This window comes from Calliopsis andreniformis, chromosome 10 (genome assembly GCF_051401765.1).
Source record: "Calliopsis andreniformis isolate RMS-2024a chromosome 10, iyCalAndr_principal, whole genome shotgun sequence".
NCBI lineage: Eukaryota > Metazoa > Arthropoda > Insecta > Hymenoptera > Andrenidae > Calliopsis > Calliopsis andreniformis.
In genome coordinates, this window is record NC_135071.1 from 4,559,313 (window position 1) to 5,043,835 (window position 484,523).

Consider the following 484,523-nt stretch of genomic DNA (forward strand, 5'->3'; position numbering starts at 1 on the left):
GCCCAGGATTGTTTCGCCCGATGAGGTAACACCGACACAGTCGTTAAGGAAGAAGACACGATCCTCTGTAATGATGTTTCCTGGAAAAAATATTGAATCTACAACAGCTACCGATAATGAAATTAGAGTCTTGACAATGAATACACCTACACAAATACAGACACCTCATCCTTTCAACCTTCCTAATATCATCTATAGTAAAGATTATCTTTATATGCGTAGAGACCATCTTGTCCATTTCCTTCCCGCTGATTGTCAGACTATTTCACAAACCAGCGAAGTTCTCCATTAGTCAAATTCAATCTTATGAAATTCATGCGGGAAATGCAATTGTATTTCCGGATGGAAGACATCACATTTTTCATCTATTTTCTAAAACAGATTCTGAAGAGGTACAGGATTCTGATCATCTTGCATCTTCATTATCATCCCTTAAACATTTAATGGACTCTCTGAATGTTAGAACAATTAGTATAGCTATAAACAACAATAATTTACAGTCAATCACATGGAATTCTCTTGAGAATCTTTTGAAAATAATTTTTGATAATTCACAACATAATATTACAGTTTGTACTGATGAAATTATAACTCCATCTCCATCTAGACGGCTCCCTATTATTCAAGAGTATCATGAATCAGTAGTGGGAGGTCATCAAGGTGTAGCCAAATTATTTAAAAGGATACGGGAAGATTTTCACTGGCCTAGAATGAATAAACAAATTTCAGACTTCGTTCGTTCCTGTGCTAGTTGTCAAAGGAACAAAATCCTTGCTGCAAAAACCAAACAACCTATGCGTATAACAGACACCCCTCAAAGAGCTTTTGAGAAAATCCAAATAGATATTGTAGGGCCTCTACCTGTGACAAAGAAAAATAATCGTTATCTTTTGACACTTCAGGACAACTTAACTAAATATTCGGATGCCATTGCTATACCTTCAACAACTGTTGCAATAGCTTTCGCCGAGCAATTCATTAGTAGGTTCGGATGTCCTCGGATAATTCAAACTGATCAGGGGAGTAATTTTGTTAGTGGCATCATGAAAAACTTCTGTAAGATATTTAAAATACAAAAAATTACTTCCACGGCATTTCGGCCGCAATCGTTAGGCTCACTTGAGCGAGCACATCGTGTGTTCGTAGATTATTTAAAGCACTACTGCACCAAGTCTAATTGGGACGAATGGATTCGTTTTGGTATATTTTCTTACAATACCTCCGTACATGGAGCCACCGGTTTTACCCCTCACGAACTTATTTTTGGTGTTAAAGCCATAATTCCAACAGAATTTGCTCATCAAGAGATCCCGCAAACCTTTGTCAATTATTTAGATAACCTATTTGTCAAAATTTCCACTACCCAGGCTTCTGCAGTGGCAAACCTGGAAAAGGCAAAAGAAAAAAGTAAATTGTTGTATGACAAAAATATAAACCCTCGGCAGTTTGTAGTAGGAGATGACGTATACCTATTAAAGGAACCCAAAACATCGAAATTCGATTCCTCATGGCTTGGACCATATAAGATTACTAGAATATATAATGATTTAAATGTGGAAATTGCTATAGGACCAGATAAATTTAAAATTGTCCATATGAATAAATTAAAATTAGCATGTATAAGATTAGATTCTCTTTAAGTAGTTTGAGTATGCATTTTATGTCTATGTTGTTTCCCAAATATAGGTTAAGATTCTCCTTATATTACACGACTCCAGATAAATTTAAATGACACATGGTTATTTACTTACGACATTGGTTCTATCTTATATTACTTTAGTTTAGTATATGATTGTTGTTATGTTATTGAACCGTTATAGCACTTATATGTTTGTATATTGTAAGTGATAGCTGTGAACATGCGTGGGTGTTCTGTACCACCCTTTAACTTGCATTCTCCGTGGGACCCCAGGTGGACCGAGTAGCTTGGCAACCGCAGGGATGTGGGAAGAAGGAGGCTCAGCAATACCTACTAGTATGGAACATGTATTTGTATTCGTCTATGAATTCATGTCACTAATTGTTGTAAATTTATTGTTGAAAAACTGTTTCATTGAAACACTTTTTGTTGTAAGGGGGAAGGTGTTGTGTGACAACGTGTGACACTAACTTCAAGGCGCGAAGTTTAAACTGAATGTAATAGAGAAGGCGTCAAAGGTGAAGTTGGAATAAGTTTATATGCTTGAAACCAGTTATAAACATTAGTCTACAGAATATTTCAGAGTAAAGAATAAATCAAAATCTCACCTTTTTCCGCTTCTCTAAGAAATTATATCCAGCGCCAAGATGTAAAAGACTCGAAAGCTAGAAATCGATAAATGCTGACGATAGTTTTAACGAATTGGAGTTTATTAATTATAACATAATTATGTAATTGGTTCCTTGTTACTAAGATACCAAAAATTAACAAACATGTATTAGATTTAGCGAGAAACCATTTTGGTACGCTCTCTTCGCCCCAGTCCTTTGAACGGATAAGACGTGTTTTCTCTTGGTTCAAATATAACAGTTTAGTCTGAGTTTAAAATTGTTTCATTTCTTTACGAGCAGAGTGCTTTAGCACGAATCCTCCCCGGGTTCAAATAAAAATCCCTAAAGGCCACGTGTTAGAATCGCTTAAAATAAGTGATCTAACGGAAGTCCGGATAAGGTGAGAGTGAGGATATTTGAAAGAACCAGATACACAGTCTTAATCTTTGTCGGCCCTTAAAAGGGCTTTTGAACGAGTTTTATTTGAATTCTGTTTCTGTCTATGGGGGCTGGGGGCTGCTCCGGTCCTCGGCGGCTCCTGTGGTCGGCGGTGGATCGGAGGGCCCCTGGTTGGTGGTGGCAACGCCGGTTTACCTCCTTCAGCGACGTTGGCGTCTGAAAAAGAGAAATAGCGGCGGAACCGCGGCGGTAAGCGAGAGTGTAAATCAAGCTGTACCGAAGATTCCCGACTCCAGGCTTCGCTCACGAGTCTATGTGGAGGGGATAGCAATACCTTGCCTGTAACACGAAGGTAATGCAGTGGACTGTATTATCGACTCTTCTTCTGGTGCGAAGAAGAAGTCGATGAGCGAGTGGCTTGAGAGGAGGGGGGACCTCTACTCTTCACCTTGCACCTTATAGAAAGGCTCGTTTCGTACGAATCCCGATAACTTGGGGATTCGCGAGCGGAGGGACACGCTATAACTAGTGAATTGCTAGTCCTGGAGGCTGAGGACGGCCAGAGGCTGGCTCCGCGACTCCGTTCACCTCACCGTGTGCTTCTATTCGTCACACGGGGGTTGCTTCTAAACGGGGTGGCAGAGCGCGAGTAACGCAGAGGTGATAGGCTCGTACATTATCTCTCTCCGTTGTAACCCGTCTCTCAGAGGTCCGCCAGGCAGCGGCCTTTGTTGCTCCTAGACGAAGACGAAACTCAGAGAATCAGGGCAGGCCCCGATTCCAAGAGCGCAAGTCTCGCTAAAGTTGTCCCTTGGACGAACTAGGTGCTCTGTCGTACATATTATACGTATGAATCGAGCAGAGCAGATTCCTAGTTGTAGGTGACAATGTTTCGGCTGTTGAAAGCTAGTGAGATTTCAAGTGTCTGGCAACCAAACTGCTTGAAAATCTTGAGACTGGCTAAGCTGAGAAACGCTTGACGAACGGTCGGACTGACTGTTGCAAGCTAGGCTGTCGTAAGACGACTGGGGCGAGAGCCGCGCGTGTCTCCGCAAAGCGGAGAACGTGCTAAATTTTACCACTACGCGGCGCTCACTAATTATCTTTTATTTCGTTCTAATGTAGTACGATGTACTCTCTCTCTCCTTCAGGCTCCGATGTCCCCACTCGACATGGGGACTGGAGTTCAAAACCGTTGCTCGACAACGCTTACTTTGAACTTCAATTTTAACGATAAAAACGAGTCATGCGACAGCTGACCGTGTTTTGCTGCTAGGACAACGGATTCTCCAACCGAAGGCAACCTTCGGTCGGTCACGTATACCAACAAATCACGAATCTCGCGGATGAGCCAAATGCCCGTTATATAACCGCTTTTTAAACACCATGCAACATATGCAAGATGTGATTCTATTTCAGCGCTCCGCTTGTATATTGTTGGTACTAAATTACGCGGGCTTTCTTGGCGAGATGTCGTAACGGACATACGCAAACGTAGTAATCGTCCATCTTCAAGGAATGAACTAAACAGGTAAGTATATTTTTTCATTATTTTATATACTTCTCTTTTATTTTTTTTTGTCTTTTTCCTCTGTCTTTTTGTTCTGTTTTTTTATGATGAATGGTCCTCCAGCGAAACGCAAATATATTCCAAGAACTTTTCTTCGACAATGGTTAGAGCGCGATGATTTTAAACCTTGGCTACAACGCGTTTCTAACAACAATTCTAAATTCCATTCCGCGTGTTGTAAAAATTATATGATTAATAGCGGGTTATCAGAAATAAAAAATCATTTTGGTACAAAATTACACGCCGAGAACGTTTCAAAATTATCCGTACATAACAGTGCTGCTTTTGATGATTTTGAGCTGGGTGATATTCCCAAAAATATTCATGAGAAGATTCAGATTGCTGAAATTGCTTTGTGCGCTTTTTTTGTCGAGCACAATATTCCTTTTCACATTAGTGCTTATTTAATTGTTCTTCTAAAAGTTATATTCCCAGATTCATATATAGCCAATAAATTAACCTTGAGCCGCCTAAAATGCAATAAAATTATTACAAACGTGCTTTCTAAAGTAGAAGTAAGTAGAATTATTGAAAGTGCTCGACATAATAAATTTTCTATATTTGTTGATGAAAGCACTGATATCTGTAACGTAAAATGACTCACTTTTTTAATGAAATATGTAAACTAGGAAACTTCTGCAGCTTTTACAGAATTATTAGAATTAGTAAAATTAGACATCATAGATTGTTCTGTAGAAGGTTTATTTTCAGCATTTGAGAAAGCATTGCACAAAAAGCAAATTCATGTGCAGAATGTAATTAGACTCACATGTGACAATGCATCAGTGATGATCGGGCGCTTTTTCTCATTTTGTTCAAAACTTAAAACGAGGTGTCCTTCATTAATAAAAGTCAATTGTATTTGCCATTCCGCAGCATTAGTATCTAGTAAAGCTTGTTCAGAAATCCTAAGTTATATTAAAAAATGTATTCAAAATTTAACAGTTTATATCAATAGTAGCGCCAAACGGTCGGCGAATTTTGCTAATTTTCAAGAATTTATTAATAATAATAAGCCAAAAAAAATTTTTAAACTGTGCGATACGCGTTGGCTAGCTATGCACGCTTGCATAGCACGCATTCTAGAATGTTGGGATTCATTAAATCTTTTTTTAATTTCGGAAGTATTTGAAAATTAAAAAAACGATACGGCTGATAATCTACTTCGCGATATAAAAAAGATAGAAACGAAAGCTTATCTTTTGTTTCTTAAATATATTTTAAATTATTTCAATTCTTTTAACGCGTTTTTCCAAACCCGCAGGACAGCCGTTCATTTATTATGTTATAAATCTAGACTCATGTTTCAAAATTTGTGCGGACATATTATAAAACCAGAATATTCAACAATAAACGAGTGAATGTTTCACATAGATTTTTTTTCCGGTAACAATTTATTAGACTTGAAGGACATCTGCCTCGGTTTTGAGTGTGAACATTATTTGAAGGATCATGTCGATAATAACACTTTGCCCCAGGAAACGTTCCTTGAAATTAAAAAATTTTATTTAGCTTTTTACATTCGAGCCATTACCGAGATAATAAAACGTTTCCCTTTAAAAGATACATTTTTAGGCAGTTTGCAAGTTTTTGATTCGAAATTAACACTTTTTGATAGTAATAGAGACCATACTTTGAAAAATTTAATTTACGTCACACAAAAATTAGGATCTTTTGACCACCTAAAATTAAAAGAAGAATGGAATAAGTTGTATTATACCTTCGACAAAGTGCAATGTCAAGAATTGTCACAGCTGTGCTTTGATGACATATAGGTTCAAATTAATTCTGCAAGGGATAAAGATAACAATCTTCTGTTCCTAATCTTGAAACAACTCGTGAATGTTGTAAGGAGTCTTCCTCACTCAAATGCAGAAGCAGACAGAATTTTGTCTATTCTAACCGATGTTAAAACTTGTAAGAGAAATAAAGTTAGTCATGATTCTGTAAATTCCATTGCCGTGATTAAAACAGTTTTCAAAGCCCGCGGAGAAAATAGTTCTACAATTTCGATTGGCCCAAATCATTTTGCATTAATGTCAAGTCATAATTTATATTCGTAGCCATTAGTTTCGTTTTTATTCAAATTTTTAATAATATTTTTGGAATTAAATAGTGTTGTGCTTTACATTTGCAATCGTTTCGCTTTCTATCTAAACCTTACCTTTTTTGCATTCTTGCTTGATATCTATTCATTTAATATTTCCCCATCTTCTTCCTCTTCTTTTCAAAGGTGTCGTATGCTTAATCACTTAGGGACAAGTTTTTCATCTTTATAATGTTTAATTTTGTTTGACTTTAGATATCTTAAAAATTTCTTCAATGTCTTTAATATATTATTCAGATAAAATTCGTAAACTCTTCTCAGAATCTTATGTATGTACAAATACCCTTTCTATATGTTCATTACTTCTCATATTTTTGTATTCCTTAATTTTTTGAATATTATCTCATTCCATTTTTTCTCATACCTTATGAACTCTTTTTGAATTTAAGATATTACTTCTAGTCATTCTTTCTGATTTCTCCCCAAGTACATGGAACTTTAAATGAATGTTTTTAAAACTGTGCACCAACTATTGATGCTGTGTGAGCTTTTCCTTTCTCCCTACTGTGATATTGTGGCCTAAGCATGTGGCACCGTTTTTTCACTCGCTATGCGTCTCTATCTTGTCGTGGTGGGTGGGCTTACGGTACGTCTTATATTTTACATATTACCTTATAATTTTTAGTAATGCTGTGTGATGCATCATGGGCATATGATGACTCTCTCAGAGATTTTTTATTCAAATTATTACAGTTAGATACGTATTTTGTGAAATGCATGAACGTACTTAACTAAAAGATGACGCTCGTTTGGAATTATTTTAACAGTATGTACAAGTATTACATATCATATGAGATTATATTCTAATAATCTTTTTTAGTTAGGAAATAGTCCTGATATGGCAGATATCCACAATAGCAGTAGCAGAACAGAAACCGACCACAATAAATGATTACGAAAATGCAATGGAAAAACATATTGTACAATTTGTAAAAGTAATTTTAAACTTAGTAACATTCCACGGCACTCAAAATCCAAAAATCATATGCGTAAATTACTGAATATGGGAAAAGTGAATTTTCATTTACCTCATTACATATCAAAATAGGGAAAAATTTTATTTAATTTTTTACGTAGTATTTAATTCACTATGAGATTCATTTAAACAATCTTTTTAATTTTTACGAATAACGAATATTTATACTAAATAATACGAAAAATTATAGAATTATAAGAGGAAACTATCATTATTCATGAACAGATTGGGTTAAAAAATTAACCAGATTTTGAGACGAAAATATGAAATCTAAATATAAAGTTTCATTAAAATCTATTGAGCTATTTAAACGCAATTGTATTAAAAAACATTCCAGATTTTGGAAAAATCTATTTTTTAATAGTCTCAGTGTGATCAGAAGGTCCTAAAACGTATAATTCCGCAATAAAAAATTTTTCGAAATTTTTTTTTCGTTACAAGAATATCTTGGAAAATGAAAATATCCGGGAAGCCAAAATCGCATTACGGTGGCTCGTGCCGCTTGCCAGCGACCAGGGTTTCCGTTTGCATGGATAAGACGAAAGAAACTCGAACGGCAATCTTGCCAGCGACTTGAATCTCAACGTTTCAACTCTCGAAATTGTTCGAAGTCATCCGAAGCGCTGAGCTCACGTACACGCGAATCGTGGAGTTGTGTATGTGCATAGTGAGCGAAATTCTCAATACTCCGGCCATTAACTTTAGCATCACTGAATAGAGTATGGACCGAATGAAAACTATGAAAACTTCCTCACTCTACCGCCGACGGTGCTGCAGTCGAAAATCTTCGCATCTTACACCTCTGCGTAGAGCTCAAACATCTGCCTCCTCCAACCACTCATCTATCCCGGTCTAATGTCGGCGGCGAATAGCACGATATGATCGCACGGCCTTGCGATGTCGAATTGATATGTATCCCGGGACAAAAGGATACACCATCCACTATACACGCACAAAACAGAAATAGAAAGAAAGATAAACAATTTTTTTAAAGTAACACACCCACACACTCGAATACAACGCGCACAACATTGCGATATAACAAAAGCACGTATCCAATACTTGAACACTTCCTTTCACGTACAACCGAACAACTCAAATTGGTTCATCCTAACGTACAACCTCGAATACATTTTTATTGCGTATACTAGAGTCAGCAAAACGACAACTAAAGGAAGGCAAAATGCAGAAGGTGTTATCGCACTAAGGTATTACGGACAATACAATAGGCATTCGCAATCATAGATCTGGTATGCCAGCGAACACGATTACAATATGACGCTAAAAATCGTGTCGACAATATGCAAAATGATCTGTGAAATTTACTGGAAGAATACCGAAAAATCATGCTGCTCGGCAATAAACTAGCTGGTTACCTTGCGGACCTCAAAATTTGACATTGTCAACGGAATTTTCGTAACGAATTACCGGGAACTCGCAAAACGCTTGCAAGACAGCAAGGCTTACGAAATATTCCGTCAGAACACAATCAGCTATAAAGTATTGGTACAGCTTATCACAAATCGATTTGCCAAAACAGAGACGTCGTCGGCACACGATCCTCGACACGAGTAATCCATCGGAATCATTCGATAACAGCTAACCTTTCGCAATCCATGAAGTTCTTGGCCTGGGTGCGTACTCGAAAAGTAGTCCCACCACCCATTGCGGGGGGGGGGGGGGGGGGGGGGCTCCTCTGAGGACATCTTCGCCGTTTGGACAACGGCTTCCGAGCTTACCTTCAACCTCAGTTTCTACAGAGCCTTTTCGAAAGTGCAGTTCCGCGTGAATCTTCTTAGGGCTCGTATACGGCAGATGTTTCTTGGCTCCCAGATTCACCACGGGCGACAAGATGCGACTCCAAGGACGGAGTGTTCCAATCCTTTGACGGTAAATGTACTGCACCTAATCCGGAGATTGTATGGCCAGAGATGGGTACCACCGATAATAAAATCCGTAAACTATTATGGATTAGCGATTTGCTTAGAATCTTCTAAATTGTTCGACGAACGTCTCATTCGGTAATCAAGAAAATCCAGTCTTCTATCCGAAATTCATAGTTTCAAAGCAAGGCAGATCAGTGACATGCGAATAAGCAACGTCACAAGTGATGTCAATTATTAAGTGCAGTTTATTAGTTATTACAAAAAATTATAGTTTACACATGTTTATTGTATAGACAAACGATGAAACATGAAAGGAAGGATACAAACAATACTTTTCCATTACTCCCATTTCACACTCACCTAACACGTATATATACCGTTACATTTGAAGACAGTATATATATATATACTATAATATAATATAATAAGTAATAAGTCAATCTTCAATATTAATGTCAATGCACGCATGTACGATTACTTTGGAATGATAAGACCTTGAATACAATCAAAGCTGTTACCGTCTGGATGCACTGTAAATATATTCCCTTCTTCCCCTCGTACACGTAAGTATCCAAAATCGTCGATTCCTAATATTTTAGCTCTTTGTGAAGTTCCCGACAACGCTGTCACTGTTACTTCTTGGTCGCTATGAAACATACATACAACATATATTAATCTTAATTAGCATATGAATATATGTAGAATATTAATCAAGCATCCTTACAAGAATTAATAGCATGTAATAAAATCAGCATATCTAAAGTTGAAATTGATTGAAATAATTTTTCTATCATATAGTTGTTCAAACAATAGTTTCTATATTTGCACTCTATTCAAGATGTATTTCAAATTAAGGACAGTCTGTTAATATTTAATTAAATTGGTGAGTTAAAGAACAGTACAAGTTCAAAAAATACATTTCAAGATATTTGATTTCAACGTATAGTACTCTCAGGCTCATGAGTTCTGTGCATTTTACATATAGGTTTAGGATAATTTATAAGCTACTTCAGACGGTACTGTTTGTTGACACATTCAGTAATTTTACTAAATCAATAATAAGGTATCGTTTACACGATTGATGTGCTCCAGGTGATTTCCACTAAACTGTTATCCTTTTACGTGTCCAATTTTTATCCCATATAACGGATATTGTTTGTATTTAAGTTATTCAGAATTTCGCACGTATTTTCTCTACACCGCACGGATTAGACGCACACTTTGTCATATACAGTAATGTTACGGACGAGAGCCGCTCTCGGGTCTGGTCGCGTCTCTCGTCCGTGACTGGTAGTCGATTCGGCTTCCTTTGTGCTCTCGGTCGCCGAGATAATTGGTACACGACCGGAGAAGCAAAAAAAAAAAGGACTCGCTCGACCGTCGATGCTCGAGCTCGATGCCCGAAATCAATGACGTCAGAAAAGACAAGGATAGCATTAGGGATTTAATAGGAAAAATTGAAGTTCCTTATTTGCAAACAAATTTTCAGGCAAGTAACACCAATCGATTCCTTGTGCTCTCCCGATAAAAATGATGTCAAACACGACATGATTCCGATTATTTATAATAAAGATATTTAAATAATAAAGGTTGGAACCCTGCGACGGTTACGGAGAATCGTCAAAGTTACTTTTCTATCAGTTCTTTACAAGCTAAAAATGACAGTAAATGAAGATTTGGCTAACAGAATTTATGTATATTATATTTAATCAATGTCGGAAAGAAAATATTGAAAATAAAAAAATAAAAATTTCTAAACATTTAAAACGGTACTTATATACTTTTTGTGTTACGCTTTCTTTTTCTTAATAATTTCAGTCATTAAATAATTAAACACAAAAATATGAGGGAATAATAGGGAGTTAGTGAATCGGAGAACTTTTCGTAGCATTCTAACATGCTACGAGAGCCGCGCTCGTCGAATCGACTACCACTCACGGACGAGAGCAGCGCCCGGGTCTGTTTACATAACGCGATGAGCATGACCTTTCGTTCTACAAACCAAGTTTTATGTATCTTTGTTAAAAAGAATCGGAATCATGTCGTGCTTGACATCATTTTAATCGGGAGAGCACAAGAAATCGATTGGTGTTACTTGCGTGAAAATCCGTTTGCGAATAAGAAACTTCAATTTTTCCTATTTAAATCCCTAATGCTATCGTTGTTTTTTATGACGTCCTTCTTCTCGAGCGTCGAGCTCGAACGCGATGGTTCCAAGAATTGGTTTCTCGGCGACACGTATCAAACGAGGTAGTGGGGATAAACCACAGCTCTCGTCCGTGTAGAGGAAACGGCTCTCGTCCGTGTAGAGGAAACGGCTCTCGTCCGCAACATTACTGTATACGGAAAAAGAAAATGAATTGATTAAATAGTACATGCTATGGTTGCATTCGCTTTTATTATAAAATCACTTCATACGTGCGGTAGAGATACTGTTCTGGCTAAGAATAAAACCGAATGTCTAAAATAACCAAATTGCTGATTTTACCGTGTATACGCACATACAAGATGTACAGTATTGTAACAACCTGCGGCGATTCCACAAATCTACTTGGTTACATAGCCAATTTACATTGATAGCATTAAGAATAAAATAAGTATCAGAATAGATATGTACAGGGTGTAAAAAAAGTAATGGTCACGGCTTCTAGGGGTGAAAGTAGATCTCTGGATCGGTGGACATTTGAAGAAAAAAGTTACCGCAAAATTGTTTATAACGATGAAAAAAATTGTTAAAGTTTTTTATTGCATAAATGTGTTCTATGTGTCGAGTAGAAAAAAAGTCTAAAAGGAACCATGAACCGGAAATGCACCGTTTAGGCGTTATAAAATTGTTAACATATACGCAGGAATGAGCGTGCGAGGCGCCACTCACGCAGAGCCTAGCGCGCGGCTGACGCACACGGACACGTATGGACTGGCCGCGCTGTCCGCTGGTGTGCGCTATGCATCGTTCTACACCAACACCTTATGCGTAAGAGAAAAACAGACGTTTTCGCTAATTTCTTGCCACGCATTTCCGTGACCCCGACGCACGCATATTCACGCATACTCGTTTCTTTAATCCTTTAAAACAACAAGGACGAAATGGTCATGAATATATCGAAACACAGAACAGTTGAAATACGTCAATCTTTGGCCAATGAATGTGTGCTTTCAAATGCTCCTTATCGTTTCGTGTAAGCAACAAACGCTAATGATTCTTCAACATGTAATACCACTAATTGAGAACACTTATATTTATTACTATGTAGTAATGTTAGTATCTTTTAATAGTTAGAAATGCATTAATTAGTATATATTATATGAATCTATAACAGTATGTAACGATATATAACAATATTGCGTGTATTCATAGAGTCTGTATTTGCAGTGTTTTGGTTGTTTAATAACCATTGTTCAATAAGACAACTCGTAATAGTAATTTTAAGCTTCAGAAATTCAAAAAATTCTTAAGTAAGTATTTATTAGTAAATATATCATTAATTATGTTCTGTTCAATAATACTGTTATATATCATTAATTACATCCTCCACTATTTCTTAAATATTCTCTATATATTTCACGAGCTTCTACATAATTACGATTCGCTTCGTCAATAGCACGAAGCATTAACCGAATGTTCGTGAAGTTGCAACGAAAATTTCTAAGCATCGCGACAGGATGGTGGTAAAATTATAGGAATTAAGAAATCACTTAAAATAATTACTCTAGGAAAGAATAATATTAAAAACAGTGATATCTGATCAAAGATAATCCTTGTATGAAACTGTTCACACCACTGAAAACACTCTGGCACTTAAAAGTCACAATAAAAATACACAACACTAATCATGTAATTGAGAAATATGTTTCTCAGTGTCATGCGTTCAGCACTCCCGTTGGAATATCTTTGGCTTACATAGATCCGAAGCAGGTGGCGGGGTGGTACTTTGGGAGGAATAGCCAGCTCTGCCGCATCGTCGCTTGTTTCATGATCTGATTTTTAGCTACTCGAAATTCGCTAGTTTGAAGTGGAACGGAACAGGTGGCGGGGAGAACGCGTGACACTGAGAAACATATTTCTCAATTACAAGATTAGTGTTGTGTATTTTTATTGTGACTTTTAAGTGCCAGAGTGTTTTCAGTGGTGTGAACAGTTTCATACAAGGATTATCTTTGATCAGTTATCACTGTTTTTAATATTATTGTTTCCTACAGTAGTTATTTTAAGTGATTTCTTAATTCCTATAATTTAATTAAAACTATTAACAATTTTTTTCATCGTTATAAACAATTTTGCAGTAATTTTTTTTTCAAATGTCCACCGATCCAGAGATCTAATTTCACCCCTAGAAGCTGTGACCATTACTTTTTTTACACCCTCTACAAGTACAGTAATGACGATAGGATGATGACACCACGGACCTATCAGCAGGGGCACCTTACGGTACGCATGCGCGAACACTATCACCGGCATGCGGCAAGACATCGGAACCCATTAGGAGTTAGTATTCTGTGACGGTTCCCAAACACGTATACGCAATACAACACTTCTCGTCCGCTGAGGGGAACCACTGGGTTCAAAAGAAGAAGACAACCTCCGAGGATAAATACGGCGACGGTAGCAACAGCAGGACGTTCTGGAGTTCAAGGTTCTGAAGATCACACAGTTCCACTGACCCCAAACCTCTCCTAGGCAGCTTTAATCAGCTCCTTGGTTTTTTCTGATCAAGGCAGCTTTAACCAACTCCTTGGTTCGTCTACATCGAGGCAGCTTTAACCAGCTCCTTGGTTCCTTCACATCGAGGCAGCTTTAATCAGCTCTTTAATTGCCAGTCCAAGACAGCTTTAACCAGCTCCTTGGATCCTCCACATTAAGGCAGCTTTAACCAGCTCCTTGGATCCTCCACATCAAGGCAGCTTTAACCAGCTCCTTAATTACCACTCCGATTCAGCTTTAATCAGCTCTTTGGATCCTCTTTATCAAGGCAGCTTTAACCATTACCTTCTTGGATCTGCCACTTCAAGGCAGCTTTAACCAGCTCCTTGATTACCACTCCGAGGCAACTTTAACCAGCTCTTTGGATCCTCTTCATCAAGGTAGCTTTAACTGACAGCTTCTTAGATTCGCCACTTCAAGGCATCTTTAACCAGCTCCTTGATTACTACTCCGAGGTAGCTTTAACCAGCTTCTTGAACCCTCTCCAACAAGGCTGCTTTAACCAGCTTCTTGGCATATTTTCGATCCTTATCGACCAACACTGCCATCTGCCGAATCAGATCTCATAAGTCATCTTACGCCAAAAAGTATTCGGTCGGTAAATAAGCAGTGCTAGTTATCAAATCAATTAGTGAAAATACGTAACACACTATTGTTCGTTTCTTTTGCTATTGGTCTGAAGACTAAATGAGTGATAATATTAGAATTAGTTATCTTAAACTTAGCTATGAACCCTTTGCACCCGAGGCCTTTTTCGCTTCAAATAGGCCGGACGCCGCATTGGCGCCACTCGAGTGCAAAGAGTTAACTGTATAAATTTTGATTAATAAGTTTTGCTACACATTATTCTAAGAGAAATTCTAGTCTATGAAATTTATTTCTTAACCGCACGCCACACGAATCCTACTCCCTGTTCACGGATAAGCCGCTCTATCTGTGAACATTCTGTATACGACGAAGTCAAAGCGTTACAGTATGTTCAGTTTAAATGTATACAAATGTATATATCCGCAAATATTAAAAGTGAAAACAAAAATGTTTCAGACAAATTTGTATGGTATCAAGTGGGACATACATTGATGATAATAATTGGAGCTTGTAATGACCTTGGAGAGCCTTTTACGTATAGATGTATAGCGTGTATAAAAATTACATGTCACGACCACCATAGCGTGATTCTACACCTCATGATCGATGATGATCTGTTATAAAAACTTCCCGCAAAATTGTCCCTAACTGACTTTTTTAAGGTTTTAAATGTTAAATTTTTTTTATGATTGCATCATGTTCTACTCGTCGAGAGGATAATAAGTGTCAAAGGAACAATAGCTCGGAACTCAATCGTTCTTGCAAAAAACGATGTTAAAAGTTCGATCATTCTTAAGGGGGCAGACTCCTTCGGGGCCTACTCCGAATCGATCGAAGCGCTGTTGCGGAAAAACGGGCATTAGTGAAAACATATAATTTATACATGCGACATTTGATAATGTGGCATCTAGCGTTATCCTGTTGAATTACAAATGAGAATTGCGAAGGTATAATTGCCAAATCGCATCGTAGGAAAGTTCTGTCACGCTGTTGCCACATCAATTACAATTTTATGCATCAGTAAATCTCTACTGAATACGCCTTTAGCCGATATTTTGCTTCATACGGAATATAGAAAAAGACGGTGCGAGCGAGAAAGAAAAAGTATCACGAATGAAACAATACATGTGTGCCCAAAATTATGAAAGTAGTCTAAGAAACATTTTCGTATGAGATTCACACAAAATTTCACATTTATAATAAATGTTCATTAATCAAGACTAATTATAATGTTACGTAATATAGAAATATTTTCTAATTTATTCAAATGACCACTTTCATAATTATGAGCATATATATATATATACTATTATGTGAAATCCTAACACTTATATATGTAGAATAAATAATTCATTAAATTCATGTTATACATTCATTCATTCATTCATACTTTTTAAGAAATAAACAAACGAAATTATTTTAATTTTTTTTTATTTAAAAATAAAAATGTTATGAGTGGTATAATTGTAATCTGTGAAAAGGTATACAAAGATTAGAATTATTTAAAATAAAAATTGAAAACAAAAAAAATTAAAAGCTACCACGAGATTCGAACCAGGCACCTACAGCTTATGAGGGAATGCCTAATTCACACTCAACTAAGATACTTCCGTGTAAAATTAGTGGATTAAACTATAACTTCTGGAACAATTCCAATTGTTTGTTTATAGTAAATAATAACTATTGAAAAATAATGATTTGTAAATCACCTTTACTTGCTACATTTTCATCGATGCAAGGGTAACTCACACTGAACCTCTCGTACTGTTTGCAACGAGTGCAAGACGTTGCGAGTATTCATTAGCAATGTTATAATTTATACATTTAGTGAACAATAAACAACATGTATCATAATATAATGACAAAAACATTATAGGGGTATATATTTTTCGTAAAACCACTCGTTTCAGGGCCCAATTTCGCACAAAATGCAGTTTAACTAGGAATGTTATTATTTTGTTTATAACGTAAAAATTCAGAATTCTATTTTAGCCGTGTTTTGTGTTTTGGTTCATAGTATTTGCATACAAATTTGCAAAACGATCGATCAGCATGTTGTCAGTGAAAACAACGACAATATACTATTTTTTAATATATTTTTTAAATAATTGATATTTTTAAAAAATGTTTACATAGGTGAATTCGTCGTTCAAAAATATACAATCGCCCCATTTATATCATTTTGCTATACGCACTAGTTTTGGAGATATTAAACGAAATATGTTTTCCACCCCGAACTTTGGGTGTGGTTTTCACACCCTTTAGATGAATTAGAAGCAATAAAAAAAAATACGTGTCGAATACTTTCGGCTATTCTACAATCCTACAAAGTTTGATCAAAATCGGAGACTTTCACTTCGCGATGTTCCCTTATTAGTAAGAATCAAAATCTCGGCTGGAGTTGGTTTCGTTTGAGTTTTCTTGATGGGCAGAATTGTAATATGTACATACATATGTGTGGCAACAGCGTGACGAAACTTTCAATACGTTTTGGCAACTAAGCCTTTCTTGCGTCTGTATTCGTGTATTCGATGAATACGTCATTCAGCTGTCAAATTCTAGATTACATTTACCGACTGATCTGTATTTTTATCGATGCTGATGGTAATATGACCAAATTGATTGAGATATACCATTAACGCTTCTAACGGCAAATCGTTGAACTATTTTTGTGTCAAAACGGGTGCACAACGAAAATTACGCTTTACGCCTTCAAGAAGTGTTAAATTGAGGAAAATCGCATTTCCACGATATTGTGCTAATTCAAGGAAGGGTGCTCTGGTGTGCTATGAGTGAAAAAACCATTAAATCGTGAGATATTTGCGAAAATGTCACTTCGGCAGCCATCTTGCTAGTTTACAACAGCGTCTGTTTCATGCTTACAGTTTGTAATTTTACAGTTTTCTCAACGTATAGTGTTTATTGGAGTTTAAACGGACCAGAGCACCCTGTAGTGAAGTCTACTCGTGGGTTCTGTACCCGCGAAAAATTCATTTATGCAAGTATCGAGACGTAAAGCGTAATTTGCGAAACCGTTTGTCTCTCTCGCTCATCGTGTATACGTGTATGACTTTCTTTGCTTGTGTGAGCGCACGCACACAGCTCAAAACACAAGGAGTCTGACCCCTTAAACTCAATTTATTCTAATGTTTTCAAAACTTATATAGATAACATGTTATAACGAAACAGTAGGAATCATTAACGTATGGGCAGGAATGACTGAATGAACTACGCCAAATTATACCATTACAGAGGCGTCACTTCATTTTACTTCATATATGATACGTCCCTCTTCGAACTCGGTCAATAAGACGTAGACCTGCTCCACACTTTTGTAGCCTACTCGTTCACCAGCTTTGACACCTCTGAACTATTTTCCGTAGTGTTTAGTGTTATTGGTCGTCTACAAGTGAATTCAAATATAAGATGAAAATGTGAAAAGAAAATAATTTTGCGTGAAAGTAATTTTTTCTGTTCCTTTACCTCTACAATTTCTTTGTCTTCTGTTTCTTCAACGAAACCAGAGGATAGCACGGTCTTGATTGATGGATCTTAAAAGTCGAGCTTGTGCATTATCCTAGATGTGGCCACCATTTTGGTCAAAGCAATTTCTGATCCACGCTTCTATATTATTCCTCCATTTTTGACTAATGTTTGGTATGGATCGGAGATGTTGGAATGCCTGTTCGATTCTACGTTTTAGTTCGTGCACATTGCGGATTTCTGTAGCTGAACGATAAACACGTTCTTTAACTATTCCCCAAATAAAGAAGTCCAGTGGTGTCAAATCTGGCAAACGAGGAGGCCACAAGTGTAGAGCAGGTCTCCATCCTATCCATCGAATTTCAAACATTTCATCCAAACATTGACGAACTGGTCGGCTATAATAAGGAGGAGTATCATCATGCATAAAGTAAATGGTGCGACGCCTGTGTCATGATATAACTTGACATAGTTAGTTCAAGAGGCGAGTTTGTAAAAATCGTAGATATGCGGCACTTGTTAGACGTGGTAAATAAATAGGTTCAATAAACTTTAATACTGTTTTTTGAGAGAACGATTGAGTTCCGACCTATGGTTTCTTTGATACTTTTTATCCTCTCGATGAGTAGAACATGATGCAATCATAAAAAAATTTGACCTTTAAAATCTTAAGAAAGTCAGTCAAGGACAATTTTGCGGAAAGTTTTTTTAACAGATCTTCACCAATCATCAGGTGTAGAATCACGCTATGGTGGTCGTGACATATAATTTTTATACACCCTATATATACAGCACAAATTTATTTACAGTATTATAACGTCCCAATGCGCTACGCGAAAAAGAAGGAACAGGTGTTGAGAAGAGAGCGGCTTCCTCACGAATTTAGGATAGTAGGAGTTCGTGTGGTATCTGGCAAACGAGTGAAATCTACGACTTGGATCTGTTAAACATTAACAATTTATTCAAAACTCATTAATTAAATAATATAATATTAAAAGAAACAGAAATAGTATAATCAATAATTGTTAAACTAGCTTGAGCATGGTAGTGCGTGATGTAACTTTAAACACCAAGTATCGATATAACTCTTGTAATGGATCGATCTTAATCTGACAGACACTGAGTCACTGCCTCAATTATGAAAATAACCTAGGAGCTGTCTCCTCACCTTTCCACAATAAGAAAGATAATCGACTACACGCGTTCAGCATCTTTAAGTGACCTTTAGTCTGTACGGAGATCAGTCGCTCAGTTCCTAAACGGAGCGGTCTGCAACTCTCTCCAACGTCAAGTTGCATGTCTGCACCTGTTACGAGATATGTGCTCGGCTAAGTGTCCTCGAAACGTATTCTGGCTTGCCGGAGCCTCCAGTTACTATAGCCGCAAAGAACTTGTCTCGAACGGAACGGTCTGTAGTCTTTTGCAATTATAGAATGCGTTTGCCGGGCTTATTACTCGGAGTTTTATAAATACTTGGACGCCCTCACTATTAATCCTAAAAGAAGCATCAAACACCTTTAATCCTCTGAGCATTGAGTCGCTATAGCCGCCGGGATCAGGTCACGAGCGAAGCGGTGTCTAATAACTACGCGGAGTGTATAACTTGTGTCTGAGATAGTCGGAGGTAATCTTGTCGTCCAAATCTGTTTTCTCTGAGAGATGCGGCCGGAGCACCTACTTATATACTGCAAAAATTGTAGTACGTACATACGCAGTAAGTCGGAGCAGTTGCTATCTTATTTTAATATTTACAATAATAATTTAAATTCACTGTAATTATAAAATAGTATAAAACGTGCGAAATTGAGTACGTATATCTTAAAATTCTGCAGTATATGTAATGAAAAAAGTATATAAAACTAATAATTGAAGAAAATTATAATTAACTAAATATTACGACCGCAATGAAAAGGATTATACATGAGTGGAATAGCTATCGTAGAAAAGGAGCGTATTAGGCGAAAAAAAGAGACGATTATACAGGGTGTCCCACATAAGGTGGCGGAGCCGAAAAGGGGAGATTCCTGGGGTGATTCTAAACACCCTTTTCCTTTGCAAAAATGTTCTCTGAAGCTTTGTTAACGAGTTATTAACGAAAAACATCGACCAATCAGAGAGCACGAATAGCGAGCGCTCGGCCGACCAGCGACAGGTCACAAGCTACGCGGAGCGTCTGCTACTCACCGTGCTCGAGGCTTGTACAAGAAACTGAAGACTTTTACACGTTATTGCCAAATTCCTCCTAAAGTATTGGATGGAAAATTATGAAAAAAATTAGGGACACGCTAACTATCGCGACACATATTGTGGAATTTTTTCAGATTTTTAAATTATTAGCCAAGTTGTAGAAAAATAAAAGACAATGTTAGTGTAGATTTCTCATAAACTATTGGACAAAAAATTATGAAAAAAATTAGGAACACCTTAGCTATCGCAACAAATGTTGTGGAATTTTCTCAGATTTTTAAATTAATTAACAAAATTGTAAAACATAAAAAACGAGAGACAAAAAGGATACTGACCAATTTTGCTAAAACTATTTGTGGAAAAATTATAACAAAAAATGCTGCAACATGTTAGCTATCGCGACAAATATTTTAGAATTTTTCCAGATTTTTAAAATAATTAACAAAGTTGTAAAACATAAAAAACGAGGAAAAAGAGTTTCAAAATGCCGATTTAATAAAGTAATGCTATAGTAAAAAAATAAAAAGCAATGTTTTTGTAGTTCCTACGGATTGTACGTTATTTTACTGTGTATCAAAACATTGAAAACTGTACAATAATACTCATTTCATAATGAATGAACGAAAATTGGAAGTATTAGTTGCTGTAATCGGTAAAAAGTACGGAAACATTGATTTTTATTTTTTTAGTTATGACGGACCAAGGAAAAACATGTTTAAATAAATTGAGATTAATAATATGACTCTAGTAATACGAGTAATTACTATCGGTAAAACTCACCCATTCGGAGAGGAATTCACCTGCTGCTTGAACACTTGCTCCATTAGGTCGTTGTGCCGATCCCGATCATTGGGGGATGATGGCCAGGTAGCGCTGATCGCAGGTATCCAAGACCACAAAAAGACACCTTGCATTTACAACATTATGCGGTCACTAACAATAATCACTTCACTAACCGAGCACTTGACCTTTTAATGACCTTTTAAACGACAATCGACTATTTTGAAACCTTCTGCGGGATTCCATAAATAAAAACAAGATGTTACACACTTCAGCGACGAAATTACGATCGATACTAACGATTTTTTCCGAAGTCTCTTTCCTCGTGCCCTCGTATCCCTCCAGCGCGACTTCTCGGGGTGTAGCTTCGTCGAAATAGTCGAATTTGATTTGTTAGTTGACACCAACGAGGTTGGATCTTCTTCGGTTACTTTTTTTAGTGGAGGTGGTAGTCTCTTCTTCGGGTCGAAAAAGTCACAAGGAAATTCATGGGGAAAAACGAAGGCCGTAACGAGTGTCTCGCAGATGTGGCCGTTTATGATCACAGGTATTGCCCAGCAAGTTCGTAGGAGCCATCGATACCCGAGACTGGAGACTGCAAGGGTCGCGTCGCGTTTACCATGGAAGTCCTTTTAATGCATTCGGACGGATGAAATATGGAATTGCCCGTTGTTAAATCGCCAGTTGGGGAAAGCTTCTGAACGTTAAACATTTGGTCAACGGATGTCTCGGATAGACAGACAAACTCGTCGATGAGGAGAAAATACGGCAATTGTATTCTCATTCTTGCATGCATTTTATTACGGCACACACACAGTGATCATCCGATGTTTGTTTCTCTCTTCCCCAATTTTCGTAAACCTTTTCGACCTATAGGGGAGGCTTACCCATGTATTAAAGATTTGACGGATCTTTTACATACACGTAAATGCATTTAGGTACATGTAAACTCAGGACCTTCTTTATAAACCACTTGGAAATTAAATTCAATACAATGGCAATACTTTTTTTCCTTCGGAATATTTCAACGAATATCTGTTTATTTTTTCGATTTTGTTTCATAAAAATATTTTGAAAGATAGCAGGGCAAACAATAAGAATAAATGTACGGTCACTACATGTGCAGCGTAATAAAAAGCAAGGCTCGGTCGCAAGACGCAGACATCGAAATAGTTAAAGGGATTCGAATACAATTGATGTATTTAACCCCCGATGTAGTGACGAATTAGTCTCTGCCAGACATTCGTTGACCAAATGTTTAAGGGCAAAAGAGTTTCCCCAACTCGCTTTTTAACAACGGGCAATTCCATATTTCATCCGTCCGAATGCATCGAAAGGTCTTCCATGGTAAGCGCGACGCAACCCTCGCGGCCTTCGGTCTCGGGTACGGATGGCTCCTTCGAACTAGGCAAGGCAATACCTGTGATCATAAACGGCCACATCTGCGAGACACTCGTTACGGTCTCCTATGCTAATCCGATATGCCTTTGCTTTTCCCCATGAATTTGCTTGTGACTTTTTCGACTCGAAGGAGAGACTACCACCTCCACTAAAAAAAGTAACCGAGGAAGATCCAACCTTGTTGGTGTCAGCTAGCAAATCAAATTCGAGTATTTTGACGAAGCTACACCCTGAGAAGTCGTGCTGGAGGGATGCGAGGGCACAAGGAAAGAAACTTCGGAAAAAATCGTTAGTATCGATCGTAATTTCGCCGCTGAAGTGTGTAACATCTTGTTTTTATTTACGGAATGCCGCAGAATGTTTCAAAGTAATCGGTTGTCGGTCATTAAAAGGTTAAGTGCTCGTTTAGTGAAGTGATCAGTGTTAGTGACCGCGAAGTATTGTAAATGCAAAGTGGTTTCTCGTGCTGTTGTACCTGCGATCAACGCTACCTGGGCATCATCCCTCAGTGATCGGGATTGGCACAGTGACCCAATGGAGCAAGTGTTCAGGCAGCAGGTGAATTCTTCTCCGAATGGGTGAGTTTTACCGATAGTAATTGCTCATATTACTATAGTCATATTATTAATCTCAATTCATTTAAACGTTTTTTGCTTTGGTCCGTCGTAATTAAAAAAATAAAAATCAATGTTTCCATACTTTTTACCGATTACAGCAACTAATACGTCCAATTTTTGTTCATTCATTGTGAAATAAATATTCTTGTAGAGTTTTCAATGTTTTAATACACAGTAAAATAACGTACAATCCGTAGGATCTACGAAAACATTGCTTTTTATTTTTTTTACTATGGTATTACTTTACTAAATCAGCATTTTAAAATTCTTTCTTCTCGTTTTTTATTTTTTACAACTTAGATAATTAATTTAAAAATTTGAAAAAATTCTATAATATATGTCTCAATAGTTAACGTGGTCTTAATTTTTTTCATAATTTTTCATCCAATACTTTAGGAGAAATTGAGCATTGACGTAAACATTTTGAGTTTCTTGTACAAGCCTCGAGCACGGTGAATAGCAGACGCTCCGCGTAGCTTGTGCCCTGTCGCTGGTCGGCCGAGCGCTCGCTATCCGCGCTTTCTGATTGGTCGATGTTTTTCGTTAATAACTCGTTAACAAAACTTCAGAGAACATTTTTGTAAAGGAAAAGGTTGTTTAGAATCACCTCAGGAATCTCCCCTTTTCGGCTCCGCCACCTTATGTGGGACACCCTGTATACGTGAATTCGGCCCTTCGAATCACTTCGGATAGCTTCGGAAAGACGAGAGAGACGGCAAATGTCATATCTTACTTTCGTGCTGTGCTGCCAGACTGAGGACGCAAATCTTGAGAATTACCCCCTCCACTACGCATACTAACGCACAGGCCGCGTATCCGTGAGCTCGGCACTTCGGGCTGCTTCGAACAGCTTCGGACAACTTCGAGCAGCTTCGAGAGGTCGAGAGAGAAGGTGGATCGTGATGCGAACTCTCTCATTCTTTGAAATGTTTAAATCCCAATCGCTAGCAAGCGGCAAGCGGCACGCACCCTGCGCGAGCTTTCCGATTGCCTGGATATTTTCAGTTTCCAACTTAGAAAAGTATTCTAATGAAAAAAAATTTCGAAAATTTTTTTCTGCAGAAAAACTCATTTTAAGATCCTCTGATTACGTTTTAACTAATAAAAAAGAGCTTTTTTTTAAAAACCGCATATGTTTATTAACCCAATTGCATTCAAACGACTGAATGAATTTCAATGAAACTTTATATCTAAATTTTATATTCACATCTCAAGATCTTATTAGATTTAGAGCAAAATCGATGCATGGATTATGATACTTACCTCTTATAATTATATTTATATTACACATATATTTTTTACTATTAGGTGGGAAGATAAAGATTTTCATTTGTAAAGTTAACGTAACGCGATTTAGTCTGGAAAACACTGCTTATTTAGAGCTAGGTTGGTTAGAGCTAGGACCGGGAAAAGAAATACTTTGAGTTGATTAGAGCTAGGGGCAGGAAAAGAGATGTTTCGAGTTGGATAGAACTAGGACCAGGAAAAGAAATACTTTGAGTTGGGTTACAGCTAGGGCCACGAAAGAATTCGAATTCGGTCGCGCGAGAATGTTTCCGTTAAGACCTTTTGGAACCGAACCGGAAATAAAATTGTGCTTATATCTATATATATATATATGTAGGCTCTAGTAACTACTGTCAAAAGTTACAGGGACGTAACACAACTCAAAGTATCTCTTTTCCCGGTCCTAGCTCTAACCAACTCGAAACATCTCTTTTCCTGGCCCTAGCTCTAACCAACCCGAAACATCTTTTTTCCTGGCCCTAGCTCTAACCAACTCGAAACATATCTTTCACTGGCCCTAGCTCTAACCCAACTCAAACTCCCTTTTGGCTACCTACCCTCGGCTTGCCACCATAATTTTCAAGCATATAACAATTTTTATCTTGAAAACGAGAAGAGAGCGACAATAATTTCATTTAGAAAAATTACTCCACGTCTGAAGATACACGATATAAAAAAGATTCAAAGAAATCGGTGAGGAGGCTCTTATTTTAAATAATTACCAATATAAATATTTTATATTGAAGGTTGTGACAACGTGCACGTTACTGGTCAAGAGTGGACTCTTACTCTAATACATTTGACGAATTTTCAGTATCAGAGTATTTATTTTGTGATAATCTTGAATTCTGAAGTGCAATTAATTCTGAATCAGAAAGGGTTAATTCGATAAGAGGGTTAATTCGATAATCCATGCATCGATTTTGCTCTAAATCTAATAAGACCTTGAGATATGAATATAAAATTTAGATATAAAGTTTCATTGAAATTCATTCAGTCGTTTGAATGCCATTGGGTTAATAAACATATGCGGTTTTTAAAAAAAAGCTCTTCTTTTTATTAGTTAAAACGTAATCAAGGGGTCTTAAAATGAGTTTTTCTGCAGAAAAAATTTTCGAAATTTTTTTTCATTAGAATACTTTTTTAAATTGGAAACTGAAAATATCCAGGCAATCGGAAAGCTCGCGCAAGGTGCGTGCCGCTTGCTAGCGATTGGGATTTAAACATTTCAAAGAATGAAAGAGTGCGCATCACGATCCACTTTCTCTCTCGACCTCCCGAAGCTGCCCGAAACTGTCCGAAGCTGTTCGAAGCTGTCCGAAGTGCCGAGCTCACGGATACGCGGCCGGTGCGTTAGTGTGCGTAGTGGAGGGGGTAATTCTCAAGATTTGCTTCCTCAGTCTGGCAGCACAGGCTCCCAGACACATGTTTCCGTCGCATTCCGAACGCGCCCGATCACACCCGATCCGGTCTGCGACCATAATCTAACACTTATGAAGCAAGCACTTTGAATCATGTTCACTTCACACGTTTGCAATATAAAAGTAGAGCTATAGTTTGTGTATAATACGTGTTTAGTGAGCACGTAAATTAATGCTCTTTTTCTGTATTGCGAACTATATTTCACTAGCACGCATGCGCGTCTCATGACTCCGCGTAAAAAGCGCATACGCATGAGCTCCTTTCTGCCAGAATTGTATAACATACGGCAGAGTCCGCACCATAATATAAACCTTTATATTTCGAAAACGAGAAAAGAGCAACAATTTTTTCTTCCATATTCTTAATTTAGTTATTCGCTTTCTATGTCAAGCCATCTAACTACACGTTTAATCTACACAGCATATATTATTGGAATGTTATTACATATTTTTACTACATATTTAGAAGATATTTAAACAGTATTATGTAGCAGTTATGATTATGTATTATTATGTATAGTGTACAATGAATTTATGAAAATTTACCTGATACTCTTATAATTTGATTTCCCTTATATTATAATATTGTAATATACGTGTAATAAAAAGATACGCCAATAGGTTAAATCAATAAAAATAACAGAAATTCAGTTATTTCCCTTCTCCGTTAAAGCTGACCTTACATACCTCAAAGTGAACGAGATGAATATTTCACTTATCTATGGAAATACTGAAATGAAATGTAACTGTTTGTCTACAATCTATGTATTACTCGCAAAAGTAAGTGAAGTCCCCCTAAAAAGACATTTAAAATGTCAAAACACCAAGCAGTTGACGTGTGGACTCTGCCCCCCCCCCCCCCCCCCCCCCAAAGTAGAAAGTCCCAAAACGCATGAAATTAGCAATAAGTATTCCTAAAAACATGCGTCCGTTTCATTTGGAAAATGTACTGAAATCAAAGGTAATTGACTTGTTTATACAAGATACTTTAATACTTGCAGAATACAAAGTAGGAGCGAGCAACACACTTCATTGTCAGCCAAGTAGATTCCTCCGTTACTAAAATGTTGAGGCTTTAAAATAGTTTTCAAGTGAAAAGTAATCACAGTTTTAAATTTTATGACTGCCTATTGGTGAGCTTACTTGAATATGAAACACTTGGTAGGCCATTTTGTAAGCAAATTCAGTTCTTATATATTATCGACTCCGATACCTTAACTCGTCCTTGCAATAATAATGACAACACAATCCCTCGCAATAGTAATAGTAACATATGTAATGGAGACAAAATTTGATTGCACTATTTAGTTGTTGTCAAAAATTGTGGTGTAACAGAAAACTTTACTGTTATCAGATACACGCTTGAAAGAATATACAATTTTAATTTTATTTTGTATCGTTCTTTTGTCACAGTGAACTCTATTGCCTGTTACTGTTATTGGTAGTTATTGTCCGAATAAAAATATTTTAAAAAGTGGAACTTTTCATTGCTAGTAGTAGGCATTTTACAAAAAGGCCCACTTGATATTTCATACTCAAGTAAGCTCACCAGTAAGCAGACATAGCTGCTGCCGCGTGTTGAGTTAGTATGCATGTATCTAAAGCTGTAAGCACTCTTTACTTTGAAACTGTTCCGAAACCTCGATATTTTAGTAACGGAGGAATCTATTCGGCTGACAATAAAGTATGCTGCTTGATTCTAGTTTGTATCTCGCGAGTTTTGGAACACCCTGTTTAGATAGGTTAATTATCTTTGATTTCTGTACTTTCTTCAAATCAAATGAACTCATGTTTTTGGGGGTATTTTTTGTAGGTTCAATGCTTTTATGGACCTTCTTTTGAAGGGGGTTGTTGTATTTCACTAGTTGTTATTAATACTAAGTGTCTTTTTATTTGTTTAAATAACAACATAAATGCGGTTTATCATATAATTGCAAAATAATATAATATAATTTAACTATTCTAATAAAAAACTTCTTCCTTCGTACGTTAAATGTCCAATTATTGAGTTTAAATCCTTATATTACCTTATATCCCCATGGTATACTGACGCTTGCAGGAATGAACTGCAGAAGGGGATCAGACCGAGTTGTCAATTTGTAACATATCAACAAACTCCACGAGTGGAAGTGAACTCTTTTGTAAACAAATTTGTATATACTGTAACGGCCCCTCCTACGCCTGTGCCATTGTCCTAAGATGATCCACCACTTCCTATGCCACGTATACAGGGTGTCCCACATAAGGTGGCGGAGCCGAAAAGGGGAGATTCCTGAGGTGATTCTAAACAACCTTTTCCTTTACAAAAATGTTCTCTGAAGTTTTGTTAACGAGTTATTAACGAAAAACATCGACCAATCAGAAAGCGCGGATAGCGAGCGCTCGGCCGACCAGCGACAGGGCACAAGCTACGCGGAGCGTCTGCTATTCACCGTGCTCGAGGCTTGTACAAGAAACTCAAAATGTTTACGTCAATGCTCAATTTCTCCTAAAGTATTGGATGAAAAATTATGAAAAAAATTAAGACCACGTTAACTATTGAGACATATATTATAGAATTTTTTCAAATTTTTAAATTAATTATCTAAGTTGTAAAAAATAAAAAACGAGAAGAAAGAATTTTAAAATGCTGATTTAGTAAAGTAATACCATAGTAAAAAAAATAAAAAGCAATGTTTTCGTAGATCCTACGGATTGTACGTTATTTTACTGTGTATTAAAACATTGAAAACTCTACAAGAATATTTATTTCACAATGAATGAACAAAAATTGGACGTATTAGTTGCTGTAATCGGTAAAAAGTATGGAAACATTGATTTTTATTTTTTTAATTACGACGGACCAAAGCAAAAAACGTTTAAATGAATTGAGATTAATAATATGACTATAGTAATATGAGCAATTACTATCGGTAAAACTCACCCATTCGGAGAAGAATTCACCTGCTGCCTGAACACTTGCTCCATTGGGTCACTGTGCCAATCCCGATCACTGAGGGATGATGCCCAGGTAGCGTTGATCGCAGGTACAACAGCACGAGAAACCACTTTGCATTTACAATACTTCGCGGTCACTAACACTGATCACTTCACTAAACGAGCACTTAACCTTTTAATGACCGACAACCGATTACTTTGAAACATTCTGCGGCATTCCGTAAATAAAAACAAGATGTTACACACTTCAGCGGCGAAATTACGATCGATACTAACGATTTTTTCCGAAGTTTCTTTCCTTGTGCCCTCGCATCCCTCCAGCACGACTTCTCAGGGTGTAGCTTCGTCAAAATACTCGAATTTGATTTGCTAGCTGACACCAACAAGGTTGGATCTTCCTCGGTTACTTTTTTTAGTGGAGGTGGTAGTCTCTCCTTCGAGTCGAAAAAGTCACAAGCAAATTCATGGGGAAAAGCAAAGGCATATCGGATTAGCATAGGAGACCGTAACGAGTGTCTCGCAGATGTGGCCGTTTATGATCACAGGTATTGCCTTGCCTAGTTCGAAGGAGCCATCCGTACCCGAGACCGAAGGCCGCGAGGGTTGCGTCGCGCTTACCATGGAAGACCTTTCGATGCATTCGGACGGATGAAATATGGAATTGCCCGTTGTTAAAAAGCGAGTTGGGGAAACTCTTTTGCCCTTAAACATTTGGTCAACGAATGTCTGGCAGAGACTAATTCGTCACTACATCGGGGGTTAAATACATCAATTGTATTCGAATCCCTTTAACTATTTCGATGTCTGCGTCTTGCGACCGAGCCTTGCTTTTTATTACGCTGCACATGTAGTGACCGTACATTTATTCTTATTGTTTGCCCTGCTATCTTTCAAAATATTTTTATGAAACAAAATCGAAAAAATAAACAGATATTCGTTGAAATATTCCGAAGGAAAAAAAGTATTGCCATTGTATTGAATTTAATTTCCAAGTGGTTTATAAAGAAGGTCCTGAGTTTACATGTACCTAAATGCATTTACGTGTATGTAAAAGATCCGTCAAATCTTTAATACATGGGTAAGCCTCCCCTATAGGTCGAAAAGGTTTACGAAAATTGGGGAAGAGAGAAACAAACATCGGATGATCACTGTGTGTGTGCCGTAATAAAATGCATGCAAGAATGAGAATACAATTGCCGTATTTTCTCCTCATCGACGAGTTTGTCTGTCTATCCGAGACATCCGTTGACCAAATGTTTAACGTTCAGAAGCTTTCCCCAACTGGCGATTTAACAACGGGCAATTCCATATTTCATCCGTCCGAATGCATTAAAAGGACTTCCATGGTAAACGCGACGCGACCCTTGCAGTCTCCAGTCTCGGGTATCGATGGCTCCTACGAACTTGCTGGGCAATACCTGTGATCATAAACGGCCACATCTGCGAGACACTCGTTACGGCCTTCGTTTTTCCCCATGAATTTCCTTGTGACTTTTTCGACCCGAAGAAGAGACTACCACCTCCACTAAAAAAAGTAACCGAAGAAGATCCAACCTCGTTGGTGTCAACTAACAAATCAAATTCGACTATTTCGACGAAGCTACACCCCGAGAAGTCGCGCTGGAGGGATACGAGGGCACGAGGAAAGAGACTTCGGAAAAAATCGTTAGTATCGATCGTAATTTCGTCGCTGAAGTGTGTAACATCTTGTTTTTATTTATGGAATCCCGCAGAAGGTTTCAAAATAGTCGATTGTCGTTTAAAAGGTCATTAAAAGGTCAAGTGCTCGGTTAGTGAAGTGATTATTGTTAGTGACCGCATAATGTTGTAAATGCAAGGTGTCTTTTTGTGGTCTTGGATACCTGCGATCAGCGCTACCTGGCCATCATCCCCCAATGATCGGGATCGGCACAACGACCTAATGGAGCAAGTGTTCAAGCAGCAGGTGAATTCCTCTCCGAATGGGTGAGTTTTACCGATAGTAATTACTCGTATTACTAGAGTCATATTATTAATCTCAATTTATTTAAACATGTTTTTCCTTGGTCCGTCATAACTAAAAAAATAAAAATCAATGTTTCCGTACTTTTTACCGATTACAGCAACTAATACTTCCAATTTTCGTTCATTCATTATGAAATGAGTATTATTGTACAGTTTTCAATGTTTTGATACACAGTAAAATAACGTACAATCCGTAGGAACTACAAAAACATTGCTTTTTATTTTTTTACTATAGCATTACTTTATTAAATCGGCATTTTGAAACTCTTTTTCCTCGTTTTTTATGTTTTACAACTTTGTTAATTATTTTAAAAATCTGGAAAAATTCTAAAATATTTGTCGCGATAGCTAACATGTTGCAGCATTTTTTGTTATAATTTTTCCACAAATAGTTTTAGCAAAATTGGTCAGTATCCTTTTTGTCTCTCGTTTTTTATGTTTTACAATTTTGTTAATTAATTTAAAAATCTGAGAAAATTCCACAACATTTGTTGCGATAGCTAAGGTGTTCCTAATTTTTTTCATAATTTTTTGTCCAATAGTTTATGAGAAATCTACACTAACATTGTCTTTTATTTTTCTACAACTTGGCTAATAATTTAAAAATCTGAAAAAATTCCACAATATGTGTCGCGATAGTTAGCGTGTCCCTAATTTTTTTCATAATTTTCCATCCAATACTTTAGGAGGAATTTGGCAATAACGTGTAAAAGTCTTCAGTTTCTTGTACAAGCCTCGAGCACGGTGAGTAGCAGACGCTCCGCGTAGCTTGTGACCTGTCGCTGGTCGGCCGAGCGCTCGCTATTCGTGCTCTCTGATTGGTCGATGTTTTTCGTTAATAACTCGTTAACAAAGCTTCAGAGAACATTTTTGCAAAGGAAAAGGGTGTTTAGAATCACCCCAGGAATCTCCCCTTTTCGGCTCCGCCACCTTATGTGGGACACCCTGTATACGGCTCGTATAGTAGAGTGTATAGTGGAGGGGGAATCATAGTGTGGCTCCATCTCGCATTCATTAGGCAGCCATATGTCTATGGATAATTTTATTTCTGTAAAGAAAACTGTAACGATAGATACCGACCAAGAAATCTCGTAAAGTCACGTGACTACCCTAAGCCCTTAACAGGCTCCGATGTCTTGATGCATGCGTGTGATAGTGTCGTCAGTGCGTGCGAAGAAGCACGCCATAGAATGTTGTCGAGATGATGTTCTGATGTTGTACGCATGTGTAGATTACAATTATTTTTTTGATGCTCCGTCGGATGAGAAGACAATTGCTTGCCTCTAGTAGCATTCCACGTTACCAGCTGCATTTTGTTACCGCTCTCTCTCGTCTACTTACGGGAGCTAGCGTAATGTATCTCCGGTCGTCGTCAGGTGTTTAGGAGATAGGATTTTGGGTCCTTGGCCATGTTAAAGAGTTGAAACTCGTCGTGAACTTTGACTTCTATTTCTTCAAACATTGATTAGCTCTGGGACTGTCGCGAGTTGTATCATAAGACGAGCTACGCCTAACGACGACAAGTGATTCCGCAAAGCAAACTCGTGGAGCTCTAAGCTGACTCGTTTTGTCGAGTTTTGTGGAATTCGTCAACTTCGCGAGAAATTACTCGGTTTAACAGGACTGTGCATCGGAGCACGTTCAACTTACGCGAATATAACAAAATATATAAACATGTTTTGTAACATATTTGAGCAACTACCATTTTAATACGCAAAAGTATTTTAATTTTTCTTTCAATATATTAAGCTAACACTAGTGTTCGAGTACTGGGATTTGTCCTGCTATTGTCTTTGGACAGCAATGTATTTGGATACTGAACGGGCTGTGAAAATATAAAAATGTGTGAACACTGCCTTAGTGTAGAATAATGCCCATATGTAATATAACCTTTGATTCTTATCGATTCGGCAGAACTAACGGATAGGTCACAAAACCGCATCGTCAAAACTAGTTATTATACTGAATTATTTGCAATACTATTAGAGATACTATTTTGTTGTTTATATCACAACTTCCAAGACTCATGAAGGAACTATCAAATATACAAATAGAAAAGATAAATTTAAAAACTTACGTGTGCATCCAATATGCATAATAAACGTCCAGGAAAGTATTTAAATCACCACTTTGTACGATATTCAACCATTTCTCAATTTCATTAAATACGATGGCAAAATATTGTTCAAATGATATTATTGGTAAACTTTTATTGTACATTTTATTAAACATCGTAATTATATCATTAATACAACACGTCGGTGTTTTATTGAACAGATTTACTCCAACACCTAAAAATTGACAGATGTAAGAAATAATTTATATTGCGTAAATATAATGTATGAATTTCCTGTGTCTAAACAAGATAAAATGTGTATACATCCACATGTCCATGTACAAATATTAACGTTAAAAGGACAAATTCAAAATGACAATCCAAAACGATTCCCATGTCTTAATTCGCAGACGCTCAAAAATTGTAATTACGGCACGTCGACAAATGTCGCGATGCGTGCGGATTCAGGTAGGTGCGAACAATGTAAGTTACACTGGTAAGTTTGACGGCGTAAACTAATTACAGTTTTTAAGTTTTTGTAGATTAGGAAATTGGAACAAAAAGAAGAAGGGTCAGAGAATCCGGGCATATCTTTTTCAAATTTTTTAACACTGGAAGCGGGGTCCAAATATTCAAAACAGAAATATTTTTATTTTTTGCTTTGTTTTCATAAAATCTTTTTCGGAAAACAAAAAAAGTTTATTCAGATACGTACAGGGTGTATAAAAATTACATATCATGAACACCATAGCGCGATTCTATACCTCTGCATCGATGGAGATTTGTATAAAATATTTCTCGCAAAACTGACCTTGACCAACATTTTAAGGTTTTCAAGACTTTTTTCAAAATTGTTTATCACTATTCTACTTAACGCAAGAAATAACACTGTAAAAAGAACTATATGTCGAAACTCAACCGTTCTTTCGAAAAACGATGTTAAAGTTTGGTTCATCTTACACTCACTTTACTATATTTTCATATTTTACATAAATAACATATTTTGACAAAGCAGCAGGAAATGACTCTTTAGCACGAGAAATATATAATAAATCAGTTTGAGATATCGAAAAAATGGAAAATATTCTAGGCTGTTATGATTTTCAGCGAAATGATCCACAGTTCAGTTTCCAAGAAGTAACATTACGTCACCTTATTAATTATCGGCAAGGAATTAGAGTGTAAAGAAGAACTAGTTATCGCTTTCGCTCATGCTTATTTGTTAATAGCTTTACATGGAATAGTTCCTTTAGTAAGAATCAATCGTATGTTAGTGCAACAAATAGTTCGTGATGAAAGCTTATCGCTTAACACGCACAACTGATCGCGTTCATCGCGAAATGTGATGATTTCGGCTTACAGAAATCGCACGCTATGCTTTATAATCGAAATATTTAATCAGAGACACTTCACCATCAACGTATAGACAGAGATGATTAGAAGTCACAATATTTGGAAATTAAATTAATCAGTATAACATATCTGCAATTTCTGCAGGATTTTCCTATGATTGAAAATCGTCAAATTATAACGTGACCCAAAAGTCAGTCCAGTTACTTTATGCATAATCGTGTTCTATCTCGAGCTCTATGACTAGAACGCAGGGCTACCTTACACTTGTAGTCTTCTCGTTTGAGATTTGACGTTACTCGTCTTCTTTTTTTGCGAAGGAGTAAGCTATGATAGCTATATTGAAACAAAAAAATAAACAAATATGGGGTAAAAATGTGAGAAAAAATTATTTTGCTAAAAGATCATTTTTCGTATTTTATGTTCCTCCACGATTCTTCTGTCTCCTGTTCCTTCGACGAACTCACAAAATAGCACTGTTTTAATTGAGTAGCTCCAAAAATCGGGCTTGTCCACCAGCTTGGATATGGTCAGCGTTTTGTTCGAGGTAATTTCTCAGCCTTGTTTCAAAATTACGAGTTGGGATGCGTTGGAAGGGTGTAATATGAAGTAGGACTCAGGGACGGACCGTCGAATAACGTTATTGCGCAGTAAGAATAAAGATTTCTTAGGTGCAGTGTCTAGGGTTGCGGGGATGTATACGAGAAAAAGGAGGAGATTTCAGACGCCGAAGGCCAGCTTCTCGACTCCAAGGGGGAGGTGGAGGAGATCTTAGGCACCGAAGGCAAACTTTGCGTCTCTGAACGGTCGAGGGAGAGAAGATCTCAGGCGCCGAAGGCCAGCTTCGCGTCCCTAAGAGGGAGCTGGAGAGGAGACGATTAGCATCAGGCGAATAAAAGGAAGAGGGGAACAGGAAGGTTGAGCGCCGGAGACGGACTTTGTGTCTTCTAATGGAGGTGCGACTGGGGGAGGCAACCGAAGACAGTTGACCAAAGATCGCAATATAAGAGTAAGCAACGAGATAGCCTGAAAGCGAAAGTAAGGTATAGACGATCTGCTATAAACGACAGTCGGCGAACCACTGAGGGTCTCGTGTGGTAAGGTCCTACTTATATGGAGATTTTGGTATGCGTGTAATGTACAATGTAAAGAATTTAGTGTGTCTGATATCTAAGAAGTTTGCTATATGTGAAATGTAGACAATTTAATGTGTGTGGAATCTAAGAAATTTAGTACGGTCGGAATCTAAGGAATTCGATGGTGTTGAGGATTTTGTGAGTTGTGGAATTTCTGGAATGTTGGGACGAAATGTGGTTTGTGGTGTGAAATTGGCGGGACGTTACAGTTGATATAGATTGAAGATACTGGAATGTCTCTGCAATTCTGAATTTTAATTGCTACACATTTCTAATTTTGGTGACTGATCGATGAACTTGTTCTTTCACTATTCTTCAACGAAAAAAGTCCAGTGGTGCAAAATGTGGCGACTAAGCAGGTCACAAGTGTGGAGCAGATCTGCGTTTTATTCATCGAGTAACAAACATTTTATCCAAAAATTAACGGATTGGTTGGCTCTAATGAGAAGTAAATGGAGCGACGCCCGTAACGTAGCATAATTAGATGTAGTTAATTTAAGAAACGAGTCCATAGAAATCACAGATATGCTGCACTTGTTAATAGTGGCAACTGACTGTGTTATCGCCAATAGTTAAGTAAAACTTTAATATCGTTGTTCAGGATAATTATATATTTTTTAAGGTAAACTGAAATTCTTTGATGCTTTGTCAAAGCATGTTATTTATATAAAATATGAAAACATTACTATAAAAGATAAATCAAACTTCAACATCGTTTTGTTTTTGCAACATTCTTCCTTGCGATGAGTAAAATACGGATCAATCATAACAAATTTTGATTTTCAAAATCTTAAAAAAGGCAGTCAAAGTCAATTTTGCGAGCAGTTTTTTTTACAAATCTCCATTGATCCAGAGGTATAAAAGTACGCAATAGTGGTTGTGACATATAATTTTTGTACACTCCGTACATCCTTTAAGATTAACATAAAAAGAGTGTTTTTTATACCTTTAATGGTTTCAGAGAAATAAATTCAAACATGAAAGCAGTTATTATAAAAATGGAAAAAAATTGTAAACCTTGGAGGCTTGTATTTCTTAAATAATTTCGAAATTATTGAAGTGATGACTTAACTCGCTCATAATTCTACATGAAGTATAGTATATTTCAATATTACCAAAATCCTTCACATCGAGTTATAAAAGAGATCGAGTTGACGTGGTATGTCCACTTCTATCAAATAAGTAGGAAACAAATATTTATTCATTAAAAGTATATTAAAGACATTAGAAATCTGCTGATTTTAGAAGAGTTGAACTGCATAATTAAAATATAACATTATTCAAAATAAAATACCGGTATGTCCGTTTCAACGTTAAATAAACGGCGTTGTCAAACCGTGGATTTCTATATTAGTGGCACTAGCTCGAAAGCCTAATAACTATATTTCTAGCAAAATGGGTACAAACTTATTTGAAATAGCCTATATATTCTGTATGTAGTTGTGACAGAATAGGTGCTCCTTCGTATACACTGTGACGTGGCACCAATGCTAGTCACAAAGCCGAACCATTCCTGGGATAAGAGCAGCCTTTAGTGCACACCGTCAGGAGTTTAACGCGTACTAACACCTATTTTACGCATAAGCGACCTCGGTAATCTCGGCGGCCTAGGCGAAGGCATTGGCAGGGACAGCGAACAACATCGGAGCCATCACAGCGGTCTTTTGCGGCGGATCTTCGGAAGTCGAAAGGGAGCGGCCGGCGTACCAGCTGCTCCAGGTTCACTCTGCCTGGGAGGGGGACATGCCCCCATCGGGAAGTGCGCAATTGCGCCGGCGCGAGGGGGCACCAGATGTGTTCTAACGAGTTCCCGGTGTCCCCTCTTAATGCGTCAGAGAGACCACCGTGAGGGTTTTAGTTGGTAGATCCGTCTCAATTTGGGGCGGGAGTCCGACACTGCCCCGGGTTCCCCTCAAGGACCCAGGGTGTCCATGAGGATTTCCCCAACGTAAAAAAAAAAAGATTCACTCTGCCTGACGAGTGACATGGTGCCTATGGAAGTGGAGGCTGTCGTAGTCCATCGAGCAGACATCCGAAGGGCAAAGCGATTCCCGAGAAGACGCCGAAGGGAGGGCTGCACCACGGATACACGAGGACGCACCGATCGATGGGAACCAGCCGACGCCATGCGAGGTTGGTCACCCCACTCCGCTTTTCAGGAGAGAGGTTCTCCGCGGGGAGGTATAGGGACGCTGCTATGAGAGCCATCTTATGGACAGACCATGGCAGAAAGGACCGGAAGTACGGCGTCTATTACTACGCCTCGGATCAGCGCCGCAAGACGAGTCCCAGGGGGACTCCATGGGTCCCTGTCAATTATCAATGGCAAATCGAACAGCGCCGTTAATTATTGGTCGCGACATCCCGGGACACGAGTGAGGGAAGTGTCGCGTGCCAAGATCCTGCCCCACGCAGCGATTTCGGCCTTCTTCTTGTTTGGAACGTCGAAGTGGAGAGCAAGCGGCGAATCCAGATCCGAACGCAAGATTACGGGAGAGCCGACTCCTGGTGGCCGCATAGGCCGTGTGGCGGGAAGAAAGTCTTCGCGAGCGAATTTGTCTGTGCCAGCGGGCTCGGACGAACGATTGTCGCGTGCGGAAATATCTTTGGCTTGCTGGTTTCGAGCCATCGTAACCGCAGCCGCACGGACGGTTGTCTCACGTGTGCCGAAACGTGCGTTTCAGCCTCGTCCGAAAACCATTGTTACGCGATCGTCTAAGCGAGAAGCGGACATTTCCCCATAACCACGTGTCGTAGGACATCGTGTGTAAGAAACTATAACAAAACCTATATGTTTCTTGTTGAAATACATCTCCTATTTTATTAGAAAGCCGTATTTTAACTGGAGTTCTCGCCGTAAGAACCCGAAGTCCTAGATACGTTCCTCACCCCGCGTCTGAAAGAACCTCGCCCCTCTCCGCGCTAAGAGCTACCTGGAACCGAGATTCGGAAAACGCCAGGCGCATTCCACGCCGGTATCGCAAGATACATCAAGTAAAAATCAAGGCGTGGGACGCGTAGTGGCCTCATTTTAGACGCTCGTCCTAGACTGAATACGGCTCGGCGGGACGATTACGTAGCAACATATTTCTGATGCAGTTGATAATGATGACCAGACTGCAGATGTTTATGCAAATGCATATTTTTATCGAAAATAGATAAAAAAGTGGGACCTAAACAGAAACTTGTTTTGTCATTAGAGGATTTTAAAAATATAATTTTTATTTTGCATATTTTGCATATTGCATATGTTTTGCGGAATTGCATATTTCTTACATAAACGCATAAATTTTGCATAAATACATATTCGACTATTTAATGCTACACCAGAATAAATAAGATAGATGTGCCTAAAGGATTGAGTAGCTACGATCCACAACATGTTGTAATTTCGATGTGGTAAATACTGCATTGACAAAACAAAGACGATGATATGATGTGTACACAGACGGAGTCACGCCGCAGCTAATCTCTATTGTTCAAGTAAATCAGTAGCTATAATGATTTCGTATGTACATAGTGCCAAACGTACATAGTGCCTATTAGTAGTGAAGTATTTGCATCAAAACTTAGAGATGCCTCAATCAAAAAACAGCAAGTGTGTAATGCTGGCTAAGTGAATTACATCTGTGCAAGATAATTATATTGTTGCAGAGGGGAAACAATATATTGTAAAGCATGCGACAAGGAGATTCGCTGCGATAGAAAATCTCAGCTAAGACAACACGTACGTACTGCTCTGCATAAAAGAAATTTTGAAGAGAATATCAGAATGATTTCCGCTACTACAAACAATAATCCACAAAATGAAGCAAGTTCGTCGAGGAAAAATAACTTTTACACCGATATGTGTCAAGCTATAATATGCCTTGGCGGTGTTTTAATAATAAATTGTGGAGGGATTTCTTAAAAAAATACACCGGGCATGATATTCCAGACCAATCCACATTGCGAAAGAATTATTTGGAAAACTGCTACAATTTGGTTCTCCAAAATATTCGAGAGAATATTAGCGATAACAATGTTTGGATACCCGTAAACGAAACTACGGATGCAACTGGTCGTTACATTGCAAATTTAATTATTGGGAAGCTTTGCGAAAATGAGAAAACGCAACCCCTATTTATTAGCGTGTAAGCAATTAACAGAAACAAATTATGCAACTATTGCTCGACTTGTGAATTCAATAATGAGAGTATGATGGCCAAGTGGAGGCGAAGATAAAGCACTATTACTCGTCACAGATACAACGACGTATATGTTGAAAGGTGGGAAGTATTTGAAAATATTTTATCTAAATTCGTTAGATAAACCGAATTGCTGAGGAAGTGCGACTGCAATTCCCTGCTGTTAATAAATTAATATCTACTGTTAAAGAAGTATTTTTAGAAGCTCCACTACGTGTCGAAATTTATAAAAATAAATTACAAGATATGCCATTGCCACCAGAACCTGTAATAACAAGATGGAGAACCTGGTTGGAAGTAGCGTTTTTTTATGCAACGCATTTAGAAGGAATAAAAGACGTCATAGAATAGTATGATGAAAAGGAGGCTTGGTCAATTAAATCGGCGTGTTATTTTGAGGTTGTAAGAAAAAAGACACGGGGCATTTCTCCTTTAGAACACTTATATCTATTTATATGAGTAAAATATAAGAAATACAACTTTGAAATTCTTTGGTCATTATGAACATGCGTCTCACTGAACCCGCAACATCTGCCATATTCTTGTAACATCTCCTTCTTTCTCCTTTACTTCTTTCACGCTCACACGCACACCACTACCACCATCAGGTAAAACATTACCATTATTCTCAACACGGCGAAAGAAGCATTATGATGTAAGTATTTACAACAAGATTTAATACTTATTCAGAGCCCTTTCCACATTTTACCTGAGGCCATGAAGAAATTGGAAACAATAGGAATCTCTAACGGAATCTATAGATTTGGTAACTACAGTTATAGAAAATTTAAAAATTATACCCGGTGATTATGGAGAAAAGGTTACACATAAAATGGAATCTGTATTAAAACGAAATGTACACTTTAATGTATTATTAAAAATAAGCAAGATTTTGAAGGGTGAACACGTTGAAGGACCACGAGAGGTTCTGGGACATCATTGGGGTAAATTTAAATATGCCCCTGTAACATCATGTGATGTATAACGCTCTTTTTTGGCGTATAAATTAATTTTAACGGACAAGAGGCATCAATTTACAATCGAAAATATAGAAAAAACTATTGTTGTATATTGTAATTTAAATTATAATAAATAAAACAATAAAATAGTTACTATTTTACAGATCATACATTCCCTATACATATATTTAGCATATACCTTGCACACATATTTTGCATATTTCGACATATCATAACTGAATGAATATCCGCAGTCTAATGATGACATAATTTAATTAAAAAGTATTTGACAAATTATTTAAATAAGTATTTGATCAGATAAACAATGAAATAAAAAATTATTTCATTCGACAGTCACATAACTGAATAATTTAACACTAGATTGCCTAAGCAAGTCATTTTGACTGCTTTTGAATTTCAATTAAGAAAATAATGATTTAAATAATGACACAGCTTCTTATAATTTTGTGACTTTTTCTACAACATATAAATGGGTTAATTAATCACTGTTCTTGCCCCCCCCCCCCCCCCCCCTGTCCTTCACTTCCGGAATATATATGTGTTATACCTATATTGCCGAAAAGCAGTCATTTTGACTGCTTGGAAAAGACCAGTTCGATAACATACAAGTTCATGATAAATTGTCGATTTCGACATATTCTTGATAAGTTGCAGTTGTTCAATAACTAAAGTTATTGTTATTGTTATTGTTATTCGTACTTGTTATTCGAATCTTTATGCCAGGCCTGGCCACGCGCTCTGTTCCCTTTGAACGCGCTGTAACGTCATTCAGATGGGAAGGAGGATCTCTGAGTGTGAAATACATTTTTTTTATTGTTAATACTTATTAATAACTTGTTATATGACTGTAAGTGATATAAAATATATTAAAAATTACTGTTAAACAAATTTCTTTGCGCATTAGTTATTTTTTCACAATGCAGTCAATTTGACTGCTTTCAGGCAATATAGGTATATACTAAGCTCCCGTCTTTCTAGTGTTAAAGAAAAGTAATTTGTCTAACCTAATAAAGTGACATAATTATTTTAAATAACACGTAGCTAAACAAGATATAATTTTAATTATCGTATTTGAAATAGATTATTTTGATAATGCTCAAGCTTGTTTTCTGGATCAAAGATCGTAGAATTCCACCGCAACTGTGTGAGATGAGTGACACGTCTTTAATTTTTGTCAATTACGCAGAATGAGCAGAGTATAGTACTTACGGGAGAAGAAGGCAAAAGAATGCGGGGGTCTGATTGGCATGCTGATCCTCACTCCAGTTCAGGAGATCTACACATCAATCTGCCGTCATATGTATTGTTCATATTGCTGAAACAAGTGACGAAGATTGACAATGGATCGTATCCGTCTATATATAATGATGGTCAGAGGCAGGGTTACATGGACCCTGTGCTGCCAGACTGAGGACGCAAATCTTGAGAATTACCACCTACACTACGCATATTAACGCACGGGCCGCGTATCCGTGAGCTCGGCACTTCGGACAGCTTCGAACAGCTTCGGACAACTTCGGGCAGCTTCGAGAGGTCGAGAGAGAAGGTGGATCGTGATGCGCACTGTCTCATTCTATGAAATGTTTAAATCCCAATCGCTAGCAAGCGGCAAGCGGCACGCACCTTGCGCGAGCTCATCTGATTGCCCAGATATTTTGTTTCCAACTTAGAAAAGTATTGTAATGAGAAAAATTTCGAAAATTTTTTTCTGCGGAAAAACTCATTTTAAAACCCCCTGATTACGTTTTAACTAATAAAAAAAGAGCTTTTTTAAAAAACAGCATATGTTTATTAACCCAATTGCATTCAAACGACTGAATGAATTTCAATGAAACTTTATATCTAAATTTTATATTCATATCTCAAGATCTTATTAGATTTAGAGCAAAATCGATGCATGGATTATCGAATTAACCCTCTTATCGAATTAACCCTTTCTGATTCAGAATTGATTGCACTTCAGAATTCAAGATTATCACTAAATAAATACTGAAAATTCGTCAAATGTATTAAAATAAGAGTCCATTCTTGACCAGTAACGTGCACTTTGTCACAATCTTCAATATAATATATTTATATTGGTAATTATTTAGAATAAGGACCTTCTCACCGATTTCTTTGAAACTTTTTTATATCATGTATCTTGATACGTGGATTAATTTTTCTAAATGAAATAATTGTCGCTCTCTTTTTATTTTCGAAATAAAAATTTTTATATGCTTGAAAATTATGATGGCAGGCCGAGGGTAGGTAGCAAAAAGGGGATTTGAGTTAGATTATAGCTAGGGCCAGTAAAAGAGATGTTTCGAGTTGGTTAGAGCTAGGGCCAGAAAAAGAGATGTTTCGAGTTGGTTAGAGCTAGGGCCAGGAAAAGAGATGTTTCGAGTTGGTTAGAGCTCTAACCCAACTCAAACCTCCTTTTTGCTACCTACCCTCGGCCTGCTACCATAATTTTCAAAATTTTTCAAAATGTTTATCTCGAAAACGAAAAGAGAGCGATAATTATTTCATTTAGAAAAATTAATCCACGTATCAAGATACATGATATAAAAAAATTTCAAAAAACTTGGTAAGAAGGTCCTTATTCTAAATAATTACCTTTATATTAACCAAAGGAACATTAAGTCACACGAAAAAAAGCTTGATATATAAAAACGTTTACATGAGTACAATGATACTATAAAAAAATGACAAAGAAAAGCAGTAAATATATGCATTTCGAATGTCATGACCCACAGGTCGTTACACTAATCTATTCGAAAAGTACGATGCTGCGCGCATCGCGATCGCGTTTCTTTCGTTTCACGTGGTAAAGCACCCAGTGGGGTGATCGCGCTACGTGACAGTTAACGGTTAGATCAGATCGATGGCTAATCGTTGCGTGTTTTGTGATTCGTGACATTTGTTGTGTGTTGTATCAGGTAAGTAAAACTTTTTACACAGCTAATTTTGTAGTTTCCCTTTAATTCCCCCTTTCCGCGAATTAGAGCTTATTTTTCTTGCTTGTGTATATAGCTTGTATATTTTTACTATTTCATTCTTTTTGCGGTGAGATGGATACGTTCGAGAAACCTAGTGGAAGCAATTCACGTGTTTTCCGTGGTTTGTCGACCGTTAAAAGACTTACGGAATCTGCGAGACGTAAATACTTTTTGTCGAAAAAAAGTTCGCGAGTACGTATCGATGTTAAGGACTCGAGAAAAAAGACTTTTATGCCTCAATGGCTTGATATCGAAGATTTCAAGCCTTGGATGCATAAAGTCCTCGAGGATCCTTTTTCGTGTTTTTGTTCGGTTTGCAATAAATCATTTGCTTGCGGTATATCGCAAATTAGACGTCATGCCGATTCTAAATGGCACATCAAAAACTGTAAAAAGAATGGAATATACAGTATGTCCCACGAAATACTGGACAGTCGATTATTTGCTAACCTATTAAAGATCCGAAAAAAGTTTTTATATGAAATTGAATGGCAAGAGGGGGCTGATTTATTGGCCGTAACAATTTTTTTTTATCATTATTGTTTACAGAGATATGAAAGTTAAGTTTGGTTTTTTAAATGGGATTAAATATATTTTTTTTGATCAATAGATAGTACGTTTCAAGACGAATTCCGCAAACATTAATGTATACACCTTTTTTCAAATAGTTTTTAAGATATTACGCGTAAAAGTTTACTGATTTTCGGTGGAAGAAAATCTGCGAGACCAGGAAGCACAGTAGGGAGTCTCGACTCTCGACCACACTTAAGATGCTACGGGTTAACGCGTTCGACGCGCGACAGGGTAGATCTATCGAGTTGAGCCCGTTTCCCCGGAGAAGTATTGACCCGGCGGTGCTGCCGCGCGCTAGCATACAATCGGACAAAACTTTTTCAACCATTTTTTTACCCCCGCACGCAACGTGTTAAACCGTGCCTCTTGAAACTGATACGAAGAAACTGTGGTAGGAACGGCAGGCCTAAATCTTCCACCGAAAATCAGTAAACTTTTACGCGTAATATCTTAAAAACTATTTGAAAAAAGGTGTATACATTAATGTTTGCTGAATTCGTCTTGAAACGTACTATCTATTGATCAAAAAAAATATATATAATCCCATTTAAAAAACCAAACTTAACTTTCATATCTCTGTAAACAATAATGATAAAAAAAAATTGTTACGGCCAATAAATCAGCCCCCTCTTGCCATTCAATTTCATATAAAAACTTTTTTCGTATCTTTAATAGGTTAGCAAATAATCGACTGTCCAGTATTTCATGGGACATACTGTATGTGAGGTCAAATAACGATATCAGTACGCAATCTGAAGAATCACCTTTGTCATTTCTTGATTGAAATAAATCTGCGGAGATTCGTTTTGCGGCCCTGATCGCCGACAGAAATATTTCGCATCAATCGGCAGAAGCGATTCTTCAGTTTTTCCAAGACGTCGTGAAAGATCCCGATGTTTTGGAAAAATGACGTTCGGTGAACAAAGTGTAGTAGCATTATATTGAACGTTCTGTGTCCTCGAGAAACAGAACGTCTTAGTAGTATTTTACAGAACAATAAGTTCTCAATATTTATAGATGAAATTTCAGACATTACGAATGAAAAGTGGATGACGTTTCTTGTTCGGTATGTCGATCCCCAGACTATGGATATTCGAACGGAATTAGTCGAATTGATGAATCTCGACGCGAAGGATTGTAGCGCGGAAAAATTATTTAGCACATTCAAGCATGCTATGTGGAAAAGACAAATTCCGTTCGAAAACATTGTCGCCCTATCTTGTGACAACGCACCTGTCATGATAGGACGACACTCGTCATTTAAGACTAAGCTTGCAGAAATTCGCGGTAATTCGTTTTTTACCATGCCATGTGTGTGTCATTCCTCGGCATTGGTAGTGCGTGCAGCATGTGCTACCATTCCCGAGGTCTGCGAAGAACTTCTTCGCAAAGTCGCGACGTTTATTTATAGTAGTCCCAAACGTTCGGCCATTTTTCGCGATTTTCAACAATGTTTCCAAAATTCCGACCGCAAAATTTTAAAGTTGTGTACTACGCGATAGCTGTCACATCATTCATCTGTAGTTACACTTCCAGAAAATTGGGACAGTGTGTTACATTTTCTGCAAGAGTTAGTCTTAAATGAAAAATCAAAGTCTGGAGAATATGTGTTGATCTCAATGCGAAATCCAGAAGCGAAAACATATCTGCATTTTTTAAAATATGTTCTCGAGTTTTTTAATAATTTTAATTTATTCTTTCAAGCTCGAGAAACAAGAATCCATAATCAGATCGCACTTCATCACGTTAATGTAGGTCCGGATTGTGATAACTTCCTCCGCGGGTTGATTGAGGAAGGCAAACCCGACATCGTCAAAACCGTTCGTACAGTTTGTTTAAAATTTTACGTCGTGGCTGCTAATGAAATTCGTGATCGATTACCAATCGATGACGAATTTCTTAGCAAACTTTATGTTTTCAGTCCTCATTCAGCTTTAGATTTTACTAGCAGAGACACTTCCTTCAGAAGTGTTCTCTTTATTGCACAAAAGTTCGGCGGTTTCGACGAAGACGGTTTGCAAAAAGAATGGTTAGAATTGCATCTGGACTTCGCAAATGAGGATCAACAAAAATATGTAAATATGGATTTCGACAATTTTTGGAAAACGAGTTTCTTAACCCCAAATGATCAGGGCTTTAGTAAATATCCATGTTTATGTAGATTAGTAAATTCAATTAGATCGCTCCCCAATTCGAATGCCGATGCCGAAAGATCGTTTTTCATGTTGCCGGACATAAAGACTAAGAAACGTAATAAACTTAGTTCGACTTCCGTCAATGCCCTTTGCGTAGTGAAATCGGCATTAAGGGCAAAGGGGGACAAACCTCAGTCCATGGAGATAGATATCAAACATCTATCTCTCATGTCCTCTGAGCCTTTGTATTCTTGTTCTGTTAAGAAACAGAACTGTCAATTACGATTATATGCCGCACATGACGACGGCCTCGCGGATACTCCCTCTTCGTCCTTTGACGCGACTTAGAGATGTCCAGAATAGTATCACTTTTAGTTTTATATTTAGTTTCATTTAGATTACTCTAATTTAATTTATTTTTTGGACATCGCTAACATGTAAACAGCTTTCTGACTTGCTTCACATAATTTCTATTCTTTCCCTGCTTTAGGTATGCTTGCCTGCTGTAAATATAATACGCTTGCTCGCTGTAAATATGCTTGCTTGTTGTAAATAGTATTTATAGACAGAACTTCCAGATAATTGTACATATAAATTTATATATATTAGTTATATAATAAATTTACATGTAACAATCATCTCGAAATTCCGTTATATGTAACTCTTCTGCTTGTGCTTTCTATTCTTTGGAAATGTAAAGAATTGTTTAACTTTTCCGTTTCATTTTATCTTTTATTTTGATGTACATTATATTACATGTTTTCGATCACATAAATAATTTTTTACATTTCCCTCCCGATGAAAGAAACCACCACCTTCACGCGGTTTTCATCGAGCGGTAGTGTGTACGTTATTTTATAATAGCTGTGAGATCAACTCAGACATAAAATTGAAAAAATGTATTAAAAAACCTCATTGAAAAATATGTTATATTAAAAGCTGTGATAGCGTGCACGTTACTGGCTAAGAGTGGACTCCTATTCTAATACATACATTTGACGAATTTTCAGTATCAGAGTATTTATTTTGTGATAATCTTGAATTCTGATCTTGATAAGATCTTGAGATGTGAATATAAAATTGAGATATAAAGTTTCATTGAAATTCATTCAGTCGTTTAAATGCAATTCGGTTAATAAACATATGCGGTTTTAAGAAAAAAGCTCTCTTTTTATTAGTTGAAACCTAATCAAGGGGTCCTAAAATGAGTTTTTCTGCAGAAAAAATTTTTGAAATTTTTTTTCATTAGAATACTTTTCTAAGTTGAACACTGAAAATATCCAGGCAATCGGAAAGCTCGCGCAAGGTGCGTGCCGCTTGCCACTTGCTAGCGATTGGGATTTAAACATTTCAAAGAATGAGAGAGTGCGCATCACGATCCACCTTCTCTCTCGACCTCCCGAAGCTGCCCGAAACTGTCCGAAGCGCCGAGCTCACGGATACGCGGCCCGTGCGTTAGTATATGTAGTGGAGGGGGTAATTCTCAAGATTTGCGTCCTCAGTCTGGCAGTACAGCGTACAGCATGGACCTCTCCAGACCCTCGACCGTCCCCCGGTAGCCTTCTTCTCGCGCTAACATTGTACTTTCTTTACGCTTTTACCATCTCATTAACATATTTTCCAGTTTCACTAATTGTAAATGTTTTTTTTCTTTCTTTTCTTTTTTTTTTTTTTACGGAGTTACGCAAATAATAGCATCAGTTACAATTAAGATCCTGGTCACACGATCGTTGACGGGCGTTGAATTAGACGAACGATTGTAGTTGTGTCTGTATTACTTTCAAGTAAGACTTTAAAATGTGTTAAAGCTAAACTAACCTGCATCTCGCTAAAGGTACGCTTTCTTTTTGTTTTATTACTAAACGATATATCAGAAACGTATAAATTGTGACAAATTACTTACCAGCATTACAGATATTAAGGCCTGATACTATATGTGTATTTATAATTATTCCACCAATTTTTACATTGTTACCAGCGTAAATATCATTAGGCCATTTTAGTCTGAGATCGAGTTCCTATTATTAAACAGAAAAAGTATATTAATATTTAAATTATTATTATTATTTTAGCTACATATAAAACTTTAACATACAGTATTCATTAAGTATCTGATGTACCATTTTTGTTGCAGGAATAGTATTACCTACAGACACATAACTGCCTAATGAAAGTGAGATGGAAATACTCTGTGATGGCAGACACGAGTTATTGAGAATTTCTCAATAGCTCCGTGTTTCGCACCACTTTGCAGAACTTTGGAAAGTTGAGAGAAAGGGCAAATGTGAGCCCTTAGATCTTTTTCAGACGGCGATTCTTGAATCATAATTTATGTACGCGATATTGCACTTGCCGTAAAAATACAATTTGTTTATACAACTTGTTAACTACCTCCACACGAAAAAAGTATCGCTATTCACGAATCACCATGTGAAAGAGGTTTTACTGTCTCACTCTTACAAAGCTTATCGTAAGATCCATATCACTGGCAGACGGCACAAGCTAAGTGCTATGTTTCTAATATCCCAGATATTTTCGCTTTCCGACTCGGAAAGAGACTCTTCAATGAGATCCCCAAAAATTTTTGTAAAATTCTGAGGAGTGAGTCTACAGATCAAACGATGACACTCTGTGAAATATTTCATACCAGAATATGACAGAACGTCTGGTATAACCTGAGGGGTGTGATCTGGAGGAAGTGATTTGGAGAGGATGGTTGCGAATAGCAAGCAGCCCGATACCGTATTCCTAAAGAATACTTTTGGTGAGAAGACTGAGATGAAACCTACTGCACTTAGTCCAAAACCGTCAATCAGAGATGCATTCTGAAAAAATTGGTAACGTACACCTGACTATCTCCAATCATTATATACGGAAAAATAAGCGATGTCAATATCATGATAGCTACTGATAATACCTATATACATTTTTGTCAAAAGAGAGCGAACTGAAAAGGAGTCAAGTTCAAAGTTGTTAAAAACTTATTAATTTCTTAAAAGGCTATAAAATAAATACATTTTTCATTTTCTTTATGTGTAAATACCGTGGTCATTAATTTGTGTTAAGGTAATACATTGACAGTACATTGACAGTATACGACAGATTTATAATGGAAAAATAACTACCGAAAAACCTTTAAAGTATAAAAAAAGCACGCCAAGTATATGCGTTCGCTTAAAAGATCTACCCTACAGAAACCAATTTCCTACAATGTATCAATCATTTGTAGGTACAATCATTTTAAGACACTAGGGCAAATAAATCCATTGAAATCATTGTAAAACGTCAAGCGGGATAATTTAATTTTCCACCAAAACATTGCTAATATTGTAATTCCAACAAATATCAGTTTTAATTTTATTTATAAATCTTAAAAGTATTTTTGACGCTACTTACACTTATCACTTTCCGAACAGGAACATTTTTGGAGTTTTCCTCTTTTGGCCACTACGTCGGCTAGGATGTGTTACGATAATGCTTTGCATTTTGGAAATTCCTGATCAGGCATATTCCGAGACTTTGACGTACAAAATTCAAAACTATATTATTGTTTTTATCTGCGCTCTCCTTAAAATCAGCGAATTGTCGAAAGTCTACGCCGCGTATGTGTGATGTGTGATGCGCCGTGTACGTGTATGCTTCTGGAGCCTCGAGAATGTAAACGCAAACATCGTTACACACTGATATTCGAAATTTGCGGATTCTCATGAGCCAGAATCAATGTAATCAGTGTATGTGCGATTTATATCTTTCGCGAATTGCTTGCACAACTCGAATGGAAAATTATGAAAAAATCAAGGACACATTACCTATTGCGACACGTATTATGGAATTTTTTCAGATTTTTAAAACGAGCAGAAAGAATTTAAAAATGCCGACTTATTAAAGTAATACCATAATAAAAAAAATAAAAAGCAACGTCTTCGTAGTTCTTACAGATTGTACATTATTTTACTGAGTATCAAAACATTGAAAATTGTACAAAAATACTTATTTCATAAGGAATGGGCGTATTAATTGCTGTAATTCATAAAAAGTACAGACACATCGGTTTTTATATTTTGAATTACAACGGACCAAAGCAAAAAATGTTTAAATAAATTGAGGTTAATAATATGACTCCCAAATTCAATTGTACCCTTTATTGAATGGTGAGCAAGTAGACATGGAATTACTATCGGTAAAACTCACCCATTCGGAAAGGAATTCACCTGCTGCTTGAACGCTTGCTCCACTGGGTCACTGTGCCGATCCCAATTGCTGCGGAATAATACACAGGTAGCGTACAACACAGAGTCTGTCAATCACAGATGTACAATACCACAGAAAATCACCTGGTATTTATAACACTTCGCAGTCACTAACACTGATCACTTCACCAAACGAGCACTTGACCTGTTAATGACCGACAACCGCGGAACGCACCGACTTCAAACCCCATGGTTGTGGATTATTTTAAAACGTTCTGTGGCGCGGCGTCTGCAATGTCGTGGCATTCCGTAAATAAAAACAAGATGTTACACAGTTCGACGGCGGAATTACGACCGATACTGACGATTTTTTCAGAAGTTTCTTTCCTCATGCTCTCGCATTCCTCCACCGCAACTTATCCCAATAACTTCGGGACATACCCTAATGTAACTTCGTCGACATACTCGAATTTGGTTTGTTAGTTGACACCAATGAGGCTAGGTCTTCTGTAGTTACTCTTTTTAGTGGAGGTGGTAGTCTCTCCTTCAGATCGAAAAAGTCGCAAACAAATTCATGGGGGAAAGGCATGTCGGATTAGAGTAGGAGACCGTAACGAGTGTCTTGCAGATGTGGCCGTTTATGATCGCAGGTATTGCCCTGCAAGTTCGAAGAAGCCATTGGTACCTGTGACTGAAGGCCACGAGGGTGGCGTCGCGCTTACCATGAAAGTCCTTTCGATGCATTCGGACGGATGAGACATGGAATTGCCCGTTGTTAAAGCGCATAAATAAATATATATATTTCATATATTAAGTTCATTAATTTACCTTTCCAAGTACAATATAATACTAAGCCTCCAACTCTCGAGAAGTAATCACGTGTAGCGGGGACCATATGGCACTAGATGATTTTCTAACCCATTTATCATTATCATTCCGGATAATTAAGTAATAAACGTAATAGATATACTCGCATATCGTAGTCGAGCATTTACTTTACGTAGAAACCGACAAAAATATGTACTTAAGTATTTTAAAAAATAATTTAAAGAAAAGTGCCAGGAATATGGGGGTTGGAGAGGGGTTTAAATTTTATCAAGATAACGATTCCAAGTACAAAGCCAGGATTTACAGGAATTTTTACTCTCTAATTGTTCTAAAGTACCAGAGATTCTTTCTTTTCTGTACAAAAACAGTAAGTACTGTAGACGAATTAAAAAGTCGTTTGGCAGAAGAATGGAAGAAAATTGGAACATATTCTCAAAACATGTTCTCAAACATAAAGGATATCCGACTAAATATTAAATGTTAACTAAATTTTATTTTATAATTAGAATTTAAAAAGTGTTTCAATGTTTTTGTGACATAAAATTTCGCATTTTTTGTGTTTGTCGTTTGTTAGTCCTCAACTATACGGAAAAATTAAACCATGTTTCGTATATGCAATCTATAATATATACTGTACTGTAATATAATATAACGTTGATTTGTCGCTGATTGCGCATTCATTCAAAATATAAGGTTTATAACGCAAAATTATATTAGTGTCCCAATATTTTTGTGATCGACTGTACCTCTCAGGCGGTCTAGTCAGCCTGTAACAAAACTGTAAGTAACGAGTGGAGACGAATTAAGCTCGTAACACACATGCTGCACGAAAATCATGTTTTATCTTATGGAGTACGCCTTCATGTCTATGATAAGAAATCAACTTACAACAACCATTACTTATGCTACAATTAGTAGCTTACTTGACTAAGAAATACTTGGTAGGCCCTTTTGTAAAGAAATTCAATTGTTACGAACACAGGGTTACTACTAAGAGAGTAGATACTTTTAATATTTTATATAAACCAAACTATTATAGATATAAACAAACAGATATTTTACGTGGTTTTGTAGTTGTTACGTTCCGGTTAAATCATATCTTAATATTGTATAACATTTCAACAGAAGTATTGCTTCAAATCGAGTGTCTCTGTAACCTGGTATTTTGACAACCTCAGCATTACACCAACCGAGCAGGTGTCAAATGTGTGTCGATGACCGACTTAGTATATAATTCGCCTTTTAAGAATAGATTTCGCCACAATAAGCATCAATTGCGACAGGTCATTCGACCCCACCATTCGCACAAAATTCCAATCAACTCCTTTAAAACCTGCCGTAACCTTTGTCTCACGCCGATTCTTTTACTAAAATTCAAGTAAGGAATATTTCGCTCATTCGTAGTCAGTGTCACACGACGTAAAACCGCGAGTGACAACCTTTGCAAGTCTTCTAACGCCGAGCCATTAGGTCTTCGTTATTCGCTATCGTCATAGTTATAAGGTAAATAAGTTATTGTAAATCATACTTGTAATAACGTATCATTTTATCTCCGAAACGAGATATAATAAATTAAACTATATACGTAAGGGGTTAAGTGTCAACAGCCTGACCAATTCCCAATTCCCGTACATTCCGACGATCCCGAGGAAGGCATACATAGCCTAAACTTCTTATAAATACTGTATTTAGTCCCCGGTAGCGTACCCGGGACGTAACATAGTCAATGTCTTTATGTTTATATTAACTGGTTGTACATGCTTAATGTGTGCACCGAGGATGCAAATGTTAGTGTGATAGTTGAGTTCGACAAGGGTGACGAACTAGCGGCCTGCGAGCTTATTCATTAGCCGTAGACGGTAGGAGAACGACTCGTGGTAGTGAAAAAACTCGTCGTCCCTGATTATTATTAAACTTACAAGAAGATTGTGTACTCATTATTATGGCTCAGCTTCTTTACAAAAAAACCCTCAAGTAAACTGCTAATTGTAGCATAAGCAATAATTTTTGTAAGTTGATTTGTTGCCATATAAATGAAGGCGTATTTCGTAGGGCGAAACAGGATTTTCGTATAGCATGTGCAAGTAGCGTCAAAAATATTTTTCGTGAAAAACATACAGTAGCGGTAGAAATAAGGTTAAAAGTGATATCTGTTGGGACTACAATATTGCCAATGTTTTGGTAGAAAATTAAATTTTTGCGCTTGTCATTATTCAATGATTTCAATAGATTTGTTTGTCCGAATATTTTAAATTGGTCTTTTCAAATGATTGATGCTTTGTGAGAGATTGGATTTTATACACGGTAGATTTTTTTAGTGGTTCTGTTTATCTTTTTAGGGTTTTTTTGGGCGGGTGGAGGGAATTTCACGCCTTTTTATGATACTGAACAAATGTTTGATTATTGTTAATGAAGCTGATTTTCGCCTAAAGGAGAAATGGTGTGCACCATTCTGAATTAGAGTGACTTATTTAATAATGCCAGGAATTGTTTAATTTGATTCATGAAGTTTCGTAATATATTCTTGAAAGAGAAAAGTATCCAATGTTGTTAGTCATTAAAAGAACAGGAATTGAAGAGTTGCAAAGTACACAGTTGTTAGTAACTTATTAATTTCATAAATGGGTGCAAAATAAGTACATTTCTTTTTTCCTTATGTGTTATCAGGTAGTTTCGGTAGGATGTTTTCCGGGAGATTCTCTTGCGTCGAGTTGCCGTGAGTTCAAGGCAGAACGGCCTGACAACTTCGCCGTATCCGCCTTGCAAGTCGCTCTACAAAAGGACAATTTGTCCGAATGGGCGCCAGGCACTTTCGTACAAAGTATAACGAAAGCGAACGACAATATGCGACACTTGCAGAGCAGGTACGGCGGCAATCCTCGGCTAGCTCGGCGGAAGAGGAAGGGTCGTGGTCCGGACACGCAGAGGAATCGAGCCTTCACGGCAAGGCAGAGACGAAACGCATTTTGTCTTCCACAGACGTTTATTAGAGAATCGGCACCGTGCAGACGGCACGGTTACGGAAGACCACAGGTAGTCGGTACGGAAACAGACACGTGTCCTAACACTTCGGCACACGCGGACTCACCCGTTACAAAGTTGTGTCGATCGTAATGACCGGAATAGCGATACAATTCGATAAGTTACACAATACCGCGATATCAAAGACGCCCTGGAGGGAAACCCGAGTCGCGCCTCGCACTAACGGCTCTCCGTTCCCGATAATTTTGGGACCAAGATAATTCAAGTGGCTTACCCTCATTTCGCACTCCTTACTCTCGGTCGTTTCGGCAACGCGTGAGGATACTCGGCACGCACGCATGCGACCCCCCCGATTGGCGACACGTCCCTCCCCCGCGCAAGCGCTACAACCCCTCCGCGTAGTCGCTCTGGTTCAGGCGCGTATGCGAGGAGAGAGGCCCAGGACTTCCTATGGCTCCGGCCGCCTGGACAACGATCTCCGGGCCCGCCTCCACCATCGCCTTCCGCTTGAGCCTTTGTAGAAGGCCAGCACCGCGGGACCATCTTTCTGCTGGTGGGTAGATTTTCCTCGGGCTCTCTGGTCCACCGCGGAGGCGGCAAGTCCCTCAACTCCGAGGGTGGAGGGCCCTTGTACCATCCAGTGTAGATACGGCGCCTGAATTCGGAAACTGTACGGCCAGGGGACGGAGACGGCCTCAGGGTCCCTCAGGTCTCTTTTACGGCCCTGAAACGTCGTGCGCGATCAGCATGGAACCACCCGAAATTAGCGACGATTCTCAATACGCAATATTTTCCCCCAGGAAACGTTTTTCGGCATGTGTTCCGCAAAGGGGCCGTACGGTCCTTCTGTTCACTATTTTTCACTGACTTTAATAAAACGGGGACGGCGCTATGCGCAACGTCACAGTGTAAATGAATTAAGCATTGATTTGTGGTAAAATAATACATACGCTAAAACATTGAAATTCTATGACTGGTTTACAATGAAAAGTAATTATCATTGCCATGAAAGTAATTTGTTTAACATTATCATTCTCTTTAAGTCTGTACACAAGTAGGCAGGAGAACAACTCTTATTCCTTACAGGGGCCTGCACAGGATAATTAGTGTTATTAGTATCGAAAATTATTAAGAACGTTGTTGATCATTTACAGATGATAATAAGAGGTTAGGGTGGTCACGTGACTTTTCGAAGTTGACAGGTCGGTATCTACTGTTAAAGTTTCCGTTATAGGAATAGTATTACCTACAGATACGTAGCTATTTAATGAAGGCGAGATGGAATCACACTATGGTTCCAAATTGGAAAGGCGGCTTACAAAATTTCACTCTTCACTACATATATTACTATATTAGCAACATGTACGTGAATTCGGCGCTTCTAACAGTTACGAAAAGTCGATAGAGAGGGTAAATGTGACTTTTACTCTCTAGCTCTTAAAATATTAAGATTCAATTGTTCAAGTTGCCAGCAAGCGACACAAGCCAGGCACAATTTTTCAATTGCCCAAGTAAGAAGGAGCAGTAGCGGATCCAGTCTTCAGGAGGACCGAGACGTTCCTAATTTCTGAAGCTCAAATAACATAAATAAATTATGCACAATATATATTGTTTTATTTTTATGCAAAATTAAATACATATAAAATTAAGAATCTATTTCACATCTTGAAACATCTGTTTCACATTTACCGCAATAATAATACAGCTACATAACCCACATCTACATGTTGAAAGCTAAAAATAAGTCCGTAAACTGACGTAAACAATCATACGATTTGCTTGAAACTTTTAGGAGTAGTTGTTAATACTATTCTGTTCGTTTACACGTATGCAATTTCTGGTTAAATGATATATATTTTTATTGTTGTATTGGGGGTCCGTGGCTTACGGGCCCCGAAGCAAGCACCTACCCCGTGTGCGTAAATCCGCTCCTGGTGAGGTCCTCATAGATTTGTATGAAATTTTGAAGGATGAGTTTTGAGATCAAGCGATGATATTCTGTAGAGTCTCTATACGTGTATTTTTTATGGGCAACTAAAACATTGCCCGTATATATGTACTGCGACGTGACCGTCACGCCGAGCCGTATTTGGCTTAGGACGGGCGTGCAAATCCGACCACTACGCGTCGCGTCCCACGCCTTGATTTTTCCGTGGGCGTCAGGTATCTTTCGATACCGGCGTGGAACGCGTCTCCCGTTTTCCAAACCGCGGCCCAGGCTAGCTCTTTGCGTGGAGAGGGGCGAAGTTCTTTCTAGCGTAGGGTGAGGAACGTTTCTGGGATCTCGGGTTCTTACGGCGAGAACGCCAGTCAAAACACGGTTTTCTCAGGTAATCAAAGATGTATTCGAGCGAGAAACGTACAGATTATGAGCGACTAATTACACGCGCCGTCCCGCGACACGTGGCCGCGGGCAGTTACCCGTTCCCTGCTACAGCGATCGCGTAACAACGAGTTTCGTGTGGCGACGAGGCAGAAACGCACGTCCGGCACGCGTAAGTGAACCGCCCGCGTGGCTGCTGTTACACCGAGGTTACACCAGCAAGCCGATGATGCACCCGCACGCGACAACCGTTCGCTATGGCGCCGCTAAGCCGCGGACTAGCCATTTAGTGGATCCCGCAGGCTTCGAGAAATCCGCACGCGAAGGCTTTCTTTCTGTTACACTGCCTACACGACCACCAGGAGTCGGCCCTCTCAAGATTCCGCTTACAAACCGATCTAATTCGAGTCAACCGGGGAAAACAATGCGGAAAGACTTACCACCTGCGACCTGGTCAGCGTCCCGTACAAGGAGAAGGCCGAGATCGCTGCGTGCGGCAGGATCTCGGCACGCGACGCTTCCCCCACTGTGCCCCGATTAGCTCGCTCGTGTCGCGCGACCTTGCGAACAATAATTATTGGCGCTGTTCGAATGTTGACGGTTGATTGGCAGGACTTCCCCGAGTCCCCCTGGAACTCATCTTGCGGCGTGAATCCGAGACGCAGGGGTAGGTGTCGCACTTCCGAGGTCCGCTGCCATCATCTGCCCGCGAGATGGCTCCCGTTGCGATGTCCCTGCGCCTCTCCGGTAAGGACCTCTCACCGGAACGCGGGGCGAGGTGGCTAACCTCGCGCGCCTCAGCTGGTCCCCATCCACCGGTGCGTCCTCGTACATTCGTGGGGCAGCCCTCCCATCGTGTGTCCCTCCTGAGTTGTACGATGGGCTACGACAGCCTCCCAATTTAGGCGTCGTGTCACTCATCGGGTGAAGTGACTCTGGAGCGTTTGGTACCCTGGCCGCTCCCCGATTCCGAAGATTCGCCGCAAGAGACCGTGTCGGTGGCTCCGATGTGGTCTCGCACCTGTCTCCTGCCAATGCTATCGTTGAGGCCGCGGGGAGAACCCTGTTAGCTTGAGTGCAAAATAGGTGTTAGTTAGGTGTTGGACTCCCGATGGTGCGCACTAAAGACCTCTCTTGCCCCGGGAAGGATTCGGCTTTGTGACTGGCACTTATGCCACGTCACAGTACATAGAAGAGATACACAGTCTCAAAGAAGGCTCTTGAGTAATTGCGGATGATGATTTTTTCCTGAATGACTGATTCTGCGTTCAATACCCAGTATAGAGAGGACTTTTCTGTTGTTTTCTTTTAATATTTGAATTGTATATAGTATTACTTCATAAATACTGCAATTTTTATATACGAATTTTCATTCGTAAATACATATCTAATAAGTATATTTGAACTTTTCTTTACGATAAGTACCTATTGCACATATACATGTGTATAGATATACATGTGCACATATTTACAGAGAATTAAAATAATGTGTCTGACGTTGCGGTCAGCCACTGCGCCCAACGCAGGCATCTACACTGGACATATAAGAAAACAAATGCAGTAAATCACATACACACAGAAACGTTATGTCTCTTTCGATGCTAATACGCCCTATGGCAATGGAAAATCTCCGTTAAAACACACAGAGAAATGTTCAAATGTATACATCTATGTGTTACATATGTATCTATAAACGAAAATTTGTATAAAGAAATTACAACATTTGTAAAATATTGTTATATGCAATTTAAATATTTAAAAAAACAGTTCTTTCCATACTGGGTATCGAACCTGGAACGTGTTACTTACAATGAAACTATGATTTGCAGCTATCCAACCGTTTGTTTTGAGGATGCTACTAACTTTTGAACGCATACGATGTAGCAGAGCTTGCGATACAACCAGGAAGATGATTCTGATGCATATCAAAATAAACCAAAAATAGACAATACAATTGTCTAATAAAGTATTTAGTTTTCAGAAAAATTTAATTTAAAGATTCGTCTAGTATATGTGTATCTCACTATTCCGGGACTTGAGATATGTATAGCGGCCATTACTTTCGCTTTATCTTTACATATAGACGCTTTTCGCGGTTGTACCATGTATCCTATTACAGCCTGTACATTATATGTTTCGCTTTAATTGTCAATAAGAAATACGCATTAGCACGAAGTATTTCACAAAATGTCATCGTTTAAAGAAGCAAAGTTTTGGAGGGTCTTCAACAACCCTGTGGCACCACACTAGGGTCATCATCCAGACCTTACCACCACAGGGTGAAGTAGGTACTTACAATAATAGACCTGTCGATAATGTGAAACTTCTACATTATCCATCTTAATGTGGGTAATGTTAAAAACCCAACTGTCGATAATTTGAAACTACTTCATTATCCACGTTGACTGTACCAATACACATTGATGAGTAATACCACCGACTAGGTAACAATAGACCTAACATCCTATGTATTTTTCTGTCTCTGATTTTTGGGGTGCTAGAACCCCATTATCATTTTAGTGTCACCGCCAATATTACCGGCGAAGTCTCAAAACAGATTGCAACGCTACGAGTTTTCGGAATTACAATTAAAATTGAGTAGGCAGGTTATATTAAGCCCGCAATTTTTGAATGTTTATGTAAGAGTAATAACTACATTGCGAATGTCATTCATTCACGCCAAAATATAGAAAATATGAAGAATATAAATCAAGTTGCAATATTTAGAAAATAAGACATACTACTTACATAAATAATAACTATACTCTACGTATCAGCCATTGAGATATTAAAGTTTAAAATTTTTTAATGTGTTAAGCTATTAAACAGTACAATTTTCTAACGATTTGAACTATTAAACTATAAAAACTTCTTAATGTATATATATTAATGTATATAACTAAAAAAAATCATGGTACTAAGAAACAATATTTGTTATATGTTATAATAGTTGTATAATAACTTCCTTTAACTTGCAATCTTTGTAAAGTTTCAAAGTATAAAGTAGTAAAGTTTCAAAGTTTGAAAGTATTTCAAAGTAAATAGTAATAATAAATAAACATAATAATTATAGTATATAAACAACATAGTATATAAACTACATATTTGTCCTGTTCATTATTACACAATGTAATTTAACAATGGAAAGAATTTTGCCCAGTCATTCTTTTTACGAGATTTCAAGGTCACTGATATTTTTGAAACGAGATTCTATATTTTTTTCTATATTCTTCTGGAGGATATCTATAAGAATATATTTAACTCTCTTAATACTCGTAACGTTTCAATTATTATTTCATATATTATTATAAAACTTAATCTAGCTAATATCTCCATTATTACACTCTGGAAACGTTTAATAATTTATTTAATCATGAAAAATGTGTTAATCTTTTGAGATCACAATTGTATGAAAATACGCATCATATTAATGTTCAGTTTATAAATTTTGTAAATGTTCCAAAACAAAATGGTGTCACACCAAAAACGGACTTGTCATGCGTTGCTAATATGATACGCAACAGTAAATATTTCGAGGACGATTCTCTAATTAATTGTGAACGATTGGCATGTACTCCAAATGTTCTTGTCTACGCTGCTAATATTGACTATTATATAAATTATAAAACTTAATGTACGGTTCTATAGTGGTTTATACATTTAAATAATATAGTAAGCATTTAAATAAGAATTAATATTAAATTTAATTTCTTGCACTCAATCACCTATGAGTCTTCTTTCTTCATCTTTCCACTCCGTATTTGCATTTTATCTATCAAATCGTAATAAATGCAACTAATATATAATTTACATTTGTCAGTATATTTCATCAATGTGTATTAGCGCAATCAAAATGGATAATGTAGAGTTTCAAATTATCAAATATATTTCAATAAGAAAATATTAATTTTTATATGACCGTTTTATATTTCAGATAAAAAATATAATTTTTATACTAAATTTTTTTATTTATGTAATAAAACTTTAATTTTATATGACATGAAATTTGATTAAGTTTTAGATTCACGGTTAGAGTATAACCCACTTAACTTTATATAACATTCAATTTTGAATTATTTTTGTATATACATTTACATTATCACTATCACTATCATTCTTCTTCGCAATCAATGTAGTAATAATCCATCCCAAATAATCTTCTAAGCCCCTAATCATTATCTTCCGCCTCAATCCACAACTCATGTACAGTTAAATCTTGTTGCCATCTCCATCGACAGCTGCTAATAGCCCTTCGATAAGTCAACTTTATGTAATCATTAATTGACACTGCTTCTTTAGTAAGGTTAAAATTAAAAACATTATGAAACATCTCATCATATAAATTCTTTCAAAGTAAAAGATTAAAATAACAAATCCTATTTCTTATTTAAATGCTTACTATATTATTTAAATGTATAAACCACTATAGAACCGTACATTAAGTTTTATAATTTATATAATAGTCAATATTAGCAGCGTAGACAAGAACATTTGGAGTACATGCCAATCGTTCACAATTAATTAGAGAATCGTCCTCGAAATATTTACTGTTGCGTATCATATTAGCAACGCATGACAAGTCCGTTTTTGGTGTGACACCATTTTGTTTTGGAACATTTACAAAATTTATAAACTGAACATTAATATGATGCGTATTTTCATACAATTGTGATCTCAAAAGATTAACACATTTTTCATGATTAAATAAATTATTAAACGTTTCCAGAGTGTAATAATGGAGATATTAGCTAGATTAAGTTTTATAAACACAATGTCACGAATTCTGATAAATCTATTACAAATTCCTCAAACCATATTGGTAAACAATGTGAATTCATGGATGGAACACGTTCTTGAATATGTGCACGCTTCTCAATGAGTGCACCCTATATTGATGTTGGTAGTAGAAGTTGAGTACTTCGATTATCATCAAAAATAATTTCCACAGTCGATACAGATCCGATTTTTAAATATTTACAAGGTGTTGATGTCAGCGGGTATCTTTCCTTCAAGATACGAACAGAGCGTGATTGTTTGAAAGTAGAATTAAAATTAGAAGATCTAGAGACGCGGTAGCGTCTCGACGTCAAGTACATGAAGTTACACCCTGTATCATTGAGCAATATGCCTAACTGGGGTGCGTACTGTGGAAGGGCGGCCGTCTAGGAGAGGCAACAACTGGGGTGATGCTATCGCAGTCTAACCATGCAGGCACGTATATTGTCGTCATTTCAGTACCCCCTCTACAGTACAGTAATTAGTAAGAGAGGGATAATACGAAGAACAAGGACAGATTCACCCCAGTTCGCTTCTCTCGCTTTGACCTCCCTCCCTCCTTTTTCTTACAGGGGTCCGCACTCCAGTTAGGTATACAGCTCAATGCCCTGTATATACATCGACTGTATATGTATCTGACTGTATGTACACCCGGCGAAAAAATCGGCTTCCCTCAGAAAATGGCAACGTCGGAAGCCGGGCTCCCTGATGTCTGAGAATCACTGGCGAGATCCGTAGCTTACGCGAGATAGGTGCACAAGCGTTTATTTATTTGACTGAAATAGAATTTTGCTGGACTAAACATTACAAGTAAAAGCGATTTCGCTCACTGGGCAGCGATATAAAAATATGATGGACTCGATTCTTAATTTAGTTCTGATATAGTTAATATACAGACTGCGGATGTTTGTGCAAATGCATATTTTTATCGAAAATAGATAAAAAAGTAGGACCTAAACAGAAACTTGTTTTGTCATTAGAGGATTTTAAAAATATAATTTTTATTTTGCATATTTTGCATATTGCATATGTTTTGCAGAATTGCATATTTCTTACATAAACGCATAAATTTTGCATAAATACATATTCGACTATTTAATGCTACACCAGAATAAATAAGATAGATGTGCCTAAAGGATTGAGTAGCTACGATCCACAACATGTTGTAATTTCGATGTGGCAAATACTGTATTGACAAAACAAAGACGATGGTATGATGTGTACACAGACGGAGTCACGCCGCAGTTAATCTCTATTGTTCAAGTAAATCAGCAGCTATAATGATTTCGTTTGAAGCATATCTTTCGAAGACAAACGTACATAGTGCCTATTAGTAGTGAAGTATTTGCATCAAAACTTAGAGATGCCTCAATCAAAAAACAGCAAGTGTGTAATGCTGGCTAAGTGGATTACATCTGTGCAAGATAATTATATTGTTGCAAGAGGGACACAATATACTGTAAAGCATGCGACAAGGAGATTTGCTGCGATAGAAAATCGCTACTACAAACAATAATCCACAAAATAAAGCAAGTTCGTCGAGGAAAATTCGATCAACTCCCCAAGCCCAAATGCACTTATCCATCCCCACATTCCGCAGGTAATTCGCCCACTATCCTGACATAACCTGACGTTATTTCTCTTTATTCCTACCCCTTTCTCCTCACAAATAAGTAAACAATTAGAAAGAAGGCATTTTGTAGAAGCTTATATAAATAAAATTACGACTTAGCATTAAGTAACTGGACAAAGATAGGACGGAGAAGGTAATTAAAAAAAGATTAAAGAATTAAAAAGAAATTACAAATAAAAAATAAATATCTCACACTTAGCGTGGCTAAGAAAGGAGTATCACATTCGTTTCTGCGCTAGTTTCGCGCCAGTTACCGGTACAGAAATAACAGAGGGCGTGCCGTGATTAGCACCACCCCTGTCTGCCGCATGGCAGTGATACCATGCTCTCTGTCATTCCTGTGCGCGGAACAGAGAGCATACGGCCACAGTGATGCGGTAGACAAAGATGGCGCTAAACAAGGACAGGTCTTTATGCGCGAGTGAGAGGCTCTTATGCGACGGCGGCCTATGTAGGGTTCGGCGCGTGCAGAATGCCTTCTCACGCCTTCCCTTGTTGGGAAACTGACATGGCGAATTCGTGCGTTCACCTACCCACGATGCATATTAGCTATATCACAGCCAAATTAAGAATCGAGTCCATCATATTTTTGTACCGCTGCCCAGTGAGCGAAATCGCTTTTACTTATAATGTTTAGTCCAGCAAAATTCTATTTCAGCCAAATAAGTAAAAGCTTGTGCACCTATCTCGCGTAAGCTACGGATCCCGCCAGTGATTCTCAGACATTAGGGAGTCCGGCTTCCGACGTTGCCATTTACTGAGAGAAGCCGATTTTGGCGCCGGGTGTATATACATGTATCGACTGTTGCTGCCGTGTGTATCTTTACTCGAGAATCGGTTATTCCAACCTTACCTGAAACTTATTTCATTAATATCTCATCACACGGGTAATATTCTCTAAATTTAAAAGCATTTTTCTTATGTAAACCGCATCTGAGCTGTCCAGTAAGACCAAATTCAATAAAATCGGTCAACCAATGGCAAAGATATCAGAATATCATATCATGGATCAGTCGGAAATTGTACGATTTTTCTTCTGATTCTTCCTACTCAAGCACGTTCCACACACACATTCAACCAAAAGGAGCTAACACATGTTTCGTTCGACGACTCTCGGGATCATTCGGCAGGGCTCGGCGGCCGTCATTGGAAAAAGAACCTGCCAAGTGTTAATTACATTTCGGACGCACCGGTACGGAGATTATCTGTAGTAGAAGGTTATAGAACGGAGAAGCATTTTCATTCGCACAAGTTTCTGAAAATTTGTGCCATGCTTGTGTGAAATATGTTGTAACAAATTGCAGCCAGAATTCTCATTTAAAACATTATTATTTCATTGTTTTAACTACTTTCAGTTTGTAATTCACTAATTAATAAATCTGTCTTGTGTAATGGAACAAAAATTGCAAATATTGATATAATAAATATTTGAAGAAAAATTATGATAGAAATGTATGGTTATTACAACAAATATAATTATACAAGTACTACTATCAATATAAATTGTGTGGTACACCTTGCACTGCCCAAGATGTTAAAAATCATTTGAATTTCAAGACATAATAGAACATAATTTCACAGGATAGATAAATCTGACAGATCCTTGCAATAATTGTGGTAGTTCAAATACAAACATAATGATGAAAATCAATATAACTGCTTCCAAACAAATTTTTATTGCAAAATTAGTTTTTTTCGATCACAATAGTAGTGGAACAACAAAAGTGAAAAGTTTCTACATCAAAGCAACACCTACTACTAAAATACAAATGCGAGATCACTGTTATAAACTTAAGGCAGCGATTTTCCACCATGATAAAAGTATTGCCGATTTTCCACCATGGTAAAAGTATTGCCGATGGTAGATAAATATGACTAATACTATTGTTCTACTTACGTTCTGCTTACGTGTCTCTGATTCTTTTCGAAATTTTTCTTCTAATAGTTCAAAAGAAAGTCGGCAATAACTTGATGCATGCTGAGTTTCTTGTACAAGCATCGAGCACGACGAGAATAAACGCTACGCGTAACTTGTGCTCCGTCTGGACGTCCGAGCGCTGGCTAAAGACGTTCTCTGATTGGTCGATGTTTTTCGTTAATAATTTGTTAACAAAGCCGCAGCAAACATTTTCGCTAAGGAAAAAGTTGTTTAGAATCACCGCAAGAATCACCCTTTAAATTATCGGATACCTGTTGTCGAACACCCTTCATACATATACAGGGTGTTATTTCATATACTTGGCGTCGAGACGCTATCGCATCTCTAAATATTAATCCTATATAAAAATATGATGCTCACTTGCACGAATTTATGCGAAAGTTGAAGAACGGATCACATGTGATCACGTAACTCGTGTCAACGACGTCAAGTAACATTTAAATATGCTAGTCGCGTGACCACTTGTGAACCACCATTGTGTCTTTGAATGCAGCTACTCTCATACGAATTTATGTAACGTATTATATAATGAGACATTTACTTTTCAAATTTATTTTTCTATCTATTAAGATAGAAAGAAAAGTCAAACTATATGATAGCGTCCATTTTTCTACATCTTTATTATGTATTGTCATAAGTATAACGATGGACCTGAAAAATGCAAAGATTGCTAATATTGATTCTTCGAGTTATTCTGCGTAAGAAAGTGTTAAGATACTATGTTAAAAAAATCAAGATTTCGTGAAATATTTCACAGCCTTTATAACTCGTTTATTTAGAAAAAATTTTCGAGCATTCCATCTCCACAATTGTAAGCAGTTCATACATCGTTCCTGAATGTTTTTCCTGACAAAATTAATGTGGTCACTTTCTATGTTTGGACAATGTAATTTCAATTGTACCTCCAAGTCTTCCCCAGAAACAAGTAGTCGTGAATGCACTTCATGAATACATTTTCAGTTACTTCAAGATAACAAATATAAAATATTGCATAAACTACTGATTGTTTGAATATGGTATTCTAATACTTTTTTACGCAGAATGGCGTAAAAGTCATTGATAGAATTGATATTAGTAAAAAATGTGATTCCATGTAGAAAAAAGTGCATTTGCGTTTTTCGGGTACATTATTACACTTATGAAAAAAATAAAACCATAAAGAAATGAACCCAACCATACCATTCAACCTTTCCCTCTACAATCTTTTTTAATCCATTATTAAATTCGAGGTATAAGCTCTTTCAGTTGTGTGTCTCATCCTATACACCACAACTTGCAATCAATAACATACCAAAAGCAACAACCACACCTATATCTTTTCGTTATCAGGGAAAAGATTCAGAATTACAAATAGTAATCAGTTTCTGGATCATGTTCTCCTGTTTCAACAAAGAAAGTAGTTACAACTGTAACTCTATACATACAATTTCTATTACATAAAAGGAAAAAATGACAGTGGTATATATAATTTATCCAATGAAAAAATATATAGTAAATTAGGAAGTATTGAGAACAAACCTCATATCCGGGTAGAGATTTTAAGGCAGATACAATTGCTACAGAGATTACGTGTTGCAGAAGCGAAATATGTTTCCCAAGTATTGTATTCATAAGTACATGAATTTGTAGAGTAAACATCGCACATCCTTGAGGACTTAGCCATATATTCTTACTTCTCCCTTAAAAATTCAGACACGAAATGGTTAGTGAAAATGTTTTCCTTAGTAAAGAAGCTAATTAATAAAATTATGTAATATAACATACCGGGTGTCTCAAAAATGTTGGAGTTCCTTAAAAGGGGTGATTCGAGGGTTGATTTGAAACAACTTTTTCCTTAACGAAAATGTTCTTCGAGGTTTCGTTAACGATATTAATAGAAAACCCCGACCAATCAGAGCGCGAGTATGCCGGTGGAGCGCCCGCGGTAGAGTAGGCTACGCGCTATGCGGCCGCGCTCGTACACGAACAAGCGAGTCAGCACCAGTGGTGGGAAATCGCGAACTTCGGAGTCGATTGTCTCGAAAACGGTGCGAAATATCGAAAAATGTTACTCTTGCTTTTCTACTTGTTATGGGTAAAGGAGTCGAAAAGGAAGAGTAGCACTTTTCGATATCTCGCTCCGTTGGAGAGATATCGTCGACAAGAAGTCATAGCCTGCGTTAAATTTAAAAAATACTGATTACCGACAAATTGAATAAAACTCACCCTTTCGGTAATTCCTTTCCTTCCTTTTTAGAAACCTGTGCTGCTAGGTCACTGTGCCGAGCCGGAACATCTGCGGACGAAATGGTTGTATGGTAGTTCAGCGCCCTGTGCACAGCTGATCGCAGGTATATGCCACCACCCGAAATAAAGGGTTGCGACGTCAAGTGTATCCGAGTTATTGCTGTATCGAAGATGTATTCACTTCACTGCACGACCACCAACACTGATCAAGCAATACAATCACTGAATTTATTTTTAATGGAACTTGTTGTTCCTACGTTGTACAAAGAATTGCTGGCCCCGAAAGGGGCCGATTGTTGTTAATTCATTAAATGCGGCATTAAATCCTGAACTACCATACAACCATTTCGTCCGCAGATGTTCCGGCTCGGCACAGTGACCTAGCAGCACAGGTTTCTAAACCGGAAGGAAAGGAATTACCGAAAGGGTGAGTTTTATTCAATTTGTCAGTAATCAGTATTTTTTAAATTTAACGCAGGCTATGACTTCTTGTCGACGATATCTCTCCAACGGAGCGAGATATCGAAAAGTGCTACTCTTCCTTTTCGACTCCTTTACCCATAACAAGTAAAAAAGCAAGAGTAACATTTTTCGATATTTCGCACCGTTTTTGAGACAATCGACTCCGAAGTTCGCGATTTCCCACCACTGGTGCTGACTCGCTTGTTCGTGTACGAGCGCGGCCGCATAGCGCGTAGCCTACTCTACCGCGGGCGCTCCACCGGCATACTCGCGCTCTGATTGGTCGGGGTTTTCTATTAATATCTCGTTAACGAAGCCTCGAAGAACATTTTCGTTAAGGAAAAAGTTGTTTCAAATCAACCCCCGAATCACCCCTTATAAGGAACTCCAACATTTTTGGGACACCCTGTATACAGTATGTCCCACGAAATCCTGGACAGTCGATTATTTGGTAACCTATTAAAGATACGAAAAAAGTTTTTATATGAAATTGAATGGCAAAAGGGGGCTGATTTATTGGCCGTAACAATTTTGTTTTATCATTATTGTTTACAGAGATATAAAAGTTAAGTTTGGTTTTTTAAATGGGATTATATATTTTTTCTTTGATCAATAGATAATACGTTTCAAGACGAATTCGGCAAACATTAATGTATACACTTTTTCTCAAATAGTTTTTTAGATATTACGCGTAAAAGTTTACTGATTTTCGGTACAAGAAAATCTGCGAGACCAGAAAGCACAGTAGGAAGTCTCGACTCTCGACCACACTTAAAATGCTACGGGTTAAATCGTGCCCCTTGAAACTGATACGAAGAGACTGCTGTAGGAACGGCAGTCCTAAATTCTACACAATAGTTTTGTATACACCGCAGTAATACCATTCACATCTGAAAAAGTTTCTCTACCCCTTTTGTACGAATTTATATTCAAATTGTAATATTAAATTCTTGTCATACATAATATCTTGCCATCATAAGTATTTTCCATTCAAATGTATTGCCAATTTGTTAATTACTTCAAAGTACGAGCAACGCTTTAGCTTCATCCGTTAGCTTTATTTCTTTACTAAAACATGGGCGATATCTTTCTGTATGCCGTAAAGGTAACGGTTGTGAAAAAAACTATTGTGTAGAATTTAGGCTTGTCGTTCCTACCCCAGTCTCTTCGTATCGGTTTCAAGAGGCACCCGTTTAACCAGTAGCGTTTTAAGTGTGGTCGAGAATCGAGACCTCCTACTGTGCTTCCTGATCTCGCAGATTTTCTTGTTCCGAAAATCAGTAAACTTTTACGCGTAATATCTAAAAAACTATTTGAGAAAAAGTGTATACATTAATGTTTGCCGAATTCGTCTTGAAACGTATTATCTATTGATCAAAGAAAAAATATATAATCCCATTTAAAAAACCAAACTTAACTTTTATATCTCTGTAAACAATAATGATAAAACAAAATTGTTACGGCCAATAAATCAGGCCCCTTTTGCCATTCAATTTCATATAAAAACTTTTTTCGTATCTTTAATAGGTTACCAAATAATCGACTGTCCAGGATTTCGTGGGACATACTATATAAGAATTAAATATAAAAAAACCTAATATACAGGGTGTTAAGCTGGAGGAAACTAAAGGAGTGATTCCAAACATCGAAATAAGACAAAGACCAAGAATCGTTATTCTTTCGTTATTTCGTTAAATAACAGTTCAACTTTCATTAGTAAATTATAAATTTTTAAAGGAAGTAATGCTGTATCAGAGCCACTGTCGAAAGAATACACTTGCTTCACGCAAATGGGGCGAAATTGTAGGAGTCTCGATCTAGAATAATGGATATAATAATCACTGATTTCCATAATCTGATCTTTGCCACGGGCTTGCGACGATAATGGTATCTTTCGATTTACTTAGTTTTAGACAGATTTTACTAACCTTCGAGAAATTATAATTAAGAAACAAAGGTTCAACCATAATTTCGGTACTTTTGTTTCACCTTACTTTGATGTCTACAATTTACATAGAGCCGTTTCACGTTATTCGATTTTCGTCGCCTAATTAACAAATAAGCGCTGGCCGATTACCGACCAATATAACGCTGAGACACTACGTGTCTCAAAAAAGGAAAAAGGTCTAGCGACGTAGGAAACGAGAATGCCGCCAAAACAGCGATAACCCGATAAAATGTGAACAGGCACTTACTGCATAACTTTTGAGCCACCTGTCGTCGATCACTCTAGATAGAGTGCTTTTGAAAGGCATGGAATAAATTTAATGGGTGATTCTAGATACTAAAAAGGGCAAAAATCAAAAATGATGATTTCACGTTTGAGGCATCATTTATCAGTTATAAATGTATAAAAATCTAGAGGAAACCACCAGAGATGAACTCGCGCGGAGGTTTCGAGTAGTAATTGCCCCAATAGTAATGTAACACTGACGCAAGGACAAGAAGGAATCACTCACTGTCAAACTGTTGATTAAACATTTTACGTCATTCGGCAAGATTACAGAATAAAGATTATTGAATATCGTTGAAGAAATAGTAAGCTTGTCTATTCGTTGCAATCTATACGGTAACTCAACACTTACTATGAACTAGAAATGGTTGGTATGTACACTGGAATGATCCTTATTTTTTGACTTTTGAAAAATTGCCGCAACACCCTGTTATATGATTCTCTACTCTAAAATATAAACTAGTATTTTTTAATTTAATTTTTGGAAAAATTTTAGAGGTCGCTACCAGCAGTCAAACTTTCAGAAAAAGCATTGTATGGCCATTTCAACCATGAATCCGACTAATTGACTCCAGCATGTTTATTAGCCTATTTTAAAGTCAAATAGCATGTAGAGAGACTTACTTTAGTCAACCCCCTGCCCTACTCTTTTCCTACGCCTGCGAGTCGAGGTTTAGCCCCACCTCGCACTTCAGTTGTCATTAACGACAGAATGCGCATTTGTTTTCCTAAAGCATACGCACTTGTTTTGACTTATGTAACGTCCCTAAAGCGATGCTACGTTGTCCATGGAAGAGCGGCTTTCCGATGGACGAAAAGTGGGGTTCGTGTGGCGTGCGGTTAAGGAGTTAAAATCCAAAGCTTAGATCTTTCTTGACAATAATTTATTCAGTAAAACCCTATTCTAATTCTAACGTAAATACAATACTAATGCCTATTCTAATTCGTTAAATATTTATAAGAACAAATAAGGTTAATTATCATGCACAGACGAGGTTATGTTAATCGTAATCGTTATGCGATATACTTCTATCATTTATCTCGATAACGCGAGAGTTAGGTTATGTGTCTATGCTTAAAATTCGTGAATAGAAGTTAGGTTATGTGTCTAAGCTTTTACATTCGTGAACAAGAGTAATTATGCTGTTATTAATTATTAATCCGTATTAATTGCGGTAGAGGATCCTCTATTTTAGACGATACGCAGTGTAAGTGTGTGTGTGTGTGTGTGTGCAATAGATCTTGTCTCGTATGCCCTGGTCGCTGCCGAAGTTATAGGTGGCTATAACCTAAGAGCGGTCTTAAGGTTTCATGAAACATATAATCTTTGCTTGATTGCCTAAGCATTCGTAAGCCCTTCGTTATCTTTTCTACATCAGTCGCTACCTTGGAGAAAAGACTCTTCAGGAGCGGTCTTAGAAATGCGTCCGACTAGGAATGGCTTCTAGCGCTTGTTGGCAAGCGATTCGTCTGCTTACGGCAAGCACGAACTCTATATTAAAGGAGCATCAAATACTATTTGGTAGAACGGTCGCTACCCCTAAAGGAGCGGTCTCGATCTTTAGTATATCAGCTACCTCCAAGACGTCGCCCGTACTGCACTTGCTTAGAATCGTCGTAGTGCACCTGTCATAAAGTTACTCAAGATTGAACCTGTAAAGGAGCATCGAATACTCTTGATCTCTCGAAAACGGTCGCTACCCCTAAAGGAGCGGTCTCGATCTCACTGGACGAGTATCTCAGCTGCCTCCCAGATCTTCGTCTATTCGGAACCTGATGCCAGAGAGAAGTGTGTTCCTGCTGCTTTCGCAGCTCCTTATATACCCGCCAGTCGGAGTTCGCACATGCGCAGTTGTTCTAATTCTAATGGCGCTCTTATTCTAATAGTGACTGTTTTAATATGAAAACGTACGAAATATGTTATACTTATATGAGAATGTAATTAAAATCTATAATATATAATGTGTGTCGTAATACAAAAATGTCTATTAGTAAATGGATGAACAGAATACGCGCTTATATACAGTAATAAGATAGAAATAGAAAGAGATAGACATATTTACAATAAGATGGAGAGAGACAGCGATAGTAGAGAGAGATAGAGTGAAATAGGAAGAGACAGAGACAGAGACAGAGACAGAGACAGAGACAGAGACAGAGACAGAGACAGAGACAGAGACAGAGACAGAGACAGAGACAGAGACAGAGACAGAGACAGAGACAGAGACAGAGTCGTGGGGCGTTATACCTCCCCCCTTACGGAATCTCTCGTCCTCGAGAGATCGAGTCTTGACTTGGATTTTACCCATTGCTTTTTCAAGATTTTTGGGATTTCCTTTGTCTTTCTGCGCTGAGATGGGTCTTCTTTTGGTGGCCTCGTGCATCGGGTGCACCTGCAGTTCGCATTTGAATTTGGGGGATCCGCAGCGCCGGTTCCAAATAGGCTTCCTATTTGCCACAAATTTTTTCGGGGGTCGTTTTGGGGTAGGTTCTTGTATTGGTTCCAGTCTGGCTCTGGAACGTCCACTTGTAGTAGCCGGTACGGGATCGTGGGTTTTGGGAGGGGTCCAGGGTCCGGGGTTATCGGTCGGGTCAGGGTGACTGGGAGGGACCAGGTTTCCTCTGGAGGCTGGACGGCTGGAGCGTCTTCTGCAGGGGCAGCTGCTTTTGTTGGGACGAGGACTGGGGCGCCCTCTGGATAAAGGCCTGGGACAGCTCTTGCCACCATTATCCTGGTCCCCGGAACGACTGGCACATTGCTCCGCACAGTCGGCTTTGACTGTGTTTCTCGGTGCTGCTTCGTTAGATTAGAGGCTATTAGTATTTTCAAAATGAAAGAATAAAGAAAATTTCAGTTAATGGTTACCGGTCCTAAGACGGATTCTGGGATAGGGAGAATGGGAGCGGGTATCTGGAGTAAATTATCCATGATTCTTTCCAGGTTAGCTCTGTAGGTTCTTCGTTTGCCTGCTCGCTTCGGCATGATGTTCTCTTCTGTGGCGATAGTGATTTTTGCGTTCTTTTATACCCTTTTTCCGAAGCTGTTGAAAAATCTTGTAGGTTTCTGATTGGTCCCCTTGTTTTTCCTGTTTCCTTATTGGTGCGCTTGCAGCTTTGCGCAGGAGTATTTATATCGTTCGAATTTTCCTCTTGCGCATTTGCTTCTTATCGGTCGTGGGGCGCACTTTGGTCGCGCCATCTTGGTTTTGCAATAATGTTCCAAGAAGGTTATGGATATTTGGATGAAATAAATGAAACCCCCTTTTTTTTTTTTTTTATATATATTTTCCTCCCTCTCTCTTCCCTTTTTTTTATTTATTATTATTATTATTATTATTATTATTATATATTTACATGTTTCTTTGGCGGTTCTGTCTGCGATGATATACTAGAAAGAACGCTGTTCGGCAGTTCGTGCAATAATATATTGGTTAAGGCTCTATTACTAATTTAATGCACCTTTTGCATCTGATAGCGTAGTCTACGCTCAGGTGGTGCGAGTGGTACACTTCTACTATTTCATAATTTATACTGCACTGGCGGCAGTAGTCATTCCCATCTTCGTCCGTATAGATGCTTCCCTTTACGCAGTATACGTTGTACCACAGGTCCATCGTCATCAATATTTTGGCGTTAGTGTTGTAAATAAATTGCCTGTGTCCGCACATGTTTTTTTTTTTCCTGGAAAATTGTATGTCCTATATCTTCTTTCTCCCTTTTTTTTTTTTTATTTTATTTTATTTATTTTATTCTTCTTATACGTATATTCTACTTACGGTCTGCCGTTCTTATTCTGAATTATTTGAAATTTCTTGACGTGCTCTTTTTTTTTTCGCTTGTACCAATGGCGGTTTAATGCCTGTGTGTGCTTTAAGGTAGATGGGCTTTCTTAATTCTGTCCATATGGACAACCTTAAGTTGTTTCGGTCCTATAGCAATTTTTACATTATTATTCTCTAGGATTTCAATGACCTGGTAAGGCCCTCTGTATTCGCTACTTAGTTTATCACGTCGCGGATTGAGTAGCATCACATAATCTCCAACTTTGTAGATTTCAGGATGAATTTTCTTGTCATAGTAATATTTTTGTCTATACTTTGATTGTTCGAGATTAGTTCGTGCTAATTCCCGAATGGAATGTAATTTGGAAATTAAATTGTCTACATAATCTGTATAAGTGCCTAGACTGTCATTTGAAGGAATGCTTGAGGATAAGCGCGCTTTTCTGCTGAAGACAAGTTCGTGCGGAGTGAATTTTGTTCCTTCGTGTGTGCTTGTATTATAGGAGAACATTGCTTGAGGTAACCATAGATCCCATTGTTTCTCCTTGGATACGTAATGCTTCAAGTATTCGATGAGAACATGATGACTTCTTTCAATGGAACCATTCGACTGAGGGTGAAAAGCGGAAGTTCGATATTGCTTGATGTGGAAGGCTTGTGCAAATTTCCTCATAAGGGATCCTGTGAAATTAGTGCCTTGATCTGTTAATATTGCCTTTGGGCTACCAAATCTGCATATGAAATGTTCAGTGAACGCTTTGGCAACATCTTCAGATGTGGTCGCCATTAATGGGACTGCAAGGGAGTATTTTGTGAGGTTATCTTGGATTGTCAGAATGTGACTATGATTCCTTTCAGTGTAGGGAAGTGGTCCTAAGATATCCATGGAAATTTTGTCAAATGCATCCACAGGTGTGTCTGTTATTATCATTGGTTCCTTGTTTTTTACTCTAACTAATTTATTTCTTTGACATTGTAGGCAAGTTTTGATGAAATTTGTAACATCATATTTCATGTTTTTCCAGTAGTATTGACTTCTGATGCGATGGTAAGTCTTCTTAATACCTTTATGACCTCCTATTGGTGATTCATGGTTTTCCTTCATGATTTGTAGGCGATCTTGCTGTGGTGGAATCTGGATGGTGCCCTTACACAAAATAAACTTCATATTTGTTTGCAGAAAATTTAACCGGATTAAATTTTGTAATTTATTCCACGGAATTTTTCCTTTTTCTCCTGATATGCATGCTTGCATTATGTTTTCTTGTTGCAGCTTAATCCTTAGTGACTTCAATACCTTATGGAGGGTTTCTTCTGAAGGATTGGTGGTAGTGACTATACCAAAGACAGTGTTCCTACCTTTCTTTAATTCTACTATTTGTCCTGCTTGCAGTGGTTTGCATGGTTTGATTTTTTTCTATTTTATTAATTTTTCCCCTAATGTTCCTAATGGTTTGCCATTCTCATTAATGAATATTATTATCGTTTCCTTCCTCATCCATAGGTGATCGTTGGACTCCTGAATATTAACTCCTACAGGCACATTACTAACAACTTTTGGTTTCTTGTGCACTTCTTTCGTTGGCTTCTTCTGCACTGGTCCATAGACTTGAGGGGTAAGTATTCTGTGTTCCTTCTTGCTGATCCTTATAGGGGATACGGGGGCTGTTAATGTACCACTAGAGTCTGACATTGGTTCCCTTTTAGGTGCGGTAAGTGTTGCTTCGCTGGAACTTGTACTGCTACTAGTTTTTGAGCAAGAATCTATTTTTGGTGGGTCTCTAAATTGATGTTTGGGGACTATTGTTTCCTCGTCAGCTTCCATAATTTCATTCCAGTCAGTAGGTTCTGGTTTTTGCTTAAGGGGAGTTGGTTTACTAGGATTTTTGGCAGGAGGTGATCTTGGGGTTTCATGGACTTCCACTTGAATTGTTCGTTTCTTAGGTGCAGGTTGGTTGGAGGAGGAAGTTGTTTGGCTCTTTTTCCTTTTTTGTTTCTTTTTTTCGTTAACTTCTACTTCTGTTTCGTTATCTGTATCGCTTGAATATATTCTTGCTTGTTTCTTTGGGGCTGGATTCCCAGATGCTGAAGTTGTGGTGCTTCTCTGGCGTGTTGGGAACTGGTGATATTCCTTTTTCTTCTTGTGATCTTCAGGATCAGAGCTAGAGTGAGATGTTGATCTTTGACAGATTCTGTACTGGTGAAATTCCTTTTTCCTCTTGAATTCATCCGAATCTGGGCTTGAGTGAGTAATTGCTCGTTTTGCATATACAGGAAGTGAAGTCGGATTCCTGGATAAGGTGTCGGCGTTAGTATTATATTTGCCAGGTTTATAAACGATTTTAAACTCATACTCAGCTAGTTTTAGTTTCCAACGCATTAACCGTGACGTTGGGTTAGTCAGATTTTGTAACCATTCTAATGGTTTGTGGTCTGTGATGAGAAGGAATTTCTTGCCATACACATAAGGTCTAAAGTGATGCACAGCATATACTACAGCAAGTAATTCTCGCTCTGTTGGAGAGTATCTTGTCTCGGCATCGTTCAGGACTCTGGATGCATATGCTATGGGAAGGTCCTTACCGATTTCTCCTTGGCTGAGAACAGCACCTACAGCAAAGCCAGATGCATCTGTTGTTATGTTGAACATCCTGTTAAAATCAGGGTACTGTAAGATAGGCTCTTTACAAAGTGCATCTCGTAGAAATTCGAATGCTTTATGTTGATTTCCTGTCCACTCGAAAGTGTAGTCCTTTTTTGTTAAGTTTGTTAAAGGTCTAGCAATTTTAGAAAAATCCTTAATGAATCGACGATAGTATCCGCACAGTCCCAAAAATTGTTTTACATTCTTCTGCGTTTTGGGAATTGGAAAATTTTTTACGGCTTCCAGCTTTTTTGGATCAGGTTTAACACCATTTTCGCTGATGATGTGCCCTAAGTATGCGACTTCTTTCTTTAAGAACTCGCATTTTTCTGGTTGTAGTGAGAGGTTGGCCTCTTGTAAACGTTTCATTAGTTTCTTGAACTTAATTGTATGTCGTCGACGTATACTAACAGTTCTACCCCTTGTAGGCCGATTAGAACTTCGTCCATTAGCCTCTGGAAGGTTGCAGGAGAATTTTTGAGACCAAAGGGCATCCGTACATATTCATAATGCCCGTAGGTGATGGAGAAGGCGGTTTTGTGCCGGTCTTCAGGGTGCATGGGGATTTGGTGGAATCCAGAAGCCAAGTCAAATACAGAAAAGTCTTTGGCGCTTCCTAATTGGTCCAATATATCTGCGATATTTGGAAGTGGATAACCATCTCCCATAGTTATTTCGTTGAGTTTCCTGAAGTCGATAACCATCCTCCACTTCTTTTTCCCTTGGGAATCTTCCTTCTTCGGAACGATCCAGACGGGGGAGTTATATGGGGAGGAAGAGGGTCTAATAATTCCCTTATCGAGAAGGTCATTTACTTGATTTTTTATTTCCTCCTTGTGTACTTGAGGATAGCGGTATTGCTTAACGTGTATAGGAACTTCATTTTCGGTAATTATCCTATGGTACACCTTGTTTGTAGCTTGTAGCTCTTCTCCAGGAAGTAAGAATCTGTCTGCATGTTGCTTTACCAAGGTCTCTACACTGGCTCTTTCTTCAGAGTTAAGGTGATTTAGGCGCATGTGTTGGAGTACCTTGTAAGCTCGACACGGGTCCTTATATCCTCTTGTGCAGTTTTCAGCTGAAGGTGCCTCTTCAAAAGGCTGTACTTCGACCGTGGGCACTGGAATTTCGATATCTTCAGTTGAAGAGTTAATAGCAAAGAGATAGGCGGTGCCATTATGGTTTGCTACTACAGCATTTCCCATGTAGATGTTGGGATGTATGTTCATTTTGGGAATATACCCTGTGGTTGCTTGTAAATTAGCGACGCGTACGTAGATTTGACTTCTTGTTCTTGCGGGAATTGTAATAGTTTCTGGATCTGCAAAGGGTAATACCTCATTCCCTAATGTTATTGCAGATTTTGTGTAATCGATGGTCGCCTTGTTACTTCCAAAAAATTCGGTTCCCAGTATGCCGTCCTGAGGTATAGGAAGGTTTTCAACGATGTGAAAGGTGATTTCTGTATTTAAGGTCTTTACTTTTATATACCCTAGGGTAGTAAGTCGTCCTTCCGTAATTCCGTTGAGATCTAAGATGAGATTGGTTGATATAGGTGCATAAGCAGAGATGGCAGACTTCTTTATGACATTTAAGTCAGAGCCTGTATCCACCATTAAGGTTGCTCGCCCATTGTCGAATTCTGGACCACAGAGATTAATGCTTGGAGGTTTGCTTATTTGTGTTGTGGCGAGTTTAAGTATGGCTTGTCTACGTACCATTCTTGGTTGTACTGGTTCTCTTGGAGGTCTCTCCTGGTTAGCGGTTTTTGCAGCTTCCCGTTGGTCGAAGTATTTCTTCTTCCTGCATTGCTCAATTGTGTGTCCCTTAAATTTGCAAAATTGACATGTAGGAACGTCTGTAAGTTGAGCGTTTCTTCTAGGACGGTTTAGACTTCGGCATTCTTGAACTGTATGACCTCTCTTCTGACAGAATTGACAGTGTTTCATCTGCCAATCTACTCGAGAAACTTGTTGTTGATTTCCCATAGGCTGACTACTACAAGTATTTGTATTATGGCCGTAGCCGAAACAATTTGTACATTGGGTATTCTGAATAAGACCTTCTGCCATTCGAATTCGCATTTGATTTTCGTGATGTTCGGCCTCTGCCCTAATAGCTGCGCTAATAGTTGCGTCGAGAGTACTATAATCACAATATCGCATACGGGAAAATATCTCAGGTTTTAACCCTGTTAAGAAAGCCTTGATAGCGTTGCGTTCCGCAGTTATATTGTATTGCGCGGTATAATCGGGTACTTCGATCTCGTTACAATTCCTTATTTGTAGTAGAATGTTCGAAACGCGACTACTATAATCTACTACGGCTTCATTTGGCATCTGAGCAATTTTAGACATGTCGCCATATAATTGTATTGACGAGTGTAATGGAGCGAAACGCGAACTGAGCACGGAAATAAGGTCTTCAATGGTGTTATAATCACCACTTAAAACTACTCGTGAAGCTTGTCCAAAGAGTTTGTTTTTTATTAACTGTACTAATCCGTACTCAGCGTTTGGAGCAATCATTTGCCTAGCACTGCGACAGCTTTTTGCAAATTGATAAACGGCTAAGTTTCTACCGTCAAAAGAAGGAACTGTATCAGCGGCATCTCTAATGCTCATCTGTGGAAAAGGAGGAGTAGTATGAACAGGCGTCGCATTACCAGTGTTTAATTGTAATTGCTCCAAATCGCTCGCTAGGTTATCTACGCCAGTGTTGTTACTCGATGCCATTATGCCAAGTTAGATATAAGCCCCGCTGAGAAGTAATTCTCGTTGCCACAACTTAATCGATAGTACTCACTTATATTTTGGAGTAGGTTTCACAAAGCTTTATTATCCTAAGATATTAAGCTTATCGTGGGTTGATTCTATCGAAATTACACGCGGTTCTACGCTTCGTACATCCCACCGCTGTCACCAAAAGGTGTGTACGTAGTCTGTAACGTCCCTAAAGCGATGCTACGTTGTCCATGGAAGAGCGGCTTTCCGATAGACGAAAAGTGGGGTTCGTGTGGCGTGCGGTTAAGGAGTTAAAATCCAAAGCTTAGATCTTCCTTAACAATAATTTGTTCAGTAAAACCCTATTCTAATTCTAACGTAAATACAATACTAATGCCTATTCTAATTCGTTAAATATTTATAAGAACAAATAAGGTTAATTATCATGCACAGATGAGGTTATGTTGATCGTAATCGTTATGCGATATACTTCTATCATTTATCTCGATAACGCGAGAGTTAGGTTATGTGTCTATGCTTAAAATTCGTGAATAGAAGTTAGGTTATGTGTCTAAGCTTTTACATTCGTGAACAAGAGTAATTATGCTGTTATTAATTATTAATCCGTATTAATTGCGGTAGAGGATCCTCTATTTTAGACGATACGCAGTGTAAGTGTGTGTGTGTGTGCAATAGATCTTGTCTCGTATGCCCTGGTCGCTGCCGAAGTTATAGGTGGCTATAACCTAAGAGCGGTCTCAAGGTTTCATGAAACATATAATCTTTGCTTGATTGCCTAAGCATCCGTAAGCCCTTCGTTATCTTTTCTACATCAGTCGCTACCTTGGAGAAAAGACTCTTCAGGAGCGGTCTTAGAAATGCGTCCGACTAGGAATGGCTTCTAGCGCTTGTTGGCAAGCGATTCGTCTGCTTACGGCAAGCACGAACTCTATATTAAAGGAGCATCAAATACTATTTGGTAGAACGGTCGCTACCCCTAAAGGAGCGGTCTCGATCTTTAGTATATCAGCTACCTCCAAGACGTCGCCCGTACTGCACTTGCTTAGAATCGTCGTAGTGCACCTGTCATAAAGTTACTCAAGATTGAACCTGTAAAGGAGCATCGAATACTCTTGATCTCTCGAAAACGGTCGCTACCCCTAAAGGAGCGGTCTCGATCTCACTGGACGAGTATCTCAGCTGCCTCCCAGATCTTCGTCTATTCGGAACCTGATGCCAGAGAGAAGTGTGTTCCTGCTGCTTTCGCAGCTCCTTATATACCCGCCAGTCGGAGTTCGCACATGCGCAGTTGTTCTAATTCTAATGGCGCTCTTATTCTAATAGTGACTGTTTTAATATGAAAACGTACGAAATATGTTATACTTATATGAGAATGTAATTAAAATCTATAATATATAATGTGTGTCATAATACAAAAATGTCTATTAGTAAATGGATGAACAGAATACGCGCTTATATACAGTAATAAGATAGAAATAGAAAGAGATAGACATATTTACAATAAGATGGAGAGAGACAGCGATAGTAGAGAGAGATAGAGTGAAATAGGAAGAGACAGAGACAGAGTCGTGGGGCGTTACACTTATCATGACGTCCACAAGTAGTGACGTTTAGTTTCGCTCGAGCACGCGTGGTGTCAAGACGTTTCGCGTGGTATCAACACTACCTCTTTTGCGTGGTATTATTGTGTGCGACTTACTCTGCCCGATACGCCTATCAGAGAGAATGTATTCCTGCGTACAGGAATCTCTCCTATTATTAGTTAACATGGAATCAAGTAACGTTTCTGGTGATTGTCAGTCTACTTACGCTAGTGTGATGCAAAAGGAATGTTTTCCTATCAAGGAGCAAGCCATCGTTCTTGACGCCTTCGAAGACATAACGATAAAAGAATATATCTTCATAATTGGTAAAATAATCAGCCCGAACAACATCAGATTTGCATCTCGTATAACCAAAAACCGTATCTGTATATACTATCAGGCTATTTTCATCAACAAGGTGGTGGATAAGAGCTTTTCTTGCATCGAGCTGCCGTAAGCTCGAGGCAGGACAGCCCGATAACTTCGCCGTATCCGCCCTGCAAGTTACTCGATAGAAGGACAAGTGTCTGGCTGGGCGCCAGGCACTTTCGTGCCAACTACAATCAAATCGGCAGCAATACGCGACCCTTACAGTGCAGGTACGACGGAAAACCTCGACTAGCTCAGGGGGAGAGGAAAGATCGTGATCCGGACGCGCGGAGGAATCTTCACGGCAAAGCAAAGATGAACCGAGAATTCTGGACCGTGCAGACGGCACAAGACGAATACAGAAGATTACACAGGTGGTCGGTAGTAGTAACAAACACGCGTCCTAACAATATCGGCACGCGCGCGCACCCCCCCCCCCCCCCCCCCCCCTCATTCGCAGCACGACCCTTTCCCGCGCAAGCGCTACATCCCCTCGGCGTACTCGCTATGGTCCAGGCACGTATGCGAGGAGCGGCGCCCCGCTCCTCTTCAGGGACGATTCCTATGACACCTGCCTCCTGGGCAACGAACTCCGGACTCGCCTTCACCCCCGTCGCCTTCCTCCGGAGCCACTATAGAAAGGCAGCACTGCGGGACCATCCGTTAGTTCGTAGTTAGCAGATTTTCATTCGACTCCTCTGGTCCTCCGCGGAGGCGGCAAGTCCCTCAACTCCGGGGGTGGAGGGCCCTTGTAGCATCCAGTGTTGATACGGCACCTGAATCTGGAAACTGCAAGGCCGGGGGATGAGAATGGCCTCGGGGTCCCTCAGGTTCTTCTACGGTCCTGAAACGTCGTGCGCGGTCGGCACGGAGGCACCCGAAATTAGCAGTGATTCGAAATCACGGTATTTTCCTCCAGGAAGCATCTCTCGGCACGTATTTCGCAAGGGACCCGTACAGTCGTTCTTATCACAGATATCACGAAATTCACCAAAACGGGGACGGCGCTATGCCCAACGTCACAATACCTATCGTCCAAACTATTAGCTGATAAAATTATAACGGAGAAGTTAAATATTAATATTAAAGGACGCGCTCTTTCGGTCAGACCACTTGTAACGAAGGTCAAACGAGTCATTCTATCAAACGGTTGCCCTATTATTCCGCACTCGCTCATTGAAGATAGTCTCAGGAAACTAGATATTAGAACTCAGTCTTCAATATTATTTATTAAAGCTGGCTTTTCGGATCCTGGATTTGTGCACATACTCAGTTTTCGAAGGCAAGTATACATCCATCCAGAAGATGAACCCAAGCTACCAGAAAATCTACAGGTAAGTTACGATAACACAAATTATTGGATATTCGTCTCAACAAATAAGCTAACATGCTTCCAGTGTAAGAAAGAAGGGCACATGGCAAAACAATGCCCAACTGACTAATGCAGAAGATCAAGTAAATATCTCCAAACTGACATCTACTCACCATGACGCTTTATCAACTCCGGAGATTCTTCTAGAAACGGCAACTGACCGTGTACACTCTTCTCTTACTGCTTTGGACTGTGTTACAGCTACTGATGATTGTCTCACTAAAACCCAGAACAAAAGACCTCTTTCCACAATTTCGAGTGATCCATTCCAAATTAGAAGATACGGACCGTGCTCTCCAAGCAATTAAAGGGATCCCTTCATTGCACCCCGATGCATACGTCCTAAATTATGATCAATATAGAGTGTTTCTGTTTCAAGCCAATGGTAACTCAAACATTCGTAACCTGGCTCAAACATACAGTACTGACCTCTCGCAACTTATTAAAATGCTACGGGAAAGAACAGAATCTCAAGGATTATTAAAAAGTTAAATCGTTACATTAGCTGGTTTGAAGACTCTCCTCATAAAGATGGTTCTTTTACTCCTATAGATACTGAATCTGACACGGAATATTCATTGACCTTCGAGGATTCGACAAGTGATCCTCCTCTCTCACTTCCACCATAGGATTATGGATTATGGAAATGTCGTTTTTTGGAACTCAAGAGGTCTGTCGAAATGCAAAGATGAACTCCTGAAACATCTCTCCAATGTGGATGTCTTTATAGGAGTGGAAACCTAGCTCCGCAAAATTAGTAAGTTTAGCCTCCCCGGATTTCAAGCTGTTAAAATAAATAGAAATAACCGACCCGGTGGAGGTGTCATCTTTTTAATTAGAAAAACTCTTGAAAAACTAGGATGCTACAGGGTTCCTAGCTTTAGTGTTACTTAATCGGAATGGGATCAACTCCTCTCATCAGTTTGTTCCTTTGGCACCAGCCTAATCTTTGGGGACTTTAATTCTCACCACAGCTCTTGGAACTGCTCTAACAACGACCTGAGTGGAACTCGCCTCTTTAATTCCATATTTGATTCAGATCTTATTTTAGTGAATAGTAATACCTCCACTCACATAGACTTTATTAAAAAAAAAATGTCCAATCTCGATCTACTTCTTTCCTCTCCAAACATTTTTCATAAAATCAAGATTTCAATTCCCGAAGATACTTGGAATTCCGACCATTACCTTCTTACTGCTAAACTATCAGTCGGCAGATATTTATATATAAAAAATTCCTTTCGTATTTCTTAAAAAAGAACTAATTGGATCTCATATCAATCTATCTTAAATGAGAAATATGAGGATTTTCATTACCCTGATTTTTTAGCTCTTAGTCCTACTGACAAATATGATATATTCTCTAATGCTATAACTGATGCAATTAAGAAATGTACTCCTAAACAAAGTCACCATATCCTGAACAACATAGGAACCCTATCTCTTGATGGGACAATGAATGTGAGAAACTTCATTGACTATATAAAATATAAGAAACGCAAAGCATCAGCTAGGAGGTATATCAGGAAAAAGAAGATAGAGGATTTTCGCAATTTTGCTGAAGGCATCAGTTTTAACAGAGACATATCCTATGTTTGGGACAAGTGTAAATTACTCAAAAACAAATGGGCTAACACTAACTCTAATAAATGCCATTCTGCTGATCGCACTCGGAAGATAGAACAGGCGATCTATAAAATCAGTTCCTGTTGGCTTCCTACGAATCCGACTGATTTTAATTGCAATCCAAACCACAACAGTAATTACCTTAATTCTGAATTCACACTAAAAGAATTTGATCTCACTCTTAGTACCTGTAGGATCAAAGCCTCTTCTGGTTCTGATAAGATTAAGTATAGCTTCATGACTAATCTACCCTTTAAATTAAAGCTTATCTTGATTGATATTTTTAACGAAGTATATATGAATTTTGAAATTCCTGCGTCTTAGCAAGATAGTTTCACTTTCTTTACTGATAAAAAAGAAAGCGACAATGTTAGACACATTTTGCTCACTTTATGTATTTGCAAGATCCTTGAGAAAATAATTAAGCTGAAACTGCAGCACTGGCTAGAAACAATTGATTTCCTTTTTCTATCTCAAGCGGGATTTAGATCCGGGAGATCATTTCTCTGCTTACTTTTACTATTGAGGAGGCTTTTCATATGAATGAATGATTTCCTGTTTCCTTGACGTGAAAGGGGCTTTCGATAATGTTCAAAGTGATATCTCAGTTTCTCAGCTTAATGACATAGGATGTCCAAACAATATTGTTAAATTCGTCAGCTTCCTGATTTACGAACGCAACGTTACCTTTGTCGTTCATCCCAATTGTGTCATCAACAAAAAGGTTTTTAAGGGACTTCCTCAGGATGGAGTGCTCAGCCCTCTGTTATATCTAATATATGTTAAAAATATCACTGCCATGCTGGATAGCAATGTTTATACATATCACAATTTGCAAACGACATAGGTATCTCCGTTCGTTCTGCCGTTTCCCGCATAGCCAAAAAATCTATCGAGAAGGCAGTTACCCGCTTGAGCAATAATTTTAATTTACTAGGATTATCCTTACGCCCAGAGAAAACAGTATTAGTCCACTTTAACAAACGTGGCATTATTCCTGGATCCTGCTCCATTAATACTGAAAATTGTAAAATTCAATCTAGCCTAAATGTAAAATTTCTCACAATCATTTTTGATTACGAACTTCATTTCAAAGCACATATTGAACTTATTCGTGATAAATGTCTACAAAGACGCAACATCCTCAAATTCGTTTCCGGCATCAGATGGAGAGCTGATCCAACCACCCTGATCACTCTATATAAGAGTCTCATTCACCCCATCATCGAATACAACTGTTTTATTTACTTTCCAACATCAAAATCTCATTCTCTTAGAATAGAAAGAATTCAATTTGCCGCCTCACACTGTGCTTTAGGTTACCGCATTTGCACCCCTACCAATGTACTATTAGGTGAATCAAAATTCTGGCTTCTTCGCGATACAGCTGTGTTTCTTTTTAAACAATTTTTAATCAAGAAGCTATCTATCATTGATACAGATTTATACAGGGTGTCCCACATACGGTGGCGGAGCCGAAAAGGGGAGATTCCTGAGGTGATTCTAAACACCCTTTTCCTTTGCAAAAATGTTCTCTGAAGCTTTGTTAACGAATTATTAACGAAAAACATCGACCAATCAGAGAGCGCCTATAGCGGACGGACAGCCGCCCAGTGACAGGGCACAAGCTACGCGTAGCGTTCACTACGTCCTCTGCCCGAGTCTTGCACAAGAAACTCAATATCTCTACGTTATTGCTCAATTCCTCTTAAAATATTAGATGGAAAATTATGAAAAAAATCAGGTACACGTTAGCTATCGCGACACATATAGAATTTTTTCAGATTTTTAAATTAATTATACAAGTTGTAAAAAATAACGAACGAGGAAAAAGATTTAGTAAAGTAATGCCATAGTTAAAAAAAAAAAGTAATGTTTTTGTAGTTCCTACGGATTGTACGTTATTTTACTGTATATTAAAACACTGAAAACTGTACAAGAATACTTATTTCATAATGAATGAACGGAAATTGGACGTATTAGTTGCCGTAATCCGTAAAAAGTACGGAAACATTGATTTCTATTTTTTTAATTACAACGGACCAAAGCAAACAACATTTAAATCAATTGAAGTTAAAAATATGACTCCCAAATTCGATTGTACCCTTATTGGATGGTGAGTAGGTAAACATGTAATTACTATCGGAATTCACCAGCTGCTTATACACTTACTCCACTGGGTCACTGTGTCGATCCCAGTCGTTGGGGGCTGATGCCCAGGTAGAGCTGATCGCAGGTATCCAAGACCACAAGAAGCCACCTTGAATTTACACCACTTCGCGATCACTAACTCTAATCACTTCACTAAACGAGCACTTGACCTTTTAATGACAAACAACCGATTATTTTGAAACATTCTGCGCATTCCGTAAATAAGAACAAGATGTTATACAATTCGGCGGCGAAATTACGATCGATACTGGCGATTTTTTCCGAAGTCTCTTTCCTTGTGCCCTCGCATCACTCCAGCGCGACTTCTCGGGGTGTAGCTTCGAAGAAATACTCGAATTTGATTTGCTAGTTGACACCAACGAGGTTGGATCTTCCTCGGTTACTTTTTTTAGTGTAGGTGGTAGTCTCTTCTTTGGGTCGAAAACGTCGCAAACAAATTCATGGGGAAAAGCGAAGGCCGTAACGAGTTTCTCGCAGATGTGGCCGTTTATGATCACAGGTATTGCCCTGCAAGTTCGTAGGAGCCATCGGTACCCGAGACCGAAGGCCGCAAGGGTCGCGTCGCACCTACCATGGAAGTTCTTTCGATGCATTCGGACGGATGAAATATGGAATTGGCCGTTGTTAAAACACCAGTTGGTGAAAGCTTCTGAACGTTAAACATTTGGTCCCATATAGGAGGCTTACCTGTGTTAAAGATTTGACGGATCTTTTACATGCACGTAAATGCATTTAGGTACATGTAAAATCAGGATCTCGTTTACAAATCACTTGGAAATTAAATTCAATACAATGGCAAACCGTTTCTCTGGTTTTGTCGTTTAAAAACAAAATATAAGATAAGTTATTTTTCCGTATCATTTTGCTATCCTTCCAATAAGAAAATTTGATGGCATATTTTTTTCCTTCGAAATATTTCAACGAATATTTGTTTATTTTTTCGATTTTGTTTCATAAAAATATTTTGAAAGGTAGCAGGGCAAACACAAATAATAAATCGGATGGTTAATCTAGTAATAATACAAGAATAAATGTACAATCACTACATGTGCAGCGCGATAAAAAGCAAGGTTCGGTCATGGAAGCAGACACCGAAATAGTTAAAGGGATTCGCGTACAATTGATGTATTTAACCCTCAATGCGACGACGAGTTAGTCTCGGCCAGATATTCGTTGACCAAATGTTTAATGGCAAAAAAGTTTCCCAACTCGCTTTGTAACAACGGGCAATTCCATATTTCATCAGTCCGAATGCATCGAAAAGACTTCAACGGTAAGCGCGATGCAACCCTTGCGGCCTTCAGTCTCGGGTACCGACGGCTTCTTCGACCTTGCAGGGCAATACCTGTGATCATAAATGGCCACATCTTCGAGAGACTCGTTACCGTCTCCTACACTAATTCGATATGCCTTTGCTTTTCCCCATGAATTTGCTTGTGACTTTTTCGTCCCGAAGAGGAGACTACCACCTCCACTAAAAAATGTAATTGAAGAAGACCTAACCTCGTTGGTGTCAACTAGCAAATCAAATTCGAGTATTTCTTCGAAGCTACACCCCGAGAAGTCGCGCTGGAGGGATACGAGGGCACGAGGAAAGAGACTTCGGAAAAAATCGCCAGTATCGATCGTAATTTCGCCGCCGAACTGTGTAACATCTTGTTTTTATTTAATGCCGCAGAACGTTTCAAAGTAATCGGTTGTCGGTCATTAAAAGGTCAAATGCTCATTTAGTGAAGTGATCAGTGTTAGTGACCGCGAAGTGTTGTAAATGCAAAGTGGCTTCTTGTGCTGTTGTATCTGCGATCAACGCTACCTGGGCATCATCCCTCAGTGATCGGGATCGGCACAGTGACCCAATGGAGCAAGTGTTTAGGCAACAGGTGAATTCCTCTCCGAATGGGTGAGTTTTACCGATAGTAATTACTTCTATTACTATAGTCATATTATCAATCTCAATTCATTTAAACATTTTTTGCTATGGTCCGTCGTAATTAAAAAAATAAAAATCAATTTTTCCATACTTTTTACCGATTACAGCAACTAATACGTCCAATTTTTGTTCATTCATTATGAAATAAATATTCTTGTAGAAATTGCAATGTTTTAATGCACAGTAAAATAACGTACCATCCGTAGGAAATACGACAACATTGCTTTTTATTTTTTTTACTATGGCATTACTTTACTAAATCGGCATTTTAAAATTCTTTCTTCTCGTTTTTCACTTTTTACAACTTGGGTAATTAATTTAAAAATCTGAAAAAATTCTATAATATATGTCTCAATAGTTAACGTGGTCCTAATTTTTTTCATAATTTTTCATCCAATAGTTTAGGAGAAATTGAGCATTGACGTAAACATTTTGAGTTTCTTGTACAAGCCTCAAGCACGGTGAATAGCAGACGCTCCGCGTAGCTTGTGCCCTGTCGCTGGTCGGCCGAGCGCTCGCTATTCGCGCTCTCTGATTGGTCAGGGTTTTTCGTTAATAACTCGTTAACAAAGCTTCGGAGAATATTTTTGCAAAAGAAAATGTTGTTTAGAATCACCCCAGGAATCTCCCATTTCCGGCTCCCGCACTTAGTTTGGGACACCCAGCATGTTCTTTTTTTATTTAGCATTTAGAGTCGCATCAACTGCAAAAGTTATTAGCGACTACATCAATTGACGGTGGAGAAACTGTTTATAATCTATTGGATATTTTGATGTCTTTGCAGAAGTTGAGCATGCTTTGTTGAAAGGGGAGTGATGTAAGAGTATTGTTCATGTTGTCACTTAGACTGTGTATTCTTCTTTCTTCGTTGTAGTGTGGACATTCTGTGATTATATGGTTTATTGATAATCTTGTGTTGCAAATATCACATATAGGAGGAGATTTGTTTTCAAGTAAGTGTAAATGTGTTAACTTTGTATGTCCTGATCTAGTTCTGGTAATTATAAATTGTTCTGCGCGTTTGAAGTCTGGCTTGGTATTCAAGTTGTAAAAATTTGATATTGTCTGTTAGCGTCAACGTATTTTTAAAAGAGAGTTGAGGGTGAACGGTTCCATGCCGTCTTGCCTTCGAGGGTTTTATGATTGGTACTTAGGCTATGTGGCCTTGAATGAGGGTGCGTGAGACTAAACAGAGACTATCGGGTGTTGAGGGATTGAATGTTTATGTGAAGAGATAGAAAGTTTGGGAATGACAAGCGGTCCGACGCCGTATTGCTAAAGAACAGGAACTTCGTTCCTGGAGGATCTGGCCACGGAGTGGGAAGAGTCTTTTGACTCTCTGGCAAGAGGACTGTGTCAAGGGACACGGCACTTACCCCAGAACCTCGGTAAAATCAACATGTTCTCTAACATCAAAAGTGGGATTCGTTAATCCGATTTCGCTTACGAGACTACGAGACTCATCAGTAGTTTTTATACTGTGTGTATTGTGTGTGTGCTCTTGTGTTTTCGTTAATACAAAATTACTGTCAATATGGAAAACGCGAGTGCGGCACCTAACATTGACGATATCGTCCGGCGAGTACTCGAACAAGTGGGGAGTTCTTCGACGCCGACTAATGCGAGTGCCGTGACACCTGGGTCGCATCCTTTGATGGAAGCTGTTCCTGAGTTCGACGGAAGTGATTTGGGTGATGACGCGACGACATGGTGTGATCTGTTTGAGGAGATCACTAAAAATGTCTCAAGTCAACAGAGATTATGCTTGGCTACACATGCCTTGGCAGGCGCATCTAAAAGATGGTACCAGGAGTGGAAAGGCAAACCGCGTACTTGGGACACATTTCGGGACGATTTATGTGCTGTGTTTGTTTCTGAAAAAAAATTGCATGAACGTTTACAACATGCTTTATCGTATACGAGTGATTATGAAACAACATATGTCCAATATGCGAGGAGAAAATTGGCGTATTTTGAGCAGACACGTGTGTCACTTAAACCGGAAGAATATACAGGGTGTAACAAAAATGTCGCAGTTCCTTAAAAGGGGTGATTCAGGGGGTTAGGTCTGGGTTAGGTTTATACGTTATGCAAATATTTTCATACTAATGCTATTTCCTTCGACGAATGCCGACTTTCTTGTTCGGAGTACAACCGTAGCATCTAGCGCGCGTACCCAACGCTACCGCAGTCGCTCGGGCGGCAAACTCGCGCTCTCATTGGCCGGTGTTTTTCGTAAATAACTCGTTAACGAAGCCTCATCTTACATTTTCACTAAGGAAAAAGTTGTTTCAAATCACCCCCTGAATCACCCCTTTTAAGGAACTGCGACATTTTTGTTACACCCTGTATAGAGCTTGTGATTGGTGGTATAACAGACCAAAACGTAAAGCAGTCTGTAACCAATGGACAGTACAAGACAACATCGGCATTGTTTGTCGGAATATCGCAATTTATTAAGCCCGTGAAGGAAAAGATTAGCGAAGGCGGACACAGAGATCGAAACGCGAAAACGGGTGGACATGGACAGCGGTCAATTAGGAAACGCTGCTACGCTTGTGACAGCTATGGACATTTAATAAACGATTGCCCTCAAAGGCACAAAGCAGGTACGAGTGCTGAAGGGAAGGAACTTTCGGTCCGGAAAGTGTCTACCTGCAATTATTGCATGAAGAAAGGACACGAGGAGTCCCAATGCTGAATCAAGCAGCGAGCTGCCCGTAATAAGGAGAATCAGAAGAACAACCAGGTGAACGTTTGCGTAGTGGATGATCACAAATTAACACCTATCCTTCTTCATGGTACGATGCTTTATTGTCTGATGGACAGTGGTGCCGACTGTTCATTGATTAAGGAGGGAGCTGCCAAACGGGCAAACTGTAAAATAATTCCGCGGGTGACCACAGTGCACGGATTAGGAAATGTGCCCATCAAGACCATCGGCTGTTCAACGGGAATTCTTCAATTTGAGGACGTTTCTGTGGAGTTGGACCTCTTTGTCTTACCGGATTCGGACATGTCTTTGGATCTCATCATTGGGAGGAATGTTCTAATACATTCCGATCTGCGCATGGTGACTGATGCATCGAGAACTACATTACAGCGGACACTAGGATTGCCGAAGGAACACGAGGGGCAGAGCGGACCGCAATGCTTCGCTGTGACTGCTGTCGAAAACTCAGTGCGTGGACCTTTAGAAGAATTGCTGGAGCGATACCGACATGCGATTGCTACGGGTAACAATATGCGTCAAGTTACGACAGGTGAAATGAAAATTCTTACCAAGGATGATAAGGTAATAAACTACCATCCTTATCGTTTGTCATATGCCGAGCGTGAAAGAGTACGGGTAATTATTGACGACTTCTTACGGAATGAAATAATACGAGAAAGCGTCTCGCCATTTGCGAGTCCCATTATACTTGTAAAAAAAAAAGATGGTTGTGACAGACTATGTGTAGATTTCCGAGCTCTCAATAAAATAACAATACGAGATCGTTATCCACTGCCGCTAATAGATGATCAACTCGATCGTTTGGGGAAGGGAAGGTACTTTACCACCTTGGACATGGCGTCTGGTTTTCACCAGATACCGATTGCTGCAGATTCGATTCAAAAAACTGCCTTCGGTACACCCGATGGGCATTATGAATAGCTGCGTATGCCCTTCGGTTTGACAAATGCTCCTGCTGTATTCCAAAGAGCTATTAATGTTGCGTTGGGTCCTTTGCGAAATAAAATTGCGTTTGTTTATCTGGACGATATGCTGATTCCTTCTCAAACGATTGAGGAAGGTCTAGAGAGACTTGATTGGGTGCTACAGGCTTTATCTCAGGCCGGTTTCTCGTTAAATCTGAAGAAATGTAAATTTTGTCAACAAAACGATAGATTACTTAGGGCGAGAAATATCTGCCGACGGGATTCGCCCGGGTAAACAAAAAGTACAGGCATTGCTAGACTCGCCAGTTCCTACGAACGTGAAGCAGGTTCGGCAGTTTACGGGCTTAGCGTCTTATTTTCGTAAATTTATTCCAGAATTTTCTGTTTGTATTGCATGTATTACGAAACTAACTAAGAACAATCAACCTTGGGAGTGGGGATAAACACAGATCGAAGCAAGACAGGATATTTTAGATAAATTAAGTAATCATCCACTTTTGATCATTTTTGATCTCGAACGAGAAACAGAATTGCATATCGATGCCAGTTCGATCGGTTATGGCGCAATTCTTTTTCAAAGGGTAGAAGGAGACATGTGTGTAGTGGCTTACTATAGTCGTCGTACTACTCCTGAAGAATCTAAGTATCATTCTTATGAATTGGAGACCCTGGCTATTGTTAATGCATTGAGGCATTTCCGTACCTATTTGTTAGGAATTCAATTTAAAATCATAACGGACTGTAATAACGCTATAAAGGCGACTAGTAATAAAAAGAACCTATTACTGCGGATAGCAAGATGGTGGGTCTTCTTGCAAGACTATTCATTTGACTTAGAATATCGGAAAGGCAAATGTAGAACATATGGACTATCTAAGCCGTAATACATGTAATTTTCGTGTAAATGTAGTTCATGAAGGTTCACGGCTCGAGGTTGCCCAAAGAAATGATGATGAAACGAAAACTATAGTTGATCGGATTTCTGCAAATGACAAATTAATTAGTGATTTTGAATTTAAGAATAATATTTTGTGTAGAAAGATACGGAAGGATAACGGTCGAATAATATATCGGAGTTATGTTTCAAAAGGTTATAGAATATGTTTATTGCGAATGTATCATGACGAGAATTCTCATGTTAGCTTTGAAAAGACACATGATACAATTGCTCAGAAGAATTGGTTTCCGCGTATGCGAAATTTTATAAAAAAATATGTAGAACATTGCATAACTTGTACAGTATCTAAACGCCATACGGGTCCAAAACAAGGCTTTTTATACTCCATAGAAAAGAAACCAATTCCTTTTGATGTAATCCATTGTGATTGTGTTGGGCCGTTTGAAGAATCAAAGGAGGGTTATAAGCATACCTTGGTGATAGTTGACGCTTTCACAAAGTATGTTCAGTTGATTCCGTTGAAATCTTTGAGTGGTCCTGAAATGCTTCAAGTATTTCGAGACCGTCTGACGTTATTTGGTACACCTCGTGTTGTAGTATTTGACCGTGGCACAAACTTTTCATATAAGCCACTTGAGCAGTTGTTGAAGAAACACGGTGTAGAATTGCACCTTATTGCGACGGGGCCGCCGAGAGCTAATGGACAAGCCGAAAGATATGTTCCGACAGTTGCAAATTTATTGACAACGGAAGTGTCGAAAATAGCAGAATGGCCAAACAAATTAACAAAGATTTAGTTGTCGTTAAACACAACGATACAAAAGTCCACAGGTTTTACACCATCTCGTTTACTTTTTGGAATCGAGCGTAGTGCTGGACCAGCGGCTATTGCAGAATCGCAATTACCAGTACCCGGTGATGTAATCGATATTAACCATGATATAGAAGTTGCATTTCAGCGATTAAAGAGGAATGCTGAGCAGCAAAATTTAAGATTCAATAAGAAACGTAGAATTAATGTCGATTATAAAGAGGGCGATACTGTATTTGTACGACCGAGTGATACGCGTAGAACGAAATTAGAGCCTAAATTTGTGCGCAGTTGTACTGTATGGTATCGCAAATGTTACGAAAAATAAAGGCTTGTAAAGTACTCAAAAGTAATAGCGATAAGGTGCACAATCAACTGTATGGAGTCACGAACACTACAGCCTCTTGTGAAGACACCTTTGTGTGTATCTTGGTCTTTGAACTGTTGTGTAGAGTCTTTATGTGCGTTTGATTTTGAACCACTGAATTTGTGAAATAGGATGAAGTGCCGTTTAAGGCTTGTGATAGATTTGGTGATGGGTTTGTTTATGACCATTGGTTGTTGTATGAAAGAATGCTTCCCGAGAACGTGAAGCATGTCAGGTTGGCCGTGTTAGCGTCAACGTATTTTTAAAAGAGAGTTGAGGGTGAACGGTTCCATGCCGTCTTGCCTTCGAGGGTTTTATGATTGGGACTTAGGCTATGTGGCCTTGAATGAGGGTGCGTGAGACTAAACAGTCCCGACGCCAGGCGATGGCTGATGACCACGTTGGGTTTCCCAGCTATCGGGTGTTGAGGGATTGAATGTTTATGTGAAGAGATAGAAAGTTTGGGAATGACAAGCGGTCCGACGCCGTATTGCTAAAGAACAGGGACTTTGTTCCTGGAGGATCTGGCCACGGAGTGGGGAAAGTCTTTTGATTCTCTGGCAAGAGGACTGTGTCAAGGGACACGGCACTTACCTCAGAACCTCGGTAAAATCAACGTGTTCTTTAACATGTCTTATGGAGAGTACTGACGTTGAAGATTTTCCATATTGCGTTCCAGCTTTTCTTGAGTAATTGTTGGATATATTTTTTTATGTCAGCTAGTGTGTTGCATATAGGTTGGTTTTCCAGTTTATCTGTAGTTGCAAGTTTTGCAGTGAGGTCAGCTATTTTATTTCCATAGATATTTTTGTGAGGTGGGATCTATGCTATCACAATTTCTTTTCCACATTTTGATAAGTTGTGGTATAATTCTAGAATGTATATGTTCATTTTAGAGCTGGTATTTGTGTGCTGAGTTTTATTAATTGTAACAAGAGAGTCGGAGAGGATTAAGAATTTAGTTTCGTTAAAGTTTTGTATGTGCTGAAGTGCTAATATAAGCAAAAAGGTTTCAGCGGTTTTGCTACTATTTATAGGGTTGGAAAAGACTTTTCTATGCTTCCGAGGATACTTCTTTTTTATTATTGGATGTGATATATAATGTACCATGGTGGTACATTATAGGTTGTGTTTGTTTCCACATTTGGTATCTTGTAGTTTATTTCATTACTATATTTATTTATTCTTTGGTACAAGGTGTTAATACGGTCTCTTAGTGCATATGAGCTGTGAAATTTAGGGTATACGTCGGTGCAAATAATAAGATTTGTTGACTTAAGAGCTTTCGTTGCATATTTTAGGGATAAGTATTTTCTTGTATGTGCCAAGAATGGTTCTCTGGCTTCGATTAAAATATTGCCGATTGAGCTGGTATGGAAAGCGCCTACTGCCATTCTTAGGCTAGTGTTGTGGATTGGGTCAAGTTTTTTTAGAATGGCGGATTTGGCGGAGTTGTATACTACACATGCGTAATCTAATTTAGATCGGATTATTGCTTTGTAAACTAGCAAAATTACAGTTTTATCTATACCTTGGCTTTTGTATGCTATTGATTTGAGAATATTTATTCTTTTCCTACCATTATCACTCAATGTATTAACATGTTCTTTCCATGTAAGTTTCGTATCAAACATAACATCAAGTATTTTAGTAAAATTAACAAACTTAAGGATTCTGTATCCTAGATTAATTGTAGGTATATTCTGTTCGTTATATTTGGAAAATAAGATACATTCTGTTTTTGTAGATGAAAATTTAAATCCCATTTGTTTACAGAAATTATCAAGTGTTTCCAAAGCAGAATTAATGCATTTTTTTCAATATTCTTACCTTTGCATAAAAGTATTACATCATCGGCATATACTCTTGTGATTATTGGTGGTTGAATGAGTTTGCAGATGCCGTTTATAGCAATCAGAAACAGCGTTACACTGAGTACAGACCCTTGTGGCACTCCGTTTTCGATATTAGTTTTTTCTGAGAGAAAACCATTGAAGCGGACATACATACTTCTGTTGTGCATAAAATTATTGATGTATCGCCATATGTTTCCGGTAATTCCTATATTACGGAGTTTGGTTCATATTCGATGCTTCCAGGCCATATCGTAGGCTTTTTCTATGTTCAGGTTAATAGCAAGTACACGGTTGTTATTTGTAAAAGCTTCTTGTATACTAGTTTCTATACTTATTAGATGGGAAGTGGTGGAGTGAACTGGTCGAAAACCAAATTGGTTATCGGCTAAAATTTTATGGTGTTCAAGGAACCATCTTATTCGTGCATTTACAATCTTTTCAAGGATTTTGCACGTTACAAGTAAGAGATATGGGTCTATAGTTACATGTTTTAGATTGATCTTTACCGGATTTTGGGATTGGGATGACGATGGCTTTATTCCATTTCTTAGGAAAGCAATTGTTCATCCATATCTTATTGTATATTTGGAGCAGTGTTTCTTTTCCTGTTAGATCCATATTTTTTAGGAGGATAGTAGGAATGTTGTCAGGTCTAGACGAATTTTTAGAATTTGTAATAGCGTCATTTAGTTCCTTCATTGAGAATAGATCATTGAGGTATAGATGTGAATACTCGTTGGTATCCTGCATTATTTCTTTTTCTTTGTTTTCTTTATGTTGCCTAAATGTTTCTGAATAGTTACTTGAGTTAGAATTTTTCACAAAGGTGGCTGCTAAGATGTTGACAATTTCTTGTGGATTACTTGCGTAGGATTTGTCTTCGCGTTCAATAAATGGTGGTACACTGTTTTGGTATCCTTTAATTACGTTTATTTTGTTCCAGATTTCTTTAACAGTGTAGTTTCTGGTTAAAGTCGATACAAATTTGTTCCAGTTACCTTTCTTGCTTTCTTTGATGGTTTTTCTAGTAACAGCTCGATTTTTCTTATAGCTAATTGTTATGTACTTCGACACGCCGAGAGGCGCGTCACCTTCTTGTTTCGATGATCGATGCACCTAACCTAATAGACAGTACCGAATATGGCGTGATTGAGATAACCTGTGTGCTATTCACTCCTAAATGCTAATTTACCTATACACTAGTAATAACTTCACTAGTAACCCTAATTAAGAAATATAATAATGTATAAGGTTTATATCTAAGTTTAATTAATAAAATACACGACACTAATCATATTTTCTACAGATTTACTTTTTATATCGGTTAAAAGCATGTTTAGCTAGTTTTATTGCTTCTTCCCACTGGTCGTTCCACCGTGGTACCAATTTTCTTTTTTCTTGTGCGGTTGTTAATCCTATGGATTCATTGGCTGCTCTGATAAATAATGATCTGGGAAAATTTGTTCACCATTGTATTTGATGTATTTGTCTGGTCCAATATTTGTGCTTCCTCTACACATTTTTTGTTACAAGTTCTTTGTACGGTATCCAGAGTTTGCTTTTTTAAATTTCCATTTAGGAATAAATTGGTGAAAATTTAAATCGGAGAGGGGATTTCCTATACATATTAGAATTGGGAAATGATCACTGTCGTGCAAATCGTCCAGAACCGTCCAGTCCAATCGATGTGCGATATTTGTGTTGCAAATACTTAAGTCAATCGAGCTGAGAGATCCATTTGAAATAGTGAAATGGGTTGGTTGGTTAGTATTAAGTAGATTGAGGTTAGGGTTTTCTAATATAGTTCCAATTTTTCTTCTGCGTTGGTCAGTATTGTTTGATCCCCACAACGTATTATGGCTGTTAAAATTGCCTAATATTATAAAGGTTTAGGTAGTTGTGACAGAAGGTCGTTGATTTCGCGTATTTCAAACGTGTAGCTATTTGGTAGATAGATGTTACACATGCAAAGTTTTGTAGGTAATTGTACACTAACAGCTGCTGCTTCAATATTTGTTTGAAAATGAATTTCTGACGTTACTATATTATTTCTAATATAGATTGCCACGCCCCCACTAGCGTTATTGCTATTATTGCAGTTTTTAGCGAATCCTTGATAGCCTTTGATCGGGTGGATGGTCTTATGCTTGAAATTGGTTTCTTGGAAGCATAATATGGTGGATTTATAGTTATCTACTAATAATTGAATTTTGTCTATTCTGGAGTAGAAACTGTTAGTGTTCCATTGGAGTATATTATTCATGCTAGGCTAAATAACTATGTATTTTTGTTATTTATGATAATTAATCAGATGTATTTAATTCCGATTCTTCAGTGTATGACTTTATATCTGTTAATGAATGTTTCAGTTTCTTAATAATTCAAGTGAATCTGCTTTTAATTGAACTTTCAGTTAGATTTTTATATGTGTCTTTCATCATATCAATTAATGCTTGTATGGTATCTGTATAATCTTTTGCTATGATAATAGGGTCATTTGAGCTAAAAGAGTTTTCAATGAAGTCTTTAACTTGATTGTAATTCGGTACAAATTTTTTTGGAGATGATTCAATTACTTCTTTAATAGGGGAGATCAGTTCTTCTACTGCTTTAATTTTGGCTACTTCTTGTGTGCATTTAGTTTCGTTATTATCTATTTTTTGAATTTTATTCTTTTCTTTTAGCGATTCGTAGAATATTCATTTACCTCAGTTGCTGTTGCATGTGTCGATACTGATGAGATGCTAGAACCGGAGGATAAAGGTCTTTTATTAAACAAATTCACACTGTTATTTTCTATAAGTGTTAGTTGATGATATGCACTAACATCACTTGTGCTGAGAGTAGGTTGAATTGGTTCCATTCCATTTGGTCAAGTGGTCCCTTCTCCATTAATAATTCTGTGCCTTTTTCATTAAGTGTTTCGGTGGTCTTTTCTGTCACAACAGGTGTGTTATTAGGACAATGATTAGCGATATGTCCTTCTCGCTTGCAAGTAAAACATATCATATTATCAGTGGAGATGTAAATCCGATACACTGTGCTATCGTAAGTTATTGGAATCGATTCGGGAAGTTTATGTTCGTCGTCGGGATCAATATACACTTGTCTCCGAAAACTCATAATGTGTGAGAAACCTGGTTCTGTCATAACTGCTCTTAAACATGGTAGTTTCATGTGGGATTATGGGACATACGTTTGAAATAATTACACGTTTGTGTTTGTTGATGAGTGGTCTGATTGACACTATTTCGTTTTTGATATTTATAGTTTTGTATTTGGTGGTGATATGTTCGGCTATTTGTTTAGTTGCAAGGAAGATACATATTCGAGAAACAAATCGAATGTTATTAGCGTTGGTTAGTGTAGCTATTTTACTGATATATTCCTTAATGGTTATTCCTTCTTGTGATTCTATAACAATTGTTTGGTTGGGTTGTGTAGAAAATTTCTACATTACAATAGGAACTTCCTATTACCCTCTCTCCGATAAGACAGTAACGCTGCTACGAAATATGCTGGGACGCTTTAGGGTGAAAGTACCAAATGTGTCAAGTTTTAATAGGAAATTTCATAATGACTTAAAAATATTAGGAAGAAGTCAACTTTAAACTAGCATTTTAAAATGACGTAAAAAAACTTTTAAAAATGTATTAAATGCAACAACACAGTAATACAATAATCGTAGTGGTTTTTTCATTAAAAAAATATATTGTAAATATACTATAAAAATACAAGTAGTAGTGATTTTCTAAACTTTCGTACAATAAATAAATACATATTATATTTTAAACAACTTTCCTACAATACAAATGTGTTATACATTTTATTCAGTTTTATAAGAATACAATCAGTACTTATTTTACAAATTTTTGTACAATATATACATTAGGGTGTGTCATTTTAAAACAATATTTTTTTTTCAAGTGCAAATTGAAAAATTGATAGTAAATGATAAAACAAAAATTTTCGTACAAGACAATAATTTTTATCTCTATTACAGACTTGGCTCATCGAAAAATACGATTTTCCGATTGAAATACATGGGGTAATTTCTTTTTTTCCTCCGACAGTATTTTTCAGTAACTACAAAATTTTTGAGAAAAAAATGAAGTACACGGTTTTGTAGGGCACACATTTATCTACAAAAAAGCCCTGTAAGTCAAGTTTGTATGTCCAATACTTCTCGAATTATATAGCTTGACATAAAATTTATAATGAAAATCGGTGTAAAATCATAAAGAAAACCAGTTTTTCGGAAATAACTTATGAAATATAACTTTTCCGAAAATTATACAAGCGAGCGTTTTTATAGGAAATTAAATTATCTACAAAAAATGTTAAGTACAAATTTTTCATGAAACCGAAGTTGTTGAAGATATTCTGCGATTTTCGTTTTTTTAACATATCTGAAATACAAAAAAAGTATTAGTTCTTCAGAAATAACTTATTAAATTTCAATTTTGAATATATAAATATAATTACTATTCAGTATGTCAGATAGTTTATGAAAATAAATTATGAATCTTTTTTTGTCATCCTTATTCTATTATATATTTTATTCTTCAAGTACCTATGAAGCCAATGTTTTCTTATTAGCATTGGGGTATTTTTTCCGATGCATTTGGACTATCTGTAATAAATATTGCTTTTGTTTTTCATCAAATGTTAGGCTTTGATAGTAGGATTGAATCAGTTGTATTCATCCTTCGGCAGTATCATTAACGTGTAACCTTTTCAATACTTCTAAACATTCGTTATAATTTTTGTCAAATTTCCATTCATCAGGATGTAAATTACAAAATATTGTGGACAATTTAAATTTCTCAAATAAAATTAATGATTTTTTTGATGTAGAATTATTTAAATTTTTTGAAACATATAAATCAAGCTTAGTATTTTTCGAGTGTACTCGTTTTAAATTCTGTGTAACGCTTTCTTTTTCTTTTATTGATTGTATCATTTTAATTTTAGTATCTGAACATACTTCATCATCAAACAATGATAAACAGATAAGTTCTTCTGATAGATAGCAGAGATGATTAGTGAATTTAGCAGAAGCTTTCTCTGCAATTATTTTATTGAAATTTTTATACTGTATTAGAGTCTTCAAGAAAACTAAGTCTTAGAAAGGAGCTTTAATTGGAAAGAGTGCGCAAAACCATGCCTTTAAATAAACTAAAACAGTGAAAATGCAAATTTGACGAAGTCCCTCACTTCCTTTTTTATTGAATGGAAATTGTTCTTCAAACAGAAATATTTTTAAGCAGTAAATGGCTTTAGAGAACCAATGTGCATGGTGTGTTGCTCCTGGCAATTTAAATACTATATTTTTTGCTGATGGATCACCTAAAAATATGGATGCTAATTGCAGAAATTCTTTATGGTCATGCCGCGGATGGAATCTACCAGTATTGATACTAGTAGTATCAAAGCATAGAGTTTCAACTTTATCAGCAAGATTTCATTCTTTCAGTATTTCAACTATAACTTTTGCCGTATTATGTCCTGTTCCTTTTTTTCTAATTTAGGTACTCCTAATAATTGTTCACAGTTCAAACCAGTGACAATAATTGGAAACCTTTCAACTTTAGCCGAACCAGTCATTTCTGGAAGAAGCTTCCCATCCCAATGACTCTGGACTAAATACTAGCCTCCGTTCTCCCAGACCGCCGCCTATCTACATCCACAATTTTGACGGTAACATTCCCAAACTCACTAAAAATCTGGTAGATAGCTACGGCAAAACATTCAAACTCAAATTTTTAGCGTCACGTGTCCGAATTCAATTTGATAGCTTTGAACCCTATCAGAATCTCAAAGATAAATTAATCCAAAGATCTACACCTTTACTCCCAATAATGAGAAGATCTCTGTTGTACTCAAAGATTTGCCGCTCCTAGAAATTAAAGAACTAAGTGTCGAACTTGCCTCTTACGGCCTTTCTCCACTAGCTATTATCCCCTTAACCAAGAAATCAAGCTCACCTAACCGCAATCACTGCTCGTACAGAATCACCCTTCCTCGAGGTACTAACCTGGCTGACGTTTGTAAGATAAACTTCATTTTCCACACAAGAGTTTACTGGGAAAAGTATTTTTCTCTGAAACCGTACAGCCAATGCTTTAGATGCCAAGCATTTGGTCATCCTTCCTCAAATTGTCACCTTGCTCCTTGCTGTATCAAGTGCGGGAAAACGCACTTTACTCACGAGTGTAAAAAATCCCTTGATGAAACTCCGACCTGTGCTAACTATCAAGGGCCTCACACAGCAAACTTCTCTGAATGTCCCTCCCTTGTTAGATACTTTGATAAAAGGAATAAATCCTCTCTTCCCTCTCAACCTATTTCTGAGAATATTGGAAAAACCATTAACTTCTCTCCTCCTGCTTCTCAAGCTTCTATTTTAAAACCTGTTAAACCTCTTTCCTACCGTGAAGCTCTCACTGGCCCAAATAAAACACTCCCTCAATCCCAATCCTTGGCTTCTCAGCTTCCTAACCTTTACTCTGCAGGGTCTTGAGATCCTAATTAACTTAACAAATTCTCTGAACTTCAAAATATCTTTAAACAAACTGGTCAGATCTGCGACTTGGACAAGCTCCTCTGTGCGGCTTGCTCGCTTCTTAAAAAACTCAAACTTTGTAATTCCCAAGCCGACAAATTTCAAGCATTGATGCAAACCTTAATTCAACTTGATCAACCTTAAACTTTCCAAAATGTCTAAATTTCCCAACATTCTACTTTGGAATCCTGGTTCTATCGTGAACAAGATAGGAGAACTTACATATTTTCTTAATAAATTTGAAGCTCATGTCTGCCTAGTTGCAGAAACTTGGCTCACTCTCACAATTCCTCTATCCATCCCAGATTACGAAATTATTAGATGTGACAGACCTTCGGGTCAACATGAAAGTGGTGGTGGCGTTGCTATGCAGACATGCCATCGCACTCTACGGTTCATCCGGATTAACCTTATCCTGCCGGACGACATTGAAGCGGTCGCCATTCGTCTCAAATCTCCTACGATATCCCTAGCTGCCGTCTATGCTTCACCTTCAAATCCTCCACTAACTTCCGTGGCCCTTAATAGACTGATTAGTCTCCCCCCTCCTTTTATTATTGGGGGAGATTTTCACTCCGTTCCCCTAACTCCTCGCCTGTCACCGACTGGAACAGATTCCATAATATCACAGCTAACTATTCTCTCACAAATGACCTCGCAAACTCCGCAGAAATAGACTCACAAATTAACTCACTTGAATCCTCCTTACTCTCCTCGCTTAAAAAATCAACTAGCTATATCCAAAACGATAAATCTTCCCGTCTCGTTAAAGATCCGATGCTCCAATCCCTGATACAATTTAGGCGTAGAATCCGTAAATCTTTCCAGCGTACAGGAGTCTCATACTTCAAAGGTTATGTTAAAATTATTTCAAAGGCCATCCAGCATAGGCTTAAAGAAATTAACTCAAATGAGCTCCAAAAGCGGCTACTAAACATAAAAAGAGCTAACCCCAACTTTTGGACCAACTTCAAAATCCTTACCAACTCTAAAACCAGTTATCTCATCATTAAACTTGACAACTCAGCTCTTACCTCAGCTAAGGAAAAAGCCGATGCCTTCACGCCTCATTTTGCCAAAATACACAACGAAGTCTCCAGTTGCCCATCGCCATTTACCTCAGAGGTCAACGACTTTCTTGCAAAACTTGAGACTGTACAACCCACATAATTTCAGCTTCATGAGTGCTCTCCTAGACTAATTGCTCAATACATTCACAAACTCAGGAATAAAAAAGCTCCTGGTCCTGAGAAAATTACTGCTCTTATGCTTAAAAATGCTGATAGAAAAATTATCACTCAAATATACTACATTTTCAGAGCCTGTTCACTAACCTATTATTTTCCTAACTCTTGGAAACTTGCTAAGGTCATTCCTGTACCCAAACCTGGTAAGCCCAGAGACTTAATATCCAGCTATAGCCCAATCAGCTTGCTATCCATCTTGGCTAAACTTTTTGAGAAAGTTATTCTCAATTATATTAAGTTCCATCTGAAAACCAATAATATTCTCATTGATGAACAATTTGGCTTTAAACAGGGACATTCCACTACCCAACAACTCATTCGAGTTGCTCAAACTATTACACATGAAATTAACATCAATTGGTACACTATCATGGTACTTCTTGACCCAACACAAGCCTTTGACATGGTTTGGCACACAGCCCTGCTATACAAACTCTCTAAACTTGGTATCCACCCGCAAATCATTCTCCTCATTAAATCCTATCTCCCCTCAAGACGCATTACAGCTTTTATCAAAAACTGTACAGCTGATCCTATCACTATTCATGCAGGTGTTCCTCAAGGATCAATCCTAGGCCCTTGCCTCTTTAATATCTACATTAACGACATTCCTAAACTTTATTACACTCGACTGGCACTATATGTTGACGACACGGCACTCTTGGCCACTTCCTGGAACATCAAATATTCCATATCTAAAATCCAATCGCACCTAAACCTAGTAGCAGATTTCTTCGCGAACTGGAAACTTACTCTTAATCCGAGCAAAATTCAAGCCATTATCTTCTCCCGATTATCCCCCCCCCCCCCCCCCCCCCCCCCCCCCCCCTTTGTGGGTCTCAAATGGCGTGGTCAAATCAAGTTAAATACCTGGGAGTAATTTTTTATTCCAAAATCTTCTGGACTCTGACTGTTAATGATCGCATACATAAAGCTAGACTAGCTGCTGGAACTTTGCACCATCTGCTGGCTTCAAATTCCTACTTCAGTAAACATCTCAAATTTGTTATTTACAAAACCTGTATTAGGCCGGTTCTCATCTATGGTTCTCAAATATAGATGGCTGCCTCACAGACACATCTAACCAGGTTGCAGCAGACAGAAAACCGTATATACAACATCATTTCAAATAAGAAATTCGATTACCCTACGAATAAATTACATGAGGAACTGAAATCTGAGAAGGCTTTATTATTAGGATGGCTGCGTCATTTGATGTTAAACAATATTTAAATGCCCTGATCCGACTCACCGGTATGTATGACATAAACAGAATTTCGTATAGAACTAAAGCACACTTCCCGCTTGATCCCAAGCACTATTCTTCAGCATTAATCTCTAAAAAACCTACATTATCTTAAATCTCAATCTTTCCTACTCAGCTTTACTTCTGCTTCTTAATCCTACCTCTGCTATATTAAACTACTCGCCTCACACAAATGGCTGGCTTCTCAACATTCCTACCAACTTAACATCCCTAACCTTTCCCCTCTCTTCCCTATCCCTCTCCCCCGCATTCCTATACCTTACTTATTCCCTGCATTGCGCATCGCTTTGCGTATCTTACATGCTGCTTTCTTCAAAGCAACTGTGCACTTCACTTTGGATTTCGCCTAAGTTTAACTTGGGGTTTTTTGCAAATTTTCCCTTTTTCGTAAATTTCATGGTGTATCTATTAATTCAAATTCAGGAAGGTAACCCCAGAGCAGCACAAATCAAGTTTCTCCGGTAAGGGGGCGCTCTGCTCCTAGGCATGGAAAACCTCCAATCAACGAACCAAGGAGGAAAAAAAAGACGACACGATTACGGTAAAAGTTACGGTTACAATTACGAGTACGACCACGGCTACGATATACGGACTACGAGACGATTTGCAGTAATCACGGTGTCCCTTGTTCCTTTCCTGTATTTTGCTGTTACTTTTCTGTATTATCTGTCACGTGTTTGTATTACTCGTCAATTGTTCAATAAAGGATAGATTCAAATAATTCTATTCCTACATTACTGAGTTAAGAATTTATTTTGCAAGAAGACAATGACCTGAAACAAGCCTCGAAATTGCGCCCATGTTATTTGGATGAACAACACTAAGCCAAAAGAATGGTATATCCGTTTCAATTGTCAAATCTGAATCCCACAAAATTCTTGTGGGATAAGCTAGATAGGCGGATAAAAGCAATATTGCTTGAGAGGAAAAACATCATGTAGTAAAAATTAATGAAAGATTTAGTCAAATTAAACCAGTAAATGCCGACAATTATTTTCAACAAAGGGTGAATATAGTGACATTTCATTGATGTCATTAAAACTTCTGAATAGAGATTAAGGGGACTCGGCAGTCAAAAAATCGATTTTTTCGTTTGCATTTTCTGGAAGTGCTATCCTTCCCGAATAAAATGCCGCTTAATTTTCGTGAAAATTCAGAAAATTAAGCATTTGGCAGCCAAAAAGGTCGAGCGCAGTACAGTATCCCTGTGCGGACGCTGATATGCGAGGGACATCGGACAAGACAAAAGCAATCGTCTGATAGTCTACCTCGATACCTGCATACGAATCCTTTGTTTATTCTGTAGAGGACGGTTCTGTAGAAGTCACACAGACCTTTTCTCTGTAATATTCACATAATACTATTATACTAAAATTTTGCCGTTATTCTAAACGCTTTAGACGCTTGTCTTTCAGTCGTGACCGAACATTCGAAGCGAGAACTGTGCTGTATACGTTGGAAAAATTTTTACATCTGATTAAATTGTTATTCATTGTGACTGATCATGAATGAATCAAAAATGGACAAGAACAGAAGAGGCAGGCCGAAGAAACGTAAGTTTCACGGTAACCAACATATGGACTGTAGTGAAGACCAGGAAGCTTCATCATCGAGAACACACAGTGACAGTGGCATCGCTTATACTGTTATCTTCAATCTAGAATATGAAATAATAGACTTCTTTTACGTTTTTAACATTATTGCCTCATTAGTGACATGCAAAGACTGTGGTGGAAGTGTCAAGTTTGAAAACTGTTTGCACCGCTGGCTAGGTTTTTAAATCAAAATATCATGCGATAAATGCAGTGACAGACTCATTCATTCCTGTGCTCCATCTTTTGTACACAATAACATCATGTATGAAATTAATTCAAAACTTATTGCAGTTATGAGATAATTGGGTATCGGGTACAGTGGTTTGCATCTGTTTTGTGGGCGTATGGATTTACCTACGTCTTTAGCTCGACGTACATGTAATACATTTGTAAAACAAATGCGCAACGTCGCTGCGGCTATTGCCAAATTATCAATGATTTCAGCGAAAGTCATCTAAGAGCGAAAATGAAGACAATTTGCTGGTGTCAGGAGACGGAACCTGGAGGAAACAAGGTTTTCGGTCATTTCATGGCGTCGCATCCCTTATCGGACACTACAGCGGAAAACTTATCGATGTTATAATCAAATCCACCTACTGTACTGCATGTAAACTTTGGGAAATTCGCAGTGGTACCGACAAATACGTAAAGTGGCTGGAAAGTCATGAAAATGAATGCCAAATAAATCATGACGGTTCATCAGGGAAGATGGAAGTGGCCGCAATTTTAGAAATGTTTAGGAGATTCCAAGACCAGTACGGAGTCAAATATAAGCTTTATATTGGAGATGGAGATTCCAAAACTTATAAAACAGTTATGGATGAAAAACCGTACGGCGACGACTTTTTAATATTAAAAAAAGAATGCATTGGACACGTGCAAAAAAGAATGGGTACGCGGTTGCGTAATTTGAAAAAAAAAAAAAATATCAAAGGACTTGTTAGTTCAGGAAAACTCACTGACAAAGTAATTGGGGAATTGTCGAAATATTATGGTAATGCCATAAGAAATAACAGTGACGATATTGAGGGAATGAAGAATGCAATTTTAGCCACACTATATCACAAGTGCTCGACAGACACCAACCCGCAACATTAGTTTTGTCCACAAAAACCAGGAAGTTGGTGTACCTGGCAAAAGTCAAAAGCTGAACGAAAATTAAAAACTTATAAACACAAATCTGCACTTCTTCAAGATGTATTTGAAGTTGTACGTCCAATTTACGAGGATTTGAGCAACGAGGAGTTGCTTACGCGATGCATCGGCGGATATACACAAAATGCAAACGAGAGCTACAATGGCTTAATCTAAAAAATAGCTCCAAAGACAGGCTTTAGTGGAGCTGAAGTGTAATAGTCGAAGTCGAAATAGCAACGTATTTATCGGCTTGCGTCTTTAATAATAGCTTAAAACCATTGCTGTTGTTTCTGGCACAATTAAACGTCAGAGTTGGAGTGCGGGCTGAAACAGTATGCGAACAGGAGGACGAACAATGGATACACGACCCTCAAGTCGACAGAAGAAGGAGGTCTAAAAAGAGTCGTATAAATAGAAGAATTTGCCGAACAACAGCAGGCTGATATTGAGGAAGCTTTGGAGACATCCTACTACTCTGCTGGAAACTTTTAAGCGAGATATGTAGAAGTTATCACACCGTAAAATCTTTCAAAACTTTAAACGCGTTTTTCTCAAAACCATGTTTTCTCTTCGTTTTGCAGTGATTTCCAGAAAACGGAAGTTCCGATTGATCTGAAAAAAATTGGGCAAACATAAAACATGTGTAATTTCGGATGGAACCTCAAAGTAACTTCATAAAAACCCTTATTTTGACAACAAAAGAAAACGGCCCAATTTTTATATAAAAAATCACGCTTCTACAGTTTTATGGCCGCCATTTTTATAATTATAAATTTTGTTTTCCAGAAGTTCTGTCTGAAATTGTGACCCTTATCATGAGAATGCAACACGTCAAAAAAAAAAAAAAATGTTTGCAATCAGAATCACTCCAAAACCACATCGGCGTCTGCAAAATAACATATACTTTGGACAATAGTAACTCAGTCATTTACATGTTTATATCATCAACAAAAATTTTTTCTTGCTCATTAAAGTACCATTAAACATTGTGCAAAAGTATAAGTCTCAATTTCAACCCATATTTTTATAATAAATTGTCAAAAAATGTTAAATCTTAACCCAATTTGACTGCCTAGTTCCCTTAAGACCTAATTATTGTTAATAACTAGTATAATTGCAAGTATCATATAATTTATTCTTATTATTATCGTTCAAATAAAATCAATATTATTCTCATATAAATAATATCATTAGTATTACCATATAAATAATATAATTATTTCCATATAATGAAAGTAGTAGAATGTAATTATAATACAAAAAATACATAGTCAATCAATATTATTATCTTGTTTTATATAATATGCATACCTCGTCCTTTATTTTGTTGACGACAAATCACAGCCAAACCATGTTGTAATTGAAGACCATCTACAACATCCATTGATGATGTCAATACATCTGCATATATTACTAAACGTCCCAACTTTTTTGAAGTTAAATTCTGCAGAAAAAATGTATAATTCAATTAATATATTAATAAGATAGATTCTACTTATAAGTAGGTTTTCAATGTACAGGTTGTATACAAATTACATGTCATGGTCAGTTAGATTCTGTGCTCTTGGATCGGTGCAAATCTATTAAAGAAATGGACCGTCAAACTGACTTTGGCCTATTTTTACAACATCAACCTTTTTTCTTTATTGTGACGTGAGAGATAATTTTCTGAAAGAAAATTACCTTGTTTTAATCGAAAAATATATCGTGATATAGTGAGAGATAGTACTGAAACCTTGCGTTCAACACTTTTATTAGCGATCAACGGGATGTTCAGCAGTTAAATTAACCTTGGTGTTGTATTCAGATTCATTTGACCCGAAACAAATTTCATTTTCTCATGACCTTGTTATTTATATAAGTATAGTTTTATCGTTTCATGACATTGTTCCACATCATAAAATAATTACTGTACAAATGAAATTTTTCAACAGCTTGAGAGGGCACAGCAGGTCACGAGACTTTTCAAAATTGATATTTCGGTATATGCACGCACGCACGCACGCACGCACGCACGCACGCACGCACGCACGCACGCACGCACGCACGCACGCACGCACGCACGCACGCACGCACGCACGCACGCACGCACGCACGCACGCACGCACACACACACACACACACACACACACACACACACACACACTTGAAACGCGTGGATTTAACTGTTTAAGTTGCCGGCAAACACGCGCAATCTTTTTAATTGCCTAATTTCTTTCTTTCTTCGATTTGTTAAAAGGAGGCAGTGGCGGATTCAAGAGGCTGGAGATGTCACAAATTTTTAGAGCCCCATTATAATAAATAAATTATGAGGAATATGTATTGTTTTATTTTTATGCAAAATTAAATACACATAAAATCCAGAATATTTGGATGAAATATTTGAAAAGACATCTGTTTCACATTTAACCCAATAATGAAGTCGCTACAGAATCCAACTTCTAGATGCCAAAACCTAATAATAACTCGGTGAACTTTCATCTGATTTGCTTCAAATTTTTAATGATTGCTGGTAGCATTATTCTGTTCAATTATACCGTTGCACATACGGAATTTCAACATTTCTTCTTTTTCTTCTTCTTCTTATTATTATTATTACTATTCTTCTTCTTCTTCTTCTTATTTTTGCTGTTGCTGTTGCTGGAAATGAGCCTTTTTCTATGTTGATCGTTGCGCCCTCTATCTTGTCTGTCGTGGTGGTCAGTCTCTGGTCTGTGAGCTCAAGCAGCAACCACATGTGCAAATGAAATAAAGTATCGTGCTAATCAACGTTCAATCTACTTCTTAACCTGCAAATATTCTATCAATTGTTGCTGTTCGCTGTTCGCTGTTCGCTGTTCGCTGTTCGCTGTTTGTTATTTGTTGTTTTATCACAGATAAAAGAGAAATGATGAATACATATTTACGTACATATTTGTTAGGATCCTGTCTTAGGGGTCTTGAGGTGACCGCCTGTGCATAAATCCGGTACCGGTGATACCCCCAGACATTTTTTATGAAATTTTGAGGGATGAGTCTCGGAGGAATGACGTTATATGGAATACCTCTATATATATTTCTTATGAACAATTAATATACGTGTCTCTCGAAATTAATAACCCTTTCTAAGTGCCAGATCCTGCATTCGATACCCTGTATAGAAAACACTTTTTTGTCTTTTTAAAAGATTTAGATTGTCTATAGCATTATTTCACAAACACTGCAGTTGGTTTGTACACATTTTCATTCATAAATACTCTGTGACGGTGCGGATAGCGTCGTCCCTGGGTTAGTAAATCTAGTAATGAGAAGGGCTGTACGGTTTCCTTGCGAAACATGTGCTGAGAGACGCCTCCTGGAGGAAAATACTCTGAATCCAAATCGCCACTAATTTCGAGTGCTTCCGTGCGGAGCGCGCATGATGCTACAGTATCGTGGAAAGGACTTGAAGGGCATCAAAGCCGTCCCCGTTCCCTGGTCGAGCAATTTCCGAATTCAGGCGCCGTATCAGCACCAGACGTTACAAGGGTACTCCATCCTCGGAATTGAGAGACTTATCGTCGTCGCGGAGAACCAGAGGAGCCACAAGAAATCTGCTGAACTCGAGCCAAGGAAAGATTCCGCGGCGCAGCTTTTCTAGAGAGACTCAGAAAGAAGGCGAGGGTGGAGGCGGGCCCGGAGGTTGTTGCCCAGGAAACAGAAGCCACAGGAAGTCCTGGGGCCGAATACCGAGAAAATGCGGATCGTTGCCGGAGAGGAGCTCTCTGCTTCTCGCATATGCGCTTGAACCATAGCGAGTACGCTGAGGAACTAACACGTTTGCGCGAAGGAGAGACGTGCTGCGAATCGGAGGAGTCGCACGCGCGCGTGGCGAGCGCTGACACTCGTTGCCGACAAACGACAGCGAACGTTTGACGATTTTGAGATTTTTGACAATAGGACCATTTGCGATAATTAAGGTAAGTTGCACAGATTACGTTGGTCTGGATTTTCAAGCACTCTGTGCCATAGTGCTGGACGTGAGAGTCAGGTTTCCTCTAAGGGTGTCTCGGTTGTTTTTCGTTGTAATTTTTCATTTTATCGTTTTCCAGCGTTATTCCAGCTTCATTACGACCAACGTATTTCTTTGTAATGCGCGAATCCACGCGTGCTGATTGTCGCAGACACGTGTCATAACGTATCGTCGAACACCCGTGATTGTCTTCCGTTACCGTGCCGTATCACATGGTCCACCATTATTATAATAAACACGTATGGAAGATACGTGCTGTGTCATTCTCCTTCCAACGTTTTCGACCCACGACCTATACTTTGCGACAAGCTAGCCAATCCTCCTTGCCGTACCTGCGCTGTAAATTGCTGTGAGTTTCCCGGATCTTTCGTTAAATGACAAGAAAAGTCCCTAACACCTATCCGAACAGTATTCCCTTTTGCCGAACGACTTGCAGAGCAGATACGATGAAGTATCACGCATCCCTGCCTCCAATACACGGCATCTCGAAGCGGGAAAATAGCATGATAACATATCTAAAAAATATATTTAAATTTTCTCTAAAATAAGTACATATTACATGTATACAGGGAGAGGCTATTAAAACCGGCCACCTGAATAACTTGGCTGCTATTGGTGATAGCAAAAAATGCGTCAGGCCAAAATTATTTGGTATCGAGAGACTGAACATTCGATGTTACTAGTTTTTTGATAGGTGGAAGCGTCAAGAAGATATGAAGGTAATCTCTGTTTTTTTAAATGGAACGGTATGTTTTTTTACTTACATTCTGATAGAGTATTTCAAGACGAATACAATGACCTATTGGAAAAGTCACTTGTCGTCTGGGTTAAGCTAATTGGGATGAAAAATAATTTACTTTGAGGAAATGGTCGAACACTTCCTTGCCGTCTCTGGTTGTTGATATTACTTCATCTCTGTCTTGCAATCTTTTGTTATGGGACGTTGAATGGAAATAAACATTCAATCACGCTGTACGCTTCATCAGTACAGGGTGTAAAAAAATTAATGGTCACGGCTTCTAGGGGTGAAAGTAGACCTCTGGATCGGTGGACATTTGTAGGCAATTTGGAGAGCGAAGTAAGGGTGCAAGTGGCCGAGGCATGGGCGCAAGGTCGACCCGATGAGACCGAGGTGGAGTTTATGGTGCAGACGTGATCCATCGCGATTTTTAGGAATTGTAAGAATCGCGTTTAAGTAAATTGTCAATGGACATTGACGCACCGTAAAACTCCATCCTGCAAGCCAGATGGGGAAAACCCAGGCAGCGGCCGAGAGCTCGGGCGAGTGCACCCCACGGTCTCCACGTGCCCTTACTCCGCTGACTTCTTTAGGCGGGTGGGTTTTCCCAAATATTCCGCAGATCGGATGTAGTGGGGAAAAACAACCACTCAGGATAGATTTAAGAGAGGCAGCGTGTCAGCAGAGAGTCTGTCTGAGAAAACGAAGTGAAATAGGAATCGGAATTACGAACTCTAAATAAACTGTTATTATTATATGATAACCGTTCATTTTTCTATTAAAACCTCGCTCGTCCTCCCTACACATTTGTAAAAAAACCCGTCCGCAAAATTGTTTATAACATTGAAAATTAATGTTAATTTTTTTTATTACGTAATCGTATTCAGATCGTTTAGTAGAGAAAATGTCTGAAAGGAACCATATGCCGGAAACGGACCGTTTAGCCAGGAAAAATTGTCAAAGATTTGGCTTCGGTTTGATTGTGTAGAGTCACGCACAGGGGCATGGACATACCACTACTCTGTTACGCGGCAACGGTACCCCCAACGGTGAGGCCCAACACAGCAGTGTGGGTATTCCAAATAAAGACGTTTAAAGGGACAGAAGGCCTAGCAAGGTGCATTGACCTAATGCCGGAATAGAGTAACTTTCTTTACTTTTTACTACTCGACGCATGATCTGCTAAAGCTAGTAATCTAGAATTATAAGATTATATGTAACTATAATATATTTACTCACTCGTTCGATGCATAAATTATCTTCTGCGCCTCACCCACAGGACACTGCCGTTTTCAGTAATGTCCCTTAGTAGTCTCGCCTGGCCATCGGCTTCAATATGTCCACCACCACAATTTACACAGTTTTGTAGACGATGTTTCAAATTCCGACGCACTTTATTAAATATATCGTCTTTGCTGCGTAATATATGAAACGCGTTATTTATACGCAGTTTCAGTTCGGCGGAAGCTTTAATTTCGGCACCCGATTTATAAACAATGTCTTTTACTGCTCCCCACAAAAAAAAGTCCAGTGGATTTAAATCCGGGGAGCATGGAGGCCACAAGTGCGGAGCAGGTCTTCTTCCGATCCACCGGGATCCAAACATTTCTGATAAGTGTTCCCGGACTGGCCTGCTGAAATGCGGTGGTGCACCATCGTGCATAAAATATATGCGTGTCCGTCTTCCGCGTGGAACAATTCTACGTAATTCTCCCAGCAGTATGTTTTTTAGAAAATTTAAATAAATACTGCTGGTCAACGGCGTCGGAAGATAAATAGGGTCAATTATATTGTCGCCGATGATACCAGCCCATACATTTATGGAGAATCGGCCTTGATTAAATTGTTACACCATGGCATGTGGATTCCTTTCTGCCCAGATCCTTGTGTTCTGTTTGTTCTGTAGATTAGTGCTGGAGAAACTACTTTCGTCCGTAAACAGAATATGTTTTAAGAAATTTTCGTTTCTCTCTAGTTTTCGGAGCATCCAATTGCAGAAATCCATTCTTGCCGGATAATTAGCTTCCCTCAATGCGTGGACTTTCTGAAGGCGATATGGTCGCAAGCCCTCTTCGCGAATTACGCGGCGCACTGTCATGTGAGACACGTCCACGCGTCGTGCAATTCCACGGAGTCCCATTAACGGATAGCTCCGTGCAAGTGACCAGATACAAGTGTTGCGTATCCTTCTTCCAGAGACATCCTTAAGGATTGGAGAGGACAATAGAGAAAGTAACCGTGACTCCAACACAGCTTTATACCTACCGCTGTTCTAAAGCTGGGTAAAAAGACACGTGCGTTACAAAAGTTTTTCGTTCGCTCTTGTAAACTCATTATAGACAAATACATGATTAGACCAAATACTAGATATGTGGGAGAAAAGTAAGGCATTGTAGATACATTATACATTACACAGACAGATACATTAACATACGGTATGCACTAAGACTGTGGTAAGATAGTCTTTACTTTCACTAGTATTCTACAAGGCCTTACTTTTACAGATACACTTGTATCTGGTCACTGTTAACTTCAAATTTTAGCTAGGAAAGCACTACAGCATACAAATGCCATAAATTTTGTTCTTAGCCGAGCTCTTCTTGTGAATGATTCTTTCGACTATTCCCTTAGCTTTGTCTAACCAATTGCAATGGGTTTTTTTTCATTATGCTGAAGGTTAGCTGCATCTTGTGAGGGTTTTCGAAAACCATGCAAAGAGCTCGGGAAAGTCAGAATTGGTTTGACAACGAGACAGCCAACACCTCGAAACGCTTACCATTTCGTTTGCTTGTGCATTATATTTATCCTCTTTTTTCTTATTTCCTTTATTATTATTATTATTATTATTATCACAATTATTATTACTAGTAGTATTTAGGACTAGTTAGTAAAGTTTCTTGTGTGTTTTTTTATGTATAGTTGTGTGTTTTTTATAATACATTATTAATGTTTGTGTTTTTAGTGCTATTAGTCTCGCAGTTGTAGTGTAATTTCTATTTAGTGTTAGTGGTTTAATTTAGTGTGCACTATGGAGCGACGCATAAGAAACAGTGACTCTACGTTTAGAAATGTGCGTCAAATGTTGCGAGCAATTGATGCAGCGGACAGGAACTATGTGCTAGCTCGAAATATATATTGCGAGTGGTTGCAAAACAGTGGAAGACGCATCCGACCTCGGGACGTTCCTGACAGAAGAGACTTTCAAAAGGTGGATCATCGATTCAGTGAACTACCGCTAACTGATACTGAAAGAAGTGCAAACCACCGAAATGCTGGTCGACCAAGAACGCATTGGAGGAAGGAAGAGCAAATTATAGCCCTTGCACGGAGCTATCCGTTAATGGGACTCCGTGGAATTGCACGACGCGTGGACGTGTCTCACATGACAGTGCGCCGCGTAATTCGCGAAGAGGGCTTGCGACCATATCGCCTTCAGAAAGTCCACGCATTGAGGGAGGCTAATTATCCGGCAAGAATGGATTTCTGCAATTGGATGCTCCGAAAACTAGAGAGAAACGAAAATTTCTTAAAACATATTCTGTTTACGGACGAAAGTAATTTCTCCAGCACTAATCCACAGAACAAGCAGAACACAAGGATCTGGGCAGAAAGGAATCCGCATGCCATGGTGTAACAATTTAATCAAGGCCGATTCTCCATAAATGTATGGGCTGGTATCATCGGCGACAATATAATTGACCCTATTTATCTTCCGACGCCGTTGACCAGCAGTATTTATTTAAATTTTCTAAAAAACATACTGCTGGGAGAATTACGTAGAATTGTTCCACGCGGAAGACGGACACGCATATATTTTATGCACGATGGTGCACCACCGCATTTCAGCAGGCCAGTCCGGGAACACTTATCAGAAATGTTTGGATCCCGGTGGATCGGAAGAAGACCTGCTCCGCACTTGTGGCCTCCATGCTCCCCGGATTTAAATCCACTGGACTTTTTTTTGTGGGGAGCAGTAAAAGACATTGTTTATAAATCGGGTGCCGAAATTAAAGCTTCCGCCGAACTGAAACTGCGTATAAATAACGCGTTTCATATATTACGCAGCAAAGACGATATATTTAATAAAGTGCGTCGGAATTTGAAACATCGTCTACAAAACTGTGTAAATTGTGGTGGTGGACATATTGAAGCCGATGGCCAGGCGAGACTACTAAGGGACATTACTGAAAACGGCAGTGTCCTGTGGGTGAGGCGCAGAAGATAATTTATGCATCGAACGAGTGAGTAAATATATTATAGTTACATATAATCTTATAATTCTAGATTACTAGCTTTAGCAGATCATGCGTCGAGTAGTAAAAAGTAAAGAAAGTTACTCTATTCCGGCATTAGGTCAATGCACCTTGCTAGGCCTTCTGTCCCTTTAAACGTCTTTATTTGGAATACCCACACTGCTGTGTTGGGCCTCACCGTTGGGGGTACCGTTGCCGCGTAACAGAGTAGTGGTATGTCCATGCCCCTGTGCGTGACTCTACACAATCAAACCGAAGCCAAATCTTTGACAATTTTTCCTGGCTAAACGGTCCGTTTCCGGCATATGGTTCCTTTCAGACATTTTCTCTACTAAACGATCTGAATACGATTACGTAATAAAAAAAATTAACATTAATTTTCAATGTTATAAACAATTTTGCGGACGGGTTTTTTTACAAATGTGTAGGGAGGACGAGCGAGGTTTTAATAGAAAAATGAACGGTTATCATATAATAATAACAGTTTATTTAGAGTTCGTAATTCCGATTCCTATTTCACTTCGTTTTCTCAGACAGACTCTCTGCTGACACGCTGCCTCTCTTAAATCTATCCTGAGTGGTTGTTTTTCCCCACTACATCCGATCTGCGGAATATTTGGGAAAACCCACCCGCCTAAAGAAGTCAGCGGAGTAAGGGCACGTGGAGACCGTGGGGTACATTCGCCCGAGCTCTCAATAGAAAATCCACGGTGGCTGCGAGAAGAGAGTAACAACCCGCGGTCTCCCCTCTCATTCCATCCATTTCTATCTCACTCTATCCATTACTATCTCTCTCTATCTATTACCATCTCTCTCTATATTTGTATCCTTCTAATACCTTATTATTATATTACCGCGTATCCTATTATCTTAATACTAATTAATATTTTTGTGCCTTATTTTTATATTATATATTATAGGTTCCAATTATATTTTAACATAAACACAACGTATGTCGTACGTTTTCATTTACAATTAGAATTAGATCGCCATTAGAAATGACATTACGCATGCGCGTACTCCGACTAGCGGGTATATAAGGAGCTGCGAAAGCAGCAAGAGACACACTTCTCCCTAGCATCAGGTTCCGAATAAACGGAGATCTTGGAGGTAGCTGATATACTCGTCAAGTGAGATCGAGACCGCTCCTTTAGACGTAGCGACCGTTTTCCAGAGATCAATGGTATTTGATGTTCCTTTACAGGTTCAGTCTGAAGTAACCTTATGACAGGTGCACTACGACGATTCCTGTTAAGTGCAGTACGGGCGACATCTTGGAGGAAGCTGATATACTAAAAGATCGAGACCGCTCCTGTAGAGGTAGCAACCGTTCTAGCAAATAGTAATTGATGCTCCTTTAATATAGAGCTCGTGCTCGCCGGAAGCAGACGAATCGCCTGCCAACAAGCGCTAGAAACCATTCCTAATCGGACACATTTCTAAGACCGCTCCTGAAGAGTCTTTTCTCCAAGGTAGCGACTGATGTAGAAAAAATAACGTAGGGCTTACGGATGCTTAGGCAATTAAGCAAAAATTATATGTTTCATGGAATCTTGAAACCGCTCTGAAGTTATAGCCACCTATAACTTTGGCAGCGACCAGGGCATACGAGACAGAATCTATTGTAGATACATACACAACACACTGCGCCTTGTATAGAGGATCCTCTACCGCGAATAATATCACCTAACTTAACTCTCGTTTAACGATATATAACATAACTCTTGCGTTATCGAGATAAATAATTATAATCATATTTAATATAACGTCACATTCATATAATCACACATAATATAACCTCATAATATAACCTCATATCTTATGATTTTATTAATATTTAACTAGATTAGAATAGGTATCAATATTGTATTAAAGTTAGGATTAAAATAAGTATTTGTTGAATAAATTATTGTTAAGAGAGATATAAGCCTTGAATTTCAACTCCTTAACCGCACGCCAGACGAACCCCCACCTTTTCGTCCGTTGGAAAGCCGCTCTTCCATGGACAGCGTAGCATCGCTTTAGGGACGTTACAAGAGGATAAACTTTGACCCTGGTCTGTAAACGTTTGGTTTGAACTTCTTAACAGTAAAATAATTAGTCCTTATTTTATCGATGGCACATTAAACGCTTCGAGATGTAAACACATTTTCATGGAAATTTTACCATATCTGCTGGAAAATATTCCGCTTCACATGCTGCAAACTATGTGGTTCCAACAAGATGGATGCCCTGCTCATTCTGCACGGATTACTCAATTCCTCAACATGACATTCGGAGATCGCTGGATTGGTCGTACAGGAAATCATAAATGGCCTGCACGTTCTCGAGATTTAACACCTCTGGACTTGTATTTGTGGGGAAAATTAAAGCAGCAAGTGTATACTGACATACCAATAACTAAAGAAGATATAAAAGAGCGTATAAGAAGAGCTTGTGCCGCGATAAACACAACTGAAATTTTGACATGCCGTATTATCCGTTAAGTAACCCTTCAGATCATACATCAATGTTCATGGTCACTATTATGAACACTTGTATTAGTCGTGTATTACCATACTTATCAACGGTGCTTGATCATTTCCTCAAAGTTTATTTTTCATCACAATTGGCTTGACCTAGACCACGAATGACTTTCCCAATAGGTCACTGTATTCGTCTTGAAATATTCTATTAGAATGTAAGTAAAAGAACATACCGTTCTATTTAAAAAAACAGAGATGACCTTCATATCTCCTTGACGCCTCCACTTATCAAAAAACTAGTAACATCGGATAATCAGTCCCTCGATACCAAATAATTTTGGCCTGATGCATATTTTCCTATCACCAATAGCAGCCAAGTTATTTAGATGGCCGGTTTTAAGTGACTCACCCTGTACACATGTACCGGGTGTTTCTGAACACCACGAGATAAATTTAAGGGGTGATTCTAGAGACCAAAATTAGACGAAAATCAAAAATAATGATTTCACATTTAAGGTTTCGTTTGTTAGTTTTAAGCGTCTAAAAATCTGGTGGGAAACACCAGAACTGAGCCCGCGCGGAAGCTTCAGACAGTGAATAACAGTATCGCACTGACATAAGGAAGGAGAGATATATATCACCGTCGAATATAAATTCATCTTCAAACGAGTTGATTTCGAAATGCTTTTTGAATTTTACTAAGCAATTGCCATACTATTACCTCTTGAACGTGCTGCCGTTCTGGGGCGACTCTACAGGTAACTCTTGGACAAATTTGGATTTTCCACACCTTTTTTAATTAAAATTGTAAATTAAAATTCAATTTAATATCATAAACCAGTTACGAATATTGATTAATACCAACAAAAAATAAATATTCACAGTTGATTATTTAAAAATATGAGTATCACGTTGTCATAAAACAGAACATGTTGTTATACTTTTTAAAATGAATCTACGTGTTGGTTGATTTGAAATTCCATTTACTTAAACGTAACGAAAATACATCTACCTCTAATTTTGCTTATCATTAAAGCTAGGAATTTGAATGTCAAAGATTGAAGAATTTTCCTCGAACATCGAACTTGGTTTTCAGAGCGCCTAACCCTTCAGTAAAACTAAGGGCCTTTAAGGGAAGACCCATATATCACATGTTGCGCGGTGGGGAGGCCTTGACGAATTTATCAAAAAGCCACAATATATAATCTAGCATATTTAGCAATTTCTTCTTATACTGTGATATAACAGTTTCTTTATTTATTTGTTTGTTCGGTATATACCACTCTACGTCCAAAATGATCCTCAGGTTTTTGTTTTGTCATATCTCTATGAGTTTCAAATTTGAATTCGAGACTGTGGCCCATAATTGGCGAGCATATATCCATATTGGCTTGAGAATAGTTTTATATATTAGTAGTTTGTTGTTGGTTGTTAATTGTGATTTTTTGCCAATTAGTCACCAAAGTTTTCTATATCTCTTGTTTAATTCTTCTATTTTTTTACGGATGTGCATTTTCCATATGAGTTTTCTGTCTAGCAATAAGTGTACGCTTAGGTATTAGCTGTTTCTTGTTGAAGTAATATGTCGTTCTTTAATTTAACTGCTGGATATGTCCGTTTTCTGGTGGTAAATGTAACATGTACAGATTTTGTCGTGTTAATTTTAATCCTCCATGTTCTTTGCCATAGTTCTATTTCGTTAAGGTATTGTAATTTGTTAGAAGCTTCTTGTGAATCCTACTCAGACGCAAATATAACCGTGTCGTCAGCAAACGTAGCAGTTGTAATACTGGTTATTTTCGGAAAGTCTGACTTATAGAGGGTGTATAGCTATGGCCTTAAGGTACTACCTTTCGGGACTTCTGAACTACTAGGGTATAGAGTAAATATAGCCTGTTGTGTTTTAACTTCGTAAAATCTATTGGTGTGATATGATTTTAATATGGAGTAGAATGAGGACAATAATAGCTCTTTGATCTTGATCGGCTAGTGTGACAGACCTTGTCGAATACCTGGGATGCGTCCAGGAATGCTGCAAAACAGTATCTCTTGTTATTCAGATCTCTCCTAATTTTATTAGCAAGTCTATGTATTGTGACGTTGCGCATGGCGCCATCCCCATTTGCGGAATTACGAAAACTTAACGAAAAGAAGGACCATACGGCCCCCTTGCGGAACACATGCCGAGAGACATCTCCTGGGGGAAAATATGGGGGAAAATATAATTTCGGGTGCCTCCGTGCCGAGCACGCACGACGTTTCAGGGCCGTAGAAGAGACCTGAGGGACCCTGAGGCCGTCCCCGTCCCCGTCCTCTGGCCGTGCAGTTTCCGGATTCAGGCGCCGTATCTACATCGGATGATACAGGGGCCCTCCATCCTCGGAGTTGAGGGACTTGCCGCCTCCGCGGTGGACCAGAGGGCCTGAGGAAAATCTACCAACCAGCTGAGGGATGGTCCCGCGGTGCTGCCCTTCTACAACGGCTCAATCGGAAGGCGAGGGTGGAGGCAAGCCCGGAGATCGTTGTCCAAGCGGCAGGAGCCATTGGAAGTCCTGGGGAAGTCTCCACGATACCGAGGAAATACGGATCGTCGCCGGAGAGGAGCGGAGCCTCCCTCCTCGCATACGCGCCTGAACCATAGCGAGTACGCGGAGGGGCTATAGCGCTTGCGCGGGAAAGGGACGTGCCGCGAATCAGGGGGGTCGCATGCGCGCGTGCCGAGTGTCCTCACTCGTTGCCGAAACAACAGCGGTATAGGACTGCGAAGAATTAGAGTAAGTTGCTTAAATTACCTTGGTCTCTCATTACCGGGCACAGAGTGCCGTTAGTGCTAGGCGCGATTCGGGTTTCCTCCAGGGCGTTTCTGATATTGCGGTATTGTGTAATTTGTCGAATTGTATCGCTTATTCCGGTGTCATTACGATTAACACAACTTTTGTAACGGGCGAGTCCGCGTGTGCCTAAATTGTTAGGACACGTGTTTGTTTCTGTACCAACCACCTGTAACCTTCCGTAACCGTGCCGTCTGCACGGTGCCGTAAAATCAAATAAACATCTGTGAAACATTATAAGCGTTTAGTTTCTCCCTTGCCATGAAGGCTGGATTCCTCTACGTGTCCAGAGCACGACCCTTCCTCTTCCGCCAAGCTAGCCGAGGATTGCCGCCGTACCTGCAAGGGTCGCATATCGTTGTTAGTTTTTCGTTGTAGTTGGCACGAAAGTGCCTAGCGCCCATCTGGATAAATTGTCCTTTTGTCGAGCGACTTGCAGGGCGGATACGGCGAAGTTATCAGGTTGCCCTGCCTCGAGCTCACGGCAGCTCGACGCAGGGAAGATCTCTCGTTCTATCACCTCTACCGAAAATTAACCTGATTTATTGGTGATAAGGGTTTTATTGTCTGCTTTTTTTTTTTTTTATTTCAGCGTTCGAATCTCCCAAGAGATTTATTGCTGTACGGTAGGCATACAATAGTACAATGTTTTACCATGTTATACGTATGAGAATATAATGTTTTGCGGGTTCATACATTTAATTGGCAATGTTTTTAGAAGGTCATAATATATTTTAACGTGACAATATTCGGCTTTAAAAGTAATGTGGTTATGCTAGTAACGTGGAGTAGTTTGAGTTTCCCCAATTGTTCAAGGAGTTCTTTACTTTGACAGTCATAATGTGAACAATCCCAAATAACATGATCGATATCTTGAATACCATTATCACATGAACAACTGCGGAAATTTATTAATCCAACACGAGCAAAAGAGGCAGCAAGATTGTAGTGATCTGCTCTGCAGCGGTTGATCGTAACAATCAAATCTCAGGGAAATCTTTTTACGCCAAAACCATGGTTTGTAATTACATCTATAATAGTTTCGAAAGTAATTCGTTCCCTTATCCAAGCCTTGCTAAATCAAAAGTCTTCCTGTGTGCTTATGCAAGATGCTTTTAAAACTTTCTTAGAAGTCGGTAAAGGGGACCAGAATAGATTCACATGAACTAAAACACATGAACTTAGCGATAATATCAGCCTGTTCATTAGCCGATATAGCTCTGTGAGAGGGAGTCCAGTGAAATTTAATGCAGCCCCCGTTATCAGTAATTTGAAAAAATTTAGAAATTTCTTTTTAATTTCCAGAATGTGTGGGTTAGCTTTTATGTCTGCGAAGGGTTTTGAAAGATTTAGGAGAAGTGTCAACAACAATTGAACTAGCTCGAAGATCGTAACTATAATTATACAAGTTGTATTTTTCAGTAGTAAACAGATAAGCGGTGACATCCATTAACTCCATAATGCATAATTTGAACATTTTTTTCTTTTTTCGCTTTGTATGTTTATGAGCGTCTTTGTGGAAACTAAGTAAGGTTTTATGAATAGGAAGCTTTCTGTTAGATAGAATTTTAACAAGATACGACTTACAAAGTATATCGTCCTATCATAAATACATCTTAAATTTGATTCCGAAGGATAACATTCGTTGGGGTAGTTTTCCGATATCCAAGAGCTAATCTAATGGCAGCGGATTGTATTCGTTCTATATTTTCTTTCAAGTCTTTGTGATAGGGAAAATGAATAAAGCACTCATATTCAATCAGGGAGGGAACGAAATTTTTATAAAAGATCAGCATGGTACTAGGATCAGCACCCCACCATGTGCGTCGTATAAATATAATAATGTTAAGGGCTCTTTGACACTTACTTAGTAACTTATTTATATGAAGAACGAATGAAAACTTATAATCAAAGATTACACCTAAAAACCTAGCAGACTCACTGAACTTGATAGGAATGTTTCCAACCTTAATCACAGTATCACCAGGAAGAATGCTTTTATTGTTAAAATGAATAAGGATGGTCTTATGTGGAGCAAGATCTAGACTAGCACTAGCTAAATTTGCCATAATTGTACTAATGGCCTTCTGCAAGGAATTAAGATTGGTAGAGTACAGAGCAATGTCATCAGCAAATTGTGACCTACAAACTCTCGATGACAAGTTATTTTGATTAATCTAACATACAATGTGTAAAGCAATGGGCTAAGAACGCCACCCTGCGGAACACCTTTATACGCTATCCTAAATCCTTCAAATACACTAAAGAAAATTAATTTCTCACGTGTAAGAAATTTCACAAAGTGTACAAGCTTAAAGGAAAAGCTTAAAGTTTGGGCAAGATTGTCGATCAGAATATCACGATTGACGATGTCAAAGGCACTGCAAACATCTAGGAAGGCAGTGTAACGCCCCACGACTCTGTCTCTGTCTCTGTCTCTTCCTATTTCACTCTATGTCTCTCTACTATCGCTGTCTCTCTCCATCTTATTGTAAACATGTCTATCTCTTTCTATTTCTATCTTATTACTGTATATAAGCGCGTATTCTGTTATCCATTTACTAATAGACATTTTTGTATTACGAGACACATTATATATTATAGATTTTAATTACATTCTCATATAAGTATAACATATTTCGTACGTTTTCATATTAAAACAGTCACTATTAGAATAAGAGCGCCATTAGAATTAGAACAACTGCGCATGTGCGAACTCCGACTGGCGGGTATATAAGGAGCTGCGAAAGCACCAGGAACACACTTCTCTCTAGCATCAGGTTCCGAATAGACGAAGATCTGGGAGGCAGCTGAGATACTCGTCCAGTGAGATCGAGACCGCTCCTTTAGGGGTAGCGACCGTTTTCCAGAGATCAAGAGTATTCGATGCTCCTTTACAGGTTCAATCTTGAGTAACTTTATGACAGGTGCACTACGACGATTCTAAGCAAGTGCAGTACGGGCGACATCTTGGAGGTAGCTGATATACTAAAGATCGAGACCGCTCCTTTAGGGGTAGCGACCGTTCTACCAAATAGTAATTGATGCTCCTTTAATATAGAGTTCGTGCTTGCCGTAAGCAGACGAATCGCTTGCCAACAAGCGCTAGAAGCCATTCCTAGTCGGACGCATTTCTAAGACCGCTCCTGAAGAGTCTTTTCTCCAAGGTAGCGACTGATGTAGAAAAGATAATGAAGGGCTTACGGATGCTTAGGCAATCAAGCAAAGATTATATGTTTCATGAAACCTTGAGACCGCTCTTAGGTTATAGCCACCTATAACTTCGGCAGCGACCAGGGCATACGAGACAAGATCTATTGCACACACACACACACTTACACTGCGTATCGTCTAAAATAGAGGATCCTCTACCGCAATTAATACGGATTAATAATTAATAACAGCATAATTACTCTTGTTCACGAATGTAAAAGCTTAGACACATAACCTAACTTCTATTCACGAATTTTAAGCATAGACACATAACCTAACTCTCGCGTTATCGAGATAAATGATAGAAGTATATCGCATAACGATTACGATCAACATAACCTCGTCTGTACATAATAATTAACCTTATTTGTTCTTATAAATATTTAACGAATTAGAATAGGCATTAGTATTGTATTTACGTTAGAATTAGAATAGGGTTTTACTGAATAAATTATTGTCAAGAAAGATCTAAGCTTTGGATTTTAACTCCTTAACTGCACGCCACACGAACCCCACTTTTCGTCCATCGGAAAACCGCTCTTCCATGGACAACGTAGCATCGCTTTAGGGACGTTACAGCAGCATAAACTTGTTTTTGATTACGCAGGGGCTGCTGAATATACAACATTAAGTTAGAAACATTATCAATCCACGACTGTCCTCTACGGAAACCGCTTTGACTGTTAGGAAGTGAGTTTTGTTTTTTGATCCGCCACTGTAGTCTATTTTTAATTATTGATTCAAACAACTTACATAAGCACGACGTTAGGGCGATAGGACGATAACTAGTATTGTCAGGTTTACTAATAAGGTGAACATAAGTTTTCTCCACGCTTCAGGAAATTCGCTAGTAGTGTATATTTAAATGAAAATGTCTAATAGGATTAATTTGTGCTTTATTGGTAGTTTTTTATGATCTCAAAATCAATTCCATCAATGCCTGGAAATAAATTAGGACTGCGAGCCTCAGGAGCAACATTAAACTCGAGTAAATTAAAAAGAGTACCCAAAAAATCGTTAGATTCGGAGACTGTTAGGAACTCAGGGTGGACATTTTGATATAGCAAAATGTTTGTTTTTGGTCCGTAAATTGTTAGAAATATATGCTGGATTGAATTTCGCTCACTTATTTTTTAATATTTTACAAGTATTCCAAAAATAACTAGCATTAGACTGAATATTAATTGAACTTGCAAATTCTTTGAATTTACGCATTTTCTTTTTCTTAAACATTTTAAGTAGTTAGACTTTTATACTTAATAAGATCGTTAAGATTCTTTGATTTTTCCCAATCTTTGAAAGCTGCTTTCCTAAGTGATTTAGCTTATTCGCACTCCTTATCCCATTATGGAACGAGGTTTCGATGGTTGTGACGCTTTACAACTTTCTTTATTGGAGTACATGAAGAAACTGCGTTGAAGACAACTTTAATAAATAAGTCATATTTTTGGCTCGCTTGAAGAAGATCATAGTCGGAAATAAAAAATTTAAAGAAAGAATTTTCTAGGCTGAATGAAACTTTAGACCAATCAGTACATTTGGATTTAAGCCTGGAAAACTTTTGATAATAAATGGATCGAAATTAGTATAATAGTTCGAAAGTTCACATAAATTGGGTAATGGTCTGAGCCCCAAGTATCGTCATTAACAGAGGTATTGATTTTATGCACTATATTCATAGCTAACAAGACCAGATCAATATTTGATTTTGAATTTTTGTCAACGTGAGAATATGATTCAGAGTTACGGATAAAAAGACGGTGTTTTTCAATACAGCAAAATTCAGAATGGTTGAGAGCATCACCAAACCTACTGGTTGAGAAATGCAGATGTTAAAAGAACACATATACCATACACACACACGTGATTTCAAGCGAGTCTCGTAAGAACAACCGCGACTTGCCGTCGGGTTATAATATGGAGCATCAGCTTTTTGATAGCTAGTCTAGCCTGGGTCCCGCCCGAGTGCTCCAAACCTCGACACTCTTCGTCGACAAGTCGTGAGGTACGCGACGAGGGGCCCGTGGGCTAATTATCCTGTTTTCTATCAGACTCTCAATAGTCTCGAGCAGAGATTCACTCAAAAGTGCAGTGAGCCGGGAGTGAATAGACTCATAGCCGCCCGTTAAAATTTCAAATAGCTTTAAAGTTTCAAATAGTTTTTCTTTTTCTTGATTATTTCTTACTATCCAATAATATAGTATTCGGCTTAATAATATAGCAATAATATCTTTAATTTGTGCGTGCGTGCGTGCGAGTGCGAGTGCGGGTGCGGGCGCGGGCGCGGGCGTGGGCATGGGCGCGTGTGCGTGTGCGTCGGCGTGTGCGTGTGCATCGGCGTGTGCGTGTGCATCGGCGTGTGCGTGTGCGTGCGTGCGTGCGTGCGTGCCTGCGTGCGTGCGTGCGTGCCTGCGTGCGTGCGTGCGTGTGTGTGGGTGGGTGGGTGGGTGTGTGCGCGCGCGCGCTTTCCAGGTATATTCCAGTTGTCTATAGTACTCCAGGTTTTTGGAAATCGGATAAAGATCGAAGAAAGTAGTTCAAGGAAACATAAAATTTGTATAAGAAGTAACCAGTAGATTGGTGAGTCTCCCATTGTACATTCTTTTCATTTCTTTTATGATTGTAATTCTTTTATTTTTGTTCTACTTGACTTTCCTGTTTAATGTTTTTTTAAAATGTGTTTAGCATCAGAATATATTCACCTATCTTAATATTGCAAACGCAATACAGTATATTTAATAATCAGACCTTCAAACAAGTCCTCCACCCTCCAACGAAAACGAATTCACAGTAGTTAATCTATCATCTGAAGTAACCGCTCTACTTCATTGTCGAATGTACTGTTAACGCGCGTAGCGTTTGAGCAGAAAACATTCCGCCGGCCAACGCGACCGCGCTACACACGTTACACCATATAGATGTATTATTATTTTTCGGAGGACGAGTAGATTCCCATGTCGCTGTTTGTACTGTGCAAGTAAAATCATCGACTGCTTTGTCTATTTCCTCCTTTGTTTTTAATGCATGTTTTATTTAGATCGTATTTCCTAGGGTTTTTCTATAGTTGTTCCAATTTGTGAAAGCATTGTGTAACGTAGGTGGTCTTTCCTTGTGAATGATATTTTGATTTGAGATAATTCTTGCTACTGCTGTGTGGTCCTATTCAAGGTCTAGGTATGTCCGAACGGAAAAACTTTCTCAATTTATTCCAATTGCAAAAGCTTTTAGATTCCGATTGAGTATCGTATCCATTAGACTGGTTCCTTAAGGGTTTGTTACTTTTGCACCCCGAGAAATGTGCTTGGTGTTGTAGTCGCCTCTTGCAATAAAATTGGTACCAAATGTTTTAAAAAAGTTTGTGTATTTCTCCATTAACATTTGGTGGTGGCGTAGTGGTTAGTGGTCCGTAACTGCCAATACAGTTAGTGGTCCATTACGATCTTTTACAATTAAATTTGTGTCTTGCAGATAATCCTCCTTACAGGGTTGTAAAATATAATGTTTAATGGTATTTTTAATGATTATTGCTGATCCTGCGTGTGTATTACCACTGAGGTGGTTGGTGGCGTATACATTGTACCTGGTATTTTACAATAACTACGGTCTGTGAAGTGTGCTTTCGAAATTAACAATATGCATAACTTGGCTAGATTTAGATATGTCTGGACCTCTAAGATGTGTTGAGATAAACCGTTGGCGTACCATAATATTATTTTATACGATTCCATTTTGTACCTTCTGTAGAAAGTAGTTAAGTGTTGTTAGGAGCAGATTTACTTCTTTTGTTTGTTCGCTTACGAGATTTTTCTTTTCTATCATCATTTTCAACATTACAGTAATGTCTGCATGTTTATGTTGCATGTCATTGTCCCAGATTTCTTCATTCTTGTTCTCGTCTTCTGTTATTCTCGTGATTCGTTCCTTAGTGGCACTCGCATAAGATAAGCCTTCTCTTCTCTACTGCAGCTTTTTGGTACGAGTGTCGTATGATTGCTAGGTATTGTATGGATTATATTTCCTCTTCCAGGCGATAATACACGCCATGCAGCCATTGCAGTTTGCTGGGTGTTTTTCGCTACAGTTTATGCATTTGACATTTTCTTCTCCAATTTTTGTTATACATACTATTGTGTAATGGTTTTCAGCACATTTCACGCATTATTAGAATCGCTAAATACAGGGATCTAATGGGGTCCGGATGTGGCTGTATAGAGAGTGTTTCTAAATTCGTGGGAAAACTCGGAGATGTAAGTAGTAGACAAGAAAATAAACCGAAAACTTCATATACAATATTCTCGGAAACGCTTATTTTGTTAGTTATAAGCGGGTTCATATTTCGTAAAATACCGATATGACAGTAGCCCATCCCCTTTAAAGGACTAGGCATCTCTGGGCCTAAGTGAGCCTCTGACGACTCGCAACGCATGTCGAGAGATACTTCATCAAATGGAAAAGCGTACTTTCTAATTGAAAATACCATTGATATCTATCTACGATTAAGGGGTTGCTTTGGCATTTTTAGAAAGTCGAAAATTTTGCTTTCTCATAAAGGGACATCTTGAACCTGTTTAAATAACGTGGAAAAGATTTCATACTAAAATATTAAAAATCCGACTAGAGTATTAAAGAAGAACGCTGTGTGTGAATAATAACGACTTACCATATGTTTATAATCGATGTTAGAAATGCCCTCCACCCTCACGCAAACACATCTCTAGTCTTTTCCGAAAGGATTCCTGAATTTTCAGAAATATTTCCGGATTCGAAGATATTTCTCCATTCAAACCGAATTTCATTTTTAATATTTTAGTATGAAATCTTTTCCACGTTATTTAAATAGGTTCAAGACATCCCTTTATGAGAAAGCAAAATTTTCGACTTTCTAAAAATGCCAAAGCAACCCCTTAATTGTAGATAAATATCAATAGTATTTTCAATTAGAAAGTATGCTTTCCCATTCGATGAGATATCTCTCGACACGCGTTGCGAGTCGCCAGAAGCTCACTTAGGCCCAGAAATGCTTAGACCTTTAAAAGCTCGAGGCCTCGTCGAAGCCCGGACACTCACCTTAAAGGGGATGGGTCACTGTTACATCAGTATTTTACGAAATATAAAATCGTGTATAACTAACAAACTAAGCGTTTCCGAGAATATTGCATACGAAGTTTTCGGTTTATTTTCTTGTCTTCTACCTACATCTCCGAGTTTTCCCACGAATTTAGAAACACCCTGTAGATCGGGTGTCGCAAAGAAAGTGTATGCGGTAAATTTTATTTTCGTCTGTTCTTAAAAGGACAGACCTATTATTTTAAAATAAATACCCAAAAGGTGGGAAGAGGGGACAACAGTCCGGACTTGGTCCTGAATCGCTCTTGGTCCTTTATCTTAAGGCTGGCCCTCCACTGTCCGTTGAGTCGGTCAGCGACGCTGGCGTCTAGAACAAAGACGGGTCGACGAAGCCGAAACAGTCAGCTATCGAATATTTCGAGCTGAACTGTGAGCTCCCGACTCCAGGCCTCGACGACGATCCTATGTGGAGAGGAGAGCAGTACCTTGCCATAACGCTAAGATAGTGCAGCGGACTGTATTACCGACGTTTCTTCACACTAAACAAATCATCGGTCGATGAACGTACACAGAGGAGGGATCCTCCTTTTCTCTGTTTAACCTACCTTCCAAGAAGGCTTCCCTCGTACGAATCTCGGCTGTCGCTGAGATTCGCGAGCGTAAGACTCACTTTAACTAGCTGCGGTTAGCCTTGGTGGCTGATAATGGCCAGAGGCTCTACCATTCACTGTTCACCACAACGTGTGCATCTATTCGTCACACGTAGGGTGCTGCTAAACGGGTGGCAGATCGCGGGTAACGCAGAGGTGCTGCACTTACGTTAACCCTCTCTGTTGAAATGCCAATTATCAGGGCTGAACCAAGTGGAGGTCTATGGTTGCTCCGCTGACAAATAGCAAACTCAGGGAATCTGGAAAACCACCGATTCTAAGAGTACAGTTAATCGTCTAAATTGTTTTTGCACTACGCTCTCGATACTCTATCGCAAGTATCCCACGTGATAACTGATTAGAGTAATTACACGAGTCGCAGTGGACAGACACTCAGCTTAGAAGCTTTCGAGTTGAAGAGTCTGGTAACCAACCTACTTAAACTCGTCAGGCTTTTCTATTATCGCTGAACTCCTTGCTACCTATCGAGCGATCGGTGCAAGACTGACTTGGACAGACGAGCTCGAGACGCTTGGCGAAAGCGCGGAGCACTCGAAAATCCACTACGCGGCGATTGCTTACCACAGTCTGTCTGTTTCTAATATTACGGTTTCATTTTCTCTCTCTTTCAGGCTCCGATATCCCCATTCGACATCGGGCCTGAGATTCGAACAGCTGATCGAAATCGCTCATCTGTTCGAACATCAACTGTAATAGCTGAAAAACGAGTCATACTTCGAATGCACCGTGTCTGTCGCTGGCGCAACTGAATCTCCTACCGAAGGCTACCTTCGGTCGGTCATGTATGCTAACAGACAACGGTTTTCGCAAACGAGACAAAGACTCGATTGTTACCGCTTTTTAAACACGCATCTAGGAGTTCTAGTGCGATATTTTTGATTATGCCCATGTCTGTGACATCTTTTGTATTGTACTATTTCTTTTTTTATTCATGGAGGTTTCATCGTGATTTTAATGTTTCATAATCTCTCTAGAGCATATATTTCTTTATTACTAGATTTCGGTACTAGATCTACTGTTGGTAATTTTGCCGAAATGATAGCCCTGTAATCAAAATCGTTGCTCTAAAAAAAAAATGACAACCCCTCCACGCTTCGCTAGCCACTACCTGGTTTGTCTACGCTGGGTTATAAAAGTGGTTTCTCGGAGTGATTGAAGAGGCCCCCGTTGTCTTCGACTCGTTCGTGCGACAGTAGCTGAAATTCACCGCCCTGTGTTGCAACGTCTTCCGACAGCAGTTGATATACATAGTAGTGGCTACCCAGCGACATGTGTTCTAAATGTTTTTAGTTTTCTTACACTATGAAGACGATTGATAGAAGTTGTTTCATAACTCTATGTTTAGCATTATATGATAGTTTCGAGGTTTCGTGTCCCACTGTTTCTAATTCTTTCGCAACTGCTTTTGGATCTGTCGTTGGATGCAGATTTCTAGTGAACACACTGAACGATCTATTCTCTTTTAATTGGAATGTATTGAATTTGTTGTACTAGATAACGTCCATCCGTAACTAAGTCGCGTCATTCCAAAGATACCCTAGATAGGCATGTGCAAGCACGGTATGCACTATCAGTATCGATGTTCTTGCCGTTGACGATGTTGCTAATGAGATCATATATGCCAATGTGTGACCCAACAGCGACGCGAAACAGAATTCGATACCGGTGGAATCGAAGATTTCGAAGACGACCACAAACGACGAAAGGTCAGAGCGACCATTTGCACTCTCGTTAACCGTCCAGACACCATGTTCAATAAACGAAAATTTACTGAAACCACCCGCTGAATTTTAATCCTTTAACCGCTCACGAACTCAAAGACCAAATTCCGTACCTCGCCCTGCGAATCACCTCTCGGGATACAACAAATTCTACTCCTAATTCTTCTAATTTTTGTCTTCTTTTTCTGTCATCGTCTATGGTGTCAGTCTAGATTCTAACCGTGTTGTTTCCTTCGAATTTTAGTGTATAGTTAACTACTAATTCTGTCAGCATTTCGACTAATTTTTAAATGTTGTTAACATTAGGTACTACGATCGGTTGTGGTTTTCTTGGTTTTAGTTCTAGTATTGTTCTATTGTGATCTGGTACATTTTATAAAATTTCAAATCTATTGCACATGTTGCTGTTGCTGCTGAAGGTACCTGAATTACCGACTGTAGGTAACGATTCCCAACTAAATTTAGTTTTGCCTTTTTTTAGTATCATTTTTAATGAAACTGGTTTCTCTGATAGAATTGTTGTTTCTCTTTTTCTGTTATACTGAATTACCTCCCAGCAGTCCTTCGAAGTCTTTCTTTGAAATATTCGCTGACTGTGATGATGGCGATTGTATATTCTGAATGTCGAAGTTGCTGTCCATTGCTTGACTTACTATGGTTGCAGCTTATGGAGCGATATCATTACGTGTGGCCTGTGTATTTTGTTGGGATTGTTTATTAGCAGTTGAACTTGGTGCAAGAATGTTGGACTCTTGTGTCGTAAATGTTGAGTTTTTAGGCTATACATAATTAATTAATGCCTGTATGAGCGTAAGCTAGGTGTGTGTTGTCTATGAGTATACTTATCACTGTTAAACAGTGCGTGTAGACTCAGTTTCTTGGTGTACGTGCAATTGCCGTTACGACTTGTATCACAGTAGTTTGTATGTCACAAAAAGATATGAAATCGAAATGAGCTGCAAGTACATAAAGGTGCTTTCCAGCAATGTGCAAAGGAGGCACTATGTAATGTAATGTAAGCTTCGGTGCTTTCCAACTACGCTTAAGATGACACAACTACGCACAGCTAAACTGCTGTGTTAAAGCTGATTATTTAGATAGTAATACGAAATGAGAGACAAAAGCCTGCCTAAAATTAATGTACACTTCATCGACATGATAACGACTACAATTCATTAAGCTGATTACAGTAGAGCAGCTAGCTAGATAACTACATTCTTCTTCGGTTAATATATTGTTTAATAATCATGATAATTTATTGGAAACCATGTTCTCCAATATCTTCAACATAAAGCTTCCTTTACTTATTGGCCTTTAACTGGTACCCAAAAATCTGTCTTCATCTTTAAATTCAGAAGTAAAAAGACCCAATTTTTATTCCTCAGAGAAGATACAAGTTTCAAGATCTAACAATATAACCTACAAAGTATTAGATTCGGTAACATATCCTTCTATCCTTCAAAATTAGGTAATACGATGCTTCATCATCTCATTCATATGCTAATAGTTCATTAAATTGTTGTTTTACTATATCGTCATGTGCAAACAGTTATTAACCATGCACATTAGTCCTTGTGCAGTATTCAACTAATTATTATTATATTCATATTCTTTGGATGACACTGAGTGAAAAATTCAAATTAAACTAAGCAAATGGTTCCCAAACATTTTACAAATAAAAGTTTTGTGTGTTGACGATGTAAATAATTATTAGCAAGGAACCGATTCATTCGCATTTATTTAGGTTACAGAATTGACAGTTCCACAATAGGCTACAACCAACGTTTAAGAGGTATCTAGAACGGGAATAAGACCTCTGTATTTCCACTTTTGGTCGATAGAGGCAGCAATTTCGGGGGTTTTGAGTTAAATTGAGTTAAATTTGAGTTAACTTGTTAAGTTTAGACCTAGTTATTGCTACACATTTCATGTGTTATATGAAATATGGATATGTGTACATAGTTAGGTAGTGCTGTGCGGCAGAGTTGGGCATAATCAATTAAAAATGTAATTACAAATGTAATTGATTATGCAATTATTTCCTTTTATTGCAATTAGAATTTAATTGTGATTAAAAAGTAATTGCAATTACATGTAATTGATTACAATGCAATTTCTATATTAATTATAGATTACTTTCTGTAATCGTCAATCGTTATACACTACAATTACATTGCAATTGTAATTGTAATTGTCTTATAATTACATTTGGTAAAGGGAAATATTGAAAAGGGGGGTTTTTGATGGGTTTTTCGCCATCGACATCTAAACAATCTAAACATCTGCAATATAGTATTCTAGTAATAATTAAAAACAACTGCAAACGCGGCGAGGCACGCGCTGGGCTCGTACCGTTCGTGTGTCACGTAAACACAATGTGGAAAGTTTTCGTCGAAACGTCTTTTTAAAAAAAGTGATTGGAGGCCGTAATAATCGTAACACCGGAATATGAATAGCTTTGACTTATTAACAAGAACTTATGTTCTTAATATATTGACAGTTAAACAATCACTGACTCAGGAGTGCGCCTCCGAGAGATATTTATACTCAGGGGATTGTGATTTCAGTAGAACCGTGTGCAAAAGTATCTAATAGTTCAGGTGGGAACGTATGCAAAGGTATCGTATTGTCCAGGTGAGATGTCATCCGACGCACGTTTCATGTGCGAAAGTGTCCAATAGTTCGATGGGAAGATATCATTCGAAGCACAAGGTATTCAATCATTAATGTGCTATCTGAAAGGGAAGAGGCACGTTACACGTGCATGGACGCGAGGACACGAGAACAGTCAACAGTTACTGTGGTGCCCGCACTGCCCGCTAATCCAAACACCGCACCGAAACGAATTAGTGTCAAAGCGTCGAAAGTGATAAATCATGCAAAGTAATAATACATCTACCGAAGACTTTTCTTTATCTGAAAATATTAATTTAACTGATACTTCAGTTGCATCTACAACATTTCAAGATGAGTTGAACGACGTGGACGATGTGAAAGTGGGTTTCCTGGATGGGACTTTTTTCAAGAAGTTCTTGAAAAATCAACTAGCACGAACATTGTTGCTATATGTAAAAAATGTTCACCAAATTACATCGAATTGAAAGGAGTTAGAAACTGCTCGTTCAATTTTGTTGCTCATTTAGAAAGAAAACACGGAAAAGATGTATTAGAGGAATATCAGACTCATTTAAAAAAAAGAAAGACTTGTGCAGCAACATCAAGACCATCTACATCAATACAAACATATCGTAAATCAGGAAGAAATTCGTACAATTAAGAAAGATTTAACGAAGATTTGATAAAATATTTTGCACATTCCATGATACCTTTACGATGTATCGATAACCCATACTTTATTAAAATATTTTAAAACCTTAAAATCAAAGACTATAATTTAAAAATGATAAGTCGTAGAACGCTAGGGCGTTGTTTATCCGATTATTATAAGACTGAAATGCAGGAAATAAAAGAAGAGTTAGATAAGGCAAAATACGTATGCATCACAGTAAACATATGGTCTAGCTGCAGAGGGTGTTTCTTAGGAACAACGGTACATTGGATTAACTCGGAAAATTTGAAGAGGAAATCAAGGGCGCTAGCATGTCGTAAAGTTACTGGGGTGCACGACAATGAGCGCATAACTGAATTATGCAGATAGATATAATAATTACCTTAAGATAAATTTTTAAAATTATGGTTAACATTTACCATTAAAAAATTTTAGTCACGAATGACTATTATAAACATTCTGAAAAACTGGAAAAAATGGTTTGTAGATTCGTATTCATTACGTCGAAATCTATAAGAAATGTTCATTGAAGTTTACATTCAGGAAAAGTTGCATTCAGGAAAAAGACTGCATTGACTGTAGTAATAGTAGTGCGGACAACTCCGACAATGAACTGGACCAAGAATATTTAAATACTTATAGTGACGAAGAGATGACAGCTCTTAATTCTCAGGAGACAAGGTTACCCTTGCATTTGCGATGCTGTTCGCATATATTAAGTTTAATTGCAATTGTAGACGCAAACAAAGTGTTACAAGATAAAAATGCACCATTGTACAATATTCATCGACAGGTTTTGAAAAAATGCAATATTTTATGGAAAAAAGGAAGTCGACCGAAATCTGCAGAAATAATTCAAGATATACTGGGACATGCACTTTAGCCTAGTGAGACTCGTTGGAATAGTCTGTACGATGCTTTAAAAGCAATTCTGCTTATCAAAGACAAATCTGCTGCACTGCACAAAGCCTTAGGCCTAAAAAATTAAATAAAGGAACAAGAATTTGACTACATTGAAGAATATTTGTCATGTTCCAAACCTCTAGCTTACGCGTTAGACATTTTTCAAGGAGAAAACAATACATATTATGGTATTTTGATACCAACTTTATTAGTTCTTAGAAAAAATTTGCAGATATTGAACAAAAAGAATTTCGTGTATTGCAAAACCCTTCATGAACTTTTTATAGAAAGTGTAGAAAAACGATTCAACCATTATTTTAATGTATCAAGCCTGAGGTGATTATTCAGGAGATACATACACGTGTTTAACTAAAACTTGGTTTATTAACAAGTTGAAGTATAAACTACAGAAGTTCGACTCCGACTGTCCGTGCGCCCTAACATCATCCTTTCTTATACCTTAAAAACTAAAGATAGTAACAGGAAAAGGGAAGGATGGAAAGAGGGCTGGAAAACGAAGAGAAAAGCGGACAGAACAGAGAGAAAAGTAAAGAAAGTAAAAAGGGGAAATTTGTCCTGAGCCTCGCACGGATCTGGCCGCCAGATGTGACTGACGATGACCAGACCCGTGCCAATCCTTGGGACACGATGTAGAAAGAATAGGCTGGAAATGGTAAAGTATTAGAAGAAAAGATTAAGAACAGCGAAAATTGAAGAGAAAGTCAGAACAGAAAACGGAAATGGAAATAGAGAAAAAACGACAAGGCCGTGGTGGCAATGCCGAACTGCCACAAGCCATAAAGCAAAAAATGCAGTAATAGCGGCGTTGTCGTATCCACGATTCAAATCTAAATGGCTTTCGTGCATAGATCCCAGAGATCATAAAAAATTAGAAAACTTATTTAACATAGTTGTATCCAAAGAATTTAATACAGAAACAATCAATGTGGATAAAACTCAAAGTAAATCACTTAACGATGAATTGTATAATTTTGATTCGGACTCGGATGGTTGCGACTACAACCAGCTAAGATCGAAAACCGATCTTTCAATTGCTCGGTATTTTGCTGAGGAAGGTTGTGAATTACAGTTATTAGACAGATACCCACAAACAAAAAATGTTTTTTTAAAATATAACACGCCACTATCTTCCTCGGCGCCCGTTGAACGACTTTTTTTGTATGCCATTATGACTAATACTCCGAAAGCTAACAGAATATCAGATGCGATGTTTGAAAAAAGAGTAGTATTATAAGCCACTTTAAATTCTGCAAATAAAGAAATAAGTACAAGTTTGTTTCCGTTTTTTTCTTCTTTTTAAACATCCTAATATCCTTTCTGTGAAAAGTAACTGTAATTATTATAACAATTACAATATATTTGTTAATTCAATTACAATTACAATGTAATTGTGCAAAGCAATTACTATTACAATTAGGATGTAATTGTGCAAAGCAATTAATTGCGCAAAGTAATTACAATTACAATTACAATGTAATTTGTACAATACAATTACAATTACAATTACAATTACAATGTAATTCGTAATTGAATTAACAATTACATTTTAATTTGTAATTGAATTAACAATTACATTTTAATTGTAATTTATAATCTGTAATTAGATTACATTTCGTCCAACTCTGCTGTGCGGTGATTAGTTTAATATAGTGCTCTTCTTTTGTGTACTGTAGAACAATGTCATGAAAGTGTATAAGTGAACCAACCTCGTTTTGTTATATTTATGGAGAAGTGGTCCTGAAATCGGATCGTCGAAATATAACGAAATATAATCGATCCAAAGAACATCTATACCGCCGCTTCATATAAAATTAGGAATTAATATTATTGAGTACTAAACTACTTATTATTAGTTTAGTACTATTAAGCGTTCCTTAGAAAAAACCGTTCATTATTACAGGAAACGTTTAGGTTAAGAATCGATTGTAAGAGATATGATGACATATACTCGATGTTCACTTCACACGTATAATCAATTTTAAGGGGGTACGGTAGTCACGTGACATTTCGAAATTGCCAGGTCGGTATCTGCTATTACAGTTTTCGTTACAGAAATAGTATTATCCACAGACACGTGGCTGCTTGATGAACGCAAGATGGAGCCTTTCTATGATTTCGAATTCGGGAGGTAGCTTAGAATATTTCCCCCTCTACTGCACACACTACTATACGAGCTATGTGTACGTGAACTCGACGCTTCGCGACCGACTTCGGACATTTGCGGAAAGTAGAGAAAGTGCGAATATGAGTCTTACTCTCTCACTCTTGAAACGCCACATTCAACTGTTCAAATCCCTGCAAGCGGCACGAGCCACGCGCGATGTTTCCGATTGCTAAGATATTTTCTGTGATTCAATATAGCACTGAATCGTGTGAATGTAGTGGTATTTATCAAACGACACATGTTATTTGTATGTGTATAACTTTTACAAGTGTCACATTCTAAATACCACTACATTCATATTATTCATTGTTTGCCCACGTCGATGCCTTTCGCGAGATAGACACTTTTTCCAAATATCGTTTTTATATTAATATGAAGATCACGCATATGTGTGCGTGTACATAAGTATACGTATACATATACAGTAATGTTACGGACGAGAACCGCGCCTGGGTCTGGTCGCGGCCCTCGTCCGTCACTGGTAGTCGATTTGGCTTCCTTTACTCTCGGTCGCCAAGATAATTGATGCACGACCGAAGAAGCAAAAAAAAAGGGTTTCGCTCGACCGTCTATGCTCAAGCTCGATGCCCGAAATCAATGACGTTACAAAAGACAAGTATAGCATTAGGGATTAAGAATAGGAAAAATTGAAGTTTCTTATTTGCAAACGGATTTTCACGTAAGTAACACCAATCGATTCCTTGTGCTCTTCCGAAGAAAATGATATCACATACGACATGATTCAGATTATTTATAATAAAGATACTTAATAACTTAATTTGTAGAAAGAGCTTACTTGTCCGTTTTCCGATTTATTATTTCGCTAGATATTATTCATCCTTTTTATATATACATAGAATATAGAATATAGAAGTATATATTATTTTACATATATAAGTAGATACTAATGAAACTCAAACCAATTTTAAATAGAAATATTAATATATATATGTATGTGTGTATGTATATTTTGAGTTAGGTCTGGATTAGGATCGTTGGATTCTAAATACAGTAATAATACGATCGAGGGCCGTTTCGTTCACACGACAAGAGCCGTTACGAGACCCGAGCACGGCTCTCGTCTGTAACATTACTGTATACGTAAATGAACGTGACCTTTCTTTCTATAAATCAAGTTTTATGTATGTTATAAATAATCGGAATCCTGTCGTGTTTAATATCATTTTCATCGGGAGAGCACAAGGAATTTACTGATGTTACGTGCGTGAAAATCTGTTTGCGAGTAAGAAACTTCAATTTTTCCTATTTAAATCCTTAATGCTATCTTTATTTTTTATGGCCGCCTTGTTCTGGTGTATCGAGCTCGTCCGCGATGGTTCCAAGAATTGGTTACACGGAGGCACACATCATACGAGGTAGTGGGGATAGACCGCGGCTCTCGTCCGTGTAGACGAAACAGCTCTCGTCGGCAACATTACTGTATCTACACATCTAAAATCTATTGGCTAGATGAAATTATCTTTCAAATTATTATTTTCAAAGATATGATAGTCAGGTTCACAGGAAAACCATTTCCAGAATTTGGGCCTACTGTTCCTGCAGCAGACCCTCCCGTATTGGTTTGAAGGAACAATGTATGGCATGTGGCACTTGACGCGTAGGCGAGATTTCCTGCGGTGCTCTCTACTCGAGCAGATTTTCCTGTGCTGAAAAACACTAAATTTTCGTATCCAATATCTCGAAAACCATTTGAAAACAGATACATAATTTCTATGTCGTTAAATTTACCTTGAAACGCACTACAAAATGATTTGAAAAAAAGTATATAGTTCAATTTAAAAAACTAAACTTGATTATCGTATCTTTGAAAATAATAATCTAAAAGATAATTTGTTATAGCCAATAAATTTTCCCCCTTATACCATGCAAATGACATGTAAACACTTTTTTAATTTTGTGTGTTTCTTTTTTGTGTGTTACGCGGGACACCCTGTATGTATACATAAGTGGTAACGCGCTAGGTTAGGAGCGAGCGATGCGATATACGACACGAGCCGAACATGACCGAGTGTTACTCGAAATCGCAACAGCTAATCGACGGTATTGAGATATTTCAATTCCCTATGCATGTCTCGTGGTGTATCCAAACGCACACGACTGTTTTGAATATACATACATGTGATCTACTGCATTTATTTCTTCATTATACACAATGTAACTGTGACATCAGACGTGTATAGGATCTCACAATCTCACCTCGTAACCGTAATGAAATGATGAACGTCAAGATGCACGGATCCTATACCTGTCATCTATGACTTTACCATTGATCGAGTTCGGATCCCGTTCAAACCTGCAACTTTTTTTTTATTCTACAAGTAATTTTAATATACAATTCCAATCTTTATATAAATTTGATTTTATATTATTATGACTCAAATTATTATTTCATTCCATAAAAGACTGGTTGTAAAAAAATGAGAACGATGCAACTGTGTTTTATGGCTATGTGTGTGGCTAAAATATGAATTATATTTTCTACAGTATTTTATAAATGAAGTAATATATGAAGCGAGGAATTCTAAAGTTAAAAAGCTACTAAAAATTATGTATGAAATAAAAAAGTCACAGATTTGAACCTGCATGATAGCAAAAGACGGGCTCCGTATTCTTGTCTTCTCGGGCTTTCGTAAACATGTCTGGACAAATGAAAATATCGCGCGCGGTTTGTGTCGTTTGTCGGCAACTTGGACAGTATTTAAAGAGCGAGAGAGTAAGGTTCACTTTACACTTGCGTTCTCTTTTGACTTTTCGAATATGGCCGGAGTGGCCCGAAGCGCCGAGCTCACGTACACGCGACTCCTAAGGTGGTGTGTGTAGTGGAGGGGGAAATTTTCAGTAACTCGCATCGTTAATTTGGGTATCACAGATTCCGATTCCACATCGGCAGTCTTTCAAATTAGGCGTCGCCTGGTTTGCAAATGCTCAACTAAATTTGTCACATTTTTTGCTCTGTTTTATCGATAACCCAGCCAAAAGCAATACTGTTGTATGGTTTTACGGCCTGACACTTTTCGTCCTTATATGAGAACATTTTGAACTGGGAAAGGGTTCATTCGATAGAAAAAAGTACAACGCAGCGCAGTCAACTCGCGATTTCGATCAAAACACTCTCTAAATTACATAAAAATGCTTAAATTTCCATACCTGTCAATGGTAGATTTTTGCTCTACTTTACAACACTCGTATTACTAAATATCAGTAGAATTTCGTTAAATCGCGAGTTGACTGCGCTGCATTGAACTGTTTTCTTTCGAATGAACCCATTCCCAGTTTAAAATCATCTCATATAAGGACGAAAAGTGTCAGGCCGTAAACCCCTGTTTTTGCCTAATTTTGTCGGTAATATCGCCGCTCTGACATATCTGATCGTACCCCCTTAAGCACTGCTCTGCTCAAATTGATCCTTAAACCTTCAGCTAAGAAATGCGTTTTTCAAAAAGATAATCAGATATCGAGAATATTAAAAAGAATAATGTTAATCATAATGTACACCGCTTCGAAAAATATTGAGCAATGCGACAGGCTCCCAGTGGTATCCATGCTCTTTCGAGCAGCTACGAGCGACGTCTGTTCTGGTTAATTTCATTTTTATAAATGATACCGTTCACATTAACGCAACAAATTTTATACTAACATAACGCGTTCAAATGTATAGTACAGTCATGTCATTTACACTATCAGAAGCTTGTATCCTCAAAACTATGAAAATGGTGTAGTAATCAAAGCAAAAAATAAGACCTACATCGATCCAAAGTCAAAAATACACAAACAATTTTAAGAGTACTCATAATTACCTCAGCAAAACCAGTCTACTCTTAATACAATTCCACAGCCATATCAAAATTAGATTGAGGTATGGAAAACTAATACTGTCTGTGTTCAATTTAACTGTAGGTGTTGGTGTAACACGCTATAACTGATTTTTTTCCCCCTACATTTTGGTGGGGGGGGATGTCGTACGGAACCGAATACACGGATGATATCGGATATCATTTTTTGTTTTTCTCCCGCAGGAAAAACGTTGCAGTATACCTGAAGGGGCTATGATCAGATATGTCAGGGCGGTGACATTACCGACAAAATTAGGCAAAAGCAGAGGTTTACGCGCTGACGCTTTACGTCCTCATATTGAAAGATTTTGAGATGAAAAATGGCTCATTCAATAAAGCAAGGTTCAATCTAGTCCGCGATGGTCATGATTTAATCAGATTCTGCTGATGTTCAGTAATATGAGTGTTGAAAGTAATGTAAAAATCGACAAATTCACAGCCATGAAATCTAAGCATTTTTAGCTAATGTAGAGATTGTTCTAAGCGAATCATGACCAGCGCGGGCTAGATTGAACCTTCCTCTATCGAATGAGCCCTTTTCTAGCTCAAAACCTTTCAATATAAGGACGTAAAGCGTCAGCGCGATTTGGCAGTGCTTTTTGCCAGGTTAGAGATAAAACAGACTAAAAAACTGACAAATTTAATTCCGCTTGAACGCACCAGGTCGCGCTTAATTAGGAGGCCCGTGCTGCCCTGAGTTGTCACACGAGTTTCGAAAATTTGAGGCACCACTACACATGCAACTATACGAGCTCTGTGTTTCGTTCATGTCCCACAAGAAGTCCCATGAAAAGTCATTCCAAATGACATTGTGAGGTTCGAACAGAAAGTGAGCTCGGCGGTTCGGACCGCTTCGGACGGCTTCGGAAAGAAGCTTGAAACGCTTAGGTCTAAGTCACCGGCAAGCACAACGAGGCACATGCAGTCTTTTTGATATTATAGATATTTTCACTTTTCGACGTCGGCGTCGACGTCGCCGTCGCCCTCTAACCGCACCGAAATATCAAATTCCAGTATTTCGACGAAGCTACACCCTGAGAAGTCACGTTGGAGGGATGCGAGAGCACAAAGAAAGAGACTTCGGAAAAAATCGTCATTATCGATCGTATTTTCGCCACCGAACTGTGTAACATCTTGTTCTTATTTACGGAATGCCGCAGAACGTTTCAAAATAATCGGTTGTTTGCCATTAAAAGGGAAAGTGCTCGTTTGGTGAAGTGATCAGTGTTTGTGACCGCGAAGTGTTGTATATGCAAGGTGGCTCCTTGTGGTGTCGTATACCTGTGATTAGCGCAACCTGGGCATCATCACCCAATGACCGGGATCGGCACAGTGACCCAATGGAGCAAGTGTTCAAGCAGCAGGTGAATTCTTCTCCGAATGGGTGAGTTTTACCGATAATAATTACTCATATTACTACAGTCATATTATTAATTTCAATTTATTTAAACATTTTTTGCGTTGGTCCGTCATAATTAAAAAAATAAAAATCAATGTTTCCGTACTTTTTACCGATTACAGCAACTAATACGTCCAATTTTTGTTCATTCATTGTGAAATAAGTATTTTTGTAGTGTTTTCAATGTTTTAATACACAGTAAAATAACGTACAATCCGTAGGAACTACGAAAACATTGCTTTTTATTTTTTTTACTATAGCATTACTTTTCTAAATCGGCATTTTGAAACTCTGTTTCCTCGTTTTTTATGTTTTACAACTTTGTTAATTATTTTAAAAATCTGAAAAAATATCCATAGTATGTGTTGCGATAGCTAACGTGTCTCTGATTTTTTTCATAATTTTCCATCTAATAGTTTAAGAGGAATTGAGCAATAACATAGAGATATTGAGTTTCTTGTCCAAGACACGGGCACAGCACGTAGTGAACGCTACGCGTAGCTTGTGCTGTCACTGGACGGCCGTCCGTCCGCTATAGGCGCTCTCTGATTGGTCGATGTTTTTCGTTAATAACTCGTTAACAAAGCTTCAGAGAACATTTTTGCAAAGGAAAAGGGTGTTTAGAATCACCCCAGGAATCTGACCTTTTCGGCTCCGCCACCTTATACGGGACACTCTGGATGTATATAACATAAATGTCTTTTTATATTCATTTACTTTTGTTATTATTACTCGAAAATGTTATATTTCTCTGTTTTTGGTTCTAATAACACTATAAGGTACTGAATAAGTCATAATACAAGCGAACAGTTTTTTACTGATGCTTATGCATATATTGATAAAATATATCTTATAAAATCCAATTTACGTTTAAAAAATCAGTGAATGATCTATTATTCGAAATCACAGGAAAAGTATATTCACATTGTGATGTGTCACATACCACGGGTGAACACATGAGATTCGCACGAATATTGATGACAAGTAACTAAACATACATTTCCGACTTTTTCTGAATAAAATGAAATTAAAAATAAAGTTAAATTGTAATAGATGAATTAAAAAAAGTTTAAAACAATTTTTAAATAGTTAGAACAAATTAATGTAAGTCAGATTACAATATGCTGAGGTTTGACACACGACGCGGCAGTTATATATCGCGCCACAACATGGCGCATGGCGCTGTGTTCGCTGAGCGATGAGCGCTCTAACGGGTTTTCTGTTTCTGTTCTAGAAAGCACGCCGTTGCGTTGAATAACATTTTTCATTATATTAAACTATATCATAATCAACACAATAAAATGAATTTATATATTCATATATGATTTATATATTTATATATGAATTCATATCTAAAAACTTATTTGAAGTAACATTTTATACTCGTTTTCAAACAGTTAAAGTAAAGAATTTAAACTTACACTACATTTTACACGTTATTTATATATCCCCGGTATTACCCACGGCTGTAGGGTAGAACCGAGTAATTGAATACTTTCAAAAAGTTTGTTTTTTTTTGCGAATTAAATCATTTTTTCGCAAAAGGACTTCCATTACTTGTGTCTGTAAGATATAATTAAGGAATACATTAGGTACTTTCCCCTGTTATTGAGTTAAAAAAGTTACAGAGAATGTTCCATTATAATCTTTTTGTTATAATAATATCATATATTATAATATTACATAAGAAATTACAATTTCTAGAGAAATTACAATATCGTAAATGACTTCAAAAATTGTCTCACAAAATATGTTGTGCCTTGATGTAGTTAAGAAGAAAATAACACATTAAGTTTCATTTGAATGGGAAGATAACATAATACTTACAGTTAATGCAAACTTTCCAAAGACATTATGAAAATATACTTAAAATATTACCTCAAAATACTCGATCGTTGAGAAATTGTCTGGACACTGATGCATGCTAATAGGAAGAAAAGAAGATGACGCTGATTTGCAGAACGAACTACCTCGACAAAATTGTATTTCCAATTTTGATGTTCTTAATGTATTATTTGACTGCATACTGCTTTTTAGCTTTTCTAACATTTCGAGTTTTAACTGTAAATCATAAATAGAATTAAATAAGTATAAATATTTCCTTGTTATACATTCAGTTTAATACAAAAGCTAAAAAAATTTCGAATCCAATATCTGAAGTTACACTCAAGTGATACCATTATCCAGGGTGTTTCAAAACAATTCGACATAACTTTAACGGGTAGTTCTAGGTACCAAAATAAGACGAAAATCAAGAATAACAATTTCGCGTTTGAAGCTTCGTATGTTGGTTATCAGCGTTTAAAAATCTGATGGAAAGTACCAGATACAGAGACGCGCCGAGGCCTCGAGCAGTGGTTACCCGAACAGCAGTATGACATGGACACAGGGGAGTGGAGAGGTCACTCATCGTCGAACAGCTGACGGGAAATGTTACGATGCTCGACAAGGCTATAGGATCCAAAGTTCAGTTAAAATTGATGAATATCACTGAATAACAATAATCTTCTCTACTCATTGCAAAAAAAAAAAAACAATCACTATAAGATAGAAAGGGTTAATATGTTTACCTTCATGTAAATTGTTTGTTCACTTCATACATCCACATATTACGGTTCTCCCATTTGCCAGTATTGAAACACCTTTAGGATATGCCGTGAATCATATAATGAATCTTACACGCTAATTGATAATAAATTTTATTTAAGTAGTATATTGCATAATTTGTTGCGAAACAAGTACTGAGTTACCACGTAAAAGCCGAACTGAACTCATCGACGGTCAGGATTGTTTTGCTGTTCCAAGGCGCCTCAACACTCAAAGGTCCTTGCAGAACAACATGTTTGGGTTTTCCCGAACGTTCCAAGGGATAAAAAGCACGTTTCCCTTGAAACGTTCAGAACAACAACACGTTGTCACACTAACTCCTGCTGCACATACACTATGGGTTTGGTTTCTATCTTTTCGTAGGAAACAGTGTACGTCCGACTACATCAATCCCTTACTAGTAATAACGCAACATATAAAAAACAAGAATGAAAACTTCTTATAAACGTGTACATAAAAAACACCTAGTAAAATTTAAGCATTGTTTTACATTTAAAAAACTAACACTATATAAAGCTAAGATATAAAGTATACATGAATATGTATTCAAGGTGTCCCAAACTAAGTGCGGGAGCCGGAAATGGGAGATTCCTGGGGTAATTTTAAACAACATTTTCCTTTGCAAAAATATCCTCCGAAGCTTTGTTAACAAGTTATTAACGAAAAACCCCTACCAATCAGAGAGCGCGAATAGCGAGCGCTCGGCCGACCACTGACAGGGTACAAGCTACGTCGAGCGTCTGCTATTCACCGTGCTCGAAGGTTGTACAAAAAACTCAAAATGTTTACGTCAATGCTCAATTTCTCCTAAACTATTGGACGAAAAATTATGAAAAAAATTAGGACCATGTTAACTATTGAGACACACATTATAGAATTTTTTCAGATTTTTAAATTAATTATCCAAGTTTTAAAAAATAAAAAACGAGGAGAAAGAATTTTAAAATGCCGATTTAGTAAAGTAATGCCATAGTAAAAAAAAATAAAAAACAATGTTTTCGTAGTTCCTACGGATTGTACGTTATTTTACTCTGTATTAAAACATTAAAAACTGTATAAGAATACTTACTTCATAATGAATGAACAAAAATTGAACGTATTAGTTACTGTAATCGGTAAAAAGTACGGAAACATTGATTTTTATTTTTTTAATTATGACGGACCAACGCAAAAAATGTTTAAATAAATTGAAATTAATAATATGACTGTAGTAATATGAGTAATTATTATCGGTAAAACTCACCCATTCGGAGAAGAATTCACCTGCTGCCTCAACACTTGCTCCATTGGGTCACTGTGCCGATCTCGATCACTGAGGCATTATGCCCAGGTAGCGTTGATCGCAGGTACAACAGCACAAGTAGCCACTTTGAAATTACAACACTTCGTGGTCACTAACACTGATAACTTCACTAAACGAGCACTTGACTTTTTATTGACCGCCAACCGATTATTTTCAAACGTTCTGCGGAATTCCGTAAATAAAAACAAGATGTTACACAGTTCCGCGGCGAAATTACGATCGATACTGACGATTTTTTCCAAAGTCTCTTTCCTCGTGTCCTCGCATCCCTCCTGCGCGATTTCTCGGGGTGTAGCTTCGTCAAAATACTCGAATTTGATTTGCTAGTTGACACCAAGAAGGTTGGATCTTCCTCGGTTACTTTTTTTAGTGGAGGTGGTAGTCTCTCCTTCGAGTCGAAAAAGTCACAAGCAAATTCATGGGGAAAAGCAAAGGCATATCGGATTAGCGTAGGAGACAGCAACGAGTGTCTCGCAGATATGGCCGTTTATGATCACAGGTATTGCCTAGCCTAGTTCAAAGGAGCAATTCGTACCCGAGACCAAAGGCCGCGAGGGTCGCGTCGTGCTTACCATGGAAGTCCTTTCGATGCATTCGGACGGATGAAATATGGAATTGGCCGTTGTTAAAAACCGAGTTGGGGAAACCCTTTTGCCCTTAAACATTTGGTCAACAAATGTCTGGCAGAGACTAATTCGTCGCTGCATTGGGGGTTAAATACATCAATTGTATTCAAATCCCCTTAACTATTACGATGTCTGCGTCTTGTGACCGAGCCCTGTTTTTTTATCACGCTGCACGTGTAGTGACCGTACATTTATTCTTATTGTTTGCCCTGTTGTCTTTCAAAATATTTTTATGAAACAAAATCGAAAAAATAAACAGATATTCGTTAAAATATTCCGAAGGAAAAAAAGTATTGCCATTGTATTGAATTTAATTTCCAAGTGGTTTATAAAGGAGGTCCTGATTTTACATGTACCTAAATGCATTTACGTGCATGTAAAAGATCCATCAAATCTTTAATACATGGGTAAGCCTCCCCTATAGGTCGAAAGGTTTACGAAAATTAGGGAAGCGAGAAACAAACATCGGATGATCACTGTGTGTGTGTGCCGTAATAAAATGCATGCCAGTCGCAGGACTCTGATATTGAAGTAACTAAAGAATAAAAATACAATTGCCGTATTTTCTCCTCATCGACGAGTTTGTATGTCTATGCGAGACATCCGTTGACCAAATGTTTAACGTTCAGAAGCTTTCCCCAACTGGCGTTTTAACAACGGGCAATTCCATATTTCATCCGTCCAAACGCATCCAAAGGACTTCCATGGTTAACGCGACGCGACTGTTGCGGTCTTGAGTCTCGGGTACCGACGGCTCCTTCGAACTTGCAGGGCAATACCTGTGATCATAAACGGCCAAATCTGAGAGACACTTGTTACGGCCTTCGCTTTTCCCCATGAATTTGCTTGCGACTTTTTCGACCCGAAGAAGAGACTACCACCTGCACTAAAAAAAGTAACCGAGGAAGATTCAACCTCGTTGGTGGCAATTCACAAATCAAATTCGAGTATTTCGACGAAGCTACACCCCGAGAAGTCGCGCTAGAGGGATGCGAGGGCATAAGGAAAGAGACTTCGGAAAAAATCGCCAGTATCGATCGTAATTTTACCGCTGAAGTGTGTAACATCTTGTTTTTATTTACGGAATGCCGCAGAACGTTTCAAAATAGTCGATTGTCGGTCATTAAAAAGTCAAGTGCTCGTTTAGTGAAGTGATCAGTGTTAGTGATCGCGTAGTGTTGTAAATGTAAGGTGTCTTCTTGTGGGCTTGGATACCTGCGATCAGCGCTAGCTGGGCATCATCCCCCAATGATCGGGATCGGCACAACTAATGGAGCAAGTGTTCAAGCAGCAGGTGAATTACTCTCCGAATGGGTGAGTTTTACTGTTAGTAATTACTCGTATTACTAGAGTCATATTATTAATCTCAATTTATTTAACCATGTTTTGTCTTGGTCCGTCATAATTAAAAAAATAAAAATCAATGTTTCCGTACTTTTTACCGATTACAGCAACTGATACGTCCAATTTTCGTTCATTCATTATGGAATAAGTATTATTGTACAGTTTTCAATGTTTTGATACACAGTAACATAACGTACAATCCGTAAGAACTACGAAAACATTGCTTTTTATTTTTTTTTACAACAGTATTACTTTACTAAATCGGCATTTTGAAACTCTTTTTCCTCGTTTTTTATGTTTTACAATTTTGTTAATTAATTTAAAAGTCTGAGAAAATTCCACAACATTTGTCGCGGTAGCTAAGGTGTTCCTAATTTTTTTCATAATTTTTTGTCTAATAGTTTATGAGAAAGCAACACTAGCATTGTCTTTTTTTATAGAACTTGGCTAATAACTTAAAAATCTGAAAAAATTCCACAATATATGTCGCAATAGTTAGCGTGTCCCTAATTTTTTTCATAATTTTTCATCCAATATTTTAGGAGAAATTTGGCAATAACGTGTAAAGGTCTTGAGTTTCTTGTACAAGCCTCGAGCACGGTGAGTAGCAAACGCTCCGTGTAGCTTGTGAGCTGTCGTTGGTCGGCCGAGCGCTCGCTATTCGTGCTCTCTGATTGGTCGGGGTTTTTCATTAATAACTTGTTAACAAAGCTTCGGAGGACATTTTTGCAAAGGAAAATGTTGTTTAGAATCACCCCAGGAATTTCTCATTTCCGGCACCCGCACTTAGTTTGGGACACTCTGTATATAACACACGACCTAACACACTATAAAATGTATTTGAAACGTATAGCATAATACGCCTTACACTTATATAATATGATATAAAATAATTTTTAGTTAAAATTAGCTTGAAACCAATTGGAAAATCTAACACTCCTACCAGATTGTATTTGAAAACGACTTCCTATTACTTACAGATCATCTTTGCTGCTCGTACTATCTGTTCATCATTATGTAAACCATCTGTAACTAAGTAAACATCGTTTCTTAATAATTGGTGGTTCTAACGTCAATCGAAGTAAAAGCGAGTTTTAATCTATCAATAGAAACATTGACATATTTTCCAATAATATCAATAACGAAATTCTTGTCGCCACGTAGTAAAACCTTAAATGGACCGTCATAAGGTGGTTGCAACGGTTCTTTTACAGCGTCATGCCACAGAAATGCATACGGTGTTGTGGCGAGTTCCTTAACCTTTCTATACTCGCGCGTCGGTCTCTCAGACCGATGAAATGCATATTCTAATTTTTTTTGAAAATAGGGAAGCGAGCAATCTAAATCATTCAGTACCTTCCTATGCTCGAGGAACTAATAAGTGGCCTATGGTCATTTTTTATAGTTTAATAAATGTTACTGGGATTAATTCATATATTACATATACGGAAAACCATTCGGATCTGTCGGAAATCTTTCTACTATACCATTTGCTTGCAAATGATATGCTGTCATTCTCAGATGAGTTGCACCTATTAAACACGACAATTGTTTAAATAAATATGATTCGAATTGACGTCCTTGATCAGTTGTAATTTTTAACGGTTTCCGCGTCGGTCTCCGCAATCAGTACCACCTCTGGCTAGTAAGAAGAACGATCAATCGCGTCAAACAATATCTACATCCCTTAGATATTGGCAAAGCTCTTACAAGGTCAATATGGACGTGCTCAAATCTAACTGAATTTTTAAAACCTGTAATGAGAGTTACAACGTGTTTTGTGATCTTTGCTCCCTGACAAGCAATGCAATGTCGTGCCCATTCACGACAATACTTATTTACCGCTGGTCAAACAAAACGATGGGTCATTAACTTCTGTGTTACTTGAATATCCGGATGGGAAAGCCCGTGCACGAAGATAAAGACCGCTCGCCGTAGAAACACAGGTATAAAAAGTCTAACTGTATCACTATTCATATCACAATGCAGAGAAACACTGAAACCAGGAAAATGAGCTCTTACGACACAGTACGCTCGTATTAGAATTTAAAATATTTCGAAGCTCTACATCCTGCTTTTGTACTTCTTCAAGTGTTTTATAATCAGGAGGTGAAGTAATAATTTTAATTCGCGAAAATACATCCGCTAAACTATTGTCAATACCCTTAACATCTCTAATATCAGTTGTAAATTGGCTTATGTAATCTAGGTAGGTGAAAAATTAACAATAATGTTAATTGGTGCAGCTGGTTTGGGATGTGTTAAAATTGTAGCCTTTGCAAATCGGTTTTTCACGTCTACAAAAACCTTCTCTAATGTCTCCGTGTGTGATACAAATGGGTTGCTCTTCTCCACATCTTTCAACAGATCATTCAAAGGTTTCACAAGTTTCGTCACGTAAGGTATACAGTGGCCCACGAAAGTATTCAAACGTTCGCTATTGAAACTTTATACAACCAAAATATACATGTTACACTTAAGTTTTGAGAGTAATGTTATAATTACTGTAAAGTACAAGTGTCGAGATTGCTTATACAAAATCTGGAGTAAATCGGGCAATGTTTGCAGAAGTTATAAATAATTCATTGTAAGAATGTACTGGAACAAGGTCACAAAAGTATTTGAATGCATAGAGATCAAGTGAGTAAACAATGTTGTGTTGCGCAAAATATAAACATTGCTGGATTCAGTTGCTTTAAAGGCATCGTATAGTAACTTTTGTGCGTCGCTGCAAGTAATACTAGTTTGTGTAATGATAATGAGTTAAAAAAAATTGGAAACGCAGATATACCAAAGGAAATCAGTATTAAAAATACACAAGGAGAGAAAGTTGTATAGACAGATTGCTGAAATTGTAGGAAGATGTGTGTCTACAGTGCATTATAATATAAAAAAAAAAAAAAAACGAAGAAGCGTTAGTAACTAAGCACTGTACAAGTCTGCCCAGACAATTAAACAGTAAAGAAGTTATTATTATACGCAAAATAAAAGAGACACAAACATTTCGCGGCTACAAAGCTCATTTAGCTAATTGCTGATAACTTTAAAAAGGAAGCTCATCCTACATTATGACGTAGAATTTTGCGGAACAATAATTTTCATGATAGAATTCCACGGAAAAATCGATTGATTGACAAGAAGAATCAGTCTAAGCGTTTAAAATTAGGAAAAGTACGTTAATAAAGATGATGCATTTTGGGATAATATTATGTTCTCTGATGAAAGCAAATTTAATATATTTGAATCGAATGGACGTCGTTATATTTGGAGAAACCCCAATTTAGAAATGAATATTAAAAATTTACGTTCTATCCGTTGCGACGTAATCGTCCCGCCGAGCTGTATTCGGGGTAGGACGAGCGTGCAGGATCAGATCGCCACGCATCCCACGCTTTGATTTTTACCGCGGGCGCTAGGTATCTTGCGAGTACAGGCGTGGAACGCGCCTCCCGTTTTTAAAATTATGGCCCAAGCTAGCTCTCAGCACTGGGAGGGGCGAGATTCTTTCAGGCGCGGGATGAAGAATGTATCTAGGATTTTGGGTTCTTACGACGAAAACGCCGGATGAAACACGGTTTTCTGGTAAAATATGATATGTATTCTAACGAGAAACGTACAGACTTTATGCGAGGTTATTACACGTGATGGTCCGCTACATGGTGTCGCGGGAAGGTACCCGTTTCTCGCTTAGGGGATTGCGTGACAATGGTTCACGGGCGACGGCGAAGCCGAAACGCACGTTTTGGCACGTGTAAGACAACCGACCGCACGGTTGCGGTTACGGTGGCTCGAAACCAGCAGGCCGAAGATATTTCCGCGACAACCGTTTGCGTTCCCGCCGCGAAGCCGAGGACTCAACGTTCATCCGAGTCCACAGGTTCACAGGTAAACCCGCTCGCGACACCTTTCTTTCTGCCACACGGCCTACGTGACCACCAGGAGTCGGTCCTTTCGTACTCTCGCGTTCGAACTAAGATGTTCTGAATCGGGAAAACAATGGGGGAAGACACATAACCTGTAACCCACTCAGCGTTCCGTACAAGAAGAAGGCCGAGATCGCTGCGTGCGGCAGAATCTCGACACGCGACGCTTTCCCCCTCCGTGCCCTCGATTGGCTCGCTCGTGACACGCGACCTTGCGACCAATTATTAGCGACACGGTTCGAATTGCCATCGATGATTGGCAGGGACTCATTAAGTCCCCCTGGGACTTTTTTTGCAGCAACGAACCGAGGCGTAGTAGTAAACGCTGTGCTTTCGGTCCTCTGTGGCATCGTCTGCCCACGAGAATGCTCCCGTAGCAGCATCCCTACACCTCTCCGCGGACTTCTCTCCCGGCACACGAAGCGAGGTGACTAATCGCGCGGTGTCAGCTGTTTCCCATTATTCGGTGTGTCCTCGTGCATCCTTGGTGCAGTCCTTCCATCGAGCATCCTCTCTGAGTCGGCTTGATGGGCCACGACAGCCTCCCACTTTAAGCGTCTCTTCACTCACCGGGCGGAGTGACCCTGGAGCGGCTGGTACCCTGGACGCTTCCCGATTCCGAAGATCCGCCGCAAGAGTCCGCTCTGATGACTGCGATGTTGTTTAGTCCCTGTCTCCTGCCAATGCCCTCATCTAGGCTGCCGAGATAACCGAGGTCGCTTACGCGTAAAATAGATGTTAGTAACACGTTAGACTCCCGATGGTGTGCACTAAAGGCCTCTCTTGCTCCAGGAAAGATTCGCTTTGTAACTGGCACTGGTGCCACGTCATACCGTAAAGCACAGTGTTGTTTTTATTGATGGCATTTTGGATAAATACAAATATTTAAACATGTTATTGTATTTAAACATATAATAAGGTATTGTTGTGACCCGTGAGGCGATTCGCAAGACAAGGTACAGGATTTGGTCCTTGGGTTCGTGAGCGGTTAAAGGATTATAATCCACCGGGTGATTCCAGCAAATTTTCGTTTATTGAACAAGGTGTCTGAACGGTTAGCGAGAGTACACGTGGTCGCTCCGACCTTTCGTCGTTCGTGGTCGTCTTCGAAATCTTCGATTACGCCGATATCGAATTCTGTTTCGCGTCGCTGACGGATCACACATTACCATACATGGTCTTGTTAGCAACATCGTTGACGATGGAGATGTCGATACTGATTTTGCACAACAAGCTTGCACATGCTTATCCAGAACGCTTTTGGATTGACGCAACTATGTTACGGATAGGCGTTGTCCGGCATAACAGTATGTATAATAAATGTTGCTCGATTACCTTTGTGACCCTATTTCAGTACATCCTTACAACGAATGTTTTCTAACTTCGGCAAACATTAACGAATTTATTTAAAATTTTGGATAAACAGTCTCGACTTGTATCTTGTATCTTACAGTAGCTATAACATTACTTTTAGTAGTTAAGTTTAATCTGTATATTTTTATTGCTTAAGGTTTCAATAGCGAGCGTGCGAATACTTACGTGAGCCACTTCAAATCGTCGATAGAAATTAATTATTCCCAAAAATTTTTTCGAGAACTTGATTGTCGCAAGTTTTGAAAAATTTACTATCACCTTTACACCCTCTGCCAAAGATTTTATTGCATTTTAGCTGACAGTATATCTTGAGAACGTTATATCATTTATTCCAAAAACACATTTTGTTGGATTTATAACAGTCCCACACTGATTTAAGCACTCGAAAAGCATTTTAAGATGTTTGTTATGCTCTACTTCACCTTTAGACGCGATAAGAAAATCATCAATGTAAGTGTATACGAAATTTAGTCTGCGAATTACTTGGTCAATGAAACGTTGACACGTTTATGCAACATTTGCTTAACCAAACGACATGAAAATAAACTCAAATAACCTAAATGGGGTTGTTATTGCTGTTGTAACGCCCCACGACTCTGTCTCTGTCTCTTCCTATTTCACTCTATCTCTCTCTACTATCGCTGTCTCTCTCCATCTTATTGTAAACATATCTATCTCTTTCTATTTCTATCTTATAACTGTATAATAGCGCGTATTCTGTTATCCAATTACTAATAAACATTTTTGTATTACGACACACATTATATATTATAGATTTTAATTACATTCTCATATAAGTACAGCATATTTCGTACGTTTTCATATTAAAACAGTCACTATTAGAATAAGAGCGCCATTAGAATTAGAACAACTGCGCATGTGCGAACTCCGACTGGCGGGTATATAAGGAGCTGCGAAAGCAGCAGGAACACACTTCTCTCTGGCATCAGGTTCCGAATAGACGAAGATCTGGGAGGCAGCTGAGATACTCGTCCAGTGAGATCGAGACCGCTCCTTTAGGGGTAGCGACCGTTTTCCAGAGATCAAGAGTATTCGATGCTCCTTTACAGGTTCAATCTTGAGTAGCTTTATGACAGGTGCACTACGACGATTCTAAGCAAGTGCAGTACGGGCAACATCTTGGAGGTAGCTGAGATACTAAAGATCGAGACCGCTCCTTTAGGGGTAGCGACCGTTCTACCAAATAGTAATTGATGCTCCTTTAATATAGAGTTCGTGCTTGCCGTAAGCAGACGAATCGCTTGCCAACAAGCGCTAGAAGCCATTCTAAGTCGGACGCATTTCTAAGACCGCTCCTGAAAAGTCTTTTCTCTAAGGTAGCGACTGATGTAGAAAAGATAACGAAGGGCTTACGGATGCTTAGGCAATCAAGCAAAGATTATATGTTTCATGAAACCTTGAGACCGCTCTTAGGTTATAGCCATCTATAACTTCGGCAGCGACCAGGGCATACGAGACAAGATCTATTGCACACACACACACACTTGCACTGCGTATCGTCTAATACAGAGGATCCTCTACCGCAATTAATACGGATTAATAATTAATAACAGCATAATTACTCTTATTCACGAATTTTAAGCATAGACACATAACCTAACTCTCGCGTTATCGAGATAAATAATAGAAGTATATCGCATAACGATTACAATCAACATAACCTCGTCTGTACATAATAATTAACCTTATTTGTTCTTACAAATATTTAACGAATTAGAATAGGCATTAGTATTGTATTTACGTTAGAATTAGAATAGGGTTTTACTGAATAAATTATTGTCAAGAAAGATCTAAGCTTTGGATTTTAACTCCTTAACCGCACGCCACACGAACCCCACTTTTCGTCCATCAGAAAGCCGCTCTTCCATGGACAACGTAGCATCGCTTTAGGGACGTTACACTGTTTTTTTGGAATCAGGTAATGCTACAAAAATTTGATTGTAAGCACAGACTATCTAAGACTAATCAGTCTTAGAAAAAACACGAGGGTGTGGGCTTACCTGTCAGGGATGGTGCGGGTATTAAGAGTCCGATAATCGCTGCATGGTCGCATCGATTTTCCGCCCTTTTTTACCACCGGATATAACAGTGGGGCCCATGGGCTTTTCGAAGGACAAATGATTCGTTGTCTCAACATCAGGTCAAATTCGATCTTCACTGCTTGGAGTCGATCCGATGCAAGTGGCTTTGGTTTATTATGCACAGGTGATCTAGGGGTGGTTTCAATGTAGTGCTCGATATTATGCTTAATATTTTCTCGTTCAAAAATACTGGCCTACTTAGATCGGGATATTTAGTGAGAAGCTAATAATACATCGAATTATCAATAATAGTTTTAGCCGACGAGTTGTTTCTATTAACTGATTGACCGATCACAAATAAATTAGTCATGATATCAAACAAACGCTTATTGTCTGGATCTACCAACAGATTATAATGTGATAGGAAAACCATGCCAATAATAGGTCCATCAACATTAGCCACTACAAAACGCCAAACGAAATTATGTCATAGTAAAAAATTTTAATTCGTTGTTACGAAAGTACGTTACAATGCGAGTGCCACTAGGCGCATACATATCGTAATCGCACTCCCGTACAAGTCCACTCACTCGTGCTCGAGGAAAAATACATAAATCCCCAGCCGTGTTCATCAAGAATTTTATTTTGGAATATCGGTCTGTAATAAAAATGGGGCCTATATTGGGACCGTCGAATCCTGCCGCCTTAACATGCGACGGTCCTATTTATTTTCCGGCTTGCTTCCTAGCTTGTTGTCCGCCCAGTTACAAAGGGAAACACATTTGGTAGCTTTATCATCAAAATTATGATAATACCAGCAAAGATTCCGAATACTGCTACCATCTCGACGATTTTTACTCGAAGACCGTCCCATTACCATGCGTCTGGTGTCTATCTCTTCATAAGAAACAGTGCACATCCGCTACACACCGTACGAGGGTATCGTTGAATGACGAGTATCAGTAAATCTGCCTACTATTCACAATCCAAAGAGAAAGTTAAAACATTTGGGTTGGTTGTTTGTCAAAACAACAGAATTTGGAAGTAGGAAGGGTTAATATGTCCACCCTCCGATTAATATTCAGGTCCAAATTCACACACGTAGAAACTTCACGCACTAATAGAAATCTTAGCGTAAAATTTAGAGAAAGACTGCACACACAATGGGAATATCGCGAGAAAAGAACAAGATTTGTGGGAAAACTTGGCTCGTCATGGATATTGGCACAAACGTACGATATAAAGGTTTGTCAAAAAAGTAATTGTGGTTTCTTTAAAAACTCATCGAAGACCCTTCCTCAACACCTGGTGTTGTTAGATATCTGGATCTTTCCCCAAAGACCCTTAGCTTTACTGTAGACTCCCCGAAACTCGAATCGATGCGCGAAGAAGGTTCTTCAATATTTAACATTCAAGTAACAGGCTTTAATGATTTCGGTAAACAAAATTAAACTAATTACATGAATAAAACTGCGCTCTTTTCCTGGCCCTAGCTCTAACCAACTCGAAACATCTCTTTTACTGGCCCTAGCTCTAACCCAACTCAAATCCCCTTTTTGCTACCTACCCTCAGCCTGCCACCATAATTTTCAAGCATATAAAAATTTTTATCTCGAAAACGAAAAGAGAGCGACAATTATTTCATTTAGAAAAATTAATCCACGTATCAAGATACATGATATAAAAAAGTTTCAAAGAAATCGGTGAGGAGGCACTTATTCTAAATAATTACCAAAGCAACATTGACAATCGTTTTATGACATCCAATTGAATTTGACATGCATCTTTAAATGGGTTAACTCCGAAATTTTTTTTGGACTACTGGCGGTTAGTGCAAGTGGTGCAAATGTCGACCGCAATTTAACTCATATAGTCAGTTTAATTTTGTTTATGGAAATCATTAAAGCAACGAATTCGAGTGTCAAATATTGAATAATCTTCTTCGCGCATCAGCTCGGCTTCCGGGAAGTCTACAGTAAAAATAAGGGTCTTTGGGGAAAGATCCAGGTATCTAACAATATTAAGTGTTGAGGAGTCTTCGACGAGTTTTTCAAGAAGCCACAGTTACTTCTTTACGAACCTTTACATCGAACGTTTGTGCCAATGTCTGTGATACGTACCAAGTTTTTCCACAAATCTAGTTCTTTTCTCGCAATATTTCTGTTGTGTATGCGGTCTTCCTTCAAATTTTACGTCAGGACCGTATGCAGTATGCTGTTCCTTCGTATGTGAATTTAGACCAGAAGATAAATCACAGGATAAACACATTAACCCTTCCAATTCCATAGGCCGTGTTTTGACTTTCTCTCTGGATTGTAAGAAGTAGGCAGGTTTAGTGTTATTCAACGATACCCCCGTATGGTGTTTTAATATTCGCGGATGGAAGAATCGTGACGTATGGATGTGTGAAGTGAACAAACAATTTACGCAAACGTGAACACATTAACACTTTCTATCGCATAGTGAGTATTTTGAATTGACCTATAAATTGCAACGAGTGAAGAAGATTATTGTTATTCAATAATATTTATGAATTTTAATTGAACTTTGGATCCTATAGCCGTGTCGAGCGTCGTAAAATTTCCGATCAACTATTTGGCGATTAGTGACCTCTGTTCCCCCTTCTCTTAGTTGCATACTACTATTTGAGCGAGTACTGCTCGACGCCTTTGCGCGACCCATTTATGGCGCTGTCCATCAGATTTTTCAACATTTATAACTCACAAACGAAGCCTCAAACGTGAAACTGTTATTTTTGATTTTTGTCTTACTTTGATGTCTGAAATCACTCGTTAAAGTTATGCCGAGCTGTTCTGAAACACACTGTATAGTTAAGATATTGAATTTTTACTGAAAGCACTATTACGACTACTTTCAAAATTTTTGTTTATATATTTTATGAATTTCTATTATCCAATCCTTTAAGATTTTGTGGGAATCATTGTTTTAAATAAGTACCACCATTTTTGCGGTACAGTAAGAAGAAGCCAATTAGAAATATTAACATCTCTAGGTAAGGACCATCCTACGTACACACAATATCAACTTACTGAATTCTGATCCAATATACATATAGAGTATGCAACACAATAACTACGCCCAAATCGTAATAGATATCTGCATCTGGACCATCTTTTTTACCTTAGGGACTAATTGACCCCTAGGAAATTACCCCAGTAAGTGTTCGAAACGGAAGGAGCAATGCAGTCATAAAAGTTAAAAAATCGAACTAAAACTTAGCTGCCAAAAGTATGTATTGCTACATTTCTTATCATATTTTGATGCAAGTTCCACTAATCGGTTCCTTGCGTGTTTCCAATGAAAATAATAGCAATTATAACACAGTTTAAATTATTTATAAAGAAATTATAAAGAAAAGACAATTTGTACAATTATAAGCTAACTTCGTTAAAAATGGTCCGATTCGCGTAGACTTTGGTATCACCTTAATCGGGAAAACATATGAAATTTACCTGTATCACTCTTTTGATAACACCATGCATAATAACAAGATTGATATTTTGAGCCAAAGTCATAAACATTCGCTTGCGGTGCCACAAACCTACGCGCTCGTGTTAACACCACGATTACCAGAAAATGAATCTGTTCTTTGCCCCTTGTGCGGCTCCTTTTATACTCAAAGTTCTAGAAGTATGCGTGCATTTTCTGTATTCGCATTGCAAATTATTATGATTTCGATATCATTTTATAATTGCTTGCATTAGAAATATAACGTGGTACAACATAATTAGTAATAATAATAGTATTGCTTTTTTAATAACAGTATAAGCAGTACATAATTAATTTTTAGGAAAACAGAAAAAAAATAACGCATATAAGAAGATAGAGAGTAAGGTTAGGAGAGAGTAGAAGCAACAGATGAAGACACAAAGGAACATGATGACAAGTGAGTTAGTAACAGAAGAAAAAATGATAGATAAGAACAGATGACGCTAGAGAAGAACAGCTGAGGATAGAAAGAGTTTTTAGGAGCAGATGGGGTTGCCTGGGCGTTACATTAGCAAAAATATTCATTACGGTGAATGATCCAATATCTGTTTATTTAAACGTTGACTGTTCATAAAACAAGATATAAACAACTTTTTCGAATCAAAATCCACACAGTAAGTACCTTAGTAATACATCATCGAATGTAACAAAAATTAAAAAACAGAATTTAGTAAAGTTCAATTAATAATTACAGCTAACTAAATATAGTGCTCTAAATGTCGATATTTATATTCACTATTTGTACCAACTTCTAATTACGCAAACTATGTATTTCTACTACTACCTTGTACGTACTATTTCTATTACTAATCTCTACATATTACCTATCGCTTGTATTACTTTCTAATCACGCGAAAAATGGCGACCTAAGCACATATTTCTGCTTATCATCTGTATCAATCTGTGCGCACATAAAGGATTGCTGTTCCATTTAACTTATTTAAATATGAATAAGTTAAATTTCCGTGCGGCCGTGAACTTCAACGCAACATTAACTTCAATGAATTTTCATACAGCCAATTTTAAAGTGTCCGTATTTTTGAAAAGCTATCCGTAAAGAGGACAAATGGGGTTACATCAGGAGACTTAATACAGATTTGCGCCAAGTACGTAAGTAAAAGTGCGTGTGAAACGAAGTCCTAACCTTATATACATGAAAAACTATGTAAAACATTTTTCTAAATTTTTTACATTTTTGTCAACAATTTTAAGATCGCTATAATAGTAGAACCCTCCTTAACCTTCACTCATGTCTTGCGTAGGATTGCAAGGCCCAATCGAATAGCGAATTGAACACGTTACCCTGAACCACAGTACCCTGGAACCCCTCGCCTTTGCGATATTACTCCTTCACGCAAGGAAGATCAGAAGGTCTAGCAATATCCACAATAGATTATTTGTTCGTCTTAATTTGTTCTTCTTCTTATTACTGACTATGTTTAACCAGTTTCTTGCCGTCACCCCATTACTGCTATATTCTTACTGAATTTGAATAGATATATAAATACCTTTACAGAAATTTCGGAAATTTCTACCAAAAGCATTAAAAGTATAATGTTTGCGCCAAGTACTTAAGGTAACTTAAACGTTTCTAAAATTGTCATAGAAAGAAATGAACTTTTCAAAAACTTTGCACCATTTAAACTTATGAAATCATAGATAGATGTTTTGTTATATTTATTCACAAGTTGGTTAAATCTGACTATGCTAGAGGTTAAATGTGTTAGAAAAACTTATAACTAAAATGCTGCTTTTAACAAAATCCAGTATAGTTCCACTTATATTCATTATGAAAATGTTAAATGCCCCATCACTGTAAGTTAAAATAGTAGAAACTTGCGCGTCTTACCTACGATTTCATAAATTCAAATGATGCAGTTTTGGAAAGCTCATTTCTTCCTATAACACTCTTTAAAAGTAAACCTTTCACGTGAAAGTAACTCTTTCGTGTCTTTAAACAAGGCACCTTAAGTAGTTGACGTAAATTTTGCATTTTTTATGTTTTTTAAGCTGATTCTCATTTCTTCTTGAGATTTATAAATATTTCCCCGCCATAAAAAGAGGTATTTATTTAAAACAATTGAAAAAAAAATAGTTAAGAATTTTTTTTAACAAAACACCTTCTATTTAATATTTTAATGTCTTCGCTATAAGCACAAAGAAGCTGATTATCATGCGTTTATTAGTTCGAGAATTATGAATTTTTGAAGAAATGCTATAATTCTACTTCAAGCAACTATAAAATCTACAATTTAAAAATTTTTAAATCCCTCTGAGATACATTTAAGCATCACTAAACAATTAGAACATTACAAAATTTGACCGAGATCGCAGATGTTACTCCCAAAGTTTCCAATTTCGCATGAAATGGTCTAATCGATAATATAAAAAGTAATCTTATATTTGTGGTTATGTTAACATACAAGAAATAGGGACATGTTCGTAATTTACTCGTACCAATTTATTCTCGCCTACTTTCTAGTACCAAAAATAAAAAAATTTTTAATTTCATGTACAGAGTACAAATGATTCATTTCTACAGTAAAATAAAACCACTAATAAGGACTCGTTGAGTTTCATCCGATACTCACAATGGACTGACATGTTTACATGCGTGGCTACCGGTGGCGCGTTCAATGTTCCATATTAAGGAGCTGCTTGCTTTTGAATTTTTGTATCGCTGATCTTGTCCATTTATTTCTTTTTTGTGCAAAACTCTTATATAAATATTTCAATAATTTAAAAATATTTTTTCACCAGTATTATATGAACCTAATTATTATGGTAATTCATTAAATGCAACTTGAGCAGAAATTGGGACATTCACTTTACTACTTATTGATAATGAAAATCGCTAATTTTTGTGAATTTTTTTTTTAAAATAGTATTAATGAATTCCTCATATACTTCCGATAGAAACAGTCCCAACCACGACACAATTCGGATCGCTCGTAGTCATTTGTATCGTACCGTCCGAATCGTTCGGGTGCAGTAATCTGTTACGTAGAGTACGGCATATTAAAAATCTGCAATGTTTACTACACATTTTTGAAAATTCTATCAATTCATTGATCGTATTCTGCCGATGACTGTGACGCCAGACATACCTGCAGTTGTTTCAATTAAATGATCGGAGCTGTGTGGTAATCTGTGTTGCATAGGGTACTGCATATTAGAAATCCGAAATTTTTACTATACGTTTTTGAGAATCTTGTAAATGAATTGATTATATTTGAGAATACCAAAATTTTGTAAAAATAACAGTTGTAACGTGATCAGAGATTTGAGGCATTCACGGCCCGGTATCATACAGTTCTGACTGTTAAGGCTTCCGGGTGAAAGCCGTGTCCTTCTGGAATTATATTCCCAACGTTTCGCCAGCATTGCAACTAGCCTCATCAGAGGGTCAAGAGACACAGTGATAGTGGTGTGTGCCTTATGGTGCTGTGTTCTTATACCGGAGTGTGTTCATGTTCCGGATGACTGCTCACCAATCGGAAGGTACTTTTAATTGGTTAGCTGAACAATTAAAAAACTGGGAGGAGAGAGCTCCAGATTGGGTTCAGGTGATAGCCTGTATCCCCATTGATGTTGTTAGAATGTTTCAGTATTTCCAATGTTTGACGGTACTTTCTGGAAAATTCCTTTCCTTTCCTATCCTTTAGTTTTGGGTATAACCTCGGCTTCATTGAAGCGGATTTTATGTCCTGTTGCTTTCTGATGTTCGGTAACAGCTGATTGAATGTAGCCCAATCTGGTGCATCGCTCATGTTCTTTGAGTCGTGTGCTCACACACCTCCCAGTTTTGCCAATATAAACATTTCCGCATGAGCAGGGTATTTTGTAAACCCCCGCTGATGATAATTATGGTAGTGGATCCTTGGAAGAGGTGAGCACCTGTCTCATGTTGGTGTGGGTGGTGAAAATGGTTCTGATATTGTGTTTCTTGAGGATTCTGCCAATACGGTCAGTGGTGCCTTGTATGTACGGTAGTGTAACAACCAGCTACGATTTCGACTATGAAGAATCGAGTTTTAGAAGACAATTTTTCTTCTACATTTAATAAATAATGAGAGATAATTAAATCTGGGCAGTGGCAGTGATCTAAATCCCTAATCCATATCTTAACCTCAATCCTCTAAATCAAATCATCGCACCAGAGACGAGCGACGTGCTTGTGCACACACAGCAGGACGATTCCCATTACGCATGCGCACAAAATCAGTACGTCACCGAAGCGATACCCTATGGCGTGTAATGGAACACGCACTGACGACACGATGACGATCGAGCAGCGACATCGCAAACCAATTGGCGAGCGATACTTTCAATACGCCTGCGCAAGCACCACCAGACGCATGCGGCAAGACCTCGGAACCAATCAAAAGCACATATCCTGTGATGACTCCTGAACACGCAGGCGCAACACGACGCTACCCCTACATCGAGGGCAATCATCGGGCCCAAAAGAGAAAGGCAATTTTCTGGTATAAGTAAGGCGGAGCCAGCATCAGCAAAGGAGAGATAAAGGGAACGAAGACAGTAGAAGTACGCAGCGCAGTTCTCACTCTGCATTCAAACGACCCCAAACCATACCAAGGCAGCTTTAACCAGTTCCTTGGTTCTTTCGATCTAGGCAGCCTTAGACAGCTCCTGGATCATTCCTAACCAAGGCAGCTTTAATCAGCTCCTTGGTTCCTTCGAATCGAGGCAGCTTCAACCAGCTCCTTGGCCTTTCCTTGATCCATATCGACATTGATCGTCACTGCCATCTGCTCAGATTATAAGTCATTAATATTCCGTCGATATAGAACCTCGCGACAATTATCAAGTTCATAGATTAATAAGAATCTATCTCATCGAAAAACTGAAGTTTGTATGATTATAGAAATAGAATTAAGTACTCTAGTAGTGTAAAACATTTAGATTAATAAATCATTTCATATTTTATTTTAAAAAAGAAATCATAGTCTATGAAACTTATTTCTTAACCGCACGCCACCCGAATCCTACTCCCTATTCACAGGTAACCCGCTCTATCTGTTAACGTTTTATGTACTACGACGCACGGTTTGTTACAGTAGGAAGGTGGTGTTTTGTTTTTCTTTACTGCCGGAGGTAGATGATTTATCTACTGGATGCAGGATTCTTTCTATTGTGCGGTTTATCTTGTTCTTGGAGAAGCCGTTCTGTTGAAGACTGTTCCTGATGTGGTTGAGTTCTTCGGGAACTCCTCCTCCTCCAGGAGTTCCTCCCAGAGAACCAAAAGCACCTAGAGTATACGGACTTCCAAAAGTACACAAATCTGACATTCCACTAAGACCCATAGTCAGCACCATTGGATACCCTATTTACAACCTGGCAAAATACCTCACAACAATCCTCAAGCCATTTACAAATAATAACAATAGCCATATCCTTAATACAACCCATTTTGTCCAACTAATAGGCAACATCAGAACCCACTGACCAATTAAAAGTACCTTCCGATTGGTGAGCAGTCATCCGGAACATGAACACACTCCGGTATAAGAACCATAAGGCACACACCACTATCACTGTGTCTCTTGACCCTCTGATGAGGCTAGTTGCAATGCTGGCGAAACGTTGGGAATATAATTCCACAAGGATACAGCTTACACCCGGAAGCCTCAATAGTCAGCTATAATGTGCTATACCATTTCTAACAGGTTTTTGCATCCAGGCATCCGTCGGTAGGATAGAAATGATTAAGAGCGATCCGAGTTGTGTCATGTGTGGTATAATTGTTATTGTTGCGATAGAAAAATTGCATCCTCTGTGTGTGCGGGTGCGTGCACACGCGTGTGTGTTATATGTATATTGTAAACACGGTCTAACTCTGAGAACACCGCGTGCCAGAGTGGGCGTTTTCAGTCTATTCAGTGCAAATGTTCACACTGTATACAGGGTGTCCCAAACAAAGTGCGGGTGCCAGAAATGGGAGATTCCTGCGGTGATTCTAAACAACATTTTCCTTTGCAAAAATGTCCTCCGAAGCTTTGTTAACAAGTTATTAATGAAAAACCCTGACCAATCAGAGAGCACGAATAGCGAGCGCTCGGCCGACCAACGACAGCTCACAAGCTACACGGAGCGTTTGCTACTCACCGTGCTCGAGGCTTGTACAAGAAACTCAAGACCTTTACACGTTATTGCCAAATTTCTCCTAAAATATTGGATGAAAAATTATGAAAAAAATTAGGGACACGCTAACTATTGCGACATATATTGTGGAATTTTTTCAGATTTTTAAGTTATTAGCCAAGTTCTATAAAAAAAGACAATGTTAGTGTTGATTTCTCATAAACTATTAGACAAAAAATTATGAAAAAAATTAGGAACACCTTAGCTACCGCGACAAATGTTGTGGAATTTTCTCAGACTTTTAAATTAATTAACAAAATTGTAAAACATAAAAAACGAGGAAAAAGAGTTTCAAAATGCCGATTTAGTAAAGTAATACTGTTGTAAAAAAAATAAAAAGCAATGTTTTCGTAGTTCTTACGGATTGTACGTTATGTTACTGTGTATCAAAACATTGAAAACTGTACAATAATACTTATTCCATAATGAATGAACGAAAATTGGACGTATCAGTTGCTGTAATCGGTAAAAAGTACGGAAACATTGATTTTTATTTTTTTAATTATGACGGACCAAGACAAAACATGGTTAAATAAATTGAGATTAATAATATGACTCTAGTAATACGAGTAATTACTAACAGTAAAACTCACCCATTCGGAGAGTAATTCACCTGCTGCTTGAACACTTGCTCCATTAGTTGTGCCGATCCCGATCATTGGGGGATGATGCCCAGCTAGCGCTGATCGCAGGTATCCAAGCCCGCAAGAAGACACCTTACATTTACAACACTACGCGATCACTAACACTGATCACTTCACTAAACGAGCACTTGACTTTTTAATGACCGACAATCGACTATTTTGAAACGTTCTGCGGCATTCCGTAAATAAAAACAAGATGTTACACACTTCAGCGGTAAAATTACGATCGATACTGGCGATTTTTTCCGAAGTCTCTTTCCTTATGCCCTCGCATCCCTCTAGCGCGACTTCTCGGGGTGTAGCTTCGTCGAAATACTCGAATTTGATTTGTGAATTGCCACCAACGAGGTTGAATCTTCCTCGGTTACTTTTTTTAGTGCAGGTGGTAGTCTCTTCTTCGGGTCGAAAAAGTCGCAAGCAAATTCATGGGGAAAAGCGAAGGCCGTAACAAGTGTCTCTCAGATTTGGCCGTTTATGATCACAGGTATTGCCCTGCAAGTTCGAAGGAGCCGTCGGTACCCGAGACTCAAGACCGCAACAGTCGCGTCGCGTTAACCATGGAAGTCCTTTGGATGCGTTTGGACGGATGAAATATGGAATTGCCCGTTGTTAAAACGTCAGTTGGGGAAAGCTTCTGAACGTTAAACATTTGGTCAACGGATGTCTCGCATAGACATACAAACTCGTCGATGAGGAGAAAATACGGCAATTGTATTCTTATTCTTTAGTTACCTCAATATCAGAGTCCTGCGACCGGCATGCATTTTATTACAGCACACACACACAGTGATCATCCGATGTTTGTTTCTTTCTTCCCCAATTTTCGTAAACCTTTCGACCTATAGGGGAGGCTTACCCATGTATTAAAGATTTGATGGATCTTTTACATGCACGTAAATGCATTTAGGTACATGTAAAATCAGGACCTCCTTTATAAACCACTTGGAAATTAAATTCAATACAATGGCAATACTTTTTTTCCTTCGGAATATTTTAACGAATATCTGTTTATTTTTTCGATTTTGTTTCATAAAAATATTTTGAAAGACAACAGGGCAAACAATAAGAATAAATGTACGGTCACTACACGTGCAGCGTGATAAAAAAACAGGGCTCGGTCACAAGACGCAGACATCGTAATAGTTAAGGGGATTTGAATACAATTGATGTATTTAACCCCCAATGCAGCGACGAATTAGTCTCTGCCAGACATTTGTTGACCAAATGTTTAAGGGCAAAAGGGTTTCCCCAACTCGGTTTTTAACAACGGCCAATTCCATATTTCATCCGTCCGAATGCATCGAAAGGACTTCCATGGTAAGCACGACGCGACCCTCGCGGCCTTTGGTCTCGGGTACGAATTGCTCCTTTGAACTAGGCTAGGCAATACCTGTGATCATAAACGGCCATATCTGCGAGACACTCGTTGCTGTCTCCTACGCTAATCCGATATGCCTTTGCTTTTCCCCATGAATTTGCTTGTGACTTTTTCGACTCGAAGGAGAGACTACCACCTCCACTAAAAAAAGTAACCGAGGAAGATCCAACCTTCTTGGTGTCAACTAGCAAATCAAATTCGAGTATTTTGACGAAGCTACACCCCGAGAAATCGCGCAGGAGGGATGCGAGGACACGAGGAAAGAGACTTTGGAAAAAATCGTCAGTATCGATCGTAATTTCGCCGCCGAACTGTGTAACATCTTGTTTTTATTTACTGAATGCCGCAGAACGTTTCAAACTAATCGGTTGACGGTCAATAAAAAGTCAAGTGCTCGTTTAGTGAAGTGATCAGTGTTAGTGGCCGCGAAGTGTTGTAAATGCAAAGTGGCTTCTTGTGCTGTTGTACCTGCGATCAACGCTACCTGGGCATCATCCCTCAGTGATCGAGATCGGCACAGTGGCCCAATGGAGCAAGTGTTCAGACAGTAGGTGAATTCTTCTCCGAATGGGTGAGCTTTACCGATAGTAATTACTATAGTCATATTATTAATCTCAATTCACTTAAACATTTTTTGCTCTGGTTCGTCATAAATAAAAATACAAAAATCAATGTTTCCGTACTTCGGAAATCGGCATTTTAAAATTCTTTCTTCTCATTTTTTATTTTTTAAAACTTGGACAATTAATTTAAAAATCTGAAAAAATTCTATAATATGTATCTCCTCAATGGTTAGCATGGTCCTAATTTTTTTCATAATTTTTCATCCAATAGTTTAAGAGAAATTGAGCATTGACGTAAACATTTTGAAGTTTCTTGTACAAGCCTTGAGCACGGTGAATAGCAGACGCTCCGCGTAGCTTGTGCCGTGTCGGTGGTCGGCCGAGCGCTCGCTATTCGCGCTCTCTGATTGGTCGGGGTTTTTCGTTAATAACTCGTTAACAAGGCTTCGGAGGATATTTTTGCAAAGGAAAATGTTGTTTAGAATCACCCCAGGAATCTCCCATTTCTGGCTCCCGCGCTTAGTTTGGGACACCCTGTATACCGCATGCAATGTAATTGTTCCAACTAATGTGTTTTATTTGATTAAATCAATAGTTCGAATTCGGTTTACTCAGAAGGGAACACCTCGAACCCGGCATAAGTGATTTCAATAAAATTTTGTAGGCTTATAGAGTGATCTAATACAAGAATAACGGTACCCTCCATTCGTGCCCAATCGACTTTTAAGGGCGTGTAAAATACCCCTAAGGTGAGAGGGGCGCTTTCATTATCTCGAGAATAATTCTTAAAATACAAGAGATAGAGAAAAATGTTTTAAATAACATTTGAATGGTTTTACAAGCTCTACAGACCTGTAAATATTACATGTTTTATTCCAAATTCAACAGTATGTATTAATCCTGCAATTCAATATGGATTTATGCAATTATACAATTATGCAGTCAAGCAAAATTATCCAAAACTGATTATAGAGTTAAGAATACTGAAATTTACGGCAAAGCACCTATAGAACACGGGTAGCGCTCTAGGTTATCAATAACTGAAATATAATAGAATGCTAAAAAATTGACAATTCATCACGTATTTATTAGACATTTAAGAAATTCAATATTGTCTTCTATCCTAATATTATAATCTCTAAGATTGTCTTTATCCTGTATAATTGCTTTAAAACCAATGTCTGTATAATTGCTTTTATCCAATTTCGTATTGTCATGGATTATAATTTATAACGAAAAGAACAGATCAGATCATGTAACTTTTTTATGTGTATTTTAGTGTGCGACGCGCAACCATACGCACCGTCTACTTTCAATTGTATAATTTCATAAGTCGATATTGGATTGCAAGATCAGTACATACTGTTGAATTTAGAATAAAACATGCAATATTTTTAGTTATTATTAAAATATAACAATTGTTAAAAATAACATTAAAAAAAATTTTTTTGTATAAATAAAACTTTTTTTTTTAATTTTATCGACACAGATCTGTAGAGCTTGTAAAACCATTCAAATGTTATTTAAAACATTTTTCTCTATCTCTTGTATTTTAAGAATTATACTCGAGATAATGAAAACGCCCCTCTGACTTTAGGGATAGTTTTCACATCCTTAAAGGTCAATTGGGCACGAATAAAGGGTACCATTATTCTTGTATTAAATCACTCTATAAGCCCACAAAGTTTCATTGAAATCGGTTATTCCGGGTTCGAGGTGTTCCCTTGTCATTCGTACAAATAAATTTCTGTAACAATTATAATGTGTGGTATCATTATAATAGTGATATAGATAAATTTTGTACGTTCTCCCGATTATAATTATAATTAATAATAAATTTGGCCATTATAATGAAGTTAGGTTAACAATATACAAATCGTTTTTTCTATACAACTTCTTTATAAGTCCACGTCAAAAACATAAGGAATCGACTGGTGGTATTTGAGTCGAAATATGACAAGGACTGTAGAATTTTATACTTTCAATTGCTAAGGTCTAGTGATATGTTTCTTTTACAGATCCTACTTTCCTCGTACATAGGAACCTTTGTCAGGCCGCGAGACTAAATACGATAGTCCATATAATACGTAACTGCATCCAGCGGATTCCATACTAGGTGCAGTTATGCGTTACACTACTGTGCATATGCAAGGAAGCGAAATACTTCCACGCCGCTACTCTGCTATACTAATTTCACACGAGCGTGTGGTGCCTAGGACACTATCGTGTATTGAATGGTAATCATACAATATATTGTATTACGTACAGTACTGTACAGGCTATTTCACGCCAAGTCAATTACGTTTATACGTGAATGTCAGGGATTTTGATGATATCGAAATATACTGTAACCCATATGCAATTAAAAGGTGGTTAAGTCATCATTTTGATAATTTTGAAATTATTTAAGAAATACAAGCCATTGCAGTTTACAGTTTTTGAGCGTCCACGAATTAAAAAATTGGATTCGAAAGAGGAAACACCAGAGAATGGGGAACTACTTTTTTCTTCGTTTTTGTGACACTTGGGCAGGACTAAAATTTGCAAAACAGAAATATTTTTACTTCTTTTGTATTGAAAAAGTCTGTTTCGAAATACGAAAAAAATTATTCAGATAAGTAAATCCTTCAAGATTAATAAAAAAAGCGGAATTTTGAGTCTTTAATAGTTTCGGAGACATAAATTCAAACGTAAAGGCAGCTGTCGTAAAAATCAGCGAAACTGTAAACTTTGCAGGCTTGTATTTCTTAAACAATTTAGAAATTATCAGAATGACTTAACCCCCGCTTAACTGCACATGGACTACAGTATATTTTCAATATCATGAAAACCTCTTGACATCGGAGTACAAAAGTAATCTAGTTGGCGTAAAATGACCCCTCCATACAATACATAATCGGATATTGATATATCATGTTGTGCCGCTTACTTCGTTCCAACCGTTAATTGATTTCTACATTATTTTTGCAAAAATTGTAAAGTTTAAGAAATAGATAGGTGCAATTCCGGATACAATTTCGAGTTTATTTGTATTTGGCAAGCAGAAGAAATACTACAAATCAACATTAGCAGAATATAAACTATATATATATATATATAAAAAAAAAAAAAAAAAAAAGATCATTGAGTAGTCCCTACTACGGAACACAGCAAAGATGACCTTCGTATATAAGATATGAAATGTTCAAAATAATTTGCAATTATCACATATATACTCATCTGAATGCTCCGAAATATCGGCATAAGCTTCATAAGTTCATTTTATCAAATGAAATACTTTTGGGCATGGCATATTTCATGGGCACTTCTCGTAGACTAATTTTGTTTGCCATGATTTCATTAGTTGCATTTTTTAAATTGTTTTCATTCCACGATTTTCTTTTTTAATTATTTACTGCGTTATCTAGAGTCTACTAAGCATTGACAGTAAAAGAAGAAGCATTTTTACTGTGCGGTAATAGGGAAAGATATAACGTCTAAAGTTACGATATTAGTATATTAGTATATTCTGTTAACACCCAAGCATAGCTATTAATATTACAGTTAATGTATAATCATTCGTACCTCATGATGTCCCAAGAAGAAAGCCGGTGTATAGGATGCGGTCATTTGGCGGATGTTACACAGTTCTATTCCAAGATGATTATTAAGTAAATCATTAAATATCTCTAATCTAGCCACATTGCTTTCTTTCAACGCAGCAAATTTACTTTCTTCGAATTCATATTGCATTGGATCCACTTCCAAGTGTATTTGAGAAAAAACAACTTTACCGCCACTTTTGGGATATGTCGCAAGTAAAATACTTGGAGTATGCCATGTTTCTTCTGCTCCAAGTACTTTTACGTTAAATGAATGCAAATTTCCCGTTTTATCTTTCACATCTACAGAAGTTGGAGGTGATATACCATGTACCCTGAAAGAAATTTTATGAAATATTTTGAACAAATCCACAACAGTATTTGCTTAATTGAGAAAATTAGAGTTCAAAAAATTACAAGCCGTTTCGCCTTTTGGACTTGTATACTTCTAAAGAGTAAGTCTATTAAAGAAACTAATACTGCTATTAAAGAAACAAATACTGAGTACGAAGCATCCAAGCAACTAAATGAGATTAAAATTATTGGTAATAAAAATTTGTGAATGATGCGGATACTCAATTCTTATAGCTAATTACAAAAAGTAGTAGGAACAATTCCAGGACAACAAATTCGGTGAACCTCGCGACAAGTAAACAAACACTGCAAATTCATCCTATTGTTTGTCTTATTGTTAGTTACAATTGTGAATGTACACTATATTAATCATGGAATAATTTTAATATTCATCACTTTCGGACAAACGTCGCATCTGTATCCAGCTTATTGCCGATCTTTCGCAAACATTTCAGTTTGCATCATCAGGACGAAAGAGCACCGATAAAGTATCGCAGTATCTATCAATATTAACGATAACCCTGGTCGCAACAGGCTAAAATCACACGCAATTATTTGTTTTAAAGTGAACTATGAAATTTTCAGTAATGATGTAGACAAAATGTATACACAGAGTGTTCAATACGAAATGAAAGCAAATTAAAGTCGTGATTGACGTAAGCCTCCGAAGGCCAGCTCCTCTCGCACTTTTTCTTCTATCATGTTGCGCAACCTATAAGTGCCCGCGTTATGATACAGTACACACACTACGTGCGTGAGACGACATATACGCTAGTATGTGCATGAGACCTTGCTTCACCGAAGGCAGATGTCTGCTCTCTCTATTGCTTATATCGTTCTCTCCCTGTCTACTCCTCCCTGATTCGTTGCGTTCTCGTGAACATGCTGTCTCTTTTTTTCAAGCTGATGTGCGTACCGCCTCTTTTTCGATATTTCGATCAATAATATTGACAATATTATAATAATCTGCAACGATTTCAAAAATCTAATTAATTAGACAATCTCCACTAACAACATTAAAAATAAAATAAGTATTAGAACAAATATGTATAGGTGATAATAACCCTAATCTAGAACCATATCCTAACCTCAATTTCATAATTCAAACGATCGCGCGAGCTACGCGCAACACGCATGCGCACAAGCAATAGGGCTCTTCTATCAACGCATGCGCACAACCTCGGCCATCTCTAGTACAGGCCGGAACACAGTAAACCTGGCAACGCTGTCATCAGTCCTACGAGAAGCAGTTTGCGTTATGTGGCTTTATTGTGTTGTGTGGACATAATATGGATTTATTTTAATTTATTGTTAATATGTAATGACATACATAAAACTGTATATATGTATGGGTGTGGCTACCCTGGGTAGTGGAGTGTGATAGAGTGGGGAAAAAGAAGATCAGAGACTCCATGTTGTATCCAAGCGAAGCGTAAGGATCTGACGCAGTATCATTCTGTTTATTAAAATTAAGTATTTTGTGTTTGCACGTATATGCATTACGACGTGACCGCCCCGCCGAGCCGTATTCGGCTTAGGACGGGCGTGCAGATCTGGCCACGACGCGTCCCACGCCTTGAATTTTCCGTGGGCGCCAGGTATCTTTCGATACCGGCGTGGAACGCGTCTCCTGTTTTCCGAAATCCGCGGCCCGGGCCAGCTCTACGCGCGGAGAGGGGCGAGGTCCTTTCGAGCGCAGGGTGAGGAACGCTTCGGGATTTCGGGTTCTTACGGCGAGAACGCCAGTCAAAACTCGGTTTTCTCTGGTAATAAACGATGTATTTAAGCGAGAAACTTACAGGGCTTGGTCGAGTTCTTACACGCGCGGTCCCGCGACACGTGGCCGCGGGAAGTTACCCATTCCCCGCTAATATGATCGCGTTACAAGGTTTCGAGCGACGACGAGGTTGAAACGCACGTTCGGCACGCGAGAGAACCGCCCGCGTGGCTGCTGTTGCACCGAAGTTACACCAGCAAGCCGAAGATGTATCCGCACGCTACAACCGTTAGCTAACGCGCCGTTAAGCCGCAGACTCGCCGTTTGGCCGAGTCCGCAGGCTTCGAGAAACCCGCGTGCGAAGGCTTTCTTCCTGTTACAAGGCCTGTGCGCCCACCAGGAGTCGGCCCTCTCGAGATTTCGATTGCGAACGATCTAGTCCGAGTCAACCGGGGAGAACAATGGAGGAAGACTTACCACCTGTGGACTGGTCGGCGTCCCGTACAAGAAGAAGGCCGAGATCGCTGCGTGCGGCAGGATCTCGGCACGCGATGCTTCCCCCACTGTGCCCCGATTGGCTCGCTCAGTTCGCGCGGTCTCGCGACCAATTATTCGTCGCGCCGTTCGAAGATTGATCGATGATTGGCAGGTCCTCCTTGAGTCCCCCTGGGGCTCTTCCTGCGGCGTGGATCCGAGGCGCAGTAGTAGACTTCGCTCTTCCGGAGTCCGCTGCCATCGTCTGCACGCGAGATGGCCCCCGTGGCTTCGTCCCTGCACCTCTCCGTTGAGGATCTCTCCCCGGAACGCGGGGTGAGGTGGCCAACCTCGCCCGCGTCGGCTGGTCCCCATGTACCGGTGCGTCCTCTCACATCCGTGGGGCAGCCCTCCCATCGTGTGTCCTCCCTGAGTGGCACGATGGGTTCCGACAGCCTCCCAATTTCGGCGTCGTGTCACTCGCCGGGTGAAGTGACTCTGGAGCGGCGGGTACCCTGGCCGCTCCCCGATCCCGAAGATCCGCCGCAGGAGACCGTATCGGTGGTGTCGAGATGGTCTCGCACCTGTCGCCTGCCGATGCCACCATCTAGGCCGCTGAGATATCCCGAGAGCTAGGACGCAAAATAGATGTTAGAAATACGTTGGACTCTCTCTGGTGCGCACTAAAGGCTCCTCTTGCTCCGGGGAGGGTTCGGCTTTGTGACTGGCACTTGTGCCACGTCACAGCATATTGAAATATACACGTATTATAAAACCAAAACGCTAGAGGAGTACGTTTATTTACCATAAACAATATTTATAAGTGTCTAAATGTGATTTATATGTGTAGTGTATAAGTGTAATTGTTTAAGTATCATAAATAATATATTAGTGTGTTGGAAAGATAGATAATATGGTAAAAATGACTCTAACCTGCATTTCATATTGGACAACTTTTTAGTATTTCCATTAATAAATATGAAACCGCAGTGAATTAGTACGACTTATGAAGAGCATGTTTTTGATATGTTTCACAGATGCCAGACAAGTGCTGTATTCCTAATTGTAATAGCAAAAAATGCAACCTCTGATGTAGGATATAGTTCTGTTTTTTGTTTTCCACGAGATGAAAATCTAAGGAAAAAGTGGATAGACAATATACCACGCAAAGATTGACAACACAGTAAATGGTCTGTTGTTTGTGCAAAACATTTTCCCGAAGAAATGATTTTAACCAAAGAAATAGTGAAAGATAGTGGTGGAAATTGCAGGAAATTATTAAAAAGTAAAATGAGATTAAAAATAGGTGCTGTTTCTCAGATATTTCCTGGGTTACCATCTTATTTAACCCCCCAAAAAAATAAAGGAAAGAAGTAAACCAGATCTTTGTCGAAGAAAGTTTTTGGAATCTCAAGAAAGAAAAAGCAATGATTGGTTACAGGGAGATTTAATAAAAAATTTTAGAGAATTATCTGAACAGATGCCAAAGAAGCAACCTGTACATATATCTTAGAATTTACATATAGGTTTTAATTTTGTTTTATTTTATAGTTGTGATTCTAATGATATAGTGTCAAAGATAGTGAGTAGTATAAAAATATCAAGGTACATGACGTGCAATATAGTCATAAAGAATAACATATTGTCAAAGTTGCAGTTAAAATGGATTGTACCACAGAATTTAAAGATTACTCGTTGGTCTGAATTAGAAAATATTTTGTCTTGTTATAAGAAAGATAATATTGAAACATTTTCTGAAACCGTGAAAGATATAGTTTCATTAATTAATAATAAATTTTGTCGTTTAATTGATATCATAAAATTTGATGATAAATATTCGGATACAAATATTCAAAATCAGTTAAATTTTCTATTCAAGCAGTTCAATTTATTTTTTTTAAATTCATATACATATTCTGTAGAAACAAAAATATGGGCATTTATGAATATATGCATTCCACAAGTGCCTATCAGGTAATTAGAGAAACTAAGTTACTTAGTTTACCATATTTAAAAGACTTACAGAGACTAAGTTCTGAATTTTGTATTTCACCTTCAGCAATGTCATAAAATAATAATTTTTTTTAATTCGTTCTAACCAATTATCTGATAGGGAGAAATATGTTATTCTTCAACTAGATGAAATTTACGTACATCCTCACATAGAATTTAAAGGTGGAAAATTAGTTGGTTGTGCTGAAAATAATACTAAATCTCCAGCAAGAACAGTACAAACATTTCTAATTTCTTCTGCATTTGGGAAATTTAAAAAAGTTGTTACTTTACATCCAGTACAAAATATGAAGAGCAAAAAGACCCAACTACATTAATGTTGCGGACGAGAGCCGCTCTCGGGTCTAGTCGCGACTCTAGTCCGCGACTGGTAGTTGATTCGGCTTCCTTTGCTCTCGGTCGCCGAGATAATTGGTACACGATCGGAGAAGCAAAAAAAAGGGTCTCGCTCGACCGTCGATGCTCGAGCTCGATGTCCGAAATCAATGACATCAGAAAAGACACGGATAGCATTAGGGATTTAATAGGAAAAATTGAAGTTTCTTATTTGCAAACAGATTTTCACGCAAGTAACACCAATCGATTCCTTGTGCTCTCCCGATAAAAATGATATCAAATACGACGTGATTCCTATTATTTATAATAAAGATATTTAAATAATAAAGGTTGGAACCCTGCGACGGTTACGGAGAATCGTCAAAGTTACTTTTCTATCAGTTCTTTACGAGCTAAAAATGACAGTAAATGAAGATTTGGCTAACAGAATTTATGTATATTATATTTAATCGATGTCGGAAAGAAGATATTGAAAATAAAAAAATAAAAATTTCTAAACATTTAAACCGGAACTTATATACTTTTTGTGTTACGCTTTCATTTTCTTAATAATTTCAGTCATTAAATAATTAAACACAAAAATATGAGGGAATAATAGGGAGTTAGCCCTACGACGAGAGCCGCGCTCGTCGAATCGAATACTACTCACGGACGAGAGTCGCGCTCGGGTCTAGTCGTGCCTTAGAATCGACTACCATTCACGGACGAGAGCAGCGCTCGGGGCTGGTCGTGCATAAAATCGACTACCACTCACGGACGAGAGTCGCGCCCGGGTCTGTTTATGTAACGCGATGAGCATGACCTTTCGTTTTACAAACCAAGTTTTATGTATGTTTGTTAAAAATAATCGGAATCATGTCGTGTTTGACATCATTTTAATCGGGAGAGCACAAGGAATCGATTGGTGTTACTTGCGTGAAAATCCGTTTGCGAATAAGAAACTTCAATTTTTCCTATTTAAATCCCTAATGCTATCGTTGTTTTTTATGACATCCTTGTTCTCGGGCGTCGAGCTCGAACGCGATGGTTCTAAGAATTGGTTTCTCGGCGGCACGTATCAAACGAGGTAGTGGGGATAAACCACAGCTCTCGTCCGTGTCGGCGAAACGGCTCTGGTCCGCAAAATTACTGTATGTGATCTTGTGCAAAATGTATATAATCTAGTGACAAAGTGTAATTTTTATGTAATTGCAATTATTTCATATAACAATAGAATTAATAAAAATATGTTTAATTGTTTGCTAAATAATAATGTGATAAACACTAATGATAGCTTTACATTAAAATTAACTTTTTTAACTTATGGTTTTGTTCATGTTTTACAAATATAAAGAATAATTGGATTAACTTAAAAAATGAGAATAAATGTTTCATTTTTTCAAATTTTGAAGATATAGAATCTGCACCTTATAATTATTACATATTAGAAATGTTTATCATGCAAAATGTGAAAATTTTATACTAACGACAGCTTATAAACTTAATTATAAAACATTATACTCTAATAATATTGAACGACAAAAAGTTAGTTTAGTATGTATAACCTTTTTCATGAATCAACTTATAGTGCAATAAAATGCGAATACGAAAGTAATTCAGAAATTGTTAAACACAGTGGTACTCATAAATCTTTAAAAATTATTTGGTGTTGGTGGTCCATTGTAAATACAAAATCTAAATATGAAAGTGCCATAAAAGGAAATGATTTCTCAAAGCCATTTTACTGTATAGATGATTCAAGACTTATCGTTCTAAAACAACTTTTAAAATGGTTAGAAAAGTGGAAAAGCTTTACTGAAGGGTGCTTAACTGCAGACACATTTTCTGCTTTGTTTCAATGTACATCAGTTTTATTAAAGTTTAATGACTATAGTTTATGCGAATTAAAGATAGAATATGTATTGCTAGGTAAACTACAAACAGATAACTTAGAAAGTCGGTTTAGCATGTATAGACAGTTATCCGATGGAAATTATCAGGTGTCTGTTACATAAATCTTAGAGTCTGAAAAGAAGCTAAGAATCGAAAGCATGTTAGGATTAAGGGCCTAGGATCAGATATGTCAGAGCGGTGACATTACCGACAAAATTAGGCAAAAACAGAGGTTTACGCGCTGACGCTTTACGTCCTTACATTGAAAGATTTTGAGATGGAAAAGGACTCATTCGATAGAGGAAGGTTCAATCTAACCCGCGCTGGTCATTATTTAATCAGACTCTGCTGATGTTCAGTAATATGAGTGTTCAAAGTAAAGCAAAAATCGACAAATTCACAGCCATGAAATCTAAGCATTTTTAGCTAATTTAGAGATTGTTCTGAGCGAAATCATGACCAGCGCGGGCCAGATTAATCCTTCCTCTATCGAATGAGCCCTTTTCCAGCTCAAAACCTTCCAATATAAGGACGTAAAGCGTCAGCGCGATTTGGCAGTGCTTTTTGCCAGGTTAGAGATAAAACAGAGTAAAAAACTGACAAGTTTAGTTCCGCTTGAACACACCAGGCAGCTCCTAATCAGGAGGCCCGTGCTGCCCTGAGTTGGCACGCGAATTTCGAGAATTTGACGCACAACTACACATGCAACTATACGAGCTGCGTGTTTTGTTCATGTCCCACAAGAAGTCCCATGAAAAGTCATTCCGAGTGACACTATAAGGTTCGAACAGAAAGTGAGCTCGGCGGCTCGAACTGCTTCGGACAGCTTCGGAAAGATTCGGAAAGAAGCTTGAAACGCTTAGGTCCAAGTCACCGGCAAGCGCAACAAGGCACACGCATCCTTTTTGATATTATAGATATTTTCACGTTTCGACTCGGAAAGAGATTCTTCGATGAGATCTTCAAAAATTTTTATGAAATTTTGAGGGATGAGTTTAAAGATCAAACGATGACATCCTCTGTGTATTTTGTATGAAAAATTAAATTAAAACAAGTTTATGTACAAGCTGATATAATCGAGAAAGAGCCATTCTACATGCAATAATAAACTAAAAATAAAGAATATAAATTGTTTATAATATTTATATGTTCTTAGGTCTGGGTTAGGTCTGAGTTAGGTCTGGATATATACAAAATAAAAGGAGACATTGCTAAGAATACATTAATTTAATATGTTTACTTTTTAATTATAATAATTTATAATTAAATTTTCCCCCCCGTTCCTGCCTCTTTCCCCCAGGCCAGGATCGCAGTTGCTGCCGCGACCCCGACTGCGGCTTCTCCCATACTTCCACTTGCGGATTTTCTTTTTAAAGTCCCGAAATTACAATATGAAAAATAGACACATGTTATTCACAAAGTTTACTTCGTTCTTGAACAAAAAATGAATAGATAAATTACTTAGTGCTTTAGCATAAGATCGCCTATGATCTACGTATCTTTTGTCGTCATGCCTCCTCTAAAGCTTGCACCGACTCTGGCGTCGGCGTCGGAGTCGGCGTTGGTGTGGGCGTCGGAGTCGGCGTTGGTGTGGGCGTCGGCGTCGGCATCGGCGTCGGCGCTAGCTTTAGAGGAGGCATGACGACAAAACGTACGTAGATCATAGGCGATCTTATGCTAAAGCGCTAAGTAATTTATCTATTCATTTTTTGTTCAAGAACGAAGTAAATTTCGTGAATAACATGTGTCTATTTTTCATATTACAGTTCTGGGATTTTAAAAAGAAAGTCCGTAAATGGAAGTATGGGAGAAGCCGCGGTCGGGATCGCAGCGGCAACCGTGATTCTGATGATTATAAATATATTAAATTAATGTATTTTTAGCAACGTCTCCTCTTATTTTGTATATACCCAGAGCTAACCCTGACCTAACCCAGACCAAACCGGAAGGAGAAACGAATTGGAAATAATTCGCCACATATACAAAGAGATAACTAAAATTCGTTTACTGTTATTGTTTGTAAGTAAATTAATATGAAATCATCATGAACTTGTTTTAATTGTTTTTTAAAGGCTGGTATCAAGAACGTAGAAAGTGTAAAACTTGTAAGTATATCATCTTTTACATTCAAGTTACATAAACTCGAAAAGTAATTTTTATTAAACTGATTTAGTTTTGCGGATAAACCAGAGTTTCCACTCGAAATATTTTACGAGTGACTCGTGCCGCGCAATGCCGCTTGCGGGCGACATGGACAAAACCACAATAGCGTTTTAGAAACACGAGAGCTGTGCTGCCAAACTGAGGACGCAAATCTTAAGAATTACCCCTTCCACTACATATACTAACGCACGGGCCGCGTATCCGTAAGCTCGGCGCTTCGGACAGTTTCGGGCAGCTTCGGGAGGTCGAGAGAGAAGGTGGATCGTGATGCGCACTCTCTCATTCTTTGAAATGTTTAAATCCCAATCGCTAGCAAGCGGCAAGCGGCACGCACCTTGCGCGAGCTTTCCGATTGCCTGGATATTTTCAGTTTCCGACTTAGAATAGTATTCTAATGAAAAAAACTTTCGAAAATTTTTTCTGCAGAAAAACTCATTTTAAGACCCCCTGATTACGTTTTAACTAATAAAAAAAAGAGCTTCTTTTTAAAAACCGCATATGTTTATTAACCCAATTGCATTCAAACGACTGAATGAATTTCAATGAAACTTTATATCTAAATTTTATATTCACATCTCAAGATCTTATTAGATTTAGAGCAAAATCGATGCATGGATTATGATACTTACCTCTTATATTTCTATTTATATTACACATATATTTTTTACTATTAGGTGGGAAGATAAAGATTTTCATTTGTAAAGTTAACGTAATGCGATTTAGTCTGGAAAACACTGCTCTTATCGAATTAACCCTTTCTAGTTCAGAATTAATTGCACTTCAAAATTCAAGATTATCACAAAATAAATACTCTGATACTGAAAATTCGTCAAATGTATTAGAGTAAGAGTCCACTCTTGACCAGTAACGTACACGTTGTCACAACCTTCAATGTAAAATATTTATATTGGTAATTACTTAAAATAAGAGCCTCCTCACCGATTTCTTTGAATCTTTTTTATATCATGTATCTTCAGACGTGGAGTAATTTTTCTAAATGAAATTATTGTCGCTCTCTTCTCGTTTTCGAGATAAAAATTTTTATATGCTTGAAAATTATGGTGGCAGGCCGAGGGTAGGTAGCAAAAAGGGAGTTTGAATTAGGTTAGAGCTAGGGCCAGTGAAAGATATGTTTCGAGTTGGTTAGAGCTAGGGCCAGGAAAAAAGATGTTTCGAGCTGGTTAGGGCTAGGACCGGGAAAAGAGATATTTGGAGTTGGTTAGAGCTAGGACCGGGAAAAGAGATGTTTCGGGTTGGTTAGAGCTAGGGCCAGGAAAAGAGATCTTTCGAGCTGCTTAGAGCTAGGACCGGGAAAAAAGATATTTGGAGTTGGTCAGAGCTAGGACCGATAAAAGAGATATTTGGAGTTGGTTAGAGCTAGGACCGGGAAAAGAGATACTTTGAGTTGTGTTACGTCCCCGTAACTTTTGACAGTAGTTACTAGAGTCTACATTACCACCCCCAAGCCAACCCCGTGGAACGCGTGAATAGGGTCTTGAAGACCATGGTCGTCGCCTACATCGGGCAGGATCACCGGGAGTGGGACTTGCATTTATCTCGCTTTCGGTTCGCGTATAATTCCGCTCACCATACGTCCCTAAATGCCTCTCCCGCCTTCTTAAACTTCGGTCGGGAGCCGTTTCCTCCACGAACAAATCAGGCCATGGCCGATGGTCTCGTTGTATCGGCCGTAACGAAACTCAGTGACTGGCAAGCACGAATGACCCGCCTAGGGTCGCTCAGGGAGTTGGTGCGGGAGAATTTGGAACGAGCCACCGAAAACCAAGCGCGACACTACAATCTGCGACGTCGCGAGCGTAGATTCGCGGTAGGAGAATTAGTTTTAAAAAGAAATAGAGTATTGTCATCCGCCGCGAACCACATTGCCGCGAAATTAGCGACCAAATTCTCCGGGCCGTACAGAATCTCTGAGCGGCTCTCGGACGTGGTCGTGAAATTGAGCACACTGGAGGGGCGGAAGGTCGGAAAAATCCACATTTCCGACCTGAAACCATTCTGGGAGGACGACCACCAGGGAGAAGAATAAAACGATTGATACCTCCACAGTAATGGATAGATACGCCAGTGGATTCCACGTGACGGGGCGGCGCTGCAGCCAACCCAGGAGGGAAGGTCCATGGGAGATGCCGGTGCCGAGAGGCCATGGTCGGCCGCTGCCGGCCTGCGCCTCGCCGAGGGGAGATGGCTCGAGACAAAAACCGAGCCTCCGGGGGCCCGACTTGGGAGCCCTCATTGAGTGGCTCCAACGAGTCAAGAGGGAGCAGGAGGAGAAGGAGGGCGAGCGGGCGAAGATAACGCCGAGCCGCGCGCCGATGCCCGAGGGACCTCCGACACCACCGGAAGAGGAAGGGTCGACCCAGCTACCACTGCCGTCACGTCCCCGCCAAATACAGACCCAACCGTCGTGGCCAGGAACGCCACGAAGAAGAGACAGAAGGCTCTGCTGGCGTTGCGGCGATCGGGGCCACGGATTTCGCCAGTGCCCCGAGTCAGGGGGCACCTTTTGCTACAGGTGCGGGGCCTACGGAGAGACCGTCTGGTCGTGCGCCGAGTGCCGCGCGGCCGGCCGACGAGGCCCGTGCAATCCTTTCGAGCCGGAAGCGGGCCCCGTACTTTCCCCGGAGGCGCGGAGGGTGGCCCGCCGACTCGGGTGGCAATAGGACAGCGCCGACCAGCTGCGCCACTTACGGAGTCCCGTAAAGCAAGGAGGGGCCCAGAAAATTTTTTTTTTGTTCTTTTTCGGTTTTCTTTTTATTTTAAGTATATTTTTTTTGTTGAATCATAATAAACAGAATTGTAATCGTTTTGTTATGGGGACCAACCCCAGAATGCCGCAGATCCGGCAATAAAAATTAATGCCGAAAAGGACGAGCGTACTTATCACACCCATCACCATACCCCTCCAGGTAGGAGCCAGAAGGGAAGAAGCGCTAGTTAGCGTGTCTTGCCAGCACCATCACTGTAAGGAGGTTGCGGAACCCCGGCCGAAAGTTGACCCCGTTGATTGTTCTCGTCCGTGCTTTGTGTCGTCCACTGTGTCGTCTGTGTCGTAAAGGAAAACCCAGGAGAGCCGAGCCTCGAGGCAAATGAGACCGGAGTGGTCCATAGTGGCTGGGTGCCGTCCGGTCCTTGTAAAGGGGGGGAAGAGTTGTGACGTTGCGCGTAGCGCCGTCCCCGGGTTTCACAGTCGATAATATCATTTAGAAGAAGGACCGTACGGCCCCCTTGCGAACACCGGCCGAGAGACGTCTCCTGGGGGAAAAGTCGCGTTTTAAGGATAGTTAATAATTTCGGGTGCCTTCGTGCCGAGCGCGCACGTCGTTTCAGGGCCGTAGAAGATACCTGAGGAACCCTGAGGCCGTCCCCGTCCCCTGGCCGCGCAGTTCCAGATCCAGGCGCAGTAAGGACACCGGATGTACCAATGGCCCTCCACCCTCGGAGTTGAGGGACTTGCCGCTTCCGCGGTGGACCAAAAGGCCAAGGAAGAAAATCACCATCAGACAAGTGGTCCCGCGGCGCTGCCCTTCTAAGGAGGCCAATACGGAAGGCGAGGGTGGAGGCGAGCCAGGAGATCGTCGCCCAGGCGGCCATGGCCACAGAAAGTCCTGAGGGAGTCTCCACACTAGCGGACAAACGCAGAACGTCACCGGAGAGGAGCGGGGCCTCGCTCCTCATGTACGCGCCTGGGCCAAAGCGAGTACGCGGCGGGGCTGTAGCGCTTGCGCGGGGGAGGGACGTGTCGCGAATCGAGGGGGGGGTCGCATGCGCGCGTGCCGGGTATCGTCACTCGTTGTCGAACCGGTGCGTAGGCCAGCGATATTGGGGTAAGCCACTTGACTACTTTGGTCTTATCATATTTTGGGCACGGAGTGCCGATAGTGCGAGGGCGACTCGGGTTTTCCCCAGGGCGTCTTTAGTGCCGCGACAACACATTAGCGTTTGATTATCGTGCTAGTTCGAATAGATTTGTAATAGACGAGTCCACGCGTGCCGAAGCGTCGGCCACGTGCCTGTAACACCGACCACCTGTGGTCTTCCTTCACCGTGCCGTCTGCACGGTGCCGTCGTTATAATAAACATCTGTGGGAGACAATTCGAGTCAGATTTATTATCGCCGTAGCCCGCTTTTCCTGCGTTCCCGAACCGCGACCCGTCCTCTTCGACGGGCTAGCCGAGGAAGGCCGCTGTGCCCGTCCTGCAAGTGCCGTGTAGTGTCACGAAATTTCACGAAATCGGTACGAAAGTACCTGGCGCCCATCCAGTCGATTGGTTCATTAGTAAAGCGGCTTGCAGGGCGGACACGGTGAAGTTGTCAGGGCATCCTGCCTCGAGCTTCTTGTCGCTCGATGCAGGGGGATTCCGCAGAAAATATTCTGTAGGAAAAAGTAGCCTGATAATATATAGATATAAGCACAATTTTATTTCCGGTTCGGTTCCAAAAGGTCTTAACGGAAACATTCTCGCGCGACCGAATTCGAATTCTTTCGTGGCCCTAGCTCTAACCCAACTCAAAGTATTTCTTTTCCTGGTCCTAGTTCTAACCAACTCGAAACATCTCTTTTCCTGGCCCTAGCTCTAATCAACTCAAAGTATTTCTTTTCCCGGTCCTAGCTCTAAATAAGCAGTGTTTTCCAGACTAAATCGCGTTACGTTAACTTTACAAATGAAAATCTTTATCTTCCCACCTAATAGTAAAAAATATATGTGTAATATAAATATAATTATAAGAGGTAAGTATCATAATCCATGCATCGATTTTGCTCTAAATCTAATAAGATCTTGAGATGTGAATATAAAATTTAGATATAAAGTTTCATTGAAATTCATTCAGTCGTTTGAATGCAATTGGGTTAATAAACATATGCGGTTTTTAAAAAAAAGCTCTTTTTTTTATTAGTTAAAACGTAATCAGGGGGTCTTAAAATGAGTTTTTCTGCAGAAAAAAATTTTCGAAATTTTTTTTCATTAGAATACTTTTCTAAGTTGGAAACTGAAAATATCCAGGCAATCGGAAAGCTCGCGCAGGGTGCGTGCCGCTTGCCGCTTGCTAGCGATTGGGATTTAAACATTTCAAAGAATGAGAGAGTGCGCATCACGATCCACCTTCTCTCTCGACCTCTCGAAGCTGCTCGAAGTTGTCCGAAGCTGTTCGAAGCTGCCCGAAGTGCCGAGCTCACGGATACGCGGCCCGTGCGTTAGTATGCGTAGTGGAGGGGGTAATTCTCAAGATTTGCGTCCTTAGCCTGGCAGCACAGGTGTAAATGAATGAGAGATGTGCGTACCAAGGAATTATCCAATTTAATCTATATATTAAATGTTTAGTTTCGGTAAACAGTACAAAGAAATACTAAGCAAGGTGTTACCAAATAAAAGTTCCTTTTATTTAGACTTGTTTCTGTTCAAACTTTATAAAAACCTTTAACAGGTTATGGGCCCAGACCACGTGTTCAATAATTGAAACAACAGAAACATGAAGAATATTTGAAAAATGACAACTAATCAACAAGTAAACCTGCCTCAGCTTGCCTCAGGAAATTTCAATAATTGGAAATTTAGAGTGAGTTGTCTTCTGGAAGAAAAACAACTAACTGATACGTTGGAAAAGGAAGAAAATGATTTTCAACTGGATGCTGATACACGAGCGTTCCTACAAAGAGATGCAAGGGCAAAATTAATAATCGTTCAATGTATAACTGATAAACATCTGGATTTGGTAAAGGATGCAAGAACCGCGAAAAAAATATTGCAAACTCTCACTGACATATTTGAACGAAAAACTATAGTATCAAAGTTGATACTAAAGAAAAGGCTTCTTACACTGAAGCTACAAAGGCGAATGAAGTTAGAAGATCACTTTCTAACTGTGGACTCGACAATAAGGGAACTGGAAAATGCTGGTTCAAAACTGGATGAGTCAGATAAGGTATGCCATTTGTTACTAACACTAAGTGAGGAATATAAGTCTGTAATAACTGCGATTGAAACAATAAATACAGACATCACAATGGAATTTGTGAAGTCTAGACTATTGGACGAAGAGTCAAAACTAAGAGCTAAAGGTAATCACAGAGAACACGGGGAGGAAGTATCATTCAAAGCTCTCCCAATAGTATGTTATAAATGTGGTAAAGAAGGTCACAAGTCATTTGACTGCTACAAATTTAAAAGAGACGGCAAGTCGTCTAAAAGAGCAAGAGGGACCAAATTCAGAGGAAATAGTAGATCCATATCGGAAACTGCAAATAGAGCTGACAATGGGAACGAAAATGAGATAGCATTCGCAATTATTAATGATTATACGGTTTCAGACAATATAAATATATTTATAATAGACTCTGGGGCAATGAAACACCTGGTATCCAGCGACATGGAGAAGTATATGCAAAATATACAAATATTGGACCAGGAAGCAAACATCAAAGTAGTCGATGGTGGAGTAATGAAAGCAAAGAAGAAAGGGCTAATAAAAGGTACGTGCCAGAATCAAGAAATAGTATTTGAAGCACTAATAGTGGATGGCATGGATCAAAATTTGTTATCAGTTGCACAACTAACAAAAAAGGGTAACAGTACAAGGGTACAGTATTATTTGGAATAAATGAAGTTTTAATTAAAAATGAAAAATACACATTTAAATGCAAAGAAGTTAATAGGTTATTTGTACTAGAAATAAACCTAAAAACAGCTGAGGAACAATGCAATAGTGCTATATTAACAAAAAATATATCGCACAGAAGACTGGGCCATCTGAATAGAAAGGGGTTAACACTCTTGGGCTTGCCATGCAGCAAAGAAAAGTGTGATAGTTGCATTCAAGGCAAATCAACAAGAAAACCCTTCTATATACAGCCAAAAAGATCACAACAAATAGGTGATCTAATCCACACCGATATAGCTGGACCTATAACACCTGAAAACTATACAGGTGAAAAATACTTCCAAGTATTAATAGATGATTATTCGCATTTTACAATAGTAAAGTTATTAAATACTAAGAATGAAACAGCACAAAATGTAATAGACTTTATTGAGTTAATAAAAACACAAAAGAATAAGAAAACAAAAAGAATAAGGTGTGATAACGCAAAAGAATTCAAGTCAAGCACCCTCCAAGGTTACTGCAAATCGACAGGAATAGAAATCGAGTATACAAACGTCTATACACCACAGCAGAACGGAACTGGCTGAACGAATGAATCGTACTTTATTGGACAAAGTAAGGACAAAATTAATAGAATCTAAAGTTCCAAAGGAATTATGGGGAGAAGCATTAAGATGCTCTGCATATGAATTAAATAGGATATCAAGGAGCGAGATATAGACTGGGGAATGCAAATGAAAACAAATGCGTATGTTCACGAGATGTAATGTTTAATGAAGAACGAATGGCTCATGAAGCTAAGGATACTCGTGTACTACTGGAAGAACCATCAAATAAAGAAGACGTTGAAGATAAACAGAGAGATGTTACTATTAATAAGGAAGATGATGAAGACACTGACAATAAACAGATGGATTTGGTGACAGAGCAAAGTACAACAACAAGAACCAGACGAAAAGTGAAGACTCCAAAGCATCTAAATGAATACGAAATATATTACACGTACTGCTTGTTCGCAGGAGACAAAGATCCTGAATCATATGAGAAAGCAGTAAATGATGAAGATTGGAAAGCAGCAATAGAAAAAGAGTTAAATACACACCGAGAATTAAATACTTGGAGTGCATCAAATTTATCAAGTGGGAAGAAAGCTATAGATACTAAATGGGTATTTCGAACTAAGGAAGATGGAACTAAGAAAGCTCGAATCGTAGCAAGGGGATTTCAGATGGAGGAGGAGAATTATCTTAATTCATGGTATGCTCCAGTAGCGAGAATGTCAAGTATAAAAATAATGTTGATCTGCGCATTAGAAAACAACTGGCCGGTTAGACAACTTGACATTCCTGCAGCATTCTTAAATGGAACTTTGAACACAGAAGTATATATAAAACCACCAAAGGGTTTAAAGGTAAAATCTGAAGTATTAAAATTAAATAAGGCTCTATACGGTTTAAGAGAGTCACCACAGGTATGGAATACTAGTTTTAATACCTTTGCAATTAAGAATAATTTTGTTAAATCAAAGTATGATTGTTGTTTATACTATAGTAATAATAATGTATGGATGATAGTGTATGTGGATGATATATTAATAACTGGCAATGAACGAGAAGTACAAAGTTTAATAAGTCTGTTACAGGTAGTATTTAAAGTCAAAGATTTAGGTGACGTACAAAGATTCTTAGGAATGGAAATAAAGGAAAAAGAAATGTATAAAATAACACAAACTCAATTAATAGATAAGGTGTTACGAGTTTTTGAAATGGAAGAATGCAGAGGTATAAATACACCAATGGAGGTAGGATTTAATATAGAAGAAGAAGAACAGAATGATTATGTTCCTTATCGTAGGCTAATAGGAAGCCTAATGTACGTAGCTATAACTACACGACCTGATATTATGTACGCGGTGTCATATCTGAGTAGGGCTTTTTAGATAGACCGACCAATCAAACTTGGAAAGCAGCAAAACGCGTGTTACGATATTTAAAACAAACAAAGCTGATAGGATTAATATATAAGAAAAGAAATAAGAAAATTGAAGCTTACACAGACGCAGATTGGGCGTCAGATAAAAAGGATAGAAAGAGCGTAAGCGGTGGTATAATATCATATAGTAATAATACAATAACGTGGCATTCAAAGAAACAAAATTGCATTGCGTTATCTTCAGCTGAAGCGGAGCTTATAGCAGCTACCGTCGTAGCACAGGATATGATCAGCGTTAAAGGCGTAATCTCAAACTTTAAAATGAATACAGATTCAAAGTTATATTGTGATAATAAGAGTGCAATATTCATGTCAAAGAACGATGAAAATTCGAAAAGAAGTAAGCACGTTGACATAAGAATACATTTTCTAAAGGACTTGATAGAAAAGAAAATTATTGATATAGATTATGTTAGTTCAGATGAAAATATAGCGGATATGCTAACAAAGGCGCTTTGTAAAGTTAAACTTGTAAAACTTAGAAATAAGTCGAGACTAATAGAGTAAGAATAAGTCTGCGTAAACGTTAATATGTAACGATTTCATGTGCTACTTGTAGTAACACGTATGAAATCGAGGAGAAGTGTTGAATAAAAGCGTGATTCTGGGTCTGTGATGTCACTTCCGGCTAATGGCGTAGGAACCAACTTCCATAACCGGTGTGTGCCTCAGTGTAAATGTATGAAAGATGTGCGTGCCAAAGAGTTATCCAATTTAATCTATATATTAAATGTTTAGTTTCGGTAAACAGTACAAAGAAATACTAAGCAAGGTGTTACCAAATAAAAGTTCCTTTTATTTAGACTTGTTTCTGTTCAAACTTTATAAAAACCTTTAACACCTGCAAAGTACAGTAATGTTTAAATTACTTATGACGAAGTAACAATGACTTAACCTAACGTTTACACGTGCACGAAACGCGAGGAAGAAAGAAAAAATTAAACATACCTTTCTTTTTGTTTGTTTCAAATAACGCAGCAAGGAAACAATATCTGATTCTACACACTTTATACATTACCCTTGCTACCGACACGTTCCCGCGTACATACGGCTTACATTATCCGAACGGCGTAGAACCGGGGCGGAAGTCAGGTTTGTGGATTCGTCCGATTTCGGTCGAACTTCCGGCGCGTAATTTAAACTTAATATATAAAGATTAACTCTTAACGTGAATTTAACTTAAGAATAATTAACTCTTAACAAACGATTAATATATTTTTAAATGGGTCCTTTTTAATAATTTTTTTTAATACTTCACATGCTTTCATCCTTCTAATTTCCTCCATAAATCTGATTTTGAACAAGTTTGTAACGAGTAAGAGGGAGGCCGCGAACTCCCCACTCGAGGCCGCCTCAGGCGGACATGGTTCGCACCGCGGGAATATAAGGCGGACGAGCCGGACCAGGAGACAGAGCGTTCCAACCACCGAGCATGTAAGCAGCGAGCGATACCGTGATAAGCGCACAAGCTGGTTCTCTCTTCTTGTAACAGACTGTCCTCAGTCCTCCAACGGACCCTTGGAGGTGGTGTTCTAACCGCTCCTTGTGGTAATAACCGTAATCCTCGACGGGAGAGTTACCTCTCCGCGTCACCAACCTTGAGTCTCTGTGCCTCACCCGTGGCGTAGCCCGGTGAACACAGGCGACGGACCCTTCGGCCAAGGTCAACGGGTGGCGTAGCCGCCGTGGCTTGTAGCGCCAATCCCCGACTCCGATCCCGGTGATCCTACTCCCCTGCCTATTGTAGATACCGAGTAGAGCAGCGGCTCCCAACACCCGCCGACAACGCCGTTGGGGAGATACGATTACCCTACCGCGTACCGAAGGGAACAGCGGCTCCCAACCTACAGCGACCGGCTAATCGGGGAGCTACGACTCCCAACCCGAGCGACTAATTGGAGAGTGCGACCCCTACGGAGCAGCGACTCCTACTCCGAGTTACGCACGAGAGGCACCCACGCAATAGCGTGGTCGCAAGTTTATTTACTCTTCTATCAAATTCATCTCATAATTTCTCAATCGAATTAAGACTGGTGATTGGTCTCATCACACCATAAATCATAAATATAATTCATATGATATCTTGTGTGATGTCATTTTAATCATAAAAATCACACAAATATGATGCTAAACATTTCATTAAAAAAGTATCACAATACGGAAAGGTCGTCCAATTCATTATTATCTCCCCGCACGTTTGACCTATTTTATTCTTTTTGGTGGGAATAACATTCTCACATTTACTGTAAAATGAAATTTCACTCTGATGAAGTGATACAGAAATACATTACCGTATTGAAAGAGTTTATAAAATCGTAATAAATTATTTATGATTTATGATATGACTCCTTCAATGAATAACCCAAACTGAGTGAAAAATTATAACACTGAATAGAAGAGTGAGTAAATTTGCTTAAATTCAGATTTGTGGAAGAAATTAGAAGGATGGAAGCATATGAAATATTTAAAAAATGATAAAAAAAGCTATAATAATAATTATAAAAAATTATAAAAAAAAATTATAAGAAACCTAACCCAGACCAATAATATTAACAATACTTTATGATATTGACAATATTATTGACCGAAATAACGAAAACGAGACGGTACGCACACCAGCTTAAAAAAGAAAGAGACAGCGTGTTCACGAGCACGCAACGGAGTAGACTGGAAGAGAACGATACGGGCAATAAAGGGAACAGCAATTTGCTTTCGATGGCACGAGAAAGAAGAAAGTGTCGTTTCATGTACATGCTATGCGTGTGTGTTTCGTCTCACGCACGGTTCATATATGTAATCAATATGAACTGTAAAAATGAATAATTTTCATTGGGTCAAAGATACTTTCGAAATTAGTAAACCCCACTCTAAAACTTACCATTAAATCGCTAAATATTACAATGTTTGAGATCGATATCATAATGATATATCGATAAATGGTTAGTTTATAAATAAAATTAGCGATAAAATATCGATAATAATCAATTCGCTCATGATTACTGCAGCCATGGTAGCAAAGAACAATACGTTCACAATGTAGGTACAACCTATAGAAATAAATCTATAAAATGTAAGTATCTTACCTGAAATCTTCTTGATCGTGAGAGAATTTCGTTCTTACAGGTGATGCTTGGTAACAAAAAATGTGATGCATCATGCGCACATGTTTCCACTTTCCATAAGAAAAGTACACTAGTTCATTTTCACGAACTTCTTCGGTTTTAAACAACGGCAGTAAAATATGGAGTACATCTGAACATAAAGCAAGAAGTTTACCACCATGAAGAACGTATTCAATGATTTGTCTTCCAATTTCGCTATCAACATTTCCACAAACAACAACTAAGGCTGCGTTCTGTATCCATGCATTATGGTGTGCTTCGTCTAAAGATAAGCCGTAAATAGCGTACCTGGACAAGAAAAGAGAATGTAAACAATACAAAACAATAGAAAATTGTTCAACAAATTTTTTTCCAAAAATTGGAAAACAAGGAAAAGCATGTTAGAGGTTTTAAATAACAAAGTACAAAAGTACAAACTTTTCCATTTTGCAATACGACAAAAACGACGAATATTGTCTTCATGTACTCATAAAGTGCACGAACTAGCGGCTAGATATCAAGAGCCATACAATAAAAAACACTCTCAGAATGTGGATGCCAAAAGCGGGATGAAAAGAAAAAAAAGAGGTGACAATGTCACTCATTTTTGTAAGTAACATAACTTTAATTGGCAAATTTTAAGAAAGCTCAGTAGCTTGTACTTTGAAAAGGTGTCTCGACAACTAACCTAGGTGATTCAGGTTTAGTTTTGACAGATCCTAGTAGAATGTCTCCTAAACTTCCGAAAAGACAACTGACCTTTTAGTTAGGCCTATTTTTGAAGTTCTTTACATATGCTCACGATACCTGACTACTTTCGCCTATAACGTCAGTTACTCAAATTTCCAACTTCCATCAAACGTTACCATTATTAGGAGATTCGATAGAGTCGCGCATCAATTACTTACGGAAAAGAAAAATCAGCGCAAGACGAAGTTTCTTTTCTGCTAGACTCAAGCAACTGATTTTGAAACACGCAGCTCGTATAGTTGCATGTGCAGTGGTGCGTCAAATTCTCGAAACTCAGGGCAGCACGGGCCTCCTGATTAGGCGCCGCCTGGTGTGTTCAAGCGAAACTAAACTTGTCAGTTTTTTACTCTATTTTATCTCTAACCTGGCAAAAAGCACTGCCAAATCGCACTAACGCTTTACGTCCTTATATAGAAAGGTTTTGAGCTGGAAAAGGGCTCATTCGATAGAGAAAGGTTCAATCTAGTCCGCGCTGGTCATGATTTCGATCAGAACAATCTCTAAATTATCTAAAAATGCTTAGATTTCATGGCTGTGAATTTGTCGATTTTTGCTTTACTTTGAACATTCATATTACTGAACATCAGCAGAATCTGATTAAATCATGACCAACACGGACTAGATTGAACCTTGCTCTATTGAATGAGCCCTTTTCCATGCCAAAATGTTTCAATATAAGGACGTAAAGCGTCAGCGCGTAAACCACTGTTTTTTCCTAATTTTGACGGTAATCTCACCGCCCTGACATATCTGATCCTAGGCCCTTAAATCAGTATGTGAAATATTGTCTACTTATTCTGGGACACCCTCTAAATACAGGGTGTTTCTGAACAGTAAAGCATAATTGTAAGGCGTGTTTCTAGACACCAAAATAAAACGAAAATCAAGAATAACGGCTTCAGGATTGAGGCTTTGTTTGTTAGTTATAAGTGTCTAAACATGGGGTGGAAATCACTAGAAACGAGTCCGCGCGAAGGCTTCGGACAGTAACTTTCCGTATGGCAGGGCAGACCTGACATAAGGAAGGGGAGAGATCAGCTATCGACGGCAGAGCTGGCGAATATTTGAAATAGATTAGTAGAAATACTGACTATTGAAATATTTCCCATAACAAGTACAATTTCGTTACACTATTTTCAATTGTATGTATATATATAAAATTCCATTTTAAAAATACACTGATGATCTCGAAATTTTGTAAAAAAGTCATGACAATAAATTTTTCTACGTTTACATATGCAGCTTGAAAGTATACACCTTGGTCTTGAGAAGCTTTCCATGTTAGAAAAAATAAAGCACATATTTAGATAATCCCATTTAGCTGGTCCACCCTATATATACATTACTTGTACAGGGTGTAAAAAAAGTAATGGTTACGGCTTCTAGGGGTGAAAGTAAACGTCTGGATCGGTGGACATTTGAAAAAAAAGTTGCCGCAAAATTGTTTGTAACAATGAAAAAAATTGTTAAAGTTTTTTATTGCGTAAATGTGTTCTATGTGTCTAGTAGAAAAAAAGTCTAAAAGGAATCATGGTCCGGAAATGCACCGTTTAGGCGCTATAACATTGTTAACATATACGGAGGAATGAGCGCGGAGGCGCCACTCACACAGAGCCTAGCGCGCGGCTGACGCACACGGGCACGTATGGACCGACTGCGCAGTTCACTGGTGTGCGCTCCACATCGTTCTACACCAGCACGTTATACGTAAGAGAAAAACAGACATTTTCGCTAATTTCTTGCTACGCATTCCCGTGACCCCGATACACGCACATTCACGCATACTCGTTTCTTTAATCCTTTAAAACAACAAGGACGAAATGGTCATAAATATATCGATACACGAAACAGCTGAAATACGTTAACCTTTGGCCACTGAATATGTGGTTCCAAATGCTCCTTCTTATCCTTTCATGTCAGGAACAAACGCTAATGATTCTTCAACATGTAATACCACTAATATTAAATTATTACTAATAGTTAGAAATGCATTAATTAGTATATATTATATGAATCTATAACAGTATGTAACGATATATAACAATATTGCGTGCATTCATAGAGTCTGTATTTGCATTAATAATTGAACCGTGTTTTGCATTGATGCCTTAACCTACAAATAACTCGTTTTGGTAAATCGAGCATTTTTTACTAAAATAATCTACTCTAGCAATTTTTTAGTATAATTACGAATATAATTAATTTAAATAATTGTTCACATGTAAGGATATAGTAGTTTACAAACAAAATATAACCTACTTCATTTAAAACACAAGAGTAAATTAATTATCTAATTATTATTAGGTAGGATTTCAGAAGGGTAATACGTATTACATATATCATATAATATACTATAAGCAGCGCTCCCTACCAAATGTACCTGCTCTAGGTCATGTTTTTTTCTTGCAAAGGATAGTACGAGCCGCTGAGGCGGGCACTGTTGTATGAGCGTTTTCCGTGTGCAGACCTAGTTTTGTGAAGTGAGTGCTTGATGTTAAAAGTGCTATTTGTTCGATGTCAAGTGAGTGCCTTGTTTTTGCAAATTGTTGACTGGTTGGTTTGTGCGGTGGACTTCGTTCCTCACATTGTGATTCGAATTAAGATTGTATTAGGTCATACCCGACTTACTTCTTTTTTTTATAAATTTCTGATTCTGATTCTAAAATCAGAAGTGAGATAAAGAACTAAAATCTCGCGCATTTATGCGAGGAACAGAGTATTTTGTTTACGTTAAGGATTGACTTATTTGTGTGTTGAAATGTCTGACGCTCGCACACCTTTGCTTCGTCATGCCTGCTGTCAGGCAGAACCGCGATCGTGTGCTGATGCAAGTAATCAGTCGCAAGGTTGTTTTCATAAATGTTGTACTTGATGATTCGAGACGTCGTTCGCCTAATATTACGCGTAATAGCTCGCGGTACAGTCATTCGCGTGGTCATAGTCCGCGCTCACTGTCTAAGCGGGCTCGCGGATCAGACTATCTACTACATGAAGCATTATACTCAATTCTAGTGAAATTAAATACGATTGAAGGCAACAACTCCAACGTAAACACCGCCGTCTCGAGTGAAGTGAACGGACGAAACTGTCTTGCCAACCCTGCGGGCACCCACCGTTCGGTAACAAACAACTCCATAGAAACGCAAGTCCGTGGCGCGATAGGTGTTTCAGACGTTCTGACTCACGAAAAACTAAACCCGGGGTGTATAGCTAACCTCAATGTAGCTTGTCATACACAAGAAACCAACTTTTCCACAAATAACCGCTACTTACCAGCCAGAAATTCCGACGTTACCGACTCAGCCAAAGTACTTGTGGAAGCCATTAGATCATTGCAGCCAATCCGATGGCAACACTATTTCGTTTCCAACTTTGATCCTTCTATTCATGATATTACGCAATGATGTGAGGAAGTAAACCGTGCACAAACCGCGAATAGCTAGAATGACTGTCGGTGTTTGTCGCGAGTGGCTTCGTGTCTTAAGGGTGATGCAGGGGTTTGGTTGAACGAATGGGTTACAAACGATCGCACGTGGTGCAACTTTAAACTTGAATTCATGCCCTTGTGTCTCCGTAAGCTAGACTATGCTAATATCTTATATGAGGCAATGAACACCACATCAGATAAGTACTCGACTTACTCGGAATACGCACGTCGAACTTTACTGCGCCTCAGAATAGTTAAAGGTCTCAGTAATGAACTTATGACCGTGATAGTAATACGTGGCATTGATAATCCCCAAGTGCGAGCAGCGGCTGCTAATGCTGATCTTACATCCGAAACTTTAGTTACATTTCTGTCTATATACGCCAAATCTGGTCGTGGGAAACAAGATCAATCTCGCGATTCTCATCCTTTATTTAAAAAGCGTCCATTACAAGACGCACATGGTAAAAATGATTTAAAATATTTTTCTTGCAACCGGAGAGGGCATAAAGGACGTAATTGTAGAGAAAGTTATCCCAACCCGAATTCCACACCGGTACTAATTTAACCCTTTGCACTCGAAGTTTATTTTGAGTCATATTACCAGCAACTCGAAGCCATTTGAGTGAAAAGATCATATTCACATGTAAGTTCATGATATACGCATTGAAAGAAAAGTCATCGTTGTATGTTATTATTTTTATTGTATGTTGTTATTGCTGTTATCGAGAGCATAACAATCTGCGAGCCGCGACCGTCATTTGTCACCAACAGCGAAATATCCTATAACTAATTTTTACGATTTGTTTTTGTTCTCATGTTAAAAACTGAAAATTAATTCCATTGTCTCCGTAGCGGAGCCCTCGAGTTTGAAGACAAATTTAAAATGGCTCCGCTCCGGAGCCCTCGAGTGCAAAGGGTTAAACCCTAATTTGACATCAAGGATTCCAACTTTGACTTGTACATTCTGTAAAAAGCCCGGACACACAGAAGATATATGTTTTGCCAAAAACCGTTCCGAACTCTGTAACCAGCATAAAATTAATTTATGCGGTGATAGGTCATCTGAAGTTATCAGAAACAATGACGTGTCTGCTGCTGTTGTTGAGGGTGTGCCAATGGATGTGCTAATTGACAGTGGCGCACTTAATATATCGCTTGTTTCTTCAGATGTGTTAAAATACCTACCGTGTCATCCAAAACCAACTCACTGTGTTTTGAAAGGTATTAGTGATTGGGAAATAATTGCTTCATCGTATGTGACGGTGACTATTGACTTTAGCGAGATCGCTGTCGAGGCAGATCTTGTTGTCGTACCCTCGTCTTGCATGAATACGTCAATTGTTATCGGAACTGATGTACTTAACCGTGATGGTGTGACCTACATCCGGACAAAAGACAGACAATACTTAACTCATACCCCTTATGCCTTCCCTAAAGTTAATACGGTGCAAATAGACCGCTCATTCGAAATTAACACGCCTCTTCAGAGTGAGGAACGTGAGTCTCTAATGGCAGTTATTAATGAGTTTTCGGACTTTTTGATTACGGGTACAGCTTCAACTACCGTCAAGACTGGCAAAATGGAAATTAAACTGACTAACCCTACTCCTGTCGTATATCGTCCATACAAACTTTCTTACGAGGAAAAACTTGGAGTTCGTGAAATCATTAAGGATCTTCTAGACAAGGGCATTATCAGAGAATCTCAGTCTGAATATGCGAGCCTGATCATACTCGTTAAAAAAAAGGATGGAAGCGACAGGATGTGCGTGGATTTCAGAGCACTCAATCAGTTGACGATAAAAGGTCGATATCCCCTCCCGCTGATAAATGATCACATTGATAGATTGGGTAACTACAAATATTTCACCAGTCTTGACATGGCTACAGGTTTTCACCAAATTCCTATCAGCAAGGAGTCGATTCCTCTTACTGGCTTTGTCACGCCGGAGGGCCATTATGAATATTTAAAAATGCCGTATGGACTGACCAACTCCCCAATAGTCTATCAAAGAATTATAAATAATACGTTGCGAAGTCTTATTTACGCAGGATGTGTTCTGGTATATGTTGATGACGTATTAATTATGAGTTCGACTATATCGAAGGGCATTATTATTATTGCGTGATGTTCTTAAAACACTTACTGAGGCTGGGTTTTCAATAAATCTTCGAAAATGCGCATTTCTTGCAACGGAAGTCGAGTACCTAGGAAGAATCGTGAGTCAGGGTCAGGTTAGACCGAGCCCTAGTAAAGTAGAAGCTCTAGTAAAAGCATCTGTTTCCACAAATGTGAGATAAGTAAGGCAATTTCTCGGCCTTGCTGGCTACTTCCGGCGATACATCAAAGACTACTCCTCTAAAACTTCTTGTATAGCTCACTCAACCAAGCAGGGAGTAAACTTTAACTGGGGTTCAGAACAAGAAAACTTTTCAGAACAAGAAGAACTTATCCAGCACTTGACCAGCAAGCCTGTCCTCGCCATCTTTAACCCGAAGCTATCAACAGAAGTCCACACGGTCGCAAGCAGTGCTGGATACGGTGCTATCCTTCTACATACGCACGAAGATAGTAAAAATCATGTAATTTCTTACTTCAGCAAAGTGACCCAAGGTACTGAGTCGAAGTACCATTCCTATGAACTGGAGACGCTAGCTGTCGTGAAAGCGTTAGAGCATTTTCGTCATTATCTTCTTGGGCTGCGCTTCAAAATCGTCACGAACTGCAACGCTCTTAAGGCCACTGAACGCAAAAACGATCTCTTAGCGCGTGTCACTCACTGGTGGATCTACATGCAAGACTTTGACTTTTCTATCAAGTATAGGAAAGGAGTTATGATGCCTCGTGCTGACTATCTCATGCCTCCTAGTCCGATACGCTTTGGAAGTTACAGCTGGACTTAAACATTACGAAACAAAAGACTACACAAGTCTATGCACTAAATCTGATGATTGGAACTGATGCTACTACACCGGTTATACGTGCTCTCATTCATGATATTGTTGTTGAGAACTCCCAACCTAACAAGCAAGCTTGGCGTTAAATTTTTAGAAGTCGAGCAAGTGAGCTCCTCAAGAAGAACCAGGAACAACAGGACACCACGGTTAACAAACAAAGGCATCCTCCGCGAATATTTAAAGTAGATGATTTTGTATTTGTTATAAAATACTTACAGTCCACAGGAAAACTGGATTCTGGTATGCGAGGCCCCTACAGGGTGATAAAAGTATTGCCCAACGGACGCTACGAACTAAAGCTGCTTAGTGGTGGCTATGGCAAAACAACCCAAGTAGCGGCACAGTACATGGTACCGTGGAAAGGCGAGCGGTGTCCAGAAACTTGTGCTGTTTTTTTCGAAAGTAAGTTGCTTATCTTATTTTGTGATAATGTAGCGTGTGTCGCTACTCCTAGGCGTTTAGTCGCCTGTAGCATGTGTCGCTACTCCTAGGCGTTAGTCGCCTGTAGCGTGTGTCGCTACTCCTAGGCGCTATTCGCCTTAGCGTGTGTCACTACTCTCGGGCATTAGTCGCCCGCAACATGCGTCGCTCCACCTGACGCAAGCTATATCCTTTGGCACAAAAAGATGTGACGCATAGTGGCTAACTTTCGATATACTTCGGGCCACATCATACTTTGGCCTTGTTTGCGATGTTTTACTTATTTACAGATGACGAAACAGACGAGTCCAATGTAGACCGCGTTGCATCAGTAGCTGACCCTGTTACAGGCTCGGCTACGTCTGCAGGTAGATCGAGGTAGCAGTAGCCTATTACTAATTTTGACAACTCCACGCTGTAAGATCCCGTCGGGGACGACAAGACATCAGGAGAGGCCGTATAAGCAGCGCTCCCTACCAAATGTACCTGCCCTAGGCCATGTTTTTTTTTTTGCGAAGGATAGGACGAGCCGCTGAGGCGGGCACTGTTGCATGAGCGTTCTCCGTGTACAGACCTACTTTTGTGAAGTGAGTGTTTGATCTTAAAAGTGCTATTTGTTCGATGTCAAGTAAGTGCCTTATTTTGCAAACTGTTGACTGGTTGGTCGGTGCGGTGTACAGTAATGTTGCGGACGAGAGCCGCTCTCGGGTCTGGTCGCGACTCTCGTCCGCGACTGGTAGTCGATTCGGCTTCCTTTGCTCTCGGTCGCCGAGATAATTGGTACACGACCGGAGAAGCAAAAAAAAGGGTCTTGCTCGAGCTCGATGCCCGAAATCAATGACGTCAGAAAAGACAAGGATAGCATTAGGGATTTAATAGGAAAAATTAAAGTTCCTTATTTGCAAATAGATTTTCACGCAAGTAACACCAATCGATTCCTTGTGCTCTCCCGATAAAAATGATATCAAATACGACATGATTCCTATTATTTATAATAAAGATATTTAAATAATAAAGGTTGGAACCCTGCGACGGTTACGGAGAATCGTCAAAGTTACTTTTCTATCAGTTCTTTACGAGCTAAAAATGACATAAACAGAATTTATGTATATTATATTTAATCAATGTCGCAAAGAAGATATTAAAAATAAAAATTTCTAAACATTTAAAACGGAACTTATATACATACTTTTTGTATTACGCTTTCATTTTCTTAATAATTTCAGTCATTAAATAATTAAACACGAAAATATGAGGGAATAATAGGGAGTTAGCCCTACGACGAGAGCCGCGCTCGTCGAATCGATTACCACTCACGGACGAGAGTCGCGCTCGGGTCTGTTTACGAGCATGACCTTTCGTTCTACAAACCAAGTTTTATGTATCTTTGTTAAAAATAATCGGAATCATGTCGTGTTTGACATCATTTTAATCGGGAGAGCACAAGGAATCGATTGGTGTTACTTGCGTGAAAATCCGTTTGCGAATAAGAAACTTCAATTTTTCCTATTTAAATCCCTAATGCTATCGTTGTTTTTTATGACATCCTTGTTCTCGGGCGTCGAGCTCGAACGCGATGGTTCTAAGAATTGGTTTCTCGGCGGCACGTATCAAACGAGGTAGTGGGGATAAACCGCGGCTCTCGTCCGTGTAGACGAAACGGCTCTCGTCCGCAACATTACTCTACTTCGTTCCTCACATTGTGATTCGAATTAAGATTGTATTAGGTCATACTCGACCTATTTCTTTTTTTTTATAAATTTTTGATTCTGATCCTAAAAATACGCATATTATTGATATTTGTCTATTTGAAATTGCTAATGATTTAAAGCACAATATAATACAAATAACAGATTGTAATTACACTGAAAATTACATATAGAACATAAGTGCAAAACGGTTGTTTAATAACCATTGTTCAATAAGACAACTCGTAAAAGTAATTTTAAGCTTCAGAAATTCAAAAAATTCTTAAGTATGTATTCATTAGTAAATATATCATTAATTACTTTCTTTTCAATAATACTGTTATATATCATGAATTACGTTCTCCACAATTTCTTAAATATTCTCTATATATTTCACGAGCTTCTACATAATTACGATTCGCTTCGTCAATAGCACGAAATATTAACCGAATGTTCGTAAAGTTGCAACGAAAATTTCTAAGACATCGCGGCAGGATGGTGGTAAAATTATAGGAATTAAGAAATCATTTAAAATAACTATTGTATCAAAGAATAATATTAAAAACAGTGATACCTGATCAAAGATAATCTTTGTATGAAACTGTTCACAGCAGTTAAAACACTCTGGCACTTAAAAGTCGCAATAAAAATACACAACACTAGTCATGTAATTGAGAAATATGTTTCTCAGTATCATACGTTCAACACTCCCGTTCGAATACCTTTGGCTTACATGGAATCGAAGCAAGTGGTAGAATGGTACTTTGGGAGGAATAGCCAGCTTTGCCGCATCATCGCTTGTTTCATGATCTGATTTTTAGCTACTGGAAATTCGTTAGTTTGTCGTGGAACGGAATAGGTGGCGGGGAGGTGGCATTCTGCCTGCTCTGCTTTTTAGATAACCCAGACCAAACCCAGACACTATGAATGCACGCAATATTGTTATATATCGTTACACACTGTTATATATTCATATAATATATACTAATTAATGCATTTCTAACTATTAGTAAAAAATATAAATGTTCTCAATTAGTGGTATTACATGTTGAAGAATCATTAGCGTTTGTTCCTTACACGAAAGGATAAGAAGGAGCATTTGGAACCACACATTCACTGGCCAAAGATTGACGTATTTGCTGTTCCGTGTAGCGATATACAGGGTGTCCCAAACTAAGTGCGGGAGCCGGAAATGGGAGATTCCTGGGGTGATTTTAAACAACATTTTCCTTTGCAAAAATATCCTCCGAAGCTTTGTTAACGAGTTACTAACGAAAAACCCCGACCAATCAGAGAACACGAATAGCGAGCGCTCGGCCGACCAGCGACAGGTCACAAGCTACGCGGAGCGTCTGCTACTCACCGTGCTCGAGGTTTGTACAAGAAACTCAAGACCTTTACACGTTATTGCCAAATTTCTCCTAAAGTATTCGATGAAAAATTATGAAAAAAATTAGGGACACGCTAACTATCGCGACACATATTGTGGAATTATTTCAGATTTTTAAATTGTTAGCCAAGTTGTAGAAAAAAAAAAGACAATGTTAGTGTTGATTTCTCATAAACTATTGGACAAAAAATTATGAAAAACATTAGAAACACCTTAGCTATCGCGATAAATATTTTTGAATTTTTTCAGATTTTTAAATTAATTATCCAAGTTGTAAAAAGTAAAAAACGAGAAGAAAGAATTTTAAAATGCCGATTTAGTAAAGTAATGCCATACTAAAAAAAAATAAAAAGCAATGTTTTCGTAGTTCCTACGGATTGTACGTTATTTTACCGTGTATCAAAACATTGAAAACTGTACAATAATATTTATTTCATAATGAAAAAACGAAAATTGGACGTATTAGTTGCTGTAATCGGTAAAAAGTACGGAAACATTGATTTTTAGTTTTTTAATTGTGACGGACCAAGGCAAAACATGTCTAAATAAATTGAGATTAATAATATGACTCTAGTAATACGAGTAATTACTATCGATAAAACTCACCCATTCGGAGAGGAATTCACCTGCTGCTTGTACACTTGCTCCATTAGGTCGTTGTGCCGATCCCGATCATGGGGGGATGATGCCCAGGTAGCGCTGATCGCAGGTATCCAAGACCACAAGAAGACACCTTGCATTTACAACACTACGCGGTCACTAACACTGATCACTTCACTAAACGAGCACTTGACCTTTTAATGACCGACAACTGATTATTCTGAAACGTTCTGCGGCATTCCGTAAATAAAAACAAGATATTACACACTTCAGCGACGAAAGTACGATCGATACTGGCGATTTTTTCCGAAGTCTCTTTCCTCGTAGCCTGGCATTCCTCCAGCACGACTTCTCGGGGTGTAGCTTCGTCAAAATACTCGAATTTGATTTGTGAATTGACACCAACGAGGTTGGATCTTCCTCGGTTACTTTTTTTAGTGCAGGTGGTAGTCTCTTCTTCGGGTCGAAAAAGTCGCAAGCAAATTCATGGGGAAAAGCGAAGGCCGTAACAAGTGTCTCGCAGATTTGGCCGTTTATGATCACAGGTATTGCCCTGCAAGTTCGAAGGAGCCATCGGTACCCGAGACTGAAGACCGCAAGAGTCGCGTCGCGTTAACCATGGAAGTCCTTTGGATGCATTCGGACGGATGAAATATGGAATTGCCAGTTGTTAAAACGCCAGTTGGGGAAAGCTTCTGAACGTAAAACATTTGGTCAACAGATGTCTCGCATAGACAGACAAACTCGTCGATGAGGAGAAAATACGGCAATTGTATTCTTATTCTTTAGTTACCTCAATATCAGAGTCCTGCGACCGGCATGCATTTTATTACAGCACACACACACAGTGATCATCCGATGTTTGTTTCTTTCTTCCCCAATTTTCGTAAACCTTTTCGACCTATAGGGGAGGCTTACCCATGTATTAAAGATTTGACAGATCTTTTACATGCACGTAAATGCATTTAGGTATATGTAAAATCAGGACCTCCTTTGTAAACCACTTAGAAATTACATTTAATACACTGGCAATACTTTTTTTCCTTTGGAATATTTCAACGGATATCTGTTTATTTTTTCGATTTTGTTTCATAAAAATATTTTGAAAGGTAGCAGGGCAAACAATAAGAATAAATGTACGGTCACTACATGTGCAGCGTGATAAAAAGCAAGGCTTGGTCGCAAGACGCAGACATCGAAATAGTTAAAGGGATTCGAATACAATTGATGTATCTAACCCCCGATGCAGCGACGAATTAGTCTCTGCCAGATATTCGTTGACCAAATGTTTAAGGGCAAAAGAGTTTCCCCAACTCGCTTTTTAACAACGGGCAATTCCATATTTCATCCGTCCGAATGCCTCGAAAGGACTTCCATGATAAGCGCGACGCGACCCTCGCGGTCTTCGATCTCGGGTACGGATGGCTCCTTCGAACTAGGCAAGGCAATACCTGTGATCATAAACGGCCACATCTGCGAGACACTCGTTACGGCCTCCTACGGTAATCCGATATGCCTTTGCTTTTCCCCATGAATTTGCTTGCGACTTTTTCGACTCGAAGGGGAAACTACCACCTCCACTAAAAAGAGTAACCGAGCAAGATCCAACCTTGTTGGTGTCAGCTAGCAAATCAAATTCGAGTATTTTGACGAAGCTACACCCCGAGAAATTGTGTTGGAGGGATACGAGGCCACGAGGAAAGAGACTTCGGAAAAAATCGCCAGTATCGATCGTAATTTCGCCGCGGAACTGTGTAACATCTTGTTTTTATTTACGGAATTCCGCAGAACGTTTGAAAATAATCGGTTGGCGGTCAATAAAAAGTCAAGTGCTCGTTTAGTGAAGTTATCAGTGTTAGTGACCACGAAGTGTTGTAATTTCAAAGTGGCTACTTGTGCTGTTGTACCTGCGATCAACGCTACCTGGGCATAATGCCTCAGTGATCGAGATCGGCACAGTGACCCAATGGAGCAAGTGTTGAGGCAGCAGGTGAATTCCTCTCCGAATGGGTGAGTTTTACCGATAGTAATTACTCGTATTACTAGAGTCATATTATTAATCTCAATTTATTTAAACATGTTTTGTCTTGGTCCGTCATAATTAAAAAACTAAAAATCAATGTTTCCGTACTTTTTACCGATTACAGCAACTAATACGTGCAATTTTCGTTTTTTCATTATGAAAGAAGTATTATTGTACAGTTTTCAATGTTTTGATACACAGTAAAATAACGTACAATGCGTAGGAACTACGAAAACATTGCTTTTTATTTTTTTACTATGGCATTACTTTACTAAATCGGCATTTTAAAAATCTTTCTTCTCGTTTTTTATTTTTCACAACTTGGATAATTAATTTAAAAATCTGAAAGAATTCTATAATATATGTCTTAATTTTTTTCGTGGTCCTAACGTGGTCCTAATCTTTTTCATAATTTTTCATCCAATAGTTTAGGAGAAATTGAGCATTGACGTAAACATTTTGAGTTTCTTGTACAAGCCTCGAGCACGGTGAATAGCAGACGCTCCGCGTAGCTTGTGCCCTGTCGCTGGTCGGCCGAGCGCTCGCTATTCGCGCTCTCTGATTGGTCGGGATTTTTCGTTAATAACTCCTTAACAAGGCTTCGGAAGATATTTTTGCAAAGGAAAATGTTGTTTAGAAGCACCCCAGGAATCTCCCATTTCCGGCTCCCGCACTTAGTTTGGGACACCCTGTATGCATGACCATTTCGTCCTTGTTGTTTTAAAGGATTAAAGAGACGACTATGCGTGAATGTGCGTGTATCGGGGTCACGGGAATGCGTAGCAAGAAAGTGGCGAAAATGTCTGTTTTTCTCTTACGTATAACGTGCTGGTGTAGAACGATGCGGAGCGCACACCAGTGGACTGCGCAGCCGGTCCATACGTGTCCATACGTGTGCATCAGCCGCACGCTAGGCTCTGTGTGAGTGGCGCCTCCACGCTCATTCCTGCGTATATGTTAACAATGTTATAGCGCCTAAACGGTGCATTTCCGGACCATGGTTCCTTTTAGACTTTTTTTCTACTAGATACATAGAACACATTTACGCAATAAAAAACTTTAACAATTTTTTTCATTGTTATAAACAATTTTGCGGCAACTTTTTTTTCAAATGGCCACCGATCCAGACGTCTACTTTCACCCCTAGAAGCCGTAACCATTACTTTTTTTACTCCCTGTACATAAATAAAAATTTTTCAAAGTACACTTGATAAAATCAATTAGACATGTAATATTGTAAAATAAACTACTTTTGCCTGTGCACATCGTATAATATAGTGTACTGAAGAAAATCAACTTACTTGTCTGTGCCAAGAGATTCCTCTAACACACTCTTCACATTATTGAGGGTGATGATACTATCCGCATATATTAACACATTTGGAGGTTTCTGGCTTTTACATAATAATTTTGTGATTACATCTTCCATGGCGGTTCTATAAATAAAAGTAATAAAAGCTATAAAATTATAGGTCAATGTTACATATCTTACAGTGAACAAACAAAAGTTTAAACCATATTGTTGAATCACATACATTTATCCCTTGCATAGTATAAAATACATTATTTAACTTCAAAGAGAAAATAATTCTGTAGTATTTGACATATTCTGTATTATATACATTTCATAATTACTGTAGTATATGAGTACATTAAATTTATTAAGTTTAAATACGTAACATAAACATGTACACACATTACAACTATATGTACGTAAGACGTTAATGTAAATGAAAGTTTTAAAAAGCTTCACATAGAAAATATTATTATATGTTATTACATGTGTAACGTTTCAAACCACCCAAGTAGGCAGAGCTACGTGGCTCATGTACATACGCAATTTATTACAATATTATTTGGATTTTCTGTCTAAGCTTCCTTATGACTTTTATTCTAACCTATTTCAGAGTTTTGGTGGCTGCCTTTAAGAAATAATATATCAGGAGTGGTCTAAAAATCCCTCAAGGTATCGCCTCTTGGAACTTGTTGACAGCTGGGATTCGTCCATTACAGTATACGAACAGCTAACCTCAAAAGGAGCACCAAATACCTTCTTCACCTGTTCGGAACAGTCGTTGCCTGTTACAGGAATGCTCTTATCCTTAAACGATGACAAATCAGCTACGCCCGATATACTCGTTTTCACAACCTATTGCTCAGAATCTAAGATTAGGAATTCGTGTATCTGACACGTTAGGGATGTGAGCCCTTAACCTCCAAGAGAGGTTACCTTTGTGTCGCTGAACAGTAGTCGTTGCCTACTAGAGGAACGGTCTTATTATCACCGGACGGGTAAGTTAGTTACCTCCAAGGTCTTCGTTCTAACGTTACGATTGGCAGGGAATGAATCTGTTCTGTGCCGCTTGTGCGGCTCCTTTTATACTCAAAATTCCAAGAATACGCCTAGGCAGTGTTTCAAAATTTAGGTTATTTTATTGTATTGTCCCCATTGTTGATATATAATATTATGATTTAAATTAAGTTTTATAATAACTTATATTACAAACATGCGAAAATACAATATTAACAGACATTACAGTAACGCGTGATTTAGAATAACAATTTGTAACATTTTATAATTAATTTTAGGAAAATAGAAGAAAAGATAGCGTCTATAAGAAGAAGGGATAAAAAGTGAAGTTACGATATAGTAGAAGTGGCAGATAAGGACAGAGAAGAACAGGAAGAAAAATGAGTCAGTAATAGAAGGAAGAAACAGATAGAATAGAACAAATGAAGATAGAAAAGAATAGATGAGAATAGAATAGAGATGGAGGCTGTTGGGGTGTTACTTATGGACCCTAAGTAAATAAATAATTAAAAATTTACCGGACTACATAGGTTGGGCCAATTCGGTTAGTTAACATATAAAAAAGGTAATTATGGGACGATGTCGTGTCCCTGTAAGTCGCGAGCTTGGGGAATTTTACCCCAACATCCCTCCCCTCATGTCGTCCTCCAGTTTGATTCCACAAGATTCATAATAAATCCATTTCTGACAGTGCACTTAAATAATAAAATGATAAAATAATTCTACTTGAAGATACGATCAAAAGCTAACGTCATTTTTTGCAATTTGTATTGGACAGCCTATGCACTTCTGCATTGTTACTTTATAATAAATCTTAAGGGGGCAGACTCCTTGTGTTTTGAGCTGTGTACGTGCGCTCACCCAAGCAAAGAAAGTCATACACGTATACGCGATGAGCGAGAGAGACAAACGGTTTCGCAAATTACACTTTACGTCTCGACACTTGCATAAATGAATTTTTCGCGGGTACAGAACCTACGGGTAGACTTCACTACAGGGTGTTCTGGTCCGTTCTGTTGGAAAAGACAGTTTTATTTTCTTATAGGCGTGAGGTCTTTCTAGGTTTTTTCATGCTTCAGGCTTCGTGGGTGTGCGTTATGGCGTAAGTGCAATGTGTAGCCACGTGCTGCGCTCGAGTTATAATTTTGTGCTAAGTTGTTTCTGTATATCTTTAACATGTATTAAATTGTATTGTTGTTAAACACTCTTAATGAGTACAAAAGGTTTTCTTTGCTACCTGTTCTTAATTGAACTCCACTGCCTTGCAAGACCGGCGGTTTCTTACAATAGGTTATGGGCCCAGGTGCGCGTGGAAATCAATAATTTTTTTTGGTTGAGAAAGGTAGTTTTTAAAAATAAAAATGGAAGAGACGGAAGTAAAATACCGTGTTCCGCTGTTTGATGGAACGAATTTTGGAAATTGGAAATTCAGGATGGAAATACTGTTGAACGAGCTGGAATTAACGGATTTTACAAAACGAGACTACACGGAAATGGTCATAATTAATTTGAATGACAATGCTGAGGTACAAGCTAGCAATGAAAAACAACTAAAGGATCTTCACAAAAGGGACAGAAAGTGCTGTTCGCACATTGTACAACGGATTGCCGACAGCCATCTGGAATATGTAAAGGACAAGGCAAGTGCATTTCAAATGTGGAAAACTTTATCTGACACTTTTGAAAGGAAAAGCATAACTAACCAATTGTTAATCAAGAAGAAACTTTTGTTAACGAAGTTCAACCCAACTAAAGATACGTTAGCAAATCACTATCTTAAGTTCGACAAATTAATACTGGATCTTCGATCCACCGGTCCAACGGTGGAGGAAACAGATTGAGACAGACAATTGAGACTCTCGCAATGGAAGATTTAACGATTAGCTTCGTGAAATGTAGACTTCTTGATCAGGAAATAAAACGGTCCGACGTCAATAAGAAGAAACAGTTTGACACGGAAAAGTTTAATGCTTTTAATGTGCATTCAAATAAAGCAAAGTATAAAAGGTATGAAACAAACAAGAAGTTTATTTCAAGCGGAGAGAAAAAGTTCGTCTATAAATGTCATAACTGTGGTGAACAAGGACATACGAGAGCTGACTGCAGGAAGAAGCAGGTTCAAAATGGGCAAAATAATCTTAAGAATACAGCAAACTCAGCTGTGCGTGTATCTAAAACGACCGAAGACGAAAATCATTCTGCATATTGTTTTACAGCACTGAACGGAAACATGACAGGTTGGCTGTTGGACTCTGGAGCGACTGAACATCTAGTGAGTGAAAACGAATACCTGGAAAACGTCAGAAGGCTGAAAACACCAATCAAAATCAGAGCTGCAAAATCTGATGCTATCCTGCTTGCAAAAGAAACTGGTGAACTCAATATTCTAAGCCTAGTAAAGGGCAAAGAAATCAAGATAAAAATTGGAAACGTACTGAGAGTTCCTGGATTAACATATAATCTCTTGTCGGTACGGAAACTGGAGAAAAACGGTTACCGAATAGTTTTTGAAAATGGAAAAGGAATAATTGAGAAGAACAATGAAATCATTGCCACAGCTAAAATAAACGAGATGGAATTGTACGATTTAAAATTCTATTCAGATTCAGCTTTGGCTCTTCTGAGTGCTGGACCTGATGTTTGGCACCAACGACTAGCACATCTAAACTACAACAGTTTGAAAACTCTACCCAAATATGTTGAAGGAATGGAAATTTGCAAGAACGGCCAAAATCCGGAAATATGCAGAGTATGTGTCGAAGGGAAGCAAACGAAATTGCCGCATGATCAACATCGTACTAGGGCTACACGACCTCTTCAGCTTGTTCACAGTGATATAATGGGACCGATAAGCCCAAATTCACACGATGGTAAGAAATATATAATTTCATTCATTGATGACTATACTCATTTCACAGCCATTTATCTCATGGAAAGTAAATCAGATGCTTTCAAATATATAAAGAGGTACACAGCAATGGCCACATCACATTTCAATTGCAAACTTAGTAGATTTCGTTGCGATAATGGTAGAGAATATTTATCCAACGATGTCAAAAATTTCTTTCAAGAAAAGGGAATACGCTTTGAATCGATTAGGTATACACCTCAACAAAACGGTGTAGCTGAGCGTATGAACAGGAATATTTGTGAAAAGGCCAGATGCTTATTATTAAACAGTAAGTTTCAAAAGGAATTTTGGTCAGAAGCAGTGTTAACTGCAGTATATTTACTTAACAGAATGCCAACTGCTACACTAGAGGAAGAAGTACCAGCTACCTTGTGGTACAATGAAAAACCAAAATTTCACAAATTAAAAATTTTTGGTTGTCTGGCGTATCTGCACTTACCTAAGGAATTAGTTGCAGGAAAATTTGATTCCAGAATTAAAACGTGTTTCATGGTCGGATACTGTGTCAATGGATACAGACTATGGAGTCCTGAAGACAAATGTATAATTTTTGGTAAGGACGTAAAATTTGACGAGACACGTTTTGAATTACCAAATAATGACTGGATATCAATAACTCAAACTAATGATGAGGAAGCAGATGAGGAAGTAGATGAAGTGTGTATGGACTCATTGGAAAATTATGAATCAGCTGAAGAATTTGGGGAACATGAAGACTCTGGAAAGGAATTATCCGAAGCAGGCGGAGATGAAACGCGTAGGAGCACACGCACAAGACAGCAGCCGGCTCGGATGGGTGACTATGTTGCATTGGCTCTCAGTGCAGAAACTTATGTGGACGATATACCAGAGGTGTACGATGATAGCCTTAAAAGAGATGACAAGGAAGAATGGCTTCGAGCAATTCAAGAAGAGGTAGATGTAATAAAAGAAAACAATACTTGGTCACAATGTGAATTGCCTCAAGGTAAAAGAGCAATTGATACCAAATGGGTTTTCAGAGTTAAACGCGATGATGCGGAAAATGTTAATAAATATAAGGCTAGACTAGTTGTAAAAGGTTGTGCTCAAAGAAAAGGCTTTGACTATGAAGAAACGTACGCTCCTGTTGCGCGTTTATCAACTCTGAGAATTCTGCTGGTGATTATTAATCGAGAAAATTTATTAACATACCAGTTAGATGTCAAAAATGCTTTTCTGCATGGTAGTTTAGATGAAGAAATCTATGTCAAAATACCAAAGGGCTTTAAAAATGAATCTGATAAGATAGGCAGGTTAAATAAGTCACTATATAGCTTGAAACAAGCTCCTCGTACCTGGAACTTAACCTTTGACAAGTTCATTAAAGAATTAGATTTTAAGAATGCGAATGCAGATAAATGCTTATATGTTTTTAAGGAACAAAGTACAAAAGTATGTATACTTTTATACGTAGACGATATAATTATTGCGGGAAATGATTCTTTCAAAATACAAGAAATCAAAAGACTTTTATTGAATAGATTCAGGATGAAAGATCTAGGCGAATTACACTCATTCTTAGGAATTAAAATAACTAAAAGTAATAACAGAATGAAGCTATGTCAAAGTTCGTATTTGAAAAGATTACTTATAAGATTTAACATGTCAGAATGTAAACCGATAGATACACCTATGGAAGTAAACTATAAGGATAGTTCTGAGGGTATTAGTTTAAGTGAAAAAGTACCTTATAAGGAGCTGATAGGTTGCTTACTTTATGTAACTCAAACAACTAGATCAGATCTATGCTATGCCGTCCATTATTACAGTCGTTATCGATCTGATCCGAAAGAATGTCATTGGAAAGGACTGAAGAGAGTACTGCGATACATAAAGGGTACTATTAACTATAATTTAGTTTTTATTAAGACTGAAAGGGATGATGCAAATATGTTAACTGCGTATGCTGATGCAGATTGGGCAAATGGTTCAGACAGAAAGTCTACGACGGGTTATCTTTATAAACTTTTTGGCAATACTATTTGTTGGACAACTAGAAAGCAGAGTACAGTAGCATTATCTTCTACAGAGGCGGAATTCATATCATTAGCTACCTGTGTTATGGAATATTTATGGCTCAAAAATCTTTTATGTGAGTTTGAAATAAAATTAAATAAACCTTTGAGAGTTTATGAGGATAATCAGTCGTGTATCGCTTCTCTAGTTAAATGGGAATATAAACGTTTAAAGCATGTTGATATTAAATATAACTTTGTCAAGATCTCAGTAATAATAAAGAAATAGAAGTTAAGTATATAGCGTCTGAAAATCAAACAACTGATATTTTAACGAAGGGCCTGCCCAGAAATAAGTTTGTTAATTTCAGAACAGATTTAGGTATAAGAGAATAATTATATATTTGCGAGTTATACATGTATCTCATAAAACTGAGGCGGAGTGTTGGAAAAGACAGTTTTATTTTCTTATAGGCGTGAGGTCTCTCTAGGTTTTTTCATGCTTCATGCTTCGTGGGTGTGCGTTATGGCGTAAGCGCAATGTGTAGCCACGTGCTGCACTCGAGTTATAATTTTGTGCTAAGTTGTTTCTGTATATCTTTAACATGTATTAAATTGTATTGTTGTTAAACACTCTTAATGAGTACAAAACGTTTTCTTTGCTACCTGTTAATTGAACTCCACTGCCTTGCCAGACCGGCGGTTTCTTACAATACGTTCAAACTCCAATAAACACTATACCTTGAGAAAAATGTAAAATTACAAACTGTAAGCATGAAACAGACGCTGTTGTAAACTAGCAAGATGGCTGCCGAAGTGATATTTTTGCAAATATCTCACGATTTAATAGGTTTTTCGCTCATAGCATACCAGACCACCCTTCCTTGAATTAGCACAGTATAGCATAATATTCGTTGTGCACCCGTTTTAACAGAAAAATAGTTCAACGATTTGCCGTTAAAAGCGTTGATGGTATATCTTAACCAATTTGGTCATATTACTATCAGCATCGATGAAAATACAGATCAGTCGATAAATGTAATCTAGAATTTGACAGTTGAATGACGTATTCATCAAATACACGAATACAGACGCAAGAAAGGCTTAGTTGCCAAAACGTATTGAAAGTTTAGTCACGCTGTTGCCACATATATGTATGTACATTTACAATTCTGCTCATCAGGAAAACTCGACAGAGCTGGGGAAAATAGGTATTTGAAATAGATACAGGAAATAAATATTTCCATTTCATCAATTAGTAAAGAACATTGGAAATAAAATATTTAACTTGAAAGTAGTTCATCAGTGAAATAGTATTTCGAACGCATGCTTTAGTTGAAATCGATCGAAATACTACTTTGAAATAGTATTTAGTATTTCTTCTAAAGTATAATGGAAATGAAATATTTCATACATGAGTTATTTTCACATGTACTGAAGTTATTTTCTATTTTATATTTTCTGTTTCTGTTTTTATTTCTGCGTGGGCGTACAAATTTTGACTGTACACACGGAAACTCCTGATTCCTGACAGAACATAGTCTATTTGCAAATCAGTTTTTGAAGTGTGTTGTTTAGAAGTGTGTTGTTTAGAAGTGTGTTGTTTGTGTGTTTTTGAAGTGAGCTTGTATAATTTGTACTAAAATGAGTGAACCAGACATAGTTGATATTGATGCTGAAAATGTGACTAGTAAAGTCCCTATCATATTAAATGGAAAATTTTTCACCGTGGTACAAAGCACAAGAAATAATACAACGTCGACTGTTACAGCAAAGTGTACCACATGCCAGAAACAAATTAAAGGAAGTTTCCGTAGTACTTCTAACTTCTTATTACATTTGAAGTGTGCACATTCAAAAGTATTAGAAGAATATAATGCTTACAAAGATTCGATATCCGGATCTAATATTTCAAAGAGACGTAAATGTTCAAGTAGTATCAGTAAATATTGTAGCCGCGAAATCACTTCATCGCCTCAAGAATATGCAAATGGTTTAATAACAGATTTTATTGTGGGAACCGGCAAACCGTTAAAAACAGTAGAGGAACCAGAATTTATTAAATTAGTTGCAGAATTAAGCAAGTTGAAATTACCGGTGCATCGTCCAAGCCGAAAAACATTGTGTAAACATATCACAACAAATTTTAAAAAATTATTTGCAAGCATTAAAGCAGAAGTATCAAACATCGATTATGTATGTACAACTACAGATATCTGGTCAACGTTTAGACGTAGTTTTCTTGGTGTAACCCTTCATTGGATCAATCTACATAATTTCAGCCGAGAAAGTAGAGCTCTTGCATGTTGCCGATTTGAAGGCAGTCATAATTATATTGCAATTGCGCAGAAATTAAATGCAGCCCATGAAATGTACGGTTTAAACATAAATAAAATAACCTGCACAATTACGGACAATGGCAGTAATTTCCTGAAAGCTTTTAAAGAGTTCAGTTACACGGGTAATGTAACATATGATGAACATGAAGATCTTGAAGATTTTAATAATGAAGAAATGAATGTTGAATTTCACAACATTCATCAAATTCATAATTCTAATGAAAATGAAACTCTACCCGTCGAGGATTATTATATGCTGCCTAAGCGCTACCGATGTTGCTCCCACACGCTTAGCCTCATTTGCACTTCAGATGTCAATAAATTTGTAAAAATTAATACAAATTATGCGAAATATCATATTCCCGCTATGACCAAATGCTCTAATCTTTGGAATAAAACTAATCGCTCAAACAAAGCTAGCGAGGAATACAAGAAAATTCTTGGTCGAGCCCCGTGTACACCATGCATCACAAGATGGAATTCTTATTACGATAGTGTTGCAGAATTATTAAGAGTCAAGGAATCACTCTATAAAATTTGTTCAGGATTTGGAATTTTTAGAAGAGTACAAGGTACAAATATTTTTATTCATTCAGTGGTAAATATTTAGATTAGGGTAGCCACCTCCGATTTCCATGACCTTGGAATATGTTGTGAAGATCATCATTCTGAACAACTTTTCCCTATACATATACCAGGGGAATCTAACTCAGACCTATTCTGATCACTCTTTTTAATATTGAAAACTTTCTTTGCGAATATCTCGAAAATTAAAAGAGATCCCCTGGTATATGTATAGGGAAAAGTTGTTTAGAATGATCACCTTAATAACATATTCCAAGGTCATTGAAATCGGAGTTGGCTCCCCTAATCTAAATAACTACCCTTTTGATTTATATATGTACAGTCAACTTTTATTACTTTCATTAAATCTATTTTAAATTTTCTGCAGCTGTATATGGAACCAATAGCGTATGCCTTGAATATGCTACAGGGAGAAAAACAAGTTTTCTTCGGCGATATTTTGCCATGGATTTTTGCAGTTCAGCATAATTTGACATGTATTAATTCACGTCAGAATAATAATGAAGGACTCAAATATTGTGAATCACTAAAGGAACACATATTGAAATGTCTACATGATCGCTTTGGTGACATATTGGAACTGAATACTAATGCAGAAGATTATATTATTGCTACAGTAAGCCACCCAAAATGGAAACTTCGTTGGCTACCATACAATTTAAGAGATGCTAAATCACAAAGTATCAAAGACAAAATGATACGAATTATGGAAGTCTCAAATAGCACAAATTCATTTGAATGTAGGAGCGATTTTAAACCGTTCATAAACGAAAAAGAACAACAGTTCTTTGATTTTATGGATAATCCATCAACATCTGTAAATAACAATAATAGTAGGTACTTAACTGAAATGGAATTCCTTCAATACCTTAATGAAAGTGACACGTCATCTTGAAAGTTTAAATAAATTTCCAAAGATTAAAAAATTATTTTTACAATATAACACGGGTTTACCGTCCTCTGCTCCTGTGGAACGTCTATTCAGTTTCGCTGGACTAATATTGTCGCCACGTCGAAATTCTTTGAAGGATTCTGTGTTTGAAAAATGTGTTTTACTTCGAGGGAATTTAATAAAGCAGTAATCGTAAAACAAATGTATTTAAATAATTATAATTTCCTTGCTTTTAATGTGCCTTACTTTAGAAAATAGTTATGAATATTTAGAAGTAGGTAATAAGTGTAAAAACAGAAGCGTCGAATTATTGTATTTTATTTTGTTACTATAATGATATTAAATTTTTAATTTTACATAGCATTTCTTTTACATTATTATTACAAATAACTATTTAATTAATATATGTATTATTTTATAAGTAATAGATAATTTTTATTGCATTTGAAACTTTCATTCAATTATAGTACTTGAAAAAATATTAGGTATATATTACTTTTGTAACGTAAAACAGTGTTATAATAATAGTAAAGTAATATAATATTTTCTGGACTTTGATCCGCATAATTGATTTTTCTTAAGATAATTAATAAAAAAAAACATATCTTAGTCTAATAATGGAACTTCATAAAGGAAAACATATTATAAAAAATTGAAATTTATGTGTGAAAAAAACAGAGAATCATTCTGCACATGATCCTTCGTTATTTTAAATTGTCTAAAATATCAGTTTTAAAATAGAATTTATTAATTGGTGCAAGTTTGATTTGAGACGATACTTGTCTCATACTATTTTTTTAATCCGTAGTGTCAACATGTTGTTTATTATTAGTGTATATAAAGCGTGTCAGAACTGCGCCATCCGGTTATTTTTTTATTTATTTTTTGGGTTCAGGAGCGCCATCATAAGCCAAAACATTTAGAAAAAACTCGAGATACAATAACAACCATGACTGACATCCTTTCAGAAATAGAAATTATGAAGAAAATAAGAAACTTTGGAAAAACAAAACAACTATTGAACCGCTTTTGATGAAACATAGCTATTAATCATCTCAGAAATATACACTTTAAAATACAAAAAACCGCATCAAACATAGGTGTCAATCTTATAACACCCTTTCAATTTGTGTTCGGGGTTAAAAATGGGATACACTGTGTGCTTTGTCCTCTTTTGTCCTCCGTTACAGGCATATTATTCGATGCTGATACTCTGTCGTCACATAAGTGCCTCGTGCGGAATGAAACGCGTGCCCAAAGATAGAAAATAGTAAATAGGGAATGTGAAATAGAAAACAGTTTCAGGTCCTGTGGAAATAACTCAAGTGTGAAATATTTCATTTACGTTAAACTTTAACAGAAATAGTAAATAGTATTTCCTCAATGAAATAGGCACTGAGTGAAATACTATTTCAAAATAGTATTTCACAAGTTCCACTTCAAGATATTATTTTCAAATAGTATTTCATTGTATAAGTATTTCATTTTCACTATTTCCACCTAAACTGTTTCAAATTTTCCTCAGCTCTGACGGATACACAGATCGTGCGCTGAAATGCAAAGCTAGCAGGAGGTTATTCTTCATATATGCATCCGTAATCTGGCAGCACAGGGTGTCGATGACTGATCTTAGAATACCTTGCCTAGCCAAGCCAAATATTTATTGGTTGTAATAACGACATCATGAAGATATCATTTTAACATATTGATTTTTTTATCTACAAAAAACTACACAAGCTTAACGACTTTTCCATGAATTTGGCGTAATTTTTTTACTTTTGTGAAGTTTTCTTCTTGGGACAGCCACTTTACAGTAAATGTATATGGCATATTGAGAACAACAACGAACTAACTACTCGGAAAAATATGCGATCTAAGGATATGGAGTTTATTTGTAATAAATTAGTGCTACTATTTCAATTTCGGAAAAATGTAGTTCCATCCACTTTTGTATTCAATACCTCATATATACAGAATCTCTGTAAACTCCAAACAGTGCAGAAAATATTTTAAATGTGATTCTAGACTCCAAAATAAGAAGAAAATTAAGAGTAATGATTTTGTGTTTCAGGCTTCGTTTGTTAGTTATAAGCGCCTAATGATCTGGTGAAAAAAGCACCAGAAATGAGCCCGCGCGGAGGCCTAATAAAGTGGTGGCCCAAACAACAGTATCGCACTGAAGTAAGGGAAGGGAGAGATCACTCGCCATAGAACAGCTGATCGGAAAATTTACGACAATCGTCAAGGCTACAGGATCCATATTTCAGTTAAAATTAATGAATATCATTGAATAACAATAATCTTGCTAATTGTCTGTAATTCATGAGCCAACTCGAGATACTCACTATGAGACAGAAAATGTTAATATGCCCACCTTTACGTAAATTGTCTGTTCCACTTCACAAATCCAAACATCACGATTCTCCCATCTGTGAGTATTGAAACACCATATGAGGGTATCATTTAATAACACTAAACCTGCCTACTCCTTACAATCTAGGGAGAAAATTAAAACACGTTCTATAGAATTTGGGAGTAGGAAGGGTTAAAGTGGAAAGAAACACCACTACAAGTCTTAGCGTAGAATTTGAAGGTAAACCGCACATACAACGAGAAACTGAGTTGACGCACGAAGAAAGTTCTTCGATATTTGATATTCAAATTTCGGGCTTCGCTGATTTCTGTAAACAAAATTAAGCTAACCATATCAGTTAAACTGCGCTCGGCATTTCCGCCTATTGCACTAGTTGCCAGCAATCTTTCTCTCCTGGGCGAGTGTTACCAAAAATTGATGTTTAAATAAATGGAATTTGAAATCAATCAACACGTGGATACATTTTAGAAACTAAATATATCCTATTTCATGAAGACATCATACTTGTATTTTTAAATAACCAACTGCGAATATTTACTTTCTGTTTGTATAAAATAATGTTCACAATCGATTTATGGTGTTAAATTCAATTGACATTTATCTTCAATCAAGTGGATTTCACAATTCTTTTTGAACCTTAATAAGCAACTGTCACACTATTATCTCCTGAACGTGTGGCAGTTCTGGGGTGACCCTACAGGTAACTCTTGAAGGAATTTCGATTTCTTACATCTTTTTCGAACAGTTTCAAAATTAAAGATTTGGCGTTCGTTGTGAAGGCTATTCTTGGCCATAAAAAAACAAGAATAGCATTAAGGATTTAAACAGGAAAAATTGAAGTTTCTTTTTCGCAAACAGATTTTCACGCAAGTAACACCAATCGATTCCTTGTGCTCTCCCGATTAAAATTATGTCAAACACGATATGATTCCGATTATTTTTAACAAAGATACATAAAACTTGGTTTGTAGAAAGAAAGGTCATGCTCACCGCGTTATGTAAACAGACCAGGGCGTGGCTCTCGTCCGTGAGTGGTAGTTGATTCGACGAGCGCGGCTCTCGTCCGTAGCATGTTAGAATGCTACGAAAAGTTCTCCGATTCACTAACTCCCTATTATTCCCTCATATTTCTGTGTTTAATTATTTAATGACTGAAATTATTAAGAAAAAGAAAGCGCAACACAAAAAGTATATAAGTTCCGTTTTAAATGTTTAGAAATTTTTATTTTTTTATTTTCAATATATTCTTTCCGACATCGATTAAATATAATATACATAAATTCTGTTAGCCAAATCTTCATTTATTGTTATTTTTAGCTCGTAAAGAACTGATGGAAAAGTAACTTTGACGATTCTCCGTAACCGTCGCAGGGTTCCAACCTTTATTACTTAAATATCTTTATTATAAATAATTGGAATCATGTCGTATTTGATATCATTTTAATCGGGAGAGCACAAGGAATCGATTGGTGTTACTTGCGTGAAAATCCCTTTGCGAATAAGAAACTTCAATTTTTCCTATTTAAATCCCTAATGCTATCCTTGTCTTTTATGACGTCATTGATTTCGGTCATCGAGCTCGAGCATCGACGGTCGAACGAGACCCTTTTCTTTGCTTCTCCGGTCGTGTACCAATTATCTCGGCGACCGAGAGCAAAGAAAGCCGAATCGACTAACAGTCACTCGCTCTCGGGTCTGGTCGCGGCTCTCGTCCGTAACATTACTGTATTTGTTGTCGATCACGCGCCAACGCGTGAAGCGGTTTTTCTGAGAATAACCGGTCACGCTTCACCGCGTGATGAATCGACGTTTAGTTAACATGAACTTTCTGATTGGCTGTTTGGAATGCACCAGGCACCACGAACTGGTGGCCTGCGAACCACGCGCGTCTCATTCCCTTATCTAGACATTCCCCAGCCAAGTCGTTAAAGAATGTCTCCAATCATATGTTTTCAATCCATTGGCGTGCAGTGGGCATTCGCGTCTGGTATCCCTGACATGGACCCATGAATCATGCAACGTTTGTTTCTGCTGGATCAAAAGTCCAGAATCTCAAACGCCAAACGCTATTTTTTGACAATCTAAATTCACTGCCACGTTGACGTTAACGTAGTTTCACTTGCACTAAACCTTACAGTGTTTTTCAAAAAGCATTTCATGCTTATTACTTCACATTTCACGTGACGTGGTGTAAAATCCATACTTTAATGGACAGAGTTAACCGTCCTGCTTCCGTATCCCGCTCTGTCTATAACCTAGTAGAGGAGTAGGGTACAGTATGACTGGTGATTGGGACTCTGCGGATCTGGGATACACTTTCGTTTCAAATCGGTGACGAAGGTTATCGCATTACCAAAGACAACTCAAGGTGAAGATTAGTGTTATAAACCAATTGTGAACATTATTTTATGCAAAGAGAAAGTAAAAATTTGCAGTTGGCAACTTAAAAATATCAGTATCACGTCTTCATGGAATAGGATATGATATTTTACTTTTTAAAGTGTACCCACATGTTAATTGATTTCAAATTCTGTTTATTTACACATCAATTTTCGGTAACACTCGCTCAGGCAAGCAAAAACTGCTGGCAACTATTGCAATAGGCGAAAACGTCCAGCACAACTTAACTCATGTAGTTAGTCTAATTTTCTTTATTGAAATCAGTAAAGCCAGAAATTTGAATATCAAACATTGAAGAACTTTATTCGCGCGTCGATTCGGTTTTCGGAAAACCTAAGCCTTTAGTAAAGCTAAGGGCCTATGGGGGAAGAGCCAGGTATCTAACAACATCAGGTGTTGTCTGAGTCCCCGACGAGTTTTTCAAGAAACTGCAACTAGTTTTTCGAAAAACCTTCGCATGGAACGTTTGTGTGAATATTCATCATAGCCGCCGAGTTTTCCTACAAACCTAATCGTTTCCCGCAGTATTCCCGTTGTGTGTGCGGTTTTCCTTCAAATTCTATCCCAATACTTCTGGTAATGTATACAGTTTTTTTGTGTGTAGATTTGGATCAAAAGATTAATCGGATGGTGTACAAATTAATCCTTTCTAGTCCGAAATTTCATAGGGTGTGTTTAGACTTTCCCTCTATACTCTAAGGAATAAGCAGATTTAGTGTTATTCGACGATAGCCTTGTATGGTCTTTCAATATTCACGAATAACAGATGTTTGGGTATTTGGAATAGACAATTTACGTAAAGATGGGTATATTAACATTTTCTGTCTTATAGTGAGCATTTTGAGTTAGCTCATGAATTACAGCCAATAGACAAGATTATTGTTATTCAATGATATTCATTAATTTTAACTGAATTTTGGATCCTGTAGCCTTGACGATTGACGTAAATTTTTCGATCCCGTGGCATGATCTCGCGATAAGACGTGTAGGCTATCTAACTGATAAGCAGCCGCAACGACCAGCAAAGACAGAGCGTGCCAGCCGTCCATAACGAGCTATACCGTGCAATAAGCACAACGGCTCCAAAGCACTCTCCTGTATCCACACTGTTTGTGAACCTGTAACAGGATCCACTGGACAGGCGCATGCCAACCGGCAGTTTACAGATCCCCGTTTATCCTCTGGTCATTAGCGGAAGCTACTCGGGGTCACCGACCAGGCGCACGCCGGAAGAAAGCGGGTAGGCGCATGCCACCCCGAACCTGCTCAACCACCGTCTCAGTCTGTTTCCCGAACCACACGCTATAAGCGAGTGACAGTCCAGGAGTTTTCGACTCCTCCGACCGATCCAGCTCCAGAAGTCCGCGACTCCAACCAAGCGACCAGCATCAACCGCCGAAGTAGTAGCTCCGAGATCCACTAGCAGGCGCAGCGGCCCTAGCCGCGCGTTAGGTGACCCGCCAGACCGATCCGCCGGACAAGGCCTCTTAACTATAAGGTGTAGTTATAGTACTCAGTTATAATACGTAGTTATAAGATTTAGCTATAATAAATTGTGTTCGTCGTCACACCTTGCCTGGTTCATTCGTTAACGCGAATCTGCACGTAGTCATACATATAATAAAATCTATTAGCATTGAAAGCTATACAAGTAATATCTAAACTTATGCTGTGTGTAGCTACGTTTAAACTTATAATTAATTGAACCTTTTTAATTAATAGAAAGAGGACAATGGTCCAATTATCACTTCACTGAACTGAGTTGGTAACTATCGAAGTTTACTTATTGACAGAATACTTTTCGTTTTGATATTACTTATGAGCTCTGATTTACGCTAATAGATAAAGATAGGCCGAGAAGCTGGTTAGAGCCTCAGTCGGTAATCAAGGAACTGGTTAAAACTGCCACAATGTAGAGGAACCAAGGAGCTGGATAAAGCTGCCTCGGTGTAAAGTGACCCAGGAGCTGACTAAAGCTGCCTCGGTTTAGTTAGGATCAGTGGAGTGGTCGTATTCTGGGCTAGCTTCAAAATTTTAAACTCTGGCTCTGAGCACTTGCTGTCGTTGAAGACACCGAGTATAAATTCTACTCGGAGATTGCCTCCTTCCATCAAATGATTACGGGAATTGTTACAGGATATTCGTTGTTAATATGTCCCAATGTCTGGCGCATGCGTGTGGTAGTGCTTGTGTAGCCATCCGGAGAAACTCGTCGTCTGATAGGCCTGTTGTCAGCAAATGCGAAGAAGCACGCCGTAGGATGCTGCTTAGATAAAGTTCCGATGTTGTATATATGAGTAGGTGGAAGTGTCTTACTACATATGCGCATGCGTGTAGCGCGTTGCTAGCACGATTGTTTCAGTTAGAGGATTGAGGTTAGGATATGGTTTAGGTTAAAGTTTCTGTTTAGGATAAAGTTTTAATACTATTAAAAATTTAATGATTACTGAAAAACATTACCGATCTGGTTAATGGTTAGAATTTAATACCGTCGAAATGGTCGCGAGTCGTTACACAGTAACAACCAAACGCTCCCAGGCACGCATACGTTTTAAGTTTTCGCAGGCAAGTCAATGTTAATTCTGACAATGTCAAAAAATTGCCTGAAGCATTACAGATTAAATATGATGGTGCGGTGTACTGGATATATTCATCGACAGGAAAGCCTACGGGCTTTTTGCTTTATGTGAAAGGGCATTAAGCCAAGTTTTGTAAAAATGTTGAGTAAGCCACCAATAAGTTACCTATGGTCCCTGACAACAAAGTGCGAGAAGAGCACCACTGTCTACTGAAACTAACATCAGTGGCATCAGTGCACGTCACCCAGTCGAACCTTCTCTGGGACAGAGCAGCATTTAGTGCGCATCATCATGGCGTTTTACCATGTTTTACCATCTGCGACCCAGTCGGCGTCCCGTACAACAAAAAGACCGAGATCGCTGCGTGCGGCAGGATCTCGGCACGCGACGCTTTCCCCACCGTGCCCCGATTAGCTCGCTCGTGTCGCACGACCTTGGGTCCCATTGAGTCCCCCTGGAACTCTTCTTGCAGCGACGATCCGAGACGCAGTATTAGACGCTGTACTTATGGTCCTCGCTGCCATCGTCTGCCCACGAGATGGATCCCGTAGCAGCGTCCCTACACCTCTCCGTGTAGGACTTCTTCTCGGAACGCGGAGCGATGTAGCCAACCTCGCGCTCGTTGGCTGGTTCCCATTCTTCGGTGCATCTTCATGCATCCGCGGTACAGCCCTCTCATCATGCATCCACCCTGAACGGCTCGATGGGCCGAAACAGCCTCCCAGTTTAAGCGTCACTTCACTCGCCAGGCGGAGTGACACTGAAGCCGCTGGTACCCTGGCCACTTCCCGATTCCGAAGATCCGCCGCAAGAAACTGCTCTGATGGCTCCGATGTTATTTAACCCCTGTCTCCTGCCAATGCTCTCATCTAGGCTGCCGAAATAACCGAGGTCGCTTGAGCATAAAATAGATGTTAGAAACGCATTAGACTCTCGATGGTGCACATTAAAGGCCTCTCTTGCCTCAGAAAAAGTTTGGCTTTGTGATTGGCAATCGTGCCACCTCATAATACGTACACGCTTTTCGCGGTTGTACTACGCGTTCTAGTACAGCTTGTATATAGATTGGTTTTAATTGTTAATAAGAAATTCACATTGGCACGAGATATGCTGCAAAGTGTCATCGTTTAATTTCTAGATTTACCCTAAGAAATTTCATACAACCCTTTGAGGATCTAACCGAAGAGTTTCCTTTGAACTGTATGTTGGAAAGTGAAAATATTTGTATTTTCAAAAACATCGCGCGTGGCTCGATAACGTTTCAGTATCAAGAGTGAGAGAATAAAATTCAGTTTACATTTACCTTTTCTTTTGACTTTCCGAAATTGCCCATAGTGGCCCCAAGGACCAAGCTTATACATACGCGACTCGTGCGGTGGTGTGTGTAATGGAGAGAGAAATTTTCAATAATTTGGGTGTCATAGATTTCGATTTATCGATAACCTAGTAAAAAGCAACACCGTGGCATGGGTTTACGCCTTGCGCTTTTGTATGAAAAGATTTGGAGTTGGTAAAAAGTTCATCAAAAGAAAAAAGTTCAACGCAGCGCATTGAACTCGTGATTTATCGAAATTCTGCTGATATTTAGTAATACAAAATCACTAGGTCCGAAGGTAGGAGGCAATCTCTGACAAGGGAACTACCCGAAGTGATAACCTCCGATTTTGATGCAACTTTGTAGGTCGGTAGAGAAGCCAAAAATATTCGGCACCTATTTTTTTATTTCGGCTATATTCGATGTTAAAGGGGTGAAAACAGCCCCCAAAGTTGGGGGTGGAAAACATATTTGGTCTCCTATCTCGAAAACTATTAGCTATAAGAAAAAAGTGTAAATTGGGCGATTACGTATTTTTTAGCAACGAATCCATTTGCATAAATAGTTTTTAAAAATACCTATTTGTTTAAACAATATATTGAAAAATGTCATATTTCTGTTAATTTTTCAGGTAAAATGTTAATCGATTTTCTCGCAAATTTATGTGTAGATACTATATATCAAAATACAAGATACGGATATTTTGGAATTATGAATTTTTGCCTTATAAATAAAATAATTACATTCACAGTTTATCCGTGTTTTCTGTGGAAACGAGCTCTGAAACGAATTATTCCGGGAAAATTATATATTTGTATGATGTTTTCACCATTATGTTGTAATATATGTTGTAAATATTTCATTAAAACGTTAGAAACCAATGCACAGCTGATGATGATCAGCACGAGCGCGGCGAAAAACTGTTGGCTGAAGCAAAAATTATAAACTTATTTGCACTGCTGTTTACGTTAGCGTGAAAGGTTCCTATTATTTCTTGAAATGTTCAGATTTCTATCGTCGCTGAACTAATCATGGGGTCGGAGCAAGTAACTGTCATAAAAAGAATAGAAAGCTTAAAGCGTCAGTTATCTGTAACATGCTCAAGACCTTAAGCCTACAAGTATGAGGGCAATTGGACCATAATCAAAGGCTTTTGTTTGGGCCTAATATCGTTTACGTTTGTAAAAATCTCTGAGGAGGACTGATTTCATTTTGGGATTTTTCAGTGTGAGCGATGTTATTTCCTAGCTTGTTTATTTCTCATTTATGAAAGTGGAAGGCCCAAATTACCTACTTCAAACATTTTTGACGTATAAAAGTATACACTATGAATCCCTTCTTCACATTTCCTTGTTGGACTTCTTTTAATGAACTATTTACAACATATATTACTACATAATGGTGAAAACATCATACAAATATATAATTTTCCTAGAATAATTTGTTTCAGGGCTCGTTTCCAAAATGTGAATGTAATTATTTTGTTTATAAGGCAAAAATTCAAAATTCCAAAATATCCGTATCTTGCATTATGATATATAGTACCTAAACATAAATTTGCGAGAAAATCGATTTATATTTTACCTGAAAAATTAACAAAAATATGACATTTTTCAATATATTGTTTAAACAAATAGGTATTTTTAAAAACTATTTATGCAGATGGATTCATTGCTGAAAAATACGTAATCGCCCAATTTACACTTTTTTTCTATACCCAATAGTTTTCGAGATAGGAGACCAAATATGTTTTGGGGGCTGTTTTCACCCCTTTAAAATCGAATATAGCCGAAATAAAAAAATAGGTGCCGAATATTTTTGGCTTCTCTACCGACCTATAAAGTTGCATCAAAATCGGAAATTATCACTTCGGGTAGTTCCCTTGTGAGTATAAATACGGCGTTGCCAACGGTAGCAAGCGCTCAGAGATAGAGTTCAAGGTTCTGATGCAAATCTAGAACACAACGAGTCCCACTGATACTAATCAAACCGAGACAGCTTTAACCAGCTCCTGGGTTTCTTCGATCAAGACAGCTTTAATCAGCTCCTTCGTTACTCTACATTTAGGCAGCCATAGCCAGCTCCTTGATTACCGACCGAGGCATCTTTAACCAGCTCCTCGACCTATTGACCTTAATCTACTACTGCTATATGCGTAAATCAAAACTCATAAGTGATCTCAAAATGGAAAGTATTCTGTCAATAATTAAATTTTGATAGTTATTAACTCAGTGGAGTGAAATGATAATTTGACCATTGTTCTCTCTCTATTAATTAAAAAGACTCAAATAATTATAAGTTTATAGGTAGCTAAATACTGCATAAGCTTAGATATTAGTTATATAGCTTTGAGTATCGATTTTGGTTACATATTAATATAAGAGGAATCCTAGTCTATGAACTTCATTTCTTAACCGCACGTCACACAAATTTCAGTCCCTGTTCATGGGTAAGCCGCTCTATCTGCGAACATTCCATGTACGACAAGCTAGGTCGGTACATTACGGTTTAACTTTTATAAAGATTTAAAACTCGGAAATACTGGTGGAAGAGAACGTGGATAACACACACAGATGAAGTGTAGACCAAAAAATTGCTGGCAGTCAGCTATTCAAGAAGGACCTAGTTATCGATAAAGCTGGGACCATTTATAGTAGAAGTTCCATTAAAAGACTTGTGTCTATGAGTATCTTAACACGTGTTAACATGACCTTTTCAAGCAACCGAATTCTTCAAGTGAACTCTCAATGTGTCGGTCTCTCTGATATGCCCAAGTTACTCTTTGTTTCGAAACATGGTGCTAACACCTCTTAAAATATTAAAATGTATACATGTTACTTCCTGTACAGTTCCATTTTATAATGCACAAAAATGTGTAAATCGTCAACAAATTGTTTGCAAACTTCTTATCATCCTAATAGCGGGTTCACAGTACAGTTGGCGACCAGCTTGCGTTCAGCTCGTGAATTGTGTTCGTAAGTAGTGTAGACATTTTTGCAAACAGCAAATAGTAAATAACAAGCTTCTCAGCAAAGATCGAATATTATTCACTGGGGAAGCGGTACATCAAAGGGTCTGTTCCCAAGCTCACAGCCTGCAACTATTCGAAAGCAATTCGTAAGCTGCTCACGAGCTTGAATCTAGACACGCTGCTGTTTTCGTTCGTAAACTGCTTGCTCGCTGCTCGCAAAGTGTTCGCGAACAGTACTCTCCAGTATGGATTACTTGATTTTTTCACGAGTATCGAGAACAGTATGCGAACTGATACGTGAACAGACGATTTCTAGGAAATTTAATTCTTATACCGTTCGTGAACGCTGGTGTAGACGCACCTTAAGAATACGACAGGAAGGTAGAACATACAGGGAGTCTCAAAACTGGTGGTATAGGTGGTAAGGTGGTCATTCTATACAAAAAAAGAAGACGAAATTATACATTAAATTTTTTTAACATTGTGTTTCGTTTTCAACAAAAGTTGAGTTCGAATTATGGTCAGGTGCAAGCATATGGAAGTACACTTTTGGGTGCTTAAAGGGCACGCAGGGTAAGGGGAACACTCTTGGCCTGACCACTAACTGTCCTTTCGGTAAGCTAGAAGCATTCCTCTTTCCTCGTTTACTCCTCAAGTATCTGAATCCGTACTTCGGTACACTTGTACTCGCTTAAAATTCAAAGTCAATTTTTCCGAAAACGAAGCACGATATCAAAAAAATTTATTTTACATGTTCGCTTATTTCTTTTATGTAGAATCGCCTTTCTATCCACTTGTACCACCAGTTCTGAGACACCCTGTACAACACCATGTAATTTGGTACTGTGATATTTCTTTATATCTGTAAGAATCTAATAAATCAAATAAATCTAAGCAGATTGTACATAAAGTCAGTGTAAAGAGTAAATCAAACTTTAACATCATTTTTCAAAAGATCAAATTCAAGAACATACAAGGAAGGATTACTGCAGTATGTTGCAATAAGACCAATTTGGTCTTGATTTTTAAGGTTAAGATCAAGATTGGTTTTGCCAGAACAATAACAAATCACCGATCCATAGATGTAAAGTACTGTCTATGACGGTACTGTCAGTACGGATACTGTCTATCGGATGCCTATGCCATATAATTTTGAAACATTCTGTAAAATTTATTGACTTATTTTATGAATATCAATACTTACTTGCTAGTATGGTTGAATGGCGTAACTTTACTCTCTCTCGTATGATACGAATCTTTTTGCCCAGATAATGTATTTATATTCTTAATATCACTGTCAGAAGTTTGCCTAAACTGTTTAACATTTGGTGTTTCTTCTGAATCCAACGTATCAAACAATCCACTACCAGAATATGATACACTTTGATGCTGAATAACATTATCATAAGCGACTTCTGCTTTGTTAGTTAAAGATTGATTTTCTTGCTCTGGTGTGCTTATGGAAGTTGCTGTAGAATCTTGACTTCTACGTTCAGTTTCTGAAACAAACAAAACGTAATTTCCATTGGACTATAAAATATAAAATTATCCAAATTTATATATCAGGGGTATGTGATTTATCTTGGAACAACACAAAATATAAATGATACGCACAAATTGCTTTAGACAAAAGTTACATGGTACCAAGAGGGACATATATGATGTGGATATTTGTTTCATCTTATAAGGGCTTTGAAAAGGTCTATAAAGATCACATTTAAATTTCTAAATAGAAATCTCTATTTCTTATTACATATGCTTGCAACTGGCGTTAAAACGATTTCAAAATACTACCAATTTAGTTTGTGCAAAATACACCTGTAAATAATGTTTTAAAAACACTTTAATATCAACTACAAGAATATCTGATGAAGAAACATTCCCAGCAAAGTGACAGGACACGAAATTCGACTTATTATATATCAATGGATTTGCTTTGACGAGTATATTAGTAACATATTTTTAACGGAAATGTAATATAATTGAGAAATTTCATCGTAAAGTCTTTAAATTGCTGTCAATATTTTCAGCACGGTAGCCATCTTTTTTGTACACGGGAAGCTGCGGCAGTCATCTTTCTTGCATACATATAAAATAAAACAATTTTTCAGATATCTGGAGACTTAAACATGTGGTTCTCAGACACTTAAAAGTTGTATTATTTTTTTTAAATCTTGGAACAAATCGAATCCAGATCTTTGTTATGGGGAGATACTGTCACGCTCCTCCTTCTCTAAACAAGCCTAGCCCAGACTAATTGTAATCACCCTTTTAGTTTTAGTCAAAACTAACCGAATTACTAAAATGAATGTTGAACACGGAACACGTTTTGTTTTTGTGTAGTATAAAAATGAAAATAAAATATTTTGTTTTTTACAAGCGTTCCGACAATGGTGAATTGTTGAAACAATAATCGTAACAAATTCAAATAGAACCGATAGCGCATCATTAAGTTGTTCGATATATTAATCGAACACTTTACTCCCATCGATAAATGTATCAGACGCTACACTTTAGTATGCAAGAAAGGTGGCTGCTGTAGGCTTCCGCGCATGCGCACAAGTCATATGTATACAAGAAAGATGACCATCCTGCTGAGAATATTGACAGCAATATGAAGACTTTACGATGAAATTTCTCAGTTGTAATACATTTCCGCTAAGAGCGTATTCTGTTTCCGTAACATACTTGTCAATGCGGATCGATTGATATATGTGACCTGGTCTATGAAAAGGGGGCTTACGTGCGAAATCAAGTTATCGAGAAAACAGCTGTTAAAGGTAAACAATTCGTTTCGTCAGTTTCTCGTTAGTTGTTCCCTTTTCTCCGCGTTGCCTGGTGTCTAACTATATTCAAGGACGTCGATGTTAGAAATTTATTGAAATTATGTTCTAACTCTTGAGCGATTATTACAATGATTATAAGCTGACAATGAATTCGTCAAATCAGGCGGAAGAATTCCATCGATGTTGCTAGTAGCGATGCTCGAGCCAGAAGGGAGGGCCCTACGCGTGGGGTCCCTTTCTGCACGCAGTTTCGGCTACGTTGCCGAGGTGCGTTGTCTCCCTGGGTTTTTCCCTGGGTTTTCCCCCGGGGTTGCCGCTTGCCCTCGCGGGGTGCATTTCCGCCTCGGTGGTTGCTTCCGGGGAGTGCCACTCAGGTCGTTTAGGCGGCAATTTTGAAAATTTCTTACATTCGGCCATCCTGACGATACGTCTGTCCTCAGACGCTCTCTCGAAGAGGGCACGTTCTGCATTGCGACGTCCATCGTCGCCCTGATGAGCTGAGCGCTACAACGCTCGCTGCAATGATGAAATCCACCGTAGTCCTGATGAGGTGAGCGCTACAACGCTCGTTGTAATGATGAAGTCCATCGTAGTCCTGATGAGGTGAGCGCTACAACGCTCGTTGTAGTGATGAAGTCCATCGTAGTCCTGATGAGGTGAGCGCTACAACGCTCGCTGCAATGGTGAAATCCACCGTAGTCCTGGTGAGGTGAGCGCTACAACGCTCGTGGTAGTGATGAAGTCCATCGTTGCCCTGATGAGGCGAGCGCTACAAAGCTCGCTGCAGTGGTGAAGCCCAACGATGACCTGAAGATTGAGCAAACCAATGCTCGCTGAAGACAAGGCACCCTGTGCCTCGACGAAGTCCAACGATGACCTGAAGATTGAGCAAACCAATGCTCGCTGAAGACAAGGCACCCTGTGCCTCGACGAAGTCCAACGATGACCTGAAGATTGAGCAAACCAATGCTCGCTGAAGACAAGGCACCCTGTGCCTCGACGAAGTCCAACGATGACCTGAAGATTGAGCAAACCAATGCTCGCTGAAGACAAGGCACCCTGTATTCGGTTATTTTGACCTGACGCCCAGCGTCATTCAAAATAACCTCCGACTGCCTCAACACAACACCCAGTGCTTGTTTCGGTCAATCGTTGTTCGCTGATTCTGCGATACCCAGTATCACATCGGAATCAACTTGACCTGGGACACCCAGTGTCCACCCTCGGTCCACGACCTAGCGCACCCAGTGCCCATCCTCGGCCAACTCATTCATGATCGCTGCGTTCCTCTCCTGCTGCGGCATGGTACCACGGCGCGCTGCCCGTTGTCGCTCTCCCGTACGTCGTTCACTGCGGTGAGGTACCCCAGGTACCTCGTCGCCTGGTCCTTGACGTATGGTATCGCTCGCCGCAGCTTCCGATCGCCTCGTTAGGGGTAGTCCCAGACTATCCCTCAGCGATTCTGTTTCTGCGCAAACATAAATAATAGATATAAATAAATATCAACAATAGTCATCGGAATCTCCAGGCCACTGGGCCTGCCAGTTCCCTATGAACGTGTCAACGTTCATCTCCCGCCATCGTCGCCTGGTATCGGTGGTGGTGGTTGCCTCCACCGCGAAGGTCCCGCTGCCGACTTCCGTTGTGAGTCTCCCATCGGCATTTCTCCAAGATTCCGCATTAGGGAATATAGTTCGTTCACGTCGGTGACTTTGGCTGACCGTATCGAACGGGCTATGGCAGCATCCGGTATGCCACCGATCACGGCATCAATTAGGTGCTCATCCGGGATCACCAACTCGAGTTTCCGCAGCTTCTCGAGCTTCTGGAAACAATAATCCCCGAGCCGCTGCCCCGGTTTCGCCCTGTACACCGCAACGTCCTCCAAACGTTGGCTAAAAGACATTACGTTCCGAAATTGCTTCTTCAGCAAACCCCGAATGTCCCGCCAGGCTGTGGTCACATCCTGGCGTGCGTCGAACCACCTCCTAGCATGTCCTTTTAGCCGCGTCGTAATCAGCCGCATCACGGCGTCATCGCTCCACCCGAATTTTTCGGCCAGAGCGTCCACTTGTTTGACCCAACGTTCAATGGTTGGGTCCTCCACTTCCGGGTCATAAACCGGTATCAATAGTTCATCTCCCGGTCGAGCGCGACAGGGCACTCGCGAAGACGATCGCGACCGTTGTCTGCCCAACTTCTCCACCAATTGTTCCAATCGGTCCAACCGCTGCATGATGGGGTTGGACGCCATGGGTGGCGTGCGAGCACCCGAATCCGACCGCGAACGTGAGCGTACGCGCGGCGGAGAACGGGAACGTGGACGCCGATGCGGACGCGTAGAAGAACGCGCACGTGAACGCGTACGTGAACGCGTACGTGAACGCGACATCGAACGCGCTGTACGGCTTAGCGAGGCCTCTATTAATCGCTCTAAGCGTTCTAAACGAGCGTTCTGCTCCCGCACACCCTCTTCGATTGTATCCGAAGAGCTGTCGTGTCGCTTTTTCGTCGTTTCGTTATCACGACGAGAGTTACGACCCATCTTGTCACTTATTATCACTACTTATACACTATTATATACACAATATGCACAATAGAGTCACTGTCTCTTCCACTATATACACTATATACGCAGCTCACAGCGAAATGGCGTCTCTATCGCGTCACCGTGAGCGGAATATTTTGTCGGCCGTTCCACACGAAATCCGCGAACGCGGCGCAGCACGTGGCTATGTCCCACTTCTGATATGTTAGAAATTTATTGAAATTATGTTCTAACTCTTGAGCGATTATTACAATGATTATAAGCTGACAATGAATTCGTCAAATCAGGCGCAAGAATTCCACCGATGTTGCTAGTAGCGATGCTCGAGCCAGAAGGGAGGGCCCTACGCGTGGGGTCCCTTTCTGCACGCAGTTTCGGCTACGTTGCCGAGGTGCGTTGTCTCCCTGGGTTTTTCCCTGGGTTTTCCCCCGGGGTTGCCGCTTGCCCTCGCGGGGTGCATTTCCGCCTCGGTGGTTGCTTCCGGGGAGTGCCACTCAGGTCGTTTAGGCGGCAATTTTGAAAATTTCTTACATCGAGTGTTGTTTCTGCTCGGAATATTATCCTAGTTAATCGCGTTAAGTTGCTAATTTCGGATTTCTAAACGAGTAACACTGAAAAAGTGAGTTTACAAATGTTATCATTGTTATCGTGCCGGCCGTCTTTTTCAGAAAAATTAGTGTTGATGAGGAGTTTAGTGCCATCCACAGTCAATATTTCCCTGAAAACGATGAAGACAATGACGGGTCCGATGATTATGTTAGTTCGAATGGCGATGATAATGAACTATATTTGTCTTAGGCAGAAGATGATATGGAACAAAGTTTCGTTAGGATGGATGTATCTGCTGTCGATGAAGAGGAAGAGGAGCTGGTAACCAAATTTCTCTCAAAAGATTGTTGTAATAACAAATGCCAAACAATTATACCACGAAAAATGATCGAGAATAGGAGAAACAATTGTTTAGAATTAGCAAAGAATGAACTCGATTTAGTGATACTAAGTCATATCGAAGCCGGAATGATATGTAATGAAGAATTAGAAAGTGTTTATTCGAAGCTTGTCGAACGGAAGAAATATGGACAGAGAAAGGATAGAGAAGTTACGAGGCATAAGATCGATTTTACCTTCTACAACGTATCTGTTTGTCGTTCGCTTTTCCTTTTTGTACATGCATGTGGGAAGAAGCGTTACGAACACTTAGTACATCATTTTCAAGCACACGGTACAACAGTACGAGTACATGGACTAGCGAGTAAACCACCTACAAATCCGAAAGCGTTTAAACCGGCTAATATCCAAAAAGCTGTCAAATTCATCGAGTATACAGCCGATCTATTGGCTCTTCCATTGCCGGGACGACTTCCCAAATTTAAAGACTATCGCGTCATGAAATTACCATCGAACGAGACAAAGTCCTCCATTTATCGAAAATACATTGCTTCCCTCAATGATGACGAACCGAAGATGAGTAATCGCAGTTTTCGACGCATATGGGCCAAGTACATACCCTACGTTACAGTAATGAAACCGGCGGATGATCTCTGCGATATCTGTCGTGGTAATTAGGTCATTTTTTGCTTATTCTAAGGTTGTGTCAAACGCAGATATTGAATTGAGTCTTCTTTTTCAATAGGAAACACGCTATCGATTACGCAAGTCAAAAACGTTCCTGACGTTGAACGTGAAGAGAAGCTGAATCAATTTCTCAATCATCTCCACAAAACCCGAAATCAATGAACGTACTATCAAAGTTGATGTAGAAATACTGAAGATACGGCAACGGTTCTGTCGTTCAATTTCGCCCAAATAGTTCATTACCCTGTTAGTCCACAACAACCTGGTACGACTTACTTCAAGGCAACGAAAAAGTGCGCAGTCTTTAGAATTACAAATGAAAAACAAAAAGTTCAGGTGAGGATTTCGAACTGTATCGTACGAACTCAAATATCTTGCTTTTATAAAGGACCGAATTGCGTCGTGAGCATCTTGCACTATCACCTGCAAACCTATAAAGAAATCGAAACTTTGGTTCTTTTCTGCGACAATTGCGTTGGGCAAAATAAAAATAACGTTCTGCTATCGTATCTGCAATGGCGAGTGGCTCGAAGACTGAACAAAACGATTTTATTCAATTTCCTCCTTACGGGTCATACGAAATTCGCGCCGGATCGTTACTTCGGTATTTTCAAGGCGAAGTACGCCGCATAGTGATCGATTTCGCGATTTTAGCGGGACAAAACCTATAATTCGAAAAGTGCTATATGCACGCTATTGTTATTCGAAGGTCTCAATATCAGATACCATATCTAAACTATCTAATGAAATTTGTTGCTCTCCAGTGTTTGAAAATTGTGATTTTTGTAAAAGGAACAATACTTCTTCGGGCAAATTTTTCTTTTTCTTTATGCGCATGCTTCTTAAATTGCTGACAACAGGGTCCGATGAAAACAGTAAATAATTGAAAATATCTGTATTTGTATTGACTCTTGAAAATTTTCTACTATGTCGTTCTCTTATATTCCTATAGTCTTTATGCCTTGCTTCTTGAACATCCTCGGATAGTTGCCCAATAGGCAATAATAAGGAATCAATTACATCAGCTCCATGGATTAAAATCTTATGAACGCTAACTGGCATAAAATGCCAACCATAAAGATTTACATACATTTCTATCGTTTCTTTCGCATACTGCCTAAAGCTTTCCGTTTCTATAGTATATCCGCAAGACAAAGTACTCTTCGCTCTACGCAGAATTCACAAGTCTATAAAATTGACAATTACTTATAAATGCGCACATGGATGTAGTTGAAACTTTGTACACAGTAAGCCAAGACTTTGTGGCATCGAATAAAAGAGGAATTAAAGTATACCTTTGTATATCTTTGTTCTGATAACCTCGTAAATATTAGTTTGCTTCTCGTGTGATTCTTAAATATTACACTATAAATAAAACCTAATATATTGTAATTAAAGGTGTCTAATCATGTAATAACGGCTCATAATGTATGTAGATACCTTCCTTACTCGAATTCATATACTCAAAGTTTATATTTTTATCCGTAACAGCTAAAAATCAGTCCAAGCATCTACTATATTTGAATATATCTTACTAAGGCAAATATTTTTTTTTTTTTTTAATTTATTTATTTAAGGTCGCATCGGCTTAAGGAAGTCATTAGCGACCACGTTAGTTATACATTTGCTAGTGTACAACGTGTGTGTCTTTACAGAGTATATGTGCATACACGATTTGTTTACAGTTAGTCTGAGGTATTGTATAGTAGTGGGTATTTCACTTTTGGGAGCAAGTAGTTCATAGTTTTTTTAATAGATGGGTTTGTTCCAATAGGTTAGTTATATTTTCTAGGTATTTGTTGTCGTTTAGGCTGATACTAAGGCAAATATGCTATCGCTACAGCGCAAGTTTATCACTATTTTTTTAAGGTTTTGTGGCAATTATATACATTAATATACTGTATTTTGAACTTGTTAGACCCTCAACTACAATTATATAATTATACTGTCGTAAAATATTCATATGAAGAAATTGGGTTTTGTCCCGCTAAAATCATAAAACGGGCCACTGTGCGCCGTCAGTAACATTGACACGTATGAAGATTTACTGCAGTGCGTTGTGGAATTGTCACCTGGTGGTTATAATAAAGCTGTATCGGCCGAGAAAGTTGTTTGGTATGAGTGGGACAGCTACCTTAAACCATTCTATAAGTCATTGGTTGGCATAACACAATTTCATCACTTTATAATTTGTACGGACTGTATAAAAACGAAGAAATTTGCAGACAGTGAGAACGTGGAGTCGTTTCATCTTCTTTTAAAACCCTCCGATCGTCAAATGCCAGAAATTATAGAGTCAGTTGGTTTATTTCTGGAGCGTCAGTGGTATATTTATCAAAATCTTCGCAGCTTAGTTTCGGATATAAGTAAAGCAGATATTGTGGCTCCATTACCAAAACAGGAGTTGATATCGAAGAAACGTGTGGCTGCATCATCAAAAAAGCAGTTAGCATCGAAGAAACGTGTGGCTACATCATCAAAAAAGGAGTTGGCATCGAAGAAACGTATGGTTCCATCACTGAAAAAAGAGTTAGCATCAAAGAAACGAAAGGCGAAGATTAGTGGAGATGTTCACGAACCAGAAGTAGAACAACGTTCATCTTCCTCATAACGAACACGTAAAAAGGTCTCAAGAAAGACGACGGCGAAGAAAAATACAAAACCTACTTACAAGGGAAGTTTGGGAAGTGTTAATCGCCGATTTTAATGAAACTTTGTACAATTGTTCTAAGGTCCTACCTAAGAATACACCGCGAAGACAGTTCCAGATCAATCGAGAAAGTTCGATCGGCACGAGATAAAGGGATGCGTCCGCGGCGCGCGAGGTCAGATTAACGCGAATTACGAAAACGACACGATCACGGCAAAGTTACGAGTACGATTACGATTACGACCACGCTGTTCTTTGTGACGCTTGTTCTTTTCCTATTCTTTTTCTGTATCTCTTCTGTCGCGTGTTATATTACTCGTGAATTGTTCAATAAAGGATAGATTTTAACAATTTTATTCCTACAAATATGATATTTGACTTTTTAAAATCTATCCTCGTAAGAGCAAAGATTAATAATCAGTGGTCGTCTGTTTCGACTTCGTACCGAGAAGGCTCTGATATTTCGTACAGACGTTGAGTGGACCATAAAATATAGTCAAACAACGTTTGGGTTAAAAGAGACCTGGGTAATAAACATTGAGTCCGTCCGAGTTGAGCAGTCGTAGAATACGGACGTGTTTACAAATAGTCCGCGAGTCCGCAAGTGCCTAACGTGACACGCGTAACGTGTATCTCTCTTCGGGGTTTCGTACCTACAGAGACCAGTAAGTAAAATTAAGTGCAAATGTAACAGTGACTGTAATAAATTGTTTAATTGTGTCACTTCATTGCAACACCACAACCAGTTATAAAAGTGTTGTCCAAAATGACTGCTTTCCAAAAAAGGATCAAGCGATTGTAATTGAAGCAAAAGATGGATTACAAATTCAAGATTACGCTTTTGCACTAGGAAAACTTACAAGTTCGATGAATATAAGATTCATGTCGAGAATTTCAAATGGTAGGATCTGCGTCTTCCTTGCCAGCAAGGAGATTGCAGATGAAATCACAAATAAGTATACCAGTTTTCAAATCAACGACACCAATCTAGAGATCTGTCCGCTTATAAGCAAATATAAAAGAATAATTCTCTCCAATGTTTATCCAACAATTCCGCACTCAACAATAGAAGAAATTATTGATAATCTAGACATACACAGAGGCTCATCGGTATCATTCTTAAGAGCAGGAATGTCTGAAGAAGGTTACCCACATATTCTCAGTTTTAGACGTCAAATTTACATTCACCCAGATGATCTACATAGACTACCAGAATCTATAAAAATTAAGCACGATAATACAACATATTGGATATATCCCTCATCAGACACACTAAAATGTTTTCTCTGTAAACAAGAAGACCATATACAGTGACTCACAAAAATATTCGGACACTAAGGTAGGCTTGGCTTTAATGCTATATATCTTAATCAATTATAGGAGGATTGAATTGCAACTTGTTTTTTTAGATAGAGTACTTATTTCTCTTGCAAATATGTAAAAATTACTAATATATTTTAATACACCTTTATGAGATTAAATATTGACTGAAGTCACATCTATTTTACGTGTTACAAAAATATTCGGACACATACTTTGTATTGTAATATGTTTACTAGCAGTTGCCCGGCAATACTGCTTGTAAGTAAGAGTGGAAATCAAAACAGAATGTTTGTTTACAAGTGCGTTGTGTTGTGTTCAATGTTCAACAGTCAGTGTTACGAAACAGTTCAGTGTATTATCGTAAAAATGAGTCGAAAAAGTAGAAACATTTCGTTTAATCTGCGTCAATTAGTAATTTTCCATTGGGAAAAAAGAAAGTTGTATCGCCAAATCGCTGCAATGCTTAATTTAAAGAAAAGCACCTTGGTGGATATCATCAACAGATATAAAAACGAGGACAGGATTGAATCACTTCCGCAAAGTGGACGACCAAAAATAATAAATGAAAGAGAAAGTGTAAAACTTGTAAGTATATCATCTTTTACATTCAAGTTACATAAACTCGAAAAGTAATTTTTATTAAACTGATTTAGTTTTGCAGATAAACCAGAGTTTCCACTCGAAATATTTTACGAGTGACTCGTGCCGCGCAATGCCGCTTGCGGGCGACTTGGACCAAACCACAATAGCGTTTTAGAAACGCGAGAGTAAGATTTGACATTTGCCTTCTCTCTCGTCTTTCCGAAGCTATCCGAAGTGATCCGAAGGGCCGAATTCACGTACATACGGCTCGTATAGTAGTGTGTATAGTGGAGGGGGAATCATAGTGTGGCTCCATCTTGCATTCATTAGGCAGCCACATGTCTGTGGATAATTTTATTTCTGTAAAGAAAACTGTAACGGCAGATACCGACCAAGAAATCTCGTAAAGTCACGTGACTACCCTAGGCCCTTAAGCATGGTGGAGGAAACGTTATGGTCTGGAGTAGCATATCAAGCAGAGGAGTAGGAAAGATACTATGGATAAGAATAAATATTTACAACTTTTAAAAGAAAATTTAATACCAAGTGCAGTCAATATGGGTATTGAAAAAAGTTTTAAGTTTTACCAAGACAACGATCCAAAACATAAATCTCGGATCGTATAAGAGTTCTTATTATATAAATGTCCGACAGTCCTACACCCTCCTGCTCAATCACCAGACCTTAATCCGATTGAGAATCTATGGGATAGTTTGGATAGAAGAATAAGAACAATGCCGATAAGGAATACGGAAGAATTAAAAATGAGACTACGAGAGGAGTGGGAAAAAACAAGCCTACAATATCTTGAAAAAATCATATCTAATATGCCAAGACGTCTGGGACACGTGATAAAACAAAAAGACTATGCTACTAAGTACTAAAAGTTAAATTTGTGCACACAAAATATTAATTATATAACACTGTCCGAATATTTTTGTAATTAAAAAAACGTCTGTGATATCATTTAATTCATAATATTATACTATTAAGTTCTGTTAAATTAAACATATTATATATATTTCTAAATTACAATAAATACTCTATCGGAAGAAAAATGTTTCAGTTAATTTTCTTCACAATTACCATAGATATAGGTCATTAAAGTTAAACATACCTTCGTGTCCGAATATTTTTGTGAGACACTGTAGCTAAAAAGTGCAAGAACGCAGGCAAAACAAGTCTAATAACAATCACAAACGAGAATAAGGTAACCAGATAAACAAACACAGCAAGAACACAAAGCCAACGATACTGAACCGTAATTCCGTTAATCAAAAACTCAACAAATTTAACAGACTTAACCCAGAATTTGTATCCTATAAATAAACCTATAAAACGAGCGAGATCAGACAGGACTGATGAATCAGAAAACCAAGACTCCATTGACCCCAAAGCAGATAATAACCTTTTATTACAGGAAAGGCAGAGCAAGACGAATCAACCCAAAAAGAAATTAATCAGAGTCTCCACAGGAAAAAGTTTAGAAGAAATGCTCCAACCAATTAAGGCTATACTACATGAACCAAACAAACTTCTAAATTACGAACAATTTCAGAGTTTCCTAGAAAAAGCCCATGGATCTTCCAACACGCAAGAAATAGCCTCAAATTACACTGATGATACTATATCTCTAATTTTCTTTATGAAAAAATTATATCCGCATTTAAATGACCGAAGATTGAAAAATCGTTTCACTAGAATCATTAAAAAACTGAACAAATCACCTGAACCAAACCTCGATACAACACTCTTCTTCCCATACCCCTCGTCGTGTGAAGATGAACTAAACTTATAATTCCATCTATACTCGTATATATATACATAATCAAAACTCTAATCATGGACCACAAAATACTTCAATGGAATGTCAACGGACTTAAACCACGCCAAGAATTTCTCCAGAAACTTATTAACACACATCAGCCTCTTATTAGGTGTATCCATGAAACCAACTTTAAAGAGAATCAGTACTTCAATATTAAAAATTATGAAGTAATACATAAAAATAGAACAAACTATTCAATCGCAAGTGGTGGGGTAGCCACCTGTATAAACAACATACATTTCACCGATCTACAAATTCAAACCGAACTTGAAGCTGTTGCAGCACGCATTACATTACCCTCAACAAAATTAACTATATGTAACGTATACATCCCAAATAGTCACAACCTTCAAGAAACGGAAATAACGAACCTCATTCAACAATTATCGAACCTATCCTGTTATTAGGAGACTTTAATAATCACTGAACCTTGTGGGACTATGCATACACTGATGCAAGAGGCAAAATGATAGAGCGTATAATACAGGAAACCGATCTGATATTACTAAATTCTACCAATCCCACCCACTTCAACGTATCAACGGTTTCCTCTAGCTCAATTGATTTGGCCTTCTGCAACCCATCACTATTTAATCTTATTAATTGGACAACAACTTCTGACTTGTACAAGTGACCATTTTCCTATTTTCATTGACCTTCAAAATAATAGTATGCAAGAAACTATTTACAAACCCAGATGGAAATTTAAGAAAGCCAACTGGGATGCATATAAGTCTATTATTGAATCAAAAACTCAACACCTCACACAACCGCACAATATGAAACCGCAGAACATAGATGAATATCTGCAAAGCCTAGAGCAACTGATAATAGCAACAGCCAATGAAACTATTCCTAAAACTTCTGGAACAATGGAAAAAAGAAAGCTACCTTGGTGGAATGACAAGTGCGAAGAGGCAGTAAAAGAGAAAAAACACGCCTTTAATGTCTATAAGAAACATAAGACCTTTGAGAACAAATGCATCTGCCAAAGAACAAGAGCATTAGCAAGGAAAATACTTAAGACAGCCAAAAGGGAAAGTTGGTTAGAGTATATTTCTGCTCTCCAAAATCATGTATCTAACGAAGAAAACTGGAGGAAAATCAATGCAATAAATGGTACAAGATGATCTTGCAGTATCACTTTAATCTAAAAAACCGACAAAACTATTACATACAACCCACTACAGATAGCCAATAAATTTGCTGCAACTTATGTCAAAAACTCAAGCGACGAAAACTTCAATCCGAAATTCCGCGCGTATAAACACAATTACGAAAGGAACTGGGAATCTTCAGCGAACTATAAAACAACCCCGGAAATAGATAGACTAAATGAACCAATACAGTTAGCAGAACTAGAAAAAACACTACAGACTTGTAAAAACTCAAGCCCCGGCCCCGATGAAATCCCAAACATATTCATTAAAAAACTACCGACAGAAGCTCTAAAATATCTCCTAGAAATATACAACGTGATCTTCACCACTAATGTATTCCCCGCTAATTGGAAAGAGGTCATTCTAGTGACGATTCTCAAGCCAGGAAAAAATAAGTCCTACACCAAAAGCTATAGGCCAATTTCTCTTACTTGCTGCCTCCGAAAATTACTAGAAAAGATTTTGAATAAAAGATTAAAATGGTATCTAGAGAAAAACCACCTTATATCACCACACCAAAATGGTTTTAGACAGGATAGATCAACCATAGACAGTTTAGTAACAATAGAATCTAGCGTCTGCAATGCATTCTATAATGCATAACATCTAATCGCGATCTGCCTAGACATAGAAAAGGCCTATGATATCGTCTGGCGGGACAGAATTCTAAAAAATCTCTGCAACTTCAAGGTAATATTTTCAACTTTATTAAACTTTATTAAAAATTTCCCACAAGAAAGATTCATAAGTGTTCGAGTCAAAAATATATTGTCAAAGAAAGTTGAAATATCTAACGAAGTTCCTCAAGGAGCAATCTTGAGCGTCACTCTTTCGCGTCACTTTCTCATCGCAATAAATGATATAACAAACTCAGTACCAAGACCAATAAGGGTAACTATGTTCGCTGACGACGTCACGTTACTAATATCAGGAAGAAATCTCAAAACAACTCAACTTATTACTCAAAAAGCCCGTAACAAGTTACAAAAATTTTCAGAAGAAACAGGGTTCAAATTCTCCAAAACCAAGTCAACTTTCATAAATTTCTATTGATCGAAAGTCTACAACAATCAAAATATTAATCTGTTCCTGGATAGACAGGAATTGACATCTAGTAGGGAAGTCCGAATTTTAGGATTAACTTTTGATGAAAGATTAACATGGGTACCACATATTAAGAACCTCAAAGACACTTGCACAAGAAGATTGGATATCCTCAAAACATTAGCTCTAAGAAATTGGGGTGCAGATCACGAGGTACTTTCTATGACATACAGGGTGTAACAAACATGTTGCAGTTCCTTAAAAGGGGTCATTCAGGGGGTGATTTGAAACAACTTTTTCCTTAACGAAAATGTAAGATGAGGCTTCGTTAACGAGTTATTAACGAAAAACACCGGCCAATGAGAGCACGAGTTTGCCGCCCGAGCGACTGCGGTAGCGTTGGGTACGCGCTGGGCGCTACGGTTGTACTCCGAACAAGAAAGTTGGCATGCGTCGAAGAAAATAGCATTAGTATGAAAATATTTGCATAACGTATAAACGAAAAAGCAATTCAACAAAAGAAATGAACGGAGAATTGGAGAATTAACGTTGAATATAGAAACGTTGAAAGTAGTCTGCGTTAGATTTAAGAAATAATAATCATTAATGAATTAAATGCAATTCATCTGTAGTTTCTAAATCTATGTCACTGTGTCACTGTACCGATCCTGGTCATCGACCGTCGAAATGGTTTATGGTAGGGTAGAATTTTTCCAAAGAAGCTCCTTGTACCCCCACGTAGTTTAAGCACCTCAGACCTTCCTTGTTCGGACACTTCGAGATCATGTTTCCTTCGAAACCAAAGCAATAAAGCCATAAATTACCTAAACGCGTGCCCCTGATCTCTACTAAGATGGTTAGACTGGTTCTAGCAGCGACAACTCGACACATGGTGCTAACAATTTTTTTCTTATTCTTCGGGGACGGAAAAGACTTTCTCTTCTTCGCAGACCCTTTTGGATCGATGCACGATGTGTCTGTTTTCTGTCTCGAAGCACTGGATACGTAGGCAATAAAAGAGTGGAGTGAGCGCTTTTGTAAAACTGCTTGTTGGTGCTCGTTGTGCACTTCTGCAAAGCACATGTTTTCTTGACAGATACTGATTTTTTTCTTTCTCAATCTTGTGGTCGTACTGAAAGTTAACTCATAATAGAACGATGGGAAACTATGCGAGGGTAGAAGGAGCTTCTTTGAAAAAATTCTACCTTAGCATAAACCATTTCGACGGTCGATGAAGAGGGATCGGTACAGTGACCCAGTGACACAGGTTTACAAACTACAGGTAAAGTTTGTTCTCCTCTCCCTTTATTTTTTGTTGTATTGCTTTTTCGTTTATACGTTATGCGAATAAGAAATTTACGTATTCGTGTTTTTACGTTGCACGTAGTTTTCCTCGATTTTAAGCAATTATTCACTTCAAGTGATAAACAAAAAAAGGACTCGGTGTTATTTATTATGTCGCTTTCAGTTATCATACTAATGCTATTTTCTTCGATGTATGACGACTTTCTTGTTCGGAGTACAACCGAAGCATCTAGCGCGCACCCTACGCTACCGCGGTCGTTCGGGCGGCAAACTCGCGCTCTCATTGGCCGGTGTTTTTCGTTAATAACTCGTTAACGAAGCCTCATCCTACATTTTCGCTAAGGAAAAAGTTGTTTCAAATTACCCCATGAATCACTCTTTTCAAGGAACTGCAACATTTTTGTTACACTCTGTATAAAGCACTTACACGATCCAAAGTAGACTATGGGTCGATAATTTATAACTCCGCCAGGAAGAGTACCTTGAAAAAACTGGAGGTAATAAATAACGCATATGCTCGAATAATTACTGGAGCCTTCCGAACAAGCCCAATAACTGGACTCCTCAGTGAAGCAAATTTAACATCTCTTGAAAATCACAGTATATCACTGTAGTATCATAGTTTTAAAAGACCTTAGTTTTAAGAACAGGAAGAGGGTCGTAAAAGAGAAAGTGTCGATGGACAGAAAACAGATTCAACAGCTGGGCGATGGGCCGATGCGTCGCCGATTGTGCTAAGAGCGTGATGGGAGGAGAGAAAAGGGCATTGAGGGTTTTTCCTGGCGAAAAAGCAGACAGTGTTGTAAGGAAAGTCGAGAGTGCCGTCGAGAGAAAAAAGACCTGTATTTTAACGTGTACAGTATTGTCACCTAATATAATCCTTAATCTTAATAAATATTATTATTATACATAATACTACATCACTTACCCTTAAATATGCATCAGCTGTGGCCACAAAATCTCTAAGCAACACATATAAGTTGCTGTTCCACAAAAACACGATAATCGAGCCTCAACAGAGATCATACCTCCCAAAAGCGATAAATATTCGCTTACGGCACTATTCAAAAAAAATCGAATTAGAAATACCAAAACTGCTAGAAAGAAGACAATACCTCACACCCCCTTGGACACTACCGGACCTGAAAGTAATAGATTTGCCAAGACCAAGCGGAGCCTCAGACTTAGGAACAACAAACACTCAAGAAATACTTGCGAGGAAAGTACAAGATCTTAAAGACTACACCAGATTATATGCCAAAGCCTCCAAATTCAAAACGGAAACAAGTTGCACTGTCAAGACTCCCACGCAGTACTCGAAATTTGAACTTCCAAAAGAATATTCCTTATGTTCGAGGGAAATGTGTGGCATTACAAAAGCTCTAGACTATATCAGTCATTCAGACCAAAACAAATTCATAATAATAGTATTGACTAATTCAGATACTTCACTCTCTAGTATCACGAAGGAAAACTCTCAACATTCATTAGTACAAAAAATCATTGAAAACTTACACAATTTAAATTCTAAAGAAATTATCATTACCAAGATAGCAACACATTTACAATCTGAGATCCTCAGTTCCGATGACGAAGAAGAAACTCATAACAAAATCTGGGAACAACCACAAAGATTTCCAAACTTACCTTAGACATATCCTTAAAACCAAAAGAAGACGAAACTTGGAAGAACACAACTGCGGCAAATATACGCAAAATTCGTAACAGCTTGTTCGAGAAAAGCCCAGCACTCAAATTCAATAGGCGAGATCAAGTCACTTTAACAAGATTAAGAATCAGACATACAAATATTATTCATTCACATTTAATAACCAAAAGCGAACCAACAATGTGTTACAACTGCAACTGTATCATATCAGGCAACCACTTATTTACCTGCACAAACTACGAACCCACAAGATCCAAATTTCGTCTTCCAACGGATCCAAGCAAAATTCTGAATGACGAAAAATTATCCAAACAATTTCTATTGTTCTTGAAGGACGTAAATCTATATAACAGAATTTGATAACAACACCAGGAAGTAATCCCAAAAACCAGAAGCACTTTAAGCATAATTAAAATCCACCGTTATTATGTAGTTATATTTACATTGTACAAGATTCTTTTACACTTGTATTCTATACTGTATGGGTAATATCCAATTGTTGTATTTGTGTTTGTATTGTGGTGACTAATAACCTCATGGTGGATGTGACCTTTATAAATAAATAAATAAAAAAAAAATATTGGGTCTCGAAAATGGTTGGGGAAAGCTGCCGTCGAAGGAACGGTTGAGCAGGACAAAGTTTAACGAGAGACACCCAGTAGTACGGACGTTATAATATAGTAATATACGTTTTACTACACACGTATTGATTAATTTGAAATTCCGTTTATTTAAACATCAAGAAAATACCTCTACCTCTACTCAATCAAAAAAAGCAGTCTGCTGACGATTAATGCAATAGGCGTAAATGCCGAATGCGATTTAAGTCATATAATTAGTTGAAATTTGTTTACAGAAATCATTAAAACTATGAATTTGAATGTCAAACATTGAAGAACTTTCTTTGCACATCAACTCTGTTTTCGAAAAGCCTAAGCCTTCAATAAAGCTAAGGGACTTTGAGAGAAAATCTAGGTATCTAACAACACCAACTGTTATGAGAGGTCCTCCACGAGTTAGTCAAGAAGCCGCAGTTAGTTCTTCGATGAACTTTTGCATTAAACGTTTGTGCGAATATTCGTGATGTGCGAATATTCGTGACTGACTTTTCCTACAAATCTAATTCTTTTCTCGTGATATTTCTGTTGTGTGTGTGGTCTTCTTCCAAATTCTACGTCAAGACTTCTAGTAGTGTGTGTACTGCTTTTTCGTGTGTGGATTTAAACCAAAAGATTAATCACTAGATGGATACATTAACTCATTCTACATTAACTTTCTCAAGCAACCGAATTCTCTAGGTTAACGGACTTTTTCATTGTGTTTGTCTCACTGATAACATAGAACATAGTGCTAATTTTAAAGCATTATTACTGTAAAACGAAAGCAGATTAGACAGTATGTTATAGGACATTTTATGATTTAATTGGAATTTCCTACCACCCCTTAAAATATTGAAACGTATATATGTTATACCCTGCATAGTTTTTTCAAGTTGATGTTTACAAATACCGACTAATGGTCAAAACCCCAGATTTCATCGTTAACTTTAACGTTAATTTTGTCGGCAATATTACAAGAGAAAAATATCAAATCTAAGTTCGATGTTATCTTGTACGTACGTGATGGACGTTAAAATTACGCAGAAACAAATTGTATTTGTTGAAACTATTAAAGAGGCTCTCCCTATTAGAATGATTTTTCTTACAGTTCCAATTTTTGTGGTGACTGTTAAAATCACTCATTAATTTACTTCCTGTAAAATTCAGCCCTGGTTATTACAGATCAATGTAAAAAAGCTCAGTGCCAGAGGCTGCATTCAATGGTATAATCTCCGTTGAACACCGTAGATAGACTATCACACTGCTGAGTGGCCAAAGTAATAAATATATCATATGTACAAATCGACAATACACTGTTCGTGATTCATTTTTATAGTTGTTAAATTTATGTTAAATAAATTCTTAATTCTGTTCTTTAAAAAGACTCTGTTGATGGCGAATTCTTGTAACTTATAATGTAAAAAATTACCCAAAAGCATTCTTCATACAAATCGTATTTGTAAAACAAAGTGAGATCCCATTAAAAAAAAACTTTAAAACAGTAAAAAAGTTATCTCGATTCTTTACAAATTGAACAATACACGTGTATAAAAAGGGTGCGAAATCTGTCTTTCCCTTTAATTTGTAACTTTTTTTTGTATCTAGTTTCTATTAGAGTCTTATTGAAGGATTTGTGTCTATAAAGATCGTAATACGTGTTAAAGGTCTTCCGAAACCAAGACGACCTTCTCAAGCAATTAGATTCTCTAAGTCAACGGACTCTTTCTATGTGTTGGTCCCACTGACATGCACAAGCCACTCTTCATTTCAGAACAGTGTTATCGCTAAAGCATTATTACTGCAAAACGAAAACAGATTCGACACTATGTTATAGGACATTTTGTGATCCAATTGGAGTATACACCTGCCCCTTGAAATATTGAAATATATACCTGTTACGCCCTGTATATACTTTTAATGGAAGTAAATTTTATGTACAATTTTAAGTACATTATAGTAATTCAGTACAGTAATTATTAACACATTGTTGACCGATCACGAGTTAACTCGTGTTTTCATGGCCGAACGTTGCTGACCGGCCACAAGTAAACTCATGATGCGCTTTTTTTATTAATTTATTAAATTTGTTACAGTTTATTTATATTGATTTACTTCCACATCCAATTACGAAATAATAGCCAGTGACATGAGATAAATTTTCAGTAAAATTGCCGGTCAACAATGTGTTAAAAATCTGATGAAAACTACCAGAAATGGGCGCGAACGGAGGCCTCAAGCAGTGGTTATTCGCACAGCAGTGCAGCCTTGACACAAAGGAGGGAGAGATCACTCACTATTCAACACCTCCCTTGCATCAAGATTACACTGCAGTGCGGATAACTACTGAATGAAACCTCCGCGCAGGCTCATTTCTGATCATTTGCATTAGATTTTTAGACGCTTATAACTAACAAATGAAGCGACAAACGCGAAATCATTATTCATGATTTTTGTCTTATTTTAGTGCCTAGAATCACCCCTTAAAGTTATGCCGCGCTGTTTAGAAACACTCTGTATATACAGGAAACTGTTGTTCACAGTCTCGTCCTGTATACAGGGTGTCTCTTTTATCCTGTACATTCATTCCTGCAACCTTAGAAATATTATGATTCGTGTGTTTTTTCTTTTAAGGTCATTTTCTTCCAAGTTTTGAAGGTCGCCGCCATTTTTTAAATATTAACATCTATTTTTTTATGATGCAGCATTGTAGTGTACATCAAGACAAAAATGACTTATGACACTATGACCTTTTGAACCTTATGATTTTATGAACTATGACCCTTACGATCCTATGAACTTATAAACTATGAACACATAAAATTTTACATTTCACACAGATGGTTAAAACCATTAATTCATTATAAACATTGTTTCTCGATTAAATTAGAATAAAAATTTTGTTATTCTTACCTAATGTTTCATTCGGTTTTACGCACTGCATAAGTTCCTTCTCAGTGTCCGGTACAGTATTTTCAGGATATATCACTATGCCTGGAATGTCTTCGATTTCGAGTGACTTATTAGAATCGGATGCCAATTTGGCAGTGTGACTCAATATCCTAAGTTTTTCTACGTGTGCTTTCCAGCTTGTCGCACCTACAAATTGTTAACAAACCCAATAAAATATTATATTCAAAATCCATTTTAGACAAAACATAATGTCATATCGAATGATTCTCTCGTCAGTGGACCCAAATGCAGTGCCGCAAACTAAACACCGAGCAATAACACAATAACTATACAATGTGATCTATAAAAAAATTTCCATTTAATTTCACGTATACACGCATATAGCCATTTTCATAAAAATGAAATCTATCACTTATAAACCTCTCGTTAGATCACATATGCAGACATGGAACTATCATTTCAATGTTTAGGTGGCGATACTGTTTTCAAATTCACTGGCAAGAGAATCATCCTCTATTTAAATGTAGATAGGAATTATTTTTATTATACGCTAAGCCAGAAACAGCAAAAAAATTAATTAACAGAAATCAATCTAGTGAAGATATTATCGTTGAATAACGAAACTGCAGTTAAGATATTGTGTATTAATCATAAGTGTTTAATGAAAGTGGTGATTTTCATAGCACTGATATACCAGATGTATCAGAAAATGTGGGATACTTTTGCAGGACAGATTCTACATATGTAGACAATGAAAAAAGTTCATTTGTACATATGGTCAGAAACTCCTAGTTTTTCAGTTAAACGTTATTTTATTTTGCGTAAGACGCTGGCCTATTTCGTGGCTATGCGGTGTGATATCTCCTTTAAGATCCTACTACAGATAATTATTCCTGGCTCTTAAATACGTGGCGTGTCTTAAGAGGCTAGATAACTTTACAATACTTGAAAATTAGCGAAATTAGCAAACTCTTATTATAGGTAAAATTAAATTTTATAAAAAAATGAAACTCATTTCTTATACAATAACGTTTTAATATTTCCACAATATTCCATAAAAATATATAAAATCATAGTTTCTACAGTTGTTTTTCTGGACGCCATTTTCGGAAACAACATTTGTGGTATCATGAATATTTCTGCTCCTTCTAATCTGGAAATTAAAACGGAAGTTTTAAATAGAACTAGGTGAATGAAATTAGTATTTGTCGTAGCCGATTTTTAAAATATTGATTGTTAAAAAAATGACAGCGATTCGTAGCGAAAAGTTTGATTTCGACTTAAAAATCAATCATTTCTGTATATAAAACAACTAATTCATAAATTTAAAAAATTCTATGACATATACTAGATTAGTACACTTATGTGCTAAAGTAACGTTGTCAGATCGTGTTCCAGTCGAATGTCTCTTTCTATTCTTAGAAGCAAATACGTCTTCTTCACTGATCTGATGAAACAGATTCCTTCATCTGCAAGACACCCCATGCTAAATTAATTACTTTTTGCGTATCCTTGTACCAATCTAACGAAGCTTCATGACGATTCAATATTATACAGGCTTGCATGAATTTGCGAGGTAATTTACAACACTGTTTAACCTGTCACAAATTTGAGTTAAATGAAGCCGAGTTGTTCGCCATTTTTTTGTGCCACACGTGCCTGCCAAAATCTCTAAAAGGAATCGACATCCTTCTTAACCACCACTAAAATGGTGCTGGCCCCACTGAGAAGGAAAACCGATAGATGCCAAACAAAGGTAGGGAATAATCCTGAACCTGTGAGAACCCACGACTAAATATTCGAAAATAATTTGATTAAGGCCCCATGAGTAGGATGCACGTCGCATGGAAGAAGCACTATTCACGAATTAGAGAATTGTAACAACCGGCGACGATTTTGGCGGTATTAAACACTAAAAAGTAATCATATCGACAATTTTCATTGATATCATTAATAGTATTAAAAATAAAATAGGTGACAGAATAGATATGTACAACTGGCAGTAACCCTAATCTGAAACCATATCCTAACCTCAATTCCCTAATTCAAACAATTGCGGCAGCAACGCACTACACGCATGCGTCTAAACAGTAGGACTCTTCCATTCACGCACACGTACAACATCAGGACATCATGCAAGCAATATCCTATGCCATGCTTCTTCGCACCAGGGGGGCCAAGTGCAGATGTACAGAGTTGAAGTCGCGTTTTAGTTCTCCTCGTATCGGTAGGCGACGCTAGTCTACATCACACACACATTTTTGCAACCTATCAGTCAGCACTACTCGACATCCCATGTTCGTGAGAGTCAGTAGCTGCCATTTTTTAAATTTCGACGAACTTTACGATTCCACCGTATTTGCTTCCACAGGTAAGATTCTTAAAATATGTGATTTCTTTTTGTAAGTATGGAATATAATTACATAAATGTGGCATGTGTGGTTGTACAGATCTGTACGTATGAAATGTTTATACATGGATGTGCGATGTGTGTTTTACATTTTAAGAAACATATTACATTATTTCTTCTTTTCTTTCCTGCATGCTGTATTTTCTTGCAAAGATAGAATTCTTAAAATGTATAATCTTTCTGTATTATAAAATATTGTAAAATGCATGTAGCATATGTATTGAAACTGTATTTCGTAGCAAAACAATGCAATATCAATTTAGTAGGCGTTATGCAAAGTACACGGCCGTGACAATAAGAAAACAGAAAACAATATCTTCGACAATAAGTAAAACAACGTTCTAGACTCAGCGATAATATAAAACAAAAGTTCACTCTCTTTTATATAAAAAGGACCACGCCACAGTCATACGCAAGCGCCACACGCGAACCAGCCACGCTTGCCAACATGAGAACATAAAGAAACAAAATACATAAAATTAGAAAACCAGACTGGACAAAACCTTGATATCCAACAATATGTATCTCAAATTTGTATTTGATTTCGCTATTGTATTATTTTATATTTTTGCAGCTGGGATAACTCCTTTGGAGGTTAATGGAGAATTTTGAAGGGCACTCAGTTGTCCAATGAACTGAGTAAATTGGTCTACTTGTTTCCTTTTTCAGGTATATATTATATAAAGTAAGAAAAGATATAAATAAACATATAAGTTCAGAAGAATTATGTATAGTAAATTATATGTAAGTCTGTCTGGCACTACAAATAATTTTTATATTTTCCAGATATTGAAATCAACAAATAATCTATGGATTAAAAGGAGGAAGATACTGGAGGACCCTGGGCACTCAGTTGTTTAATGAACTGAGCACATGGTTCTACTTTTTATTTTTGTCAGGTATACAGTATGTCCCACGAAATCTTGGACAGTCGATTATTTGCTAACCTATTAAAGATACGAAAAAAGTTTTTATATGAAATTGAATGGCAAGAGGGGGCTGATTTATTGGCCGTAACAATTTTTTTGTATCATTATTGTTTACAGAGATATGAAAGTTAAGTTTGGTTTTTTAAATGGGATTATATATATTTTTTTTGATCAATAGATAGTACGTTTCAAGACGAATTCAGCAAACATTAATGTATACACCTTTTTTCAAATAGTTTTTAAGATATTACGCGTAAAAGTTTACTGATCTTCAGTACTCTCGACTACACTTAAAATGCTACGGGTTAAACCGTGCCTCTTGACACTGATACGAAGAGACTGCGGTAGAAACGGCAGGCCTAAATTCTACACAATAGTTTTTTTCACAACCGTTACCTTTACGGCATGCGAAAAAATATCGCCCATGTTTTAATAAAGAAATAAGGCTAACGGATAAAGCTAAAGGACTGTCTACCCCAGTCTCTTCGTATCGGTTTCAAGAGACACGGTTTAACCCGTAGCATTTCAAGTGTGGTCGAGAGTCGAGATATCCTACTGTGCTTCCTGGTATCGCAGATTTTCTTGTACCGAAAATCAGTAAACTTTTTTTCGTCATATCTTAAAAACTATTTGAAAAAAGGGCGTATACATTAATGTTTGCTGAATTCGTCTTGGAACGTACTATTTACTCATCAAACAAAAAATATATAATCCCATTTAAAAAAGCAAACTTAACTTTCATATCTCTGTAAATAATAATCATAAAAAAAAATTGTTACGGCCAATAAATCAGCCCCCTCTTGCCATTCAATTTCATATAAAAACTTTTTTCGTATCTTTAATAGGTTGCCAAATAATCGACTGTCCAGGATTTTGTGGGACATACTGTACATATTTGAGCTACAGACTGAGGGTTGTTTGGAATAAAGACACAATCTTAGTTTCGATTTCTTTCGAACTGTTCCATTTTTCCAATTCTCAGTTCGGTTCGAAAATCAAGTTCTCGGTTCGGTTCGAAATTCGAACATTACATTCGGACATCGATCATGATGCCCGAAACGAGCTTCGGTCGAGTAATTTTGAGAATGTTAACATAATAAAATTAGAAAGTACTTAAGAAATTATTTAAAGAAAAATTTATATCAAATAAGAAATGGAACATTAATCCATTTACCAACCGCAGAATTAATTTGAAAAAAACCATAATCATGTTCAACTACACGAATGCGTAATTAGTTCGAAATAACATTCAGCTAACATTTATGATCGCAATAATCACATCACTGCCACATAAATCATAAAATAAACCACCGAGAAAGGGGTACAAAATTCTCAGATCGGCAACGGATGCCTCAGTGTTCCCCAGTGCGTTACGAGAACGTAACAGATCAGGAAGATAGAATTAGAAAATTCGCATTATGCTTGGAAAGGAGGAAAGCCATACAAAGGAGAGCTGTTTGAGCCTCTCGGCCAGGGTTATGCAGTTGGCAGTCAAAATTTTCGATTCCAATCTTAACTCCGGCTCGAAACGACTGATTGACTCGGGTGAAAGCGGTAACCTACTATTTGTGTCTCACGAGAAATCCAGTGGAAACAATTAAGGGCAATGCTTTCCAGGTTTTCTCCTACGACATGAATAATATTCACACTCGTAGACAGAAACAGAGGGGTGCAAATTCAAGAGAATTAGCGGGGGCCAAAGTTCGAAGGGGTCTAGGCCTCGGGCCATGCGTAGGGGCACATAGGAAGTAGGAGCAACCTCGAATTAGCGTGTTCAGCACACGATGACAGGATGATTACGCATTCCTACTAAGTCGCAACTCCGTCTGAAATGTGGCCAGCCCGCTCGCTTGCTCTTCAACATCTACACACAAGCAGGTGTATCTCTATGAATAGCCATCACGAGAAGCGTGGACCTCTCATGGCAAAGAATGTGAAGAAACGATGAATAAATCCAAGTGTCGAACAAGATTGCCTATTGTTTGGTAGTATTGTTTGGTAGTATTAAAAGATAGATAGGAGGCAAATATGATAGTGGATTATAAGAAACTTAAATATATTGAATCTAAGATTATTTTCATGACTCCATTTTTCCAAGTTCAAGAGAATAATCTGTAACAGAATGGTATCACATCCATTTACAATAGCGCAAAAGATTTTTAAGTAATCCGTAAACAGGAGAACCTTGGTCTTAGTAACAACCCTAGAGGTATCGTGGAAAAAAATTGAATGGCAAAGGTCTAACATGTGGTGCTTGAGAAACATTCAAACTAGCTAAAATTCTTTTAAAATACTTATTAAATTTTACTATTTGTGATCTAGTCATTACAAAACTTGAAATCCAATTCCATTCTTTGAATGAGCGAAAATTTTAAATTAAACCAAATAAATGGTTTACAGATATTTTACAACCAAAAATTTGGCGCGCTGACGATGCAAACAGTTTATTAGAAAGGAATCGATTAATTCGCGCGTATTTAGGTTACAGAATTGACAGTTTATAATAATAAGAGTTCAGACGTTTTTGTTCTGAGCAATAACCTATTTTTCCTTAACCTGGACTTTATTTTCTTTAATCTGAATTTTTGCAAAATGAGTTGCCTTTACTCTTGGAAAATATACCATTAGCTGTGAGGAATACTATGCTTTTCCAAGAGGATGGTGCACCAGCTTATTTTGGACGAAATGTTCGCGCATTTTTAAATAACACCTACGAAGACCGTTGAATCGAACGAATAAGGCCAGTGGCTCGGCCACCACGGTCTCCCGACCTCACTCTTTTAGACTTTTTTTTGTGGGGATATGTAAAGCAAAAAGTTTACAGGGTCAAGATTGAAAATATCCACATATTGCGTGATAGAATACAGAATGCCTTCGATGAAATTAAACTGAAGGCAGCGTGTGCTTGTGTACATGATACGTTATTAAGAAGACTTCAAAAGTGTATTGATAGACAAGGAGATGTATTCGAACAGTTGTTATGAACAATAATTAGTGTAAAAGTTAATTAACTGTTCAGTTCATACCATGGAGATACAGTTCGGAGTAGTAACATCAGCAGTATACGCGTGTGTATGTACACCGATGCGTGTTTCTCGCGTTCAAACTCGCGTGTGTGCGGTCGCGTGTTCGGCTGACTGGGATTTGAACAGAGCGCCCCGGAAGTTCAACATCTGAATTTCAACAACCGATATCTCGAAGACGAAGCTCCAGATTGCAAAATGGTAAAGGACTTTTCAATTTCTATTTGCATGAAGAATATGCATGTTTCGGCTTGTTCCATAGTTTTGGGACACCTTGTACATTACTACGTTTCTAATACAAAACATTATAAAAATTAAATCAAATCGTAATAATTTATATCAACAATGCGAAAAACATAAAATAAGATAACCTAAATTGCGTAACACTGCGCAGGCATATTCTTAGAATTTCAAGTATAAAAGGAGCCGCATAAGTAGTAGAGAAGAAATTGGTTTCCTGGTAATCGTGGTGTTAGCACGAAGTCTTTAGAAACAGCTTATACATATATGCGTATATGCGTTCAGTGTTAATAAGACCACTCTTCTAGTAGGCAGCGACTGTTATCCAACAAAAACAAGTGTAGTTGATACTCCTTTGAAGGTTAAGGACAGGCATCACTAATCTGTCAGATTACGAAATCCTAACCCTGGACACTGAGCATAAACTGTAAAAACGAGTATCTTGGGGGTAACCGATATGCCATCCTCTAAGAATGAGACCGCTCGTCTAGCAGGCAGCGACTGTTCTGAGCAGGTGAAAAGAATAGTTGAGGCTCCTTTTGAGGTTAGCTGTTCGCACGTTGTAGCAGACGAATCAAGCTGTCAACAAGCATCAAGAAGCAATTCGATATCTCACAGAATTTTGAGACTGCTCCTGGTAAGTTATTTCCTAAAAGGCAGCGACCGAGATTCCGAAAGAGGTTAGAATAGAAGCCTCGAGAAAACTTAGATAGGAATACTAAATAATAAATTGCGTATCTGACACCAAAGCGTTTAAATCGAGGATCCTCGTACTGTGAATTAAATTATAAGTCTGATCATCAGTAGATTATCTAATTCTTTAATTATATAATCATTGTCAGATCAGTAAAGTCTTTAATTATTATAATTATAGCGCTTTCTTTAATTATCATATTGTTGTAGCGATGCATATAATTAAATGCTTTAATTCTTTAATTATTATATAGATTCATATCATTAATATCATAATCATTAATTATTGTTCATCAAACTTTCTTCACTATTATATTGTAATTAAGAGTAATTAATTGTATGCAAATTATAAATTATTATTAAAAGTTGACAATAAAATCATTTTTCTAATAAAATATTGAAAATCGTTAAATAAACTAATTATTGTATAAGATATAAGTCTGTAGATTTTTATCTTTAACCGCTCGCCATCCGAATCCCCTACTTTTCGCTTCATGAAAAGGTGCTCTTCTATGAACAACGTAGCTTCACTCACCTAGAACGTTCGGAACGTTACAGTAATGAAAATAATACTGGGCAATAATTTATTTGAAATGTTTTGCTGTCAGTCGTCTATATACTATAGTTAAACATCAGAAAAGCATAAAATTATTAAATCTTTAAAATGGTCTCTTGTCAATCCAACAGAATTTTAAAAATTTTTAGGTCTTATAATTTTAATGCGACGTAGACAAAAGAGGAACTGGAAAGAATATTAGCGAATGGGTTCACTTTTCACAGAACCAGTCTTCGTCCAGACTTTTAAAAATTCAACCAGTACTTGAATACTTTGTCCATAAATTCAATACAGTGTACAAACCCAAACAACAGTTGTCATTAGCCAAGGGTATGATTCCATGGAGAGGACATTTAACTTTTTGGACATATAATCGTGAAAAAAAATTTTAAATATGGTTTACTTGTAAGAATTCTATCTAAGGGTGATACTGAATACATTTGTAATTTGGAAATTTATACTGCTGAGGTAAAAAGAGCTAAACGAAACTATTTTATGTGTACTCGATCCATACCTTGTGCTGTGGAGCCACGTTTAGCAGGGTAATTATTATTGAAGTAAGATAAGACAGTTTTGCAAATAAACGGACTGCATTTTATTAAATGAGACATGCGTCGCGCTATATCACGTCACACCGCGTCGTATCGAGCGTCCGCTGTTGCTGAACACCACTGTCGACAACTCACCGCCTACGGATAAGTTTGCCTCCTATTTTGAAAAAAATATTTGTGTTCCCACTTTTCCAAAACATTTCCATGAGAAAAAAGTCCGCTCTATCGCGTAGTATGGTTGGATTTTATGCTGGACCTGTACAGGAAAGGAATTGCCTATATTCACTATATCTGTCCGCACGCAAAGCTTATTACTGATTGATTGAACTCTCATACCGATCCGCACAGTTTCCCCAAGAGCCAGAGCGGTCACGACCCAAACTTGTCATTAAACATGAACATTTTCAATTAACCCCATTAACGAATCTCGTAACTCTTCCTGTAGCCTGGCGGCCCCGGATTGACCATTTTTGATATCACCGTGCACGCTTTTTAACCTTCACACTCAGGGAGATGGCCTCCCTTTTGAGGTTTATGGCGGCCTAAGGTCGACATTTTCACGTCTACCTTTGCACGCTTGGCTTGAACCACAACTAAACGGTGCTGTGTAGTCGACTGTTCCTGTCAGCAAGAATTCGCGCGTTTTTTAGGGTAAACCCGCGCGTTTGAAGCTAATGCATCCGCAGTTGCATACATGTCCGAACATCAATTTTCACTCCGGACCCCCCGCTATGGCTTTCTCCTTGGGACTCTCCTAGCCGCGTACACTCTCATCCTCATACAATTTCGCCCTTAATCTTACAAATTCGCTGAATTCCATCACCTTACAATATTTTGATTACATCAACCCACTCACATCGGATGCGAACGCGTTCACTTATTCAGAGCTCCCTAGATAATTTGGAAACGGCGTTCCTTGGGGAGTCTTTTACTCAACCTTGATCTAAACACAATCCGTACAACAATGTGAGTGAGTCAATCACACTCCACACACTTATACCTATCCACAACAAAAATAACGCACTTATACCTATCCGCAACATTCTCCCCCTCAAATTAAACATATTTAATTTCTAAGTCAAACACATGATTCTTTTTTCCTGGAATTAATTGAACAAGAAGGCTCAGCGCCTAGTTTTTATGACAACAACAAAAAAATTATTTTTTTCCCTTTTTTTTTCTTTTCGAACAGTAAATTATCATCCGAGCTCCATTACTTTTCAGCTCTGCTAGCCGCGTTGTTCACTTGAACCCCTCAATCTGATTAATTTTCGCGCTGGTCGCGTGAATTCGCCCGCCGAGGTGCGCACGTTCGCAATCTTAAGTACACCATCCGATCCGGGGAATACTTCCGTCACTGTCCCTGTTTCCCACAAATTTCGCGGTGCCTTTAGCTCGACGATAAGGACCAGGTCTCCCTTCTCAAGAGGATTTTCCGATTCATGCTACTTCGCACGCGGTATCAATCCAGGTAGATACTCACGCAGTCAACGCCGCCAGTACGCGTTGACGAAGGATTGCGCGATTTGCCACTGTTTCCTCGGGCAGATCGCTTGTACATCGTACTTCTCTATCTTTATCTCGCCGGATGATGCTTCTATGAGGAAGTGGTTCGGGGTCAGCGCTTCCTCATCTCACGGATGAGGAACACGTGTGTTAGCGATCGCGAATTAACCAGTAACGTGCTCAGGACTTCCTCGCTGGGAACTTGATTTCGCAAGGTTGCATTCAAGGCCACCTTGACCAACCGAATCAACCTCCCCCATGCTCCACCCATATGGGGCGTGTCCGGTGGGTTAAATACCCATTTTATTTGTCTACTTAAAGCATGGTCCTCCAAAGCTTTGGTATCGATTGCCTTGATCGCAGCTTGCATCACAAAATACGTGTATCTGCATATCGCCGTAACGAATTCCCGCTGGTACGTAGTAACGCGTTACCCGACAATTCCTTATGTTCATTAGGCCTCTCAGCCACGACAACCAGCCTATCTGTTCGTCGTCCCCTAGTTGGTGGTCCCACCCTATACCGCTGCGCCATACTTCCTGCATTAATATTTTCGCGTTGAACGTAAATGGTGAGAGGAAGCCTAATGGATTGAACACAGACATTATTATCCGAAGAAATTCGCATTTAGTTGGTTTAATCGTCTCTGTTAGTATGTTCTTCGGAATTCTCGCTGTACCTACATTGAATTGTAACTTATCGTTTCCTGTGTCCCATATAAAGCCTAATACTCTCTCTCCCCCTCGGTCACACAAGCACATCTCCTTCTTACTTCCCAGTCGTGGGATTTCCGGTATCGAACTCACTAGATCCGCGACATTTCTGACCCAGTCGTGCATTTCAAAATCCGCCTCAGAATTAATTTTAATTACGTCGCGAATAAGTCTCCTGGCCTCTTCACTTGTCCTCCGACTCGATAAATAATCATCCATGTAGTTATCGTCGATGATACTTCTCGCCGCGTCGGGAAACAACCCGGCCTTCTCGCGGGCGTTCTTATTTTTTACGTATATCGCGGTACACGGCGACGATTTCGCACCGAATATCAAAACGCGTCATTTCGTAGGTTTTCGGCGTTTCTTGCCTATTCCTACCACGCCACAGAAATCTTTGCCCTCTACGATCCTCTTCTCTAATCTTTATCCGCAGGAACATGTATTTTATATCCGCTTTAAACGCACATGCATGTAGTCTGAAACGCAGCAATATACCTGGCAACGATTGTAATAAATCCGGCCTGGATTCGAGTTGGTCATTTAAACTGACCCCCGGCGTCTTCGCGGCAGCATCAAACACGAGCCGAACTTTTCCCGGCTTAGTACTGCATCGTACTCCAAAATGCGGCAAGTACCACGATCGTGACGTAGTTACTTGGTCATTTACCTTCACTGCGAAATCATTTTTAATAAAGCGCTCCATTCCCGCGTGATATAATGACGCGTACTCCGGTTCGCAATCGAGTTTCCTTTGTAACGATATATAAGCCTCTCTTGCGCCACGATTTTACCATCTACGATCGGCGCACCCTTTTCGTTCCACAGTAGACCTGTGTCCCATGATTTTCCTACGCGACGACTTGTCTCATCCAATAGTCTTAGCACTCGTTTGTGTTCATTAACGTTTTTCATTTTTTCGCAAACTCCGAGAGTGTCTATTTCAAAATACTGCCGAATCAATTGGTCCAGCTGTTCGTTGGGGTCAAGCGCGATGTCATCGTATAGGACCCCTCGGTCCATTTGCTGCATCCCGTACGTATTCAAAGTCGTTCCTGACGCTCCGCAGCCCGTCACGAGCCCATGCAACGCCCATCCCAAGGAACAGCGCGAAAGCGCGAGGTCCCTTCCTACTATGTTACGTAATTCTCGAGTAACTATCAAGTCCCAGTTGTCTTGTCCGATAAGTATCGTTGGCCGCACATCGTGGTAGGATTTTATGTCTACATTTTCGACCGCCCTAACGTATCGCGCGATATTTGCCGGAATCGACTGGACAGGAAGGCTCAGCGCACTTACCGCGACGGCCCTGTTTATTTTATACAAATTAAAGGCTCCTTCTATTTCAAATTCGACCCTTTCACAGTTGGGCATAATCTTCGCTCGAGGTTCGATACCTTTTAAAGCTATTTTCATAGGCTTCCCTATTACGCCTACGTCTCGGGATATCTTACGATCAATCAACGTTATTGTCGAGCCCTCATCCAACAAGGCGAATGTGTTTACGGTGTTCTTTGGCCCTACTATTCGAACGGGTAATATCTTCAGTAACACGCGCGGTAACTCTAGTCAAATCTCTTTTGTCGCATCGGCCATATTGACTTCTGTTCGCGGTGAGTCTCACTCTCGAGTGGTCGGTTTGCTCGCCCTTTTCGCTGCTCTTTAACAGAATCTCGGGTCGTGTAGAAGGCTGTGGTGGTTCCCTTTGCAGACCGAACAGTTAGTGCCTCTGCAGTCTCCGCGAGCATGTCCCTTACACAAACATTTAAAGCAAAACTTATGTTTTTTCGCTAAGAATCATCACCGAGCCACCCCCTCGCGCGCGAACCCTCTGCATTCCGCCGATTTATGATTTGACCTATCGCAAAAGACGCAGCTGGGAATCGATTTCCCGATGGAATCCTTACGGGCACTCGTCACGTTAACTCCGAACACTTTCGCGCTTGAAGCGGTCGGTTTTCTCGCTCCGCCACGGCCCTTGGAGACAGTCGTCATTTGCGACGTTGACGTCGAACTAGGTTCTAGGCTAAATACACCTGCTGCCACAGCGAGCTCAACTTCCTTGTACACAAACTCCGACAGCTTATCGAGTTCTGTCCTCTCCTAGGGGGTGTTTCAGCCGAATATTTGTGATACGCGTATCTAAGAGCGGACGGTAATTTACTTCCCGTACTTTGTATCAAATCGGGACTATGTAGATTCCCTATAAGTTTGAGGAATCGAAAGGCTGTGACGGCACCTCGGAGTTTCGTTGCGAACTGTACTATATTTATTTTACCAGTGTCTAGTTCCGGTAATTCCCTGATATCTGCGATGATTTTTCGCGCTATTATGTTCTTATTTCTGAAATTCAGTTCAAGGGTGCGCATAATAGTCGCGTCTTGTCCCGTCTACAGCAACGTACACACTGTATCCCTTGCTTCATCTTTTAATGCAGCAAAAAGCCTCACAATATTTTCGCGATCAGTATATGGCCCCATTTCCGAAGTTAAATCGTACGTTTCCTTGAAGTGGAGCCATTCTAACGGGTTCCCTGCGAATTTAAGCAATGAACCTGCTAAAGTCAGGCAGTTCGCGACTCGCGAGTCCTCTTCCACTACAGATGTATCGCGTATTACACGCAAAGTGGATTCTATCGCATCCACCAATCGCGCGGTTGGGTCCATCGCGGGTCGCGGTTGTTCGTTACTATATTGTCCAATCGGAAGCGCTGTATTATTTATCCACTCTTGGAATCCGTCACCGGTGACTGCTGCTTTAGGTGCCTCCTCCATGTAGGCACACATGTTGTCTCCGGCAAATAAGGATCTCGAGGACGTGTCTGTAACGGGGGCCGCCAACTGCACTACGCTGGATTGTCGTTGCTCCTCTTCGATTCCTCTTGACTGCGACCTCCTCCTTTCCGAAAATGGACATCTCCTCGGGCCCATTTGAATACCACATTTGAATACTCACCATTTCTTCTGCGCTCAAATTTTGTGCTCTCTTCGCCTGTGCTCGAGTTGCTGCCGCCTGTCTTGGCGCGGCTCTCTTCCTCCTTCACCGAGCTAAAAGCTCGAGGCCTCGTCGAAGCCCGGACACTGATTATAAAGGGGATGAGTCACTGTTACATCGGTATTTTACAAAATATAAAATCGCGTATAACTAACAAACTAAGCGTTTCCGAGAATATTGCATATGAAGTTTTCGATTTTCTTGTCTTCTACCTATATCTCCGAGTTTTCCCACGAATTTAGAAACACCCTGTATAGTGGCATTCACACCTGAAAAGTTGACAAAATAATTTAATAAATGGTTAACAAGAATATATTTACTATATGTGGGATCACGGAGCGTTTTGTTATTGGACTCCTGGACTGATTACTGTCCATTCACATTAGAAAACAATATACTACAGAATCAACATGTGGAGATATTCACAATACCGAATGAAACTACTGGAATTATTCAATCCCTTGATGTATATGGTTTCCGCACATGGAAGAACTTTTTACGAAAATTTTGCGATGTAGTAGATTTATTTAATTATGACGTTAACTTGCACATGTAAAATGATGTTATAAAACTGCAAGTATTAATTTACAATCAGCTTTCATCTCCAAAGTATCATCATCTTCTTGCTTGCGCATGGTATGAAAGTGGATATATTGATGAAAAACCAAATAAATTTGAAAAATCCAGTAAGTTTCGCTCTTTGATAACAAGATTTCATACAACCTCCGCGCTGTTCCATATGATGCAATCATACTATTATACAATACGATATGCGTAGTGTAACAAATTTCTATGTTGTAAGCACTACATTGAAGAGTTTTATCATCATGAAAAATAAGTTATAATATTCATACCACATAAATGTTTTCAAAAGTATCCAACTATACTTGAATCGCTTACTGAACGTTTCTGCTCTTATATGTAATATTAACTTGTTAGCAGTATCTCTCCTTCACTTTACGTCTACTTCGTGTAAGTTCCTACTGTGTAATTAAAACCACAAGTATATAAATTACTGTTGAGAGTTAATTATTTTTAAGTTAATCTTAAGTTCATATTGCGCGCCGAAAGGTTCGACCGAAGTCGGGCGTAACGAAACAAAAGAACCCTGACTTCCGTTCTTGGGTAAGTGTTCGAAGGATGCAAGCCGCATGTGCGCGCAAAACGTGTCGGTGGCAAGAAAGACGTGCAAAGAGCGTAAAAATTAAACATGTTATGTTCGCAAGATTTATGTGTAGTAAAAAGGCGCCTTTTTCGTTTAATCATTCTGCCGCCGTCAAATAAAGCCTAAAAGACAAAAGCTATTGACTACGTTCGTTGTCCTCGCCATCTCAAACTAAGTCGCAACAGGTTATGGGCCCAGGACTGCTGTTCTTGGATTAAGAGGAGAAACGAACTATCGGTCAGTGTATATGGATATTGGTCAGTCGACGCTCGTCAGTCAACGGTCAGTCAACGGTCAGTCAACAGTCAGTCAACGGTCAGTCAACGTCAGTCCAAAGTCAGCGATAACCAACCAGCATTAGTCGGCGTCAACCTGCGAAACCTCCTGCGTTGCTATATAAGAAAATTCTTTGTATTGGATGAGTAACTGCGATATCTATTTGGTTATCTTAAGGAAATATTAGTAAGTACTCAGAAATATTTCGTCATGGACACAATTAAGTCGCAATTAGAAACCTTGTCGGAAGATTCAAAGGGATCTGTAAATTATGTTTCTTGGCGATTCAAATTGGATCTGACATTGAAGTCTAAAGACTTATATTTGGTCGCAATGGGAACAACATTAAAACCTGAAGGTACGGAGACAGATGCAGCGGTCAAGGCCTGGATCAAAAGAGACCTTGAAGCTCAGATTCTTATAGGTTTAAATGTAAATAGTAGTATAGCAAAAAAAATTGCAAATTGTAAATCAGCTTTTCAAATGTCAGAGAAACTAGATGTTTTATATGGTAAGAAGTCAGATCTTAGTGTTGAAGGCTTGCAAAGACAATTCTTCAGTTTTAAATACGATTCCAGTAAGTCAGCCGTTGAGAACTGCATGACAATTCAACAACTTGCAGAAGATCTAACTGCGGAATGAGAAGAGGTTAAGGAGAGTTGGATAATAACGAGAATTCTAGGCATGTTACCACCTAAGCTCTATCACTTTCGAACTGCATGGGACAATGTAAGTGGAACTGAAAAGAGCTTCGACAAACTACTCGAACGCCTGCGCCTAGAAGAAGACAGACTGAATGAAAATGAAAAACCAGAGGGGTCTACGCCACAAAATGCATTCATCTCAAGAGACAACAGGAAACCAGGTAAACCAAATTCACTGAGAAAACCAGCGGTTGAGTGCTTCAAATGCGGTATGAAAGGTCACATAAAGAAATATTGTAAAAACAAACCATGTGCCAAACATCTGGAGTACTGTAGAAATAACTATACATGCAATATTTGCAATCAGAAGGGTCACTTTGCGAAGGAGTGTTCAAAGGGAAATGCTGATAAGAACAACAATGAAAAGGGTGACAAGACTGAAAAGAATGACTCGAACAAACTAAGTCGTCGAGCCTTTATCACTGTTGGCCTGTCGACTGCTAAAATTGATCACATAAACTCAAAGCGAAACTGCAACAGTCTATGGTACCAGGATTGCGCTGCCACTCAACACATGACTTTCAATAGGGAATGGTTGACAAATTTTGTGAAACTTCAGCAACCAACAACAGTTGTGATTGGTGATGCTACCGAGTTAGATGGAACTGGCATTGGTGACGTGGAACTGGAAGCCTTTGATGGCAGAAATTGGTGCAAAATAGTATTAAAAAATGTCTTGTATGTACCAAAGTTGACATTCAATCTATTCTCTGTTACTCAAATGCTGGACAGGGGATACATCCAAACTGCAAATGCTCACCAGTCGGAATTCAAGACGTTGGATCAAAAGGAGACTGTGGCAATTGCCAAGCGTGACGGCAAGTTGTATGAAATGATGTTTCGTCAGGAACAGTCGGACAAGTGTCTGTTGACTACTTCTATTAAGGACTGGCATGAAAAATTGGCGCATCAGAACGTCAAATATGTTAGAGATATCTTGAACAGAAATGGTATAAACTATGTTGATGACTGGAATGATTACGTCTGTGAAGGATGTGTATATGGAAAGCAACATCGCATTTCGCATCCGAGGAATCCAAAAGTTGCCGATAATCCCTTGGATTTAATTCACGTTGATTTGTGTGAAATGAACATTCGGTCGTTGGGAGGAGCAAAGTACTTCCTACTGTTCAAAGATGATTTCTCTCATTTTCGTACGGTTTACTTCCTGAAAACGAAAGATGAAGCAGCTTCCAGTCTCGAGGCATTTATGAGGATGGTGGAAAACCAGTTCGACAAGAAGGTTAAGTGCCTAAGGTCGGACAACGGAACAGAAATAAAGAACGCAAACACCAAAAGATTGCTGGAGGAGCTCGGAGTCCTTCACACCAAATCAAATGCTTACTCACCGCAGCAGAACGGTCGGATCGAAAGGGAAATGCGGACCGTCGTTGAGGCAGCTCGATTTGCTTTGCACGCACGAAAACTAGATGAGAGCCTGTGGGCCGAAGCTGTTAATTATGCAGTCTTCACGTTAAATCAAACCGGAACGAGCTCACTGAAAGGCAAGAGCCCTGCTGATCTGTGGTTCGGACGCAGGGTAGACGTTGGCAAATTCAAAAGTTTCGGATGTGAGTGTTATGTCCTGACCCCGGATCACAAGCGAGGCAAAATTGAAAGGAAATCCAAGAAGGGAATATTTGTAGGCTATGATTTTGATACTCCCTGTTACAGGATTTTCCTGGCTGATGAACGTGAAGTTATCAGTTCTGTAAATGTAGTTTTCAATGAGAAAGTACAAGTTGATAGAAGACCCACTACAACTGAAATCCCTGTGACGGACGGTGTCACTCAAGACTTGGAAGATGAGCCCGAAAACTCTGAATCAGGAGATTCCGAATTCGAAAGTCTGGATGATGAACCGATTGCCAACGTAGATCATGATGTCTCTGAAGCCTCGGACAATTCATCTGACATTTCGGAACAAAACCAACCTGAACGAAGAAGTTTGCGCGACCGCCGAAACATAAGGATGCCTGCCAGATTCACCGATTACAAAATGGACAGTTGCCAAAAGAGAAACAATGTAAACATGGCCATGATCGGAGAAGTCTTCGACATTCCTGTCTCTGAGGCTCTAAAAGATAAAAGCTGGCGTAGAGCCATGACCGATGAATTCAAGTCTTTAATCAAAATGAAAACATGGGACTTAACGAAACCGCCGGATCATGCCAGACCACTAACCTGTCGCTGGGTACTGCGGGAAAAACAGGATGGTCGACTAAAAGCTCGACTAGTAGTCAGAGGTTACGAGCAAGAAGAAGGGATCGATTATTCGGAAACCTTTAGTCCTGTTGCACGGCATGCGTCGATTCGTCTGATCCTTAGTGTCGCGGCTTCGAATAAAATGAAAATGGCGACATTTGACGTCAAGACAGCCTTTCTCTATGGCGAACTGAAAGAAGAAATCTACATGTACCAGCCTGAAGGCTTTGAAGACGGAACTGATCGTATCTGCAGATTGAATAAAAGCTTGTACGGTCTAAAACAAACCCCCAAAAATTGGAACGAAAAATTTTCAAAATTTCTGAACACACAAGGATTTGATAATACCGACGATGATCCTTGTATTTATTACAACAAAGACAAAACCATCATGATTGCTCTGTTCGTCGATGATGGATTGATAGTAGGAACGACAAGAAACTGCATTCTCGAGATTCTGGGTCAGCTAAGCCAAAAATTCGAGATCACCTTTGACAGAACACTTCCAGATAGCCTGGCATATCTTGGTATGAAAATTGAAAACCGTCCACATGAAATTTTTATAAATCAACGGAACTATACGGAGAAAATTCTCTCGCGATTCAAATTCGACACAACGAATCCAACAGCCACACCTATGGAATGCGGAATGATTACAAACGAAGAAAGTTACGTAAATGACAGACCACTTCAAAAGTCTGAACCCTATCGTGAAGCCATAGGAAGCTTGCTATATCTGTCCACAATCACACGTCCGGATATCAGCTTTGCTGTAAACTACCTAAGTAGATTCAATGACAAGCCGATGAAGAGCCACTGGAAGATGGTTAAGCGAGTCTTCGCATATCTGAAGGGAACTGCAAACTTCGGAATATGCTTTAATGGAGACAAGACAATTATTGCCTATACGGACTCCGACTATGGTGGCGACATATCTACCGGGCATTCCACCAGTGGGGTACTCATCATGAGAGGAGGGCCCATCGTCTGGTACGCTCAAAAGCAACGTCTAGTAGCAACCTCGACTGCCGAGGCCGAATATCGGGCCGCTGTTTCCTCAATTGATGACATTAGTTGGATCCGACGCATAGGGAAGGAATTACAAATATTGGAGTCAGATCGACCAACAACGCTGCGTGTCGACAACAAATCTGCCATTCACATGCTGAAAAATATGCACGAAGGAAAAATTACCAAGGGTAAAAAACACATTGAGATTCCAAGAAAATTTATCCTGGAACACATAGGAAAAACGATAGAGCTGAATCATGTCGCGAGTTCGAAACAATTGGCTGACATACTGACTAAACCGCTAACTCGTAAAACATTTGAAAATCTGCGTTCAAAAATAATTAAGGAGGAGTGTTGAGAGTTAATTATTTTTAAGTTAATCTTAAGTTCATATTGCGCGCCGAAAGGTTCGACCGAAGTCGGGCGTAACGAAACAAAAGAACCCTGACTTCCGTTCTTGGGTAAGCGTTCGAAGGATGCAAGCCGCATGTGCGCGCAAAACGTGTCGGTGGCAAGAAAGACGTGCAAAGAGCGTAAAAATTAAACATGTTATGTTCGCAAGATTTATGTGTAGTAAAAAGGCGCCTTTTTCGTTTAATCATTCTGCCGCCGTCAAATAAAGCCTAAAAGACAAAAGCTATTGACTACGTTCGTTGTCCTCGCCATCTCAAACTAAGTCGCAACACTTACCCTACTTTTCTATGATACATTGCGTACTATTTCCTGACCTATGTTACAGAGTTACTGATTCACATGCAGCTTACGTAATATATAAAGGTATCAAGAAGTTCCCCGATTGTATTGAGGAACACAGCGCACAATAAAAGTTGTATTTGTATTTGAAAAATGGATTATGTTGTTAGGTAATCACCTGTACCACTAACTAACATTTCCCATGAAAGAATGAATTGTAAAACAAATTATTACCATTTTTGTTTATAACTTTTTTTATAATTATTTAAATATCTGAAAAATATTTTACCAGTCAATAGATCTAATGAAATGTCATAACTTTCTTCTGAAACATTTTTTTCTAGCTCCCATGAATTACCAGTTGTAAAATAAAATCGAAAATTAGCCGAACTTTTAAGGATTGAATTTACCCCCTCAGAGTGAATTTTCGCAAGAAAAAAATTGCGTATTACATATCTGAGTATGCTCTACGTATCCCAAAAGTTTCATAATTTTTTGAATTTCCAGGTTAAGGATTCAGTAAGTATCATACTTTAAACAAGTTTTATTGTGTAAACATTTTTAATTACTATGTATATTGAGAAATCATGTTACTTTAAAGTACTTGTTAAAAATAAATATTTTACATGAAAATGATTTTTAACTATTAACAAATCATAAGTAATTTAAAAATATTTAACGGACAAAATAGTTGAGCACTAGGATTAGTAAGTAATAAAATGTCTGATCCGCAATGTCTTAATATATCTGCAAAACGAGAAAATCCTTCGACTCATAGTTTACCGTATACACATGTTAACTTTAAAACATTATTAGTGCAAAACGAAAGCAGGTCGGACACTATTTTACGAGATATTTTGTAACCCGTTTGCAGACCCCTACCGCCACTTAAAATATTGAAACGTATACATGTTACACACTATTCTTAACGATAAAAGAATAATTATATATGACTGCAAGAATTAATGTTTCAGAATAAATAATAGATGCATAACAGCAATTCAAATTGGAGTGTATTTCGCACGGAGTGTTTACAGTCAAGAGTCCGAGTGAAAACACTATCCTAATTCTTTCTTTTGCCGTTAGTGTACTTAGTGTACAGAAGTGTAGAAAATCCTCAAAGGGTGCGAAAGATGGTATAAGAACTTATTCCGCTGTCTTAAATTAAATCTTATTCCGAAACAGTACTGTATCATTGCTCTTTGTAGCAACAAATATCACGTTTTCATTTTTATTCATATATATTTTACTAACAATAATAAATAATACGTGCACGTACACACGTAATATACACGCATAATAAACAACTTTAGAGTGAAAACTGTAGGAAATTGACGATGCACACACAAGCCTCTTTGTGCCAGCAAGATTGTAAATTTGTTCCCCCTTTTGACCACTGTTTCAACTCTTTCAACTAGTCTTAAGAAATGCTCACGGCCGCGTGTTACACCAGTAGTTGCGAACAAAACTGACCGTGCACCCTGAAGATTAAGATATCTATTTGGAATAATTGCAGCAGTGCGACCTTAAGGAACTCTAATGACAGATTTTAAGCTTTCACGGCTCACATAGTTATTATATGTGGCTATCGATTTAAAACCTTGTCAAAAAGAAAATTGCTTCCGACGTTCTGTCAGTATTGCAACTTAGTTTCATCAAGGTTCTTGAATATAATGATACTATATCATTCCACAGAACACTGATGAATTTACATCAACAATTAGAATGATAATAGCACGAGAGTATGAGCATTACGGTAGATCTTAGCTGTACTTGGCGAAAATTTTTGTACAACTTTTTCATGCCACCCCCTAAAATTGTTTCCATTGGATAAAAAAATAATTTCTGTAAAAAACGAAGTTGATCGGATAATAAAAAAACGTGGCACATTCACGTTAAGGTTGCAAAAAGTGTGAAATTTTGTATCAACAAAAAAAAATGAAGCAAACATTTCAAATAATAGTTCAATTATCTTCTTATTCAAAAATATTCATCATGATAGTGCTACAGTATAGTTTTTTCAGCACAATAATTAACTAATTGTTAGAGTTTCGGGCAAGTAAGGTTTATGGCAGAGTATTTACAGCAGTCGCACAGTACGCGACAAATTTAATTTCTACCACATGTTCAATTCCAATCAGGAAAAGGTTTTGAGCAAGATCCTCTCATAAACACTGCAGAACCGAAGGACTACTCGACCTCGAACTTAAGGAGGCACACTCCTTCGGGGCCTACTCCGAATCGATCGAAGCGCTATTGCGAAGAAACGGGTATTAGTGAAAACATATAATTTATACATGAGATGTGGCGACGCGAAACGCGATTGACGCGCCACCTAACGTAGTTAATAGTAAGTAGGCTTAGGTAGTAATAAGTAGAGTTTGGACTCTATAGAAAACGTCGGGGCTGGGTGGACGTGTCTCAACCGTAGCAGATAGTAAAATTTTACCAAACATTGAAGATAATATTACTAAATAACTATAAGAGTAAGGTAGATAAAGGGTGAATAAGAAAATCATCGAAGTGCGGAGTCTAAAGGGGGTCAACCCCTAAAAAGAATATAATACGGGGGTATAATAAATAAAGGGAAAAGTCTGGAGGAGGAGGATCCCCCTTCGGGGGGATTGGAAAGAGAAAAATGGGAGAAATATAGGAATCACAATACAATGGAGATAGAAGAAGAAATACGAATGGATATCAATTTAAGGAAAATACGGAATAAAATGGAGAATACAGGTAAAACTTGTGAAGAAATGGAATCGACGGAAAAAATGATGAGTCAGCGAAGATAGATAGAGTCATAAGTAAAGATGTTCATAGAGGTAAGACCTACACTGAAACTATACAACTCAGGGATACTAAGGAATTTGATTCGGTCATATTGAAAGCATCGGAATCTGTAGAAGATCGTAGCTGCGTAAATAGCAGAGGCATGAAAAGGAAAAGTTTAGAAAATATACAGGATATTAACGTTGTTAAGAAAAATGTAAATATAGAGGAGAACTTAATTAACAAAGTACTGATAAACAAAGAACCAACCGAAATAAATAAAAAGACAGGATTGGTAAAGGAGGAATATATGAAGATAAATGCATAAGCGGAGAACATACTGTAACAATTAGTGTTAATAAAAATAAGGTTAACAATAGCAGAAAAGCCAATTCAATAAAAATTTATAATTTCCTTAACAAGGAAAAATTTCGTTTCGAGTCCATAAAAATGGTAGGCTTCGCTAGAGCGGAAGTAAATTTCAGAGAAAGAGATAAAGCCAATAACCTGATTAGGAAATGTATAAAAGCAGACGACGGGTTCGAAGCAAGTATACCCAGGAGGAAAAAATATCGTCTGGGTGTTATCCACGAATGGGAGGACTCGATCAAGGAACTCGAACAACAAATTTCACCGAATCAAGGTATTTTTACATTGGAAAGACTTAAGAAGAGGAAAATGAAAGATGGGGTTGCGTCATAGGAGGAGGGCAAGGCTATCCTCTTTAAAATCCAAGGCTATTCCTTACCGACAAAACTATTAATAGGATACGGACATGTGTGGCTTAGAATCGATCCCTTTGTAGAATCGGTCAAGCAATGCTTTAAATGTTTAAGATTTGGACATATTCAGAAATACTGCAAGAGCAAACGCAGAAGATATTTCATCTGTAGGGAGGATTATCATAGAAATTGTACAGAAAATCTTAGATGCATCAACTGCGGAGGAGGTCATACAAGTACTGCAAGAGAATGTATCAAATTTCAGATTGAGAAGGAAATAAAAAAAACTATGGCTTTTAAAAATTTTAGCTATAAGGAGGCTAGAGATCTGGTTAATCATACATACGGACTAAGAAATTATAGCTACAATAAGAACGAATATAATATTAAATATAAGGATTACCCTTTACTGAGTAATAACAGAAGGAAAATAGAATACTGGGAAAAGTTGGATTGTTCCTATAACGAAGAACTAGGGAGATGGAGTTCGACAAAGGAAAATAAGGTATCTCAAAACAATCGTTGGGTAAATAAACATTTCAGAAATCACAATGGGTCAACAAACTGGAAAGATCAAGTGTCGGATCAAGAAGAATCTGAAGAAGAAAGAGAGTGGCATAGAACTAAAAATAATAAAAGATTGGACAAAGCATATACACCTCAACAAAGAGGAAATCAAAGGAGAATCAATAATACAAAAACTCTGCAGTTTATACCTAGATATCATTATTTACCTAGCGAAGATCATACTGAACCTTTTGAAGTGAATCAAAATCATCAGTCAGTCAAATGGATAGGGAACAATAACAAAGAATTAACAAGGAAATTAACCCATAAAAAATAGAGTATAGGGAACATAGAGAAAGATTACAAGAACTCAAAGAAAAAGAAGATGATGAACTTTTAGAAGAACTGATAGCATTAATAAAAAGCAGAAATCTATTGGATAAGATGGAAAATAGAATAAGTCAGAAAAGAAGAGCTAAGATCGTGAATCCGGATCCTGAAGAAGACTGGGAGGGAAACAATAATCAAGTGGAACAATTTGATATGGAGATTAAAAAAAAGAATAAAAGCAAATTAACTAAGAGACTAGAGAAATTCAGGGAAGTACAGAGAAATAAAAGCGGTGAACATCTGGAATCAGCTAATATGTACAGGGATATAGGACGGATAAAACAAACAACGCCTGTGACGGCAGGCAGAAGTGAAGAAGAAGATGAAGAAATGGAACAAGAGACACAGGAAAGTGAAAATGAAAATAAAGAAGTATATGAGGTGGAGTACTTGGACGAATATTTGAATAACGTCGGTAAACATTAAGGAAAATAATAACAATAATTTAGAGAATAATATACGTATATTATCTTTATTAGAAAGACTAACAGAATATAGTCATTATCGAGATATACAAAGGAGCTGAGTCAACCGACGCAAACCTGAGGCTGGGCGATCAAATGGTTTTTACGCAATATATTATTCAACTTAAAACACGGTCATTGGAATATCTGCGATAGGGTCGAGAGATAATTTAATAGTTGTGATCTGGAATGCCAGGAGTCTCAGGAATAAAATAACAGAGCTGAAAGCAGAAATAAGTGAGTATGATATTATGGGCATAACGGAAACATGGTTATTAAAAAAAGATAGATAGTTAGGAAAGATAGAGTTGATAGTAAAAAAGGTGGAGGCTTATGCTGAATAATGAAAAAGGATATACCGTTTAGAATAAATAATAATGTTAGATGGATCGAGGGTAAGACAGAGATATTGTCGGTTTCGGTAACAATTAATGGTAGGAATGTTGAGATAATTTTGGGATACAAACCTCCTATTAATAAACTGAGGAAACGGGAATGGGATATACTCATGAATAATAGAGGAATGAACAACAAATGCATTATTATGGGTGACTTCAATGCAAAAAATAGGCTCTGGAACTGTGAGTCTACTGATAATGATGGGACTTACTTGGCGGAAGCTATAGAAGATGCTAATCTATTCATAAATAATGATAAAACTACGTCCAGAACAGGATCTGGCTTTTATAATCCATCTAATTTAGATTTAATTATCACGTCGGCCGGTATTTTTAACGAGGCAACGGTAATCTCATTCGGAGAAACACTTGGATCCAATCATCTGCAAATAAGTTTGCAGATTAATGGAGAAATAACTAGATCGTTCAGAAAATACTTTTCTACAAGAAAGTTCAAAGATAATAATATCGACTGGAGATCGTTTCTATGACAAATGATAGCCGGATATATGGATTTTAAAGAAGTATTAAATAAAACAAGCATGGTAGAAGAAAAATGTAAAATATTTACTAACAAAATATTGGAATGGATTAATATCGCTACGTCTGAAGATAAACCATCAAATAGAATTATCTCGGATAGCATTTCTAACACAATGAATAGAAATAAGAACAGGTGTAACAAGAAAAAATATGATTCATCGAAACAATTCCCTTGGTGGGATGAAGAATACAAAAAGGTAAAAGAAAAAAGAAGAAAAGCAAACATTAAGTTCTTTAAAAACCATAACGAAGAAAACTGGAAAAAGCTAAAAGCTGTTGAAAAAGAATTTAAGAATTTAATAGAAACGAAGAGGAAAAAAGCATGGGAGGACTTTGCAAAGAGCATCGACCATAGAACCAATGGAACGCTGCTGTGGAAAAAAATAAAAAACCTAAAAAACGGTTTTGACAACAACGACCCAATTTACATATCCAACGATGAGAAGAAAGATATGGAGATAATAGAAGCGGAAAAACTTCTAAAAGTGAATACAATGTTATACAATAACAGCGATGATCGTACTTATGACACAGATGTGCAAAACATTTATGACCCTGGAGACAGTGAAATTTGGAACAAGGATATATCCATTAATGAAGTAGACGAAGCTTTCTATAGATCGAACGATAAATCAGCCCCTGGACCGGATGGCATCCCTTATTATATTTTCAAAAAACTACCATCTGAATATAGAATACTCATGAGAGACATTTTTCAGGAAGTCTGGGATATAGGTACCAGCCCCTCACAATGGAAAGAAACAGTGGTAATTTTCCTAAATAAACCAGGAAAAAAAGCAGTAAGACCGATTTCATTGACCAACACTATGGGAAAACTTATGGAGAGAATCATAAATAATAGACTTAGGAAATGGGCAGAAAAGAATAAAATTATGAACGAATGGCAGAATGGTTTTAGAAAGGGCAGATCAACAATAGACAATTTAGCTTATCTGTCTAATTCAATTCAAGAGGGTTTTGTATATAACAGGGAAACCCTAGCAGTATTTATTGACGTAAAATCAGCATACGACAATGTGAACCACATGACACTCAATAAAATACTTACATATAAAAAATGTCCGGAAAAGATAACCATGTTCATAAAAAACTGCATTAATGCAAGAACAATAAAATGTATGATCAGCAACGGAGATACGCTGGAGGGTCATTTACAAAGAGGCCTTCCACAAGGTGACATTCTTAGCCCTTTACTTTATAATATATACACATCAGGAATTACAGATAACATTAATGTATCACGGGTCAAAATTATCCAATATGCAGATGTTGTAGCCATATTCACCAGTAGCTACGTCAGGGAAGAAAATATAGCCAACATAGAAGAAGTGATAAAAAATATGAATGATAGTTTACATTGTATAGGTTTAGAAATTGCAGAAAATAAAACTAATATGGTTAATTTTAGCAGAAGGAATAGATCACATCTAAGGGATAAAATAAAAATAAAAATAAACAATAATGATATCGAAGAAACGGAAGGATGCAAGTTTCTTGAAATATACATGGACAAACAATTGAATTATAAAAAACATATCGAGAACATAAAAATAAAAGCCAATAAGAGAAATGCTATGTTGAGGTTTATCGGTCAAGTGAAAAAAGGAGCAAATTCTAGAACAATGGTGATATATAAATCGTTGGTTAGATCAGTCGTTGAGTATGGATCTCAAATATACTATAATACACATGACAATAACAAAAACGTTATCAGCAAAATACATAATGCAGGTTTAAGAGCAGCTATGGAATATAGAATAACTACACCTACAAATGTTATGACAGTAGAAGCGGGCGTTATGGACATCGATACAAGAATAGAACTGATTCCAAGCAGATATTGTCTTAACATATTTGTAAGAAATAAGACAGATCTAATAAAAAGTATCGGAAATTTATATAACGTTTTGATGATATATGGAAGGTCTACAAATACCGAATTAATTAAAGCTTGGAAAGAAATAAACAAATTCATTAATGTAATCAACATAATACAGGAAGACCCGTTCGATTTGATGGTCGATAACCGACGATACGAATCCCATATAGAGCTGAATCGGATAATAGATATTGAGACAGGTAAATTAAAAAGTCAAACAGACATTAACGGAGAATCCTTGATTAAAGAAATTATAGGAAAAAATGAAATGGACGAAGAGGACATCATAGAAATATATACGGATGGCTCAAAAATCCCCAACAGTAAGGCTAATGGAATAGGCATTATAATAAAACATAATCAAGTATGGAATGAGGAAGGTATCAGTATCAGCAATAGGGCAACTATTTTTACTACTGTAACGCCCCACGACTCTGTCTCTGTCTCTTCCTATTTCACTCTATCTCTCTCTACTCTCGCTGTCTCTCTCCATCTTAGTGTAAATATGTCTATCTCTTTCTATTTTATTCCTATTATTGTATATAAGCGCATATTCTGTTCATTCATTTATTAATAGATATATTTGTATTACGACACACGTTATATACTATAGATTTTAATTACATTCTCATATAAGTATAACATATTTCGTACGTTTTCATATTAAAACAGTCACTATTAGAATAAGAGCGCCATTAGAATTAGAACAACTGCGCATGTGCGAACTCCGACTGGCGGGTATATAAGAAGCTGCGAAAGCAGCAGGAGACTCACTTCTCTCTGGCATCGGGTTCCGAATAGACGAAGATCTGGGAGGCAGCTGAGATACTCGTCCAGTGAGATCGAGACCGCTCCTTTAGAGGTAGCGACCGTTTTCCAGAGATCAAGAGTATTCGATGCTCCTTTACAGGTTCAGTCTTGAGTAACTTTATGACAGGTACACTACGACGATTCCTGTGAAGAGCAGTACGGGCGACATCTTGGAGGTAGCTAATATACTAAAGATCGAGACCGCTCCTTTAGGGGTAGCGACCGTTCTACCAAATAGTAATTGATGCTCCTTTAATATAGAGTTCGTGCTTGCCGTAAGCAGACGAATCGCCTGCCAACAAGCGCTAGAAGCCATTCCTAGTCGGACGCATTTCTAAGACCGCTCCTGAAGAGTCTTTTCTCCAAGGTAGCGACTGATGTAGAAAAGATAACGAAGGGCTTACGGATGCTTAGGCAATCAAGCAAAGATTATATGTTTCATGAAACCTTGAGACCGCTCTGAGGTTATAGCCACCTATAACTTTGGCAGCGACCAGGGCATACGAGACAAGATCTATTGCACACACACACACACACTTACACTGCGTATCGTCTAATATAGAGAATCCTCTACCGCAATTAATACGGATTAATAATTAATAACAGCATAATTACTCTTGTTCACGAATGTAAAAGCGTAGACACATAACCTAACTTCTGTTCACGAATTTTAAGCATAGACACATAACTTAACTCTCGCGTTATCGAGATAAATGATAGAAGTATATCGCGTAACGATTACGATTAACATAACCTCGTCTGTGCATGATAATTAACCTAATTTGTTCTTATAAATATTTAACGAACTAGAATAGGCATTAGTATTGTATTTACGATAGAATTAGAATAGGGTTTTACTGAATAAATTATTGTTAAGAAAGATCTAAGCTTTGGATTTTAACTCCTTAACCGCACGCCATACGAACCCCACTTTTCGTCCATCGGAAAGCCGCTCTTCCATGGACAACGTAGCATCGCTTTAGGAACGTTACACTACGGAAGCGATAGCCATTTTCCAAGCCATTCAAATTATCAAACAGACTTTTAGCGACAAAAAGGTAATTATTTTCACTGATTCGGAAAGCGTATTGAAGAATCTACAGAATTATGAGGTATTGAGTAAATTATATAAGAAGAAAGAAATCAACTGGTGGATTAAAAAAATAGCAGAGGACCTGCAAGCAAACGGAAATGAAAATATACGATTGTGTTGGATCCCGGCTCACAAAGGTATAATGGGCAATGAAAAGGCAGACGAGGTAGCAAAAAAATTCACAGCATACGAAGCCAATACACAATGGAAAATTCCAGCGAATGATCTCAAAGTCCATCTGAGAGAAGTAATGGAAAATCGTTCCTCTGAAAGAATGGTAAATGAAGCTAATTTTAAAGGGAAAAAATACTTTCTGGGATGTGAAACCAACTTAAATAGAAGGAAACCTTGGTTTGTCGAATTGGAAAACCTACAGAGAAGAGCAATAACGATTTTGAATAGAATAAGGTCAAATCATTATAATTTGGCTGAATCACTTTTTAGAAAAGGGATCGTAAACTCACCTTTATGCGAGTGTGGTCAAGAAGATGAAGACATTAATCATGTAATATGGAAATGTGCCAAATATGCGAATAATAGAGAAAACCTAATAAACAGCCTAACAAAAAAAGGTATTGCCCTCAATACAGACGTATGGGAATTAATTCGGGGATCGAAACCGACAATAGCAAGAATCTTAGCCTCTTTCATTATTAAATGTGATATTAATATATAATAATAGGGAGTAGATAGTCGAGAATGTAATATTAGTATACAATCGCTATAAACAACGTTAATTATAAGTATATTAGATTATGAAAGAAATTCACATCGTAAAGTAATGTTTATGATAATGTAACCGATTGCCCTTATATTGTACTCAACAATAGGGATAAAATCTTGGCTTATAAGGGGGAAAAAAACATATTAAAGAGCAAAATGTATTAATATAAACAAGAATCGGTTTTTAAGGATAATATAAAGAAGAGAAAACTCAAATTAGAATGTAAATTATAAAATATCATAAGATGAGTGCGAGGATAGCAATTATAAAATAGGTAATAAGGTTAAAGTTATAAAACAAAAGTTATTCATAAATATGTTATAAATAAATATGTTATAAGTATAATAGTATAGAAAATCTTCTACTTGGTTGTTACGAAAAGAAATGTAGTACAAAATGAATAGCAATTTTAAATAAGTACTAACTCAATGTATAGAAATCTAATGTACAAAATTTATTATGTTTATACTCTTACTTAATATAGTTAAGGATCTTAAAAGACTGTGAAAGAGGTGTGGAAAAGACAGAGGTCAGAAAAGAAAAGATATTAATTAGTTAAAATTAGGGCAATATTCGTTCGTTGGGCAATATGAGTGACCCCTGTCTATCGAAATGCCATCTTCAGATATAAATATGTACTAACATTTGTACGTACATTCTGAAGAAAATATATTTATCTATCTAAGTAGAGTTAGTTAAAATCTAAGTCACTAGGATAATTTAGTTTTAGGTAGTTGGTAAGCCTTTTTGGTAAGGACGCGCTAAGGGACTCGCGAAGCGGCGATTATTCCCGCTATTACGCTCGACACAAGTAGTCGCAATAAAAAGTGACCAGCCTAGGAAAAAGTTATTACGTTTTCTTCTTTTCTTCTACCCTCTTTGAGAGCGTGAGCGTGTTCCATGTGCAAACTGCTCTCCCAATTAAGGAACACCACAGAGACATTTGATAATGTGGCATCTAGCGTTATCCTGTTAAATTACAAATGAGAAGTGCGAAGGTATAATAGCCAAATCGCATCGTAGGAAAGTTCTGTCACGCTGTTGCCACATCAAATATAATTTTATGCATCAGTAAATCTCTACTGAATATGCCTTGAGCCGATATTTTGCTTCATACAGAATATAGAAAAGGACGGTGCGAGCGAGAAAGAAAGAGTATCACGAATGAAATAATACTGTCGAGAAGAAAAAGAAGTGTAATTCAAACATTCCGCGACTCTGCCATTCTGCCATGAAGATGGCGCAGGGTGAGCACGGCGGAAGAGGTGTGCAGTGTGCGCGACCGGAAATAAGTTTGTACGGTCTCAAGCCCGAGTACCACGTTTTTGTATGTCAGTTAATGTAAAAGAATAAATTGTATTTTTCGTTCAGTAAACTGTGTAAGAACAATATAACAACAAATACATATGTGCTCAAAATTATGAAAATGGTCTAAGAAACAACATTTTCGTATGAGATTCACACAAAATTTCACATTTATAATAAATTTTCATTAATCAAGACTAATTACACTATTACGTAATAATGTCAACCCCATTTACAACTTTTTGGATTTGATCTGATCCAAATTTGAATAATGCTTTTACTCAAAACATACTACATGGTAGTAAATGACCTTCGAACTAACAAGATTAGTCCCAATAATAAATTGGTGAATTGAGTTGAGTGGTATAATCGTAATCTGTGAAAACGTATACGAAAATTAGAATTATTTAAAATAAAAATTGAAAACAAAAAAGATTAAAAGCTACCACGAGATTCGAACCCGGCACCTGCAAATTATGAGTGAATGTCTAATTCTCATTCAGAGAAGGTACTTTTATGTAGAATTAGTGGATTAAACTACAATTTAGGTACAATTCTCTTATTATCAAGGATAATAATTTGTAAACCATTTGTATTTGCTACATTTTCATCGATGCAACGGTCACTCACACTGAACCTCCCGTACTGTTTGCAACGAGTGCAAGACGTTGCGAGTATTCATTAGCAATCTTATTATTTATACATTTAGTGAACAATAAACAATATGTACCATAATATAATGAAAAAACATTATAAGAACATATGTTTTTCGTAAAATCGCTCGTTTCAGGGCCCAATTTCGCACAAAATGTAGTCTAACTAGGAATGTTATTATTTTATTTATAACGTAAAAATTCAAAATTCTAGTTTAGCCGTATTTCGTGTTTTGGTTCATAGTATTTGCATACAAATTTACGAAACGATCGATCAGCATGTAGTCAGTGAAAACAACGACAATATACTATTTTTTAATATATTTTTTAAATAAATTGATATTTTTAAGAAGTATTCTACAATCCTATTCTACAATCCTATGAAATTTCATCAAAATCGGAGACTTTCACCTCGCGATGTTCCCTTATTAGTAAGAATCAAAATCTCGGCTGGAGCTGGATTTGTTCGAGTTTTCCTGATGGGCAGAATTGTAATATGTATGTACATACATATTTGTGGCAACAGCGTGACCAAACTTTCAATACGTTTTGGCAACTAAGTCTTTCTTGCGTCTGATTTGTGTATTTGATGAATACGCCATTCAGCTGTCAAATTCTAGATTACATTTATCGACTGATCTGTATTTTCATCGATGCTGATGGTAATATGACCAAATTGGTTGAGATATACCATGAACGCTTCTAACGGCAAATCGTTCAACTATTTTTCTGTCAAAACGGGTGCACAATGAATATTACACTTTATGCCTTCCAGAAGTGTTAAATTGAGGAAAATCGCATTTCCACGATATTGTGCTAATTCAAGGAAGCCATCTTGCTAGTTTACAACAGTGTCTGTTTCATGCTTACAGTTTGTAATTTTACAGTTTTCTCAACGTATAGTGTTTATTGGAGTTTAAGCGGACCAGAGCACCTTGTAATGAAGTCTGCTCGTAGGTTCTGTACCCGCGAAAAATTCATTTATGCAAGTATCGAGACGTAAAGTGTAATTTGCGAAACCGTTTGTCTCTCTCGCTCATCGCGTATACGTGTATGACTTTCTTTGCTTGGGTGAGCGCACGCACACAGCTCAAAACACAATGAGTTTGCCCCCTTAACGCTGTCCGCAGCAGCGAGTCGTCACTTGAAAAACCTGGGAAATACCCAGGCTTGCCAATGCGTCATGCATCCTCACTTCACCCTGTCAAAATACTTTGTTTCCCTTCGAAAGTACCACGTTAAGAGCGTAATGGAAGGGATGACAAAATGTCTTAAAACTTGGCAGCATTAGGTTAGAAGAGAACTAATAAGAGAAATAGAAAGTCCCAGACAGAGACCCGGTCAATAGAAACACAAGTTCAAACACATAATTATACACACAAAACCACACATACGTACGCTACATTCAATATTGATCACCAAATAAATAGTTGTTGATTATATCAACCACGTATCTATTATCACAGTCCCAAGTCGTTTCATCTTGGATGGTCCTTTTAAGAGATTTTAAAGACGGCACCGCGTGTATATACCAAGGGATTCAGTTCGCACCCTAACACTAATACCCACATCTTCTTAATTATAGATATTGTTGCAAGCACCCGGTACACAGCCACGGCCAACTGGTGCTCGCGAGAAGAAGAATTGAAAATCGAGAGAGAATCGAAAGAGATCGATTACGGTAACAGCTGTCAAGCTGTCAGTCGAGACCGCGATCGCGAACGAACTACATGTACGCGAAACTATCGGCCAAACGACTGTATCCAAGTGTAAGGTGGGGGTCCGTGTAGCGTGCGGTTAAGGAGTTAAAATCCAAGGCTTATATCTTTCTTAACAATAATTTATTCAATAATACTTATTCTAATCCTAACATTAATAGAACAATGATAACTATTCTAATCTGGTTAAATAAAATCATAAGATGATATTAAGTTATATTATAGGTGATTATCTATTGGTGAGGTTATATTGAACGTGATTATAATTATCTATGAATTATCTCAATAACGCAAGAATTATGAAAATACGATATATATATGTCGTTGAACGAGAGTTAGGTTATGTAACTAATTATACTATTCGCTGTAGAGGATCCTCTGTACAAAGTGAAGCGTATTGTGTGTGTGTGTGTCTGCAATAGATCTTGTCTTGCATGCCCTGGTCGCTGCCAAAGCTATAGGTGGCTATAACCTCAGAGCGGTCTCAAGGTTTCATGAAACATATAATCTTTGCCTTAATTGCCTAAGCATCTGTAAGCCCTTCGTTGTCTTTCCTACATCAGTCGCTACCTTCGAGAAAAGACTCTTCAGGAGCGGTCTTAGAGATGTGCCCGACTAGCAATGGCTTCTAGCGCTTGTTGGCAGGCGATTCGTCTGCTTCTGGCGAATACGAACTCTATATTAAAGGAGCATCAACTACTATTTGTTAGAACGGTCGCTACCCCTAAAGGAGCGGTCTCGATCTATTAGTATATCAGCTTCCTCCAAGATGTCGCAAACACTGCTCTTCACAGGAATCGTCGTAGTGTACCTGCCATAAGGTTACTTCAGACTGAACCTGTAAAGGAGCATCAAATACTCTTGATCGCTGGAAAACGGTCACTACCTCTAGAGGAGCGGTCTCGATCTCCCTGGACGAGTATATCAGCTGCCTTCAACATCTTCGTCTGTTCGGAACCTGATGCCAGAGAGAAGTGTGTCTCCTGCTGCTTTCGCAGCTCCTTATATACCCGCTAGTCAGAGTTAGCGCATGCGTAATGTCTTACTTTCTAATGGCGGTTTTATTCTAATCATAATGAAATCGGACGATATACGCTGTTTTTATGTTAATATATAATTGAATTTATAATATATGGTACAAAAATAAGGTACAGAAATATTAGTTGGTGTTAGGATAATATAATATGTGGTAATATAGTAATAAGTATTAGAAAGATACAAATATAAAGAGAGATGGTGATAGATAGAGAGAGATAGCAATAAATAGAGTGAGAGGGTAATAGATGGAGTGAGAGAGTAATAGATGGAGTGAGAGGGAAGACCGTGGGTCGTTACACAAGTGTAAATAAAGTGTGTACAAAGTTCAAATGCCCCGTGGTGTTCCTCGAGCGACGGTGACCCGCCGCCGGCCGACGCACCGTCGCAACAATATTAAATGTTACTCATCTTATTGAAAGTGTCATTTCGTTTAGTCATATATTTTATATTTAATGAGACTATAATATTTTTATTATGAAGCAGTCAATATTATACTACAAATAGGTGAAAAAAGTAAACACGATCATTGAGTATAAACACTTTTTAATACACACATTTAAAAACAATTTACGAACTTCTCATTAAAGTTGTTTTTCTTGTATATGGATAGTGCTCTCGATAATCTACTACAATTTGCATTATAAATTGTTTTTCTTCTTCATTTCTGGATAATGCATTATTAAACTCTTGTTTACTAATTTCTTATGTGCATATAGGTTACGTAAAAACTCAATATTTTGCCTAGGAGCTTCTATAGCAACTGAACTTTGGATCCATGCTTTCAAATACAATTTTACATTAAAAATACAAATATTACGGATTCCATTTTCTTCATCCTTTGTTAATGTAAATTTGTTTCGAAATAAAAATATTTTTAAGACATATATTCCTTTAGCCATCCATCGAGCATAATGAAATGCTCCTGGCGTTCGAAGAGAAATTTGTGGAAGAGTTCCGTCAAAAAAAATGACTACTAATTCGACAAATTCTCGATAGTCTTCGCGTGGTTGCTTCGTTTGTAAATTATATAATGCAAACTGTATTATTTCGGTTACCTTATCGACTGATTGTTTAACTATTTCATCTTTAATTTCTCACAGTCTAAACAGCATAAAACAGTGTAAACAAGATAAGCCAAACGAAGACCCAACGTTAAGCAAGCGGTAAGAGAAGATATAAAAAGGAGGCGGGCACGCGCGAGCGAGTAGTAATAAGTCAGCGACCAGTGAGTCAAACTTTGTTGTATTCGTGGCGAGAGCAAAGACCAAGATTGAATAAATAAAGGTTCGATTCTCCTCTTGAGTCATCGTGCGTAACGTATTTAGTGACAGCGGTGGGATCCGCTGAAAATCGTTGCTGAGCCAACGTAGTTGCGGAGACGGCCAGCGGTTTCCGAAACCACGGATAAAGAAGAGAAAATTTGGGGAAAAACCAACCCATTAGGAAGTACAAAAGACCAAGGTAAGATGGCTGAATCAGAAGCTATTACCAGAATGCTCTCTGAAATAATGAATCGATTGGAGAAATTAGAAACAAAGGACGAATTACCGCGGAGAGAGGACCTCCTTTCGAAATCAACACAGTCGGTACTGACGAGCGATAACGAATTCGAACTAGCCTCGTGTACATTAAACGAATTGTTAGGGACTGTGTCCGAATTCGACGGAGAAACATTACCGGTTGAAACCTTCATTTGCCAAATAGAAACAGCTAGACATAATGTCCAGAAAGAAAAAGCTCAATTATTGCTAGGAAACATATTAGGACAAAAGATAATTGGAAAGGCTAGAACGGTGATCCGCACTGAAATGATAGGAACATTTAACGACCTAAAAGAACAATTACGACAAAACTACGGAACTCCAATCGATTCAACAGTACTTCAATTACAAAGAATCCAATGTAAACAAGAATTCAGAGAACCCGTAAATTCATACGTATCACGGTTCATGAGAATACATGATGCTGCTTTAAACGCCGCACTAAGCAGACCACTACCGACCGAGCATCGCGAACTGCTACTCGAAGAGGAAAAACAAAAGGGGTAATAGATTTTATAAATGGGTTGGAAAGAGAAGCCCGGCTAGAGGTAAAAGCAACCAACCCGCGATCAATGCGAGAAGCAATCAACGCAGCCAGGACGTCGGAAATCATGTAGCAAAGACAGAGTCTCTTTAAACCAAATCCAATGAGATTTCAAAACCGTACGAATTTTAATACGAAAAGACCGCAACTTAACTCTCAAGTTCGTTCAAACTCCGTAAAATCCCAAGCGCGGAACGCGATAAAACAGTGCAATTACTGCAAAAGAATGGGACATATAGAGGCGGAGTACAGAACTAAACAATATCGAAATTTTCAAATGCGCCGAGGGTTCTCAGAAATCCCACCAGCGCACGCAATCCAAGAAGAACAGGGATCCGAACAAGAAACCGCCCCAGAAGGGAACCTTCAGGGGAACATCAACGAAACATTGTACGAATAAACACGACGATAGGGGATCGACTAACATACGTTAATTTGAAGCTAGAAAACGCAAAGACAGATAAATTCCTAGTAGACTCGGGAGCAGCTATATCACTATTAAGGGAATCTATGGTCATCAACAAAAAGAAAATATCGAGCAAAATATACGTGAAGTAAGAAGTTTGTCGCGAAGCACCTTGAAAACAGTAGGAGAATTCGAAACAAAATAAGCCAAACGAAGACCCAACGTTAAGCAAGCGGTAAGAGAAGATATAAAAAGGAAACGGACACGCGCAAGTAGTGAGCGACGAAATAATGCAAGACGAACTTATACCTCATGTTTCTGTATTTTGAGTGTGATTTGTCTGAATATGTTAACCCCTTAACGCACAGATTTTTTGACAAAAACTAGCCAAAAAAAAATCAATTTTTTTGTATAAAAAACACATTCTAGAACATTATCTTGGCAAAAAAAAAAAATACAATTAATCAAAATTTTTATTTTAATTTTGGATTTTGATCTACATTGCAGAAATTATTATTATTATTATTATGTTTTATTTTACATTATATTTTAGTAAAATATATATTGAAAAATGAGCGATTCAGAATCTGAATATGAATACGCTTTATCAGAAAGCGGCTTAAAAGAAAGTGATAATTATAGTAGTGATTCTGAAGATAGTTCAGAAAAAAATATAGCTGTTGATTGGAAGGAGATAAGCAATGTCCAACCAAATCCATCTCCTCAAAAGTTTTCATTTGTTACCGCTCCTGATTCAACTTTTCTTTTGGTGAACAATTTTGATATACTGCGCTTTTGTTCCATGGAAAAAGGCTATATTTTATTCTTGAATAAATGTTATAGCTTACAATCCTATGTAAACGATAAATATCAATAAAACGAGTTTTTTTCTTAGCTTTCACATTGTTATTTTCAATTCTCGATTATATTCGAGTGTGAAAAATTATAGTAGCATAAAATACAACGCCACTCGAATTATCTCGAGTGTGCACAGTTTGGCCTGTTTAGCGCGCTCGAATTAACTCGAGTTAAGAGGTTAAATTTTCCTCCTCGTGACCTTATGACCTTTCTACATCACTCGGACGTATTAATGCATTGTCGTATTTATTTTTGGGGGACGTTATTCCAAAGTTTCCAAAGTGTAACCCCCAATACAACGCTTTATGCACGAGAGATTTTGAACTCACACCACTCACTACTGCGTGATGGAACAGGGAAAGGAACCTTGCTCATGCAAGACAACGCACGGCCTCATACAGTACAACATACCCGCAGTTTTTTTGGATTGCACAATATCTCAAAACTAGACCACCTACCAATGAGTCTGGATGTTAATCCGATTGAACATGTGTAGGATATTCTAGATTCGTAATCAAGATGTCTGAAAAGACCTCTTGTGAAGGTAAAAGCATTGGGGGATACACTTCAGATATTTTGGAATGACAATTCACAAGAATTAATACGACAGTACACCAATATGCCAGAGCGATGTCGAGAAGTCATAAGGTAACATGTTGAAGATAAAGCGAACCGAGACTAGAACAGAATGAAGATCAGTATTTGTTCTCTTCGCGCCACAACGTCGCGCGTCATCGCAATCCCTAATCAGTGATGCCAAAATCGTGGGCGCTGGGCGCTCGACGGTTCCCTCACTATGACCTACCGGCGTCCCCCACTATGCTTCCATCGATGCGCACACAAGCTACGCGTCCCCTGTACGTGTGCGGTCCGCGTTACTCGTTGCTTTCAGGCAATGTTCCATGTTTCACGTTGCCAGAGGCGAAAGCTCGAGCAGAGGCACAGAGGAAGGCAAAATGAATCGCCGATCGCCGTCGCCGTCGTCGGTCGCTAACGTGAACGGCGACTCGCGACTAGGCGACACTCTTCAAATCCCAATACTGCAGATTTTAATGAATTCATAATTTTATGTTATGACTTCACAATAAAAATAAACTGAAATCAGAATTATAAGTTGAACAAATTTACCTAAAATACTACATTTCCATTAACTAACCTTTTTTTTTTCTTAATTTTATATCATTTGATGTTCAAGTTTCGAGAGAAAATCCTGGCTTACTAAAAACTTCAACTGATTCACACATGTTGCCAAAACCACTTCTGTTGCTCTACATACATATAAAGAAAAAATATACACAATTAAAATCTTGTTTGCAATAAAAATATAGAACAAAGTATTAATGTTACTATAAACTTATCTTTTTTTTTTAATGTTCCGGAATCCTAATTTGAGAATGAATATTGGTGTCTCCGAAAACTATACCTTGTTTAATCGCCTATAAGAAGAGAGAAATAAATAATTGAAATCATAATCAAAATTTTAATAACATAATAACAAATATTAACGTTACAATAAACTTTTTTTAAATATTCTGTAATTTACCTAAAACTCCTTTAACTGATTCGTGCACGTTGTTCAGTCCTTTCTCCGTTGTAGCACTAGAAATAAACCGCTCATTTGTCAAATCGAAAAATACAGTTTATCGATGTGACAAATGGGCGGTTCATGCATAAAAAAAACAAACACAATTAAAATTGTAATTCTGATACATTAAAACAAATTATAAATATAATTGTAATAAGTTACCTTTTTGAAATTTTTCTGATGAAAGGATAGGTGACAGATCTGTGGTACGGAGGACCATGTTTCTGGGAATTGCAACTGTTTAAAAACTTCGAATTCCGTCCATCAATGGTACACACAGAAAGATGAATTATCTATTTTCGACAGCGTTTAGAGTCAACTGTTTAAAGGTCTCTAAACGCGTCAAATTTTTGTACAAATGCTGCCCTGACATGAGCTCTAGATGTCGGTCATCGACAGACATGGTGCGACTAGTCTCATGCCTAGCTTTTAAGGATGTGCGCACCACACAGATTGAATCTAGGAGATCGGCTCCTATTTTATTTCTTTCTTTTGATTTAATATCGGGCAGCATAGAAAATATTCGTTCCGCAGTTGCATTAGAGTGGGGCAGACATCTGACTGTGTTTACTAAAGATTTGAGGTACGGAAAGAGAGATATGTTTTCGGGAGTTTCTAATTTGCAAATGTCTGCCCACATGTCGTCGAAGATCATTTTTGCCCAGTCATCTTTTTGGGCTTGCGTTGTACCGTTATACAAAAAGTTCCATTCTTTTTGTAGTTCATCGGTACTAGAAACTCCGAATTGTCGAGCAACAGCAGCAACATCAGCAAAAGTGGAAACTCTGTCGCTGCTGAACAAAGCATTGACTGGTTTAAAAACAGTCAACTGTTTAAGAAAAATATCGTCATGAGGAAGACGATTCCGAATTTCATTACTTACGGTAACGTAAAACCGTAAGCAATTTTCGCGGAAGGAGCGTACCTCAACTTCCGACATTCCATTCTGAGTTGCCTCTTCCAAAAAATCTGTGCACTCGGGACCAAGATTCACCTCATTGAGTGAAACTTGGTTGCACGGTAAAGAAAAATCGACCTGTCTAATTAAATCAGTGTGCCTTAGAAGAGCCGGCTTTAAAAATTTATTTAAAAAAAATAGGAGTAGCCTGACTGAAGAGGGCTGTAACTCCTGAACCATTGTTTCGCTTTTTTGGAACGAGGCATTAAAAGAATTTAAAATATTGAGGGTAAATTCCATAAAATAGAAATACCCTTTAATGTCATATCTGCTAAGAGAAGACAGAAATTCTGTAGCAGCTTTCGACTTTTCAGAAAATTTTTGCTCCGAGAAAAATCGGACTAAATCGTCCCAGATAAATAAAAATCTCTGAACACATTGGTGCCTTGCGAGCCAACGTGTATCAGAGAATTTGAGAACTTTTACAGGAGACTTCTCGAAGCTCTCCTGGAATTGACGGAAAATAGCAGCTCGTTTAGGGCTGCTGTTTATATAAGAAGCGACGCCTCGAAGCAATTTGTCACATTCGTCGGGAATTGTAGCATAAGCAGTACTTGCTGCCAATGCTACAGAATGGCATACACATGGCAATGTTACGGCATTTGGATGTTTTTCAAGTAACTTGGACTTGAATGAAGAATATCTACCCGTCATTACCGAAGCATTGTCACAACTAAGGGCTGCGATATTTTGCAAAGGAATTTACATTTTCAGCAACTGATTTTCGAAAGATTTGAAAATCTTTACTGCTGAACAATCGCTGGCATCCAGATGAATTAATTGTAACAATTCGGTTCTAATTGACAAACGACATGGTTCAACATACTTAACTGCTAGGGTGAGCCATTTATCGTTTGTCGAATCCGAGGTTTCATCCTCGTAAACTGAAAATTTAGTATGCCGTACATTGTCAATAATGCGTTCCCTTTCGCGAACGCCTAAAACATTAGCAATAACTTTGCTACATTTACTGCGACTGATTTTCATGCCTTGTAACACTTTAGGCTCCTTGCCTATGTTTTGCATGAGATGAAGAAAATCAGACGCGACCGAAAGGGGAACATTATGTTCAGCGAAAAAAGCGGCATATTTTATCTCCGCTATTTTTATTTTTTCATCGAGTGTCGATGAAGAAGAGGACGCGACGAACTCCTCGGTTTGGTTTTCTGTTGGTAACGGTTCTTCTCCGGTTGTGGTAGAACCGATACCTCCAGTATTATTATTACACATTTGCTGCATATTTTTAATATGCAGCTGTGTAAACGAGTGCCTGCGTATTTCTGAAAGCCCGCAATCGAAGACTTTGTTGCAGGCTTTGCAGAAGCATTTTGACTCGTCCGTGGAAATAGTTTGCAACCAAACCTTTAACGAGTCGTCAGCATCAAACCAATGTTGCTGGAATCTTTTTTTGTACCTTTTAGCTGGTCCAGAATCCATCGTTGAAGCAGTTGCAATTCCTCTTTAGTTGAATGTTAGTCCTCCGGAACCACTTACGCGCACTCGCACTATTCTAATATATATAAAAACTACACACGCTGTTTACGTCGGGATGCACGTGTCGCGGACGCGGGCTTTAAATGACCAATGTCAATACTGACGCGCGTAGCATCTATTCCCGCTCAAATCAACGTTCTTTTGTTTTAGGCGGTTGCGTGGAAACGTAACGCTGTTGACACCGCGCGCTTTAAATGCGTTTTTGCAATTTATCATTATCGATATTTTTCTTCCTATTTCAAAGTTGAAATTTCAAACAAAAAATTGATTCTTTCCTACAAAATAGCATAATTTTCATAATTTCTCCAAGATTCCAAATCTTGGCTCAATGGACTATTGTTAAAATACCATTTTATAACATCGTCGTCCATATTTTATTACTGTGTGCCTTTTTAGTAGGCAAATATTGTATTGATTAGGAGTCGTCGTTTTTGGTACAGAGATTACTGCAGCCACAGAAAATAGAGGTAAAATAGGGAAAATGTCTGCGAAAAAACTTTTTTTATTTAAATAAAGGTTCCAAAAATAAGACACAATAATAACATTTTCGATTTATTTCACTCCCTCCTTAAAAAATTCCCAAAAATCATCAATTTTTTGACGCCAAGAACGTAGTAACCCCTTAGCAATGAAAGTGTCAGACTATGTATAATGTGTAGTACTTTACTTTATCGTGAAGTCATAACGTAAAATTATGGGTTAATTAAAATCTGCAGTATTGGGATTTGAAGAGTATCGCCTAGTCGCGAGTCGCCGTTCACGTTAGCGACCGACGTCGGCGACGGCGATCGGCGATTCATTTTGCCTTCCTCTGTGCCTCTGCTCGAGCTTTCGCCTCTGGCAACGTGAAACATGGAACATTGCCTGAAAGCAACGAGTAACGCGGACCGCACACGTACAGGGGACGCGTAGCTTGTGTGCGCATCGATGGAAGCATAGTGGGGGACGCCGGTAGGTCATAGTGAGGGAACCGTCGAGCGCCCAGCGCCCACGATTCTGGCATCACTGTCCCTAATGTTCAAATCGAGTCACGCGATATCTTTGAACAGCGATACAAATGAAAAAATCGACCGCTGTCGTCGTTCATTTTTATCTTGCTTTCTTAAAAAAATCTTGAAATATATCTGCACGACTTTTTTCGATAAACATATCTTTTGTCTGAACAAGTGTTACAGTTTTCCTTAATATTGTATCATAAATTATAACCTTTGTAATCTCTTGACGTGCTCTCAGCTCAAGGACTCAATTACCGTTGATTTTCTTTGGTGTTTCTTTTTTCTTCCTATATTTAGCAACGTGCAACATTACGTTCTATTCAACCTATACTGACTGGAACGGATTCACCATTCTAAAGCTTAATGTGATCAACTTCCTGCACCAACCAAGATTTACCGCGTCAAATCCTCGTTTAATTTAAGTTAAGTGTCTTATTTATTTATTGTATAAATTTAACGTTTTCTTTACCTTTCGTTCATTGAATTGTACCGTGTTCTCCTTTGTTTATTTTTCTGAACTATAACCTGAGTTAACGCTCTCTTGCTCTCTCGAATTTCTCACCACCGCTAATACAACCAGTTTAACTTTTAAAATGCTATAATAGTGGGGATACATAAAACTTAAAATCAAAATATGATATCAAAAAGTAGAGAGCTCAAGCTTTAACTTGAAAAAAAAACTGTGATTCTATGATCATTTTTAACTCTCACTTAGCCAAAGTTGGGTCATTTTTGACCCCGTGTCAGGTTTACGAAGTAGCAGTTCTAAATAGTAGGCTTTTCGAGGGTTAACAGAATTACACCAGTTCAAAAACTACCAATTTTTTAACCAAAAATTACTGGCCCTTTAATTTTTCCGCCAAATCTAGTAACGTAATAAGTCACATAGAATTGTCTTGTAGAAAAAATGTTTGCTAGAAACTAATTTGGCCTCGAAGTTCTATGATAAATATCACCATGATCGCGAATTAACTGCTCCCTCTTTAACACGTTTTCTGTCTGGTGTCTTTCGATAATGCTGGTTGAATAAGGCACGTGATATCAGAAGTAGCTTCAACCAATTTCAAACATTACTAACTATTATGTATAATTTATTCTTACTTCCAGTTGGTCGTAAATTCAACAGGTCACTTTTGTAAGAACAAGGCTTCCCTGACATCAGAACAGCTGAAAACATATAAAACAGGTTTGCTACGCAAATTTCAATTAGTAAAAAGACAATTCCATACTTACTTTCTATACGTTTTAGTAATAAGCCATTATTGATATAGCATTGACCTTCCATTGCTGTAATAAAAAATTTTGCGACCATATCTAAGTCAGATTCTATAATTACAGCCAAGTTCTTATTTGTGGTCCATGTAATAATTAAACCATAATCTTCAATCTGGAAAATATAACATATTTAAGTTTCAAAATCATATCAAGTAGAATTTGTAAAACAGATATTATTATATTTCTCCGAATAATAGTCACTTCTAAATTACAATTTTCTTTGAATTTTCCCGCATTACCACGTTATTGTTTCCATTACATCTTGATATTGATTAAATGTATGCTAGAACACAAGACTGATTCGACTTACGTTACTTACAACCCCTCTACATTAACGAATATATTAACTTGTATGTAGCTAATTGAAATGCGCAAGCCTCTTGATACATTTCAAATATGTAACCGGTGTTATGATCAGCGCCTAGTACCTAAAAAATTTCCTATCTTTTGCTTTACGCTCATAACAATGTTATTAGCACTCTGGTAATAGAGCATTGATTGTGTTTGTTGACTATGGCCTGAAGCAGACATCCCGAACGAAGGGAACCGAAGGAGTCGCCGGCGCAGGGCGCGTAGCGCGAGGCGTCCGCGGCCCGGTGGGGAGATCAAACTCCCCACTCAGAAGGCACTCCGCCGCGGTGTTAGCGGCAGAGTTGGAGCGGGGGGCTACGGAAGTATTCGCAAGAGTTCCCGGAGTCCTCCCTCATGCGCCGATGACGGCCACCGTGGAGTTTTAGTGGGTGCAAGCCCCACACAACCCTGGGACTCCCCCACCGGGGTGTGCGTTAGGCATTTCTCCGAGTTAAAAAAAAAAAGAAAAAAAAAGACATCTCGAACGAGGTTTATGTCTATGTCGGCCGGTGTTCGGAGCGTTAAACCACTGTCAGGGGCCGCAAACCCGGAAAAACCCCTTCGTCACCTTCCTACAGGATCACCCGAAGGGAAGACCGTCCCAGAAGGGAAGTGATTCACTTGGTTACTACTCTTCTTGTACCCATACAAGTATGGGCCCAAGGAAGACAGCGTTTCAGCGGGGGCTACGGGGAGGCGGGATCACCAGCACGAGACTCGGTCTCTTGCAGGCTTCTGCTGAGGTTCGGTTCTCACCTCACCTCAGAGAAGTGATTGACTGCACTTAACCCAGCCATTCAAACTAGGTCTAAACGACTGTCCCAAGTACAGTCGCCCATCCTAATACACCTTGTGTATGCAGGGTGTACGCGGTATTAGGAACGGGCCCCTGGTAATAAAGCAATCCAAATTTAATCTTTTGTTCATCCATTATACATATAAATTGCTCACCGGCTGTCACCACCAGCGTTACCATTCGTTAGTCCCGCCAGTCCTCTTATCTTTCCGTCCCTCGTCTAGCTGTGCTGCGGAGCCTGCTCCACTCTTCCTACTGACGCTGACGCGTACCGTGTGGTGAATGTTAGCGAGTGTTCCGAAAGTACCGTATACTTATACTAGCACCCAAGCTAAAGCCGTCCATACGTCCGTAGGGTCCCGTAGCACAAAAGAATACCTGTTAGGTTCCCTACCTGCTCCCAGGCAGAAGAGTGGGGCAACCCAAGGCAGGCTCTGTAACACAACCAGGGCGAGAGACAGAAAGGTAAGGGGACTGGCGCGACTAAAGTAGGCCCTACACGATGAGACATGTCTCGAGACAAGGTCTCATGGTCTCACATGAGACGGCAGGACATACTCTGGGTCTCATGAAACCTAATCACATTCAGTACTCATACAACTTTCAACGTGAAATGGCGTTAGAAAATTTGTCTACGAATAAACGTCCTGCGCTGATTATGGCATTAGCTATGTATACCGAAGAAGAAAAAGTTCCCCGTAAAAAAGAAAGTGGTAACAAAATTGGCTAATGCAAAGAAATACGTTTTCGCATATATATTTATTAAAAGAATTCCAATCAAATTGTACCGGACTACATCACCGTAGGGTTACAATGCCAGGCATTCCCACTACGGCATGGTACGACAGAATTACGAATGGAGGGGCTATACTCTCAGACGCCATTTCTTGGAATTCTTATATTCCACTTTCACTTGTTATGGCCGATTTATTAAACGTTGAACAGAGACAGGAGTGATTCCACGGAACTCTAATTCTCATAGGTCATACCCGCGCTTTGTTATAAACGGTCGTCTTAAATCTTTCCTGAACCCGCAAGATCGGTGAACAGGGGCTGCACCCAATTTATCCACTGGAACCTTTCCCAGTTGCTTGCCTTTCCTAGGAACCCTTGCCATCGGGTAGCTGGTTGCTGAGACGCGTTTGTTGGCACAATCTGCTCCTAACCGAGCATAAACACGCCTCAGGAGAAGACCCTGAATGTCCTCCCATGATATGAGCTCTTGCAATTGAGCGATTACACCGAGTCGTATTACTTGGCACGAGATTGCTCTGATCAGAGCATTAACACGATTCTGCAATGTTCAACCACTGTCCCCGCCCGAATCCCGTCAAGAAAACACGAGCCCCGTTTCCCGACCGTTCCGTTAGTCACCCGTGCCTCTCTCCAAAGAAAAAGCCCTCGGTGGCCCCGCGGTGTGTTTTATTCTACTTCCCCTACCCCGGGTCAGACTTCAGTAATACAATACAATTATAGGGCTGAACATAATGCAACCATTGACGCAACTCAACGCAGTGTTAATAACAACGATAACAATGATTACATATATATCGGAACAATCGCAGAACTTAACACAAAATATAACCTAATCATAACAATACAGCTAACTCTAACACAAATGAAACTTGTAATAATTATACAAAATAAAACCAGTTCTTAGACCTCTCTGTTGTCAACACAAATAAACCAAAAGACTTCATAAATTACATTTGTATGGATGAAAAAAAATGTAATATTATTTTAAATTTAGTCTGACCTTTCATTGAAAAAAAATACAGTAATGCGAGAAGCTGTATCTACAGAAGAACGTTTGATAGCTACACTTAGATATTTTCCTGTAGGTCAAAATTATGAAGATCTGAAATTCTCTTGTGCGATATCATCGCAACTATTGCGAAAAATAATTCCACAAACCTGCTGGGGGATATGTAAAACTTTAAAAGATGAATATTTGAAGGTAAGTAATAATATTTCATTTAATAACATTTCATTTTTATTTTCCAAAAATCTCTATTCAAATAATTTATAAATTCATAAATGACTGTTCAATATTTTGAAAATTTGGCGTCATTGTCATCGTTTGATACGTTGGCTGTACATGTTCTATTATAGAATAATTTTCATTAAGTTTTCCTATTTTCCTGTTGTATATGACGTCATTAATTAGTTTTTCGGTTATTATTCGCTGTCGCTGATCTAATTGCTTGAGATCGCAAGCTATTTTTTTCCGGTAATAGTAAACGGATCGTCTTCCTTACTTCCCAATAGTGTTTGGCAAGCAAATTCTATTAATTTATCTCGCTTATTATTGTGCCCTGATTTTCTTTTTTCTGATATTCTTGAACAAATTGCAAATGTAGTAGTAAATGACTCAGAAAGATTTGAATAGTCTTCTACTTCAATATTATCCTGATTCTGAAATAAATAAAAATTATTTTTCTTTTTAGTTTCCAGATACAGAGGAAAAATGGCAATCAATTGCAAATTATTTTCAAACTCTTTGGCAATTTAATAATTGCCTTGGAGCAATCGACGGCAAACATGTACAAATTGTAAAATCAGCCAATAGCAATTCCTACTTTTATAATTATAAGGGTACATTTAGTGTTGTTATGTTAGCTATTGTTAATGCCAATTAAGAATTTGCAATGGTTCATACGGGTACGAATGGAAGAATTTCCGATAGCAGTGTTTTGCAAGAGATTGCGTTTTATAAAAAATTAATAGGGAAGAAGCTGAATATTCCTAACCCAACAATGCCCGAAGGAACAAATTTACAATTACCGTATGCATTTGTGGGAGATCAAGTTTTTCCATTAATGGAGAACTTAATGAAGCCGTATCCCGACAAAAATTTTTCACGACAAGAAAAAATCTTGAATTACAGATTAAGCAGAGTACAGAGAGTTATAGAGAATGCTTTTGGAATAATGCCATCCGTATTTAGAATTTTTCACTCTGTAATAGGCATTGATATAAATGTCGGTATGTAGATGCAATAACATTAGCACGTTGTAGCCTACATAATTTTTTAAGGCTACACGCACCAAATAGATATATGCCTCCCCTAATAAAATTTCCGATATAATATCATCATTAGATGCGACATTTTCTATACCTCTTTTCGGTATTTCACAGTCTGAAATAAAGCTCAGCAATTTGATGTACTAGAAGGTTGGTACGTAAACACAATCTATCGAAGCTTCTGTGGATTTGGACCCTTTAATTTTCTTCAGCTCTCTTCGGAAGCTGCACCGCATATTATGAATCTGTTCTGTTACGAAATCCTTATTTGCTAAAGGGTTTATTTCCTTGTACTTTTCAATTAATACTTCCATTGCAGCATTTTTAGCATTTTTGTCCATGTATGCTTTAGATTTTACATCCCACAAACACTTAAAATCCTTATATATTCCAATAAATTTTTCCCAAAATGTACAACTGCCTTCCAAACTCATGATTTTTTCATTCGTTGCACTCAAGATGTTTTTCGTGTAAAAATTAAAAGAAAGACTGCCATCTTTTCTCATTTTGTTTAGGTAAAATGTTTGTGCTTCTACTGATTTTGTTTCTACCAATTTTGTTTCTACCGATTTTGTTTATATCGATTTCGATGAATTCAAGTGAAACGAATTTATCTATATCGCAATAAAAATGCGAATAAATGAACGCGAATTTGGAAGGGAATCATTCATTCTAGGAAAAATTTAATAATTTGTATTTACTTTAGAATTAAGATATAATCGATCGAGAAGAGCTTCCAAGATTTTCGAGATCTTCTATAGAAATAAAAATTATATTATTTATATTTTAGTATTACCGGAAAAAATACTTGGCAACCTTATGTAAGTAGATGAGCGGCAACTAACCAAAAAAGTAATTAATAAGTCATATATTAATAAGTCATATAATAAGTCATATAAGTTATATATTACGGCCAATTAATAAAACTTAATAAAAATAGAGTATTAGGACATGTTTAATAAATAAAGATAAAATGTTATTACTTCCTAGCAAGGACTCGTTTATTTAAATTTTATATATCATCCAGCAGGTTTGTGAAATTATTTGTCTCAATAGTTGCAGTGATATATTTTTTTAACATTCTCTTTCTTTCACATGATATCAAGAGTATGTCTCATCGCCTCACATGAGACCTTGTCTTGAGGCATGCCTCGAGGTAGGTCTCATCGTGTAGGGCCTCCTTAACGAATGGTAATGGTGGTCACGACGTGTTCAAAGAAACAATTGATAAGCGGTAGCATCAGGCTCACGCCAACGCTATCGATAATGTACACTGTTACGTTTCGAACAGGAAATTTTTCGGATTTTTGACTTTCGGCCATTACGTCGGCCGGGGTGTGTCACGACAATGCTTTGTCATTATGGAATTTCCTAGTCTGGCACATTCTGGCCTTTGACGTTCAAAATTCTAAATTATAATTGTTGTGATTGTATTATACGCTCTCCTTGGAGTCGTCGTCGAAAGTCGGCGACGCGAGTGTGTGTGAATGTGTGAGAGTTGTGAGGATGTATGTGTGCGTGTGTGTGTTCTTCTGAAGCCTCGAGAAGGTGAGCATGAACACCTTAGCCGTAACAACTATCGTTACATTACGATGTTTGGAATTGCGGGTTCTCATGCGCTTGAATGAGTGTGCACCGAGAGTGTGGTCAACACCTTCTGTTGCAAGTCAAGCATCTTGTTGTCCGTGATGCCTGTTGGAGCTAATTGCAAATTGTTCATAGGGTTCCAATGCACCTGTATCTTGCATGAATTGGGACGGTTGCGAGTAATCGCAGAAAACTTTGTAATGTGACGGCGTGTCAAGAATTTGGAATGAGAACCTTTCGCGTTTGGTTTTGGAATTCGCACAAAAACTGTATACAGCGCGCGACACGACGCGACGCGCGAGCGACGATACCACGCGACGAAAACGCCGAGCGTTTCCCGCGAAAGTGTGAAAAACTTGTGTAAATTATTACAACAAGTTTAATAATTATTGACCGTCGTTAATTGTAAGGAGTAATAGAGGATGTTGTTCATGTGTAGCATTGCGCAAAATATTGAGCAACCTGTGAATTGTGAAGAAAACCGGAAATAGAGCACACGCGATATATCGAAATGCGAGTTGACAAATCGCGCGACGGCTCCCGCACGCTGCCTCACCTGATTCGTCAGGACCTCTCACGGATACGGCAGAAGATCACTGTATTGGTGATCCTCGAAGGATCCTGCCTATCCTGATTTCCGTGATCGATCACTCTTCGTCGACAAGTCGCGAGGTGCGTGACGGGAGACCGTGGGTTTAATTATATTCTATTTCTTTCTTTCCCTCTATCTTTTTGTTCTTTTCTCAATTATTAATTGTTTCGAGCGTAGATTCACGGGAGTGAATGGACTCAATCGCCCACGAAAAAAAATTCGGCAACTCGTTCAGAAAACCATAGTTCGATATAAAATTCAATTCTCTAACCATTCCGCGTGTGCTCTCTTTTTCTTTACAGTATTATCATCATTCATAGCTACATTGTATCGTACTGCATCTTACAACCGAACTGGCATACCTTAAGGATTTGATTTGGCTCATTATTGGATTTGTTATCTGGAAAAGGATTGATTACGTTGATTTCTTCAACTGCGTGAGTCTTTTGAATATTGTCTGATTTTGATTTATATATATAATTGTCTGGAATTGTTTCATATTCTTTGTGTATTGATTATATATTGATTTCTCATTGTTGTACATGAATTATCGCCTTTTCTTTCTTTTATACGATGCGTGCATTTATTAACGTCATATAATTGTGATTAATATCTTATTATATTATATAATAATTATTGTAATTATTTTACGGTTGTGTGCTCATTCACCGTGGTGCATTTCAATTCTTTCCTCTTCAATTTTCTTTGTTTATGCATACGATTATCTGTTGTTAATCTTGTTGTTAATTCAACAACAACTTGTTACAATCTCAGAGACTATAATATATTTATTTTTTTTCCTTTTGTCTTCATATATACTTTGTGCTGATTACTTCACCTTTCCAAATGCAGTATTAGCATAAGCCTCCACCTCTCGGGAAAATCGATCACGCATAGCGGGGCCCGTATGGGACTAGATGGTTTCCTAACCCATTTACCTTTATCCTCCTTGGATATTTCATTAATAGAAGTTTAGATATACTCGCGCATCGTGGCCGAGCTTCCTTTTCACAGCCGCTCTGTTATCGCGACCACACTACCATTTCGCACTGTCTCAGCACATTTAATTCACAGACAGAGTAGTGGCTCGGACTAGACGTTAGAACGCATAGAAGTATATTTTTCTCTATAAAAATACCTCCCATGACTGACCTGTGGGGTGATTGTTTATGTGACGGACGGAGTTACGAATTCTGTTCGTAAGAGAAGCGATACGAACGAACGGAGTTACGGACTGCGCCCGTAACAACACGTACAAGGTACAATTCAACTGTGAAGTATATAAAATTTTCTGTAAATATCTCGGAAACTAAGGCCAACCGTCTATTCTGTGTTAAAGAAAAAGTTATTGAAAAACACCTTCTTTATAACAATTTTGGAAGTGGACAAAATTGATGAGGAACCAGTACATCGAGAACTTGACCCTTAGCTCCTTGTCAAATTTTTTTAATAAATCGAATAAAACTTTTTCGTTTCCGACATAAATTTCGAGATAATCAAGTTTAAATATTCGCTCCGCAATATACGCACTTACGGCTAATTGTAAGTTATGATTCACCCAACGACGTATGATGTCTACTGTGTTTGTAAACAATGTTTTACGACTTTTGATATGTTACTCAAATCGCCAATTCATCGTGAACACTTAGATTTTGTAAATTTGCCACAATGATGACTTACACGAGTTGGGAATATGTTGATATAATGATTATTTACAAACACTGTAGACATTACACGTCTCTGAGTGAATCGTATCTTAGCCGTAAGTGCGTATAATATGAAGGGAATCTCCAATCCTGACTATGTCGGAAAGTAAGCCGAAAATGAACAAATTTTATTGGTTATATTTTCCTTATTGTTTCATAAGAAACCACCATCTGCCCGCTTGTACATGTTATTCGGAAACAACCAGTATTTATACAGGTTTATACAATCCCGTTTATACATTTCTTTAGAAATGAACGACTGCAAACTTATTCAAGAATTAATTCCTTTAGCACTTTGTGCTATAAGTAAAAAATAATGTTGAAAAAACTAGGACGCCCCAAGATCCTAAAGCCTTGTTCAGATTAGTCAAGTTACTTGAATTCAAATGATTTGAATGCAAGTGATTTGGAGCAAATTGACCAAAATGAAAATTGTTATTTTACGTAACTTGAAACATCACTTCAAGTTTTTATTTTGTCTAGGCACGTTCAGATTAGTCACGTTTCTTAACTTTAAGTGGCTAAAATGCAAGAGATTCAAGGCAATATGACCAATGTGAAGGTGTTATATTACTTGACTTGAAATGTCCTTTCAAGCTTCAAGTAAAGTTGACGTCTTTTAAACTTTTCCTTGCCCTGAAATACACATTGATTGATGTATGCCATGGTGTATACTGTATCATACAGGGGAAATTTCGAGCAAAATTTCAATCATCGACAAGATGTCGGACGGGCAAGTTGTGATTTGTATCGCTCGCGAGTGTAAACATATACAGGGTTTCCCAAACTAACTGCGGGAGCCGGAAATGGGAGATTCCTACGGTGATTCTAAACAACATTTTCCTTTGCAAAAATGTCCTCCGAAGCTTTGTTAACGAGTTATTACCGAAAAACCCCGACCAATCACAGAGCGCGAATAGCGAGCGCTCGGCCGACCAGCGACAGGGCACAAGTTACGCGGAGCGTCTGCTACTCACCGTGCTCGAGGCTTGTACAAGAAACTCAAAATCTTTACGTTATTGCCCAATTTCTCCTAAACTATTGGATGAAAAATTATGAAAAAAAATCAGAGACACGCTGGCTATCACGACACATATTGTGAAATTTTTTCAGATTTTTAAATTAATTATCCAAATTGTCAAAAATAAAAACGAGGAAAAAGAATTTAAAAATGCCGATTTAGTAAAGTAATACCATAATAAAAAAAGTAAAAAGCAATGTTTTCGTAGTTCCTACGGATTGTACGTTATTTTACTGTGTATTAAAACATTGAAAACTTTAGAAGAATACTTATTTCATAATGACTGAACGAAAATTGGACGTATTAGTTGCTGTAATCGATAAAAAGTACGGACACATCGATTTTTATTTCTTTAATTATGACGGACCAAAACAAAAAATGTTTACATAAATTGAGATTAATAATATGACTCTAGTAATATGAGTAACTAGTCGCGGTAAAACTCATCCATTCGGAGAGGAATTCACCTGCTGCTTGAACACTTGCTCCATTGGGTCATTGTGCCGATCCTGATCATTGGGCAATGACGGTAGCGTTGATCGCAGGTATACAAGACCACAAGAAGCCACATTGCATTTACAACACTTCGCGGTCACGAACACTAATCACATCACCAAACGAGCACTTGACCTTTTATTGATCGACAACGATTATTATGGAACGTTCTGCGGCATTCCGTAAATAAATACAAGGTGTTACACGGTTCGGCGGCGAAATTGCGATCGATACTGACAATTTTTTCCGAAGTCTCTTTCCTCGTGCTCTCGCATCCCTCCAGCGCGACTTCTCGGGGTGTAGCTTCGTTGAAATACGCGTAGCTGGTGCACCGTCACTGATCAGCCGAGTGCTCCCTATCCTCGCTCTCTGATTGGTCGATATTTTTCTTTAATAACTCGTTAACAAAACTTCAGAGAACATTTTTGCAATGGCAAAAATTGTTTAGAATCACCCCAGGAATATCCCCTTAACGGCTTCGCCACATTGTGTAGAACCCCCTGTATACATAAAAAAGAAACTTCTTTGGTATATCAGAAAAGGAATATTTCGTCTTTTTTTTAATTTACTTTATCAAGAAACACCCAAACTGCTCATGTTTATAATGTATAAATGTCTTTTTATTTTTGTAAATAATAATATAAACACGGTTTATTATGTAATTGCAAAATAATTTAATATAACTTGCCTTATGGGTCATTCCACGCGAAATCGGGCACGTTTCGGAGCAAGTTCTTGTAATTTGCTCAAATTTGAATATGTTGTAGTCTTTAACGATATTTAAATGTACTCCAAAGGATTTTTCAAAATTTTGAAAATTGTCGATTTTACAGCTGTTTGAAGTTAAGTGCTACCTTTTTTTAAAAAAATTATAGCTATTGAACTAGTAAGCGGACGGAGATGAGCTTTACGGTGCTTATAGAGAAAATATTGAAGTTTGTAAAAAAAATTATTTCATTTAAAAAAAATTGTTTTTTAATCATCTTTTTTGCAATTATTTTAAACAAATGCAGGTTTTTAAGATGATGCGCGATTTTAAAAATCTGAAAAAAAAGGAGAATATAGTTTGATCCTTCCCCTTGATGGACAAACTTTCAAAAAGATGGACATTTTAAAATTGGCCCTGTGAAAATTGCCGAAAGTTGACGCTGCGTCGAGTCGCACTGCTGTGGCGGGCGCGTCGTCGCTGGCAGCCTGCTCGACTCCAGTGGACGAACGTGCGTTATTTGCAATCAAGGCGACTTCACCCAACATTATTCTACATTATCTCCGAGCATTTGCAAGGTTTAATGCAATCAATAAATATTGGTAACTCAATCTTCGTGTTATTCTTGAAAACATAAATATAATCTCTTAAATCCTAGCTTTCATTTCGAAGATTTTGGTATTAATGCAGAATGGCACTTTTTTGTAACTTCACATGGCAAAAATGAATGTGAACTTGTCAATAAGAATCATTGACAAAGAGTGAGTTACCAATATTTGCCGCCTTGATCGCAAATAATAACGCACGTTCGTCCGCTGGAGTCGAGCAGGCTGCCAGCGACGACGCGCCCGCCACAGCAGTGCGACTCGACGCAGCGTCAACTTTCGGCAATTTTCACAGGGCCAATTTTAAAATGTCCATCTTTTTGAAAGTTTGTCCATCAAGGGGAAGGATCAAACTATATTCTCCTTTTTTTTTCAGATTTTTAAAATCGCGCATCATCTTAAAAACCTGCATTTGTTTAAAATAATTGCAAAAAAGATGATTAAAAAACAAGTTTTTTGAAATGAAATAATTTTTTTTACAAACTTCAATATTTTCTCTATAAGCACCGTAAAGCTCATCTTCGTCCGCTTACTAGTTCAATAGCTATAATTTTTTAAAAAAAAGGTAGCACTTAACTTCAAACAGCTGTAAAATCGACAATTTTCAAAATTTTGAAAAATCCTTTGGGGTACGTTTAAATATCGTTAAAGACTACAACATATTCAAATTTGAGCAAATTACAAGAACTTGCTCCGAAACGTGCCCGATTTCGCGTGGAATGACCCTTATGTAATTGGAAAATTCCATAACGCTTCCTGCATACGTTACACGCTCAAATATTCGGTCTTTCACCTTATAACTTATTTTGATATTTGTGGTTTAAAAGCAGTTACGTATCTAAAAGATCTAATAAGTTTGAAAATCCGGTAGATAATACATTTCTTAAATCGTCTCAACCTGTATGCGATGTTCAGGGATCTTCAGAAGTTGTAGTAGTTAAGTACTTGCTCATGGCACAAAAAGACATTATGCCTTAAGTATTTCGTTGACAAATATGTGAAATCATGGACAAGCGTAACGACATGCGTTTTGAACTCTGTAACTTCTAAGTTTTATAGAATTTGTATGAAAGTTGTGTGCGACGCTAGACCTACTACATTATAAAACCACATAATCAACTGAAAAAGCTAGCCATATATAATATTGCACCAATTTCTCAAGTAAGCCTTCTCTGGGGTGAGTTTCACCCCTTTAAACCGATTATCCGCAAATATAAAGAAATACGTATCACTCAGTTTTTTGAGTATACAACATACGACAAGTGTATTGGTAAGGAAGTGACCTGCCTTCGGCATATGAGCAGATGGCCTTCGAATCTTCGTGCTCCCCTCCCGTCGTGTATTACGTCACACGTTGTTATATCTATACATACGCACTATTATAGTCCGTAGCGTTCCAAGCTCGGTCTTCTTCTTCGTCGAATCTTTGTGTTCGCGAACACAACAGTCAATTATTTACAATAAAATAAGTGCGTGAAGTCATTTAATCCGTTGAATTTCTTTATCTACAGACGCGGTAGCATTTCGACGCCAGGTACATGAAGAAGAACACCCTGTATATATATGTCGACTGTCGCTGCCGTATATCTTTACTCGAGAATCGGCAATTTCAACCTTACCTGAAACTTATTTCATTAATATCTCATCACACGGGCAATATTTTCTAAATTTAAAAGCATTTTTCTTATGTAAACCGCATCTGAGCTTTCCTATAAGAACAAATTCAATAAAATCGGTCAACCTATGACAGAGATATCGTAATATCATATCATGGATTAGTCGAAAATTGTATGATCTTTCTACTGATTCTTCTTATGATTTTTATTCTTCAGGCAAATTTTCGTCAACGTAATACGTATACGTGTTACACACTCATTCAGCCAAAAGGAACTAACACATGTTTCGTTCGTCGACTCTCGGGGTCATTCGGCAGGGCACTGCAGCCGTTATTGGAAAGATAATCTGCCAAGTGTTGCATGACATTTCGGACGCACCGGCAGGAAAGTTATCTGTAATAGAAGGTTATAGAACGGAGAAGCATCTTCATTCCCACAAGTTTTTGAAAATTTGTGCCACGAAAGAATTTTCATTTAAATTCTCATTTAAAACATTATCATTTCATTGTTTTAACTGCTTTCAGTTTATAATTAACTAGTTGATACATTTCTCTTCTGAAATGCAACAGAAAGTTCAAATATTGATATAATAAATATTCGAAGAAAAATTACGATAGAAATGTATGGTTATTACAACAAATATAATTATACAAGTACTACTATCACTATAAATTGTGTGGTACACCTTGCACTGCCCAAGATGTTAAAAAAATCATTTGAATTTCAAGACATAGTAAAACATAATTTCACAGAATGGATAAATCTGACAGATCCTTCCAATAATTGTGATAGTTCAAATACAAACATGATGAAAAAAGTCAGTATAACTGCTTCCAAACAAATTCTTATTGCAAAGTTACTTTTGTCCGATCACAATAGTGGTGCGACAACGAAACTCGAAAATTTCTACATCAAAGCAATACCTACTGCTAAGATACAAAAGGCAGATCACTGTTATAAACTTAAGGCAGCGATTTTCTATCGCGATAGAAGTATTGCCGATGGTCATTACACGAGTATGGTAAGGGGTAAGCGTACAACGTGGATATCCATTGATGATTTACGAGTAAAAAAACAAGCTTGACCACGAAATGCTAAAAATGCATACATATTTTTCTTCGAAAAGTGTTAATTTTTGGTTGTTATTACAGTTCAATGTTAAATACGTTCAGCGCCGAAGGCTGCTTTAGCGTCATAAGCTGCTTTGCGCACCATGTATTCTACACAAGCTGCTATACATGTAATATAATACATATAGGTCGGCATTGCGGTGTACATGGTTTCTTCTAGTAGTTGTTAAACTTACATAGAATGTATCCTTAATTCCGTCCCTTGATAAGACAGTTCATGGCTGTTGATGATCTTTGCAAATAGAAATGAGATCCCCACAAAAACTTCACAAAAGTAAAAAAATTACGCCAAGTACATGAAAACCACAAAAAAATAGGAAATTACGATATAAAAAAAATATGTGAAATCGACATGAGTTGCAAGTACATATGCCCACAACAAAATAGAAGATTGCAACATATCTCCACAAAAAAATAGAAGATTACAAAATAAAAAAAATATGTAAAACCAACATGTGCTGCAAGTTCATATCCCCACATAAAAACAGAAGATTACAGTATAAAAAAAATATGCGAAATTAGAATGAGCTGCAAGTACATATGACGATATAAGAAAAAATGATTGCAACTACATATCACCACAAATTGAGATTGTGTAACACTGACCCACACAATGTAGAATCGTGTTCGATGGCTGGAAAGCACTCAATTCTTAAAGAGTAAGTAGCATGTTTCCATCCCAGTATGCCAAAAATGCACTCGATACATTCTATTACTCATATCGCGGACATTTTAATAATACGAAGATAAAATGTAACATCTAGATATTTGCCTAGATGTCCGCGGCCTGGAAATCAAATACTTGGCGTGGCCAGGCAAGGTCAAACTAAAAACTATAAACTATGGTAGAATTAATTTCAAGAGGCGGCTCAGGGTCACTCAGCCCCTCACGCGCCTTTCTGGTGGTTCCTCCGTGAGCTCACTCTTCTGTCCCACCAGAAAAACGCGTAAGGGACTGAGTGACCCTGAGCCGCCTGTTGAAATTAATTCTACCATAATAAAAGTGTACGCAATCTGTTGTGACGTTGCGCTTAGCGTCGTCCCCGTTTTGCGAAAGTACGCGATATTAGTGAAAAGAAGGACCGTACGGCCCCCTTGCGAAACACATGCCGAGAGACACCTCCTGGGGGAAAATATCGTGAATTTGGAATCGTCGCTAATTCCGGGTGCCTCCTTGCTGAGCGCGCACGACGTTTCAGGGCCGTAGAAGAAACCTGAGGGACCCTGAGGCCGTTCCCATCTCCTGGTCGCGCAGTTTCCGGATTCAGGCGTCATATCTACACCGGATGGTACAGGGGCCCTCCACCCTCGGAGTTCAGAGATTTGCCGCTTCTGCGGAGGACCAGAGAGCCAAGGAAAATCTGCCCACAGCAAGCTAGGAAATGGTCTCGCGGTGCTGCCCTTCTACAACGGCTCAAGCGGAGGGCGAGGGTGGAGGAGAGCCCGGAGGTCGTTGTCCAGGTGGCAGGAGCCATAGGAAGTCCTGGGGAAGTCTCCACGATGCCGAAGAAAAGCGGATCCTCGCCGGAGAGCAGCGGGGCCCCGCATACGCGCCTGAACCACCGCGAGTACGCCGAGGGGCTGTCGCGCTTGCACGGGGGAGGGACGTGCCACGAATCGGGAGGGTCGCATGCGCGCGTGCCGAGCATCGTCATTCGTTGCCGATACAACAAAGGCGCTAGACGACGAAAATAAGGGTAAGCTGCATAAATTACTTTGGTCCCTAATTACCGGGCACCAAGTGCCGTTAGTGCTAGGCGCGATTCGGGTTTACCCCTGGGCGTCTCCGATATCGTGGTATTGTGTAATTTGCCGTCTTGTTTCGCTTATTCCGGTGTCAGTAAGATCGACGCAACTTTTGTAACGGGCGAGTCCGCGTGTGCCGAGATTGTGAGGACACGTGTTTGTTTCTGTACGGACCACCTGTAATCTTCCGCAACCGTGCCGTCTATACGGCTCTATATTGTCAAATAAACATCTGTGGACGATAGTCGACGTTTTGTCTTTGCCTTGCCGTGAAGACTTGATTCCTCTGCGCGTCCGAACCACGACTTTTCCTCTTCCGTCGAGCTAGTCGACATTTGCCGCCGTACCTGCACTGCAAGAGTCACATATCGTTGTTGGTTTTTCGTTTAGTTGGCACGAAGGTGCCTGGCGCCCATTTGGATTGTCCTTTCTGTCGAGCAATTTGCAGGGCGGATACGGCGAAGTTGTCGTGCTGTCCTGCCTCGAGCTCACGGCAGCTCGACGTAGGGAAACCTCTCGTCAAACATCTCTACCGAAAGAAAAAACCTGATAGCGTCAAAGCTCTATTTAGATGTTACATTTTATCTTCGTATTATTAAAATGTCCACGATATGAGTAATGGAATGTATCGAGTGCATTTTTGGCATATTGCGATGAAAATATGCTACTTATTCTTTAAGAATTGAGTGCTCTCCAGCCATCGAACACGATTCTACATTGTGTGGGTCAGTGTTACACAATCTCAATTTGCAGCTGAAACGCTATTTAGTTTCTTTATTTCACCCCACAGTGCAGAGTAGTCATTTTACATGAGTGTCATTAAAGTTCGAGCGTAGCTCTGTTGAACACAGCATTTTAGCTGAGTATATGCAATGATGGCATCTTAATAAGCGCAGTTGGAAAGCACCGAATCTTACATTGTGTTATACATTGTCCCCTTTCATGCTGCTGGAAAGCACATTGATGTACTTGCAACACATTTTATCTTGTTGTGGGCATATGTACTTGCAACTCATGTCGATTTCACATATTTTTTTGATATTGTAATTTCCTATTTTTTTGTGGGGTCTTCTTGTTTTGTGGTTTTCATCCTTCTCTACCGCGTGCCCCCGAAAAATATCGTACTCCTATTTTTCCATTTGTCTAAATAGAGCACTACAGCATATGTAAAATTCAAAAGATCGGAAGAGGGCAATTACTTAGTGTTTCTCGTTAATGGATATTTTAGGGTCGGCGAAGGTAATTAGACCGTTCTTATTTTGCTTTCATACAATTTATGCTTGGGATTTAGGATTGAGACTAATGAGTCCTAGCAGCAAGCAACAGCTGACAGTTATGTACAATGGGTCTTCCAATTAATGTTTAGTAATAGCAAGCTAAAGAATGATATTGTTCCTAAAAAGTCTTGTCACAAAGTCAGGAAAGCAATGTATTTTGGTAAGACGACTTTGATGGGCCCACAGCTTTTACTCCAGACCGTCGCAGTCGACTACGAACGTTTCTTTAAAGAAGCTTCTAATGCTTTGCACACGGAGGTCCTGATTTTTCATACATTTTGTCTTCCCAGAAAAGACAACCAAGTACAAAGGGTTAATTATACGCGTATTATAATACATGTATCACCGTATGAAAGAACTTTAATTGTAAGTACACATACATCTTAAAGTAAGGAGAAAGTGGCATAAACCAGTACTATCTTTAATTTTCGTTCCCTTAATCTTCGAGCCCAAAACCTCAGAAAAATGAATATTGTAAAATAAAAAAGTTATCACTCAGAATAGTATCATAAAATAAAAAAGTATCACTAAGTATAAGGGATGATCTTCAAGATCTGAACTTATCAGACGAATCGTAGAATATTGTATACAAAATAATTATATTTAAAGTTTATGATAAGTATACCATTTTACAAGTATATAAAATGCATTAATAATACCTTTGTAGCTTTTGTTGCAGCTGCAGGAGTGTAACTCTGAACATCAGCTTCAACCAGAATATAAAGCTTACAGTCCTGTTGAAACGAAATCCCAATACGGTTATTTGTATGTAAAGGGAAGAATGTTCTACCATACTGATATGCTAACCAACTGGAAACATCAACTTTTTGCTAGGAAAAGGGCAATTAATTAAATTAATTATACACTTAATAATACAACATTAAAAATTGATTTTTACATCGTTATTACAATACATACTTGAGGGTATATAGTGCATAATCTCATGTCACCATGGTACCATAATAATTCCTCGAGTCTAGCATCTTTCTTGTTTGTGCATAAACAAGACGTCACGAATTCGCCAGTTTCATAGTTGTCCGTAGAAGAACTTGCATCTTAAAATAATATACAAATTATCATTATATTCTTCATACGAAAATATTTACTATTTTTCTTATAAAATAATGATATCCTCAAGTAAAAATATATTCTTGCGTTTCTCACTATAAACTCTGCTACGGTTAGGCAAAGCCTGTATTGTGCAGAGCTCCAAAATCAGCAACCAGCAAAGGAACAAAAAGCATTCATTCGATAAACTTCATTGTATACTTCGTCTGTCCCCACGCAATGCTACACGTAACTACCGATTAATAATTGTGTCCGATTTGACCAATAATCAAAATGTGCGCGCGTGTTTTTATGATTGTGTTCAAGTAAGTTAGCTTATTATGCTACAACCAATAAAACTTGTATTCCTTCCGAATGTGAACTCCTCAGCTCTGCACAGTATCATGCAAAACTGAAAAGTGCAAAGATTCACAAAATTGACAAAATCCTGGACCTAAACAATATCCAATTTTGAATTACTGTCACTTCCTAAAAACAAAACTTTTACACTCTTAAGTTAAATTTCCACGAAGATGTTTCTACACTAAGAAACAAATGGAAAGTTGGAGATAGTTTTTGTGTAATAAATTGAAAAAATATAAACGATTTCAGCGTTTTTAAACAATTTTTTTCGCAATCGAAATCACCATGTACTTAAATATTGAAATCTCACATCTCCAAAAATCTATAATGAAAGTTGGTGTGCGATTTATATTACCCAGTGGTTTCACTTTAAATGAAGTGTATATTATCGACATAATAACACCTAAAGTAAATTACGAGGAATTTTATACGGTCGAATACATGAAAGATACAAACTCATTATGATGAAGAGAGACAAACAAAATGCTGAAAATTTCTTATTCGAATGTAACGAACCGTGCGCCGTAATACATAAAACGTTTACAAATAGAACAGCTTACCTGTGAAGAGGGAGTAGGATTCGAATGGCGTACGTGTAAGAAATAAATTTCATAGACTATGATTTCTCTTTAAAATAAAACATGAAATAATTTATTAACCTACATGTTTTACACTACTAAAATACTTAATTCTATTCTTGTAACCATACAAACTTACGTCTTTTGATGAAATAGATTCTTATTAATATATGAACTGGTATTTATCGCGAGGTTCTATATCGACGGAATATTAATGATTTATAATCTGAGCAGAGGGTAGTGATGATCAATGTCAATATGGATCAAGGAAAGGCCAAAGAGCTGGTTAAAGCTGCCTCGGTCGGTAATCAAGGAGCTGATCAAAGCTACCTCGATTCGGAGGATCCAAGGAGCTGGCTAAAGCTGCCTAGATCGAAGGAACCAAGGAGCTGGCTAAAGCTGCCTAGATCGAAGGAACCAAGGAGCTGGTTACAGCATTCTGCTGAACTATCTTCGTTGTATTTGTATCTCTCAGCTAGTGCTAGTGCTGCCTTATTTATACCAGAAAATTGCCTTCCTCTTTTGGGCCCAATAACTGCCCTCGATGTAGGGGTAGCGTAGTGTTGCACCTGCGTGTTCAGGAGTCATAGCAGAATACGCGCTCCCAATTGGTTCTGAGGTTGTGGCGCATACATCTGGTGGTGTTTGTGCAGGCATACAGAGAGCGTCGCTTGTTGATTGGCTCGTGCTGTTATCATCCAGTCGTCATCCTGTCGTCAATGCGTGTTCCATCACACGCTATGGCGTCGCTCCTATGAGATGTCGCTTTGGTGACGTACTGATTTTGTGTGCATGCGTGATGGGAAGCGTCTTGTTGTGTGTTAGGGGTTTAAATCACTGCCACTGTTCAGATTTAGTTATTACTCATTATTTATTAAAGCGTAAAAGAAAGATTGTCTATTCAGATTCGGTTTCTTCATAGGCGAAATCGTAGCTAGTTATTACATTATTATACAATATTATTTAATAACTGTTTAAATTCATTATACTTTCCCTCCTCAGGGAAAACTGCCAAATTAATAACAATAAAAAAAAAAGATACAGATGGAAGCGATCCATCCAGCTACCGACCAATTAGTCTTCTCCCAAATATTAGTAAAATATTTGAGACAATTATTAACGATTCAATAAATAGCCACTGCACAATACACAACATAATTCCAGACACACAATTCGGATTTAAACGCGGACACTCAACGATACACGCCATTACTAAATTCACGTCAGATATCTAGTGAGCTAGATGCTGAAAACTGTGTTGGAGCCTGTTTTATAGACCTAGAAAAGGCTTTCGACACAGTGTGGCTAGACGGTTTATTCTTCAAATTACTAAAGAAAGGATTTCCAAAACATTTAATTAAAATATTATGGAATATGCTGCATGACAAGCATTTTTTCGTTACCATAGATAACCACAAATCAACTATGTATGTCACCATAAACAATGGACTTCAACAAGGTACGGTAAATTCCCCCACCCTGTTCAGCATTTACATCAGCAATCTATTGTACTACAAATGTTTGGTGTAACGTCCCACGGTCTTCCCTCTCACTCTATCCTACCCTATTTCTCTCTATCAATCGCCGTCTCTCTTTATCCACTACCATCTCTCTGTACCTCATTGTATTTATTTCCTTTTCTTTCTACTAATACCTTATTATTATATATTACCGCGTATTCTGTTATTTTAATACTAATTAATATTTTTGTACTTTATTTTATGTCATATACTATAGGTTTCAATTATATTGTAATATAAATATAACGTATGTCGTATGTTTGCATTTACGATTAGAATAAGACCGCCATTAGAAATAAGATATTACGCATGCACGAACTCCGACTGACGGGTATATAAGTAGCTGCGAAAGCAGCAAGAGACACATTTCTCCCTGGCATCGGGTTTCGAATAGACGAAGATCTTGGAAGTAGCTGATATACTTGTCTAGTGAGATCGAGACCGCTCCTTCAGACGTAGTGACCGTTCTAACAAATAGTAATTGATGCTCCTTTAATATAGAGTTCGTGCTCGCCCCAAGCAGACGAATCGCCTGCCAACCAGCACTAGAGAGAACAAGCCATTCCTAATCGGACACACTTCCCGAAGAGTCTTTTCTCCAGGGTGGCGACTGATGTAGAAAAGGTAACGAAGGGCTTACAGATGCTCAGGCAAATAAGCAAAGATTACATGTTTCATGAAAATTTGAGACCGTTTCGAGGTTATAGCCACCTATAACTTTAGCAGCGACCAAGGCATACGAGACAAGATGTATTGCAGACACACACATTCAACACTCACACTGCGCCTCTATAGAGGATGCTCTACCGCGAATAATATAAATACATAATTACATAACCTAACTCTCGTTCAACGATATATAAGCGTAGTTATACAGGGTGTCCCAGAATAAGTGTAACTCCCCAGAAGGGGTGATTCCTGGGGTAATTCTAAGCATCTTTTTCTTTAGCGAAAATTTCCTCCGGGCGTACGTTAACGAATTATTAACGAAAAACATCGACCAATTAGAGAGCACCTATAGCAGACGGACGACCGTCCGCTGATAGCGCACAAGCTACGGGTAGCGTTCGCTACTTGCTGTGCTCGAGTCTTGTACCAGTGAGGTGGTAGGTAACAAAAATAAGAATTCTCTCCGTAAGCGTATCACACTCTTTTAAGGGGGCAGACTCCTTCGGGGCCTACTCCGAATCGATCGAAGCGCTGTTGCGGAAAAACGGGCATTAGTGAAAACATATAATTTATACATGCGACATTTGATAATGTGGCATCTAGCGTTATCCTGTTGAATTACAAATGAGAATTGCGAAGGTATAATTGCCAAATCGCATCGTAGGAAAGTTCTGTCACGCTGTTGCCACATCAATTACAATTTTATGCATCAGTAAATCTCTACTGAATACGCCTTGAGCCGATATTTTGCTTCATACGGAATAAAGAAAAGGACGGTGCGAGCGAGAAAGAAAGACTATTACGAATAAAACAATACATATGTGCCCAAAATTATGAAAGTAGTCTAAGAAACAACATTTTCGTATGAGATTCACACAAAATTTCACATTTATAATAAATGTTCATTAATCAAGACTAATTATAATGTTACGTAATATAGAAATATTTTCTAATTTATTCAATATATTAATCCTTTCAATATCCCAAAATAAGAAATATACAATTTAGACCACTTTCATAATTATGGGCATATATATATACTAATATGTGAAATCCTAAAACTTATATATATAGAATAAATAATTCATTAAATTCATGCTATTCATTCATTCATTCATTCATTCATTCATTCATTCATACTTTTTAAGAAATAAACAAACGAAATTATTTTAATTTTTTTTTATTTAATAATGAAAATGTTATGAGTGGTATAACTGTAATCTGTTGAAAGGTATACAAAAATTAGAATTATTTAAAATAAAAATTGAAAACAAAAAAAAATAAAAGCTTCCACGAGATTCGAACCAGGCACCTACAGCTTATGAGGGAATGCCTAATTCACACTCAACTAAGATTGTTGGAATCGCTTAGAATAAGGGATCCAACGGAGGTCCGGATGAGGTGAGATGGAGGGAATGCGAAAGAAACGAAAACACAAGTTTTATATTTTGTCGGCCCTTAAAAAGGCTTTTGAGCGACGTTTATTGAAACTATGTTTCTGGGGCTGGGTGTTGGTTCCGGTCCTCGTCGGCTCGGGTGGACGGCGGTGGATCGGAGGGCCCTGTGGTCGTGGCGACGCCTTTAGCCCCCTTTAGCGACGTTGGCGTCTGAAAAAGAGAGACAACGGCGGAACCGCGGCGGTAAGCGAGAGAGGAAGTCTGGCTATACCAAAGGTTCCCGACTCCAGGCTGCGCTCGCGAGCCTATTTGGAGGGGATAGCAATACCTTGCCTGTAACGCAAAGGTAATGCAGTGGACTGTATTATCGACTCTTCTTCAGGTGCGAAGAAGGAGTCGATGAGCGAGTGGCTAGAGAGGAGAAGGGACCTCTTCTCTTCGCCTTGCACCTTTTGGAAAGGTTCGTTCCGTACGAATCCAAGTAACTTAGGGATTCGTGAGCGGAGGGACACGCTATAACCAGCGAATTGCTGGTCCTGGAGGCTGAGGACGGCCAGAGGCTCCGCGACTCCGTTCACCTTACCGTGTGCTTCTATTCGTCACACGGGGGTTGCTTCTAAACGGGGTGGCAGAGCACGAGTAACGCAGAGGTGATAGGCACGTACGTTATCTCTCTCTGTTGTAACCCGTCTCTCAGGGATCCAACAGGCAGCGGCCTTTGTTGCTCCGAGACGAAACGAGACTCAGAGAATCAGGGCAGGCCCCGATTCCAAGAGTGCAAATCTCGATCAATTGTCTCCTAAAACAAACCAGGTGCTCTTTCGTACGTATTATACGTACGAATCGAGCAGAGCTTCCTAGTCTGTCGGCGACAGAGGTTCAGCTTTTGAGAGCTAGTGAGATTTCAAGTGTCTGGTAACCAAACTACTTGAAATCTGGAAACTGGCGAGCTGAGATGCGCTTGACGAACGGTCGCACTGACTGCGTCAAGCTTGATTGTCGTAAGACGACTGGGGCGAGAGCCGCGCGTGTCTCCGCGAAGCGGAAGATGTGCCAAATTTTACCACTACGCGGCGCTCACAAATTATCTTTTATCTCGTGCTAATGTAGTACGATGTACTCTCTCTCTCCTTCAGGCTCCGATGTCCCCACTCGACATCGAGCCTGGAGTTCAAAACCGTTGCTCGACAACGCTTACTTTGTTTGAACTTTAATTTTGACGACAAAAACAAGTCATACGACAGCTGATCGTGTTTTGCTCTTAGGACAACGTATGCTCCAACCGAAGGCCACCTTCGGTCGGTCACGTATACCAACAAATTACGAATCTCGCGGACGAGCCAAATGCCCGTTATATAACCGCTTTTTAAACAAAGATACTTTCGTGTAAAATTAGTGGATTAAACTATAACTTCGGGAACAATTCCAATTGTTTGTTTATAGTAAATAATAACTATTGAAGAATAATGATTTGTAAATCACCTTTACTTGCTACATTTTCATCGATGCAAGGGTAACTCACACTGAACCTCTCGTACTGTTTGCAACGAGTGCAAGACGTTGCGAGTATTCATTAGCAATGTTATAATTTATACATTTAGTGAACAATAAACAACATGTATCATAATATAATGACAAAAACATTATAGGGGTATATATATTTCGTAAAACCACTCGTTTCAGGGCCCAATTTCGCACAAAATGCAGTTTAACTAGGAATGTTATTATTTTGTTTATAACGTAAAAATTCAGAATTCTATTTTGGTCGTGTTTTGTGTTTTGGTTCATAGTATTTGCATACAAATTTGCAAAACGATCGATCAGCATGTTGTCAGTGAAAACAACGACAATATACTATTTTTTAATATATTTTTTAAATAATTTATATTTTTAAAAAATTTTTACATAGGTGGATTCGTCGTTCAAAAAAACACAATCGCCCCATTTATATCATTTTGCTATACGCACTAGTTTTGGAGATATTAAACGAAATATATTTTCCACCCCCAACTTTGGGGGTGGTTTTCACACCCTTTAGATGAATTAGAAGCAATAAAAAAAATACGTGTCGAATATTTTCGGCTATTCTACAATCCTACAAAGTTTCATCAAAATCGGAGACTTTCACTTCGCGATGTTCCCTTATTAGTAAGAATCAAAATCTCGGCTGGAGTTGGTTTCGTTCCAGTTTTCCTGATGGGCAGAATTTTAATATGTACATACATATATGTGGCAACAGCGTGATCAAACTTTCAATACGTTTTGGCAACTAAGCCTTTCTTGCGTCTGTATTCGTGTATTCGATGAATACGCCATTCAGCTGTCAAATTCTAGATTACATTTACCGACTGATCTGTATTTTTATCGATGCTGATGGTAATATGACCAAATTGATTGAGATATACCATTAACGCTTCTAACGGCAAATCGTTCAACTATTTTTGTGTCAAAACGGGTGCACAACGAAAATTACGCTTTACGCCTTCAAGAAGTGTTAAATTGAGGAAAATCGCATTTGCACGATATTGTGCTAATTCAAGGAAGGGTGCTCTGGTGTGCTATGAGTGAAAAAACCATTAAATCGTGAGATATTTGCGAAGATGTCACTTCGGCAGCCATCTTGCTTGTTTACAGCAGTGTCTGTTTCATGCTTACAGTTTGTAATTTGACAGTTTTCTCAACGTATAGTGTTTATTGGAGTTTAAACGGACCAGAGCACCCTGTAGTGAAGTCTACTCGTAGGTTCTGTACCCGCGAAAAATTCATTTATGCAAGTGTCGAGACGTAGAGTGTAATTTGCGAAACCGTTTGTCTCTCTCGCTCATCGCGTATACGTGTATGACTTTCTTTGCTTGTGTGAGCGCACGCACACAGCTCAAAACACAAGGAGTCTGCCCCCTTAATAGTTAAACATACGACGTGAACACAAGTTACAAAAAACCTGAGCGACAGATCGCCATCGACCTTGCTGGTTCGAGTCTCGGTCAAGGAATGTCCGCTCCTCTATCCTTTTGACTCTTGTCCTTCCAATGCGCGCGGAAAAATTACCTAGCACAAAAACGCAGGCCTATACACATCTGGTTCCCAGATGGGTAACCTCGGCGAAAACACCTCGCTACAAACCTTCGGGAAAAACCCCGGTCGACACGCCGCTTCCCAATCTTATGCTAGGGGGAATGGTAGGGAATGGTATATAAATCGTCAGTATCGATCGTAATTTCGCCGCCGAATTGTGTAACATCTTGTTTTTATTTATGGAATGCCGCAGAACGTTTCAAAATAATCGGTTGTCGGTCATTAAAAGATCAAGTGCTCGTTTAGTGAAGTGATCAGTGTTAGTGACCGCGTAGTGTTGTAAATGCAAGGTGGCTTCTTGTGGTGTTGTATACCTGTGACCAGCGCTACCTGGGCGCATCCCCCACTGATCGGGACCGGCACTGTGACCCGATGGAGCAAGTGTTCAAGCAGCAGGTGAATTCCTTTCCGAATGGGTGAGTTTTAACAATAGCAATTACTCATATTACTAGAGTCATATTATTAATCTCAATTTATTTAAACATTTTTTGCATTGATCCGTCATAGTAAAAAAAATAAAAATCAATGTTTCCGTACTTTTTACCGATTACAGTAACCAATACATCCAATTTTCGTTCATTCATTATGAAATAAGTATTCTTGTACAGTTTTCAATGTTTTAATATACAGTAAAATAATGTACAATCCGTAGGAACTACGGCAACATTGCTCTTTTTTTTTTTTACTATAGCATTATTACTTTACTAAATCGGCATTTTAAAATTCTTTTTCCTCGTTTTTTGTGTTTTACAACTTTGTTAATTACTTTAAAAGTCTGAAAAAAATTCTATATATGTCGCGATAGCTAACATGTTGCTACATTTTTTGTCATAATTTTTCCACCAATAATTTGAACAAAATTGGTGAGTAACCTTCTTGGCTCTCGTTTTTTATGTTGTACAATTTTGTTAATTAATTTAAAAATCTGAGAAAATTCCACAACATAAGTGTTCAACATTAGGTGTTCCTGATTTTTTTCATAATTTTTTGTCCAATAGTTTATGGGAAATCAACACTAACATTGTCTTCTTTTTCTACAACTTGGCTAATAATTTAAAAACCTGAAAAATTCCACAATATGTGTCGCGATAGTTAACGTGTCCCTGATTTGTTTCATAATTTTTCATCCAATAGTTTAGGAGAAATTGACCAATAACGTAAAGGTCTTGAGTTTCTTGTACAAGCTTCGAGCATGGTGAGTAGCAAACGCTCCGCGTAGCTTGTGCCGTGTCGCTAGTCAGTCGAGCACTCGCTATTCGCGCTCTGTAATTGGTCGGGGTAATAACTCGTTAACAAAGCTTCGGAGGACATTTTTGCAAAGGAAAATATTATTTAGAATCACCCCAGGAATCTCCCATTTTCGGCTCCCGCACTTAGTTTAGGACACCCTGTGTATTTATATTTTATATTTTTGTTCACCCCCTTCACGCTATTCCCCTTCTACCCATATCCCCCCACCCCCTCCTTATTTTTTTGACGACTAGACAGTATAGTTTTTGCCGTTTCTATACTTAGTTCCTAAACGACAGAGCAATATCAAATAAGTGTTTATTTGCATCACCTCTCTTCGCATTAAGTGCAATGTAATATTACTGTCCAGATTACGCGTACTCGGAAATGAGTCTTTAATCTTTTCTTTATATTTGTAACCATTTTTGTCCTATTTTTATACGTTTAAGGATTCTTCCGTTGTTATTGTTATGTTTTGTATTCTCTTGTATTTTATCGGTTAATAAATATACGTTACTTAAAAACAAAACAAAAAAAATGGCACACTGACAGAGCGTCCGCGTGCTAGACCGTTGCATAATTTTTAACAAGTTCGAGCCTTCCTCTTGAGTTTCTTCAGAAGGACAATACCACGGGACCATCCCTAGGCTCGTGTTCCGCAGATTTCTCGTGACTCCTGTGGTCTTTCACGGAAACGGTAAGTTCCTCAACTCTGAAGGTGGAGGGCCACTGTACCATCCAGCACTGTACCATCCACTAACTCGAAATTAGTGGCGATTCGGATTCACGGTATTCTCCTCCAGGAGGCGTCTCTCGGCACGTGTTTCGCAAGGTACGGTCCTTCTCATCATTAAATTCACTAACCCGAAGGCGGCTCTATGCACAACGTCACAACGCATAACACGCGTCCATAGCACCCAAAGGGTTAATTGTAACGCGTATTATTTCTTTATTTATAGTGAACTTTTAGAAAGAAAACTTTCTAAATGTTTTTAATTTTAAGACTGTTCAATTTAACCGTTTGAATGCCACAGGCCTTTCTTATTTCCCAATCGAAAATTGCCAAGCGGCGCGATAGCGCTCGTCATATTCCGTATTCAAAAATGCCAAGCGGCGTGATAGCGCTCGTCATATTCCATGTCCAAAAATGCCAAAGAGCGCGATTTCGCTGTTTTTAGCTTATATCCAATAAATATTTCCTACAGTTTAGTGCACAGCTCAGTGACAACCTGTGCTGCTAGACTGAGGACGCAAATCTTGAGAATTACCACCTCCACTACGCATATTAACGCACGGGCCGCGTATCCGTGAGCTCGGCACTTCGGACAGCTTCGAACAGCTTCGGCCAACTTCGGGCAGCTTCGAGAGGTCGAGAGAGAAGGTGGATCGTGATGCGCACTGTCTCATTCTATGAAATGTTTAAATCCCAATCGCTAGCAAGCGGCAAGCGGCACGCACCTTGCGCGAGCTCATCTGATTGCCCGGATATTTTGTTTCCAACTTAGAAAAGTATTGTAATGAGAAAAATTTCGAAAATTTTTTTCTGCGGAAAAACTCATTTTAAAACCCCCTGATTACGTTTTAACTAATAAAAAAAGAGCTTTTTTAAAAAACAGCATATGTTTATTAACCCAATTGCATTCAAACGACTGAATGAATTTCAATGAAACTTTATATCTACATTTTATATTCACATCTCAAGATCTTATTAGATTTAGAGCAAAATCGATGCATGGATTATCGAATTAACCCTCTTATCGAATTAACCCTTTCTGATTCAGAATTGATTGCACTTCAGAATTCAAGATTATCACTAAATAAATACTGAAAATTCGCCAAATGTATTAGAATAAGAGTCCATTCTTGACCAGTAACGTGCACTTTGTCACAATCTTCAATATAATATACTTATATTGGTAATTATTTAGAATAAGGACCTTCTCACCGATTTCTTTGAAACTTTTTTATATCATGTATCTTGATACGTGGATTAATTTTTCTAAATGAAATAATTGTCGCTCTCTTTTTATTTTCGAAATAAAAATTTTTATATGCTTGAAAATTATGATGGCAGGCCGAGGGTAGGTAGCACAAAGGGGATTTGAGTTAGATTATAGCTAGGGCCAGTAGAAGAGATGTTTCGAGTTGGTTAGAGCTAGGGCCAGAAAAAGAGATGTTTCGAGTTGGTTAGAGCTAGGGCCAGGAAAAGAGATGTTTCGAGTTGGTTAGAGCTCTAACCCAACTCAAACCTCCTTTTTGCTACCTACCCTCGGCCTGCTACCATAATTTTCAAAATTTTTCAAAATGTTTATCTCGAAAACGAAAAGAGAGCGATAATTATTTCATTTAGAAAAATTAATCCACGTATCAAGATACATGATATAAAAAAATTTTAAAAAACTCGGTAAGGAGGTCCTTATTCTAAATAATTACCTTTATATTAACCAAAGGAACATTAAGTCACACGAAAAAAAGCTTGATATATAAAAACGTTTACATGAGTACAATGATACTATAAAAAAATGACAAAAAAAAGCAGTAAATATATGCATTTCGAATGTCATGACCCACAGGTCGTTACACTAATCTATTCGAAAAGTACGATGCTGCGCGCATCGCGATCGCGTTTCTTTTGTTTCACGTGGTAAAGCACCCAGTGGGGTGATCGCGCTACGTGACAGTTAACGGTTAGATCAGATCGATGGCTAATCGTTGCGTGTTTTGTGATTCGTGACATTTGTTATGTGTTGTATCAGGTAAGTAAAACTTTTTACACAGCTAATTTTGTAGTTTCCCTTTAATTCCCCCTTTCCGCGAATTAGAGCTTATTTTTCTTGCTTGTGTATATAGCTTGTATATTTTTACTATTTCATTCTTTTTGCGGTGAGATGGATACGTTCGAGAAACCTAGTGGAAGCAATTCACGTGTTTTCCGTGGTTTGTCGACCGTTAAAAGACTTACGGAATCTGCGAGACGTAAATACTTTTTGTCGAAAAAAAGTTCGCGAGTACGTATCGATGTTAAGGACTCGAGAAAAAAGACTTTTATGCCTCAATGGCTTGATATCGAAGATTTCAAGCCTTGGATGCATAAAGTCCTCGAGGATCCTTTTTCGTGTTTTTGTTCGGTTTGCAATAAATCATTTGCTTGCGGTATATCGCAAATTAGACGTCATGCCGATTCTAAATGGCACATCAAAAACTGTAAAAGGAATGGAATATACACTTTTACAGTAAACTTTCACGCGTAATATCTTAAAAACTATTTGAAAAAAGGTGTATACATTAATGTTTGCTGAATTCGTCTTGAAACGTACTATCTATTGATCAAAAAATATATATATAATCCCATTTAAAAAACCAAACTTAACTTTCATATCTCTGTAAACAATAATGATAAAAAAAAATTGTTACGGCCAATAAATCAGCCCCCTCTTGCCATTCAATTTCATATAAAAACTTTTTTCGTATCTTTAATAGGTTAGCAAATAATCGACTGTCCAGTATTTCATGGGACATACTGTATGTGAGGTCAAATAACGATATCAGTACGCAATCTGAAGAATCACCTTTGTCATTTCTTGATTGAAATAAATTTGCGGAGATTCGTTTTGCGGCCCTGATCGCCGACAGAAATATTTCGCATCAATCGGCAGAAGCGATTCTTCAGTTTTTCCAAGACGTCGGGAAAGATCCCGATGTTTTGGAAAAAATGACGTTCGGTCGAACAAAGTGTAGTAGCATTATATTGAACGTTCTGTGTCCTCGAGAAACAGAACGTCTCAGTAGTATTTTACAGAACAATAAGTTCTCAGTATTTATAGATGAAATTTCAGACATTACGAATGAAAAGTGGATAACGTTTCTTGTTCGGTATGTCGATCCCCAGACTATGGATATTCGAACGAAATTAGTCGAATTGATGAATCTCGACGCGAAGGATTGTAGCGCGGAAAAATTATTTAGCACATTCAAGCATGCTATGTGGAAAAGACAAATTCCGTTCGAAAACATTGTCGCCCTATCTTGTGACAACGCACCTGTCATGATAGGACGACACTCGTCATTTAAGACTAAGCTTGCAGAAATTCGCGGTAATTCGTTTTTTACCATGCCGTGTGTGTGTCATTCCTCGGCATTGGTAGTGCGTGCAGCATGTGCTACCATTCCCGAGGTTTACGAAGAACTTCTTCGCAAAGTCGCGGCGTTTATTTATAGTAGTCCCAAACGTTCGGCCATTTTTCGCGATTTTCAACAATGTTTCCAAAATTCCGACCGCAAAATTTTAAAGTTGTGTACTACGCGATGGCTGTCACATCATTCATCTGTAGTTACACTTCTAGAAAATTGGGACAGTGTGTTACATTTTCTGCAAGAATTAGTCTTAAATGAAAAATCAAAGTCTGGAGAATATGTGTTGATCTCAATGCGAAATCCAGAAGCGAAAACATATCTGCATTTTTTAAAATATGTTCTCGAGTTTTTTAATAATTTTAATTTATTCTTTCAAGCTCGAGAAACAAGAATCCATAATCAGATCGCACTTCATCACGTTAATGTAGGTCCGGATTGTGATAACTTCCTCCGCGGGTTGATTGAGGAAGGCAAACCCGACATCGTCAAAACCGTTCGTACAGTTTGTTTAAAATTTTACGTCGTGGCTGCTAATGAAATTCGTGATCGATTACCAATCGATGACGAATTTCTTAGCAAACTTTATGTTTTCAGTCCTCATTCAGCTTTAGATTTTACTAGCAGAGACACTTCCTTCAGAAGTGTTCTCTTTATTGCACAAAAGTTCGGCGGTTTCGACGAAGACGGTTTGCAAAAAGAATGGTTAGAATTGCATCTGGACTTCGCAAATGAGGATCAACAAAAATATGTAAATATGGATTTCGACAATTTTTGGAAAACGAGTTTCTTAACCCCAAATGATCAGGGCTTTAGTAAATATCCATGTTTATGTAGATTAGTAAATTCAATTAGATCGCTCCCCAATTCGAATGCCGATGCCGAAAGATCGTTTTTCATGTTGCCGGACATAAAGACTAAGAAACGTAATAAACTTAGTTCGACTTCCGTCAATGCCCTTTGCGTAGTGAAATCGGCATTAAGGGCAAAGGGGGACAAACCTCAGTCCATGGAGATAGATAACAAACATCTATCTCTCATGTCCTCTGAGCCTTTGTATTCTTGTTCTGTTAAGAAACAGAACTGTCAATTACGATTATATGCCGCACATGACGACGGCCTCGCGGATACTCCCTCTTCGTCCTTTGACGCGACTTAGAGATGTCCAGAATAGTATCACTTTTAGTTTTATATTTAGTTTCATTTAGATTACTCTAATTTAATTTATTTTTTGGACATCGCTAACATGTAAATAGCTTTCTGACTTGCTTCACATAATTTCTATTCTTTCCCTGCTTTAGGTATGCTTGCCTGCTGTAAATATAATACGCTTGCTCGCTGTAAATATGCTTGCTTGTTGTAAATAGTATTTATAGACAGAACTTCCAGATAATTGTACATATAAATTTATATATATTAGTTATATAATAAATTTACATGTAACAATCATCTCGAAATTCCGTTATATGTAACTCTTCTGCTTGTGCTTTCTATTCTTTGGAAATGTAAAGAATTGTTTAACTTTTCCGTTTCATTTTATCTTTTATTTTGATGTACATTATATTACATGTTTTCGATCACATAAATAATTTTTTACATTTCCCTCCCGATGAAAGAAACCACCACCTTCACGCGGTTTTCATCGAGCGGTAGTGTGTACGTTATTTTATAATAGCTGTGAGATCAACTCAGACATAAAATTGAAAAAATGTATTAAAAAACCTCATTGAAAAATATGTTATATTAAAAGCTGTGATAGCGTGCACGTTACTGGCTAAGAGTGGACTCCTATTCTAATACATACATTTGACGAATTTTCAGTATCAGAGTATTTATTTTGTGATAATCTTGAATTCTGATCTTGATAAGATCTTGAGATGTGAATATAAAATTGAGATATAAAGTTTCATTGAAATTCATTCAGTCGTTTAAATGCAATTCGGTTAATAAACATATGCGGTTTTAAGAAAAAAGCTCTCTTTTTATTAGTTGAAACCTAATCAAGGGGTCCTAAAATGAGTTTTTCTGCAGAAAAAATTTTTGAAATTTTTTTTCATTAGAATACTTTTCTAAGTTGAACACTGAAAATATCCAGGCAATCGGAAAGCTCGCGCAAGGTGCGTGCCGCTTGTCACTTGCTAGCGATTGGGATTTAAACATTTCAAAGAATGAGAGAGTGCGCATCACGATCCACCTTCTCTCTCGACCTCCCGAAGCTGCCCGAAACTGTCCGAAGCGCCGAGCTCACGGATACGCGGCCCGTGCGTTAGTATATGTAGTGGAGGGGGTAATTCTCAAGATTTGCGTCCTCAGTCTGGCAGTACAGGTGACAACTGACCGGTGCATATCGGAAGACCACGGGCATAAGGTCTTTCGGTCAAGACTCATGGAGGTGCAACCTCCCGGGTCTGTAGCATCAACCAAGTCCCACACCGTATCGCTGAAACAATCCCCCCCCCCCCCCCCCCCCCCCCCCAAGCTGTAAAGCGACAACGCAATACGGCGGGAGTCTCCTGACTCTACCATCCGAGTGAGCGACCGCAGGAGTCCCCGACTCCCCCATCCGAGCGACCGCAGAAGTCCCCGACTCCCTCATCCGAGTGACCACTGCCGGGAGTCTTCAACTCCAATCAACCGACCGACCGACACCGGGAGTCCCCGACTCCACCGGACTACCCGAAACCCGCTCAAGGGAGGGGGCACCGGCCCTTCACCGCACGGCGGAACCGTCCGCAACAAGAGGACAATTAATAAAGAATTGTTTAACCTCCTACACGCCTCGTTCATTCGTAATCACGAACCCGGCGAACCGACTGAGTCGGCACCTTCTTCCCCGTCCACTGGTGACCACGCCGAACGTGGTCATACAGTTACTGTCTTGAACATGGAGGCATTTCTTACGGTTTTATTGGAAATGGGAATAACAGAAAGACCAACAATATATTCATATTGGGCTGTAGGTTCAAGAGGAATACCTTGGTTTAAAAAAATGATCTTAATGAATAGATTTCAAAATCTATTAAGATGTTTTCATGCAGTTGATAATAAAAAGTGTTTTCCACCGGGACATGAAAAATATAATGCATGTACCAAATTGAATCTAATTCTGAAATATTGCAATCAGGTGTTTCAAATACATTACACTCCACACAAAATAGTGTCGATTGACGAATCTTTAGTGGAAACGCTTTGTCGTTCAAGCATCACGCAATATTTATCGAACAAGAAACATCACAAGTGGGGCATAAAGTTTTGAATGCTTTGTGATGCAGTATCAAAATATTGTATATCATTTTACTGTAATCGAAATGCAAAATCAAAGATTTCGAAAAATGGGCTTGGTTACGATGTTGTCGAAAAATTGCTGCAAGATGCTGATTGTCTAAATAAACAACATCATGTATATGTTGATAATTTTTTTAAAAATATTACTTGAAAAGATATTTCAAGTGGAGCTAAGCAAATAAAAATTGCAGAAACGAAATATTTTCAAAACGGAGAAGTGCTTCTATTTTATTATTATCTTTACTCACTCTTTCCTTGCAATTTTCGTCGAAAGTCGACGCTGCGTGCGTGCGTGTGTGTGTATTCTTTAGAAACCTCGAAAAGATGAATGTAACGTCGCTATGTATAATGTATGAAAAGTTGGGGGTTCGTGTGGCGTACGGTTCTAGAGTTGAACGCCAAAGCCTAGATCTTTCTTAACAAAATTTATTGAATAAAAACCTATTCCAATCCTAACATTAATACAATATCAATACCTCCTCCAATTTAGTTGAATATTAATGGAATGATAAAATAGTTATATTATACGTAACTGTATAAAAGTGAAGTTAGATTATGAGCTATCTATCAATTATTTCAGTAACGCAAGGGTTATACGTCTACGCTTATTATGTCGTTGAACAAGAGGTTAGGTTAGATAATTACGCTATCACTAATTATAAATATATCAGTTTATATATATAATTTTTATACATACAAAGCGCAGTGTAAGTATATGTGTATGTGTGTATGTGTGTATGTGTGTATGTGTGTATGTGTGTATGTGCAAAGGGTCTGGTTTCGTATGTCCTGGTCGCTGCCAAAGCTATAGGTGGCTATAATCTCGGAGCACTCTCAATCCTTAGTGAAACAAATAACCCTTGCTTGAATTGTCTAAGCATCCGTAAACCTTTCCTTATCCCGATTATATCAGTCGCTATCCTTGAGAAAATACTCTTCAGGAGCGGTCTGAGTATGTGTCAAACTGGGAGCGGCTTCTAGCACTTGTTGACAGGCGATTCGTCTGCTTTATGGCAAATGTGAACTATAATCTTAAAAGAGCATCAATTACTATATTTGCTAGAACGGTCGCTATCTGTAGAGGAACGATCTTGATCCAACATAGCTTAGTACATCAGCTGCCTCCAAGATGTCGCTCGTACTGCACTTATGTGGGGGACATATCCCTTGTTAGCCGAGCTGAGGACCAGGGGGCGACACATTCGCCCAGAAGGAAGAAAAAAACCAAAGAGTGTTACGCAAATTACGTTTGAAATAAATATTATTACAAGTTAAAGAAATTTTCTCGTTGAAAACCTTTATTTCACCCACGCCCGGTAGGTAAAGTGGTACTTGACACCACACTTATTTAGAATCATCGCAGTGCACCTGCCATATAGGTTACTCAAACTTAAGTCTGTAAACGAGTATCGAATGTTCTTGATCTCTAGAAAACGGTCTTTCCTCTAAAAGAGCGACCTCGATCTCTGGATAAGTATCTCAGCTGCCTCTCAAATTCTCATGTTCTCGCAACTCTATGCCAGAGAGAAGTGCGCCCCCTGCTGCTTTCGCAGCATCTTATATATCCGCCAGTTGGAGTTTGCGCATGTGTAGTGACTTATTTCTAATGGCGCATTTATTCTAACCGTGACTATTTTAGATAAAAACATACGAAATACGTTATATTTATATTAAAATATAAGTAAAACCTATAATATATGACATGTAACAAAGTACAAAAATATTAATAAGTATTTATACTAAAAGAATATGTAATAATAAACAAAACAATATTAATAGAAAAGAAGCGAAATAAATTCAACGAGATAGACAGAGATGGCGATAGTTAGAGAGGGATAGAGTAAGATAGAGTGAGATGGAAATAGAGTAGGACGTGGGCATGACGAGAAGCCGTGGGTTATTTATTACTTATTTCTTTCTTCTTAAAATTTCATTACATCTTATTATAATAATTGTTTCGAGGGTAGATTCATTAGTGGAGTATAATGTACAGGAATAAATGGACTCAGTTACCCATGTAAAACCGTAATTCGTAGTTTACCTGTTAATAATATCCATGTGTGGGTGTTTTCTCTATGTCAGCAATGCATTTAATCGATATTAACCAGCATCTGCAGTATCATACTCATTTATTACGACTTGGAAGTATCTTAACTATCAATTCGGAAACGATTTTGGGACTTTGACTTGGCTTTATTATTTTTCTTTGTATTGATTTCTTCAATAGAGTAAGTTGCACAAATTACTTAATTTAATTTTGATTTTATTTATGTATTGATATTGATATTGATTTTGTATTTTTGGTGGATTTTAGTTGATTTTATTATAATTACATTTCCAATTTGTTGAATATATGTGCTCGCCTTGTATGCTCACATGGCTGGAAGAACATTAATATCGCGAGCTGTTTTAGATTTACCTGAATGTCCGTGTCGCCACCTTGGCATATAGGAGCACATGGAACAGTGCTATAATTTGATCTTTCATACTCTTCACATATTTTTATGTTCATTTGTTTATTAATATTTGAACTTGTGCGCATGGTATTATATTTCTTTTCTTTGTAACTTCTAAGCGCGCACGACTCACTTTTGTTCATATTACTCATTTTTTATTTATATTGTACTATTTCTTTACTTATTATTTTTGTAATAACACTTTTTTTTCTTAATGTTATATTATGAAAACAGACGTAATTATTGTTGATCATTTCTGTGCAATTCATAAATTTCGAGAATATGCTAGAGTTTCCGATTAGCAAGTCACCAAAGTTCACATTCATTATCAACCAAGTTGCACCATTGTAAACGATGTCAGTTCAAATGTAATTGATTCATAAAGGTTTTTATTATTTATATACAATTAACAGCAATGGAAACCATTCGACGGAATATTTTTATTTAATACACTATTCAATACAGAGGTTATTTGCACTTTGTGCCTTTCGCATGTTTTGGGCTGGAAACATGAAGTTGCTGATGACCCTTAGCTACGGTTCTTGTATTATTTATATAAATTCATATAATTCAAATATTTAGATAAAATTCAATAATTAAAATAACATAAAGTTATGTAATCTTCTTGAAACAATTCGCTCCAGAACAACTTCACACGAAACGCGGATAAACTATGAACGCAATTATTTCCTTTATAAGGCAAAAATTCAAATTTCGAAAATATTCGTATTTTGTGTGGTCTACAATATCAACGTTCAAATTTATGAAAAAACTGGTTAACATTTTACTCTAAAAATAATCAAAAATGTTATTTTTCAGCATATTTTTAATACAAATAGATATTTTCAAAAACTGTTTACACAGCCAAATTCGACATTGAAAAATATGTAATCGACTAACGCAAAGATTTTTTCTACATTTAATGGTTTCCGAAGTATTAGGTGAAATACGTTTTCCACTCCCAATTTTGGGAATAGTTTTCATCCTTTTAACATGGACAAGACTCGATGAAAAAATACGTATAGGTGTTAAATTTTAAAAAAATTTAAAAGGTGTCAAATTTTATCAAAATCAGAAATTATCACTTCCAGTAGTTCACTTAGATTTATCAGGCTAAATTGATTAAGAACATATTTAATTGCTATTTAAAGAGATACATTAAATATCTATGTAAGTTTTATTCTAATAAAGCTGTATAAAGCTGCAATTACAATAGATGCGTGTTCTGACGAATACGTCTGAACTATTTATTGTACGAGTCAGACAAGTTCAGACATATACGTCAGAACATCGTTCATCAAGAAACGCATCCAGTGTAACCGCAGTCTAATATGGATTAATTTGTACAAACAAATCACACCTCATCGGTAAAGAGTGCATTTCAAATTGATAACATAAATTATACAATTGTGTACATACAGGAAAACATTTATTTGTTTATCTACATAAAATAAAAGTTAGAAAATTGCTTTCGCGCGTTAAATGTTATGTCGGTCCCTGTGGACTGACACTAAACTTTTGATTTAAACGGCGTCAACTCCCTGAAAACCAACAGTACAGAAAATATGATAATAAATGACGTCTAACTGTAAAATAAAGCAAAATAAGCTATGTGCTTAACGCGTTAATCATTTTGTATAACTACATAAATGATTTTTCATAATTCTGAAATTGTATCAATTATGATAATTTTTAAATATTTTAATATAATATTACCTTTATGTGAATTTAATGCCTTATTATAAAACACGATTGACGGATAATTAGCTGCATTTCCTTGAAAAACGTTACGCAAATGTGTTTTTAAAAACAGTATTCTCCTGGCTTGAATTGATGTTGCTATCATATAGAGGAAAGTTAAAATCATCTTGATAAAATTCTGCTTCCTTGTAATAGTTTTGAGCTCGATTACTTGACTATTAATTTCTGAAACAGAAAAGATGTTTCTTATTCTCAATTGTATTACTTTACACTCTAAACAATTAAAGAATTATACACTAATATTTGAGGCACCTAGATCCAAAGAGCTGCAAGTAACATTTTCCTGATATCGAGAAAATTTAAGTTTGAAATATAAATGTGTTAAAAAAGTTCTACGAAAAGTCTCTATGAAAATGAAGTTATATTTAGTGCTTGACATATAGTAAGCGACATCTGAATAAATTTCTAACGAACTTCATTTTTTAATTTATGAGTTATTGAATATACAGAAAATAATACTGTTGCATCCCGTTAACATCTCCTAAATTTTTCGTAATCAGTTCTTTGTGAGAAAAAACGGAAAGAAATATAAAATATCATATGCTAAAGACGTTAGTGTTAATAAATGCCTTTATTATAAATACCAATAGTTAAAATATTATTAAAACTATGTTGAATTTATCTTTACTCGTCGGATACAATTAAATTCTTCGTTATCTTCTACTGGTGTATTTAGACCAAGCGAACAAACGCTTGTTCTTCCCCCATCTTTAATAGAATTCAATTATTATAAATGAATAAAATCGACAATGGAATGAAAAAATATTCACGTCACTTGAAATTTACTGAAATAGGAGAAGAACAAGCAAACATTCGTTTTCTAGTTTAAACTAAAGTTTAAAATCCAAAATTTTACTTCTCATAATATGTAAATATAAATATTCTACAAATAATAAGGAAAAACAAATGTTACATTAAAATTATAGATACATTTATTATAATTTTTATATACAAACTCTGAAATTTACTTATTAGGTACTGTAAATATTCTCGTTTTTTAAGTGTTGTAATCATTTGTCTCGTCGTTTTTTTTTTAATCTTGCGAAGTATCGCATCCTAACTTCCAAATAATATGAATACAGTAAGAAGTAATACAATATTTATGAGTATTATGATATACATGCGTTTGAATGTACCGCGTGACGCCGAGTCACGTGAACCGACCGAGGGCGACCATTCACGAGGTCGCTGCCGCGACGCTCTGCTGTTCGCTGTCAGAGCACGTGGAACGCAAGTGTGTGAAAAATACACAACAGTAGTATAGTTGACGATTGTACTACAGCGTTGAAGAAAATACCCTATCATTATTAATGTTTATAAGTACTAATACACAACAAGTATCACATAGAAATATTAACTTTATAAAAACACGAAAATATGTACTTTTTATTGCAACATGGCGTCACGGTACCATAAGTCGTTTACAGTTATACAATTAAAGTCGACTCTATCCGTGTATATAGATATATGGCGTTCACGCAGTGTTGAAATTGCCGTTCGCGGTAGCAGTTGCTTTTTCTGTGAAATCTCGTTTTCTGCACAAGCGTACCGCACAGTGCATCGATGCTACTATGCACTTTTCGCGTCTCACGTTCGAGTTACAATCACATGTTTGCTAAGTATGGACATATCTGTATACGAACTTGTCTATCTTTAATTCAGGTTGTTCTTCATTTTCTTATTTCTTTCTTTCATCTTTTTATCTTTCATTTTCTACTGTAATTTTCCTTTTGTTACTTTATATTCTTTCCTTTGGAGCTTACTGCAATTTATTAGAATAAGGGTCCTCCCTCGGTATAGGGACCACATGGACACCCTTTCGAACACTATGATGAATGAGGATGATAATTCTGGAAACACATTGTTTTCAACTAATGCGCATTCTAATTCTTCATAACCTAAATAATAATAACAACCTTATTCCGCTTCCGGACATTAATAATAAAACTACTTTTAAGGCAGGGGGTATGCCCGATGAGAATGCTAATAACAATATATTCGCCTTGAGTCTTTTGCCTCTATTAACACACGATCAAGTGCCTTTCAATGCATCATCTTCCGACAATAAATGGAGAAAAATAGACAATACTAATGCCTCTGATGAAGACCCTTCTTCCAAAAACACTCCTGTTAAATATATGCAACCTCTTCCTCATCTTGAAACATTACTAGGTTATGATGTCAACCACATTGTACCGTATATTGTCCATATCTTTTCTTCAGAGACTGGAGAAGGTTGTAAGGAAAGAATCAGTCAAACAAAAATAGTCGAAATACTAATGCAATTCAAAAGCGATGCTGATTTTATAGTCGTAGTATGTTTTTTTAAACATAACTGAAGAATAATCAAATCACACGATAAAATCTACAGGAGAGAGATAATTAGAGGTATCCCTACCATCACAAACTTTGAATTGTTCAAATTTATTATCTATTATGGTGAAATAACAATAAGCAACGTTATAAGACTGAAACGTAAAATTAACGCAAAATCCTTAACCTAACCCAGAGCTATTCAAGGCATCCACCCTCTAATATTAAATTCAGTTGTTATCATTTTGAAGTATCACCCTTTGTCCCTTCATTTAAGCTGTAATTTAACTGGTATTGGGGTATGGGCATATCAATAGATACTGTAAAAGTCGCTCTAGAGGCAAAATGTGAAGGTATCCTACATTCTACCAATGTACTCTGTTCTGAGACGATTCCTTCCAGAAGTGTATTAATTGCGTAGACGATCACTGAGCAGATAATAGAATCACTTCTAAACTTTACATCGAACAGTTCAAAATCAATGAAATCAAGGATAGTTTTCACACCAACTTTAGGGAGGCAAAGAGACTGTTCCATAAAAGCAGCCGTCCTGCTGAATTCAATAAATATTTTCTTCTAAATAGCAACCAATATTTTCCTCTTATTGAAGAATCAGCGGAGAATAATATTAAAGAAATTGTGTATGAAATAAATAGGTTACTCTTCGGCAAATCTAGATCTTACAATAATAAAAGCAGACTTAAGAGTTATTCAGGTATTGTAAAATTTAGTAGTCATCGTATCCCCAATCACAATTCCAGTTCTTTTAAAGAAATTGCCCTTAACTCGACAAAATGACATTCGTTACCCGGCTAACCGTGTTTATTCTCATACAAATAACAGTTCGCACTTAAGTGAAACATCTACCCGTTCTCCCAATTTTGGAAAGAATAGTTCAAATGTAGATAACCTTCTAGAGCACTCCAATCTGGATTATATTAATGTCTCTCCTGTTATACTCTGCAAGAACTTCAACAATAGCCTGTACAATTTACTACTCAACAAGTCCTTAACAAAGAATATTTTAAATGACAAAAAAAAACTAGTTTGTGAAGCCATCGTCTCCTTCGCTCAGTTTATCTTTAGCAAATAATAACTCTACTAATAATGCCTCTTTCATTACAAACTCTTCACTGGAACTGTCAAGATTTTTTTTTATAAAAAATGTAAAATTTAATCACTTCTTTACTGTCACGTGTAAAGTCATCATCCCCTTCTCTCTCGCAAGAAACCTAGATTGATCTATTCAGCAACATTATCCCACTATGTAATGACCACTTGATCATTACTTGTGGAGACTTTAATTTCCATGGCAAATATTGAGGCTATTCGCACTTTTCTCACTGTGATTATTTTTTCGATTGTACCGTGGATCACAGTCTACATATTCTAAATGATGGTTTTCCTACATTGCTTCTCCATAATGATGGCAATTCCTCTGCAATCGATCTGTCTCTCGTTTTTTCTGATCTTTTCCTCGTGTCATCATGACATATCTACTCTAAATCCTTAGGCAGCGATCACTTCTCAATCGACCTCTCCTTTTCGATGGGCTTTGAAATGGACCGCTTTATCTCACATAAATTCTACATATCTAACTTTGATTGGCGTTCGTTTGGGATCTCTCTTGACACTAAACTGAAAAGATTCGACTCTACTGATCCAAACCTAAGTAGCAGCTACGATTGTCACGACCGTGAAGGAGTCTATATTTGATACTAATATGTACAACTCTCACAAAAATATAATAATTTTTAGTCAGAGTATAGTTAGTCTGAGACCAGTCTCATCCTATTCTGCCGCAACAAAATCAAATTTCTCAACTCTAAGCTTCCTGCTATATGGCGAAACGATGAATGCCAGACTACTAAAATGAGCAGGAGCAATGCTGAAAAACTGTTCAGGTAACAACCAAACTTGGAAAACAAAATCTTTCGTAATGAAAGGAAAATTATAGCTAAGACATGTTTTAGGACAGCAAAAAGGAATTCGTTCACTTGTCAGAAATCATGTCAACTCTGTCGCGGTTCTGGGATAAACGCCGTAAGATTCATCACAGTCCTCTTATCAAAAGGCATAGCCTTCCTCACTCCGTGGCCAAATCCTTTAAGTAAAATATTCCTATTCTTTAGCAATACGGCGTCGCGTCGCTCGCCTTCTCTAAACACTCGCACTTTTTTCAAACAGTCCCACAACACCCAATAACTAGAAGGCTCAACGAAGCCATCAGCCATGAGTCGCCAACGGAACTGTTTAGTCTTGTACACCCTTATTCAACCATACGCAGTCTAAGTCCCTATCATAAATCCATCAAAGATCAGTCATCGTTTAACCATTCTTCCCAAATTCTCTTTTAAAAATACGTTTACGCTAACACGCCAAATTCAGTAATACAGAATAAAAAGGGGTGATTTTAGACACCAAAATAAGACGAAAATCAAGACTAACGATTTTACGTTTTGTCGCTTCATTTGTTACTTATAAGCGATTAAAAATCTGGTGAAAATCGCCAGGAAGCAGCACCATCGAACAGCTAATCGGAAATTCAACGACGGTAGAAAGGGCTACAGAATCCAAAATTGAGCGAAAATTTATGAATATCGTTGAATAACAATAAGCTTGTCTATTCCTTGCAATCCATAGGGTAACTCTAAATACTCACTATGAGATAGAAAGGGTTCGTATGTTCACCTTCACATAAATTTTTCAGTTCACACATTCACACACCATGATTCCCCTATCCGCGAATATTGAAACCATACGAGAGTATCATTCAGTAATACTAAATCTGCCTACTCATTACAATCTAGAGAAACTAACTGCAGCTTCTTACAAAAACTCGTTGAAGACCCTCTACAACACTTGGTGTTGTTAAATACCTGGTTCTTCCCCTCAGAAGCCCCTACCTACACTGTAGGTTCTTCGGAAACCGAGTCGATGCGCGAAGAAAGTTCCTCCAATGTTTGACATTCCAATTCCTTGCTTTAATAAGTTCTGTTGACAAGCTTAAACTAACTACATGCACTAAATAGCGCTCAGGGTTTATGCATCGTGCAGTAATCGCCAGCAGTCTCTGCTCTCCTGAACGAACCAAAAATTGATAGAGGTAGATGCATGATGAAATTTCTGAACTACTGGAGATATTTTCATAATATCTGAATAAACGGAATTGCAAATCAATCGATACGTGAATACATTTTAATAAGTAAAATATCATATCATACTTCACGACGATATAATACTCGTATTTTTAAATTATCATCTGTAAATTTTTATATTCTGTTTGCATGACAAGATGACAAAAAGCAAGACCGCTCCTTATTAGGCAGCGACTGTTGTCCAGCGACAGAAGGATAGTTGATGCTCCTTCGGAGGTTAAAGGCACGCTACAGTAACCTAGCAGATATACGACATCCTAATCCTGAATTCTAAGCAAAAAGCTATGAAAACAGCTAATGTAGTGATAGCTATCATTTTTATCAGGTGAATATAAGGGTTTCGTTCATTCGTGGTTTGTTGCATACATTTTGGCAAATAAAGCTGAACAGCGGTTACATGTCCAGGGAACAATTACTCGAAATTGTATCCTTGACAACGACAGAATATTTCAAAGTTATTGAAGTTGACGAGGTGGTCCCTTGCGTAATTACCGTACACTTAACAAAAATTGGCGATTTTCAACAAGTAGTAGTGAAAGTATACGCTAATGACGCTCCGTGTCGAGTACCAGACGGGTTCAGTGTTTTTAGAGCCTCGCAGGCGAAGATTTATGACTGTCACAAAATATCAATTTTGTTATTGTGCATTGTATCGTTATGGAAGTAACAAGGACGAATTTCTTTTATTTTCTCACTTAAAATGACACTAAACACTATGTAAATCTCATAATTTTTAACAAATTATATCGTATTTCGTATCGTGGCATGGTGGTATTTGCATCAGTATTGAATAAGAAATATAAAATTTCATACTTTCCTTCATTAAGGGCCTAGGATCAGATATGTCAGGGCGGTGACATTACCGACAAAATTAGGCAAAAACAGAGGTTTACGCGCTGACGCTTTACGTCCTTATATTGAAAGATTTTGAGATGGAAAAGGACTCATTCGATAGAGGAAGCTTCAATCTAGCCCGCACTGGTCATTATTTAATCAGATTCTGTTGATGTTCAATAATATGAGTGTTCAAAGTAAAGCAAAAATCGACAAATTCAGAGCCATGAAATCTAAGCATTTTTAGCTAATTTAGAGATTGTTCTGAGCGAAATCATGACCAGCGCAGGCTAGATTGAACCTTCGTCTATCGAATGAGCCCTTTTCCAGCTCAAAACCTTCCAATATAAGGACGTAAAGCGTTAGCGCGATTTGGCAGTGCTTTTTGCCAGGTTAGAGATAAAACAGAGTAAAAAACTGACAAGTTTAGTTCCGCTTGAACACACCAGGCAGCGCCTAATCAGGAGGCCCGTGCTGCCCTAAGTTGACACCCGAGTTTCGAGAATTTGACACACTACTATACATTCGACTATACGAGCTGCGTGTTTCGTTCATGTCCCACAAGAAGTCCCATGAAAAGTCATTCGGAGTGACATTGTAAGGTTCGAACAGAAAGTGAGCTCGGCGGTTCGGACAGCTTCGGCCGGCTTCGGAAAGATTCGGAAAGAAGTTTGGAAACGCTTAGGTCCAAGTCACCGGCAGGCGCAACAGGGCACACGCAGCCTTTTTGATATTATAGATATTTTCACGTTTCGACTCGGAAGGAGATGCTTCGGTGAGATCTTCAAAAATTTTTATGAAATTTTGAGGGATGAGTTTAAAGATCAAACGATGACATTCTCTGTGTATTTTGTATGAAAAATTAAATTAAAACAAGTTTATGTACAAGCTGATACAATCGAGAAAGAGCGATTCTACATGCAATAATAAACTAAAAATAAAGAATATAAATTGTTTATGATATTTATATGTTCTTAGGTCTGGGTTAGGTCTGGGTATATACAAAATAAAAGGAGACATTGCTAAAAATACATTAATTTAATATATTTACTTTTTAATTATAATAATTTATAATTAAATTTTCCCACCCGTTCCCGCCTCTTCCCCCCAGGCCAGGACCGCGGTTGCTGCTGCGACCCCAACTGCGACCCCGACGCCGACGCCGACGCCGATACCAACGCCGACTCCGATGCCGACGCCGGAGTCGATGCAAGCTTTAGAGGAGGCATGACGACAAAAGGTACGTAGATCATACGTGATCTTATGCTAAAGCGCTAAGTAATTTATCTATTCATTTTTTGTTCAAGAACGAAGTAAACTTTGTGAATAACATGTGTCTATTTTTCATATTGTAATTTCGGTACTTTAAAAAGAAAATCCGCAAGTGGACGTATGGGAGAAGCCGCAGTCGGGGTCGCAGCAGCAACCACGGTCCTGGCCTGGGGGGAAGAGGCGGGAACGGGTGGGAAAATTTAATTATAAATTATTATAATTAAAAAGTAAATATATTAAATTAATGTATTTTTAGCAATGTCTCCTTTTATTTTGTATATACCCAGACCTAACCCAAACCTAAGAACATATAAATATTATAAACAATTTATATTCTTTATTTTTAGTTTATTATTGCATGTAGAATCGCTCTTTCTCGATTGTATCAGCTTGTACATAAACTTGTTTTAATATAATTTTTCATACAAAATACACAGAGAATGTCATCGTTTGATCTTTAAACTCATCCCTCATAATTTCATAAAAATTTTTGAAGATCTCACCGAAGCATCTCCTTCCGAGTCGAAACGTGAAAATATCTATAATATCAAAAAGGCTGCGTGTGCCCTGTTGCGCCTGCCGGTGACTTGGACCTAAGCGTTTCCAAGCTTCTTTCCGAATCTTTCCGAAGCCGGCCGAAGCTGTCCGAACCGCCGAGCTCACTTTCTGTTCGAACCTTACAATGTCACTCCGAATGACTTTTCATGGGACTTCTTGTGGGACATGAACGAAACACGCAGCTCGTATAGTCGAATGTATAGTAGTGTGTCAAATTCTCGAAACTCGGGTGTCAACTCAGGGCAGCACGGGCCTCCTGATTAGGCGCTGCCTGGTGTGTTCAAGCGGAACTAAACTTGTCAGTTTTTTACTCTGTTTTATCTCTAACCTGGCAAAAAGCACTGCCAAATCGCGCTAATGCTTTACGTCCTTATATTGGAAGGTTTTGAGCTGGAAAAGGGCTCATTCGATAGACGAAGGTTCAATCTAGCCCGCGCTGGTCATGATTTCACTCAGAACAATCTCTAAATTAGCTAAAAATGCTTAGATTTCATGGCTCTGAATTTGTCGATTTTTGCTTTACTTTGAACACTCATATTATTGAACATCAACAGAATCTGATTAAATAATGACCAGTGCGGGCTAGATTGAAGCTTCCTCTATCGGATGAGCCCCCCCCCCCCCCCCCCCCCCCCCGACGGATCAGCAAATCTAGTCACCCCTCCACCCCACGGTATCGATAGCCCCCTTCTCCTTCGCGTGACTTTACTCCCTATGCTCTAGCCCCCCTCCGTCTACCTGCCACCTGAAGACTTCCAATCTCCAGAATTCGTAGCTTTTCAGCTTTTTAGTCATTACAGTGCTGAGAGGTGTGAACCTTCCCCCTCTCCGGCCTCTGTACTTCTCCCGTTTTTCAGGGAGGCCATTCATAAGAATCCCCATATCCTTTCGGACAGGTAAGTTGGATTTGGCTCGCCAACATCTGGTTTGCCGTCTCCATTTCTCGTAATCAAGGTGTATAGACGGAGGCATCTAACTCGGATCTTGGTCGGATATGATGTCCTGGTAGCGGTACGATGTCCGACTTCAATCCCATGAAGAGTGGCAAATCGCCGTGCCGCGGGATTGAATGATGCCGGGGTGTGGTGGAGGGTTTTAAAAAAAAAAGAAAAAGACACGCATAGGGAATTGAAATATCTCAATACCGTCGATTAGCTGTCGCGATTTCGAGTAACAATCGGTCATGTTCAGCTCGCGTCGCGCTTCGCATCGCTAGCTCGTAACCTAGCGCGTTACCACCTATGTATGCATACAGGGTGTCCCGCGTACACTGTACAGTCCATTATTTCCTAAATTGTTTAAGATATAAAAAAAACTGTTTACATGAAATTTGCATGGTATAGGGGGGAAAATTTATTGGCTATCACGAGAAAGTCTCTTTTTTCGTTTAACACTTTCGTACTTTAGTTGATTCATAGTATAACATTGGTAATTTGAGGACGTATATAATACGATTTTCGGATTCTAAAAGTGTGATAATCGGAACAAAGGCTTATCTCGAGAAAGGTCTTTCTTCCAAATAGCTACTCAATTGTACATGATTTTTACTATGCCTGTCTTTTTTCTACTGCATATTTCATATATTTTACGTACAGACGACAACTAAAGGATGCAGCTTGCCTCCTAATAAGGCAATATCAACAAGACGATACCAGCAACATACAACTCCGTCAGGATACTCGTAACATAATCCAAACAAGTACTGGTACAGGTGCGTCCGGTGAAATATTCCCAAGTACATCCACTATAGCTGATTTTCATGCAAGACATGAAGAAAACATTGGAAATCCCGAAGACGTCGAAATTATAGAAGAAATCATAGAAGAAGACGACTTGGAAGATATAGATATAGAAGATATGGAACAAGAAGATCAACTGAATAGTGAAAGAATTTCGCCAGTGCCGGAAGAGTCTTGGCAGCCTTCCGCAAGAGAAAGCAATGAAGAAATAAGTGAAGATGTTCGAAGTGACATTGATTCCAAGAGGAACTGGTTGGTAGATAGAGAAAAACCACAACAGTTAGATCGACCAATGTCACAAGGGATAGACTTTGTCGACTTTCCATATGTTTTCAGCCAAATAATACAGCTCGGAAAACATTCAAATATCAGTAGTGGCATCGAACATTTAAAAATAGTTGGACATCAACAAAACGGATTAGAGAAAGTCTATAATGTACAGTGTCAAATGTGAAATCATCAAGAGCGCATATCATGTTTGCAAAAGACTGATGCCACTATAGATATAAATCGCAGCGCTGTTTCCGTGACAATGCTGACAGGCGGTGGATATAATCAATTGAAAAAGAAAATGTCTGGCATAAACGTGTCGTGTATGTCCAGAAGACTATACGACAAATGTCAAGATGAGTTAATCAATGCCTTCGATGCAGGAAAAGAGGAGAGACAACTGGCCATAGCAAGAGGCGATGTATACCCGGGTTCTAATGTACCGTGAATCACAGTTGTCGCAGATGGCAGTTGGATGAAAAGATCATTCCACGGTGGTGATCACAATCTCTTTCTGGTGTCGGGGCCATCGTTGGGTACCATACAAAAAAAGTATTGTGTATCAACGTGAAGAATAAATTCTTTATGATCTGTCAACGAGCAGCTAAGAAGAAGGAAGAAGCGCGCGAGCATCGCTGTTTCAAAAAGTAGGGTTGTAATCAGAGTTCAACTGGAATGGAAAATGCTGCTATTGTGGAAGGCTTCAACTGTAGCGTAGAAATGCTCGACCTAATATATGCAATATTAGTTGCCGATGGTGACAGCAGTGTATACAAAAAGATATTGGATAATGATCCTTACAAAGGGTACATGGTGCATGTACGGAAAATTGAATACACCAATCATCTTTTACGCAATTTCGGTAGAAAGATAAACGAAATCGTTGCAAAAGGTCGATACAAGGAACTAAGAGGCATCGTCAAACAGAATGCCCTCCGCTTGCGCACGGGTATACGCAAAGCTGCAGAATACCGATTCAAGGAGAAGATAAGTCTCGTCGATCAAATAAAAAATTTGAAGGTAAATTTGAGAAATGTGTCGAGCCACGTTTTTGGTAAACACAATAAGTGTCAGAGGTTGGCATATTTTTGCGACAAATACTCTGACTCCAACGGAATCCACTATGTTCCACAGCTGAAAGAAGCAGACATTTATCAGAGCATTAAGGAGGCGATGCAGCCACTCTTCGTTCAGGCTGAAAGTTTGCTGCACACTCTGAACAATAATTCCGTCGAAACATTTAATAATATTATTGCTAAATTCATCGGAGGCAAACGACAGACAAACGAATAAACTTTGGACGAAAAGTCCAAACCGACAAAATGTCTGCAAATACAAAAAAACATTATACGTGTTTCTCGGACCCGATACCTTTTTTTAAATCTGGAAATGAATGCAAGCCCGAGATGTCACCCGCTAAATTAATTTTGGGTGATTGATTTACAGAATGAATTAATGGAATTATTGAAGAATGAAAGAAATTGACTTCGAATGTACAAATTGTTGGAATGTGTACGTGAGTAGCTAGATTTGAATGTACGAACTTATGTATGATTGATTAGTTCGATTTGAATGGAAGAACTGTTAGAATGTATGATCGATAGTTCGATTCGAATGTACGAACTGTTTGAATGTATGATTGATAGATCGATTGAATGTGCGAACTGTTTGAATGTATGATTGGTAGATCGATCGAATGTGAGAACTCTGTGAATGTCTGTTATCGAATGAGTTGAATGCACGAACCTCGATGACACGATCGCGTAAACTTAGATTGGTTGAACCGTTTTAAGCAACGAATGAACTTGTACTAACTGACTTGATCGATCCGAAAACTCGAAACGAAATGCCGAACACCGCGAGGATCCGCTCCTAATCCCCCCTCAGAACCCAAAACCTGAACATTTCAGAAATGTTTACTAGTAATGTCATTTCGTGGAAGGAGGAAATCCCTTCTCGTCCGTTCCGTGTTTATTGTGCTGCCAAACGGGGATTCTAGGATTGACAATTCATTTTGACATTGTTCACGCACCGCTCATCCATTTACATACAAATTTAACGAGAACTGGTGACAAATTAAAATTAATAGAAAACCGCCACCCATGTTACGAAACGAACAACAAAAAACAACATTAATGAAAGAAACTTGCTTCTCAGTCAAACGCGCCGCGTCTCAGACGCAACAATACGCCAGCAGAAAAAAAAGACAAGTCGAGAAAGTATCTATCCAGCAATATCACGACGATAATGATTCTATACGATATCTAGGAGACATGTTCAAAACATGTTTAGCGATATCCAAACGACGTCTTGTAGACGTTTCCTGACGTCTACGGAACAGATATTTGAAAAGATATTTGAAGATATCTAAGCGAAGGGATCAGAAACAACATCATCGATTCTTGCATTCATATCACGTAACGTGACGCGTTTGAAGTCATTTGGACGTACAGTTCGTTTGTGTTTTATAAATTAAATTGCAACTGTTAATTATGTATGCGTAAAGAAAATTAGTCGCTTATTTTCAGGACATTTCTGATTTTGTGTCAATATATTTTTTCGTCTCCAACTCTGATTCGAGTGATCAGAAATTACTTCCAAATTCTGATTCTAACTCGAACTCTGACTCCGACACCGACTGCATAGCCCTACGCTTACTTCAGACACATTTTCTCCCTTCATCCGGATTTTTCCCTCGCACTCAACTGAATGACTCGGGTAGAAGAGGTAATCTACTATTCGTGTCTCACGAGAAGTCCTTTGGAAATAATTAGAGTATACGGAACGAAAGCGGATGCAGATTGAAGAGAGTTAGCGGGGGACAAAGCTCGAAAGGGCCCGGGCCCCGGACCATGCGCAGCAGCAGGTAGGAAGTAGGAGCAACCTCAAGCTACTAGTGTGTTCAGCACGGGACAATACGCCACCATCATCCTCCCTTCCCCTCCGCACCCTAGCCAATTCTAGACTGTCCGAAACGTGGCCCGCCCACTCGTTTCTCAACATCCACACACAAGCAGGTGCATCTGTATGACAGCTACCAGGGGCGAAGCGCAAACCGCTTATGGCAAGGAGTACAGAGAAAAGATGAACAAATTCAACTGTGTAGAAAACCGAATTGCCTATTTTTTAATAGTGATCATTAAAAAATAAATAGGAGGTAATTATGGTATCCAAAGAAGGAATACTGGCAATAGTCGACCACAAGACACTTGAATATATTGAATCCAAGATAGTTTTCACGACTCTACTTTTTCCAAGTTCAAAAGCAGAATAGTGTCATGTCCATTTACAACAGTGCAAAAGATCCTTAAGTCATCCTTATAAAGGAAAAACTTGATATTAGTAACAGTCCTATAGGGCTACTATCGCTGAAATAAATTGAACAGTACAGGTCCAACAATGTAATCCTTGAGGGACATTTCAAGTCCAACTGAAATTCTTTAACTGTACTTATTACTAAATTCTGCTATTTGAGATCTACCTATTACAAAACTTGAGATTCAATGAATGGAGAGACAATTAAAGTTGACAGCGGACAATCCAGGAAATAATATAGAATGAAAGATAGGAGCCTCTCTGGAACTAAATATTGTATCAACTCGATGTCCCGATTCAGTGGCATGTATAATGGACTGACTATAATTTATCAAACAGCCCACAGGCGAGCAGCCAGCCACAGAACCGTATTGTTCCTCAGTTAGCACATCCCTTAATAAAAAATGATAATTAATGAGAAATTATGTTCTCCAATATTCCCGACGTAAGACCTTGTCCACCTGTCAATCCACAAGTAGAAACAAAAAGACTGTCTTCACTCTTAAATAGGGAAGTAACAAGAGTCAACTTCTATGCCTTAGGGAAGATATTTGTTATGAACAAGTTAAAACATAGAAGAGACAATAACTTCACAGGATTCCTAATGTAACAATGCAACCAACAAACCAAGAGACTGAATAACCCATTCTACCGCTCTTCACGACTAAACAATATGGTGCTTCATCATCTCATTTGTATGTTAGTGGGTTATTAAATTATTGCATCATTGTTACCACTCATTATTTCATCATATTGCTACATCCAAAGCATTATTAACACTATGACGTCCGGCGACACTACAGTGGTGACCTTCACAAAGTATCGCTCGACGGCCGGCGACACCACAGTGGTGACCTTCGCAAAGTATCGCTCGACGGCCGGTGACACCACAGTGGTGACCTTCGCAAAGTATTGCCTGACGGCCGGGAGCACTGCAATGATGTCGTGCGCACGATATCGTCCAGTGGCCGACGACAACACTTTAGTATCCTTATCATTCTCTTGAATGATAAGTGATTGATCTGTGCGGTTCTGTTGTTGCTTTTGTTCCGTACCGCCTAGGTACAGTATTTTTAGCATAAAGCTGTACAGCTTTACGTGGAATAAGTTACATACTTCAGCAAGTGCTTTTTCGTTTTAAGTACTTGTACCCATTTATCATGGCAGACGAAGGAGAAGACACTGTTATTTACAAGGAATGCGCAGACGACTTGTCCGACGTTCCAATCGACATTGCGGATTGGGAAGAAAACATTGCAGATCCTACAAATGAAAGTGAAGCAGAATCTTCAGACAGTGAAGTTCTTACAAGAAGAATTCGGCGAACGGTAGGGTTGCCAAGTGATTCTGATGAATCAGAAGAAGACGATAATGTACCGTGGTCAGGTACCGATTTACCGAGGACCAACGAGGAATTTGAAGGGTTTCCGGGCCCAAACATTTTTCCCGAAGAAGCACAGAGCGTCAAGAACATCGTCAAATTATTTACTGGGAAGGATTTATTCAAACATATCAGCAGCGAAACAAACAAGTATTATGGTCAGAATTGCCACAGAAGGAAAATAGGTAAAAAGAGTGCCAAATTTGTCAGCGTTACGGCAACTGAACTTAGAAAATGGTTTGGGCTTGCTATCCTTATGGTGTAACGAATAAGAGAGACCGCGAACTCCCCACTCGAGACCGCCTCAGGCGGACATAGTTCAGACCGCGAGGCGGCCACCGCGGAATCCCGCGATCTCGCGAGTGAAATCGCGACACCGCGGGAATATAAAGCAGGCAAACCGGACCGGGAGATAGAGCGTTCCAGCCACCGAGCGTGTAAACAGCGAGCAATCCCGTGATAGCGCACAAGCTGGTTCTCTCTTTTTGTAACCGACTGTCCTCAGTCCTCCAACGGACCCTTGGAGGTGGTGCCTTAACCGCTCCTTGTGGTAATAACCATGATCCTCGACGGGAAAGTTATCTCTCCGCGTCACCAACCTTGGGTCTCTGTGCCTCACCCGTGGCGTAGCCCGGTGAACACAGGCGACGGACCCTTCGGCCAAGGTCAACGGGTGGCGTAGCCGCCGTGGCTTGTAGCGCCAATCCCCGACTCCGATCCCGATGATCCTACTCCCCTGCGTATTATAGATACCGAGTAGAGCAGCGGCTCCCAACACCCGCCGACACCGCCGTTGGGAACACACGATTCCCCCACCGCGTACCGAAGGGAGCAGCGGCTCCCAACCGACAGCGACCGTCTAGCCGGGGAGCTACGACTCCCGACCCGAGCGACTAAGCGGGGAGCGCGACTCCCCACCCGACCGCGTAGAAGGAGCAGCGGCTCCTACACCGCGTTCCGCACGAGAGGCACCCGGCCTCACGCCGCGCGTTCCACGAACGACAATAAAGGATTGTTCGCAACCGAGATATAACTGACTCTCTTCATTCGCTACAACGAACCCGGCGCCCAACTGAGGCGGCACCTTCTTCCTCGCTCCCCCCCGGCGACCACGCAACAGCGTGGTCACAATGAGAATTGTAAAAAAAGCAAAAATAGATGATTATTGGTCAACGAATCCGTTAATAGAAACTCCCATATTTCGCAAAACGATGACCCACAAATAGATTTAGGCAAATATTATCATATCTGCATTTTTCCAATAATAATGATAAACCGGATAATGCCGGCAGACTTTTTAAAGTGCAACCGATAATTGATTATTTTTCGAAAAAGTTTGAAGAAAATTTTGGCCTTGGACAAAACATCTCGATTGACGAAGGAATGATACCATGGCGTGGACGACTGAATTTTAAAGTTTACAAGCCATCAAAAATTACAAAATATGGCATACATATTCGGATGTTATATGATTCCAATACGGGATATATTTCCTCATTTCAAATATATTCGTTTCAAAACTCGATGTGTTTGAAGCCTGCCATCGACGAGAAGGTGATGTACTGGCACAGTTATGAAGAGCTTCGAAAATCAAAATGATACAGTTGATCTCTACAATACATTATGCCACTTTAATTGATACTAAAAAAAAATGCAGGGAAACCAATTGTCCAATAAAAAAACCTGAAAGCATATTAGACTACAATAAATACATGAAGGGAGTGGAGCGAGCAGACCAATATCTCAGTTACTATCCCGTATACAGAAAAACGATAAAATGGTCAAAAAAGGTTTGCATGCACCTATTTAATTGCGCACTGTTTAATGCATTCAGGACATTTCAACATTTCCATACAGAACACGAAAGTCTCCGTTTTCATGATTTTCTATTGAAAGTGTCTGAATCCTGGATAAAAGATCAAGTAACTGTACCTGAGCAAAACTTGGAGGTCGCTTCTACATCGCGAGCGTCCCATCATAAAGCAATCGACAGACTTTCTTGTGACCTGAGGCAACACCAGCTAGTACTCATTTCCGCAACCAATAAGCGAAAACGAAGAATGTGTCATGTATGTACCAAAAAAAAAAAAGAAAAGAAAGGCAACAAATTTGATGTGCAAGACGTGCGGTGTTGCATTACATCTTGGAGATTGTTTTGCTTCGTATCATTTAAGAGAGAAATACTAAGTAAGTACCAAAGAAAATGTAATTAAAAAAATATATAATTCAAAAAAATTTTACATTTATTTACATATGTACATTTTCATAAAAATAGATGAGGCGGATTGAAAACTCGTGAAAACTACCGATGAGATTAGAACAACTTGAAATTTATCATCTCCCAATAACCTCAAAAACAGCCGGCGACAAGCGAAATAACAGAGTTAGTGGTGCCGGTGCCAAGCGAAGAAATGTTTAAAAACAGTGCGGCCGGCAAAGTGTTAACTACGCACATTAACCCTTATGCACTGTTCCAGCTATTATTACATTCATATTTTTTAAATGTCATGGAGAATGGAGCGAAAACTTCAAATGAAGCCAAATAAACAGTCCACAGACATTCAACAACTAATAATTTTGTGCGATGACGATGCAAATAATTATTAAGAAAAGTCGACTCATTCGCACTTGTTTAGGTTACAAAATTGATACTTCCATAATAGGCTATAACCAACGTTTTTCTAACTCAGACCTATTGCGCGCGCGATTATTGCGCGAGTTCTAACGGGGGAAGTGATCACCGGTGTGACTCCCAGGCCACTATCAGACTTGGTACGTCCGACTTCGAGGTGGCGATAACCCGTTCCTACCCTCGTTCCCCAGCCTCCAGATCACCCCTGTTTTACTGGCCCGAGCCTATGCAGGGTGTGCCTTTGGCCGGAGGTACGTCTTCATCGGAGCCGTACCATGGGGTTCCTCCCTAATTGTAGCTACGTAGTTTATGACGTTGGGCGAAACGGCTCCTCAGACGCAACCGATTCCTGCGAAGGAATCGAACTCGACTTTCGTCGAATCGCTACGAATCTATCCTCGATCGGAAGTCTTCCCTAAACTACTGCAAACTTCATTCCCTCGCGACCTAGGACCAGCTATCCTGGTACCTCCCCCCCCCCCCCCCCCCCCCCCTGATTAATCTTCCCACCACCCTCTCCGTTGTCGAGCCAACTGAATTTCACCGAAATTGTCTCATCGATCAGATGACTTTCAAAGTCTTTCGATCGAACTATCGACAATATCAGTTCCGTCAGTGTTTTTGACGCGTCTCTTTTCCCGAAATCTACCCTCCCTCCCCCCTTTATGCCCAGAGACGCGAAAGCTCCCCCCCTCCCTTTGACGAATAGCAAATCTAAATCCCCTTCACCCCACGATGTCGGTAAACCCCCTCACCCTCTACCTCTCTCCCTCTCGCGTGATTTTACTCTAAGCACCCCTCCTCTCCCTTTTCCTGCCTAGTGCCTTGAAGACTTCCAATCTCCAGAATTCGTAGCTCAGTTTGAGATCATTACAGTGCTGAGATAGGGTGTAACAACCACCCTTCTCCGGCCTCTGTACTTCTTCCATTTTCAGGAAGGTAAATTCGTTAAGAATTCCCCATGTCCTTGCGGACAGGTTTTTTTTTCCACTGGTCACCCATCCCTTAGATGGTACACAACCCTGGGGCGCGGCTGCTTAAACGCCAAATATCGGCAAGCCTTGCCTCGAACCTTCACAACCAGTTCGGCCCCCTAACCCAGACCTAACCCGGAGGAAAAACCATTTGGAAATAATTCGCCACATATACAAACAGGTAAGTAAAATCCTTTTGCTCTTATTGTTTGTAAGTAAATTAATAGGAAATCATCATGAACTTGTTTTAATTGTTTTTTTAAAGGCTGGTATCAAGAACGTAGAAAGTGTAAAACTTGTAAGTATATCATCTTTTACATTCAAGTTACATAAACTCGAAAAGTAATTTTTATTAAACTGATTTAGTTTTGCAAATCAAACCAGAGTTTCCACTCGAAATATTTCGCGAGTGACTCGTGCCGCTCAATGCCGCTTGCGGGCGACTTGGACCAAACCATAATAGCGTTTTAGAAACGCGAGAGTAAGATTTAACATTTGCTTCTCTCTCGTCTTTCCGAAGCTATCCGAAGTGATCCGAAGGGCCGAATTCACGTTCATACGGCTCGTGCAGTAGGTATATAATGGAGGGCGAATCACAATGTGGCTCCACCTCGCATTCATTAGGCAGCCACATGTCTGTAGATAATATTATTTCTGTAAAGAAAACTGTAACAACAGATATCGACCAAGAAATCTCGAAAAGTCACGTGACTACCCTAGGCCCTTCACAGCACCTCAATTTATTTTGAGTTCGTCTGTGAATCTGATCCTAGTGACTCCCTAATTACGCATCAGATGCGTCCACGAAATTCACATGCCTGCAGCTTACTGGTCACAGATCAGTTTCGTTCGCAAGCACATCTATCATCAGATGCTCCCTGATATTACATCAGGTTCGTCCTTGTCAACAATAATCCCAACGGCTCACTGATCTCGCATCAATTTCGTCCGTTGTATCAAGTAACAATTCAACCACTATATTCTTTGGAAATATATCTATCCCATCTCGTAACAGAGTAGATCGATTGGAACTTTGTCTTCCAATTGAGTACAATTTTCTATTAATTCATAAAACACAGTTTAATTAGAAATTAGAAATAATTTGATGGTATAAAAAGATGTGACGATTCAAATATTTCAAGTTTGACACATTGGCTCTTAACTGAGTTAAATTTATTATAAATTCAGAAAATACACAGTTTAGAATAAAGAACACAAATTAAAAAATAGTTTAATGATGTATAAACACGTGGCATTTCAAAATTCAACAACTTACCTTACTTAACAATTGGCAGGTTATCTTATACATTATATAATGATGGGCAACGAGTCTCGCCGAATAGTGTGAACAGTCGACGAACAAAAATTGTGTTAATTCTTTTTTAATTATGTCGAAAACTCGGATGAATTTTCAAAGCGGAAGAGAATAAAAATCTTGAAGTTGTTATGTGACCCTTGAAGCAATATTACGATATCTCTATTATACGTAAACCAATTTAATTGAAATTGGTCTCATTCGAAAGCTCATATTCGGCTTAAATCATAAAAATGCCTTTAAATTGAAAGAATATTGCAAACCTGTCAAGGTACTAACGAAATAAGTTTCATATAAGGTTGGAATGCCCGGCTTTCGAAATAAAAATACTTGGTGTTAAAAAAAAAAATACGTGGTAGTGACGGTTCATGTACTTGGCGTCGAGACGCTACCGCGTCTCTTGATATGCATTTGATGCTGTATCCACTCACAAAAATAACGCAGTTTTAAAAGTCTGTGTAATTCATGATGAATGCTTGCACGATATGAGTGAAATTTTTGTTCAATCTGTCGTGAAGTGATATAAAGCTTGATGCTCGTGATTCGATGCAATATTTATTAACATTCCCCATAACAAGAAATCAAGTGTGGTGGAACCTCCTTTCATTTTATTTATGTAGAGAAAAGTATCGACGTTTTAGTCTGCCGATAGATTTTCACTTGTTTACATGCATGAGCTACGACGAAAATGACCAGCGTCGTCACTTTGGGCATCTCTTATAACGTCAATTTCCTTGCTTTACTCTATCATTTATTAGCGAACGACCTCGCATGAGCGTTTGTTAGAATCATCTGAAAACCCGCTATTTTACTGGGAATAAAAAAGTATAACATTCCAGTTAAAAACATAGAAATGATCTTGAAATCTCCAAAAACACCCTACTAAAAAAAAGAATTAGTACTTGAATGTTACAGGTCCCTGCGTACCATATAACTTTTGTAAATACAATTTTTCCATATCTCTAAAGATAAAAGTATTTAAAGTGGTGAACATTAGTTGACCACACTGTATGTTAATTACTTTGAAAATATACACAATACAATATATTTTAAGGAAAGACCTGTTAATATTATATCCTGCACTGCTTATAAGTAGTTAAAAAAAAAGCCTAAAACTACAACTTTTATTATATGCATGGAATACGTAATAAAATCTCTCTTCATTTTTAAAATTGTTTAAAATTACATACATTTTTCATAGTTAAAAATAAACACACTGAGCATTAGATAACCATTAATAAATACACAACTTATGTAGAATAACAAAGACTGAATAAAGTATTCTTTTTAACCTTTCAACACTAATGCATGCATTGTAAATGCATATAATACACACTAAACTACAGACCTGTTTAGAAAAGTTTATCTAAATTATTTTCCAATAATTATAAAAAGCTCATAATCCATTTAACATATACAATGGAAGTTTCCTAATGATATACCTCTCATTTCTATTTGGACAATATTTCTGCAGGTAAAAATGTACTATTACTGATGGAATTAATACTGCTGATTGTGTTACTCAAGAAATTCAATACATTATTTCAATACAATATTTATACAATTAAAAATATAATTGTCTAACTAAAAATCTGAATTAAATCTAAAGAAAATAAAAGCTAAAATCTAATTTCTGACGTAAAAATATGTTATTTGTAAGTATTTTAGTTTTAACTGAATTGTTAGAATGTATTTAACAACTAACTTGTTAGAATGTATGTCAAACATGTACAATAATATGGTATAATGGTTTATGAGAATTTCTTTCCTAAGAATCCAAACAAGTAGATTTTACTACTTGCAATATTAAGAAATGTATCTATGCTATACACGCTGTCTATATACGCTGTCTACATACATTGCTTCAATATAACTGTCAACATTTACATCAATATTTTACTAAATATTTGTAATATATCAAACTGACAATGTTTCTTGAATAATAGCTCTTATAGATTATTTAAAATTTACAAGTTTATAATAAGATTGTCTATGTAACATTACATTTTATACAATTTTTTATCATTTTATTGTCATAAATTACTTTTTCCATGAAATCATTATAAAATATAGTAGAATTTGTTTTTTCAATAAAAAATTATTTATCACAATGAATGGGAGATTATAGAGTATTAATGCTTTAAACAATCAATATTAATAATTCAATAATTCAATCAATATTAATTTGAAGAAATGAAAGGCTATGAAAGACATAAACACATTGTTGGAGTTGAAATATAGAACATAATCCTATTTTCTAACACATTAATGCATATTACCTTTACATTTTTATTGTGCAAGGTGTTTAGTTACAGGTATGAAAAAAGTTAAAAAATGATTCTAAACATTAAAGTGAAACGAAAATCAAAAATAATGAAATTACAGTTTATTAATTATATATATTTCAAAATTAATAATATGCATGTGAAACTTGACAAATCTAATGGCATTATTATCAATGTAAAGCTCATAACAATGAGCAATAGACCAAGGTCATTGATTATCACAGCCAGATTATAAATCAAAATTCTACAACATATATGTGAAACAAATGTCCTTTTAAATTTTGAAGAAAATTAGTGAATTATGATAGTGTAATAATATGATTATCTGATAATCACTATTTTTCTTAAATGCTTATTATTAACAAACAACGGATTAAATATCATTTTGTTACTTCTGATTTTCATATTATTATGAAGTTCAGAATCACCATTTAAATTCTCTCTTACCTGTAGACAAATGGCATTTTACTCATGTAAATGTATCAGTACAAAATTTGACTAAGGAAACCAAATATTAAAATTAATGTAAAAAATAAATTATCTTCATTTTTCATTCAAATTTTATATGAATAATTCAACAAATAAAGGTTAAAAGAAAATCACAACAGAAACGTATATATGTAAATACCTTCAATAATTACATTTACATAAGCTTCAATGATTTTATTAATTTATATATTTACATAACAATACAAATATTTAATACATAAAATAAACTTGAAAGTAACAACTAAACTGTCATGCTATGCAACATTAAACTTAACCTAAAAAGCTAAACACATAACATGTAATTTCGAACCCTACGCAAAAAGTTCGAAAAAGAATGTCCCGTTGAACAAAATTCTGTTATAATAAACATTTATTACATTAATACTGTGATAAATGTTGTACACAGTAACATTTATTAAATGTGTAAATAGTTGTAACTATTGATTTCATACAAATCTAAGCAAATCGATACAAACGAATAATTTTAAGGGGAATAAATGTAAAGTATGACATACCTATTTATAAATATTATTTTCTAACCATAAAGTTAGAAATAAAAGTATAGATATCAACAATAGTAAACTATTGTTTTATGAAATTAAAGTACTTAATAACACTCTTTCCACAAATATTGTTTCTTTGATGTAACGTCCCTGTGTTACAAGAAATTGGCAGCAGCCTCTAATACAAGTGACGAACCGGCGGTTTCCATTTTGATTGGTGCAGCCATGTTTGATCTAAAGTACGATAGCAGAGCGTCTACTAGCCAATAGAATTAAATTTCGCACATGCAAAGCCTATCAGACAATATAGAACAATTAGATAATACAGAATTAAATAACATATGTACAATTAACTGTTATAGAATTAAACATATTGTATACCCAGCTCACTGCATTCTGGCCGCACCTCAAGGCTTTCCAATTTAACTGAAAACCATCGAAAGTATTGCCTCTATCAGCCAATAGAAAAAATAGAGAAATCTTGTCCCCGTTCTAGATATTTCTTAAACACTGGTTGTAGCCTATTGTGGAACTGTCAACTCTGTAATCTAAATCCCAACAAAAACACTGTCAGTGTAAAAACATGCACCAAGTACATTCGCAAAAATCGTATTTATTCCGACCCCAGCAAAAATATTGTCAATGTATCCCCACGAAAACACTATCAGTGTATCCCAGCAAAAACATTGTCGGTCTAAAAATATAGCACTCAGTACATTTGCAAAAATCATGGTTATTTCGAACTTACAAAGTATCGAAATGAAATAAAGCCAAGTACATAAGTCTTTTATAGTTTATGTGAATAGTCCAGTGTGTGCTGTGAAAAATTTGCACAAGTATCACAAGTATCACAAGTATCACTTTAGGAGTCATGCAGAAATTGAACAAAAATAAAACAAGAATAACCATGATTTTTGCAAATGTCTGAGTGTTACATTTTTACACCGACAATCTTTTTGCTGGAATATTTTTGTTAGGTTGTGTATGACTGCTAAAGTGATGCTTATCTAGCAAATTTTTCACAGCGCATACTGGACTATTCACATAAACTGCAGAAGGTTTGTGTACTTGGCTTTATTTCATTTCGATACTTTGTAAGAGCGAAATAACCACGATTTTTGCAAATGTACTTGGTGCATGCTTTTACACTGATAGTGTTTTTGTTAGGATACAAAACTACCCCGCATGCGACGAGCTCAAATTGTTGGATGCGGGAGGAGAAACACCGTGGCTAGGCAAGGTCAAACTAAAAACTACAAACTAATAAAAGTGAACGCAATGTGTCAAAGTCTATTTAAACTGATGAATTAACTGTACGCCTGTGAAAGGCAGGGTATTGATGTCGATGAATGATCTTACAATTATTTAAAAACGCAAAATAATGGAAATGTACTCATATTGTCACACGTTTAAATTAATACATTATTTGATATTCTGTGGGAGAGAAGGTATCGGTGTTGATGAATGGGCTTAGAATGATTTATAAACACAGAATAATGAAAATATGCTCATATTGTCTCAGTTTAAAATTGCAAAATTATCTGAAAGCCTGCGAAAGGGAAAGTGTGGGTATTGACGGTCTGAGAATACCTTGCCTGGCCACGCCAAGTATTTGATTTCCAGGCCGCGGACATCTAGGCAAATGTCTAGATGTTACATTTTATCTTCGTATTATTAAAATGTCCGCGATATGAGTAATGGAATGTATCGAGTGCATTTTTGGCATATTGCGATAGAAATATGCTATTTATTCTTTAAGAATTGAGTGCTTTCCAGCCATCGAACACGATTCTACATTGTGTGGGTCAGTGTTACACAATCTCAATTTGCAGCTGAAACGCTATTTAATTTCTTTATTTCACCCCACAGTACAGAGTAGTCATTTTACATGAGTGTTATTAGAGTCTTAGCATAGCTGTGTTGAACACAGCATTTTAGCTGTGTATATGTAGTGATGTTATCTTAGTAAGCGCAGTTGGAAAGCACCGAATCTTACATTGTGTTATACTGTTGTATGTCAACTCTGAATTTTCCTCTATCTCTATCGTATATCTCCTGCAAAGCTAAACTTATAATCAATATGTACTCAAATTCTTTCCTTCATGAGTCCTTTTCATGAGTCATCCGTGAACCCTGTCCTCAGTTACTCATTCCTTATCCATTTTCAAACCTTATCCTCAGTGTCTCATCCCTTGATAATCTATTACATCCAAAACAACCCCACTCTTAAAACTTCCGAACATATATATATATCGAATGCTGATTTCGAGAGCAGACTTTTACTACTATTCGTCAGCGACAGATCATTGAATTGTCTAGAACTTATATACGAATACCTATTGAACGTTGTCAAGTGTACGTTTTTCATTTTGTAAAAATATAGTTGTAAGTTTCGTTTGTAATAAAAAATATTGAGTTAACGGAATACAACATAATTTCTGGCGACGAGGATGGGATGTCCAGCATTCTACACACAGTGAGCATAAGTAGAATTAGCAACCCTGTGGATTGAATGACAACATAGTTATTGAGAACTTGGACATTGATCAAAACAAAGTACAAGGAAGCAACATACTTGAAGAAAATTCCGCAACCTGGTTGGAAAATACTGGACCTAGCAAATCCAGCACCGATTGCAGAGAAAATTTTACAGTGAGTACTACTCAAATAGATATTCATCAGTTTAGACAATTCTTTTCCTTCTATTTTCCTAAGTCTCACTAAATCCTATACAATCATGCCTAATAACGTCAATCAAAGTTTACAATCTACGTATGAACTCCCATTTTTAATTAAATTAATCCCTGAAGTTTTTGACGGTGACCGATATAAAATTCGTAGTTTCGTAAAACAAGTTGATGGTGTCTTTGAATTAGCTGCGGAAAATCAAAAAACTGCTTTATTACTTTACGTAAAAAGTCGTATTAGTGGTAAAGCGCGAGAACAAATCGATATTCATTGCAATCTCACAACTTAGGAAGGATTTTCGGAGCTTTTATTAAATCTTTATCAGGACAAAAAAAGTCTCGATCAGCTATTTGAGGAATTAAATGCAATGGTTCAAAAGCCAAATGAAAACGTATCTCAATTCTATCAAAGGATCGAAGACCTTTCGTCTCGAATCCTCGCAGCCATTCATGCGTCAGAACAGGACGAAAGTCTGTTACCTGGAAGTATCGCAATGGTGACTAAAATGACTCTTAACCGATTTATTTATCATACTCATCCTCAAATTTCGCAAATGCTTCGATATAGGGAATTTCAAACAATTAATCAAGCTTTTACTGCCGCTTCAGCACAAGAAAAGGCTCTTCGTATTCGTTACGATATTTTTTCTAATTGCACTTATTGCAGTATAACGAATCATGCAAGTAAAGATTGTTATTTCAAAGATACAAAATCCAATCCTTCAGTATCTCGAAATCCGAAACCAATTCATTTTATGCAACAAAATCAGCCTGTTCGACAAAATAATTTTCATAATTCTTATAAAAGCTCAAGTCAATCCCAAAATTCGAATCATTCCAATAATCCTAGATCACTGCACAACTCTCATCGTTCACTAAATCAAATTCAGTGTCGTTATTGTAAAAATATGGGTCATTCTATAGACGAATGCATAAAAAGATTTGCTGCAAATGTACGACGTAATAGAAATAATGGAAACAAATCAAATCTTCAGAGTGCTCAACATTCAAATGAGCATCTTAGTAATCAAAATTTTCAACCTCCTAAACGGAATTCTAATACTTCTGCACAAGTGCTCACGAATACTAATGAATCTAGCATTGCAACACAGCTCAGTTCATTTACATTTCACAACGTTTATCTGAATAATAATGAATTAACATTCATCCTATTTGAATCTCCATCGTCAAATTCTCCTGATGCAGTTCTGAAATTTTTAGTTGACACAGGAGCATCCGTGTCATTAGTAAAAAAATCAAGTCTATGTATGCTTAATGGTATCAATGTCAATGCACCAATAGCAACTCTTGGAGAAACGGAACTCAAATTATCAATTCGTAAACACTCGTTTAATTGTAAATTCCAAGTCCTTGATTCCAATACTGGCATACCTTTCGATGGTCTTTTAGGACAAAACTTTTTTGAGACACAAAATTGCAAAATAGACTTCAAAAATTCTTCTATTAAAATTGAAGCTATTCCATTCTCTATTCCCTTACAAAGGAATATAAATCAATCGACAAATGCATCCATGGTGTCAATCGCGCCTCGAACTGAAATGGTAATCAAAACATCCGTTTTAAATCCTCTGAATTTAGAAGAAGGATTAATTCTAAACCAATCTGTAGATCAAAAGGAATCGCTACTTGTTCCCGGAGCGTTAGTAAAGGTGATAAATGATAATGAAGCTTTAATTACGATTGTTAATCGATCTCTAGAGAGGAAAATATTTCCTAAACCCAATTTGCCACTTCTACGTCCTTCTAAACAGAGTCATATCTTTTGCTCTAATATCGATTCAAATAACAAACAAAAGAGATTTGCATTATTAAATGAAAATATACGAACAGAACATTTAAATTCTGAGGAGAAAAATGCTATAATAAAGTTGTGTCAAGAATTTGAAGATATTTTCCATCTCCCTGGCGACATGTTAACCATGACTTCTGCAACAGTTAATAAGATTCCAACTACTGAAAATATTCCTGTTTAAGTAAAGTCTTATAGATATCCTGAGGTACATAAGAATGAAGTATCGAAACAAATCGAAAAAATGTTAGAACAAGGAATCATTAAGGGCTTAGGGTAGTCACGTGACTTTACGAGATTTCCTGGTCGGTATCTGCCGTTACAGTTTTCTTTACAGAAATAAAATTATCCACAGACATGTGGCTGCCTAATGAATGCGAGATGGAGCCACACTATGATTCCCCCTCCACTATACACACTACTATACGAGCCGTATGTACGTGAATTCGGCCCTTCGGATCACTTCGGATAGCTTCGGAAAGACGAGAGAGAAGGCAAATGTCAAATCTTACTCTCGCGTTTCTAAAACGCTATTGTGGTTTGGCCCAAGTCGCCCGCAAGCGACATTGAGCGGCCGAGTCATTCGTAAAATATTTCGAGTGGAAACTCTGGTTTATCTGCAAAACTAAATCAGTTTAATAAAAATTACTTTTCGAGTTTATGTAACTTGAATGTAAAAGATGATATACTTACAAGTTTTACATTTTCTACGTTCTTGATACCAGCCTTTAAAAAACAATTAAAACAAGTTCATGATGATTTCATATTAATTTACTTACAAACAATAACAGTAAATGAATTTTAGTTATCTCTTTGTATATGTGGCGAATTATTTCCTATTCGTTTTTCCTTCTGGTTTGGTCTGGGTTAGGTCAGGGTTAGCTCTGGGTATATACAAAATAAGAGGAGACGTTGCTAAAAATACATTAATTTAATATATTTATAATCATCAGAATCACGGTTGCCGCTGCGACCCCGACCGCGGCTTCTCCCATACTTTCATTTACGGACTTTCTTTTTAAAATCCCAGAACTGTAATATGAAAAATAGACACATGTTATTCACGAAATTTACTTTGTTCTTGAACAAAAAATGAATAGATAAATTACTTAGCGCTTTAGCATAAGATCGCCTATGATCTACGTACGTTTTGTCGTCATGCCTCCTCTAAAGCTAGCGCCGACGCCGACGCCGACGCCGACGCCCACACCAACGCGGACTCCGACGCCGACGCCGGAGTCGGTGCAAGCTTTAGAGGAGGCATGACGACAAAAGATACGTAGATCATAGGCGATCTTATGCTAAAGCGCTCAGTAATTTATCTATTCATTTTTTGTTCAAGAACGAAATAAATTTCGTGAATAACATGTGTCTATTTTTCATATTATAATTTTGGGACTTTAAAACGAAAATCCGCAAGTGGAAGTATGGGAGAAGCCGCAGTCGGGGTCGCGGCAGCAACTGCGAACCTGGCCTGGGGGGAAGAGGCGGGAACGGGGGGGGGGGAAAATTTAATTAAAAATTATTATAATTAAAAAGTAAACATATTAAATTAATGTATTTTTAGCAATGTCTCCTTTTATTTTGTATATATCCAGACCTAAACCAGACCTAACCCAGACCTAAGAACATATAAATATTATAAACAATTTATATTTTTTATTTTTAGTTTATTATTGCATGTAGAATCGCTCTTTCTCGATTGTATCAGCTTGTACATAAACTTGTTTTAATATAATTTTTCATACAAAATACACAGAGAATGTCATCGTTTGATCTTTAAACTCATCCCTCCAAATTTCATAAAAATTTTTGAAGATCTCACCGAATAATCTCCTTCCGAGTCGAAACGTGAAAATATCTATAATATCAAAAAGGCTGCTTGTGCCGTGTTGCGCTTGCCGAAGCGTTTCAAGCTTCTTTCCGAATCTTTCCGAAGCCGTCCGAAGCAGTCCGAACCGCCGAGCTCACTTTCTGTTCGAACCTTACAATGTCACTCGGAATGACTTTTCATGGGACTTCTTGTGGGACATGAACGAAACACGCAGCTCGTATAGTTGCATGTGTAGTGGTACGTCAAATTCTCGAAACTCGCGTGCCAACTCAGGGCAGCACGGGCCTCCTGATTAGGCGCCGCCTGGTCTGTTCAAGCGGAACTAAACTTGTCAGTTTTTTACTCTGTTTTATCTCTAACCTGGCAAAAAGCACTGCAAAATCGCGCTGACGCTTTACGTCCTTATATTGGAAGGTTTTGAGCTGGAAAAGGGCTCATTCGATAGAGGAAGGTTCAATCTAGCCCGCGCTGGTCATGATTTCGCTCAGAACAATCCCTAAATTAGCTAAAAATGCTTAGATTTCATGACTGTGAATTTGTCGATTTTTGCTTTACTTTGAACACTCATATTACTGAACATCAACAGAAGCTGATTAAATAATGACCAGCGCGGGCTAGATTGAACCTTCCTCTATCGAATGAGTCCTTTTCCATCTCAAAATCTTTCAATATAAGGACGTAAAGCGTCAGCGCGTAAACCTCTGTTTTTGCCTAATTTTGTCGGTAATGTCACCGCCCTGACATATCTGATCCTAGGCCCTTAAGAAGTACCTAGAATGGGGACAAGACGTTTGTATTTCTTCTTCTGGCTGGCAGGGGCGCTGGATTAGAAGGTGTGCAGTTAAATTGACTTCACACAGTTCACTCTGTATGGTAATAGTTGCAATTACGGAAACTAGTGGAAACGTACTTTAATAACGAAAATGCAAATTTATATATAAGAAAATATATATTTTAAATATAATAAAACTAATACATAATAAGTTATCTTAAACATTTAATAAACATGGAAAAGGAAATAAGTTATATGTTACGATAATTAATTAATAACTGTACAAAGCATATTATATCTACATGTACAGGCTTATATATATATATATATATATATATGAATGAAGCAAAATGAAAACAATAGAACAAAGCTTAATATTATGATGAAAATCGTATCGTGACCAAAATAATGTTGTGTAAGTACAAGTACCATCAGAAGGTAATTAGTAAGTGCGATTTATGTCATGTGTTGATTGAAACGCATGGTTTTTAACGCTACTAACTAAACGATAGAATTTAAAAAGAAGTAATAGTTATGTTGATTTCATTGTATCGTGCAAGTCGAGAACAGTTACTCGAATACGTTTCCATAACAACTGCTCAATATATGAATCAAAATATTATTTTCATATTGAGCTCCAATTGACAACTGTAAATAAACTATTACTACCGATTTTCTTTAAAAATTCTTTTTGCACTTTTATTACGTCATCTGAGTATTAAAATATACATACATATAAGATATATACAAACATACACAAAAGGTGAGGTATTTTTCAAACAATGGTTAAATTTGTTTTCTTTAATAAACAAGACTTCACGTAAAAATAATAGTATCACATTATTTGCAGGAGATATTTAATTTGGTTACTATTAAAAAGCAAAAAAATGCTTCCTAACATACATGATAAAGATTATAGAGTTATAGATTTAGTAAGGCAACGTGAGATACAGGTATGTTAATTAAAAATGTTGTCAGGTTAATATTATATGCAAGTATGTTTTATTAATGCTAGAAAAATCAGTGTAGCTAGGGTCACTTATTTATGTATTTTATTTAAATTATTTTGTTTAGGATTCTATATCACATTCAGTTTCAAAAAAATTACAAGTCACAGATAATTTAATATCTCGATTAGGATTAGAGAAAGAATTGGTGGGTCATACAGGATGCGTCAACTGTTTAGAATGGGATGAAAGTGGACAGTATGTATCACTAACTAAATAATACACAGAAAATGAAATAATTTCAAAATGTAGTAGTGATAATTAGACCTCCATATGAAGCAAATAAAGTAATCTTAAACTGCTATACTCTTCTAGGATCCTTGCTTCAGCTTCTGATGATATGAACATTATGTTGTGGGATCCATTTCGATATGAAAGAAGGTTAATACTTCGTACAGGTCACCATGGAAATATATTTTCTGTGAAGGTATTACATTTCGATAATATATTTTTTGTTAATTTAGAATCAACATCAGATGTCTCATGTTAATTCTAATATTTTCAAAAATTAATTGCATTCCTTGAATATTATTGAAGAATTGTCAAACTTCAAAGTTTTAACACTTTATTAAAATTCATCCAAAGCTGGTACAAAAGCTAAATTAAAGCTTAAACCTTCTATTTATCGACCCTTTTAGCTGATTTCATTTAAGTTGTGCCCAAGAGATAAAATCTTCCCTTAAATAAAAGTTTATCAAGTTATAAAAATTTCTTAACATTTGACAATTACTTCAGCATGCAAGCAACAATGTTAGCAATTTTAGCTTGTATTATTGGAAAAATTTCATCACTTTTTTAAAAAAAGAAGGTAAAACTATACTAAAGAAAGACCTTTTTTAACAAAGTTATAATTATTTCAAGAAACACCTACATCATGCTTCTATATTTTTCATGCATAGAAGTTCTAGCATTTTTCAAGCAGTGTATTCTGAAATAATAAATCACTAAAATTTATTGAAGAGCAAGAAAAATACAATAAATGATATAATTATTAATAATAAATAATGATATCAATATTTCACAATTCCTTCATAAGTTTCTTTAGAGCTTTGCACCTTCTAGGCACAGGAAATATTAATATTTTAATTACTTGCACAGAAAATTCTTGAAACTACATTTTTTCATCAATTTAACACAATTGATTGTTTAAATTTAATCCTTGTAATAATTTTTTTATCAAGTGGAAATTTAATTCCCTTAACCATGTTGCACTACTTACTCTTTCTGAAATGAAGCTGATGCATACTATAGATAAATGAGACATCACTACGTTCAATTAGTTATACCTTCAGTTATTCTATTGTTACCAGCTTTGCACTAATCAAATGTTATTTCATTGCCAAACAATAGTTTTGCTATTTCTAGAGGAATCGTGTTGACGAAAATGCAGAGATTTCTTTAAATGATTTTAACTTTGATAAAAAGTATTCTTTTTTGATACAGTTTCACTTATAGTAAAAGAAAATAATGAAACTTTCCTCTAATACATGCTAAAATTATAAACATTATTGAATGCATACTAAAATACTTATCGAATATCAAAAAATACTCACAGCTTGATAATCCTCTATTTAAGTGTTACGTTCCGTAACGATTAAAAAATTTTTTTTTTTTCTCTTTTCCTTTCCCACGAGGAATTATCGTCGTTGCGACGGTTGGTCGCCACCCGATATTTGGCGTTAGCATAAAGTCGCAAACGTCTCTCGAATCCTGTAACGAGCTGCCGTTGCAGCAACCCGATATTAACGTCCGGTTAATACATAGAATCTCTGGACTCCCAGTGGTTCTCCAATAAAGTTAATAATAATAAAATTGCCATTCACAACGGATGCATCAACAACACACAGTGTTATGGGGGAATCCCTTGTTGATTGCATTCGTTCCCGTTATTTCCACATGAACAATAGTTTTGCGAATATTTCTCAAATCCTTGCCGAAATACATACTGCCTCATTGGTAAAATTATAATGTTCAGCTTTGTATTATTATCCTTTTAATTTTATATTTTATACATATACATATTTTTATATACATATATTCGAAATTACTATTGTGCGAATGAATGCGAGTATGTTAGAATGCGAATTCAGAATTTAGAATGGTTGAGAGCATCACCAAACCTACTAGTTGAGGAGTGCAGAAGTCAAAAGAACACATGTACCATGCACACACGCGTGATTTCAAGCGAGCCTCATGAGAGCAACCGCGACTTGCCGTCGGGTTATAATATGCAGCATCAGCTTTTTGGTAGCTAGCCCAGCCTGGGTCCCGCCCCAGTGCTCCAAGCCTCGACACTCTTCGTTGACAAGTCGTGAGGTACGCGACGAGGGGCCCGTGGGCTAATTAGCCTGTTTTCTCTCAATAGTTTCGAGCAGAGATTCACTCAAAAGTGCAGTGAGCCGGAAGTGAATAGACTCATAGCCGCACGTTAAAATCTCAAATAGTTTTAAAGTTTCAATTAGTTTTAGAATTCAAATAGTTTTTCTTTTTCTTGATTATTTCTTACTATCCAATAATATAGTATTCGGCTTAATAACATAGTAATAATATCTTTAATCGTGTGTGAGTATGTGTGTGTGTGTGCAGTTTTCCAGGTGTATTCCAATCTATAGTACTCCAGGTTTTTGGAAATCGGATAAAGATCAGATAAAAATCGGATAAAGTAATTCAAGGAAACATTAAATTTGTATAAGTAACCAGTAGATTGGAGAGTCCCTCATTCTTTTGTATTGCAGTACATTCTTTTCATTTCTTTTATGATTGTAATTCTTTTAGTTTTTTTGTTTTACTTGACTTTCCTGTTTAATGTTCTTTTAAAGTGTGTTTATCATCAGAATATATTCACCTATCTTAATATTGCAAACGCAATACAGTATATTTAATAATCAGACCTTCAAACAAGCCTCCACCCTTCCTCGAACAAGCATCCACTACAGGGCCTGTATAGGACTAGACGAAAACGAACCCACAATAATTAATCTATAATCGAGGGTGAAGTAACTGCTCTACTTCATTGTCGAATGTACTGTTAACGCGCGTAGCATTTGAGCAGAAAACATTTCGCCGACAAACGCGACCGCACTACGCACGTTACAGAACTGGTGGCAGCAGTGGGATGCAAAATTCTTAAATTTCGAGAATTTTCGAATTTTGACATCCATGTACTATTTTTGAGAATTGACAACGCATAGCGTTCTGAGAAATTCTCGTCAATCCTCAAAGATTTGTACTCGAAATTTTAGTAGATTTTCTAAATTTTCGTCACGTGCTGTGTGCTTGTTCGATAGAGAGAGTTAAGAAACTGATTATTGGTGGCCTACTATTCTACCTTTGGTTTGAATCGTTATACTAAATTTTGGCTCTTCAACAATGTCAACTCCAAATGTTACAGATTTAGAAGTTAGTAGCGCTACGGTGACATCCATGGCAGAATGCTTTGCCATACAACACAGTACATTAAACGTTCCATTTTTCGATGGTAAAAATATTCCTTTGAAAAATTTCTTGCAAAACGTTCAAAATGGATCAGTTTTTGTTCCACCTGGTTTAGAAACATCATACTTAAAAGCAGTCGTTGATAAATTACAAGGGGCAGTTAGAGACAGTACGTGGGGAAAAACCTTTGCTAATCTCAACGACTTAATCAAACATTTAAAATCTAGATTTGGTCTGATAAAACATACCCGTATTACCATCATGAAATTGAAAACATTACGCCGACCAACGCGACCGCGCAACGCACGTTACAAAGAAAGGATTTCACTCCCTGGGCACAACTTAAACGAAATCAACCATTGAAGAAGACTCAAGTTTTAATTTAGTTTTTATTGCAACAATTTTGGTAGAATTTTAATAAGGTTATAGAACTTTGCAGTAATAAAGTTATAAAACAATGCAATACATTTTTCCAGTAGTGTATAACAGAGAAATTGAAAATCTCATTTTGTACGTGGTTTCAGTTTCTGCCAAAGTCATATGATAATGTACTAATATCAGGTGCCGGGGATGGCACAGTACGAGTTCGTGACCTAGCACTTCTTGAACCTTTACTTATATGTAATTGTCATATAAGTCGCGTTAAACGTATTGCCACTGCTTCTACTGAACCTTTCCTCTTTTGGAGTGCTGCAGAAGATGGTCTTATTTTACAATATGATGTTCGCGCTCCACATACTTGCAAAAGTAACGAATCAGCTACTGTATTAATAAATCTTCCGAATCATATGGGTCGCTATGCAGAAGCCAAATGTATTGCCATAAATCCAAGGAAACCTGAACTACTAGCTGTTGGAGCTAATGATGCCTACATACGAATGTACGACCGTCGGATGATTAAACTGTCTCAGGTAATTGTATAATGAGAATTAAGTGATAAAACATTAATATACATTCAAAATTTACCCATACAATTAATTTTTTTAATGATACTAAATTATTTAAATAACAGCTGTCTATTATCACTTCTCCAAGCAGCGACTGGGAACGTCGAACTGGTGAAGGTGATCCTGACGAGAATATACCATTGGATTGCGCACAATATTTTATCGCGGGTTCGTTCGTACGATCAGAGATAGCGTACCCAGCTCCTTTACCCTAATCTTCCTCTTTTGTTACATATTACATAATTGCTTTAACAGAGACTGTTAATATTTGATATTGAGCAGGCCATCTGCACACCCGACAACGTAACAGTAATAGGAATCTCACCGCTACATATTTAACCTTCAGTACTGATGGGAATGAACTTCTTGTTAACATGGGTGGTGAACAAATTTATCTATTTGATATTAACAATCCAAAAAAGTCGAAGACTTGTTTTGGTTACTCTGTGGAGACATACGTAGGTAAGCATCAAATTTACTACTTTTGGTTTTATTTTTATTTGTAAGAGCAATTGACAAAGCGTAGTTGGAAAATTAATTACAAAAAATTAATAATAATGTATTAATGCAGGTAATAATATGTATATACAGAGTCTAACAAGTATACGTTTCAATATTTTAAGGAGTGGTAAGGTGTTCCAATTATATTACAAAATGTTCTATGACATAGCGTCCGATTTACCTTCGTTTTGTAGTAACAAAGTTTTAAAGTTAACATGTCTACACAGTAAAGTAATAGGCTGAGGATTCTGTAATTTTGCAGATATATTGCGGAGGAATAATAGAAGAAAAAAGTCTTAATACATTTTGTTGTGCCTCTTACAGTTTAATTTTAATAAAACTTTAGAAGTTGAAAATGCTTGTAGAAAAGAACGTAGGTAACACACACAGATAATTGTAGACAAAAGAGTGTCGGCAGTCAGCTGTTCAAGATGATCCAGTAATCGAGAAAGCAGGAACCATTTACAGTAGGAGTTCCATTGAAGAAGTTGTGTATCTATGAGGGTCTTAATGCGTATTAAGTGGCTTCTGAAACCTTCTTAAGCAATTGAATGATCTAGGTCAACAGACTCTTTCAATGTGTTTATCTCATCGATACGTGTAAGTTACTCTTTGTTTTGAAACATGATGCTAAGTTTAAGACATTATTACTGCAAAATAAAAGTGGGACACAATGTTATAGGGCATTTTGTGCTCCAATTAGGGTACTCCTTATTGCTTTAAAATATTAAAATGTATATATGTTACACTCTGTATAAAAATATTCATTACCATATCCAAATCCAAATAATAAAAATTACAAAACTGAATATACGTACATATATGCATCTCATAGCATGTCTTATCTTTTTGAAGCATTAAAGTATAGGTCGTAACTCACTGAAGACGTGTTCGTTTTTTTTTTTTTTTTTGTTTTTGTTTTTACTTTACTAGTACTTACTTTACTTTATTAGTATTCTTTGCACTGCCAGTATAGAATAAACATGCAATGCTTGGATAAAAAAATGACCCAGGTATAAGGGGTTGGACATAATAAGTCTTCATGCCGAAAGTATTTTAAGGGGATAGACTAAGGCATAGAAATGATATTACCGACAAAATTTAGAAAAAATATGGATTTACGGGCGCTAACTTTTTGTCCGTATATGAGAAGTTTTTGAGCTGGGGAAGGGTTCATTCGAAAGAAAAAAGTTCAATGGAGCGCAATCAACTCGTGATTTAACGAGATTCTGCTGATATCTGGTAATACGAGTGTTATAAAGTAGAGTAAAAATCGACCGTTCACAGTCGTGGAATCCAAGCAATTTTATGTAATTTAGAAAGTGTTTTGAACGAAATTACATATAACCAGACCGCGCTGCATTGAATTTCTTCCTTTCGAATAAAGCCTTTCCCAGCTCAAAAGCTTCTCATATAAGGACGAAAAGTTATCTACCATGAACCCATGTCTCAGCATTACTCTTTGCTGGGTTATCAATAAAACAGAATAAAATATGTGATACGTTTAGTTAGGCTAAACTTTAGGTATGGCTGCCGATGTGGTATCGGAATCTGTGATACCCCAATTTGGCGACGTGCATTACTGAAAATTTCCCACTCCATTACACACTACCGAACCAGTTGCGTGTATGTGAACTCGGTATTTCGGACCACTTTAGATAGCTTCAGAAAATCAAAAGAGAAGGTGAATTTAAAGTGAAACTTACTCTATCGCTCTTGAAACTCAAACGCTATCCAAGTCGCGGGCAAATGACACGAACCACGCGCGATCTTTTGAATTGTCCAAGTATTTTCACTTCCAAACTTACAGTTAGAAGGAGACTCTTCGGTGTGATCCTCAGAGAATTAAAACGATGACTTTTTGTGAAATATCTCGTGCTAATGCGTATTACTTGGTAACAATGAAAACAAATCTGTACACAGATTGTAGCAGGATGTGTAGTATAACCTTTCATATATGTATGAACCCCGGGGATAATCAAATACACATATATCAGACGAATCTTTAAATTCAGTTTTGCCGAAAACTAAATATCTTATACAAAAACTATATTCTTTACTTTCACTTTCACCAAAACATCTTCTCAATTGTACCACACGCCCTGCCACATCCTATATATTGTGAAGTTAATAGCATCCTCAAAATAAGGGGTTGGGTAATTATAAATGACAGTTTGATCGTAAGTGTCACGTCCCAGGTTCGATACCGCAGCCTGGAAAGAACCTTTTCTTTCTTTTTCTAAATATTTAAATTGCATATAACTGTATTTTACAAACATTGTAATTTTTTTACACAAATTTTCATTCATAGATGCATATTTAACATATGTTTGAACTTCTTTCTTTGTGTTTTATCGAGGAATTTCCACTGCCTAGACGCAGTATCAAAACACACACAACGCAACACCCCTCGTGTACATGTGATCCATTGCATTTGTTTTCTCATGTGTTCTGTGTGGTTGTGTGCGGTTGCGTGCGTTGAACACAGCGCCTGGTCTCTATGTTGGACGCGTTATTCTAATTTTTCCTAGACCTACACACGCATCTATATATATATATGATATATATATATATATATGTAATATGTACATTCTTACTTCCGAAAAATATTCGAATATATTTTTTAGATATCTATCTATGAATGAAAATTTGTACTAAACAACTGCAGCCTTTGTGAAATAATGCTATATGTAATTTAAATATTTTAAAAAGACAAAAAAAGTCTTTCCATACTAGATAGTGAACGCAGGATCTGTCACTTAGAAAAAAATCATCATCCGCAGCTATCCAATAGCCTTCATTCAGAATGCTATTATTAATTTCCAAAAATATGTACATAGAGTTGTTTTAATTGCTCTTAAAAAATACGCATAGAGATTTTCCAGAAAACATCATCACTTCTAGACTCATCCCTCAAAATTTCAGAAAAATCTCTAGAATCTCGTCCAATAGTGGATTTACGCACAGGTGGTCACTTCAGGACCCATAAGACAAGGTCGCGATAAAATAGCATTAGCATATGCTAATAGCTAATAGCATTAGCAACAACTACGAAAAATCGAAACCAAATTGGATGAAAGTATACTGAGTTATTATTAGGTTTTATCACCTAGAGTGTGGATTATATAGCTACATTATTATCGCGATAAATGTGAAACGAATGTCTTTTCAAATACTTGATTCAAATATTCTTGATTTTATGTGCATTTAATTTTGCATAAAAATAAAGCAATATGTATTGCGCATAATTTATTTATTACAATAGAACTCCAAAAATTTGTGTGGTCTCTGGCCTTTGGAGGAATAGATCTGCCACTATCCCCTTTTAACAACTCGAAAAATGAATATATTTGGGCAATTGAAAAGATCGCGCGTGGGTCGTGTCGTTTGTCGGTAACTTGAACAGCTGAATCTGAGCGTTTCAAGAGCGAGAAAATAAAGTTCACATCTGCCTTCTTTCTCGAGTTTTTTCAGCTGTAGATGTGCCAAGCTCACATACACGTGGCTTGTGTTGTAGTATGTCTAGTGGAGGGGGAAATTTTCTAAGTTGCGTCCCAAATTCGGAATCATAGAATAGCTCCATCTCCCATTCAATAAACAGCTTCATGTTTGTAGGTAATGCTATTCGTCTAACGAAAACTGTAACAGCAGATACCGACTTGGCAGTCTCGAAAAATCACGTGACTAGTCTACCCCCTTAAGTAATTTTTGACATTAAATAACTTGGATATGAAGGATCAAACGTAACTTTATAATTCTTGATTTTCATTTTATTTTGATGTTTAAATAATCTTTTAAAACTTCTGGCATCGGTTGACAAATACATTTTAATGTTGGTTTTAGGGTATCATTCCTGCCTTAAACATAGTGGTAGGAATGGTGCCCGTAATGAAAAAATATTATATTTAAGTTTATACCATGTTTGAACTCTAGTTTGAACTATAATTAAGAAAATAATACTGATTAAAATTTGTTTACTAACTAAATAAAAATATTAAGTGCAGAGAATTTGATGCTTCATTAGTGTACTTTTAATGAAGATTTATTATAGTTTGGAACAAAACGAAAATTGAAATAATTTTATATTATATTGTTTTGGTTTATTGTAAATTTAGATACATTATATTTAACTCTTAAAATTGTATTGACATAGGAACTCCTCGAAAATGTTGTTTGGCGAAAAATGATGAAGACGATACAAATATTGCTAACAGGAATATTAAAGATCTACCATCACACGTTGAAAAGTTAAAAGCTCAAGTAAATTTATATTATTAGCTTGTCAATTTAATGCTACAAATAAGTAGGTACATAAATATTTATTTTACTATATCAATATTACTATCCTCATTTTTTAGGCTAATGAATGTTTTGAGCAACAAAAATATACATTAGCAATTACAATGTATAATAAAGCCATCAGCTATTGTCCAAATGCGGCCGTACTTTATGCTAATAGAGCGGCGGCATACATGAAACGGACTTGGTATGAAGTTTAAGCTTTAACTTTGCGGCATACAAAGATAGTCTAGTATGTATAAAATATTTTAATATCATGTAATATCTAGGGATGGTGATATATACGCAGCACTTAGAGATTGTCAGACAACACTGCTCCTTGATCCTGGACATGTGAAAGCACATTTTAGGTAATAATTTGCGAATAACAGACTAATTAAATTATCTATAGCTCGTTCAAACACACTTAGTGTTTCTGTATATATTGTGAACAGACGTTTCTCAAGTTATGGATTGCATTCAATTTTTAATGGTACGTGAAATATATGAAATTAGAAATTATTTGAAAATGCTTACATCATAGATTTCGCTGATGAATCGTTAGTCTTACATTTTTCAACATCTAATTGAGGGGATAGAATAATCACGTGATTTTTCGAGATTCACAGGTCGGTATCTACTGTTACAGTTTTCGTTACAATAGCCTTACATACGGACACGCGATTGTCGAATGATGGCGAGATGGAGTCATTCTATTATTCCAAATTGGAAACGTGACTTAGAAAATTTCACCCTTCACTATACATACTACTACAGTAATGTCACGTTTAAATTACAATAAGTCAAGGATCTGCATTGTAATTTTTGCGTTATAGATAGCGATTTTATTCCAGGAATTTGCTCGCGTTCAAGACTCGAGTTCCTAAACAAAGAAATAGCGAGAGTAAGTGAGAAAGATATGGTAGGGCGAGCAGAGTCGACCAACGCCACGTCCTTGAAACAAATGCTGCGTACATTACAAAAAACATACAATTTCAAAAATATTAATTTCTCTAATTTTTATCTTTTACAAAAATGCTGCTGGTGGATTGGTGGAGTCCTACCGATAAAAATGAATCCAAACACTACATAAATCAGACAAGTTTTTATTATTAATCACAGTTAACGATTTTCTCTTTCACAGGTTTCGCACGCATGCAAGCACGCACACCCACATACTGTAAAGAATGTGCGACCGTGCATACCTGTATATGTGTGTGCGTGAAAAACTGCGAAAGAGAAAATCGCAAACTATGATTAATAATAAAAACTCGTCTAATTTATGTAGTGTTTGGACTTATTTTTATCGATAGGACTTTATCAATTCACCGGCAGCATTTGTATGTATAAAGATAAGATGAAAATTATAGAAATTAATATTTTTGAAACTGCATGTTTTTTGTAATATATGCGGCATTCGTTTCAAATGCATGACAACGGCTACTGCTGCACGCGCTATTATATCTTTCTCGCTTACTCTTACTATATCGATTCACTGTCTTTGTCCATAGGGTCAGGACCCATTGAGTTGAGGATCTTTAATGATGGGATGGTAATAAGGCTGGGTCATTGTAATTAAAGCGCTACAATTCTGTTGGAATGTAGGTGTTACATTACTGTACACGAATCATGTGTGCGAGAGTTCGGCGCATCGAACAGCTGAGAAAAATCGAGAGAGAAGGCAGAATGTGACCCTTATTTTCTCGCTCTTGAAACGCTGAGATTCAGCTGTTCAAGTTGCCAACAAGCGACACGACCCACGCGCGATCTTTTCAATTTCCCAAATATATTCATTTTTCGATTTGTTAAAAGGGGACAGTGGCGGATCTATTCCTCCCGAGAATAGATCCCGAGAATAGATAAAGGCCCGAAATCTCACAAAGTTTTGGAACCCCGTTATAATAAATAAATTATGCGCAATATGTATTATTTTATTTTTATGCAAAATTAAGTATACATAAAATTAAGAATATTTGGATTAAGTATTTGAAAAGACATTCGTTTCACATTTATCGCGATAATAATGTAGCTATACAGAGTGTCCTAGCGAACACTGTACAGTACGTTATTTCCTAATGTATTAGAGATAAAAAAAAATTGTTACTACAGAATTGCGTGGTTCGAAGGGGCCAATTTATTACCGAAGGCGAATTTTTTGTAACATTATTATTACATGAGATATGATAATTAAGTTTGATTTTTTAAATAGAACTATATATTTTTTTTACAGATCAGTTGATAGTGTGTTTCAAGACGAATCCAGCGACGTCTAATTTATATACTTTTTTTACTTAATTTTCAAGATATTGCGCCTACAAATTTAGTGATTTTCGTTGAAAGAGAACCTTAGTATCGGTTTCAAGGGGTAATGCCTAACATGCGCCATCGGGAGGGAACAATAGACCGCCCGCAGTATCTGCTGATCAGAAAGGTTCCGCTTCCGACGAACATCGCTATACTTATAAACACAATATCTCGAAAATTAATTTAAAAAAGTACATAAATTAGACATCGCTAGATTCATCTTGAAACACACTATCAACTGATCTGTAGAAAAATATATAGTTGCATTTAAAAAACCAAACTTGACCATCATATCTCATGTCATAATAATGATATAAAAAATTCGCCTTCGCTAATAAATTGGCCCCTTCGAACCATGCAATCCTGTATGAACAATTTTCTTTTATCTCTAATACTTTAGGAATTAACGCACTGTACAGTGTTCGCTGGGACACCCTGTATAATCCATACTCTTTCGTCCAATTTGCTTCAAATTTTTGGTAGTTGTTGCTAATGGTATTCTGTTTAGTTGCAACATTGTAGATACGGAATTTCCGGAGAAATAATGTATACGCACATATTTTTCGGGACCCTGTGTTACGAGTCTCGAGGTGACCGCCTGTGCGTAAATCCTCTACTGGTGAGACCTCCAGAGATTTTCATGAAATTTTGAGGGATGAATCTAGGAGTGATGATGTTTTGTGGAATATGTTTATGCGTATTTTTTATGAACAATTAAAACAACTCTATATACTTATCGTTGGAAATTAATAATAGCATTCTGAATGAAGGCTGTTGGATGGCTGCGGATGATGATTTTTTTCTGAGTGACAGATCCTGCATTCAATATCTAGTATGGAAAGACCTTTTTTGTCTTTTTAAAATATTTAGATTACATATAGCATTATTTCACAAAGGCTGCAGTTGTTTAGTACAAATTTTCATTCATAAATAGATATCTAAAAAATATATTCGAATATTTTTCGGAAGTAAGAATGTACATATTACATATATGTACATACATATAGATGCGTATGTAGGTTTAGGGAGAATTAGAATAACGCGTCTGATGTTGCGACCAGACACTGTGTTCAACGCATGCAATCGCACACAATCACGTACAATACATGAGAAAAAAAATGCAATAGATCACATGTACACGCAGGCGTTGTGTTGTGTGTGTTTCGACGCTACATCTAGGCAGTAGAAATTCCTCAATAAAACCCAAAGGCAAAAGTCGACAAAAGTTCAAATATATGAATGTATGTGTTAAATATGTATTTATGAATGAAAATTTGTATTAAAAAATTACAACGTTTGTAAAATACTTGTATATGCAGTTTAAATATTTGAATAAAAGAGAAAAGGTTCTTTCCAGATTGGGTATCGAACCTGGGACGGGTCACTTATAATCAAATTATTATCCGTAATTACCCAACTACTTATTTTGAATATACTTCTCAACATATAGGATGTGGCACGCGTGTGGTATAGTTGAGAAGAGGGTGATTGGGTGAAATTGAAACTAAGAATATAATCTTCTTATAAAATGCTTAATTTTTGAGAAAATTGAATTTAAAGATTCGTTTAATATATGTGTATTTGATCATCCCCGGGCTTTATCCATATATGGAAGAAAAAGTAGTGCTAATATCATTATTCTATATATATATATATATATATATACACACACATATATATAATATATACCTTCCCGGTTGTACTACACATCCTACTACAGGCTGTGTATAGATCCGTTTTAATTGATACTAAGAAATACGCATTAGCTCGAGATATTTCACAAAACTTCACCGTTTAATTTCTAGATCCACGCCTCAGAATTTCATACAACTCTCTGAGGATTACATCTAAGAGTCTTCTTTGAATTATAAGTTAGAAGGTACAAATATTTGGACAATAAAAAAGATCGCACTTGCGTGACTCGTGCCGCTTACCCGTGACTTGGGCTTCAAGAGCGAGAGAGTAAACTTCACATTACATTCGCCTTCTCTTTTAACTTTCCGAAGCTTTCCAAAGTGGTCCGAAACGTTGAGCTCACATACACGCAGTGGGTTCGGTAGTGTGTGTAATGGAGGGGAAAATTTTCAGTAACACATGTCGCAAACTTGGGTATCACAGATTCCAATTCCACATCGGCAGTCTTTGTAATTAGATGTTGCCTGGTTCGCACGAGCCCAACTAAATTTATCATGTATTTTACTCTGTTTTATTAATAACCTAGCAAAAAGCAATACTGAGGTATTGGTTTACGCCCTGACACTTTTTGTCGTTATATGAGAGGATTTTGAGCTGGAAAAGGGTTCCTTTGACGGGAAAAAGTTCAATGTAGCGCGGTCTGGTCATAATTTCGTTTAAAACATTCTCTAAATGGCATAAAAATGCTTAAATTCCGCCACTGTGAATGGTCATTTTTTGCTCTACTTTGTAATGCTCATATTACTAAACATCAGCAAAATTTCGTTAAATTATGGCCGCACTTCATTGAACATTTTTCTTTCGAATGAAGTCTTTTCCAGCTCGAAATCTTCTCATGTATACGACGGAAAGTGTCAGGGCGTAAACTCCTGTTTTTGAATAATTTTGTCGATAGTGTCACTGCTTTGATATATCCGGATCTACCCCCCTTAAAATAAAATAAGAATAGATGAAATTGAAGTATTTGTTATAAATCGAATTTTTCTTCGAAAGTTGTTGTCAGCTATACATAATTTTATTAATTTATATAATATACAGTGATTCCAATTTACCAGTTTTTAAAAATATTAAATAGCAGCTGTACTGAAGCAACAAGGAATTTCGTATCTACTTTGTTGGTGCTTGCCTCAAAACGTTTCCAATAAATATCAACTTATAGAAAACCTTTGTTCACACTGATGCAATATAGTTTGAGAAACATTTGAATTTTGCTCCTGTTTTAAGGCAACAATATGTTTTAAATAGGGTAACAAAACATACAGATTGGAGCAATATTTATTTATGTTACCATCTATTGTCGCGTGTTTCCTTTTTTTCTTTTTTGCATTTTTATTGCAAACTTGTCAAAAACACTAAAGTTGTTGGCTAAGTTAATAAACATATGGTATATTACTTATGTCTTGTAGACTGGCACGTTGTCTTTTCGATTTACATCGATTAACCGAGGCAAATGAAGTAATTAAAGAATTTCAACAGAAGTTTCCTGAATATGCATCTAATTCTGCGTGCAAAGCATTAAACATGGATATAAAAGAAGCAATAAATTCTGGTATGTTCTTTATATATTGTACTAAAAAATTAAAATTGTTTTACATAATACAAATGTTAATCATAAATTTTGATCCACTTTTGTTAACAGTTATATTTTAAAGAAAAGACAAATCTATTTCTCTTTAAGAAAATATAGTTCTCACGTACATTCTTGAAACCCATACTTTTGAAACTGGCCTCATACAAAAATCAACTTCCAGTCATTTCTTAAATGTATTTAAAGTAATCGTTTTTAAAAAGAGAGAGATACCTAAAGCGTAACGTTTGAGTTCAAGAATAGAGGCCTGTTAGATTGACGTGATTTGGTACATGTAACGTTAATTAACAAATCCATGTCAAGAATCTACTCTTAGACCATATACAGGGTGTTTCTAAATTCGTGGGAAAACTCGGAGATGTAGGTAGAAGACAAGAAAATAAACCGAAAACTTCATATGCAATATTCTCGGAAACGCTTAGTTTGTTAGTTATACGCGATTTTATATTTCGTAAAATACCGATGTAACAGTGACCCATCCCCTTTAAGGTTAGTGTCCGGGCTTCGACGAGGCCTCGAGCTTTTAAAGATCTGGGCATTTCTGGGCTTAAGTGAGCCTCTGGCGACTCGCAACGCGTGTAGAGAGATACTTCATCGAATGGGAAAGCATACTTTCTAATTGAAAATACTATTGATATTTATCTACGATTAAGCGGTTGCTTTGGCATTTTTAGGAGGTCGAAAATTTTTCTCTCTCATAAAGGGATAGCTTGAACCTTTTTAAATAACGTGGAAAAGATTTCATACTAAAATATTAAAAGTGAAATTCGGATTGAATGCACTGTCATTTCTCAAAATGTTTCTAAAAATTCAGCAATCTTTTCGGAAAAGTCTAAAGATATGTTTACGTGAGGGTGGAGGCGTTGAAGTGGCGTTAAAAGTTTACATGTAAAAATACATTTTGAAACATTTTGAGAAATGACAGTGCATTCAAACCGAATTTTATTTTTAATATTTTAGTATGAAATCTTTTCCACGTGATTGAAAAAGGTTCAAGTTATCCCCTTGTGAAAGAGCAAAATTTTTGATTTTCTAAAAATGCCAAAGCAACCCCTTAATCGTAGATAAATATCAATAGTATTTTCAGTTAGAAAGTATGCTTTTCCATTCGATGAAGTATCTCTCCACACACGTTGCGAGTCGCCAGAGGCTCACTTAGGCCCAGAAATGTCGAGGCCTCGTCGAAGCCCGGACACTAACCTTAAAGGGGATGGGTCACTGTTACATCGGTATTTTACGAAATATAAAATCGCGTATAACTAACAAACTAAGCGTTTCCGAGAATATTGCATAGGAAGTTTTCGATTTATTTTCTTGTCTTCTACCTACACCTCCGAGTTTTCCCACGAATTTAGAAACACCTTGTATACTACTAGACACAGCAAGCACAATATGTCCGGTTGAAACGTATACAGGTGTTTATATCCGTAACTATTAAAAATGAGAAAAAATGTTTCAAACAAAAATTGTATGGTATCAAAGGAGGTATACTTTCATGATAACAATTTGTCCTTGCGATGACCTTGGATTGCTCTGTGTAGGACACATTTAAATTTTGTAATGGAACCCTATATTTTTTATTGCATATTTTTGTAGCTGATATCGAAATGTTTTCAAAACACTGCTTATAGATGTATTTTGCATAATTCATTATTGAGTTATTATCTTTCAAAATTGACGTGCCGCTGACATTAGCGTTACTCGATGTACACCGCGGGGAGGTTGTACCATGCGACCTTCACGATTGTTCTTACATTTTCACTTTCTGACTTGTGTTAGAAGGGGACTTTTCGGTGAAACTCCCAGAGATTTTTATTACAGTTTGAGGGACGAGTGTAAAGATCAAATGATGATATTCTATAGAATATGTTATGCCAATACGCATTTTTTATGAACAATTAAAACAAGTTTATAGACATATGTTTTCAAAATAATAGAATTCTCAAGGAAAGCGGCGAGAGAACCGTAGATGATAGTTTCTTTCTGAGTGGAAAATCCCGGGATCGATACTTAGCATGAAAAATCAATTTTCACTTTTCTTTTTTAAAATATTTAAATTATTGCATATCAAATTATATTATAAATACTGCAACTTTTTAATACAAATTTTTATTTATAAATATATATCTAATAAACATATTTTAATTGTATACTACAATGAGTATACAGGGTGTCTCAAACTAAGTGCGGGAGCCGGAAGTGGGAGCTTCCTGGGGTGATTCTAAACAACATTTTCCTTTGCAAAAGTATCCTCCCCCGACCAATCAGAGAGAGCAAATAGCGAGCGCTCGGCCGACCAGCGACAGGGCACAAGCTACGAGGAGCGTCTGCTATTCACCGTGCTCGAGGGTTGTACAAGAAACTCAAAATGTTTACGTCAATGCTCAATTTCTCCTAAACTATTGGATGAAAAATTATGAAGAAAATTAGGACCACGTTAACTATTGAGTGAGTATTGGAGTGTAGATAGTGATAAGTAAACTAGCGTAAAGTCGCGCGACTATGCGACACGACCATGTGACAATCCAGGTAAAAAGGATCCGCTCGCGTACAAAGGTAGCGCGTTGCACTCTCATTGGTTGACGCTAGGTGCGAAAATAAGTATAAAAGGCGGTAATTAACACAAAAACGAGAGTCTTAACGGAGCAGACGTGGAGCACGGCACTCCAGTCAACTAAACATAGGCCAAAACCAATCCTCCCTAGAGGAAGACGTCACTACGCACGGCACCTCTAGGTTTCTGCAACCCAAAACCGTACAAGCAGACGTAGAGATGGCTCTTGTGCGATTTCCCTTCCATAAGCAACCTATCCTCAACCAAAATTCTATATTTCATCCGTCCGAATACATCGAAAGGACTTCCATAGTAAGCGCGACGCGGCCCTTGGGGCCTTCGGTCTCGAGTACGGATGGCTCCTTCGAATTAGGCAAGGCAATACCTGTGATCATAAACGGCGACATCTGCGAGACACTCGTTACGGTCTCCTACGCTAATCCGATATGCCTTTGCTTTTCCCCATGAATTTGCTTGTGAGTTTTTCGACTCGAAGGAGAGACTACCACCTCCACTAAAAAAAGTAACCGAGGAAGATCCAACCTCGTTGGTGTCAACTAACAAATCAAATTCGAGTATTTCGATGAAGCTACACCCCGAGAAGTCGTGCTGGAGGGATGCGAGGGCACGAGGAAAGAGACTTCGGAAAAAATCGTCAGTATCGATCGTAATTTCGCCGCCGAACTGTGTAACATCTTGTTTTTATTTACGGAATGCCGCAGAACGTTTCAAAATAATCGGTTGACGGTCAATAAAAAGTCAAGTGCTCATTTAGTGAAGTGATCAGTGTTAGTGACCGCGAAGTGTTGTAAATGCAAAGTGGCTTCTTGTGCTGTTGTACCTGCGATCAACGCTACCTGGGCATCATCCCTCAATGATCGGGATCGGCACAGTGACCCAATGGAGCAAGTGTTCAGGCAGCAGGTGAATTCTTCTCCGAATGGGTGAGTTTTACCGATAGTAATTACTGATATTACTATAGTCTGTTAGCGTCAACGTATTTTAAAAGCGAGTTGTGGGTGAACGGTTCCATGCCGTCTTGCCTTCGAGGGTTTTATGTATGGAACTTAGGCTATGTGGCCTTGAATGAGGGTGCGTGAGACTAAACAGTCTCGACGCCAGGCGATGGCTGATGTCCACGTTGGGTCTCCCAGCTATCGGGCGTTGAGGGATTGAATGTTTATGTGAAGAGATAGAGAGTTTGGAAATAGCAAGCGGCCTGACGCCGCTAAAGAATTGGGACTTTGTTCCTGAAGGATCTGGCCACGGAGTGGGGAGAGTCTTTTGACTCTCTGGCAAGAGGACTGTGTCAAGGGACACGGCACTTACCCCAGAACTTTGAACGAGGAATCAATTTAGAAAAATTTCTAACAAGTCATATTATTAATCTCAATTCATTTAAACATTTTTTGCTCTGGTCCGTCATAAATAAAAATATAAAAATCAATGTTTCCGTACTTTTTACCCATTATAGTAACTAAATACGTCCAATTTTTGTTCATTCATTATGAAATAAGTATTCTTGTACAGTTTTCAATGTTTTAATACACCATAAAATAACGTACAATCTGTAGCAACTACGGAAACATTGCTTTTTATTTTTTTTACTATGGCATTATTACTTTACTAAATCGGCATTTTAAAATTCTTTTTCCTCGTTTTTTATGTTTTACAACTTTGTTAATTACTTTAAAAATCTGAAAAAATTCTATATGTGTCGCGATAGCTAACATGTTGCTACATTTTTTATCATAATTTTTCCACCAATAATTTGAACAAAATTTGTGAGTAACCTTCTTGGCTCTCGTTTTTTATGTTGTACAATTTTGTTGATTAATTTAAAAATCTGAGAAAATTCCACAACATTTGTCGCGATAGCTTAGGTGTTCCTGATTTTTTTCATAATTTTTTGTCCAATAGTTTATGGGAAATCAACACTAACATTGTCTTCTTTTTCTACAACTTGGCTAATAATTTAAAAACCTGAAAAATTCCACAATATGTGTCGCGATAGTTAACGTGTCCCTGATATGTTTGATAATTTTTCATCCAATAGTTCAGGAGAAATTGGGCAATACCGTGTAAAGGTCTTGAGTTTCTTGTACAAGCTTCGAGCACGGTGAGTAGCAGACGCTCCTCGTAGCTTGTGCCCTGTCGCTGGTCGGCCGAGCGCTCGCTATTTGCTCTCTCCGATTGGTCGGGGTTTTTCGTTAATAACTCGTTAACAAAGCTTCGGAGGACATTTTTGCAAAGGAAAATGTTGTTTAGAATCATCCCAGGAATCTCACCTTTCCGGCTCCTGCACTTAGTTTGGGACACCCTGTATATCACGTGTATATGTATGTAGATGCATACACATATACATATACCTGTATGTAGGTTTACGGAGAATCAGAATTACATACAGGTGTTTGAAATTAACAATAAACAATTTAACCATGTACAAATAATACACGTAACATCTTCACAACAATATAGTAATGTTACGAACGAGAGCCGCTCTCGGGTCTGGTTGCGTCTCTCGTCCGTGACTGGTAGTCGATTCGGCTTCCTTTGCTCTCGGTCGCCGAGATAATTGGTACACGACCGGAGAAGCAAAAAAAAGGGTCTTGCTCGACCGTCGATGCTCGAGCTCGATGCCCGAAATCAATGACGTCAGAAAAGACACGGATAGCATTAGGGATTTAATAGGAAAAATTGAAGTTCCTTATTTGCAAACAGATTTTCACGCAAGTAACACCAATCGATTCCTTGTGCTCTCCCGATAAAAATGATATCAAATACAACATGATTCCTATTGTTTATAATAAAGATATTTAAATAATAAAGGTTGGAACCCTGCGACGGTTACGGAGAATCGTCAAAGTTACTTTTCTATCAGTTCTTTACGAGCTAAAAATGACAGTAAATGAAGATTTGGCTAACAGAATTTATGTATATTATATTTAATCGATGTCGGAAAGAAGATATTAAAAATAAAAAAATAAAAATTTCTAAACATTTAAAACGGAACTTATATACTTCTTGTGTTACGCTTTCTTTTTATTAATAATTTCAGTCATTAAATAATTAAACACAAAAATATGAGGGAATAATAGGGAGTTAGTGAATTGGAGAACTTTTCGTAGCATTCTAACATGATACGACGAGAGCCGCGCTCGTCGAATCGACTACCACTCACGGACGAGAGCCGCGCTCGGGTCTAGTCGTGCCTTAGAATCGACTACCACTCACGGACGAGAGCCGCGCCCGGGTCTGTTTACATAACGTGATGAGCATGACCTTTCGTTCTACAAACCAAGTTTTATGTATCTTTGTTAAAAATAATCGGAATCATGTCGTGTTTGACATTATTTTAATCGGGAGAGCACAAGGAATTGATTGGTGTTACTTGCGTGAAAATCCGTTTGCGAATAAAAAACTTCAATTTTTCCTATTTAAATCCCTAATGCTATCGTTGTTTTTTATGACGTTTTTGTTCTCGGGCGTCGAGCTCGAACGCGATGGTTCCAAGAATTGGTTTCTTGGCGGCACGTATCAAATGAGGTAGTGGGGATAAACCACAGCTCTCGTCCGTGTAAACGAAACGGCTCTCGCCGCAACATTACCGTAGTGTGTATAGTGGAGGGGGAATCACAGTGTGGCTCCATCTCGCATTCATTAGGCAGCCACATGTCTGTGGATAATTTTATTTCTGTAAAGAAAATTATAACGGCAGATACCGACCAAGAAATCTCGTAAAGTCACGTGACTACCCTAGGCCCTTAAGCCGCATTTACAATATATAACCATAGATATCGCATTATTAAATGTAACTCGTTTATGCCATAAATTTGAAATTAATGGTGAGGGCGCTACACTAGGAAACTGACAACATCCGTCAAGTTTTGAACGAAAAGATTAATAATAAAAGCTAATATATATAAGAATAATAATAAAAAAATAACAGAAACAATAAAGAAAAAAAACGTGTACTTTTGTAACAACATGCCCTAACACAGGGAAAGTTGTTACACAATAAAGAGTGAATTAATACAATGTTAAATTTTGGAAGAGAGGAGGTTGCTCATGAGGAATCAAGTATTATTAATAATCGTTTAAAAAATTAATAAATATAACATCATAGCTGTGTTTACTACGACATTGGAAATAGCTTCAGAGACGTACAAAGTTATTAATGCCATACTTCTTCATGGTGAATCTATTCATAAAAGACATTATACTTGTCTCCTAAGGCAAAAGAATTCTACATGTATGCATGCTGATGACTGATATTTGTCAGACACGCTAAAGACGCTGTTACGTTCTAACTAGACGGCGGTCGTCATGAGCGGCGGAGATCAACCTTTGGGGTTCTTGCTCTTTTAAAGTGTTTAAGCACACCTTGATTAAACTTTCTCTTACATGTAGTGGAAGGGGAGAGAGGAAAGTGAAACTGGTAGACCTTGTTTAGGTTTAACAATTATACATGTATTTAACAAGTCGCAGTTTACATACCAACTCCTTCTTCTCAACTGAGAGTACAAAGTCAAGGATGTCACCTCGCTAGTGTAGCCGGTCGCTGGTCGCTCAGGGTTGCTTCGCGTCGCAAGTACTTCGTACTTCGCGGAGTTTCTCTACGCAGTAAAAAAGAGGCGGATTCGATCTTCGCGGAATTACTAGCTGTTCCCTTCGACTCTTTACGCAATATCCCGTTACTACGCGATACGCCCTCGCTGTTACAGTGTTATAGCTCTCGCGTCGCGGCGATGGTCAGAGATTCGCTCTGATCCCGGATTTACTAATCCTGACTGAAAGACTGAAAGACTGATTGACTCGCGTCCTCTTTATAATATTCCTTTTGGGTCATTCTTCGTAATACCCAAAAGGAAAATGGTTACGCGTTGTTTTGTTGAATCAGCTCGGCGGTGTCGGTTATTATCGCTCGCATAACAATGTTATGAAATGCTGATGCATTTCGCGCTTATTGACAGCGAAAAAGGGGACCAGGTGAAGGCCGGATATAACAATGCTTATATATTTATCTTGGAAAACATATTACAATAGATTATTAGAAATCACAATACATACACATAATAAGTACAAAAAAGACACATGGACATATGCTATATTGTATAAAAATGATATGGTTAAACGAACTTACCTGTAAGTGGGGTTCGACTATAATTATACGAAAAGTCCCGTTCGAGATGATTACTAGGTAATTTTTCAGCGTTCGCGCAATTTTCCTTATCTTTAATCAACCAAAATCTGTCAAATGTATCAAGATATCTTCTCTTTATACATATATTAAATTTCTGTTTTACAGAATACGATATACATTATCTAACAATGTACCAACTTTCTCTGTCTTGGTTCTCTTAATATACACTTTATGTTAAATTCTTAACAAAATCATAACGTTTATAAAGAACACAAAATCCAACCTTCTTCCTCCACAAGGAGTCAATTAACTTAAATCTACTTTTGTTCTCGCTCATTTGGTCTGTTGTAGCTCGTGTAAAGACACGTGCGCTTAGCAGCAGAAATCGCGGAGTCTTAATACCTCCGCGCCGAGCTAAGCGAATTCGCAAGAATCGGCAAAACGTGACGGCTTCGGCCACCCCCGTTTTGCCTCCAAAAGGAACGCGGATCGTGGAAACGATCGAGGAACGCTTCGCACTTTGGTATAGCCTGTCCAGCTAACCACACGCGACAGTACCAGAGCTAATTAGTGTTGAATAAAAAGGTAGTCAAGTACACGGTGAGTCCTAACTCTTAAACCTGGCCAAGGACCCAATCATCCTATCTCCTTCCCACCTGACGGCTATCGGCGGTGGAGCACACTAGCTCTCACCAACGACGGGAGAGGAGCAACAAAATTGGTGGCAGCGGTGGGATCCAGCCAACAACGTGGAGATCTACTAGAGGCGAGCAATTGACTTCTCATTCGACGGAGATCCAGAAGACAACTGCAGCCAGCCGGGAAAAAGGAGGCCCGACCTGTCCGACACGAGATAACGAGGAAGGAAGGCCCTCTTCGCGCCTATCACCTGCCGACAGAGGACACCGAGCGACGATTTCAGCGACGAAGTCGCCCGAGCAGAGGCAGCGAAACGTTCCGAGCGTACAAACACCGACGATGATTAGCTTAATCTGCGTACTGTAAGTGCCAGAAATTTTTTTTTATCTTCTCTTTGTATCCATAACCCCGCACCGGGAGTCATATCCACATGCGGCGAGCGGCTTCATTAGATCCTACAATCGAGCGAAATCTTGGCGAGAGGAATAACGACGATAGAGAATGGTGTACAAACTCCGCGACCAAGACATACAATGCCATTTGATAGGATAGATACGTATACAGTAGCGCGCGAAGCGGTCACTGACATTAAGGAGCGCACGCGTTCCGCGCTTGCAGGTACACCGTTCGAGTTTCGTCCCAATCTCGAATCGAGAAGGGACAACTACACATTCGACATAGACGAAAGCCTCATGCCTAATCCCCAAACAGCTGAACATAGTACAATTAACGAACCTAATACTGACCAAAATCGTAGCGATAACGCAACACAAGCAAACGAAAGACAAGAATACGTGTCTTGGGCCGATATGGCACAGGAAAACGACCAGTCGAATGAAAACCCTGCATTACGCGATAGGGTAGCAACCCTAGAGGAAACGCTCACTAGAATGAGTGCGCAACTAGCGCAGTTAACACCGCGACATAGATCGACTAGAACAGCAAGAACGCTAGAATTCGAAAACTTACAAGTTAGTCCAAATTCCGTAAATCAGGAAATAGAAAGTTTAAGAAGGAGCGTGGAAAGAAATCGTAGAAGTTCAGTAAGATTCAATGACGATATGAATTACTGCGAAAACAGACGTTCAGGGACATACTACCCACCGACACACACTGCACAAGACGAAATGACTGACCTAAGAGGTAACGTTAGTCAAGCCGTTACAAATGCACTAGGACAAATATTCACCTTTGACGGTTCAGACCCACGTGAATTAAACGGATTTCTGCGTAGCGTACGGTTTGCAAAACAGATAATTCCGCAAACGCATCAGGCAGAAAAACACCTATTGCAAGGAATAATGTCTAATAAACTACGCGGTCGTGTATCAGAAGAAATAGCACATCGTGCCATTCAAAATTTTCACGATCTCGAAGATTGTCTTACGTCACTATATAGACCTGGTCGAGCGGGACCATCAGTTTTACTCGACATATTACAACAAAAACAGGAAATAGGGGAATCAGTACAACCGTACGGAGATAGAATTGTAACACTATTGACCGAACTAATTCCCGAAATGGTGACGAAGAAGAGGACGGACAAGCGGTCGTCAGGGGCGTAGCTAAAGCCATGAATAAAGTAGCGCAAGTAGTCTTCGAAGCAGGGTTGCGTAGGGAATTGCGAATTCTAGTAAGAGCTAAAGGACCACCAAATCTAGAAGCCGCGATATTGCAAGCGATACAGTGCGAAAGAGATGATAAATACCATCCCGGTTCGGTCGGCCGGCGCCCGCCGCCGCGCACAAACACATACACTAGTCGAAAGTACGGCTACACATGCAAACGCGCAGGACACACGACACAGGAATGTTGGAAGGGACAGAATCGAACAGAAGATACTAGAGCACCCTACGATAACAGACGAAACATTACACCGATAGGGACTAGTAATAATTCAAACAATCCTAGCACTAGCACTAACATTAATACATATGGTAATGCTAGCACTAGTTCAAACGCAGGCAGGGCAGCGCGATCGAATCAACGAAGATCTAACGAATACCCCCTACCTGTCGCTAGGAAAAGAGACGAATCACAAAAACGTGACCCACGAATCAGAGTAGTAGAACTACATTCTCTAACACTTACAAAATATACCTCAGATAAGATCAAAGTAAAAATAGATGAAGTACATAAAAATTCAGCAACAATGATGATCGATAACGGCGCAGAAGCTTCTCTTATAACACAAGGGGCATTAAGACCGCATATTAAAATAGAGAAAACTGAAATACAATTAGTAGAATTTTCGGGAAGCGAAATAAAAACAATAGGCCAAATAGAAGCAACATTTCATGCTAGAGATGAACTAATTAAACATACACTATACGTTATAGAAGATAACCTTTTAAGAGGAGTCGATGGAATTATAGGAGTAGACTTTTTAAAACGAAACAAAATAACATTAGATTATAATAAAGGTGAGGTGACAATAAACGGGGAACTTTGGAAAACTATTTCAAAGGGAAACGAAGTTACCTTACCACCAAGAGCGCAAACAATTGTAGCAATAATGACAAACGAAATAGATGAAGGAATAATAGAAAAACAAGAATTAGAAAAAGGAATCATTTTAGCAGAATGTCTGGTAAAACCTAGAAACGGCAAAATCATAGCAAAAATAGTAAACTTAACAGAAAAACCGAGAACGATAAGGTTACCACGAGTAACGCTATCCGAGACGCAGGAAGCCGACGTTCCCATCGAAAACGAAACGCGCATCCGAGGCGCGACCGTGAAAGAACCCCTGACACAGCGTGTGAACAGAACCATCGCACAGATTCAATTTGATCATTTAAACTCAGAAGAGAGAAACTCGATAGAAGAAATATGCAAAGAATATTTTGATATTTTTCATTTACCCGGAGATAAATTAACATCATCAAAAGCAGTTACACATAAAATACCGTTAAAAGCAGACACCCTGCCGTGCAACATTAAGCCGTACAGATTACCAGAAACACATAAACGAGAAGTAGATAAACAAGTAGAGGAAATGTTAAAAGAAGGTATAATAGAGCGAAGCACAAGCCCATGGAATGCTCCACTACTAGTAGTCCCCAAAAAAGCAGACGCATCAGGGAACATCCGATACAGGGTAGTAGTAGATTTTAGGAAACTAAACGAAGCTACGATAGGAGATTCGTTTCCACTACCAAATATTACGGAGATTCTAGACCAGTTAGGGAAAGCTCAATAGTTCACCACGCTTGACCTGGCATCAGGTTACCACCAAATAGAAATGGATGGGGAAGACAAGGAGAAGACAGCGTTTTTCACGCCGCGAGGACATTTTCAATTCAGGCACATGCCTTTTGGATTAAAAAATGCACCCGCAACCTTCCAGCGAATGATGAATGCAGTTTTCATTGGTCTATTAGGGCTAGATTGTTTTGTGTATCTCGATGACGTAGTAATACACGGTGCCAGCCTAAAAGAACATAACCAACGCCTGAGGAAAACATTTCAAAGATTAAGAACCTATAACGTAAAACTCCAACCAGAAAAATGCACATTCTTGCGCAAGGAAGTCATATTTTTAGGGCACATAATTACATCAAAGGGAATTAAACCCGATCCACAAAAAATAGCTGCTGTAAAGGAATATCCTGTACCTAGAAACCTGAAAGAATTGCAATCATTTTTAGGATTAGCAGGATATTACCGCAGGTTTATACCACACTACTCAAAAATTGCTAAGCCACTGTCAGTTCTAACTAGTAATAAGGTAGAGTATAACTGGACCAGTGAACAGCAATATGCTTTCGAACAATTAAAGGAAGCACTTACGACAACACCCGTTTTAATTTACCCGGACTTCACAAAAGAATTCGTGGTAACAACGGATGCGTCAGACGTAGCAATAGGCGCGATATTGTCGCAAGGAGAGATAGGAAAGGATAAACCTATAGCATATGCCAGTAGAGTCCTAAACAAAGCAGAAAAAAATTACAGCACCACGGAAAAGGAATTATTAGCAATAGTATGGGCCGTAAAACATTTTAGACCATATTTGTATGGAACACACTTTAAAGTGATTACGGACCACAAGGCGCTAACGTGGCTATTTAAAGTAACAGATCCTGGATCAAGATTAATACGCTGGAAAATACAACTAGCAGAATACGACTATGAAATCATACATAAAGCAGGAAAAACTAACACGAACGCAGATGCGCTCAGTAGAAACATAAAGAGCGTGAAAACGCCCAGCGGCAAGGCGGAAGAAGACACCGCCAGCAAAGCAAAGAAACCCATAGTCGTAGAGACGGAAAAAGAGAAACAACAAATCTTATACGAATACCATATAGCACCCTTGGGAGGACATCAAGGACGACAAAGAACAAAACAAAGAATACAACAAAATTATAAATGGAAAGGAATGGATAAAGATATAGAAAATTTTATTAAAAAATGCAGTTTTTGTCAAAAGAATAAGATAGGGAAAAAACATAGAGCACCTATGGAAATATCAGATACACCAACTAAACCCTTTGAAAAAGTAGCATTAGACATAGTAGGACCATTGCCAGAAACAAGTCAGGGAAACAAGTATATACTAACATCCCAAGACAGTCTAACAAAATTTAGTAAAGCTATCCCTTTACCAAACCAAGAAGCAAAAACAGTAGCAAAAGCTTTAGTAACCAAAATAATTTGCCAACATGGAATACCACAAAAAATACTAACGGATCAGGGAACAAATTTTGTTAGTGATTTATTCAAAAATATTTGCAAGCTATTAAAAATAACAAAAATACAAACGACAGCATATCACCCACAATCAAACGGAGCATTAGAAAGATCACACAGCACACTAGCTCTCACCAACGACGGGAGAGGAGCAACAGGTCGTTACCTAATTCAGTCTTTTACTTGAAGTATAATAATAATTTTCTACATATCAATAGTAAAAATAAATGAAATTTCCCCCAAAAGATCATTTAAAATGTAAAAACACCAAGTAGTTGGCTTCGGTTTGAACTCTACTTCCTACAAAAAATTTCCCAAAAACTTAACCCACAAAAAATCTCCAAAAATATTAATCCACCCAAAAAGCATCCAAAAAATATTTATTCCCCAGAAAAAAACCCAAAAAATTAATCCTTGAAAAAAAGCATCTAAAAGATATTAATCTCCTCTAAAAAGTATCCAAAATGTATTAACCCTTTCGCGGCGAACAGCGCCTTTTAGCGCTCAGCTATAGATGCTCTCTCCGAGCGAACAGCGCTTTTTGGCGCCGTTCGCTTGTTATCAGTAGCTGCCCAATAATGTCCATTAAGTCGTTTGTTTTCGATACGCTAGCAGCTTCTTGTGCAGAGATTTTTTTACATAATCAAATACAATTATCCATAAATTTTGCCTCGATCATGGATACATGGACGACGAATATGAGCTGCGATAGTGTGGATCCGGCTGCTTGGAGCGCATTTCTGAGCGCTCCGCCGCGAAGGGTTAAATAACCCCCAAAAGGGCATCCAAATGATATTCATAAGTCCCCAAAAATATCTTCAACAAATATCAGTCAACAAAAATGAAACGCAAAACTTAACAAAAAATATAATAAATAGGCCCCAGAAACGGTCTAAGGAGTAGAGTAATAAAACTGTCACTCTGACGAACTTCAGACCTCAGTTCTTACTTTTCATCTTGTATCAATCTTCTTCGTATACTCCAACAGTAATCTTCAAATGCTACTGTCTTGAGACATAATAATCGTAACAATATGGTTCATGTGATGGTTAAATTTTTTTTCATGCTCTATAAACATACGAAAACAAAGTAAAGGATATTATTTTATAAAATTCAATGAAAATTCAGAAAAAAATATCTTTCAAGTCCTGTTAGAGAATAACTTTAAAAAAAAATTCTTTCCACGGTTACATGTGCTCCTTTAAATAGTGTAACTTTGCCTTGAGGAATTTTTTTTTTTTTTTTCCAAAAGGATTTATTTCTTTTTCTCTTTTTCTTCTTTTTTTTCAAAATAATGTAAATATTTAGGTGTTCTTATTTAAATACCACAACCTGTATTCATGAATCATGAAGATAATATAATTTTATAGATGAGATTTAATTCTGGTGGAACAAGTGGATTTTTGTATTATTTTCACAATTTACAAATAAAGGAAGAAATATCAAACTATTAACGAGTAGGTAGAAAAATTGTCATAATGTGAATCACACAATGTCGAAAAAATTCTTTATATTTAAAATAATCCTATTTATAACAATAGCTGAATTTTGTTATCTTTTTAATGTGCCGATTTTCGATTGCTTTACTAGACTAATTATATGACATTTCCTTTCAATTTTTATAATAACAGATTATACTAAATAATAAAATTCTTTAATAATCAAGAGTTTTTAGATATTAATTATACTTATATAATTGAAGGATTTCAAATATCTACAGTTGTATTAACACATAATTTTATTAATTTTTATTGAATAATTCAATTTACTTGCATACAGATTTGAAATACTACTGGCAGTTGATTTTTGTATGTTGTACCCTTTTTAATACATATTTAATATAATAGTTTAGTTATTATAATACAATTATTATACACATAGGATGTTCAACAACAGGTGGCAGAAATTTTAAATTATGGTTATACATGCCAAAACAAGGCAAAAGTGAAGAATTGTTAATTACGTTTGAGGCTTCGTTTTCGAAATATTAATTATTAGCAGAACGCCAAAAGTATATGTAAAATATGTTTAACTAGACTAGACTTATTCTACTGTCTTATTTTACTAACACCTTATGACTTGGAAGTAACAAAATATAATTTCGTCTTTCTTGATTTCTGCCGTATTTGTACATGTAGAATTACTTCTGGAAATTTTTGATACCTGTTTCGAACACTCTCTATAATTCATGTAATAAAAATAATAAAATTAAGTTATAATCTTATGACAAAAAAGTAAAATAATACACATATCAGGTAAGGATAGTGAGATGAGTCAAACAGCGAATCAAGGAATATCAAGATATGAACAAGAATGGCGAAACAATACAATTGATTATAAAATGAGATTCTGTGGTCACTGTAATACTACAACTGATATAAAAGAAGCAAACTTCTTTGGAAAGTAAGTATACATTTAACAAATTATTTACAGATAGTCTGTTTGTAATATATTAGTGATTGTTAAACTTTTTCTTTAAGCAATGGTCAATATATTGTGGCAGGATCAGATGATGGCTCCTTTTTTATTTGGGATCGTTGTACCACGAATATTATACGGGTATTAAGGGGAGATGAACGCATTGTAAATTGCCTGCAACCTCATCCTTCCACGTGTTTATTAGCTACTAGTGGCATTGACCCAGTAATTAGATTATGGAGTCCTTTACCCGAGGTATGTATATATGATTATCCTTTGAAAAATGTAATTCTTCTTATTTCATGAATAATGTAAGCTACTCGGATGTCAAACTGATCAAGTACATAAAATCGAAAGCAAAAAAAGCGATGATATAATAAATAATGTATTTTAAAATTTACCTTGATGTAAACAACCAAAGTAATTTACTACAATGAAATGTTTAAATAGTTGATTTTGTTTCTAAGATATTGAATTCGTAATTCAAAACTTAAAATTTGTCAAAATGATTTTAGAAATATGTTAAATGTTATTTATCAACTATACAACATAGTTTAATTATTTAATAATAGTAGATATAGTTATGCAGATAAATGTTTCAGTTTGTGGAAAGTTATTATTTACATGTTTTAACGATAAAAATGAAATTTTTATAAAAGGTAGAGTTGATCAGTTTGGCTCCTCCGAGACTAATACATGGAAGAAACGTTAAAATTTAAAAATTTGCTTATCTAGGATGGTAGTGTAAATGACAGAGAAATTCAAAATTTAGAAGATGCTGCACATGCTAATCAAGTGCGTATGAATACAGATCCATTTGAAGTAATGCTCATGAATATGGGATATCGATTTCCAGTTCAACTTGTCGAACTTAATGAAGACGGTGATGAATATCAGGTTTAGTTAATTATAAAGCCTTTAAATTGTACACAAAGTTAGACTGTGAAAAAGATATGAAAAATTGTATAAAAATGCGGTCATACAATTAAAGACTTATTCAGTGTTGTATTGCAGAATATCGATACATTAATTTTGATCATCTATTTTTTTATTAATCCATTGTAGTTAGCGACCTTTTCGTAAATAAAATATTAAAGAATACTCGAAAAAGTATCAATGATAAATTATGAAGGTAACAGCTCAACCTTTCTATAAGATATATGTATAATTTATATCTAACTTGACAATTAATTAATTAGATCTATGCTTTCTTACACATCTACTCACAATATAAATAACAAGCATTAAGAATATTGGAAACTGATGAAGTGGTACATTTTTCTTCTATACTAATTTTGACTTTCTTTTATCAATAAAATCTTTGTCTTCAGTTGAAAGTAATGTTATTTTATTGGTTATATTTACATACATTATACATTCATAATTTTTAAAATATTACATAGAAGAAATGAGTTGCACATAATACATAATATTTTAAATATTTAACGTGTCATAAATCAATTGGGAGGCATAAGATCCCAGACGCTGTGCAAAGTGGTGTTTTCTCTAGGTTTCTCTGTAGCAAGACCTAAATAATTTGAAAAGCTAGGCTTTCTTTGATTTAATCCTTCAATAAAATAATAACCGAACGCATCTGAAATTTCAACAGAATTCTCTTGAATTTCAGAATATTGTTCTACATTTACATCTTGTTGCAATGATGCCTATAATAATTAATTATTATTAGAAAATGCAATTTATTTATTTAATAAATTATGCTTGAAATTAGCTCGTTTTAATATTACCTCATGTTCAAATGTGTAATCTACACCAAACATTGGATTTTTTTCAAATGTTTGAAAGAATGTTAAAATTTCTTTATAAAGAACATGAAGTTTTTGAAGAGGAGTAACTCTAAATCCTAACACGTAACCTCCATTTGATTCTGTACTTACAATAACTAAAGATGGACCAAATTTTGAATTTTTTATAGTAATCTATTAGGAATATGAAAACTCTTCATTAATTTCTTCATTGTATATTGTAAAAGGTTTAACACATGTACTTACACTTGCTATCACAAGGTAGGGCACTGATACATTGAAATGATAATTCATATCAGCAAACCATACTAAGCGTATATTTGTTGCAATAAAAGTTCCAATATTTCCCTAAATAATAATCTTTAATACTCAATTTTTTTAAAACAGTATAATTTTCATAATTAATGAATAAAATTGAACCTGCTCCAATGATAAATTCCAAATGTCTTGTGAAGTTGAATGAATTATTTCTTGCGGTAATAAAATTAATTGCTTATCATGAATTATTCCACTCCTTAATTTAATTTCTCGATAAATTTTTGATGAAAGATAAGATCTATAACAAGAGTTATTAGAATATAATTCACATAACTTTTTTCACAATTGTGAGTTTTATTAAAATAAACTTAAAAAATACATGATGAGCAATATTAAATAAGTTATTCCTACAAAACATTCATTTAGAAAGCAGGTGTATATACTAATATATAAAGAATCAAATTTGCTTATTACCAAGACAAATTGGTACATACAAACATATAATAATAAAATATAATAATACAAAATTTTTTCATAGAGTTACTTCAGAAGTATTTCTAAAGTCATTTTTTACAGTGTATACAAAAATGTAAAAATAGTTGCAGTACAGTGCTACAAAATAATTCTAATTGCACATGTGATTTAAGTCAATTGTAGTTTGTAAGAAAATTCTATGTGAGAAGTGCTTTAAATAACACATGATATGTACCTGTATATACCAATAACAGACGTAAAATGTCTTGTACTTTTTGTATCCTGATTTGTAAATATAAATTCATATCTACAGTTTCTATAAGAAGCTAAAATATGTAGGGCTTGTGTATGTCTTCCTTGCAACTACAAAAACAATATTTACTTAAACATATAATAAAATCTATACATATAAAAATTAATACAAATTTTATTAAAACATACTGACATTGTGTATAATTTTGGAATCTATTATTAGAAAAGTGTTGTAGCCTAAACCTGTACAAAAAATATTTTTACATAAGATTTGACACTTACTTAGTTATACAGAATTTTGTAGTATTGTAAAAATAGATTTAAAACAAAATAAAAGAACGATTCATATAAAGATACATCTAATATGGCTTTGTTTCAGAGTTACTGTTTGTTTTGTGTTGTAGCAAACTTTTATGAATATTGCATAGATCGACTTCGCCTTACAGTTTATCAGAAAAGTTTAAAGGTCATCAAGTCTGACTGACTTGTAAATACTTCTTTATAATATATGTATGTCAATAAAATAATTTATTATGTTTACAGTACTGCAAGTTCACTACTACATTCACTGTACCTTGAAATTGTTTACAGCAGTCAAGTTTTGCTAATTATACATTGTCACTCACATATTTAAAAAGACTGTAATGGATTACTGGAACATAAATCAATCCGAGAAACATGTCTTTGATTATAAACTTGACAATGAGTCACTTGTAACAAATCTATTGTAACAAAATACTAGTGAGTTAGACATAATCTTTTTAAGCAATTTCTATCAAAACAGATACACTCTTGAACTCAAAAACGAGATTGTATCAAACATTTAAATAACCAATTTGTATAATTTTTTATTGTAACCCTTATAAACATTTCAAACTCATTTGATGAATGCTTGAGTCTATATATTCGAAAATACACATTGTTACTATTTGAATATATCTTGTTTAAGTTGAGTGTCACTTGAATATATTGTTCTTATTTTTTATAAACATCTTATAAATGGATTTAAATCCAAACATTCAAACTGTAAATCTATTTACAAAGTAGTTGATTTCACCATTAGTAAAAATAACAAAATTAAAGCTAAAAAAGTTAAAAATTCTTACTGATATTAATTCGAGGAAGAAGCATAGAATACCATATTATCCTGAGATTTGTTACTATCATTCTACCATTATCACCTGCATTCCCTTTTGTGTCTTCTATTAAATCAAGCTTATCAACAGCAAATTCTCCTAATCGTAATTGTATTTGTCTATAAGAAATTGAATTCAGTATGTTAACCATAATTATGTTTCTTAGAGAATAGATACAGGATAAAGAACACAGAAATGTGAAGAAGAAACAAAGTAAAGGTAAACAAGATAATGGGACATTACTGAAAAAAATAAATAATATGAAGAAAAAAGAACCAAATGAGAGAAGACAATGATATAAAGATGTGCAGATGTGCAGAAAATACAAAGCAGAGGTAAAAATGGAAGATACAACAGAAGGTGTAACATGATAACAGTGACCACAAGACCAATATACTTATTATCAGCAAACTATTTACTACTACTACTAATAGTAGTAGATTATATTACCCAGTATTTTTTGTAAAAAATGCAAAACAGTTTCATATTCAATATTCTACATAATATTAAACTTATTCAAACATTGTTCAACTTATCAAACAGAATCTTAATAGGTATATTCTAGATCTCGAATGTAGTTTATAATGTCATATAACCTGACAATTTACACGACATTAATATACTGATACCTGTATTAATAACATGAATAAAAATAGAAAATGTTAGATAGAGATATTACGTAGAAGAAATGTCGAACCGAACTTCATTATCTTGCCACATTTTTAATAGAAATAATAGTACACCGTTAAACAAAATTGAACAAAATACTCGATCACCTAATCCATGAATTTAAAACGATCTAAAGGACGGAGCTTGATACAGACGAATGTGAAGTTAGCTCACAATGCTCTGCGAGAATGCTCTATCTAATCTACGCTCTACGTCCTACGCTATCGCAATCATGTTCACTCTACGGTAGACGGCGCTACTGTAGAATGGGTGTTCTACTCATGTGAAGTTAGCTCATAGTAGTAACCAATTTTAATAAAACATACATAAAAAAATTGCTCTTTAATTGCCCATCAATTACTTTTAATTACTCACTTTTAGTTTTCGACATATTTCCAAAAAACTTTTTCGAGGAATCTAGGGGCTTTTATGGGTTGTCATCAGACGTTCAATATCACAAAACTTCTAAAATAATGCACAAGATGATCTACCGAGGCTACCAAGAAATTACTCTTTGCTTAGAATGAATTACTCAACTCTTAAGAAGCAACAATTAGGTCAATAAACAGCAGATTTTATAAATAAAAGTATTTTAAGTTAAAAGTAAATTAAAACTTTAGATCGACTCTGATCCATAAGTCATATTATAATATGACTCTACTAAGAACTACATATATTCAAACTCTGTTCTAAATTCTGTCTGTTCCTTTCCCTTTCTTTAATAACCTTATTTATGTAACACATTACAAATGTGAAATAATACACATAATTTTTCTATTAGTCAACGTTACCTTTCTCAATGAGTTTAAATTATTGTACATTAAATAATTAACAGAAAAATATACATAGTATGTATGTGCATACAATGTAAAATTTTTGAAAATATCTCACTTGTTCGTCCGCAACTTTAATTGATCTTAACCGCGTAATGCTTTTTGGCCATTCTTTGCAAAAATACGGCTAAGAAATTAAAGTGTAACTGTTTAATCTGTCATTTATTGAGATACAACAGGTTTTATGCGTCGATGTAAGCTAGCAGACTGATATGTGCGACCAGTTTCGCGACGGTGCAAACAGCATGATGATTTTTTTACAGATTTCTCGAAAACTAGGAGTGAGCAATTAAAATTAATTACAGAGCAATAATAGGCAAGAAAAGAGCAATTTTTTAAGCCATTCTGCAATGAGATAATGCAATTTTTTGGAAACTTGTATAATTGTAAACATGTATGTAGTGCCAACTTAATGCAGTCGTAATTGCAAGTAATTAAAAGTAATTACAGGGCAGGAAGAAGCAAATAAAGAGCAATTGTTTATGTCACTGCGCAATGTTACGGAGCAAGCTTTTGAGTTTTCATGTGGATGCGAACGTACTATCTGTATTAATGTTACTGAAGATATGCGCATGCGCACTTAGAAGTTACTAGATTACAGTTTCATATTGTTATTTATAAAATTTGTTGTTTATTGACCAAATTCGACTCTATTCTGAGAATGCACACATACGTAAGCACACAAGTATTCGATATTTCACCACAAGTTGGAGTAGTTTTCCAAGTGAATATTATTCGTAAATAGAGGTCGCCTAATTCAGTCCGCAAACTATGTATCGGTAAGGCAGTTTGACCTGAAATACAAAACTCTATTGAATGTTAGGTCTATTATTATCTGGTCGGTGCTAATACTTGCATCAGTAGATAGATGAAAGTTCATAGAGTTATAATTAATCAATTTTCGTAAAAAATACATCTTCTAAGATACTTTTAAAAAAGCTCAAAATTTCAAGTACCTTTTCTTTCTTCACTCGTGGATAGATAATCTCGACGAGAGACGAGAGCCAATTCATCCCCACCACTCGTGATGCGAATGTATTTGGCGCGAATTTCTACCGAACTACCGAAGCTTCTGATTTGATCTCTTACAATTACAACCTACAACAGTGAGTGGCTTTGCTTCAGTCTTCAGACAGTTCAGATTTCGGTCGGTGCTGTGCTGATGAGGACCAGTGCTCTATGAAATCAGTCAAATTCAAAGTGATCCGAAGTCGAACAGGGAAAGAATAATTCAAATGTGCAAAACACAATTTATATTTTCAGTACAAGGGAATTCAACTAAAGGAATATTTTCTTCAAAAAACGAGAATTGATGAAACACATGTTCATAATATAGAATCGAGATACGAAATATCGAACGTTATTACATCGAAAACAAAATATGTGACTTATGCTGTTTTGTCTTATAGCCACAGATATATAGGAAAAGAAAATATATAATTAGATGAACACTATGTTAATTTTAATATGAAGTTGATAAATATTACATGATAAATAAAAATTTATATGCATATAACAGTGACTATCGACAACGAATAGTTTTTAAATTTATTATTATTTTATTTATGCACCATATAGAATTCTATTCAAAATGAAACTACATTGTAATGTTGAAGTCAATAACAGACAATATTTACCAAATATAACACGAAGCACATCAAAACGTTCCATTTTAGCAATTGGGAAACAAACAGTAAAAAATAATGATTTATACATTCTTTGGCAGACTTTGCAAAATAAACAAGGTACAAAATATAAGGTAAATGAACAAACATGTTTGAAATATTAGAATAATAAAATATATTAATGCTTGTCAAACTAAAGTAGGATTACTCAAAGTTCTAATAGAGACTTCAAGAACTGAAATTCAGAAAATAGAGTAAAAATATATAAATAGACGAAAATTTGGAGTTTGAAATTTAAGGATTTAAAAATTCGAAAATTTAAATTCAATGTTTTGCATTGGGGTTCCTGAATGAGCCTACTTTAGTATATTAACAGATTAATATGTAGGGTATCCCACCAACGCTGTTTATTTCAAATATCATTAGTCCAAATAAGAAAATAAAGTACTACTTATAAAAGCTGTAAAGTTGAAAAAAGACAGTGATGGTTCTTTTATAAATGGAAGCATAGAGATCTGATCAGTTGGAATGTCCAACGTTCATGCTAAAATTGATAAAATAGAAAATTCTGTATACAAAAGTATTATAATACATTTACCCTATAAATTGCTTTAAAGATGTTTGACTTTGTTCACCTTATTACGTTGATTATGAAGTATGTTTAAAATTTTTCTTTCTTCCATAAATTAGAAGTATATTTACTTGTTCTTTGAATTAAAATTTTGTGTTGAGTATTAAATGTTTACTTGATAAGAAATTTATTAATATTAAAAGACATGAAATTATTAACCCTTTTTGATAAACCCTATTTTATCAAATTTCTTATACTGAAATTTTATTTTATAAAAAAGAATAAAACTAATTCCCAGGTCCTTATGCCTCTCCTACAAGAGAACCATTACTATTATGTTATATTTTCTTTCTCAGTTTTACAACTTTTACGAGTAATTTTTCTGCTTTTTACTTGAAATGATTAAGATATTTTGAATTGGTAGAGTTAGAGGGACACCCTATGTTTAAGAGAAATTTTTATTTACAATTCATCTTTTTATACCATTTTAATATAACTTTGTTACAGATTGAAAACAATATTAGTCAAATATTTACTAAATTTATTGATGAAGGAAAGGCTACAATTCGGTTTATTGAACCACCTTACGATTTAATTATCAAAGCAGATATAATTCAGTTAAAAAGTTTTATGCACATCTTGAAATTAGTAATATCTAAGAAAGTAGATCCATCAGTTCTTGCTATTTCAAATTTAAATTCAAAAAGCATAAGTTCTATGTCAAAAATTAAAATTACGGTTAATAAACCTTCGGAATATCCAACTTTAGAAGGTTTCCCAAAAATGACTGAAGAACTGTATTTGTCAGGATTAAACAGGAAATCATTTGACAGACAAATTTTGAAACTCCAAAGTCTGAGAATATTAAACTTATCTGACAATCAAATTACATCACTACCAAAAGAATTAGGTCTTTTACAGCACCTACAAGAACTTCATTTATCGCAAAACCGTCTTGACAAAGCTATAAAATGGACCTGGTTAGATCAAATTGCAATACAATCTAATTTGAAATTATTAGATATAAGTAACAACTTGGTATGTCAATTTTGTTACATAAATAATATAAACTATATTCTACTATACTACTGCACTCTTTTTTATTTTTGATATAGTTATCAAATGTACCAGAACAAATTGGAAAACTTCATGCCCTTGTCAACCTGAAGATTAGCAAAAATAGTTTATCATATTTACCTCAAAGTATTGGAAAGTTAACTAATTTGAAATACTTGGATGTATCTAAAAATAATTTAGTTTCTATGCCTGGTAGCATGGGAAGCTTACATCTTATTTTACTGGATGTCTCAGAAAATCAATTTCAAAGTATAGATTCTTATAACATGCATAACATAGATATACCTACTTTAGTTGAATATGCAGCTAGATCATTTCTGAAAACAAGGTTTGTATAATATGTATATATTTTTATATTTAATATATATATATATATATTCCCATTTATACATACAGGGTGGGACATTTAAATGGGAATACTTGAATATCTTCGTAATATTTTCGGCTAATCTACAAATCTATCAAGTTTTGTCAAAATCGGACATTCACATTTCGGGATGTTCCCGTGAGAGTTATTTTACTGGTATCACGTATGACTAGTGAACATTGTCAGTAGAATAATATTTTAAACAGATTTTAAACTTTCTTGGAATAATTATTAGCAGAGGATGAAAACAGTTATAATATCAGTTTCGGTTCTTGAAACAGTTAACCAAAAAATATTATAATTGTTATGGATATATCAGTTTTGGTTAATTTTGGTTTCGATTATGGTTTCTTAGAACCAATATATCGGTTATATATTGACTACGGTTTCATCTTCACATTCTTACATCGATTTCATTACAGTTCTTAATTCTTATTAAATTTCTGAAAATTTTAATATATATGGAACATGTTAAATAAGATAGTAAATATTTTGTAGTAGTACATAATACTATTTGATAACAATGTTGTCACAACGTATTCTACTGTCACGGACTTTTGTGTGTGGTTTTTCTCCTCGTTTCTTTACGATTCGATATTATTTCATACACAGGAATAAGACACAATGTGTTGTTATTTATTATTAATACTCGATCAAAGACAAATCGATTCACTTAATTTCGATTTTAGAAGACGAAGAACACAACAGAAACTTAATACATAATATAAAATTAATAATTTTATATTAAAAATTAATAATAAAATTAATAATATTATGTGTTAGAGTTAAACTTAATAATTAGTGTTAGTGTTAATATCCGTATTTATATTCTAACAATAAATAGGAAAAGTTACAGCAATGAGTAGGGGGAAGTACAAAAATATTTTAAAACGTGTGATTATGAAAGGACACTACAATGGTTAATCAAAACTGTGTTCCAATAATGTCAGTATGTAAAGTGTAATGTTAATGTTTTCATATAAATATTAATATATTACATTGACAGTATAAACATTTTTTATACTGTGTATAAAAATTATATAAATTATACTTTTATTCAGTACCATTCTACCAATTTCCAAAAACATTTAGAACTACATCATCTAAATAAATCTACAATTGTGATGGTTCAAAAAGAAAGCGATAAGAGAAAAGCTAGTAATCATCAAACTACTGTTGTTACGTTATATGTTTTATACATATTAAAATTTTCACAAATTTAATCAGAACTAAGAATTATACTGAAATCGATGTAAGAATATGCTATTATGTAAAATAGAACTGTAATCAATATAGGACCATTATAATATTAGTTTTGAAGAACAGTAAGGGTCATTCCATGCAAAATCGGACACTGTTCAAAGTAACATCTTGGATCTTGTTCAAATTTGATATATTGTAGTTTTTAGCAATATTTAAATGTATGTGAAAAGATTTTATATTGATTTTACAACTGCTTGAAGTAGAGTGCTAATTTTTTCAAAAATTGATAACTCCTAAACTAGTAAATGCACCAGAATCAGCTTGTGCACGCTTATAATGAAGGCATTAGAGTACTAAATAAAAATTATTCTGTTAAAAAAATTCGTTTTTAACTTTTTTTTTTGTAATTGTTTTAAATACTACCATATGTATGGTAGTATTTAAATGTGTATTTTGCATAAACTATTCATAAGTTATTAACTTTATAGTTGACATGCCATCAACATTAGTGGTACCCAATGTACACCACTTTGTATATCAGGGTGGGGGGGTAGTCTTTATCATATTATATGTTCAACATAAAACTTGAATTTAAACGAATGTAAAATAAGTAGAGTGAACAATATTATTGCATAGAGTGGCATTAATACAAAGAGTAAGGTCACATATGCGAAACTATGATTAGTAAAGTATTAACTTACCACATAGCGTTAACTACAATTACAAAATACAAATCTGATAACTCTATTTTTATGTTTTCATAGATATCCATATAATGCAAGATTAATTCCTGCAACACTGGTAAAATATCTGGATGGAGCAAAATACTGTGTCTGCAGCAGTTCTTGTTTTCAATCATATATAAGAAAATCTGTAGAATTTAATTTAAGTTTAATAGCTAACAGTGTAAAATCATCAGGAAATATTAGAGTACCATTTGATTGCTATTTTTGTTCAATGCATTGTTTACGTACAATAAATTCTGTAAAAATACGATACTAAAATAGGTTTTAAGTTTATAAGCATTTTACTTTTTGCTTTTTGTAACACATATTTACATAAATAATTTATTTCCTTGTAACTGAATAGAAGAACACAAATTCTATTAAATAAATATTTTTAATATTATTTTACATCTGATTAAATTAATTGTTAATCAAGTAACTCAACTTCTGTTTAACTGCAACAAAATATCAAAATGTATTTTATTATTAGAACATGTTCACTATAAATACTATTACAGTATTAGTCATTAGTTCAACTTCAACTATATTAAAAATAAAAGATTTCATCCTATAAATTGACAATTTTAAGTAGAAAGATTAGATTGTGCGAGGTTGCTTATTATTATTACTACTCTTTGTTATTACAGTATTGCCTCGATACAAGTAAATTGCTCGGGAAACAAAGCGGTATTGTATTGAGAGCTGGATACTACATATTTGGCCCGCCTTTGTTTTACTCCCTTGGTGGCTGTCGCAGGGGCAAGGAGCGAGACACGCGTGACAGATACAAGTCGTAAAGATACAAATTGTTTAGTTCAGTGTGACTTGTGTTGAAGAAACGGGAATAGATGTATTTTTCTCACACTACCTCTTACGTACCCTATCCGCGATTTCAGTTGAAGAAATACATTCCGATTTTATTCATTTTCACTTACTCTTAATTGACATATGTGTATACACATGTATATCATATAAAAATTACTTTAGTATGATTATTCTAATATTTAAGGATAATTATGGGAAACTGAAAAATATATAGGAAGAAGAAATAGGAAGAAATTATTTTTAAAGCAGATTTCAAGTATAAATTACATATTTCCTTTTTCTTTTTCATTTTAGTATTTATTGTATTCAAACGGCCTAACTGAATAAGGAGGTCAAAAATGCCTCCAAACCAAATTCGGCTTGCGATGAGTCGTTCGGTAGTTTATCACAAAAAACTAGTTTGTGCCAATTTTCAATCTTCCATCTCAACCTGGGGATTAGTAATGGGGGTAAACAGAAAACCACGTTTTTTGGAAATTACTCGTACTTTATTGAATAAAAAATTCGACAAAAAATCGGAAATGTTTCGAGAAATGCATTCCAAAATTATTTTTATAAATTTTATTTTGAAATGTTCTCAAAAATCATTTAAAAGTAAATGTTGATAATTATTACATAGTCAAAAATTGAAAAAAAAATATAATAATGAGTATAAAAAATAATGACCCCAAAAAGGGGCTCAAACCTGTGGTTAAAAAGCACGTAGAGGTTTGGCAGGGAACGCTCTGTCGCTGCATCACTGATGCCGTTGGGAATAAAGCATCGATATTTCAGAACATACCTCGCTTAGTATAGTTTTCATCGGACGAGTTTTATTTTCTGTAATTCTTATGTTATTTTCCTGAGTGCAAAAACATTAAATATTGCACAAAACACTTATCTTTTAAAGAGTGTACGAAAATTCGGTGTACATGTTACGCTGGCGCAAAAGAAACGATGAAAACATCGGCTTTTGATTTTTTTAACTATGGCGCACCAAACCGAAAAATCTGAAACACGCTGCACTTTTGACCTCCTTATTCGGTTAGGCCCTTTGGTATATATTTTATAAATTAAATAAGGTAATTGTTTGGGATTAGGGCCTCCTCACTAATTTTTTTGCGCCTTTGCTACGTTGTAGGTTTTGATGTGTAGATTAAGAATCTGAAAGAAAAAATTGTCGCTCGCTTCCTGTTTTTGAAATATAAAAATTTATATTACAATGCGGGCGCTGCCGTATCAGATATACAGTACTGGCAGAATGGAGCTAATGCGCATGCGCGAGTTCTGCGGGGATATAAAACGCTCATGTCTGCTTTTCAAAGCTTGAAAATCTAGCAAAAATAGTTTACCACACTGGCAGGATATTCGATGAGTCAGATAATGAACAACCCTTGGCTATTGCTTCAAGATTTAATTGGAAATGCGAGTGAGTGGCCCTTGTTTATTCAGCAAACATTTGGGAACAGAAATCTCAATGATCACAACAGAATGATCATTGTAAATTTCTGTTACCTAAATGGAGTTGCCAAAGTCGTCCTCCATGAGATATTACAATTTACCTTTAAAAAGAACTACACGACAAGAAGGCGATATGAAATAGCAGCTCGCCATAAATATTTGGCCGATGTAACGTATGGAGAAGAAAGGCGGAAGCGCGTGTATTCCTATTTCGATGTTCCATAAAAGAATGTTTTACTTAAATTGGGATACACATCCCAGAACATAAACAATCAATATTGATTGTTAAAAAACAGATCTTTTCAGAGCCACAATAATTAACGTAGAAATACAATACGTATTTGGTTTAACTTCACCATGTGTTTTGAAATATTTATAAAGAAATTATTTTTTACATAAACATATAGGTATTGACTTCTTTGCTTCTGGAAATAAAAAGAAATAGTTTGACTGCAGCCCCTGCTTTATAAATATATAAGTTCATATGCTTGCTCTATATTGCAAATTATTAAAGTAGATATTGTACATGTTTGCTTTACCAGTACATACACTAATATGTTTGCTACGTATTGCAGACTTTAACGGCTAGTATTATAAAAGGTTCCTCTAAAAGAACATATTGCAATGTCTGCTGCATGCAACAAATTGACAAAACAAGCATAGTTAATAATATTTACTTTATTAGTTTGGCGCATCGATGAAAACCAACTGCAGACTCCTTGTGTTTTGAGCTGTGTACGTGCGCTTACCCAAGCAAAGAAAGTCATACGCGATGAGCGAGAGAGACAAACGGTTTCGCAAATTACACTCTACGTCTCGACACTTGCATAAATGAATTTTTCGCGGGTACAGAACCTACGAGTAGACTTCACTACAGGGTGCTCTGGTCCGTTTAAACTCCAATAAACACTATACGTTGAGAAAACTGTAAAATTACAAACTGTAAGCATGAAACAGACACTGCTGTAAACAAGCAAGATGGCTACCGAAGTGACAATTTTGCAAATATCTCACGATTTAATGGTTTTTTAACTCATAGCACACCAGACTACCCTTCCTTGGATTAGCACAATATCGTGGAAATGCGATTTTCCTCAATTTAACACTTCTGGAAGGCGTAAAGTGTAATATTCATTGTGCACCCATTTTGACAGAAAAATAGTTGAACGATTTGCCGTTAGAAGCGTTCATGGTATATCTCAACCAATTTGGTCATATTACCATCAGCATCGATGAAAATACAGATCAGTCGATAAATGTAATCTAGAATTTAACAGCTGAATGGCGTATTCATCAAATACACGAATCAGACAGACAGATATGTATGTACATTAGGGTGGACCTTAGCTATACTTGACAAAAGTTATTTTGCTAGATTCTTTTAGTCTCACTCCTCAAAATTGTGACACTTGCTAAGAAAATGATTTGGAAAAAATTTGGGGTCAATTGGAGCATGGGAAATGGACGCGCATCAAATTTGAAAATTTTTTAATTTTTTAATTTGAACATAAATATATGTTGTGATATATCGTTGAATTTGTCTTTTCTTTCTCTTTAAAGATACACACATAACATAAACAGTTATTAATAGAAAAAACACCCGTGACCTTGAAAACTCGAAAAAATGACCTTGAAAAAAAATTTTTTTATCATTATATTCACATTCTTATATCCTACAACTTTTGTTTAAAGAGTTTTTTAATATATTCATAACTAACAAAGATATTAAATTAATTAATACGCTCCAAAAAAAAAAGAGTTCCAAGATCGAAAAAAAAAATTATTATAGACATTATGGAAAATATGAAAAGAAATGACATCAAAGTATTTCGTCCAAGATTTGCTAACGGACTCGTCAGTAGGACCAGCATATCCTGTCTTAATTCTTGATACAACATCTTACGTTGCTTGCCTGGAATTGAAGGTATTGTGTAAGTTTTTAAATTATGTATACAAATGTAGTAAGCGTTGCGTCCCAGATCTGCTTGTGGACGTTCGGTAAGACCATGCAGATCCTGCCCTAGACGCGACTGTGTTAACCCTTTCGAATAAATTACAAAAATAAAGTGTAATGCATACATCAACAATAGTTTAAAAACCCTAGTGAGACATATACATACATCTCGCTGGTCACGAAAAGGTTAACAAGCAGTTTTCAACAAAAACTGCTTTAATACCGACAAAAATGTTGTCGGTATTAAAAATCTTTGGAAGAATCGTCTGGAATTTGGAGAAATAAAATATTCCACTTTTTTGTCCATATAGTGATGCACATCCTTCGAAACGATTTTATATTTTTTAATGCATTCTTTATCGTCACTATCTGTACTGGCATTTATTGCCTCTACCATTTGCACTTTCGTTTCATATGGTACGGCACTATCGAAAAATGACAATGCAGCCGTTTCTGGTGCCAAGTACCATAAATGGTTAATTAATTTGTTCATTGCAGTACGGCTTATTGTATCATCAATTTGACGATAAGCGCACAAATTTTGTAAAAATTCTAAATCTTGCCGCGGAGCTTCTACTGCGATTGGAGCTTGCATCCACACTTTTAAGTATAAATTGGCAAGGAAAATACAAATGTCGCGAATCCCAGTGGTCTCTTCGCTAGTCAAAGTAAATTCTTTTCTGAATAAATATATTTTTAAACAATATGTTGCCTTGGCCATCCATCGAGCGTGATGAAAAGCTCCCGGAGCTCGGAAAGCATAATTTTTTGCAAAATTTCCGCCTAAGAACATAATTGTGAGTTCCAGAAATTCTCGGTAATGTTCCCATGGTTGCTGTTTGTGTTTTAAAGTCTGCATTGCAAACTCACATTTCAATATATTTACGAATTAAGCATTTAAGAAACAAATTTGATGGGCGTCCATTTCCCATGATCCAATCGACCCTAAATTTTTTCCAGATCATTTTCTCAACAAGTGTCACAATTCTGGGGGGTGAGGTTGAAAAAATTTTTTGGTCCAAAAATAAGGTCCACCCTAATGTACATACATATTACAATTCTGCCCATCAGGAAAACTCGAACAAATCCAGCTCCAGCCGAGATTTTGATTCTTACTAATAAGAGAACATCGCGAAGTGAAAGTCTCCGATTTTGATGAAACTTTGTAGGATTGTAGAATAGCCGAAAATATTCGACACGTATTTTTTTTATTGCTTCTAATTCATCTAAAGGGTGTGAAAACCACCCCCAAAGTTGGGGGTGGAAAACATATTTCGTTCAATATCTCCAAAATTAGTGCGTGTAGCAAAATGATATACATGGGGCGATTGTGTATTTTTGAACGAAGAATCCACCTATGTAAATACTTCTTAAAAATATCAATTTATTTAAAAAATATATTAAAAAATAGTATATTGTCGTTGTTTTCACTGACTACATGCTGATCGATCGTTTTGTAAATTTGTATGCAAATACTATGAACCAAAACACGAAATACGGCTAAACTAGAATTTTGAATTTTTACGTTATAAATCAAATAATAACATTCCTAGTTAGACTACATTTTGTGCGAAATTGGGCCCTGAAACGAGTGATTTTACGAAAAACATATGTCCTTATAATGTTTTTTCATTATATTATGGTACATGTTGTTTATTGTTCACTAAATGTATAAATAATAACATTGCTAATGAATACTCCCAACGTTTTGCACTTGTTGCAAACAGTACGAGAGGTTCAGTGTGAGTGACCTTTGCATCGATGAAAATGTAGCAAGTAAAGATGGTTTACAAATCATTATCCTTTAATAGTTATTATCTTCTATATACGAACAACTGGAATTGCATACAAATTTGTATTTGCATACAAATTTGCAAAACGATCGATCAGCATGTAGTTAACCCTTAAATGCGCAACATCTCCAGTTTAAACAAAAAATCATGTACATTATTTAGACACTAAAAATAATTGGCGTGCATAATTGGTTTAAAGCTTCTATTAGAAGTTTAATCTGATTAATTTTAATAAGAAGGTATTTTTAGTCTACAATTCATTTTGCATCAGTCTTTTGATTTTAGAAGGCATTTTATGGATGATTCATATGTGTAACAATTTACATTAAAGGGTTAAAAAGTATGAATGAATGAATAAATAGTATGAATTTAATGAATTGTTTATTCTATACATAAAAGTTTTACTTTTGTATCTGCCCACAATTATGAAAGTGGTCCAAGTCGTATATTTCTTATTTTGGGATATTGAAAGGATTACATTTGAATAAATTGGAAAATATTTCTATATTACATAACATTGTAATCTAGAATTTTATTACTCTTGATTAATGAAAATTTGTTATGAATGTGAAATTTTGCGTGAATCCCATACGAAAATGTTTTTAAACTTAGACCACTTTCATAATTATGGGTACATATATATTGTCTCATTCGTAATACTCTTTCTTTCTTGCTCGCACCGTACATTTCTATATTCCGCATGAAGCAAAATATCGGCTCAAGGCGTATTCAGTAGAGATTTACTGATGGATAAGATTGTAATTGATGTGGCAACAGCGTGACAGAACTTTCCTACGATGCGATTTGGCAATTATACCTTCGCACTTCTCATTTGTAATTCAACAAGATAACGCTAAATGCCACATTATCAAATGTCTCATGTGTAAATTATGTTTTCATTAATGCCCGTTTCTTCGCAACAGCGCTTCGATCGATTCGGAGTAGGCCCCGAAGGAGTCTGCCCTCTTAATTCTAATAACAGCTGAATCACTTTAAGTTTGCTACATTTAAATTCCATATAGTATTAAGACAAAGAATGTACATAATTTGATATAGAAATGCAATAAATAGTACTCATAATACATGTCTCTCTAATAAGTTACTTATAGTTATATTAAACACCATATCGTTATATTTTCAAAAATTACCTACGTATTTTTCATCCTTTGTACAGTACTGCCTCGATACGAGTGAACCTTTCGGCTATCGATACAAGCGCGTCGCTATCCCACCACTTTGATTGTAGTTTGCCACGGCGATAATAGGTACAGACAAATAAATTTCGCTTGATACGGTCGCAACAGCACCTTTGTTATTTGTAATAAAAGACAAATTAGAATATTTTTCTCTCACTCTACACGCTTGTGGTCCTTGCCTTAGCAATTTAAATAGCTGAAATACGTTTCACTTTCATTTTTTTCATTCTTCAATTCATTCGCTTACCTCTCTCAATTTATATTTAACAATACAATAATTATTTTATGTTCCTATACAAATGTTTAATACTATAAATATAAATGAATAATTATTTTAATTTTTAAGGGTAATTATGAGATAGGTATTGAAAAAGAAAAGTAACGATACTTGGAATGTTTATCATAGTATTGATTTAATGAAGAAATAATGCAAGAAAAATGTATACTGTTTCGAAAGTAGTATTTAATAGGATAGAAATTAAATATTTACTTTTTCTATTTTCAGTATTTATTCAAATTTGCTATGTTTTCCATAAATTAAACCCAAATATTGTTACGTACGAAGAATATTTTCCGTTACTCTTCCAAATATTTGAGTCTCTGCCTGTTAAAAGGAAACGCCCTAGCATTCTCAATTTTTTGTTTATCTTAATGCGAGCGCAACTCCGATCAGCTGGGCAACAATCACGACGCTGTAACAACAAATTTTCTTATATGGAAATTCCTAATGAATCCCCCACTCATTTTTTGGCCTATATAAACCCCCCGTACCGTTACGTTGACAGTCAAGTTTGTCAGAGTTGGTTGCTACTCAGTTAGATCCAGCATAAGTTCCCTTTCGAATTTATAGTTTAACCTCATAGAATCCACGAGTCGGCAGAAATTCTATCTGGCAATTTCTACGACCACTCGTGTTGACTAGAAAAAGGGGATAAACTTTGCAAAAAGTAACTAAATCTCAACAAAAACACTGTTAGTGTAAAAATATGCGCCAAATACATTCACAGAAATTGTGTTTATTTCGATCCCAACAAAAACGTTGCTAGTGTATCCCAACGAAAACACTATCAGTGTTTCCTAACAAAAACACTATTGTCAACAAAAACATCGTCAATGTAAAAATGTACACCCAGTACAAGTATCGCTTTAGGAGCCATACACAAATTGAAAAATTAAACTTAAGATGTATTTGGCGGGCCCTTTTGCGAAGAAAGTGTTTTTACCAGGCCTGAATTGAAGAGGAAGAAGGGACTAAGAGAGACTAGAGAGACTAGGGAAGACTAGAAAGTCTATAACTTCTAGCTAGTACATCAAGAATCTCGGTAGAAACTCGCGCCAAGTTCCTCGCCCACTGATATACAGGGTGTAACAAAAATGTCGCAGTTCCTTAAAAGGGGTGATTCAGGGGGTGATTTGAAACAACTTTTTCCTTAGCGAAAATGTAAGCTGAGGCTTCGTTAACGAGTTATTAATGAAAAACACCGGCCAATGAGAGCGCGAGTTTGCCGTTCGAGCGACTGCGGTAGCGTTGGGTACGCGCTGGGCGCTACGGTTGTACTCCGAACAAGAAAGTCGACATGCGTCGAAGGAAAAGCATTAGTGTGAAAATATTTGCATAACGTATAAACGAAAAAGCAATGCAACAAAAGAAATGAACGGAGAATTGGAGAATTAACGTTGAAGATAGAAACGTTGAAAGTAGTCTGCGTTAGATTTAAAAAATAATAATCATTAATGAATTAAATGCAATTCATCTGTAGTTTGTAAATCTGTGTCACTGGGTCACTGTATCGATACTGGTCATCGACCTCTGGAATGGTTTATGGCAGGGTAGAATTTTTCCAAAGAAGCTCCTTGTACCCCCCACGTAGTTTAAGCACCTCAGACCTTCTTTGTTCGGACACTCCGAGATCATGTCTCCTTCGAAACCAAAGCAATAAAGCCATAAATTACCTAAACGCGTGCCCTAGCATAAACCATTTCGACGGTCGATGACCAGGATCGGTACAGTGACCCAGTGACGCAGGTTTACAAACTACAGGTGAAGTTTGTTCTCTTCTTCCTTTATTTTTCGTTGTATTGCTTTTTCGTTTATACGTTATGCGAATAAGAGATTTACATATTCGTATTTTTACGTTGCACGTACTTTTCCTCGATTTTAAGTAATTATTCACTTCAAGTGATAAACAAAAAAAGGACTCGGTGTTATTTATTATGTCGCTTTCAGTTTTCATACTAATGCTATTTTCTTCGATGTATGACGACTTTCTTGTTCGGAGTACAACTGTAGCATCTAGCGCGCGTACCCAACGCTACCGCGGTCGCTCGGGCGGCAAACTCGCGCTCTTATTGGCCGGTGTTTTTCGTTAATAACTCGTTAACGAAGCCTCATCTTACATTTTCGCTAAGGAAAAAGTTGTTTCAAATCACCCCCTAAATCACCCCTTTTAAGGAACTGCGACATTTTTGTTACACCCTGTATATACTATGGATACGAGATGCCGAGAAACAGATTGATGTGGCTTTACATGCCAGCGCCGCCAAGTTAGACACTGGTGTACTACATTCCCCCGGTTGCGCGTTAGGGAGAACGATGATTTTGTTTCGTAGCGTGGTTTGGCGTGTTTTTTGGGAGCGTGTATTTACTGTTTATCGTGGTTTGTCGTGCATGTTTGATATTTAGTGAATTTTCGGAGTTAGCAGATATGTTATCTATGTATAACAATGAAAAAATTATAATAATGTTTGGCAACATTTTTAAATTTACTATTCACTTTCTGCGAACTTCAATAATCATGACTTCTGTTTCTTTTATATTATATTTATATATTTATTTTATTATTTTCATGAATATCATTTTTTGCAACTAGTTTTTCTAACTTTAACCCTCATACAAACAGTTCGTATTACTCTGTTATATCAATACGCGTCTCTTGTAAATTCAATCTTTCGAATTTCGCGCCAGTTCCGTTAGTACACTGGTGTCTAACTTGGCGGCGCTTGCATGTAAAGCCACTATCAATTCGTATCAGCCGCAACACGGCTGGCTTATGGCAATCTTGTATCCATAGTATATATATCAGTGTCCTCGCCCTACGAGTGGTGAAGATGAATCAATTATACGTCAAATAAGCGATCTTACCAATCATAATAAATTTAAACACTAGCAACGACTGAGCCAGCATTTCAGAACTGTGTGTAATGGATGCACACATACATATTTCGTTCTGTAACAATATAACTGATATACAGAACTACTCGAACTTCTTTAAAAACTTGCTTATTCTTAATTAAGCTATTGTGAACTATGATTTTAATGCAAAAGGGCTCGTCAAGTACATTTTAAGTTCAATTTTTCAATTTGTGTAAGACTCCTAAAGCAATACTTATCTCGTAAATTTTTTAAAGCGCACATTGTGTATGACTTCTAAAGCGATGCTTACGTGGTCAATTTTTTAGAACGCACATTGAACTAGTCACATGTGTTTTTGTTGGTCTCCAAGTCTGAAGAGGGTACATGGAGTACTAGTTGATCCTAAATATTTAGCAATATGTAGTTATTTTTTATTTGTAGTTATTTATTATATTTATTTTTTATATTTATATTTAGCAGTATGTGTGGTGACATAGGGTAATTCTCTAGCCTGGATGTGTATGTAAGTGCCTTCAGGTTGGCGTGCGAGCGTTGCGCTATTTTGAGACTGCGATATGTAGAGGGACGCGCCAAGCGACACTCTCTCTAAGATCGAGTGTGTCTAGCTCGAGCGGGGTTTTATATCTAGGTGATATGACGAAACGCGCATGCGTGCTAGTTACGAGTATATAAATCAAGGGGGCAGACTCCTTCGGGGCCTACTCTGAATCGATCAAAGCGCTGTTGCGAAGAAACGAGCATTAGTGAAAACATATAATTTATACATGAGACATTTGATAATGTAGCATCTAGCGTTATCCTGTTGAATTACAAATGAGAAGTGCGAAGGTATAATTGCCAAATCGCATCGTAGGAAAGTTCTGTCACGCTGTTGCCACATCAATTACAATTTTATGCATCAGTAAATCTCCACTGAATACGCCTTGAGCCGATATTTTGCTTCATACGGAATATAGAAAAGGACGGTGCGAGCGAGAAAGAAAGAGTATCACGAATGAAACAATACATATGTGCCCAAAATTATGAAAGTGGTCTAAGAAACAACATTTTCGTATGAGATTCACACAAAATTTCACATTTATAATAAATTTTCATTAATCAAGAATAATTACAATGTTACATAATAATCTCGACTCCATTTACTACTTTTTGGATCCGATCTGATCCAAATTTGAATAATGCTTTTACTCATAATATACCATATGGCAGTAAATCACCTTCGAACTGACTAAAGTGGTGAATTGAGTTGAGTGGTCCAATTGTAATCTGTGAAAAGGTATACGAAAATTAGAATTATTTAAAATAAAAATTGAAAACAAAAAAAATTAAAAGCTACCACGAAATTCGAACCCGGCACCTGCAAATTATGAGTGAATGTCTAATTCTCATTCAGCGAAGGTACTTTCATGTAGAATTAGTGGATTAAACTACAATTTAGGAACAATTCCAGTTGTTCGTATATAGAAGATAATAACTATTAAAGGATAATGATTTGTAAACCACCTTTACTTGCTACATTTTCATCGATGCAAGGGTCACTCACACTGAACCTCTCGTACTGTTTGCAACGAGTGCAAGACGTTGGGAGTATTCATTAGCAATGTTATTATTTATACATTTAGTGAACAATAAACAACATGTACCATAATATAATGAAAAAACATTATAAGGACATATGTTTTTCGTAAAATCACTCGTTTCAGGGCCCAATTTCGCACAAAATGTAGTCTAACTAGGAATGTTATTATTTGATTTATAACGTAAAAATTCAAAATTCTAGTTTAGCCGTATTTCGTGTTTTGGTTCATAGTATTTGCATACAAATTTACAAAACGATCGATCAGCATGTAGTCAGTGAAAACAACGACAATATACTATTTTTTAATATATTTTTTAAATAAATTGATATTTTTAAGAAGTATTTACATAGGTGGATTCTTCGTTCAAAAATACACAATCGCCCCATGTATATCATTTTGCTACACGCACTAATTTTGGAGATATTGAACGAAATATGTTTTCCACCCCCAACTTTGGGGGTGGTTTTCACACCCTTTAGATGAATTAGAAGCAATAAAAAAAATACGTGTCGAATATTTTCGACTATTCTACAATCCTACAAAGTTTCATCAAAATCGGAGACTTTCACTTCGCGATGTTCCCTTATTAGTAAGAATCAAAATCTCGGCTGGAGCTGGATTTGTTCGAGTTTTCCTGATGGGCAGAATTGTAATATGCATGTACATACATATATGTGATAACAGCGTGATCAAACTTTCAATACGTTTTAGCAACTAAGCCTTTCTTGCGTCTGATTCGTGTACTTGATGAATACGCCATTCAGCTGTCAAATTCTAGATTACATTTATCGACTGATCTGTATTTTCATCGATGCTGACGGTAATATGACCAAATTGGTTGAAATCATTGAGCTATACAGGGTGTCCCAAACTAAGTGCGGGAGACGGAAATGGGAGATTCCTGGGGTGATACTAAACAACATTTTCCTTTGCAAAAATATCCTCCGAAGCTTTGTTAACGAGTTATTAACGAAAAACCCCGACCAATCAGAGAGCGCGAATAGCGAACGCTCGGCCGACCAGCGACAGGGCACAAGCTACGCGGAGCGTCTGCTATTCACCGTGCTTGAGGCTTGTACAAGAGACTCATAATGTTTACGTCAATGCTCAATTTCTTCTAAACTATTCGATGAAAAATTATGAAAAAAATTAGGACCGCGTTAACTATTGAGACATATATTATAGAATTTTTTCAGATTTTTAAATTAATTATCCAAGTTGTGAAAAATAAAAAACGAGAAGAAAGATTTTTAAAATGCCGATTTAGTAAAGTAATGCCATAGTAAAAAAATAAAAAGCAATGTTTTCGTAGTTCCTACGCATTGTACGTTATTTTACTGCGTATCAAAACATTGAAAACTGTACAATAATACTTGTTTCATAATGAATTAACGAAAATTGGACGTATTAGTTGCTATAATCGGTAAAAAGTACGGAAACATTGATTTTTATTTTTTTAATTACGACGGACCAAAGCAAAAGATGTTTAAATGAATTGAGATGAATAATATGACTCTAGTAATACGAGTAATTACTATCGGTAAAACTCACCCATTCGGAGAAGAATTCACCTGCTGCCTGAACACTTGCTCCATTGGGTCACTGTGCCGATCCCGATCACTGAAGGATGATGCCCAGGTAGCGTTGATCGCAGGTACAACAGCACAAGAAGCCACTTTGCATTTACAACACTTCGCGGTCACTAACACTGATCACTTCACTAAATGAGCACTTGACCTTTTAATGACCGACAACCGATTACTTTGAAACGTTCTGCGGCATTAATTAAAAACAAGATGTTACACAGTTCAGCGGCGAAATTACGATCGATATTGACGATTTTTTCCGAAGTCTCTTTCCTCGTGCCCTCGCATCCCTTCAGCGCGACTTCTCGGGGTGTAGTTTCGTCGAAATACTCGAATTTGATTTGTTAGCTGACACCAACGAAGTTGAATCTTCCTCGGTTCCTTTTTTTTAGTGGAAGTGGTAGTCTCTCCTTCGAGTCGAAAAAGTCACAAGCAAATTCATGGGGAAAAGCAAAGGCATATCGGATTAGCGTAGGAGACCGTAACGAGTGTCTCGCAGATGTGGCCGTTTATGATCGCAGGTATTGCCCTGCCTAGTTCGAAGGAGCCATCCGTACCCGAGACCGAAGGCCGCGAGGGTCGCGTCGCGCTTACCATGGAAGTCCTTTCGATGCATTCGGACGGATGAAATATGGAATTGCCCGTTGTTAAAAAGCGAGTTGGGGAAACTCTTTTGCCCTTAAACATTTGGTCAACGAATGTCTGGCAGAGACTAATTCGTCGCTGCATCGGGGGTTAAATACATCAATTGTATTCGAATCCCTTTAACTATTTCGTTGTCTGTGTCTTGCGACTGAGCCTTGCTTTTTATCACGCTGCACATATAGTGACCGTACATTTATTCTTATTGTTTGCCCTGTTATCTTTCAAAATATTTTTATGAAACAAAATCGAAAAAATAAACACATATTCGTTGAAATATTCCGAAGGAAAAAAAGTATTGCCATTGTATTGAATTTAATTTCCAAGTGGTTTATAAAGGAGGTCCTGATTTTACATGTACTTAAATGTATTTACGTGCATGTAAAAGATCCGTCAAATCTTTAATACATGGGTTAGCCTCCCCTATAGATCGAAAAGGTTTACAAAAATTGGGGAAGAGAGAAACAAACATCGGATGATCACTGTGTGTGTGTGCCGTAATAAAATGCATGCCGGTCGCAGGACTCTGATATTGAAGTAACTAAAGAATGAGAATACAATTGCCGTATTTTCTCCTCATCGACGAGTTTGTCTGTCTATGCGAGACATCCGTTGACCAAATGTTTAACGTTCAGAAGCTCTCCGCAACTGACGTTTCAACAACGGGCAATTCCATATTTCATTCGTCCGAATGCATCGAAAGGACTTCCATGGCTCTTGCGAACTTGCAGGACAATACCTGTGATCATAAACGGCCACATCTACGAGACACTCGTTACGGCCTTCGCTTTTCCCCATGAATTTGCTTACGACTTTTTCGACCCGAAGAAGAGACTACCACTTCCACTAAAAAAAGTAACCGAGGAAGATCCAACCTCGTTGGTATCAACTAACAAATCAAATTCGAGTATTTCGACGAAGCTACACCCCGAGAAGTCGTGCTGGAGGGATGCGAGGGCACGAGGAAAGAGACTTCGGAAAAAATCGCCAGTATCGATCGTAATTTCGCCGTTGAAGTGTGTAACATCTTGTTTTTATTTTCGGAATGCCGCAGAACGTTTCAAAATAGTCGATAGTCGGTCATTAAGAGGTCAAGTGCTCGTTTAGTGAAGTGATCAGTGTTAGTGACCGCGTAGTGTTGTAAATGCAAGGTGTCTTCTTGTGGTCTTGGATACCTGCGATCAGCACTACCTGGGCATCATCCCAAAATGATCGGGATCGGCACAACGACCCAATGGAGCAAGTGTACAGGCAGCAGGTGAATTCTTCTCCGAATGGGTGAGTTTTACCGATAGTAATTACTCGTATTACTAGAGTCATATTATTCATCTCAATTCATTTTAAACATCTTTTGCTTTGGTCCGTCGTAATTAAAAAAATAAAAATCAATGTTTCCGTACTTTTTACCGACTATAGCAACTAATATGTCCAATTTTCGTTCATTCATTATGAAATAAGTATTATTGTACAGTTTTCAATGTTTTGATACACAGTAAAATAACATACAATCCGTAAACGTACAAAATATTTGTCACGATAGCTAACATTGTCTTTTTTTTCTACAACTTGGCTAATAGTTTAAAAATCTGAAAAAATTCCACAATATATATCGTGATAGTTAGCGTGTCCCTAATTTTTTTCATAATTTTTCATCCAGTACTTTAGAAGAAATTTGGCAATAACGTGTAAAGGTCTTGAGTTTCTTGTACAAGCCTCGAGCACGGTGAGTAGCAGACGCTCCGCGTAGCTTGTGACCTGTCGCTGGTCGGCCGAGTGCTCGCTATTCGTGCTCTCTGTTTGGTCGGGGTTTTTCGTTAATAACTTGTTAACAAAGCTTCGGAGGACATTTTTGCAAAGGAAAATGTTGTTTAGAATGACCTCAGGAATCTCGCATTTCCGGCTCCCGCACTTAGTTTGGGACACCCTGTATACCTAACTGGAGTGCTGATCCTGTAAGAAAAAGGAGGGAGGGAGGTCAAAGTGAGAGATCCGAACTGGGGTGAATCTGTCCTTGTTCTTCCTATTATCCCTCTCTTACCAATTGTTGTACTGTAGAGGGGGTACTGAACGACGACACATACGTGCCTGCATGGTTAGACTGCGATAGCATCACCTGGCATCACCCGAGTTCTTGCCTCTTCTGGACGGTCGTCCCTCCGCAGTACGCACTCCAGTTAGGTATACAGCTCAATGGTTGAGCGGTTGAGTTATACCATCACGCTTCTAACGGCAAGTTGTTGAACTATTTTTCTGTCAAAACGGGTGCACAACGAATATTACGCTTTACGTCTTCAAGAAGTGTTAAATTCAGGAAAATCGTATTTCTATGTTACTGTGCTAATCCAAGAAAGGGTGGTCTGGTGTGAGATATTTGCAAAAATGTCACTTCGGCAACCATCTTGCTAGTTTATAACAGCGTCTGTTTCATGCTTACAGTTTGTAATTTTACAGTTTTCTCAACGTATAGTGCTTAGTGGAGTTTAAACGGACCAGAGCACCCTGTAGTGAAGTATACTCGTAGGTTCTGTACCCGCGAAAAATTCATTTATGCAAGTGTCGAGACGTAAAGCATAATTTGCGAAACTCAAACACAAGAGTCTGCATCCTTAAATTTAAAGCAATATGAAAATCTAAGAAAGAAACATTAATGTTTATCATTAGTTTGTAAACAAACATATCTAATAAACCAGCGACAGAATACATAATAATCTGTAGTTAATTTGTCATATTTATTCCTATTTATTTATTGTCACATTTGTCATATTTTCTGATATTAAGAGCAACATTTTTATTGATTTTATATTTTACTATATTTGTAAATAATTACAATAAATCATTAAAAATATTTAATAGTCAATAAGTCAACAAGTTTTGTATAAATATTATTATTAAAATTCTTCTTACCTTCTTCCTTTTATTAACTTATTGCCTGTTATTTAATTTAATTACAAATCTTGAAAAAATTCACCAGTTTTAGGATATTCTATATAATGTGGTATGTCATTTGTTTAACAATCATAAACAGTGTCTTCAGTTGATCAATATTTAAATAAACACTATTACACGAAATAATATTTTGATTAATAAATTTAATAAACACATAGATTACAAATAATTCAGTACAGAAAATGATAAAATTTAGTTATAACAGAATGTAACAATATTACAATATTACTTTGGAATATTACACTTGGAATAACTGATTTTAGAAATATGCAATTTAATAGATAACATAAGTATATTAACTATATATAATAGTAATATATTCTTGTATAGTTATTTTTATACTTTTAGGAATATATAAAAAATAAATTTTTTTATGTAACCGCATTTTATGTATATAAGATTCATACTATCCATAAAAATTAAATATTTAAGTACACTTCTCTTCTTTTCTTGAAGATTGTTACTCATAATATATAATTTGGAAATACTGAATACATTGAGTAATTTATATGCATTATAATTATTAGTTAACAACTTTCAACCTTTACTATAAGAATTATAATAATAAATGTAAAATTTGTACAGGGTATTAAAAATTATTTTTCAAGAGAACGCCTGAGTTATGATCTATGGTATTATGCTCGTAACGAGTAGAATACAATGCAATCAAAAAAACTGACCTTGAATTTCAAGAATAAAAATAATTTTGCTCGACGCTATTTTAACAGATCTTCACTTATTCAAAAGTATAGAATACCGTTGTGGTGGTCGTGATACATAATTTTTATATACTCTGTACATTGTTAACATTAAATTTGTACAACATTCTTTAGTATTCAGTATTTCGACAAAAAGTACTTATATAAAAGTCATCAAATTCCTTATTCTCATTAACTAAAATATATAATTGATTCTATTTAAAAATAATGACCAAAACTAAAAGGAATTATAATTTTTTATTTATTTGAATCGGTCATTCCTTTTTCATTATATTTTTTTTTCACAAAATCAAAACCAGAGACATCCATTTGAACATAAAACTGTCGTGGTGTGACTATCCTCTTTTTTCCTATATGTGGTACAGAAAAATCAATATCTTTATATTTACTTTCATCTATTCTCCCATTTGCTTGTAAAGGTCGAATAAAAACATCTGGATCTTCAGGACATTGAACTAGTTTTATATTATAGTTTTCTTCAGTTAAATTAGTTGGTGGAGGAATATTTTCATTCTATTATATGTAATAGAAATGATATTGTAACTTTATCAATGAAATTTATATCTATGATATAATTTAAAAATAATTTAATTTAAAATAATTGTTATACACACCTGTATATTAGTGTTATTTCCATATCCCACATTTATAACATTATCTGGAATTTGTAAATCATTTAATGATATTTTCTGATTTTTTAAAAGGCCTCTAATTGCTGCATTCTTATCTAATTTACATTGCTTTAAAACATACTCTTCATCCACTATATTTTTCTTATCATCAATCTGAGTCTTCGATGTTGATGGTTTATCAATAACTTTGGCAGGTGATTTTCTATAATTATCATAATAGATTTAGTTAAGAATAGCAAATGATTGTTGAATTTAATGTTACTAAATTTAAAACTGAAGTTAGTACTTGAACATTAAAGTATCATCAGAACTTGTACTAGATCTTCTTGAAGTTTCTTGTCTTCTCCGCCAATGTTCTTCAAGACTTTCATTTGAATAATCAATGCCGCAACTAACCTGTGAATTAAAATTATTCTTTGGAAATAATGTTAACTTTTCAATTTATATATTATTTTCAACATGGACATCATTTCTATGAATAACAATGGATTTTGTGATGTTATGTTCATATTCTATAAATAACATTAACACACTGAAGTTGGGAAATGAGATACATATCTCCTTTTGCATTAAAATTGCCTTGTTGACAGTGAAGGAGATATCCCATTTAGTACTTTCTCTAATATTTAGCACTACTGGAGATATATACAATACATAAACACTAAGTGCATTGTTCTTATATGAATCTTACAAAGCTTTTATCCTTATACATACATTATAATATATTTGATGTCATTTTAATCGGTAAAATGATTAGAGAAAACCTGCTACAGTTGTACACTACGTAAAATAGCAGTATACATTGGTGTATATTTTTCCCAATATCATGCATTAAAAAAGTCCTAATTCATGTAGCATTGCTTTATTTACAATATCAATAAAAAAATATATACGTTCATAAAATATAATTAACTGTTTTATAGTTTTTTTTTGTAATGTATATTTCTTTAACTAACTATTAAAATGGTTCAATGGTGAGTATGTTTTAATTGAAAAAATCCTCAACATCAATGTGTCAAATACATAAATATTAGATTTATATTAAAATTCCTTAAATTATTTAAATAACAATTTAATATAGCATAATGTAATAAATATATATCATGTTTTCTCTCATTGTTGTTTACCTGAGACTTTTACGCAACCCAAAGATATATGTTAATACACAAATTAAATTAAAACTATAATGAACTGACCACATTTAAAACAAGATAAACTTTTTGCACAAAGTCATATTACACTTACTTCTTTGATGGAAGATGCAATCTCGTGTTCATTTACTTTCATAGTTACATTATATTTTGTTTCATTGTCGTCATTATCACAGTCATATAACTATAAAATATAATGTTTAAAATATTCATCAAATTAATTGTTGTAAACATTATATTGAATATAACAAATAAACATTATGAAATAAATATTATGAATAAATATGTAAAATATATTTAATGTTCTATCCTCATTGAATTTCATAATAGAATAAAATATTACATTAGTATATTTATTAAAATTCTATTATAATAACTGATGTAATTACACTACTTTCTTAACTAGTTTGAATTTCAATTAAAACATATAATGAGCAAACCTAACTAACATTTGCATTTCTTGGAGGTCTAGGCACATGCATCCTTTGATTTCGTCTAGATGGTCTAGGATCTCTTTGACGTATAAACAATGCATTTTCTTCAGTATAAGGTATTTGTGTAACTTTCTGAATATCCTTATATATATTCATTATAAAGTTTATAGCAAAATTATCTAGCTACAAAGAATAACTTATTTAATATTTCATTAAAAATAAAAAAGATTTAATAAATACTGATACATAATTAATATATTATTGATAAGTTTTCATATTTTAAAATTATATTAACAGTAGAGCCTCAATTAACCAGTTTTTAATTATTCTTATAATCAATCTCTTTTATGAAGATTTATTATCATTCAATATAATACAAATACAAATACAGCAGAATATTTTTTGAAACTTAATCATGATTTAATATTCTAATTCTACAGTAATCTGCTGTAAATAATAGAAATATTAGGAGTGCGTTAACTGAAAAGGTAAAGAATAAATATATTTCTTTTTGATGGAGTTATATATATTCAACATTTGTCTTTAAATAATACTGAATAGAATGACTTAAAATTTACATAAAGCTTATTTAGGCTTCTATTATTAATAACTGTTAAACAGAAAATTTCTTGCATAGTCTAAAAGAATTCAGTTTGGAAAAGGTTAACTGAGATCCTACTACATTGTATTTAATATAGCAAAATATCAAACATTCAGAACAAGTATTTTGAAATCAAAAACGTTCTGGTCTAGAATTCATTGCAATCCGAATATTTTAAAAACAAAAAATAACGATTATGGAACTCATTTACAAAAGAAATATGACTGATTTCTATTTTTACAAGATTATGTGTTCCATAATCGTTATTTTTTGTTTTTAAAATAATCTAAAGATAGAGTTTCAAAGTGTAACTAATTATGTAAAAACTATACAAAATATTCTACATAAAAATGTATGTGATGTACATGCACATGTACTTCATTACACAAACGTTACAAAATATACGTTATAAAACTTAATTATATAAAAATGAATTATAAGGTATATTTTGTTCTTCATTTGAATGTTTATTTGAATTATATGTGATTTATACAATTCTTACAGATAAAAATTGGCTCAGAGTTGTCTTTCCAAAATATAAACATTAATCTTCTAATAACTTCTTTCTTTATCATTTGTTTTGTGCCACTATGTGCATGCGTCTTGATCAGGCTTTGATCAGGGGCTGGCCACTAGACATTACAAGTAATCCCGTGGTTCAAAAGTGAACCCGTCACCCATGTGAAGTTAGCTCACACTAGTAACCAAATCCAATAAAACATAGGTCAAAGATTGCTGTTTAATTGCCCATAATTGCTCATCAATTACTTTTAATTGCTCACCTTTCGTTTTCGAAATATTTCCAAAAAACTTTTTTGGGCATCTAGGGACTTCTATGGGTTGGCAACGACATACAATATCCTGAAACTTCTAAAATAATGTACAGAACGAGCCACGCAAGCTACCAAAAAATTGCTCTTTGCTCAGAATTAATTGCTTAACCTTTAATAAGCAACAATTAGGCCAATAAACAACAAATTTTATAAATAAAAATATGAACCTGTAATCTAATACTTCTAAGTGCGCATGTGCATATCTTCAGTAACATTAATACAGATCGTACGTCCGCATCCACATGAAAACTCAAAAACTTGCTCCACTACATTGCGCAGTGACTTAAACAATTGCTCTTTATTTGCTCGTTTCTGCCCTGCAATTACTTTTAATTGCTCATTCGTAATTTTCCAGAAATCTGCAAAGAAAGCATCGTGCTCTTCGCACCAGAATTCAATTGATCATAACCCCGTGATGGTTTTTTGGACATCCCTCGCAAAAATTTAGCTAAATAATTAAAATTGATTACAAGACGGGAAGGGTGAAATAAAGAACAATTGTTTAAGTCGTCATTTATAACCTAGTAGATTGACACGTGTGACCAACTTCGCGTCGGTACGAATAGCACGATGCTTTTTTTACAGATTTTTCGAAAACTAGAGGTGAGCAATTAAAACTAATTAGAGAGCAATAATGGGCGAGAAAAGAGCAATTTTTTAAGCAATTTTGCAATCAGATAGAGCAATTTTTCGAATCGAAGAAAAATATTAGACTGGTGAATGTTACCAACTTAATGCAATTGAAACGGCATCACAGTTTTTCGGAAATTTCTCGAAAAATAAGAGGGAGCAATTAAAATTAATTAGAGAGCAATAATGGGCAAGAAAAGAGCAATTTTTTAAGCCATTTTGCTGTAAGATAGGGCAATTTTTTGGAAACTTGTATGTTGCGTGGCCTTCAGGGATTTTTATTTGGACCCGGGAAGGATTCGTGCCCGTGGAGCGCTAAAGCACTCTGCTCGTAAAGAAATGAAACAAATTTAAACTCAAACTAAACTGTTGTATTTGAACCAAGGGAAAACACGTCTTATCAGTTCACAGGACTGGGACGAAGAGAGCGTACCAAAATGGTTTCTCGCTAAATTTTTATACATGTTTGTTAATTTTTGGTATCTTAGTAACAAGGAACCAATTATATAATTATATTATAATTAATAAACTCCAATTCGTTAAAACTATCGTCAGCATTTATCGATTTCTAGCTTTCGAGTCTTTTACATCTTGGCGCTGGAGATAATTCCTTAGAGAAGGGGAAAAAGGTGAGATTTGAATGTTTAAATAAGTGTTTCTAAGGAGATATTGATTTATTCTTTACTCTGAAATATTCTGTAGAGTAATGTTTATAACTGGTTTCAAGCATATAAACTTATTCCAACTTCACTTTTGACGCCTCCTCTATTACATTCAATTTGAACTTCGCGCCTTGAAGTTAGTGTCACACGTTGTCACACACATGTATAATTGTAAACTTATATGTACTGCCAACTAAACGCAGTTGTAATTGCAAGATCATTTTTCCGAAAGTTTTAGAAGATTACGAGTGAGCAAGTAAAAGTAATTGCAGGGCAGCAACGAGCAAATAAAGAGCAATTGTTTAAGTCACTGCGCAATGCAGTGGAGTAAGTTTTAGAGTTGTCATGTGGATACGGACGTACGATCTGTACTAATGTTACTGAAAATATGCGCATGCGCACTTAGATAGTTACTAGATTACAGTTTCATACTTTTATTTATAAAATTTGTTGTTTATTGGCCTAATTATTGCTTATTAAAGGTTGAGCAATTAATTCTGAGCAAGGAGGAATTTTTTGGTAGCTTGTGTAGTTCGTTTTGTACATTATTTTAGAAGTTTTGTAATATTGAGAGACCGCTGCCAACCTATGAAAGTACCTAGATACCCAAAAAAGTTTTTTGGAGATACCTCGAAAACTAAAAATGAACAATTAAGAGTAATTGATGAGCAATTATGGGTAATTAAAGAGCAATTTTTTGACCTATGTTTTATTAAAATTGGTTACTAGTGCGAGCTAACTTTACATGAGTTTTCCAAATTCAGTAATCTAATGGTGTTATGTTCATTTACAACAGCACAAAAGATTTTTTGAACAGAACAGTCTTTTACAGAACTATGTTATTCTACAAATAATACATTTTTTAATGGTAATGATAATTTATGAGAAACTGCCTTCTCCAATATCTTTGATGCATGGTTTTTTTACTTATCAATGTATAAATAGAGACCAAATGTTTGTCTTTACTCTTCAGCACAGGAGTAACAAGATCCAACTTCCATGCCTCAGGGAAGATATCTGACGTGAAGGATTTGTTATAAATAAGTCAAAGTATAGGAGAGACAATAAAACAGGTTTCTTGATGTAACAATCCAATCTACACAGTAACAGATTGGATAACCTATCCTTCTGTCTTTCGTAGTTTGATAATATGGTGTTTCATCGTCTCATTCGTATGTTAGTGAGGCATTAAATTATTATTGTATTACATTGCCACATCCAAACGATTAATTACCACGCATGTTACCACTTGTGCACTGGTTAATCAATTGCTACATTCATATTCTTTGAATAACATGGAGCGAAAACTTCAAATTAAACCAAATAAATAATTTACAGACATTTTACAACTAAAAAGTTTGTACGCTGACGATGCTAATAATTATTACATTATTAGATTACAAAATTGACAGTTCCATAATAGGCTATAACCAGTGCTTAAGAGGTATCTAGAACGGGGACAAGACCTCTGTATTTCCATTTGTGACCGATGGGGGCGCTGGTTTCGAGGGTTTCCAGATAAAATGATCATCCTGTAATATATCGATACCGGCATAACGGCACAAGCATCAAGTAACAGTCAAAGTGAAAGTATTGAAAGTGTTTAAAAGTTATGATACTGAATGGTTTAATATTACTGTAATATTGAACGCAATATGAAATTAGTAAGGTTTGTAACATATTCATTCGTAATACTTAAAATGTTTTAATAAATTCCTATCATATTAGTGATATCAAGTATTGTATTCACAGTTAGGCCACATAACCTAGCATTTGAAGTTTCGTCAAATCTATTAGTTTAAAAAAGTGTAAATTTTAATATAATTATGTAATAATTTTAGGTTTTTGATGAAACTCAGTCATGAGACTGTGACAATAGAGCTAAAAAATGGTACTCAAGTGCACGGTACTATTACCGGTAAGTCAATATAACCTATCTTTTATTAGATCCTTTCAAAAGTTTTCATTATCTTTAAATTTCTTTTATTTAAATTGTACCTAAATTGATGTTATTAAAAGGGACTATTTTTGTGTTTATATGGGGCATTTTTGAAGCATAGGTTTTAGACACAAAGCAATGAAAAAAGTTCATGCATATGTATACATGAAAATGTTTAATTTTTTAGTTATATATTGTTTTGTATTGTGTAAGTTGCTGGCCCAATACTTGCCTATACTCTTTAAGCCCCTATCAAGTCCAGAGGATTTCAATCTTTGAAATGAATGGATCATTGTTATGGATTTTAAAGAAAATGTCATATTATTCACAATACAAAATAATGTATAAATAAAAATCCAAATGTTTCCAAACACATTTACTTGTGAACTTTTTTCACTCTTTGTGTCCTAAACCTACCCTTTAAAAATGTTTCACATATTTGGAAATATCTTGTATATAATGTACCTATCACTGTAAAATTTTATTATTAATATAGACAATTCATTATTTATTATTAACATAACCCATTCATGTGTTCTAATGTTATAACACAGCACTTTTTTTTCTTTTTATTCTTTTTTAGGCAGAACCTTAGAAGTATCAAGAATTTACGTATAATGTTTTTAATATCAACCATTAAATTTTGACTAAAGTATACCTATGATTTTCACTAATCATCAATTTCTTATCGTATACCAAATTTTTATATTTACTATAGGATTTCTATACTCAGGTTTAAAAAATGAAATTGTGGAAGGAGATAGTATGATTATTTGTTTAACTTGGATAAAAATTTAGAGGTTGGTATTCAAAATATTAAACATTCCTAGTTTTTTTGAAATTCTGTCTTGGGAAAAATACTAACAATAGAAAGAACATATACTAACATAAACATGTACTAAAATATACATGTACTAAAATATACATATACTAACAAATAGAAGAACAATAGAAAAACTAAAAATATTGTAACATTAGTACACATGAGGCTTTTACTTTCCAAATGTAAATTAATCGTTGTTGTATAATTATGACATTCATAAGTATTATAAATGCAATTATAAATTTGAAGAAAATTAATATAAATAATAAAGTACAACAAAAATAATATAAGAAGAACAATTGGTAAAATGAATTGTATTATAAACTCAGTTCAGTTAAAGAAGAAGATAGTAAAAGTAAAAAATCAGCACAGTGAAATTGAAGATATGTTGAAAATTACGATCATGGATTTCATAGCCAAAAAGCATATTGGCATATTCAGCTCAATTAGTTTTACAAACTAACAAGGGCTCACTAAAAAATAAAAATTACACTTGAGAAATACTTCTTATTAGTGGTTTAGAATGTTTAGAACAGGCACTTAATCTAATAGATAATGTCCTGTTCAAACTATAAAAGCTCAAAAACTCAAAATGAAAGTATTGCATATATTTGATTTGATTGTTTTTAATTTGCAATTGCAATAATCAAGTGGAACATTAAACAATGGAAGTTTTTATATAGACTTAATATATTTCATGCACTCATTAATTTAAATGTTTAATGACATATAATGCATTACATTTGCTTTCAGGAGTGGATGTGGCAATGAATACACATCTAAAAACTGTAAAAATGACTATAAAGAATAGAGATCCTGTACAATTAGATACTTTAAGTTTACGAGGCAATAATATAAGGTATTATATATTACCAGATTCATTACCACTTGAAACGTTACTTATAGATGATACACCAAAAGCAAAGGCTAAGAAGAAGGAGGCTGCACGAGGTTTGTAAACTCAAATTTATAATTATAAATTCAAAATAGCTGAAGTTCATCTATAAATATTTCTTATGTTAATATCTCATACCCATAAAAATTATTATATTATTTTATTTTATAGTATTTATTAGTTTTACAATCATAAACATTAAATTTCTGATCAGAGATTTGAGGCTTTTACGGCATCATACAGTTCTGACTGTTGAAGGTTTCAGGTGTAAACCGTGTCAAGCCTGAGGCTTGACTTTAATATTAAAGTATTAAAATGTCTACTTTTCAACTGATTGTCAATTGTTGTTTGTGTTGTATTTGCAACTTTTAATTATGAATGTTTCAAGTTTTCTTTTTATTTAACCATAAAATATTTGATATAAGAACCAGTCTTGTTTAGCTAAATGCCTCTTAAAACAAATATTTTAAAGTACAGTAGAAATTCAGTTAACTAAATTACCTTTAATTGTTTGCATTCTCTATTATTTAAAGTTTCAATTATTCAGTTTATTAATGGTAAGAGTACAAAGATGCAAAACTAAGAATAGGACTTGAATCATAATTTAATGAGTGTAACAAAATTTTGATTAGGTATTAATCAAAGTACTATATTTTGAGGTAGACATTAGACTATCACTTAAATTAAATATTCTCCTATGCGTGACTAACAACTCTTGAATATTTGACAATGTTTCCCAACTCGATTAATTTATTTGAGATAGACACTTTATAAAAACATATGAACATTGAAGATCATTCCATAATAGTAAGAAAAAGTCACATTATGAAAGCGAGAAGGTGCACCTTGGATTACTGATACCTGATCGCTTATTGCTAAATATAATTTTGTATCGTCCAGAAACAATAACATAGACAAAGAAATCTTAGAATACAGTTTATTAAAAATAGAATATAGTATCCTATACAAATTATAGGATGCAGTATTAATGTCTTGTAATTATCTGTATAAATTAGTTTCTATAAAATAATATTGTATAAAATTGAATCACATATTTATTTACATGAGTATAACTAGAACTTGCATATCTAATATCATACTCCAAAGTCAATTATTAGACATTTGTAACAAAAACAACTAATAATAAATAAAACGTTGTAAATCTTTTAAGATTTGTTATTAGGACTCATAAAGTTTAAGACTGTGCAACTTATTGTTTAATTAGAAATATAACATTTTTAATTTTCATACAACTGTTTTACAAATTTAATGTAGTAATAGCTTGATTTTTGCAATTTTTAAATAAATTAAATTTGTTTGAACCTAATTTTTAGGAGCAGCTCGTGGTCGAGGACGAGGTGGACGTGGTACTAGAGGTGGTCGTGGTGGGCGAGGTAGGGGAAGGGGTAGACGATAGTCACGCATTGTGTTTAAATTAATACAATATAATTAAGTACATGCACACTAAAAAAACCACTTTATATGCGTATCATGTATTGCCACATAACATTGACATAATTCAATAAATTGTATTACTTTTCTGACTTGTGTAAGTAACATACATATCCTCCTGCAAAAGACAACTGAAAAGTACTAATTTACTCTGCAAGATATTTCAGGTATTAGTTGGATGTTGTGTGTACTCAGCTTTCATGTTATTTTTTTTCTTGAAGAGACATATTTTTTCCTTTACTAGATTTATCAGATTCAGTGAATGATTTCAAAAGTACAATTTGTTTTCCACGTGTAATATTTAAATACTTGAGACATAAAAGTTATTATAATTTCAGGTCTATTCTGTAACTTCGACTGTGATCTCAGGTTTATCCCATACTTCCTTTATGATGATACTTTATTTTTAATAATTTACACAATTTAAAAATGATCTCATTTATGTGAAATTCAATATCATTTTAATTGAGAGAACATCAAAAGTTCATTATTATCATTCAAACAACAATTGAATATAAAATTAATGAACAGAATTTCACACATCCCTTGATAATAATCTAAAATCAACCTTATAGTTTTAAAATAACAAATGTAATATAACCTTGTATTAATCCTTAATTTAAGATATTACCATGTTTCACGTTATAAGGTATTAACATAATTCAGTTGTTTATAATAATATAAAAGTATAAAATTAATAATTCAAAAATATGGTTTATGATAAACAATACAATGTAATAGTGCTGGAATAAAATAATAATAAGAAACAAATAAAAACAAAACATCACTTAATCAAACAATGTGAGAGCATATGTAGATAGAGAAAATGATAGAATAAATATCAGAGAACTATTATGAGACAATGGAGAAAGAATACTCAGAAAAGCAAGCAAGGATACAAAATCGATTACACACAGTATATATATATGAAATGATCAAGTGATCAAATGTAATATGAAACAAATGTATTGTTTCATATTTCACGTTACTACATATAAGAAACATAATGCTGAAAAGCAAAGAAATAAATGCTTACTACTATAAAAATATGACACATGTATAACATAAACTCTATTAACAGTTTTCATTAAATACTATTTATTTTTGCATTTTTTAATTCAAACTTACCCAAATCAAGAAAAAATCAAAAAAAAAAATTTGGATCATATTTTTAGATATTAATAAATTGAAAATTTTTAAATAATATCAAGTGTATTAAACTTAGGAAATTAGAAATACATTTTAATTGACAAGAAAATATAGAAAAGTTCTACATTACATAGTTATTCTTACATTTAAAATCAATATCAAATAATGAATTAAAGGTTACTATGGTAACAGAAGTATAAACAAATAAGTGTTTTCACTAAGATGCATTGTTTTATAAAACAATATGAATTTTTCTATTTTTTAAATTTTTGTTTCAATTATTTTCAAATAATTGTTACATCTAAAGAGATTATTGAATTTTCCGAGCCTTCAAACTGTAAAAATAACGAATATTTTGATGGTACATTATTTACTTGTATTCAGTGTGATGCCAACAAAAATTTGAGACCATCGTTTGATCGTGAGTATAAAATAATTTTGTTTAACAGTTAATTAATTGTATACATAAATATGTACAGTTGTATATGTATGTTCTTTTACAGGACTGACATGCATATGCAATAATGTTAGCAAACAAAATGATACAAAAGGTGGTAATAGTCTATGTATTTCTTGTGATTTTAACACAACTGTAACTATAGATGGGAAAGATTGTATTTCATGTAACAATGGAGTATGTAAATGTAATATTAATGAAATACAAAGTAATTACAATGATAAAATAATATATTATAAAGTAAACCTGTTTACAGTGTTGGATGAAAGTACTAATAGTATACTGTTTTAGAAATAAATATCTATTTATTATGAAACATATTAAATTGTACACTTAATTGCAAAGTAAGTTTTTGGTTTATATTTCTCATATCTATGTAACATGAAAGAAAAATAAGAAAGGAATGATGTAAAATAATGATAAAGCTATAATAATAGTAGTAAACAGTTATCTTTTTATTTTGGAGATTTAAAAAAGGGTGTAGATACATAAATTTAATATTATATTTTGATAATGAATAATATAAAACAATACAAAAATGTTTTATAAATCTAAATAACAGATATATTTTCTATACAGACAAAATGGATGTATTTAAATAATAGTATTTAATTAGATAGTATTAGTTTTAGCATTCCTGCTCTATTTAGTTTTGAATTAACTTCTTTTTTAGTAAATGTAAATTCAATTAATCTTTCTTTTCCTAAGGGACTTTTGTATATAAATTTTGCTTAGTGTAGTCCAATTTACAACAAACAATTCATTTGCATAGTATAAAAGAATCAACAATATTTTCACTGTTATTGTAAACACTAAAGTCTACTAAAGTTTTTATCTTATTCATTTCAATGTAATGTGTATCTGCTTTAGTGTTTAGCAATATAATATAATGATTTCCTCCATTAATTTTACAATTTAATTTCGGAATTTATTAATGTTCTTTATGTCTATTATTATTTTTTTGTTATTTTTGTAGATATTCTAACAGTAACAAGACATTTTGTTTATTTCTATGTATCAATATACTTAAAATAAACATATTTTCAGTTACATATTACTTCACAGGGTGTATCAGAGAATATGAGACATTTTTGCAGGGTGGGTTCCACATAAGAAGACAATGAAAAAAGTTCAAATGTAACCAGGTCTCTAAATGCATAGTGTTTTAGTTACACACTACTTTATATTCTATAAGACATTGGCCCATTACTTGTCTAGACAGTGTGCATCTCCTTTAAGGTCCTACTAGAGCCATAAATATTTAGGCTCTTTAAATGAGTGGTGCACAGTCATGGATCTTAAAGAGCCTCACACTGTACCCAATATAAAATAAAGTATAACTAGAAAATTAAGAGTTTCCAGACAGATGTACATATGAACTTTTTTCATTACCTTCATGTCTAGAATCTATCCTCCACAAATTTCCCACATTTTTTGATACCCTGTAAGTACACAAAGTAAATTTGACGAGGGTAATTCTACATGTAAAAATAAGTTGGAAAAGAAAATAACTTTTTGTCATTTGAGGACTTGTTTTTAAAAAAATCTATTTTCTTAAGAGTTTGATAACTTTATCAAATATGCCAGCAGTTGAGTGTCTCTTCAGTTAATTAGCTATAAATGTTTTCTTTAACTTTTAACTATCATGCAACTGAATGCAATATTAGCAGCTGAGTAGTATGGGCAAAAATTATTGTCATCTAAACAAAAAAGTGATACAAAAGTGGAACAAAGATTACTCTTAAGTTCAGTTCCTTCCATAGTTACCATAAATGTGGAGGTGTTTTTTTTTAAGTTCTACTGTTGCTAACAATTCTACACTAAGTACACATAAACTTAGTGTTCTAATCTTCCAACACAATGAGCACTATCTCAATTCTAGCGAAATGTTAAAAAATGGTTAAACAAATAACATCAATGTTTGATAGGTTGAAGTGGAACAATAAATTAGCCAAGAAGATTATCAAACCTTAATTCATTGAACTTCTTTTTGTGGGACTGTGCAAAGAAATGAAAGTACTTTAGAGAGTAACTAAAAGAACAAATAATATAAGCTTTTGCTCAATAAAGTGTCAAAATAATGTATCACCAATTCGTGACTCTTTGATTCAAAGAGCAAGGATTTATATTTAACATGAGCATCACTTTGAACTGTTTGTTCTGTAATATAATAATAATGTTAAAAAATGTGTGATCAATACATTAACATTTCTTATTTATTAGTATACATGTAAGACTAGAGATAGTCAAGTACAGGCGTATTTAATTAAATATTCAAAATCAACTTTTTGAAAATGAGAGCTCAAAATGGAAAAATGTTATTTTTATTTTGACTTAATTTTATATATAAAATCGCTCTCTATTCGCTTATACTACTTGTTTGGTCTCACTCTATTATTATTTCTTTTTATGATGATACTTTTATCCAAGACTGTATTTTATAAATATTTAAAATAAAGTGTTAATTATAGTTAATAAATCCTATGAATACTAAGGAGGATGTTCTCCTCCTTAGAGGAGTCCATAGTTTAAAGTATATTTTTTCTGTTAAAAATTCTGTAAAAAATACTTCAAATTTGATATTCAAAAGTTCCAGTTGAAGCAATTTTTCATAATATATATAAATAAATACATAAGAAGTGTGGGCTTGAAGAACCTCCTCCTAGATTTCCTAGGGTTAAATTATTTTTTAAATAATAATTTCTTACAGTATTATAATTTTACAGTAGACAGGAACTGGAATGGTACATTATTAGACACTATACATTGTTTACCATGTCAAAATAACACTTACCCATCTTTAGATAGATTTAAATGTTTACCATGCAGTAAATTTGAATATGATTATTACATCAATGACATGTATACAATAAGATATTATACATGGGTACAAAACTACTGTTTAAACAAAAATGTTTCTGCTGATCAACTAAACACAAATATTAAATCTATAATAGAATTTGAAAATAAAAACATACTGAGTTACTATTTCAGAAATGAATTACAGACTGCAACAGATCTATGTAAGGTATGCAAACAATTGAATGTATAAAAAATACGAAAACATATATAACAATGATCATTTTTAGGAAAAGGATAAAGTAGCATGTGAACATTTATCAAACATGTGTGCTTTGAGTCTTTATAATAATAAATTTGCTTGCGAACTATTTAGACAAGCACAAGTAACATCTACATGGCTATTTTATAATAAAAATGAAACTATAGCTGCACTGTATAGCAGAAAAATTGTACAAAAGTACAGTCTGTTGAAATATAAAAATGTATGTAATATAAGCATGTACTTATTCTATAGATGTAGTAAACACTGGTATTTATATGGGAAATTAATATTGATACATATTAAAATAATTAGACTACCTGTGTATTTGAAAATGTAAAGATTACTTTATTTTCTTAAGAACAAATTCGTTGAATAGATACAGTTAAGAGCAAAACTGAACACACGTACGAAATTTTTGCATAAATAATATTTTATTTAATGTTTGCATATAGAATACACAAAAAACGAAATATATAGTATTAACTACAATGCTTTAACTGTTCAAAAAATTTTCAACGATCGTAATATCCTTATTATTTTGATACATACAAATCTTTTTTGCGTAGTCGGTTTTGCACCGTAAAGCATGTGTAAATAAACATTTTAGTTTTTTATAAATTTAATACTTCGTCCATAAACCTTTGGCCTTGATGGTGTGTTGAATACGTTTAGGCATACTTAAAAATATATTTTCGCAGTATTGTGGAGTAATTGAATACCATTGTTACTGCACTCTTTCCCACAAATCGTTTATTGTCGCTGGCGGAGTATTGTAATCATTCGCTAGTTTCATTTTCAAATATGCCCAGACATTCTCAATAGGATTTAAGTCTGGGCTTTGAGGAGGCCACGCTATCGTTTGAAATGGTTGAACATCGAGCCAATTTTTCACACTCCTTGCAGAATGTGCTGTGGCATTGTCATGTTGGAAAACAACATTACATTCTGGTACTGGCATATTGTCAACTGCATCTAGTAGATTCTTTTCTAAAATGTGTTTGTAAGTGTACTGGTTCACCGTACTTTCAATTCGATACAGTGGACCACCTACACCATACGCCGTAATGCAACCCCATACCATAACTGAACCACCGCCAAATTTAACTGTCTGTTTAACATGACGTGATTTAAGTGATTCACCTTGCCTTTTCCAACACCAAGAACGACCATCCAACAAAATTCGATTAATTTTACACTCATCTGAAAAGATTACGTTCTTCCATTGTTCAATGTTCCAGCTTATATACGTCATCATCATACGTAATGTAATGTTGTTTTCCAACATGACAATGCCACAGCACATTCTGCAAGGAGTGTGAAAAATTGGCTCGATGTTCAACCATTTCAAACGATAGCGTGGCCTCCTCAAAGCCCAGACTTAAATCCTATTGAGAATGTCTGGGCATATTTGAAAATGAAACTAGCGAATGATTACAATACTCCGCCAGCGACAATAAACGATTTGTGGGAAAGAGTGCAGTAACAATGGTATTCAATTACTCCACAATACTGCGAAAATATATTTTTAAGTATGCCTAAACGTATTCAACACACCATCAAGGCCAAAGGTTTATGGACGAAGTATTAAATTTATAAAAAACTAAAATGTTTATTTACACATGCTTTACGGTGCAAAACCGACTACGCAAAAAAAATTTGTATGTATCAAAATAATAAGGATATTACGATCGTTGAAAATTTTTTGGACAGTTAAAGCATTGTAGTTAATACTATATATTTCGTTTTTGTGTATTCTATATGCAAACATTAAATAAAATATTATTTATGCAAAAATTTCGTACGTGTGTTCAGTTTTGCTCTTAACTGTATTAATTAATACTGTATATACATTTTTTTCTAAATTATTGTAAGTAAGTAAAAAGTATTAATACGATAATCACCCTATAATAACAATAAATATTTATTTTTTAATTTTTTTGCGTTAGAAAGTGGTATAAATATATAAATTCAATATGTACTAATGTAAAATATAAAACAGTACATTTGTTTCATATTGTATTTAATCGCTATGTCTTGCATGTATGTGGTTTGTACTCTTGCTTACTTTTCTTGTACCTAAAATTTTCTGTATCAAGTGTGTTTTTGTCCATTGTCTCTTAATAGTTCTTTGATATTTATTCAATCATTTTATCTATCTATGCTTTTGTATTATTCTGTGTAAATGATGTAATGTTTCTGATTTATTGCAACAGATCTTACACTTGTTTTCTTCTTGCAGTTTGCAGTATCTATTCCTTTCTTCTTCAATTCTGCATTTGAATTTTACTATCATTGTGTAGTATTTTCTACTGTACTCTGCTAATACGTGTATTGGCTTTTTCTTATTGTGTTATATCCTTTGTTGTATCTTCTATTGTTTATCCTCTTATTCCCATGTCTCTTCATTTTTGTCCATTTGTATTAGTCTCTACAATTGTACTTGTCTCTATAATTTTTTACATATCTGTACCTTGTCTTCTATAGTACTAGATTCTTTCCTTCTCCTATTTGGTTCCTTTCCTTCCTATTTATTGTTCTACTATTTAGTTTACCTTTACCTTCTATTTTTTTTATTTTTCTTCTGTTTTTTCTTACCTTTCTTCATACATCTATTCTTACAATAGTTCTCTGTTTCTACCATTAAATGATCAATCTATATATGTATGATAATCACTCTATGTATAATAATTCTTTAAATCTTTATATTTTCACTTAACATTTATAAATACATTTTGTAACATAAAATTTTTCTTTAGGATAGTACATTGAATTTTACAATTGCAACATTTTCATTACGTGGTAAATTTAAATCTATTGGTACACCTAGTATGCCATGTAATTTATTAGAAAATGTCAGATTTGGCATAAACTTTAAACAAAAATGTAAACTTAAAATCAAAGATCTATTGAATACAAATGTGGAATTCGCATCTCCTTATCTAACATTTATGGAGAACAAAAAACATGTAATGCATACATTAGCTATACTCATTAAAAACATTAATCGGGTAAGGAAATCTATACTTACAATAAGTGAAATATAATTATAACTATTAAATATAACAGAAAATACTTTTATTAATTCATGAGCAAATAGGTATTATCAAAACATATTAGCAAACGATAATTCCAAATGATAATCTTTGACTGTTTTTCAGAATAACAATGAAATGGATCACTGGAAATTAGTACGAAAGTTTTTCTTTGTCGATAATATTAGTGGTTTTGAAACAATATCAAATTTCATGGGTAATAAAGTACAAAAAGCCGATAAATTATCTATATTACGTTATATGAAATCACTAACTGTTATGTAAGTTTACAATCCTTTTGCTACTCTTTTCTTCAATGTTTTCCAAATTCAATATTTTCCACCTTTTAAAATATTCTTTGCAGAATTAATATTCAAAATGTAGGAGATAAAAACAAAATTTTTCCACCTTTGCTAATTATTGAGTATGGTGAACTAACGCATCAACAATTGCATGAAATGGTAGAAGTCACATTAGATTACACAATTAAATTTACACTAACAAATAATAATATTCACTTCTATCTTAAGGTAAGCAGAAAAAGATAATAAAGGAAAAGGAGAAGCATGAAAAATTAATTTAATAATAAGTTATAATAATTGTAAATATTTTCCTAGATAATCATTGGAATTTTAGTAGGATTTGCTGTAACTTTTTCTGGATTAAAAGCATGGAATTACAGTAAAAAGCATCACAACTCTTTTTCAAACACAGCTGTACTATTTTGGTTTTTTATTTATGCTATTGGTGCTGTAGGAAATGTGATTATTTTAACATTAGTCATTTTATGTATGTATTTATTAATGTTTTATAAGAGTGCAACATCACCACATATTTTACTTTTTGGCGAGACTAATGATAAAACCATCAAAATGTTTACAATAGTAGCATTTATCTTTAAAGTAAGCATTCTATTATGAAATGATACTTTTAGATAGTCTAATATATTGCTTTTACTTGTATAAATGCATTAATCTTTTTTATAGCTCATAGAAATACTTGGATTTATTTGTCAATACTGGAATTTCAAAATAATTTTCCTTGACTGGGAACAACCCAAAATGACTTGTATTTCATCTAAATGTGATTCTTCAGATAATTCTATGCACAAGCTTCATACCCATGAATTTCGAAAGAATATGTACAAATCTCTGCAAATGTCATCAAAAGCAATCATAAATAATCAAAAAAAAAAAATATATGAAGCAAACAAACAGAATGATTCAGAAAATGTTCCTGTATTTTCTGAAGACAACAAATACAAAGTTTCACCTTCACATACAGAAAGAAAAAATTCTCTCCAAGAAATAGATAAGGATAATAGTGTTAATAATTTGCCTGTTAGTATTTGGAGAACATATTTCATTGCCAATCAATGGTTAAAGTTACAAACCAAACGAAAAGTAAGTGTTAAGGTACAGTTACTTGCTGTCTCATGTATTTTTCAGGTAAGTTTAAATATGCAATTACAGGTGACACATAAAATAGACTTAATAATTAATGATATAGTCTTTTCTGTCTCATGGTTTTGGTTACTATTGTTTCTGGATTACTGTTATCTTCTTGAATTAAAACAAACAAAATTCAAATTCCAAATAAAAATTAAATCTTATTTTTTCAACAGATTATACAAATGTATCCTTGGATTCTCATGTCCGAAGTACCAAATAAATTCTCTGAGGATAACAGTAATTTCACACTTTACTATACAGTGTGTATTTTAACATATACAATAATATATTGTATCCAGTGGGTACTATTTGTCACATTTTATGAACAATATGTCACAAATAGAATGCAGAAATTTGTAAATTTGTGTTCAATTGCAAATATCAGTGTATTTATTTATCCATTTAACTATTATGGTTTTTATATTCATGGAAGGTAACATATATGGTAATACAGAATATAAAAATATAATATTTATCACTAGAATCAATCATTCTTTTTTTAATATAGATCAGTTCATGGATTTGCTGATGCAGACTTACCTACTATAATGAATAATTTAAGCAAAGAAAAAAATAATTTATGTGCTCATAGAGGTCTCATTCCAGGAACAACTCAGCAAACGTTTGTATTATCTTTAACAGAAACTTTCAAAGATGTTTTTATAACACTCTCAAGACACACAGAGATTGTACGTATAATTTTTATTATACTCTGAAAACGTATATGATATATTATCATGTTTGTTCTTCTGTAGAAACCAAACAATGTTCTCAAAAGATATTATTTTCCTACTATAAACTGGGAACAAAATTTCAAAACTCAGCTTAAGCTAAAAAAGTTTTTATGCAAATTTATAGACCACTGTTTTCCTGATGTGGATTTTATTATCAAAGAACAACATTTCATTGAAAAATTATGTAATATTAAATTTCACTATAATGACAAAAAATCAGTCTTCTATATTGGTAATATTCCTTATTTTACAACATGACTGATTATTTTCAAACATCTTAATTTTCTATCTTTTACAGATAACAATTATTCGTTTAGTCATGTGCTATTATATGGACATGAATGGCTATTAGCAACATTTGAAATGTCAATATTTATTTTGGTAATAGTACTAATGAAAGATTGTATATTGGCTGCTGCAACTGTAACTTTTATATCAATGCTACTAGTTACAATTGTTAAACAGAATGGGAAGAATAATTTAAATAATAATGTACTATTAAATAAAATTTTTATTATATAATAATATAAAAATTCAAAACTTCTATGGATATTACTAAAATAGATTTTTTTTAAATGAAAATATATATAAGAATTAATTACTAAAAGTCTAATTATTTTTTAAATTTAAATTTATTTGAAGAACTACAATATACATAATAATAACAGTGTTATTTTATTTTATTACATATAGGTAATTTTGTTATTAATGACCACTGCCATGACTATTGTGATGCCCACGTCCATAGTCAATTCCAAAATATTTCTCTATAGCAATTGTTATTAAAAATGCTGGAATCCCAACTTTTAATCCTGTTGTGCACAACTTTAGATTTCTTTTCCAAGCAACTGGTTCTTTATATTGAAAACGCCAGACTTCATTTCTTAACCAAGGATCTTTTAAACCTTTTGAAGCCAAATATTCTTGTAAACGTTTAAGTTCTGGCACATCTTCTACTTTAAATTTATCAGGACTTGGAACTTTAGGTATATGATCACCGCCATGTCCTCCCATTCTCTTAAAAAGAAATTAAGTTTTGAATTTCAATTATTTTTAGTACTTAAATATGTATATAAATATCTCAATATAAAAATGGTTAAACAATTTGGCAGAAAATATTAATCCTTTTATTGAAATAGTGATGTATAGGAGTTGTCTGGGTCAAATTGACTCACACAAAGAAAATATAAGAACTGAAACACACATTGTATTACTTTCAGATTCTTTTTTTATTCTGTATGATAAGAACCTAATCTTCTCTTTTTCTTTTTATCACATAAGTGTCAAAAATAAACGTTTTGATTTTGATTTTCAATATTTTATAGTACGGAAAATATCCCAATAACTGACCATATAATGTAGAATAACATCATAAAATAGTAAACTCAGCTACTGATATGTCACAATTCAAATATCAGAACATGCATTTTTAGGTTGTTCATTTACTGAGATATTTAACGTTTTAAGTATGTGAGCATTAGAACATTTAGCTTAAGGAAAGCTCTAAATATATCTTTCATACTTTAAACATACAAAACCAATATCAAAATGCTCAACATATTAACACAAAACTTCTTTTAAATAATGCAATCTATCCTTCCTTCAACATTAATAAAAATGCATTTAAAATATGTTTTGTATCAACAACATTAAAGATATTTAGGTTACTACTTTTAGATGAAACACCCTGCATAAAAGTCAAACCATATTTTATATACAATGAAATATTGAACATTTTAAACAAGTTTATATTTGCAATTACTATTTTATATACCTCAGACTTAAATATAATAATGTCAATGACATGAAACTATGTATAATTACTATTCACACATTTTACATAAAAAATCTATTCTCTTTAAACTTTCTCTGTCAAACCTTCACTATATTTTTACTAAGAAAAATTATCATGTATTTTGTGCTAATCACAATTCCCGTAAATAACTTGTAAGATCAATTTTTACAACATTAAAATTATTATTACATAGAAAGAAAGTGTTAAATTGTACGAAAATTTTTAACAAATGTATTTTATAGAGATGATAAAAGATATTATATAATTTACCTTTTAATATAGAAAGCTAACAACTCAATAAACTTCGCTGATCATAAACTAGCCTCTACCGACCGCTACCGATAAAATACTACAAATACTTGATCATCCTAGAATCCCAGTGTTGTAAGATTTGAGGATTTCCTACCGTAGCGCCATCTGTCGTAGAGTGAGGAGTGAAGATTGTGGACTCCCAGCTCCCAGCTAGTGATGTCAAAATAGTAGTATAAAAGCAACAACAATATTAAAATGGTTATCGGGAGTATATGGGAAAGCTCATCCAGAAACTCTATTATTAGTATACAAAGCAACCATAAGATCAATGATAGAATGGGGTCTACCACAGTATATAAACACAGTAAAACTAATCTAAAAGAAATTAATACACTAAACCAGCCTTAAAAAAATGTCTAGGGCTGATGAATTCAACACCAAATGCAATAGTGTAGCATATGGCCAAAGAAATGAACATATACCAAAGAGCTGACATAATAACAAATAACTACTTAGCAAAATGTCACACACACACATCACATAAATTAAAAACGAAACTAAAATATATAGATAACTTAATCAGAAAATCACCAACCAATAGATACAACTTCTTCTTAATAAATAAATGGAATAGTATAAAAACTCGACTACAAAAAATACATCACATAAATCTGCCAATCATATATGAATTACCAACACAAATCCAACTTAACAATATTGAAGTAAACACAGAAATAGCTGAAATTGTAAAACAAGCAGACAAACCAAATGAAACATCCAATAAAAAGTTAAATGAACTACCACCTCACAAAATAGAAATCTACACAGAAGAATCTGGACACAAAAAATCAATAGGAAACAATTCAAATGAGGAAAGCATAAAAGCAGGCACAGTGTTCTACGTTTTCCAAATAAATAAATGTGAATCATTTAATATAATTAATGAACACACAACAGAAACCCTATAAGCTATAGCAATAATAGAAGCAATAAAATTCTTCAAAGTCAGTAATTATAAATCCTGCAAAATAATATCAGATGCTAAACATTTTATTAAAAAACTCAATCAATCTAATCAAAATATACAAGAGAACCACTATATATTGGAAATAAAATTTTTAGTATACAGATGTCACAACAGGAACAAAAAAATACTATTCGTTTGGTGCCCAGGCCATATAGGTCTAGAAAATAGAGATAAGACAGATCAACTGGCAAAAATGGAAAGAGAAACAGGAAAACATATATCAACGAAACTGACAATTAATGAGGCCAAAAAAATCCTAAAAACATTATCTATATTAAGCTGGAAAAATGATTTAGAGACAAAATCACAAATAAATAACAAGAGCTATTTCAAATTAATAGATAATACCATAAAATTAAGCACTCATTGGTTTACCGAATATAATCTAGAACCAAATAGGAAAATAATATCTATAATAAACAGAATTAGAAGTAATCACCATACAACTAAAGGACATTTATATAAACTTTCCATAATATCAGAACCCAAATGTAATTGTGGATATGAAAAAGAAAATCTAAACCACCTAATCTTTGTTGTCAAACAAAGACAAAAACATTACAAACAAATTTAATAACTACCTCCAGATGAAAGAATTACAACCTCCATACAACATCAGGGCCCTAGCACTAACACGAATACACAAATATAAATCGAAATATATATAAATATAAATAAATAAATAAGAATAAAACAAACAAACAAAATGTTACAGATAACAAAAAAGAAAAAAAGGAAATAAGGAAAGAAAGAGGGAGAAAAAAACAAGAGAAAATAATAGAAAGAAAGAACCGCGGTGTTAACGAAAGCTAAGTCCATACAAACACTAATATATATGTCAAAATAGTAGGACGTGGACTCGTGGGACAGACGCTAACGCAGAACCCACGTAACATTACATATTTTGCAATTATTTTAATATCTTCTAATTCAAATACATTAATATGACGTGTATTTGAGTTCATTATCGTCTCCTTCATATTTTATTATCCCATAAAAACATGTAAACATTAATTGGTTAAAAGTTATTACGGTATGGTGCACGGCTTGATACAAATCTGTAGCAGCAGCCGACACGACTGTAAGTTTACAAATTAGCAGAAATAGCTGGAAATCAGCAGTTCCCTAGGATCGACTTATATGAAAAGGTAGTACAAAATAGTAACAGTTTAGTAAAATCAGTATGCTACTTTGAAATTCGGAACGCATTTGCAGCACTTTCAGCGCTGTCAGCTAATTTCGGAATGCACTCTATATTGTATAGAAATAATTTTCTACATATTAATAACAAAAATAAGTGAAATCTCCTCCAAAAGAACCTTTAAAATGTAAAAAACACCAAGTAGTTGAGTTCGGTTTGGATTCTAGTTCCCACAAAAAATTTCCCACCAAAAAAGTATCCAAAAGATATTAAATATCCCCCAAAAAGGCATCCAAAAGATAAGCTCCCCGAAAGTACCCTCGAAAAATATTAATCCAAAATAATAAACGCAAAACTTCAGAAATATATAACAAAAACACCCAAAAAAATTTTTATTATCATTTGATTCGAAAAAAGTATTGAAATTAAAAGTAGTTGCCCAATTTATGAGGGTGCTTTAAATCTCGGTAATTATGAAACCGCCAGAAAACATTAATCTATTTGACTTGAAGAAAGCACTGAAATCAAAAGTAGGTACCTCGTTTGTACATTGTGCTTCATAACACGTTAATTTGAAAATCGCGATAAAACATTAACATTTTAAATGGATTCACAAATAACGGATACATGTGAAACCAGAAAAACCTAAGCTGTATGGCGAGCCTTTTAAATTCCAAAAAATATGAAGCCCGCCAAAAAATATTAACCCACAAAAATGAACTTCAACAAACACTAAACTTCTAAATGATATCAAAAGCCTCCAAACAAATATCTAAAAGATATTAAACTCCAAAACATGTAACCTTTACAAATAGGGTTTAAGGTCATAAAGTGTATATTCAAATAATGTTTCAAATAATGTGGTTATTTGTATACTAATATAAAATATAAAAAATTCATAACTACATTTTATTAATATTTTTTCATGCGCATTCAATTAAAGTTTAAAGTTAATTAGAATTTGATTAGTTAACTTTGGGCGCTAACTATCTAGAGTTCTATATTTTTAGGTTCGTAGTGTTACATTTATTTTAATTTGGAAAATAATACGAGATAACTTGAATAAAGCTTAACACAATATACATATATTCGTAGGATATACATAGTTATATTTCTTTATTTCAGATTCTGAGAACTATAGGTTAGGAAACATACGATACCTGATTGGCATTGTGGCATGGATGCCATTTACACAACAAACAAATGAATCGGATAGATATCGTTCGAGGATTCAAATCATAAGTATTTTGTCAATTTCAATAAAATATAAACAAGAAAATGTCTGGACCAATGGTATTGTGTCAACTATGGATGGGTGGAGTAAGTAATAATTATTACTTATTTTAAAAATATATGTATACGTTGAAACGTTATGAATTTTTATGAATTAATGTCTTTAAAATAATGATTCTTATCTCTCTCGCGAAAATTTATTCGAATTAAATGGATATATAAGATATATAGGAATGGATATATAAGAATTATAATTTCACTTTTGAATAGGTATCAATGGTTTTAGTTATACAATTTTTTATAACTTAAGATTTTATATTAAGCAGATTTTTATTTGTATAATTATTAAAAAAATGTGACCACTGAAAATCATAGTAATTTTTAATCAAATTCACTATAATTTATATGAAAATGATAGAAAATGTTGTGCTGAAGCTATAAAATTGTATAATAATATAAAACATACAAAAATGTGTTTCGACAAAAGCTACAAACAAAGTCATTATAATCAAGCTGCTCCCAAAAAATGCATGTAATCTGCATTTATTTTCGCAAATAAATATTACACTTCATTGTAAGCACTTTTAGTACATAAATTAGTACTATGCTGTAGTATAGTTCCAAACAGACTAAATTTTATGTAAACCAATGTGTGTAAACATCTTACGTATAGACCATTTCAGTTAACATTTTACCTTTATATTTTATTAAGTTACTTATCCAATAGATAAAATGTTAATTTGAGTTCCTTATGTTTCATTTGTATTTGACTATAGAAAAAATGTTTCAGACAAAAGTTCAATGGTTTTAAAGGGGAATTTAATTTAATGTTATAATATATAATGAAAAGCAAAATTTGTATGTTGTAACATTAAATCATTAAGTTAATTAATGCATAGTACATCATCAAGTTAATTACTTGATTTAGGATGGCAAAAAATTAATATAATAACAGAGTTTCCAATATACATTGAATTATTTTAAGAAGTGGTCAAGGAGTTCAAATAGAACAAAAAATGTTCCATGATAAAATACTAGATTATTCAAACAGTTCATAATGTTTTATTGTGTTTCAACTCTAAAAATATAACACAAAAAATATTTAGAAATTAATAATACAGAAAAAGATCCTTGTAGCAAATGACAACTACATTATCAATTAAAATATGTAACAGTAGAAAACATTTCATTTTAGAAAAAGTTTTTTACATTGGAATTCTTGATTTTTAACAATATTACAAGACTTGTTTTTAATACCTTATTTTTAAGGTTTTTCAGAACTTAAATTATAGAAAATACCAAAAGGTTAAGATTTACAAGTTCTGTTAGAAGTATCCACTGAATTTATAAAATTATAAGATTCACTCATGATTACTGTAGTGTATATACATTTGAAATTTGAAGTGTTCTAAGCAGAATAGAAAAATTTTGTTATATATCTTTTGTTCTATTAGAGCTTGTTTATCACTTTCTTTATATTATATCTTAAATGTACATAAGTTATATTATGTTTCCTAAAATTCTAAATATAATTTGTTTTAGTTAGAACCATACATGACAGAAAGTTTTATAATGAATGCTTTCCATAAAATGGGAGAACAACCACAAACAGTTAAAGTGATGAGGAATCGTTATACTGGTGAACCAGCAGGGTATTGTTTTGTCCATTTTCCAACTGACGAAATGGCACTTGATGCAATGCACAAACTAAATGGCAAAGTGATTCCTGGTTCAAATCCAGTAAGAAATTAAAATATGTTAATTATTCATTTTTTGTTTTAAACAAAATATATTACTATTAATTTTAATAGAATATTACTATTACTATTATTATAAAAGTAAAGAAAAAATTGGTTCATTTATTTTGAAACAGTACATAGATCTTCCTATTCCCTTACTTTGTCTACTACTGTAATTGTGCATATGCTTCTCCTTTAATCCTGGTGTAGTAAATTTTCATATGTTTGCGAGATTTAATTCATTACATATTCATCTCTATTCCTATTATTTGCTGGAAGTACCCTCGAAATGTAACACTACAGAACTCGGTAATCAAATATTATAGCAAGTTATAATATAGAAATATTGTTTCAAGTTTATTTGTAATATTTTAAATAAAATATACTACTGGAAACATTTATTGCATTATTTAAATACTACTGAAATGTCGAAATTCAAAATGCTGATTACATTTAAATGTGCCCAAACGCTAAAATCCTTCCTTAAATGTGGGTTTGCTAAGTTGTAAAAATTTGTGATATTTAAAACCACTACAGCATATAAGCAACAATTTGTTTTAGTGTTTGTTATTTTGCAAAACATTGTTTGAAAAATGTTAAAACCCCTAAACATGAAGGATATAAAAATTTAAGCATTATTGCTTGACAAAAGAAATTGTCTGTACATAGTATACATTTTCGACCAGTCCCAAAAGATGAACGTATACATATCAAAAAATTTTTGTAGTGTTTTCTCTCAGACCCCAACTTGGTAAAATGAAAGTAAAAGGAAGTAATGGTGGCAGTAGAAGAAAGGTTCCCAAATCTAACAAGAGACTTGATCATAGCTTCTCGTCTTCTACTACCTCATATCTCTCTCTCAGAATAGTTTAATCATATTCTGTCTATGAAATTCTAAACTAAGTCTATTACCATGGAAATGAATGTTTTTATTTGTAATGATATATCTTGTGTGTGATTCTTATCTCTTGTGACTGACAAAAGCCAGTTATATGTAAGCATATGAAAAATAAGAAGGGCACAACACAAGGTATAGAATTAAATTTGTGGACTTGCTTTAAGAGCTTACTACATTTATTCATATTTTTTATAATTAAATATGGATATATTAATTTGTTATATTAATTTATTGTATTTTTGTATTTTAGCCTGTAAGATTTCGGTTAAATCATGCTAGTACAACAGGAAAGCCTGCAGCAGAAAGGGAGTTCAGTATTTGGGTTGGTGACTTATCCACAGATGTAGACGACTATTCTTTATATAGAGCATTTGCAGCTAAATACAATTCAATTAGAACTGCAAAGGTCATTTTAGATAGTTCTGGATTTAGTAAAGGGTATGGGTTTGTTAGATTTGCTAATGAAGAAGAACAGAAAAATAGTTTAGTTACAATGAATGGATATAGAGGATTAGGAACAAAATCGTTAAAAATTTGTAATGCCGTTCCTAGGCCTTGGAATAAGATATCAGGGTATGTAATACATTTTCTAACATACTTTATATGATAATAATGTAAATCATCATGTTACAATTTTAATCACCAATCTCCTTCCATATTTCTCAGATCTACTCCACCTCAATCATCTTCTGAATATACAACATCAAATATGAATTCAGATGCTTATAATTACTATGATACATCATCATATTGGAACAGTTACAGTGCATGGCAACAAGGCTATTATGAAAGTGAACCCACATCAGAGGGATACAATAGTTATATTACAGATCAAAAACCTGAAGAAGATGAACTAGAATTAATTGGTAAAGGAACAATATTTATAAATGCAAATATTTTTGGTAACTTTGGCTCTATTTTTAATGTGTAATTTTTAACAAAGCTTTTTACTTAATATTATTTGAGATGCAATTTACCAAAAAATATAGAAACATAAGAAATATAACTTACACAGTATAAATAGTTCAATATTTTTTATATACAAAATGTTAAATACAAATTCACGTGATTATAACTGTTTTGTTTTCTTTTCCAGAACATTCTGTTCCTATAGATATTGATAAACTTAACAGGGAGATAATAGAGCAAGACTATAATTTGTGGGATGCACTGGAAAGCTCAAAATGGATTCCATGTGATACATTAGAATTATGTTATTAAACATTTGTCACAGGTATATCTATTGTAAGTTATTTTCAATCAATACCTGAATAATTATTTTAACCCATTTCAAAATTTGGAACGCTGTATATATAATACAACATTTTGAGTATAAAAATTGTAATAAAGTAAAATAGAAAATTCAATGTTTTATGTTATTCTTGTTACAACTCAATGTATATCACATTGCTTTCAGTTTCTAGGAAAAAATTTTTTTCTTTTTTGTTTCACATAATTTTTCAACATGTAAGTCAGTAGTCAAACCTTGTCTTCATTATTAAATGTTCTAGCTAATTGTTTCCTATATAAAAGAAAATAGGTTTATAAATATATGATAAAAAATAAACAGTTTCAGGAAAGTTGTGATACAGAGATAAGAAAATATTGATTATTTTTAAAATTTTTATCCCTTTTAAAACTGTCGAAATTTGAAAACATATCCTAAAATGGATCACCTGAGATTACTTGTTTGCTTTTAATGATAGAAGAAAATTCATCAGATAAAATTTGCTTGATTTTGAGAAAGGTATAATCTGATGTCAATAGTTTTTTTTATAAATGGATTTTTACTTACCTTCTAATGGAACATTTTCAGGCAAATATATAATGACCTATGGATTGCCCAGATAGGACATAATTTAAATATCTTAAAAACATCCGATAGCGTACGTCTTAAAGACTTACATTCCTGGACATCTTAAAGACGTTTATTTTCTGTCTGAACGTCGTATAGACGTAATTTGGATGTCTTTAAAAATGGTTTTTAAGACGTCTTATAAACATACTGATTTGTAATTTCAGACATTTCAAAGATATCTTTTGAATATTTTTAGAGCTTTACTGAATGTCTCTAAGACGTTTGTAAGATGTTTCTATTTTTTATTTCTAAAAGCAACAACATTCAGGACGCGATTTCATTTCTAAACAATAATAAAATGATATATTTCTTATCTGTGTTTAATAAATTACATATGTATTTCTAGTGGTTCCAAAATTACAATATTTTGAAATTTTTGATTTTCTCTTGCCTAATGTTTGAAAAGTGGAATCTGATACACTGTGGTTTTGGGAGTATACTTATGTTAAAATTCAATTGAAAACTCATGTATTAAAAATTTCACTTAATAGGTATTTTTATTTACGTCGCTTCTATTTATTCTAAACCAGTGAATTTTCACTACTTTACTAAAAATTTTCTTATGAAAATCAAGTATTTATGAATATCAGAAATTATAATCGTTAATCATCAGTTACAAGTTAGATAATGGAGTGATTTACTTTTCATATTAAAAAATTGCGAATTGTGCCACTTATAAACAAAAGCATGTTAATGTGTTTTAAATGATTATTTACCTCTAGATGTGAGTTGATCATACTTAACATCTTATACTACTTTTTACATACAATTTATTTCTTAAATCCCATATTCTTTTATTTGCAAGCATTATTATCATATTATAATAGTAAGTTAATAATTATTATACACATTAAACAGCCATGCAGTGTTACATTAACTTGATAAAAAAATCTATTTATCTATTAACAAATATAAATTATTCAAGTTCTTTTTTTACAGTAATTGACTCAACATCTGATAATCTAGTAGTTACAGTTGCCAAAAGTTCTGGTGGTAAGTTTACAGGTGTAATAGATTCTTCAAGATTTTCAGAGGTATTAATATTGGAACTAACCATATAAACTTGTAAGACACTTTTCCCAGGCTCCTCTGGAGATTCCTTTGATAAGATAACTAAAGATCCTGGTTCCACATTACCAATATTTGGAATAATTGTTTTAACAGAATTTTCACAAGCTTCAGTATTTTCTGTGTCATTATTAGTAATATCGAAATTTAAATTATCTGAAATTTTCATGTTATCACTTGATAACGTCACAGTTTCAGAGTCATTACAATCGTCATTTGATTTTTCATTATCTAATGTATTTATATCTGGTCCCTGTAGCTTTTTTACTTTTGATAATCTTCCAGATCTCGTTGGTCTTATATGATAAACTTCAGTATCGCTATCACAACTGTTACACGAACTTAATGAATTACTATTATCTATTTCGGTTAATGATTCTTCTAATATTTTCGTTTCCTCTTTTGACTTCTTACGTTTTTTATTTACCCTTTTTAACAATGACGGATAATGATCACTTATTTTCGCATTTTCATCTTGTTCCAATTCTAGAATTTGTTCTTCTTCACTGTCTGATGCATCCATTTCAGCAATACTGGATGCTACAAGTCCTGAAAATATCACTTATCGTTTTGGAAACAAATTTGTGTTTATTTAATGCGTTCTCTGACACGAATATTTCTTTATGTGGGAAATGCCAGAAATTTTGTAATTCTAAATACCAAAATAAATCTAAAATATAAATCATCTTTTAAAATTTGTATTATCTATTTCTGAACACTTCATGTGTCTAAATTATATAAAATATCTTCAAGGTATTAATAAAAATATTATGTAAATATTAAACTTCAACTTACTACACTTTCGCTTCCTTTCTGCATGTCCACTCTTTTTTTCTTTCGAACCTTGCCGCTTCTGCTTTTTTCGATTGTCAGAATATTCTTTTTCTGAATGTTCAAATGCAGCTGTTAATACAAATAAAATTATTTAAATATAAACAGACATTTACAATTAAAAGTTAATCTGGAATCAATTTCATATAAAATAATTGCAACATAAATAGACAGTAAAGTAAAGTATAAGAAGCAAACAAAAATGTGATTAAGATAAAATACAAAATAATAAATGGCTTAAGTATATTTATCCTAGGCATTTATTTACAAAGAACATTCGATAACTTAAAACATTTAATAACAAACTCGAAACTTTGTAAAAACGTAGTTTGGATAACGCTAAGAATGAACACACTTTTTGTTTTGGTAAAAAAACCAGAGGTGAAAATAAACCCTTTCAAAAAACTCTTCAATTTTCATATTAGTCCTAATTTACACAGTGTAACAAATATAGTATTTAATATTTTAAGGGATGGTAGGCGATTTGAAAATGTCTTATAACGTTGGTTCCAAGTGTTTGATCTACTTTCGTTTTGCAACAACAATGCCTTAAAATTAACATATATATGTGCTAAACTAACAATCAGAGAATTCTATAATTTTACAAATGCATTGAAAGACAGAAATAGAACGAAACAGTCTTAGTACATTTTGTTGTACCTCTTACAGTTTAACTTTTATAAAGTTTTAAAAATCTGAGATGTTTGTAGAAAATGCATCTCGGATCTTATTACTATACCATACAAGATTTGTTTATATTTTACATACTTATACGTTTTAACCAGACATGTTGCAAAGAAGACCATAAAACTTTCAATTTAACTTTCTTCTCATATCTTAATAATTTGCTAAATATTCATGATAATATTAAAATGTATTTCTTTAAGCGAATATTTTTACCTCTAGGACTGATTTTTGCCGAAACAAGAAATGGTTTCATTATTAGCGTCTCTTGAGTCTTGAGTTATTCGTGTCATTTGTACAATTTTTATATTGTTTTTAATTTTTAAGTTGTCGTACGTTCTCTGTTATATAAGTTTATTTACCTTAAAATGGTTTTATATGAGTTTATTCTATTTTTCTTATTTTTTCACAAAAAATTCTGGTTACTATTAACAATAAGACTTACCTAACGATTTCTCTAACATTTCAATATCAAATTCTTGATGGTAAGCAAGTGCCTTTTCTACCAAGTTTCTATTTACTTTCTCCTCCTTTTTAAATTTTAACTTAATTTCTTGTCTTGTTCTATTTGGAAAAAGACTTTGCATCAGTAGAAAATCTGTGCCTACTGTATTTAGTGCTTTATAAAACTTTAAAGTTTCCCACTTAGGCCATTCTTTACTTTTCTGGCGTTTTTTATAAAACCCACTACCAGTATTGTCATCGTCAATAATAGCTTCCTTAGCTAGAGCTTCTCTACCTTTTCTTGTATTAGTTTGTTCTATAACAAGACTTTGTTCATCTATTATTAATTGCCCATCTGATCCAACTTTCACTTGAGGTGCAGGCATTGCAAATGATGGATCATCCTCGTTTTCGTCCTCGTGCAACTGTTCAGATCTATAATAGCAAATGGAAAGTATGTTTGAAATATTTATAAAATCTTGACAAACATTTTTTACCATATTGGTAACATTCTTACCGACAGTCTGAAACTTTTCTTGCCATCACTCCAGTTTCTTTAGACCTTTTCATAGGATTAGTAATAGGATTATAATATATTAAATCATACATTGTAAGTTTACTTCTATCTGGTGTTTTATTCTCATGCCTTAGTTGAAATTCTTTTCTAGCTTCTGCCAATTTTTTTGCAGACTCTGAAACTAACATGCGTCTCTTCTGGCCTATTTTTGATTTTATTATGTTATTTTTATTATTATTAATACTAATATCTTTAACGGTTTGAGCTGTATTAATCAAATCATTTGTTGCATTATTGATATTGGTGCTATTTATTCTTCTACTATCATCTTCTGATTCACTTGCACTTGCTCCACTTCCTTGTATGCTGTTCTTTCTTATTCTACCACCACTATCTAATTTGGGTACTGGCCTTATAAAACCTAATCTACTTTGTGCTGATCTTATAGTAGAAGCTGAAAATTATAAAGTACTCAGTAATTACAAAGTTTTATAATGCAAACTTTTCATTTTATAAATATTAACACATTGATATTAAATGTTTTGTGATAACTATTTATTAATATATATAACTTATTCTTAATAAAATTCAATTATCTTACCACTTGGAGTTGTGTTCAAGGTTTCCACTGATTGTACAATATCTTTTTTTTCTGGTATTTCAGAGCTCTGTTTAATTTCATGTTTATTATCAATATTTTGAGTATTAAGATACACCTTTCCATTTTGTGACTGTTCTTCTATTGTTGAGTTTAACTGCATCTGCTTTTCTTTACTGTTATCAATACCATTTTCAGAAATTTCTTTGGGTATTGTACAAACATCATTAGATGTATTCTTGTTTTCTTCAGTAGATTCAATAATAGTAGCTTCAGAAGCAGACGAATCCTGTGTTGCTTTTCGCCGTGTTGGAACAGTGACTGTAGCTTTTATTCTTGCTCGTCTCATTTTGTTAATATTATGAATTGTATAAAATCTGCAAACATTAAATATTAAAATTTAGTGTATCGTTTTTTGTCTGTGTAAGATACTCATAACATTAATACTTGAGAAAATAATATATTAATAGCATTCTGCCTAATTACCATATTAAAGATTTGAAAGAAATGATGTAAGAATAGTAGGAAATCATCAAGACGAAAGAATTTAAGAGGAATCTAGTATTACTAAGAATAGAAAAGAGAATACCAAATATAGGATTATTAATTGTGGAACCAATGTTGATCCTTTCTGTGTAAATTATTTCTACACCTTTTCTATGTAATCAGTAAAGTTCTGTGCCTCCTATTATGCAACATATTTTTAGTTTGTTTTCATTTTAAGAAAGATGTGTGCAAATTCTTACTTGCGAAATACACTGACGAAGAAATGATAATTTTACACATCTGAGACTGTCCTGACTACAATAAAATCTTGCTGAATTTTATTCATTATATTATGTTCATTGCTATCCTCATCATTTGTGGAAAGTACTTGTTAAAACATGTAAAAATTACATGTTTTAATGTTTGGTTCAGTTTTTGCAAAAATATTTGTTTCATATTACTGTGATATTTCTAATAAAAATAAGCACTCAACAAGATATGCAATTTAGTTAATCCTAAGATATGTATTTTAATATTAATAGTTTTACACTTTTTTTTATTATAGCATTTGATAAATCATAAAAAGGGTTTGTTACTTCTATAAGTAACTCTTGTACTATAAAATTGCTCAATTTTAGTATGACATTGTTTTAAATGTTCTACTTGTTTGCTATATTGAAAATAAGAAGCATAATTATACATACTTAATACACATTTTCTGTTAAATGTTATAAACAACTTGAACCAGTATTCATGTGCTACAGTTTGAAACAATATTAATTATAATTATAAATATACAGGAAATTATAATTATTTAATGTGTATAGTCATTCATATACTTAGTACCATTTTGAGGAGGATTTCAATCCTATACCAGGTAAAAGAAAAAAAAAAAGTCATGAAAAATCAATATGCAATCATTTTATTGCAATAAACATTTTCCATAGAATTTTGACCCATAATATAAACACTTCAAGATACATGCTCATACCTGTATAATTTACATTGTCCATCTGTTGTTCATAAAGATTTAATTAAAAAACTATCATCCAAAAGAAAATGGGGATGAAATATAACAATATTCTTTTGTGATCAATATATGATCAATATATTTCATCTTATTTCAAAAGTTACAGTATAATTAGAAACATATTTCATGGAATATTTGCATCTACCTTACCTTAATTTGTCACATTTTATGGTTAATAATTAAAAATTCAAACAATAATTTTTTTTACATACTATATTATAATCATTGACTTTGTTTACAAAAGTATATTTTAATTTTAATGAATTCTTTTTCAAGTTACTATCATTTAAAATTGCAAATTTCAATTCATAATTCATTACATTGTTAATTTCATTTACATTTTGTATAACTTGTTCATCACATTTATCATAAATAATTACATTTTTATGATATCTTGGGACTTATAAAATAATATGTTATTAAAATTTTAGGTACCTGAAGAACATAAATTTATAAATTTCATTACTTTTGACTATCCTTCCTTTTTCACATTATCTTTTTAGCATTGTACAATAATAAATCATTTTTGGCTATACTTGTAACTTTTTTGAGCACTAAAGTGGTTAATGTTTATTTTTATTCATATATTTTATAACATCATTATTCATATTTTTTATAACTGTTCTCATATCTTAACTAAATAAAAAATAGTAATTGAGATGATTTCTATTAGATTCTGCCAGTTTAAAGCAAGTTAATTAGGCAAACCATTATATAATAGGTTTTTAATTTCTTGCAAATATTAAAATACGGAAAAATGTAAATTTTTTTTCAGCTATTGTTTGATAAATATTCAGATACATTTTACCAATATTTTACATTTTAATTTGTTTTTGCATTAAACGCAAAGAATTCATATCAGAATCAATCACATTATAATTATTTATCAGCAAAACTTTATAAATAGTATTGTTCCTTTTCATACACAATATGAAACAAAAATAATTCAAAAGTTTAAAATTCTTACATTCTACCTTTAAAACAACAGTAATTCACATATGCATTACAGAATCATTATTCTCTTATTAATATAATAAAATTAATCTTTATAAAAATTAATTTTCTATTTGTTATCAATTTTAACATAGAATTCAATAATACAGAAATGCATTTCGAAACTTCATAAAAATAATAGAAACAAAATTTAATATTTCAGCAAAATTTATTTTCACTTATTTTGTTTTTATATACATTATGCTTATTGTATTATTTGTCACTATTGGTAAATGTAAATATTCATAAATAAGTATTTATTTGACCAATTTTATTTTACATGATAAAATAAACTGTTGTTAAATATACGTAAACGAAAACTATAAAAATTAATAACACATTATCTACACATAAATCATCTTTAAAATTTACTATATATACATAAAATAGATAGTTATACTTCTTAACCTAAAATTATTTTGAGATTTACAATTATGTATTTACTCACCAATAATATGGTGTTTACGGGCAATAATAGTTTTTACGTGGATTAAAAAATAAACTATCCTGTTGGTAGAGTTTACTCTTTATTGTTTTCATCGTAGAAAATAAAAATAGTTTATTACTTTTGTTAATGACATTTTAATAAACATTGTGTATAGCAGAGTATCACACAGTGTAATGTAAGATCCCATAAGAACAAGAACCCTATGTAAAAAATCGTATACGAGTTTTAGTACCCTCTGCCGAGTCAGATAAGTATTAAATCGTTCTTCTTTGCCCCACCCGCAGTGCACTGTTCACGGTACATATGTATACAAAGTTCTATTGATTCTGTCAAAACTAGATTTAGGGGATACAGGGAATTTCGAATAAGCGTATAACTACTAGAAACATAGTTCTGGAAACCTCGCTCAGGCGCCGCCAGTGTGTAAATCGACAGCTGGCAGGGCCACTTATTTGACGTATAAACTGACATACCAACATTCTATTCCAACCGTTGCGAATGTTCAATTTCCCGAATTTATCAAGCGATTGGTCGGTGCTCATGGAGCGCTAAACCGCTCTGCTTGTGTTAGTAGTGTGGGACATTCAAAATAAAAAATTAAAGTTTAAGTTAAACTTAGAGTTTTATTCTTAAGGGAGCAGACTCCTTCGGGGGCTACTCCGAATCGATCGAAGCGCTGTTGTGAAGAAACGGGCATTAGTGAAAACATATAATTTATACATGAGACATTTGATAATGTGGCCTCTAGCGTTATCTTATTGATTACAAATGAGAAGTGCGAAGGTATAATTGTCAAATCGCATCGTAGGAAAGTTCTGTCACGCTGTTGCCACATCTATTACAATCTTATCCATCAGTAAATCTCTACTGAATACGCCTTGAGCCGATATTTTGCTTCATGCGGAATATAGAAATGGATGGTGCGAGCGAGAAAAAAAGAGTATTACGAATGAGACAATATACAGGGTGTAACAAAAATGTCGCAGTTCCTTAAAAGGGGTGATTTAGGGGGTGATTTGAAACAACTTTTTCCTTAGCGAAAATGTAAGATGAGGCTTCGTTAACGAGTTATTAACGAAAAACACCGGCCAATGAGAGCGCGAGTTTGCCGCCCGAGCGACCGCGGTAGCGTTGGGTACATATATGTATATATATATATATATTTACCACTTCTGTGACAAATATGAACCATAAAATTTCCAATATACGCTTAAACTGAATCATTTCGTGAACTATATATGTGTACATCTTGCAAATAATTTAGAATAAACCAAATAACAGAACACTTATTGGTGATTATTGTTCACAGTTTTGTAATTTTATTTTATTTTCTCAATAAGCAAGACTGTATATAACAATCGTTAGTATTTGGAATTCAATTTTCAAGAAATAATCTGTACTTGAATTTGATCGGCTCCTAGTAAGACAAATGTAGTTCACCAATCAGGGGTGGTGCACCCCTCAGTAGGGGTCGGAGGTAATAAAACCAGTTATTTGATATCATGCAATAATTTATTAGTATAAAATCCAAGGTTTCTTAAAGATTTTAAGAATCTTCTTGCTGGTTTCAAGTCCTAAATGTGTATTTAAACGATTAGGGGTAGTTTACCCCGTGATAAGGGTGACTGACAACAGGGACATTATTCACCCACCCGAATATGCCACAAATTAAATATATATCAGGTCTGATAATAATTTTGTAACTAACTTAAGCTATTTCATCTTATCAACTTTGAGGGGTAGTTTCACCCCCTAAATATGAAAACGGGCCGATGTAAAAAATACGTGTCTCTTATTTTTTGGTCCTCTATAACATATCTGAAAATCAAAAGAATCGGAGGTGGACACCTAAAAACCTTTCCTTATTAGGTGGAATAAATAGTGTGATTCAGCGGCAGGTCACGAGGCAGCCAACGGTATTAATAACGCATAATGAACGAAAAAATTCTTATTACTGACAGATTCATTGGCGACATTTTGATTCTCCAATTGTTTCTTCAATTTATTTGCTTCTTCGATTGTCTTCAGCGGAAACATTTTCTTCAAGGTTTCTACAAACCCTCTTGGTTTTTCTTTTGAATATGAGTGGTATGTATGAAGAAAATTATCTTTAAGTTCTAATCTAGTTATTGCTTTCAATAATGTAGTAAATTAACGTGTAAAATAAAAAATAAACAATTAATTTTTATTTCACAATAAAGAGCACATAACCAAATAATTCAATTAATGTATCTCAGATATTTACCTTTTGTTATCAATTTATCTCCTCCATGATTTGATTTCCCACCTAACTGAACATTAACAATCTGCATGAAATTTAATATGTAAATTTATTTATAATCCTAAAATTTTAGAAATCGCAACATAGATAATAACTCATTATAATAGACTTGTGATAGAGTTCTCCAATTAGTTTTTTGTTTGCATCCTGATTAAATGAGGACTAGTGAAAAAATGAGGAAGTCCGTTTAGTCAGTCCATTGCAAAACTCTAGAATTCATATAAATTACCTCTTCATGCAAAGAATGTGCAGTTTCCTCTTCAATGATATTATTAAATGATAAAACTTGTGATTCTATAAAAACATGTAGTGCTTATACATGTACATACATATACCACACCACTATCACAAACACGCCAGCGACCGTCTTCTTTTTACTTTTAAAACTTTTAGAAAAAAAAAAAAAAAAAGAAAAATATTGTGATTGTAATAGTGAATTCAGAATCAAAGTTCATAGCATTGTACTTATTATTTTTACTATTATCACTATTATTGATTTAAAAGTTTATCCGATTTTTCTTTTGATTCCTTGTTATAATAAGGAATATTTTCTTCTGGAAAAGCAGGCAAACAATCTGAAAAATCTCTGAAAAAAGATCATGCATTCAATTAATTAATAATATATACACACACATAGAACCAAATGTGGGCTGTATTCTTATTTAAATAAAAATTGTATCAAATAATGATTAAAATTATAGAATAAAGTCAGTCATTTATTATTTGAAAAGAAATTATGTTTATTTGACAATTGCCCAATGATACTTTTATCTTTTATCTGTTACTTGAACAAAACTACTGCCTTAAATTATGTCCATTTGTGTACACAACTTGTCATGTTGTACATTTACGAACTTTATTGCCTCTTCTGTATCAGAAGATTCTCGTGTACTATTTACATATTTTAAGTTTGCAATTTTTTTTCCTAATCCTTTGTCTTATTTATTTTCATCCATTGAAGAATAATTAGAATTTTCTGTTATCTGCCTTGCTTTTTTAAGTGTAGTTGCAAATATAAAAAAATTGTATAAAGAAACGTTTCATGAATCAAGACTTATGTAAGTGAATAAAATAAATAATGTTAATTTAGTAATTCTTACAGCATATTTTTACTATTTCCATGCACTCTTTGTCCCATGTGTATGTATATGATTTTTTAAAAATGTTTTAAATAAATATGATAAATGTCATAAAAATAAATTATGTATTTGATTTTTGCGACATTTACGTTCCGTAATAGTTATAAAAACAAGTTACGTACTTCGTGTGACTTTGAGATGACTTTTTCAAATCTGTTCATGAGTTATGTTGCTGCTATGTTCTATTTGGACGACTTTTGTAACAGGATTGCGACAACTATTTTTAGAAAATCGCAACTCGCAAATTGGGCGATATCAAGTCTGTGGATAGCGATTTTGAGCGGTATTCATAGTCCGCTAAAATATTTTTTAATTTTTTGTTAATGTTAAAAATAAATATGTAAAAAATATATGGAAATACTGTTTTATTCATGGTATATGACCATTTGTTGTACTAAATGTGAATAATGGTATATAACTCTTTTTTTCAATCACCGGATTGGTCAATATGATGCCCCCACTTACATTCTAATCAATTCTGCCAAATCCGGTGTTTGCCTTGTTTGCGTTCATGCTCGGGTCTATACGCACAATAATGCGGTTAATTACTTTAGTATTTCAATGAATTAAGGAGATACGGTAGCCACGTGACTTTTCGAGATTGCCAGGTCGGTATCTGCTATTACAGTTTTCGTTACAGAAATAGTATTATCCACAGACACGTGGCTGCTTGATGAACGCAAGATGGAGCCTTTTTATGATTTCGAATTCGGGAGGTAGCTTAGAATATTTCCCCCTCTACTGCACACACTACTATACGAGCTATGTGTACGTGAACTCGAAGCTTCGCGACCGACTTCGGACATTTGCAGAAAGTAGAGAGAGTGCGAATATGAGTCTTACTCTCTCACTCTTGAAACCCCATATTCAACTGTTCAAATCTCTACAAACGACAGGAGCCACGCGCGATGTTTCCGATTGCTGAGATATTTTCAGTGATTCAATATAGCATTGAATCGTGCGAATGTAGTGGTATTTATCAAACGACACATGATATTTGTATGTGTATAACTTTTACACGTGTCACATTCTAAATACCACTATATTAATATTATTTATTGTTTGCCCTTTTCTCGAGATAGACCCTTTTTCCAAGTATCGTTTTTATATTAAGGGAGGAGGGATGTTATAGCTTGTGTAAGTACGCGTGCGCTTAGCCGCAGAAACCTCGGAGTTAAATATCTTCGCGCCGAGTTAGCGAATTCCCAAAGAGTCGGCAAAACGTGACGGCTCCGCCCCCCCCCCCCCCCCCCCCCCCGTTTTGTCTTCGAAAAGAGCGCGGATCGACGGAACTATCTAAGAGGCGTGGTCCACTTTGACATATCCTGTCTAGCGAAATACTTCGCGATACCAGAGCTAATTAGTGTTTGAATAAAAGTAGTAAAATTCACGGCGAGTTCCAACTCTTTAACCTGGCCAAGGACCCAAAACATTCTATCTCCTTCTTACCTGACGGCAATCGGAGGCAGAGTACGCTTGCTCTCGCGAGCAGACGGGAGAGTGGCAACACCGCGGTACTGAACGTACGACCGGCGATTGCAGATGTTTCGCAAGTGCACACTTTCGGCGCGGCGGCTCGTTCAGCGGAAGTAGCGCGGCGGCTCATTCAGCGGAAGTAGCGCGGCGGCTCGTTCAGCGGAAGTAGCGCGGCGGCTCGCTCAGCGGGAGTAGCACACCGAAAAATCGGCCCGTAGCGAAAGGGTTAATATGAAGATCACGCATATGTGTGCGTGTACATACGTATACGTATGTATACATATACAGTAATGTTACGGACGAGAGCCGCGCTCGGGCTGGTCGTGGCTCTCGTCCGTGACTGGTAGTCGATTTGGCTTCTTTGCTCTCGGTCGCCAAGATAATTGGTACACGACCGAAGAAGCAAAAAAAAGGGTCTCGCTCGACCGTCGATGCTCAAGCTCGATGCCCGAAATCAATGACGTTACAAAAGACAACTATAGCATTAGGGATTAAGAATAGGAAAAATTGAAGTTTCTTATTTGCAAACGGATTTTCACGTAAGTAACGCCAATCGATTCCTCGTGCTCTCCCGATGAAAATGATATCAACTACGACATGATTCCGATTATTTATAATAAAGATACTTAATAACTTAATTAGTAAAAAGAGCTTACTCGTCCGTTTTCCGATGTATTTTTTCGCTAGATATTATTCATCCTCTTTATATATATATATAAAACCGAATTATATATTATTTTACATATATAAGTAAATACTAATGAAACTCAAACCAATTTTAAATAGAAATATTAATATATTTTGAGTTAGGTCTGGATTAGGATCGATAGATTTTAAATATAGTAATAATACGATCAAGGGCCTTTTCGTCCACACGAAGAAGAACCGCGATCGGATTCGAGCGCAGCGTCCGCATCATCACTGTAGTGGATTGGAGTACTTTTCGTAGCATTCTGCATATCTCGGCGACCGAGAGCAAAGGAACCCGAATCGTCCACCAATCATGGACGAGAGCTGCACTTGGATTTGGCCGCGGCTATCGAATCGACTACCAGTCAGTCGACTACTCAATAGACTACCTATAACATTACTGTATACGGGGATGAACGTGACCTTTCTTTCTACAAATCAAGTTTTATGTATGTTATAAATAATCGGAATCATGTCGTGTTTGATATTATTTCCACCGGGAGAGCACAAGGAATTGACTGATATTACATGCGTGAAAATCCGTTTGCAGTGAGTATGGTGTCTGACTGGGGAACCGCTGCATATTTTTTTAACGCGGGTTTTCGCCTCACAGAGTTCCGATTTTTTTTAAGTGTGGGAAATCTTTCAAAGACACCCCATCACCTTCGGGAGGTGATCGGGATAGGGTGGAATTTTTACCCACTAAAACCCCCATGTTACTGAAAAGGACTAAGTCTTTGGTCATCAACTTCTTAATAGTCCACCAATAGTTTGGCCTTTTCAGTGACGATGTTACCGCTGCGATCCTTTAAAAAGAGGGCCTTCCTTTGTTTCCCCTAGCAAGAGAATCATCCTTGTATTTTTTGTGAACAGGCACCGTAACGTTGTGCACCGTAAACTTTTTTATTGGTACACAGATTAAAATATCAAAGTATAAAATATCAAAGAGCATTCGTAATAGTTTTTAAGCTTATTTCGTGACAGAATATTTGAAAGGTGTTTGTAAAACATTTTTAAAAGAGTATTATTTGCTGTCTTGTAGTTAATGATGAAAAAAAATCGGAACTGTGTGGGGTGCCAACCTGTGTTAAAAAAGTATCCACCGGTTCCCGAATCAGACACTTTACTCACTACGCCACGACGGCTGTTGAAAAAATGGCTGATTTTCCTAAATATGAGGCCCCCACATGTGTCATTAATTGAGCCATTTAAAAAATTCTAATACTTATTCATTATTCTTTACGATTGTTGGTGCGTTTACGAGAACGCGGCGAGACCCTCGCGGTGTCTCGTCGTCGCGAGACTACCTAAATATGGCCCCTCACCTATGATCGAGTGACAAATCAGAAATCAATTATGATTGATTGGTCACATTGATAGCGGCGGGGATCTTGGCCCGCGACTGGTATAAATACGCGAGATCCGCGATCCATATATATATATATATGTGGTAATTCGCGATCGTTGCAGAATCGAGTCGAATCGTAGGTAGTCCGAACAGAATCGGAATCGGAATGGAGTTGGAGTCGGAGTAAGGGAGTGTGAGGGAGGGAGGGAGGGAGGGAGGGAGGGAGAGAGAGAATACGCGGAGTATTAAGATAAACCGTGTGACAACAACTAAAGTGTTTAGTTTCCTTCATCGGGACTCTGAAACTTTCTACCCCTCTATCTTCTCTCCTGAAAAACCCCTTACATAATGTAAAATGTTAAAGATCACATTATACACTTACTGTGTAAAGATGATGTAAAAATCAAATGTATTTATCATGGTTTTGCTCAAAAAACCCTGAAAAATTCGGTTTTTGATTTTTTAAACTACGGCGCACCCTACCAAAAATTCTGAAAAAAATTGAGAATAATAATCCTTCCATTATGTTGTTACTGAAAAAATAAAAAAGTGGTCATTTTTAAACTTCACTACAAAATCTGCATTTTTCAGTATTTTGTTTCAGTTTTTCATTCTTTATACTTAGCATTTGCAACCGAAAAATTTAAAAAAATTCTGCAACATGTACCACCATATCATCCATGTTATACAATTTTTTCAGAATGTTTGCATTCTGTTAAATAGGGAAAATGGGAAAATTTTTAATTTTCCGTATTTTAACTCCCCCCCCCCCTCCCCCCCCCCCCCCCCCATTGAGGTAGGGGATTGAAAATTGGCATAGAATGTTTTCTTTTGATACCCTATCGAATGCCACATACTCGATCAAAATCGGCTCAAGGGCACTTTTGGCCCCCTTATCTTGCTAGGCCCTTTGATTTTATATTACTTTGGCTCAAATTAATTATTTTATTCCATAAAAGACTGGTTGTAAAAAAATGAGAACAGTGCAACTGTGTTCTATGGCTATCTGTGTGACTAAAATAGGAATTATATTTTCTACAGTATTTTATAAATTAAATAATATATGAAACGAGGAATTCTGAAGTTATAAAACTAAAAAGAAATTATGTATGAAATAACAAAGTCACAGATTTGAACCCGCATAATAGCAAAAGACGGGTTCCGTACTCTTGTCTTCACGGGCTTTCGTAAATAAGTTTGGGCAAATGAAAATATTGCGCGCGGTTTGTGTCGTTTCTCGGCAACTTGGACAGTATTTCAAGAGTCAGAGAGTAAGGTTCACTTTACATTCGCATTCTCCTTTGACTTTTCGAACATGTCCGGAGTGGCCCGAAGCGTCGAGCTCACGTACACGCGACTCCTAAGGTGGTGTGTGTAGTGGAGGGGGAAATTTTTAGTAACTCGCATCGCCAATTTGGTTATCACAGATTCCGATTACACATCGGCAGCCTTTCAAATTAGGCGTCGCCTGGTTCGCAAAAGCCCAACTAAATTTGTCACATTTTTTGCTCTGTTTTATCGATAACCCAGCCGAAAGCAATATTGTGGTATGGTTTTACGACCTGACACTTTTCGTCCTTATATGAGAACATTTTAAACTGGGAAAGGGTTCATTCGATAGAAAAAAGTACAACACAGCGCAGTCAACTCGCGATTTCTTTCAAAACACTCTCTAAATTACATAAAAATGCTTAAATTTCTATAGCTGTCAATGGTAGATTTTTGCTCTACTTTATAACACTCGTATTACTAAATATCAGTAGAATTTCGTTAAATCGCGAGTTGACTGCGCTGCATTGAACTTTTTTATTTCGAATGAACCCATTCCCAGCTTAAAGTCATCTCATATAAGGACGAAAAGTGTCAGGCCATAAACCCCTGTTTTTGCCTAATTTTGTCGGTAATGTCGCCGCTCTGACATATCTGATCGTTAAGTATGTAGTTCAATAACGTAAGTACCCGACCGATTCTGAATCTTATTATTCTATTCTCGGATAATGAAATAAAAGTAACTGTTTATTATACAAAAAATAAAATTTTTTTTAATAATGACTTACGTTTTAGAAACATTAGATTTTTAACACAAATTTTAAATATACTGCAAAAGGTATTTCATGTTAAATTTCCCGCGTTATCGGTATTTATAATATAAATAAATTAAGAACTTGATGTATACCGTTCGGTTGCACGTCGTTTGCGCGGATAGAGCCCAAAGGTCTTTTTACAATAATTACAAATATGTAATTAATAACAAAATTATTATGTCATTACTGTACGAGCTTGTCAAGCGAGAAATATTGAAGGCTTGTAGGACAGAACTGGGTTAGAGATGATTTTATGGAGAGCTCAACAAATAGCAGACTATGTGAAGCTTGATCATGATTGCTAATGAGGTAAATGTAAGACAATGCATACAAATTAATAAATTTCCTAGTAGTTTTAAAAGTTGCTGTTGATTATTAATAGCTCAATTATTTCTATATTATTTCTGGATAGAGTACTTCATGATTCTTCAATTTGAAACGTAGAACTTTAGCCTTACATCCAAAAATAGTACCTCTGTTGGTGTTATCGAACTGAGGAGAGGTTTTAAGCAGGTAGGCCAAGCAATATCCAAGCAATTATGCATAACTTGGCATTACAGGTCACCTGGTATGTATAAAGCATTTTCTTTTTCTCACGTAAAAAAAAATCTGTATAGTAATAACGTCATATATATTTAATATCACGTCATTAAGTCATATTTATTGTATGAATTATAGTATATATATGCTATGTCATTAAATATAGTTTTTATATGTACTTTTATATGTTATTGAAATCAATAAATGCTCTATAAAAATTACATATGAGTGGCACTAAATTTTATTAAAGCATTATTTACTAATTTCAGTTTTTTACGTTGCACTGTAGAAATAGAAAATATTTGTTAAGATCATAAACTTTATGAACAAAATATAGGAACGTTCCTAAAACAACAACGCTTTACGTGTTTCCATGCGTCACACTTCAATCAACACAGACCTAACTATAATCCACCTCGGATTCAACCTATCATTGGACCACAGTTTCAGCATGTAAGAATATTGATAAATATGTACTTTAACCACTATGACTTCATGGACGTCATACTATATTTTGTTTACTGGTGTAAATATGCAGAATTTTTTAAAGCTTGTTTTAGCAGTTTCAAAAATTCTAAAGGAACTAGTTTGAACAATGTGATTACGAAAAACCAATTAAAATTGCTTATCAAAGATTAACAAAACTACTATACTTGCATTTTATCACTTTATTAAATTTCAATGATATTCTAGAGGTATATTATTTAATATATTATATTTTAAGAAAATATGCAGAAGAAAGTCAAATGTTTTGGAATTCTTTATGCTAATTTTTGTGTAAACTTTAACAGTTTCTTCTTTGATTGAGTAGAACTCATTGTTGGAAAAAATTTTAATATCGGTTTTCAATGTTGTAAATAATTTTACAATAAATTAGGCTAATTAAAATGTTTATTTCACTTTAAAGTGTTCACAAGTGTATGCAAATATTTATAAACCAATCAATGGGACTAAATAGGAACACGCAGGATTACATCTGGAGATTGGATGTAGGTAGAACAAAATTAATTGTCCAGGCTGGAAAGAAGGCTAACAAATTTCTTCTATAACTAACAAACTTGGATGAAACTAGATGACCCACAATATGCTGGAAGGAGGAGCTTAGAAATATGCAACATATGTGGGTTTGTAGTGGAATGATTGACAAAGTGCAGAAGGATTGTTAGAGATGAACACAGAATATTAGGAAGGGGAAATGAATAAAATTCTGGGAAGGAGATAAAAAAGATTTGTGCATTTATAGTAGAGAGTTTGAGATAACAGCGAGATTAAACAGTAGCAATGAGTACCAAAGATATGACTGTTAATGATTCAAGCATCTTAGTTATAGTAAGTAAATTTGATTAGTTTATTAGTTTAGAATAGATTATTTCAACTTATATAATTCGTTTATATAGTATAGTCAGTTGTTGACTTGCACTAGAAGAGCGATAGTGTATAATAGATTGTAAGTAATTTTATACCTATAAACTGTAAAGTATAGTTGGAGTAATAAATTAATAAAAAAAGAAAAAAAATACTTATATACCAATATAAGTGTTTATCGTTAATAATCAATATTATGACATAACAAGAAAAAATAAAGTAAAAAGACTTAAATTATTTAACTTCCAAAAGTAAAAGGGCGTATTTATTTAACTTTCAATAATATAGAATTGTCAATAACAAATCAAATTATAGTACATGATTCTGCTGCTTTTGCATTGATTAGTTTTAAAATAGTCCTCATTCTTCCTCCTGATCCTATGTCATATGTGTTTGGAAATAACATCCCAGGAGCTCTGTTATATATGCTCTGCATACATTGTTCCCATTTAACTGGTGAAACAATTTGTTTTAATATATATTTTTTCAGCAATTTCATATTCTTGTAGGGTGCAGCTTTATAGTTAGAATATACATCACATCTAGGTTCGTCTATTTCTATTGTACTTAATACTTTATGCACAGATTTTAAAGCAGGTTCCATGAGTGGTGTGTGGAATGCACCTGACACAGGAAGTTTATTCGCGTTTCTTAAACCAAATTCTTCTATATGATCTTCAACATATTTTAATGCTTCTATATTTCCTCCTAGTATCTTTCTTTCGGTATGTAAAAAAACAGCAACTCTGAAATATAATAATTATTAACTAGTTTTATACTAAAATCATATACCATCTTAAGTATCATTTCTCATTAAACCTTTTTAAATATATTTTACCTGCATAAAGGATTCTCTATGCCCATATCCATTGCCCATTTTACTGCATTCTCACAGGCTTTGAAAACCTGTGCCTTTGGTGTGCACACAACAGACAACATCCCTTGCGAAGTTTTATCTGCAGCATATTGCATAGCTTTCCCTCTAATACAAACTAATCTAATTCCATCCTCAAATGTTATAGCACCAGAAAGAATTAAAGCAGTTATTTCTCCTACACTGTAGCCTGCTGCAGCAACACAGGTCTCAAATACTTTTGGCTTTTCCTCACGAACTTTTTCTAATGCAGCTAATGAGGAAACTACTGTAGCAGGTTGATTAAACTCAGTCCTGTTCAATTTCTCTTGTGGACCTTCCAGACAAAGTTCTAATAAATTATAATTAAGAATCTCATTTGCAATATTGAAAAGTTCTTTAGCAGCAGGAAAATGCATATATTTTTGAACCTGGCCAACTTTAATAGTCCCTTGACCAGGAAATAATAGTACGCAAGTATTTTCTGGATCTGTGATTTGTTTTCCTTCATTATTATTTATAGGCACATCTTTGGGATACGGTGTTGTTGCCCAAGTTTTATCATTAGTATCTTTGTATATCGCAGATTCCTCAAGAAGACGAGAAACTTCTTCTGCAGTATACAAGGAAGTAGTAAGTTTTTGAGACTCATCTGTACTATTTTCAGTTTTAACTGGACCATCAGAAAATTTACTAATGCATCTTGATCGGCAAGTGTGCCTTGAAGACAATAATTTTTTAAGAGCTATTCGTCGAAACATCTTAACTAATTAGTATAAAATTTATGATTTTCTGAATATTTTCGAAATAATATATGTTATTTCACATGTGAAAATTTTTCCTCATACCTCACTTATTCACAACTATATGTACAAACTTATAATTATTGAGGTTAAATCTTAATACTAAGTTTAAACTACGTACAGAGAATATTACAGTTTTTATTAACTTTATATAAAGGATGTATAATTTTTTATTTAAATATGATGTATATTTAACTTTTGATGTATACTTTTTATTTGTATATATATGTTACACTCATAACAATACTGCCATAGAAACGTAGGAACATTCCCCATTCAGATACGATGTTTTGGAGTGCGCTGTATTTTACTGACACATTTGTAGACCACCCCCACTCCAGTCTGCAGAAGTATGACTTTTGGAATAAGAAAATACTAATCTATACCTTTTTAATAGCACTCTTCAAATATGTTTTCCTTTTGATTTGTACCCCCACAGTTTTTGTAAAACAAAATACAAATGAAATTATAGTCTTTTTACATGGAAATATCCAAAGAGTATACGATAGAGTGGAAGTGGAAGATTTTATGAGAAGTCCATATTAAGCGGGAAGACTCCTTCGGGGCTTCGGGGTCTACTTCGAATCGATCGAAGCGCTGTTGCGAAATAACGGGCATTAGTGACAACGTATAATTTATACCAGTGACTATAGAAGCTTTCAAGACTCCCCAACTCCGTGTCTTCGAGCGGTCATGAATTTATGCTGTGGCGTTCCTTAATTGGGAGAGCAATTGCGGATGGAACGCGCACATGCTCTCTTGGGAGGGTAGAAGGACGTAAGAAAACGTAATACTCTTTTTGAGAGACCGAACACTTTTTATTCGCTACTTCTTGCGTCGAGCGTAAAGGCGGGAATGATACCGCTTCGCGAGTGTCTTAGCGCGTACTTACAAAAAGCTCACCAACTACCTAAAAACTAACTTATCCTAGTGACTTAGTTTTTTAACTACTCTACTTATTACTAGCTAAACCTACTTACTATTAACTACGCTAGGTGGCGCGTCGATCGCGTTTCGCGTCGCCACAATGCTTCGAGAACAAGCGCCATCTGATCCATTCCAGTATAAGAAAATGAAACATTTCGCACCGTAGCAATAGAATATACAGGGTGTCCCAAACTAAGTGCAGGAGCCGGAAATGGGAGATTCCTGGGGTGATTCTAAACAACATTTTCCTTTACAAAAATGTCCTCCGAAGCTTTGTTAACAAGTTATTAACGAAAAACCCCGACTAATCAGAGAGCACGAATAGCGAGCGCTCGGCCGACCAGCGACAGGTCACAAGCTACGCGGAGCGTCTGCTACTCACCGTGCTCGAGGCTTGTACAAGAAACTCAAGACCTTTACACGTTATTGCCAAATTTCTACTAAAGTATTGGATGAAAAATTATGAAAAAAATTAGGGACACGTTAACTATCGCGGCACATATTGTGGAATTTTTTCAGATTTTTCAATTATTAGCCAAGTTGTAGAAAAAAAAGACACTGTTAGTGTTGATTTCTCATAAACTATTGGACAAAAAATTATGAAAAAAATTAAGAACACCTTAACTATTGCGACAAATGTTGTGGAATTTTCTCAGATTTTTAAATTAATTAACAAAATTGTAAAACATAAAAAACGAGAGACAAGAAGGATATTGACCAATTTTGTTAAAACTACTGGTGGAAAAATTATAACAAAAAATGCTGCAACATGTTAGCTATCGCGACAAATATTTTGGAATTTTTTCAGATTTTTAAAATAATTTACAAAGTTGTAAAACATAAAAAACGAGGAAGAAGAGTTTCAAAATGCCGATTTAGTAAAGTAATGCTATAGTAAAAAAAATAAAAAGCAATGTTTTCGTAGTTCCTACGAATTGTACGTTATTTTACTGTGTATCAAAACATTGAAAACTCACTGTAAAACTCACCCATTCGGAGAGGAATTCACTTGCTGCTTGAACACTTGCTCCATTAATTAGGTCGTTGTGCCGATCCCGAACATTGGGGGATGATGCCCAGGTAGCGCTGATCGCAGGTATCCAAGACCACAAGAAGACACTTTGCATTTATAACACTTCGCGGTCACTAACACTGATCACTTCACTAAACGAGCACTTGACCTTTTAATGACCGACAATCGACTATTTTGAAACGTTCTGCGGCATTTCGTAAATGAAATCAAGATGTTACACAGTTCGGCGGCGAAATTACGATCGATACTGGCGATTTTATCCGAAGTCTCTTTCCTCGTGCTCTCGCATCCCTCCAGCGCGACTTCTCGGAGTGTAGCTTCGTCGAAATACTCGAATTTGATTTGTTAGTTGACACCAACGAGGTTGGATCTTCCTCGGTTACTTTTTTTAGTGGAGGTGGTAGTCTCTTCTTCGGGTCGAAAAAGTCGCAAGCAAATTCATGGGGAAAAGCGAAGGCCGTAACGAGTGTCTCGCAGATGTGGCCGTTTATGATCACAGGTATTGCCCTGCAAGTTCGAAGGAGCCATCGGTACCCGAGACTGAAGACCGCAAGGGTCGCGTCGCGTTTACCATGGAAGTCCTTCCGATGCATTCGGACGGATGAAATATGGAATTGCCCGTTGTTAAAACGCCAGTTGGGGAAAGCTTCTGAACGTTAAACATTTGGTCAACGGATGTCTCGCATAGACAGACACTTTCGTCGATGAGAAGAAAATACGGCAATTGTATTCTCATTCTTTAGTTACTTCAATATTAGAGTCCTGTAACCGGCATATATTTTATTACGGCACACACACACAGTGATCATCCGATGTTTGTTTCTCTCTTCCCCAATTTTCGTAAACCTTTTCGACCTATAGGGGAGGCTTACCCATGTATTAAAGATTTGACGGATCTTTTACATGCACGTAAATGCATTTAGGTACATGTAAAATTAGGACCTCCTTTATAAACCACTTGGAAATTAAATTCAATACAATGGCAATACTTTTTTTCCTTCGGAATATTTCAACGAATATCTGTTTATTTTTTCCATTTTGTTTCATAAAAATATTTTGGAAGATAGCAGGGCAAACAATAAGAATAAAATGTACGGTCACTACATGTGCAGCGTGATAAAAAGCAAGCCTCGGTCGCAAGATGCAGACATCGAAATTGTTAAAGGGATTCGAATACAATTGATGTATTTAACCCCCGATTCAGCGACGAATTAGTCTCTGCCAGACATTCGTTGACCAAATGTTTAAGGGCAAAAGAGTTTCCCCAACTCGCTTTTTAACAACGGGCAATTCCATATTTCATCCGTCCGAATGCATCGAAAGGACTTCCATGGTAAGCGCGACGCGACCCTCGCGGCCTTCGGTCTCGGGTACGGATGGATCCTTCGAACTAGGCAAGGCAATACCTGTGATCATAAACGGCCACATCTGCAAGACACTCGTTACGGTCTGCTACACTAATCGGATATGCTTTTGCTTTTCCCCATGAATTTGTTTGTGACTTTTTCGACTCGGAGGAGAGACTACCACCTCCACTAAAAAAAAGTAATCGAGGAAGATCCAACCTTATTGGTGTCAGCTAGCAAATCAAATTCGAGTATTTTGACGAAGCTACACCCCGAGAAGTCGTGCTGGAGGGATGCGAGGGCACGAGGAAAAAAATTTCGGAAAAAATCGCCAGTATCGATCGTAATTTCGCCGCCGAAGTGTGTAACATTTTGTTTTTATTTACGGAATGCCGCAGAACGTTTTAAAATAATCGGTTGACGGTCAATAAAAGGTCAAGTGCTCGTTTAGTGAAGTGATCAGTGTTAGTGACCGCGAAGTGTTGTAAATGCAAGGTGGCTTCTTGTGCTGGTGTACCTGCGATCAACGCTACCTGGGCATCATCCCATAGTGATCGGGATCGGCACAGTGACCCAATGGAGCAAGTGTTCAGGCAGCAGGTGAATTCTTCTCTGAATGAGTGAGTTTTACCGATAGTAATTACTGATATTACTATAGTCGTATTATTAATCTCAATTCATTTAAACATTTTTTGCTCTGGTTCGTCGTAAATAAAAATATAAAAGCTAATGTTTCCGCACTTTTTACCGATTACAGTAACTAATACGTGCAATTTTTGTTAATTCATTATGAAATAAGTATTCTTGTACAGTTTTCAATGTTTTAATACACGGTAAAATACACCTGTATATATGTATACCAGAGTGATGATATTTATTCTAAATAAGATGCTTATTTTTTATGGCTAAATTCAGTGGAATAAGGAGTTTTATGTAAAAATACTGAGAAGCATTCACTGATTCCGAAATAGTTGTATCTTTATATTAATCAAGATATGCTTCGGATTACCTGATCTACCCAAGAAATACGAAATTCCAACAAAGAATACGAATGGCTTAGTAAAAGTGGTAAAGAAAAATGATTGAAAACTTTAAAGGTAGATAGTACACCAACCACGCAGGCTCATGGGGAGATAGACGAAATTGAGGGCCCATCGGTCTTCATTCGCAAAAATCTTGAAGTCTGAAATCTAAACTGGCAAGCTGAAGACATTTGATCAAGGGTCAAGCTGTTAGTGGACAGAGTGGTTGAGAGTAACCCAAGGTAGTCCATGATAATCCAGGAAGTTCTTCTAGAGGATCGTCAGGACGATTCACACCCGCTGGAGACTCCGAAGCGACTGACCAGAAGATTGTTATCCCTCAGACAGTAGATTCTTTTACATTCATATACAGAGTCTCAGGGTCATTTTTGACCCAGCGTTTGTCTTCCGAGGGTTAATAACAATCGTAAGCAGTGTTACGAGACGGGAGGCGAGCAGCGCGAGAGACCGTCGAGGATAGGTATATTTTCAAAGAATATAGTGGTTGATGTGTTGGTTGGTACACAGACGAAACTGATGCGAGATCAGTGAGTCGTTAGGATTATTGTAGACGAGGACGGACCTGATGTAAAATCAGGGAGCCTCTGAGGATAGGTGTGCTTGCGGACGAAACTGATCGGTGATCAGTGAGCCGCAGGAGAGTGAGTTTGTGAACGTACCTGATGCGAAATCAGGGAGTCACTAGGATCAGTTTTACAGACGAACTCAAATTAAATTGAGGTGCTGTTAAGGAGGTTGGCGAATTCGAACAGACGAGCCTGATGCGAAATCAGGGTGCTGTAAGGAAGTTGGATAATGTACAGACGAACCTGGTATCAGGTAGCTGTAGGAAGTAGACTTCCCTTCGGATGATCCTGTAGGAAGGTGACGAGGGGGCTTTTCCGAGTCTGCGCCCCCTGGTAGTGGTTTAACGCTCCGAATACCGGCCGACATAGGCGCAAGCCTCGTTCGGGATGCCCGCTTCAGGCCTTAGGCAACAAATACAATCAATGTAGGAAGTAGACGAAACTGATGTAAAAATCAGTTAGCTACAGGATAGGTTAGCTTTCGTGGACGAACTCGAATAAATCGAGGAGCCACTAGGTTGAATGCAGTTTCTTTGGAAGTAAGGGTAAGCGGACGAAACTGATGTAAGATCAGAGAGCCGCAGGAGATGTTAGTGAGCCTCGTAACTTTTTAAATTATTAATTGATACAACTTGAGCGGTTAAGCTGTATCGTGGTGGATCTGTCAACTTCGAATGGGATCGCTTAAGGTAGTTATAGGTTTGTAAGCAATCTACGCAAAATTACAATGAATACTTAAATATATTCTAAATCAGTCTTTACGTACAAGTGTACAGTGTAGTGTTGTCGCGTAAAGTGTATGATATTAATGCACGGTGTTAACGCACTGGCGATGCGGGGACTTACAGAGTGGTCGTAGGAATTGCCAGATAGAATTTATGCCGACTCGCGGATTCTATGAGGTTAACTGTAGACTCGAAAGGGAACTTTAGCCCGATCTAACTGGATAGCAACCAACTCTGACGAACTTGACTATCAACGTGACAGTACTGTTCTGAACCCGTTAGGGCTAAAATCTCTGAGTTTATATAGGCCGAAAAATGAGTGGGGGTTCGTTAGAAATTTCCATATAAGGAAATTTCTCATGGTTGGTACAGCGTCGTGGTTGCTACCCAGCTGCTCGGAGTCGCGCTTACATTAAGATAACGAAAAAAACGAGAGTGCTAGGACATTTTCTCTTAACAGGCAGAGACTTGAATATTTGGGAGAGTAGACAGAAAATATTCTCCGTACGTAACAGCAGTGACTGATGCAAGTTATTAACATTTATAATTGTTAGTTAAAGAAATATTAAGAAGTTTTCAAGAGTTGCGAGATTAATCGAACGATAAATAATATACGAAAAGTTAATAATTTCCACATTTGTTAACTAAGAAGACACAAATGCACACTGTGTATGATTGTTATTAACAACATGTGTGCCAGAAATTGTTGCTCGGGTGAGTATTTTATGAAAAACATCAATTTCTCGCCAAATATTGTTTGTTAGATCGATCTCGAAATTCTAATCAATCGAAGAACTTCTCTGATTGGTTTCTCATCTTCCTCGAGACAGTATAAATACCCCTGCAGGAGCACAAGTGTCTCACTCGTCGCGGGTACTCCGGCGGGTGAGGACCTCCCTGGGGATTCTGGAGGGATTCCTGGGTCTTGGACCTGCCTGGACCTCGGACCACCCTGGATCCCTGGACACCCCTGACCAGTGGTCATCTAGGACAAGCAGTGAGTTTTTGCTCAAATTTTGAATTTATTTCTACTGTTGCCCCCCTTTTCTGGTTCCTCCTTTTATCTATATATTAATGTTAAATTTTGGATTCAATGGAATCCAGTTACTATTTCTACTTCTTATATTTGTCTTTCAATCATCTCTTTGGCTTACTGGTCATAAGTTTGAATTTCTTAATTTTTGTAAAGGGAGATCGATGGACCTTTGATTCCCTCTATCTCCCCGTGGGTTTGCCACACAGCAACCTCCTCGTGGTGGGTGAGACCTGGGCGGCTTTGACCGTGATAATGGCTGTGTATTTTGTATTAGATCTAAGAGTAGTTAGGTGGGATTGTGTATTAATTTCTTCGTTCTCTAGAACGTCTATGGTTCCTTTCTTGTTCTTGAGAAGGCTCCCTTAATTGGAGGTACAGATTGTTCTGTCAATCCTTTCTCATTTCTGTGATTACTATATGGGTCTCCAGCACAGCAACCTCTTCGTGGTGAGACCCGGGCCGGTTCTGTCCGGGCCAATGGCTGTGCCATCGTTGGTGTGTTCTTGTGGAGGCTCCCCCAATCATTGATGTATTCCTTTTCATATTCTTCCTTCGTTGGTTCTGTCTTTATTTTCAACTTGAAGATTGAAAAACAAAGACGTCGCATCCGCCGAGGGATACATCAGTTCTAGTATATAAGTCTCTACCAAGAAGAATATATTTAAAATTCTACATTCAAGGTTTCATTGTATAATCTTTGTAATACTCTCGAGTAGTCACATCTTAGTCATCTTTGCTCGATCATTTAGTCCTCACCTTCCGTGAGGAGGTGATTTCTGCTTCTCTTAGTAGAAGCAACTAGCAGCCGTGGAATCGATGGTCGATGGAACTTGCTTTTCTTCCCTTGGGGGCTTGTGCTAGCGAGAGACGACGTGGACACTGGATGGTGTGTGGAAAGACACACTTGAAGGTGGAAACCCCACAGTTCAGTCAGGCAACTGACTGGGCTGTGAAGTGCCAGTCGCCTTCTCCTAGTACCCGTCTTCAAGGTGGAAGGGCTCGCACCACCGATTGTCTATTTCATGGTTGCCATACGCGGTAGACTCTAAATATTCCTAATCTCTTATGAATGATTACTTGGCATTTCTCTACTTTAAGATACAAGGCAAAGGCGTGGATGGAACTTGGCTTCCATTCATGTCTTTGGCTTGTTAATTTATGATTTTTGTAAAGGGAGATCGATGAAACTTTGGTTCCATCTATCTCCCTGTGGGTCTCCTCATAGCAACCTCCTCGTGGTGAGACCTGGGGCGGCTCTGTCCGTGCTAATGGCTGTGTACTTTGTACTAGATCTAAAGATAGGCTTAGTGTTGTAACTTGTTTCTTTCGTTGATGGTCTATCATTTCTTGTTAGTTTTTGGGGAAACTCCCTCAATTATTATTGGTGTATTTCTCTTGATACTCTTGGGTTTCTTCGATGGTTTTCTCTTTACTCTTTACCCGAAGATCGCTGATCGCATTCGCATCTGAATTGCATCCGGCGAGGGATATCAATGCTTCCTTCTTAGAAGATTTTTTTAATATGTTTTTAAAGGGAGATCTGTGGAATATTAATTTTATCTATTTCTCTGTGTACCTGCTCTCGTAGTAACTTCCTTGTGGTAAAAACAACCGACCAGATAATAACAGACCTAACATTCAATGGAGTTTTGTGTCTCAGGTCAAACTGCCTTACCGATACATAGTTGGCGGACCGAATTAGGCGACTTCTACTCACGAATAACGTTGATTTGGAGAACAACTTCAACCTGTGGTGAAATATCGAATAGTCGGTGTGCTTACGATATGTAATTTCTCAGAATAGAGTCGAATTTGACAGCTCATTCAATATAGAAAAGGAGCTTTGGGTATCCACGCTTTAGCTCACATACTATGTGTTTCGAATTAAAACATGGTAAAAAATGTTATTTTGCACAGTTATACATATGGTTACGTCGTTACTTTTGTCTCCACATTATATATAAATATAAATAATATATATGTATACAAGTATAATATGTTCTTTTACATAAAAATGATAAATTAACTAATTAAGAAGACCATGAAAAACAAATTCCAACTTAAATAATTAAATATGTTAGCGTCAACGTATTTTAAGAGAGAGTTTGGGACGATTAGTCGAACGAGAATGTGTCTTTGATGGATTTATGATAGGGTAATAGAGTCTTAATCTGCCTGTGGCTGATTGAAGGTGCATGAGATTAAACAGTCCCGTTGGCGACTGATGGCTGATGGCTACGTTTGGCCCCCCAGCTATCGGGTGTTGTGTGACTGTTTGGAAGAGCGAGTGTTTAAAGAAGGCAAGCGGCCCGACACCGTATTGCTAAAGAATGGGAATATTGTTCCTAAAGGATCTGGCCACGGAGTGGGGAAGGCTATGCCTTTTGGTAACAGGACTGTGATGTACCCCACGGCACTTACCCCAGAACCGTCGTCTAAGGAACACATTTCTTATTCTTCGTATTTTTCTGACAAATAAATTTCAATACTGTTAGAAAAGTCGAAGTTAACGTATACTCGAATGGGGCATGTGCTTTTCGTCAACGTGCTTTCTCTTTCGACGGTCAAGTGGGTATCTCTAAGGTTACCATAAACACCGGAAAGGGCGATACTGACGAAGGCGTCCTCATGGCTAAAAAGACGGTCGAAGACCATTCTTGTATGAACAGTCGTCGTGACTGGTGAAACGCAGGAATAAACCTCGCACAGTTTTGCTATTAGCGTGAACGCCTACAAGGTGTCTTTATTTTGACCGCTCATTACGCCGATCCTGATTTTCCGTCTTACAATAATAAAGTTACATTTTTTTTTCAAAAATTTATTAAGCTCATGATTATTAAAAACAATCGGAGGATGGCTATATTCTATTAAAAAACCTAAATCACTATAAATTTTGTGCGAAAGAGACCTTAATTACAATACATGAAACAGGTGTGATAGAACTGAATCTAGCCTACATAGCGCAAACACAATTTACAATCCCTATTAAAATCAAAATTTATTAGAATTTAGTAGAAATTTTACTTATTATTATGCAGTACTACCGAATAAAGTCAATTGAAACCAACCAAATAAAAACTTTATCATTAGGCCACAAGCATACAACTGCATCTCTTTATACCATCGCAAAGAAGTTACAGTTTAATAGATAATCAAGGTGGTAATTTTTACTGGGACACTCTGTATATGCAATATCGGCCCTCTTAGATCCACAATACAAAGGTATGGTTTTCAATTCAAAAGCATGCATAGAAGCAGTCAAATTCAGTTTAATACAGGAATGCGATAAATATCACGATACTACTGTCTCACAGGCAAATAGTCGTAATAATACAACGGAAGATGCAGAATCAAACATAGATGAAGGCAGTATATGAGCAGGTTTCGACAACAACATGAAACGTATGGAGTGTAAAGCTGGCGACGACAATTTATCAGCGAAATGTGAAGTAAAAAATTAAGTATTACATATTTATTTCAAATCTCTGAGTTATAGATAAGCAGATAATATCTTTCTGTTTTTACTTTCACAAACATTTTAAGAGCAATACTATAAGTACAAAAAATGACCCTATTTTATAATGGGACACGCAGGGTGTTATAAGTTTTCCAAACTTATATGTTATGGCGAAGAAATATTTATGCATTCCAGCCATTTCCAGGCCTTGCGAAAGAATATTCTCTAAAGCTGGATAAATTCTCTCCGAGAGACAAACAAGGATTCAACCTAAATTTACAAATATATCATCTGTTATAAGTTGTAACAAAAGAAAAATAAATTTTGTATGATTTTTTCATAATTAGTGCGTTCCATTTTTCTCAGACACTCATATTCGGCTTAACGATATTTTATCGAAATATTGATGTACTGAGAAGTTATCTTACTCTTACTAACTTATCGATAATCGATAGTCACACACGTCTAGACTACTGTCATCTTTATTTATCATGCTGCAAGAGCCAAGCGGAACGTTTGGACTAAAGGTAGGAGGAAACCTGTTTAAAATAATAAAAGTTTGTGTAACGGCATCAAAATCTGTAAGATTAACATCAGATTTTGAAATCTTTAGTACTTCGTTGCATAGGAATTTAGGTATCAAATAATGTTATACAAATCTCGTTAATTCTGAATATTTATTTATCATTTTAGAATATGGTTACAGTAAGTTTATTTTCCAAATGTTGGCCATGACAGTGTTCTTCTTATTGATTTATAGAGTGGGTATTGTAAAAATATTATTCGTG

The 484,523-nt window shown here is 36.7% G+C and overlaps 12 protein-coding genes, 1 long non-coding RNA gene and 3 pseudogenes across 38 annotated transcripts; 9 read left to right on the forward strand and 7 right to left on the reverse strand.

Annotated features, from left to right (window-relative positions):
* Nucleotides 1–9,427: 9,427 nt before the first annotated feature.
* Hcs (holocarboxylase synthetase-like protein) lies at nt 9,428–357,437 on the reverse strand. Of its 2 annotated transcripts, XM_076386482.1 has the most exons (18): nt 357,329–357,437; nt 356,960–357,241; nt 333,865–334,074; nt 313,316–313,452; nt 313,057–313,227; nt 295,704–295,857; nt 295,572–295,637; nt 251,387–251,572; nt 230,612–230,906; nt 208,056–208,190; nt 193,478–193,804; nt 172,835–173,186; nt 145,670–145,852; nt 108,522–108,654; nt 66,183–66,343; nt 47,897–48,011; nt 32,673–32,886; nt 9,428–9,834 (listed from the first exon to the last, which is right to left on the reverse strand). In XM_076386482.1, exons 3-18 carry the CDS (start codon nt 334,013–334,015, stop codon nt 9,663–9,665), a joined length of 2,952 nt encoding a protein of 983 aa, XP_076242597.1. In that variant the 5' UTR covers nt 334,016–334,074; nt 356,960–357,241; nt 357,329–357,437; the 3' UTR covers nt 9,428–9,662. The 2 variants fall into 2 exon arrangements, with proteins under 2 accessions (XP_076242597.1, XP_076242598.1); XM_076386483.1 differs by lacking the exon at nt 145,670–145,852.
* Nucleotides 106,782–107,384, forward strand: LOC143184921 (uncharacterized; annotated as a pseudogene).
* On the forward strand, nt 190,273–190,984 carry LOC143184745 (uncharacterized; annotated as a pseudogene).
* LOC143184746 (uncharacterized) lies at nt 298,673–299,885 on the forward strand. Its single transcript, XM_076387209.1, has 3 exons — nt 298,673–298,849; nt 299,340–299,522; nt 299,625–299,885. The coding sequence occupies exons 1-3, from the start codon at nt 298,673–298,675 to the stop codon at nt 299,883–299,885; spliced, it is 621 nt and encodes a 206-aa protein (XP_076243324.1).
* LOC143184747 (uncharacterized) lies at nt 299,897–300,350 on the reverse strand (annotated as a pseudogene).
* Nucleotides 357,438–364,031: 6,594 nt separating the features above from the next.
* Nucleotides 364,032–396,345, forward strand: Adp (WD and tetratricopeptide repeats 1). 5 transcript variants are annotated; one of them, XM_076387079.1, is made up of 14 exons: nt 364,032–364,111; nt 364,901–365,003; nt 365,125–365,255; nt 365,373–365,484; nt 369,017–369,403; nt 369,505–369,607; nt 369,722–369,901; nt 374,094–374,200; nt 374,299–374,426; nt 374,509–374,589; nt 379,624–379,766; nt 395,092–395,239; nt 395,317–395,509; nt 395,990–396,345. In XM_076387079.1, exons 2-14 carry the CDS (start codon nt 364,938–364,940, stop codon nt 396,155–396,157), a joined length of 1,947 nt encoding a protein of 648 aa, XP_076243194.1. In that variant the 5' UTR covers nt 364,032–364,111; nt 364,901–364,937; the 3' UTR covers nt 396,158–396,345. The 5 variants fall into 5 exon arrangements, with proteins under 5 accessions (XP_076243194.1, XP_076243196.1, XP_076243193.1 ...); XM_076387078.1 differs by lacking the exon at nt 364,032–364,111 and adding an exon at nt 364,508–364,813; XM_076387082.1 differs by lacking the exons at nt 364,032–364,111; nt 395,990–396,345 and adding an exon at nt 364,508–364,813 and having other exon boundaries at nt 395,340–395,482.
* A 210-nt stretch (nt 396,346–396,555) lies between these two features.
* Nucleotides 396,556–401,409, reverse strand: Bbs5 (Bardet-Biedl syndrome 5 protein). 8 transcript variants are annotated; one of them, XM_076386947.1, is made up of 8 exons: nt 401,341–401,409; nt 399,108–399,256; nt 398,195–398,244; nt 397,985–398,112; nt 397,438–397,573; nt 397,264–397,365; nt 397,000–397,191; nt 396,556–396,918 (listed from the first exon to the last, which is right to left on the reverse strand). In XM_076386947.1, exons 2-8 carry the CDS (start codon nt 399,166–399,168, stop codon nt 396,712–396,714), a joined length of 876 nt encoding a protein of 291 aa, XP_076243062.1. In that variant the 5' UTR covers nt 399,169–399,256; nt 401,341–401,409; the 3' UTR covers nt 396,556–396,711. The 8 variants fall into 8 exon arrangements, with proteins under 8 accessions (XP_076243062.1, XP_076243059.1, XP_076243058.1 ...); XM_076386944.1 differs by lacking the exon at nt 401,341–401,409 and adding an exon at nt 401,088–401,158; XM_076386943.1 differs by lacking the exon at nt 401,341–401,409 and adding an exon at nt 399,981–401,046.
* Lrr47 (Leucine-rich repeat 47) lies at nt 401,274–407,190 on the forward strand. Of its 4 annotated transcripts, XM_076386936.1 has the most exons (6): nt 401,274–401,312; nt 401,385–401,418; nt 401,621–402,398; nt 403,343–403,873; nt 403,951–404,240; nt 406,247–406,575. In XM_076386936.1, the coding sequence occupies exons 3-6, from the start codon at nt 402,231–402,233 to the stop codon at nt 406,482–406,484; spliced, it is 1,227 nt and encodes a 408-aa protein (XP_076243051.1). In that variant the 5' UTR covers nt 401,274–401,312; nt 401,385–401,418; nt 401,621–402,230; the 3' UTR covers nt 406,485–406,575. The 4 variants fall into 4 exon arrangements, with proteins under 4 accessions (XP_076243051.1, XP_076243052.1, XP_076243054.1 ...); XM_076386937.1 differs by lacking the exons at nt 401,274–401,312; nt 401,385–401,418 and adding an exon at nt 401,423–401,477; XM_076386939.1 differs by lacking the exons at nt 401,274–401,312; nt 401,385–401,418; nt 406,247–406,575 and adding an exon at nt 406,855–407,190 and having other exon boundaries at nt 401,606–402,398.
* Nucleotides 407,191–423,722: 16,532 nt separating this feature from the next.
* Nucleotides 423,723–430,330, reverse strand: LOC143185044 (uncharacterized). Of its 2 annotated transcripts, XM_076387741.1 has the most exons (7): nt 430,220–430,293; nt 427,363–427,492; nt 426,275–426,442; nt 425,920–426,009; nt 424,961–425,070; nt 424,657–424,876; nt 423,723–424,555 (listed from the first exon to the last, which is right to left on the reverse strand). In XM_076387741.1, exons 3-7 carry the CDS (start codon nt 426,413–426,415, stop codon nt 424,280–424,282), a joined length of 837 nt encoding a protein of 278 aa, XP_076243856.1. In that variant the 5' UTR covers nt 426,416–426,442; nt 427,363–427,492; nt 430,220–430,293; the 3' UTR covers nt 423,723–424,279. The 2 variants fall into 2 exon arrangements, with proteins under 2 accessions (XP_076243856.1, XP_076243857.1); XM_076387742.1 differs by lacking the exon at nt 427,363–427,492 and having other exon boundaries at nt 430,220–430,330.
* A 64-nt stretch (nt 430,331–430,394) lies between these two features.
* On the forward strand, nt 430,395–434,183 carry Smd1 (small ribonucleoprotein particle protein SmD1). 2 transcript variants are annotated; one of them, XM_076387743.1, is made up of 4 exons: nt 430,395–430,654; nt 430,827–430,903; nt 432,501–432,698; nt 433,977–434,183. In XM_076387743.1, exons 1-4 carry the CDS (start codon nt 430,641–430,643, stop codon nt 434,057–434,059), a joined length of 372 nt encoding a protein of 123 aa, XP_076243858.1. In that variant the 5' UTR covers nt 430,395–430,640; the 3' UTR covers nt 434,060–434,183. The 2 variants fall into 2 exon arrangements, with proteins under 2 accessions (XP_076243858.1, XP_076243859.1); XM_076387744.1 differs by having other exon boundaries at nt 432,654–432,698.
* Nucleotides 434,184–438,855: 4,672 nt separating this feature from the next.
* Nucleotides 438,856–444,616, forward strand: LOC143185040 (meckelin). Of its 2 annotated transcripts, none has more exons than XM_076387734.1 (10): nt 438,856–438,984; nt 441,526–441,772; nt 441,923–442,077; nt 442,161–442,326; nt 442,414–442,698; nt 442,783–443,244; nt 443,421–443,680; nt 443,756–443,936; nt 444,003–444,213; nt 444,280–444,616. In XM_076387734.1, the coding sequence occupies exons 2-10, from the start codon at nt 441,593–441,595 to the stop codon at nt 444,501–444,503; spliced, it is 2,124 nt and encodes a 707-aa protein (XP_076243849.1). In that variant the 5' UTR covers nt 438,856–438,984; nt 441,526–441,592; the 3' UTR covers nt 444,504–444,616. The 2 variants fall into 2 exon arrangements, with proteins under 2 accessions (XP_076243849.1, XP_076243848.1); XM_076387733.1 differs by lacking the exon at nt 438,856–438,984 and adding an exon at nt 439,979–440,332 and having other exon boundaries at nt 441,521–441,772.
* On the reverse strand, nt 444,595–446,186 carry Nd-b12 (NADH dehydrogenase [ubiquinone] 1 beta subcomplex subunit 3). Of its 2 annotated transcripts, none has more exons than XM_076387745.1 (2): nt 446,047–446,186; nt 444,595–444,998 (listed from the first exon to the last, which is right to left on the reverse strand). In XM_076387745.1, exon 2 carries the CDS (start codon nt 444,993–444,995, stop codon nt 444,687–444,689), a length of 309 nt encoding a protein of 102 aa, XP_076243860.1. In that variant the 5' UTR covers nt 444,996–444,998; nt 446,047–446,186; the 3' UTR covers nt 444,595–444,686. The 2 variants fall into 2 exon arrangements, with proteins under 2 accessions (XP_076243860.1, XP_076243861.1); XM_076387746.1 differs by lacking the exon at nt 446,047–446,186 and adding an exon at nt 445,756–445,887.
* A 1,105-nt stretch (nt 446,187–447,291) lies between these two features.
* On the forward strand, nt 447,292–453,433 carry Secp43 (tRNA Selenocysteine associated protein). 4 transcript variants are annotated; one of them, XM_076387739.1, is made up of 6 exons: nt 447,292–448,203; nt 449,322–449,516; nt 450,976–451,169; nt 452,317–452,639; nt 452,733–452,932; nt 453,163–453,433. In XM_076387739.1, the coding sequence occupies exons 2-6, from the start codon at nt 449,378–449,380 to the stop codon at nt 453,285–453,287; spliced, it is 981 nt and encodes a 326-aa protein (XP_076243854.1). In that variant the 5' UTR covers nt 447,292–448,203; nt 449,322–449,377; the 3' UTR covers nt 453,288–453,433. The 4 variants fall into 4 exon arrangements, with proteins under 4 accessions (XP_076243854.1, XP_076243852.1, XP_076243851.1 ...); XM_076387737.1 differs by lacking the exon at nt 447,292–448,203 and adding an exon at nt 448,594–448,726; XM_076387736.1 differs by lacking the exon at nt 447,292–448,203 and adding an exon at nt 449,085–449,206.
* Bdp1 (transcription factor TFIIIB component B'' homolog Bdp1) lies at nt 453,427–461,332 on the reverse strand. Of its 2 annotated transcripts, XR_013002863.1 has the most exons (7): nt 461,024–461,332; nt 458,070–458,443; nt 457,469–457,922; nt 456,953–457,386; nt 455,788–455,895; nt 453,862–455,541; nt 453,427–453,588 (listed from the first exon to the last, which is right to left on the reverse strand). XR_013002863.1 is itself a non-coding variant. In XM_076387735.1 (6 exons), exons 2-6 carry the CDS (start codon nt 458,413–458,415, stop codon nt 454,841–454,843), a joined length of 2,043 nt encoding a protein of 680 aa, XP_076243850.1. In that variant the 5' UTR covers nt 458,416–458,443; nt 461,024–461,332; the 3' UTR covers nt 453,753–454,840. The 2 variants fall into 2 exon arrangements, 1 of the variants encoding a protein (XP_076243850.1); XM_076387735.1 differs by lacking the exon at nt 453,427–453,588 and having other exon boundaries at nt 453,753–455,541.
* Nucleotides 461,333–470,105: 8,773 nt separating this feature from the next.
* On the forward strand, nt 470,106–472,111 carry LOC143184819 (uncharacterized). 3 transcript variants are annotated; one of them, XR_013002823.1, is made up of 5 exons: nt 470,106–470,350; nt 470,454–470,609; nt 470,851–471,034; nt 471,540–471,570; nt 471,654–472,111. It is a non-coding gene; the product is annotated as an uncharacterized LOC143184819 (long non-coding RNA). The 3 variants fall into 3 exon arrangements; XR_013002821.1 differs by having other exon boundaries at nt 471,489–471,570; nt 471,654–472,060; XR_013002822.1 differs by having other exon boundaries at nt 471,540–472,108.
* Nucleotides 472,112–472,198: 87 nt separating this feature from the next.
* On the reverse strand, nt 472,199–474,406 carry Beg (malonyl-CoA-acyl carrier protein transacylase beg). The gene is made up of 2 exons (XM_076387302.1): nt 472,785–474,406; nt 472,199–472,692 (listed from the first exon to the last, which is right to left on the reverse strand). Exons 1-2 carry the CDS (start codon nt 473,558–473,560, stop codon nt 472,251–472,253), a joined length of 1,218 nt encoding a protein of 405 aa, XP_076243417.1. The 5' UTR covers nt 473,561–474,406; the 3' UTR covers nt 472,199–472,250.
* Nucleotides 474,407–484,523: the final 10,117 nt, after the last annotated feature.

What these genes read in the sequence shown, in the direction of transcription:
- LOC143184746 (XM_076387209.1), top strand. Translation starts at nt 298,673, where the DNA reads ATGCGAGAAGCTGTATCTACAGAAGAACGTTTGATAGCTACACTTAGA. An exon ending in TAAAAGATGAATATTTGAAG is followed by an intron (nt 298,850 to 299,339) that starts GTAAGTAATAAT and finishes TTTTCTTTTTAG; the next exon opens with TTTCCAGATACAGAGGAAAA. An exon ending in TTATGTTAGCTATTGTTAAT is followed by an intron (nt 299,523 to 299,624) that starts GCCAATTAAGAA and finishes TTAATAGGGAAG; the next exon opens with AAGCTGAATATTCCTAACCC.
- Hcs (XM_076386482.1), bottom strand. Translation starts at nt 334,015, where the DNA reads ATGATTTTAACTTTCCTCTATATGATAGCAACATCAATTCAAGCCAGG. An exon ending in GGCATTAAATTCACATAAAG is followed by an intron (nt 313,453 to 333,864) that starts GTAATATTATAT and finishes TATTATTTTAAG; the next exon opens with ATGCAAGTTCTTCTACGGAC. An exon ending in TATGCATATTGGATGCACAC is followed by an intron (nt 9,835 to 32,672) that starts GTAAGTTTTTAA and finishes TATGTTTCATAG; the next exon opens with CGACCAAGAAGTAACAGTGA.
- Adp (XM_076387079.1), top strand. Translation starts at nt 364,938, where the DNA reads ATGCTTCCTAACATACATGATAAAGATTATAGAGTTATAGATTTAGTA. An exon ending in GAATGGGATGAAAGTGGACA is followed by an intron (nt 365,256 to 365,372) that starts GTATGTATCACT and finishes ATACTCTTCTAG; the next exon opens with GATCCTTGCTTCAGCTTCTG. An exon ending in CATGTGAAAGCACATTTTAG is followed by an intron (nt 374,590 to 379,623) that starts GTAATAATTTGC and finishes TATGTCTTGTAG; the next exon opens with ACTGGCACGTTGTCTTTTCG.
- Bbs5 (XM_076386940.1), bottom strand. Translation starts at nt 399,857, where the DNA reads ATGTGGCAAGATAATGAAGTTCGGTTCGACATTTCTTCTAC. An exon ending in ATTCCAAAATTATACACAAT is followed by an intron (nt 398,113 to 398,194) that starts GTCAGTATGTTT and finishes TTGTTTTTGTAG; the next exon opens with TTGCAAGGAAGACATACACA. An exon ending in GGAATTTATCATTGGAGCAG is followed by an intron (nt 397,366 to 397,437) that starts GTTCAATTTTAT and finishes ATTATTATTTAG; the next exon opens with GGAAATATTGGAACTTTTAT.
- Lrr47 (XM_076386936.1), top strand. Translation starts at nt 402,231, where the DNA reads ATGAAACTACATTGTAATGTTGAAGTCAATAACAGACAATATTTACCA. An exon ending in AACAAGGTACAAAATATAAG is followed by an intron (nt 402,399 to 403,342) that starts GTAAATGAACAA and finishes ACTTTGTTACAG; the next exon opens with ATTGAAAACAATATTAGTCA. An exon ending in AGATCATTTCTGAAAACAAG is followed by an intron (nt 404,241 to 406,246) that starts GTTTGTATAATA and finishes ATGTTTTCATAG; the next exon opens with ATATCCATATAATGCAAGAT.
- LOC143185044 (XM_076387742.1), bottom strand. Translation starts at nt 426,415, where the DNA reads ATGAATATATATAAGGATATTCAGAAAGTTACACAAATACCTTATACT. An exon ending in GATGATACTTTAATGTTCAA is followed by an intron (nt 424,877 to 424,960) that starts GTACTAACTTCA and finishes TGATAATTATAG; the next exon opens with AAAATCACCTGCCAAAGTTA. An exon ending in GAAATAACACTAATATACAG is followed by an intron (nt 424,556 to 424,656) that starts GTGTGTATAACA and finishes TACATATAATAG; the next exon opens with AATGAAAATATTCCTCCACC.
- Smd1 (XM_076387743.1), top strand. An exon ending in AGTGCACGGTACTATTACCG is followed by an intron (nt 430,904 to 432,500) that starts GTAAGTCAATAT and finishes ATTTGCTTTCAG; the next exon opens with GAGTGGATGTGGCAATGAAT. An exon ending in GAAGAAGGAGGCTGCACGAG is followed by an intron (nt 432,699 to 433,976) that starts GTTTGTAAACTC and finishes CCTAATTTTTAG; the next exon opens with GAGCAGCTCGTGGTCGAGGA.
- LOC143185040 (XM_076387734.1), top strand. Translation starts at nt 441,593, where the DNA reads ATGCCATGTAATTTATTAGAAAATGTCAGATTTGGCATAAACTTTAAA. An exon ending in ATGAAATCACTAACTGTTAT is followed by an intron (nt 442,078 to 442,160) that starts GTAAGTTTACAA and finishes TATTCTTTGCAG; the next exon opens with AATTAATATTCAAAATGTAG. An exon ending in CTGTCTCATGTATTTTTCAG is followed by an intron (nt 443,245 to 443,420) that starts GTAAGTTTAAAT and finishes TTTTTTCAACAG; the next exon opens with ATTATACAAATGTATCCTTG.
- Nd-b12 (XM_076387745.1), bottom strand. Translation starts at nt 444,995, where the DNA reads ATGGGAGGACATGGCGGTGATCATATACCTAAAGTTCCAAGTCCTGAT.
- Secp43 (XM_076387739.1), top strand. Translation starts at nt 449,378, where the DNA reads ATGCCATTTACACAACAAACAAATGAATCGGATAGATATCGTTCGAGG. An exon ending in GTCAACTATGGATGGGTGGA is followed by an intron (nt 449,517 to 450,975) that starts GTAAGTAATAAT and finishes TGTTTTAGTTAG; the next exon opens with AACCATACATGACAGAAAGT. An exon ending in TGATTCCTGGTTCAAATCCA is followed by an intron (nt 451,170 to 452,316) that starts GTAAGAAATTAA and finishes TTTGTATTTTAG; the next exon opens with CCTGTAAGATTTCGGTTAAA.
- Bdp1 (XM_076387735.1), bottom strand. Translation starts at nt 458,415, where the DNA reads ATGAGACGAGCAAGAATAAAAGCTACAGTCACTGTTCCAACACGGCGA. An exon ending in AATGTTAGAGAAATCGTTAG is followed by an intron (nt 455,896 to 456,952) that starts GTAAGTCTTATT and finishes TTGTATTAACAG; the next exon opens with CTGCATTTGAACATTCAGAA. An exon ending in AGAAAGGAAGCGAAAGTGTA is followed by an intron (nt 455,542 to 455,787) that starts GTAAGTTGAAGT and finishes TGATATTTTCAG; the next exon opens with GACTTGTAGCATCCAGTATT.
- Beg (XM_076387302.1), bottom strand. Translation starts at nt 473,560, where the DNA reads ATGTTTCGACGAATAGCTCTTAAAAAATTATTGTCTTCAAGGCACACT. An exon ending in ATAGAGAATCCTTTATGCAG is followed by an intron (nt 472,693 to 472,784) that starts GTAAAATATATT and finishes ATTATATTTCAG; the next exon opens with AGTTGCTGTTTTTTTACATA.